Source organism: Lagopus leucura, unplaced genomic scaffold (genome assembly GCF_019238085.1).
Source record: "Lagopus leucura isolate 7727_CA_CO unplaced genomic scaffold, USGS_WTPT01 Super-Scaffold_100009, whole genome shotgun sequence".
In the NCBI taxonomy this organism is placed as follows: domain Eukaryota; kingdom Metazoa; phylum Chordata; class Aves; order Galliformes; family Phasianidae; genus Lagopus; species Lagopus leucura.
Genome location: NW_024962266.1, coordinates 18,003,478 through 18,567,223, shown reverse-complemented (window position 1 = coordinate 18,567,223; position 563,746 = coordinate 18,003,478). Strand labels below are relative to the sequence as shown.

Sequence of the window (563,746 nt, the reverse complement as noted above, 5' to 3'; positions counted from 1 at the left end):
TTTTTTTTTTTTTTTTTTTTTTTTTTTTTTTTTTTTTTTGTAGTCACACATTCTAGAACTTCAGAAGAAAGGGCTTTCTATGTGAAAGAGACAGCACAGGGGCACACAATGAGAATGTACAGCTTGTAAAGAAAAAGCACAAACTCCTCTCAGCAATTTCTGAAGAGCAAGGAAGTTAACAAGAAAGAGAAATTTGATAGAAACAGACTTACTCATACAAATGCTGAATACCAGCAATTAAAACGTTTACAAGATGGCATTCCTTGTTAATGCTTATTCACAGACAGACTATTCTTCCCTGTTCCCAATATTGTGCTTATTGCTGGTGATCTGGGAAGTTTGTTTCTCCTGCAAAGGATCACTTCTTTGAGTGATAGGTAACAAATACTGTCTAGTTGCCATAACCCAACTGATAGCCTAAATTTGACTATAGAAGCAATGTGCTTTTCTCTAATCATAGAATCTTAGAATGGCTTGGGTTGAAAAGGACCACAATGCTCATTTAGTTTCAACCCCCTGTTATGTGCAGGGTCACCAACCACCAGACCAGGATGCCCAGAGCCATGTCCAGCCTGGCCTTGAATGCTTCCAAGGATGGGGGATCCACAACCTCCTTGGGCAACCTGTTCCAGCGCTTCACCACCCTCTGTGTGAAATATCCTAATATCCTTTTAATGCTGAGAATCTGGGGATACGTTCATTTACTACATGGTGAACATGAGCAGATGATGATTGAGGAATACATACTGCATTAATGAGTATTTTCTATAGCGTAGTTTTTTCCTCTTTCCTTTATATTCACCTTCTTTGATTTTTTGTTTGGGACTACTTTCTGATGTGTGCATCCATGCCAACCAAGGAAGTTATGTTTTTAAAGCTCCATTCTCAGCCATGCTTGATTTGAGTGTGTGAGAATGCAGCCTTCCCAGCCAGAGATGCTGGTGAATCACTGCAGTCTAAAGAAAAGTCTAATGGTTTAGACACTGGTAAAACAGCCCTTTGTACACTGAAAGATGTAAGAGAAATTTGCATGCTGATGTGATACACTGCTAATGTATGTAATGGTCTAAAACTGCTACAGCAGCGTTTTGGGCAAAGATAAGGGAAACTAGGAAGAAGTGCACATGGGAAAAGAGACATCATTTATAGAATCGTGACATTTTGTCTGGCAGGCATGTTCAAGGAGTGATGGCAGAAGTGTCACTAACTTCAGGGTATGCTTTTAAAGTAAAAAGAATGTCTTTTTCAGGAGAATTATTATACCGTATTTCCACACTGTAGCACCCACAAGTCATCTGTAAAATACATGTATATTTATATATTTTAAGGATAAATAAACAACCTGCGTTTCAGCAGTAGTGGAGTTATGACTGTGGGCGGATAATACAAGGTTAGGTTTGCCTCAGAATTCCTTAGTGATCTTTTCTCCTTCTGCCTCTGTAACGTGATTGTCTGTAGCCTAGACAATTCCCACTCCTAAGCTTCAAGCGTCTGTTTCTTCTAGACCGATAGCCTTCCTGCCCTCACAGTGGGCTGGGAACTGATTTCATGAGCGGATGCTTGGAGAGGATACAGAGAATGTGCATATTAATGAGTTAGCTTGATAGACTAAACAAAACGTGTAACGAAAAAGTACCATGGTGCAAAGTGCGCGTGATGAAGAGTTGGATTTTCAGTTAATGTTGCTCTTAATAAGAAACCTTTTAAAGTCAGTAAGTCAAATTTCAGTATTGTCCTTTTTATTCTCAGAATGAATTCCCATCCCAGGAAGTAGAGAATAGCTGAGAGGCAGAGCTCAAAGCCGCTTTTCCACGTTCATGTAACAGCCCTGGGACTAAATGACCTATTGAATAATTTAGAGCAAACTGGAGCATTTTAATGGCCCTTTATAGCAGTTTTCCAGCTGTTTTGAGTAGCTACAGCTGCCCAAAGGTAGGCCCAGAACCTGCACCAAATCCACACAGCTCACCAGTCGTGCTGTTTAAACCAAGAGTAAGCCTGGTTTTGGACAAACTTATTTCTGTGATGAAAGCAAGCTTAGGATAAAGCCCATGATGAGAGTTTTGCTAATGCTTAACTCCTTGATTACTTCAGTTCCTGGCTTTATGAAGCCATTCATCAGGCACTGTGCTTTGTGTCTTCTTTGTGTCATTGGTGCTATTTTCATTGCTCTTTAAATACAAGTCCTAATTTCTTTTTAACGTTGTGCACCAAATGATAATGTATGGGCCCCAAGGGCCTTTCTCAGTTGTGCTCACTGCCACCCAAATTCAGAGCCATACTTAAGTTTTAAATTCAGTTGCAATAATTTTAATAAATCTCTTATGAAATGCTGAGGGAAGTGGAAAGCTGATGAGTATAGATCAATTAATATCCAGGCCTGAGACAAACATGTTTTAGGAACGCTGTTGTGACTTGGTGTAGAACATTTAACTTCCCACAGTGTTTAACTTAGTCACCAGTTAGATCATTGAACTTGGAGAGCTGACATGGCTGTCCTCTGAACTTCTGTCATATTGTTAATAATGTGGACAAAAAAACACATCCTGTGCCATTTACTAAAGCTTTCATTTCATTTATATACTCTGGCTACCAAAAGGAAAGTAAAATTTTCAAAATTACATACTATTTTAACAAATTTTCATCCTTTCCCATGAAGTTACTGAGGCTTCCTTCTGCAGTCTTCCCTGTTGCATCTGTATCATGTTTTATATCTTTTCATTCATCTCCATCTTCACTGGGATGTGTATGGTTGAAAATTAAGTGAACCAAATAAATTATATTTGAATCCCAGCATGGGAATCTTGCCTAATGAGTCTGGCACCTTATCTGTGTTGATAGGAGACAACTAATATTTAATATTACCAGTCATAAAAAATAGCTACTTAGACTGCTTATAGGGTATCTTAAATTTTTGCATTCTATTTATTTTTCATTTTTGTCTGTTCTTAAACATCTTCCTCTGCCTGTTTGTTAGCTGATAAATCTAACTGTTATAGGCTTAGTGTAGACATCATTTATACCTAGAAAAGCATATCTGAAAATACATTACCTTTAAATAGCGGGATCCATCACATCTGAGCTCCCATGTCTGATAGTGGAAAAAGCTCCATTTCATTTCAGAAGAAAAATTGCTTCTGTCAAGGTAAACAGAATGCATTATCCCCCTTTAATAACCATTTTTAAGCATGCTTCTGTATAACTTTTTTCACAGCTGTATTGCAATAAGCCTTAGAGTAATTGCCAGTTCTTCTGCCTAATAGGTTCATTATTCTTTTGCCATAATTGCAGCCATTAAACGTCCAATTGTTAAATTTCCACTCCTACATTTACTTAGTGTTACATTTTATAATGGGGTATGTCATTACAGCACCCCAGTGGCTACAGCTGTTGTTCAAAGTGTTTCTAAAAGTCAATGAGATCTAGTTGAGATAAGTCCGTTTTCTTGATTTTTCACTGATTCTCTCCACTGCACTATGTATGTCATCTTTTTTCCCCCCCCCAGCTATTTCAAAGATAGCTGCATTTAGGTACCCTTTACTGAAAGTTTAAGAACCTGACCTATTCAGGAAGACATAAAACTATGACTTTAATATTTCTGAAGCACCATTTTTTCACTTTTATGAAATGATTCATATATAACAAAGTGATGGAGCAAAGATTTAACTAAGGGAAATTAACACTTACAGCTTAATAGCTTTTTGAGAGCAATGATTTATCTTTATCTTTTGTCATGTTAAATTTGTTGGGCTTTTTCTTTGTTGTAAAAGAAGTCTAGCTCCTAGTGCTAACTACGGTTGTGATAATAAAATGATCTACCTATTTCCCCTTGCCTCATTACTTGACATTTGCAGATAAGTTACTAAGTATGCCAGAATTTACTTATTCTTGTGTTAGGGGGGCTTGTTGATTTAATGTTACATTTGGACCTGATATGTAAGATTTATTAATATTGACTAAAAGCCCTTTCGATTATCACTCTGCCCATAACCATTATTAATCCTCTTTCTTTCATAAGACACTCAAGATGTATATAGCTTGTGTTGTACTATCTGGTCTCAATTAGTCTTCTTATAACGACAATGAAAAATAGTTTTGAGACATCTGTACTAACACTCCTGATAACCCGTGCTCTGTTTGGAAGGTTATCCAGCCATTGATCTTTTTTGAGCGCTATGTCGTGTCATTTTAGAACTCTCATAGTCAGTATGTCATTTTTATTACTTAGATTTCACACTGCTCCATAAGGGGTTGATTAAAATTGCATTTGAAATGCGTATCTCATAACGTTTTCTATACACCACTTCTTCATTCTTAACCTCATTATCAAGCTATAACTTTTTTCTATGATTAACCTAAAATTGCAATAATTCATACTTGTATATGCAGTATTTCATATCTTCCACCTCTTACACTATAATAAAAAAATAATATGGTATAGTGGTGAAGATATTTGCTTTATATAAAATGAAATTCCTTATTTAAACAATTTTAAAGAGAATTTTTTTTTTTAAATCCAAATTCCTTCCCGTATCATAGAACATACTAAAGATGGAAGCAAAACAGATCATGATTTTGTTTTTCCTGCTTAGAGGTAGATGTTGCACAGAAGAATGCAAAGAAAAACACTCACAATCTCTACTTTTAGACTGCAGTTCAAATCTACATCATTATCAAAGTAGAAAGTTGTTAGCGCATCGTATCACTGCACATGACATTTATCTGCTTTTCATAATCATGTTTTCAGTTCTAAGGTATTGGGTAATTAGTCCCCTTCCATGTATGCCATGTGGTTATAGTTACACTCGATGTGACAGGGGGTTGAAAATGCCATTCAAATCCTCTGTTCTTTTATGAGGAATTCTTTTTGAACAAAAGAGATGTAATTTTCTAATGTGTCTCCTTTACAGCTGCAGAGCTTTCCAGGATCCCTGGATTGTGAAACTCAGGGAAATACATAAGAAAAAAATATGCACCAGCTAGTAAAATGGCGGATGGAGGGGACACACGCATTTTACAATGTGATTAGTATCAGCATAAGCAAACAGCTAGCAGAAATTACTTATTTAATGAATTTTGTCCTGCGTTCAGCAAACAAGACAGTTTGGGGCGTAGGATGGAAGAAAAGTGCGAAATGTTCTTTATTCACAATCAGAGCCAAAACAGAGAGCATCTCACGCTCAGCAGATCATCAGAATGTGGATGTCAGATATTTCAACTAGAGGTATAACGGACATACAAATCATAAGTCATTCTGAAAGCCACGTAACTTCATTAATACAGTTTGAATTTCAGACTCACTGGAAATATTTTGTACTTATGTTTTTCTTTACAGTCATTACAAGTATCATCTACTTCTCTTTTACACCCACAAACAATTATGACTGCAACAGCACTATAATGCAGAAATCATCTGTTCAGTGGTGTGATTGATTCCTTCAGTGATTTTTCAGTGTTTCAGCCATTGCTTCCCAACATTAACTGAGAAACTGATTGAAGAACTGTGTAGTTTCAAACATACTGTATTTTAAGAGATAAATTTGTTACATGTTATTGCTGGTAGGAATGAGCATCCCAACTTTCTGCCCAAAGCATTGACAGTGGATGTTACTTAACTCTTGAAAAGAAGACTACTGAAATAGAAAGATGTTGGAAGTGAGGTAGGTGACAAATTTGTTTGAAAGGAGTGAATTGCAAGAAAGTATTTTAGTATGGAGTAATGTAAATTTGCCAGAAATTTGGATTAAAATACTAATTTGGAGACTTCCGTGACCACAGGAAGACCATATGTTTCTTCATTGTCCTTTATCTTAGTCAGTGGTGAGAAAACAAAAATGGTGCAGTGCACACAACATTACTTTGGAGCACATCCTTCTGAACATTTCTCATGCTATTAAAGAGGCAGCAATTTCAGAAGTGTTTTATGGAATTGTTGTTTGTTACACTCACCATGTAAATTCCCTGTGAATTAGGTATCTTCCAGTGGAGATCTCTAGAAAAGTTTGAGAAAATTACAAATGTTCTTGAAGTCCAAGTTCTCCAAGTCAATTTGGCTGTGTACTCTGGTTGTCTGGAGAGGTTTCAAGCAGCTGTAGCTACATTACCAGAGTATCTCTGGGAGCTCAGAGAGAAGTACTTTCAGCTTCGACTTCAGAGCAGCGCGTATGTAAGTAGTCATTACATTTGTTGAGTGCTAAGGTTGCATGACAACTGTGGACTCTATCTGTGAACTTGATAGAATCTTTCTGGTTTCTGTTTGGTATGAACACCACCCATTAGATTCCAGCCATAAAATCGTTAGTAATGGAGACAGAAAAGACAGAAGAAAAGTAGAGTGATTTTCAATTCTCAAATTGCAGCTCTCGTTCACTTTGCATCGATTGCAAATGAGGCCAACCCTTGTGTCTTCTAGACTTCATTTGACAACAATCTCCTGGAACTTGGAGGTTGACTTTGTTATGGTAGCACTGGTGTAGGCTCTGTAACACACTGGATTTGCTTGTATGTGTTCAAGTCATCCCAAAGTCATCACGGTGGCTTTTTTGGCTGTGACTGTTCTTCCACTCCTGCTGCAGTGTCCTTTTTTCCTCCTCCCTGCAGTGCACCAACAGATCAGTTTGTGCTTGAAATAACAATAACATTTTAGATGGTTTATGACACAGCCTTAACCTTCTTTAATAGCAATTTTATGTATTCAATATTCTGCTGCTCCCGTTGGCTTGCACTGGTCACCAAATAAAATAAAGTTCATATTTATTGCATCGTGTCATTTAAAAGCAATCACTCAAAACAAGAATTGTAAGATCTTCCAGAGATGAAAGTGTTTTTGTGATGGAAGCTGGCAAGGCCAATCTGTTACCATGATGCATGGAGAGGAAAGGCCAGTGTTCTTGACTATTTGGTGAATGCATTTATTTCCTTTTTGCAATTTTCATTATGGCAAATTGTTTGACCTAGCAGAGAAACATCTTCTCGAGGCTGAGATCATATTGTTTTTCTAGAATAATTCCATCACAGTCAACAGTGGCTATAAACTGAAAGGTGGCAAAATGAGGGAGAAAGGTTCAGCAGTATAGGATGGTTTGTTTTCAGATCAGTAATCAGTGTCTATTTAAAATAAAACAGAAATATATGAAATAAGATTATTTGACTCCATTTTATTAAGGTGAAATGAAGTTTTATTACTAGTGTTATGATCAAATGAAGGAAAATAGGGGTAGCGAAAGCTATACACAGGAGAATAAGAGCAAGCAGCTAAATTTTTTATGTTAACTATTCTTGACATTCTGTAAAGTCATTGAGATATAATTCTTTATTCGAAGCTAAAACGTTTCTGTGATAGTCAAATAGAAAAGCTAAATGGAAGTCCTGTATATTGTATGCATCTCCATTGCAGGAGACACATATATCTGATATTCTTTGAGATGATGTAAAAAAAAACAAAACATGCAAATTTTCAAATCAAAGTTCAGGAGAATAAATAGAAAAAATTACCTTGAAGAATAGTAACATCTATAAAGAGAAGTACTGCTTTTTCCGCTACCTCACCAAGTCAGTGCAGTGACATTCAACCTTTGTGTACTGATCCTTCTTTCTAAAATGGATTTCTTTTTTGTTAGATTTTTACTGTAATGAAAACATCATGTCTAGCAATGTTACTTTTAAAGTTTTTATGAGATAGGAAAGATTGTTTTACAGTGTAGACCATTATGGAAAGGAGAATCAGCCCTGCATTTGTACTTAAGCAGGCCACTACTCACATGTAGTTACACTGGGCCAAATTTAACTCTATCAAATGAGGAAAACAGATGTGGGTTAATCATATGAACTTTATCTGTCTCTTGTTCATATCTGTAGTTCCATAGAAGTTAAATTGAATTATTATGCAAATAAAACTACATGTGAACATGCAGCCAGGTACCTGCTAATAAGTGGCCTTATTTCTCTATTATTTTCATGAACTATACAGACTAGATGCTTATGTAGACACTTCTTCAAAAATATAAATAAGATTTTCTGAAGACGAGAAAAATAACACTATTCTGGCTCTCTGTGAATCAACTGTGTTTAATTTTCTGATTTTCTGAGCTGTTTTAATTACACTGTAGATTTATCTCCGCATGGATGTTGACATGCATTGAAATCATGGTAATTAGACATCAGAATAATTATTGTCCTGGCTTTTGATGGGTTCTGACCCTTCTTTACATGAAATCTGTCAAGTAATGAAAAAGAGTCTTTAGAAAGAGAGAGATTTACCCAATTACAGCCATATAACTTGGTAAAATCTGTTTAGCAAAATACAGAATGAGACCCAGAACATTCATTTACCTTAATTTTAGATCATGACATTGCAGGTGGAAAAACAAATGTGTATTGTAAGAGAGTGGACAGTTATTATAAATTTGTGTTCTCTATTCCAGCATTCTCTGTAGTTATTTCCTACATATGTACATACATACATACATACATACATACGTGCAGGACTTTTGCCATGATAATCGCCCTTCAAGCTGCACAAAGGTTATGTTAATCTTGGGCAGCTTTGCCAGTTCAGTTTTGCAATGCTCGTCAAGCAGGTGACTCAAAGACTCTTGCAAACTGCCTTGATGCAGTGCTTTGCCCCATGTAGCCTTTTTACCACCAGTGTTTGTTGGCTTCTGGAGAGCTGGTGATGGAAGTTGGACTACTTGGAAGCAAATAAAGTTGTTAGTCTTAGCTTCATCTCACTGCAAGGACTGTAAGGAAATGCAAAGATCTCACTGGTGCAAGCCATCTCAGAAAAACTGGAGGATATAGTGCCATACCCTTTTTGTAAAATCTCTAGCTTGATTTGTTTGTTATTTGTTTGTTAAATTATTGTGGTTTTTTTTTTGTGGGTTTTTTTTTTTTTTGAGACTGTGGCAAATTCAAATGTTCTATTGTCTGTTTTTTTAAACAAGTTATTTCTAACTGACATGTATTGCAAACCAACTTTTTATTCTGTTTCATTTTTGAGAAGTATTGAAAAAGATGAGTCGTATGAAAAAGAACTTGCCTATGTAAGCAGTTACTGGAGCTGTTAATGCATTCTGCAGTGATTTGCCATAGCACTGGATGATGCTTATGAAAAAGATTCGAAAGGTTTGAGTGGGAGCTCCGTTTGAATAGACAGTAGAGTCCCTTGCCATGTTTATCCCAGCTCTTCTTTCCAAAACTTTGAAAGTCTTCTGTAACTCGTTTACAGAACCCCTAAAATGGTCTTAAAAATTAGATAAAATCTTGTGGAGTGTTTTTGTTTGTTTGTTTGCTTTTCTTTTCCAGTTTATTGCCCTAGCGTCTTAGCTTTGCTAAATTATCCCACTTAGGCTATGAGAAGAAACCACCAGTTGCTTTAACTCTATTGACTTCAGTGGAGTTAATCAATGAAAAGATACTTACCCTGACATACATACCCATGGTCTTGTATTATTAGTTCATTACTGATCAGACTATTTAAGGTCCAAATGTTGTGTGATTCCTACATCTGGTTCCCACATCTTCTCTTAAGTGTGGGTAAGCAAACAACAAACTGCAGACATTGAAACGGAGCCCTTAATTCAAAGACATTGCTTACATACAAATTTCAACCACCTAAATACACTGAATAATTAAAATAGTAGTGAGAACAGAATTCAGATTACTGTTCTTACTGTTTTTTTCAGTGTTTATTGGGCTGTAAAAACTGGGAATATGCCTTTTCCAAATGTTAATAAGGATTCCTTGTCATGTGCAACCAGCATAAACCAGTGCTGCCTGCTAATTTGCACTTTAAACATTCCCATCTGAAAGCAGACGGGGAAGTGAACGTTTTGCCTAGACTAAAATCAATGTAAACAATCAGATATTGACAGCTTTTAGCACATATTTTAGAAGAAAACATACCATTAAATGGAGCAATTAAGTGTGGGTCCTCCGTATCTTACAATTTGTATTATGTTTTATTTGAGTCCAAGATAAATCCAAATGATTGATGATCCCAAATCCTAAACATTTTAAAATTAGATTTAATTTTATCTTCTTTTCAAGCTTTGAGAACTATACCATAGAATCTCCATTAGAATACTATTTGATCTTCATGTTTCAGAGGCTCTTATGAATCGGTTTAAATTGTTCAAGAGTGCATTAGGACTATTTTCACAATAATTCTGTTTTGAATACTTTGATAATTGTGACAGTGAGCACTTGTGAATATATAGCAATGGATGACAAACCACAGTCTCTGCTTTCTATTTAAGTCACCATTAGCAGCAGATGAACTGTCATAGCTTTAAGTGACCGAAGTCATGCCCACAGTTCCAGGATTCCAATTAGTCAACTTTGAACACAGTCCATTTGTCAGATTTTAGGTAGCTAGTATTTCTGTTAGCTGGAAGCAAGAGACATTTGTGCACAGGGAAAGCCATTACTGGCATAATGCATGGAAATATTCAATTGTTCTCTACAAGCTGCAGCTTTTTTTTTTTCTTCAGCAAGCATGGCAGAAAACCTGGCCAAGCTTCCTGCTGAACAACTGTAGCACAGCTTTCTTTCATCTGATTTGGATAACTTTATTAGATAGAGGTAGTGATCTCCAAATTTTCACGTTGACAATTTAGCATAATTCAATGAAATCTCTTAAAAAGATTAAAAGACACTGATAAGTTGTGCCTTAATTTTTTGATGCATTGTGTATCAAAGGGCACTATATGAATAATAAAAATGATGTATAAAGTAATGCATCTCTGTATACCAGAACACCCAATTTTCATTCTTTATTTTGTTTTCTGTATCAGCTGTGGCTGCTGAAGTCCAGAAATGGAAGTGCACTTAATCTTTCTATATGCATAGATTATAAAGAAAGCATCCTCCAATAGGTTGGGTGAGTTTCCAGTGAGCTGAGACTGGAGCTGGTTATTAAAAAAATTCTCAGAATTTTTTTTTTTTTTTTTTTTTTTTTTTTTTTTGTAAATTTCGCATTGGTGGCTGGGCACGATGATCATAGGGGCTTTTCTCCACTTAATGATTCTAGGATTCTATATATACATGGAATGCAGTTCATCCAAGTGCAAAAACATACAGATTTTGATATTCTGATTTAGATTTTGACAGTGGACTCAGGCAGTACTTTTGAAATAAGTTGTGGTACAAACAATGAAAATATTGGGAACTGATTTCTTTCATTGGAAAAAGGATTCAAGTGCTTTTAATTAAAGAATGTATACATACATTCTGTGTGCCTCATTACTTAGGCCATCACTTATTTTACAAAAGGCCTACATCCGAAGGCAAAGAATACATGCAAATCTTGTAATCCTGGTGAGCATTACCCAGACTAAAATGACAGGAATACCAAATATTTGCATGGTCATGGAGAATTTGTTATTCATCATCTTAAAATTGCTATGGCAGAAGCTGGTCTCTGTTGTGTTATATCAGCTGTGGCCTAACTCTCAACTTAGCTCCTCCAACTGCTCCACCAGGGATCATGTTAGCACCTGGAATCCATTTAGCTTGTCATTTCTCAGGGCTTGTCCCCTTATTTGTTTGCAAGGCACCTGATGCACTCGGGGTGCAATAATCACATAGTGATTATCAAAATATACAGCATGTGCATGGCAGTATATATAAGGCAAGATTGCTTGTGGAGGAAGGGGAATAATGTGGAGCTACAAATATAATTCAGAGAACTTTTTAGTGAAATGTAAAAAACGGAGTCCTGAATGGAGCTGTGCAAGTCATGTAGAAAGGCTCTGATCTGTCAGTCATTCCCAGCAGTCTATCTGCGTCTGATCTCATCTTGTCATCCCTGTGACCAGGACACTCTTTTCTTTACTTTTAGTAACTTCCTCCAGTAGTCAGCTGCTCAGACAAAAGTAGAACTAAATATGTCATTTTCCCTTGAGAGAAGAAAGAAATTACTATTCATTAAGTCTGAGAGACATCTTTAATAGCAGTTTTGCCTGACTTGTTCATCTTTCACTGCCTTCTGGAAAGGTTTGCTAAGAGATCCTATTTTTCAAAATCCATACTCCAAATTTAATCTAGACTACAGTTTCCTATATGGTTAAGTAAGATAGAAAGTTAGACAAAAGCTAGATAACACTGTGCCATGTGCTCAGAAAGTTCATTAAGATTGCATCCATTTCCTGGTTTTCATGGAGCTTCTCAGGCAATTTTCATTTCACTCCCAGAAGGAACGTACCTTGGCCACGGAATGTGGAAGCTTCTCCCAATATTCTGGTTATATCTGCTTTTTTTACCTTCATTTTGCAACTCATTATTAAGATCCATTGTATAACTCTGAAATATTCTACTTCTTCCTTGTCAAATGCTTGTAGGTGTTACAGTATTCCCTGTAGTCATTTCTTAGTAAATCTTAATTTAGTTATTTTAATCCTTCTTCAAAAGCATTTTCTCTAATCTACACATCATCCCGCAGGATTTTTTTTCTGATTTATGTTTTGTTCACTGTCATCCTTCCAGTATTAGAGTTCTAAAAGCTATGTACAGAATTGTCTGTGTAGTCTCACCAGCGCCGCAAGGAGGACAATGATCACCTCCTTGGGCTGTGATACAGCACTTCTGCGTCCCCGAGCTGGCTGCTGTTTTGGCTGCCTCAGCCTTTCACTATAAGCTACAATTTGCTATGCTTGGCTGTTTCTTTGCACTTTTCAGTATGTCCTCTCTATAGAATAGCAGTGCTTTGAAACATAACATAGCATGACTTCAATTTTTGGGGAAGAATGTCATATTATTTTTACTCTTATGTCTAATGTTTAAGATCTCTTTGTATGATTTCTCTATCTTGTAAAAGGGCCAAATTTATTATGATATGCTGGCATATGAAATAGGTAAAATATGTTTTTTCTACTTTCTTTAAATTGTCACTGGTTTAGATCAAGCACACTGCTCTCCTGTTCACAGCATTTTTTATTGCGTCTTTTTGCTAAGACAGAGTTCATATCCAAGGTAACCTAAATACATTTTTAATATGAATTTGTGAGGGGTGTTTTGCAAAGTCTTTGCAAGTCATAGTACATATGTTGGTACATAGAACACTGAAGATGTAACATGTGGAGTCCCACAGGTATATTTTCTATGTCTGGTAGGATGAGCATTTCACTGTTGACTGTGAAAGTGAAACAGGGTTTAAAAAAATGGCAGGTGAGATAAGTGTGGGGATGGCAACTGGCTGCCTCTGGAAACTGTGCAAGCTTTTCCCACAAGGTTTTAAGAAAAGGAAAATAGGCTTCCCCAATTCTGTCTCATATCATGAACTCTGCCTAAGGCCTTGCCTGGCTCTATCTTCATGTGTCTCAGTGCATTTCTAACTTCCAGAATTAAATCAATACAAACTGTCAGAGAGGTCTGATTTGATACAAACTCCTCATTTTGTGCCCCAGTCAGGCTCAGGAACTCTCTTGCAAATCCTGGTGGAGTTTGTTGTAAAAATGCAATGAGGGCAGATCTCATTGATAACATCAGTTCATCAAAACTTTCTGGGTTCTGCAAACTTTCCCTGAAGCAAAGGCAGAGGTCTGGGGAAAACATGCCTGCCTCCAGGTGAGTCTGCCATAGGGGAGTGCAGCTGAAAGCTTTGGGTTCCTGAGCTGTCAGCTTTCTTTTCTACTAGTTGATTAATGTATCTTCTCAAAGAATTTGTAAATATTATTTTGTTCACTGCTTCTTCTTTGCTTAAAGTTACCTCAGTGCACATTTTGTTGCTCTTATCCAAGCTTGTGCAGCAAAGAAAGCAAATGGTATTCTGGGCTCCATCAGAAGAGCAGAGGCCAGCAGGGTCAGGGAGGTGATTGTCCCCCTCTGCTCTTGTGAGGCCCCATCTGGAGTACTGTGTCCAGGTCTGCAGCCCCCAGTACAAGAAAGATAGAGCTGTTGGAGATGGTCCAGAGGAGAGCCATGAAGGTCATAAGGGGACTGGAGCACCTCCCCTGCAAAGACAGGCTGAGGGAGCTGGGCTTGTTCAGCCTGGAGAAAAGAAGGCTGCAGGGTGACCTCGTTGCAGCCTTTCAGTACCTAAAGGGAACCTACAAACAGGAGTAGAGTCAACTCTTTGAAAGGGTAGATAATGGCAGGACAAGGGGAAATGGTTTTAAATTGAAGTAAGGAAGATACTGGTTGGGTACTGGGAGAAGTTCTTTACAGAGAGAGTGGTGAGGTGCTGGAACAGCTGCCCAGAGAGGCTGTGGATGCCCCATCCATCCCTGGAGGTGTTCAAGGCCAGGTTGGATGGGGCCCTGCGCAGCCTGGTCTAGTATTAAACATGGAGGTTGGTGGCCCTGCATGTGGCAGGGGGGTTGGAGATTCGTGATCCTTGAAGTCCCTTCCAACCCTGGCTTTCTGTGATTCTGTGATTCTATCTTTGTGCAGCTGTTCTCCTATGTATGCAATTCTCTCCATTTCCACTGTCCTCTGGTCTTTGAGTGGACATCTGGGAAGCTGCACAGGCTGCTTGGCATTCCCGTCCTTTACCAGCAGGATTATCTTGTGTTCTGAGGCCTTCAGGAGTCTGCGGGCTTCTTGTATTTTTGTGTAAGAAAGCATCCTTGAACTTTAAAATCTACCTCTCCGTGAATCCATTCCCTAGCAAACACCAAGGGACTAAACCAGCACTGCTAGGCAGCACCCTTATTATTTGAAATGAGTTTGTAAGATGAAAAATCATAGTAATGAAAGTTAAAACCATGATGAACGCTCTTGGTCTAGAATCTTTGCTTTTGTGACTCATGAAGTTGTCTTTTCAGTAATTTAATTTTCAGATTGAGTTAAAGTCCACGAGGCCAGTTCCTAAATTATTTTTGCCACCTTGCAAATAGAAAGGCCCAACATAGCCGCCTGTGTATATGCAGGAATATGCATTTATATATTCAGCCAACCCTTAGGAATATTATCTCTGTAAAAACATGGTTTTGAGGGAGCTTGGAACATCTGTGTGGTTTCTGTTACCCTCGCTGGATAACTAACTCTATTACAGATCTAACCTGATTTCTTCTGTGGCCACTTCTCAACAGTAATCAAGCATCTCACAGCCATTAAACGTCTGCCTACGCACCGTTCCCATGAAGCCACTGTTATTTCTTTCTAAATAGGAAAATTGAGTGTCAGGTAAATGTCATGCTTAAAGTCATAAAGGCTTGTGGCAAATCCCAGGTTTATGGGAACCCTAATTGACAGTCACAAAGTGGTGATACATCAATATGCCTTATGCTGTTTCCAATTATCGAGACTTAAAATACCTGAAGATGGAATTAAATTAAATACAACAAAAGTTTTTAATTGAATGTGGCCACTGCATATCTTCTGTTGTCCCCACAACAAGCAGCAGGTGCTTTTACAGTAATGAAACTGAAAAATGAAGACTGGCAAAGCCAACAGATTCTGAATGTCATCCCTAACTTTGTTTTGAAATACCACCTTTGTAGCACCTGCAGTCCCTTTAATAAAACAATGTCAGTCAGCTCTGCAAAAAAACAGGACACAGCAATACCAGCTAATAAAATCTGGAATTTGTTTGGACTGTATAAATACAGAAGTTCATGACTGAGCAGTTTAGAGAGTAAAGTTTTTAGTTGCCCTAGGGATCCATGAGAATACAGGCAGCTAGAAAGGCAAAAAAAGGAAGATACAGAAGTATATGTTGTTAAGAAGTGATGCAGTCATAAATAGATGCAGGTAAATAAAGCTTCTCTACTTATTTATAGAAATTCAATAACAGAGCTACTTATGCACTTCTCACCATGTTTCCATTCAGCATTATGCCATTGTCTGCAATTGTAATACAAATAGTACTTCTGGAAATTGTGATTTTATGGCCATCATAACTTTCACTTGTAGGGCAGTAGTCATACTTTGAATTTGTCAGCCTTGAAAATGCCCCTTAAACCTTTCGTCTTAAAGAAGTTACTAAGCAGTAGAAATGTAAATATGCATAAAAAGGGAAAACTACAAACTTTACTACAGTCATCATTTACAAAAGTGTAGAAAGGCTGGTAAACAGGAAAGATCCTGCCATATCCATGTGCGTTGGGTGAGGGAAACAAAGACTTTATATCCCACTATCTATCTTTAAAGTAACTCTTGAGAAATATGTTAGAGATAATGCAACCAGAGAGCTGTGTGCAACAAAAGAGGGGATAGTGGGCGAAAGCTGACAAAGTCAGCTCTAAGAGCTGAAAATGGAAAATATAATATAGCAAAAAAATAAGCTAAAGACTACATTAAATAGTTGTATGGAGTGAGGTAGACTCACAATAACAAAAATTACTCTGTGTTTATGACCTCTATAACACCACATTTTTCATATTATCACTTTTCTATATTGATAATTTCATGCATAAAAATAAAAAGAGACTACTATCTGCATTATATACTCTTGGTGTAACAGGAAATAAATGAGCTATTGTGTTGTTCTGGGGTTGTTTTTTTTTTTGTTCTTTTTTGTTTTGTTTTGTTTTTTGCATTGCTATGACAATTACACTAGCTAATTGAGCTACTTACTTTAAGATGACAATAATTTCATGTACAGTGACCTGGGGATATATTTTGCACTGGAAAGGTAAAGTGATTTTCCAGAGCCATTTTCCATGGAGTCTTTCAGATGCTTAGATGAGAATGCATGAGAATGATGGGGCGTGGAAGTAGCATCAGCTTGTTACTGTGGATCTAGATCTGCTGAAGACTTACACCAGGCTCGACTCTGAGCACAACAGCCATCCTTTAGATGAAAACATATCTGTTAAATTACTGAAAGTCAATTGTGTGTATTTGTCCTTGCAGGGTGAGGGCTTTGAACCACGGGTAACAGTTTGCAAGTTGTTTTGTCACTGCATTGTTTTACAAGACTTTATGAAATACCTTCAAGTATAAAAATGAATTAATTTGCAGCATATGTTAATTGCAGGAAAATTTGTTCTTTACTCAGGGCTATTAGACCTGAAAAGCATCTTAAAACGACTGAGTAAATGCCATAAAAAGAATCAAAAAATATTGTGTCTGCATGTCGTTCTGTCATTTTTAAGTATCTGATAACTGCTTATACATAAATCCCTAGAAATAGGTGTTTCTAATAGATCTGCAGAGAGGTCCCGAACCAGAATGGCACAAATGGCATACAGTAATTAGGTGGGGGAGGGGAAATGAATCTGATGTTCTGCCAAAGCTCATTAAAACAGGTCATGCACTCCAGTGCACAGAATATCACTGATGACTGGTTGCAGAGGAGCATACTTCCAGCTTGATAGGGAGGAGAACATAAAATTATTTTTCTAAAAACCAAGGAAATATCACAGAAGAAGAGGGAAGTGGAAAGGAAAATGAATCCTCTTTTCAAGAGCTGAGATATTGCTGCTCCTGACCATGTGTTGGTAAAGCACGATGCCACTGTGCTTTACTACTTATTAGAGAGGCAAATGTTTACTGCTCAGAGATGCCAAGGCCAGAGTCAGTGTCTGTGCTGTCTAACCTGACTGGCATTTATTTGGCAAGGTGCACAAATTTCTTGGCAGATCTGGTGGCTCCACTTGCTAATCATGCACTATACCTTCCCATGCATTTATGTTTGACAGTATAAGAAGATGCGTGCAGTGCCTGAAGCTGCTGTTTCTTATTAAAGCTGCTGCAGTTTCAGAAGCATTTGACTTTGGGATAACTTTCATGCATTCTTACTCATCCTTGATTTTTAATGGTCAGGTTTTGACCCTAGAGGATACTCTAAATATGTAGGTAACACACACTGCCTGCCACATCACAACTTATTCCAGCAATGCCAAACAAAGCACAGATTGCTAGCTGGCAGCCTTGGTTTTGCTGCATTTACTTTGGCCAGACAGAATGGCCATCCTGTTTGTGATAGCTGAGGAGAGAGGAAAATATTGTTGAATGCATCAGCTTGCCTGTGAAACTCATTTTGCAAACATTGTGTGGTTCATAGAAAGGTAAAAAACAGTGAAGCAGAGGTGTGTACAACAAAATAGCCTCAGGTGGGTTGGACATCTGCTAAAGGAAAAAACAGAAAGTAAGTCTGTGTAAAATACTACGTGATGGTGTTGAGAGCAGATGTAGAATTTGAAGGAAGGATTAGAGTAAACAATTCAGTAACCATTCAACAAAATGAGCTTAACAAGGCATTCTGCTAAAAAGGTAAGAATATTTCCCTTCGATTGAGTCCCACATAAGATAGAACTTGAAGATTCCTTCAGCTATGGCATGCCTGGGCAGGTTGCCAAATTTCAGCACCTCTACTGCACATTTCTTTGGGGAGAATATAGATCTTTAAAGGTCTAACATTATCTGTTAGACACCTCTTGGGCTTATCAAATTTGCCTTGGCCTTTATGAGGTTATTATCCTGAAGATCCCGTACCAAGTAAAATGTAATTCCTGTTTATATAAGGCAGGTGAGATGATTTGTCTCCACTCGCATAGTAAGTGTTTGGTTGAGCTGGAAGGAAATCTCTTGAGTCCTTGTTCAGTTGTTCCCACAGTAAATGATATTCCCCAGTAAAAGAGCTTTGGGACTCTCTGTTTGAACACTGTTCGCAGGTCTGATTTCAGCTGTAATCCTACAAATCTAGTGCAACAATGAGACTGATACCTTTTCTCAATGGGAATGAGAGAATCTCAACTGAACACCTGCCAGCCACTCCTAATCCAAACTGTGAACAAATAACCACAGACTGACATAGCATAAGACTATGGGCTGTGAGACAAGGTGTTGACAGAAATGCTAATGATATACAAGCCTCCTCTATTCTGAGGACAGCAAAGAGCATAATCCTCTTGCAGTTAGCTTGGGTAGCAGCTCTGGGGCTGATGGCCTTAAGTTGATTGACAGTTGTTGATTCTCTGCAATAGAGATCTTCCTGTACTCAGTAATTTTAAACTGTAGATTGGACACCAAGAAGACCATGGTTATCATGGCTGCTTGGAAATGAGTGTTTTCCATGGCTATTCTTCTACTACTACTTTGTCTGCTTTCCATTCATTCCAGAACTTGGACAGACCTTGCAAATGAATAGACAAATTTTCACAATGAAAGCCAGGGACTGGCAGAGGAAGGTCCTGAGAAAGGTGAATTTTCAAGCTGTGTGGCATGTGTACCTGGTCAAACAGAGCAGCTAGCTGTGTTATTGGCAGCTCTAGACTAAAAGATAATATTTTTATGATACGCAGCATCAGGGAGAACTAGTTGTACCATGTAAGATATGACATTAATTTGCACCTAGAATGTCTGAAACCTTCAAATTTTTTTTTTTTATTTTTTTATTTTTTTAATGCCAAACACACAAATATTAGTAAAGCCTGGGAATATGTACAAGCCTCTACAATGTTTCCTCTAATTCCATTCTTCCTCCTTCACAGAGAGTTTCTCTTTGTAAATGGATGAACAGGTGTTAAGATGGATCAATAAAAGGGTTACAGAACATTAGTTGCTGGTTTGAAGTGTTATCTTCAGGGAAAGTAAATTAAAATATAAAGAAAGCAAGTAGTAAGCTTGCTCCTAAGGCATCAACTAAGATTCACTCAGGGAAGTTTTGTCATTGAGTGACCCAGAATTTTATTGATGCTGGGGGAGGCAGAAAGAAAGGAACACAGTCAAAAGCTGGCCTATAATCACAAGTGAACATTCTTAAAGCCAGAGAGATATTCAGAGTGGATCCTATTTTCTTAACAGGTTCTTCTGAAGGAATTAGTTCAGAAACGTTATACCACACCATCACCAGAGAATTAGCAGAACCTACAGGTAACCAACTGAACAAGTGCTACAGCTGCCTTCTGCTGAAGGAGCTATTGAGAAAGCCTTAGAAATATTAAGTGCCTCTCTGAAAGTATGCCCTAACGTTTCTGGAGGCCTGAGGCACTTTTTTTTTTTTTTTTCTTGATAAAGTTTTGCCCACCTGTAGGTTTGAGAGTTGCTTACCTGAGTAACCTACTAGGATGCCAGGCTGCACGTTTGTCCCACCTGGGACTGCAGCCTTGAAATCTACATGACAGTGTGAATCAAGTCTGCATAGAGGCAAGGAAATAAATCTTTTTGTCTGCTGAAGTCAGGTGTAATTTTACCATCAAATTCAGTGGGATTGGAAAAAAGATTTGAGCCAGAGTATATAATGCTGACTGCTTTTTATCACAGGGCCATCTTCAGCTTTGCTGTGTGACCCATTCAGCATTGAGGTGCCAATGTTAAAGGCACCAGTTACTGTGGAGACTTTGGTGGTTGTATTCTAAGCTCTGCATTCCCTTCGCTTTTGGTACTAGGCAATGATTTCGGTTCCAGTTGAGGAATTTGACATTTCATTTTAATAAATGGTGTTTGTGAGACAGAGGGCATTAGTATGAGAGCAGATGGGGGCTTCAGCAATCCCCACATTTGATGAAGACCTTATCTAGCTACAGAAGTCAGCTTGGTTACAGGAAGGCTTTGTGACATGTTTATTTCTGAACAATAACACGAGCCAAACGGATACATCAGTAAAAACCAAAAGAAAGAAAATGTATCAACAGGAGTCTGAATGGAAACCAAATACTGATGAGAATGAAACCTTATCTCAGGATGCAGGAGTTGGCATTATCTGTTGCCAACAGCTTTCACAAACCAAAGAAGAAAGGGAAATGTTTTATAAAAGTTGCAAAAAATTTGAGAGTCCCACTTACATAACTATTCACCTACATGTATCTGTCATTGAAAAACCAAACAGCAGGAATAAAAACCAATAAATGCTTATCATTCAGGCATGGCCAAGTGTCAGGCATAGGGTGAAATAACGTGCTCTGTCTTGTGTAAATATATATTAATCACCTGGAGCTTCACTACCAAAGCAAACCAACTGAACAACAAAACAAAGAAGCTCTAAGGCCTTCCAGTGCCTGCAGCAATATGCAGTTGACAGACAAATACTCATTTCCATTCTGAATTAAAGCCCATCTTCAATGCCATCAACATCATCAGTGTCATTACTGCAACTGCTGCATGAGTTTGATGCAATAACTATTAATTAGACAGTTTTCAGCAACAGCCTGATTTTTTTTTTAAACTCCTAATGGAGTTTATCTTCTTGTATTTTGATTTTGTTCAGAGTGGCCTTTCTGAATTCTAAGTTCCTGTGAGGTAATTGAAAGTACAGCCCAGGTTATAGAATACCCTTCATACTTTATCAGCACATCTGCTTCACATTATGCAACAGCAGCATAAACAGCCATCTCAGTAATGAAGAACACTGACACAAAAAAGTAGCACCCTACAATCACACACACTAAGTGTTTTTCGCTCCCCCCTCTCAGTGGTCACCAAGGTGAGCAAAATTGGGAATCACAGCAAGAGAGAGCAAACCAGTTACAACATGTCACTTTCAGAGCCAAGAACTATTCATCCTTAGAACATATTAGCTATCTGTCTTACACCAACATGGTTGGTTGTCTTGTGTGACTCTGAGGAGTTAAAACGAATCTTTTATTTCTCAACCTATATCTATATTCAGTATGCTAGCTAACTTTTTGGCTTAAGTCTTTCTAGTGGTATGTGAAAAAGCAGGAAGTTAATTTGCATTGTTGAAATGCAGGTTGCTGCATCATCCCTGTGTGCAGGGAAAATGTATATCTGCCAGTACAGACATTGCTTTGGCTCCTGCTTCCTCTACTTATCAAGTAGAGATAGGACAAGGAATACACTTCTGTCTTTTCTTATCTAGCTCTGTCTCATCTTCTCCTTTGTGGTTTCACAGTGCCCATCACAAACAGTGCTGAGCTGCTTTACTTCAGCAAAATGAAAAGGAAAAACTCCAGATATCCTCTTAAAACCCAGCTCCTACAGTTTGTTGGGAAGTAGTCACAAAAAGGTTACAGAGATTTCTTGATATCACCACCAAGGTTCAGCTCCCTCTCCTAATGTGCAGTTGATGCTGGTTGTCCACTAATTCATGAAAATATAAACTGATATTTGCCTATAATTTTGGAAGGGTATAATAATTTTTAATGACCATAGCTGTTGTAGTCCTTGCTGCTAGTGTGGGTGAAAAAAATTACCCAAAATTGTAGATCTAACCTATCAACCAAGAACATTTTAATTTGTATGTGCTCTCTTTATCTTGCACACACACAAATTCATATATAAATATACATATATGTATATCTCTATCAGCATGTTTTCTTTACTGTGCATGTGACTGAGGACAGGAACAGGTTGCCTAGAAAGATTATGGGGTCTTCCTCCTTGGAGATCTTCAGATCTGAGCCTGGTTCTGGGCAATCTGCTCTAGGTGGCCCTGCCTGAGGAGGGGTTGGACCAGACAGATTCAGAGATCTTCTCCGACTTCAACCATTTTGTGAATCGTGAATGTGATAGAATACTCCATAAAACTGCTCTGCTTCCTGCTTCTGGATTGGATTATATTATGACAGAAAAGATGTTGTGGTCAAATTCTTGTTCAGAAGGTAGCGAATTCTGTAAATTTTGGTTTTATCTTGTTATTACAGAGAAGAAAGTTAAATAGAATCTAACTTTTTTGAAACTGCAAAATGCTTTGCTTCATATTTGGCTCTAGTTTCTGCTTTTCACATTTATCGTAATCAGTAAACCAAAGCATGACGAGATCACATGCATCTGATCCAGCAGATTCTGTACAAGCAAAACCCCCATTGATGGATGCTGACTTAAGGGAAGCTCCTTGCTACTGAAGATGAGTTAGGGTTCCTACAAGTGTGAAATCTTGATGTTCAAATGTGCTGAGAGGCTTAAGAATATCCATGAAGAGACTACTGATAATCAGTGCTGCTGAATTGTTAGAGAAGTAACTCAAAAGTGTGTTGGTGCAGTCTCCTTATTGCTGAAGTTATCCCTCAAATGGAAGAGAACTACAGGGCTTTCATAATCTTTTTATAACATCATTATGGCCTCATCCCTTTAGAACCGTTGATACTCTTTCCTCCTTGGAGTGAAACAAAAATGAACTGAGTACATAGGATACTTGTATCACACACTTGCAGTCCTGAAATCTTTGATTTTGAGGTTCAATTCAAGTTTTGCTTGAGTGATTTGTAAGGAAGACTGTGGGAAGAGGACTTGAGGATTTAGTCCCATCCTTCTCTTTGGTTTGCAGTCCCAGGTATTTAAAAGTCCATTATCGTTTAAGCAAAGCTGTGCAAGAATTTTCTGAAAAGTCTGTCTCCCTTGATTCTTAATGTCTACAGGTTATTCCTTATGATAAATATTAATAATTTGCAAGGCCATGGATGAATGCATTTTTATAATTATCAAGAAACCGACATACTGGTTTAGTGTTTAAAATTAATTATTGTAGGGAAACTAGCATTACATAAGGGAATTACATTAACTCATCAGAGTGAGTTCATTTTGCCTTTCAATTTACCTTTGTTAAACTTTATTTACTAATTTCGTATTGAACTTCTAAGCGCTCAGTGAAATCTCCATTTCTGTAACTATTGGACGTTGTTCCTGAACGTTTGAAATGTGTATTACTTTGCATCACCATATATTGAAAACTGCTATAATTCCATAAAAACAAATAACAAGAGATTAAAAGTCATGAATTTGGAAGAATTTCCTTCAGCAACATCTTTTGTGATGCGAGAATGGAAAATCAGTTTGTAGCTATTTTAGATTTCTTTTCCCTCTGTCTACCATGTTACTGAAAGACAGGCCTTGCTAAAAAATAGTGGCTGATGTTAGGAGCAATTAAATGTCCCATCACCTTTTTGACTCCCCTGTGCTACAGTGCTCTACCTAAGGAATGTATTTCCTTGGCCATGCAGTCTTATCTCCAGTCTTCTTCATAGTGGAAATGATGGTCTGATTACAGTTGATCACAGAAGCCTGTGATAAATTGGAGCCAACTATTTACTTAGTTTCATCAGGTACCTCACAACATTTCACCTGTACTTTGCTGATTTCTCTGTTGCCATAGGGACTAATTCCAGTTTCCCAAATCTGTAGCAGTGAGGCTGGTATAGAGGTTGCAGGTTTCAGCTGTATGTAAGCTGACAGTGGCAGGAACTTTGCCAGCACCTGTCTGCAAGAAGATCTAAGCTTGTCTGGTGCTGGAGAGAACAGCAACAAAAACCAGGGTTGGGAAAGACTTAAAGGGTTGGTGCACACTGGGGAGCAGCGATATTGGAGGATATTCGCTCCATGTTATTGATGTGAACATAATGTACCAGAAATCTCTAAAACATTACAGAAGAATGTTCTGATGCTTACTGTGTTTCAGGTAGGGAAAGATGAAAGCCAAGTAATGGCGGAAGAGCTTTTGGCTCAGATGCTTGTGTGATGTTTGGTTTGCCTGAATGTATGTTCATTCATATCTAATTTGCCCTCTGGAGACAATCATTATAATACTGCTGATGTATTTCTGTTTAACTTTGTCAAGATACCAAGGAAAAGTAACTTTGAAATTGTACATCTCTTGAGATTTCATAAGGATCTTCTTTTTTTTCCTTCATGGTGATGTGCTTGATCACAAAGGGAAGAGATGATTCTTCCTCATATCACTCCAGTGACCATAGGGAGATCAGTCAGTAATACTTCTCAAGAATTCTTTCATCAGAAATCTGCTTTAGAGTCTCCAAAGGATTGCTACTGTATAACAAAATGAGGCAACGTTTTAAAGGCAGTTCTACAAATACAACCTCTCAGCTCTAATGCATTCTGTTTTAGAGCATCCACCCAGTCTCCCTGGTCTTTTGAAGACCTGTTTCCTTCTACTAGCAAAAATAGCCCTGAAAGTGGGCACCCTTGACTAGTCCCCCTCAAAAGTCAAAATTGTATTGTGACATTAGCATGTATCCTTGCTCAGAACAGTATAGCTGATGCAATACATTTAGAGCAAATTTTAAAATTTCCATCATAGTAAAGAGAAACTGCCATTCAATCCAGTGGAAATGCTTTCTCAGCGTCAAAAGATGCTATTACCATAGGACTGGCATCATTTTTCATCTTAAAGAGGATATTAAATAAGCATAGCAAATTCATGCAGGTAAGCCTACTGTACTAAACATAAAATAAAACCACACATTGTTCAGGATGAATTATTTTAATGCTTATACTTTGAGTCAATTGGCCAATGACTTTGCCAATTTGTTAATATCTACATTTAGGAATAAAATGGATCTACATAACCTATATTGCTATATGTTTTTGACTGGTTCAGTGCTGCCAAAATCAGTGCACTGCCATCTACAACGTATCTGCTGGTCAGTACCTGGTTCACATAATCTAGTACTACAAAGACATCCTAACAGCCAACATCAGCTTGCAAAAAGGATGTTCCCTTTTTGAAATGTGAAGGCTTACCTAATGATCATAAGATTTATGAACAATTCAATAGCAACAGACCAGAAAAGGGAAAGGTTAGCCCACACGTGCACAAAGGCTAAGCAGCTTTGGGTGAGATGAAAGGTAAGACAAAGATCCAGCATGGATCTAGAGCTGTTTTTTTCAGGACCGTACAGCATGCTGAAAAGTAACACACTTGTATGCATTTGGTTTCAGGAATACACTTTAATCACCAAAGTCTGAATACACCGTCTCTGCCTTCATGGATCTTGAGCTTCATGCAAGGTGAAGCAGAGCTGTTATTTTAAATCACCTCTCTGTGAAGATTTGGAAATGATACTTCCATTTGGTATGGCCAGAGAGCTGACACTGCATACCCTGTGTGCCATCTTCCACTTGCTTTGCTAAATCCTAATTGCCTGGCTTGAAATTTCAGCAGTGCATGGCAGCCTTCAGGTCCCACAGATTTCTGTTTGTGTGAGTGAAGCAGCAGCTCAGACTTAGCACTTCTATTAATATCTCTTTTGACTCCTTGACCCTCTGTAATGACACATAGTGTCTTGTTTATTCCCAGTATGCCCCTTAAGAACCCCTTATATGGTTTTTCATCCTGCACTGTAACTACCTTTATTGCTTATACTCCTTCCATCCTACTCTAATCCTTTCTGTCTCACTTCAGATACAGAAAACTGCCAACAGTGCACTCTTTCTTTTGCTTGTTAATAATACCCTGACTGTGAAACTCATAGTATAGTACTGTTTCTAATTAATCAAAAAGACATGCTGTAATAATACAGCTACAGATAAGTAGCTGTGCTACCAATCACTCACTGCTCTCCTGAAAAGCAACTTGCAGAGCAGAACCATGCTTAGCCAGTTACATCATGGAGCTCTGCATGGATTAAAGATACAGCAAGAAAGATTGTGAGCAAGGGAGGAGCCAGTCCAGCTGCTGCATGAGTGAGCAAGGGTCAGTTGTAGGTGGGGGGGAAGGGGAGGAAGCACAGGTGATTCTAGTTGAGGGTGGAGAACGTGAGAAAGGTTTGTGTGTCATGTGCTGGTTGCAGGTGTAATGAGTTGGGACAATCAGTGCTGGTGAAACAGGGTAATAACTATAAGATGGCAGCTGGAGTTAGTCAGCAGCATGTTTTACTTTCACTATGCAAGTATCTTCTGTAAATAGTGATGGCTGCACAGAGTTTCTGGGAGGGTAGTTTAGGTATAGATAGTGCTTGAAGATGAATAGTGCTTAGGATAAAATTTTTGAGGATCCTAAAGAAATTGGCAAAGTTGTAGTTTCTTTGATCAAAATGATTGAGTCAGCTATGCGAATAAGACTTGCAGATAACTCTTCCTATCCTTGCTCAGAAAGTCTAACACCATCCACACTTGTTCATTAGTAGCATATTAAATTATGAACAAAAAAAATCTACAAATTAGTGACTGGACAAGCACTGAACAACTAGTATGTTTCATTAATATATCATGCCTATTGTTTTCACTTCTCTGGTAAGATTTTGTTCCTTTACAGCAGGTTTTTGAACCACAACCCCTAGTGGTTCAGCCTAGCAGGCAGCTAGTCAGTTAGAGCTGATGCACAGATGGACCCAAGCTCCTCTGCACCAGCTCCAAGCCAGGCAGATGCAAGCCAGATTATCCCAGAAGGCTTTAGTCACAGTAATGCAGTGCTGTGCCTGAGTTACTGTGCCAATATAGAGCTGCTCTCGGATTCCAAGCTCCACGCTTTTCCAGACTGATATTACTTAGAAGCAGAGCAGCTCTCATTTATCAATGGACAGAAGCAGAACCTGCCAAAATGGAGTAGCCATGTTGGAGAGTGATTCGGGACTTTGACAGAGATGAAGCTGTAGGAGACTGAGCAGAGGAAACTCAGACAACGAGCAAGAACAGCTTGTGTCACGTTACCACCTGTTCCTTTGACATCTGAATTTATGGGCTAAACCATAAATGGCCTAAGGCCTCATTTATTTGAACTCAGGACAGAAACAACACCTGCCCTGCAGAGCTTAGCTTCACACTTCAAGTACTGATTACAGGGAAAATTGAACAAGCCTTAGAGAATTTGGGGGCTTTTGGTAAAGACTAAAATTAGATACTTACCATAAAAACAAAAGCTGTTCTAGAGAAATAAAAAGAAGGCATCATAATAATCACTTCTAAACTGAAATAAATCCTAAACTAAAAGGAAAAACAAAGCAATTAGATAAATGGGATGTTAATTAGAATGCTTTTGTCTCTGAAGAAATTTGGAAAAACAAAAGGCCAGACGCAATTCCCACCAAGGAATTAATCAGAAGGCAGCAAAAGTACTGTGGCAAAACTCAAGCCAGTATGTTCCTGGCACTGTAGTTTATTGGAGAGACTACGTATGTGACTGTCGTGTTGCATAAAATATTTACTATGATTAGGAAAAGTACACGAATTTGTAAAGTTCTGTTACTTGAATGAAAAGCACGAGGCAGGTGGTGATGATAAAGGCTAGGGAACGAGGTAACAAATATTAATAGCCATTCAAAGAAAGAAAGGTACAGCTGCTGTGGGAAGTGTTGGATCCAGCTCTACAGCTGAGCTGGACTTGGTCCTCTGCCCTGAAGCATAAGAGAGAAAAATGAACGTATGCAGCCATGGATTGCTCTAAGCCACAATTTGAGCATGCCAGTGGACACCCAAGATATCTATCCTCTATGAAATAGAGAGAAGCCTTGTTGTCTGTATTTGTGACGAATATCAATAATGTGACAGAAATGTTTAAACAAGGACACAGCCCGTCATAAAGGAAAACAATCATTTGTTTTGGCTGCTGGTTTGAAACGTTCAGTTAGATACCTATGGCAGTGAATAAATTCTCCCACTGTTTCAGACTACTTCCTGCAATGCTTATTCATCTTGGCTGGAAAAGTTACCTAGGATGGTTTGGCCTTGACATAGGAGATAATTTCATAGCCATTATGTACTCTCTTGTAGGTCCACATTCTGTGTTCAATTGCAATTAATTATGAAAGTTATATAAACGAGGACACTATGTCCATTCCTTCAAATGACTGCACCTTGCACTCATGCTCTCTACTATCTCCTGATAGAAATATCACCACTGGAATCTGCAGGCAGCTAGAACCAACACTATCTTGAACAGGCATCTCATTTGAATGCAGAGAACCTCTTTCAGTTCTTTTCAGTCTTGTCATCTTCCCTGGGAAACAGGAGTGTTCAGGATCCCTCAGCACTAAGTTTAGCTTTCCAAGACTTTAAACAAAAGAAATTCTTACATAACACAGAAAGTCACTACATAATTTCAGCCTAACCACTCTGAATTAAATGTCTTGTCTATTTTGTCTAGCAAAGCTGAGTAAGGAAACAAAACTATTACAGAGCACAGGTACATAGGAAATACTGTTTTTTAAATAGAAGCACATGGGACCCAAGCATGAAATTGCAGAGCTATGACAGGAGTCAGGGGAAGCTATTCTCACACTGTTATGTTCACTGATTTATTAATCTGAATTTGTATGTGTGCTTATAGTGTTACATACTATGTGAAGCAGTGAGGAAGGTTTCTGTAAATCTGTAGATGAAAACAAAAGCTATTACCAAACTTGGGTATTTATATCTTGACTACTGAAGGGCTTTACTTGACACTGTGACTGTGCCTTTTCACTTTGATGGTAATGGATCCCCTTGTTGCCATAGTTGTTCAGCCTGTCATTATAAGTGATGTTTGTGTTTGTGGTAGTAATAGCAGGAGAGTTTTATATCGACTCTCTAATAATACATAAAGAACTGCAAAGCAATCCATAATGAGCTCTTATCCTTCTTTGCTTCCCTTTTTTGCTGTAATGTTTCATGCCTGGTATTTGCTTGGTAATTTTTTTTCAAAGTTTAGAAATTCTGCTTCTTTTAACGCTTTGACTTCCTATCTGCATACACACACACACAGAGAAAGCTCAGTCATTCAGGATCCTGTTGAGATGACCTATATTACAGCAAAGGTACACCAGAATCTATCCAGTGTACCCAGTTTCTCACTCGGTTGTGGTAATGATGTCCTCAGTTGCTTAAGTCCATATGTTAAAGCTGTTCTGTATTCACAGAGGTTATCTATGTTTTCCTTCTTTTGTCACTAGTCGGGCCTTTTGGCTTCTACATTACATATTGGGTAGCCTCTATCTGTGAACTCTGGTGCTAATTTCTTAGTTCCAAGGTTTTTCTACTTGAAATTTTGAACTATTATAAACACATGTAAGCAACTGGTGTGTAGTATATTCTAGGATGTGCCTTGTTTAACTTTCCCCCTAAAAATGTGATTAGATCAATGCAGCATTTTATGTGTTCTTAAAGTAGATGGGTCATCTTGGTTGAGCTAGACAGATTGTTTCTGAAGTATTCAATATCTTTATTTATGTTTCCAAGATGGAGGATAAGACTAAGAAATAGGAAAGAAAAAAACAGCAGATTCAGCAGATCTTATCTTGCTATTTTCCCCTTTCTGTTTTCATTTGCACTTCTATTTCTATGCAATATTTCATTTTTTTTTATCCATCTATCACAGTTTGCTTCTGTCAGAACTTCAAAGGCAGCTTGCTTTCATAAAGGAGGGACAGTATTGACTGAGCTGTATTATTGTTTCTACCTTTTTTTTGACCAATCCTCAATGCATATTTCTAGTTTTGGAAAGCATTTCATGAATCACTGGGCAGTTTGAAAAATCTATACTGTAAGCTCATTACTTTGCTGGCTGCTGAATATTTTCCATTGGTTGTGTTTGCGATGCAAAAATGCAGCCCTTCCTCTCAGGAAAAAGAAGTTAAAATTTCATATATACATAAATAATAAAACAACATCTGGAGGTGATATCCATGTGATTTATTTCATTTCCTATGTACTTTTGACTGCCCCTTTGTCCATTAATCCACACAAACTTTCAGCATCTTGCAACCTCCTTAGCACCTTCAGGCTCATTTTTCTAGCTAGTCAGTCAAACAGGGCTCACTTCTCCCCCCTTGAAATGTGGCACTCAAAGCCATTTTCCCAAATGTCACTGGCTTGAGGCCCAGGAGAAGCAATATTCTGTTCTACACTAGTGATCAGGGTTTAAGCTCATATCTCATGAGCCTGCAGAGCTGGAAGTGGGAGCTTTGTACTTGCTAGTGAGCTCCTTGCCCCAGCAAGCAGAGGGATAAAAGATGTATAGGAGTTAATTTCAGTGGGGCCAGGATTTTCCTCTCGAAGAGGCAGATCCAAGGCTTCACAGACAACAGAATACAGTGGAAATGACAAAGTGGTACAACTTTTAATAGAGTCGCTTTTAGATTAATTTTATATTTTTAACAAATATTTTCTCACGCGTAGCCATGTATAGCATCTTAGTAACTCAGATTCTTAATTTCAGAGGCACAAAGTGGTTCTGATCCAATCAACCTCCCCCCTCCGATCTATTTTAAGCACTTCCAGCACCAATATCTTTCTGAAAAACATCTTCATACACGTTGCATGATGGGAATGTATTAAAGTGCTTTCAGCACTCCTGCCAAGTAATATGCTGAACTCACCTAGAGTTTAACTACTTATATCACACCAGATCCTTCTTTTTCTCAGTCTTTTCTGAAGGATGGGAGATAAACAAAAACACCATTTTCTTTCTCCCTTTAAAGCTGGGCATAGAGCCAAATTATTTTGTCATTTTTTTCTTTGCAGGAAAGCAGACACTGCCATTAACGAGTCACAAAACAATCAAACATTAAGACTGTCTGGGCTTTCATTCCGAGAAGGGCTGAAAAGTAGCTGCAGTTTGGAGGCACCTACAACCTTCAAGTAGGTGGAAAGGAGAGAGGGACAGCAGAGTCCAGAGCTGGAGACTGCTGGAGTCACATAGATGGCAGCCAGGGCGCTCAGGAGAAACATCCTGGCACACAACATCAGGGTCATCAGCAGAAATTCCAGTCTTTGCTCTTGTCCTAACTTGTACTCAGTATTTTGGCAGCCAGTTGATGAGAAGCTATGGAAGGCATGGATGATGAGTTTCAAGTATTCATTCCAGGCCACCCATAATGTGGAAAACACACTTAGAATTCTGCATGATATTAAGGTGAAGTTTATGCTTTGTTGTATTTTTAATGAGAAATCAGTCATTGTTTCTTTAAAAGGATGTTTTATGTCTCTACAAGGAAATCTACACAGGGAAATACATACACTCTATCTATACAGATGTTGTCCAATATCTAGATATATATTATATCTGCACAGGGAAATCTCAGGAGTACTAAGCTTAACAACATGTGATACAGGGATAGATATTTCATTCATCCCAGCAGCTCAGGGAAAGTTACTGTTTGAGCAGTATTATTGAGCAATTGGTGAAAGAGCTCTCTTGCTCCAAGTAAGCTGTCAATTTTGAGAAGTTTGTCTCTATCTGCATCACTACTTCTTACAAGGATTTCTCACGCTGCATGGATTTTTATTTGTCATTAGTATCTTAGTTTCTCCTGAAGCTGCCACAAGCAGATTTTCATTTCATGTGACTCTTCTGTCAGCATGCAGCTACCAGAAAGGTGGCAATGACCAAGGTCAATTGGGGAGGGGACAGCCCAGTCCCTTCCATGCAGATGGGAAGTTCTCTTCAGTCAGGCTTTATTGAAAAATCTACAAAGTGACCTTGCCACTTCTTTTTCCTCCTGGGTTAGGAAAAGCAGCTGTTGTTTTATTCTGTCCTTACCCCTAGCTCTTAGGTAGGAAGAGAATTACACGGATGGTGACATAACCAGCGCTGTGAAGAGTGGTATCTTTGTGTAAAGAACACAGTCTTTGCCTGTGCTTTGTATCCCACTGAGTGTCAAACCATGGAGAAACATGACAGCCAAAAGTGACAAACAAAACTGTTGATGGATGAGAAAAAGCACCTGCAGTGCCTTGGGTATACAGGACTACAGCAAAGTGTTGACCAGCCAGAAATCCAGCTCAGTATTGGCTGCACATTGAAAATAAATTGCTTTAAGTGGGAAGTCAGATGCACTTACATACCTTTTTCATTGACTTGTTTCCAAGTTGATTAAATGCTTGTGCGTTCAGCCTGTGCTCTTCTACTCCTCTCAAGTCTAACTGTTGGCTGTTCAGATGCTTACCTGCACATGTATGTGCATTCAAATACTACTAAAATGCAAGCCTCCCAATAGCTAAAACTATTAATTCATGGGAATTTAAAATTAAATGGCTGGGCTGTTTTCCAGATGATTTCTAAAGTTCCCATGCTTACCCATAAATGCCTCCGTAGGATTTACATTACGCTACTGTATTTGTTTCAGTGTGCATTTGACTGCCAAGAATGCTGCTTGTGACCATCACAGCAATCTAATTAAATATCTGAGCAGCAGAAAGCTGGACATTATTCAAGTCCAGCTCAGCATTACATCAGAAAACTTAGTTTGTCTCCTTTATCAGAAGCTTTTTGAATCAGTCTCTTCTACCCAAACCCACAAGTTTAATGACTTTGGTTGGACATGTAGTGGGTAACAGATGTCTAACATGACATGTTAGCCATCGGAGCCATGAACCAAAATCATAAAAATGATGCTTCAGTTTGGCACGGCAAAATATATTAGAAGGGTCAGTCACTACCAACCTGCTTGCTGATAGTTGAGAAACAGCACTGCAAAATGCATGAGCTGCTTCTTGCAGTCTATAGCAGGAAGCCTTGGAGAGCCACAGATAATTTGCTTTCAATGATTCATCAGCTTGGCCCTTTGTTTCACTAATTTGAGTGTCAAGTGCAACCACATAATAACGAATTGCCAAGACCTGATAAGATTCTTCTTATATTGCTTCGTTTGTCTTAACAACTGGTGCATTGAAACCAAACCCACCAACTGAATAAATAGCAAGGGTGCGTGCGATGAGGACATTCTTCCTTGAAATGATAAAGCATGTTTACCACCTTATCCACTGATGTACCCATACGTTCTTCTTCCTTTTCATTTTCTTAAAGGGCGGTAAATGCTGCGCTCTGTGCCAGTGCTCGAGATGGCATTTGTTTCACTGTTAGTCCCCCAATGAATTAGTGAAGATAAAAAATGGATTTCAATGACAATTTCAGCCTTGAGAAAGCTGCTATTGTGCCCATGGTTGAGTTAGCCTGCTGATCGTTTTCTCCTTAATGTAATCTTTAATGTTATATAGCTATAGGTTAGATGTGAAGGCATATATTAGAACTATTATTTCCATGAGTAATTTCAAGAGAAATATCGTCGTGATTAGGGGATAGATTATTTTTTTAAATGCTACGCTGTCATTTTAATAACTTCATAAGAAATCAACCTTAAAATGGCTTGTTTTGAAGGAGCACGTCCTAATACGCAGAACTGTCAGACATCTGTGTAATTTGAGGTCCCTTCATAAAGTTTTTATGTCTGAACCATCAGCACGGAGAAGGAAACATAAAAAAAAAAAAAAAAAAAAAACAAAAAACCAAAAAAAACAACTTTGGAAGGCCGCTTGTAAAAGAAGGGGGAGAAATGCCCACCTTCGGCCACTGCAAAGATGGCACGGGGAGCAAAACAAAAAAATAGAGTGGAGCTTCTATCAAAAGCCTTCGATATCGCTTTGGAGAAGGGTTGCACGAAGGAGGGCGGCGTTAGCGCCGCACAAGGAGTTGAGGGCGTCGATTTTTTTTACGAACGCGAATTTCAAGCGCTGCTTGAACGCCGCCGGCTTCAGCCAGCGGGGAAGAGCCACGGATTTTCCGCCGGGGAAAACCCGGAGCGGCTCCACGTGAGGGTCGCGCCGCGGGTCTCCCCGCTGGCCGGCAGCCGGGGCTGCGTGCCCGCCGTGCGCCCTCCGCGTGCCCGCCGGCGGCGGAGCAGCGCGCCCGAGGGGCGGCAGAAGTTAACTTCACCTGCCCTAAAGCCGCCGCCGCGCCGCCGGGAGGAGGCGGAGGAGGAGGCGGAGGCGGAGGCAGGCGGGGCGGCCGAGGACCCGGCTCTGGCAGAGCTCCGAGGGTCCGGCCGGCTGTAATTCCCCCCTAATCCCCTGCACGGCGGCGCTTCCCCAGCCAAGCCATGGCCGCGGCTCCCCCGCCATGCCGAGCCTAGCGGGGAGCGGGCGGAGCGGCGCCCGGGAGGCGCACAAAATGAAGACCCTGATGGTGAGTGCGGCGCTGGCACGGCACGGCTCGGCCCGGAGGCGGGAGAAGAGCGGCGCGGGGCTGCCCCGGGTTGGGCGCACGCGCTCCCGCCTGCCCCGGCCGCGTCCTCGCGGCTCTCCGGGGTGCGGAAAGGCGAGCGCGAGCCGGGCGGCGGCAGCGAACTTTCCGCATGCTTTCTTTTATTCGTGTTGCTCGGGGTTTGGGGATTTTGTGTGCGCGTCGTGAGAAACGGATGGGAAACCGAGCTGTGTAAAGGACGAGGCTGGAGATGGGGGGAAACAGGGAGGAGGGAGGACAGCGTGCCCATGCCCGTGCCCGGCACTCGTTGAAATGCATGGGTGAGGTGTCCGGAGGGAGACGGGGCGGGAAGGAGAGGTGTGGGGGAGCAGGAGGAGCTGGGCTGGGGGTGGGCGGGGGGTAGCAGTGCGTGGACGAGGGGGGTCCCGAACCTCCGGCGCACTTTTGCCGGGGCTCCTGCGGCGTGAAACTTGGGGAGCGGTGCCGGCCGCTGTCCCCGAGGCTCTCAGCCGCCTCTCTCTGCCCCCCGCAGCGCCACGGGCTGGCCGTCTGCTTGGCGCTTACCACCATGTGCACCAGCTTGTTGCTCATGTACGGCGGCATCGGAGGCGGCGGCGGGGGCCACCCGGAGCCTCGGCGGCGGCAGCAGCAGGTGGCGGCGGTGCCCAGCCGCCCGCCGGCACGCGGCCAGCACCGGCCGGTGCTCCCCGTCGGGGCCGGACTCCTGGAGGGCTACATCAGCGTCCTGGAGCACAAGGTGAGCCGCCGCCGCGGGGCCCGTGCTTTCCTTGTGGGGTCCGGCGCTGCCTCGGCCTCCCACGGGGAACCCCGACCCCTTACCGCGGAGCTCACCTTCCTCCCGGCTGTGCTGTGCTCGGGGTGCTCTGCAGCCTGGCTGCTGGGCTGCCTTCTGCAGCCTTCTGTTGCCGACCCCTGGCCCTGTGTCTGGCCCAATGGTTGGGCATCTGTGGGGTGTTGGTTTTCTCCTCCCTTGCCCAGCAAGAGATACCGTTTTGCTTCTGGTGCTGAATGCTGGGGTTCTGCTTTCTCTAGCATCAAGGAAGGGTTAAAGTAAGTTTAGCTACTCAAAGGAAAGTCGATGGGTAGGTGTTTATTCTTAGCTCATTCAGTCTTGGGAAACCGAAGAGAACTGTATTTCCTGTACAAATGACCTTTTCATCCTTCTGAGAAGCAGAAGTTGTCAGCCATGGTTTCTGTTCCAGAAATTGGGGCACTCTAATGGTGAACAAAATGATGTCCCTCCCCTTGATGCAGAAATTACAAGGCTGGGTTGTCAGACTGTGATATCCATTCACTGGAGGTAGGCATAAGGAGCTTTGATATCTCAGAGGACAGACCTAGTGACAGTGAGGAGGGTGGCACATCCAGTGAAGAGGTACTTGATATTCGATAATTTTCTCAGAAGGCAGATTTCTCTGCCACTTACTCAGTGTTCAGTTTCTTGCTTTTCGAGCTCCGAGGATCCTTCCCTACTGAACTCCCAGGTAATGTTTAGTATGCAAGGTTTCAAGTAGTGAGGATGAGAAAAACGAGCAAAGATTCCCAACTTTCTCATGTTGTGACATTGAGACTAATATCTTAAGGATGTGTTGTCAAACAGGTTACTGGCCTCAGTTTAGAGGTACTGTGTGAGGATTAGTGACCTTGATATACATGGATTTTTATCGTTCCTTCTGGCTTCACTTTCTATGCAGGAGTTACCTGTAGTGCACTTAACACAGGAAAAATAGCTCCTGATGGTCCCTTCAAGGTGTTTTTTGCTTTCTTACATGGTTCTTTGAAAGTTCTCAGAGGTGATGTCTGCTGGCTGTAGAAGAAGTTTGGCCGTGGGGCTTCCTAATGTGTGTATGCCAACAGTGTGTTTTTCTGCAACTCTTTTGTCCTTCCTGAACATGAGCATTGTGATGTGGTGTGGGTGTGTATGCACGTGATGTTTGTAAGCAGTGATCATTGTAAAGGCATCTGTGGGGCTTTTTAAGCCGTCCATATGCTTAGCCAATGGTTCTCCTGTCTCTGAAACATTCCTCGTTAAAATATATTTAAAATTAGTCTTCTATGTATATTACCTTTCAAGGTAGTTTTAATGTTTTTCTTTGTCTTGGGACAAGCTGCTCCTCTGACTTTTCAATACATTGTAGTGTGTCTAAACCTATAGATACTCCATTTCTAAATTTTGTTTCATGCCGCTCATATCTCACAGTCATAATCTGCTGAAGTTTTAATAACTTTCCCACATAAGTTCTCCGGTTCAAAAAAAAAAAAAAAAAAAAAAAAAAGAAAAAAAATTACGTAGTCCCTGATGTGTTCCTGGCATGCTTTGTCTTATTTTAATGCGTAAGATTGTGCAGGGAGCTGTGCCACTGTGGTACACAAAGCAGTGAGGACTCTGTATTACCATGGGGAGATGATAGACAAGAGCAGAGCTCAGATTTGACTCTTAACAAGTGTAGCTATTTTGGTAATTTAAAAGACCCAGATATTTAACGTGGATTTAGAATTCCAGAATACCTCAATTCTGGCAGAATGAAAAATGGAGAAATCAAAAATCACGGGCATTAATAGCTTGGAAAAAGAAGGGAGCAGGATTACTGATGATGAGAGAAGGGGGAAGAGAGAGTTTGCAAAAAATGAAAAAGGGTGAACAGTTTTCAGAGAAGGTGTTCTTGGGGTGGGAGAGCTGAGACTGCAGAGCAGACAGCTTGGATAACAATCATTGGACTTCATGTTAGACTTTCATGTCCAACACAAAGTGAGAGCAAATGAAGGGACTGGAGAGATTTAAGGAACGTTAGGAGAGCTGCAAGAAGAGCGTATGATAAACCTCAGTGTCTGTGGGGAGGATGTGATACTTTAGATAGCAGGTCTGGAAGGAGATAAAAAGCACTTGATGTATGGCAATATACAGGCTTGGCAAGGTAAGGAGAGGAGAATGACTTCAGCAATGGTATGTGTTATTTTGATGGCAAAGAGATAACAGTGTAAAATCACAATGGATGGTAGATTTTTCATAAAACAGCTGCATTAGTCTCCCGTATAAATCTTTGTACTGTCTGTCAAGGAGCTGAATGACCATTGTACAAAGTTCATCTTCTGTGTGTGTCCATGTACTCTTGACTGTTGGCAGTAGTAGAGTAAATGTTGAACTCAGATCTAGGAGCTAAAACATGTCCACAACGTTAGAATGAATTTTTCTGGTTCCCATAGTGTGCTTTAATAGGACAACCTAGTTCAGTGTTTGTAGTGTTACACCTCTTTGGTTGTGTTTAATGAGAGTTAAGAATGCACACTGAAGCTATATGCTAAGTGGTAGTTATTAATCGAGAATTGCAGCATGAATGTTGTCACATACAGAGGCCATGTTATACAGTCATATAGACATTTCTCTTCAGGGAGAATAATTAACTATTGTTCATCTCATTGTACATCACAAATTACTTATGTCTGTCACTACTGGCAGTACAGCTCATTTAGTAGTGATCACATACAGAGACCATTTCCCAGAAAATCAAAGTACTTAGTGAAGTACCAATGACTTTAAAATATAGCTTCCAATACTGGAATTAGCAGTTATTTGCCTCCTCTTATTGCACTTTCAGTGAGAACTGGAGTTTCTCATCTGTCCTGCCAAGATAAGCAGGCAGTCTGAGAATATGACTAAAATACAGAAAATTCTTTCTATGGGCTTGAAGAGCCTTTCTGCAGGAGTCTCTTGTCACTTGGTCAGATTTGTAATGGCTTGTTCTGTAGTGTTTTGTCTTTATGATTTTTGCAAGCCTGGTTCCCTGAATGGAAGAGCAGAGATCAGAATCCATTTTGCAGCCTCTTGTTGCTTAGGACTGCAAACTTTGTTTTTGTTAAATTGAACTCTTAAGAACGTTTAAAACAGCACCAGGTTCAGAGATGGGTTCTTGGCATCTCACCACAGCATGTCGCAGTCCAAGAGCAGCTCACGATCACTACTGATGGATGACTGAAATGGATCAATGATACTTTTTCTTAGTAATATCCTAATGCTTATATCCTAAAAACTCTCTTATTTGGAGAAGAAAGCATGGTTTGCTGATGGCTGCTGTTGAGGGGTCAAGGACTGCAGCAGATGAAGCAGCTTGCCCTTGTAGTTGGAATAGCTGTCACTGCCTGCAGAGGTGCTTTGGCAAAGTAGGATCGTTAAGCTTTTACATCTGCTGATGAAAGGACAAGTGTCCCAGACTGTCCAGTGAGCATCTTTCATTAATTCTTTGAGTATGGTCCTAAAATTAAAGGTGTTTTGTCATCAGTGTCAAGGGAAGCAGAATTATGCTCTTCTGTGGGGGAATGGGGGTAACACTTTCTGCTGATTTACCACAGTGATGGCAAGAAATTACAGATCTTATATTTTTAAAGCAATTACTGCATACAAATAAGAGACTGTTAATGAAGGTAGGAAACATAGCATAATTCCAAAACTTGCAGGAAATAAATATTTAACCATTCTATTACTGTTCTGAAATGAATATGAGAACAATTTCTGAGTAGTTAAAAAGCTTTTTAGTCAGTATCGACTCAACAGTTGGTACTAGGAATAAAATATGAGTTTGTCACATACATAATTAAATAATATTTCAAGCCATTTCACTTCTTAGAAAATAAAAAAAATCAAAATCAATCTCATGGACAAAATGTACGAGTTCCTAGAGCTGTGCTTAAATGCCATAGCAGAGCATGAGAACCAACGTGATAATGAAAGAGATCACAATGTTTTCTTAATTTATGATAATGTGAATTATCATATGCAAAGAAATCTTTGTGATCCCTTCAAATTAATGCAGATCAGAGAATGGCATAGTTAATGTAGTCTTTGAGGAAGTCATTCTGCAAAGAGTTCTGTAGCTCCATAATTTCTGAGACACAAGAATGTGTTCTCAGATGAAAGTGGGAACTTTTTCCACTTAGAGTTGGGGGAAAATCTTGATGTGTTTTATGTTCATTTAGAAGCAGTTTGGAATTTGAATTTTACCTAAATAGTTAAACTACTGACGTTTTGGGGTTGAAGTTTGAGGGGGTTCATTAAACCAATTTTCACAATTACCCTATGTGGAGATGGTAGGAAAAGAGATTTTTAGTTTCTTTGAAATGAATTTTGCACAAAATTGTGAGGTGTCTTAGGACAAAACAGCTCCTCATTCCTGAGGTGAGACCAAACCCCCAGAGTTAAGTCAAAGAATGCTTTTCATAATTTGATTACATGCTCTTATTTGCCTGATAGTCTTACCTGTAAAGGAAGGAGCTCAGGCTTTACAATTAATTATTTGATGGAGCTTTTATTTTTGAGAGAGATCCACAAGGGGGAGACTTCATTCTGAAATAACCTTCTTGAGGGACACATCTGTCATAAACGTGAGCAAGGAGTGAGGCCATAGAGCCCCTTGGGCAGTGTCCTCTTGGTTTCTTGGACTATTTGTTTTGAGGTAGGATACTTACCTTTCCTTCTCTGAAGCTGTAAGTTCATTAAAGCCTTCATAATGGAATAGACAAAGGATTACAATAGGAGAATGAACTGAATATACGAACACGCAGGGCAGAGACAATTACAATTTACTAGATGTACCCAGCATTTGAATAACTGCTATTTTTTGCTTTAAGTTTTCTGCTTTTGAGCTGCTGTGTTAGCCTACTTTTCCAGCCTAACAAATCAAAATACTGGATTCATTCATTCTGACAATCCTTGTCTGAAATCTTTAGCAGTGTGTATGTGCACTTAGTGTGCAGTACGGTGTACACAACAGTGATGGGAAATGATGGCACATTTTTCTGTTCTCCAAGTTGCTTGGCACTGCTGCAAAGAGCCAGTAGTCCTAGCTTGGCACTGTTCCTACTTGCAGTATTTTGAAATATTATTTATGTAGAGGCATCAGTTTCTTGAGCAGTTTATGCATCTTTTTAATTGAGTTTTTTGGAAGGGGGCATACTCTGTAGTTGTAGCAATTTTTCTGCAGAATTCTGACTTTGGTGCTTGCTTGAGAGAGATGAAGAATGTTTGCTATCAGAGCAATAAAACAGAGCAATATTTTACAGTTCTGACTACTGCCTAATTCTTTCTAAAGTAATACCACTGAAGATGGAATCTAGTAGAGGGGATGACTTCAGGTTGAGGTCTGTTGCTGGACAGAGATATCTGAAAGGAGTCATTCGGGTGCCTCTGATGTTTGATATCTAATACTGCTAGTTTTACATGAATTAATGTAATGCTGTGCATAACCTACCAGCCACAACTAGCTGTGTTCAGGAAATAAAGCAGGGTAAATCACTGCCATTATACCAGGGACACAGAAAGTATTGGAGTTTGTACCAGGTACTCATGTACCTCATGAGTACACAGGGTGTACTCATCCTGTGTAATTTGCAACATTATCCCAGATTGTGATGTAGCTTTATTCTTTCATACTCACTGAAACAAAAAGATTATTTCAGAGACTGTATCACAAAATCTTGATGACTGATTTCAGTACAAGCGTAGATAGTCAGTAGATGGTCAGATGAAGACAGTTAATGCAAAAATGTGTTTTAATTTTCTCACATTTTGAAAAAGTCAGTTCTCAGCAATTTCCAATGCCGTGACATTGGCCATACTAGTTAGCTTCTTTTTACAACTGATTAAGGCCAAGTTCTTACTTCTTCACATAAGAAAAAATGCAGAATCATGGAGATGTTTTTATTTATTTTGTATGTCTTGTTTTTACTTGGTTCTGAATTACAGCTTTTAATCTGAATCATGAAAAGTGAAGGCTGAGTAAATACACTATTCCCTGCTGTATCCTGTATCCTATATATATTATATATATATATATATATAATATATCATATTATCATTATATATTATCATATATCATATATATATATATATATATATTATGCATCATGCTGTAATAAGTGCAAAGGGCCTGTTTCCTGTCTCCTTCCCTATCACCTTTTGTGGACACGAAAAAATTTCCTTGTTTCATGTATATGCAAAATACTTCTGGACAGGGAATTGGTGACAGTCTGCTAGGGAGATTTGTGCATCTCTCATGAGAAAAACAGTAATTTTTTTTCTTTTCATTTTCATCATTAATTTCAATGACCACATTTATATTTCCAGTACGTGCTGAAGTATATTATATTTGATAACCATTTGATTTTACCATATTATCCACTTCTTGCACGCCAACTTTCACTGTGAGCGTTTTAGGCTATTTTCATCTTCCTAGAAAGACAAAGTGTTCTTTTGAAGGGTTTTAATCCTTAGTGGAAGCAAGTCTGAACTAAATGAGATTTCCAATGACAGGAAATGTAATTTTTGTTCAGAACTGATGGATATCTCTCAATAGAGTTCCTTAAGTTTCCCCTTTCTGCTTGCCCTGGGGCGTATGTGGATATTGAGTGTCGTCCTAACTATGTGATATCTTCAGAACAATAGGCTTCAAGTAGTTTCCTTTTCTCTGTGACCTTCTTTATTCATTTAACCTGTATTGCTCAGCAATGCTCTGTATGCACATCCTTGATGCTGAGGTGGCATTGATATTGAAGAACTCTGTGTATTAATTTAACTTCTAATTAGGGCAATTATGATCAAATCAGCAGTCGTTCCGTGCTGATATAAGCAGATGTGACAGCACAAAAGCCACTTTGAAGGTGAGATGAAGCATCATGATGCCTCACCTCATCCTGTTTTGCCTCACCCCTAAGAAACCTCATCACTCTTTCGCTCCAGCAATCACAGCTAGAAGTGTTCAGACCAGGTTAATTACTGAAATCTGCTCTCAGCTGGAAAAGCAAATATTTTTGATTTAGACACTGATATTAATTATTCTTTGTTGTCATTCTAAAAATATCCAAATAAAGTTAAAAATAAGAGCCTTAAAGCATGGAAGGGGACAGATCAAAGCTGTAACATCTACCTTCAGAGAGTCTCTTTGCAATGGAAGAGTGTAAAATGCAGATGTGAAGCTCTGAGGTGCCCCCAGTGGTGTTCTATAAAAGACAGAGTTGGGCTCAAAACTGTATTACATTCCTGCAGGAAATGCACATCAGAACTGAGGTTTGGCAAATCTGGCCGTGCTGTTAGTGCCTGGGCTGTACTCATGGGGGTACCAGTGTACATTAAGTACAGTAATAAACAGTGGATTGTTACTGCAGTGCTGTAAGAAAACTTCGGAAGAAGAACAGATTATCTTACAACATTGAGGGGGCAAATTAATAGATTAGTAGAGTGTGGGGTTTTTTCCCCCAAAAATGCAAAATGTTTGTTGTTCAAAACAAGGGATCAGTAATGAGTGTATGTGGCATACAGGCAGTGTAGATCAGCTTTTCTTAATTTGGATTTAATAATCTGGACTGTTGTAATGCAGAACAAGAATATATAAATATGTGCTTCATCCTCTAATAGAACACATTAAGACTTAATTGCAGCTGTGGAAAAAGTTCCATTACAGAATGGATGACTTGGTAAGACATAACCTGGAAAAGAGGAGGAAGATATTTCTCACTAAACAGTTTGTGCAATTGTAATATACATTTTTATTTAGCAAGTATTATATATTTGTTTTGGTATGTTATTAGCCTCCTTAGACACTGCCTTGGCATTAATATTGCAGAAACAAAATATTCTGTAAAGTTTATTCTGTCAGACAGTATTAAATTAGAGTATATCTTGCCCTCAGCTACAGCAGGTCATAAGAGTAGACGTAATGACACTCAGCAGAGCACCAGTCTAAGGCTTATCTCTAAGGAAAAGAAAAAATCCAACAGTGAAAGTTGGTACAAATGTACATCTGTATCAAGCTTTGTGCACAGGAAAGTTAAAGGAACGGTGTTTATGCTTATGAAATGGCTCATTGAGAAACAGACTTCAGGAGACTGCATTTATCACCAAGCACATGCTGTTGGCCAGTTCACCTGCATGGAATTTAATACCTTTTGTTCCATTTTGAGATGGCAGGACAAGTCTAGCAGATAGTGACATGATAGTAAATTCAAGCTTGTTATGGTCTAAACTTCATTGCCTGCATTGCATTCTCTGTGGACAGACATCTTTATTCTGTATCAGTGAAATTCACCCGTGTGACTTGCACAAAATGTAAGCATCTGAGGAAGTACATAACTGAGGCAACTGATAGGAAGGTGGCACATCATTATGGGGTAATAAAGTGAGATGTAGAGATTCCCAAAGCTAGAGCAGGCTGGGTCAGTAAGTCTGCATAGTGTAGTTGGAGACAGGCTTGTTAGCTCGAGTTTGAAATCAAATTTGTCTGCACCTGAGCAAATAAGTGCTGACCTTTGGCAGCTGTGTCTCCTCTGGAGCTGGGCTGTGCTGCTCTGTGCAGTCAGGGTCAGGACGGGCTGAGGCTGTGTGGGGTGTCCTGGGAACAGGTTTACAGACATGTCCAAAACATTTCTGAACAATTCTCGGGTGCGGTGCCTGAGACTGTAACTGCATTTGCTATATTAGCTGTTCCTTAACTTTAGCTGTGCAAACAAGAACCATTTTGTATTTTGCAGGGATTGAATATTTGATCAGAAATATGTTTAAAAAACATGATGTTCAAAACCTGTAAATAGTCCTTATGAGAAATCCTCTGGTTGTCTATGTGGAGGCACTGCTCTCCCAACCTTTGTGCAGAACATGGAAGCTTTCAGGCAGTATGTGCTGTTGTACAACTCGTGCTGTCCCTTCCCTGCACCAGTGTAGCTTACGGTATGCCTTTCTTGGGTCAGTCCTTGAGATACTTGGCTAAATTTCATCCCTGGAGATTAGAATAATGACAAATGTGCTCCTAAATTTTGTTGCTCTCCACTTTATTCCTAATGCTACTATAAAAGGGTTAGTTCTACATATCTCAGCATATTGGTTGACTCTGAAATAGGGACATAAAATCGAAAAATACAGCCAGTGGTCTGGCTGCAGCTGTCAGAGTGATGAGGAATTAATACTGCCTGTCCTTCCTCAGTCCTGTGCCTGGATATTTGTAGGTGGACTCCTTTTCTAAAAAATCAAAGCAAACCAAAGCTCTTTATATTTTATTGAGATAGTTTCTTTCTTAACGTTTATATTCTTTAAAATAATCATTATTACTGATGACTCTCCGAAATACATTTTACTGATTAAAAACCTACAGCAAAATCACTGCTACTTCCATTCATTCATCTACTTGTGTATGCTCTTTGTAATGCTGCTCTGGATTTCTGTCTGTTTTCAGTGCTGATTCCTGAGTCTGTAGTCTGAGTCAGTTGGTTACAATGTTGTTCATGTTATCCATGAGAACCACCTCCAACGTGAATGGGACTGTGAAATAACCGGTCCTTCAGTAAGGGCTTCCCCATTTTGCTGAGTGCCAGCTGACATGATGTCTAAGCATATGTCTGTATGGGATTTTGCCAGCAGACGAGAGCGTGCTTTGCCCTCCCTTTGAGCCGCTTGAAGATGCATCGGCTCTGCTCTGGCAGCTGAATGGCTGCAGTGAGCACGTTGCTAAGCCAGAACTAATAAGCTTGACTGGAAGGGAGGGTCTGCTGGACTCAGCACATATTAAAGTGTGGCTGTGTGGCTTGCACGTAGAGCTTCTGTGCGTCCTACAGCCTTGACCTACAGGCAGAGCATGGTCTGTTGTACAACAGCCTAATAGGATAGATGGCATTGTGAGTCAGGTTTTCAAACTGATGTGAGACCCTGAGTTAGGTTCACAGAGCACTGCTTACTCATCTGAGTCTCCACTGAGGAAAATTTTGCTATTTTCACTGGATGTGTACTTGTCAAAGGAACGACTTTAACTGTGTAACTATAGGAAATGGTGTTTGAAAATCAGGTAAAGATTTTTCTGTTTGTCTGTGTGTAGTCGTTTCTCTACACACAGACAGGGCATCTCATTTGCAACGTGTTTTCTGGTGTTCCTACTATACATATTTGGAAATGCTGACAACTGCACCTTAATTTCAATTGGTGAAGAATTTTTGAGTACGATAGGATATTTAATCATCTCTTCACTGTCTAACATAAGACTGCTGAGCCTTAATGTTACTCTTCCTGTTGCTAATTTTCATATTCATAGATTTAATTTTGACTTCGCTTTTAATTTTTATGAGTAGCCAAAAGCTATGTTTTTTGAAAAGTAGAATTGAAAACTAGAGCTAAATTCTTCCTCTTCCCTGAATCTGCTTTATGTCTCAGTAGCAGCACAGAAAAAGCACCGGAGCTAGTTACAGATATGCTGAATATTCGTTCTCAGTGGCAGTGTTGGTGTGTCCCTGATGGTTTGAGGGCATAAATGAGGTACTTTGTGCAGCTGGTAGATGTGAAGGAGGGATATCAGGGCCAGGAGGGTATCTCCAGTATTAATGTGTCTGATTTCTGCCAGCACAGTGATCCCTTTTGATCTGCAGCAATTTGTGCAATACAGAGCAGCTTTCAGGGTATCTTTAATTATGCCTGTCGACATTTTGGCCTGGAAAGTGAAATGAGGCTTTAGAATCACCTCTCACTCCCAGCTGTGTTGATTTGAAACTTTGCACAGCTTGTTACCCAGCTGCAAGCGCAAGGCTCCTAATTCTGCTCCTGTGAAAGACAATGAATGCATCACACCTTGGGCTTCAGCAGAAGGTGCAGCCGGCTCTGAGTCTTTGTGTCAGAGCTCACCAGGTGGGATATATATGTATCTGCATATAACCTGTACTAACACATATCTTTAGATCAAGTCTAGATTTGAGGCAATTCACAGGACCCAAAAGCTTTTCAGGTTTTGTGTTGATATGGCGTACAGCAGTTCTGCTGTGTTAGGAGAGCTATAAAAACAGGGCTTACACTAAAAACACTGGCAGAGATATAATGCTCATATTGGTGCTCTCAGGTGTATCTAGGTGGTAACATGCACCAGCTTCACTAAAGCTTCTCAGAAATGACTTTTTATAACTATACCTCTTCCTAGGGATATTTTTCAGCGTGTTGTGAATATGACACCTCTTTTTTTTTTTTCACATTACAAATATGTTTAAAAATGATTATTAGTGTCTTCACATTTGAACTATGATAGTTATGATGGTTATTTGTCACTCAGCAGCTAATTACAAAAGAAGATTTATTCCACTTGAAGGTGCAGGAGGTGATTTCATCTGTGTCATGAAAAGTCCAGGGACTTTGTTATTTAAATCCTCCAAAGTTTAAAGTTGGGTACATTGCTCACAGGAGGTGCATGAAAACCTTGTGGCTGAGATCAGAGGTGAAAACTAAGGACAGCTGTGACAGTCAGTGTGTAAGCCAGTTTAGCAACAATTGCTGTCCCATTGCCTCTTGACTGTGGATGATTAGCTGCATCTGCTTGTCTTCTTTACAGGAATTGCTTTTTGTGTACCAGTCTGTGCAGAGCACTGAGACTTTGAAATTCAAAACAAGTAATCTTAAAAAAAATTAAAAAAAAAAAAAATCCCTTTTTGTTTCCCTTGGAAAACAAATATATGTGTCTTTTTTTCTTGTTGTTTTGTTTCATATTTTACATCAGTAAAAGTACTGACAATTACATTACACTGTGTTTATTAAAGCTGTGCTCCTACCCAGTAATACACGTAAGACATCTTATACTGCCTTAAGGATTAAGTTAAGCTCCTTTGTCAAGCCTGCTGGTATGGCACGACTGTTAATCTGTAACTGTCAGGCTCTGGTTAGATCCTTCTTTAGACTGAGGCCATGTCTAAGTGCAAAAAAAATTAAGACGAATCAACTCTCCTAATATTTACGCCTCCGTATTTTTGCACAGAGCGATCAATCAGTAGAAAGAGAAGCTGTGTTAGGCATACGTGTTTCTATAAGAAGCTTGCATTTCAAGCCCTTATTTAGCAGCATCGTAATTTGCTTTGTGTTTATGCTTGTGAAATATGAAGACAAAGTTGACAGTGTTCAAAATACTGAATTCATGAAAATAAGATGTGCTATGGGTGAAAGCTCACTGAAAGGAGGACAAGGGAAACCGTGCAAACCTGCATTCCTAATTAAAATTCTATTGAGTTGTCTACAGTGTGTTCATGTTTTATTACATCAGTAATTACTCCTACATTTTCTTTTCAAATTACAACATTAAGTCACCAAAAAAATTAGAAATGTGCTGTAGTTGCAGCATATCTAGACTTAAATGAGAGAGTATGAAAAGAGTAGTGAAGCTGGAAGTTAAGCAAGGTATAAAACTGGTTCTAAGTAGTCACGCTGCTGTGTTGTAGGGATTGAATGTTTAGATTTCGCTGTGGATTTATGTACTGTAGTGTTGTGTTAGCCAAAACTTACAAGAGGAATTTTTAAAGTAATTATCTCAAAATAGCCTAATAGTGCAATTTGTACACATGATCCTTAAAAGATGTACTGCAGTCATCCAATGGTGTGATACAGGTTGAATGTTGAAGCATTTGCTAAAATTACTACAGATAGGCTTTTAAGCTTGGTAGCTGCCTGAATAGGATTTTGCTAATCAGGCTACGTTTTTAGAAATAATAGTAAAAGAAACCTCAACAAGTGAGAATTTTTTGTGTCATTCTCCTTCAAATATAGTTTCCAGTGGCTATTTTTGTATTTTACACACATGCAGCCTTCCCATTTTCCGAAACAAGAGGTTCTGTCCCTGAACTCATTAAATAATAATACTTTGTACTTGTATCGCCTTCCTTCTGAGGATCTCCAAGTGCCATAGAAACGTTAAATGGAAACTTCTGCTTTAAAGTATGGGAGTATTAATTCCTTATTACATAGGGGGATAGTGAAACATAAAAAAGTTCAAACCATAGTTTTGACCTTTGAGTGTCCAGATAGGAATTTCAGAGAGGAGTTTGAAAAGTGCTCAAGTGTTGAAAACTGAGGGGACTCAACCTCAGAATAGGTCCACCGTAATCATGTGAGACAACTGACTGTCATGCTTGACTTGGAACTGAAATTTCAGATGTTGTTCTATATAGAGAGAATGAGAATATATACAGCGGATTGGAGGAGTTATGCACCTGAAAATGGATTCAAGGTACCTGTTCTACCTGAGAACAGCCCAACTGAAAAGTACTGAAGTGAAATTCCAGTGCAGGTCAGGATCATGGTGGAGGATGGCTTAGTCTCGGTAACCAATAACAGAAGAGAAAGCAATTGTAGTCTTGAGCTGGGGATGACTGCAATGGGTTATGAGTTCCAGTTTCAGAAACTGTTGAAGTATGTGTTTTAAAAAGTTTTGCTGCATGAATTGAAGATAACGGTGTTACTTTGTAATTTTCCAAAGAGGTCTCCCCATGTGTTTAATCAAATTAACTCCCTCAGCCCCCTGCAGCTCCTTCATTGTCTGTGGCTATGTCAGCTGTTCCAGGAAGCAGCACGACCTGCTCACTGCTGGGTTGTGGTCACTTGCAGGAAGTGTGGACTTGAGCGCAGGTTTAGATAATAGCTGAACAAGGCTGTTGAAGACCCTGATTTTTGGTTTAGGCTTTCATATTTTGCCAAGGTGTCTGTGTGATGCTGAGCCCTCACTCCACATTACTATATGAGCATGTAAATGAATGATTTTCAGAGCATATTGAGCCACATGTGTTTGGCAACAACTGTAGTGACTTTGGGCAGGTTAACTCTGAGCGTGGTGTTTGATGTGTGAAGCACGGCTGCATGGTGTTTTGGGCTGTAATAAACTTCAATGGGACATGCAAATATAGGCACTCTTGGTTCTTTGACTGAAGTCCTTTGGGAAGCAGCGTATTCATCAGGTCAATACCAGCTGTTTCTACAAAGTTTGTTAATGTCATACACCTTCAAAATATTTGGTATATATTTTATATTGTGGATTTGGGAACAATTATAGGACGTTATATCAAGATACATTATGTTTAATGATCAAATAAGTAAGTTTCGGTGTTGGGGAGAAGGGTTATGACAGCACATATCTCAGATTGTTAAACATTTACTCTTTGCATGTTCAAGTAATCCTGTCATCTTTTGAAAGAAAAGCAAAATCTTGCACAACTGCAGAAGACCTACAAAGAAGGTGATTTGAAACATAGCTGAATATAAATACTATGATTGCATAAAGTACCTGACTGACAGTATTAGAGTGTGGAGTCTATCACAATCCTATGAAACAGGAACAAGTTGGGAAGAACAGGAAAATTCTTGCAATATGCCTGTATAGATCTTCTTTAAGATCAAAATTAGAAGCAATCTTTACATTGCCAGCTCAGTCCTTGACCTCTGTATGAATGCTAATCCTGAGTTTCCCAAGATGGAAGTCTGGAGTTGCAGACAAATTGCTTTTGGAGTGCTTGATGTTGTAAGTGAAAGTGGTAAAGGAGGCCATCCACCAAAGGCTCAGTGTTTAGATAGCCCTCAGTTTCCTGTGCCTAACGTTTGCAGGGTGTAAAGAGCAAGTACAATGGGTTACAAGTACAAGAATACAGATATGAAAAGTATAAGTATTCTCTGCAGAGCAGGGGTGAGATACTTGGTACAGAAATGTGGGATTTAGAGAGTATCATCTTAGGGGAAAAAAATTCAAATCTTTTCTCAGGCGTAACATTAAACAGCTGAAGTCAAAGTGACCTCAGTTTTCTTTGCCTTGTGTGGATTAGGTGTAAATATTTTTCTCTTCCCTTTCTTGGGTGAAAATGAAGATAAGACAATTCTGATCTTCTAATTCAAAATAGGAATGTTGGAGGAGAGAATTTCAAGTAGTGAATTCTGTTATCATGGATAATAAAACTGCAATAAAAGCTACTTTTACCGTGCTGCTTTCAGAGCAAAGGTGTATGAAGCAGACCATTCTGATTAGATGCTGAAATACACATATTCCTGCCACAGCGTTGTAGCTTAGACTAGCTACACGACTCACAAATGTTGAACTCTGACAAATAATCCATCAAGTGATGTTGAGACTCTATCAGGAAAGGCAGCCTCAAACAACTTTTTTTTTCTTTGTTGTAATCCATCACTTCTTGTGCACCTCTTAATGGTCACATATATACAGATACTCTTGTTACTTTCAATCCCTTTGTATTTCTTAGGAGAGCAGAAGCGTAGCATTGAATGGTTCCCATGTGCTGCTTTGCAGAGTGGGGAAGAGGCACACAAGGCCAGAAAACGCTGTGAATGAAATGTCGTTATTCAAAGAGCCCAGTCGTGTTTCTGCTAAGACTTCGTGGAATTCTCCCCTGGAAATCAGCAGAAGCAGGGTCAGCACCCAAGTTTGCTGCCCAATCAAAAGCTGCCGGTGCTGTGGACTCTGACCTGACAGCCCAGCATCAGCTGCTGGTCACCGGAGTGCCTCTCTAACAGTGGTGCATAGGCTATCTCCTAAGTCTGCTCTGAAGTGCAGAAATCTGCAGATTGATAAAATTTGAAGACAGAAGGGTAAATATTCGTGCAAAGTCCACTCCTCTGTCAGATTCATGCTGCTTAAGGAAAAGAGTGGAAGGCTGAAGAGTTGGGCTAATAAGTTTTAAGTCCCCAGTACTTCCTGAATCTTTCTAAACATGTTTGCTTGTAGATCTCATTATTAAAGGAGCTCAAGCACTCAGAATGCTAGCAGCAGAAACTGCAGTGTTGGCCCTAATACTGGACAGGGATGGGGAATATAACTGCTATTTTGAAACATTGCTTTAGAATTTCGTATGATACAGTGTGGCAGCAGTAGAAAGTGGCATTTGTTTTTCTATTAACAGTTCTAGGTTTTATTAAAGTACAGATGTTGGCAGTGATGATTGCAGTATGTTATTCTGATGCTAGCTGGATATCTGCACAATGATCGTTTATATGGAGTTCCCCCCTGTAGAGCTGATGTTTCACAGGGTATCCTCAGATGTGATGAAATCTGTATGGTTTTATGAGTGGTGCTAGGGTTATATTAATGAGGAGCACTCTGCCTTTTCTTGAAGCTCAAATCCCAGCAGTGCCCCAAAAAGCCAGAATTACCTTTCATAGACCACTGACCTTTTGTCTTGATTATCTTTGTGAACTGGTGCTGACTTTCAGTTAATAGAACTTCGTAATTGGGGAGCTAAGAGGGCTAAAATAGGAGTGACAGGTTTTGCTGCTGGTTAGATGTTAATGTGAGTCCTGAATGCCTTTTAAATATGTTATTCCAAATCTCAGGAAATGGAGAAGAGCACTTGTATGAAATAAAAAGGCTGGGAAAGCAAATAAAAGTACTATTTGTCTGATGAGTTTGAAGGTATGTCACTCAACTTGAAACCAGAGATGTCATTGGAGAAACCTTTTATGAATGCAGTGCCTTGCTATATTTCCGTATGCTTTTAGTATTTCAAGTATTCTATTTGTAAGTAGTACAACACTGAAGATGAGTTTAGGTTTAGTTGAGACAGATTGAAATAGCCAAATGCTTCTGGAATGGGACTGTCACTCTTAGATGCTGGGGAGCAGCTCCATGCTGTCCCCAGCTTTATTCTCTCCTATGTATCTCCTATGTATATTATCTCCTATGTATTAAAAACAGCATTTAAAGAAGGCAAGTTATAATTTGGCTTTAGTGAGTGATGTTTTGCTTTCTCAATAAAATATGACTCCATGTAAGAGCTTGTTTATTCAAGGCCATGCAAGAAATAGACTGCTACAAACAGCCCTTGCTGTTGTTCCTGGCGGTGAACTGATTGGCTCTGAGGGCAGTGCACACAGGACACAGTTATGCAATTTGGTGTTCATTTATGTCAACGTTATTCCTTTAAGCATTCTTGCAGAGCAGGCTCTGGGGTGCCGGGTACTTTCAGACATAGGACAAGGAGACAGAGACAGTCCCATGCTATTGATTATTCCTTTAATGTGATATACTTGAGCACTTGCTAACTCTTCCTAAAGTGCTTTGAGCTCTTCAGGAGAAAAATGAATCAATGTGATGACTCTCATTTTAAAGCTGAAAAATGAAATTCCAAGTGATAATTTCATTTTAAGCTAGGCAGCCTGTGTGTCCATAATGATCCACAGGGCTACTTAGGCTGAAAGACAACCCATGCTGTTTGCTTGGGAGTTCTCTGTTTCTTGGCCGGCGGCTGACCAGGAGGATCGTGAGCAGATGTGAATTCTTTTCATGTCTGTACCCACAGTTGCTGGATCTGCTGCCTGTTTTGGTTGTTCAGTGAAAGGCAGCGAATTCCTGCTTGTTTAAGGAGACTGACTTACAGCCATGAAATAGGGTAGTGAAATAAATGAGATGTTTTCATTTTTTCTGTCAAGGATGTTATACAAAGTTGCCTAACTGAATGTAGGCACTAAACCCAGGCAAAACATTCTTATCTCTAGGAAACTGAAGAACATCACAACCAAGTGTCTGAGTTTTGCATGTGATTGCCTTATTTCTTTTTGTAGTTTTTATTTTACTCCATGTAACAGATCTAGCAGCAAAAGTAGCAGACATCCTTAACCTCCACTGACATTTAATCCAATGATGAATTCACCAGTTCTGAAGATCTCAGAGAAAGGGACACTAGGTTCAGTATTTTCTCCACGATGAAGTTTTTGGAATGGCTCAGATGTGCCTGTTCTGGTTTGGTCTTCAGGATAGTTCATCTTGTTACTTGCTGTAAAAGTGAGAATGCATGAATAGATGGTGACGGGATGTGGGGTGGGATACAGATGAGATATGTAATTTATGTGCAGTTTGTGATACATGGTAAATCTGGTGTGCAGAAAGAAAAAGGTTGTGATTTGAAGTCCAGTGCTGAAAATATAAATCATCTTAGTCATATTGCAGCTGTGTTTACCTCAAATTATTTGGTGATGCCAGTGCTGAAGTGGAACACAGTGCAACGTTTGTTTTGAAGACACAGATGTGAGATGCTCTTTTTTTTTTTTTTTTTTTTTTTTTCTGCTCAGTAAAGATTAAATCCTGTACTGGGGGGACAATAGGTTCAAAAGTGCCAATTGGATATTCTATATCATCTCAGTGTGACTTTTTAGAAAAAAAAATCTTTTCTGTGTCATTTTCTCATCTCATTACATCTCAGTGCAGTCTGTTGCTGTGCACTCGATTGGAATATACCATCAAGATACATAATGCTGAAAATCTCAGCTCTGAAGTCTGGTGAGACACATTTTCCCTTTTTACTTGTAGACAGCAATAATGAATATCTCTAATCTCATTAGTTTGAAAGAACCACCCCACAGCACTAAGGTGCTTTAAAAAAGCAAGAAGCAGAGGAGACATGATTAAGTTTGTAGAAATAGGAAGGAAAATATTTCTTTGGAGGTAGCAGAACAGTTGCACTTGTTCAGTTTTTGCCTTTTGGAAGACTCTGCTTTTGAAAATTAATTTCCCCGTGTCCTGCATGAGGGAGCTTAGTAGTTTGCATTACTGTATTCAGGATATAACTACTAAACAACATGTTGATGATTTTTACTGTTTGTAATTTGCCTTTCTGTCAATATTCTTTATGCTGTTTGTCTTCCCGCTCTCTGAGTGAAGTTTATGACTCCTGTTTTGTTTTTAGCTGAGCTGTTTGCGATTATTCTCAGGTGTGTGTTGCTACTCACTATGGAGTCTGTCAGCTCTTCCTGGTCGTGTTTAGCAAGTAGCATTATCATTTTACTCAAGCAGTTAAATTTGACTGATGAGTTCATCTATATAGTTTTTGCAAGAGTCTGTAAAATCCATTTATGTGATATTCTGATATAATTGCCTTTGCTTCTGTTAATGCTGTTTTCCAGAAGATTAAGCAAATGCTATAGAATCTAAGTTCCAGTTTTTGGGAGAAAAGTGATGATGATTTCAGTGTTTAGTTTAGATAGAAAACTAAGCTTGATGGGAGACAGACAAGAAACAAGTAGTGAGAAATACATGTCAGATCAACTCTTCATGTATTTGTTATTTACCTTAGTAGTTTCGCTCTCTGGTTTGTAGGTCCATGCCTTGTTTGTGGATGTCACAAGTCTTCTTACCTCTTTGTACTACACTTAAATGTCATCTTAAATTTGTTTCTCAGCCTGTTTTGTGGAAAACTTGGAAAAAGGCTAAAAGGTCAATCATATTTGTCTTAATCAAAATTATTTTCAGTAATTGTATTCTCACTCCTCATTGATTCTAATGGGACAGAACGTATTATGTGCACCCTAAAGTCAATATGAAACTCAAAGTACTTACTATAGAATTGAAGGTGGTTTTTTTTTTTTTTTTATAAAAAAAAGAAATATCCATTATTATTCATGTAGTGCCATGTGTGTTGTGTTAGCTGGGCAGTACATTTTATCAGATACAGTACACTGAGTCCCATTGAAATCAGTGAGAAATGGATATTTGACTCTTCACCATGCTCATTCATTGTAATGCTTTGGTTATTTACAGCTGCTAAGCATTTATTACCAGAAATATATTTTTGTGTGTACTGCAGTTACCCTTAAAACTGCAGATAAATTAGTACTTAGAATGAAATTACTTGCTGTAGGAGCATTTCAGATAGGTACATCATGTGTCGTGTCATGTCTTCCCTTCCTGTCCCTCATTGTATATGTCCTCTCATTATATGTCCTGACCACATATATAAAGCATCCATGTGTTTACAGAGGGTTGTGATGATGGGGTGGCCTGTGTGTACTGCCATAAGTTCATTCTACTGACTTTGAGTCTTACTGTAGGAAATAACTCAGTACTGCTGTAGGTAGTGAAGCAGCATTCCATAGGATTTAACAAGTGTCATCTAAGTGATTTATGGTAGAAGGTACAGCAGAGCAACAAACAGTTGGAAGGACAATCAGTATTGCTAGGGTTATATAGCATTAATGGTTTTTAATACTTTCTTGAATTTAGCATGTCTGTGAGGTTATAGAAAACTAAAAAATCACTTGAGGAATTAGTCTTAAGCCTGCTTTTTCTCCTTGCCCATTTGCAAAGCCTTATCTTGACTCCTTGAAAAACTGTTGGCCTGTAGGGAGTTTAGTTGTTCACCTCCAGGTAGGCATGCATATGGATCCATATTCCTTGCTGTATCTCTTGTAAGATGATTCTCTAAAATTCAGTACTTTTCCAAGCTACCCACTCTTTCAGTAGCAGTGATATGTTCTGGAATGTTAATGACTGCTTCTTCCTCTGGGTTATCTTGGTTTTCAGCCTCAATGTCAGGTGGTCTGATGTGGTGAACATAACATTAGGCATTCCAGAAATGCAGACAGCACTTTCATCTTGTACTTTGTTAGAATTTATTAAATGAACATGGTTTGAATTGGATTCTGACATCCTGGAGTCAATACCAAATCCATCAGTGACTTCTGAGGGCTATCTTAAGGGGTAGTAATACTGAAATATATTCTGTGGTAGTTCTCCATTCTCTCTCTCTCTCTCTCTTTTTTTTTTTTTTTAATAGTTCTTTCAGTCTCTTGCTTTACTGAGATGTTTCCTTTAGTTTCATTTGCCAAGAACTTCTAGTTATTGAGAACTGAAAGCTCCACTGTTCTCCCAACATATATGTGTAAGTTCAGATGTTACGCTGTGCAAACAGTTGTATTGGTACTTTATTTAGTTATGTATGTGATAGACATCATAGGCTTGTACTGGAGAAGGACAGATTCAGAACTAAAGGATGCTGCAGTTGGAATGAAAGGACTGAGTTGCAGTAGTTTGAGCTATAACAGAACTGGTATCTGTGGTAGAATGTGTTCCCACCAGACATCTATATGGGGGTATGCATATTATGTGCAGTCGTATAATACATTATTGCAGTTTGCACATGGAAACTGTTTTGGTTCTTGTAAGATGAGAAAACCTGAAATACAGAGGAACTTGTGCTGTGAATCTTAATGCTTTAGTACAGAGGTTCTTGAATTAAAAACTTAGCTTATTCATACAGCATGTACTCGCAGCTTCTAAGTGAATTGATTAAACACACGGTGCACTGCCTGTTTCCCACTGTACAACCTGGCTGGCTGATGGGGGAGAGTGCTTGTCATCACAGGAGTTGTGTTCCCTTTCACTGAAGGCTGCTTCTTTCAAAAGAATCCCATGTTGTTATCCGTTATGCTTTCCAGTACTCTCCTTGAGACTTTATACGTAAAGATTCACTTACTCTGTAAGTGTAGTGTTCTACTTTCTTAATAACAGTGTAACACTCTACAAAATTTCACACTTTTTTGCTTTTAGCCTTCTTTACTTTCTACCTTTCTAATTCATTTTTGCATAATTGGTCGTATTTTATGTTTTGTTTTACTTCTGCCTTTTAATTTTCTTAAATTTCACATATATATTTGCACTATGTGTTTGTTGGACATTTATAATGTTACTCAGGGCTCATGATGCGTGTTCTGCCTACTTCATGTGATAAGGATCAATACCTCAGCTTGGTTCCACTTCAGACTTCCTTGTCCTTACAGAGCAATTAAGCTTGAGCTCCATAGCTTTAGCTAATGCGCATAATGCCGTAGTCAAACTAACACAGCTTACCTGTTCAGAAACAGCTGGGGATTTGGGTAACAACGCTGCCAAATACTTTACAGATTTCCTTAGAATTCAAAAAAGTCGTGCCACTTTGGAGTAATTCCAGTCAGGAATCCTGCCTGGAGCGGAGCGAAATTTCCCAGTAGTGTTTAATTAAGCAGCTTCATCTTTAAGTTGTGCTCCTGCAGATGCATTTTATTTTGTCATAGAAAGCGTTAGTCCTAAAAAAATAAGATGCGTGAATTTAAGCATTGAACAAATCTGTGGTTAATTACCTCCCCAAACTACGCTGCAGTAAAAGTGAAGTTAAATTTGACATGAGGCACCCAAATCCTTATATTGGTTGCTAAATCAAAGCCATCCTATACGGTCGTTTATTTGGAAGTATAAATATTCTTTATTATTGTGCATCGGGGGTACATAATGTTCTGATGATTGTGAACATTCTTGTTTCTTATGTAAGAGAATAAAACTTGCCTTCTAAAAACCTAACAGTGCTCAGCATTGCAGGATATACCAGCCATTACTTCAGCTTTTTACTGGAGAAATTAATAGCTTGCATCTTTGTACTTTTTAATGGGAATTCATAAATAACCTATGGGAGAGAGGTAAATCTTCCTTCTGAGCATTGCCATGTGCTGTTCCAGAATAAGGCTGTGGTTTAGAGACTTTGTTAGTAGGAATTAATGATACCGAACATACAAAATTATTTTAAAAAACGGTGTATTTCCCTGATTTTGAAGATCAAAGAAGGCACAAACATGAAAACAAATAGGATCTATTTACTTATTTTGCTCTAAGATAAAAAGGAAACCCGAGGGAAATTAAACTTATTTTAATTACTGATTTAATATCAAATAATTTGCATAGCAAGAATATTTCTTTAGTTGTTTTTAAGTGAATGGAGTGGTTCTGAAAATGTTGCATGCAGTTTGTGTACTGGTATGTGTTTACCAGTGAGCTGTATATAACAGCAATGAGAGAATATACTTCTTTCATCATTCTTTGTGCTGTATATAAAGGGACCAACTTCTATGAAAAGATATATTGATATCAGCATCTGTGTCTTTTTTCTTTTTTCTGGGAGAACTTACCAGAAAGATAAAAAAAAAAAATATATATACATATTTTTGTTTTTCATTTTAAATGTTTTGAAAACAAATTTACATATTTTATGTTAATATAATTTGATATATGGAAAAATTATATATTTTGAAAAATGTGTTGCATTTGATAAAGACATTGTGTTTCAGTAAAACTGAGTAAACCTGAAACTAAAGGGGAGAAAGACAACTTTTCAGGAAACTTAGTTTTCTAGTGTTTACAGCCTTTAAAGTAAGGGTTTAGAGAGGCAGAGAGATTCTGTGGTCAAATTATGACTGTGATCAGTACTTTGCTTTACTAACTGATTGCTTTGGAAGAAACGATTATGATGGGATGATAGTTTGGGAGGTAAAGGTGTGCCATTAAGATCTTTTATTTATCCTGCCAGATCACTCTGCCTTTCACAGCGCTCCCATGTCTTTGTAAGCTTGATCATTAAAAACGTAACTGAACTAAATACCTAATCCATAATTTCAGGCCAGAACTCATCTGACTCCTGCCCTTCAGTTCTCCTCCCCTAATACCTTCACTGTACAACTTCTGCTTCTTCAAAGAAAGCAAAATCTGGAAACAAACAGACAAACAATTTCCTCTATAGTCTGTGAAGATCTATAATGAGCAAACATTGAATGCAATGATTCGAGTGCCAAGTTCTAGGAGTAGTGCTGTGTGTTACTGCGTGTCAGGGATTCAGTGAATAATCAGGGCAAGTCATATTTCTCTGTAACTAATGTGCCTGGTATTTTCAACTGTCCCATACTTGTCAAACTTTATAAATGTTTAATGATTGCAGCATTTAATTATGTGTTCAGATTCCCAGGACTATGTTTATCATGAATTATTTAAGAGGATGAAGATTTATTTTTTTTATTCAGTATAGAAGATTATCAGAAAGGGGGCTTCAGAATCAGTGTTAATGCTATTTAATGCCTAACCCACTTTCTATTGCTTCACAAGTCCTTGGGGAGGAGCAGAGTTTTGTCAGATAATGCATTGTACTGTGTTTTAGAAGCGTCACTGTGTTGACTCTCTTAAACTTACAGATATCTAATATTTGAGATAGACCAGATGTGAGTGCTCACTGAGATTGTGCTGAGAAATTACTGAATGGCTTTGCTGCTAAGGTCCTACTCCTCTAAACAGCTGATCTCATTCTAGAAATGTCCACATACTTTGAAGAATCCATCTTCAGTGATGTTTAAAGATACTGGCAGGAAGAATAGTCTGTAATTACAGCTATAATTCAGCAAATTACTTAGGCATGTGATTTCTTCTGTTACTTCAGCGAGAATAATTTAATGTTTAAGCACATGCTTAACTATCTTGCTGAGTTGAGGCTGTAGCAATTAGTGCTGGACTCCAGATAATCCTAGGCTGATTCCAAACCAGCATTGACTTCCCCTGGTGCTTGTGAACATCATCACGAAGGGATGCAATCTCCTTTGAGAATAAGTGGCTACTTAAATCTGCTCATGGGTGGCTTGTCATTAGTTACTGTTGGCATGATGTAATCCATTAAAGTATTAGTGCTTTTAGATCCAGAACTGAAGCCTGTGGCATAGAAAGGGCTCCTGTTCTCTTGTAATGTTGTACCTTAGCAATGTGAAAATATATGGATTGATAGTCAGGTATCAATCAGCATGGATAGCCAGATTATGTTTGAAAAAAGATCAGAATAAAGGAGGACAGTATTGGTTCTATATCTATTAAGCTAATAGGATAGTTCAGTTGTAGTGTATACTAACTTGCACAGAATTACAAGTCCTACTAAGTGTAGATTAGAGAGGTGGCTTTTTTTTTTTTTTTTTTTTTTTTGCTTTGTTTTGTTTTTGAAAAGAATCAAGTCCTGCTTGCTGCATTTGGTCAGCCCTTTCTTAGATGCAGTACTTTCCTGTGAGTGGAATATGCGAGTCTGCATTACTTTGGTCTGGGAATCAAAAAGAAATGAGCACTGAGGTGCTAGGAGTGAGTACTGTCTTTAGGGAATTGCAGCAGAGAATCTTTTGCGTTACTACGAGTTTGTTTTAAGAAACAAGTAGGGGACTAAGCCTAAACATGCCTGGAATCATAGAAACATATAATAAATAGATCATCCCAGACTCTAATTGCTGAAGACCAAGATGGAAGGCAATAGTTAAAGCAAGAAGATGCAAGGTAATGCAACTATCAGTCAAGTTACTGCTGTGGTACACTTGTTTCTGAACTATGAGAAGTTTTGTTGGTGCTCAGTGAAAATCTTTTAGGTACTGTTTATTTCACATTCCTGTAATTACAGGTTAATGTAAATAAGTATATTAAACAACAGAAAAACAAGAAGAATGCTGAGATACCACTGGATGAAGTTAGTAACTAAACTACCTACAGATGCTTATTGTAGATGCTGCTGCAGTGAAAGGTTCCCGCGGTACTGCAAAATATTTCAGAGGCTCTAAACTCCTATGATCCAAAATGATCTATCTGATAGTAAAAGTGTATGTCCCAGTACCAGACTGAGGATATATGCTTTTCAGTGTCGCTCCTGGTTCTGCTGAATATGTGTGGTAGATACAACAGAACAAAATGTTTTACACTGCTTAAAGATATACTAGACAAGATTAAGATTATTAACTACTTACTAGACTGCAGAGGAAGGCTGAAATATTTCTTCACAGCTTTAATACCAAAGCAGCATATCTGATGCATGTGAAACATCCACTATGGGGATTACCTCATATATCAGGTACATTGTTGAATTAATGTCTGTCTGCCTGTTGCTTTCTCAGATCAACCAACTCGTGTCCTTGTATTGGTTCTGATCCATTAAGAATACAAAAGGCCACATTTGTCGTATTACTCCAATGTGTACAGAAGTGTCACTGCAGACACACAGTAAGGTAGGGTGTTTTGGAGTGTACAGCTAAGTAGTGACATACCAATATGAAAGCTTTTTGGCGTGACACAGTTAATTCTTTTCAAAGCGTACTTTGAAGGAAGAAGCTTAATATTTAGTAGAATGTGTTTTGAAAGAAAAATTCTTCCTCTTTTCAGTTTAATCTCGTGACACTGTGCTCATCAGCTGTGTAATGCTGTATGGTACTTCAGTGTCTGTCCGGCTGCTGTAATTTGATGAGCTGTCCTTGGAATAAACCTGAGTTGATGAAACAATCAGTGAGCCTTTGACCCTGAGAACTGATTAGTGGAAACCTAGCCAGTCTTTGCACATGTGATGCAGAATGCAGTGCTGTACAGACTAAGCCTGAATCCAGGAGATTTTCCACCGTTAGTGACCGCTACTTAATGCTAACAAGCTGCTAAGGACATGATTACCTCATTTAGAGAAACTGTATCTCCTTTCCAAAGTAGTTGTAATTGTCACTATATAGGTACTTCAGGGCTTGTTGACAGTAGCTACCTAGAGGGTTTCTTATTGATATTCCAGACAGCTTTGGTCATTTTTCCATAGATATCAGTAGTGCAGAGCGTGCTAAATGCATAGGAATGATTGATTCAAATTTATGCCTATTAATTTTCAGACTTTCTGTCTAGACTCCATAAAATTAGCCAGTCATCCAGTGAGATTTAACTGAATTTCAAAGTACTGCTTGACAAACTCTATTGACAGCTTGTGTAACACACCCCCACAAAAAAACAGCGACTACTTGCTACATAGCTGATGTATGACACGTATGATGCCTTATTCGGAATGTAAATTCCACATCTTCCATCTGTAATAAATACACATAAAATGGTTCAGCAAAACAAGTATTGCATTTTTCTATTTGAGAAGGATTTGTGCAAACCAACTGATGCAATTGCTTGTTTGTATCAGATTTTGGAATTGGTCCTGAAGTCTGTGGATTTACTTGAAAGTGTAGTCAAGGTTTGCAAACCTTTGTCTGCAAGCAGGAAACTACAAAGTAAACTGACATTTATAGCTGTACTGAGTGATGTGAATCAAAATCTGTTTAATAATAATTCACTGAAATTCTGGAATGTCTTTAGCACTCAATGTTAGTAACAAGTGATTATCTCTAGTTAAGATAAAATGAGGATCAAGCCTGATTCTGGCTGTTAGAGCTGGAGTGTTTCCTGCTTTATTGAACACATTAATTTAAAGTTGCATTGGGAAAAAATGAAGAGATTGTTCAAAACAAGTTTCACAGTGACAGTCTTCTATGAAAGACTGGCTACAAGTTGTTATTTGAAGGTAAAGAAAGGTTGTTTGCAATAAACTGTTGGTTGGATGGACATGAGCTGCCCTAAATTGATAGCAGTTGACTGCTTTGGGGATCGAGCTTGGTGTCTCACGTTTAGGACTCTTAAATGAAAGATTTGAACTCTTCGTTATGGAATAATGACATCAGGTTTATAATTTGGTATTCTGTAAATGTTATCAGAATAATGCGTATGGGAGAAAGGTCAAGTGCTGATGCCTTACCCTGATATGCCTTAGAGTGGTAAAACTGTAAATGATCACACTTAGTTTGACTTGATCTAGCCATGCTGTGTAATCACTGTAACTGGGAGTGATGGGCAATGCCATGTCTCGTATGACTTCTACCCCTATTATAAACTATGTTAACCATGAATCCTACCACTGACTGTTACAGCTGTAATTACTTGTTGACCTCTTCTCTAATGCCTGACTTTGTTAGATCTCCTTTATGGACCAGCAAATATTTGTGACTGACGTTTCTGTGGACTTGGTACTCCAGCATAAGTAGGTGCTGGGACCTTCCTCCCTAACTTGACGGGACTTTCCCAGTAGAGTGGTCGTCTTCACCTGCGTTCCCCTCAGAACCTACAGGTACTGTTTGCTCAACTTGTATAAAAACTCTGCTTTTGCTTTGGGGAGGGATGTGAAGAGCTTCCCCATCCGCTCCATTTTCTGTGGGCACCATTTCAGTCCTGCCTGAGGCTGTCAGGCCCTGTCCGTTGACGTTGAAACCAGTGCCACAGAAGTGCTGGTCTCCAGCTTTGCCTTGGCACCAGTCCAGGCCTGCTGTGCTGAGCCAGGCCCAGGCTTTGTCAGGAGCCCTTGGGGAGCCGCCAGCCTGCTACAGTAGGCGCTGAGTAATTCCAGTACAGTTCACTACTTTGTTGATTTAGAATCTTGATCTTGTGGTGATGTTCACGTGTTAGCATCAACAGTAGGAGGGGATCAGGCTGTGCGAAACAGTGTTGCCACTTGAGGCAGCATGAAAACATTCGAAAGTTTGATAGGGAATTACTTTCTTCAGTGAGGAGGGTGCTGCAAACCTCGCCTGATGGATTGTGTGACTAAGCCAATTTCACTTCTGTGTGAATGCATTAACTGATGATAATGCCCTGAGAAATCCAGAGGCTCAGTTCTTCAAAAGTGGTTAGATGAAAATTCTCATTCATTTCAGAAAGATGTGTCTGTATGTTTTAAAGATCTAGGCCAAAATGTTTTAGAATCTGCAACGTTAAATAAGAAAAAAGAAAAACGAAAATTAGCATCTTTTGACTATGAGTCTGTCTTGGGTGTATAAATTGGTTAGCTGGTCATCACTGCTGTAATTTTGACCTAACATTTAAATTTGTTTGGAAGTTTGTTAAAGTTGATTTTTTTCGTAACGATAAATTCACATATATAAAAATATATTCTCAGTCATTTGCATTCTTTTCTCCTAGCACGCACAGAAGTGTTTTAGAGTACAAATTTGCATCAGAATAATTCATAGACTTGTTTGTTTCAGGGCTGCTCATTTCCTCCCTATCCCTCTCACAATGTAGCCAAGTAGAATTATGGATGCTGTGGTCTTTTGGCAGATTCCTTGGGCTAGAGAAACTTGGTACTAGACAGTGGGATAGTGGGTTGTGACTGCAGGCTGTGATTGCAGGAAGCATTGCCAAAGAGTGCAGCTGAAGATAACAGTACTCAGTGCTAGGGACAGCACAAAGGTTGCAAGTTTTCATTTTCTATGAATATGTTTGTCCTAGCACATCACAGACTATTCAGTAGCATCTTGTTTGAACTAGGCAGAAAAAATCTATGTTTGCTGGTGTACAGCAAAATGTTCCAAATATGTTCACGTCCAGTGTATATCTGGTCATGGTAGAGGGAGATGTAGTATTTTTACATTCAGAATTGTCTTGATTGTACTCATTTTGGCATTTCAGAGGAGCATTTCTTTCTGGGTAGCAGGGAAGAAGGATGGCTCTGTCAGTGTGCCATGTTTCAGATTTACCACTAGATACTCTTGTCTGAGCGCTTGTCCTGCAGAGGTCTCTTGCTTTCCTTCTCAGAATTTTACATTGTAAACATTGGGGCTTTTATCAGCACTGTCAGGAAGCGGTCTGCTGCTGTGTCTATACATTAAATTGTATTCTGAAAATGGAAATACTTGGAATACAAATGCTCTGAATAAATATTCCAAACAGCACAGGGATACAAAGCAGCAAAAATAATAAAAATGCTAAGCTCAGACTTGCAAAGTGATAATTCCATTGAAAGTACCTCGTAACAGTTGGTCTGTTTCTATCTTCTGTAATTACATGATGCTGTGAACTATTAGTAGAAAGTCTGTATGTGAAATTCTTGTTGGGGACATCAGTGAGGAAAAAATTCCTTTTTGATGATAATGTGATTCCTTTGATAAAGAAACAAAAGTTTTTATGTATACAGACACACACACACACACACATTTTAAATATAAAGAACCGTGTTGTCTACCTTTCTTGTAGTCATCTTCTTCCATGAGCATAGATACAGTGTTAAGATGTTTTATCCCAGACATGATTTTATTCTCTAAGACTAGCTTATCATGGAACACACACCTTCATACCTCTGTCTGCATTCATGCTAAGACATTTTATTACTTTAATTTGCTTTTATAATTAAAGTGTTGTGATTTTTGCATCACTGTATTTCAGTGAACACATTGCCTATGAAATATTTCTGAAGATATCCATCTTATTCCTAACATGTTTGTGTATAATCCTACCTCTCACTAACTGTAGTCTATTACATGGATCTAAGTCCCTGATGGTGCACAGTATTCTCTAGTCATTTAGCCTTTTCTGTGTTCATAATGTGTTCCCTGACCCCTCCGAGGCAGTTCCTTGAAAGAAGATAACATTTTTCCCATGTCCTTGACTGGATGGCTGTGTTTCACTCTTCTGAGGACGCTGCTCAGTTTCCCTCAGGAATGTGAAAAAGTAATTTCCCCAGATAACAGCCAAAAACCCAATTAAGCTTAGATTAAAGAAAAGGAGGATTTATTGGCGTTTTATGGAATATAGAAAGAAGAAAAATAAAAGATAAGAGATATTAAATTGCCTGCAGTGGAGACACAAAATAACCAGTTGCTAGCATTGCTCTTCAGTTTACAAAACAGTTGGAGAATTTTTAGTTGGTTTACCCATGTAGCATCATCTCTCTCACAGCCCAAAGCCATGTCTGTCTCTTTCCATCAGAGCTGGAAAAACTGTGACGTGTTGTCTTTGAAACATCATGTGTATGGCCGGGGGTTGGACTCGATGATCTCTGGAGGTCCCTTCCAACCCCTACAATTCTGTGATTCAATTCTGTGAAAACCCAACCCCCTCAGAGAGTAGGTCTCTGAATTTCATCTGAAGGTGTCAGTAGTTATAAAGCATGTTTATTTCCTCAGTGGGATACTGAAATACATGGAAATTGGACCAAAAATGCAATATTTTGTTTTTCATTTTCCTAGTTGTATTTTCACACAGTTGATTCTTTCTAACACCTTCCCTAAAATGGCATTGAGGCCCTGGAGTGTCCAGAGAAAGGCACTGAAGCTGGTGAGAGGTCTGGAGCACGAGTCTTATGGGGAACAGCTGAAGGAACTGAGATTGTTTGATCTGGAGAAGGGAGAGGCTCAGGGAAGAGCTTATTGCTCTCTACAGCTCCCTGAAAGAAGGCTGTGGTGACGTGGAGGTTGGCCTCTTTTCTCATGTAACTAGCAATAGGACTAGGCATAATGACCTCAAGTTGCAATGAGGGAGAGAGGTTCAGGCTGGATGTTAGGAAAAAATGATAGGAGTGGTCAGTCTCTGGAATGAGCTGCCCAGGAAGGTGGCTGAGTCACCATCTCTGGAGGCATTCAAGAAACGTTTAGGTGTTGTACTAAGTGGTGTCATTTCATGGGGAAATATTAGTGGCAGGTGGACAGTTGGACTGGGTGGTCCTGGGGGTCTCTTTCAACTTTGGTGGTTCTATGATTCTGTGTGTTTCACATCTCACTGCGGTCTTCAAAGGATCCTTTGTCTTCCAATCATCTATTTGAATGGAACACTAGGAATTTCCTAGTTTGAAATACAAGACAACAAATTATTTGCATATCTCTAATTAACCCTCTCTTTGTTTGAATTGAGATTGCCTTCACTAACTGTCAAGTTTCTTGGCCAGTTGAACAAACAGCTGCAGGTATGCATTTCAATTACTGCACTTTTGTACTGCTAATGAGAGAAAGCAATGATTTCATGAAGGCAATCTTAATTTAGTGATTTCATTCACATTTTTATAAAGAATTTCAGCTATGTAATTAATAGTGCCATCTCAGCTTAAGAGGTGGATGGAGAATTAAAAATCAGTGGGATAAATACATCAGATAGAATTCAGATTGTGAAGCTGTATTAATTATTGTTGTGCAGAGTCCCTATGCAGAATGTGCAATGCACAGACCACCCTGGACTGGGAAAGCAGCAGCCAAGTGGACAGCATCTGACTCATGAACAGAAGATGAATCTTGTGAAAAAGGCATATCTGTGGGAATGTAGGACATTTATGGCTCTTTAGAAGGGCTTCTTCACAGACTGAGAAGCCTCACAAGGTGGTGGATGGGTTGAGTGTACACCAGAACTATAAATATCTCTGAATTCCTACCAAACACAATGTTTACATGGCTGATTGTGTGTTTTGAAGTTTCAGAAGGCAGAATGCTCTAAAGGCAAAACTGTGCTCTGACAGCTGCAAAAGCAGTTGGATGATCTGTAGTAAGATGGTTTGTAAATGAGCCTTAGGTCTTTTATTGTTAGACACAGGAATCTTGATCATAAATAATGCTCACTAGATTTTTAAAAGTAGTGTTCAGCTTCTTTTCCGGATTACTTCAAAGAGGACTTCAGAGCTATTGCATGTGGAAAGCAATCAGATATTTCAGGGTCAAATGGTAAAACAGAACTGGGGAAGGTTGGAGGGTTGCATTTGCAAGTCGAGAAGACATTGAAGGGGATCTAATTATAGGCTTAATAGCTGTAGGTAATGATAATTCAAGCAACTATATTTAACACAGCCTGGATAGCATAACTGAGGTTATCCAGCAAACAGATTAACAAATCTAAAGCAGATATTCAAAAAACGATGAGAAAAGAATGGAAATTGTTAGATCTTCTGAAGCCAGAAGGAGTCAGGTTTTTCAGCAGAGCCAGGATTTCATTGTTTGAGTAGGAGAACTGTAGCTTTGTTTCAAAAAACATCTTCAGCTTGATTATTCATACATTTCTAGTATTAAATATACTTAGCATTTTGCTGGATCACTGCCCATGAGATGCTGTCATCTTTAGAGCTGGAATGGGTGAGCCAGGGCTCTGTGGTCCTATTACCAAATCTTCATCACTGGCTTGCTCAGTAACTTTGGCTAAGTCACATGTGAATGTTTGTGATTATTTGCTCCGGAGTCTCTCCACATCCAAACTGCCAATCTGTCTTCATAAAAAGCTTAAATATCTGTGATGGATAGTGCTGTATAAGTGCAGTCTCTTTATGTTTTTAAGGAGGAGACAAATAAGGGCCAGTAAAAGAGCTGACTAGGTCAGCAAATGTAGCTGTATTCTCTTCATTCCTAGTTATCCATATTTGTAGCTCAGAAAGGCAGAAACAATGCAGTATTAATTCATGGTCTATAAAACAAAATCACATTTTTTAGTCTTGCATTTCCATCGGTCTCATTTTTATGAACTTTGCAGTTGTGTTTCACTTGGGATGTATTTGGCTGCTTGACAAAGTGACTGGAGATTTATAATTCCATATTAGTAACTCAGGGCTCTAAAGGGAATAACAGAGTACTTATTTACTTTTCTAGGTCAGACTCATGATGTAGGAGTTTAATGAACTTCTGCTAAACAGGAGTGAAGCAGAATTAAAATCTCAAGAGTTCATCTCTCCAGGAAGGTTATTCACCTTGTTTTCTATAGGTGTTATTTTACCCTTCTACAGGGCCGTTGAAGCTGCACTTTCTAAGTAATCAGCAAAGAATTAGACTCATCTAGAACCTGGTACTAAGCCACTGATGTGATTTTGCTCTAAAATTGCATAGTGTCAGATAACTGTATAGAGAAATCAGTGTTCACAGCAGTAAGGTTCCAGTTCAAATGTCCTGAAAAGGAGTTTGTGATTCGTGGTAGCTGCTGAAGTATTGGCACAGCTTTCATGCCTTTCAGATATTGTTTGAATTAATAAGGTGGACGCTTCTCTGTCAAGAAGGCACTTAAATGTTGAGGAAGAACAGTGCAGTATCTGTGCTTCCCTGTAAGTGTGAAGGGAAGAAGGTGTTTTGTATTCTCACAGGAGATATACCTAGGGATTTACATGGAATTACAAAACTAGTGATGGAGGTAAAGATGTAAGAAGGGAGTACAAAAACATGTTATGTAACCTCAGAAATGTTTTTTACTTGGCTTATATTTCAGGAAATAACATCTGTTCTTTATTGAAAATACAAATTCGTCTTAATTCAGGAATGCCATAGAATCAAATGTGTGAAATACAGTGATGCATTTGAAGATCCTAAATATTTCAGTAGATACTGTTTAGGCCTTGGAGGTATATCTGTATATGCACATAAAATGCAAAATCTGCATACTTTATGCACTATTTAGTGAATATCTACTCACTGACAGATGTTTTGGGTGATATACAATTACCTGGACAAAAAAAAAAACCGGGAGATGATAAGAAACAATGAAGGATGCAGTATGTCTCATATCTTCAAATGTATTCATGCCTCTGAAGGAACACCTTCCTTCATGCTGATCTAAGTCCTGATCCTGGAATAACCTCCTGAGCCCTTTCCTTAAAACAGAGATCAAGGTCACTTTTGCAAAAAGCACATGTAATCCTCTGCCAAACAGGAGGGTCCTGTGCTTTGCCCTGAAGCGTAGCCTGGTGGTTAGAATGCTTACCGAGAATGCAGAAGGCAAAACCCTAATTTTGTCTTGGTCTGAGGTGATCTACAGTTCTTTCTCTGAGGTTATACGGCCCTAATCTCCAAACAACAAACTAACTTAAGGGTCAGAGCACGTTTTGTTGTAACTTCCTGTTACAACTGGGCCTCTAGGGACAAAGAACTGAGCAAGCAGTGCTGAGAGCTGAATGTTGGGGGAGCAGAGCTTCAACCCCTGCTCGTCTTTCTGTATGTTATCCAATGACCATTTCATGTACAATTCATGAAATTCCTTGTAGCACCTGATAACTTCTTTAGCCTTTGGGCAAGCGTGCTCTACAGTCTCTGCTTACCATTTCTTCTCGTTGTTCATATTAGATATTCCTTGGCTTTGATTTCTGCAGTAAGTGATGGAAAGGAGTCTTAAACTTCAAATTTTTCTGCCTTATTCCTCCTCAGCCACGTTGCGAACCAGCAAAAAATACTGAGTTATTCTTCATGGGATAAGAAAAAACTATGCTTGGTATTTGGTGCTGGGAGTTAGGTGGAAGAAAGCCAAAACTGCCTTTTTAAAGTAAGTTTTACATGGAAGAGATGCAGGAAGGTTTTGACCACTGAGTACTTGAGAAGAACAAAGTAGCATTATTCTTGCCTGTGAAAGCACTTAATAGCACATAAGGCTGTAGTGAATGTGATCTTAAACAGAGAAGTGAGAAGAAGAGAAGCGGTCTGGTAGAAAACTTTTGGTCAGTTTGATTTTGTAGTTGGTAGTGGGAGGACTGGGGTAGTTTTCTGTTTGTCAAAAAAAAAGCTCATGAAAAAGGGAATTTCTAGAGCTTGTGAAGGGAATGCCTTGTCAAAATGGCAGTGGGGGCTGTTGGCATCTTAACAGGAATAACTTTATCAGTGCTACTTCTGGTATTGAAGGGAGGAAATGAGAAAGCGGATTTATGCTTAGGAGACCTGTACGTAGTGAGAGAGGAGAGTAGGTGTGATCATAGAGTGGCACAGTTGTTCTTGAAGAGACTGGAACATAGAAGTGTTTGTTCCCACGTATCTGGTAGAATTTGCCTTGACTGTGAGGGTGTGATGCAACTAGTCTTGTACAGTGCACTTCTTTATCCTACAGCTTCATCCCTTCTATGACCACATTTTTTTTTTCTACAAAGTCTACTTGTTTGCTCTGACAGTGGTGTCCCTCTTAAAGAAAAGTAACCTAAGAATGAAAAAGGCTTGAGAGGGAGAGTGTCTCTTTTTCTCTTTGGGAGGGGTCTGTATAGACAATAATTTTATAATAGCATTCTTATCCCATTCATTGATACAGATTTTTTTTTCTTCTTCTCACTGAGCTATATGAACTACCTTGAAAACTAGGTCAACTTAAATGTTGTTGGAATTGCTTATCGCCAAGTGTGTGTTGCTGCATACCTGTCACACTCAGCAGTTGGAATGGATTTTGAGAACAGACTGGGGTAAAAGGTGACGCTCAGCAGGATTACTGGCTGTGAAAGAATCACACTCTTCCAGTCTGTCTTCTGTGAAACAACTGAGATGTGTCAAGACTGTTCAATGCAGATAAATACAAGTAGGTTTGGGTGTTGCTTTTAAACTGGTACTTTGTTAGTCTAATTTATTTACATACATTTGGTAAATGCAGTTATTATGCTCATGGTGGATTATTTCTGCTGCTGAAGAAGCTGACTTGATTGACGTATGTAGGCATGGAAATTCATCAGGAATTACCTGAAACCATTATCATGGGCATACCATGGGCATCCTTTAAATGTAGTTAGTTTCAGTGTAATAGTTGAATTGTTAGTGATAAATTACTGTATTGAATATTTACCGCTAACCAAAAAAGAGTTTTTTAAAAGCTTATTTTCTGCCAAAATAAGAGTACATGAAAAAAAGCCATGGTATCTTCTCATGGTGTATCTTTTTCTCCAAAAATCATTGATGATCACAGTTTTCTGTAGCAAATTTGGGATTTGTGCCAGAGAACAGCAGCCTCACATCCTAACTGCACAGTCTGTAAGGCTCAGGAACCAGCAGCACGTGGATTGCTGGGTCCATGTGTTGTCTGAAAGCAGCTGGAGCAGGGGCCAAGCATACTTTCCTCAGTGTTGAAAGTGTCCTCTGAGACATCATAAATGTTCCTCTGTGGGCAGGAGAGTGTTTTAGGGGGTAATAGTTACAGTTCTGCAACTCGGCAGTTAAAGCATGCCCTAGGAGTAATTCTAATCTGGTTCTGTACCCACTCTGTCTTTGACTTTGTCACTGACAGTGCCATCAGGATGCTGGAAGGCAGCGGTGGCTTTGTGATGGAAATCAGTCCTGCCAAGTCTTAGTTAGTAAGAAGGTGACTCATTCATTTGGGATCAATTTTTAAGGCAGCTTGTAACATCTCCCTCACTTTGCATGAAGGATTTTGCTGAGTGTTTGAATGAGCTGGTTACAGTCTTGCTCAAATTTAAAAAAAAAAAAAAAAAAAAAAATTTTTTCCATTCACATTATTGCTCTGAGAGCTGCATATGAGTACCAAGAACCGGACAGAGATTGAAACTCAATAAATTTACTTTCCCAAGGTGAGCAAAAATTTCACCTTTAAAATGGTGTTGAAGAGTTGCTGACTTTCTCAGGGTGAAGGCAAAAGCTTAGAGGAAAAGAGCGGTCCACATAACCTTACTTTTTTACCAGGACATATGGCAGGACATATGGCAGGTGACTCCTGGGTGGCCTGTTCTTCAGAAGGAGGAGTGGAGGAGTAGCAGCACAATGGAGTCTTTTACTGAAGTGTGAAGAGTAAGGCAAATGTAGGCACTTGTGCTTCTGTTAGGGAGGGAGTAGGAGTAGATGTGCTGGAAAGTATGTGGCTTGTCTGGGAGTACAGGAAGGGAGCCAGTAATGGGGTAGCCAAGCAGAGGGGATTTGCTGTGATGCTGAAGGCCTGTTACCCTTAAGAGACTGTTTGTATACAGGTGCAGAACTGATATTAAAGTGGAGAACATATTAAATTAAAACAGAGGAATACATTAGACAACACCTGGAGCACTGTTTTCCAGGCCCCTGATAAGAATGCTAACGCTAACAAGGTTAAAAATTAGAGTATTATGCAGCACTTCCCACTTAGAGCCTTCAAGATGATCTGCTCCGTAATCTTCCCTGGTTCCTCCTTCCTACCCTTCTGTATGACTGCTGTGGTCAATCCAAGTCAGACAACCGGAAACCATGTCCAACAAATATATTAGTTTAAATATAACAAATATATTAGTTTAAATATCGTGAGCTTTAAACATTGGTATTGCGTTTGGAGTTCTTCATTTGCTTTTGAAGTTTGTGTGCATACGGATTCTCGGCTACTCTGAGGAATGTATTCTCTTGTAATCTCACCAGTCTTGGAGCTGGAGATTTAATAAAACATGCAATATTATGAAATATACAATAAGATTTGAACAGTGGGCAGTATGGTAATGAGAGGAATCAGATCCTCAGTCTAAAACTGCTATATACAGTAATTCATCCTTTTTCTCTTGGTGATGCCCCTGATTCTAGGAAAGCCCTATGTGGTTGCCAGGAAAAAAAAGTTGTTTACTAAGATCCAGAAAAGCTGTTAATTTGCACATTCTAGATGTAAGCCACCTCCGCTTTATTCCTGAGGGGAAAAAAAACTAGAATGTAAACCCCGAACTTGTAAATAAATACCAAAATGTGTTTTATTAAAGTGACAACTACATAAGTCTGTAATAAATGAGGAATACATACAGAAATGCATTTTATAAGCAATCTGTAGGTTCCATGTTATCCATACAGAGTCTTTGATAACTCTATGAGGGCAGCAAATACAATAGAAACAGAAAATAAAGTCTGAAATCTGTATGCCCAGCTGATTTCTGACACATTCCAAAATTCACATTCTGTAGCATCCTAAATTTTTGATGCTCTCCCTTCATCCTTCAGAATGCATTTCAGGGATGTTTCAAATGAGTTCTTAATTTACCAGATGTGCATCATTTATGTTGCATGATTGAAGTGACTCGTATGTGGCACAGAGATTTTATCCTAGACAGTAACGAACTGCTGGGGACTTTGAAACCAGGAATGAGAGGGAAGAGAACTGAAAAAGCAGTGGGAGGAGGAGCTTGGTGCAAGGGAAGCAGCCTGGATCTGAGAAAGAATTGGCTGATGTCAGCCTGCCTTTGAGAGCTTGCTGAAGTGTGTTAAGACAGTTGGCAACTGAGTTGTAAAGGGGAAATATAATCTCCTTCTTAGAGACAGTGAAATTGAACTGATGCTGGGTAAAGGGGAACCTCCTGTGATGCTGTATGGCTAATTTTCACAGAGAACAGTTAATTCTTTTAGATACTGCAAGGCTGATTTTACTGCTTTAGTAAATAGAGATTGCTGCTTGTGAAAATCTATTTAGTGAGTTATTTTGGAGGATGTTGGCATCTTATGTGGTACTGAGGCTTTGATAGCCACTTTTAACCTGACCTGCTGAACAATTGCAAGACTTTCTTCATTCAGTAAGCTTTAGCTGAATAAAAAAAACTACCAAATGTTAATAACATAAGCAGATATGAAAGGATATGGTATTAAGATAAATAGCTAATATGTAGAAAATTATTTAAGATATAAATATTCTGCCTTCGGTTCTCTTCACTTTATCAGTGTGTGTATAGTGCCCCGGTTGTTGTAAGTAAGAACTGCCCACACCCAGTAGTGCCCTGTACATACAGTCTCTACCCAGTCTTTGTGCTGTAAATAATTTACATTTATTGTCAAACAGAATCAGAATTTTCCAATCTCAGAAGGAAATGAAATCTTGTCAGCCCATCGTGTTGCCGTTATTACCGCGTGTCTAGTAACCATTTCCACAAGTGTACACGTCTAGACATCCCAGCTCCTTGGCTGGGGTGCATTGATTGATTCCTGGAGCCAATTTGCTCAAGATGCAACTGTCTTACTCAAACCTGATACACCATTCGCTCTGAGTAAGAAGAACAAAGAGAATGCTAGCACTTGTTTGTGCTTTGGGCTAATCTGGAAAGGGCGGAATATTTTATTTCATATTTTATATACCCCCTGCTAACTACTCTTGCCAGCAGGCAGAAAGGAGGCAATTTTCTGCAATGATTCAGTGCTTAATTAATGCTCACCAGAGCTAAGCCCTGTAGAAAACCACAGATGAAGTTTTTGCTCTTGAAAAGAAGAGTGGCTGAGGAACCACTGCGACCCAGATGGCTGTGGATAAATAACCACAGGAGGTGAGCTGTTATTTCTAGGGAGGATGGAATGCCAGCATTTTGTCTTTCTGTGAGCTTATGTTACTCATCCCATTCTTTTATCAGCCTGCATGCAGTAAATATGTAGTTCTCATTTCCCTAATATGTGTCTGCTTGACGCACAAAGTGTGGTGTGGACGTCACAGGCAAATACAGTGTGGCAGTCAGTCCGACCCACGTCACTTCCATAATCTGCAAATCCCATTGATACAGGAAAGCTGGTTTGACATAAAAAGACAAGGGTTGAATTTGAATATATATAGTTTGTGTGCAATACATGTGCTGCCTCGGTAATGCAGATTTCCTCTCTTAAGAAGTGCTCACTTCAAAGTGTTATGCAAACTGCTGCACTACAGAAGCAGCCATAGAAGTACACTGCGGTGTGTCCCAGCTATTCACACACCTGCTGGGCTGGGGAATCGGAAAAACAATCTGCCAGCAAGTGTTGGGATTACACTGGTATGGTATTTTCTGTCAGTTTAAAATGATCAGGGATAGGGTCGGGTAAAGTCCAAAGGAAGCCTTTTGTGGACGCAAAGCTGTAGCATTATGTTTTCGGTGTGCTGTCAGCCCGGAAGGAAAGCTGAACCTATTTTCCTTGGATTATCTGAGGTGCTGCTGCCAGGCAAACCAGAAACGCCTTCCATTGGAGCACACTGAGCAAGCACTAATCAGGGCATGTCTTTATTAGCTCCGGGAAAGAGCTTTCCTAGCAAAGACTGCGATGTATTACAGCGTAGGGTGGGAAAAAAATCAGTCACCTGTAATGTGGAGTAGGATATTTTCTCTTTCTCGTGGTTTCTCCAATTCTGCTTCCTATGCCACTGACACATTTCTGTATTGTAGGTGATGCTTTTGTGTTTCCAGTTCATACATTTCTCATTTTGGTTCTGCTATTGGCAGGTGAGAAGGGAATAGGCAGGAGAGATAAAGAAAGAACTGCTGAGTGCAGAGAAGGGTACAGCGGAATGGTTTGAGGAAGCTGTTGTCTTCTGACGCCTCTGTGGTGCTATGGCACTGCATCCACCTATGAGCCAAGTGTAAAAATGCCAAGGTGCACATAAAGGGCCCAATTGGCAAGTCAGGCTATGTTTTGCACTAATAACTGCTTTGTCTTCACAGTTAGCACCATCAGTGTATGAGATAAAACAGTACACACAGTGTCTTTGGTCACTGTGATCAGTGAAGAAGCCCCCACTTCTTTACAAACCCTACAAGCTGGTTGTCTGCTCTAGAGAGCTTTGCTGTATCAAAGCTTGATTAAATCTTTTCAAGGAATCTCAGGGTGGTGATAGCGCTCTTAAACAGTAGCTGCTATTAAAATGTCAGCCTTGATGTCAGCGCTGGGGATGGAGCTGCTTCCCCTGGTATTGAGATGGGCAAACGGACAGGTGCTGCTAGAAGTGAGCTATTGTAAATGAGGAACATGGATTTAATCCCCTCTGATATGGCTTATTATCCATATGTAGGATTAAAAACCTGTGTAGTATTACTGGAGGAGTTACACTGACCTCCAAGATTTCATGCTTTTGGATTTTACCATTTCTTATGTACTGTTATGTTTTTATTCCAGATTTTTGCAATATTGAGGCTCAGGTGAAAGATGTAAAGTGAAAGATAATATGGTAATTTTCCATTGTATGATAGTAGGGCTTTGACTTGTGAACTCTGTGCAAAATGTGTGATATTCACATCTTAACTAATTGTTCAATCAAAGCCTTGGCAGGTCAGTCAGGGGGAACAACGTACGATCGGCTAGAATTGATCACACTTCATTTCCCATCAATTGTCAGAGCAAATGGTGGCTCAGATGATAAGTTAGGATCATTGCCAGTCATTTCTGGGCTTGTGCCTTCAGCTCGTTTGTTCTTTCTTTCTTTTATTCCAAATGAGAACCCCCAGATTGTTTGGGTGCCCTCTGATGTTGCTGAACAAAGCATTGCAAAGCCTTTCTAGCTTCTGAGGGCCGTGACGCTATTTCTGATTCCATAATTGATGCTGCTGCATAGTCCTGTAATCACCTAACCTTACTGAATTGTCCCCACGTGAAGATTTGATTTCTAAGTTAGTAATTGTTATCCATCATTTATTTTCACATAGATTATGAGTTCAAGACAGGATTTCACCCCAGAGCTCTATGAATGCTGTGCTCCTCACTTTCACTCTTTTTGCATGTGCTTATGACACTTCCAGCTTTGGTGATTTACTAGCAATTAGTAGGCTTCCATGACAGATTTATTGTAGGCTTTCAAAGTGTGATGAATCAGGTATGTGACTGTGAAGAAGTGGTTCCCTAGGACTTTTATTTAATACAAAGGCAGAGAGTTAGATCCTGTGAAGAGCTTTGATGTCTAAAGCAGGACTTAGCCCAACTAAAGCTCCTAAACCCGAATGTAAAATTGCAGTTTAGAAGAATCTTAGTTTAGCTGCTGCCTAGCCCTGGAAACACGTAAACCAGAGGGCTGTTTCCTCATCTGAATTTCATGTGCCCGCCGTTCTTTTCCTGCACTTGCCAGCAGCTTTGCCTGCCTTCTGCATGAAGCTGCTCAGGATACGGAAAGGAGAACCTTTCTGCCGGCTCTGTGCCTGGGCCACAGTCCTACTGCACTCATCCCACAGCCTCACCCACCAAACGTATGGATATCATTCACAGAATCATTAAGGTTGGAAAAGACCACTAAGATCACCTCGTCCAACCGCCAGCACATCCCCACCATGCCTGCTGAACCGTGTTTCTCAGTGCCTTTCCTTGAGCCCGTCCAGGGATGGTGATTCCATTCCTTCCCATTGCCCTTGACCAGAGGGCAGTTCCTACTTGAGCACCAGGTTTCTGCATGTGTTCTGCTTTCTAGCGTGCTGTCTTGTTCCTGCTAAAAATGTTCAACTTTCAGGATATGGATTGATTCCTTTGGAAACTATGAATATTCAAAGATAATCTAGTTGTGACAAGACCAAATGCTTTTGTATTAACAAGCGTTCCTTTCAAAATACATCGATCTGTTCTTTTTTATTTGCTTTCCCCGATGTCTGTTGCTCAATACTAACTGGGGAAAAAAAAAATCTGATTTCTGATGTGAAATCGTCCCAGGCTGAACAAATACACATTGAACCAAAATAAACTAGTTTAATAACTTATTTTTTTTTAATTAAATGCAAGCGTGGCATCCATTGCAGTCTTTTAAAGCAAACAAAACCCTCCACTGTGTTTAGAATGTTAAAAAGAAGATTTGTGCTGTGTTCACAAAGTTATACAATAATTAAATGGAAACCAGTTAAGCCTTCAGAACCTGTCCTGTTGTAGAGGATGTAATTAATTTCTGTTTAATTAGAGTAGAGCTGTGTTGTGATTATTATTTTTTTGAGGGTAGAAATTCTGCACGGTTGCAGTTTTTGGTGTTTTGAGAAGCAGAACGCGTGGCAGAAAGGCATTGCCCACACTGCAGCTATGCCTGAATGGGGACGTGTCTGAGTTCGGCTGCTCTTTGCCTTCAGGATGCATTCCCAGGACAGAGGCTCTCCTGGCCATGTGTGCTGCAGAGGCAGCACTTCTGGCAGGATGGGGTGGTTTTCCCTTGGATGCACAAACAGGCACATCTGTGACGTACAGGCAGTGCCATCCTGAAGGTGAAATTCAGTGTCTTGTAGGGTGTTGGGGTGCTGGACGTCCTCAGGAGACATCCGTCATGAGTGTGTGGGCACCCAACGAGGGGTGCCTTCAGCTGGGCTCACCAGTCAGGGACAGCAGCGTGCAGCTGAGGGCTGGGCTGTACAGACAGGAGGAAGTACCTGCATGCATCTCTGCTCAGTGCAGTGCCTACACCCCTCAGGGGAGGCTTTTTCTCTTTTTGAATTGTTGCTGAAAGATTTCCATACTGAAAGCTGTTGGTACATCAGTGTGTCTGCCCCAGAAGAAGAAAAGGCCCTCTGTCTCTCCTGAGACTTGAAGTAGTGGCTCTGGAGAGGTCTGGATTTCTCAGAAGTGCTGGTTAGTTGCTAGGCACTGTTTGGGGCTGTAAAGAAGGAACGATGACCTGTATGTCCAATGCTGGAAAACTCGGAATGCAAATATTGCTCTGTTTAGCAGAGATTCATTGCCATGAGCCAGGAGTTTCAGATGCAGCCAGGCATGGCACAGCGACCTGCAAAGCGAGTGCCATCACATAGCTTCACATTTCCTGCTGACACATATCATATCTTAAAGCATTTGATAATGGGGATTTGAAGCAATGAAAGATTGAGAGATTTTGATAGTCCTCTGCAGTCTGGCAGTAGTTGGTCGTGCTATTGTTATTCCTTTCCATTCTTTCCCCACCACCATTATCCTTCTTGTGGCCTTTTGGGCTGAATTTTATGTACAGTCAGCATCACTATAGAAAGATATTCCATCTACCTCTCTTCTTTTTCTTTGTTGTTGTTTATTTCTGACTTGTTTTTACTTCTCTTGGCCTGCTGTTCCCATGGTGAAGTGGATCTGACGACCAATTCAGGAGGTATATTCCCCACAAAAAATACAGGAGGAAGTGAGCAGGAACAGCTTAATGTCACTACCAGGTAAAAAGCATTTCAAATGACACACGCATCATGGTAAAGGAGTGCAATTTAGGTCTATGAAGGTGAAATAAGAAGCAAAGAAGTCTAAAGCACTCCGAAATCCCTTGGGGCTTGTACTCTGCACCTCATCTCTTTCTGGGGAGGCTCCCGTCTGCTGCTGCACACTGAGAGATGGTTCTTTTTTCCCTGATTTTTGTGGCATCTGTTGGTACAGCTGCCTCCCTCCTCCTCTCGCTGGCACGGCCTTCTGTGCTTCAAACACCTCGGCCTGACGTGCTGGGTCAGTGGATGTAAGTAGTACCATTCCCCAGCATGTAGATAAGCTACATCTTGAAGCAAGGAATATTACTGAAGAGTGTTAGCCAAGTGCCTGGGAATCATTCTTCACTCACATCAGCTGACAGTAAAACATAAATAAAAGCACTTAAGTGCCACGGCCCCAAGAGATGCACAGTTATAAATGTCTGTGAAATACACAGATATGGAAATATACTTAACTCTACTTCTAGCAAGGTCAGACACCCTCTCTCCCAATAATTAGCTGACTTGCTATCAGCTTTTTCCTGGCGCATTTTCTCAAGGGTTCTCTTCTCATTTGCCCTGCAGATCAGGATGCCTTTGTTGGGGAGAGCCCTTCCTTTCTTTCCAGTCAGGCTTTTTCTCTGCTTCCTCCAGAGATACCCAGCTAACCTCAAACTTTTCCGTTGAGCTGACTTACCCCTGACTTAGTCAGAAGATAGCTTTGGTGTGCCTGCTATAAATTAAGAGCATCTTATCTCCTTGGGAAATCCATGTTGTCAGACAGTGCCATCTCTTTTGCTTGATTGTATAATTAACCCTCAGTGATAGGAGCATTTCAGTGCAAAACGTTTCCATCCTATGAGTGTTTAATTTCATATTAACATACATTCTGGCAGATAGGCTCAGTGCAGATATCCCAGTGGGATAAATATGTTTATGTTTGTCTCTGGATCGGGACTTGATAATGGGAACCAATTAGTTGGAGAGATGTGTAAGGAATACTTGAGACCCTTCTGAAAGCACTCAAAGCCAACCCCTAAATTCAAATTTGGCTGTAGCTTCCCAAAAAGTTAAAAACCCAAGAGTTTCAACTGCAGATTTTTAAATAGCTGTCTTTGGGATGTTTTCTTGCCGTCTGCTCTTAGTCCAAAAGTAAATATGCAAATACTTTAGCCCCAAACTCACCCTTCTTCCTCTCCACATACATGCATGGGAGAAAGTCCCAGTGACAATCTGCAGCCAGTAGCTGTTGAATGCAGTGGATGTAATGAGCAGCATCATCAGTTTCAGCACCAGTACCAGTTTCTGTCCTCAGTGACCTTACTGCAGAAGCTGCTATGGGATCCTGCTCTGCAGGTGGTACAGTGTTGTGTGTCACTGAACCTGGAACATCCTCAAAAAAACATGTAAAACCCAGAAGTAGTGTCTTCTGACAGAGGAAAAAAAAGAACTCTCTGATTTCTTAGGTACTCTTAGCGTAGAGGAACAGAAGTAGGGACATACAGAGCAGTTGGGGTTAATACAAAACGAACTGGTGAGGATTACGTGAAGCTAGCCCATAAAAATCAAAAGGTCTTGGTCATGGTGAGGTTAGACATTTCTGACAGTTACTGAAACAAAGACCTTTGAAAGCAATAAGGAGCTGTGCTTTTTTGTTACAGTCAGCTTCAATAAGGTAGAGAAATACAAGACGAGATACGTGTTAGTGAGAATTCTCTGTGGGGTGGGTAACTCTAATCAGACATTTGATCTTAAGTTTCTTCTGGACTAAATATGTGATGTTGAAGCTGTGTGAAAGCTGGCTGCATGGAGCGGCTTAAACCCTTGTTCCTTTCCAGTGCTATCCCATAATTGCCTTTTGGAGATATGGCTCTAGTTTAGACGTATTTGGAAAAGGCAGAGAGTGTCACAGAAAGACCCAAGTGCTTTCGGTTGAAAACAGTCTTTAAGGATCAATGGTATTCACCTTTAACGCTAGATAAAAAACCTTGCACGGCAACGGCAGGTGCAGAGGGAGCAGCTCAGGGTGTATTTCCCTGAAGGATTTAAACAAGGAAGAATTGCCAAAGCGTGCCAGAGTGGATTGGAGGAGTTGATGTGAATGCTTTCCAAAGCAAAAATCCAAGCTGTCCAACTGTTGAAATAGTTCCCATTTTTCTAAAATGCCATTGATGACTGTTTGCATAGTTAGTAAGACACCACGTTTGTTGCTTTATTGCATTTCAGTGCAAGTACTTCAACGGCAGCACAAAAGTGAAACGGTTTGATGTAATATGGATGTCTATTTGCACTGCTTTTAAGATAAACATTAGGCAATAACCGTTTCTTTTGAGCCTGCATATTGTTCATATGATTCTCTCTCTTGTATAACAGCTCATGTTCATCAACATGATGCATTCCTGCCTGATTTTCCAGTGCTGTCTTTCATTGAAGATACTCTTTTCTTTCTCTGATTGCTTTTTCTTCTTAGACCATTACTCTAGTGGATAGCTCCAGGTTATCATTGTATCCTATCTCCCCCTCCAATAAGCCTATGATTGATACTAATCTGCCCCATGGGACACATTTATAGGATGCGGGTTGGAAACTACTCTCTAAATCTTAGCTTTATACGCACTGACAATTTGCAAGGTTGCACCTTATATTCACTTCAGTTGGCTTTGGGGAAAACATCAGCACCATGTAATCATGCTTCCAAATAAGAAAAGAAATGTGCTCTGTACACCAGAACTTCTCTCGTTGTTCCGTCTCCTGCGCAGCTTCTTTTCATCCTTCGTGTGACGGGGAAGGGTTTGCTTTCTGGATGTGGTCAATGTCCTGTAACCAAACTCATGCCTTTTCTTTCCAGTGAGAGGAGCCATATTTTAATTAATCTAATGGAAGCTTTGACTAGCAGGCAGGTCTCTGAAAAAGAGTTAATGTGCCGGAAAGCACTTCACACGAGCACAAAACTCTTCAGTGACTAATGTGCTGAACGGTACTTTTTCTAAGAAAATTATCCCAGTGAAAGCTTTATGGAGTGCATTTGTTTTGTTTTTTTTTTTATTTTGCCTTTCGTAATCCAGCCTCATGTTTAGAAATTGAAGTAGATTCGCCTAAGGACCGTTTGAAAATAGAATTTTATTGTATTTTTACTACAAGTTTTGCAGGTGCCCATCAGCATAATATGGCAGACAAAAATATGCTGCTCCTCTGAGAAATAAAACCCAGGGTGCTGTGATCACCGGCGTGATGAAGGCAGGTGCTGAAGTTCGGCTCTTGCACTGTTGCTGTTCAACAAAGATCTGAAGGCAGAGTCCAGTTATACAATTAACTCTTGAAGAATCAATAGGAAATGAGGATGCTAATGTTTCCACGAAGCCTGCATATTCAAGCTCTACAGCCCGAAAAACAAAGAGAAGTAATAAGAAATTCATTTGTTTTATCTTTTATCTTTTTAAGCAGACACGCATTTATCTTCCTAAACAGATTTGCCAAACCTTTTTTGAATTGCAAAGTTTTGCTTCGGATGCTTGTTATGTGGATTTGCATAAGGATTAGCAGTGTTGGGGAAGTGGTATCTCCTAACCCTTTCTATTTACTTGTGTGCTATCGGTCACTGGGGTAACAGTTCTTGAAGCAATCGGTGCTTTTATTTCAGTAGATAATGCAGTTTGTTTTCATAGCAGAGCATCTAATGCTCCAAAAGTCTAGTTCAACAAAAATTACAAATGCGTTTGCTCAGGGGATTTTTCTCCCTCGTTAAGACCTCTCTGTACTTGCTGACGTCTGGGTTAAAGAATGAAAAGTTACGAAACTTCAGTGGAAAATCAGAGCTGGCATGCAGAATGTAGAAAGCAAGCTACGTTCCCCAGCCAAATGTGAGTGTGGTCAAACCAAGGCCGTGTCTTAGATCAGAACTCGGCACCATGAAACCAGAGTTCACAGAGACCTGAACACCTCAGAAAGGTTAAGTTGGTTGAGGTAAAAAAGAAGTCTCTACGTGCTTTTTTTCACTCTACTTTTCCTTCCAGCTTTTTGTATACCAGAGTATTGCTCAAAATATGCACCGGGCTCATTTTCACTGTTCGGAGAAGACTGATTTGAGGGCATCATTGCAAGTGTGTCATGTGCATGGGACTAAGGCAAACTCATTGTGCTTGTACATTTATTTCACCTTTAGCTCTTTTCATGTGCCCTGTTCCAACACTGATATATTACAAAGCAAAAAATATCGGGGAGCAGGCATTATTTTCATAGAATCGTTGGCATTTTGCACTTGTGGTCTCAAACGTTTGGTTAAAGATCACATATCCAAAAGGAGTTTGGATATTCTGTAGCATTTTTTTCGTCTGCTTTGCTTCTTGCCTTCTCTGTGCATTAGGGATTCATCTGCACTATGTCCAGCATTATCTATTAGGAATGTTGGTGTTAACGAACTAACAGGTGCTCGTTTTCTGCTGAGCTCAGTAGTGAGGTGTTCTTCATTGTTTGGGGTTTTTTTCATTTTTTTCATCGTTGTTCAGGTAAAATATGCTTTTTTAAAAATATATTTATAGAAAGAAACCATTTATATTACTGATAGTGGAATGATCCAAACCCAGGGGTCTTGAAAGTAAGTCATTAAATGCTCAGGAGGAGGAAGCATCATGCTTCCCAGTGCTGCTGGTTTTACTGGGAGGAACTGTCTTCTTTTCTAAAATCTTACCTTTAAAATCAAAGGACTGTGATAAGCAGAAATAAAAAAAACAATAAGAAGGCATTTTATTTCATCACAAAGAAAATAATTTTATCTAAGAGTAACATAGTTTGAATCAGTAATAACATTCTATTGATTTCTTTTGAGCAATAAAGTGTCTGAAAATAACATCTTTCTGTCATTGGACGGCATAGATTTTGAAGTCAATAACAGAGCAGGGATTGCTTAAATTGGAAAGTACAGGAACAACTGTGGCAATGCTTTTTCATTGCCATTTGCTTGTTGGTCTGTTATTAACAAACCAGAAGACGTTGATACAGCAGCAGTATTACTGGGCTGTAACACGTGGCAGTGACAGCTGCCGGCAGCATTTCAGCACGTGGTACTTCTGCTGTGCCAGGTTGTGCACATTTGCTATAACCCCCAGTGCGCTGCTGTGGGCTGTCCCAGAACCGGGCAAGTTTTCCTGCTCCCTTCCCTTCCCTGGGACAGCCCTTCTAACAGGGAATGGCTTTGTTCTGCCAGCTTCACTGGGTGAACACAGTGGGTATCAATGGCCGTTGTCAAATGTCAGCAGGTTTATGTACTCTGTGGGTTATGTTTCAAGGTAGCTAGCACAGGCACCATAAAAGTCCTCTCACCCTGTGCCTTTTTTGGGCATTTTGAAGCAAGACGAATGGAGTGTGGGTTGCATTGCCTACCTAAAATATAACTCGCATGTCACGGGTTTGCTTTTTTTAGTTTGCTTTTTTCCCCACATATCCCTGTAATAATTACATTAGCAGAGAGCTTTCTGTGAACTTAATGTTCTTCTGGCTTAATGGCCCCTGGTTATTCTCAGGCCATCAACTTTTCCTAGCTGGTCATCAATCCCAAAGAAATGCTTTGTGACTCCATTATTATTGCTTAAGTAGATGACATTTCTGGTGCAACCACTGCCTCCTGGCCAGCTAATATTACAGCAGTAGGTTTTTTTTCCCCTTGCTTTCAATATTGTCAAGGCATTAGAAACAGCTGGTGTGAGAATGTTGTGGCTGTTGGCTGTGAATTCCTCTGACGGTTTTAGGTGTGAGATTTGTAGATCTGTGCAGAAAGACTCTGAGGTGAGCATCAATGATTGGCCTGGAGCAGGTACAGCTGCTCGGCCCCCACGCATCACTGAAGAATTAGTTGGGTAATACCTGCATGTTTCAGTCAGAAGACTTTTTTTCCAAAGGGAACCATTTCCTAGCAAGCTACAGGACAGATGTTGTGGGAGTATTAATGTGTATCACCTAGCAGATGATGACATTTCCCTCCCTGCCCCACTGATGGTTGCGCTTGTTTCCTCACAGGTGATGGATCCTCTGGCAGACATTTAAAATAAGTACTTGTAGCTCAGTAGGCCAGAAACCAGCAGAGATTGGTGTAGGTGAAAAAGTCTTGCAGTGTGGGTATTCGAACCCATGTGAGTTAACATTGGTGCTGACTACATTTCCTTTAACCTCATTAGCACTTCATCTTGCTTTCCCAAGCAGGATGGTGGAGAAGCTAGTTCACCTTAAAGCCTTTTGCTGGGTAATTCATCAAAGTGCCAGGAAAAAGCTGAAAGGAAAATACATGTAAATACTGCATTAGGAAGCCTTGAGTACAAAAGCACAAACGTTGATACTCATATCATTAGCTCTGGAGTGCAGTCCAAATACATGTGAGAGAAAGGACTTTTCTTTCTGGGGGAAGATTGAGACACAAAGCTTGCTGCTTCTGTCATTACACAAATCATACAGTTATTTTTTTGCTTTAATTTAACAAGCAGTTAGCCATTCTTGCAGAAAACAAATTCAGACAGCAACCACTTCTTGCTACCTTCAGAATGTCAAACTGAGGGCCAACCACAGTTCAGTTTGTTGTGTTTTATTTTGGGAGTGGTTTTTTTGGCCAGCATGCCATGTCAGGACAGCAGCTCTGACCACCTCCTCTTTCCCATGCTGGATACACCAGATACAGATCTATGGTCTGTAATGTAGTGTTGCTGATCTTAGATGCTGCAGTATACAGAGGTACACCCTCAAACAGGCTGTGCCTCCCGCTTTGCTGTATTGTTGGAAATCAGCACTTTGGGGATGGTCTTTGGCCCTTTGCCCCTTTCCAGCTCTCACACTGAGCAGCAGATGAACACACATACGTCTCTTGTTTATATATGTGTTGGTGACAAACTTCAGTAGAATGATTTGCAAAGCATTTTCATTTTCCTGAAAGCTTGTTTTATTCTCCCAGCTCTATTAGGTCAGGCACTGACTGAACAGGCACTGCCTATTTCATTTTATTGTGTAACTTTTAAGCATGACCTGACAAGCTAGAAAAAGTTCAGTGCTCTAACTTGCTGTCATGTAAGAGATATGCAGACGTTAATGAGCAGCTCTGACTGTTGAATCACAGTGGAGGCATGAGAGCACTGCTGTGGTCATGGCACTGACTTGGAAATGGTGTGGAAGGGTTAGACCAGGATATAATTCTGTTCCCTGTGCAAAATGTCCTGACCCCAAGGTTGAAAAGCTATTCACGCCTGTGCTTACGGAGATTTAAAAAAAATGATCAGTTCCTGCAGAAATTGGAAGGAGAATCAGCAATACTCCAATTAGAACTCTTTTATAACAAGTGGAAGAAGAACAACGCTGTGCAGCTGTGAACGGTATAGAAGCTGTTGTGATTACTAAATATGAAGGTTATTAAACCGCGGTGGGAAGGAGGACTTAAACAGTGGATTCAATTCTATGGAGGATTTTTAAGGGCTACATACGATTTTCCCCATCTATAAAAGATATAGGTAATATATCCCCAGTTATTTGGGAAGAATGCTGAGAGATCTGTGCAAAACCCTCCGAGGTCTTTTTGCTCTAAAATATGCAATGTATATGTAAAATATGAATTATACCTAGTGCATGGGGAGGTGTTCACAGCTGATCCTGAAATATGTATGTCTTTTGCAGCCTTTAAAAATGCACTGCAAGAGCTGTGCATTGGTAACCAGTTCTGGACACCTTCTGGGAAGTAAGCAAGGTGACAGAATCGACGAGACGGAGTGCGTAATACGAATGAATGATGCACCTACTCGAGGTTACGGACAGGATGTTGGGAACAAAACAAGCCTGCGAGTCATTGCACACTCCAGTATTCAGAGGATTTTGCGCAATCGCAACGAACTCTTAAACATGAGCCACGGTGCTGTGTTCATCTTCTGGGGTCCCAGCAGCTACATGAGGAGAGATGGTAAAGGCTTGGTGTACAACAACCTGCAGCTGATGAATCAGATACTGCCTCAATTAAAAGCATACATGATTTCTCGCCACAAGATGCTTCAATTTGATGACCTTTTTAAACGGGAAACTGGGAAAGACAGGTGAGAAAATTTATGGGGATACATTTGGGGGAAGACATACAGTAGTAAAATAATGTAGTTTATATGTACCAATTTGAGGTCTGCTCAGAGGGAGCATCACACCCATTAAATCCTCTGCTGCATGAGTTGTGGTACGGTATAATACGCCAAATAACATCACTTGCAACGTAAGTAAAAAAGTATGCCTCTAAATAATTTGTATGGAGGATTGCCTCATCAATTTAGAATGCCAGCATCTGGCTGTACTGTTTATACAGCCAACGAGGTAGGAGCTGGAGCTGTTTAAATCTCACTTCTGAGGTTATATACCTGGAAGTTTTTTACTGATTCTGAAAAATCAGGATGGATAGGTTATGTTTGCTTACAGAGGAAATGCTACCATTCTGTGAATTATAATAGCTGTTTATTGAATTTAAGCATTCTTGGAACACTGCAGCTGTAAAGCTTCTTGTAAAACAAACAAACATTAGTCATACATTAGGTGCTTCAGAAGCGTTCACCTTACAGTTCCAACTGGGAAAAGGCAAGTTACGATAGTTACATCTTTATGAGGCTGTTTGTGACTTGTAGGCTGATCTTCAAATCAAAATTTTAATTGGTGACCCACTGCAGGACTCGAGCATTTTCATATATAATGTTAGAAAAATGGGCATTTAAGCCAGAGACTTCCTAGAGAGAAATACATTTATTTTTAATGAACTCGTATTTTCTATATATTAAATATGTAGCTGTAAAAAATTGAAGGGGTCTCTACTAAGGTTCAAATGAAGAGGTGGCTTTGTGGTGGCACGGTAACTCATGGTGAAATTCTCTAATTTTGCAAATACTGTACATATGCTGGGCTTGGTCCTATGTGGACAGAGAATACTTGAGCAGGAGATTTGTCTTTTGGGCAGAGCCAGCGGCATGGACACTCCTGTATCCTGTAGCTTGTGGTGACTGCATCTTAGCTTGGTGTCTGTGGTACTCCATCTGCTTTTCTGTCAGAGTTCAGTTACCGTGGATCAAACTCAGCATCACGCTACTTGACTGACTCACATAAACACCGGGCCCAGTCTTGACTCCCAAAATATTCTCAAGGAGTCTGAGATGATAACAGGTTTGTAGTGTCTATGACTGAGTACACCCTGAACTCCCAGCGTGAATCAGTGGCACATGGGTCCCAGCAGAATGCAGCCTCATTCTTGTCCAGGTCCTATTGCATTGAAGCAGCTGCAGGCTTTGCAGGAGCCACTGGTTAGTAAGGCACATGCAGCACACATGAAGGGCTACAGGATTAAAACAGGAGGTGAAATAAATGAATAAGCAGCATGGAAAAAAGAGAAGAAAGATGAAAAGAAACACAGCTAGGCACTGTAAGGGAAGAACAGCTATGTAGCTGTGGGAGCAGAAGCAGTGCATTGTACAGCCCGGAATGATGCCATTCCCTGGGAGGTTTCTGCTGAGCTCTCGACATCAGTCCCTGCAAAAAGAAACAAAGGAGAAAGAAGTGTGACTGCAAGGTTGCAGTAATCAAACCATTCCTTTCTGTCTTGGAAATGATGAGGAAAAAGGTAATTGGACGCATTGTGATTTTAAAAAAAAAAAAAAAAAAAAAAGCTGATTCTGAAATGAAGGGGAACCTTCAGAAAACGCTGTCGGTTAAATAGTATGGTGAATGACAAAGGCTACAGAGCAGTATCCTTGGTATTATAAAGTAACTGTACTTGAAAATAACTTTATAATTGAATAAGGGTACATTAAGAAAATATGATTCAGAACCAATATTATAGTAATTAGATAAAGGAAGCATAAATGAAATAACTGCAGGAAGAGTATTTCCATAGAGATTATAAATGAGATTTTGGTGGAGCAGAAAGGCCTTTAATTGTAATTTAGTGTGCACTACAGAATTATCAGCACAGTGTGTTAGTTCATAGTATAAAAGAATATCTGATAATTTTCCCTAATAAGCACATGACAGTTCTTCATATTCTTTCATTACAGCTGATTAGGTATAAAAACAGGATTCTTTTGTTAGAATTTTGTTCAGATCTTTTATGAAAAGGCAAAACGTTGTAACCCTGTTTCTACAGAGCTGTCCTACAGACATGGTATTTAAAGAGGCCAAAGCAGTACTTGAATAAGTTTTTAAATCTTTGTTCCATTGTTTGGCATTCAAGCTTGTTTATTCAAAATCAGTTCTTCTCTGATTTACTGGAAACACTGAATTGTGAACTAAGTGTGCGTGAGCAAAAAGGAAAGTAACCCAGCAGACAGCCCTGCTAGGTTTCCTGACACGTGCAGAACCCAGGTCATGGCCTAAGTGCAATTGCTCTCTTGGTTTTGAATGCAAGGTCTTAAGGCATGGACCGCTCTAAGCCTAAATTACCTCGTGAGTCAGCAGGAAAGCAACTGCTTGGGACTTTTTCCTACCTTTCTTTTCCCTAATAATTTCAAGCCAGAAATTATTTGCTGTTTTCTTGCTATGCCTGAAGGCCTCTGCTGAGCTTATGACCCAGCTACGCTGTGATAAACTGTCACTTCCCACCCCCACTCCCAAAGTCCAAGTGCAAATTTAGATAAGAAATAAGGCCCCTAACTGGAATCGATGAGATGCTTAGATCAGTTTATCTCCAACTGCTAGTTTAGCCCTGAATTTATGTCAGAAGTAGTAAATACATACATTTTGGGATCTTTTACATTACCATGTAACTGATAGGGCAAAACGCGGAGGCTCCCCAGCATCCTCTGTACCACTTTGTTGTGCTTAACTTGCAATAGTTTCACTGTTCATTGAGGAAATAGGAGACCTCAGTACCAGGCATTCCTCAGTCTGACAGCATTCAGGACATCTGTCTTACTGTCCTGCAGATAACCTACTTGGAGCCAACACAGCACTCATTTGGGAAGCTGTATAGTGTGCTTCTGTCTGCTGAATTTCTGTATTAGTGATGACAGCACTTGCCTGTAATGGCTGTTGTAGTTTTGAGTCCGTCCTTCCAGGATTGATGCCTGACTTGGTCTTGCACGGCTGTCCTAAATACACAGTTACACCTTTAAGACTTGCTTCTCACCAGCATCTCTTGGTCCTCTTGTTCCAAGACAGCCAGCTCTTCCCAGGCACAGGCACAGTGCGTGAGCTCGACGCAGAACTGGGACTTCCAGCCCCATGTGCCAGGCAATCAGTAACCACTACAGTTAGTTGCCAGCTCTTAACCACAAAACAGCAGTGACAAACAAGTGCTAGAATGAAAAAACAGTACTGTAGCCATTTTGTAGGCAAAGAGTCTGTGACAGAGCACACTTTAAGCACAGGTATTAAATCTCCTTAAATCTGTGAGGTCACAGGATGATATCTACTAATTCTGCATAAATAATGCTGGGATCAGCTGTGCTTCTTTGAGAACTACTGCCATCCTGTAGAAAAGGCCAGGAAAGGAGCAGCCACGCAGGGTGCCCTTGCAGCACTCATAGGTCAACACTCAAAGCACTCATAGGTCATACTCAAAGGTGCCACCAGGCAGGGAAGGGACTCAGAGCAAGCAGAGGGTTGGGGTCTATGGGAAAGCTTCCCAGGTGGCTGCACCTAACCAAGCTTTCCCACCAGTAGTCACAGGGCATAGCTGAGAGCTTCTAGATTGTGGACCAAGGTGTGAAGGCAGATGATGAGACGAGTACTTGGTCTCATCTCCTCTACCAGACAGGCTCCTCTGTATGCTATGGGAGGTTGCATTTTAAGCACTCCTCTTCCCTGTGATGTGTCTTCTTGTTTAGTATATAAGTTCCTCCATTAATTGATTACAGATGGGTGGTGTTTATCCAGCACATTACTAGCAGGAGTACGTATATACAGGACATGAAGTTTCACTCACTTAAGGTAAACTTTACAAAAGGTCAGCTAAATGTGAACGCTGCTGTGCCCAAAATTAATTACGGACAGAGTATTTCTGCACAGGTTAGTTGACTGACAGAAGACATTGGTAAAAACTGTTAAAAGATGAATGAGCAAAGTCATCCTGGTTGCTCAATTTTCATAACCTCTCATAAAAATGAAAAAAAAAAATTGTAACCTTTCTTAGAAATAAAAAAAAATGCCCAGAAATTATTTCAGATATTTTAAAGAATTATTTGTCAGACTAGAAACTTAATGATGTTTTTGCTTTCAGGAAGATATCCAACACTTGGCTTAGCACGGGCTGGTTCACAATGACTATCGCATTAGAGCTGTGTGACAGGATAAATGTTTATGGCATGGTGCCACCGGATTTCTGCAGGTAGGATTTATTTTGGAACCATTATTAGCCAACGAGGTTGAACATTACAAATATCTGAATCTTGAATTTTCTCTCTGAAACATCTTCCATCCTCTTAAAGCAATTAATTAACATGTCCCAAGATCAGATTCTGAAAGCAACAAACAGCATTTAATTATGTCATATAAAATATTAAAAATTTTTGTTTGTAGTGCGGGAGAATTAATCTATGTTGTTGGTTTCTTTTAGTCCCTGAATATTTATCAGCTAAAAGTAAAGCAGTAATTGGCATGAAATTAATCTGAAAAAGAGCACTAGAAAATATTACTTTGAATTTGTTTTTAAAGGTTGCCCCCACAATTAAGAGAGAAAAGCAGTTCTTACAGTGACCAGCTTCTAAATTAACCTCCTATGCAACTAAAGTTAAGACTGTAGTATTGCTGTCACAAAAATACCAATCTTCCAGTAAACTGGTTTCCTAAATAACCTAAATAAGCCCCAACAACAACCCCACAGCATTTGCATCTGCAGAGTAGATACATTCGGTCCTCTCTTCACCCACTTTGGTCGTGCAGAGTGTGGGGAACGCGTGGTAGGAGCACACACGTTCTCTCAGTGGAAGCCGTGGGGCATGTTGATGTTGGTTTATAAAGTAGCAGCTTGTGTCCATTTCACAACTCCGCGATGCCCCAGCACTGTACAGGCCTCAGACCTGAGGTGTTGGTTAGGGTTTCCTGTGGTGGGCCCAAGGTGCTGGGAAGCTGACTTCAAGATTTGGTAGTTGTGGTATAAACTCCTTGCAAATGTGGTTTACATCAATGGTCTTTTTATGCTGTTCAGTATCATCTGTCTGCCCATAACCAGACCTAGCACTCAGGCCTTTTGAAATGTGTGCTTAACATCTGCACCCCTAGTCCTGATCCATTTGCACTGTCAGGTGATGCACAGAGCTGGTTTGCACAGTATGAAATGTTTCATCCCCTGCTCCTTAACTCCTCTCACTAAGAGCAACTGAAGTGATCTGACTGAAGTCTGTTTCCTTGGCTAATACAAGATACATTTCAGGGGCACGGGGAGCAACGCTGCAGTGACAGGTTAGCTCATCTGTCATAGAGAATAGGACTGCTTTGACTTTCTTGTGAGCACTAAAAAGGATCATTCAAAAATCTGCATTTATCCTGGGCACAAAACAGTAGTAATCCCTGAAGAAATTATAGTATAAAATGTCAACATTAAATCCCACTTTGTGAGAATTTTTACAAATTATAACAAAACCCCAATGATAAATGCTGTGATGTACTGCCAGATCTCATCATGAATTCTCCAAGGAAAACAACAAACTAGATCAGATATTTCAGGCAAGATAAATACCTTCGCTAGCACAGTATTTGGTTCCCTTGTCATTTCAGTTGGCAAAGACACATTCCTTCAGTTCCTGTTCTGAAGTGGTTATGGCCCTGTCATCACTGTAAGTGGCTGGTCTGTCTTTCTTGTCTAAAAATCCAGTGGACAGGGATAGGCTTTGGGGTCCTGACGGGCAGGAAGCTGGCCATGAGCCAGCAGTGTGCTCCTGCAGCCCGGAAGGCCAGCTGCATCCTGGACTGCATCAACAGGGGTGGCAACAGGGAGAGAGAAGGGACCGTCCCCCTCTGCTCGGCCCTTGTGAGGCCCCATCTGGAGCACTGTGTCCAGGCCTGGGGCTCCCAGCACAGGAGGGAAGCAAACTGTTGCAGCGGGTCCACGGGAGGACACAAAGATACTCAGAGGCCTGGAGCATCTCTCTTGTGAAGAAAGGTTGAGGGAGATGGGCTTTTTCAGCCTGGAGAAGAAGAGGCTACAGGGAGACCTCATGGCCTTCCAGTGTTCGAAGGCAGCTTACAGGCAGGTGGGGGATGGGCTTTCTACACAGTCTGATAGTGACAGAACAAGAGTGGCATTAAAGAGGGAGGATTTAGGTCAGATGATAGAAAGAGAATCCACCCAGAGAGCTGCAGGTGTCCCATCCCTAGAGGCTGGGTGAGCCAGAGGTTGGAACTGGATCATCTTTAATATCTCTTCCAACCTAAGTCATTCTGTGTTTATGTGAAATGCAGAAGATAACAGTGCTCAATCCGAATTTTTCAGGCCAGGTTCCTTGTTGAAGTCAGATGAGCTTAGGTACATATATTTAAAAAAAAAAAAATAAAAGCAAAAAAGCCCCCACAAAAACAGCAAAACACATACAAAAATATTGAGAGGGTAAAATGGTAACTAAGACCACATGAAAGGCTTTCATAGAAACGACACACTGGAATCAAATGGATGTAATATTAAATTATAACAAAAAATGCTGTAATAAATCCTACTGTCAGTAAATGTAATAATGCTTACAGCTCGGATAACAAAGATGCACTTAACTGGCCATAGAAGAAGGTCATTTCTTAACCAAAACAATATAAAATGTCTTAAGGTTTATTTAACTAACTATAAAGGGGAGAACTACAGTTCCAAATGCACCAGCTGCTATAAATGAAGTTAAACTTACTTTCTCATCAGCCACTCATTAATTTAAACAGTGCATCTTTTCAGAGAAATAAGAGAACAAAATAGGAAATCATAAAGAAAGAAACATTCTGTAAACAAATGTAAGTTAGGGCAGATTTCTCTGGCTTCCAGACAAAAAAAAACAAAACTACCATTTCACAAAACTAAGAGAAACCAACCCAACCCACCCTACCTCTCATGTATGCATGAGATGGTATAGGTACAAGAGTATTTTACTTGCTGTGCAACTAAGCAATCGTTAAGATTTAAAAAATATACATTAATGTTCTTAATATTATTCAAATTGAATATCAGCAAGTACAACTCCAGCGAATATTCATTATTTGTTAAGTATTAATCTGTGGAGTAAGTAGTGAGTGTGGGTGATCAGTGTCATGGAACTGAATTAGCATCACATCCGTAACATGAAGGACACCTCAAAGGTATCATGAACATTATACAGTTGATTCTGCTACAAATTATTAGCTTAAGATCATTAACCAAATTGCTTGCAACCCATGCGGGAAAAATAGTCCAGTGAAGCAGTCTGTACTACTGACTAAAAAGATCTGCCTCTATTAATTGCAACAACATGTTTTAGATTCATTTCTATTTACTTTCACTGGACATTGAACTGATAGTTTAACTGGAATTGACGATGTGATTATTATAAATTTCTGGTAGCACAAAGCAAAGCTGTACGTAATACCAACTGCCTTTTGCTTGGCTTCAGATTTCTGCTGTGCTAAGGGTTAATGGCTTTGATATTGCTTTCACGCTGCTAGATATGTCTGTCTTGCACATTCTGGAATGAGATGAAAGCCTGTGCTCGCATGCACGTTACAAAGCTTTTTGGAGAGAGTGTGCATCTCTCCCTTTTCTGTCACAAAACAAGTCATCTTGCTGTACTTGTTCGTGTCCAGGGATCCAGTCTGAGCCTAGCCGGGCAGGAAGGAAGCACTGCCCTCTCTGAGCAGCCTTAAGCAGTCTGCCACGTGCACATGCAAGGACTCACTTCTGCCTATGATGGATATCAAGCATTTTCCTCTTGTTTCCCTACACCAGCAGCCAGATTGCAGTGCACAGATAGCACCACGACTCCTGCAGAAGCTGCAGTGCTGCTGCTTTTCTTTGTGTCTGCTCAGCAGCATCTGCAAAGGATAGAGACAAAGCTTAATGCAGTTTATAGTAACACCAGTTCCTGTCTGTTGGATTCTTTGCAGCGCTGAAAGGTTGGTTTCTTACAGGGATCTCTGTGTTCTTACATATGCAAGGAAAATTCAAGGTGTTGAAGAGATCCCTTTAACGTCCTCCTCCTTCTTTCCCTCCCAGCCCCCCTTCATGGGCCTTCTGGAACTCAAAGAAACTTAGAGCTTAATTCTGAGCCTTATTTTAACTGATATGAATAATTTTTGCTCCAATTATGGAGTCAGATCATTTTCCTATGAAGAATCCTCATTTGACTGCCAGGCCATTTCCCATCTGTGATAATTTGCCTGAAAATTGGCATTTGAAATCCTTTAATTTATTCCTTTGGGCACCGCTTTTAAATCTAGTGTGGTTTTTTTTTTAACCTCCTCTCTCCACTTTCAATTGCTTTAATTCAACTGCAAAGAAGCAGTTGTTGCTACTTACATTTGCTGGGGCGTACGGAGGACTTGATGCACGTAGATGATAATATAAACTGCATGGGAGATAGCGATGCCCTTTAGTTCCTTGTACCCAAATCTCACTTCATCACCTTACTAACTTAGTAACAAAATGCTTAGATGGTTTGGAAAACCGGGCTGGAATGCATGCCAAGGAAATGAGCTCCTGGGAATAGAAGACAAAAAAATTATCCAAAAAACTTAAGGACTGCTGGTGCAGCATGTTGCCCATCACTCAACATGTTAATTGCATTTTGTTCACCCTTCAAAGAACGAATTGTTTGACAAAGCAAGTCAAGCACCTGTGGTTTCAGCGGGTTGCTTTATAACAGCCCTGTTTGTAAAGGGAGAGGTTGACCAGAACACAGGATGGGATGGCCATGTTTTTCTGTCTCGTTTCTTTTGAGACAAACACTGCTTGCTGTATTTTCAGCTTTTGCTGTGGGTGGATACCATCTGTGGGAAAATGTGCACTGAAGTGGCAAACAGTGGATGACTGACATTGGGTACAAGCACTTATGCTGCTGCTGCGCTGGCAGGCGATTAGGCAGGAAGTAGAGTATATTTTACAAAGGATCTTCTCTCGATTCCTCCCAGCTGTGATATTAATATGCATGCGAAGCCTGACAAAATACTGATTAATGTCCAGTATCAGTCAGTGATAAAACAGCATCTGTTTTAATGTTAATAAATGAGGTGGCAAGCAATTTCCGCATAGAAATTACTCATGCATTTCATTTGCTGGTGACACAAGCTAATTGCAGAGTTAGAAGATAACACAGTACAGTTAATTTCAGTTACGCTGTAGTTGCTCAGGCCAGAATTCCAATCCAAGCCTTAATAGCATGATATCTGGGGGAATCCAGAACTGCCTCAAAAGGAAAAAGACTTCAGACAAAAAGTGGTAGGTATTGAACAGCCTTTCGGTGTTCCTAAACCTAAAATGCATTTGGACCTTTAAGCCTCAGAATGTCAGAAGAAAACAAGGCAGGAGGATGCTAGCCAATTGTGCTATCAGCACAGCAGCCTGACTGGCTCATGGTGCAGTACTGGGCCTGAGCAGTTAATTTAGTTCCTCTGTGACTGCATTTATTCAAAGACTGCTGGAGATAAGATTTCAACTTCACTAATTATAATTTTAAAGCAGTAAATTTCCATCACGCAATATAGGTTTACCCTGGAGAACACAAGTAAAACCCATCTAGAGTGAAGAAAAGAAGCCTAAATGAAAGGCAGGTGTCTGTGTGTTTAGTAGTTGTAAGAAAACATAAGCGTTTCCTATTACTTTTACAGTAATCATACAAATGATTCATTTTAGAGATTGTAACAAGAAGTCCAATGTCTTAAGAGAAACTTATATGAAAACGAAATTGAAGATTGAGATCTAATAGTTGTACCTAGAAAGAATGTACAGAAAAGGGTATTTTTTTACATTAAAAACACACCGTCTGTAGGTGGGAAATTAAAAGATTTCTTTTTGCTCTCTTATGTATTCCAGTGAGAATACGTACAGTACAGTTAGAATCCATCTTGTTCTGGAAACACAATATTATTGTTATTCTAGTGTGGTAAGATTGATCGCCCTGTTGTGTTACTGGGAAGCTAGACTGATTGAATTAAAATGTTAATTTACAGTACAAATGGAAAGCAGCAGCAATATCATACGTTACCTCTGCGCATACAATATGGATAATGGTAAAATAAGAAAAATTAGAGAATTGCATAGGTGACAGAATTACACAGTAAAAATAATGACCAAGACAGAATAGTGACAGATTGTGGATGCGTTCAATTGAATTTGAGCTTAAATATTAGCTCTTCAAAATGAAAATAATCAACTCAATATTAGAGCTGACAGCCCTGACTCTGTGTGAGATTTCTTGCTCTGTCGTGCAATCCTTACTCGACTCAGGTTTTCATATAGAGCACTAAGGCTTTACTAAATGGCAGTATTTCAATCAATCAACTTTCTGCTACTTTTTCTGCCACTACAAAATACTTTGTTGGTATTAACTGTTGAGCACTGTACAGTTGGGTTATTCTGTCTAGGACAGTTATCTCTCCTTGAATTCAGGACAGAGACAGCTGTATGAGCTCCTGTCAGTCTGTGCTCAAAGCAAAAGAACATAATGGGTATAGTATAATGTAGAGAATAAAAGGAGAGTGAACCACTGTGGCTTATTACATTATAAACACAATACACGTGTCTCTTACAGAATGCAACATCAAAGCACTGATGTTAAAACTGTTAAAATGATCTTTATCCTAAATATTACATGAGTCTTTGGCGCATCCTATGTGACACCGTAACTGCTGGTTAATGCTGATGGGCTCACGAGGTCAGTGTGAATGGCCTGAATTTTCAGCTCACATACACACGTGCAAGTTGCCATTTTACAGTGGCAAACAACTCGCTCAGGCATTAGATCTTTGATATAAAGCCAGGACCAGCGGGCTGTATCGCTCACCTGGCACGCAGATGTGCTCACTGAAGTAGTGCACTCACACCCGTGTGCACCAAGCTGTGAGTGTTCAGCTGAGCTGCTGTGACACAGATAACCACTGCCCCTCCATCTTTCTTTTCCCTTTCTTTCCCTATTCCAGTAAATACCTCTGCAAAGCTTTGTATAAATCACTATCTAGATATAAATCTCTTAAGCAGTTTGCTTCAAATTTCAGAGTAGTAGCACAGCCCTGCAGCGCTCTCCCTTATTTCTGAGCTACTGCTGTCCTTTATTTAACCGAGAGGAGGAGATTAAAGGAAGGAGCAAAGAAAAAACCTTTGCCACATTCTGATGTGTTAAATATTCAGGAAAAATGCAGATACCTGAAAATGCAGTTTAACTGGGAGTAAAAGTAGATTTGAGCCCATCAGCTTATTAAAGATAGCATCTTTTCAATCAGTAAAATAGAACATCTGGGGCTTCCATCTATTTTTTTTTTCTCCCGCAGGGATCCTAATCATCTTTCAGTACCTTATCATTATTATGAACCTTTGGGACCCGATGAATGCACAATGTACATTTCTCACGAGCGGGGACGAAAGGGCAGCCATCATCGTTTCATCACAGAGAAACGAGTGTTTGAGAACTGGGCGAGGACATTCAATATTCACTTCTTCCAGCCAGACTGGAAACCAGAACCACTTACTGTAAATCACCCCGAGATTAAAGCAGCAGTCTGAGGGATGAATGCATAAGACTGCAACCACAATCACCGACTGTATCAGCCATCAGGGTGTTGGACCTTCTGGGACAGCAAGGCAACTGACAGCAAAAGGGTAACAGGATTTGCAGCTGATAACTGCAGCAAGTCAGGAAGTTCCAATGAAGGAGTGCATCCAGGGTACTTTCTTTTGAACTGTGTGTTAATCCAGTACGTCTCCTTTTGGGCCATTATCTGACTTCCTGTACGTGTGTGTGATTTGTGAAAAGCAACTCGGTATCATTAACGGGATGGGTAATTCATTATGGTTTTTTAAAGTACAACACCACTGAATTTTCATAGTGAAAACTGACAGTATTTATTTAATGGAGGTTTTTATGCAACCTAGGCCAGTATTTTTCTAGTTCACAGTTCTGTGGGTGTTGATCTTTCATAATCTTTCAAATCCAAAATTAATACTGCTGATGGTTTGAAAGGCCTAGCTTTTTATTTATAAAATTTGTTTGAAAAATATGATTCTATATAGCATGTAATTAATATTTGATCTGGAAATGTTTCATTTCTTTTAAAAATTTTGGGCTCCATTCCAGCCTAAAGCCTTTAACAGCAAGAATGGTCCCATGTGCAGATCTAGCTAACTTTACATTCTGGCATCTCACGTTAATATGAAAACGGTAGTGGAAATTCTGTTTGATATTAATGTGAATTTGCTGCTGTGCTATCAAACTGCTCTATTTTAATCTAGAGGTGGGGGGAAGGAAGGCAGAGTTCATCCCAAAGAAATCAGTTTACAGCACCATGTTCTCAGTGCAGAAGAGTCCAACTACAGCTGAGGGGTTGTGTTTGGTTTTGCTTGTTGTGGTCCTGCAGAGGCTGAAGGAGCAGCCTTCCTGAGGCAACAATCTGCAGAACAAGCAACGACAATTTGTAACAATGGCTTTCAACAACACAACCAAGTTTCTAAAACCAGGAAGCTGTGCTACAGTGTACTGCAGGACCAGCCAAAAAGATGGTAGTGCCACACCTGCGTAATCCATGCCTTCCACTGTTCCAAGACCACCACTGACCTCAGGGATCCTGGACTGCACCGAAGCTGGGATGCAGAAAGATTTCCATGAAATTGTCTCCCTGAGAGCAGCGAAGTTACACCTGCAGTATCTGTGTGACGTACGCAAGCCTGGCAAACACAAGGAGTGGACAATGCTAGTTCTGCATGTGGAAGCTCACACTGTGTCTTACTGGGTTACACTTGGCTTGTGAATAAAGAAAATTTCATTTATGCCATTATTTCTCCTTTTGCCTCACAAATACAAAATCTGTAACTGCTCCTGTTGATTATTTTGAAGAAATTATTGCATGAAACACACTGACAAAGGTGTCTCTCATTGGCCAAATAGTAAAGCCAGAACAAAGGTACTGAAGCCTCTAAAGCCAATGAGCTCAACCTCAGAGACAGTACATGGAATTGGAACCAAACTCAGTATCATTTAAACTCAGTTATGACATGTTATGACTTCGTCTTCACAAAATGTCACAGCAGCAGCTGCAGCTGCCCAGCAGATGCCCTAGTTCTCTAGGGACAAATTGCAGTAAAGCACCTTGTCAGAGGTAGAACAGTGTTACTCCTGTAATGCTGTGTAAGAGAACCACTCTCCTTCATAGAAAGGCTTCAGTTGGAAGGGACCTCAAGGATCATGAATCTCCAACCCCCTGCCACATGCAGGGCCACCAACCTCCCTATTTAACATTAGACCAGGCTGCGCAGGGCCCCATCCAAACTGGCCTTGAACACCTGCAGGGATGGACGGGGCATCCACAGCCTCTCTGGGCAGCTGTTCCAGCACCTCACCACTCTCTCTGTTGAAGAACTTCCTCCAATATCCAACCTAAATCTTCCCTCCCTCAACTTAAAACCGTTTCCCCTTGTCCTGCCATTATCTACCCTTTCAAAGAGTTGACTCCACTCCTGTTTGTAGGTTCCCTTTAGGTAGTGAAAGGCTGCAACGAGGTCACCCTGTAGCCTTCTCCAGGCTGAACAAGCCCAGCTCCCTCAGTCTGTCTTCGTAGGGGAGGTGCTCCAGACCTTTGACCATCTCTGTGGCTCTTCTATGGACCCTCTCCAACAGCTCCCTTCCTTGCTGCAGCACTCCCCACTATCACAAGGTAAGAAATAAAGTACAACCTATTTTGCCTTGGAACTTTTCTTTTAGTGCTTTTCCTGGTATACCTCGTTCACCACACAAAATTAATACAAATCTCTGCTTCTGCCAATTACTTGTGACCCATCTCTTGCCAGCTGATCTCTAACTGTCCCTCATTCAGTGATTATATTTCATCCCTTCCACTTCGTTTCACAGAATTCTACAAAGAACAGAATGGGTTTTGAACTGATAGTAATTTGCACATCCCTTTCAGCATGTGTACTGGGGCATGTATCCAACATGTATTACTTGAATTGATGAACTCTGTCAAATTGATTTACAGATCATTTCTAATGTGACTGCAAGAGATGGTGCAGATCACAGTAGGTACTGTGATGCCACCACCCTTCTGTTATTTTATTAGTGATACAATAAAAAGATCTTTTCATATAGTAAGCTTTTAGTTTTCCCATTAACTGAGAGCTGCAGGACCTACATTCTGAATGTTCAGATTGTGATGTTTCTGGTAAAAATAGATTGTTTTAAAATAGATTACAGTGATCTACTTACAGTGTTCAGCAGGACTTGCAAGATTGTGCTGTGCTCCATGTGCATGCCTCCTGCCTGAAAGACTGGTCAGCGCAGAACAGATCAGGTGAACTATTAAGGATCTGAAGAAAAGTAGGATAAACCAATATTAGATCGTCTGACTTTCAACAGAGTAAAACTAATAGTTGTAAATATTCCTTCTTCAGTTTCTGTAAATAGTTATTATCAGTACATTTCCAGTCTTTTTAAAGAACAAAAAACCCCAAACTCAGTCTCATCAGCTTCCTGTGACGGTTCAGCATTCACCAGATTATGGAAAGTATGGAGGTGTATTTTCTAAGTCACACCCACATGTATAAAGCTTAACTTCTGTAAAAGGAATTTGATGAAGTCAAGAAGGCAGCAATTTAAAAAAAAAACGATCACAAAGACTTACAGGGAACATAAATCCAGTCCGAAATATGTAAGATGTTATAGGATGGCAAACAAATTGGTAAACTTTTTAAAATGCTGTGATTTCAATTGTATAAAAATACATGAGTAATTTATAAAAAGCAATACATTGAACTATAGCATATCCTGCTACTTTTCAGCTTTAAGCAAGGTTTTATGGCCTAGTGATAAACAGATTTATGATTAAAAAAATACTGCCAGGCCAAGGATAAGTAGTGCAACCAGAAGCTGTTGCCGTTCTCTAGTTTATGCTGTCATCTTACACTCATCACTATAATTTGACTGATTCATGATCTTCATTATGCATAATTTTACATATTAAAAACTACTGTAAAACAGTGTTTACACACTAGAGCAGTTTTAAGAGGTGTGTTACTTTGTCTCTGAACTTTCAGCGTACCATAGCTTTTTATGCTGGGTTTAATCTGAGCAGCTGTTTTTTGCCCTGGAGAACCATAGCTGTTATGCCATACCATGGACAGCTGGAATTGAGATCAACTGCTGAAGAAACTAAGAATGGGGAAAAAATTACCATTGGTTTCTGTTATTTTGGCACAAGAGTTGCCAGATGCCCAGCTAACAGGATCATGCTACAAAATCAAAAGACAACCTTCCATTCTGAGCCTTAATGCGTATCAGTGTCAAGTTTTCTGAAGCAAGACAAGAACCAGGTGATGAGTCCACCTGGAGCTCCACAACTGGTTTTGCAAGGCTGCACTTCAAAGGCTTGCAAAGAAACTGTGGTACTACAGCACAACAGAGATCTTCACTTCAAGGAGCCCATCTGAACACAGGAAACAAAAGTTAAGAGAAACATCCTCAGATTTCCTGTCAGGACAAGGTTACAAGCAGAATTCCACGGGAAAATGTCACAATATATTTGTGCTGCTTTTCTGAACTGCTCCCTTGACATCTATCGTAGGTCACACCTAGACACAGTATGTAGGGGCTAGACTCTAAATTAAAAAACAACAGACATTTCTGTGCAGGACAAACATTAACTCGTGCTGAAGCCCAGTCACAGTCTTGCCACGCTCACACTGTGCCGACGCAGAGCAGTGGCACATGCCAGGCAGCCATAACATCCAACAGTAACTGCATTTTCATTTTACTGAAAGCAATGTCAAAGCATCTAACTCAGATGGAGAGCAAGACTGGACCCTACTCAACAGTCAAGGAGAGCTATCTTAATCATTTTTCATTTCTCAGAGCAGATTTATCTCCTTGAGGAGATGCACAGTGATATTTAAGTCTGTCAGCTTCTTTAAGCAACCAAGACAGACAACCATTAAGATAACATCAGTTGCTTTTAGGACACAAAGTACTTCCTAAAGCATAGAGAAGATAAAAGGAGTAATGCATATTTAGCAGGATATAAGGTGTTAGTAATTCGTTGACTTCGCTTTGGCCATCAGATCAAGCTAGAGCCTTTTAGTTATAATCCAAACACACAACATGATCCAAATCACCACGTGAGTCTAAGGGAAGAGCTTTGGTTAGGATGGTTAGCTTTTGGTGAGGATGTGTTCCCCTCATTCCATCTCTGCCCTAATCAAGCTGCACACAATGCCAAAACCAGAAGATGTTACCAGTATTCAGTGTGTTGTTCATCTGTGTAGGACAAAACTGGAACATTTCCCACTGCTTTTTTTTCCCCTTTAAATACAGCTATACACTTCTAGACAAGGAGTATACCATACACTAAAAGGCTTCCCCTGGTCACTTAGTTGCAAATCCTGTTGCACACAAGCAGCAGCTACACAGAAATAAGCGATAAAAGCAAGTGCAGAAGATGGGGACAAGTGTGAAGGAGGCTATGCAGAAGAGCTGTACAAAATACTGCTGTGCACTGTCACAATACACTGACGGTTCTGCTCATTGCTCCTCTTGCATTATAAAGACCACAGGAACCTAAAATCATCACAACTTGAGCCACTGTATTTTGAGCTACACACCTAACCTGGACACACAAACCAGCACAAAAACAGTAAGCAACTAACAAAAAGCAAACAGCAATAGCTAATACTTAGTGGTGTTCTTCATTGATAAATATCAAAGCATTTGACAAAGGAAGTAACTATTGTTATATTAGAACCAAAGGTGAAGAAAGCACAGGGTCAAAAGTTTAAATGCCCACCAGTAGAACAAATAAATGTGTAATGTATGACAACGTTATTCCAGCATGTCATTTTGCAGGCAAGGAAAGAAATACATTTCCTAGTTCAAATTAGTTGACTTTGACACAGGAACAAGCATGACATGCCACAAACCTCCCCAACAAAAGACATCCCAGCAGCTGTGTCACCAAAGAAATGAATCAGTGAGCAGTGTGAAAAAAATCTTACTGAAAGAAAGAGCATCTATGCTAGAGCTTTGCCAGCATTGCTCTTCCTCTGCAGAAACAGCCTGTTTCTGGTAGTGCTTATTTTGTTGAAGGGACTCCTGCAAACAATGCTACCAAAATAACTTGTGTTGATACAATCCACGCCTCTAGTAAGCCTGTTGGCCAGAGCAGCAAAAATGACATGCCTGTACTGACAAGGCTTCAGTGAGCTGTCTGTATATACAAAATAAGCAACACAAACAAAAATCTAAAATTTGCACGGATAGGGAAACACAGCAGAACTAAACATTAAGAGCTGTATGTGTTTATAAACTTTGAACTGAAACCTTAAACGCTATCAATTTAATCATCAAACAAGGCAGAAATCCTCATTAAGGAGAAAAAAGTGACTTATTTAAAATAACTTGCAAGTGAAATCAGTGCTATGAAATGCTGATTTCAGAGCACATTACACAGCATATTCAAGTTTTCATCATAAAACCTCAATACTTTCAAGACATGTTTCCCTACAGCATGTTATTTTTGGAAGTTAATGGAAAGAGATAAAGCAGAGAGAACAGTGGAGCACACAGAGCAGAAGATATCTTCCAAAAGAAACATTTCTCCTTTTTATTTTTTTAAATAACAAATTGCTTTTCAACACCCCAAAAATACAAAAACTCCATTATGCTCATTACTGTAAAGAAGTGCTGAAGTTACGGTTGATGAGACACTTTCATTATGCACACTATTTTCTGTAGTTCATAACTTTATGGTTCTGTTAGCCTCTTGGGTGAGATATTTTATGCTTGTCTTCAGTCCAGAGGTGAACTCATCCAGAAAGCATAATTCTCCCAGGTCACAAAGAGCTCTCTGACAGAGTTGGAAGACCTATACACAGGTAGACTGAGTTTTCTGATGCTCCCAAGCTTTGTCCCCAAATTGTCCTATACACAACACCTTCCTGCCCCATCACCATGCAGATCCTCTCCACTCATGATAAATTCATAGTTGAGTCTGGTCCCTGCTTTTTCACCCACCACTGGGTTAGTGCTACGTACAACTCAGCTCTGCTTTAGCACATACCAGTGCCCATCTGCAGGGTATTAGGCCATGAGATTCGTGTTCATGTTTCCAGGATGTGGTACCAGAGAATGGAAATCCCTGACTGCTGAACAGAGAGAAATGGATTCAATTTGCACTCATTTGCTTTGCTATAATCAATAACGGAGACCATTTTTTAGTGAAGGTGGAGGAACAGGTCACTATCTAGAACAGTTATACTCTATATACTCTATGCTATACTATTGTAAAAATACTTCTGATGACTCTGTTACCTTTGCTTATGCTAGGATGACAGCATTTCTTGGTGATATTCAGACAAAAAATAAAAAATTTTTGGCTGGTTGAGACAATTTAAATGCTGTGTCGTCACTTCTCAGACTTCCTTCACTGATTTGTGAGGAATCTCACTTCTCAGTCTATTACAGAAGCATGGTTTAAATTCTGCATTTATGTAAATGTTTGGACATGGTCATACGAAACTGCTCTAAATGCATGCAATACTTTAAAGACAATTTAAAAATGAAAGGAAGTGCAGAGGCATAGGAGAACGCATATAGGAGTACAAGAGCAGTTAACTTACCATTCTTCAGTTGAATACTGTTTCAATACATGATTCTGAGAGAGCTGAAATACTGAAATGAAACAATTATTTTTATCAGCCACCGGTGTTGTAAACAACATCTACAAAACCCATTGCAGACAGATCAGTCCAGTTACACAGCAAAAGGTGCAGGCATACACATACCAAATATTGCAAGCATGAGTGTGTTTGGTTCACAGACCTACCTATACAGACTCTCAAAATATCAAAATTAATTCTGCTCTGTAAGTTTCTATGCAAGGAAACATAAAGGAGCTGTCAACTTGCCTATTTTCTCAATTCCATTACAGAGATCATCTGTGCACAACGCAGAAAGCATCTGCACTGCACAAGCATATTTTCTGGCCTGTAAAACACGAATGGTGTATAAGAATGTCCTCATTTGCTCCTGGAGTCCAGATCCCAAGTGAGTTTGAAGGGCTGTCAGCGGAAAAGATACCAACTTAAAAGAAATAAATATGTAATTGCACAAACACATTTACAGACAGCAAGAAGATATTTCTAGAGTTGTTTTCAGGCTAAACAAAGAATAAAACATATTGTATAAAAAATAATGTGTAGAATAATGTAGTACAGGCAACTTTATGGTGACTCTGAGAAACATGTATTCCAACCCCTTACTTTGTGCTTATAAAAACATTAGAAAAGCCCACAGTGTAGTTTGTCACATTTTAGTATAATTGTTGTTCTCACTTCAGTTTAATCACCTTCACGGGCACATTTACCAAGTGCTTCTATTTCTAAATTGCATTTTAATAACCTACCTAATTGCCTCCTTTTCCCTAAGCAGATAAGTTTTAAAAAGACAGAAACTTTGGTATCTTCTGTTTCTTGCTGACATTTCTACCCAACATTTCCTGCAAAAGATGGTAGAAAAAAAATTCAGTAAGTGCTGAGGGCTCCCAGTAACTCTAATTCAAACTGAAGCAAGGCAGAAAGCTCTATCAATTTCACTTCAGCCATTTTTAATATGTGACAAAGCCAGCCCAGAAAATAAATATTTGATTAAAAATATTCATTACAATAGAAAAAGAGGATCAAAGGCTGGATTAAAAAATGGAATGCAAGCAAATCCTCTAAGAACAAATTCTGCAGGATTCATTTTTCCACAGTATCTACACATTTCTATGTCTCTGTATTTCTGCAGCAGCCTACAACAGATCTCAGTAGGTTGTTGTATGAGAACGCATAGCTTCTTGCATTTTAAGAGAAATAACCCTGGCATCATGTTTTGCATATGAACCTACTGATTGTGAAAGATCCTACCCCCAAAAAACAAATAAACCACCAAACCAGAACATCACAAAGACATCCATTCCTCATGCTTCACACAGCTTCTCACCTCCACCTTCTCTGAAGAAGCGAACAAAGCTTTCACCTTTCTGATTAAGCTGCTTCAGTGATATAAAAACTTCTCAGCGGCAAACTGGGAAGAAATCACCAATATTTTCCACAGAAGAACAGTTTATAAAATTAGAGGACATTGGTGTTTTCAATACAGCTTACTTGCTGTTCTTGGAGCTCAGCAAGTGCTGAAAGCAATTCCTGCAAAAAATACCACAAGGTTCTAGATACAACAACTTTATTGTGAGGTCAAGGTGCAGCAAGCAAGTATTGACCTCCTGAAAATGGCTCATTTGGTACTATTATCCTCTCCAAGCCTAGAAGATACAGGGAGAAAAAGGATTTTTACATTCACGAGATGAGCTACACTTCTGTTGCTTATTGTTGTCTAGCATCCAACCCAAGAAACAGCTGAGAGTCTCAGTGGCTGCCCTCCCTGTATCCTCTCCAGTCACTGCATACACAGAGGTCTCTGACAAGTCTGCTACCTCTTACATGAGATTATGATGCCACAGCCAGACTGAAAGAGAAGGAAAGCGAAAAAACAATAAAAATGTGTAAGCACTCAGATTTGTTCTGTGCAATAGGAAAATGCTCAACACCTGATTCTAAGATAACACTATTGGCCTCAACATAAAGTGTTTACAGATAACACCTAGCAACTTTAAACCACGTATGTATCAGCTTTATTATGATTAGGGGAGAGAAGAGATCCCAAAAGCATTCTGCAAGAGTATCACCTAGTTGGCACTTACTGTTTTTATACATGCAGACATTTGCTCTTCTCTTTATTAGTATCTGTGTATTACCCAGCCAAAACACAGTTAGCATGCATTCATCATTACATGTCCAAGAAGAACAAATCAATATGCCTGAACAGAATTTACAAAACCTAAATTATAAATCTCATCTTCCAAGTGCTCAGAAATTACTGAATACAATAATACCACTTATAACATTTTCCATCCTGATCCTAGAGTCAGTTTTGCTTTATGCAAAAATCCAGTGCAGTGAAAACCCCAAAATGTCCAAATCCAGATCACGTGGAGTAAAAAGATGACATCTACAACATGCTCTTGGTGGACATGGTGTTCTCATAGTTTCACTCTTTTTGGCATATCTTTTAAGTAGATTCTGTGAGGTAATCATATTTTTGTTTCACTTGTACCAACTCAGAATTCTAAATCCAAACTTGTCTAGGGTGTAAGGATTGACCTAAGGGTTGTATTTAACAGAACAGGAAAGAACACTCAGAAGTGAGATGCCAACTCTGTTTTTCACTATAACCATAATATACATAAAGAGAACTCAGATGACACCAGTGAATCCGAAGTAGCGATCAACGCAATTGTCTTGCTTGCTCAAATTCAGAAGATGTGCTTCATGTGTTTGATTCCGTATGTCTTGAAGAAAACCATGATAATCAGTGCCCACAGTCCTAGAATAAATCCTCCAGGAGGATGCCAGTCCTTTGGTTTTGGTTTCTGAAAAAAAAAAAAAGAAAAAAAAAGAGAGAAACACAATTAGTAGTTACGTCTTCATATGAAACAGGCACTGTGCTTCATCAACTGAAAAAAAGTAACATCCTGGCTGCAGAGAAAAACACAAGCTGTATTTCTTCATGAAGAAGCATCTTCTTGTAGATGTTGATGGGAAGAGACTGATGCTCAGGCAAGGAGACAAAGCACCACAGAAAGCCACCAGAACTGTGCCTGAGACACCACTCTGATGGTGATACTGATGGTATCAGTCTGGGGGACACGTCCAAACTCATTTGTTCAGACAGAACTTCTATCTGGTCTCACGCTAATATAAGAGAATAATGTTTCAAGCATGAAAAACAATTTCAGGAATTGAAAATATGAGAGGTGTTGTTTTTCCATTACCTTGAATGTTTTCTACAGCTCCTTCTGTACGCAGTTATTTAAATAAACATACCTAAACACATAAAAAGCTCAGATTCATTATTAAAGGAGTATCATAACACAAAATAGGATTGTTTTTAATGTCAGTCACATTTCCCAGAGGCCTCATCGAGTCTAACCGCTTTTCCCTAATGGAGAAATATATTCTGCCATTCGAATACCTGTCCCTTCAACAATTTTTTCATCTTTGGTAAAAAGAAATACACTGCAGTCTGTTTTTTTCTTTTTTTCTAACACACACTTAACAGTAAGGCAAGATAAAACTCGTCTGTCTCCTTCCTCCTCTTCTCATATTTACAAAAGTTTCAGATATTCCACATACTATGAGAAATGGATTGGGGAAGATAAGAGCTGCTGCATGCCCCAAGATCTGTCTCTGTAAGGCTACGGTGAATCCATATGAATGCAAAATTTTAGTCAAGAATATCGTGACAAAAGTATCAGAATTATGGCATTTAAAGGTATAATTCAGCCTGTCATGCCTATGTCAACTCTTGCCCTCAGCAGCTGTGCTTCACACATCTTCTATGCAGACAGAGATGATTTACAATAATAAATACTGAAGTGAGTGCTGAGTTATTTTACTCTGCCTTGCTGAAAGATTTGCACTATTCTGTCCTTAAACAGAACGAGGCACAAGGGGCACAAAGCGTATTTTGGTTCCAACACCTTTAAGTCAAATTTAAAATCCTCTGCCAGCAACATGAATAACTTACAAGAGATGGTACTGCTTCAATTTCTGCACAAATTTGCTTACAGAAGCTTGCCTTGTTGTTCTCCAGTAAACATACCAGGTGGCTGGTGAACTTGAAGGCAATAAGGAGCATTTTGCAGCATCTGTTCTTTCAAAACATCTCTTCTACCAAGAAGAAAACAACGTTTGTGGATTGCTCAGCTTCCATCTGCTAAGCTCCATAGAAATAACGTTAAGATTTTTGCTTAAGTACCGTGCTTGCACTTAGCAAGTGGCACAAGTGGCCTTGTCTCCTCAGGCACCTGAAGGAGCTGATACCCAGAAATATTCGACATTTCATTTCCTCTGAAACTGGAATCACAACAGGCATTGTAATTTACATTTGTAACAACAAACCTACAGTTATAAGCAAAAACAACATATACTGCTTCCTAAGAAGCACTCACCACCTGCAGCAGATGCGTTACTGCTACTCTGCCACCTCACTGCTATTCACAGCCACGCATCTCCACACAGAGATCTCAGGAAATCAACTCTGAATGTTCAAACAGGCTGCCAGCACACCTCACTGCTGCAGGTAACAGCACACGACACTTCTCCACACAGAGGAACTTTCTTGTTCAAATCCTCCTAATTAACCCATAACTCCATATGCATATTGCAGTGCCCGTTTCATCAATCTCTTTGTACTATCAATCTTCCCTCTCTTGGATCTCAGACAAATTCCTTACCACAAAGTGGCACCTGACCCTTCTAGACAAATGACTTCAATTTGCAGTCAGTGACACTAAAAGCCTCTCTCTCCTATTTTGTATAGATCACGTAATTTAATTTCTTTAAAGAATTTATATGAATAAATATTTATAAGGTGATCTATGGGTATGGTTTTACATTCTGTCACACCATGTGCTGAAGGCTGCTCCAGGAAATTCCACAAGGAAACAAAGGCTACTGCAGTCATGTCTCTACACGGGGACATCAAGGGCATAGAAATAATCAGCTTAAAGCCATGTGATGCAGTGCTAAATCATGAAGGATATGTTACTGTTTAAAACATGAAAGTACCCCAAGAAGCATCTGAAGCTATACAAGAGCTTGGTCATCTTAAAAATAAATTACCTGAACAAAAAAAGTTTTTACAGACATGAAGACTGGTAACTGCATGTAAATACTTAACCACAATAAAAGGGCAAAGAAATGCAACTCTGTTGTACATCTGTAAGTCAATAGCGAGGCTAATTGAGCACAAAATTATATCGAAATATGCCAGTACTTTCCATTAGCAACATGCAGACATCAAAACCTTATGAACACCTGAAAAGGGGTTACACAGATTCATGTCTAAACCATTAAAGCATACCTGCAAGAGCTGGAGGAATACCAGTACTGCAGCCATAAGCAATCCCTAGATAAACTGTCGCTATGCATGAATTAGAAACCATAAGTGAATACAGAGTTTCTTCTAGATTCTTAAATTACAATAATAAATCAATATTTAACATATGAACATGGCCTAATTCAGCACCTTATTCTAGCAAATTTCTCTGTAAGGCAAATTTTTGAAAGTCAGGCATTTTCTCACACAATAAAATGCTAAATGGACAAAAAATATTAAGTGCTGCAGTATTTTGATTTGCAACTAATTACATACCTTTACTATGCCTGAATTGATGTGAAAATGTGTATTACTAGAAGACTGCAAGTTTTACTACTTCAAATTTCTGCATAATTTTCTCTTATTTGGGACTTCTCTCGAGCAGCAGTGACTCAGGTTATTCTGAATTTCAGTGTAACAGTACCCCCATAAGAACTTTACTAAGGACTGCTTATATTTATTAGGTTTTGTGATTTCTGCTACAATACAACCCCATTATAAACGCCCCCTTCCTCCCCACAATAACAGCTGTAACACACAGGTGCAATGCACACAGAAATGGCACAATGCCTCATGAACAAATACGGTCACCAGCTTAAGGGCCAGTCGTTACTGAATTGCTGGAGATTCCAAATTAAGAAGGCAGGTAGCTAAGCAACAGCAAGCTTCCTCCTGTGAACAGTTTTCTGCTGCACTCTCTTTAGTTCTGCTAGATTCATTATTCTGAGAACTTTGTAAGAAACAGTTAACAGGAAGTTGCTCCAAGTACTGTAATTGAGGAGAGGATAAAACAGTGCATTTTCAAACTGGATGGGTCTGCAGGGACCATAATGGAAAGTATCCAAGATTTTCATTGAAAGTGTTTTGTAAAACATACAGTACTTACTATTGCAATTAAAATTAGTTTTATTTAAGAAATAAAAAGTGTTATATCTGAAGTAGTAATTAAACTAAGAATGGTTTAGATTTATAATGTTAGATCAGAACAGAAGTAAGATTTAAAACACCGCATGGAAAACACTTTGATAAATACCATTATGATCTAACCCTATGGTCCACTTCCAGGAGAACTCAACTTTATATCAGTGTTCCAAGTTAAATACTGTATAGAAAAGTTAAACTCAGAACTCCTATTTGGATGGCAGCAGTAGATAAAGCAATGCACACGGTATAAACACAGCAGTATTACAGCCAGGAATGAAGCCATTCCCAGACAAGAAAAGGACAGGCCAACGCTTCTGTCTATGTCAACAGCTTGTTCTGTATGTTAGAGAGAAACTGGAGTTTCAAAGTGTCCTAAGCCCAGTTTTGGTGATACAAAACACCACCTTGGATCCCGGGGCTTTCTGGCAGGAGCAGCAGCTACTAGGGGAAGCTCTGTGCGTATCTCTCTGTAGATTTCTCCACCTCTGCCAGTCTTGGAGGTCAGCAGGCAGCAGCAGGAAGTGAATCACGTGTGCTGCTTGCCAGTGCAGTGTCCTGCATCATTATCAGGTCATTGAGGGAAATGCTATATATTTTAGGATGCAGATTTAAAAGTCATTCTCATTTGAATGTGTATTTCTATTTCTTTCACATTACAATACTACAATGAAGATACCTAATTTTATGTTATGGTCTGATTTACAGACCATTACTGAAATCTGGAAAAAAAGGTCTTTGAAATCCAAGGCTGACCTCAGACCTAGGGCTGAAACAGTTCACCTGCTTCTCGACTCAGGAAAAAAACTGATCTCAGGCCAAAGGATATGGAGGGGCCAAATTCTACCACACAGCACACCATGCCAAGAGCCCTTCACGTATTTCTCAGAGACGCTCCATACAAATTCAGGTTTGCTTCCAATTTAAAATTTCAGACCACACAATCATTGTATAATTCTTGTACACACGACAAAGCTTAATTTCAGAACAAATTTACATGCATCACAATTAAATCACAGCACAAAACATATCCTCAGAGCTTTTTGTGTAAGTATGCACTTCTAATTTAATGGTTACCATTTTGATTTGTGATCCCCACGGTGGGGTGGGGGAAATCAAATAATTCCAGCCATCTAGAAATAGTTTAATCCTCTTCTGTGCCCATAGCAAGATGACAGTCATAACAGAACTCCAACACAAGCAGTTCCTGTTAATCTGCAAAATATTTTAAAGCCTTTTGTCTAATCTCCTGGTTTGTATTTATTAACCACAGTGCCACGATTACTGATATCTCTAGTGTTAATAAAATGGTGAAGAAAGTTCATTCATCGACAAAAACTCGTGGACAACATGAGTTTTACCAACATCTGCATTTTAAATATGTACTTCGAAAATTTTACAGTCACCATAAAACAAATACTGTAGTTTTCATTTCCTTCTAAAATATGTAATCTGTAGGGCTTATTAGAAATGATCCGCTACTTCAAAAAGGGCTGCTCATTTGCTATTTTCTACTTTCAGTGTTATCTCTCAGCATTATATAGCACTTTAAAGTGTTTTTGGTGGTTTAACAGTTATTCATTAATCTTCCAACCTCTGACACAACACATAATATACTTCTTATAATCAAAGGGAGCCTTCCCAGCACCTGAGACCCAGTGCAGCTCAATTCCAGACAAGCCAGTGCTCATACGAACAATGCCTGGCAAACAGGGATTGTGCTAAAGGGCCCTCCAAACCAAGATGTGTGATTTGATACAACCAAAGCCAACAAACACAGCTCTGCACTGACAGCTGTAATGATTCACATCTATCTTTGGCAGACTAGCACTGCAGAACTCTGCTGAGGTAAGAGGGCTGAGCTCTACCTGCTCAGTTACAAGTGCCATTATGACACTTACAAGCATACATACACCGAAGGATGGAGATGAAGAAAAACTATATATATATAAAATCACATCTATTTAAGACCTACTAAGCAAATTATATTTAAATTCACATTCATTCATATACTTCTAGGAAGCCACGATCATAATTTTCATAAAAGAGCACTTACATCCACATCAGATATATGAAATAGATTCGCAAACACTGAGCTTCATGCCAACTGAAACATGCAAAAATAGAAGATAAGCAGAGTAATTAGACAGACTTGATATTAAAAGTTGGCCACCATTACTTCAAGAAGCATCCTTCTCAAAAATGTTTGTAATTAATTTAAACAAGAAGAAGATTATTAGCAAAAACAAGACTAAAGACATTCAGCACATGGTGATAAACTTTCTTGACTGGAGGTGAGAAACTAGGGATTGTGCACTAGTGGCTGCACCTCCATGGCCAGGACCTCCAAAAACGATCAGATGTAAAAGTGACTCACCTGCTGCAACCCAAATGTTGGGTTAAGCAGACAGAAAAGGCTGTTGCAAAAGAACAAAAGTTGTGAAAAGGGTCTGCAGAGGCTGCTCTTGGGGCAAAGTTATCTTGTATTTATATTTGCTAGAAAGGTGTAAAGTGTGCCAACCCACTCTCACAACTCCATTTTTGGAGCAGCATACATTGCCCACTTTCCCCTAGGGAAGCTTTACCTTAAAGTCTTTTACAGGGCAGATGTTGTTGCTACAGCAACTCAAAGCCAGTGGGAGCAGAACCAGAACCAATAACCCAGCTCAACAGAGAAGAGGCCTCATCCTGTCCCCATCTGGGAGATGCACACCGGGCAGCCCTGCCTCCTGCTGGGGAGCTCCACCTGGATTTCCCATGGTGTCACTGCCTCAAGGTGAACCCTTCTAAGTACCTGTAAATCAATGGATTCTGAAGCAGTTTCTTTCTTTTCTTTTCTTTCATCTCATAAAATTAATTGCATGCCTCAAAACTTCCATTATGAAGCAGAATTTTGATCACTCACATTCAAATGAAGTTTTATCTGTTTATATGGAGAAACCATGATGTTCATCAATTGCTGTCAAAGTAGCAGTGACAGTTCTAACCACGCTTTTTTTTTCCTGGATATCCCACGAGTAACTCCTCATTCATTTCCAGGTGGCAGGCAATATTAACAACAGATGTTAGACAACATTAGATCTTATACTCAATATGTCATACTGAGTCCAAAATCTAATCAAATATCTTAACAGCTACATTTAAAGAAACTGAAATCCAAATCAATATTCTCTATTAGCGTACTTTTCACTGCTCATTTTTTAAATGTCTCTGGGATCTCTACAACTATAATTTTGAAAGTTCTCCTTTGCCATGAGCTCTGTGTGACATTTTACCTGTGCAGGTTTTTCTAGCTGTGGCTTGTACAACTCAAAACTGCATTATAGTTAAGAGGTAGGCATGAGAAAAAAATGGATAGGGGAAGAAGGACTGAGGCAAACACTGCCCACACATTTATATCAGCAAGATCGAACATAGATGTGTTTCTACTGCCACACGTTTTCATTTTCAGTGAGAAATCAGGCTACCACAGCTGCTGATAGATCTGTTTCCCATCACAACCCTGCTTTTAAAAGCAATTGTTGTCTGCAGTGCTTTTGCACTCATGTGCCAGACAAGTATTCTCACCCAAGTTTATGTTGCATATACTCTCCCTGTGAGCAGAAGAAAAAAAAAAATAGCTAAAGGAGTAAGAACTCTTCTGAAATATCAACTCAAAACTTTTGGCAGTTCTAGCTGCTATACAGCCTTGAAAACAAATCATAAAACATGGAAGCAATACAGGAACTTACCTTGTGGTTGCACATAATTAGACTACAACAGAAAGCCATTTATGTTACACCTCATGTGTCAAATAACAAAGAGACCCTGAGAGCAGATTCATTCCTGTAAAGAGTTTTTGTTGGCAGCTGCCATTGAGAAAGAATGGCAGATTTATGGTGTCATAAATATTCAGCGTTCCTGTTCCCCCATATCATTTGCATGACACCAGTTCATCAGTCAGATGCTACCTGGGGCTCAACAGTCCATCTTTCTGGAAGAATGAATGAGTGAGTATAGCTGAGCACGTACCCCCACAGATAAACACATCAGTACGTGCAATACCAGCACTGATCTGAAAGGTAAGTCCTTTAAAAAGATGAAACCACAGATCTTCATATCTAACAGCAAACCAGTTCCTCTTTAGCTTCCTCCCACCTAAATTAACCACTGGTTATTGCCCTACTGGTGCCACGCTGTCACTCAGTCCCACGTAAGTACTAATGGTCTGACAGCTCTTTGTAGATGGACCTTCAGAACTCTTTGCACGCAATCCTTCTAAAAACATGAGATCCCTCTCTATCTCAAAGCGTCCCTCCGCTGGAGCTGGGTTTCTCCAGGAACTCTGAGTCACAAGAGACAACATGCAGGGAAAGGGTGCTGGGAGCAGAGCGGCTGAGGGCAGGTAAAGCACGACAGAAGTGTCTGCCTGCACGAAGCTGAACCGCGCACACACACACACACAGGATTTCCAGGAGAACAATGAGACAGGATGCTGTCCTATCTGCTGTCCTGTCTGCTCAACAATATAATCAGAGCTCTCCCATTCCTGGAGTCTTCATTCATTTACCCCTTCCACCCATTCTTAAAATGGAAATGATTTCATCAAATTTCAACTCTCTGAATTATTTAGGAAAACAATTCCAGACAGAGCACCAGAGAGCAGCCTGCCAATATCTCTATCTCCAGCCATTCATCAGTCCTGTCAAGAGCTTGTGAGCTACACTGCCATGCTCCTCGCAGCACGCTACTGAGGGGTAAACAAACTATAATTAACTTAACACAAAGTATCACCAACAACACCTCACTGAGTTACATGGTTAAGTGGGATAAATGTGTGAATATATTTGTAGCTAACAGTGCCATCACCTGAGGAAAAATGTTCAGCAAAGTATCTACCATCACAGGCAGCTCCACAAAATATGTCAAGCTAAAATTGATAACATTCTATTCTGTCCTTACCAGTGTAAGTTTATTCTAACAGCTACTTCTTATCCTGCATACACTCAGAAGAAATATAGCCGATAGAATGAAAAAAATGGAAAACTATTACTGTTAATTTTACTATTCACTGAAATAAACACTGTCTAACAGAGAAATTTCCATGTGTAAACAGTAAAAAACTAATGATTAAAAAAAAACAAACAAAGTTATGTGAGAAACTGAAGCATTACAGAGCACTGAACTGACACCAGAACACTGAAATTAAACTTTGCATCTTGGACAACCCACTGTAACTTCAGTAATCCGTTTCCCATAGAAATGTTCTGATCCTGCACCTTTTTAGTGACAGGTAAAACAAAGCACAGAATGTAGTCTTAGGCTCAAATTGCACACGACTCCACCAAAAGCACACTAACAGTATTTTTATACCCTGCGCCACCAAGAGTAAGCAATTGTTTTAACAAATACTTTGCCCTTTGCCTGTGGATCTAACAAGGTCCCCTCCTCCACCTTCTGGCTTGCCTGGGCTGCAGAGTGAAGAGGAATTGTGCAGGGCTTCATCTACAGAGGCTGCTCTGGAAATACTGCCTCCTATTTATTTCCATGGAAACTACAACTGATGCAAAGAGTGCAATAACACAATTCAATAGAGCACATTCTCAGCTACAAAACACTCTTTTCAACATAGTCAATACCATTAGCTGTACCATTACGTGTTATGATACAGACAAGATTGATAATTAAATTCCATAATAATTAAAAAAATAAGTGCAATAGCTCTGCATTCTTTGATATTTTCAGCATCTTTAATAGAATCAATGCTTATATTAAAAGGCAATGAATCAAGTTATTAAAGTAACATTTTTTCATACAAATCTTTATTGCTGCTGCTGACCATGATGCTAATGAGCATGACAGTTTCTACAACCCCAAAATTCCAGTGCTAGGAATTATATGTTCACACTTAATTTTTGTGGCTTAGCTGTCTTCATCTAATATCAATATTTTGTACTTGGACATAATTTAGAATAGGGGAACCACTCTTATAAAACTATTTCAATCCATTAGGCAAATTTTCTCACTACGATATGAAAACTGTCAACTACTTAATTAGCACACCTACTTCTCCCAAGCCTCTAAGTGCACCTCAGCTATGTTTTATGATGGCCCAAGGACAAGAAATAAAAAAGAAACCACAACACATCAATTATGTCTCTACTCAATTGTACAGCTATTTTAAAATGTGTGAACAGTTAAGACAAAATTGAAAAATTACCATAATAGGCTTTTGACACTTCCCTGCTTAAGCAAAAATTAATTCTATCTCCCTGTTCTTAATGCAAAGCCTTTATAATTTTACTAATCTCAAGTTCCCACAAGCGGGAACACAATACTTTCAAGTACAAGAGTATGAGGCTTGGCATCTCCTCTTTTTAGTTATGCAGTTTATTTGATGGAAGTCTAAACCGCTAAGCCTCCCTTTGTGCTTAATATAAGCCATCCTCAGTGGAAATACAAGTTAATTTAAGTGAAATGAAGTTTTAGGAAGAATGAATTCTCTTGCACAGAAAGCTTCACTAAAAGAAAGCTTTCTTAAAGCAGCATCTGTTTCCTGAGTTGCTCTAGAACCAGGAATAAAAAATAAACTAAAACGAAGAAAGATTTATAAAAGTTATTTTTCCTTGTGAACATCATAAATGTAAAAAACCACCTAATGGAATACCTTACTTATCATTTTCCTGCATGTTTTCAGTTTCATCTTATCACGCATGAAGAAGCTTTATCAGCGTAACGAATTAGTGTGTTCTAAGCATAAGAACTTTCTGTTTTATTACCAGTGATTATTATTATGCTCACTGCTTATGTTACAAAGTAAATCTAATATATTGCTGTCATGCATTTCCAGATACAATAAGGTGTGTGGATCACACACTAAATTTACAGAGTTATGTCATAATTTTCTTTATCCTCCACCACAGTTCACATATTTGTACATCAGATGCTATACTGCAGCAGCACATGGTGTGTTATGATGCCTACAAATCTATTAAGGTCACAGAAAGCCTGTGCATATATTTAGTCTATTCCCATGTGAGTCAGAAGTATATTATTTGCATACCATTATGCACTGAAAACCTATTCAGTTATCCCCACTGGAGACAACACTCCACAGTGACCTAAATAGTATTCACTTTCCCAATATTTGCAGGAATACCAAATAAATGGAACCTAGTGCAGATAGACCCAAAAAGAGACAAACATCTAAGAATCTGGGCTTATGAATGACCAATGATCCAATAATAATGAATGGAGATCAGTGCATAACCAAAAAGAAAAAAATACATATATCACATGGATGCAATGAATGGTGAAAAATGTAAATTTTTCTTAACAGAGGACTGTAACACTGTGACTGAAAGCAATTTTCAGAGAGAATTTTTCTAAGAAAGCTCTGATGTCGCCCAAGCTTATTACAAGCACAAAGGTGGGTAAAGAGACTCAAATCACAGAATTCACTTAAAAAAAAATAACTTCCCTACACTGTCAGCAACAGCAGCAGTTCTAATATCAGCTGCCCAAAACAGAGCAAGATAGGTATTCATATTTATCTGTTAACAACTGAGACTCCTGGACACACACACACACACTGCTCCTTCCTAACAGCTGCAATATCATGCACACCTCACAATAATCCCAAACACGTACTAAGGTGTAGTTACTGTCCTCCTAATTTATATTCCCCCTATAATTAAGGTATTTTGATTAAACATCTAACAACTCGCTCGCTCTCTTTGTCATTTTTCCTGACCTTAATATAGGTCAGCAAGGGGAGCATACAAACAAAGCATTGATGCACTTTGTGCAGAAAGTCAGGACTGATTAACATAACAGTCCTTCATGGCTCTATACAAATAAAATCTCTCACTGTTAACTTTATTTTGCTTGTTGCCAACATGCTATATGAAGTTTACTTTAAGCTGTAAGCAATTTTGAACCTGTCTCTTTCTGTAAAGCTCTAAGCATATTTACAGCACAGTATAAACAATAACCACTGTCTTAAAATCATGACTGTGGGCAGGCTGTAAAGTGCAATAAAAGGTGATCATGGCATGATCAAGACAAAAGCCAAGATAAAATGTATAAAGATTGATATATTAAAAGGTTTGTGCATATAGGATCATGAAACACATACAGAAAAATAGCTTACATATTTTCTGTCTGAATCAGGCACGTAAGGAAATATAACAGTTCTTAGAGCTTATGGTCATACATCTATTAATGACCCTCCAGATGCAGTCACCTGTAGTTCAGATGAATAAGCCACGAAGATACATAGCACTCTCTGAAGCCTGACATGTTACAGTCACTTCTTGAACCTCTCCCTTCATTTCAAATCTTAGGTAATGCTTTAGAAGTAAATTATTTCAGAAATTATGTCTTAAAGAAGCTGCAGCTCCAACATGGCACCTCTAACAATTACAGCTACTTGAGTGCCTGGGTATCTTCTCATATATTTTTAACAGTACATCTGACAGTTCTGCATGCTGGTCATATGAAAATGATATTTCATAAGCCCAATACATTAAATGACTGACACCACATTCACACATAATGCCTCATATTATCACTACTCTCAAGCACAAGCTGAGCACTCCCATAATATGCACAAAGGTCTCTAATTTATTCCCATACCTGCTTTCCAGAGTAACAATTAGTTTCTCTCTCACCTACTCATGAGAAATATAGACAAACATTTTCAAGCAATATATGTATACTTTACCAGTTTTGGCTTATACCATCTATTTTAGATGGCCTCAGAAACTCTGTAGTCAAGCCAGGCTGAAACATGTCTTGCAATACTTATGGCAAGAAAAAAAAACAACCACCCTCAATCTCCAGTGCCTCTGAGCGGCTGGGACAGGTCATGCATGGCAAAGCCACCCTTCCCTGGCATACAGAAAATGTTCAATGCTGTATTTCTACCAGGAAACAGTTAAAAGCAAGAACCCCACAACTGACTGCTAGGTGCCTCACGCAAGCTACCTTTCAGCACATTTGCTCATTCAATCCATTGTATTCAGCCATAATTGGAAGAATTTAATACTACATTCAGTTCCCCTGTAATGCTCGGTCAGCAACAAAAAAACTAACGCTTTTTCTCTGGCTCTAACAAGCAGTGTTGTGTGCAGACAAAAGAAGAATTCCCCATGCATGAATATTTTGGTAGTCAATCCTTATGGAAATGAATTTCCTTGTAATTACTGCTAAATTTTTAAGATTTAGAAAGCAGCATCTGAAGGAAAAATAATTCCAAAATAGTTATCTTTATTGTGTCACAAAGACTGAGAGATTCCACCTAATACTTCAATTTAATTAAGAGATAAAGAAGCAAAACTTCAAGACTGTGGTTGAGAAACAGAAAAATAATGATTCTGAATAGGCAGAGAGTGATCACCTGCAGCAGTCCTTTAATGGGAAGAGGGAAGAAAAGAGACAGCTTTATACTGTGTCTCAGTTTCCAGAATGTTTCCCATCACGTTCAGGTGAAAAGCATAACAAAACAGAGGTAGCTGAGCCTTGCCTGTAAAAGCAGACCATCACTGATTTATGCTAACTCCTTATCATTGTATCCTGTGATCATGAAGAACAGATGAGAAAAACAGCAGCACATAAAAAAAAATAAATAAATAAATTTATTTTTTTTACAAAAATACTTTATGCTACACTTAGAAATATGCTCTGTTTCAAGAGTACTAGGACATCACTTATGAGACTTCTGACTGAGGGTAAAAAGAATATCGACCTTGCTTGTGTGTATTAATGGCTTACACAGAGGATACTGAGCATCATCACTCCTGCTGCAGTAATTCTAGATGAAGAACTGCCTGAAAATGTTGCAGGTTTAATGCTTGCCACTGAAGATCTGTAGCAGTTATAACCAAGTCAAGAATGTGTTTGGTGATTTCTTGGGATGAGCCAGAGAAAATAGGGGACTATTACATTACATTACATACATACATACTAATACATACATTATTACATTATTTTATTTTTGTAAATTATTAATAGAAAATAGTACTATTAAAATAATTACACACTCTAGATTTAATAGTACACATTACATACATTGCATGGCTCACATATGGCACAAACCAGCCTTAACATCAGAAGCAGCACTGGGGAGTAAATATCCATGCACCTACTTGTATCACACTGCTGACAGGAAGGCCTTTGTGCCCTGCTTTGGTGGCAGTAACATGTGCAGTAACAGCTTCTGACAGGTTTGTTTTGCTCCTTCTGAACAGAAAGTTTTATCCAAAGTAGCATTAAATGAAGCCAAAACAAATTTAAACAATTGCAACACTGAGAGAAATTTAATCCATATTATGTATCTCACCTGGAGGAAAAAAGCAAGTTCTTATTTACTAGATAACATCCAGTTATGATTCCACTTCACACCACATCCATGAGAGCTGTAAAATGCAGGTAAACTACCACTAGGTTACAGAATTCACAAACTTATTTAACATAGATGAGAAAGAAAACTACTGCAAAAAAAAACGTATTAAAACACTCTATTTCCTAACTTCAACACACTCCAAGAGCCAGAGATGAAGGGCTGGTTCAACAAAAGATGTGCAACACAGCTGGGTTTTGTTCTGTGCATGAATGGAGTCAGAACAGCTGAGCCCTGAAGGGAGCTCAGGTCAGCTGGTGAGGAAGAAGACATCCACAGACTTTCCTGACATGAATCAGAAACATCTTTTTTCACCTCTAGTCCACTACAGAGAGACATGAACATCAGAACACGTTGCTGCTCTTGGCGTATATTCCAAAAAGGCCATAGGAAGCAGCACAGCATTAAGAGCACAGCACCATTCTAAGCATGCTGCTGGTGCTGCTCCAAACTACAAAAGTAAAACCTAAGCCAGACAGGTGTCCCAGAGTAAGGCAACACGATGCAAGGCTTTTGCCTACCTAATGAAATGGACTCCAGGTCTCCCTGTGTTGGCTAACATCATATTTCATTACAATGAAATTGGATTTTGAATCTATAACATGAAAAATTTGATTTTTTAATCATCACCTTCCCCAAAAATCAGTTCTCGGAATGAAAAGCTTTCCTGAGAAGTCCTGTGACTGTCCTAAGAGTTGAAAAAAGAAAAAAATAAAAACCCAAAACAACAACAAAAAAAAGGATCTTCTGATGAAACGTCACATTTCACCTCTGACAGCATCCCGCTGGATACAGTGACCAGGCTTTTATAAAAGCAAGCTATGCTTTGAAGTCATTTTTAAACATATGTGCAGGGATGGATTTTCAGAGAACACATAAGCAGTAGAGTCTAAAACTTTACACATCCAGACTGACATATCTTAGTATCACAAGGTGCTTTTGAACCCTCTAGCATGTAAAGACACCAGAAAAAGCAAGTATCAATTATCAAAGTACTTAGAAATTTTTTAAATAAATTATTATCCATAAAACAAAATTACTGTCCACATCAAAAACAAATAAATACTTGTGCTACCATTGTTCTAATCAGCACTTTGCATGCTTGACTACAGTTTTGAACATCCCTCACAGTCTCCACAAAGTGCAAATAGGAATCAAGAGTCCACCAACAGGACAGAACCAGGCCAAACGCAAGGCCTCTCCTTGAACATAACTGCCAAAGGGCAGCAATGGGGTAGGGGAAGGCACCAGTGTGACCCCAGAACATTAAAGTTATGCTTTACTGACAATGTATCAACATGTAATTTCTCAAATCAGGGTTAATTTCTCAAAGACACAACTTAAATTCATGTTTGTGAATATATTTGATACAGAGCTAAAATTGTTGTGTTATAGGCAAATCAAAAATACTTCAAAAACTTATACATGTTGCTTTCTATTCTCCTAATATTGTTTCAACAATTTCTGCCAAATGTTGCTATAGAAAATCTCTCCCAATTAAACTAGCATGACACAGTAGTAACACTGATGAATGCAATAAATTTACATTGCTCTACTATAAGAGAACAAAGTTCCAAGAATGAATAAACACTAAATTCCAAGCCAAAAGGATTTTTTTAGCCAATATTTACAGAACCCCAGAAACTACGGAAACTTAAACCTTCTTGGAAGACTCAGTACAGAAGTGCATTCATCTCTGATGGCCATCAGCCTGTCTGTCTGTAACTCTGAATATTCCTTTCCCATCTTTTCTCTTGAATTTCTTATCTCATTTCCCTCATTGTGGACCTCAGTCAATATCCCCAAGCTGGACTTGACGGGGCAAGTTCTTAATGCCCACTGAGTCTAAACTGAGCGAAGCTAATGGTACAGTTCCAAAGGGTGCTCACATGTTTTGCTCAACTGGGATGTGTAATAAAAAAGCACAGAGTTTGTGGAGTCTCCTTTTCTGGAGATATTCAAGATCCACCTGGACACCCACCTGTGCAACCTACTTCAGCAGGGGCACTGGACTCAACGATCTCTAGAGGTCCCTTCCAATCCCTACAATTCCGATTCTACAATCAACACACCAGAGTTAGCAGGCTCTTATGGTTATCTCCTGAGATACAAAAGGCATTTTCCATTGAAGCTTCTACAGAGAGAGGCTACAGTAATGCATTGGTTAAAAACGTCACAAAACAAACATGTACCACCTAAAAGAAATTTCATCCAATTTCATTGGGAAATCTTCACAACATTTTCTCATGCATTTCCCCACATGAGAAAGCATCCAGAAACCCTTTATTTTACATAAATCTGAAACTGTAAGCCAGGTCAATTTTTAATCCCTGCCAAGAGTAAGAAGTTGGTTTCCTGAAATGCCATCCTGTTTTAACAGCGTATTAATTTATCTGCTTAATATTTTACCATGGACTAAAATAAATATGTATGCAAGCTGATTCTATTCTGAATTTGCTGTTTCATTTTGTTTTCAATTATAACATCAGAAAAATCTGGCATTTATCCATTGAAATATGCCTTTCATCAATAAAACATTCTTCCATCAGTAAGACACCTGTAACAATTTAAATCTCTTCAATATCCTAAATCTCAGTTAGGCAAAATATATTACTGCACAGTGACATTCATAGCATGAGCACTGTCACTGAAGTTAAGTACTTTTATTAAAATACCATGCTGAATTGGAGGCTCAGCAATGAATATCCTTAATGATATATAAAAAAAATCTTGTCAAATGCAGTTTTGCTTATTCTTTCAATAGACCTATTTTCACTAAAGTCAAACACAGAATGAATAGCTCTCTTTTTTCTCCAGCTTTTGGCCTTACTTTTCATAAACTCATCCTATGCAGCTGCATTGCACACATTACGGTACACAAAGAATCTCATTTTAGAAGGCCACCCAAGGTAGGCACTCCTCTGAAAGCTTAACTTTTCCCATTTTTGAAGTATATATTGACTATATTCCTCAACTGGTATATATATATCTTTTTAAGTTCAGTTAAATACGCATGTTCTTCCTTTTTTTTATTTTCCTTCCAAAATAGAGAAAACTATTTACTTTGTTTACAAATGTTTAATTCTGGTACACGTCTAAAAATGGCTTAAATGTTACTATTTGTTTTCATTCTACTGCTTAATTTCTTTTTTTCACATCTGTCTTTTTAATTGACTGTGGTCTAACTACACTGGACATTAACATTTGTCTGAGAACAGGAACCGGGAATTTTATGGGGTTTTCATTCTTTTGTTTTTATGCTGCCTACAGTAATAATTAGTAGTACCATAAAGTTCAAGATCAAACTCCAAATCAGATTATTGTTGTCCTTTCGTTACATATTTTAGGATTTAATCCATCTAATTTTTCCTTATGGAATTGACAGATCAGAAATCACAAAAGTAGTTTCTCTTGGCTAATATAGTATTTTTTAAAATACCAGACATTAAGTACTGAAGGGTATGCTAGAAATCATGTGTAAATTCCCAAGGAAACTGTGTAGGGTCTTACTAATGTTCAAGAGCATAAATTAACAGTGGAATTTGGATAAAATTAGTGGCCATGTTGGCTGCTACATAAATAAAACACACCTTGGCATTACGTGGATTTAGGATAACTGTCTCTCTTTGGGAAGTTTTAACATGTACTTAATACAAATACAAATCCTGACTTATGCAACAGAATCATTTGCAATCTTCGCTGCTATTCCTAGCTAGTGGTAAGATACAGACAGGTTAACAAGAAAAAAAGGCCCAGAATTAACAGTGATTAACTTCAGATAAAGATTAACACCACAAACAGCATTCACTGTTTTTATTCATGCTATCTCTTTTACTTTCAAAGTAAAACAGAAATATTTGTTCTTATAAACTGAACATGGTCCTTGCCTTATGTTCCAATTATCAAAGGTCCCTCCGAAGCAATTCATTACAAACTTAGAAATGCTAATTCACTTGCACACTGGTGAAGAGTATCCTTAGCTGACTACAGCTAAGAGCCTCAAAAAAGGCAGCAACAACATGAAATCAGGACACGATGTCTGATTCCTGACATGATAACAATGGTCATTTTATTATGTTTCTTTACATCAAAAACATTTCTAGTTATGTTAGGGCTGACTTGCTGCTTTGTGTAGACTGGACCTACATTACTGGTAAATTCGTTACAGCAAACAAGAATATATAAAAGCATACTTTTGCCTTTCCACAGTGTAATATTCTATTACTGCAGTATAATACACAGTAGCTAAATGAACCCTTCCTTGGTTATTGCCCACCCAAGGTTGTAAAAATATTACTATGACATTTCATCTGGTCAACCATCTTAAAAGGTTAATTCTGTTTCCTATTTGAGATTTTTCTCTAGGTGAGATATTCTGTGCAGTTTCTATTTACTGATTCCAAACAACCCCCAAACTGTTTCATTGCTCACTCTCACTGTTAAGAACATATTGACTGGCTGCTTGCTCTGCTGTTTAATTCATTTATGCTGAGAGTCAGGCATGAAGGCAGAATTTTAAATGTGACATTTGCGGGCTGTTGGGTCATTTGAAGCCCTGACAACACCAGGGAGTTCCTGACATACAAACTGGTCCTGATTTCCAATCTTCCATGTTCTGAACACATCAGATATTCCTCCCAGAGGTGCAGATTTCAGCCAAAAGTTTTTAAATCCCTTGTGCTTACATCTTGCAGAAAAGACCTGTACATTTTAAAGTTTTAAAATAGAGCTTGTGTTTCTTTCCAGGTAAAACCAGCATTGCCTGCAGCATGCAACACAACTGCTCATAAACACCAACTGACAAAGGTATTTCAAAAGATCTACAATAATAATTATATTTGGACATTTCTTCCTGATTATTCTCATGTGTTCAAGCCAGCTCAGGATGACATCACAGCTTTATTTAACATTGCTGATTTGGCTTATTACTATCCTGATCCATATCATCTCCCAGTTTCCGGAATGGAAGTTTTTGTTGTCTCAAAAGACTTGGTGGACTGTACCATTTTTTTTCTCCTATGGGGAACTATCATAATGCTCCCCAGCTTTCAGGTCTATCTTTCATTGGGTACCTGATTACTTGAAGGATTCCACACTGTTGAGATACTACTAAGAAAGCAGTAATCTGACCTATTAATTCCTAAATTAGGGAAATCACAATTGCCTGTCCCTGAAGCAGGCTTAGCATCTACAAAGTTCAAAAACAAAATTCTGAGACAAAATTCCAAATGACTGCAACTGAATAGGTCTTCTTGCTTTCTTTCAAACATCACCAAGAACAGAGATGCGAAGTCTCAATATTCAGGTTTTACAGTATGTCTCAAGTTTTATGGATGTTACTTAGTCATCAGTCTTTCCACACAGTACGCAGAGTCCACTGTGGCTAACAGCCAGCCATCAGGCTTCAGAAGACATATGAATAAAGGCTGGGCATCTCATCTATCAGCAGGATGGACTGTGTGTCAGACCTTGAACTTTGAGAAAAGAGCAAGAAGGGATTATAGAATCTTCTGCAGAAGAAACATCTCTTCCTCCTTCTTGCCATAAGTTAACTAAAATTAGATATGCTATAATTAAAAACGTAGCCTGCCTTTCAATTCCAGCCCCAACTCCCTCATTAGAGTATCTGAATCAATGGAAAAGCATTGATTTGAAGTAAGGACACAGTAGGCAAAATCTAGGCAAAATCTCAATCTCTGTTTTCTGTTGTGAAAAACAAAAAGCAAACAAAGGCCTGTGCAAAGCAGGATGTATGATGACACTGCTGCAGTTGGAAGCAGAAATACTGCCAGCACCTCATTCCGAAGGGGACATTATTTTCCCCTCTCAACGCTTCACAGTTCCACAACAGCGATTCTATAGTTTGTCTGCTTTTTTGGGGAGCAGGAATATGATTTGGGAAAATACTCAAATTAGACAAAATTCATGGATTTTTTTCTTTAGCATCAGTACATACAACAATTTTAACAGTAACCTCTGAAGTGACAACTGTGTCATACAGCAAGTTATCATTTCATTGCCATGTTCTGAATAAGCCTTTTATAATTTAATGGTTGTCATCTGAACAAGAGTGTGTTGTTTTTACATACTTCTAGCACGAGCTCATTGATTTTGCATGACCTAGAAAAGCAGTTAGAATATTACAGATGTCGTTTATTCTCAAAGAAATTCCTCAAAATAGAAAGACTTACCTGGTGTATTATCTGAGCCACAGGAAGCTGATCAGCATATTTAAGTGGTTCTGTTGCCAACACATCCTTTGGCAGCCTGGGAAGAAATGAAGTTAACATTTATCAAAGTCAAAAAAATGTTTGTTAAATGAAATTACTGAAATTTAAGAATTTCTGGTATATCCCAGATACCAAAATTCTAGAAGTGATATTGTTTTGATTACAATGAAACAAAAGGATCTTCTTACATAGCTGAGTAAAATAATAAGTTCACTATAAACGAATGTTAATATTATTGTAGAGTTTTTTCACAACAAAAGCAGATAAATTGTCAATTTAGTGGCAGAAATCCATGAAAATCTCTCAGTTTAGTATCAAATGAACAAAGCATTGGTGAAAACTGGATCGAAAATCCCACAGGCAAGAAGCCTTATGAGTTCACAAAGCAGATCAGGATTGTTAATAACACAAGATTCTTCACTCTATCCTGCCAACATAACTCAAATATGACCACCCCAAAAGGCAAGAGGGTTTGTTTACTCTTTCTTCTTTTCCTGCCAGTGCATATCAGGATCCAGCTGATGACTTAAGCAACACAATGTTTCTGCATTAGAGAGCAGAGTAACATATATTATCTATTTCAAACAACAAGATGTTCCAAAAAAAAAATTGATGTTTCAAAGAACATCAACTTCGGGAGCAGAATACTTCACCAGCAAAATGCATCATACATCTCTAAGTTTCAAACAAACCACAGCTACAAATGAAAATGCAGGATCCATATGCATGTTCTCAAAAGAATATTTAAATGATAGTAAATGAGTACAAAAGTATGTTTTAAACCCTTTAATCATAATGCTTTCTTTAACTGAAACTCACAGCATTTGCTAAATTTTTAAAATATCATTCAAGGTTTTATCAGTTCCTTTAAAGAGCTCTAAGCATAGGAATTTCAGCAATATGAGAAGAAATAAAGGAAAAATGATCTCTACAAAACAAAACCCTTTCTACAATATTAATTGGAATTAGTTTCAGTCAAAAACATTGGCCAAAATGCTATTTTGCAAGTTCAGGTTACTAACTTATACTCATTTAATTCAAAACTGATACGAGGGCTTGCAGGGTTATGCCAGCTGCAGACTGGCTGCCAAGCATGAGACAGAAACTACAGACTGCCTCTGCAATGATAAAAGAGACAACCATAAATGCACATCTCTTTTCAACTTCTGAATTTTTGTTGTGGTTTGGAGCGCTTTTAAGTTTCACATAAGAGGCTGAATGAAAGAAAATTAAATAAGCAAGCTGTTAACTACTGAATTTGGTCCACTGAAACAGCTGATTTACTTACAAGGTTTTTACAAGGGACTGCTAATGGCAATGATGAATTTGTACTCACAAACTGCCACTTTCCAAACTTCAGTAGTAATGATTGGTGCTCCAAGGAGGTCAACGCTGAACAAGCTAATTATTTGTTTCACTGTTTTCTGTTGAAATACCAGTAAAAACTATCATCAATTCTGAAACAATATTCCAATTCTTTCTGCAGGAGAACTTGCATCCAGCTGTTTTCCTCACAAAGTAGCCACATCTTTTTTCAGTTGTTCTAAAACAGTTTCAAGTTCTCTGCTGGTTCAGCTGACTGGTGGTGGCATTGATTCTTTCTAAAAAGCATGAACTTTTTTCTTTTTTCTTTCCTCCCAATTAAAAAATATACGTAGGAAATGCATATGTAATCCAGAAGATACATGCTAATAAATGAATTCCTTTTTTAGTCCAACATGAGACATATCACTGTCTATTTACTTATCCACATCTGATGTGAATTTGAGCCCGTCAATTGATAAATTACCCTGATTTATGGATACCAGTCACATCAATGCACTTCTTAGCCACAGTTGTGCATATTAAAACACTGCACACAGAATACTCATTTGTATCTTGAATGCTTATTCCTGCAGTCTTTAAAAGGACAACGCAAAAGTCGGGGAAAAAAACTGCATCTCAAATCCCAAAACTGAAGATCTGAAGCTGCAAGTAACAGCTGAAACTACTCCAAACTGAATGTTAGCAGGAAATAAAAAAACCTTGTCTGTTCTATGAAGGACTTTGAACGTTTGGCAATGTTTTCTGTCTAGACAGAGTCAGCACCCTTTGCATAGTCAAACAACCTCCTCATCAACTGCAGAAAAAGACCTTTCTTTAAATGTCAATGGATTAAAAAGAGAAAAATTATCAATTTTGAGCCTTAGGAATCTTTACTGAAAAAACAGGGAGAGAAGAAAGAATAGTATAAACATATATGTTTATATGCATATTTTAAAGTAAAGTTAGATTTACATTGAAATTAGGCTGACAGGAGAATTTCAAGTTCAAGAAAGATTTTTTTAGTTTTTTCTAATCTATTTTCAGGAAAAAAAAAAAATCAAGCCAATTGAACTACACTACACTGTATATTTTATACTGATTACAAGATTTAGATAGACAAATTATTATATATGCACACATGTATACATATGTACATTAAGCACACACATACAGAGATAATTCAGAAGAATTCAGAACTGTTCTCTCCAAAGTTCTTCTGTACTCAGTGATTTACTAGCTGTCAAGACAACAGAAGAGCTTTGATTCTTCTCTCCTGCCTCCTCAACTGGATGAGCATGTATCTCAATCTTTAATATTAAACTGCATACATTAAATGCATGGGAGCTCAAAAAAGTGACAAAAAAGCTGTATGAAATATTGCCAAAGAATGTCCTTTACTTGGAGCAAGTCATTAACTTGAGCTAGCAGGTATGATAAAGCACTGTATCAATAAACTTTGGGCATTTGAGGTTACGGGCTAAGGTGCAAGAATAACTCACAGTAAGTGGCATTTGTAAATTTGACAACAGTAGCATGGTATTCATTATTATGATGTTGCAGTGCTATCATCTGAAGTTACAGCAGGGCATTTTGTCAAGAGAATGAACAGACCACCACCTCCTACCACCAAATGCTCAGCTCACTCTAAGAAAAATCAGCTGTGAAGAGGATATGCAGATAATTGAGCCAAACAAAAACATCAAGCTCTCACTGAACATAAATTTTTTTTTTGCCTATATTTATAAGCACGTATAAGACAAATACAGCTATCTGAGCCTAAGACAAATACAGCTATCAGAGCCTAAAACCCCCTGGAAGTAGACACATTTACTATATTTTAAATAGTCTTTTTAATATAGAACAGACACAACTGGTTGCCAATAAGATCCAGCAACACCATGTACCTCCCTTCCCCAAAGCAGCAGCATCCTAAACTGGTTACTTTTGGCAACCAGTACAGCCTGAGCCATGTGCAAACATTGGGACAGCACTACTTCTAGTGAGAAAAACTATGCTGACAGATAAACACCACAGAACTGCAATACAGTACATACATCTGTCTAATTCGTGAGCACAGAACACTGTCATACTCCATCAAGAGAATTAGTCAGCGTGGTCAGCTTTGCAATCAAATTTTAAAAAGCAACAATCAGGACAGTCAGTATAAAGAATGATGGGAAAACCTACTGCAAAACTGCAACAGAATCCTACACGAGCCCCACTGTAGCTGAGCCTCATTGGCTGGATGAATTACCTGTAAAAGACTCTTCTAAAAGGACAGAAAGGCCGTAACTAGAAAGGAGAAAAAAGTTGACACAGAGGACATTCTATTTCCTCCTGTGTTTTTAGGGTGGCTGAAGAAGAACAGGTCAGGAAAAAGATCATATTCATTGCCATGTTTCTGACCTTGCTTTTCTCTTTCAGACAGACACAAGGAAGTTGCTTATTTTGCTCACAGAATTTCCAGATGCCTGGAATTGCATTCATTTTTGTTAAAAAGCAGTTATGTCAGGAAAAAAAAATACAGAAAGTCACCTCAGTGGATTGAATTTGTGCTCAAATCACGAGGTAATTTGAGGCTGTAAATTCACAAAATCATTTGGCCTCACTTTTTACTTCACTGATATTTGACACTTAAACCTCTATAACATTATGAGCTAATTTGTTGTAATACATATTTCTTTGTATGCTTGATGTCTTTCAAAACAATTCTACTACAAAAAACAAAAGTCATCTTTCATGAATTAATTTTCCAGTGAGAAATGCTCCTTTCTGTCTCAATTGAGCATGACAGCAGAGTGCTGCCAACAGTGGCAAAGCAAGCTAACACAGCAGCACATCAGCACATACTGCATCACGCCTGACAGCTGGTAAGCAAAGCATAAGGAGATCTCGATTTTTATAGAGAAGACTAGGAAGAAACAGAAAATCAGAAGAGATGCGGGAAGCAGTAAGAGAGCAAAAGAGGAGGATCCCGAAAAATTCAATTTGGAAGTTATTTTTATACTGCTGCTGTGAGCGTTCTCAGATGGAGGAAAGTAAGCATAAAACAGACACTATGGAAAGTGAGTCTAAATCCAGTAAAATGTGTCAAGATAGTGAAAAATCTTATTTGTTATTTACATTTACATGTTCTTTCTTATGGGAAAATTCCTGAGAGACCCAATGAGTGCTGAAATACAAATCCTTACAATCAAGAAGTGGCATATTTTGCCACAAGTGCTATGGTCTGCTACACAGAATAGCTGCAATGGCTTTAGGGCATAGACATATTTCATCTCATGCAAGCATTGTAAAAAAATACAAGAAAAAAGAGCAGCATGTGATCACTACCTGGTTTGCTCATGGCAGAAATGTGCAGTTAGGACACTTCAGGAAAGAGAAAAGACTTGATAATCAGGACAACCTGCACAATACAGCCATAAAGGCTGGCTCAGTAGTCAACGTAAACATTCATTAATTACATGAGGTAGTAGGGCTAAGGCCTATACAGTTTCTAGATATGCTGGTTTGAAAAGAGCACATATGAGACCCATGCACAAGTAATACTGCACCTCTTTGAAGCCACTGATTCTGAAAGGTAAGTCCTAACATATAACCACTCCTCTCAGAAACCACACAAGATCAAAGTCAGAGTGTTAAGTCAGGGTAAGGAGAACAGGCAATCAGAGACAAAAATACAGTAAGGAAGAAGAGCCTTGCACAGCTCACAAACCGCAGCCTCGTTTGTTTAAAAGATAACTTCTGAAAATTGTGAATGAAGGCACTGCAACAGGTTGTCCCATTTCTAAAAGCAGCTTGAAAGCAGAAATGCTGCAACTGATCAGACAGTCAACATGCTGCCAAAGGATGCAAACAACACAGCAGCAGCCTAAATTAGATATCCCAAGCTAAAAGGCTGAAATTCTTAATCTAAGTCCATGTATAGCACTGATAGCTTTATTGACTGTAAATACATAGACGTGCTTGCATCTGGCAGTAAAAAGAAAACAGAACACCAAAGCTTTATGCGCCACATCAGAAAAAGTTATTAGGTTTCCCATTAAAGAGAGACTGAAATGGTCTATGTCAGGTTTGAGTGAATAGTTTTTAAAATTGGCCATTAAGAAATTCATCTACCATAGCCATACTACAGAAGATTAAGAATTAGACCTTGGATCAATGCCAGGAACTTGATCTACCTGCTAAGCCCTAACATCATGTGTATTTAAGAATAAGGTACATTTAACCAACAGAAGCACTAAAATACATGGAAAATGCCAGAAGAGAACACTGTTAATTTTGATTTTCCTCAAAAAATGTGCAAATACATTCTTTTCTTCTCTTTTCAAGGGCATGCAAGATTTACCTATAGGCACGTCCACCATGCTGATAGTCACATCTATGAAAAACAAACACTCAAAAGTAATCATCATCCCAAGGAATTTCTTCATGATGTCTCCTTTATGGTATCAATTTCTCCTATTAAATAATCAAAATAAGCCTTTCGACTATTTAGCAGAATGTTCAACACACATTGGCTGCCACCACCTTTGCTCAGAAATATATGGATGTCCCCCTGAAAGAATCTGATATGCATAATGATGCAAACAACTTCACTCACTTCCACTGTACTGAACTCTGGTGAGCCAGAGAGCTGGCAGCTTACCTAGTGTGACTTTACGTGACTGTCCAGAAGAATGCTAATGTGCACCTTCTGCAGTTCACTATTGTGAAGTCTGAAAGTCAACAGATGAGTTATTGTATATTCAGAGATGAAGAGGAGATATGTCTGTAGTGGAGATATGCAAGTATTTCACAATTACAGCCAAGCACACCAAGTTCCTTGGGTAGATGAATGCAGTAACCTGCACTTCACGATGTCTGCTGAAGCTGTAATCCAGCAGGTAGCCTACTCAAGCTTAAAAAGAAAAATGAACAATGTAACATGAAAAAAAAAAAAAAAAAAAAAAAAAGGATCTCTGATACAATGAAAAATTAAATCAATGTTAGACGCAATTGGATTTATCATCTGGAGAAGGAAGCAGTATTGCTGACTTGTATTGAAAAGAAAAAATTTCTTGCTGCAGTAAACTTACTTAACTTGACCTCTACTTGGCCTCATTTACGTAGAACAAAGAAGCAAAGCATCTTATTGTTTGGAAATGCAAATACTTTGTGCAATCTGTTCATTTCTTTCAAATAAGCGTCAATAATTTTGACCCAAACTAGTTGCACAGCTTTAATCCTGGAGTCTCTGAGCACTCGGTGATTTCTGTTGGATGCTATCATAAAAGGTCTGTTAGCATTTCCAGAGTCTGCCAGACACATTTCAGCTTTAATCTGTTGCTTCATAAACTGTATAAAACTAGACTGTAACAAATGGTTCCTCTGCCTTTCTGTGATCCAGATATAATTTCTCATCTGAAGAATCTCAAGTGATTAACTTCTGCCAAGCTACATATACTTAACCATCCCAAGATCCTAAAAAGAGGTGATGGAAATCTGCATTGCGTTTCAGCCAAATACACAGGTTGACCAATACTTCCTCTTCTCTTTTCTGGCCAATGACTTTTGTTAAAACATGTTTAGACACTGAAGGGACTCTCTGTTCTTCCTGCTCCTATTTTTATACTTAGGCAAGACACAGGAAAGAAATTTGAAACAATATTAGCTTAACTAAGCAGAACTGTCTTTGCTGCTACTGGAAAACACATGACCTGGAGGGCTTATTCTGTTATCTCAAATATTCCACATTTTAGGTAAATTAGAAAATCTGTCTTGAATTAATTTAAACTTCAACATGATGATGCTGCTGAAGCACAAAATGCTAATAAAAAAAAATGGAGATAAAAGACCTGCTAAGTCTCTCCTTTATCATTGAAAATCACCATCTGAGTCCACAGCAAAAAGTAGCTTGCCCTTGCTTTACTTTTCATCTCCTCAGCATGCAGAGTTTGTGGGGAAGAAAAGAGAATAAGAGATTATTAGAATAATTCCCCCAGACTCGGGACACGTCATACAGACAAGTCTAGCAATATCAGAGGAGCTTTAACTGATGATCCAAACCAGCCAGAAAAGACTATCTCCCACCTAGCTGAGCAAAAGTTCAATTTTGTTTGAAGTGTGTTTTTGCTATGCATAGTAACTGAGGCTCTAACAACACCTGCCAGCACATGAAACATCAGAAAAATCAGTGGGAAGATATTTTTAAAACAAACAATTAACATGGTAGCATGCCAGCACAGCAGTTCCATTTTTTAGCGGCCACTACAGTTAAATTCATATTTTGTTTCATTTCACTGTTCCTTTCTGCATGTTTAAATTAAAGAGAATGTATCTGCTCTTGTCTAAATTGTTATGCTTTTCAACAAGCACTTTCTAAAATGTGCAGGGTTTTTAAGTCCCAATATTTCTACACCTACAGAAAGTATTTTTGTTTTTTCAGTTCATGAGTCATGTAATGTACCATTCAGCTATAATTTCTAATGAGAATATTTAGTTCACTACAGGAATCTGTCAAAGTAACAGTGGCAATGTCTGTTCCCTGTCTGACATTGCCATCAGAACTCCTTCTACCATACTCCCTGCAGTTGAAGCTTCCTACTTCACTTTCTTTTCTTTTCACTCAAATTCAATGTAGATAGTCACCTGGAATTAAATAAATATTGTTTCTAAGAGGCTTTTGCAGATCATTTAGTTAGACCTCCCAGTACCACATTAGGTCAGTCACAGCTTCACCAGTTGCCTTCACAAACCTCATCAACCTCTCCACATAACATTTTTTTCAAAGAGGAGAACTTTTCTCCTAATGATAAACCTGAATCGTCCAAGCTGCAACCTACAGCCAATATCCCTTGGTTAGAAGAGAGTTTACCATCTCTAACTGCATTTCAAACTGCTGTACTTTGCCACTACAATTCCTGTCTTTACAAGCCTAAGCAAGCCCAGTTTCCTCTACCACCTTTCAAGGCTGGGTGCTCAACGTCCTCAGCATCTTGGCCCAACCTCTACTGACCCTCTCCTAGATCTCAGCACCTTTCTTGAAGGGGAAGGCCAAAAGTCAGGCAGAGTATTTCAGGTGACACTCCACTAGCACTGATCAAGGAGAAATAGTAGTAACATCGCTCAATCTGCTAACAATCTCATGTACCTCAGCAGGCAGTTTGCCTTACTGATGATGACAGTCTCTTGTTGGTTTCTACGCAACTTCGTGTCCACCACAGCTCCTCAGATTCTTTAAAGAAGGGCTGCTAATCAGCCTGCCAGCTTCCAGCCTCTGCTGGTACAAAATAACAAGAAAACAAACAACAAAAAAGGAACTTAAGCATTTCTACACAGAAAAAGGCATATACCAATAATAGGCTATGTTTAAACATGCTATATCCTGAGCACTCAGAATATTCATCTTAAAAACTACAGTTATGGGTTTTCAAGAAGTGATTTGCTGTGCAAATCAGCTCCCCCCTAGATACTAAATGTTGCATTTTTTCTTTGGATACAGCATCAGTAACACATTTGTACAAAGCAGAAAACAGATATACACAATGGACAGCAAAACAATACACTACATAACTTAACCATTTTCTCTTCTTTCACCAGTTGGGTATCCTCCTTTGTTTCTCTCTCTGCAGCTGGCTCTGAGCAGCCATGGCCGAACTGAGCAGCGTTCCAAATCGGCCGACTGCCAACAATAAATACTTTAGGAGATCCAATGGCTCTCCTGTCAGCACATGTGTCTAGGTAACAGCATACTATTAAGCACATTAGAGAGCTTTTCTTCACATTAGCTGCACGGAACACAGACAGCTCTTAAGGTTTTTCTGTTTAATCTTCTACAGCATTATTTCCTTTTTGTTTTGTTTTTACAGGCAGCTTGTATCATTTCTGTCGTGATTTTGGTTCTGTTTGTTTTTGTTAATGGCAGATGAAACCTCATGTTCAAATCCTAACACTTAGCTACATTACATTCTTTGAGGTCAAGGTACTGCAGGCTATAGAGTCTGCTGATGTTGAACAAGGAATCGATGACTGTGTGACCTGAAAGCAGACAAAAAAAACATTGGTATTTCATGATTTGTATTTCCATTCTCCCTTACATCCTGGTTCTAGTATTAGGGCCAGAAAGGACTCAGCTCCTGCCCACTGTAGACCACTGCATATTAAGCAGAGCACCCTATATTAAGTTCTTTGATTGTACAGATTTTGCAGCTAGAATTATTTTGGCGTTCTATTCCTAGGAACACAAACAGCAGCAGCAAGGCAAGCCACTTGTCAAGGTAAGCCACTAAGTCCAAAGTACATGGGACAGACACAGGGACACTATCGCCTTCCAATCAATTCAGTGCTGTAGTAGTACCATTATCTGCCAGATATACTCACACAAGGGACATTCCTGGATTTGTAAGTTATCCCTGGCTGCAAAGCTGAACAGCAGGCTGGACAACCCAGGCTTCTAATGTTCCAAGGTGGTTTCTAATCCAAATACCTGACACAAAATCCAGTATCTCAGACACGTGCCAAATCCAGTTTTCTGATTACCTCACTCTCCTCTTGCTGGAAAAAGACAGATGCAGTAGCTCTGAGCATGCCACAAGCTATAAGCTCCCTTTCTCTTTGCAGTCTTCAAGGGACAAGGCTAAAGCAGGAACAGAATCAGCTCTGAGTGAGGTACAACCATACCCCTCCTCATCTTTCCTTCTCAGTTACCTTAGATTTTCTGTAGTGTTTTTACTCGGTTTACTAAAACAGCTAAGAACTAAAAACATTTAATACAAAAAGGTTTTTTAAAAGAAATCTCAGTTTTTTTCCATACCCATGTTTATATGAATTTTATTTTATAAAAATCTTGGAATGGTCTTAATCATCAACGTTGTATATACCAAACAATGTTACACAATCACCCAAGATTTTCTTTACAAAATAATTCAGCAAAAACTAGGTGCATGAAATATTTTTATTTCCTAAAAAATTAAGCAGCACATTTTTCAAGAACATCTGCATGGGTTGTCCTTGTATGGGGTAAAATAAGTAAATAAATAACTTGTCAGCAGAATTATTATGCTAAAAAAAGTGTCTTCTGAAGACTGATAGTAAATAGTTATTTGTGAAAATTGGACTTTAACTGTTAAAATCCAACCTTCAGTATTTAGATAGAACACGCTTTCCAGCCACACATTTCACTGGCTGTGCCTGTGTCCAGCAAGGTTTATTAACCTAATCTCAGTAACTGTGTTCTCCATTATCTGAAAGTTATTTCCTGCTAATATTTACAATCTACAGAGTAGATACTACCAGGAAAAGACTACATACAGCAGAAAACATCACAATGCCAACCTGTCACAACTTAGAATTTTCAACCTCTCAAGATGCCTTATGTAGAAGAACAAAGCCCTCAGTGCTGCTCAGGACCTTTGCAATACATGTATCTGTACACAGGCACGTATAAAGGACAAATATGAAACTGAGGTATGAATTATGTTTCTTGGTCCATTTATTACAGATAATGAGGCCAGATTTCTCCTTCACCATCTGCATATGGAATAACTAATGGTTACAGAAACAATAGAACCTCACCAACTGCACAGTAATATGCTCATGAAAAAAATCTACAGTGAGGAAGGCACAAACACAAGTGAGAGTCAAAAGAAATCTTGCGCTCTATATATCATCAAATATATGGAGAAAGCGAAGAGTTCAGATTGCCATGCAACTTTCAACTTGTTATCGCAAGCACCACTTCTTTCAGTACGAATATTAAAGTGCTTTAATATATGAAACCTTTCTACCTCACTCATAGTACAAATTCTACTCTAATTCTGGAGTTAATAAGAGCCAAAACTATATGATGATAATTGAGCATATTTGTCGCCTACCACAACAAAACTAAGGAAAAAAACCTTCTTTCTGCATTTTAAATACATCTCTGCTGCAATTTTTCTGTCTATCCTAAAGAGACCATACATTCTAATAAAATCTTATTGTAGAACTTTCAGTACATGTTTATTATTTGCAACTGGCGCATGTACTGGCTGTTGGTCAACTGAGATTTCATGGAGTGCAGGCTATATGTGCAGTGTTTTATGTCAAATATTGCTGGGTTTACTTTTTATACTTTAATGTCTCCCTGCCTTATTTATTAAGAAAACAAGCCCACAACAACAGCAGCAACACAAACATACCCTGCTTTATAAGGGCTAGGACAAACGTGGCAAACACACCCATCTGAAATGACGAATATTTAAGTCACTTTGAAATGAAAAATTTCCATTTCAGTAAACATACAGCACTGAAAAGTACTCAACTTTCACTACAGAGCTGCAGTCGTTGTCTTATTACAGAACCCTAGTCTGAAACATGATAATAAAGCATTTATGAACACACTGCACTCCTTGTGAAATAAAGGCCTGAAAGACAGATATAAGCGGGGAAAACAGCACCACAGAAGAACACTTGCTGTCTCACACTGACTGCTAAGCAGCTGACAACACATTCACTGCAGCACTCACCCAGCAGCGCAGGCAGGGGCTGCTTCAGCACCACGGCAGTGCCACGATGCCACCACCTTCTCGGAGAGCTGGCAGCCTGGGTTCCACTGGGAAGCCATATGAACTCTGAATAAATTAAGACTTATGACAAAAAAGTCAACAGTGCTGATGGCTCTCCATAAATGGAAGGCCCCAGGAATTTCTACTTATCTCAAGAATGTGCTTTGTTAGAATTTAAATACTTTTGCTAATGGCTTGCGGCTATGACAAGCTGTTGATCAACCACTGTCCAGCTTATCTTCAGCAAAGCTGCCATTCAACACGAGGACTTTTCAAGGGAAGGAGAAGGAAGAGAAAATCTACTAAAAGATTGAACTACTGAGAAATTATGGTCTAAATTCAACACAATGGTATACCTAGTACAGCATAATACCATGTTACAATGATGTCCAGGAGCACAACACAAGTGTGTTTCCAGGTTTGAGTGGTTTTCTTTCTGTTTTTCATTGTTGTTTGTGTAACACATAATAGAGCCAATGATCTAACACAGCACAGTGACCATTACAGGCCAGCTGTATACACTACATTGCAAAGGTGAATTTCTACTGGAATTTTATACACTTAACTGTTCAGGACAATAACTTGATGGTGTGGTATTTTAACTTACCATCAGAAACCTGCTTTTCCTGTAAATATATTATTTAACTGCATGCATATGATATTGCTGCAGAGGTAAGCAAATCCCAAGTGCAATTGGTGAAGGATAAATCTTAATGGGAGAGATTCCCAGGGCCAGGCAAGGTACGTTTGACTCTCTGGAAAGGCCCTCAAAGGATATCAGCAGGCCCTTCTGCCAGCACACAGACACTACAAGCTCGCTTTTCCACTTCCTCTGCAGGTCACAGTCTCAGCTGTGAGCACAGAACCCTGCTGCCAGCCTATGCTACCTGAAAGGCAGATACACGTCTCAGCAAAGAACAGAATGCACCTTTTCTTGCATGTGGAAAGAGAAGTCTACGACACTCCTAATAACTAATACACACACATACACACACGTATATATATAAAAAAATAATTACAGAGGCAAAAATAAATAATGTGTTCTAGTTTAGTAAAAGACACATTTTCCCCAAGCTCACTAATCTGGCAAAAAGTATTTTGCAAGATGATTTATTTGCTTGCACCACCTAGTGGGGTTGAATTTCATGTGACAAAAATGCAGGGTTTAGCCGTGCTCCTGCCTCATGACACCACTGACAGACCATGTTTCTCACAATATGCTCAGTATCTCAAGCCTGCATGACCTACTACAGCACCACATTTCTGGGTTTCCACACATCTACAAAAGCATATTAAAAAAAAGTGCTAGAAAACCATTCCTGTTTTAGTTGTGCTAAACATGTTCAGCAGGAACTTAACTGAGTCGTCATAGAAAACTACTTCACAATGTAATGTTTATGAGTTTTCTTATCTCAAGTGTACACCAATACAACAAAAAACCTCAACAGCCCTAACAGACTGCATTGTGAGATAATAAGGCTTCATGCTGTGATTTGATTCTGCAGGGCTTTTGGATCAGATCTCTGGCAGAGGCGGGCACACTGAGCAAAGTGCTCTGGCTGCAGGAAGGATCTGGGAGCAGCAACCACCTGCAATGGCTCTGAGCACAGAGCAACCAAACCCCCACACTTCCCCAGTGCTAAGTTGGCACCATCATTACCCACTGCTCTGACACAGAACTTTTATCACTTGAAGCCCAGCCATGCTGGACTTTACCAGTTTAAGTTCCTACTTTAATGTACACATATATTTGTAATCACTGGCTCTTCAGAAACAATACTTCAGAATCAGAAGAACAGAAGACACAGACACCAGTTAAGAACTGCACTGACACAGGCAAAGCCCCAGGGCAGAGCACAGATAGCTGGTACCAGCCACCTGCACCATGCCAGCATATTGTAACGTAAGTGACAACCAAGCAGGTGCTAACACAGTCCTGAAAACAAGAAGTCAGACAGTATTTTAAAGAAAGGACAAAGTATTCTTTGTTTCTTTTGTCGAACTTAAACATTCAGAATGCTTCAATGTTCACTCTTTCAAGATGGAACATTAAAGTGTATGTCCCATTTTCAAAGGTTTCTTATTTACTTAAGGTTAGATGTGGACCACTCTATGACCACTAAAACCAAATTTCAGATTAAATAGCGGCACGGAAAGTAAGAAAGAAATGATGCTTGCAATCTTGATATTAACCCACATAACAACTAATTCTGCCCACTGTGAAGCAGTATATAGGCAAAATACCAGGCTTAACACACAGAATGAAGAACTGCATTTAAAGACAAAAAGCAAAGCATGGCATGTAAATTAAAGGACAGGCTCAGACACAAAGGCATGGGAAAGTGACTGTGCAGACTGCATAAACCTGTTTTATACAGGGCATTCTGCCCTCCTCAGCTTACCAACATTGTCCATTCATGGAATTCTGCCCAAGAACTTAAAAGATGCCTATGCCAATCCTATGCAGTCAGCTGACTTAACACAATCCCACAGAGAACTCATGGTATTTCTACTGTGGGACCACTTTCATCAGGCAAACTTTCAGTCTAACCGTTGTTTATGTCAGGAGAGGCATTCTTAAAGTTTCATCAGCTATAGGTGAACATTGTAGCCTTAAACTCTGTTGTGAAGAAAATAAGCAGAAGTATCTCATACAACTGTCACCCGTTCTTCATGAAATGCACAAAAAATCTCTTTAATAGAGTCTAATGGATTCCAACACTAAAACTTTATCGATAACAGTCCTCTTTATTTTAAGGGCAATCAGCTGATGATTAGGGATTTTGAAGGGATAAAAGCTCCGTATTAATCATGTTTGCCTTAAAATTTCATTTTCATTTTTTAATGCTTTATCAAATGGCCCTCACATTTTCTGTTACATTTCTCCACTATTTACTTAGCTTCTGTCTAAAGCCCTGGTGGTTGCTATGGTAACTTCAGCTTTTTTTTCCCCCACTGTTCATGCAGGTTTTCATCAAACCCAATGATTTTTTTTTTAAATCTTATCTGCTCAATAACAATAGTTCCTTGACTAAAGTGCTGTATAGTGTACTGATGAGAATCTGGCTATTTCACACTCGTAACTGGAAAAAAAGGCGCTCTACTACTTTTTGAAAGCTAGCAATTGAAGCTTTTCTTTTTTTTTAATGTCTGAGCACAATTACTTATTTCAATCTGAAATCTATTCATACAAAATACGTTGAGAGTATACGTAGGACAAAGCAATTTTTAAAAATTGTAATGTTTAAGAAACTTCTGTGGCAACGTACTAAAACCAGTTGGATTTGGCACCTTTTTTTTTTTTTTTTTTTTAAAGAAAACTGGCCACCGTTGTTTTAAGCAGATTAGGCAGGACACAAATAAACAAATAGGCATTGAGCGATTTTTTTTCCTGAAACTGCTAAATGTGCTCAAGTGCTGTGCTACCACTGCAGATCAGCATCAGTTCAAATCGCTCTTTCATACAGGAAATGTTTCCTGTCACTTTCAGAAACTCTCTCTTCACATTAGAACGCAGTCTGTTCTCAAGTTGGTCTAGAACATATAAGAAGCAAACTGCATATGCCAGCAAACAGATGAAGCACACGGTAATGCTTGAGCCATCTCCAAATGCTTTTCACTCAGATTCTTACACTTATTTTTCCATGATTATATAAGTACAGGACTAAATTCTTTTTTTTGTTTGTTTGTTGTTTTTCTTGAATGCATAGTAAATGCTCTCTTGATATTTCCTATAGGACAATGTCATATTTTTTCTACTTCACATGGGAAGCACCTCTCATGAATGTTTGCCCCTCTACTCATGAAAAGTAACTCAAATACAAGCATTCAGACAAACCCTGGGCTGATTAAACTACAAAAGATTTATTCAATCCACATGACTGAACACTAAAAATATAAATCCACACCAAGCTATTAACAATAAACAGATTAACTACCTCATTCATTAATTAAGATCCAAAAGTAGCATTCATCTCTGAAGTCTTAGTCCAATGTGGACATCTGGCCCCTAATTTTGTTCCTGAATATATACACTGGCAATGCTGTGCTGGAGACAGCTAGGTCCAGTTGACAAGAGTAGGCTATGGAAATGACCTCTTGTAAGCAATGACTCTTAACCCTGCTTCCCTCTCTCTATTGAGCTGAGCTTGGTTTGACCAAAACTGCTTCTTCAGCCCATTCCATCATCCTTGGGGCAGACTCTCACAACCCAGCCATTTCATAACCTCAGGCAGTGTCACCCTTTGCTGCCTTGCTCTCTTGGCCATCTTTTCAAACCAAGTGATAACTTCCTGTGAAACGCACCCAGTTGCACAGCTAAAGCATCAAACTGATTCTGCGTTCGACATCTGGAGAAGCAGAGGACTGCAGACCTGCTCAATATGTAATGCAGGTCTCAAATTAGCCTCCTCAGTTACCACACTTCTGCAACTGCCATAACTCTGGGCCATGCACTTCGGCATAATGTAAAAAATAAATGATAAGAACCAAGTTAGCAAGGAAGTTTTTATCCTCTTTGGAACACTGACATTTGAAAACAGTTTGAAAACTGCAACAGAGCCGAAAACCAGAATAATTTGCATTTAATACTGTTGTCCTCTTAAGCACTATCAAAAATACTAGCAAAATATATGAAGGATTTACAAGCTAAGAAAGTTACTACATCAAAGAATTTGGCACTCAGAGCAATTCTCCATTAGTTTGTTCAGGGGTGAGTTGCATTCAATATTCATTTGCCCAAACAGTTTGTCTTTTTATCAAAGATTATGGATAGGAAGATGATCCTTCATTTCAGCTCTTAAAATCAAAAACAATTTATGGTATTTTTGACTTAGCAACATGTAAATTGTTGCTATTTCTAATTACAGACTTCATGACTTGCTCCTCTCTTTCTATTTTTTTTCCAATTCAGTTTGAAGAGAATCATACCGAGAAATTATATTTATACTTCACAAAGACAGCTATTGATGACAACATTCTACAATTTCCTTCACTCCCATAATTTTTTTCACCTTAAATTTCTAGTTAATTAAGTTTTATTATATAAATATTCTTTTGTACAATTCTGATTGCATTTAGCAAAATAATCTGATCACCAGATGAGCACAGTAGGCACAAAATGCATTAATACATTAATTAATTCCTGTTTCAATTTATATTACACCATCTTTATCGAGACTTCAGTTTGCTACAGTGTGCAGGTTGCATATTCAATTGGCACATTAAAAGAATATGGGATTTCCTCTGCAGGTGGGATTTCCTTTATAACAATATCTTTGTTAGCCATAGTTTCTGTAGCTTTTTCTCTTACACTCACCTAAATAGAGGCAACAGTCACATTGAGATTATGTCTGCTCCATACCTGCATTTTTTAATATAATCATTTACACGTAAAATGAGCCTCCCCCTACCATCTCCTTTTTTTCACCTAGTCTCAGTATATCTTGTAAAGGACAGCAATTTTAGTCTTCATTTCACATCTAGGGAAAGAGGGAAGAAACAGCTGGAAACCAGTAAGAGACAATTATCTAGAATATCTACAGACTGAACCAAGTATGCTTTGGGTGCCATACTATCACAAATAAATTCCATGTCAGACTACTAATCACTATTATTCTAATACATCTTTTGCATCTATTACCTGCCATAAAACTCATGTATGTGTACACAAATCCAACACAGCAATAATGATAATCTTTTAAGATCTGCACTGTAATTTAAAATGCTTTATATTTAGAATTAGATGATTTAACAACAGTCATAATTTGGCACATAATTACCAAATGACTCGTATACTCACTCCCTCTTGGTGTTAAAGAAATAATTATGTTTGCATAAAACCCTGATAGTCCAATGCAGTATGGATTTTGTGACTAATGTTAGTCTCTGTTAGCAGAACATGTACCCCACTACCACAATTTATCCCCACTCCACCACCAGACTGGAAGCACATCCCTCTCCATGGCCTTTCAGCAGTCACCAGTGTTACTGGAAACAGCGACGGGAGAAGCTGCTTTCAAGGTGCTTCCTAGATGTTTGCTCAATAGAAACTGAACAATTATACATCATTTAAAATACAGCAACTATACATACAATACATCAGAGTGCCCACTGACCTAAGCCACCTTGAACCATGGCATGGAAATTCTACCTGCCACAGCAAGAGCACCTCTTTCTTCTGTCCTTCCTAAATTACTTCGTACATTGCAGATTCCTACAGAAGCTAATATTTTTCAGCAGTACCATTAGATTCACAAACCACGTAGAAATACACTGTTTTAAGGATTTTTTTTCTATCTAATCACATTTTTTGTGCCTATACAAAGCTTTTACTTTTAAAAAGTTACAGTACGGTGTGGATTTATCTGTTTTACAGATACACTATATATTTTTTATGAAGACATTTATAAAAGCTTCTAATCATCTAATAAGATAGAAGTCAGCTTAGAATATTTTGTAATAAATTATCCATTAGTAAAACTGTATCAGAGGGAAACCACACACAAAAGGAAAACGAAGTAGGGCACTATCTGACAGCTAAGGAAGCAAGAGAGGTTATGTCCTCTATAGCTGAGATGCAGAGCAGTTTCACTTAGTGGCTGTTCTGCTCCAATTCCCCAGATAAAATTTAGACCTACAGCAAGCAGTCTTCATTCCTATTTTATTCTAGCGGGGAGCCATGGTTCAGACTCTTAAGTAACCAACAAGAAAAAAAAAAAGCTACTCAGTGGGGAACTATGAAGTTTAAATATTATGCTGTACTTAAATTGAGATAAACCTTTTAACAGCTACTAGGTTCATTATTCTCTTTTCACAAACTGAGTCATAAACTGCTAAACATGTAGAGATGTAGCTTTTGTCCTACTATTTCAAACAGAAAAATAATATTAAAATTTCAGAGCAGCTAAAACGTGCCTATGGCAACATGTCTCATTTGCAGGTAACACAGAACCAGAAATCATGCAGGAATACAAGTAACTCTGATTTTTATCTCATCTGAATTATTTAACATAATTATAATACAATATACAGTATCCCACCTGTAAAATGTAAACAGCTACAGTGGATGTACGGGAAAAAACATCCCTTATGTGCTTCTTTCACACAGTTTGCACTTAAATAATCTTTCCTATTGCATTGAAAATCTGTCCACTCCTATCCTTCAGAGCACTGTGCTGTGCAAAAGGAAATTTAGATGTATAATCTGCAAGGCAGATTTGTCCCTAGTTTTGGAAAGCTTTTGCCAGCAGAACCATAGCCCTGGACTGTAGTTCCAGGAAGTCAGCCATGGGGAAAAGATCAGCATTTCACAACCCTCGCCCTCCTGTCCTCTTAAGAGCCCATATGGGCTCTGCACAAACTGCAAAGCAAGGAGCAGCAGCAAGCAGGATGCCTTTGGCTGCTCTGAGTAGCCAAGCTACTAACTCCTAGCCACAGACTGGCTCTGCCCTCTCCATGATACAATGCCCTCAGCAGGGAGCACAAAGACCATCTGCTCACTCCTTGCAGATAATCTCCTTCCCCGCAAGAGCAGCAGCTCTGCTGTGTCAGTGGAATATAAATTATACAGACTAACTACCTGGGACCAGCTGGATTACAGAAAACATGCATTTTAGTTGTTTATTCTGATAGCCAATTTGGCTATTCCAAGCAGAATAAACAAGCCCAGAATTGGCTTAAGAGCATGTGATGCACCACACCAATAAATACACTTTCAGTAGTGGTTAACTGGATGGAGCTATTCAGATTCCTAATAAAAGAATCTTAGGAGTTGGAAGGGACCTCTGGAGCAATCCATTGCTAAAGCAACTCCCATCGAGAAGGTTGCACAGGAAAGCGTTCAGGCAGGTTCTGAATATCTTCAGAGAAGGAGACTCCACAGCCTCTCCGGGTAGCCTATTCTAGTGCTCTGGTACCCTCAAAATAAAGTTTTTCTTCATTTTCATGGAACTTCTTGTGTTCCAGCTTGTGCCTGTTGCTCCTTCTCCTGTTGCTGTGAGCCACTAAAATGAGCCTGCCCCATCCACTTGACCCTTTAGATATTATTTAGATATATAGATATTATTAGCATTGATAAGATCCCCTCTTAGTCTTTTCCAGACCAAACAGTCCCAAGTCTCCCAGCCCTTCCTCATAAGAGGTCCCTCATCATCTTTGTGGCCCTGTTAAATGTAATGCTAAATATGTACTTAAACTTTTTGCAGAATAAGAGGTAGCCCACTTTCACAAAGTACCCCTCCACACACCTTTTGAAACTGCACGAGTCCAAACATTTGTCATCCACCATCTGTCACTGGAAAATCAATAATCTAATTCATCAACATTTACAAAAGTATATTAAAGTGATGAGCATCAGAGTAAAAACATACACTTAGTCAAGATAAAGACTATAATCTGTTGAAGATTATTCTTAGAGATTAACAAAAAAAATTTAGTTATCCTTCAGAGTGCCTAAAAATGTATCAACAGATAGTCTACGTTATTCAATCTTTTCTTCCATATCTGGTCCCTGCAGGATTGATTTTGTATCTTTCACATAGCAATATATGAGAAATTACATGGAAAATATAACTATAAAATTGAAAATGTGCCAACGGGTGTCAGGAGGATGATGCAACACTGTTAAGTGTTTTGATTTCTAATCAAGCATTCACTCAATATTGGAACAAATTTGTATGTCACCTAGACTTCAGCACCATTTTTTTTTTTTAACCAGGAGGAATAGAAACTTCAAATGGCTATCATGTAATTCAAAGAGCTTATGCTAAAGTGCCTGTGAATATAAATGCTCCGCATTTATTCCTTCCTTCCCCACAGTGAAGGAAAATCCAGTCTCCACTGTATTCTTGTCCTCTCTTGGAAACTACTGGAATGAAGTGCAGTTTGAATACTCAGGGTTCAAGAAGGGGACATCCTACCCCTCCATTTGCTCCCAAATCCTAATTCCTGCTAGCTACCAAAATACTATTTAGGTGACACTGCATTCTCACTAATTCCCTATCATACATGTGGAATGAAAGTGGGATTCCCCCAAATAATGGAGGTCAGTTCAATTTATATTTTTAGAAGTCCAGTGATACCAACTCCTACATCCACAAGAAACACAAACACAGTCTGATTTTGCAGAAGTCTAGTAATGTCAGTTTGCAATCAAAACATGTTAGTTCTGTTGGTGACAAAGGAACAAACTGCCTTCAATTGTACTAATTCTGACACTGTATTCCAAAATAGGAACATGAGTGTAAATAAACATACATAGGATCTTCCAGCTCACTCTATGAAAGAGAAATCCTGCCTGTCTTTATGTTCCAAACTGGATCTCACCTCCAGACAGATGAGTAAAGGATTTTCATGCCTTTCAGTTCTTTTTCAATATTACGTGAAGTTGTGTCCAATTTAGTCTTGCCCTTTTAAAAGTACCTGGCACAACAAAGATGGGCATCACCATCCTACAAAAGCTGAACATCCACAATTACTACTGAATAGTAACTGGAGCCCACTGAAGTGACTTAGCTAGGATCCAAAAAAATTCTACATCTCATACAATGTCTGAATAGCAATTGCTCCAACTATCTTTGTTTTCCTCCGGCTGTACAATTTTGTTTCAGGACATTCAAAACACTTTGTTATGTTTCATTACTTTTCGTTCATTTCTCCTACTGTTTACCAATATCTATCCTTCATGCAACTACAGTCTACTGCCTTTGAAAAAAGCTGAATAAATTCTATTTTGCAGAAAGTTCTTTAGTTACAGCATTTTTTTTTTCCTGTAAGATCAATCTTGACACACAGTTAATATTCTGCTGTCCAACAGATTTCATACAATAATCTTAACAGTAGCTTGAACACTTTGGTAGACATATTCAGCATCTGTTGTTCCTCCCACACTTTGTATAGATTTCTGATACCTCTGACCAAGCATATAAACAAGATCACTTTGTAAAGCAGTATTATATGGTGCTCAGCAAGCCATCTGTAAACCGACTTCTTATATGATCAGATCTGCTTTTGTAATCACCTCCAGTTCTCTTTCCATCCTTGGATGCAATTGTGGCTTCCCTTCTCTCTCCTTGCCTGAAATTTCCAGTTGTCTATTCAAGCAGCTAACTGGACTGAAAAGAGATGCCTAGTAATAATGTGATGCTTTTTTTGGATTTCTCATAGAATCATAGAATCATAGAATCACTAAGGTTGGAAAAGACCTAAAAGATCACCCAGTCCAACCGTTCACCTATTCCCAATAGCTCCTACTAAACCATGTCCCTCAACGCAACATCCAGCCTTTAATTTCTGCTCTTCTTCTCCTCCCACAACATACATTTATACTTTTCCTTTCTTTCTTGGCTTTTTTTTTTTTTCTTTTTTTTTTTTTTTTTTCTCCCACTGAGGAACTAAAGCCCCTAGAAAGCTTACTGTGAAGTGTAACTTCTTTGAGTCTAATAGTCTTCAGAAATAAGCAGTGCAGAGAAACTTCTCCCTATCAAAGAGATCATCTTGCAGCTTACTGAAATCAATAATAAGACTTCAAGGACTTAAGTAAGAAATTTAACAGCTCTATGGCAAAAACTTCAGTCAACCAAACACCTGATTTGAGAAATGTATCTCCTATTGGAAGGGCTGGGAATTGCAGACAGAGATCATTTTACGGTCTTTCAGCCATCAGTTATATAAATGTGTTGTGAAGTCAAAATGCCCCTTCCTCCCCCCCACAGCTTTGGACGAGATGTAAATTTTCAGTGGCATAAATCTCTGGCCATCTGGAAGGTAATCCCTCAGGCACTCAAAAAACAAGTGTAAGCTTTTTCACAATATCAAAACAGAAAGACTAAGGGCTTGTGCATATGCTTTAATACCACATAGAAAAAAAATAGCAGTGTTATTTGAGCCTGGAGACTTAATTGCTATGTGCCCAGATTCATTTCTGGGGCATAAAGAATGCTAACATATGCTTGGTCACTAAATTCCAAAGACATAACAGTCCCATAACAATTGTTTCAAGACGCCTCCTTGCTTTTTCCCCTATTTTTTTTCTATTCCCTTGAAATTTTCTTCTGAAATCACAAAAAAGTACGCAACAAAGGTTACACTTAAGAAAGATCAACAGTTGCTCTGGTATTTTTGATATGAAGATGATGATAATAATAACAATAATAACTAATGTAATTTTACTGAAATTATAAAGCTGTCTAAAAGCCCTGAAGAAATACATACATGGCAATACTTTCTGGTCAGATACAGGACAAACATTACAGCTGACTGCATGGTATTCCTGAGTGGCAAAATATAGAACATAACTATAGAAGTACTCATTGAATAGACAGTAATTTGAATTTTGTGAGTGGACAGCAAAGCAAGAAAATCAAATCACGATTTCCACGTGAAGAGCAGTAGAAAGTCTAAAGAGCGCTTTAGGGGACCAGAATTAGAAAGCAGCCCACTCAACTGTAAAAATAATAGCAGGTAAAGATCACACAAGGGAGAAAAGGTGAAGAAATATGAAGAAAGAAAAAAAAAAGCAAGAACACTACATATAAAGATGTAAAAAGGAATAGATAAACACTGAAAAATAATCTAGACTGAAGATCCTGAGATTCCTAGATATTCTCAGCTATTTAAAATGTTAAAATCTGCTAAATTTACTGAAGGACTCCTTTGAAATCTGACATCCAACTAATTTAGTCATTACCTGTCTAGTACCTGAAACTATTATAATACATAAGTCAATTTGCAGATCAAAGTCACTTACAAAGAACAAGTTTGAAGTTAATAGAAAGATTGCCATTAACTGTTATGTACTTTAGTCCTTATCTAAAGTGACCTTTGTGGGGCATTCACAGTACACAGCAACTCTGCAGATCAACAGTTTTCTTTTTTTGTATGTCAATGCCTATTTAAACTCTATGCACATAGGTTCAGCAGAGTAGCATTCAACTGGAAATGCACAAAATGATCACAGCACAGCCTAGTAGTAATAATTAAAGCTTTGTCACAGAACAAATGCAGGATGCCCTATAAACTCCACTAAAGGTAGAAGAAGGGGAAATACATCCAAGATTAAAGAAAACCTGAGTCAAACTACAGTTGTGCAAGAAAACACATTTTCTTATGAACAGCAAAAATCTCTGGTAAAAATTATCATCAAAAATATTTTAAATTAGTAAAAAAATTTAAAAAAATCTATTACTCAACTTCAACTCTGCTTTTTACTGCTAAACAGGGAGCACAATAACCAAGCATAATATTTTTGTGTTTTTAAGGTTTTCCCAAGACAATTTATAGCTAGCAGTTCCTTTTGATATTGGCAGTCATCCTTTTCTATTTTATAGTCATGTTACACTAGTGAAAATGTATCCTACCATATAATACACAGTGCAGGTCACCATTCTGTCAGACTTCCCCTCTGCTGCCATCTGTTGCACAGCAATAAAATGTAATGGGATAGTGGTGGGAAGGTTCAACCTCTACTTCCGTGCCATCAACACTCACCCCTGATGTTACAGGCCAAAATAATAAAATAGGAAGCGTTATTTTTGGAGCAACCTTTCCATAGAACTTCTTCTACTATTGCCATTGCAATCGTCTTACCTTGAATTTATCTTTTACATTTGCAAACACAGTAGTGTGTGTACATGCACATATATACACACATATTTATCCTCTCCCAGGCAAGCAGAGAAAAATAAATGTATTTACAAAATACTTTAAGAAATACAGCAGTAATATTTAACTGCCTATTACTTCTTCAAACTCTCTAAATTAGTTGTAGGCTATTAAGCCACTTACGGATTAAGAACATCCACAATTATGAATTCATTTTGTTGTAATGCTAAGGCATTAAGGGAAAGTATACTACATGCATAACTGATGAGCATGCTTCATGTGTGCTGATGTCCAGCAAGTGTAAAATAAAAACAGAGCCTCTCCAGAATTTACACTGAATAAATAATAATAATAATAATAATTCAACTCCTTCTTCCTCTCCTCATTTAATTTCACTCTAAAGCTGATCAAATAAAGGGGAAAAGGAACCCAACCCAAAGCCACTGCCATCCCGGCACGGCCCAGCTGCCTTCGCGCTGCTGCCACCTCCCGGCGCCCGCCTGCCTCTGCGAGCGCCTAATCAGAAATTAATGGTGATCTCCAAACAGAGGCACCTGGTCAAAAATTAACAGCAACCTCTGAACAAACACAGCCTCTGCTATTTTAGGAGAAGTTCACTGCGCTGAGCAGCATCTACCAGCCAAAACAAATTACATATTTGTTCACAAACTGGATCCCTTTGTATTCAGGAATACACAACAGCAGCTGCACCCATCAAGCGCATAAAACTGAAAATAGCCAGTAGAAAAGAAGAACAGGAAACAGAAATAAAGAGTTACTATCAAAAAATGGATGGGAGACAGCTTTGGTAGTAGTGTATTGCAAATAAACCAATCACTCACAATTATTCTCTATCACACAAGCACCCTTCCTACGCCAAGTGGTTTAGTTAGAACTCTTCAGTTTTAGGACAACAGCCCCTGGGAGTAATGCACAATTCAGCCCAGCACAATTAATAAATCTGAAGCCCAAACCTCAAAAGCAATGAAACTAGGATGGTTTTATATGATGCTCTCTTTAATTCATCTTCTTCTACCTTTAGGGAAACATTAACCCCTCATTTTTCCCAATGCTTTCTCTGTTACACAACTTTTCCTCATGACAGGAGCAGCAAGAGGTGATCTAACATGCTGTACAGCCACAATCCGAGGCTGAGACACCCCACACTGATCAGCAGTGCTCAGCTCCACACAGACCTGTCTCCAAGACTCACCATCTTGTTCTTCATGTTCACGTTATGCTCTTACAGTGATTTAGACACACACATAACAGCCAGTGCCCCAGGGTCCATGAATGTCATCCAGGTTTTGAAGGTTGCAGCTACAGGCCCAGTCAGGAAGAAACCCTCTGAAGTGAACATAGCTTAGATGAAACTACTATGAAGTAGTATTTAGCATCAATATAAAATATAAAGGGCAGGGGATTCCTTTTTTCCACCTCAATTTTAAAGCTTTTAGTCTGAAATAGTCACCAACTACTAAACAGATAGAAAGAAAGCTTCGCCTTTTGGTTATCTAGTTGTTGTTTCTTTATATGAGCTCAGCTCAAGCAAAGGAAACTCCTAAGGCTGCACTGGGACTACCAGAGCTGGTATCACCATCAGACACTGACCTCGCAGTGCAGGAACTGCTTGTGCTGAGCTTGCACTGAGCCACACTGCAAAGTAATTGCTAAAGAACCATGCAACAGAAGAAATGAGATCTATGGAAAGATTTGGCAAAGTCACAGCACAGTGAGTTAGCTGAAACCTCGCCCTGCCTGAAAACAGCACAATTCCAAGGCACGGTCATATCACACAGCAGCATCTTCTCTGCCCATTATCTGTGCAGTCCGTGGTTTTGTTTGGTTGCTGTGTTTCAAGCAACATGCTTAGCTGCACACGTTGACCCTTGCAACTTCATAACAAAAACAATTCCAATCTAACACTCGCTAATGACCAGATCAAAGCTGGGGTCCCTACTTTGTTTCCGTTTTTCTCCCTAACACAAATATTTTGTAGCACTCTACTGCCACCAATATGTAAGAGCAGAAGGAAAAAGCTTGAAAATGATTCAAAAAAGAAGGAACAAAAGAGAACACATCAAATGTTAAAAATAAAATAACACTGCAAAATATCTTTTAAACAAAAATGACACAAATACAATTCAGAACAAGGAAAAGATTCAAAATTCTGCACAGATTTTCTCAGAAAAAGAGCAGCGAGCACAGATTCACAGTGACCTGAGTAACACATCAACATTTGTATTAGGGGGAACAGATTTCTGATTCCTGTATCAGACACCTCCTGGCAAATGCGTGTTTATTTTAAGGCAAATTCCAAAGGAGTGCAAGTTCCATTTCTGCTTTCACAAAGGCTTTTAGAAACACTATTAAGCACAAACAAGATTATTTATGACTGGTTTGGAAAGATCATTAAATTCTGTTTTTTGTGGATTAAGGTGAAAATTCATTAAAAAATTATTTTAACATTTGGCATCAATATAAAATAAAATGAAAATAGTATCTTCACTATACATTGAAGGAAAAAAAAAACCAAAAAGCAAAAAACAATGATCTTTCATCCTAACAGCAAAACATCCTAGCTCATTCTGAAAGCTGCATAGGAAAAAACAGCAAATGAGGTATTGAGGTGGTCCAAGAAAGCATCCTGTACAATTCATAATCCAGCATTCTCGTAGGTAACAAAGTAACCTTACAAAAAGTTCACTTACTGTTAGTATTCTAAAAGCAAAATAACATTTAATTAGAAGATTTCATAACAAGAATATCTCACTATTACATTTAATTGAAAAGGAGGGTATATAATTTGCAGCTCTGAAATTAAGAAGTCTAAAACCTGATCTCCTTTAAATTTTCCACAAACTAGAATCCCACATGGTGTCCTAGCAAAAACTGTTTTTTATTTCAGAGGCAAAAGAAAATCTAGCTTCATTAAATTGTTCTGAATTAAGCAAAGAATTATTTAATTTGTGTATGGTTAGTACTACCATGCACAATATAGTTAAAAGCACAGCATGAAACTAAAGTATAAAATAGTACACTGGACTTAGTGTAGGATAGTGTTAATTACAAGGGCCAGAGCTAGCATTATCTTTAAAATTAATAAACTTGATATCCACTAACAACTTAATTTATCTGAGTGATAGTTAATATTAATTCACATGAATTTATGAGTTTGAAAAAAATCTTACAATCTTGGTTAGAGTTGACAATTTTTTCTTTCTTCTCTCCTAGAGGAAAGTATTGTGAAAGCTAAAATATGCATCAGAAATGGCAGTACAATGCCAAATAAACTGCTGTACAAGCACATCTTCCTTTACATGTTTCCAATAGGTGGCAACAGAATACCAAAAATATAAAGGAGTTTATAATTCCTTCTTCATCCACAAAGAATTAGAATCCCTATTAACTCTACCAGCAAATTTGCACCAGCAGTGTTATTCAGGTAAATCATTACATCTCTGCAACTGAAATTCTCTGGACAGTTAAAGCCAAAAGGCAGAGAATTTGCAGAATAGAAACAGAGCATTTATTAAGAAAACATTAATGAAACAACCCATGCTTTGAACTCAGAGCTTACCAGAAGGAGTAAACTACTATAAAAATAAAAATTAAAATGTCTCTGCACATTAAACTATTAAAGAAGAAAGAAAATTTTAGACTACTTTCTTTGCTGTTGATGGTGATAGCCACACCTTGGTCTTTAGAAGTATTTACTTGGAAGATGGAATGAAGGAGTGGGAATTTTTCTTAAACAGAATGCTCTCTGCTGACAAATCTCCATTTTATCAGTAGTAACAGTCCATACTGACTCCTTGGTCCTTTCACAGAAAACAAAGTTTTTCTTCCCGTGACAGTTATAAGGCAGTTTTGTTTCTGCTGAACAAAGCTAAATAATATACGAAATATAATAGATAATGACTACTCACTCGCTTTCAAAGCCAGCTAAATTACGGTCCAAAGCAATTGTCTCTGTAGTAATTTCCACTTTTCTTACGCTGCCAAAGAAGTCTGTTATCAGAACATTTTGAGGGTCTCGCTGGAAGAGATCAGTTCGATGCCCAGGAGTTGAAACACACAAACTTTTTGGACAGACCTGAAACTGGAAACAAATATGGAAAGTCATATCATGTCCCACATTGATCAACAATTTCTACGAGTACTTTTCAAAGTGAAATGATCATAAAATTAAGACAAATACCATATATAAATTTTTGTAGTACCCTTAATTTTCATACGAGCTTCACAGCAAAAGAAAAGGGACTGAAATAAAAAGCATTATTAAAAATTACAAATAAAAATAATAAAAATTATTAAAAAGCATAAACAGAAAACCTTAACCCTCAGCTATCAATATGAGCAAAGAAATGCTTTTGTGAAAGCCGACTGCAACTGACCGATTAAATGTGAAAATGCATTTCTGAATACAAAAGCACCAACACTGCTGTATCTTCCAAAAAGCAAAAGGTGGTATAAATTCTTCATGCTTACCAAAGGGAGGCAGGCAAGTTTCACAAGCCATGACAAGTAGCTAGCTGTGAAGGTTTTAAAATTGAATCAAGAATTTAAATTTTAATCAGAAAAAAAAATCCTTATCCTTATTTCTGGTTTACAGCCTATGAATTAATACTCAATGAGGACCTTAAAATATCAAAGGTGTACTATGCACATTAAATTCACACAGACGTGCCTGTAACACCTACAAATTACCTATCTACTTTTCTATTAATTTTATGTACCTATCTGTTCCACTACCTCCAGCACAAATTCCAACAGTGGGAAAGCAAAACCAACACTAACAAATTAAACTAGTTTAGATGGACTCATTTTCTGCAAATGTATCTTTATACTGAATAAAGTAGATACAACGATGACACATTAGTTGTAATACTTAAAATATCTGACTAAGTAGCATGCTTATTAAGCAGTAGAACTGTTACAAATCCAGAAGTTACTCAAGGCAAAACCAGTGGATTTTGGATGGAAAATTTTGGATCGGGGGTTTTTGCACAGGTCCTACTACACTGCCCACACAAGTCTTCAGCATTTTCCATCCAGACAGATTCCTTATTCCAAGGTACCTCCTAGATTACATAGCTTGTAGTTTAATTAGTAACATTACACGACTTCAAATTGCATAGCTGTGAAAGTCAATCAGGGCCCCACTTCCTGGCCTCTGAGCTGGGAAAGCTGAGTGTGTGTCTCAGTCCACAGAAGGCATTTCATAACTAAACACACAACCCCGCCAAACACAGGCAGAGACAAGCAACCCTCTAAGACACAGGTGAAAGGTCGACAGCACCTTGAGCAGCTTCTTGACCAAATGTTGCTGCCCACTCAACTGCCTCTCCAACAGCCTGCAGGCTGTGTGGTAACAATGCAACCTTGTGTGTTCTAGCAACAAAGAATACTTAACACAGCACATTCATGCACGGGACTACCAAGTACGCTTACCTTCCTAAAATGACATCTTCCAAGTGATTTTCACAAACAGGTCCACTGGTTACATGATATAAATCTTATACACCTGATTCTGTCATGAGTCAGCTGGTTGCATTCTCAGGGCAGAATCACAGGTCCTAGTTAGCTCAGTGCAGATGTAGCCTCAATTATCACAGATGCTGACAGATAAAACCTGTAAGTTTCAGTTCCATACCTCCTAGCAGAAATTCTTTGCACAGCCCAGCACAAAATAGACAAGTTTGTATGGTAGTTTTTTTTTTTTTTTTTTAGGACAGCAGAACCCTTTTCTTAAAAAGTTTCTCAGAGAGAAAGCAATGTACTTGGTCCCACTACAGATTCTGTCTCACTGTTCCTCCCTTCTGCACCTACTACAACTTCTCTTTTATACCTGGTCTTACAGTCTAAGCTTGTAAATCCAGGGAGGCTTCAGCTCACATTAACCTTTACCCTAAATGATGGATACATGCACACAGATCCGCTGAGCTGCTTTTCAGTAATTCCCACTTATCTCGTTTGCAGAGTATCACATCTCCTGAACAAGATCTTTGCTATCCTCCATGTGAAGTGGAAATGAACCGGACTGACCAGCATCATGCTTCCTGCACACACAGAAGACACTTGCCAGTTTACATAAAGATTCATTTCTTGGTTTCATCAAAAGACAATACATTTTCTCCAACTTGAAGTAAGGGCACAAACATAAAACCTGTCTCCAAAGTAAGCTACATAAGTTAAATATTTATTTTGATCCCTCTATTTGATACATTAATCTTTGCTGCAGCTATATTTTTATGTCGGGGTAATGGCTAGAAAGGCTACAAAACACTTTAAGAACTACAATACTTTTATATTCTTGTACTGTTAACAGTATAAGAATAGTATAAGAATATACGATGAGAACGAATGACTCAACAAATTATGAACGACCTTTCAATGCAGCTGCCTTCCATCAGCCCCAAACAGACTCCCAGCAGCAAGTCAAAAGTTTATTGATCATAGGCAACCACTGCAAATAGCTTCAAAGACATCAAAGAAAGAGCTGCTTCGCAATTCTGCTTTATGTTAGCTACTAAAGGAACATGAGCCCCGTGCTCTTTTTATCTGAGGGCCCACTGAACTTTTGCCTTGCTGGTCACAGCAAATACTTCCATTTCCTTCCTAAAACGCAGACTTCAAAAACATCTTTCTTGCTCTCAACAAATGCAGTTTAAGAGTGAGATCTGCAAAATCATTGCAGTAAACATGTACAGAGAAGGGATCTAATCAGTGTTCTTCAGAGCCTTCAGTTACTGGACTCAGCTGGGAAAATATCACGCGTACAGACTGCATGGCACTGCATAACAGCCCCGTCCTCATGGGCAAAGTGAACCTCATCACATGCCCATCTCTGCAAAAAAATTACAAGCACAGGTTTACCTGTAAAGCTGTCTGACCATTAAAATAAACTTTCAGTGGATTAATTCTACGCTTTCACAGACAAACTGAATGCTTTTCTGGGCCAAAAAAAAAAAAAAAAAAAAAGAACAAAACACCACATTTCTAAGTAGAATTACAATAGCCTGTTAACAAGAGCATGCAGGATATTATATCAGATGATTTGATCATTTATTTAAGTTTAACTCAATGGACACACTAAATAGCTTGTTGGAAGCTTAGTGCTTTTCAGCCACTTATTTCTCACACACAGTTTCCATCCCTTAACTCTTGAAGGAGGGCAGCACCAGTCTCACCAATTGCTCCTGCACCTGGAACTGCTTGCATTTCTTCCACCTGCCTTTTACAACTCTCAAGAAAGCACTACAGGATGATAAAAAGCTCATGGCATTTTAAAACAAACAAAAAACCGAAGGAAAAAAAAATATTATTAAAGGTATAAATCAATGCAGTAAAACAGTGATCTGTAAGTTTGTAATTTGAAAGTAAAGTATTCAACCTACTTGAAAAGCAAGCACATTTCAGATTAAAGCTAGTGTATTTATCATTGCGTCTCATAATCTACCTTGATGTATTTCAAATGTAAACTTCTTTTGGACAGTAAGAAACAGACACAGATGGCAGTTCTCTCACCTAAACTACAACAATTTTGTTAAAAAAAAGTCACTCAAATAAATCAGAGCTGTCATTTTGATGCAGAAAAGCTGTTACCTTCCATGCTATTTTCCAGAATGGAAAAAAGCTTAAAATATCATTACATAAAACATATGGCGTCCCTCATAGATTTTCTATACATAATTGACTACTCCTTAAAAACCTATTAGAAAGCATGAATTCCGAAGCACACCAGCACCCTGCAATGTGCTTCTGTTCTCTGTGGCAGTCAAAACCCAAATACAACTAGACACCAAATTTGTCTTCCTGGGTGGTAGAGTTCCAGATCACATATGAACATTCAGAAGATAACCAACACTCCTTGTTGAAATACAGTATTTGTTAATAGAGAAAGAACTGAAAGCAGATATCCTGGGGTTCTGATTTATTCAACTTATATACATTTTCTTTTTAAACTCTCGCTAAGTGAAATTAATTATAATGCATATTAAATATATTAACATTAACACAGAGGACAGAACTAATGGCTCCAGCATTATTTAATACCGAGCATCCCTGAAAAAAGGGAAAAATACCTGTCTACAATTAAAAAAAATGTATTTAGATACAGTTTTTGATAGGAAAAGAAAAATAACATTTTATAATACAAGATGGAAAAAAATAGATCACACACCATTGCAAAAATATCACTCAGTAAGCAGAAGAAAAGCTGTACAGATTAATTAGCACAGCACAGTCAGCAGAGCTTAGCGGCTCTGACTCAATAACTCTGCCATAACTGTCCTTATTTTGGGTTCATTTTCTACTCAAAGCTGCTTTGTGCTGAGATGATATAATTGGTCGCACCAAGTGTAATATGAAGGTCTCTCTTCTAAGCTCTTAGAATACACGTACATATTGCAAAACAACTGCGATGAGGGAATTGAGTGCACCCTCAGCAAGTTTGCTGATGACACCAAGCTGAGTATGCGGTTGATACGGTGGAAGGAAGGGATGCCATTCAGAGGGACCTCGACAGGCTGGAAAGCTGGGCTAGGGTGAACCTAATGAGGTTCAACACGGCAAAGTGCAAGGTTTTGCATTTGGGCCGGAAGAACCCCAGGCACCTGTACAGGCTGGGAGAAGTGGTCCTTGAGAGCAGCTCGGCAGAGAAGGACCTGGGGGTCCTGATGGATGAGAGACTGAATATGAGCCAGCAGTGCGCTCTGGCAGCTCGAAAGGCAAATGGGATCCTGGGCTCCATCAGGAGAGGGGTGGCCAGCAGGGACAGGGAGGTGATTGTCCCTCTCTACTCGGCTCTTGTGAGGCCCCACCTGGAGTACTGTGTCCAGGTGTGGAGCCCTCAGTACAAGAAAGACATAGAGATTTTGGAAAGGGTCCAGAGGAGGGCGACTAAGATGAACAGGGGGCTGGAGCACCTCCCCTATGAGGACAGGCTGAGGGAGTTGGGCTTGTTCAGCCTGGAGAAGAGAAGGCTGCGGGGTGACCTCATTGCAGCCTATCAATACCTGAAGGGAACCTACACCCAAGAGGGGAGTAAACTCTTCAAAAGGGCTAACAATAGCAGGATTAGGGGAAATGGATCCAAGTTGAAGGAGGGAAGATTTAGGTTGGATGTTAGGGGGAAGTTCTTTACAAGGAGAGAGGTTAGGCCCTGGAATGGGCTGCCCAGGGAGGTTGTGGATGCCCCATCCTTGGACGTGTTCAAGGCCAGGTTGGACGGGGTCCTGGGCAACCTGATCTAAATGTGTATGTTTGGTGGCCCTGCTAGGCAGGGGGGTTGGAACTACATGATCCTTGAGGTCCCTTCCAACCCAGGTGATTCTGTGATTCTGTAATTCAAGTGTTTGCAACCTGTCCCACAACAGTTTACTACCATAGGACAATTTTGGAACAAAAATGCATAATGGCACTGAGAAAAAGAGAATTCCAGTATTAACAATCCAACTACCCAGTACCTGTGTGAAAAAAGGACTGCAAAGCAATTACAGACTAGCACTTTGATAACTAAGGTCTTTAAAGGAGAAAAAAAAAGAACAAAAAACAAGAAACTGGCTAAATGAAACACATTTCTTGATGCGCTGCTGTTTCCAAACTTTTTAATTAAGATACTAATTAAATAAAACCGTCTGATTTCCACAAATGGAAACTCTGTTATCTTGAAATTTTCTAGAACATATATGAATCTGATTTTGAAAGTTTGAACGTGTGGCACATTACTTTTTACTTTTTTGGAATTGCAATCAAACTGAAATTCAGTCATTTGCACAGCTTTTTGCTATCCCCTTAGCAACACAGATGGAGCAGGTGGGAAGTAGGTGGAGGAAAGATGCCTCATTCTTCACAGGAACGTGATATCCAAACCTTAGGCGGATGTGAAGTGAAGCTTTTTAAAGAGTGGCTGGAGAAAATTACATAGGTGATATGATGGACACCATGTAACAAATACTTTCTTCTGAAAGAGTAGACATCAGACACAGAAGGCTGGTCAACAACTACACTTCAGCTGTGAGTGAACTCGTTAGTGAGCCACTTAACATATTGCCCAGACTTCCCAAGTGTCAGTTTTAAAAATCAGGCTTGCATAAGCATTAGCTCTTTTTTTCTTAACCCAGAACAATACTAACATTGTATTCCAGTGCCAAATATACCTATATGAATCCTGTAACACAACTGCTGAAATATATGTATATCTTGATTCAGTACTTTTTCAAGCTGTCTCACATAATTGGTTCTATTCCCTCCCCTTCCCAGAGCAGCAATAAAGAGATTCATGCTGTGATGTCTTACATGATGTAAGTAATTTATCTGTGTAAGTTTCCATGGGTCTTCCTACTTACTCGGCATACAACATAAAACAAAAATGCAAAGCAGAGTGTTTAGGTATCTTCTCAAAAGAGCCCAAAACGTAAGCTAGATGACCACCTACTACATTTTCTGTACTGTTGACAATACCTGAACTAATATCTAATATCTTTTTTTATTTAATGTCAATTCATTTTCTAGTTTACAAAACAGAATTCTAGAATGCTGTTTGAATGAACAAGGTAGAAGCAGAAGTGCTGTCAATAAAAAACTTGCATATTCTTCTTTAACAAGATTGATTTTAAGGTTTTTTGTATTTCGTGATCAGACAGGTACTAAATTACAAGCCAGTTTCATTCTCATTCCAGTAAAGGAATTATGAATCTTAGTCACTGAATCAATTCTATATCAACATAAAATCTGTTAAGTGGGAGCTGTTTAGACTGAATTCTACTACAGATTTGACAACCAGCCTAGGACAAGCCTCTGTAGACAAAGGAGTAGATGCTCCATTTACACAAATGAATCAAACACAGTGTGCACAGTCAATGGTGCGCCTAGATCATTGATACAGTCATGGCATCAGCTACAAGGCAACACAGCAGAACATACAACTATAGTAAAATTAGCCTTGGAACAGGCATGAAGGGTTAATAAAATAATAAAAGATGGCCACCTTTTACGCAACTTTATCAGTGCATATATCTAACTGTTACAAGGGCGTTTGCAGACATTTTACCTTAGATTATCTTGGTTGTTTTTTTTTTACTGCTTCTTAACTGAAAGCTTCATTCAGTACTCACCTAAGATATAATATACTCCAGACACAGACAGATTTAGACATCTCTTGGTCTGGAAGCTAAGTGGAGAAATCAGCCTCTATAGGCATTTGTGAGTGCACAAATAGAATTTTAACTGTTTAATCAACTTTGCAAAATTCTTCCAATGGTTGCCTTTCCATATCCACAAAGTGCCTGTTATCCATTAAGTTGATTTTACATATTTCAGAAGTTTCCAACTATTGTTTTTTATGCACAATCATTTTATTTAAATATTTAATGAATTTTATTTATTTTTCAATGATTTTTTTTTTAACGGCTAGTTTTGGTTAACTTTTTTCTGTAGCCAATAAGCCACTTTCACACAAAGGACAATCCTCTAAATGTTACACTACTGTTTTGCTTAATAATGGCAGAAAGGCCCTCCCCACAAAGCTACTTCTAAGACAAACAGTAGTTGTACAGAAAGCATTTGGAGAACACCATGAAAAAATAAATTACTGAGCGTTGAGATTCTACTTACAAGGTCATTCATATTTGTCTGACTGGCTGGATGAACTTCTTCCAAGAATTCCAGCATGTAAAAAGTGTATCTGTCCATAAGATGAACACCAATCCCAAGATCAGGTTGATGCTACAAAATAATATGAAACAGTTACAGGGCATTTGCAGAACAGAACTCAGTATTTAGAGAAGGGAACAGCATATAATAGCATGTTACAAAAGTTAAGCATAATGTGTTATTTGTTCCTAGGAAAATTACACAAAGCAAATTACTACTCATGAAGAAATATTCTGGTGGTGAACTATGTAACATATAGATCATTTTCATTTTTCTAGACTACATCTAGACAATAAGCTGGGAATTCCCTTCTTAGAAGTCCAGTGAATTTATGTACCATCCCCAGCTTCCTAGGGCTTGGAAAACAGAGCTGAGAAAGAGAGCTTATTTTCAGTTTGGCCTGGATCTCTTTCCTATCATTCTTTCTGTAATGTCAATGGGGTATAAGTATACCCCATTTTTCATATACCAAGTATAAGAAACACAAGACTGAATATTCCCCTCTCAGATCTCTCATAGGTCTTTCCATAACATTTTTGCCCAATCTAGGTAACGTATAAATTGACCAGGAAGCACAGAATTCTATCACCACTTTTAACTATCAGCAATTAGCTGAAGATGATTTGCCTCTTCCTTTTCACCGGACGTGTGGGTCCTCAGAATTTCTGTAAACCTTTCCAAGTCCTTGAAAACTTTTTAGAACTGAACTGGAACTGAGCAAGATAGTGTCAGTTGAAGATACACAAATAAAAGCTAGTGTTGATAGGCAGAGCTAAAAATCAACATGTAGACAAAGGAAGAGGAGAGTCATCATCTTCCTTACATGTACAATACCTTTTGCATTGTCAATTATAATTTTCTGTTATTTTACATGTATAAAATATACTATGAAATGATTTTTGCTATTATTTCTGTGATAGAAAACATCAAAAAGTAAAACATATTAGCCTGTTTCTTTGTGACAGCCCACAAAAGCAGGAAGATACACCTTACAGTTTTGTCAAAGCTGCACTTTATAACAAAACACATTATACAGTACACAATTAGAAAGAAAATTTTAGTTATTAAAAAAAAAAAAAGCAGCAATGGCTGTACTGTTAACTCACTCAGATATTCTGAAAATCATCTTCAGGACCACAAAAATGTACTTACTGATAACGAATCTTCTCCTACTTGGCTGCTAGCCAAGGCAATTATATTAGGTGAATAAAATCGTTCATACATGGATGCTCCTTGACAAGTATCAATGATAAACAACAGTTCATTGTACCTAAAAGAAACAAAACAGCCCTCTTACTCAATTTTCTTCAGATTGAAATATAGGAACTTTGCTTTCTAGTCACCAGGATAGCTACTACCAACCTAAGGAACAGAAGACTTTGCACTGATTGATTTTAAAATGGCAAGTTCAGCCAAATCAATTCTAGGGGAAGTTCTCACAGTAGGAAGCTGACAGTGAAATTTAAAACTCTTCTTTCTGAATGTAAATTTTCACCTAATTTTATGGACGGCAAACAGCATCACTGTTGAAAGTTCAGTAAGGCCTACCAGTAAGATTTCAGGCATGTTAATGAAATACAGTATTTAACCTCTAAATAATACATTCTTATTACCTTCTTTTCTGCCACATTTGTTCAAAGGCATCAGCAAGTTCTACATTTGTGATTTCTTCAGAATCTTGAAATTTTAGGAAACCATTCCCACCATGGCCTAATAGAAAATATACAATTAGGCAAGTATGTAGGTTAAGGAAAGATATTTAGTCTGGGTGATCACCTTTCTTAAAAAATAAACAAACAATTGTTTTGCTCCAATAAAACTTCAGCACAAGGACAGTAAAAATATAATTTAGACTGGAAACTACATTTAATAAGTACAGTCTTACAGGTTTTCTTTGTTAGTATGACATGTTAAGGAAAAAAATCATTTGTCAATCCTTTTTTTTTTTTTTTGTTTGGGCTCCTCATGAGAATTCATGCTTTCATACAGATCCATCCAACTGAACAATAAATGTCAGTAGAAGTGTATACACAAAACTCCAATTACCTGTCATATATATTAGAATATTGCTTCTGTCATCAGAAAGAAGACGTTTAGATCGGGGAGTGCTTGGTGGGATTCTTCCTGTTAACACACGCAAGAAATTTTCCACAGTAACCTAAGAATAGAAGCATAAAGTAATTTTTTAGAGATAAAAATATGGGTCAACAATTCTAGGTTGGATTACATAAAAAAAAAATATAATGGAACAATACAACATGCAGAGTACCCAGTAAGATGCAATACTGTATGGTATAAACTGCATCAACAGACATCTTCTTGTTCAAGACTTTTACTGCAGTAAGGCTCACAATTACACAGCATCTCTTATTATATCTCACTAATATCAGCTTGGTGTTCTACTATACCCAATAAGACTACTATCATTTTAATTTCTAAATACGTTTTCCATTGATTTGAAAGCCTGTCAGTGTATACCTTTGTTCTGTCAAAGCTGCTCACGTGCTCACAAAATGCTCCAACATTTCTGTGTGTTGCCATGGAAAAATAAAAGTTTAAATTACTTCTGCAACTCAGGAAAGGAAAAACAAGATCAATTTCAGTTACATAAGTCTTTGTGTGATCAGATATCATCAAGATGGTGATCGTAAAACCTCCTATAAAACTCCATTTGCTGTCCATGCAGACACACGCAGCAAACGCTAGCAAAAATCCATACTCAGGAAAGAACATAAGAAAAAACCAGCACATTTCCATTTTGGTTCAGTATCTTCATCTCTTTATACAAAGCTTCACATCTTATGTATGCCTTTAGATGCTCCTATAAACTTTCATCAACTATTATTCAGCACTATTAAATCATTTATTTGTTGTCTGCTTTAAGATCTCCTGGTAAACTATTTGAAAGAATATGACACAAAAATAAAAAGACAATAGAACATAGATTTCTACATAGTAACTATTTTACAAAAAAAAGTAGGTTATGGCATTTAGTGTTTTTTTTAATAAAAGCATAAGCTTAAGATTAGAAATACAAATAGCTACAGCACATTTCATTTGCACACTGAAAGTTTCACATAGGTGTTGAGCATTTGCAAGATATAAAAATATAGATCCAATAATTTAAAGCATGGCTACCTCATAGCTTCTGTAATCCACTTCTACATCATCTCCATAGACATTTAGCTCCATGTTTTTATGGCTAAACACAGTAGCTGGTTTAGGATTCCTGGGATTACATGCCATATCATCTGCCAGCATCAGGACAATGTGACTGTGAAATACAAGGAAGACATAAATCTGAAGGAAATTACAAGAAAATTATCCCATGATTAAAAGAGTAGCTTATGACTCAAGAAGATGCCTGTCATTGTAAGTGAAGATTTGCTTAGTTACATGGTATTTCCTTATGAACACACTCACTGATAGAGTTATCACAGAGGGAAATGCAGCTAGCTGCTATCTAGCAACAGGTTTCACTCAGGCCAAAGCTGAATATGCAGTTAACACTAGCAACTCTATGGTACAGACTCGCATAGAGCTAGGTGACAGAACAGGGCTAAATCACTTCATACAGTTCCACAGAAGAAATCCCAGCCTGTCTGTGCCCTTTCAAGTAGATCAATTAAAAACATAATGAGAATCATTTTGTTCATTAAATCTGAGGAGCTCACAAACATTCTTCAAACTATTAGACTACATCTGATACAGTGCCGCATGGTTAGTAGCACTAACCGGAAATTCTTCTATGGAACACAAATGAGTTGACAGCTGATAGGTTTTGTCTTTTTCACAGTAACATTAAAAACAAAAAAAATTATCACCTGAAGGACTATTAGAACACTGTACCAACCTGCATGTAGCCAGACATCTACATGTGGCAGGGCCAGGATTTGGTCAATACACGAAACACCAAGAGGTCACTGTTTGTTTACCTATGTCACCGCCTGTTTGCCTACATGAGTATTTTAAGAGTAATTCTGTTGCTCATTAAGTGCTGATACACTCCACACGCTAGAAAGATAAATGCTACCCAAAATAACTGAAGCACAGATCCTCAAAAATAATCAAAGTAAATTACTTCACTTGGAATAAAATGCAGACAGTTGAGCACAAACATGCACCATATGCACTCTTAAAAAACACACTGTCCATACATCCAGCAAAACAATTTTGGTGTTAATTTGCTGCTTAACTGTTAAACTAAAGTAATCCAATCATGTATGTTACTGCTATTCCCATACTGTAAAACTTAAACCACATAATGATTCCAGCAATCAAAAACTATTCCTTAACTCATTTAGGTTTAGTTTTATCCTAGCAGAACTTTCCTCTTACAAACTGAATCATTGTGCCCATGCATCAGCAAATCAGAGCAACCTATATTCATAGACGCACAAACCATTTTCCCAATGAATTCTTCTGTTAGATGACAAGCAATTTAAACCACCAGACAGTTCCATTTAAAACAAGGAAAAAATCCTTTCAAAACAAACAAGCAAACCCCAACACAAAAGAGCACACCTAAGAATCGTGATAAATGTTTATTTCTAAGTTAACTTAGGGAAGAAAAATGTATTTTCATACTGCTTCAGACAGCAGAAAGACTTTAATAGCACATGTGAAAGGAACTGCATTCACCAAGATCCCCTCACCTGTCAGGAATGCCCAATCTCTTGACACTTCTGTATACTGAAAGAGTGTTTGCCACGTGACGGTAATTAAACCAGAATCGAGACGTACATACCTTGAATTTTCAAGGAAAGAGAAAAAACAGCACCACATTAAGTAGTGTAAAATATACAAAGAGGCCTGGCTTATGCATCAGAAGACACTGATAACAGGTATTGAACAAAGTAACAAATCAGAAAGAAAACAGCAACATCAAGAAAGTCATGATGTAAGCTATATACATGTAAACCTTTGCTGTACCAAAGAAATAAATGTGGAAAATAAATGTTAAAAAAAAAAATGCGTTTTATGTGTTTGCTCATGACAAAATTGACATAAAACCCAACTAAGCATAGAAAAAGCCATTTTAGGGAATAAACCAGCAAGAACAGTGAGCAGATAAGCTATTCTATTTCCTCTTACTGTCTCCATAGCCAATAAAAGAAAAATCTAAGGAAGAGTTTTCATCTCTATAGCAAACCCCTTCTGGGAGCACGACTGCATAAATGCATAAGTGAATTCATGCAGAAACCACACTGGGGAAAATACAATGAGAGTACTTTGCATTTAAGGAGTCAAACATAATAAAGAGCTACATAAACTCTAACCAAAATCTGAACACAAAGTCTCAAAAAATTTCAAAGGAGTTCAGTTAGATTAACAAGGTGAAGGGTTGGGGATGAGTCATCCACAGCATCATTAAGGCTGGAAGAGATCAATTCCCTAGGTGAGACATTATTTGATCTGTCCTCAAAAACTCCAAACCAATGAGATTCCAAAATTTTCAGAGGTAATCTGCAGCAGTTCCTTGCCGGCCTTATCGCTGTCCTTGTGTTTACATCAACTTCACTACTTTTCATTTGTTCTACATCAACAGCAACTTTCTTTTGCAGAAAAATTCCTTTTGCTTTACCAATCTTTCAGACAGATGAAGAAAAAAGCTTTATAAAAGACCTGATTTTAAAAGCAGAAAAATAGAAAAGAAGGAATGACCATAGCATTTCAGACAGTTTAAATTCCTCAATTCCAAATTAAATAGAAATATCTTTAAGCAAATTTGTGCCATCTAACATCTTTTTTTCTATACTTAAAGAAACTTAAAATCCAAATTCAGTCTGGAAGGATTTTCAAGTCCATTCAGTTACAAATTTCAAAAACTCCCACGTGTACATTTGCCTTGCAGCAAGACTCACAGCTCTAAAAACTGACCCCAGCAAATACAGCTGTGACTTTTATCATCCCCTCCATTACCTCTTACAACACAGTAGAAAACATGCCCAGGCTCGAAGCCATTGATGGCAGCCAAATCCTCCCTATTTTATCACTTAAAAAATCTGTAATAATTGTTAAAAAGACAAATCATGAACTGTTTAAAAATATATAATTTGCAGAGAATCTGTTGAGGATAGAAAGTATAGTTATTCAGACAGAACATTCCACTTCATCTTTTTTTTTAAGCACTCAAACAAAAATGTTTATTTGTTAATAGCATTAAAAAAAAAAACTTGATGTTTTAATAGTTTCTAGTTTGTACTTTACAGAAATTATTCCTTCTAATTCAATTCATTACTATTTACTTTCATTTTATGTTGCTAAATTTTAGTATCTGTAAAACAAACATCTGCTACCAAGTAATCATGATAGTGTTCTGAAACAAATTAGTCATTAAGACCTGAGCTGTGATTAAGAACCAATTCTGCAGTATGATTCAAAGTTAATAAAAGATTCATGGCAAAGAAAAAAAATTAACAACTATTGATTTAAACATTATGTCTCCTCAATTTATTTTATTCTAAGCCTGTTATCACAAGTTAACAGATTGACTAAGGATACACAAATCAGAAACAAATTATACCTTCCTCATCAAAGAGACATACCTCTCTGATATCATAACTACATGCTAATTCAATATGCATTGTGATAATTTAACTGTTTTAATGCTGTTGAACTTTACTTTAATGAAATCTGCCATGTAACTCTATGTTCTGAGTGCTTGATGTGTAATTACATGGAACAGATAATTTTATTACAGTTAATAGATTTGCAGGGATCACTTCAAATTTATTTATTTCCAAGTCTTTATCCTTCCATTCCATTTCTTTCAAACAAACAGAATTACTGCACAACTGTTGCAAATACAGTACATTATGAAAAACTGAAAACCTTTTTTTGTAGAATTTGCCAGAACTACACTTACCAGAACTGCCCAGTTATTTGTATGCCCGCTTTTGAAGAACTGTTCTGCTCGATCCTGAGAGATGGAGACAATATTAGATGTTTTTCAGTAGAAAGAAAGAAACGATCATTTCTATTTTTGTTTCCACAAAACAAAGCATATTTGATTTCTTGGACTTAGCATACCTAAAATAAAATTTACCAAAGCTTCAAAGCCAGAGATTTTTCTTATCCCACGTCACACATTCTACCCAAGATAACTGTAACTAAAGTTTCCTGAAACTTGCTAAACAACAAGAAGATCCATTAGTCACTTTCAGCTTAGTTAACAAGGAAAGCCTACGTGTGTCTATACCACAGTATGCTCCAAGAACAAAATACACTGATTTACTGACTTACAATTTCTTTCCTAGTGAGGTAAAGAGCTTGGGTGAAGTTCTATTTTATTGTTCCTTTTGTTTCTTCAGAAAAAGTCCTTAGTCTTGTTTCTAGCAGAGAAGTCAACCTATACTTTATGCCCCATGTTTAGAAACAAGGAGCCAGGACAATAGCAGTCCACTACCTCAATCGGTCACGGCTCCCCACAGGCTTTGCAGACTGCAAGCATCAGGACACGGAGCGGGACCGGAGCTCCAGGAGCAATGCGTGCACTGTGCAAAAAGCACATTACTGATATAAGAAATCAACGCAGCAGGCGATGCGGCCCGCAGACTCGCTCACAGCAGGCAGAACTGCAGCATGAAGGCCAGGGGAACTCTTTATTCACACACGGCTTTGCAAATGTCCAGAAAGGCAAAGAGAGCCTGCGCAACTGAAAGTTATACTGCATGACCACAGCAAAACTGCATTTCAGGAGGCAGCGAACGTATTAAAAGAAAGGAGGGTTTTTCAACAACTCTTCTCGCTCTCTAAGCAAGCCGCACGTGCTCGCGCTCCTGCACCACACCCCACCCCCGAGGCAGCGGCACCGCAGCCGCGCTGGGGCGGAGCGAGGCGGGGCTCCACCCCACCAGGGGCAGTTCGGGCTCGCGCGCTCCGACGAGCGCCGGCAAGATGAAGGAAGCAGCGCCCAGGTAGCAGAACGGAGTCTGCGGCACCACTTGCCCTCTGTCCCCACCACCGCTCTCCTTCCAGCCCTCGTACCTGGATGCCGCTGGCGAGCACCGCGCCGCAGCACTCCAGGAGCAACGCCGCTACGACGGCGGCTCTGGCCCAGCGGGCGGCGGGCACGGCGGCGGCCATGTTGCCCCGCTCCGCTGCGCTGCCGGAAGGGGCGAAGCGGCCTCTGCGCATGCTCCGCGGTGCCGCCCCGGCGAGAGAGGCGCAGCTGCTGCTCCGCGGGGAGACCGGGAGCGACCCCCGGCTCCGAGCTGTGCCGAGCGATTACATACTCAAAGTGCGGGCTTACGTGCGCTTTTTACGTACCAGAAATGAGCTCGAGTCGCTGGGTGTTGTGGAGGTACGGTGAGGGCAGGATGCAGAGCGGAGCAGCTTCAGGGGGGCTGGAGGAAAGGAGCAGAGGAATGAGAGCAGATCTTATGTCAAGATGTCTTGCTATAGCCTTGCCTTTAGCACACATGGCTCATCCGCCAGAGCCAGTGAATCATCAGGCTTGTAACACAATCTACCAAACCGTTTGGTATGATCTTTTGATTTCCACTAACTCACCTTTTCAGTGTCTTTGCTCAGTTACCCGATGCCTTCTATTACAAGATACAGAATCTGCCCTGGACCGTGGAAGCTATTTCCTGCTCCATGTATTTGTCGTCAGTAATGACTTTTCAGACAGCAGCATATTTTAATATATTGGTGTTGGAATTTCAGTAATGTTACATTTGCTGTTTGAAATCATGACTGGTTTCCTCGTGATAAACATAATCACCTGTGATTAGATTAAATTTTGTGCCTACAGCCAATGAGCTTTTTGCCTTTCAAAGACAACAGTCACCAGCTCCTGTTATGCTTGAGCACATCTCTTTTGTGAGCTTATTATGAACGCACTGAGAACTGCTGTGGCTATCTGTGTCTGTTTGTCCCTACTTGTAAGCCACGTTATGAAGCCTCTCGCTCCAGAATGCTACATGAATTTAAAATGGGTCCAAGTGTAAGATTTCTGCTTGCCCTTTCAATTGTTTCTGCTTTTATCGTTCTCAGATGAGTTCAGGATGCGTCACTGATCCCAAAGGACAGGCAGCTATCTTTCAGAGCATATCCTCATCCAGTTTTATAAGCTGGTGAGCTAATTTTGTGTTCTTTGACTTGGGTGGTCCTTCACTACTTTTTAGCTCCTGTGTGGGCAACCTTGTCTAGTGGGTGGCACCCTGCCCACAGCAGAGAGTTGGAAGTGGTCTTTAAGGTCCCTTCCAACTCAAGCCATTCTCTGAATCTGTTGTTCATACTGAATGAAAAGTTAAGTCAAATTTTACCACTAGAAAGAACAATTCCTTACAAGGAATCTTTCCTGGCACAAGAAGTAATTAACATTTTTTTGTTTTCTTAATAAAACTTAAACAACAACAACAACAAAAAACCCACATCAAATTCACTTGAAAACTTCTGAACCTTCTAAAATGTGCATCACAAGCAACCTTAATCATGGCATTCTTTGAAATATTTTACTATAGTTTTATTAATATTCTTTTCATTGTATATGATTTGCTATGTAACAAAAAAGGAAAGAACATTCCTGTCATGAATCTGACAGCATTGGAATGATGTAAACATAGTTTTTCACTTTTGGACTCTGCAGACATCTACTGAGCAATTGAGAAGTGAAATATCACTTGCAGGGAATGAGACATTTCAGATACTGGGTTTCACAGACGGAATAGTTTAAGCGCACTTGTCATTATTGCAGTTATTTGTCATGACAGTATGTGGCAACATACAGTAAGGTTCAATTGGCTCTTGATGTAAAAGCATAGCTGCAAATTCATCACTTGTGTCACGTGCTGTCTGCTGCAGCATCTGAGCAATGTTCAGATAGTCTGCAGCAACACTGCAAGTGTCACTCTTTTATTCTAAGCATTCAGGTTGTATTGATGCCTTCCCAGAGTGGAAACAGTGCTGTGATACAGCAAGTTCAGTTTAACAAGCACTTTGGAGACCAAAGGAATGGTCTCCAAATTTATATGCTCTGTTATACAGTGCGCAGTTCAGCTTTTTAGGTCTCTCTAGCATTTTTTGCCTTCTAGATTCCCATAGCCAATTCGAGTGTATTTTGTAGTGGATCTCTTCCTTCTACTTATGATACTTATGAATTTTATTTCTGTACAGTCTGTGTTTTATAGGCTTTAGTATTCATCAGTCACACAGGAACACCCCTTCAGTGCTTCAGGCATTATTCCTGGAGGTGGCATCACTTGTTATTTTTTTCCCAGTAACATAGTAAAAAAAAAAAAAAAAACTTTGCCTTTATTTTTTTTCATCTCTATGTCCTATAGGCAGCTCTCAGTACAAATGTGGTGTTTGCTTCCATGCCTGTAGGGGAGTTTTTGTCTAGAATAAAGCTCTGTGCTGTCTGCTTCTCATTTTCATTCTGGTTTGTTTTCATGCTAACCACAGTATTTTTCATGCTCAGAGTCTTTTTAGATTGACCTTTGCCACCATGTTTCTTGTACCTCATACTGAGTAATTAGAAAGGACACCAAATTTGTATTCCAAAATGATTTGTAATTAAAGCAACTATTTAAAAAGCTGCTGTAGCTGCAGCTGGTATTCACATTAGTGCACTTCTTGGTGCCCTTCCAAATTCTTCCCTCCTCCAGCAGGTTGCTCCAGCCTTAATCCTCTAATCTAAACCGTCTTGAAACTGCCCTCTTAGAGCCATCTGTCAGTTCCTCCTGCCCAGCATGGTGCCTGGCCTTCCTCTGAGGAGGGGCAGCAATTGCAAATGTAACCTGTAAGCTACTAAAACAAGAATTTGTGCCTACTAGAGTTTATCTAAACATTTTTGGCCACAAAGTGTTGTACTTATTATATATATATATAAATACCAATTAAATATCTTGATTTTTGCTAGTATTAACCTCGATTATATTACCTATATATATCTTCGCATCTCTTCTTTCTTGTGTACTCTTCATCCTGGTCCTGTGTTTCTTCTGCTACTCTTATCAGACATGCACATATTGGCCAATAATTTTCTACAGTAGAAATAAGATAAAGAAAAAAAAATTAATTCATTTATTGTTCTTCCAAAAGAAAAATGAAAAGGAACTCTTGCAATGAAATGTGTCAACAAGACAGATTCTTAAGTAATCAGCAGTAATAGGTCAACTGTATTATCACTAAAAAAAATGCAGATTTATTACTTTCTTCATTTTGACTGTCAGAACAGTGCATTTGAAAATTCAGAAAAGTCCCTGAATATCTCCCATTTTTATATTGCTTCTGGGTTTTGTAACCAAGAAGTGAGTCTGTTAAAGTTTGGTGCCTGAGCTGATAAAATCGCTGCCTCCAATTATGGAACCTGGATGAAAAAAAAGTAATCAATTTAATGACAGATTTTATTAATTTGTTTGTTGTTTGTGTGGGATTATTTTGTTGGTTTTAAGTGTTCTTTTTGTTGTTGTTGTTTGTTTTTTACAATTTCTGTTTGTGGGAGAATGGCTTTTCTACAGAATGTTATAATTTAGAAGATATACAATAGCGAGGTAATTCTGATCAAAAATATGCAACAGTGTTTTGGTAGTAATCAATACAGAACTTCCAAAGGAAAATAACTACACAGACATCTTTCTTCTACAATTATAAAGTTGAAACAATTTTACTGGCCTGTATGTTTTAATATATTCTTTTTGTACACTGGTTAAATGCATTAGAAACTACATTTTTGTTCATAGAATCCAGCTGCTTATGTCTAGCTCACAATCAAACTGAACAATGTTTTTCACTCTTATTTACAAAGTGAAATTATGGGAATAATTTTTCACCATGCTTTTTGAGGTCAAATTAGAGCTCAGACAAAAACCTTGGACACTAGAATGAAATTCAGTTGATGTTTGTTCTTAATGAAGTAACCATCTACTATGTCATTAGTGCTGCTTTGTAATTAATGACTCAAATCTCATCAAGTGTGTAGTTTCCATTATGTTGCGTTGTGCGATAATCCAGTATTTCATGTTCAGAAGATGCCAGGTTACAAAGAGTCCCAATGGCTTATCCTGTAAGTAACATAAGTAAAATATGAGAAAACAAAATATAAAAAGAAGTGGTACCTTGTTTACATTGTTTGTTAGGTATAATAGCAGTCATCAAATATTACATTTGGTCTAGTGGAACAATACCTTTTCTCATTAGAAATCAATGCTGAAAACTTTTATCATTCTCTTTTATTAAGGTAACAAAATATGTGAAAAATGCAGCAATAAAAGAATGCCTTCATCATTTTTAAATCATCCCCTTCTTTGCATTTTTTCCATTGATATTTCTAAGGGGTTCATTCTCAAATGAAAAGCTTACAGGCTTTTTATTTAGGAACAAGATATGAATCCTATTTAAATTGCTCTGAGTAAAGCTAAATTTAAGATCACTCTTAACTTCAAGCAGTGGATATAACACATCATGTTTGAGAATCCTTAAGAAGCCATAATTTTTATTCCGCTCCAGTTCTGACACCTCTGTGCTAAGTCTGTCACATGTCTGAAACGTGCCAAGTATTGCAGTGTCTCAGGTGTCATGGATTCATGATTTTTCATTGCTGTTCCACACCATGAGGTGGAAAAACCTCCTAGTCAATGAGCTGAAGTTTTCTCTGCTTTGCTGGTTAAATTAACTCAAGTAAAGGGCTATATTGCTGATGAACTGATTTTAGCTCCCTTATCATTACTTAAAACTGTCTTGTGTATTCTTAAATTACTCTATAGCCTGCAATCGAAATACATCCTTTTGTATTACAAATAACCTTCATTTGAAAGCAAGGTTTTATTTTACTCTGTTGAGAACTACCCATTAGCTAAATGAGAAAACAAGCACAAAGTTTTGAGAATTACAGGCTGAATGCACAAAAGCAGTACCTGAAAAAACAACAACAACAACAACAAAACAAACAAAAAACAGACTTAATATTATGAAAAATGTAATAGAAATAGACAGTGAATAGAGTCAACTTTGAAAAAGGTTACTCAGACACCAAGTACAATAATGTTGATGAATGTTAAATATTTGAACAGTGAGCATACTGACTCTAGTCAATTATCAGCAGAGGTTATGTAGATCACAGTGTGATGAGTTACTAGAACGGACTGGTGGAAGACTGCGCTGAAAAACTGAAAGGCAAAATTTAAGGCAAATTCAAAAACAGGCCTATGAAATATTCACAGAAATATTCTTAACAGATGGAACGATTTAATATATTAAAAAAAAAAAGCCACTGTAAATATGAACAATTATTTTTGTTTTCCCAAGTGTTATGTGATCAAGAGTAAAAACATTTTTTAGACAAAGGATTGCTCGAACATTTTGGAGTAGCTGGTAAGCTGGAAACAAAAGTAGCAATGGATCAACAAACCTTAATAATTCCCCAGACTGTTCAAACAATGTAAAACACAGAGTCTGGCTCCCTCCTCAGCTACTTTTAGCAGGATACTCTGAAAGTTGCTGTAGGTCAGATGGAAAGAATTTGTGCTGAACTAAGCGTGGAATATCCTTGAACATATTACAATTTCTAACGCCATTATATTTAATGCTATTTGGAATTAAAAGTACTCATTTCTTTGAGCATATTTACTGGAAACTGTTTCCAAGTAAAAATGCCAGAATGAGTTCATCAATTGAAATGATAATACTTGGGAGCCAGATTTTGCTGTGAGTTATAAAAATGCAGCATTGTTGGAATTTCCTTCTGTGCAGTAGGTCAGTTAAATGCCTTTTCACCACTGAAGCACTGGCACTCAGCGCCAAGTGGAATTTTACTTAAAAAATGAAATGGGATCTTAAGCAAGAGTGTAGATGAAACCAAATAACAAATTCAGCAAGAAAGTGAACTGGTGGCTAGGCAATCCCCCAGATACTTCATTTCTTAAAAGCCAAATTCTGTGGCATAAATTGATCAGGGTATTGGGCAAACTGAGGAGAACTGCTGAGATGAGAATGCAGTTGGTTATGAATTCTATGAAAGTTTTTTCCATATTGTTCTGCACTCTTCTCATGAATAAAAAAACTAAAGGCTTTCTTTTCACCTCTAATAATAATTGTGAGGAGGAGTGTATCCTAATGAAATTTTTTTCTCTAGAAACTGAAAGATACTGTCAAGAAGAAGTCATAGTAATAACAGTAATTAGCAACACATTAATACTTATCTGTTGATTCTATGTATTTGTCCTGTTTTATGACCTGAATACATTATTTCAGCTATTAAATATATATTACATGAAAAATTAAAACCTATGTTTACTGTGGTAAATGATCTTTTACATTTTTAAGATAAGCATTTGAAATTGCACATTAATTCAAGGTGAATTATTTTTATATGTAGAAAAGACAGCAATCGATCAGTTTCAACTAGTCAGTATCTTAATGGGTACATCTGCAAAAATATTTTCCCAGTGACAGTCATCTTCCTGAGCTTTAACTCTCTGAGAGCTAGCAAAGATTTCCTTAAACAAAAATTCTCTCATTATAAAGTGCTGAAAAATTTATATTTTGTCTTGCACTTGGAAAAAAATAAAGAATAATTATTGTGTGTGTGTATATGAAAGATTTAAAGTACAGAGCCTGATACATATTTCATGAAACATTCGGTGTGATAATTTTAGCAGGCTTTTGCCTCACCATTATGACACGTTCACATTAGTGAAATGGCCATACTCCACAAAGTTCAGAGACCCAAAAACCCAAACAGCACAATCCAAGTCAACAGAGTCATGTATTAATTGAATATATGCCTGGCTTCAATTGTAGAGACTACAAAGGTGATTCAAAGCTGTTTTCTGTGACACCCTCTCTTCATTTTCTAACAAATTGTTAGCTGAGTGCTCTGGAAGATATGACATTCTGACAGCCCATTAATAGTATTGGGGGAAATAAGAACAAAGAAAAACCTTTTTGGAGCTTGAAAATCATTCAAGACAAGCTTTCAATAAAAGTGTTCAATTCAGTGTTTAAGCACTTCAAATACATATTATTTATAAGGTCTATTAGCTAAATGATCATACTTCTGAAGAAATAACATTTGCTTACCAGGTACAGAAATGTATGGTCTCTGGTTTAGAATAGATACAATAATCAGATAATAATTTGACTTTATAGTTATAAAAATAATAGACATTTTCCATCTGTCCACCAGTACCTACCCAAGGATATCAAAGCATTGGTGTTAATTTCATGATATCTTGAAACCAGAGACTGCCAAACTTACTCAATATTTTTGGGTGTTGTTACTACGTATTCATTTTCACTGTTTCATTTGATTAGGTTTACCTGCATATTTCCAGAATATGAGGAAAATGATTTCATTTCTAGGAGGTTGTTACATATCATGATGTTATGGGAAGCATTTTTAATACAAATCCTCTTCCATGGATGAATTTTTATCACAAGAATATTTAAAGTTAAGGGGGCTTGACATATTTTGTCTTCCTTAGATCCTCATTGAGCAACCGGAAAAGCATAAACTATCTTTTCCATTTCCTTCAGTAATTCTGTATCTAGTTATGATAATCTAACATTGACAGATTGGTTTTCAAATCCTTTTCTGAAATAAGCTTATCCATTAGGCTATTTATCTGCTTAGAATTCTAGAAAGAAAATGTACTCTTTCAGAGGAGATCTTTTTACGGTCACAAATGAAAAATGTATTTTGGAAGAGAAATATCCCTGTGTTTGCATTAGTAATATTGAGTGGTAAATTCAGCTCTTTTCCAGAAATTGCTCATAACATTTTTTTTCCATAATAAAAGTCAGATAGGAAAGCTAGCTCTACAAGTCATAATTCTTCTAACCTAGAGACTAAATGAATGAAACATGAGAGGAGAGGAGAGGGGAGGGGAGGGGACGGAAGGGGAGGGGACGGAAGGGGGGAATTGGAAATCCATGGTAAAGTTAATAATTTAGTTTCTTACTGGCCCACTGTAGTCAGGGGGCTGTAGAAGACATTCTTAAAACTGCAGACTCCCAGGCTGTCATGCTTTCTAATTTTTGAATACATGGAGATATGGAACATGCTAGTGATTGAAGTTTTATAAGATAACTTGAATAATGAAATGGAAGATATTAACATCATGAGCTCAGTAAGATCCAGAATATACAAGGAAAAACATGTGAAGCAAGTGATCACTTTTTCAAATGCATATCAAAATACTGTTTAAAGCAACGTGTTTTTGGGTTTTTTTTCCTGAACATTTATGAATAAATATGAAAGCTGCAGGGAGCCTGTGGCTTGTACAGCTGTGCAGATCTGTAGCAACCTGCCTCTTGAAACATGTTCAGGGAGGAGCAGAACTCTGTAAGAAGTTCTCCAGAAAACAGCTAACAGTCTTCTCTTGATTGCTGCCTTGTGTCATGACTCTAACACCCAGTCAGGGCATGTTTGCTATCCAGAACAGTTTGATTTCTTTAGGAGTATAAGGGCCCTGTTAGGAATTGAGGCTGAACAACTACTTAATTTTATTGGATAGGAGGAGAGGACTTGGTGATTCAAGAAGTGCTGAGTATTTTTAGTAATTTCAAATGTTAAAAATGTTATTCAGTATCTCGTTCTATCGCGTATCAAGCCATACACTTCTTCCATTTAGCCAATAGTTTTCAACCCATGCTTTGTTGTTCTGAGTTCAGGTTCAACCAGCATATTACAGTTTCATCAACTGTTCTGTTACCTCTGCTAATAAGCCATCTGGCAGGGTGTCATCTTCTACTGAAAACAGGCATTTGATCCAATTCTCATTTGTTATAATGTCAAGAAAGCATTCATTGAAGTCAGTGACTAAATTCAATGTTCTTGTACGTCAGCCGAAAGTCAGAATGAATTTTGAATTAACATTAAAACATTTACATGGTTAAAACTTCTGCCAATTCCTCTCATGTTATCTCTCAACACAGCTCATTGCATGTTAAGATATTGTTTTTTATCTTTTCCTTGTTTTGTGTTCTGATTTTCATCTAACTATTATGCACCGTGTACATTTAAGGTTCTATAAATTAGTTTATGTTCATTTGCAAGAGCAAAAAGTTAAATAGATGAATTCAAGAACCTTAGCTCATTCAGAAGGGGCTTAGCTCAATCAAAACTAAAATTCAGTCCACAAAATATTTGCTCCTAAAATAAAATTGAGAGTTGTGAGCCAACACCTTCCTAAGTTACAACCTTCCTAGGTCTATAAAGGGGGTTTGGATAGTCATCCTCCACTTTATAATGAAATATGAAAAGCAAAGCTTTAACTCTAAATAAATTAAGTTCTTTAATGATGAAACAACAGATACCAGTGGCTAACCTGAATCTTGACAGCTACTGCTTTGTGATGAATACTGAGTATGGCAATAGGTGGCTCTTCAGGTTTTCCAGGACACGAGTTATTGCAGTGATCAGTCTCAACAAGAACACATGCCAATGTTATTCCATTGTGAACCCTAAGTATATTAAGTCATACTGTCACAAAATAAAGTTTCTGTTTACATCTACAGCTTGTCCAAAATTAATAGTACTTTGAGTTTTCTGTATTGAAATAAAAACCTATAAATGTAAATGTCCTGTGGGCTCTATCTTACTGGAAAAAGTTCAGTCTAGAATCCTCCTTGACTCTAGGTAAAAAAATCATATCAACCTAACTTGCACCTTTTTCCCCATTACTTGACATCACAGTATGATGAGCCACTGTAAAGACATCAGTGTGAAGAATTGCTGAAAGTTTCTTAATAAGAGCAATCATATCATCATATCATACGACTCTTCGAAGCCCTTCAAATTGGAAGTTGACACTACTTTCCATTCATTTAGCTTTCTATTAAAACAAACAAACAAACAAAAAAGAACAACAGGCTTCTCTTTTCAAAAGTTGTACTTTCTATGTTGATTTTCAAGTAGAGAAGATTTTCACCATATGGTTGAATAACTGGTTATACAAATAAGGCACTGGTGCATTATATCACTCAAATAAAACCCAAATGATAAGTAGCAGGAAATCATACTTTCTAACAATCTTATACTCTTTTGAGTATCAGAATGAAGTGTAATAGCTGTGGGTGAATTCTTTTCTTTCCATCTCCCCAGGTTATTCACTTCATGCCTATTATTCAGTATACTGAAGAACGGTAACTGAGGAACATAAATAATCTTCCAGAGTGATTTCTGTATATTGGTCGGGAAGTTCCAGTTTAAGTACCATAAAATAAAAGCAAAAAGCATCATGAAGCCATATTGAATAAGGCTGAAGGTCTGTTTAAGTTCACTGTGATCTCAACAATAGAGTCCAGCAATCATAGGAATCAAGTTAAAAACAGGGAAAACTTCTACAGGATCTCTTGCTTTCCATCTTGCTAAAGACTTAAGGACTTCCTCAGGTGGCAACCTTGAATTTATTAAGCTACATAATGTCTCTAAAATATCCTCAGAGTATCTAATTATTATGAGTCAGATCAGTTTTTAGTACTTAAATTGAAAAATATGCAATTTAGCATTAAAATTAAGATACTTAAGAATAAGAAAAGCATCCATAACAAATACTGGAAACTTCAAGAAATATGACAGAGATTTAAAAACTGTAAAAATCAAGAATGGAAACAAGATGACATAAAGACCAATGGTCAGAGAGGTGAAACAAGATTAAAAGAGCTGTTTTTCCTTATAGAAGAATGAAAAGGATCTTAGCGAGATTGAATTTGATTGCACAGATATAACAAAAGCAACTGGAAGCTTTCACTACCTATTTCTGTACAGTATATGGAGAAATAATCAGATGATGTAATTATATCATAGGGCTACGATGAAACATTCTCCATTACAAATGTAGAGCCAGATAAGTATCATAAATTGTAGCCACTAAAAACAACTGAGTAAATCTGCATATCTGGATAACTTGTATTGCAGTATTAAAACAGCTGGAAAAGTCATTTTGAGGACTGTATGAACCCTTGAAATCTTTGCATTCATTACCAGAACTGAAAAATAAAACCAACTGAAATTTAAATGGGAAATGTTAAGTGAATTTTATCCCACGGCACTGGGTTTTGGCCATGTGCTGTATAACTGTTTTACTGATTACCAGCAAACAAACAAAACAAAAACAAAGACAAAGTCACTGGTAAAAACACCGAAACACTGGAAGACAGCAAAGACAAGGGAAGTAGTAACTCACAAAGAGGGTGTTGGTACTGGGTAATCTGGTAAATGGTCTGCAAGCAAATGCATGATGTTATACATCTAAGAATAAAGAACAGGTGTTTATCCTAGAAATGAGGAATCTATGTGGGAATGCAGCAGAGTAGAAAGCAGAGCTGATAGGAGCCTGCTAGATAACCAGCCAAGGATGAACTACATTGCAGCACACAGAGGCCAGTGCACCATTTCAATCCATCAGTGTGGAAAGAGAAGTGTTATGATGTTAGAGGCAGGTTGAATCACATCAGCACCTGGTGCTGACGTGACTGGTTCTGGAACAGCGTGTTCTGGTTGATGCTTGTAGGAGAAGCCTATTGCTAAACTGGAAAGAGTTCAGAAAAGGGTCAGAATAATGATTACGCTCTAATAGGAAAGTCAAAGCCACACGTATTTAGCTTATCAAAAAGAAGCCTAAGGAGTGATGTGATCATAGCCCATAATTTTTTTTTTTCTCATCATATTGAAGTCTTCATTTTCAAGTTTTAAAGCAGCACAACTTTCTTTGTTCCCTCCCAGGTTTTATTCATTTTTGTGTCCACTAACGTTACAAAAAATGGCAGTTCTGGGACTTGGTGAAAACTACATCCAGACACTAGATTTTGTCAGGTAGAATTCTCCCTATCTTTCACTTAGTGATGGAGCTCACTTAAGTAGTCTGTTTAGATATTCATAGGAAAAAAAGAAAAAAAAAAAAGAAGGAAAAAAAAAAAAGAAGAAAGATTTAGCAAAGTAAAAAATAAATGTGAGGAATAACAGGAAGTTTAAAAAAAGGTCATGTTAACAGCACTGTAGGGAAACAGCACAGTGCAGAAACAAGTTTGTCATGAAAATGAAAAGATGAGTTTAGTAATACTGGATTAATTTACACCACCCTAATAGTCTACATGTGGCACAGGGCTGTAAGAAAGTTCTGTATTTACTTTAAAATGCATACTATTTCTGGATCAGAAGCATATAATTCAGCATATTGGATTTTAAATGTTGCACGTAATTGTTTTACTTGCAGAATCTACAAATTCTAACTGTCCACACGTATTGCATCAGCCTGTATAAAGTACGTCAATCCAAGGACATCGGTTATGATCTAATAAAGACATCTAGAAGAGCTGCGGGTCATTTGAAAAAATGACAGCCACTAAGGCTTGAATGGGCACCAGGTGAGAAAATGAGACTCAGAAAACACTGGGAGATTCTGAAGTGATTTTTGAAAACAGCACTTACTATGTTATCACTGAAGGCTCTGGGTGTTACATAATTGTTTTAACCAGGAAGGAGAAGAGATGGCCCAGAACAGCATATCCCAGCTGATCCCATGCTAATTTCATATTAGTTCAGCTTCATTTATTTACTGGAGAAACCAACAAGGATGGAAATGGAATCAGCCCAGTGATGTAGGATCCATTAGAGGTTTCAAGGTGAATTTTCAGAACTTTTGAATTACCATTTTGACAATAAAATGTTGTTCTTCTGCGGCTTATTGGCCTGCAGAAGTAGGAAGTGGTAGAAGTATTACCAGTAGTTCTGTCTCACCGCAGTACTGTGAAAGGCTGCCTGTACCTTCAGAAGTGGACACTGCTCTGGAGTTTTAATTCATGTTCCCATTTCTTTCTACTTCTTTTGCATCCTGTGTTATTTTTGAAACAGTAAAATCACTTCAATTCCATCCACAGTCTTGATCAGATGCTGTTAAAAGACAAACAGCTAACTTTCAAGCAGATACCCCTAAGCTACACATACGTACCTGAAATGATAAATAACCCAGCTTTGTGTGTTACATTTAATTAATGTATTCTTAATTCTTTGCTGCTGGTGTTCTTCAGAGCCTTTGAGAAGCACTGATCTGTGACCCTGCTTCAATATGGGGATTTTGCCACAGGCAAATGCATAACAAATTACTTCTAGGAGGAGGTGCCATATTGTTAGATCAAAAAGTATACTTTCCAGATATATCTGACATATTCAGTCAGACAGATTTCCTAAACGGCCACACTTTTTCTGAGTTGGGAATTCCTGTAACATAGATTTTGATTTTGTGTAACAAAAAGCAGATAAGCTAAAAATCCCTCTTTTTTTTTTTTTTTTTTTTTTTTTTTTTTTTTTTTAATAGTAACTTAGGTGTGCACAATGGTAATAATTTAATGGCAGAAAGTCAGATTTTTTTTTCCTGGTAGTATGATCTAATTGAGCAAAATGCAGGGTAACTTACTAAAGAAAACGAACATGTCAGACAAGAATTTACACACACACAAAAACCCCATTCCTGAGAAAGATGTCATGGTACGTGCAACAATACGGAAAGCACGTGAAAGGAAAAGTGATTCCAGGACATCGGATGGGATAGCTATATACCCATAAAAGCTGAACATATAAATACAGTCATGCTAAAATCCTATAAATGGAATTTGTCTGGGACAAATAGCTAGACTTTTTGGCATAAACTAAAAATAAATTTTAAAACCACAAATTGCCAAAACTACATCTCTGTTTTCCTAAATAGGATGGCATCTTCAATTAGCCCACTCTTAGATCAGAATTTATTTTAAGAAAATATCTATTCAGTTTAATTCACTCTTCTTCTTGTCAAGCTACATTTAAGGTCTTCTAAACATAATCTTATATCTTTTAACTAGGACGTTGGAGGCTACCTTTTACTCACTAAACAAAAAATAAGATACTTCACTTTTCAACGAATTTACATTTGGATGTATTCAAATCTTACCTGTAGAAGGAAGGGTTAAAGCCACATACTTAATGTATGAGATGTTCCAATTCCATGACATCACTGCAAATTTCTCAAGAGGGTGCCATTGGGTTCATAGAAAATGGAGTTGGATTTGACATTGTCTTATCCAAGCTTATTTCCAGAGATACTTCAGCTGATGGGAAGCACAGGCCATCATTGATGGAGTAATGCAAAGGGATACTGGTGGATCCCCTTAAGGTGGAAGCCACTTGGAGAACTGCGTGGTTGAACACTTCGAAAACCTACCAGTCTTGTTTGAAGAAGATAATGGATCTGCCACTGGCAGACTGGAAGCCTCTACAGGAGAAAGGAAAGTGTCTATAGAAAAGGATGGAGGTAGGGCAAAGGAAGAAGGGTGCAATTTAACTACAGAGCCGGCAAGACAAGGAATATGGCTGCTATGAGAGGGAGCAACATGTCAAATTGATATTAATACATAGATAAATCCAAGTACAAGAGGAAAAGCTTCTTGCAAGACTCCTGGGAAGACCTATCCACTGTAGGAACAGTACAGAGCTACAGAAGGAAAATGCTTTGCTTGAAGTTAGCTATCTAGTCCTGTTAGGGTGCATACATCAGCGAAACCACATGGATGTTGTTTGCATTAGAAAAAATCAACATCGTCAAAAAGAGAGACCCAATTAGAACATCAAACTTGCTATTAGCAATTAAGCAATTGAAATAACCTACTGTAACTTCCAGTGTGCCACAGAAGATATGCTCTCAACAGCATTAATCAGAGCACATCCAGAATCTGCCACCATGGAGATTCAGGTTGGATATTAGGAAAATTTCCTTCTCAGAACAGGCTGCCCAGGGAGAAAGTGGAGTCACCACCCCTGGAGGTGTTCAAGATCCATGGAAATGTGACACTGAGGGATGTGGTTAGTGGGCATGGTAGAGTTGGGTTAATAGTTGGATTAGATGATTTTAGGGGTCTTTTCTAACCTTAAAGATTCTACGATAGCACCTGCTCTTATAAAATCTAAGGGAATTAAGCTGGATTAGCCTGGGGACAGCTTACAGGGCGTGTAGCAGCTCTCCACTGCTTTTGAGGAGGCTGCCATGCAGATGGGGCCAAGCACTTCACAATGGTGTGTGCAATGGTGGTAGACATGAGACAAGCTGAGGCAAGGCAGGCTGTAACGGAATGGAAGGAAACCACAACAGCAGCTGAGCACAGGCTGCCCAGAGAGGCTGTGCAGCCCCTAGAGGTTTGGTGAGACCACCACTTCAACCCCTAACCGACCTGCTGGGAGCTCAGAGCTAACCCTGCTCCGAGCTGAAGGTTGCACCAGAGACCTTGTCAGGACCGTCCCTGTGATCTAATGCTCACAATGCTTATGAATGATCACAGCCCACGGGCTTTTAGCAGTCCGAGCGCCAGCGGTGCTCAGCCCCTTCCCACCTCCGCCTCTCAGCAGGCGTCCCCTGAAACTTTCCCCGGCAGCCTGCGCCCGCCTTCCTCCCGCCTTTGGGGGGAAAGGGAGGGGGGACAGAACCACTCTCCCGCTCCCTCCGTGCAGCGGGGACGGAGAGGCGGGCAGCCTGCCTTCCCTCCTCCCCCCGCCCCGGCTCGCCCGCCCGCCCGCCGAAGCCTCACCGAGAGGTTCCCGCATTGCACCGCCGTGCCCCCGCTCCCCTGCCGCCGGTATGAGCGCCGGTGAGGCGAAGGAGTATCTTGCCCGCAGGGAGATCCCACAGCTTTTCGAGGTAGGAATAGCGGGGCTTGGTGTTTATTGGGGGCGGGGGGCTGAAGGTGGCTGGAAGGACGGAGCCGCACCGCTGCGGGCTGGACCCCCACCCCGGGGCGCGAGTGCTGCCGGGCGGTAGGTATAAAGGCGGCAGCCCCGCAGCGCCCCCGGCCCGGGGTGGGGGGCAGCGGCTGCCCTCGTTCAGCCCCTCGGGAGGGAGCAAACTCTGGCTTCTTGCAAGTTACCTGCTGCTAATGATCGGTGATTACTTCTTCCCAATGCAGTATGGATTTATATATGTATATATCTGTATTTTTTTCAGGAGCAGGCATCCCGCCTTCTATATAAAACGCACACATATGCCTTTTCCATAGTCTGTTCCGAAGCAAGACATTGTTCTCTGTGTGTTTGGAAATGACAGGGTGTAGAGCATGGTTACATTTTGCGGACACACTGAAAATGTGAATGCTTTAGCAAGAGATGCAGATCAAACTGTTTTTCCTATACAGGCATAAGGCTGGTGCTAGCAATTTACAGTAATGGTGCACATCTGCAAAAATACATGGCTAGTTGCTGTGGTCAGGTAAGTCAAATAATGCTTAGATGCATATACATTGTACCCTATTTTATAACCACAAACCTATATAAGTAGACTCACTCATTGTATGAACTGTAGATAATAACTGAACAGATCCTGAATCAGAGCTCTTTATGACTAACATCAACTATGACCCTCAGAGCATGTGCACACAGATTGGGAAAAACACAAAGGAAGAGAAACCACCCTGTCACATTTATTGTTTGGAGCAGGTTGGATGCAGTTGTCTTGTGGGGAGGTGAGATGGTGACCTATGTATCACTTTGTCAAGGAAAATCAATTCCCGTGCGTCAGAGGAGGGCCTAGCATTCCTTCTTCCACACACTCCACAATGCTTGTTGGTACAATGAGTGTGGAATGAATGGCACAGACAGGGATTTTCTAATGGTGGGGAATTTCCACTCTGTGTGAACTTTGGGTTTGGGTTTTTTTCTCCAATACTTACCAAGATGAGAAGTGGGCAATTCTCATGATTTTAAAAAATCTTTTTTAATTATTTGCTAAACTGTTGACTCAGGAATATTATTTTATATATTAAAATACAAAATACATGTTATACCAGTGACTGAACTCACTTTCATCAAAAATATACATTTTAGTGATTTAACAGAATACACAGTGTACATAAATGGTTTTTTTTGGCTCATGCATTGCTATACATATATTTGCCAGTGGCAGGTCTAAGAAAATTTAAGGACATTATTTTAAAAACTGTTTTCCATTTCCATTTTGATGCAAACAGACAAGTATAAAGACATAGCCGTAAGGGCCTGTTCTGAATCATTTTTTGTGAGACCAACATGCTCAAATCATGTAATCTATGCAGGCCTCAGTCTCATGTATTGGATTGAACGGGAAGTCTATAAGAAATACAGGATTTCTCTGTGCAAGGTCAAATTCAAAGTATAAGTGGTTCTTTCTTCTTATCATCTATCATTATTGTATGTATTTCTGATCTGACATTGCAGAGTCTGTTGAATGGATTAATGTGTTACAAACCTGATGACCCTATTGAATATTTGGAAGGCTGCTTGCAGAAGGTGAAAGAGCTTGGAGGCTCAGAAAAAGTGAAATGGGACACTTTTGTCAGCCCAGAAAAGAAGACTCTGCCTCCACTCAATGGAGGACAATCGAGGAGATCTTTTTTCAGAAATGGTAATGTATTAAGTATGAAAATATTTATGTTTTCTGTATTATGAATGGTTTTACATCCACTATTGAATTATTTTATACTCACATCTGTAGCAGACCAAGCCTCATTCTGATCTTCCTTAGGCAAAGGATTAAGTTTTCTGTTCACTTGGGTTTTCACATTTGGGTTTCTCCTCCTGTAACAAATGTTATGTGAGAGAGGAAGTTGTAATCCTTTTGCAGCCCGGTAATGCATGTTTGCTGTGTAAATGCTTAACACATTAGTGGAGAGGTTTCTCATACCCTCCTTAAAATACTTGCAAAGACAAGATCAAAGCTCTCTTAATGCATTTGGCTTATGTTTTTGGTTGGTCCTTATGGGTAACATATGTACCAACTTCACTGCATTTACACTTTTTTTTGGCCTAATTTATATTGAAGCTATATGCAGAATGTACTAAATATGATGCAAACTACAAATTCTTAGAAAAAGATGCTTCTCATAAAGTCAAGCAAATGTCATTATCAATACCTTTAATTATTTTATTTGTAATGTTAACAAGGAGTAGTTAGCTTGTCTTTCAGTTGCCATAGTTATTCTTCCTTGCCATCCAGCAGTTCATTAAACTAATTAGCAAGAATACTATTTTATCTCTGTGTACAACATGTATCACCAGAGGAGTTCTGCTTAGCAGTACAGGCTGTCTGCACAACACAAGCTTCCTCTTCTCAGAGGCCACTGCCAAACTCTGGGTGCTATGAACAGATTTTCACAGAAAAGCTGAAATGTTTGTAAATTTAAGGAAACACCAAGGAGAATGGACTCTTAGTGGTTCCAATGTAATAAATCAGATAACCAGAGGCAAGGAATACAGTAACAGCAAGCACATTGTAAAATGAGAAAATGCTGTATTTTTTATTACAGTAAAGCTAGTCTTTATGCCTTATGTTTATTTATTATCTTTAAATCTGTGTACAGAATAGGCTTTCAATTTTCTGTATATTTGCACGATTCCCAGTTTATCTTACTATTTTACAGTGATGCCTGATAATTCTAACTTCCCTTACCGACGGTATGACCGACTCCCTCCAATCCAACAGTTCTCTATAGAAAGTGACACCGACCTTTCTGAAACCGCTGAGCTAATTGAGGAATATGATGTGTTTGATCCTGCAAGACCTCGACCAAAAATTATCCTTGTCATAGGTATGAACACAGACTCATTTTGACAACATTTTGTCTTCCCTGTGTTGACTTTTTACTTGTTCTGCAAACACAGCAGGTGCCTGCGTGTATTTAAATGCAGGTATTCTGTCTGCTCTGCAAGTGGTGCAGCCCAATTAGAGTGAATCAGAAGGAGAAATTGTTAGTGCTGAGGCCATAACATGTAACATCCAACTGCTAGCATTATAATGGAGTTACCAAGAGCATTTCTGGTCCTATTCTGTAGCTTCACTGTTCATTAGTGGCTGGAGTGCCTATGGTTTACTTTTGGAGCATATCTGCTGGTACCTAAAATGATTCCCCAGGTCCCCATGTGAATCAAAGTGCTCTTCCTTTGGATCTGAACTGAGACACCTGATGCAGATGTACCCAAAGCTGCTCACAAAGAAAGAGGGACTATTTAAAATAATGGATGAGCCAGTTCAAATAGGGGATAGGAAATGCTGTCCTCTATATTTAGAACCTTAAAAACTGATCATCAGGCCAATCTGGGCTGAGTGTATACTATCTGCATTGCATAGCATTCATAAAGTTATCTCTAGATCTATTAGCAAGTGAATCTTGTGCCAACTTCAGAGAGAGAGAGAGCCCTGAAAGAGTTAATTGTGCTGTCTCTCCAGGTTCTCTCTTGTGTGCTGTTTAGTGCCCTTTCTAAGCGACTCCTGTTTTCCAGCCTCAAACAATCATGCTGTTTATTAAGAGAGAACTGTAGTTTAAGGCTAAATCAACATTTTCTTCTTTGGCTGAATTTTAGTTGTTTGAATTAGTTTCTTTGTCATCTGAGGTGGTTGCCTTTCTGCACTGTTTAAATAGGTACAAGCACAGATATCAGGAGATAGAGGATAACATTTTTGTCTATAAATCCTTATTTATACTAAAAAGAGAGATTTTCTATGTAACAGAGAACAGCAAAAAACAAAAGAGAAGTGTCTTCCCTGCATTATAAAGTGGGATCTCTAGGAGCAGAATGTGCTTCAGGGTCTGCATCCTCAGACATGTGACAGTTGAATATACCGCAAACAGAAAAACGGGCATTTTTCTGAATATTTGTGGTATGCCAAAAGAATGGCTTAGACATTTACACTGCCTTCATATTTTGTTTCTGAGTGACAAATCACAACAGGCAAATCTCTCCACGCACCACTGAACTATCAAGTTTACGTTAGATGGAGAAAGACCACATGCCCTTCATTCATCTTAATTGATTAGCTAGCCTTCCTTTTAATAGGGAGAAAAGCTGTCTCTTTTTCAATGACCACAAAAGTCTCTCATGCACTGAAATTTGCATCGCTCTATTACAGTAGAGCAATGAATGAAGACTGGATCTAGACAAAAGAAAGAGGTTGGCTTTCACCTCTGGAACTGAGTGCAGCAGTATTTAAAGTGAGATCCTTGAACACCCGCATATAGTAAGCAGAGCATGGATTTTGCAGAAGTTTTCCCCCTTTTATATAGAGAACATTGAAAACATCCCACAAAGGCTATTTCAGGTTTATTTTTCAATTGAGTTTCTCTGAATCTGTCTATTATAGTGTGATCTGACAGCAGCACAACAATATACGAAGCGTAACAGCTACTGTCCAATTTTATACAATATCAAGAAAATGTCTCCCAAATTCAACTTTCTATTGAGAAAGCACATAAAAACATAAATGGAAAGTATAAAAGAAAGAAAATGGAAAAAAAAAGGCCACTATGTATTTCAAGAGACAAAAGTTGTACACAAGAAAATGTTTTGCATACTTCTCAGTTTGCATAAAATGCCCACTAAAGTTCCAGTTATTTATGACTGACTAGACTTCATTTACCTTACTGCCTAGCTGCTATGACACTTGTTCCATTCATTGTTGGAGATTGAAACAAACAACACTTAAGGAACTGTCTTCTGCTTCACATATTAGTGAACTTTAATAATGCATTAACTTAATATCTTCTTAATGCTTCCATTGAGGTTTTTACAGCTTCTTCACTTTATGAAATTTATCATGTATGCAATGCATCAAGTAGCCCATATGAGTGGGGTTTTGGTTCTTTTTTTACATTTGCAGAAAAGTCTGCTGATGAAATGTAAAGCTGCAAATTGAGTATGTGAAAAATCAGGTGGAATCAGCCAGGATGGTATGCATCTAAATTAATGGAAAATTAAGTTTCTAGAACATTACAGCACTAGGAAACAAGATTGTGTTTTAAAAATGTGCTTCCTAATGTATTTTGAGGAACAAGATTTTACTGTTGATACAATCTGGATACCTTAAAAATTTCTCTGATGTTACTAGCTACCTTGTGCACTACCTCTTAAACCGCTGGTTTTAAAATGCACTTAGTGAAAAACATTAGTTAATATTAAATGAAGTTTTCATTTAATAAGAAAAGAGTCAATCAAAGTTAGAGTTGTCGATAGTTGGTGACCCTTTCACTTGTTAAATTCAGTCCACAGCTCGATTTTAAAATCACAGCATTGTGATTTTCCTGACAAAATTGTCAGGAATCTTAAGTACATGAGTTTAATTTGAATTTGCAACATTGTAAGCAAGGTCAAAAGTTTGAACTTCTATCGCATTAAAACAACTGCCTTAGTAAAACTTTTTGGGCATAACAGGCATCACTTAAAACCAGTTAGCAAACATAATCTTAGATGCAACAAATGTTCTCTGGTCTGGACATCTAAGAAGTAGTCATGCTTTTCCTTAATAATGTATAATCTCAGAATTACTGGAAATAATGAAAAAGAAAAGTGATTTGATTTTCTTTTCTAGTGTACAGTTTGCCAGTATGATTTATTTGAGTGAAAAACAGAAATTATAATGATTTGCTGTGAGAATTAATTTTGTCTGATCACTTTTCTTTCATAACCTGTTTCCCATTGGGTTGTAAATGGATAACCCCAGTTTGCTCTGAAGGAATATTCTTTTGGATTGTAAAAAATGTGATTTGTGAGAGGTTTATGAACATTAAAGCAAATCTTTTCTCTTTTTTTTTTTTTTATGCTTGCAAATTTGAATTGAAAGAAGTGTCAGTCTACACCTTTTTTTCTGCTTCTCTTTCATGACAAAGGAAATCTCTCCCTTACAGAAACGCGAGATCTGCTTGGTTTCAAAAAGTTCTACTCTTTTTTTTTCCAGCTCTTTTAGGCTTTTACAGAGACTGATGTTTTCCAAGAAACAGTTTCTCTTTTTCTGGAATACAACTCCACTGTCATTATTTTCCTTGTTCTCAAATTTTCTACTGTTTCTAATTTTCTACATATAAGCTATTTATGTTTTGAATCTTTCTGAAGTGCAAGACAGTTTGTTTCAAACTGGTCTAACATCCTCAGGGAAATAAACTGAATTTTCATCTTTGAAAGAATGTTTTATATCTGCAAGGATTATGCACAGCATTGGATCCAATATGTTTTACAAACCCTTTGTTTCAAGGCAGTCACAGCCTACTGCTGCTTATATTTGGTAGCTAGTATTATTGGGGGAAAAAAAAAGCCACATAAATTAATACAAGTAAGTGGTACACTTGAACAAACACACAATAGAATATACAGAAAATATTGTAGACATTACTTACGTTATGCACATTAGATTGAAGTATGTGACTTTATATATATAGATTACAGAAATCTTTACACAGAGTGAGTAGACATTCTTGTACATACTTATTCGCCTGGCAGTATCTACTCCATGCAAACCAGCAGCAATCAGCTGGCAATTAGCAGTACTTCTCTGTGCTGTGCTTTTCATCTACCTAAGGAAAAGCTGGGAATCCACTACTGCAAACCCACTATTGTTCCAGATTACCAAGAGCCTGTAATAAATAGCAAACAGCATAGTATTATCTTGTTAGAACATCTGTATCAGGTATGGTTTTGATACAGGAGCAAAACAGAGCATAAGGTTTGGTGAAATGTAGCTGTGATGGAGAAGGCTGAGCATGCCATCAGAAGGAACTGATGAGAGCCAAAGCAGAGATGCTTTGTAGCCACTTGGGTGGATTGTTATACATGATTCCTGGTTAACAAATGCTTGTATGTCACAAAAAGGAAACATTCTTTATTCCAACAAAGAGGATAGCTGAAAAAAAATAGATCACCTAGAACACTTGACATTCAAGAATAGCTGTAAAGCCTAATTTAATCTACAAAAAGAAGAGAGAAAGCTTGTGCCTTGTTAGGCAAGAGAAGTACCTGATTTGAGTTTCAACAGCACAGCAGAGTTACCAGCACAGTCAGGGTGCAGAAACATTGCTCATTGCACTGAAAGCCCTCTGCCATGGAATGCTACAATACGGGTTTGAGCCTGGGTATACAGAGTGTCATAAATGTGTAGGAAGAAATCCTGGAAATCTTGTTCTACAGCCAGATCTGTATTAATTATATAAATGTCTAAAACCTATTTATGGGAATTATGCAGACAATGATAAGAAAGAGTTCTATTATTACTAGAAGGCAGCTCGTTGTATCCATATTTACTTTTATCACATTGCTGCACTTTTTTAATGTTCAGGGAAAATGTGTAGTGTATTTTTAATAAGACTAATTCCTTGTTTGTTGAACTAAAACTCAATGCTCTCATGCAAAAAATGCTCCCAAAATAGCTAGTTAGTGTTGGGAGTTAGTATCAAAACACTTGTTTTGGTTTTAATTTTGTATGCTATTTAGTAATATGCATCTTTCTGTAAGTAAGTATTTATTTCTATCTATCAAAACCATTCCCTATTCTTACACACCGGGTTCCAGTTTCAATGTTCCTCACATCTTATCACATTCTATTAATTCAGATCTGTTCCGTCTTTTTTAAACATGCATTCTTGCTTCTCTGTCCAAGTGACCCTCACCTCAGCATTCCCTATTGTTTAACATGGTTGTGTTTTTGATATCTATTCTGCCTGTGTTCCACTGAAGGGTCTCTTTATTCTTCAAGTTGTCCAGCAAACTGAACCCGACAAATTGCTTCTCTACCAGATGCTTCAAGCATCAATACCAGAAGTACGCATAGTTCAATAAGAAGCCATCTACCAAATTACTGTGGAAACATCTCAGCTGATAATTTAATATTTTTCTGTATTTTAAAATTATGAAACCTCAGAAACTCATATTTAGGAGCAGATTTTATTAGTTCAATTTCTTGAGTAGTCCATTGATTTCACTGCTTTATTTAAACAGGTATGATTCTGCCATAAGTAAACAAGGCTATCTGAATCTACCTTTGGTTTCAAAGAGTTCGGAGGAGACTGATTCATTTATCTCTCCTTACCACAAATCAGAAAAAAATTCCTTTGCAGGAACAGCTTTAGAATGAGGTCAAGCCCAGAAGAGGATATTTATTTTTTCTTCATAAGTAATTTGTACTCCTTTGTAGTTTTAAAAACTGTTACCTTTATAACGGGGTGGATGAGACCCCTTTCTAATGACTGGTAACAAATCATGCAACTGCAAGGTGTGTTCTGGTACTGGAGGATTGGTGCTTACAGCAGAGATTTCTCATATGACTGAGTACTTCGGATGACAGTTTAATTTAATGCTTTGCTTATTCTTAACAACAGGTGGCCCAGGAAGTGGTAAAGGAACACAGAGTTTGAAAATAGCAGAACGCTATGGATTTAACTACATATCAGTTGGTGAATTGTTAAGGAAGAAGATCCACAGCACAAGCAGCAATAGAAAATGGAGTCTAATTGCTAAAATAATTACTACTGGAGAACTAGCCCCCCAGGTACAGCAGAGTTAAGCCTATCCTTTGTTAATGTCTACTTTTTAAGGATTTGTATGTGCTGTCTTAATGTGCACCATCAAGGAAACCTACTTCACAATACTGAATAAACTTCTTTTCTCTGTGAAAGGAAACAACCATAACTGAGATCAAACAGAGATTAATGCAGATCCCTGATGAAGAGGGTATAGTGATCGATGGATTTCCCAGAGATGTTGCCCAGGCAATCTCCTTTGAGGACCAAGTAAGAGATTGTTTCTGTTTATTTTACTGGTATTTCTTTAACAGGCTCCTCGAAATTCCAGGAAAGACTACACACTATTTCTAATTGAGCATTGCTCTTTAAATCTTTGCAAGTATGTAATTACAGACTAAAAGAAGGTCATTCTTTTGGTTTATGCTATGGAGCGTGAAGACAAAGTATTTGTAAAAAGAAAGTTTAATAACATAACCAATAATCCAAGCCTCCTGCTTCAGTAATTAAAATCCTCTCATGATGTATGAAAGTAACATAAAATCTAACAATTATTTTTTATACATATTAGTGATTTAGAAAGCGTGTATTTCCATATCTAAATGTTCAGTTTAATCTACATTAAGAGAAACATACTTAAATCAATGCATATATTCACTATGCATTTAGTCTCGTATTACTGCTGTGCATTGAAAAGACTGGAATAACATTGCCTGTTTCGCAGGTTTTCTGAACCAGAAATGATGTGGGGTTTTTTTAAGTCACTTTGGTTATTATAAATTACACTCCTAGGATTTAGTCAGCTGAAAGCGTATTTGTGAATTCTATTCAGATGTTATTTTTATATGTATATTTTAAACTCATCTAAAAATACTTAAATTCAGTGGAGAAAAAACAGGCTATGTCATTTTCTTACTAAGTGCTGTTAACGTAACGGTTATGGTCACAAGTAATGGTTGCAGTTTCAGTGCTGCATTTTCAGAGCGCCTCTCAAGCAGAGCGTTTCAAAGTACTTCACAATTGCTAGCATACGACCAGTTCTGTACTTTGAATTCTAAGTGGCATTGCCAAGACAGAAGTAACAAAAGGAAGCAGTTAATGAGGCATTTCATTAATGTGCTTTTATAAAGTAGTATTCTGGGTGAAATTTAGAAGACTGGCTTGAGGAAATTAAAGGAAATACATAAAATAGTTATTATAGAAAAGAGCCAATGACTGCCAGCTGTATCTCCTTATAATTAATGAAAGAGGTGATTGATTATTTTATAAATGAAACACAGAGCATAAATTTAGACATTTCCTTGTCTCATTTTTATCTCCAGTATATTTTGTGATAGCACGACTTAAGTGTATTTCTTGGTACTCTAATTTTGTGCTGATGTTATGGTTGATGAAAGAACAAGGGGGAGGAATGAAAGCGGAAGAACTGACAGGATCTGAATTATTGAGTGCTTCAGGTTATTAAATTCTCCCTTTACAAAGGAAAAACAGTTAAACATCACTTGAGCACCCATCATAGGATCCATTAGAAAACCAACTAACAAGTGGAATCCAGGATGTATTAGAAAAAGCTCTGGCAAACCACACCATGGAAGGGGAGAAAGATTAAAACTATTTAATGTATGCTTGGGCTCTCTCACTGAATCATTCAAATACGCTTTTCCAGTATTTCCTAATTTAATTTATCAGATTCCCCTCTACAGATTTGGTTAGCCCTTATTGATTATATAAGACAACTTGATAAAATACTGATAGGAAGATAAAAAGCCTGACTTCTGCTCCTTTTTAGTATCTTCCATTTCTTCAAGGATGCTGTAGATTGGTCATATTTTTCTGGAGACAAGAGAGAATGTATGTAGTCATTTTAGACTTGATTATATTCTCAGATAGTTCGTTCATTTTTAGTCTAATGTGATTTGCTAAATCATCCTCCCCAAGGCCTGATTCTGCCTGAAAGACAGATGACAGAGGCGCACTAAAGAAAATCCCATGGCACTTCATAAAGGGTCACCTTTCAATCTTACCTGCTCCGAAATCAATATGGTGGAAAGAAAGAAAAATTGTTCTACTTAGACTATCTTCCGATTTAATCTATCCTTGCAGCTGACCTTGTATATGAATATATCTAAGGCCATAGAAGTAAATATAGAAAAAGGAGGTACATATTTCAACATACACTTTTTTAATCCAGTGGAGTATGTTCAGTGTTTCATATCGACTTCATATTTTACAAAAATAAAATGTTTGCTGTTTTTTAAAATCCTCTGTTTAGTAAGCCATAACCTTGCTCACATATGGATGGTCTTGTGATAAAGGAAGAGAACTACCAGCAGACATGGTACTCGTCTTTCCTCACACAATGGGGCTGGCAGTAACCCATGGCGTGTCAAATTATTTACGTTAAACATGTTAACATTTTTAAGCAACTCAGAAATCCCTCAATGAGAAGTGTAATTGAGTTGTGGAAGATTCAGTGATTAACTGTTGTGATGATATGTGTATGTCTGCAATTAAAAATGCAGCAGGTGTTTTCCACAGCTTAGAAATGTTATCCCTTTCGTCCTCGCAGTGTGTTTTTATAATTTATAATGAGCAAGAAGCAGAATTTTTCTCATTATGCAAAACTGACAATATGAGAAATAATTAATGGAAATTTCAGGAAAGAAAGATTTGATTAAATAGTAAGACTCTTTCTAATTAGAAGACCTATTAAGCAGGGAAGAAAATAGAGAAATACTACAAAATGCAAATAGACAAACCACATTATTCAGTAATTCATATACCCTATTCTTACAAAGACTTCACCTGTAGAATATTGAAATGTATTGATAAAAAGTTCTGAATAAAAATCAATTCTTATTCTCATTACCATCAGCTTACACAGGGACTAACACTTATTTTATGGATGGTCACTTTAAGACCATCCAATACACTCCAGTAAGTAGCCACTTTAGGACCATTGCATATTTATATGCCTGACAAAAGAACATTTTATAAGACACAAGCCATAATAAAGGTTACTTTTAGCAAACTGTCAAGAGATACTTGAAGTATCTGTATAATGTTTTCCCTTATTACGTGATCTCTTCACTGTAGCTAATTGTTTTCATTACAATGTTCTAAAATGAAATCATATCCTTTAGAACAGTGATTTAACAGTTTTATTTGTTCTATGAAGCAGACAAGGGTGACTATTAGTTCACCTTCATCCTTTGAGTGTACTGGGATGTATATTTATCTGTAATTCCATAAAAGCTTTAAATAAGCAAACAAACATTCATTTTACCAGGAGTATTTTCCACTGTAGAGCCTTTCTCCTTTGCCCTTATTTACATAGACAGAAAAAAACACTCCAAGCATATAATTAATAATACCAAAAATAAATTGCGGGGGGAGAATGTGAAGGACAAATTATTAAACCATATGGAAGTAGAGGTGAGTAAGACAGGATACTGAGAGAATAGCTTAAGTTCAAACACAGACTGAACAAATGTAGGGAGAATCAGAGGTCTGCAAACAAAGCAGACTGCAAAAACTAAGAGTAATTACAGACCAAGCAAGCATATCTGGTCTTTATTAATCACAAGAAGTCTATATTGTTTTGTCCATATGCTTTATATAATTTTAATCTAAGCTACACAATCTCCCCTTTCTCTGCCTCTGCATATTATGGATGATGAACTGGAAAGTATAAGATCTGAACTGCTCCCAGAAACACTGTAATTCCTTGAACTCTACTTACCAAACATTTTTATATATGTTATTACATTGCTCTCACTATTAAGAAGTGTGCTGAGTTACTGCAAAGATAAACAAATTTATATTGGAAGTGGTTCAACATATTAATAGCCAGCAGAAAAGGATAAAGTCAGCTAAGGTACCTGGTTTCTTTTGCAAGCACACATAGAATCTAACTGTGCTACATCTGCAGATAGCTTTAAAATAAATTATCTATGCTATAATAACTCTGTTGGTTTTATGGCTGACATAGCTGTTACTGAGACCTGACATCATTTTAGTTTTTCTTATCTCTTTATTTTGTGAAAAAGTTAAATGAATACACATATGTCTGAACTCTGGTTAATATACCCGTCCTATATAACATATGATACAGAAATACACAATATTAGAAAACTCTTGCATGTTTTTATCCCATTATCTAATCCAGAAGCTAAACCCTTCTGTAGTAAAAATGTTAGTAAACAAGCCAAAGCATACCAGCTATGCTAACATTCCCAGAGATAAGCATCGTTAACAAAAAATTACGACTTCTTTCTTATTATGTTGCTAGGCTCTGATGTGGACAGTAAGTACTCAAAGTGTTGCTAGGCAGAACTGTATTAAAACGCATCAGATATCAGTGAATAAAGTGCCTAAGATAAGTCAGTGTATCATTCGCAGCACTCACAGAATCACAGTATTTCTCTTCCTGCTCAGATCTCAAAGCCAGAAGGAACTCACTCTGTTTCCAAGCAGTGTTGTCAATATGGAGCAAGTGGATGAAAAGCACTTTACAGATATGAGGAATTGTAAATTAGAATTCAAACTTTTTTTGTTACTATTTTGAACATTGTAATATCAGTGTTCCTGTCATCCATATGTTTTGAGCAGGAAAGAAGTCTTAAGATGTCATCAGTGATATTTGCAGATTTTCATCAGTGCTTCCAGGCCAGCACAACTCTGCCATTCTGGTCAGTTAGTTACACCACCTTAATTTCTTAATGTTCAGTTATTCATTTCAACTTGTCAGACCTCATAGCCATGAGAATTGGAGAAGTTGGTCAGTTTTCTGGGAACTTCTTACTGGAATTGAAGTAAAGCCTATATTTTTTTTTTTATTCTGCCTTTGAAGACTGCAGGAGTTGGACTCAATGATGCTTATGGGTCCCTTCCTACTCAGAATATTCTATGACTTTCCCTCAGTCCCATGATTATGAGAATTTCAGCTCTCACTATAAAGCAAACTAAGTTTCAAGTACTCGTGGTTATAGAGAAAAAAATGAAGAGATGAATTTTAATAGATTAAAAGCAAACAGAACTTCCAGTTTATATACTTATTTTAAATATCTGATTATTTCTGGATCTTGGTCATTTTAAAATTCCTTCTGATTGGCAGTATACTGCTTCAATACTAGTTTATTTAGCTTTTCAGTCACAGACATATAGTAACCCTAAAGCAGAAATTCCTAAGGTATCCTTTATCTCTGCTGAGTGCCAACACAAGAAAGGTGCTTAGATTCAAAGCATGCTTTCAAAAATGCCAAGGAGCAAATGGTTTACTTACCATTAACCTGTCAGTTTGAAATTCAGCAAGTCACCTAGAGTACCAGCATGCTCAAGCATTCTAAATACCTTCATCTCCACTAACACTGCAATGAAATGCTCTGACTGCTGTACTGAACTCAAATGGCTTGTGAAGAAGAAACTGCAGTTTGACTTTGCATGCAGTCTCTCACTCACCTGGCAATACGTTCCTACCCTTCCCAGGAGAAACAATTTACCATGTTATTATTTACCAGTTAATTTCACTTACTGCTTTGGGATTTTTTTTTCCCTCCTCCCTTTTTCAGTTATTTATGCGTAACTTTCCTTCTGATTTCAGCAACTGCCTTACCAATATTAACATTTTCAATTTCATTAAGTACTGATGAAGTTTGTTTAAAATACTTTGTTTCATTAATTGTGAAATGAAATGGGGAACAATTATTAGAATTAATGGATAGTCATTAATGAGTACCATTTAACTCCTTAATAAAGAGATTAATTTCTGTAGGAATGTACTCTTAGAAATATTTTTGTTTCATATGGCTTGGGTGACAAGGATATATTTGAAGATGTAAAATGTTAAAATTTACTACTTCTGTTACTTAAATTATCTGATTATTAGTTCAAAATGTCCTCAAGTATATTGTTCATAAATGTACTATGTCTACAAAGAATAACTAGTTCATCTCAGCTGCAATTCAAGTTTACTTTTTATCTCCCAGATACATTCCTTATGGATATTATTATGGATATTAATACTGTGTAAATTAACTGTGCTAAAGTAAAACAGGCCATGCAGAAGGGACAGTATTGGCTGTTGAGGAAGAGCTGACCTCCTCTCATAGTGCCAAGAAAACAGTCTGATGCTTAAACCTCCAAGCAGAAGTGATGCCTGCAGTCCCTTCATAAGCTTGACAGAGGTGTTAATGGCCAACTCTCCTATGGCAATCTGACTGCTAAGATCATAGTTCACAAAGAGCTCCCCATGGAAAACCTGCTCCATCAATAATATGAGCTCCAGAACAACTAATAAAATGAATGCAATCCTTCTGATAATCCACTAAAGGGGAAAGAATCTGTTCTTTGCAATAGTAAAGAACACAGTTACAGTATTCTTGTTACAGTAAAACTATTTCTCTGTTCCACTGTCTTTATATACCCTTCATTTCATTCCTTCCTCAGTGTCTATCTCCCTTCCCCCACGTTTCCACTCCACTGTCCTAGTCTGAGAAGCTTCACAGATACAGTCTGTGATGATGGATATATATAACCAGTCATTTGTATGAGTAGCAGCAATATACTACAACATAAGGTCGCATTATTATGTTTCTCTCATTAATTCTCATTGGCCCTGTGAGTTATAAATTGCTTTTTTAAAGTCAAGCAAGAGCAGGAAGCCTGTAGAATGGTCTTATCATTGTCTGTCTTCTCCCCGGGTAGATAAAGCACTCTCTTGAGAAAGACAAGCAGTGATTCAAGTTTCTGCTGGGTAAGACCTCATGTTTTCTCTTTTTCTGTGCAAAGACTTTTCCCTGCCTTCCAAAGGAAAGCTCATCCATTGCTGATCCTTACCTCTCAGGAAATAACCTTTCTGTGAAAGTCTGTGTTCAGAAAGGCTTAAGATGCCTGCTGAGAATTCTGAACTTGAGGTCTGCGTATGCTTCTTTGTAGAAGTACTGTATTTACAACTAGGGATTTCAACTGGTTAGCTCTTCAACACAGGGAAATATCTGTATTAGTCCTCTCAAAAGGCACCTGGCTCTCTTAATCAATTACCAATTAGCCTTATCACCTAGTCTGGGAAATTTGCTGGAAGCTTATTGTCAGGCAACGTGACTATGGTTCAGAAGCATTTGCCAGAAAGAATCCTATCTCTAGAATTCATTCTTTGACAAGAAGATTCATGATTTTACTTTTCTAAAACATGAAGAAACTATGTAGACTGGTAACCCAGCAGAGATGGAACTGTAAAATCAAATCAGTAATTAGAAGTGAGAGCATCCTTAAAATTGGCATAAATGTACTTGCTAGGAACTTTCACCAATTGAAATGAAATGCACGGCTGAATTAATGATGATTTTTCATGAGCTGTACGTTAAGTTTCTCATGAGTGTCTAATGGAACATACCAGGAATTAACAAGCAAAGTATTTTTATCTCTTGCCTAATGAGAAACAACAACAGAGTGTAATCATCTAATTTCTAGCAAACAACCACTTTACTTTCACTAACAAGAGGAGAAGTAGAAAATATCCCAAGAGAAACAACCTCTTTCTATTCATACTGCTTTACATCAATTACTGACTTGAATGGAATACTCTCAACTCACTCTTTGTACCACTTTAAAGAAGGAGATTTAGAACCAAAAACAGTATGATTTACTTACTAGTAAATACTACTCTAAAAGAATGAGAGGACTGAACATTTCCTACCAGTGGTATTTTAAGTTATTGCCATATGTTCTTTGTATCAGTTAAAATTCAGAAAGTTGTGAATAACCAGAAACTTATCCGTTCTCATAAACCAAGATTTTGCCTTCTGCCAAATCCTGATTTGTAAGTAGTTAAATTTGGTTCCCCTGGATGTGAGTAACACTATCTACCTTCAACATAAGATGAATGTGTTAGGGGAAATCAGCATGAAGGAAAGCAGTTCTCCTACCTCTGCTGGATCTATACACAGAAGACCATTTCTGTAAGCTCAGTCTAAGAATAAACCAAAATACTCAACAGTGATTAATTCTGAATTAGGTTTGTTTTCACATGAGTCATAAAAAGTACTTTGTTAGGAAAAAAAAGGAAAAAAAAAGTAGTTTTATCCTCTTATTTATAGAGAGCTAGCTGTACTACCAGAGAAGTAAGTTCAGATGTTCATATATTCACACTACTCTGTTACACTCCACCTTATTTATAAGCACGTTTTGCAAATGGGTGCAGTTGAGGTAAATGAAAGCAGAGCATTTTATGAAAACAAAAATGAAATATCAATAGACTTTCAAGGGTTTATCCTGAAGGTTATAAATGCATGCAGGAGAAATATAGTAAATGCTGTTAAGTCTGTTTCCATACAGATATAGAAATTACTATTTCATGCATCAAAAACCAAGCAGAGATGTGTTTTTTAAACGATTTCCAGCTATTTTCTGATGAGGAAGATGAGTATTCTACAAGTCAGAGGAATTCATGAAGGCATCGCATAATCAGACTCTATTTTGTATTTCTATCTCAAATGGGCTTGAATTACCTTTTTTTTTCCACTTCCAAAAAAGTTTTGGACAATACTTCATTTAAACTAGGCTTTATGAACTAAGCCATTGCTCTTGGTGACATTTTATTTCAGTGAATGAAATGTATTTCAAACTACAAAAGCCAGACTGTCAGAATAAATAGTTTTAGTTCTTGGGATTCTGGTACTGCCTTTTCTATTGTTACTGTTACTAACCAGAAAATTAAGAACAATGCTTAGTTCCTGTAGAGAACTTTCCATTTTAAAAAGCGATACAGAATAATTAAAGCCTAATTAATTAATTTTCCACAGCAATTACTATGTTGCACCTCATTATTATCTTCATTTTACAATTAGAAACTTTGAAAAATAGGCCCAGCGTATGCTTTCCCATTTTCTTAGAAAAGAACTGTCTGCTGCCTTCTGTCTTCTTTGCTGGATTTAAGCAAATGAGAACTGACACAGCTGATGGGTCACGATGACTTTCAGATCCTTCCCTTACTGTGAGGTTGCAATTACTCAGCCACGGTTTCTTTAAAGAACTGAGGCTGCCTGTGGAAAGCTGCAGTCTCAGGTTTGTGTCAAAGAAGAGGCCTTTTTTTCTTTGTCTCTTTTTCTTTTAGGGGTAGTTATTTAACAGGAGATCTATTTATTCTAAGTCCTGTGTGTAAGGTTTGGTGCTGTATGAGAAGTTATGTGATAAGCAAGACCTTAGGTTGTACACCAGAGGAGGTCTAATAGACTTCATAGAGCTGAGTGTGTGGTAGGTGGTAGTCCTGAAGGTGCTTGGGAGTAAGTGTTGAAAGTGGGAAGAAGGCCAGCTACAGCTTGAAGCTACAAGCTTCAACTGAAGATTTCTTACCATCTTTCCTCATGGCTGTTGGAATCTGCCAAAATGGAAATACTAAATAAAGCTCTTCACTTTAATAAGTCCATGTTGCATGAAAGTCTAACACGAAAGCTTACTTTTGTAGTCTTCCACATGAATAATTATATACCCCTAAAGCTACTGCGTGGTAATAAGATTAACTGTCATTAATTAAGTCATCCCATAAAAGGATGAAATAACCTGTCAATTAAAACAGGCTAAAAAGACAGGGAAATCATTTATTTATTTTTAAAAGTTGAAGTACCTGTTTTGGAAGTAGGATACAGCTTCTCTCTCAGTCACAATGATTTAAAAAAGAAAAATCAAAGTTCAAGGTTGATTGTTCCAAAATCTGATGTAAACTCAGAAAAAAATATGAGATTTCTATTTTGGGGTTTAGGTTTTAGTTTCTGTCCCCTTGTCTCCAATCATCCACAATGTGAATAAAATATAAATTGATTTTCTTTGAGATATCATTTAGTTTTCAATAATGGTAAAGAGGCCACCATTCTACCTGCTACTGCTGCTTATCAGACTGTCCTTTGTGGTTGTAAAATGGCTCTGCTTTCTACCTCCTCCATATCCTGCTCTTTTAGTGAACTGCTTTGCAAGCAAGAGCTAATGACCATCACTCCAATTTTGAACAGTTGTATTTGTATTTTTTTTTACTCCAGGGAAGCCTTTCTATGCCTACACTGCCAATAGAAAAGGCCATGTACTTCGTGTTGTATTCAAATGACAGAAATCCTGCTAGTCTTGACTATTCAGTCTAGTGTATGGCTATTCTTAGGCAACTGGAGATCTCTGGATAAAGGGATCTAGATAGAAAGCATATTCAGAAACACATTTTTGTTCTGGCCATCAACAGTAATATATTGGTAACAACTTGTATGAAGAACATAAAGAGATGAATTCCTTCTTTATTCCTTTAGAACACATGTAGATGTTTTGGTGATATACTTGTATACCTCAAATCAACAAAAGAACAAAGAAATTTATTCTATACATTGGAAACACCATGTGATGCATGTCTGTTTGGTGTTCTTGATCATCTACCATAATTTTTAATGTAATTAGATTATGTCATTTCAAGAATAGTAAGCTAATTTGTTTTACTAATATAAAAAAGACTTTTTTTTAGATAAGTATGGACTGCAGGAATAACTTCATGCTTGTGTGTGAGAACCAATAAACCCTTTCTAATCTGTAATGAGATTAAAATATGCACAGTACAATAGGGTTTATTTTTATCATACAGAGAATCATCATACATTTTAAAAGGCAATCTCAACAAGAAGATTTTTAAGTGAGTCTTTCAAGGGATGGATATTTATTTGTAAAAACAATAAATTAGATAGAAGAACAAAATCATATCTCATAAATGTGATCAATAAACACTTGTAAATTGTAAAATTCTTTGAATTCACATTTCTGACTGACTTCTGTTTCTACTATGTGTACTAAGTTGCAGTGACCTCTGAAGACTGCCTGTGAACATTAAGCAGAATTACTAAGTGGGGCTGAAACAGAACTTGCCACACTGACCAAAAAGGAAAGGAGAAATTAAAATCCTCTTAACTGCCACCCAACCTCTTGAGAAGTGCACTGACTTCAGCAAACTTTACAGGAATGGAGAACGTCTTACAGGAAAATAATATGCTATAATACTGACAGGTCCAGGCAACATTTATGTAATACTTGAACTGAATCACAGAATTGTAGGGGCTGGAAGGGACCTCTAGAGATTATCTAATCCAACCCTCCTGCCAAAGCCAGCTCTCAGGACCAGGTTGCACAGATAGGCATCCAGGTGTGTCTTGTGTATCTCCAGAGAAGGGGACTCCACAACCCTCCTAGGGCAGCCAAACTGAAAATATGTTCTAACAAGGGAATGGTAGAATTATAAAACATTCATTAAAAAGGAAAAAGTGAGCCATACCAGAGTGCATGGAAAAGCTCACAGCAGATCTTGGAACAGGTCCGTTTTCCCCTAGTCCTAGGCATCTGTCAGCTCCATCATAGCTGCTGGGTTTTAAATGCTACCTTACTGAAAAGAAAACCTTCCACAAACAGAAACCATACAGTTCCCTGCAGAATACAGGGCATTTGTATTTTGCTCTTTATAAAGATCTGAATTTTAGCTAAGGGAACCTTCTGGTAATGAAAACAGCAAGTAAGGCTAAACAAGTTTTCTGGAGCATAGTAAAAAATTTCCTTCAAAATTTTCCTTATAATTTCACATGAGACAAATAGGCAGGCCTTCAAATAAGAAAAAGTAACTCTTCCTCAAGGCTATGAATTCTTATTCTCCCCCAAAATGAAAGTACTTAATTAAGATCCACTTTATGCAAATGTTGCATAGCTGAGTCTTATCTAGTAATGGATTTGCTGAGTCCTGTTTTTTAGAGCAATCAACTTATTCACAGGCTTCTTGAATTGCTTTTTTCTCGCAGATTTGTACCCCAGATTTGGTGGTGTTCTTGGCATGTTCCAATCAGAGGCTCAAAGAACGGTTACTGAAACGTGCTGAACAGCAAGGGAGACCTGATGATAACCTGAAAGCTACTCAAAGAAGACTAATGAATTTCAAGCAAAATGCTGTTCCACTGGTTAAATATTTCCAGGAGAAAGGGCTAATTGTCACAGTAAGTCTTCTAATATATACCTCTGAAAACTGTTGTGGTTACATTTGATTTCTTTGGTTTTCTTTTTGTTTTAAGATAGGCTAAATGACTCAAATTATGCTTTTGGTATTCATAACCGTGTTGACTGAAAGCAAACCTTTATCTTCTGACTGTAGCTATGAGGTGAAGGTCTACTTTAATATAATATGGTTTTCTTTACATTGTTGTTCTGTAGAAATCCATAACATTTTCCAACTGCTATTCTAAGAATAGTACATGAGAATCAAAGGTGTGTGCTTGTAGGTATATAAGTATGTATGAGAGATAATATTGGCAAGGACTTGTGCTGTCTTCCTAACTGTGTATTTCCAAGATGGTGATACCAGATTTAGCCATTCATTTTACACTTTCTGAAAGCGGGGAGATAAACAGCTGTGAAACCTTCAGACTGTCTTAGGCCACTATGAATTCTATACTCTTTTATTTCACTGCAGCAGTCTCATTGTCTTTCAAATAGTTACGTAATTTCTGGATGCTTGTCTTGGGAAGTGAGGAAAGCAGAAAAAATAAATTCTAAAGGAAAGCAGATCTCAGTCTAGAGTAAGTTAGTACAGGTTGTCAAAGAAGTTAATTTATATTTGTTGCATGGAGTTGTAAGGTCTATATAATATTTACACCTAACCTTATACACAGATATATATACACACACCATATATATAGTAACAAAATATAAATACACCAGTAACTAAAAGGTCCATAGATTATCTAATCATGATTTAAATGTGCCTTATTATGTGGTGTTCTAGAAGCTTTAGCGTTTTAAGTTAAGATTTTGGTGATGAGAATATTGGGATGTAAACAGACCACTTGGAAATTAGTAAGAATGCAGACTTCTGCAGTACTCAGTGCAAGAAAGACTACCTCTAACCACAGAACAAACCAGAAGCTGCATGCATAAATAAAGCTAGACAAGGCTAATAGAAATAGGGCTACTAAGTGCTTCTGAAGTACATAAGTGCTTAATTGTGGCAAATTCAATGAGCAGTTGACAATAGTTGAATTAATGACAAGTTCTAAATTAGAAGCTGAGTGTTTTTGTAACAGTGTGTGGAACTTGGTAGTATATATGGTACTATGAGAGCACAGTTGGCCTCTGTTTCTTATAATAGCCTAAATAATTAAGGTATGTTCTCCTCATGGAAAATATCACAAATTCCATACGCTGGTCAGAGTGTCTAAAATGCGAAGTCATCTAATGGTGCTGGTAGTCCTAATAATGTAATTCCTTTTGGAATTTTGGAATGAAAATCCCAAGAAATACTTCAGTTGTTTTCTCCGGAGAATATTTGTTCTATTTGAGGATTGTCATTAACAGTGGAGAGGAGGACTCCAGAAGACTGGAGGCCTTGGGAGTTGCTTTAAATTATTAGGGAAGTTTGTGTTCTGTAATATTTCTATAGCTTTTTCAAGTGCTTTTCCTACAGAAAGTCTGTGTAGTTCTTAAGGGAAGATGAGTCTTTTGTTGAGAAAGCATGTGGGGCATTTGGCTAGAATTGGAATTGAAACTGTAGTTCACATGTCTTATTAGAGCTGCTCCAGGGCAGCTGTTTTTCCCTTGTTGCAAAACAGGATGCAGTGGTGAAGCTAAGCCTTGGGAATTAGATGCAATACTAGTTTTACGGTCAAAAGATGAGGATATATTTTCCTGTAGATGATAAAGAATACATAAGGCATATCTTGTCATTACACATGGAAAACAGACTTTGCAGATGCTTAGGGCAGAACAAGTTGATAGGAAATAAATGAGAAAAAGGAGTACCTGGGAAAGAAGTAAAAATAGAAAATAGATTAAGAAATAGATTAAGCATGCATACTCCAGAACAAGTAAGCAAGTAAAAATTCCTACAAAAATGCATTTCTAAAACCATGTGACTTTGAAACAGAGGAGATATTCTAAGTCCACAGAAAAAAACTACACACCTCTACAGAAAGTTTGAAACTTTAACATTAAAAAATGGTTATTTTGTTCAATTTTATTCAATTGACAGACCAGAATTATCTACTGAGTTTTGACAACAGTTACTTCTAATGTGTTTGTTTCGTTGGAAATTATTTTGCCCAATGGGAAATCTATTTGTGTTTCTGCCAACTTCCTGTCCTATTCCTTTAATCAAACATCAATGGACACAACAGATGTTTTCTTACTCTGCCTCATGTTTGCTCTCACTCAAAAATCCCACTTCCTTCTTTGCTGATAAACTTGATCTTTGTTTTCGTTTTGAAAAAAAAAAAGAAAAAAATCTATAAATTTTTTCATAGCCCTTCATCAGTGGAAAAGATAGTTCTCTCAAAGCTCTAGGATCCAACCAATACCAGTAAAGGACTCATCACCTTCTCCTGGTGGAAGTCTTATATCTTCAGCTTGCCTTTACTAGTATGCATCTGTATACTAAACATGTAATGCTAGCATTTCTACCTACATTTGAGACACCTGCGCAGTCTATTTCCTTACAGGAAAAGGAAGCAAGATGGATTATCACATTCACCCTTCTGATTATGATGTTGAACCTGCAAGGCATTGAAATATTTTGAGGATGAGTGCAGTGTAAGAACTTGAAAAGCATAAAGTAGAATTACACTAGCCTAATTTCTGGAGGAATGAATTCTTGAGGCAAGGTCAACCAGAAAAAAAGGAAGATTGCTCCATCAGATATTTCACACTATATTTTGGTCAAGTTAATAGAAAACCACATTCTTGTAGTTTCAGATCTTATTGGTTATGTTACTCAGGTGTAATTCTTTCCCCATATCTCCCCACCCTGCCCTTGGCCTTTGATAATATTATATAATATGTATCTTATACTTCTTTGCTGCTCTGTATGCTTTATCTTTTCAGATAAGGCATGCTATCCCTACTTTCAGAGGCTGATCCTGTTTTCTGTTTCCAAGGAAGGAAATGAGGGCCTAGAGTACTTCTAAGGAATGGGAAGGTATACCTGTTCCTTCTTAAAAAGTCCTTCTTTGGAACAATAACGTTGGAATATCCAACATTTTGGATTTTAGCTCAGGTTTAACAGATCTGTAAATAGCATTATAATTAAGTAGAAAATATCTGATATTTTCACAACCACATATAACCTGTGTTTAAAATTCTGTTTAGCAGTGTGTCAGCAGATCTACCATCAAAACCTGACTTTACTAATTGCTTCTGAAGAATAACAAGAAAATGGTAATAAATATCACAATATTGGAGATGGAAGTTGTAAATAAAATAAATTGAGGGAAAAAAATACAATCCTAAACACTATGGGACTAATATGTTCTAATGCTTTTAATGTGGTTGCTGTCCTTACAACTACCATGTTCTGAAAAAATACTTTTCTTGTTACAAATAATAAAAGGTTAATCCTTCTTCCTTCCACTTCTGGCACCCCAGGAAAAAGCTGATACGGGTTAGCTGAAGGTCTAGACCAGCACATTAGTGATCTCTGCTTAGATCTTGCTGTTAGATATCTATTAAAAGAGTTCCTTAAAAATCCTTTGAAAAATAAAGCTGAACATGGTTTCTTAGTGTTAAGATGTATTTCTTTTCTGGACATTATATTGATATTTCATCATCGTTAGACTTTTGCAGTGAACTACTTAGATCTTAAGAACACAAGCATCAGGATCAAATAACCTCATTATTTGACCTTTGAATAAATTACTATGATTTAAAATTATCCTAACTAGAAAACTTTTTTTCACATACACCCCATAGGACATAATTCATCCTGCTGCAGGGAAGTTGAAAGAAACTGTATTTTAGGAACTAGTGATTTGTACCACACCAAAGCTAATTGTGGGAAGATGGTAGGATAGAGGAGAAGCAGGATCTTTATTTTGCCTTATTCAGACATGCATGTTAAATCTCTGCTATTCCTACTCCAGTGATAGCTATCACCCAACTACTAGTTACTTTCTGAAGGATGATTAAGTCATCACATCGCTTTAACTGGAATTTTATCTGGCATGGATATAATAGCATTATTTGTAAAAAATCTATGTAAGTCTAGAGGTTCAGTGTCAACCTTGTTATGTTAGTAAGACTGTGTGTGTTCTTCAAAAAAAAAAAGGAAGACTGTCTTTAATGAGAGAGAAACATTATGCATTAAAAGAAGGCTGAGGACCTTGTTTAAACAGTCAAGACAGGACAGCATCCTATCTTGGAAAATGTTTTTACCAATGTCTTTTTAGGGAATCTATTATGGCAAAACATTAAAATGACTTTCAGACTAGGCAGAGAAATGAAGAAAAATGAAAAAAAAGTAGCTGAAGCTGGAAACAAGCTTTTGAGCACAAATTTAGAAGTGAAATAGTTGCGGGTGAGGGAAATAGCTTATAGAGCTGACTGCCCTCATTAGCATCAAACAAGCCTAATGGCTGTCAACTGTCATAGAAAAATTCCCCATGGAACAGCATTATATAAATTTTTCTCTTGACTTGGTTATAAAAAGTGTTTTTCAATAGCATTGTGCACTGACATGAACTTCAGCTCCAGGCTGTGATTTACCAATACACTAGTGAAAGTAAAAGTTATAATCCATTTCTAAAGTTTCTGTGCTATCATATAACTTCCAACTTCAAATTTTGGTTTAGGCCTTTTGTTTCCCTTCTTTCATTAGCTCTGAATTTTGAGTTCAAAGGACTTTCAGTTGCTCATTCCCTTTAAATTGCCCTGCTTTCCTCTGAGAAGTGGGTCCTGTGGTTCTGCCAGTAGCTCTCAGGGTCAATGCAGATCTTACTGATAGCAAGCGGTAAGCAAATGCCTGACCTGAACCTCCACCCTGCTTGCCTGATGGGAGCCATCGCTGGGCACCTCTCCCAAATGACAGTCCAGCTCTGAGGATCTTCTCCTCACTGAAGGCATTTGCATCTTTTTTGGCAGAAAGCAGACTGATTTGTTGCACTTGGTTTTGTGGTAGTTGTACTTCTCCATGCAGTTTCACATTAAATAATTTTTAAAAGTCCCATGCTCCCTTCCTTGAAATAATTCCAGAAATAGGGACTGCTAGCCACCACCTCCCCTGCATGATCTGTTCTCCACCAGAGGCTCAGGAACTCATTTATATGCCATCTGATGCCTTACATCTTGCATTTTTTTGCAGGAAAGTAATACAAAATCTAGTATTACAGATAGTTTCACTGAAACCTAGACCTGTCTATACCTCAACATAGCCCTTCTCCACACAAGTCACCTTTGCAGAGGACATTGAGCTGAGGTTTTCCACTGACTGTCCCAGTGAACCAGTATGTTCTCAATTATCTCTCAACTGTTTTAAAAATACAGTAGTCACAAGTGCAGTCCTGCAGAAGCATGTTAGGTGTGCTCTCACTGTGATTACCATACTGGCTTTTCAGGATACTTCTTGTTTCTTGGTGGTGAGAAGAGAGTCAACCAATTTCTAATATTTTTGGAACTTCTCAGTTCAAACAAAGAATGTAGGCACCTGTCTGCAGGAACCTTAAGACCATGGTTTTGTGTGCAGTTCTGGAGTCGTCTTGTGGTTTACTGCATAGTTCCTAAATCTTTTTGTAAATTCCTGAATGTGTATGCTTATATAATTATGAAAAAAATTCCTACGGAGGGGGAAGGAGATGCTGGATAGGAAATAATTACAATCACTTTCATTCTTTTTGGTGATTCAAAGCAATGAAAGAGAAGCTGAATCTTAGAACAGGTAATCAGACCTCAGCAGACACAGATAGTCACCAAGCTGCCAGTGCTAATTAAGGGTCAGTGCATCTCTGATATGTTTGATAGCTCTCCTGCAGAAAAACTGGGACAAAAGAGCAAGCCTGTCTCCATAACTGCTGTTTCCTGTAAAACTGCAGAACTAGAGCATGCATATACATGCTATCATCACTGCTAGGTCTTACATGGTGTCTCAATGCTATTCATGTATTACTACTTAGCAGGATATTTTGAAAAACGTACCCAAGTATGTATATGAATGAAATATATGTAGGAATATTCCTAAGAAAACTGTTTATAAACTGTATATGGGGGAGATGATTAATTTGTGTATATGCAGAGCCATGTGCACTGTATTCACTTCCAAAGCTTCAGAATAATCTGATTATATGATTTATGTTAGCAAATTCAGCATATCGAAATACTGATGTCTGCCTGAGAGTGGCCAAGCATAGAAAGTTGCCATTTGTGCATGTGCATGTGTGCAGAAAAACCTTCAAGTTGGTATTTCTTTGCTGCGGGGAACAGAATTCCTACAGCACTGCGTTATTTTCTAACTTTGAAAGTGTGATGATTTAAGTAAATACAAGCTTTCTGAAATCTTGCCCTATAACCCCTGATAAGCAGAAAAAAAAAAGATGTTAAAAAAAAAAAAGAAGAAGAAATAAACAGAAATAAAAATTCTGTCTATATAGTTGGTTATAGATGAGTACATGGTCAAAAACTGATTTAGGAATACAAGAGAGAGGGAATGCTGTTTCTGACAGGCACACTGTCCCAGATTTTATCCATTTCTGGCACTGTGAATACCAATACATGTTTAAAATTAACAGGGCTGGTTTTTACAGATCTGGAGCTAAAGCTAAGTGATGAAGGCAGGTTTTCATGCAGAGAAATGAACTGCTAGAGATGTTTAAAATATCATGCTCTATATATTCTTCAAGTCATTTTAAACTGTTCATCTTAAGGTAATTAATTTGGGTCCTTTGGGTGAATATTAACTACAAGTAGGAAATTAGAAGCTAAAGTGAGATTTACAGAATATTCATTTTTTTTATTTAGAGGAGCCTCATGCTAAGAAATCAGCTTAGAAAAAGTACTTAATCTCTGGAAAGACTTTTTGCATTGGATCAAGAGTATCTGGCATCCATGAGGAAATTTTCCTGTATTAAATTGCACCTGATCTTGTGAGGACCTAGCAGAAGAACCAGAACCCCATTTCAGTCACGTTTTTATGTTAAAATCCCCAAATAGACAAAAAAATTATAAGTGATTTTTAATTCTGATTACTGCTGGTGGATCTTCTCTGTGCAAACTTTATATTCAATGATTTCCTGATTTTATGCCAAATGCTTTTTCTGACATTTGATTGATGAAAGAATTTCAGATACCAGCTTATGTAAGTTACTACACTAACAGAAACAGGTCTTTCTTCTCTCCAGCAAGCTCTCAGTCTCACAGCTCTGATAAAACGTAACTACATCAGGTATTAGATATTCTGGTATTTAGCTTCCTTATTTCCTGAATCTTAAACTAGTAACTTTAGCTGCTGCTTAATATTTCTATTTCTTTATGCACTAGGCAACTGAATGTTTGATCTGATACCAATCACAGTCTGGATTCAAATGGGTAAAGTGAAACTGAGTGGACTGGCCTCTCATCATGCCATCTAATATTATCCTGATTGTTGGAGCATTTTTTTGGTCCTCCTTTATTTTTTCTGTGGATTCACTACATCAAAAACAGACAAAAGATTTCCCCTTCTCATTTTTTAATGCATTGTAAAGGTAAATTTATTAACATTTGTGAATGCTCAGGAAAGTGTCAAAATGAAGGAGATGCTCAGATTGTCAGCAAAAAGTGATGCAGCTAATGCTCTGAAACACTGTTGCTTTTTTCTCTAGCATTCTCACGTCTTATTTCAGCATTTAGGTTCAACAGTGGTTAGATACAGCTACAGTGTTGGTGAAGAACTAAGGAAGCTGAACAGCTGCTCTCATATTGTCTGACTCGGGGAACATGATGCACAAGACAGTGCTAGCGTGAGGACAGTAGTCTCGCTCTCATCTGTTGGTTATATATCAAGGATTTTTTTTTAAATAAATCACCCTTTAATCTGTTCTGCTAAAAATATTTTTACGCTGATCTTAAAACAGTTTCTTTACATTTTCCACTGGATTTTCCCTCCCGCTTTTGACCACAAAGTCAAATTAAAATTTTACAACCACATTTTCAAGACTAGCACTTCAGAATTCTGTCTTGTTAGGTCATTTCCTGCTTTTTACCATTCACTGTGTTTCATTAATAATATACTTTCTATAGTGCCTGTGTCATCTCTATCTCCTACCACTGCAAGAAGCCAATTAGGCAATGTTAAAATAGTCTTTTCACTAGTTTCCTATTGCATTCCATCTTCTGTGCTCTTTTGGTCTTCTCTACTAAAATGAACAAAATTCTGTGTAAGCGCAGAGCCCTTACAGAGAGGGAACTTAGAATGTGGGCAATGCAGTTTACATTCAAGTTGCTTATTAAATTTCTCACTCCGTGAGAACATTGAAAATAGTTTCAATAACCCTCTTTGTATCCCAAAGTCTTATCCCACAAATTTTGCTAGAAATATTCTACCTATTTCACTTATATTCAGTACTGCTTATTTCTGTTTTTGTTTTCTTTTTACAAGAACATTATCACAATTTTCTTCTCTTCTTCAACTATGTGCATTGCCTCAGCCTGCTGTAACTGCTGTAAGGGTCATCAAAGGTTTTGTGGGTACATCAGCTTTCAACTTTGATTCCCCTCATGGATGCAAGACACTAATGAGATCAAGACCTGTAGTGTGAACAGAAGCTTTTCTTTATCTATTACAATTCTTATTCTCTCATATCTCCTGAATTTAGAAAGAGGGTCAGGAGCCACGTGAATTCTGAAGTCAGTTTGGTTTTGGTTCTGAGAACCATTTGTTATATCTTTAACTACATGGAGGAAGGTATCTCTTAGAAAAGCACTAAATTTTAAAGAATGAGAGTTATAACAGAAGAAGTTATACAGAACAATTTGTACAGATGTAGATATTCTCTCATAGTTTAGGTTAGGACTTGGTAACAGAAACAATGCCAGTATTTTTTTGACAGATGTTCAGATGATCTTTGACCCTCAGTTCAACAGGCAGCTGTGCTAGAAATAACTTTCAGTGGAATTTATTTGATAGCCTATTATTAAGGGTGCAAAACAATTTGTTGTAACCCCACTCTGATAACATATTTATAATTTATGTATTTATAAAAATGGTACAGCTCTGAGACAAGAGTATGTAGGAAACCTGCAAAATAAATCATAGGCAAGTGTCCAGGCTCCTCACTATTTAAGGTAAAAGAGTGCTTGAGTTCACATCAGGGAAACTGTTAAAAATCAGCAGGTGTGTGAAATCAATTGCTTGCACAGGGAACATAGATAAAGGGGCTCTCTGCAGGTTCTTGCTTTCTGTACTGGAAGAAGACAGAAGTCAACATGCCAAATGGAGGGCTATTAATGGAAGTTGGAAATTGGTTAGCGTGAATAGGACCATGCAGAATTTCCTTTGTCAAGGGATATATATTCAGTTAGCTCTCCTATTCCCCAGGTGTAATTTTAATACAGAGTAAGCTTTACAAATAATGAGGATCTTCTTGTTCTACAGTACAGACCAGCCTCAGAACTGCTAGAAGTAAGAGATTACAGCTCTGGAAGTTGGGACAGTGAGCTTCAAAAGTTACTGGGAGCTAAATCACTGGAGTCCAAGCTAATAAAAATTGTATGCCTTCTTTGTTGACAATAATGACAGTATGGAATGCAGTCACCAGTTCCAGTCACTGCAACAATTCCTTCAAAAAAACACTTGGAAACAAAAATATCTGACACCTCCCACATCATACCCCTCAACCCACGAAAAGACAGTGAACTTCTGTTAGAAATATTGCTGCTACATGAGGTTAACTGCACAAAGATAGCCTTCTAGTTGATTTTTTTTTCCATTTGGAAAAATAAGTTGTTTACTCTTTATACTGAATGCAGTGCTATGTTTTACAATGAGAATTTGTATTTAACTGAGCAAGCTTATGAAGCGATGACAATTAGACAAGTCACAAACAGAAAGAATAAGAAGAAAGGACCTTATCCATCATCTCTGGTGGTGTTTCAGTCAGGAACAAACATTATGAACATCATGTTCAGGTATGTACAGTTGTCAGAACCTGTTTTTCATAACTTATTTACTGAATTACAATTTCATAGCAGAAAAAAGCATGAAATTAACTAACGGCCTGATTTTAGAGCTTCCATGTTGATCTTATGAAAAACAGGTGATAAAAACTCAGAGGACTGAGAGTCACATCATCTCCTACTGAAATCCACTGACTCAACGTGCTGCAGCACACTCCAGAGTTACTAACTGAAAGGCTTTTAATGCATAGCTACATACATTAAAAAAATCACAATGAAAACAAAGAATTCTGACTAAACAACTGCCCATTATTGTAGCAGCTGGAACGTTGAGTAGTTGCCAATGCTCTGTTTTAAGAGAGGGTGGCCAGATTGCCATTTGCAATGTCATTGCTGCTGGCTTGTGCATGCACCACTTTTCACAGTACACAAGTGAGACCAGTTAATTGTTTAAAAATCTGCTATGGAGAGCTGGGAGCTTCAATCCCATTTACTGAAAATTGAGGTAAAATAAACGTGGACTAAACATTAGAGAGCCAAGATTTCGTATGCACATCTACTGTTATTCCCAGTCATTTACCTCAGCAGAGGGTATTATTCTAGAAATCAAGCTTACAGCTCAGAACAGCAGTTGTGAGCTTTATGCATACACTATTGGCAAATTATTTTATCTACGTTATCCAAAAAGGACAGGCTAAATGATTGTAGTCCTCTCTTCCAACCTTAACATTGATTAATCTAAGTTTTTATTCTGAAAGCTTGCTTCTGCATCATTGAGGTGGTTCATTTTATACAGTTGTCAGTGATTTTTTTGAAGGCAACATAATAATCCTAAAGCTTGTTTGCCTCCTTTTACTTGCGGATTTGTTATGACAACTATTGGCTTTCTCAGTCAAATGAATTTAAAATACACAGAATCGTATCAAGTTATAAGGGCAGGAATCATTACTGTTATCTCGCTCATGAATTTATGGCTGGATTTTGAAGCTCTCTATCTGATGTTTTGATTTAGCTTTTTTTAGAGTTTCTAAATTGTTATTGCTTGCTCAGGCAGCGGGGAATCATTGAAACAATTAGTTAAATGTCTCTCTTATTTTAGTTAAAAACTCAATCATAGAGAAAAGTGCCCTTCTACATTAAATGCTCAGATCATAATCTGGTGTAAATTGGCACTGTTCACTGATTCTAACAGGATTTTCAAAGTTGATACTTACTAGATTTATTCATTTGCAGCAACACACTTCTATGAAGGGTGTATGAGAAAAGTTTGTCACTCACATTATTTATGAGTCAAATGTCTTGCGCCAAAGTAAACCAAGAAGGGTTGAGGCAAAGCGATGAGAAAAAGCATGCTTTGCAAAGACAATATTTCTTCTTTCATTCTTTACATTAGTGCTTCCCTTCTGTTGAAGCTTCTGTTGTTTGCAGGAATGTAAATTAAAACAGCATCTTGCAAAATTTCAATAAGTTTATTTGAGGCAGACTTTGTACTCAGGACAAAAACAGTAATAACAAAATGTGAAGCATTCAGATCCTAACCTATGTTTGGCATAGAAAAAGGAATACATTATAATTTGTTCACATCAGGGCAATTCCACAAAGAGAAAAATGAGATGTGTATATCCTCAGAAAGGTGTAAAATTGATTTTTGCTTTCTCACCAGTGTCAGTAGGAGTTCTGTCACTAATATTGCTCTGAGCAAACATATGCACCAGGTGTCCAAAAACAATGTCTACTGATTGGCATTGAAACATGTCATTTAGGCTTCACAATGCTTATGCAATAACATAGAGGTAAAGACAAGGAAGAAATAGTTGATTCATGTTACCTAAATGTTAGTAGTAGTTAGTAGTAATTGGAAACATCTTTTGAATGAAGATGCCACTCTTGCTCAGATCCAAAGGGCTCAGGGAGGCCAGAAACCTCCCGTGGAGCAGAAGGGCAAAAGCTCGCTTGATCTTGATTTTCAGTACGAATACAGACCGTGAAAGCAGGGCCTCACGATCCTTCTGACTTTTTGGGTTTTAAGCAGGAGGTGTCAGAAAAGTTATATATATATATATATAGTCATCCTACAGTAAGTTTTCATTTTTTTCCCCCATCTGAATTTTCTGAAGGCAAAGAAATTGTGTGGAAGCACATACTAAAGCCAGACATTCAGAAAGACAACTTCAGAACAGCCTGGAGATGTTTCATCTCCAAGCATATCTTCCCCTTTATGGGGCTACAGTCAGATATTGTTAGACATACAGAGATCTATTGTTTCAACTTAAGACTTTGACACCTACTTTTAACAACTAGAATCTAAACTTTCTGGAAAACTTCACAAATCTTGTCTTTGATCTACAAATTATCACAAGTTTACTTTTAGAGTGAGTCAGAGTTGACATTGCTTAACATACATCATGTATAGCATAACATGGCCATTAGAATGAACTTTTTTTTACAGTGTTTGATATAATACTCCATAAAAGCTGTGAGATTTGGTAATATTTATCACATGCAAAAGGGTGGAATTTGAACTGTAATAATGATTATTTGTTAATTATTGTGATTTTTTAAAAATTTTTTCTACATTCCAAGTAATTTCACTGCAAAGATAAAGAAATCTTCATTTCCTTGAATGTCTTCTGTTTCATTGGATTTTTTTCTTAAACAGAAAAAAAAAAAAGGAAAGAAAAATATCTTTGAGCCTAGTATCGAATGAATTGGTACTAACCATCACACAACTTAATAGTAAGCTTGTTCTTCTCATATGATTTGCATCTTCTTTTCACTACTGGATGTATTCAAAATAAAGACTACACTGTTTCTACCCATTCACGCTGCCACTTTTCAAAAAATCTTGGCAATATAAGAAACAGATAATTTAGAATTCATCTTATACATCTCATTTCCTGTATGTCCTTTATCTAAGAATCACGCAGAAGTACCCATTTTCACTTTGAGTTGCTCTCACTTAGCTTCCATAAGCTTGTACTGAAGTTTTTTCAGTTGTTCTTCAATTGTTATTGCTTTCAGTTGCTAACATAAACGTGCATTAATTCATAGTTATAATTGTGTGGCTGTTTGTCAAGTATTTAGAAACACAAAATACAATCAAATTAAGGATTTCTCCCAAAGCCTAAACTGCATCCAAGCCTATCCTGTTTTTCAGTATCCATAAGCATGCCAGAGCTTATGCCATTTCTGAATAACGTGAACCATTTTAATAATAATTTTATTAATAATAATTTTAATAATAAAAGAAAAGAAATCAAAAGCAAAGGATAATTTAAAAATGTTCTAAATAGCCATTATTTCCTGTCAGAATTTGAATTGAAGTCAGTACTATAACAGTAGTGAAGGCTGAAGGGAAGAGATGCCTTTCATGAACTCTGAGCTGACACACGACAGAAGCAGACTCTTTGATAACACTTCTGATTCTGCGGTTTGCTGCCCACGTTTTTTCTGCGTCCCAGTAGAAATGAATATCACTGCACAGCTGAGTGACTGAAATTATTCTACTTAAGCAGTTTTAAAGAAACAGACAGGGGAAAAAAAAAAAAAAAAAAGCCCTTAGAAAAAGAAAAGTTAGAGGCTTCACAGATAGTCCTTCACCTGCCATTTCACCAGATGACAGTGACATCAACTACTGTGTAAGAAACTCCACGATGTAGTATCATCCAACAGAAAAATACAGCAATGGTAAAGTAGCTGTACTGACAGTGAATACTATCCAGAAGCCATTGTAATACAGAGAAGACCCAAAGCTTAGAAGATAATTAATGTTTACAAAGAGTAAGGCAGTGGATTCTCCCTTAGTATATCAAAAGTTACAATTTTCTGTCTAAACCAGAGAAAAAGAGAGTTGTGATGTATAAATGATGTATAAATACACAGTATAGGTTACTTGGCTTGTTTTTTCTGCAACAAGCTATATCTCAATCTATTAACGTTTGGTATTATATCTCAAGTGCTAGAGTTTTATGTTATATATTTCTGTATGCTATAATTCACTTAGCTCAAATGAAATGCCCAAAAAAAGACAAGAAATTTCATTAGAAAGATTCAAATGAAGCAACATAATTTTTCCATTTTTCTCTGTAGGCTTACCCTATAGCCACAATACATGCTTTTCTTGCCAGTATCTCTTCACAGACTTCATTTTCCTACCTGAAGTAAGTGAGCTGCTCTAGTTTTCTAATTTGTGTTTTCTGTTTCCTTGATCAAAGGAGTGGCCATTCTGCCTGCTACCTTGTTGGCAAGGCATCCCTCACACATTTGTCACGTTGTCTTTCTCACTTTTAAATTCATGATATTACTTAGTGTTTCCCTACAATTGCTTCATTTCGTAACCTCTGAGTCATAAGCTTTTGAAAAGTTAAATTATGTCATTCAGGTCCACTTCATCCACTTTTCTATTTATGGTATTTAAAAAAAAAAATGCTTTCAACCTACATAATCATGTGGGATTTTGTTCTGCATTCATTTTCAAAAAATGCATACAACATGGAGGAATGTCACATTCCATGATGACTAAAGCAGTAGCTCGTCTTTATCTCCTTAGCTTGCCAGCTTTCATTTATAAATCAAATAGTCTCCTTAGTGCTCGGAAACAACATGCTCCAATAATTTAGACAACTAAACAGAACTTTCTGGTACAGAAATTAAAATAGCAGTAGGTTCGCTTCTTGCTGCAGGAAACAAATTCATGTCCTTCCTGAGGCAGCACAACTGGAAGCTGGTTTTACAAGCCAATCCTAAGCTCAAACTGACATTTGCTCAACATTATCCCAAATTTGGTACAAGTCATGCTCCTAGAGACAAACAGTAACAGTTGATCAAAATGTAATGCTCTTCAACTCAAGAAGAATAGGGAAAAGGTTATTGTCAATAATTCCAGTGTTTTTATGAAGTTGATTGGTATAGAGATCACCACTGGAAATACTGTTTACCCTAGATCAGAATTTATGTACGCACACAGGAAACATTTGGCTGAGAAGTAGCTTTTTCTTTTTTCTTCCAAGGAGAAGTTAGTAATGTTCAAATGTTCTACAGTTCTTACAATCTGAAATTCCACTTGGAACATTAGAATCACAGAATGTCTTGGATTGGAAGGGGCCTCAAAGTTCCAACCCCACTGCCCCAGACAGCATTGCCAACCACTAAATCAAATACTAACTAGATCGGGTTGCCCCATCCAGCAAGGCCTTGAACAACTCCGGATCAAACCACCTATACTTCCCAAGTGACATCTACAAACATCAAGATATTTCACCAATTGAACACAGATTTAACATATTAAAAAACTTTATCAGCTAATCTTTAGGTTTATGGTAGATCCCATACTTGTCCTTGGATCCAAGTCTATTTCTCATACTTCAATATGCAGCTGAGATTAAGGAGGACTTCTCATGTTAGCTTTCATTTGGTAGCATCCCTTCTTAGAAAGATCAGACAACGTGCAGGCAAAAATCATATTTTGATAGTAGCAGTTTTGAGGTTATTTAATGCAAAAATACCAGTCTGCAGCATTTTAGTAGTTTTGTTCAGAATCTCTGCTACAAAAGCCAACAGAAGAAATGTTGTTGATCTTGAAAGGGAAATATTTGAGGCATTTAGCAGCAATACCAATGCTTTTCACTGAAGCAAAGTATCACTGGAAGAAGATACATTTCTGGGAAGGAATGTATTTTATTTCTCTGATTTTTTTTTTTTAAATTTGTTTTAATTGCCTTATGTGATTTACAGTTGTTGAGTGTATGACCTTTTCTAGGAAATCAGATATTTGTAATAAGAGCTATTACTCTGCTGGGGTCTGTGGGAATGGGAGCACTGAAGTATTTGTCTAATGCAGCACAGGAGATATTTGGAGATGAGTCAAGTGATTCTAGATCTGTAATGTCACTGAGATGTATATAGCAAACTGCCAACAACAGCTGCTGTTGACTGGGCTTCACACAACATATTTGTACAGTTCTGGCCTTTTTCTAGGTTTCAAAATACTGCAATTTACATAAATGCTGCAGAATTTGCAGTATCACTATGAAATCCTGTACTGTAAGAGGTAAAAAAAAGAATACTGAATATTAAGAAATAACAAGTTATTAATGCTGTGGGAATTTGGACAGCATCTGACCACATTTGACTGAAATCCAGTTTGTGCCTTCCTTTAGGGTTAGGTGCAGTACAGTAAAAATACAATTTCTTCTAGACCCAGTGGAGGAAAAATTAAGGTGATCTCTCACCCTCAGGCTGAATGTTTTCCTGAGTTCTATAGAGACACAGTAAGACATAAAAATGAATACAAGTCACAATGGTGCATAATCACAGCAGAAAGGTAGGATTTCTCCCTTTTTTTCTGTCTATCAAATACTATTACTCTGAATAAACCTGTAAAGACAGCATATTACTACTGCTGTTAATTGTGTCTTCAAATAAGACATACCATTTACTTGGCATCCTGCTGTTCCACATTATACACGTGGATCCTGGCTTCACATAATTTTACTGTGAAAGCAATTAAACTGCCAGAACATCCCACACTTTTTGTGTGCCATGGCACTAGACTCTCAAGTTTAGCTTGGAATATTGGAAATTCACTTTAAGAACAATAAAACTAAAGCCTGCCTTTTGTAGTAATTGCAGTGTTTATGCACAGCCAAATCATACAACAGTCAAGTCATCATTCTTATTGCCCATCTGGAAGGCCCTCCAGTTCAGCAGCTGGGGATACCAGCCCAGCACACAGCATCCAATAGCACCCATTTCTAAACCAAACACCAAGACGTGATGTCATCTCTGAACTTATATGCCTGTGCATACGCTTATGTAATTATACTCTATGACTAATTAGCACAACTTGAGACCTGTTTTCTTAACTGTTCACTAAAAATCTCCCTTCAGAGTTTGGTTTAACCAAGAAAAAAATCCACTTTTTAACTAACATTATGTCTGTACATGAGGATATGTCTTAAAAGAACAAATCAAAGTACCTGGTTATTTGTTTTTGTGGTTTTTTTTTTCCCCCTCTCCTGACCAACACTGACCACATTGATCAGAGGCTTGTCACTCTGTACTCACTTCTGCTCTTGAAGACATGTGATGAATAGCTCCCTACTGAGGCAAGATCAAGAGGTAAAGAGAGTACATGTGAATACTATCTTACTTGCAGCAGCTAGGTTTAATAATCAGATCACTAGTACCTTGAAATGTTTAATATTTTCAAGTATTTCTTCAAGTAACATAATACATCTTTCAAGGACTGAGAAAAAACTCAGGCATGTATGAATTGCATTTTTGTTGGAGTGGTTGCCTGCCTGTGAGACAATCACATAAAGCATTCATCATCCAACTCCTGAAATTCTTTTTGAGGTGGATGGGAATATTGCCACAGAGCAATTAGCCTGATGTTATTATTTTAATTGGAACATGGCTTATTTTCTTCTCACCGACATCTGTCATGTTCTAAAATAGAACAGATTTTCATCTACTGTCACAAATGTTATTTAACTACCTTGATTTATGTTTTCCCAATTTCTAACATTATTTGAAAGTGCACAAACCAGAATTGCCTGCAAGTAGTTTTCCTCTACTGCAATATGATAGGCTGTTATGATCTTCCTCTTTTTTGGGGGGCTGTTATTTTCAATAAATTACCTGTGAAGACCAGTAGTGTCACTTATGGCAAACCAGTCCACAGGGGCCAGTGACATATTGAATGGAATGGCTTCACCTTCACATACCAGTACTACCAAGGCTTAACCCCTGGTAACCCTTGAAGAAATGGTTGTGAACTTTTTTCTTTAGCTCAACTATTTATCCTTGACTAGTGCAACTCACAATGTTCAACAGCTCAGTTTTCCTGGGAGGCTCCTTCTGATGACCTGGATTTAGAAACACTAATCATTTAGGCTCTGAGAGCAGCATATACAAACTTCTCTCCCTAGACCAGTTATTTAAAATGTAGGTGAAATGTAAACTCACATCCTACCAAATAATGGTATTTGTGTGTTAGGATTGCTAGCTTCGTTTTGAAAGGAACAGGAAGAAGAGGTGCAACAATACTGAGATGATGGAGACAGGTAGAGAAAGCCTCTCATACTGTCCTTAATGACAAGGAGATAGATCTTGGAAGCAAGACTAGCAAGTGATGTGGAGATTGCTGCCCTGCAGCTCCTACTTGTGTGTGTTAGTATGGAGAAAACACTTCTCTAAGTTCTTATCAAGTGCAGACACCGAACATGCTTTGGATATTTTTCAGAACAATCCTGTTGGCTCAGAGTTTTGGCCAGGTCTCTACAACAGGTGCAATTCTCCTGTCCTCTCAGCTCCTCCCTCTTTGCCTGCCCCAGCAAAACAGATAGGTACAGAAACCTCATTAGTGCCTTATCAAGGGGAAAACTGTAGGGTGAGACTTCAAACTCCACTGACTTCACAGAGAAGAAAGAGGAGCCATCCATAAAGATCCCAGTAGATAATTTATTTTTTTTTTCTTCTGCAAAGAGCTGTGTTTTGAAGCAGGTAGGGTTTTGTTTTCAGTAAGGAAATCAACCTATTGATTTAGACATGTTCCAGTAAAAATCAAGAGTTTTGCTGCTGTTTGTTCTTTGTGAATAGTGTTGTTTGAGTACCTTTTATGTTTTATTCAGGGCTCCAATAATTACCAAAGGATTTCATTTTAAAATGTTTAGCAATTCAATGAAGTACAGAACTCACACGGATACTTATTTTCTTTCAAAAACATTTTTTCTGTGAAAGCCACCTTGCCTTCCTGTGGCTCAGGGTATTACAATTCTTATTTTGCAAGCAGAAAAATGAGCCTATGTGCAAGCTTCAAATAATTGGTTTTCTTTAGGTCACAATATAGGATTTCATTACAAAGCTCAGATTTTAAAAAGTGCTGGAGCACAGCTGGTGTTCTTTGAATGGGGAAGTTGACGTTTCAAGTTCTAGGAACCTTCAGAACATACTGAGATTGATTGTACTTTTTTCATGGTAAACTGAATTACTCAAAGGAATGCTACTGATGAGAAAGTAAGCCAGTCATCTCTCCAAGTGTGATGTGACCTACACAGTAAGGATCAAACAACCTGATTACAACGTACTGGGTTTTGTGCCTATAGAAACCAACAGATGTTAGATGACTTATCTTCCTTAGCATATTTAATGAAATGCATGGTGTTTTGCTTTTTTTTTTTAACCGAGAAGAGACAGAAATGCCCACCCCCATGCTTCCTAAGAAAAAGCCAATACAAAAGAATTCACAGAGATAATACCTTCCTTATGAAGGAGGAAATTCCTAAGATGCTTTTTCTGTATTGACAATAAATTGCCCAACAACAGCTTAACATTTCACTTAAGACCTCTTCTTCCACAAGCCTCAGTTTTGGCACAAATGAAGATGAAATCCAATAGGAAAATGCAAGCAAGCTTAAATAAGCAATAACACTTTGTGCTTCAATCAACACTCAACAGGATGGCAAAACTCCTCCACAAAATTAGATGTATGTCTGTCCAGACAGGCAGACAACCATGCTTCATCACAGGAGGAACTTTCTGACTGCTCCTCAGAGTCAGAGCCACAAAATCAATTTTAAAAAGCAATCTGAAAATTCCATGCATTGACAATAAAAACAGGTTCATCCATGATAGAAACAACTTGTTGGGCTGAGCTAAGCACAAATCTATTAAGATGTTACAGGTTCAAAACAGAGCTTGTACCCGTTTAAGTACTCAGGTTTTGAGAGCTTAACCTGTTGGCAGCAGGTGTTTTATAACAGTTGCTTCTCTCTGATATACTCTGGCTTCCCACAAGTTTCTATTTTCTTTCATTCACATAGCTCTAAGTCTGTAGAATCAGTATTTTCTCTTTAATGTTCTTTCCATATTTTTTGGACTATTTCTGACACCTAGCACTGTAAATAATAACTCCAATAATAATAATAATCTGAATTTTGGGCTGATCTGTTTCTAGATTTACCCTGAGATGCTGGTAGAAAACTCTGTAAGAAAGCAAATTTCACTAGCCAGTCGTCATAAAATATAATGAAAAGACTGATGCTGGTTTGACAATGCTGGGTGTTAGATACACAATTCAGTATCTCTATAATCTACTTATTAACTATTGTGCCATACTTTGTAATAGATATTGGGAAAAATACTTAGTTTCTATGAATGTCAGCAGCCAAGATTCTGATGGGGTTTGAATTTCTCTCTCCAGAGCTTTTCCTTGTCTGTGATTTTTTTTTTTTTTTTTAACCGTGTTTTTTTAAATCAGGTACTGGTGAGATATCTGAAAAGGTGCTCAACCGTTTCAGACTTGGAAGAATGAATGCACCAAAGGTCACCAATCTGCAACCAGTAACATGATGCTTTTTGCCCAGTGGTTGGTTTCTTCATCTTAAGATATATTACACTACAGATACAAAGTGACTGAAAATAGCAATTTTTACTCAGTGGGCATGCACTGATCGAGAGGCATCTCATGTGGCATTATTTGGTTGCTCCAGTAACAGGAGGTTCCTGTTTTTTCATAGTCATGTAGCTGGCCTCCATTTCAAGAAATAAGAAAAATTTAAAAGCAAGAGTGATAAGAAGTACTCAGTTTTTCTTCCAATAAAGCTCAGCAAACAATGATCTAAACGAACGAATTTTGTTAAATATTTTAAGGAAAAGAAAACTAACGAACCAGAAAAAAGCCCAAACTGATGAACAGTGTCACCTGGCCATGAGAACACCAGCTGGAGAGAGCTGAAAGAATACTTGGGAGATGCAGTGTCAGACTACCAAGAGACAGGATAAATGAAAAGAATTCAACGTTTAAATAAATTATTTGTCATTTTCTCCCTAATTTATAACTAAGCCAGTACACTCTGTGCTAGTGCTAAAGCGAGGAAAGCTTTCTTTTCTACATCACAGATGTGCTTTCAAAAACACTTCACCTTTGCATGAGAATTTTGCATAACTACTTGAAAACGCACAGATTACACAAATTGCTGTCTGATAAGTCAGAGGTTCCTGAAAATATTTTTCTTATAAATCATACATAGTTAATTGCACTGCCTCTGAAAAGAGATGAAAATAAATGGTCACTACACTGTCATTTTTTTTTTTCAATTACCTAAAACATGTAATAGATATTATAAGTATTGCTTTTTTGCTTTGAAATTTCATTTTCTGAGACCTAGTTAATTTTACTATAGTTTGTTCCTGACAAGGAACTGGAAATTGACAGAATGGTTTAGTCAAAACTAAGATGAATCGTACTTTAAATTTGCAATGGACAGAACCGAGAAAAATAGATTCCTAATGAATTAAGAAGGCTTGAGATTACACACTGATGATCAGCCAAATAGTGAGTAGTGTCTGATTGCCACCTTCTCTTTTTCTTAATAGTTTGATGCAGACAGAGATGAAGAAGAAGTGTTCTCTGATATAAGTTCAGCAGTTGACAATAAGCTATTTGCTAACAAAGAGGCTGCAGCAGGTGAGTTAATGCAAGATTAAAGAACCACATTTTTTCTATTGCATCTGACAGTGGTGGGACACTTTTCGTATTCCTCAAGTACGACTGTATGTACTGTAGCAAAATCTTTGCTCAATTCAAATATCTCCACAACCAAGGGCAAATCTCTTTAGACTTGGTAACTTCATGGAACCCAGCTATCACCCTGCTTTTCTACAAGCTCACTTCAGTGGATTATCTATAGTATCTTATACAACTATATCACTAATAAAAAAATTGTATATGTTGATTGATTCTAATTGCCAGATACATCTGTTTGAATTACAGATGATATCTCAGTGTCACCTGAAAGCCTTACAGATTAACGATTGTACACCCTCCCTAAAAATTGTTACTAATTTGGAAACTGTGTGCAAGCACAAGACAGCAGAGTTTTTTCTTTTTTCTTTTTTTTTTTTTTTTTTTAAAAAAAAAAGGTTTATTGCTACTATTACTTTTATTGTTTGTGCTTACTGAGGCTTGAACATCTTCAGAGAAAAAGCCTGTGGGGTACAAAGAACTGGAAAAAAAAAGACAAGAAGAAACAGCAGCTGAAAATCAAAGTATTAAAAATCTGTGACATCTGTCAGAAATATTTTGTTTGAGGCTTACAGGAAAGTGTTCCTTGGTAACTTCACAACTTTTTTCTACAGACAGAATGTCTGGTCTCCTTCCAAGTAGATTTTGAGGGTTATACAGGTAGAAGTTCAAAACGTTGTCTTGCAAAAGAGCACACGCAAAAAAGAAATTCTAGGCAAAATGCTTTTCTGTAAAATATATTTGCTTTATTACTAAAATAAATATTATATGATTTTCTCTACTACATCCATCTGTCTGATCTCTCCTCTGTTTAAGGGAAAACTCATCTACCCTAAATTGACAGACGAGATGGCTTCAGTCATTTGTATTCATGAACAATCATCGGAAATCTACCAAAGTTCTCTTTTTGACAAAGGGGAGATTACTTCTTATCTACTAACAGGACATGTGTGAAGAGTAGTTGCTTCAGACAGAAAGATTAGCTCATATTTTGATGATGTGAAAATGGGTTCCAAGCTAGTCAACCTATGAAGCCCACCCAGAAGGGTGGTTTTCATAACGTTCAAAAAGAGATAAAGAGTAATCATCAGTGAAGGGTGAAAAAGATTGAGAAAAGCACATTACCTAACCTACAAGTTTGTAGTGGTAATCTGCAAGGTAAGATGTACAGGAAACTAAAGGCCACTAGTTCTCTCTATTAAGCAGCACACATACCTCTTTTGTACAAGCCTTTTTCCTAGCAAGAAAAGGTTGACTGCAAAGCGAAAATGACATTCCCACTGTGTAGAATTGTTAATTAACTGGGGATTTCCTAATAAAATATGCTAAACATTCAACAACAGTAAGAGGAAAGACATGACATAAGGGTGTTATCACTGACAGAATGGCAAAAGCTAAACTATTTCAACCAAACTGTGATGTCAGTTCCTTGAAAGTCTGATCTGCTTAAGTCCTCACCAAGCAGGAGACAGAAACCATGCCACAATCATTTAATTGGTTCTCAAGCTAAGCACCAATAATGGTTAAAAGATTCAAAGCAGGATTTCTAGTATGAGACCAGGTATTTAATTTCTAAAGGACAATTTCAGAATTCTCTTAATTACTTTTTGTGTTTTAATCCTTTTGATTCCCTATAGCTAATAGAGACATAATATTTTAATATATCTGCATCAATGTAATTCATATTCTGGTAAGAACTAGTTGTAATCATGTAAGAATATACACTGAAAGAAAACAACTGTTTTTATGGATTAGAATACATTTTTTCTCATTGTTGCCTCCTATGACATATTAAGACTGTTGCTAATAGCAACAACCTGACATGAAATTCAACACTGTAAGGTTGCATTAAAATTGGTATTAGAAGCATCTTACTGAGCCAAATTACATTGTAATCATTCTAATGCTAATCAGTCCTTCAGTATAATCGTTCGTATTCTATCACACCAAGAATGTATCTTCCAATCATGTCTTTGATCAAGTGCTTACATATCACATATATTAACTAAGTTATTAGTGCTTCAGAGCATGTTCCATAACATAAGACACTTCACAGGATAATCTTAACTTATGACAGCATTAGACAGTGCAAATACTGTAGTTATTAGTACACGAGTATGGGAATATTAGAGCCAGTGAACCATACTGAATACTATTGCTACTAGCACCTCACATAAGTAACAGAATCAAGCAAGGATTGGAAATACACTAACTGATTTGCCAAAACACAAACGGTCCAAGGGGCATAATTACTTCACATGATGGCACATAGCTAGCTTGTAATGAGAAGTTAAACCAACTGCTGTTAAATATAGACTGTTCAGTACAATTGAGCTTTGTAAAAATTAATTTAGTGAACTGTGAAAAAACAATGCCTGATGTTTGCATTTGTGAAAACTTAAGGGTGAATATGCTTTCAGAGAAAGTGACACACTTAGCTTCAGAGCTACTTATGACCACTACAGCTCTGGATTCTGGGGTACATTTTCTTTTGGTAGGAGCTGCACAGCAGCCCATAACAACCATATCCTCTTAGCTTAACATTATCAATCCTGTACAATTCGATTTGGGTATAATAAGCAATAGGGAAGCACAGCAACAAATTCAGAAGTACAATCTTACGGTGAATGAAGCAACTGAGCAGCATCCTGCACCCCTCCTGGGGGCAGGGGATGTATCCTCCCTGCCTTTCAGACCTGGCTGGGCTGTGCCTGTCAGCACACCCTTGTACAACTGCAGACACTCACTAATTCAACTGTTCTTCCACTGCTGTGTTTCTATATCATCTCGGGTCTCTAGCAAGAGAAATCTTTATGAATGATACCTTCAGTGTCAAATGCAAAACCTAGCAAAAAAGGGAGCGCATTTTAGCTAACATGTTGTTTCTTTTTCAGTGGCCCCCTTCTCCCTGGAGAGTTGATTATTCAGTTAACAGGGATTTAATAAAAACTTCCAACTGATTTATTTTTTAATTGTGCTGTACTGTACATAATAAAATCCTCTGTTTTTTCCCCTAAGGAAAACACAGAGCACATAATTACCAGGTTGGCCTTACATGCACTTTATTCATGCACTGAAATTGAGGAAGCATATTTCAAGTCACAAACCTGTCTTTCCAGATCAGATGCTTGCAAGTTATTGCTCTCTGGCAGTGGAGCTTTCATGCATTTTATTCATTTTTAACTGTTGAGTTTCCTCTTTCAAAAAACCGATAGTTGCTCATCATTTGTGATCAGCTCATACAAGCACACAAAAGCTCTAAATTAATCAAGTCTTGCACAAGCCTTATGAGGAGCGGTTGAGGGAGCTGGGATCATTCAGTCTGGAGAAGAGGAGGCTCAGGGGAGACCTCATTGCACTGTACAACCTCCTGAAGGGAGGTAGTGGTGAAGAGGGATTTGGCCTCTTCTCTCAGGCAACGAGGAGGACAAGGGGTAATGGCCGCAAGTTGTATCAGAGGAGGTTTAGGTTGGACGTAAGGAAGAACTATTTCTCTCAGAGAGTGGTCAGGCACTGGAATGGCTGCCCAGGGAGGTGGTGGAGTCGCCGTCCCTGGCAGTGCTCAAGAGGCGTCTGGACGACGTGCTGCGTGATATGGTTTAGCGCTTGTGGTGGCAATGGTGATGAGGAGACGGTTGGACTGGATGATCTTATAGGTCGTTTCCAACCTTGTGATTTTATTATTCTAATCGCAGCTGAAGTAATTATATGCAATGCAACATCCATCCAAAAGGAATTAGGACACCTTGGACTACAATAATTTCCTCTTAGTGCTAAACAAGTGTTGAGTTGTTTTTTTTTTTTCATAGCCTAGTTTTCAGTCTATGAAACTATCAAAGGAAAAACAACTTACACAGAAAGCACAATGAAACTTACTTCTGATCATCTGCTTTGTTGCAGGACTGCAAGATCTGCAGCACGCAGACTCATTTAAAACAACAGGGTGTGTTCACTAACACAGGCTTTAACAAAACTTTCTCCTTTTCTTAGCCAGCATTTTCTATTTCTCCTTTGTTAACCACTACATAAGATTTTGCTGAGCTGAGTTTTGAGTTATCTACTTTTCCTAACATCCTCCTCTCAGCCTTAGTCTTGATAGTAGCTTTGTCTTTAGATTGGAGTCTTCCAATTTGTTGCTAAGAGGCTATCTGGTACATTTATGCTGCCACTTGTAGCACTGGTTGGTTAGCGAGCCTGCTTTCCTCCCATAGAAGCCTTGTTCTAAAATAAAGCTTGTTATCAAAATATAGTCCATCCAATAAAAAACTGAGCTGGAAGGCAGCAAGTAATTCATGCTTACACATCCGGGAGTATCACAGGCACGTCCCCCCTCTGCTTTATCTTGCCCTGGGAATAGCCATTTGCTTCAATGCATTTCTGCTAGGTTTGCATTTTGGCAGGTTGAGTAGAATGGGACATCTATAATCTGGTCAGTGACAAATGGTTATGGTTTTCATTAGACTTCATTAAACCAGGAAAGAAGAGACATATTTTCAAGTTTCCTGACCTTCCTTGAATATTCTCTGGAAGAGTTATGCTTCCCCAAGGAAATTGGTGTCCTAGTTCAAGAAAAAGCCCCTTAAGATGCTTGACAACATTAAAATTGTATAACCATTATGGCTTTTGTCACTTAAGATACATTATGTATGAGTACTCATTTTCAGCCTGATCATTTAAGTCTCCAGCATCATATTTCATATTAACTTTCCTAGCTGGGGACACATACTGCTTGTGGTAGCTACATGACAGTTAATCAAATACTTGCACATAAGTGCTTTTAAGAGTGATTGATGAGTCCAGGTAAGCCAGTACTAGCACCAGTTCTGTCTTACTTAAATCATATTATCAACAATGACAATATTAAGAGCAAGGTGCCAGCTGTGTAAAATAAATAAAAAAATTAAGCTTCTCTTGGTAGCTGTAATTCTATTTGCTTGCATATATCTTCAACAGACAAGTATTTTCAAAAAACCATAAAAGTTTATATGCCAGAGAACACGCTGCCTACATACACCCAGCAATCAATGATTAAATATTACCCCTTTCTATTTTGTTTTGGGTTTTCTGTAACAATTTGTTGAAGTATATATGAACATTGGGGGGGGGAAAAAAATAACAAAGCACCAGCAGATGGTAGGTCCAAGACTTTCCTTTGTGTCTCGTACTTAGTCTGAATAGTTGCATCAAAGATGAATTTGGCAGCAGTTCTAATATGGAATGCAAATCAGGACACTCTGGAATCATCATCTCTGTCAAGGAGTTATAGCTTTAGTCAGAATGACATCCAGTTTTTCTTTGCTGTTTTCTGTCCTAGGGATGTTCAGCTCACCATCTAATCATAGAATTATTTGTGTTGGAAGGGACCTTTAAAGGCCATCTAGTCCAACTCCCCAGCAATGAGCAGACACAGCCATGGCTTAATCAGGTGCTCAGACCTTGGGAGTCTCCAGGGACAGGACATCCACTGCATTTCTGGGCAACCTGTTCCAGTGCATCAGTACCCTTATCGTAAAAAAAGCCATTATCGTACCCAATCTAAATCTTCTCTGTTTTAAAGAAGTCTTTTCCCCTTACCCTATCACAATAAGGCCTTCTTTCTTACAGACCTCTTTTAGATACTGAAAGGCTGCTATCAGGTCTCCACGGACCCTTCTTCAGGCAATCTACATACACAGCACTAAGCACATCTTGTGCACTCCTTGGTGTTCCCTGTTTCTTCCTTTAGGAAGACAAGTGACTGGGCTCATTTGTGGCTGCAATGTTTTGAACCATGTATGCCCTTACAGTATTTTCTTCCATAGTTTCAATAATGCTGTGAAATATTCTCCTGCAGTCACATGCCTATTTTTTAGTGTGACTACTTGTAGGACTTGGTTGAAGGCTGCACATCTAGAAAGCACAGGAGACTGTTTTCTTTTTCACTGCCCAAGAGTGAGATAACCTAAATGAGGTGGTGTTGCCATAAAATGATAGTGATATCCATGCTATATCTTTGCTATACTTAGACAGAAGAATGATGGTTAATCCTCCCATCCTTGCTAAGCAGTCACCACCCACCCACATGACTCCTCAAAATCCCTAGCCTGATTTTCTGTTATCCTGCACCTTCAGCTTAAACTCATTTTATAAAGCTCAGTCAGCCCAAGACTTCTCAGCAACTGAACTTTGTCATCCCCAGCAGAAGAGGCTCACAACTTGCTAAACCTGACACAGGAATAAGGGACAGAGTCACACTGTCATCTAGGAAAGGGATGGGAGAAGAACAAGGACTGTTGCTACTGGAAGGATGCTGCTTTGGCTCCCATCAGCATCTCTCCATGATCCACATCTGCTAACCACTAATTAGTATTTCCATTCTCTTTCCAAACTATGACTCATGCACTCCTGTAAGCTAAGATTCTTGTGGATTTACAATTGCAAGTCACAGCACACAAAGCACCTTGTCCAAAAAATTTACGATTTTCACTATTTAGTGTAACCATTACTGAAGATTTGTGGAAGCTTTTTTGTAGGCTTGTTAATGGAATGCATTTCATTCAGGTATTTTAGCACATTTGAATGACTCTTTGGATCAAAGTTCTTGCATACATAGAGACAATTGGAAATACTGCAGAGTCCTATCACAGGAATTGAAGATTTTCAACATTTCTGAAGTCTAATTTTCTTTCCTATTTTAGGGACGAATGAACTTGATTGCAGTCTGATTATGGATTCTGGAGATACTGCTTATACAGAATTTGACTTTGAAGACCAGGTAATTTTATATATAAATGATCTCTTTCTAGACAATTTTCTAGATTATGTATATTGTGTGCTATACAATTTGTCTGAGCAGAGTGGCTGACGTCTGAACTTTAAGCATAGCTTAGCATAAGTGCTTTTAAGGGCAATAAGTGAATTTGTGATCCACAAAGGTTGCTTTCTGATTATGAGAAAAGAATGAATATTTATTAAGATCCTATACCTCCCATTACTATACACTGCTGACATTCCTTCATGAATTTTGAAGTGTTGCCAAATGATTTTTGGAATGCACTGCAAGTCTATTCTATATTTAAGAACAGGGGATAAAACAATTTGCAAAAAAAGAGGCATGAAATTACAAAATACAGAACAACTGAAACCAAGCACTCTTCCCTTGAAAAAGTCTACATAAAATTGGAAAAAAAAAAAAAAAAACTACCCAAAGCTTACAGTGTGTTGAAACCAGCTTTTCTACCAATTCCATGCCTTCCACAGCCAAAAACTAAGTTTTCTTTTTAATATGCATGTATGTAGATATATATATATGTATATATGTGTGTGTATAAGTTTCTCATATATAGCAAGAAAGAAGGCAGATAAGGGTATCATATCCCAAGGTATATGTAAAAAAATAGAGGGCTTGCATGTTTTGCAGAAGTTTTGTGGAGAGTCCAGCAAAGGGCCACTAAGATGGTTAATGGACTGGAGCATCTCTCCTAGGAGGAAAGGTTGAGAGAGCTGGCAATGCTCATCCTGTAGAAGGCTCAGAGGCAATTTCATCAGTGTGCACAAAAGTCTGAAAGAGGGGATACAAATACAACAGAGTCAGGCTCTCATCAGGGGTGTCCAGTGCCAGGACAATAGGTGAGGTGCACAAACTGGAACACAGAAGGTTCAGTCTGAACATCAGGAAACAGTTTTTTCACAGTGAGGGTGGCTGAGCACTGGAGCCTTCCAACCCTTGCAATCTCAACCATTTGGTGATTCTGCAGCCAATCAAAAATACAGATCCGTACTAGAATTAAAATAAAACTGCATGAGAGTTAAGTATGGCTTGGGTACTATGTTAAGCATAAGTGTTGCTTTAACAGCACAGAAACAATATTATAGACTGACTATAATATAAAGACTGGCTTAATTAAGAAGAATTTCTTTTTAAAGCCATCTGCCTATCACACTGCTAAGGAGGGTGGTTTTGTAGGTTTTGGGTTCTGGCTTTCAATTTTTCTTGACTACTTTTGCAGTTTCTTAACAAATGCCACCAAGATTTGTGAACAACTTGACAAGGAATTTTATTTTGTGTTTCTGTTACCATTTGTCAAAGTGTTCTCCTACACTTCCCCCATTATTTGCAAAAGGTAACTTTTCTTGTGAAATTTTAAAGTAAGTGACAAAATTAGGACCAAGAAAACTGATTTTTCATCCACTATCATCCACCCGTTCATCAGTTTTCTTTCACTGTATTCAATGCAGTCCTTTATCCTCATCTGCAACATATTGCATATTCTAACCCTATTGATTCTTATTAATTTATGATCCTTCTACTGCATGTTTTGGCTCAGTTATTTCAGTTTGGCTTTTTGTCAATTAGGTAGCATGCCTCTGTCTCCTAATTCCCATTTAAATCTTATTCTTTCATAAATCCTTCATAAAACATTCTCTATCCCAGGAAGGTTTGGATTGTACTGACCTTAAATCTGGCATTTTCAATGGCAAAGGCTATTATATAGATTATGAATTCATAATGTTTGAAATGTGTTACAACAACATGAACAAGGAATTTTATAGTTACAAGATAACATTAATGGATACAGATATGAAAACTGTGCTAATTTATAATTTCCAGCTGTTTCCCTGATGATACATTGCACAGTCCTTAAAAGCATTGAAAAACCTGTATGTTGTTCTTACATGAGACCAAAGAGGATGACAATGATGGGACCTTGTTATCTTCATCAATAGCAATTATTCTTTCTGCCAGACATGGCTGTTAGATTTTTTTGTTATTTTATCAGACCTGCACATCACCATTCTGAAAATAGTGTAATACCATTATTAAGCAGAGAAGGAGAAATTAAGTAAACACAGTGCTAAAAACCTTTCAGTCATAAAGAGATGTACAAATATGAAGTGGCTGATAATGGTTGCCTTCAGCTGAAAGTAGAAATAATTGATACTTACTAATGACATAAAATATGTAAATATTTGTATTGTTAATATTTTAATATCCAATTGATATGAGCTGTTTTATACAAATATGAAGAAAATATAAAGAAGAAAGCAATTACAACCATGCCATTAGGAGCTAAATTTTGATATGATACAAAGAAATATTCTATATAGGAGCAGAGAAGGGAGAAATTACCATGGAGTCATCCCAGTTACCCAGTGTAAGAAACAAAATTAGAAATTATTCTTAGGAAGAAAAGATCAATAACTCGATTCAGGAGTGAAGAACTGCTTACACTCAAAACTTAAGCTCGTTTTGATTGTGGCAGTGATTTAATACTCCAGCTATTTACCACATGCTGTTTACGAATTGCGTGAAGCATCAACAACCTTTACAATGAGAATTTCAAGTGGAAAAGGAATGCTTGTCTGGATACAAATGTGTCATGCAGTGATGTTATTGAATAGGAAATCTGTCATGAGAATGTGGGGGAGAAGAAGGCTTGTTTCTAAGCAACCTTACACAGCTGAGCTGCTAAAAATGGTTTTTTTTTAGCAGAACATCTTGGTAGTCACTGAACAAGAGGAGCTGGAGGTTACAGCAGTACACAGCATGTACCGAAGGCAAAGACATTGCTGGGGATGAGTAGCGTTCAATGTAACTGAAGCAGGTGTACACAGATACCTTTGCATTTATTTGTTCTTGGAAGGAGGCAGGAAAATCTGCAGCATAAACTAAGCCAATGAAGAATCACCTGAATTCTTCAGACATACACAACTTCCAAAGTAACTTTTCTTGCTAGCAGGCAGGAACAAGGCCAGCAAGCAGTGTGCTTCCACCCTCCTACACACTCATCACCTCAATGAGGAGTGCTCCAAAACACAGGGAAGTGCTTTGAGAAACGCTCTGTACCTATCACTGAAACAGTGCAAAGCAGTACTACTGCAAGCTAAGCTCTGGCTTTTCTTGAAGAGACCGCAGAGGACATTGAACATTCACCTATAAAATATACAATACAAAGCTCAAGCTTTTTCTGAGTTGTTTTTCAATTGAATTCATGTAACAATTGAAAACAACGTGATTATTTCCTGCTGACTATTCATGAATGCTTCAGGAATCAGAACACTTGTAGTCACTAAGTCCCTTCAGCCCCATAAGGTAAGAAGGAAATACCAATGTTTGGTTTTGTTTTTAATAAAAAACAATCATTTCAAATCACTAGTAACTATTTTTCCTTTTCTTCTCAGATCAATAGCTGAGAAATACTCTATTAAAGGGAATAAGCTAGCTACTTAGAATGACTGACCAAAAATATTTTTTTTTTTAAAAAAAAAAGGCCATCTACTTCTTGGAGAGAATGCCTTGTAGAAGAACCAAAGTTTCACATGGTCGTGCTCTCTTTAACCTTTCTTGGAACAGCAATTATACCACTCACGACTCAATTGAAAAACAAAGTGCAGTAAGCTGATAAGTCTCAGATATTTTCGTGTGTATTAAGACACAGGAAATATCTTTTTGGCCACTCATTTTTGGGTGCAACATCATAGCTTCTAAAGGGCTAGGCTTTACAGAATATTCTCAGTTTACAGCACTTGCTGTTGTGACAATTGAGTATTTGGTCTAATAACAATTGCCTTTTGTTGCTGGAATGCTCTCAAGTGTGATGCAGGTTCTCACTGCACACCATGGCATTCTTTTGTATTTGTCATTCAATTTCTCAGCTTTGCCAGAGAGGCTGTTAATATAACACCACTTGTTTCCAGCCATCAGACAAGTCTTACCTTGAAGAATTGGGTTTTTAATTAGAAACCCATCATTTGGCATATTTTGAGTGCATTCAGGCTAAGAGGGAATATTGAAAAATTGGCTTCAGTGAATCCTATCAAAGACTTACAGAACAAAAGAGCATCCAATTATTTTCTTGCGAAAAACAAGGCTTTTGAGACAGCCTTAGCTAGTCTGAGGAAAACTTAAACTAATTAATGAAGAGGTTATATGACTGTGAAGCAAATACATCCCTGAACAAGTCATTATTAAACTGATACCTATAAAATGTAATAACAGTAGGTAAGCTTCAAGTAAATTCTTTTAAAATATAGTTAGCTTCTTCTAAGGTTTTCCTTGAATCATACAATGGTTTGGTTTGGAAGAGAAGTATATCTCAGATCTACAAAACATGAACACAATTTTGTGCCTCAAGGGAAACTACAAGTTCATAACCAAAGTATTTCTTCCATACCCTTCCAGTGTTAGACCACACTTCGGTAAATGCAGCAGCATATGCAAAGAAGAGATTGCTTACCCCCGCCCCACTCTGGTATGTCAAAAATCTAGGAAACGTAGATGTAAAAAAGCCTGAAAGATAATAAAAACTTTCTGATCAGCAGTGACAAGCAATCTATTGAATTAAGTAAATTGCATAGCCCAATCTTAGCTGCAAATGCAGAATGTTTTATAATTAGAAAATGTGACAGCTCACTTGAAAAGCAACAAGCAAAACCAAAGTTTAATGGAGGGAAAAAAGGCCCTCAAAGAGATTTACTCTCATTATGATGAGAGGAAACAAGCTCTCGATTAAAAGTTGTTGCCATGCAGTGACAATTCTGCTTGCAGCTTGCTGTCAGTTCCCAGAGCACATATACAAATCTGGGCTGCTGGGAACAGGAAGCTTCAAGCGCACTTAAAAAAAGCAGACTCTGTTGCTACCAGGACTATAACAACATTTCCAGCCTGACTGCCTATCAGAGCACAAAACCTAAATTCAAGGGTGATGAAAGTGCCCTAAAAGCTTACGCAGAAGCAAAAATGAAATATTCGTAAAATGGATGAGCAACAGCACATTTGAAGCTCATTTTAATTAAAACATTCTGGATTAAACCAGAAGGTCATCATGCAGCATTTACTATGTTTTGTACCAGCATTTTGACTCCATTTTCTCTACATCTTGAAGACCCAACCCAAGATATAGATACAGTTCTCCAAGCAGTTCCATTAAAATATGACAAAGAGCAAACGGCACATCCACATTAGCAGGGGTAGATTTTGATTGGAACTACTGCATTTCAAAATTTGGCAAACATCAATGAAATTATTTATAACAGCCAGACCTACAGTATACTATATTAATCATCTGCTTTATCTGTGAGAATATAGGGAGCATCTGGTATAACAGCAGCTTTATTTATATGTACAATACAGCAGTAATCATTGCACATCTGAGTAAAATGACCATAAGTATCCAGAAACCCTCTGGGTTTCTAATGTTGAATATCAGCTGCGTGCATTTCTCTTTTACCAGTAGAGGAATCAAGTTGAATTACATCTTGTTTTACAGAGAAACTCTTTAAGAACTGAAGCGTGGCGCAGAAAAGAAAATGGACTCTGGAAAACTTAGAGGACAGTTGAGAAACTCAGTCCTTCAATATTTTTGATAAAGAGCAGAGAAAGCCAGAGTCTAATCTTTAGGGATAACTACAAAACAATGATAATGCAAAAGCATACCAGATAGATGAAAGAGCTGGACAGGCAGGCATACCTACAGAGAAAAGATACTTAATAGAAATGTACTGAAGTCAATGAACAATCTGTTCAGTTCAAGTTGTCATGGAAACTACCCTATTAAATGTTAAAAAAAAGTCAGCTCTAGAAACAAAATACTACTGTTTGTCTGTTACAAAGTGCTCCCTTAATAAGCTCAAACTAAGTGTATGTGGTGCTTCTGTATCATTTGGTTAGCTTGAAGGTTTCTGTCTTTCAAAATCACCATGGTGCACTGTACTAAAGGCACAAGAATAAAAGCCAAGTGCTCGCTTTTTCCCCATGCAAACCATAGCAAAATTGGCAAGAAAAATTGCCATGAACTCAATTTGCATTTAATTTGGAAATAGTTGTTCTTCCTTTTGCAGAAATTATTTAGCTTTACTTTCTGATGCTGCACGTGTTAGGGGAATTAACTGCTCAGGATAGATGAAATCTTCATGTCTCCATTTCTTTTCTGCATTTGAACCCAGAGCAGTCCCCTGCCACTGTGGTCAGACAGGGCATGGCTACCCCTCAGCGAGGACAGGGTTACAAGGAGGGTGAGCTCACCTGAGTTACTGGAGATTTAAACACATTGACAGCATTGTTCTTCAAGATGTGCCACATTTATGCTCTACTGAATAATTCTGCAGCAACTCAGGCAGCTCTGTGACTTGCACAAGATGCCTGTAGAACAAGACATTACAATTTACCATATTTCACCTGCATTTTCCTGGAAATAGCATCAGGATAACATACCTTTTTTCCTCATACTAGCTTGCTTCTCTGCTGGCAAATCTAGAGGCCTTCTCCTTCCACGCACAAACAACTTCGCAGCTGAATTTATGAGTACTACCCATTACATGCCTACCTTTATATTTCACATTGCTCCTAAAGCTGATAAAGAAACACACAGATGTTTCTAAATTCTCCTATATTTAGGCACATCAGTCAGGGCTGCGGGTAGGTTCTGTTCACATCCAGCGCCCCAGGAGACCTCTACCAAAGCCCTTCCTTCAAAGTATTTCAGCAGCAATTCCTTACTTTAAAGCATTGAAGAAACAGAACATTTTTTTGTAGAAAGTATTTACTAATCTCATTTCTACTTTTGTGTTTCAAATTGCAGTGATTACAAGGATACTATTTTGCTTTAATGGATACAGAATTGCTCTTTAAATAACTTATTTGCATTATTTTGAAGCAGCAGAATGGCTTCCCTGGGTACAGTAGCAGTACTTAAAAAAAAAAAAAATCCTCAGTGTATCCTCTTGAAACCATATATTTCCTATTTAGTTTATTGTTTCTCCTCATGTACCCAGTGATTATGCAATCATCTTTAGTAACTTGGGCTTACATACTGGTTGTAAAGAGGAAGAACTGACGTATTTTTACAGTCCCTTCATAATAGAGCATCTTGGATCTGTGGATTTCTTAAAGTTAAAATCCTTCTCAACAGATTACTTCTTTATAAATTCTGTAGAAAATTCCTTTTGAAAGCTATAAAGTACCTAATAAAACATAAATGGGCATTCCAGTAAACCTACAACAGGCCTGGTCAAAAGTTAAGCTGGTCTCAAAGGTCTTGGACAGAGAAAAAATTGAGCACAGCTGTCAACTTATATTTCAGTAGCAGCAATCATAGATCCGAGGCCACAGGCTGCTCTCATTTTACAACACCCTGTCCATGTCTTTCTCCATGCCAAGTTCTTCCAGGCAACGCTCTACTTCCATATTTTAAAAGGCCTGCTCTCATTAGTTACATTTCCTGGGTCTACATTTCTTCCCTCTTTCTCCCTGCTGTAATTCTGCATGCTGTCTGTGCATGCATCTGCTTTTCTGTAAATGGCAGATGTAACTGAGGCATAGCAACACTTGCTGCCTCCAGACCTGATCACCTGCCACACCAGGGAGAGACGCCTGCTAACTTTTGCTGTGCTATCCTGAAATAAAACTGCCTCTCCCCCACTATGCAGTACTGAATTATGACTGGCAGTTTAAAGAACAGAGCTTTATAGCAAAATGTGTTACTGTGCATCTTGGACAAGTGCTGCAGCAGGTGACACTGTGTGTGGGTTAGAAAAAGCTTAGCAGGGAGCAAGAGAAAAGACATTTCTGAGCATACTGCCTGTTGTAGACATTGCTAGCAGAGGACAAATACTTTCATCTTAAAGAATAATACAAAGGGAGTGAAAATGAAATGTCCTCAGAAAACTCAGGAGATTACAAGTGAAAGGCACGTTCTGCCCTCTGCTCTTTGCTGTCTTTGTTCTTAAAGACAGTTTGAATTGCTGCAACATCTTTAAGACTAAAAGAAAAGTTACTTTTTACAGCTTACCTCACCTGTCTTGGAGTTGCATTTTCATGAAGTAATAGAGCTGATGCTAGCAAAATAAATGACTGGTGAAGATAATGCATGCAATCAGAAGTATAACATCTTGTAGGTTATCTGTGGAAATTAACTCATGACGTTTTAGTTCTTCCAAAAGAAGCAATTACTGAATTCCACCTCATATGTTTCTTGACAAAGCATTTATATATTTGTGCCACAATCTTACTGGAAATTTAATTGAGATTTCATCTGTTCTCTAAACTAAAAAGCAAATAAAACTTCCTTCCAGCTCCGCAGATAGTGCCAATGGCATGCAATGTGAGAGACCCTTTTGTTAGCAGTGTCATTAGCAGCCTGAGAGCAGGAGCTGAGCACCACTGAGGATGCACTTTCCCCTGCTGCAGTGGCCTGATGTAAATTTAAGCTCCCCCATGGGAGCTTAAATGCCCCAAGGAGCATAAATACTCCACACACAGAAGAATCATTTTAGGAGTGGTGGCAAGTTACAGAAAAAAAACATGCTGAAAGAAAAAGTAATAATTTCTGGAAATAACTTTGTAGGTACAGGGAACTTTCGTAACAATAGACCTACTGAAGAGTAACAAACCTGTATGCAATACTGTATTTTAAAATGTGCCGTAGATAATAACTGTGCACAGAAAACGTGGGCACCAAGTGTTGCCACTGCATTCAAGTCACAAAGATACATTGAAAAAGCCTCAGTTCTTCTTCAAGTCAGATTTTCAACCCAAATTCAGAGTCCAGTTTACCAGAACACTCTCACACTGCTCTGATCACGCCAAGTGCTGCTACCCTGCTGGAAAATGTGTTCTCACCCCAAATCCTAGGTTTGTCCTTTTAAAGTTCATTACTGTGATTCTTTTTTCTACCATGATTGTGTCCAGAAATCAATATCAAGCTAATACATTTTTTCTTGCTTAATAATCACACACATTTTATGTCTTGCATGTTCTTTAAATCAAGATATATATGATCTCGGTTTGCAAGTGGAAATCAATTTGTTTTAACATTACTGTATAGGTATTATAAGGTTTATTTTATGAGGAAGGTAGCATAGAAATGCTTGTCTTTGCTAAAATCCCAGAAGCAAGAGGGAAAAGCATTCTGTAGATGTTATTACAAAAAACCCTTTGGTCTGCACTTCCTGGTTGCATGCACAACAAACAAACAAAAATCACCTCAAATAACATTAGCGCTGTTGTCTCGTCTTAATTACTATTCATCTCTTTTACCACAAGTAACTCCAACGAGCAGTATGAACTGTGTAAGAAAATACACCTTTGGGGGAAGAAAAACCTCCAAGTCGGGGTGTATTCACACTGTATCTCATTTACACACATTCATTAGCTCCGGACCAGGGGAGGTCAGAGTACAGCAGCCCTTTCTTTCCAGAGCCATATTTCAAAACAAAGTGTGCAGAAAGCAGCTCAGCTTCGAAAAGCTATTCAAGTCTTAAACCTAATTTAAAGGCAAGGAACAATACGGCTCATAAAAAAATCAGCTCCCAGGGACCACTGCCCATACATAAAACTTGCAACTAACCCAGTGTATCTCCTCAAAACCAAACGTTTGCTCTTACAGGAAAACAGGATTTTAGAAGACAAATTCCACAGCTCAGAGCTGACTGCACCCAATTTCTTCTGATGTTCAGCTTCACCCAGCTAAGGCTTGCCCAGAGTCTTCACATTTTGTGATCTGAATGCAGATGAACTGCACCTATAAGGGCCCATTCCAATTTTGATAAGCAGAGACTGCATACATCTAATCTGAAAGACCTTCCCTTAGGATTAGGCACATGCCTATTAAGCTTGGTTACAAACACATAGCAAACTAAAACCACACAGGTGGTGACAGACTGGACTGGGCTCAAGCAGAAAAGTTTTATATCCAGATGATGCTTGACAGACATCTTACACTGCTTTCTGATTCCCTTGACCAACCTTAATCAGTGAGTTTACTTAATTGACAGCTGAATTTGATTATAAGGTACTAGATGTTTGCAAATGATGCTTCTACATCTGAAACTGAATTTCATATTGTGTTATTAAGGACTAAGAATTCAAAGCAAATATACTCCAATCTAAACAGGTGAAAGTGAAAATCTAAGTCCTAGATCTGCCTTTTCTTTCATACATAATTGTGTCCTTATTGATAAGTCACTTAATATCTCTTTTGAAGTGCAGATAATGCCCTTAACTAATGGAAGCACAGGGAAGAGTTATGTAAAAAAGGAAAAAAAAAAAAGAAAAAAAGTAAAACACTACAGATGCAGAACATTTTAACATAGCAAAAGTAGATCTACAGCACTACAGCATGCTGAAAAATTGATGGTTGTGTACACCTACATCCCCATTGAAAGAGTGCTGATGAGATCACTTAAATAAAGCCACATACTCAGTTCTTACTTGGACTGCACACATGATGTTATTTGTATTAATTATACTTGTATTATTCCTTTTTCTTTACTCACATGTTAAGTCTTGCTCTCAACAAATATTTCCTACGCAGAGAAACACGCCATTTTCATTTGTTTAAAGGATTTGTGCCTGATACGTTCCATTGAATTTTTACATTCTTAAAGTTAATCCTTAAAATTGTGTGTAATTTTAGGCACAAGTCAGTGCAATTTCAGTTCAGTCTCATTCTATTGCCAAATTGAGTTTGTAGATAAAAAGAGAATATCAGGTGTTCAAAACTGAGGAAAATAAGCAGTAGGATACAGAAGCAGCATGCATTTACTGCTATTCTCTTTGTAACATATTTTGAGTTAGTTATGCTTGAATTTGATTGAAATGTATCAGTGTGTTATAGAAACACCAAATGTTCATTCTCTTCTCTAAGGACTTCAAAGACAATTGAAAAATATGTTTTAATTCCAAACTTACAAAGTCAAAGGTGTAGAACAGTTTACTTGAAAAGGTCTATGTAGATATACATACACACACACATATATACATCCATATACACAAACACACATATATAGATAGGTCTTCCCCCACATCACTCCCCCCTTTTTTTTTTTTTTGCCAGTATTGCACAAGTATGACAGACACACATGTGGAAAATATTCAGCTGATAACATACAGATTGCTGTCAGACTCAGATCAGCCTTATTTAGGGTTCTGCTGCTATTTATTTTTTAAAATCTTATGCCAAATAACTCAGAAGGAGGGGTGGAAAAACTCACTGAAGAAAAACATGGAGTTACTTCCAATTTCAATATTATCCAGATCTGTAATACAGATTGGTTTTTCTTGCTGAAGCATCCATCAGATAGAGTATTCCTTCCAGGATTTCCTATCAGCAATGACTGGAACTGAATGATCTTTCCATACACAGCTTAGCCTCCTTTTTAATTTTAGTTTATTTTTGCCCTTGGTAACTTTGGCTGCCAGTTGTCAGTTGAATTTTTCTTGGTATGTACAGATACATTCCTGTTTGCAATTTCAGTGTGCACAGCGTCTTTATTTCACTGAACTGCTTCATTAGCTGACTCTGTGGAGCTCATCCCCCTGTAGCTACGTGTCACTTGATTCATACAACCGTAACGCTTTATACCATGGGAAAGATAGTATAAATGCCCACCTTCTGCACATTTCTAAAGTTGTTCACACAAGCTTCTTCTTTTCCCTAAGTAATCAGACTCATCACTTCAAAATATCATTATATCCAGAGTGACTTCTAAAAATGACTGACCAAACTCTACCTGATAGCATACACCCAGTTCTTCAAAATAAAATCGGCCATGGAATTTCTTACAAGCTTTCTCTGTTTGGTCACATTCCTCCTGAACTGGTTCGCTTAAAGATAAATTCTTTTCTGAGAACTGATGCAGTGCTGTAAAGGAGCTACATGAAGTGCTTTTCCCTGCAAATGTCATTTTATTGATATAGAGCTTTCTATACTATTGTGTTGTTAAGATAGCATCTGAATAATCCTGTTTAGCACTGACTAATGAAAGCAACTTCTCTCCCTTTCTCTGTTGTACTACTCATAGCATTTTCTTTTCTGAAGGTTTTCCCTGATGCAAATTGAATATTTAATCATAATTGTTTTGTTTCTTTGCCTCTGTTCTCCTTAACCCATGGTTATTTGTGCACTTTTTAAAGTTTCTAAAAGGAACTCTGCTATATCTATTGAAAATTGAATAAAACGTATCAGGCACTTTACACCATTTTCACAAAGCATGCAGCAACAATAGGGCAATAAGAACTTATTAATGTGGGTGGGGAAAAAAAGACTGGAACAGAGACTGAAACACAAAACCTCTCGCCTCAGGCAACAAACATTCACAGCGATTATATTTTAATCCTAACTAAAAAAGTCCCATTGGGAAAAAAAATGTTTTACTGCTTTCTCTGAAGTGATATTTTGTAAGTGCCCAAGTTCAGTAATAGCAAAACTCAAAGATTTGGAGAATTCTGTATCATCTCCTTGCTGCAAACTGTGACTTGCTGTCAGCTTGTTTTATTATGGAAATAACCTCACATCCAGCAATGATAGGCACAACTTACACTCATTAACCTGTACATACCCACTGCCATTCAGTTATTTACTGATAGCAACTTACATGACAAGCCAGAAACCTGCATTTTCCAACTCTGAAGGCAAATATCAGCTAGAGACAGATGGAGAAGTCTGCTGGCTGTATAGAATCCAATATATTGTTTACACTGACAGAGCAGTTATGCGACCAGCTGTGCCCCACTGACTGTTTCCAGATAATATGTGTAGGTGTTACCTGGCTTTAAAGGCAGCTGAAGTCACACTTTTCTCCAGAGTTCATTAGCAAAAGTTCTGTTCCTCACCTGGCTTTTAATTAAACGCAAACAGCTACGCTGAGAATATTGAAACTGTTCTGCTACTCTGTCATTATATTCCTGATAGAAACAGCCAGTTTATATTTTTAGGATCTGGTGACATTAACTAAATCCAACAGCTCTTTTCCATACTACTTTGGCAACTAGGCAGAACAGTGCTTTCAAGCCAACAGAGATGAATCTGTTCACAAGTTAAAGGCCTACTGCTGGAAACACACAATTAGATCTTGTCAAATGCCACAAGCAGACTGGGATTAACCAGTGTCTGCCACTGTCTAAAAAGGACTACAGGCCATGAAGGCAGTGTGCTCTCTTCACACAGATCAGGGCAGAGTGGCTGTCCTTCTGGGGAGTCTGGGAGGAAAGGGGCGAGATGGTTCTCAGCTGTGGTGGAATACTTTATAATCAGAGCCAGATTAACTGTGGCCTTACTCTTCTTCCTCCTGACTTTTCTCACAACTCCCCCAGAGACAAGCTGTCAGGACCTCTTCTCACTCTGAGCTGGATGCCACTGAAATCTCTGCGAAAACAAAGTTTTGACAGCGATGTATTCTCTGAATGTGGGGAGCTTGTTCTGCCCCAGGCCAGTGGCTCCACTCACACCAGGCTGCATGCTCAGTTGACTCCCAGAGTCCAGACCTTTATTATCACCTGCTGCTCTGAGCAGCCCAGTGGGGTTACTGAGACAGTTCCATGCTGCTATTACAGGGTAGAACAAAATACATGATTTGAAACTGCATTACTTGCAAGGAATACTTCCTCATTCATTTGATTGTAGGGTAAACTTGTGACTGCAGTCTTGATTTTTAAAGAAACTTTAAACTTTGCGCCTAAAACTATTTGCATTCATAAACTTCAAAGGCATGATAAAAGGCTGAATCTCAAACCAGGCTTTCTGTATGTAATATGCCCTCTGCAAGGTCTAAGGTATTATTGTATTATTACTTCAAAGAAAAGGCATGCATTGTTAATACTGTCACTTGAATTGCAGGGAAGAAATTAATGTTTTATTTTTACTTCATTTTCCCAAAATACTCCCCTAAAACTTTCATTTATTAGTAGTATATTTTAAAAAGGCAAAGTTAAAGCAGTTCCGCTGCAGTGTAATAGGCTGAGAATCACAGAATGAAAGCCTTCAATGTGGTCGATGTGATGGCTCTTCAGCCTAATGAAGAGTGCTTGTGTTTCAGTGATAATGGGAAGACAGGGAGAAATCCACAAGTGCAGTGCAGGAGCCCCATGAATTAGAGCAGCCAGCAGTTTCTCTCTTCTGGTCACCACATTTCTCATTCCACTTCATCTGTTCATGCAGAAATACATGTTTCTGACGGTGGCTGTTTCTGACACTATACTGAAGCAGAACTCGAAACAACTATAGCCTGTTAACTCTATACTAGTGTTGGACATAACCTAAACCTCCACTCTAAATATGTTTATTTTCAGAGAACCAGCATAATGTGTACTGTGCTGATATTAGACATCAGTCTTGTAAGATATGCATGTTATTGTCAAGGTTATGATTATTTTATGGACTATATTATGGCAGTGATTATATGAATGTATTGACACTACACAGCCCAGCCTATGTCCTGCATATATGTATATAATTCCTATAAATAAGAACAGCAAACAATTCTTGCTCTGACTCTCGCTGGTCAGAATCCATAATTCTTCAGCGGTTATATATACAGTATATGGCAAAATAATTCCAAATGATCAAACATCAGGAAATGAAAACAACCATACCAAGTTCTCCATTTCCCCTGCCTCATCCCTCTTTGTAGTTTAGCAGCCCCTGTAACAACTTGTGTCTTGCAGTGTATTCTGAAGGTCAACAAATTCAAACTGTTTCAGACCAGAGACTAATTTTGTCTTTTCATTGTAGTTCACTTCTTCCACTGCTCCAGTGTTGCCTTTCCATCACTTATAGCTTATCATGCCACCACACTTCAAACTCAATCCACCATGCACCTGGGCTGCTTACACCATAGACTGGAACTGCACAGCTGGAAACTGGAACATGCAAAGGTGTTCTTCACATAAATAAAAAAAAATAAATAGATAGGAGCCACTGAATTCTCCATTTACCTTGGGTTCTCCAGGTTGACATTCTACAGACTCAAACAGTGACACTGTAAACCATCTCTCAATATAGATTAAGGCTCAGAGGTTAGAAAATGGAGAAGACAGACATAGAGACAAGTAAATAGAAGAAGAAATGCAAACTACTCTGCAAGAAAAATCCATTTCAATTTGTCAATTGCTTAATTAACAGGAGGAGGATCAGTCAAGTTTTTCTGGTTATGAAAGCACGGGAGGTGAGTTTATTTACCTTTTAAACCTTTTAAAGTTAACAACAAGAGATGTAGATGCTTCTATGCAGCATAAGAAACAACATTAAATGAGGTAAATGAGCGTGTTGCAAGTAGTTAACTCAGAGGCAAACTTCCAGCAGACATGGTGCAGGACCACCCTCTACCTTGGTATAAACAGAGCAGTGAATGGGAGCTGGCCAGAAACAAACAAAAAAGACACCCAACAATTTAAGCAAAAGGTAGTGCAGTAGCACCAGAATTCTGGTAGGAATAAAAATAGCAGATGCCTGGATTTGAATTGAGGTTATTATTATTAGGCAGAATTTAAGATTCAGAGGAATTTAAGGTTATCTCTCTGATGTAGTACACCAAATAACATCTGAATGGGCTGTGAACCAATTTCTGTACCAGCCATGATCTAATTATATATTCAGAGAAAGATAAAATGGAAGGCAAATTATTGCATTATGGTGCATGTGCTCTTTTTTTTTTTTAAATTTTTTTTTTAAAAAAAGATGATTTATATATGCAAGGTCTAGCTTTCAGGTTGTTTTTTTCTTGAAATCGTATCTTCAGTAACAACTACAAGGGTGGGAGATAAATGAACAGGGTGATTGTTTCTTCTGCAATGCAGGCAGAAAGCAAATCCAGTTAAAAAAAAAAAAAATAGATCACTGCGTGGAAAGTCAGCAAGACTAAATATGAGCAGGTGTCGCCAATGGAATGACTTATTTTTTTTATCTTAGATTTTTCAGAAGACCTGAAGAAATCAAACATCTTCTTTATAGTCGGTAAGTAGATTTTTTTGTCTAACTGAATTTAAAAATCCATGGTTTTTCTTAAGCTCTGATCATAAGTATGTGATGTCTTCTGAAGACTAGCATAATTATTTAGCTGAGTATCTACAGTGCAATTATAGAACCAGTAAGACTGGAAAAGGCCTGAATTAGATGACCTTACAACAGCCAACTCACCACCACCATGCCCACTAACCTCACCCACAAGCTTCCAGTTCCCTCAGCCACTCCTCAAGACTTTTCACAGCCCTATTGCCCCTCTCTGGACACACTCCAGGGCCTCTATGCCTTTTCTTGCTGTGAGGAACCCAGAACACAGCACTCCAGGCGCAGCCCCACCAGCACCAAGCACAGAGGGACAGTCACCTCCCTGCTCCTGCTGGCTGCATCCAAGCCAGGATACCATTGGCCTTCTTGACCGCCTGGGCACATCACTTGCTCGTATTCAGCCATACTTATTCAGTCTTTAGAAAAGGAATTAGGATGCAATATCACATTCTTAACCTGTGCGTGACCATGCTAACAGTCACCCTGTAAAGTTCTGAGCAGGAGATACATCGAAGTGCAAACTAATGCAAAACAATCATAGTTCTTGTGCAGTCACAGCACTGCTGGGTGACCTCATGACAAAGCTGACTCACCAGCTTTAGTTGTTATTGATAGCTTCAGGTGAAAAATCAGGTCTTTTTGAAACATCTTTTGTAAACACGGATTTCACTCATGCATTTCCTTAGCGTGCCATTAACATGCCATTACCTTGCACAATGCTTAGTGTGCAGTGAGGCTTTGCAGACTCAAGGTCTACAGTATGCTTGTTTTCTGGAAGTTCACTGAAGAGAAACACCATATTAATGTTCAGTATTATACAAACGGGACTAAAATAAGCCACAGACACATGGAAGAACCTTTAAAAAAAGCACATTAATACTAGAAGATTAACAAGTTCCAACTGAAAGCTTAGTACTAGTTACTCGGAAAGAAATATTGCTTCGTTTAAAATCAAGCAGAGCTCTCCTAAGAAGAACAGAACTCCACTCTTTCATCAGAGCAGCATGAAAAGTAGACTTAACCACAATGATCAGTTCATGACTTTATCATACTTAGGTAACGCAATACACAATAGCACATCCAGAAAATTGTCTTTCCTAACAGCATTAGTGGGTACATTATCCCTCCCCATCCTCTCACAGGAGTTTTGTAAAACCAAGCCACATTTGACTTTGGCTGAAACTGAAACCTAAGCAGAACATTTCCAGGAATTCTACTGCACCAGAGGCAAACTCCCCACTTACTCTTAAATTTAGTGTTTTAAGGTAAGGATAAATAGGACCAACTTCCCAGCTGGCACTCTGAAGACATGATCTCCACCTACATTTGCAGATAAAATATTATCAGCTGCAAACACTAGCTTCTGCATATGGGGAGGGGAGGGGGAGAACAACAACAAAACACTATTTGTCCAAGATATATCACTGTCCAAAGACCTTGAACAACCTTATCTAACTTACCAGGTGACGCTCCATCCAATCTAAATTATTCTATGGTACTTGTATTAAATGTCCTTCTACAATCAGACAGGCAGAGCATGAGCAGTGCTGACAATTTAAACCCAAATCAGTCAAAGCGCCAGCTATGGAAAAGGATGAAAGCTGCTTTCTCTGACTTTCCATGTAAGGAGAACCTGTATGTTCTCTCTAAGAGAAAAACCTCAGTGATGCCATGGGTCATGTCCCCAGGACATCACATCACTGCCAGCGTGCACTCCAGGACGTCTTCTGGTTAAAATCATTTTTCAGAAAAAAAAAAAGGATTCTATTTGTTTTTTAACGCAGTATCATTCCTATATGGTTTCACTCAGACTAAAATCATACCTGAGCAACAGATGAGGTGGTATTTAGGAGCTTCCAAACACCATGTTCTGTAGCTTTTTGTGTTTATAAATAAATAATATAATAACTAAATAAAACAAATTACTCAGATAGCATTGCCAAATTGATCAAGGCCCCCCAAAATCATAGCCTGAACATAAGAATAGTTTGACAGATTCTTTTACTTTCAGTTCTGACTTCTAAGCTCCACTGTACAGCTAAGTTTCACCTGCAAGCACTTTCTCATCTTACAAAGTTTGTACTCATTACAAAAAACAAGGCCTAGAAATTAAAACATTTTAAAATAAATTTTGATATTCTTGTAAATCCTGCTGTTGGCATGTTATGTAAATGCTCATATGTAAATGCCCATACTATTTGGTATACAATAAACTCATAAGACCTAGCAAGCTTAAAACAGAGACATCACAGGCTGTCTGTACAACAGTTACACTTTGCTAATGCTTCTGACAGCAAAGCCAGCTCACAAATGGCTCGTGTTGCTTATTCCTGACCCTGCTTGCTCCCTGCAGCAGTCTCAGCTCCATGTACCATCAATTCATGTTTGTGATCTTGTGCTCCAGACCAGACCACTTGAATTGCAAGCCTGGAATTGCAGTCTTTCATAGTTTGGGGGTGATGAGGGCCTGAAGTGTAAGGCTTGACTTCTTAAACTGAGATCTTTCACAGATCTAGTGCAGGCTGCAGTTAAAAATTCAGAAGTGCTGCTCAGGTAGCAGTCATCTCTCCCTACCCACTGAGACCTCTTTTTCTGCCTTTGAACCACCCTCCACAAAGCACTTCTGCATCCCATAATTAAATTGGGAAAGGTGACCACCTAAGCCAGCAGAGCTGCCAGAAAGTTCTTTGTCTTAAGATCTTCTTATACAATTTCACAGGCTCAATTGCACAGAATCAATATAACATGGAACAGAAACCTGTGCTAAGATGGTGTGCAGACCTTAAAATCATAACCTTGTCTGTAGGAAGAACAATATGCAGAATGGCATGTAATTTTATGCTCAGCATAGCACCCAAGTTCTGAGTATTTGCTCACTTTTGTATCAGCGTGCAGAGAGAGATACAGAGGATTCCAAGGTTAATCTCACTGAGTGATGCCACCATCATTTTCCCATTGCCTTGTTTTTGAGGAGGAAGCTGTGTAGTCAGCTCCAGCAGGAGCTTACAGAGCTCCTGGCTGCCATACAGCCAAAAGAGCTCCCCTTCTGCACTAACACAGCTGTGACCCTGACCAGGAAAATTAAGAGCTAGTGGAAGCCATCCATAACCTCATCAAGGTCTATCCAGGTCATCCCAGCCCTGGCAACCTCAGGTCTTCACAAGGAGGATTTGGGTCATTGTTGGTCATTAGTTCCCCATTGTCAGTTGCTTATAGGAACCGTGCTGAAGCCCACCACAACTCAAGTTAAAACTCACACACTAATTCCACATTTTCCTACAGGTCACAGCACATTCAGTTTCTCCAGGTATTTTCTACACTTTTCCTCTTCTAACTTCATGTCATATTTGAAAATCAGAAAAGAACATGACTAACTCTGAATAGCATGCTACTGTGAATCAGTCTGTCACAGGTTAACACCAGCTTAGTCCAAAATAGATGCGAGCAGAATAAAAGATGACAACATACCAGAATATTGATAGTGTTCACAAAGAGTCATACGCCTCCGTAACAAAAACGTGGGCCTATTTTCCTCTTTTGGACAGCTGAGCTATTGTGGAAATTTTGCCACCTCAAGTTTTTTTTATGTTTGAAAAACAGTGTAACAAGTTCTGGTGAAGGCTTCTCATCTTTGTAATAGCTTTTGTTACACATGCTATGCAACTGCTGTTCATTATAGATTTTCATAAATTAGACTGTTTTTCTCAAATTTCTTAGAAAGATGCATAGGTTCAATAAAAAGACCTTCTGAAAGAATGAAGTGCAATACTACAGGTTGGTAAGCCTCATAATTGTAGAGTTTGTGTTGTGGAAGCTACATATATAGCACTCTGTTAAGCACATACCCTGACCAGGAGGAAAGTACTGTAGTAAGGAAATGCTCTTTACCATCCTTTCCCACCTTGATAGCTCTTTCACAGTCACGTTACATTCCAGCCTTCCGAGGGAGTTAAGATGTGAACCAATACTTGAATTTCAGCTAGATAAATTAATGCTGGCATAAGCACTGAATACGTGTTCAGACCTCAGGAATGAGGAAATGCCTGGAGGCATTCAATCTCTTTTCAAATTAGAGAAAACAAGAGTTGCAAGCTCATTTGTCACTATGAAAAGCACAAGAATATGTGAAGTGGGTCACATACATTTGTCAAGCAATAGGATGCTTTGCTGCTCATCAAATGAGGCAAAATTAAGAGTAGTGGCCATAAACATTATCACTTTCACCACATAGCTGTTATTTAATTTAACTACATCTTTTGCTCTTTAAAGGGCTCAGCATTTTAATGTCAGCTTTGCTGGAATTTTTCTATGAAAATAAACATGGGCAACTTGAATGTTTTGGCAGAATAGTAATACATACTTTGGCATATGTCCTGCATGTTTGATAACATTCTATTTTAAAATACTAAAAAGACAGAGGTATTACAGAAACGTACTAGCTTTCATAAGTATTTATCTTCAAGCTAAACAACCTAAAATTGCTCTCGTATTGTCATTTCTGCAAGAGATCTAGTTCTATTTAGTATGTGAAGAGACACTGAAGAAGTTACATAAGAAGCAGAATAAAGTAACTTTTATAGCTTTTTTTTTTTTTTTTTTTTTTTTTAAACTTAGCAGTGGGTGTACACCAAATAGGTAGCATGAAATGACTGCTGTTAGTGAATTAAAGCATGCAGAAACTTACTAATCTTAAAATAATAAAAAAAAAAAGACCAGAACTAACTTATCATTACAGACACTTAGAGGTGATTTGCCCATTATGGCTCCATATCTATTTCTCTATAGCTAATTTTACACAGACTTTCTTTTCTTCCAATGACTGCTTTTACAAAAGAAAACTTTTCTTCATCTTAAAGCAACAGAAAAACAACATGTAACCTACACTGGAAGGAAAATAACTGTGACAAAGACACTTCTAGATAAAATCAAAGTGCAAGCGGGAATCTCACACCACAAGTTGATAATTATGTTTGTGAATCTGAAGTAGCAGACTGCAGCTTACTCTAGACAAAACTGTTCCTTCCTACCTATTGCCTTATGACCCAAATTTTATTCTCAGCTACAGTAGTGTAACATCTCTGAAGATTATATTCTCAGTGCAGTTATTTCTGAAATTGAATGCCAATGGAATTCTGGTCAGGAAGACATCATGCCAAATTCACTGTATGGTGGGAAGCATTAATCCTATGTTCATTCACAGAAAGATAAAGAAGGAAAATCATGTTGCTTAGCATCACATTTTTTCTAGTATCTTAAGTCCACACAACGGATCTGAACAGCCATAGTTCTGAGTCTTGAAATGCACACAAGTCATATGCTTAAAAAACCCGCAACTACATAGTAAAGCACAATTTTATCTTTAGTTTTGTTCTTCAATCTTAACTCTACCTCTTAATTTTGAGCCCTGTCTACCTGCCAGGGTATAATTACCTCTTACTGCAGCAGTTCTTCTGAATAAATCCATCAAAGATCATAAAAGCACTTCCAACTGCCACACACCCAGATCATTTCTCCCCACAATCTCCATTTCCTGATGTGAATTTACTCTCCATGCTTCTCCCCACCCTGGGCGCCCACATGGCCCCTCTGCTCCCCCCACAGCTGCTCACCTCAGCTCCTCCGGTCACCACCACAGGAGCAGGATCCCTGGGAAATAACTCTCCTCCATCGTGTTGATCTCTCTAGCAGGAGTGGGACAGCTATGGCTGTTCAGCAGGCAGCTAAGAGGGTGCTGAGCCTTTCAGGAGTGGGCTTCATAGCAATGTGGGAAAAGCAGCCACCTCCTGTGAGGAGATGGGACGGGGCAGAGCCAGTACATAAAGCATGAGGCGCCCGCCATCTGTGAGCAGACCCCAGAATGGATTCTTGCCAAAGAGGTGGAGTTTGTGCTTGAGGACTCTTGGTGCAATGGCAGCTGTCCTGCTGGAGGACACAGGTGCATCTCCTGAGATATTTCTTTCAGCAGCAGCACCTACACAGCTCACATTTGCTGTCACCTGTGGGCCTCTGGAGGGGGGAGGAGTGCCCAGCCCACAGCTGCGGTGAGCAGCAGGCGCCTTCCCTGCAGCCAGGGGAAGAATCACCTCAGCAGCTTCACCAGAGTAATGGAGTCTGCTCTGACTCAAGGTGGTTTTCCAGTTCTCAGCTAAATACGAGCAGATGAGTGGTGACAAGGTGCCATGCAGAGCACCGAGCCCTCATACCACCCTGCAGCGTGCACAAAGAGCAAGACAAATCTGCAACTGCAGGGGCAGGAGGCCTGGGCCTCCACCCACATTCAGCTGCTTCGGCAGGTGTACCAGCACCTGTGGGAGCCATCTAGCTAGAGGGAAAGGCAGCGAGCACAGCGAAGCTTTGCTCTTGCATTTGCAATAGTGCAAATGGGTTTGGTTGCTCCACTTCCATATGTGTGCCCTGTAACGCAGACAGGTGTCAATGACTCTGTTTATATGTTTCCGTTCCACAAGTGGGGGCAAAATATTTCCCTTGCAGGGATTTTACTATATTTTGCCACATTAGCAAGATCAGCTTGCTAATGTTTGCTGTAACTTGCAAGCCTGAATGCGTACCGAATCCAACACGCTACCCTGCTCCCTGTCTGCTCAGTGGTTTCCATTGACATGGTAGTTGTGCTTTAGGAACAAGTTCTCTTCTGTAAAACATTTCATTGTTTTGACTCCTTAATTTCAGTACACGCTTTTTGAGTCAGCGTTGAAGGGAGATATATGACTTGTTCCAGTGTAGAGTCTCTGTGCTTAAAAAAACAAAAACAAAACATTAACAGGCAGTCATCAGTTTCTTTCCATTTTCTTAGCTGCTATAAATTGAGAAAAGGAAGATAGTTATTCCTTTGTAATTCTTGATATTCTTCCTCACAAAGGTGGCCCTGGATCTGGCAAAAGCAGCCAATGTGAACTGTTAGCCAAGAAATACGGATTTACTCATCTGTCCACTGTTGAACTCCTCCAAAATGAGTTATCATCACTATCAGAGAGAAGTAAATTTATCAAAGACATCATGGAATGTGGTGAACCTATGCCTGGAGTAAGATACAATTTTATTTGGGGTCCTAACAGTTTACAAAGGCAGTAGTACGTAGATGGTTTTAAAGGGTGGAAATAAGAGAATAAGAGATGATTCCTATTAAAGGAAAAGGAATCTGCAACTTGAGAGAGAATCTTCTTCATTGGCAGATATGTGACACTTGTTTCCTTCTTCTATGCCTGGAGTAATTTACATTTGAGCTCCATACACCATATAAACGAATCATGAAATACAGTGAGACAGATGCTGCGCTATGCATTGCAATATGTAAGAATAAGTACAGGAAACAGAAACTTTATGTACATTTTATAGCTTCGCATTTCAGATTCAGAGCTGTACTTCTAGCAGCTATTCTAATTTACAGTACCTGCAGTGGTTTCCTGCAGAGCTGGCTGAGATCCCAGAGCAGCTGTACTGCAGTTTAATGGAGACCATGAGACAATGCTGTTCTCAGCTGGACTTGACTTTTACATAGCAGGTCTTCAGCCTGAACTCTTGATGGGTCTTCAGCAAGTGCAGTTAGATTGTAGAGTGTGTTTACTAATGAAAGAAATTGGGAAGTGCTGCTCAGGGGAAACTAAAAGCTATGCCGAGGCTTGATTTTGATTGCTTTGCTCCTCAGTGAGATTGATCAGATGGGGTCTCTTAACACTTTCCATATAATATAATTATAACAATGACATAGAAAATGCAATTAGATTAGAAAATGCAGCAGTGGCTGCAGTTTTACAGATATTAAAATTAATTTTGAAACTACAAAATATCCTCAACTACTTAGAGGATGGTTTGGAAGCTCAAGGACAGGTTGCAATGCTAGGGTTGCAAAACGTCCAGGTATCAAAGAAAAATCACAGGATGTGGTTTTAGCAAACCAGATCAGAGTGATTCTTAAGGGCATAAGTCAGTGTAGCAAATAAAGATACCAACTATTCTTATTAATCAATTAATCAAGTAACTCCCTTTCTTTCCAATGCAGAGTATTGTCCTAGAGCTACTGAAAGAAGCCATGATCACCAGTTTAGGAGACACAAAAGGATTTCTGATTGATGGTTATCCCCGTGAGCTGAAAGAAGCAGAAGAGTTTGAGAACAAGGTGAATGTGTAGTCATAGTTCTGTTACTACTCTTCGTAAGATACAACTGTACTTCTGGTTCTGCTTGGGAAACCACCTTCAACTGATTGCAATGGGGACTTATAAAGAGCCAATCCAACAGCCCAAAGAATAGTTTTGATGCTGATCATATCACCAATACAGTGACTACGGCTTTTGCACTTGCCTACAGTAGAAGGCTAGTTTTAACTAGATGTAAAAAATACAAAGAGCAATTCTCATGTAGTTGAAATTATGACTTTTAGCATCTATTTTCTACTTCTAGTGGATGGGGGCTTCTCTTCTCGTGAAAGGCACATGAAGGTCTATGTCACCACAGTTAATTTCTTGCCATTGAGCGACCTCTGCTAAAGCTTGCTGCCACTTTGAATCAGCAAATGCTGATAAAGTTTTTGTGATGAGTAACAGGTAGCAGCCATAGAATGAGTGTTTTGCAAGTGGCTATCTGGCAGTTCAGAGAGTTATTGATTTCCTCAGAATGTGCAAAGACTAACTTAGAAATCTCAGCTATCCATTTCTAAATCTGCAGAAAATACTCTATACAAGCCTGCTGAATGAATCATCATCTATTTTCTTGTAAAAAAAAAAAAAAAAAATCTGCTTTATTTAGCTGATTACCAGTTCCAATAGACACTGGGACATAGCAAAAGATCCCATAGTCCTAAGCCTTCTTTGATATTTTCAGTAAAATACAAAGACCCCAAAGTTTATCGTTGAATATGCCGTCATACCTGTTGTGAATCAGTGCATTCACTTCAGTCTTCACAGGGTAAATTTGCCTGCTCAGAAATTCTATAGTGTTTTTTTTTTAATGAGTCATTATTGAGATAATGCTCTGCAGCTCTTTCTGAAGGTGGTCAGAAACTCTTCCTATGCTATAATTGAATGAAATTAGATGGAGCATAGGCTTTATATATTAATGGTGTCAAAGTGCTTATGAATAATGCTACATATCTACATGATGTGCAAAAAGCACTTTAATTGTTAACAAAGAGATATTCTATTTAGAAGACTTTGGAAATAGTGCTTCTACTTAAAAGCCTGACAGCTCTAATTAGAATTAGCTGTAGAAACAGCTTATTCTCTCATAAGTTCTGCCCAGTGCCTTTCTAGGAAAGAAATATATATATTTTTTACTAGCTGTAATTCTAGAGAAGCAAAAGTTTGCAATCCTTTGTTCCCTCCTCAATCTATTATACGTGAGAAGTAGAAAACACTATTAAATACAAGTTCCTCATTACCAGGTTCAGTAGTTTCTTTAAAAAAATAAATAAATAAAAATTGCTATAAATTCGATAGGGACATTACTTCTACTTTTTGCAATTTTTAACACTTAAGAATGATGTTTTTGTAATGTGTTGAAATCAAGAGAATACGAGTATTGAAACCTTTACGAGAACCACAAAGGTTTTTCAATAGCAAATCAGTCAGTCAAACAAGATACTATTATTACTCATTTATACCATTATAAATTAGACAAGATCATGAAATTCCTTATGAGGAGCTGGGGGGAAATAAATTCCCACCAATTAGACAGAAGGGCATTTGTTGAAATCACTGATTAAGCCCACATATCTTTTTAACTTCTCAGTTCAAATCTCTGCACTGCTAAAACTGCCTTGCTTGCTTTTTAAATCCCCAAACCCAATACTGCTGCTGCTAATGCTAATGGAATTAATGTTTTCTGAGCTGTGTGGAAAAAAATGCTTGGAAAAAAGCCTGTCATTGAACCGTCCAAAATAATCCCTTCAATTCAGCTGTCTCTTAGAAAGACATTAAGGTAGTAGAAAGGTCAATGCAATCCAGCCATCCCCAGTCAAATCCTAACATGAAATATTTACCTATAGAATATTTCTTCTTTTATGAAATGCAAACTGGGGCAATGATAATAATTTCCATGCATCAGTAATTGAGATTTACTTTGCTGTAACCATGGAAAAAACATGAATTTCTAATGGTCATTAGTGGGAAAAACAGTCATTTTTTCTAAAGACTTCTTTCTCAGTTTTTCCTAATACGATGTTCTCCAATCCCTGCTGGAAGAAGTGAGAAAAAGCCTGAAAGCATAATTGAAATCTACAATATATACCTGCACAGAAAAATTATTACGTGATTTATCTCCAATCCTATAGCACCTTTGTTTTACTTGCTAGAGTGGAGTTTATCGCTGCACACTCAGGTCAACAGTTGTTGCCCAGATAAAACCTTGTGTCAGACAGAACTGTGCCTGAGCAGGGCATGTCAGAATGTACTGCAAGATTTATTCTGAATGATATCCATATTTTTTATCTGCTTAGAGAAAGAATGATGGAGATTTGTGGTTAGAGCTTTTGGCTGCCTCCTGTTATCAGGAATGTATTGTTCTTTCCTGCAAGTTATTTTTCATCCATAAAGTACTAAGCATATACTATCAAATGTAGATAGAGACAGTTCTAGTTTTGCCAAGGCTGGAGAATAAAAATAAATAAATCTTTACTTACATTGTTTATATAGAAAAGGGCAGACTTTCTTTCAGGATGAGGCTGACACTAGCCATAAAAATCTAAGTGGTTGGCTTCTCATTGAATTTGGAAATGATTAACCTATTTGAAAATGCAAAGTAGTATATCAAATCCCAATACAATTATACAAATCAAATACAATCAGAATATCCTGAGTTGGAAGTGACTCTTAAAGATCACAGAGTCCAGCTCCTGACTGTGAGTCCAGCTTTTATCAAACAACTGCAAATAATGAACATATTGATGAGCTTCAAGACAAGCAGCTAGAATTTTCAGATCCTATCTCTTTTTCTCTGCATGCATACAGCCCAATCAAGTCCTGATCCTGACAACTAGGATCTCTAAATGCTGCTACAATAAGAGGTGTTAATAAGCATTATTTCTGCCTACAGTAATAAATAATTTGCTAATAATTTTCTTGAAGTCTCCTTTGGTAGAATTTCCAAATAAAACTGTTTGAGTACTGGTTTGAGTACTTATTTTTTTTCTTTGTTTCCAGATTGGGGAACCAAAACTCGTGATCTGTCTGGACTGCTCTGCAGAAAGCATGAATAGTCGCTCTTTGATGAGAAATCAGGCCAGTCAGCACTTCGATAGTGCTGAGACCATCAAGGAAAGAATTGAAGGCCATTACCAAGCAGCAAAACCTCTGACTGCATACTATGAGAGAAAAACACAGTTATGCAAGGTAAATTGATTGAAATTTTGAATTAAATTATTGCTTCTTTCTTCCATTATATAAGCAGCATTCAGGAAACAACTGGCACACCATTTATGAACTGTATTAGTTTTTGCACTTTCCACTTTGATCTCACCTTCCACCTCCATGGTTTGTTTGCAACTTCTGCTGACTTCTGATTTTCGTGGTACAATTTGAAAGAATAAAAAGACAGCTTTATCCCGAACCTGACAATGCATCCTGAATCACTGCCTCATCTGTATAGAATCTTACTTAACATCAACGCTGAAAGCATTTAGGTATTAGGCTTTGTTTCTCTAAGGCTTTCATGATTAGGTTTAAAGATTATGTTAACCTAAAGTCCCTTAGTTACATTTACACAACTGACACCGTATATCCTGAAATAAAACAGACCTGCACATAATACCTTTTAGCTGGAATAAATGACACACTTATATTAATTTCAGTTAATTACTTCAGTTTACGCTGCTGACAATGTGATATTTAAAGCATTTTTATATTCTCTAATCAATACTTTGCAGAGAAGCAAGTAAGCTTACATCAGTGCAATTAACTGATGGATATGTTGGCACATCTGTAATCTCATTTGTATGGGAAGTCTACATCTGTTTTTATGTATTTCCCTGCTCCATCACAGCAAATGTCAATTATGGTCAACTGGAAAAAACTAGTCCTGCTGATTCTTCTTGTCCTGAAATGTACAGAAGCCAAAAATACTTCTTGAAATATTATGGAAGCTTTCTTCTAGAGGATGTAGCAAATATGCAAATCACCAATCCCAAACCATTCTCTGCAAAGTATCCAAACAATAAACATGCAGTTAATTCATGCACACACATCTTGACCTGAGGAGAGAGTAAATGATATGGTCCTGAGAAAAACAACTGATTACTAAAGGGAAAGTCCTGTTTGGTGTCCTTTGCTAACCCCATAAGAACTGCCCAGAAGGCAGAGGGGAAGAAAAAAATCCACATAATTTTTAAAACTCAAGAACCTAATTATCTGGTTTTATTTCTGTTCTCTTTCCTTATGAACTACCTTGCCAACATTGCAAGGCTGCTTTTAATTAAGAATTCGGTATAATACACAATATACTAACACAGTGCAATTTAAAAGGAAATTGGAGCTCTCTTTACCTCCAAAATCTTACAGCAGCGAGCTGTAGCTACCATGTTTCTCTTTCTTGAAGCCTTAAGCAATTGAAAGCCCCCAAAAGAATGAATCTACATTAAACACGTAACACATAGATTTTTGCATTCACGTTCTACCGAATTTCACTTGATACGAATTCTTGTTGGAATTCCTTAATACTTCTACTGTATGTTCCTTCTTTATATCTTATGCAGTCTATGCAGTGACAAAACACGCAGTCTTTTCCTACAAGTTTGTAGGTCATTAGTTCCTCAAGGGACTTATCTACTCTATGGGTCAGAACCGGATGTATTCTTTGCACTCTTTTACCATTACTTTTGTGGGAAGTGACATCATGTGTTTGCATGTCAAAAAATAATCATGCTTTGCCTGAACAGTGCATGCACTGTTTTTTCTGACAGTGTCTGCACAGTACCTGTACTTCCTTCTGATGAATGTAGGTGTTTAGCAAACTTCCATCCTCTGAGTGTGGAACTATTGGGTATGAAAGCTCAGTAAAATCAGCTTTAATCACCATTGTAAAATGTCCTTTTAAGGTTGAAAAATGGTTCTATTTTCTTGAACGCAGGTACTCCATATAGATATGTCTACCTCATCCCCTTTTTACTAAACTGAAAAATACGTATCTGCTATCAAAGATGTGCATCCATTTTAAATGTAAGTAGGGAGACCTCCCTCATACTCCAAACCCTTATGATGGGAACAAGTACATGTTCAGCTATTTATCAGCATTTGGAGAACACTGCAGAAAATATTCAGCAAAAGTCAGCTTCTAAAACCAGGCCTCCCAGATTATTCTTCAATTTTGGAAATGTACCAAATATTTTGAAACAAAGCCATTTTCTTCTTGAAGGAATGCCTGTATAAGAAATCCTGCTTGATAATTTTCGTGGATAAGAGATCCCAGATAATTTACTCATACAGTCTGACTTGGTCAGTCACACGACTCAAACACTGTGTCTGGTGTAGTGGCATCCTTCCACTGCCCTGCCTTTGTGGAGGGCCTGTGTGAGCTGTGTGTCCCTGGAGAATCCAGTCAGGTCTTCCTTAGGAATCCATTGGGTGTTGAGATTTTTTGAGGAATCTTAAGAGCCTAAATCCCACCTAGCTGACATTGAAATTCAGCATCAGCCTTTTGTAGCCACCGTACTGCAATGTGTGACTAAGCACAGTAATAATTCTAAATGCAGTGGTGTTTTTTGTCTTGTAGGGCTTAATTATAGCAGTCAGTCCCTGCTTTGTCACAGAGGAGAAAGTCACAATTGTTAAATAGATTTAATTAACAAGAAAATTGTTCTGGCATATTGGTATGATTTGATTGCTCCATTTTAAGTGTACTTAGAGTTGGGCAGTTTTCCATGGATTGGTGGTATGTGGCACATGGCAATGGTGGTATGTGTTTGACTTGTCCAATCCAGCCTAGAAGTTTTCAGTCCTGAAACAGGCAGGAAATCAAATATGCAAATGTAAAATTCAGACCTGGGCATAAGGCCAGAAAAGGGTTTGATGTGGAAATTGAAGGCTTGATATGCACTCAGTGGAGGAACTGGTTTGTTGAGCCGCATCAAGGTGTGCTTGAGACCACGCTGTCAATTCAGCTTGCTCATTCCTTGTGTGTGAAATGGCCTTACGCGTGAGTGGCAGGAGCCTCCTCAACCCACTGCAGACAAAAAAATTCAGGTCTGACTGAGCTTTGTCTGCAGTCTGCTGTCTCTTTGCTTTATTTACATGGAAAAGACAAAGGTACGTGGTTGCAACAGCATTCTCATTTTAAGCAATGAGAATTTTATGACATCCTCTAAACCCAGAGTTATTGTGCATTGATGCACAATAAATAACTAATCTGATACATGGAAATGAAGCATTTTTCCGTTCTGCTGATCTCTGAACAAGAATGGTGACCTGACAAAGCTACCAGAAGATCAGAACTGTTTCAAATTTCCCTTTGTCCAAAATTACCTGTCAGTGTTTCGACACAGCAGTGCAAGAACAAGATATGCACAAAAGGTGGAACCTTTGTATGCAGATGAAATATCTGTGAACATGACAGGAATAAACACTGGTGGATCTTCCAGCCGCTCATCGTAGGAAGACCTCTGATCTGTTTACAAGGAAAGGGGGAAACTGACAAAACTGGCAAAGACAGCGTGCTCTGCTCCCTTTTCTGCTGAAGCAGAAGATTGTAAACTATGTTTTGGAAGGCAAAGTAGTTGTAACTATGAGTTAGGATATTTCCAATTACTTTAAAAACTAATCATGTTGAGGAGATATAGTTTCGTTTTTCATAATTGCTTTTATGGTCAGTTACAGAACATCCACCTGTTGCTAATGACAGGTAGATGCTTTTTAACAAGGAGCTTGCTGGGAATCTGAGTGCTCACAGAAACAACAGTTGCAAGTTACCTAATTGTGTGGGAAGCAGATGTTTCAGATGGATGAACTGTATTATGACAGCTGTAGGAAGCAGGTAGATATTGTTTTAAAATTTATTTCTCAGTAACTTCAAAGGCAGCTGGACAGAAAAGTGTGTTTGAAAATTTAGTAAGCATGTACTTGTGTTTTAACATGCCTAGATTTAAATATCTTTGAATGTCAATTGAGAAGAAAGGAAAGAAAAAGATTGCTTTTAATGTTTGACTCATACTTCAAAGCTTTTCTCAAGTGACAGTAGGTAGGAGGTAATAAGTAATACAGGAGAGCAATGCTTTGCTAGTCAAGCAAGACAAGACCGATCCTTAAGTACCTAACATCAAAATAGAAGGTGTCTTAAATACAACTTTCCAATTCAAACAGTCATCTAAGGAAAAGGAATATTACTGTAAGAAACAAGCAAATCCCAGAGCAGGTTTTCAAGGATGTCCAAAAACCTTAATTATTTCAGGTTGCACAACACTGTAGTAGATTCAAGTCAAAATGCATTCCCTTTTCTCCTCCTCTTTGCCTTCTTCTTTATTTTTCTTCTTTTCTTTTTTCTTTTTCTTCATTTTTTTCCCTTTCTCTTTCTTTTTTTCTTCTTTTTCTCCTTCTTCCTCATAGTGTTGTTACAATGTTGGGTTTTTGTTTTTTCTAAAATCAGGTGAAGTTACATACTGGCTAAGTAGAAACTATTCAATTCTAATCACAAACGTTTCCTGTAACCATTATGAAACAAACACAACTGTAAGCAGATGGCCACACTGAATCAGCAAACACCCACCACCTCATGGCCTTTCATTTCTGAACCTTCTCATGCTAATATCCCCTATTAGAAGTTCCTCTAGGGAGAGGCAAATGTGAAATTTTCCCTTTAGAGAAGGGATGGTCAATGGTTATAGTGACAATAGATGTGTAATTTAGTTCCATCTTTTGAAAGGTTCTCAAAGTCATCAACCCCAGCAGATAAGGACTTGAGGAACAAAAAACCCATGCATTTCTTCGTCACTCCCCTTGGTGGTTTGGCCTATTAGATGATAAACCAGTGTGGAAAAGTACATCAGAAACATCAGTTGTAGGGTTACAGATAATACATAGAGGTAAGTTCACCCCAAACATGAATAGGGGCAGCAGCATGTCTCCCTGGATTTCTTACTTAATGACAGAGATAAAAATGTTAGCAACAACACAGCTGACCTTGACTAACTGCAACAAGAAGCTTCTAACCACTGAGTTTATTCCAGTCTTGGTCTGACTTTGTGACAGTCCTCAGCCATCCTCTCCTCAGTTTCTTTTCAGTGGCAGTATATATGTAGGGTTCTAGACTCCCAAACATACAAGTGGAGATTTGATGACAGTAAATGTAATTAGCTGATTTTAATCCTAGAATGAGCAACATTGTATTATGAAGAGGATTATTTTAATCATTTCAGATAAGCTCATTGCACTGTTCCATACTAGAAGTTATCTAGAGCTACACTGACATTCCAGAACAAGAAGCACTACATAAAACTGAATCTAGATCTTGCTTTTGACATAAGAACATAGCCTTGAATAACTTTGAAAATAGTCATGGTTCATGAGTTGTTTTGTAATCTGAAGAATACAGTTTTCTCTCCTGGAATTGCAGAGCGCCACTGATGCTGTACGGGCTGTGAAGTAGTGCCACATTAAGTTAGTTTTGTACTACAATGTTATGTTAGCTTTATGAACTGGACTTTTGTTATTTGGGAGGCCATCACAGGAAGCACCGGGCTGCCATCAAACTTGCCCATATTCTTTCTACTGTGACTGTTAGGAAGGCAGCATTCCAGGCATAAAAGGGCAGCAATTTCCAAGCTCATTAATCTGATTTTTCCCCACAGCTGCTTAGACCTAGACCTGAGTATCAATCCCAGTTCTAGAAAAGGGCACTGAGACACCTGTGCACTGATGAGGCTAAGTTGGTTATCCAACTGCATTTATGGAATTCAGCTGCATTTATGGAATAGAGATTAAAAAAGAAACCAACATATTAAGAGAGGAAAGGATGCATATATTCATCAAATACGCATGTTTATATACATAAACGTAAGTGTATGCAGAAATTGTATGTATGTATGTGAGTTATTTGATAATCTATGTAAGCTCAGACATAATATAAGTGAAGTATCACATTTAGTACTAAACACTTTTCTGCACTTTTCTTCACTATCGGAGCTGTTTAGGAGGAGCCACCAAATGCTCACAACAGGCTGGCATGCACCCTGCAGCTGCAGCACAGATAACCATTACTTGCAGGAGCTATAGAGAATACGTTCGCATTTTTTACTGCCTCAGGCTCAGAGCTGTCTGTTCAAGGCAGCATTCACACAGTGCTGTTTAATTCCCTGCAAGCCACAGCCCCATTATGTCAGCTTTCCAAGAAGAATCAGAGGAAGAGGAGGGCAGCCATTTCCACAGACATGGAGATAACATCTTGAAGAATGCCTGCCTAATGTACCAGTTATCAAGCCATAATCCCACACGCTTCATCCAACTGTATGGCAGAATCATTCTGCTGTGCTACGCAGGTGTGACTGAGCTGAACAGGAACAAAGTATCTGCCCAGGCTGACCTGGTTAGCCTGGCAGGGAACAGGCTGTCTGCCATCAGGTTCACACTGCTCTCGAAGGATTAGTCTCACCTGGTTGTCATCAGACCAGAAGCATGTGGGTTGAGTGCAAATGGCTATACAGGAGCTGGCTGCAAGACAATGCTGGGTCTGAGGGGAATTTCACTGCCTATTTCAAAAATACTCTCCTTGAGTTTGAAGTTCCTTTTCCCCTGCAGAACAAAGAGGTGGCAGAAAGCACGATGGGCCGGAATGTTCTCTTCAAACACGACAGTTGTCTGGCATCCTAGCTGGCACCTTGGAGATCAAAATGCAGCACATAGCTCAGAAAAACGGGCTTCAGGCAACTTGTCATGGATCTAATTAGAATACGTGCAAATTACGGCATGCATGCGTGGAACACCACGCGCAGCAAAGCAGAGAGGAAACAAAATTTTGGGTACAGAATTGCCAGACCACCAAGGAGGAACTGTTCCATGTGGGAGGAACTGAATACCAACTGGGTGCAATGAGTACGGTGTGCACAGGCAGCAGGAAAGCTGCTTTTGCCACTACGGTGAAGACAAAAGTTCACCTTCCCTAAGCACTAACTAGTGGCATAGGATGGGCATGAAACTCATCGCCCAAAAATCCTGATGCAACGTTATGTTTTGTAGGTAGCACACAGAAGCATCAATGGCTGCAAGTGATCCCTGTCACTACAGTGCAGTACACTGTTCCTCAAACAGAATAACAGTTTGGCCTTGTTTTTGTTTTTGGACTCAGTTCACAAAAAAAATAACGTCAACGTCCTAGAGAACTTCAAGTAAAAACAAAATCTTTGCATTATAAAAAAATCCAAACAATTTCAACAAAAGGTCATACAACAAAATGAATGCTGCCTAAGGCCTAAGGGAACCAGAGCCAATTCAGCAAACTTGAAAACACAAAGACCCAGAAACAGACCCATGGCAGCTCACTGTCCTTGGGTCAGACACAGCATCTCACACTCTGATGCTTTAGACGACAAAGAATAAATTAACAAGTCAATACTATTCATTTAATAGCATAGCTTCAAAGTTATTCTATTAAGGTTCTTTTGGAGGGTAGCACACGTTAAAATAGTTTCTGATGATCTTTGAAAGTTTTCTGTATATCAAAGGTGTCATTTTACTTCAAAATGAGTACTCTGGATAGAGAGCTTAAGCTCCCTCATTTGATCAATGCTCTTTGCTCCAGACAAGAGAACTTTCAGATTCTTCTCATGTCAATCTGCGCTGGTTGCTGATATGCATGGAAGTTGTTCCTCTACACTGTTCATAACATGAAACAGAACTTCTCTTTTATACTAGACCTGTGGTTTTTGGTTTTTTGTTTTTTTTTCTTTGTGCTATTTTAAGATAATCCTTTATAACGTAATCAAAAGTATTGCTTTTCGTCTCCTTGACAGGTTGATGCAGAAGGAACAGCAGAGGATGTTTTTCTGGAAGTCTGCAAGTCAATTGACTCTTTTCTGAACAAGGAAGAAGCAGCATTTTCAACAGAAACACAGTAGTGGTGTGTACACTGCGTGTGCACGTGGCAGCCATGAATAAAATGCTCCTCAAAGCAATACTGCTTTTTTGGGAGATATCTGGAATTTGTGCATGTGGTATGTTATTTTGGATGAAATCTTCTCCTCCGTTCAGACAACACACTTAATAGGAAGCAGCCTGTATGCTAACTTGCACTAAGAACCGTACATTTCATTGGTTGTTTGCTCTTCATGGGCTAAAAGCAGCATGGTGAACAGAGCTCTGGTTTGTATTTCATCATCTTGTATATTTGATGGGAAGTCAGACACGTCGCCTGATCAGCAGTGAGCTCTTCAACCACTTACTCACTGTATTGTAGAGCAAGAATGCTGCATACAATTTTCTCATTGGTTATTACTTTGATTAACACTATTAAATTTTTGTGGTATCACTTAGCTTGTTCTTGGTTTCTAGTGACTGAATCTGTTCTCTGTTCCATCCCGCTGTAAGACAGCTGGAATTAGTCAAGCTAGATGTTTAAACACAGTTTCCAGCCATCCCCAGAATGTTGTTATAACAGGAGTAAGGAAAAAAAATAATGAAGATATGACTGAATATGGTGTCAGTCTGCTGACCCACTGCCACAGAGCAGACACCACGTTTGAGACAGCCCCATCTTCTGTGAGAAACTGTGGGGTGCTAAGAATCATGGCTTCCTAATTTGGTAGACTGAGTTGAAAACTGGTTGCATAGCATCATTAAATGTGCAATTTGGTAAATATTCACAATAACAGAGTTTTAATATATTGAAGTCTACACAGAAAGTTGACCACGAACCAGTGTATGAAGACGCTCTTAATCTACGAAAAGATGACAAATGCAAAATTCAGATCATCATCTGTTGTCCTGTATTGACATTGCCAAAACTTTGAAAATGACAGAGGAAAAAAAAAAAAAAAAAAAGGATCAGGGATTATTTGATTCATCTTGCTTGCTTTTTTAGTAGGCTACATCCATAATATGTGCAAAAAAAAAAATCTGTAAATATTCTATTGTATTTCCATTAAGTTGACTGAAATACTGTAGCATTTCTTTGGTTTACTGATAACTAAATAAAAGCTTGTTTGACATTCCTGTCAAGTTGCACCCTTTACTGGAACCGCTGGACACGTTCAGTTGAAGCGGGTTGCATGACTGCTCTCTGTCAAAGTTGTACTTGATGCGGCAGATTTGTATTTTTAAAGTTACTTTTCTTGTAATGAGGACATAATACAAATAAAACATACAAAAATGAGAAGTGATCATTTGTTATAATTTATGTGGGTTTAATCCTTTTTAAAGCACAGTACATAACTTGAAAATATAGCTCAAATTAGCATGCTTACAAAGTAGGTCCTTTTTTCACTCAGGGCAGGTTCTTCTGTTTTCTTTCTCTTCCTTGCATTTGCCCTGTAAATGCTAATTCAGTTATTTTTCAAAGGAGTGTACTAGGTATGTTCTTATCCTTCACATCCAGGATGTTCCTCCATCCCTGGGTCCTTTTATAGACTACATTTTACCTCTGATGCTCTAGGAAATGCTTTTCCAGCTCCAGAACAGTGGCATTACGTGACCAGTAACATCTGCAGTACAACAGCTTTAAGCAAGTGACTTTCATAATTTACCAGTTGGAAAAAGGCAGGTTTTTCTACAACGAGCCTCAAAGCACCAGCAGCTGTATTGTGCAGTACTTAAGAAAAATAAGATTAAAAAAAATCTGCAGCCACCCTGAAGCTGCCAATTCATCAGGGTAGCTTTTTAGAGTAATTTTTTTGTTACTTGTAACGACAACACAGCTTGAAACGTGTGGAGTATCATTATTGCCAGGATAAGAATAAAAGCAAGAATCAGCTGCTAATTAAAAACGAATTAAAAAGGAACATTATTTAACATACAGTTCCAGTTTACTTCTTTCTGCTTTTTCTGGTCTTTTTTTCAAAAAAAAACCAACCAAAGAATCCCATGCTCAATCGGGCACATGTGCATTAGAAATCTACTTGCATTTGTCCATAATGTATGCAAGAGAAATAGCTGTATATGCATGCATATGGAAATATCAATATTTATACACATTCAATTAGAAAAGGACTTATCCAAGATGCTTCTTTGCTAAGCGATTCAGATTTCAAATTCTCCTTCTGCTTCCAATCTCATTCAAAACACAATACGGATTTTCTTCTTCCAAAGCTATCTCAATCAATGCCTGGATATTTGCATTTAATCACATGCTCGCTAATTTCTGCTACTTCCTTCCAATTATTTTTTCAGGATATCAACAGAAAAACAGATTGCTGCAGATTCTCTCCCTCATAATACATCTCCACCTTACGAACAGCATAAATGGTCTCTCACATCCCCTCATTGCACGAGAGATTTTCAGGGCTTCTTTTGAATTAGAGAGGAAACTGAAATACATCTCGTGAATGTTTCTGTTGTATTTCTAAGGTTTATTAAATTTATCTAAGTATACAAGATATGTGAGATGTTTACACAGGATGCTTGCTCAGTGTTTTAGTAACCGTACTCTATTACCTTCTAAATGGATTAGATGCTTAAACTTACTTTTCTCTGAGGCAGAAAATGACTACACCCACATGTCACTGCGAAAGCTAACACTGATCAGGCTATAATTAAAGTTCTTAGGTGCAGCCAGCCAATTACCCTTCTTATTGCCATTTTAAAGTCAAATTACTTGGAATATTCAAGTTTTAAAGCAACTGGAAGTCTACTACAGTTATAAAATAATCAAGTATTTCTGAATCACCAGCTATACATTTCAATAAAAAATATATTAACTAAAGATATGTCACAGTAATTACAAAGCTTCTCAGATGATGGCATACAGTGTACCAAAGCTACGTAAGTCTGATCTGCTGAAATCTGAAAGAACCAAGTACGAATAAGACAGGAGAAAACTAAAATGCTAATCCTGCAAAAGGCAAAGCACAGTTCAGTGGGTGCAGAACACCACCGGTTCCCACTGAACTCACAGCAGAGGAAGGTGCTGTCATCTTGCAGGTCTGCATAGTGAGTATTTGTCCTTTTCATGTTCTCGATTCTGATTAAAAAGTCAAAACTACACAGAAAGGAAGTCACAGCAAGCATTCTATATATAAACAGACTGTATCCACATAGTTTATTTCTCACAGTTCTCCTGACAATTGAACATTATTTAAGAACATACTGTATACACAGATAAGAAGAAACATACAAAATGTTTTAAATGATGCACAACAAAATCCAGCAGTATAAAAGAATGCATGTGAACCCTTGCTCACTGCTCAGGCTAAATTTAATCACTGTTTAAATAGTAATAAAAATACAATCTTTCATGGATCTTGTGCAGACTACAAAAGAGGAAAAATTATTACCATATATATGATTTATATTAGGCAGTTTTCTTTGATGAGTTGCACTAACAACTCCAAATACAGAGGCAGAAGGCTGTGTATTTTATTTTAAAGGAGTTAATGTTGAGTATTAGAGACTTTACACAGTTACTACCACTGGCACTTTTCACCATATTTTGTACACATCACATGATCATCTTATATAACATTACATTTAAAAAATATATCTGAGTGATAATTTTATAACATTCACACACCATGAGCTGGTTAAGGAAGCATTGCCACAGTTGCCTCCCCTAGTGCTTCACTGTTGGTAAATAGAGTTCATCGTGGTTTAAAAATAAAAATAAAAAAAAATTGAAAGTCAATGTGATTAAGCAGCTCCCATTTAATAAAGGCCTGTAACCAACCATCGCTGAGACAGTGAGCATTTTTTAGAGTACATCCTAGAAGCAAACACTGTCATTGGTTAAAACCTTGCCTAAAGAAGTCAGTTACTGTGCTGAAAACTATTTCACAACAAAACTGCAAGCTACTAAACTGTTTTTTATATAAATACTTCATCTCCTCTGGATCTCATTATAACCGAGTTCTTCAATGCCTTTGGAATTTACTCTATCTTCAATGTGTGCTCTCATTTCTGGCTCACCCTTTTGTATGTTTTTCTTTTGTGTTTAGATTCACCACCTAAAAATGACTAATGTGGTGAAAGAAAAGTCTCCCAGTGAAACCTTCTGCACACTAGGAATGTTCAGCTGCTGTTCAGTCATCTAGGACCATGACAGCTCAAAGCTGTAGTTTGACAAGTACACCCAGGAAGCTGTCATGCCGTGAGCGACATTTCAGGGAAAGCAGACAGTCTTTCCAAAATGTGCACAGTATTAACAATGGTGCCATTGTTATTTTTCAAATAGTATAGTAAGCCCAAGATCGTAGATCTGCTTCCCTTCCCATGTCATCTATTTGCTGGAAAGTAGTTTGGGTCAAGATAATTGTAACTGGTGCCCTGGGACATGCAGTAGTCTCTGTCTAAAAACGTCTCTGCTCTGTAAATAGGTTCTAACTGATGATCCTCCTTATGAATCTCTGTTTCATGCAGACTGCAAGGGAAAGAAAAAGATAACAGTTTAAAAGTTAAATACTTCCTTATTTTTAAGTTTCAGAAATACTGATCACATTTACAGGGTCATACCAAATTTGACACTGAAAAATTATTTCACAAATTACAATTTCCCCCACTACTTAACAGTACTAAACTGAATCTGTCCACTGCATTGTTATTTAAATATTTCTTAAGCACGTCCTAGATGCATACCTCCCACAAATATATGCTAAAGAATCTTTCACTTCACTCAACTATGCTTGAGTAGATACCCAACAGGCACTGCAATTAAGCCACACATATACTCATGTTAATTAGAAAAAACAAGTAGAGAAGAACCCTACTCACCAGTCGGAACAAGAGTCACAGAAATCCAAGGACATTTCTTGAGGACAGTCTTGGCAGTGCCACCGAACACCCTGAATAGGTTCAATTCCGCAGTTATCACACTGTGAAGCAGATTGAAGAGTACTGAAGAAAACCAACTGCATTCACTTCAGCCAGTAACAGTATATATCAATATGCCACATATAAAGGCACAGATGTAGGTCGATTACTGCTTGCATGCACAGCTGAATTCTTCTCCTCGCAGACCATGTGTTCATGGATAAAGAAGTCCTCATACTCAGAGACACGTCCTTCTCCCTGAGGACTGATCAACCTTTCTCTTTGCTTTGCTTCCCACTACCTGAATGCCCCACACATCGACACTGTTCTCCTGCTCAACAAAAGCACACCCAGTCCTGCCTGTAGTCACTGCTTATCCTCACATGGCTTAATGATGTTTCTGTAGCTTAAGTCCAACCATGTGAAATATCTTAACACAGATCCACTTTCCCTTCAGAGCAGGGAATATTAAGTGCAGCTAAATGGAAGAAGAAAAGAAAAACTACAAACGGAACAAGAAGAGGGAATGAAAAGTTCATGACTTTGGATAGGAGGTGCAGAAATGCAAAGAGATTCGATTTTTAAAAAGATAAAACTTAGAAAATAGGACTTTGAGGCAAGAACTTCTCAAAATCTAATCCAGGAAGAGTGCTGCAGGGACAGAACAGAAAAGGAATGAAAAATGTGGAAGCAATCTTGTGCTCACTTAGCTTATTCTCCTTCATTTAGGACATGAAGTGCTCTGAGAGAGCTTTGGGTACCATCTGCGAAACTCACTTGCAGAGCAATTTGCTCCTGAGCCCAATCAACTCAGGGTTACAAGCACCTTACTAAGCAACTGTCACAACTGTATTCCCTGCTTTCACAATGACAGCTTTCAGAGTGTGAGGGCTGGTAAGAAGGAAGTTGTAAGCATACTTAGGACTTTTCTCTGAAAACAGAGAATTCAATATAATGCTATATTATAATAAAAAATGAAAAATCCAGCTTCAGTTATCCCAAGTTCAGAGTCAAAAATAATGGAAACCCATAACCCTTCTGTGCTCCAGCTTCCTGCTCCTCTGTGAATCAGACATAATACCGTACCTTTCGTTTTATTAAAAAAAAATAGTATTTGCAAAGTATTTTGATACTAAAGCGATGAAAGCTGTAAAAAGCCCACATGTGATTCAATAATTCAATATTCAAAGAAAAGAAATTGAATAATGTGTTCTAATTGAGGCTGAAGGCCATGCAGAACTAAGTGTTCTGAAGAGATGCTTATTAGGTGACTATTGTCCAGACCATGTACTAAGCAAGGCAGCACTCCTGAGGGAAAACTGTATATAATCATGTAATTTCATAGATTATAATGCATATTAAAAGCAAATTGGAGTTGCAAAGAAACTTTCAAACTTTTAATGCTTGATAGTATATAATGCCAATTTACTTTTCAGTATTATTTCATATAAAACATTATGCAGAACAAAGTACTTATTTTGTTTTCTAGAAGGCTGCTCTACCTGATCAAAATCGTGATTTTTTTCTTTTTTTTTGAACAAAACCACTAACTTGAAGGAGAGAGGAAACAGGATGAAGCCTCGGCAACCTAAGACGATTAAGTCTATCGGTGTCAACTAATAACTAATTTCAATCTTTCAGTTATTTTGAACTGAACTTTAAACTGTATGTTTTTGCATTCTTATATGGATGGTTACCAGAAAATAAATGTAGCTGCCTAATACTTTTAACATGGCAAAGAAGCTGTTCCAACATAGCAAACCGTCGCAACAAAAACATCTTGCAAACCAGAAAACCTAATTTAGAGAATCTTATAGTTTCATATAGTTTATGACATGGCTGACACTGGGACAACACACCATTTCAACTCTGAGTTTATTTTCTCAATTTCATATAAACATTGTTTTACAGAACTGTTTCAACTTCCGCAAACATTATTTGAAAGGAATAAGAAGCTGCTACCTTCTCTCTCTGCAGTGAAAAACAAACAAAACAGTCACTCTCATACTGTCCTTTCATTGGTCTAAGGTGCAGGAAAAAGAACTCCAAAAAGCAGAGTTATTATCAGGGAATCACTGGAAAGACAGAGTGTAATGCCAACATAGAATTCTGTGGTGTTAGCTGTGGACTTTTATTTTCATACTACAAATGAAGAGAAGTTTGCATGCTTATTAATTTTCATACAGCATTCCACATACTCTGTGAAACCTGAGGTACTGGAAAGAGTGAATTACCTGGGTTGTTCTGAGTGAAGATGAGGAAAAGCAGACACTGAACAAGAATTACGAAACCACAGTTGGCATCCTAAACAAAGCCTTTTTAGGAAATTCCAACCGTGTTATCTTTGAAGATTTCTCCTGTTACTCAGCAGAGTGCAGAGCATCGGCTTACCTTGAATCCCACATGCTGCACAAATCCACTCTCTGCATGCATCTGCTGTAGTTTTTGTCTCTTCAATTTTTTAAACTCTAACAGTTCTTTGTATTCAGGTAACTCACGATAAGTTATTGGAATACTCTCTTCATCCTGTTCATGGTTAAAAAAAGAGAACTACTACTTACATTAGGAATATAACTAGTAATATATATTATTTCACAAATCACTAAGTGTAACTATCTTCTGAGAAAAAGTTGGCAAGATATTCTGAGACAAATTGGAAATTATGATTAAAAACACAACAAAAAAAATACAAACAACTAACTTAAATTTTATTCCGAGCTACTTATTATTTGCATTATACCAAAACTTTACCACGCTAACAAGTTTCTTTTGGTGAATAGCTTTGCTGTCAGGTGAAGACGACAGCAGTGCCTAACTTTAAGTTCTATATTTATATTGGTACGTCCTATATTTTTATTTTTGAAAGACCCATAACTCAAGACAGAATCAAGCTTTAGCTATATGTACTTCTCAATCAATAAAGCCAATTTTAACAGTATTAGATTCTCACCTTTAACTGTAAGAATAAAAAGTGGTGAGAAATATCATTCCATGATTTTAAGAGCAGAAGTTTCAAACTTATTTCATCTTGTGACCACTCCTAACTCCCTTAACTTCACGCTGCCTTTTAATAGCTTGAGAAAATGGATTTCTACTTTCCCTAAATTAGAAAAAAAGTTTGTATCCCTATAGACAGGTGCGTACAATGTTGAAAAAGACTTATAACACATTCTTTTTTTAAATAAAAAACACGATTTCTGATTTTTCTCCTTCAATTTTCTTCAGCAAAGATTGAAGACCTGTATGTTATGAGAAGACAACTTCTCACTCTAATTCACAGGACTACTTCAAGATAGCTATTTAATTGCAGCAGCTGTACTTGGTATATGTTAGATGTCTTCAAAGATGCAAAGTCTGTATGGACTATAATGGTAGGCATGTTCAGTTATGAAAAAGAATTACAAGTAATCATTCTCTGAATGTAGCCTTATCTCAATTCCCTTTTAAAAATCTGTGAAGCTTGAAATGTCTGCATTATTTAGTAAGTTTACTGAAGGAAAAGAGGGAAAATGGCATGCTGTTTAGTGTCAACTATTTTTCTAAGGGCCATATAAAATATTTAATTGTAATTCTGAAAATACTTAGAGGACCAGACTGCAAGTACCCTGAAAAAAAAAATAAATGAGGTTAAATGACACAATTTTATTGTGATAAGTTTCACCTTCTTCCTATTAAAAAAAAAACCACCATTTACACAAATAAGTTTTACTAAAAAAAAAGCCTGGAATGATATAATCATATATTGAATAAAATATGCTACAACAGCTCCTCATGTGGACACTTGATTCTGGATTAGTGCATTGTATTCTAGAATAATTAGACCATTCACACCATGAACTGATCATCACTGAAAGTTAAATTCTCTCTTTTGAGAACAGTGTCTTCACTTGAGAATAATTAATTCATACTACAGTGATATTTGAGGAATGGTTATGCCAATCAACTGGTAACGCTCAGACAAAATCTTCTGTTTTTACAAGGAAACATTACCTGGTACTTTTATTGTGAAGAACTCAGAAAAAAAATTTCCTATAATTTTCCAGCTACACCAAATATCTTCTTGACCACGTCAGTGCGCAGTGTAGTATTTCTCCCTGAGATACCAGCTGTCACTAAGAGACCTGATTTGTTGGACTTGATGATCCCTGAGGGCCCCCTCCAACTTGGATTAAAGCAGACTCCAGTATATTCACTTTGATTATAATTCACGATCTCTTTTTCCTTCTATGTTGCTTTTATTTTGCATTGATAATGGGGATCTTTCTGATAACTGAGCTCACCTGTGTCTTTCTACATTACTGCAAGCCAGAAATATATCCATCTGGAAATGCTGCACTAGTGAAGAAAGAAAAGATTAAGCCAAATTTGGGGGAAAATAAAAAGAAAATGGAAAAAAAAGAAACCAGGGGGAGGGGGCACACATCCACCATTATCACTGCAAGAAAGTAAAACAGCCATTTCTATCAAAACAATGCAAAAAAATCTTAGTTGCCCCCTATTTACTAGAGGTAGGACACCACAGGAAAAAAACAAAATGCTTTAGGAAAATATTAGGAACAGAGAGAATAACTACTTCAAAAAAAAAATACAGGACAAAGGACTGTTTGATCAAAAACTGTTCAATTGAGATTAATAATGGTAATAAAAATTAATAGTGATCTGCAGCTCTTCTAATCTGCATTTTTCTTCCCATGCCTTTTAAGATACATATTGGAATAAAAAAATTACTGGAAATGCCTACACACAAACAAAAAGACCATCACAGAGAGAAGACAGAATATGAGCGAAGATGCAATTTAAGACTGAGCAATAGATAAGGAAATTTAAGAGTTTAAGGAAGACTCTGCAGTGCACATAAGAAAAAAAGTCAGCAAAGTAAAAGAATGGACTTATCCTGGGTGGCCTTAATGCTGTTATTATGCAACAGGTTTTTCACACACAAGATGGCTCTAGGCTCACCAAAAAAACACTACAAGTCTTGTTCTTTGGTCTAAGTGCAGTAAACCTGCAGTGATTCACATCAGCTGTGAACCTCATCAACCATCTTAGTAGTGGATACACTACCCCGTATGCATGCATGTAAAACTACAAGAATGTAGACGTGCATTACTGCATATGATAAATTAGGAAACTGGAACACTGCATGATGCAATGACGCGCTGGGATAGGATATCTACCGGAGCTTGCCGCTTGAGACTCAAGTCTGTTAGTTCATGCCTTGAAGCAGATGGAAAAAAATCCATAATTCTGCCAGTGAAAGAAGGCAAAAAGCAACCACCAACAGAAATTTTACCAGGACTGTATGCAACGCAGCACAGCATTAACTGGAATCGCATCTATACACTTTGTGTGATTTTAAGACTGATCTTCTGTCAGATGACTTTTTGAAACTATATAACTAAAATAATTTAGAAGCTGTTTCACCACAGAACTCCTTATTACTTCCTTTTCTTCCTTTCTGATTTGGTCTAAATTTCCTGCAATTGTGGACCTTTATTGTAATGTGCTTGCAATTCAAAATAGCTCATGAATCTGACTATAATACTTCTGTGATATTCATTTTATGACAGATGCTTAATCCTCACATTATTCATTTGAAAAGTTTAGATGACAGTAAAGAATATATTCTCTGACTGATTTAAATGACATACCGATACTTCCTCTTCTGCTGCAATATCCATATGGCTGTGAAAACTGGATCTGTCATCATCCTCATCCATATAAACTGGAGGCTCGTGCGATGTCATAAAAGTTGAAGGTTTGAAAAGATGTTTATTTAAAGGGTGCTGCCGTCTACTCGATGACTACAGTGGAAAAATGGTACATTTTAAGACATCACCTGGTTACCATTTAAACAATCCTTATACAATACAACCTTGTCAAGAAGTCCTTCCTGCACTGAACAACACTGCATCATCTTTCCCATTGTGATTACTTATATCTCTGTATCACAGCTTTGTATAGTCTCATATTATGGAGTTTTTTTCCCCAATAGGAAGTGAAACACTGCTCTAGTAAAAACCTATCAAGAAATTGCTCGCATCATAAAAACCCAACCATCTAAACAAATGAGATAACAGAAAAACAGAAAATAAAACTGCCACGATTTTAAAGACTGAGAACTGAAGTGCCAAGATAATAATGACTTCCAAATCTCAATGGACACTGCTAGTGTGGGACTAAACAATTAAATGCTTTGCACACAACCCCATGCTTGACACATCATCAAATTCTTAGATATTCCAAGAACCCAGTTAACACAAGTCTAGACTAATTTTGTTCAGATTTCTTTTTTGAGAGAAAAAGCTAAAAGCAGTTCGTTCCACCACAAAAGACACTTCTACAAGTTAGGAATAAATGCTCTCCAAAGGTTCTTTTTCATTGCCACTGTCTGGAAAAGGAACCCAAGAAATGTCAGAAGAGATAAATTACTCCATTAGCGTGCATCTGAAACCTTTCAACTGTAATGCTGTCTGAAGGTGTAGAATGCACAGCAATTTGAAAGTAGATTACTTAAAGGCACTTAGCCTTTATTACATATTCCCCATGGAGGAATATTTAATACCAAACAGAAGAATATTTAATGAATGAAACTGACTCAACTTTTTACTTAGCTCCTTTCCAGACTACCTTTTAAGCATCTTGATATATTCCATAGCTTAAAAAAAAAAAAGCGTGAATCAAAAACTCTAAGCATGAAAAGCATTTCTTTGTGTGTTTTGTAATTACAGGAGAGAGGACCGTCTTGCTCTTTGTCTAGGTTCTGTCATATAGATAAAGCATAATAAATATTTAACATAGTTATTACTTCATCTTTTATCAAGAACTTGTATCCCAGAGGTTCCTAAAACCAGTTACAAAGCCATTTATTTGAAGAAGGTTTCAACATGTAACATTATTTTAAAATTGTGTATAGTTTAAAAAGGCAAAGCAATTATATTGGATGAAATGTAGCTATGCAGACAAAAATACCAAAGGAACTGAGTCTAGCCCAATTAACTTGTAAGGAAAGATACGAAGCAATAATGGTTGGAAACTGGTACCTCATTTATGCAGGAGAATTACAGTGCACAGAATAAAAGTGAACACTTTGTTTTAAGACTGATGTTGAACCACTTGTGCTGATTTTTTCCACCTGCCTTAAGATCACTGGCTTCCTATGCTTTGCTTCCTTTCTACTTTCCTTTAAGATACGTGCTAGAACAATTCCACCTGTAAAGTTAGGCTGTATCTCAGTCTGAGCTGACACAGTGATTTAAATATTCTGTTAATATAAGGAAAACAGATCTGTATACATAGAATCACAGAATCATTAAGGATGGAAAAGACCTCTAAAATAATCATGTCAAACCATCATCTACCACCAATACTGTCCATTAAACTGTGTCCCTCAGGGCCACATTCCCACGGATCTGGAACACCTCCAGGTTTGGTGACCCCACCACTTCCCTGGGCAGCTGTGCCAGTGCATCTCTGCTTTTACAGGGAAAATATTTTTTGTAATGCACAACCAATATTAGATCTGAAATGTAAGAAAGAAAAATGTATGTCCACACTTACACACTTGCATTATCTCACACATGGTTACGGCCTGCAATTTAACCAAGGATTTGAATTCTTTTTTTTTTTTTTTTTAACATCATTCTGCTTTTTAACACGATTCTACAATACTACCTACAAGCAGACAGTTAGAAAGAAGTCATTTTTCCTTTGGGAAGTGTATCTTCAGGATTAAGCTTAAAAGAAGGTGAAATAATGACGGAGTATTACAAGCATTACATTAAAAAAATAAGTCGTAACTGAATAAAGGAGTGCTAAATCACTGGTTATGCATTATTTTCACTAGTGGCTGGCAACAGTTAAACAGAAAACTGGAGTATCCTGCATAACTTCATGTACCATGTATGTGAAGAGACATTACGTCATGAGTTCAACAAGATGTTCAAGAATGAAATAGGACTCTCACCTCCCCAGTAACCATTTCAAAAAAGCAGACTAGGTGATCCCTATGGAGAAACCTCCTCGCGTGAAGAGCCTCTTCCGACACCAGTATTTACATTAAACATAACAAAGCCTTTTAGTCCCTCAGAAATGCGTACTTTAAGAATCAGCATCCAATACTTACACATCTATTACAGGCAGTAAAGCAGATACTGCCATTTATGGCATATGTATATACTCAGAATCAAAATAAACATGAGCACAGCACAAGCACAGTCCAGGCTTTCAATACCCCCTTGCACTTCCTTTCTGCCATGATATCTTATTCTCTACTGGGAATAACTACAGTCTGATACAATCTGTATTGTAAGTAGACAGCTTATGTTAGTAGACTGAGAAATCAAATCCCCCACATACATTGTTTGTTACATTTTTTCATCTGTTGTGTAATTATATTTTCTTTTTAACATGAGTTTCAAATAGAAAATGGAGAAGCTACCTTGCTACAAATCAAGGCACAGTGACCTCATTCTTACAATTCAGTCATAAGAATAAAGGTATTACTCACATTGCAAAAAAGGACATAAGTGCTAGAGTTGTTCTACATATAAGCTTAAGAAAAAAATCTAAGTTGGCAGCATTGCTACTGTAGTTTGCAAATGTTAAGAATTTTATAAAATATGGTTTCTGTATTTACTGTGCTGTGTATGTAAGCAGAACAGCATAAAGAACTTCACGGATTGCTGTTCAAATTAGTGAAAAATACAGTTAAGAGTCACATGTGTACTGATTAAGTGCTCCTATTATTCAGCAAACACAGTGATCTGCTGCCCTGCAGCATTTCTCATGTTCAGTAATAAGTCTTCCCAAAAAAAATTAAGAGGAAAGAAAACAAGGGGTGGGACTAAGGTTATTTAAAATAGCAAGGTGATAAATAGAAAATAAAAGACTGTTTTCAGAAGGAAATTTTCACCCTCTTGAAATCAGCCCCCAGTACAGTAAACCGTACAAGCAATGCACAAGTAATACATGAATCTCACTACAGTATTTAAGGTATCAGCGTTTGCAGCTGGATTTCCTTTTTTTTTTTTTTGTTCCCCTATCAGAATGCAATTTTCCAAGAGATGAAGCAGCAGAATCATGCCTCTGTTTATAGAGTAGAATGGTAGGTTAAAATCCTGGTGAAAGTAAAATGGCATTACATTGTTAGATGGCGCACTGGAAAATTTCTGATAAAAGCACTCCTTCTTTGCAACAACTTCAGAGAAAACTAGGAGATAAATGTTGCACACACCCATTTTAAAGCACTATAGATACACAGTGGCAGTTCTTTCTATCAGGCTTGTCTGACAGCAACATCAGGTCCCAAACTTTCAAGGAATTAAGTCTGTAAATGTTTGCTTTTCAGAAGCAATGTGGAGCTTACTCTATTCATTATCAGGAAACATCAATGCAAAAAAAAAAAAAAAAAAAGTAATGTTACTCCACAAACTGCCATTGTGACAGGTTTTAAACAACCTCTTTAAATATAATGGTAACAGCGACAAAAACAAGTATATACACTGAGACCGCTCTCTTCAAACATCTAGAGTTCTCTTTAGTACCCAAGAGAAGAACTACAAGACTTACATCAAAAGATATAACTGGTCAGCACAAAAAATCTAGGGTCTTTTCTTTTGCAAATTAAGAAGATTTCTCAGGATTGTATTTTCTCACCCTTTCCAAAACCAGGAAAAACACTACATTTTCATGATAATTTCTATTAACTTCCTATTTTAATGGACACACACCACAAATCACAATAAAACACAGCAATTCAGAATTAAGTCTATGCCTGTGTTAGTTTAGTATGGTGTTATATTTAATTTTCTATGGTTTTGTTAATTAAAAGATGACTATAGAATATGATGTATTTGGCTCCTCATCTTCTGCCAGTATAGTTCTCATTGTCCCTTTCTAGATTAATTTCAGTAAACTTACAAATGAGGAAAAAATACACCCAAGATCAATCCTTCGGCCCCGTTAGCTCTGTCTGCAATCTAAATGCAGTGTTTCTCTTTTCTGATACTTCATCTCCCCAAGGTAATTCAATTAACAGGGGTTGATGTGAAATTAGAATAACACCCAATTCACTCTATATTTGCTAATGTTAAAATAACAGATCAAGAAGTACATTGGTGGAGCTTGCGAGTAAGAAAGTTGTAATCAAGACTAATCAAATCCATTGAAATAATTAAGTTTCAGTTTGCACGCAAATGTAACAATAAAAATGGAATTTCTGCTGTCTCACCTTTTTTGAGTATAAATATAAATTTGGAGTTCTTCCTGGAACTGGAATACCAGCTTTAGTCAGTTTAATAAAATATTTTTGCACTCTACTGGCGACCTAAAAAAATACCAACATGCAACAATTGAATGTCAAATGAAATATGACAGGCTTTCACATCAAATTTTTGCCAGTATCCATTACACTGGCTCACAATATAAAGACTCCAAACTATCATTTCCAACACTGCAACAACTACTCTGTTATATATCCTGTAATGCTACATTTGTCATATTTCCAGATGCTTTGAAGCTTTCATAGCAAAAAAATCATCTTGTTCAAAAATACACATGGAAACCAAACAAAAGCAGTGATAAAGAATTTAAGCAACTTCTTACCTGCTGAAATTAAACTTTTTCTGTGTTAACAGTAAACAGTAACACATAAATTATATACTGGTACCATATAGAAAGTTCTTCCACGTTTTATTTATGAAATGAGCTTCATACATTTTAATTTGCCACTATGGAAAAACATTTGCATAAATACAGATATCACTAGAAACTATGGAAAAACATTTGCATAAATACAGATATCACTAGAAATGAAGTAATGTTTTATACTGAAATACTTAATATTCCTTAATGTGAAAGCACACTAGCTAAACAGAAGAAATTAAAATACTACAAAAACAAGACATCAGCATTTTTTCTCGTGGCCAAACTGGAGAAATTATGCTGTTTTACTGAAAAAGCTCCTAAAAGTCAGTCACAGAAACACTCAGTGTCTCTACTTTTGGCTTCCTTTGTGGATGTGGACACCAATATAGAACCAAATCTGTGATATACAAGTATTAAAATGTGTGCCAATTATCAAGATGAGAAATAAATTATTCAAGAGATGAGAATAAATCCAGATACAAATTTTTATCACGCTTTCTAAAAAGCAATTAAAAATATTATCAATGAGAGGGACTCCTCCGCAAAGCGTTCTACTTGTTACCTGCTTAGCTGTTCTATTTCCCAGTTCATCAGCTATCTTCTGCCACCTTCGGGACTCTACTTCCTCTGGTGGATACTTCAGAAGCAACTGCTCGAGTTTTTTCTAAATCAAACAAAAATCAAGAGTTAAAAAAAAACACAACCTATTTTAATATAGGCATGAGTTGTCAAAGTACAAGTATCTATATATATGCGACTTTAGCTTCTAATTACTAATTAAATATTATTACATAATTTGTTTTTATTATTATCATGTATGTTATCACTGCTACAAAATAAATAGAAAGGTTTCCTGTTACCTGTTCCTCTACAGTCCACAGTTGGTTAAAAGTTTCAGGTTTGGTCTCATCGCAGAGTCGCCCTCTTATCATCTGTTCAAACAGAGGACATAAAATGGAAATGGAGTTTAGAAAACATACGGCTAGGATACTCTGATCCTCTTCCTACCAAAGTAAAACGAAATACAGACCAATTAAATGCAGGGAAATTTGAAGTAAGTTTTGCCTAAATAATTAAAAAAAAAGTAAACAGATTTCAATACATGCATGAACTTCATGACCAACTTTAGCATTTGATGTGGAAGTTTAAAATATTCACACAGTAGTTTAAAAAGTTACTATTTTATAAAAATTTCCTTTTGTGAGAACTACCTGTGGACGACTGCTTGTAGAACCTTCTGGACCATCACTTAAAGGCAAGACAGAATATGAAATTGACTCTCCATCTTTCTTGGGATCCAAAGGACTTTTTGGTCTTGCAGGTATACCTACTGGAGGGAACAAAGGAAAGGGTTAATTAAATCTCCATACTCATCTCTTGCTTTTTGTAACATACATTTTTTCTCCTTTTACCTTTGTCAAAAATCAACTTTGCTCTTCTACTGTTACGTTTTCGGTTTTTGAATTCTCTCTCAAAGTTTCCAAGGCTAGTGGTGTATTGGTCCCAGGCAATCTCAGGGAGTTGAACAACTCTCTGAGGATATGGAAGACCCATATCAACCTGAAAAAAGAAAGTAAACATTGAAAAGCAATATTTAAATTAGTTGAATATCCAAACAAATAGCTACAAATCCTAAAAAGTCACGAAAACCTGATGCTGCCTTTTAGCTAACAGCAAAATTGAAAATCAATATTTTTGAAGTGCCATGCAGCACATAGTTTGTTTGTTTTTAAGGAGAAGGTATCTTTCAAGAGTAATACACAACAGTGCATATAAAATATGCAGCGGCACGGACAATGATGGCTTATTAAGGTAAGACTTGAAAATGTGTGTTTCACAGTTGAAATAAGGAGTTCCTGACTTCAATTTCTCATTGCTGTCTGACTTTTGTTCAGACATACTTTTTGCCTAGGATCTGTACCTTTCTCAAGATTAAGAAAACACAGGAAACCACAGGACTTCAAGTTTTATCGTCTGATAAACCTAAACACATCCCATCAAGGAATTCAATGTATGTTTTACACTGATTTTGCTGTCTTCTACATAGAACACAACCGTTGCAAGGGTCACCAATTTGACGGCCAAGCTTAAGAGTATCTATTTCCTTGGGTTCAGGCACTCATATGCACCAGATGCTTTCAGCTAGCATTACTACTTCCTACATGATACAACCATTATCATATGTAACCTATTAAGTCTTGCATGCTATAAGTTCATCTCAAAATGTAATGGATAATAACCACTGAAACCAATGGGCTTAGAGAAGACCTCTCTAAATCTACGTCTCTACAAGCATAGGGTAAGGGCATCATAAGATACCTATTTCATTTTCCTCTGAAATACAGAATATTGCTGCCAGACAAGAAGGGGAGGCATTTGTCACTGGCAGATGTAGGAGTGAAAAAAATACTCAACCTTTAAACCTTTTAACATCTGTTTGTTCTTTTTTTCTTTTCACTTGAAAAAAAGATCCTTACTTATCAAAATTCATTCTCCTCTCTCAGACAATGTTTCAGTTATGTTATCCAGCACTCTTCTAGACATACTTTCCAGAGTTCATTTGTGTTTTATGAACTGTATTTCCCTCTCTTTAAAAACTACCCTACCAAATTCACTCATAGTACAAGACTTAATTCCTCTAATAAGAAAAGTCCCAAATTCTTCATCTGAAGTTTATGACTTGTAGATTTCAGGTAGTCCTAAAATATTCCTCTTACAATTAGAAATTTTAAAATTACATTTCTACATAAGAAAAAAAGGAAATATATCTAATTAAATATTTGAGCGCTTTCTCTTACAGATTTGATAAGCAAACAACGGGCCATTTTTTGCTCAGCAGACAAAAGGCTTTAGAGTCCTAATGCAAGTTTATAAAGAATTCCAATTTCTACAGATGATGAATCACTAGTTATTAAAAAAAAAAAAAAAATCTGAGTAAGACTTAAGAAATGCCCATTGAAATACCTTCTTCTGGAGTCTTTCCACAAATCCAATAGGATCTTTCAGTGCTTCTCTCTGGTGTCTGCCTAAACTTTCAAGGTCTTGAACTGCTTGAGTACGTTGAGCCTCGAGTACAGCAATCGTCTGTAACAGTCTCTGATAACTACAGAGACAAAGGAAAACATCTCACTAAATTTGTCTTTAAGAGTGAACCTCCAAATCTAAATACTAGCCATGATTATCTCCTAGTATCTAACAGAATTCATAGCTTATCCGAAACAGGTGATAGGCATTTTTACTGAATTATATAAATAACTGTCTCAAAATTATTTTAAGTAGATGAATTTATATAAACCAGTAAAAAAACAGTGTTACTATTACTACTAATACATTGAGTTTTTTTTAAACCTAAATTCTGTACTAGCTAAAACAATGCTACCAAGGACACGCTTCTCATATTCTCAACAGTTATGCTCTATATTCTTCACTTAGAAGAAAAAAAAACCAACAGAATGATACAATTTCACTCACTCCAAAATAAACCACAAATGATTCTACTGCAAAAATTCAACATTGCACTCAACCACCTACAGAACGTATAAGAATGACTCTTAAAAACTCCGCAGCTAAACATTTCAGAGAAGCTTCACTTCAGAGAACAGAATAACCATTTGCAAACGTGACAATAAACCACTGAAAGAAATTTACAAAATAAATACATACAGGAGAGATTTCTCTAATAATACAGAGGTTAATTGAAACGTCAGTGTTCCCTCAAATACACCATGCTTGATCCCCATGCAAATCTGATTTTCTATTTAACAAGTATGCTAAAGATCACTTTAAGACTCACATCTGCACTCAGTAATGGAGGCTGCCCAGACTGTCTTCTGTAAAGCTAACTCAGGGCAGGAAATCACACAGTCTTACAATAAATGAGTAATTCCTTTTATTAGCTTTATAGGTATGGTTGTCCACTTCAGATCACAAACCTGTGACACCTGTGGCCCCTGTTGTTATAAAACACTACATATCAATGCTTTCAGGAAAATGCTTTCTGACATTTAGTATTACAACTACGTTTTAGTTTAATGCAAAATGCAACCTAGTGCGTATTAAAATCAAGTAAGATCTATTTACTACTTAACTATTTCAGTAATATCTTCTTTCTGTTCCCTTATTGCTAAAGTAAAAAGAATCTTAACGCAATCATTTCCACACATACTATAAAGAGGATCCAGAGGTTTCAGAGTAATGCAAGATTTTCAATCCACTACATTGGTAGTTGGGTAAGCGTGGGGAAGTAAACAGCTTCGAGGCAAAATACAGGCTTCATATCATCAAGTGTATGTGTTTCTGCCCAGACACTGCATCACCTCAGAGAAGGTAATTTTCTTTCCACTTCTGTGTAATAGCTGAAAACACAAACTATAGCCACGAGTTTTTCAGCTTGAAACTAAAGTGCTGAGTTCATTTAAAAACAGCGTGATACAAATCTCTTATGTATTTCTTATTTAAACTAGTCCTCACATATTCAGGTTACATTTAATTGACACCTGAAATGCTCATTAAATAAGTAGTGAGGTTATTCTTGAACATACAAAATGATTTCAGAAATAAGTTTTGTGATGGTATACATCAAGATCGGCCTGAGACAACACTGCAGCTCAAGTTGTTATGGGGGCACACAAGTAATCACAAAACCTTCTCTTAAGTTTTTACCAGTAACTTCTGATTACTGCTTATCTTTGTGCTGGGCAACCTCCGCCCATCTCAGGTGCCCTGACAGTACTTGTCTGCCCTGTACACTCTAGAGAAGTGAAAGAAAAGCAGGCTAATAAAAATATTCAGGGAGATGAAGGACAACAAAAAGCCTTTTCTCCATCTTCAAGTAATGCAACTGCTGCTCAACCTTTGGAGTTAACTCCAGTCGTAGCAATGGAGTCTCAAACATTTGCAGTTGATGTAACTTCAGTTACAACTTGTTACAGTGGCTCAAGAAAGGCAGATATTTAATTTCCTTATTTATTCAAATTGTATTTGATTGCTTTCAAAATTGAATGGAAAAAAATAATCATTATATTCAACACAGTTGCATACAAAGAAGGCAAAAGGCAATCAAATACATTTTACAAATGCTGGTTTCAATGAGGATTCACATGGCACGGAAATTATCTTAACGAGGTGGCCTTCATTAATTAAGTCTGAATGGAAGAAGAAATTGCACTTAGGAGAAGTAACAAACAAAACAAGAATACTGAAAACTAACTACTTCTTAAAGCATTCAGGTGACTTCAGTTATCACTGATGAGAAGTTCAGTGGCTCACAAATGATCCCACTGGTCTTCAAGGAAATACATAAAATGCTACAGCAATGTCAGAATCAATCACAAGCATTTCACATGATGCTGATCTGCCATAACATAGCACTTTTTCATAAAGTACTTCAGGAGAGAGGGGGTTTTGAGCAAACATAGTTCACAGTACTTTTTAATACTTCTGCTAAAGAAATGTGTTTACTTCAAGCTACTCCAACTTCTGTATTTGGTTTTTAATGAGTGGTTATTTTCTGAAGCATTGGAATAGGAGTGCAGGTTTATTATGTGAGTATCAGACTTGTTTAAGTGAGGGAAAACGTGCATCTTGGGGTCTTATTTTCCAAAGAAAACACTGAAAATAATTAACATTTTCCACACTGAGGTATGTCATATTTGCTAAGTACTGAAACATTCTTTTAAATTCTAACACAAGTTTTTAACCAACTGTATAACAGCTCACGAGTCCTTTACATTTCAAATCACTACTGTTTTCATATGTTTGTACAGGCTTTTAGTTCTGTGATCCCACACAACTGCAAAAGAGCCAAGCATTTCTCTGCAAAAATACTAAGTGAAATAACACACAGTCAGCATTTTCTTGAAGTCTGTCTGTTCTGGCATAATACTTCTACCAGGTTACCAAAAAAAGTGCATGCATGCACATAATTTCCATGACAGTTCCAAACAACAAGAAAGTAGCAAACAATTTTACCATACAGCCTGCAGGGTTTTCTTTTTTGTAAACAAACACAACAACTCAAACTAATTCCTGAAGTTGTGAGCCACCATCCTCCAAAATCTAAAAAGCCCAGAGAATGTAAAGGTATGGGGCACAGAATGGAGAAAGTTACTGCAACCTGTCTCCCCACTGCTGCAGAACATTGGCACACACCAGAGAGGTAAACCACACAGCCACCATCTCAGCACTGCCCAGCTGCAACCACGTAATTTTGTGGTCCATGTAATCATGGAAAATGATCCCACATTCTCTGCTAAAACAAAACAAAGTCATATGATTACACATCCGTTACCTAAGGAAAAGTGCAGCCAGTCTAACACCTACCCTGACGGAAGTTACACTTTTCTCAGTTGAAATTACTACATTTTTAGGACGTAAGCCTGAAGCACAGTTTACTTTGCAGGAAAATTTTCATCCTACACAATGTATTTCCACAACTCACACATGAAATGGCTTAGCAGCAGCCTATACCAGAGGCCATGTCATTCTGCATATTTAAATAAACTCATGTCAGAGTTGCACTAACAGTCAGATGCTAGTTTCTGGCCTTTGAACATTTCTTGAGAGGAAAATATACTCTAAGTCTTAAGTGAATGAGTTCCCTGAGAAACAGACAGCATGAAATGAAGATTTTAACTAATCTGATTCACATCTGCAAACTGGATGAAATTAACGAGTGAAGCTTTTCAGTTAAATCATATTAAAGTAACGTGAAGCATCAGTTTTGTCCTGTTAGACAACGTAAGGGGCAGATGTAAAAGAGTGGCAAAGCTTTCTCTGCAAACAAACTCCCTACAAAGTCTGAATCCACAAACACTTAGGAACACTTGAGAAAACTGTGAGCCACGTATGGATATTGTCTCATCCATAAAAAGGAAGTTCTATTTCAAGTATCTTTATCCAAAGTAAATGTACACATTAACTCAGTATGCTACAGTGCACTATCGGCTGATTTGTCATCATGAAATACTGAAACATAATTTTAAGGCATTTTCTCATCTTTAAGGTGGAGACAGATATATTACATCCATTCTCCCCTAATGAAAATAAATGGAACTTATAGAATGAAATCCCCAATTCCAAGTTCTAGTCTCTATTTCCTAACATGAACTTCTTCATCTTTTTCAACATTTGATGACTATATAACACTCTCAGTGATACAATAAATACTCTCACATTTGCTTATCTTTATAAGCAGATGTAACTTTGATCACTCCAGTTTCACAGCATTCAGACAGACTATCTTACAGACATAGAGGTGAGCACTCATCGCTTACCACTTGTTTTCAGTACAATCAGTTGTGGATTTCAGACACTTCAGATGCTATCTCAAAGTTACCTCCTTACTGTTTAAATATATTTATCACTATTATCACTATTATCACTGTTAGACTATTACTGAAAACATATGCAGTATTTGAAACTTGTATTTTCAAGAACAGTTACCTATCATTCATTGGGAGGCTCTGAGTAAGTCTTTGTTTTAGTGCCATCTACTGGCACTGTAGCAAAATGGATATTAAAATGTTCTACTCAGTCAATTCAGATTTTGGAAAAGTATCAGCAGCTCAGAAAAAAATCCTTATCAGGCGCTAAACTAAGAAAGGATTGGCATATTAATCTGGTTGCACTGGAGGACTGAAAACTAATGCAGAAAAAGTGTACTCCAGTATTAGTCTAAAGTTCTTGAAAATATATTTAGAATTTCCATTTTAACTCAAGGCAGCTTCCTGGAGAAATTTTCTAGTCAAATAGAATCTTCTCTTTAAAAAATAAAAAAATGGTGGGTTTTTGTTGCTGTTTAAAGTTTAGATCAGAATCATCAGACAACTCAGCCAGCTTTTAAGCTTCATCTAAAATCTTTGCCAGTATCACAATATAGAAATTTAAACAATGTACCTTTTCCTCACAAATTACTCTAATGTCCAGCAGAGATTTTTGAAAATCCATTACTACAGTGGGGAAGAGTGCTGAGATTCCCAAGTGAGTGCAAGACTTGTAGAACACACCTGACAGCAACATGGAAGCAAAAGAGACCGATGAAAAGTGGCCCTTTTCTGACAGCCCTTCAGAAACAGAAAAGCACATAATCAATATGGGCATACATCAACTCCTGTCAGGACAAAAGCACCTTTACCTAAAGAAAGCAGCACGTGGTAGGTTTTTCCTTACTAATACTATGATACTATGACTAAGATAATTGACTTGGCCAAACTTTGCAATCCATAATTAATTTTTTCTTCTTCTACAACTTGATTTCTTTATATGTACAATAATTCATTGTACTTTCTATATCCATAGATTATGTTTCTATTTCAAGGCATTTAAAAGACTTCTGAGATAAATAATAATCAACCCATACCTCCATTTTATGTAAAAAACAACAACAAAGCCTACACACACAAGGCCAGTTCTCCATGTTCACCCTGCTGATAACAATAAAAATTGCAATTTCTGAACACCAGAATGAAGTTGTAATAAGCACTCAATTAAAACAATACACAGTCAAGAAGTACAACAAAATAATTCTTCTCAAAGGAAGAACTTAAAACAAAAACAAATACACAACAAAACAACAACCATCACTAAACCAAAAAACTCTTCTGCAGCCTTTTACCTGGATGCTAAAGGAACACCATTCCACCCTTATTTCAAAGGCAGCCCAAGGAAACAGTTACATGCTCCTTCTAACTTCCTGGCTTTCTATTTTTAAGCATTTGATCAATATTTTGTTGGTTCTGAACCTCTGATGTCCCTTTCTTTCTGAAGTTTTCATCTTTGGCTCAGAAACAGAACATCCACACCCATGCATTTCTGTAGGCCTTGCTCTTGTCAAGAGCTGTCCACCACACTCAATAGTGCTTACTATTAGCCACACCAAACCATCCTTAGCAAATAACTGCATTTCCAGCTAGTTTTCAAACTTTCTAGTAGCACTTATATCTCTGTGCCTCTGAATGAATGTGTAACTTATTGCAATTTTGTCAACACGAAAAGGTTAAAACATCAACCATTAGCCCTCCCCAAATTAACACATTAATATAGCCTGCTGCTGATGTTCCTTTCATATAAAAGTATTTGTGAGACAGTCATGAGTGGGGAAGATGCTGTAGGTCTGTCATTCCTCTATTTTTGATGCTTGAAGTGGCATGCAGAAACTGCAGAAGAACTCTTTTTCTCACAAGAGGCATGAAAGGGAATACCAACAGCACACTTTCAACTATTACTTCTTCCTTCTCATCTGTAATGAAAACAGTTCTAATTCCTTCACTGAAAGAAAATGCCACTTTGATTTCTTCATTATCTCCCCTTGGATATTCTTCTCTTAAAAGATAATGGGAAAGCAGCCAAGGGGCTTTCTTAGAGAGACAGAATATGAGTACCCCATCTTGTTACCACAAGACTCAACCAGCTGAACAGAAACCCCATCTCATAAAAAAAGAAAATCAAATCTGAGAAAGCTGGCAGTACTGATTACTGAACTCATTCAACTCATTCTGTGTTACCCTATGTAGGTTTTCACTGAAAAGAAAATGACAAAGAAAACCCCCATTTAGATGCATGTTCTTGCTGTAGGAACAGAATGTACATTTTTGGGTAAAAGAGAAAAGAGAAGAATGGAATAAAACATACTTTTTATTAACATCCACTATGAAAATAAAACCACGGACAAACACAGCTTGCGCTTGTCTTAAAACTTTTAAATGTCATCACTTATACTTTTGCTTTTGTGACAAGTGTCGCTCATGTATAACCAAAAACACAACCAGAACAGCAGTTGTGTTGAATTTATAAATTAATATCTCATTTTTTTTTAACTTTTTTTTTTTAAATCAGGACCTGATTGCTATGAAGATCCTTCAGGAATTTTAAGTGCTTTTTATGACCAGGTGGAAAAAAATTTCTACCATTGTTCTGTATTAAGACAGGAAGTTGGTGGGAGTTTTGTTTGTAATTTGTACATTTTTTTCCTCCGTGATTTCTGAACCATGGTGATCAAAGAAGCTTGAAAGATAAATGAGCTCCTGAATGTTCTCTATCTGCAGTTTGGAAGTGGGAGAGATCACAATTACTATCTCCACTAAGGGAAAGGCAAGCAAAGCAGACATACTACTCTGCACCACAGAGCTTGTGCTCTCTTCCAGGTCAGGAAGTGACAACTTGGAAGAGTGTAGAAAGAAAAAAGGAGAAAAACTAGGCAAATCAGAATGGAAGAGAATTCAAGGAGCAAAGGACACAGTATTCCACAGGATACATTACTGAAATGTGGGCTGCTCTGTGGTTGATATTGCTGTTCACTAGGACAGTACTGTGGCGGACAGCAAGATAAATATATTCAGAGACAGAAAAATGAATTTGACAAATGAATTTGACATTTCATAGTTCCCAGAATAAACCTATTACTAGTGAGAAAAAAAGCAGATACAGCACAGCCCAAGGCATTCCCTCTTGCAAACTAAGAGCTCTATTATTTAGTGTTTATTGGATAGTTTATGTAATTATAAAACATGTTCTATGATTATGAAAATACTCTTACTAAAGCTTGCTTTGATCCTGCAGTAGTTTATATCATTTACCCTTTTTTTTTTTATAAGTATACAGTAAGCACATTATAAAAAAAAAAAATTATGCCAGCAGTAAAAATTACAAAAAAATATATCAAAATCCTAACTATCTTACACTGGTGTAAAACATAATCAGGACTTAATTAATAGATCTGGTGGTATGCCCATTACAGTAGCACAACATGATTTAGTAACGCAATTATCCACACTACCACTCTGCAATTGATCAGAAACTCCTATTACGAGTTTCTAATTGATTTCTCTTATTTTTCTGCTTTGCAGATAAACTAGCTGCAGCACTCAAGAGATACATTCAATGAGATTTTTACTTAAAGCCAATATTTTGGTACTTACTGAGAATATGGATCTATATCAAAGAACAGAACCTGCTCCGTGAAAAAAATCTATGCTTAAATTTTGCATTAGTATGTGATGTAAGAAAAATGTATCACTTTATGCCATGTTACTACTCCACGGCGCAGACTAAGCAAGAATCAAAACACATTCTGATCCAATGCATATGGCACATATGCCTTTAAAATAAAAAATAAAGCTGCTAACTTCTATTATTCTCCAATGCTAAAATTTATACTTCACCAGTGCTGAAAAATACCTTCCTATTAAGAAATCAGCAGAGGTTACATATTTACAAAATAACTGCTTTCTTCTAATATTCTCCACCTCAGTAAGTAAAAAATCAGCCACTGAAAAGTAACTTGATTTTCTATTTGCACCAATTTGTTGTATTCCTGAAGATGTTGAAAATCTACCAACCAGTCTCCTCACAATAAAACTGCATGCATGCTGCAGAGAAAAATGAGATAAAGGTGTCCTGAAAAATAATAGAGAAGGATAATTCAGTCTGCAGTACTGGCTACTCATAGCTACAAACCTCACTACAAAGGAATGTTACACAATCTTATCCGCACATTGAGATTAATCCGTACTATGTGATAAATTTGATCTATTCTCTGACATACCTGAACATATCTGAAAATACAGAGATAAATACTGTTGTAATATACTTATTCTTGAATAATATGTAAACATAAAGATAGATATGGTGCTTTTATCATAAAACATAATCAATGAAAAGTAGTCTGATTTTTAATACTCATCCAGTCAAAGAAAAAAAAAAAGTGGTACATAGATATTAGTGAAAAATGCTGCTGAAGAATTACATTAGAGTTGCACTTCAAGAAGAAACTGATAATAACAAATGAACAACTACCATATCAAGATGCACCAGACTGCATTCTAGCAAGTGCAATGAGATGAAATTCTACAGAGAACTTCTAGAATCTGATTTATTAGGTTGAAACATTTGTGACCAACTGAATAAAATACAGAATTTGTAACATAGGAAAAGATGCCAGAGATGCTTTTTTTGTTTGTCACACGCATGTAATATTGGAAGTTAAACACATTCAAATAAATCAACGTTTCTACGAGTGATCAATTAAATATCAGATCTTACTGGAATATCCAACATATTCCTCTCTGTCTTTCCAGGTTTCTGCAACAATAAAATCCACAGTAAGAATTGACAAAATGGGGTTTTAAGAGATGTATTAAACTAATTCATTCTGATCCATCTGACTTCAGATTAAATGCTGGTACAACTATTGCAATTTTAAATATTACAAAGTAATAAAAACAAAGATATGAAAATATTTATTTACCAAACAAGCACAACACACTGGCTCTTGCATCTTAATGCTTGCAGGCAAGCATTCATGCACAATTCATGAATTGTGCCTGTATCTACCGGCCTAATCCCCTCCCTGTAAAGCTAACCACCAAATTACATGATCTTAGAAATAAATACACTGCATAATGCCTTATATGTACACGGAAACTCAATTCCTCAATCATATTTTCACCAAAAGTCTTCAGTAGATCCAGAGAAAAGTGTTGAGCAGAATTTTTTCCCCTCATACAACCCTAATGCTTGCCAATCAATACAAACCTCCAAAAACAGTAAGTAGAGAGGAAAAAGAAAAAAAAAAAGAACATTAAATGAAACACAAATACAGGACAAAGGGGAAAACAGACTGAGAAGTTAATGCAAAGACAGAAAATTAAAGTAAGCTTTTGCACTGTAAGGGAGAATTAAAATGTAAAAAAAAAAGAAAAGATATTATATGCTATCGATAAAAGACACGTGCAAAACACTAAGCACAACATATAAAATTCAGCAATGCAAAATTAAACAAAAATCTCTGGTTCTATGGAAATATCTCCAGAGAAAACACAAACCCTTCTGAGCTAGGAAATACAAGCACAGTTCTCAAATATTCACCAAACCATGCTTTTTTCCTGAAACAACAATTTTTCTGATTACAACAATACACAACAATTCAAACTGGGCATGTAAGAACAGGAAAATTAACATTAACAGTACTTTACAATTACACAAGCCTTTAGATCAGCCTGTCAGTGTTGATGCGAACATCCAACATTGCAATAAATGTTTTGTTTAGAGATCCTGAATCCTTCTTTGTAGGATGGATACATCCTGTGAGAGGGTTGTGGAGCACCCACCACTCTGACCTCTCAGAATAATATTCCACACTTTGCTTTCTGTGGTTATTTTTCCTAATGCACCATCAGTTGTCTAAAAATATTCATGCATGCATGTTGCTTAAAGATGAGAACACTGAAAGAACAATAGATACAAGAGTATCACAATATACTTGTTTTCCACACAACAAGCCATATCACTGGCTGTTGGAGGTTTTGCTATATTGATGTTTTATCAATGTTGCAACAGCTCCTTGGAGAGTGAAAAATCAGCTGAATGAAGATGTATGTAATCAAGCTATGTAATAAAATTAGAAATAATTTAAATCTACAGACATAAATTGATTCTTCAGTATGGAGGAACAGAGCCTTTTTTTACCCTGTATGGAGGATGTGAAGAATAATATTACTGTCTTGCAAAATCTACCTCCTGATCCTAGTCAAAATGTTAATCTCTCTCCAAATTTGCTTTCGAAAGTGAACAGAAACATAAGCCAGAGGAAATATCATCCATAAAGACAAGTTTAATCAGAAACTAACAAGACAGAAAAACAAAACGGTATGCCATTTGTTTATCTAATAAGCCTAAGACCAGCACACACTTTGCTAAGCTAAAAATATTGAAGTCAAAATGAATATAGCCTTTACCTGATAGCACAGGAACACTGGAATTTCTCTTGCACCTCACTAATCTAGGAAAACACTTCTGCTATCACTTTTTAATTTAACGTTTTCAAAAATAAGCATCAAGTGAGACTGAACAGGAATAATCCAACACATTACTGAACAGCCACAATACATAAATTAAGAGTAGCCTGCAGTGAACACTTATTTCTAGATCTGGAAATGAATGCATTGCACTGTATTTTATTAATTCTTGAACTATGAAGTTCCAGATAAAAGATAATTTATTTTCATAATGCATTCAAAAATGCCAAGTATAGACCTCAGATCTTTCATATGATCATATTATCAAGAGAAACCATTAGAATACTAGACTTATTTTCTTACAAATATAACCTCTACCCTACATTAAAAAAAGAACGTAACAACATGTTTCCATCCAAAATCTTCTAGCATTAGTAACATTTTTTAAAGGAAAAAAAAATATCCAGTTAAGTAACACTATCTTCAAAAGCACGCTTCCCTTGTCAAAAGTAAAAACTACAGATTTTTGATCTAGAAGAGATTTCTATGTTTCACTTTTTTCACCAAAAATCGATTAAATATAAGATAAAAACCACAGCACTTTCTTTAGAAAATAGGCATTTGGACAGCAAGTTAGGAGCAGGGCCAAGTTGCAGGCAATCCATATAAACTTCCAACTTCAAAAGGCCCCGACCAGCTCTCACAAACTATTTGCCTGTCTGAACAACAAGTAGCAGAACTTTCAGAGCAACCTTAAATATTCAAGAGTTGATAAAAGAGCACGTTCCTGCACACTCCTGAATTTTTTCAAGAACTCCTTAATACCTGTTTTATTTAATAAGAACAACCTTTCCCTTCTTTTTTTTTTTTTCTTTTTCTCTTTACAGCATTTACATTTAGTTACAGGTTTTCGTTTAAGGAACTCCTGAGTCTTGGATGTGGTTATTTTGGAAGAAGTTAAAATTGAGGCTACATGTAAAAATCTGACCTACTCTTCATCATTCTTTTCCTACTATACACCAAAGAGGTGGATAGTATATGACTATAACTCTATCACTTTTACTATCATACCTAGCAAAGTCATTCTATACACAGATACAAAAATTTCAAAGACAACAGTCCATCTTTCTCATTTGCAATTTAGACAAAGCTGACATTTTCTATATCTAACAGGAAAAGTATCCATATACTTCGGACTGATACTTGAAGCTGTACATCTTTCACAGTTATTTTAACATCTCAGTGTGACTCAATCATGCTCTGATTATGCTCTAATCCCCAGTTTTCTCTGATTAAAATAATGTATTTGTATCCAACACTGAGCAAAATTTCACCATGAAAACAATGCAACTACTATCCTCCCCAAACAGACAAATTTCTGCTGGACTGAACTATCATCTTTGCTTAGCATTTCTTATTCATTACAATTGTGCTATTTACATAAATTAAAGCAGTGTCTTTAGCTCTTAATATGGAGTGAACTGAAGTTCACCTGCATTTGGCCTTTCAGTACTCACAACAGAAAGAGAAGCAAACATTGCAACTACAAAAGACGCAGAACTCAGTAGAGCAGTACAAAGACTGCTCAATAAAATCTGGACCAATTTACTTTTTGAAGACAATTTTTTTCTATGTAGACTTTCTTCACTGAGAGAAGTATACTTCTGTTTTAAGAATCACTGTCACAGATATCATATATTTACAATTACCACAATTCTACTTACAGATACCTAAGTAAATTTAAAAACAAGTCAGCGCTGTTTTCCAAAAATCAGAATGTACATATTTGCATTTAAATGCAAAACAATGCAGGTGTAACTTACTCCAGAGGAAGTTCTCAAACTGCTACAGTTAGTAAATTCATCTTTCTTAATATGATAATGGTCTTTCCCATGAGCAAGAAAACAAGGTATCTAACCTTAAATTCTACGTACAATAGAATGACACATCTTCAAACTGTCTGTGCTCTGTCACAGGCATTGATACGTAACTGAGCTCTTTAATTAGAGAGTTATTAATCCTTTGGTTTTGCTTCCAGCTAGTTTTCTAGAGAAAAAACAAATGTGTTTCCAAAAACAATTTCTGTCCAAAGAACTCACATCATGAGAGATGTATAAACCACATTGCTGTACCATACTGCATATTAAATAGTTTAATTTTGTTTGAAGTAGAAGCAAGAAAGAAAAATGAGTACTGAAGAACACAAAAATTATAAAGCAGTTAAGTTTTTCTGAAAGTACTTTAAATACTTATTATGTATTTTTATAAGACAAAAGCAGAATTCATGGTTACCATAGTTACACATACTCTTTGTTGTGTTTCAATGCCACATGATCTGACTCAAAGTAATACACATCAGGCTCTTCCTCCTCATCCTCTGCAGTGTGGTTGTTGGCACTCTCTTTGGCAGATGGTACATATCCAGCAACAAGCCTAGCCTCTGAAAATGGCTTTCTTAGTCCGTCACTCCCATTATCTGTATTACAATTTCTCTCTTTTTCATTCTGTTTAATCTCTTCAGAATTTTTGGGAGATCCATTGATATTATTAATACCTACAGGTACATTCTTTTCAGTGGGACTAAGATTATTTTCCTCAACTTGTCCATTTTCTCTACAAGGAGAGTTATTTTTAGTAGGGCTACTTCTGGCAGGAGCAGCCCTTCGTGGTGAAGTTCTCAATGTGTATCTGTGTTCTTGAAGTTCTGAAATAGATGTCATCTGAGCTGAAACACAGTCCAGCAATGAAGAATGTGGTTCAGGTTCACCTGAGATTGATGTACTGTCATGATGAGTATTCGGGTTGTTGGTGGTGTTTTCAGCACACTGTTCCTTAGAGGCACTGCTATCTCCTACTACGTCTACTTCCTCCTCAGAATCCCTCAACAAAGTTGACTGGATTTCAGAAAAGGACCCAGTAGCTGGCTCATCTGCCTGATTAGCATGCTCCTCAGGCAAACAGTCACTTATTATTTTGTGGTCCTCTAACTTTACCTGTTCTTGAGAGTTTGTGCAAGGCACATAATGGTCTACAACACCGTCCTCCTTGCTGCTATTAAGCAACAATGAAGAATGGGCAAATGAGTTTCCATTTTCTGCTACTGTTTTGTCCTTGGTTATACAGGAGCCAGCATTGTTTTGCTTAGAGTTCCCATCAAACTGACAGTCATCACAGTTTAGAGAATTTGAGTCTCTTTCACCAACTCCATTGACAGTCTGATAGCCTGTGATTTCTTCAACTATTGCAGAATTATTAAATCCCTCTGCACAGATATTCACCTTTTTAACTTCCCTTTTGTCACAGTCATCCAATATAAGACATCGACAAGCTCTCTTAGTCCCAGGAGAGACTGCATCATTGTCCGACACTAAGCTTTTACGCTCCAAAGATTCCTTTTCTGTTTTAGTAGGCAAGTCTTCTTCTGAACTGTTGGGTACCTCTGAACGTAGACAGCGTTTAATTCTTTTCAAAACTGGTGATACAGGTTCTCCTTGTCTTTTCTCACAATTTTCCACAGTTTGTTTATCAACATTGTCTTTTTCTGAAGTAGAGAGTCCTCTCTTTCTAGGGCTCACCCATGATTCCCGAGCACTCTGTTGTTTCAAATCAGTAGTTCTTCCACCATTACTTCCCTTCTGAGTTTGCACAGAATCTGGCCTCTTCTTTGGTGACCTTGACCGTACTTGGGGATGGGGTGAAACCTCCTCCGGATGAGCAATACTACGATTTCTTAATGTTCGACCACAAAAGTTTTCATCCAAGCCATTTAAACCCACTGTTGATCTTGTAACACGAGTAGATCGAGAAGCAGCCATACTATGGCAAGTCCCTAAAGTATGTTCATCCTGATCCACTCATTGGGAAACCTTAAAAAAAAAAATCCACAATGAAAAAAATTGTAACATCCATAGAACATCCAAGAACATCCATAGAAAAAGCAATTCTGAAGAACATATTATCACATCTATCTAGTGTCAAAATAAACATGTCTGTGCTATGTATTAATACCTCTTCTGTGCCAAGAAATTAAACCTGTAAAAAAAATAGTTATTTTTAATGTCGGAATCAGAATCATAAAATCATTCACTGGTTGGCAGGGACTTTGAGAAGCAACCTGCTGCTCAAATAACATTCAAATGAGGTTACATAAGACTACATCCAGTTGAGCCTTGAAAACCGTTACGTACAGATATTCCACAGCTTTTCTTGGTAACCTGTTCCAGTGTTTGACCTCACAAAGAAAATATTTTTTCTCACATACAGGTCAGGCCTCCTCTGTTTCAATTCATGATCACTGTCTCCAGTTTTTGCACATTTACATCAATGAAAAGCCTGGCTATACTGTATTTTCCTCCTCTGAGGTACTAGAATGCTATCTACCAAGTTCTCTCCATTTTTAAACTTTCCATGCAATTGGTTGGATGAATCATTACCAACACTGAAGTAAATTCAGACTCAATGCTAAATTAAAAACAACCAGTTTGAGAGTGGATGTATTTGAGCCTTCAGGGTGAAAAGCAGGAGTACTCAATTTGCCCAAACTCAAAATAACATTTTTCATAAGCATCAGTTTAGTCTTGTACCTCTTCTGTTCATTTCATCTTTAAAAAGTCAACATATCAAACAGCACTTTACCACAAATGTCATAATATACATGATCATCAGTAGATTCACATTTGTGCATAATTGTATTGCTTCCCTCCTCCATATAGCCAAATTCCTGATTTCAGAGACCCGCTCAGTTGTCACATGATGCGAAAACTTAAAATTTGAAGTACAGAACCAAACCTTTTATATGTTTATTTTAGGAAGGCTTAACTGACAAATGGAAGAAAACTGTTTCATGAAGTTATTTTCACTTCAGAAATGACTTATGTCTCATGAAGAGACATAAGTGAGAGTATAAATTCTCAAAATTCTACTACTTGGTGTCATGTAGTCTTAGAGCAGAAAAGAGAGAATAGGACAAGAAGGCTACACCTCTTAAGCAATTAAGTTTGACACTTTAATTAACAACGTTGTCTGCTTGGTGTTCCTACTGTGTCTACAGTGGTTTTCGTACTTATACTTCATATGCATGAACTGGTGCTTGTATACTCCCTTTTAACATACAAGCTCATTGCTTTCCAGAGTGCATTCTCATTTGTGGACAAACACAAATGTGAAAGACAAGGTCATTTAGATACTCCACCTACACTGCTCTACCAATATACTCGAGGATTAGTAACTGATGTTCAAAATGGATACCATTATAGTATAATAAATAAAAAAGCCAATGTACATTTTGGCAAGTACTTATTGTCAAACTTGTATATTATTTCTTATTTCTGACAAGACAAAAATATTGTTTTGCTGTTACTTTCTAAAAATCTATTACTTACAAGAAAATAAAAATCTTACCATTGCAAAATTAGAAGAAATATAAACTTCTGATGTTTCACAGTAGACTCTCACTGTACCACCTCAGTAATATCACACACCATTGCTGACATCCATGATGTTATGCAAATGCCTTTTTACTAGTTTACGCCATCACATTAGCAAGATTTTGAGAACTGTTGAGAAAAGGACAAAGGACATCAATAAAACATGTAAATTACTTCATTAAAATTAAGAAAAAAGACGCCACAGTATTTAATAGGAGCTCTTTTTTAAGAAGCAATTACCAGCTTTAAGAGTGCCCCACATACAGAACAGTATGTTATAAAGTAATTAAGAATGCTAACATGAAATGCTAATTGAAATTTCAAATGTAAAATATCTTTCTTGGATTAAGTGATTCAGTATAGCTCACCGAAGATGTGCAACAAAATGAATTCACAACAGAGCCCCACACGAATGCGTTCAAGCCTCAAAACATACTTCAAGAGACACAAGAAAGCAAGTAGTAAAAAATATAGTTTACTGTAATGAATTCTGAAATACATAGTCAAATATAACTAGACACAGAGTGAAAAATAATTATTTCTGCTGTTTAACTTTTATCTGCTGAGCAGAAAATCAAAATCTACAATGACTTCAAATCCCAGAATTACCCTTAATAGGCACGCTACAAGTGAACAATTTCCCAGAGTTCAGACTGAATTTATTTTTCTCACAAGGAAAATACCACCATTTACTACCTTCTTAATAGCAGAAGTGAACCAATTCTGATAGTGAAAGACAGAAATAAACCTAACGATCCAAAAAATTCTTGGCACTTCGGGTTTTCTCAGATTTGGGCACCAGTGCCAATGCCCAACAACTACAATGAGTAAAAAAACTTGGAATCACATCTAAGAGAATCCAGTACTATGGAGATGCTATAGCTCACTGTAGAACAGAGGTTACTGAATTTTTCTTCATATTCTATTGACTTCATAAAAGTAAACTTCTTTTCATACAAAGCAGAAACTTCATGGTGCAAACCACAAGCTGACAAGCTGCTCCACGTTTTTCTTTCTATACCATTATTACATTTGGATTACAGATGTACAAAGCCTTGTGAAACGGACTTTTTATTTTGAGCCTAATTATGATTTCTATTGGTCAGAGTATAAAATGAATTCCCTATGAAGTTGGCAATTCAAAACATAAATTCAAAGGAAGTGCAGAAGAGTATCTGTTTGTATATACAAATAAAAATGAGTATCTATTTGTATTTACAGAATTGTTTCTAGTTACAGCAAAATTAAATAATGAAAGATACTTCATTAAAGATACAGTGATGTTACGTAAGTATCACCAATTCTTCTATCTAGATAATGAAATCAAATGAGATTTCAAATATGCAGCTGAACTTCTGAATTTAACGAACAGTACGGAACTGTCAAAACAAAAGACAAATACAGAATGGAGAAGCAAGAAGGCGAAGAAAAATATTTAAAAACACAATAGGCAAATTACTGAAAGGAATGAACAAAAAGGAACAGTTGCCATCTAACCATAGCAGAAACACATCCAGAACAGTCACAGATGAACCCCATCAGGAGCTCCACTACACACAACTGCAGACTATTTTTTTTTGCCTCCTTCATCAAGTTTCTTCTATTTTTTGTATTGTTTGATATTCTCAGTTACTTAAGCCAATATACAAGTTCTTTATAGATCCCTTTAAGTGACTGGAAAGACACCCAACTCCAAAAACACAGACAGGTTTTGGCAGCCTTACAGAAAACAAACATCATATCCCAACAAAAATCCCATAGCTCACTAAGTTTGGTAAAATACAAAATACAGGAAAAGCATGAGACAACATACAACTGTTGAGTCAAACAGAAGAAGGCCTAATCTCAAAAAACGTAATTGCCAGTCCATAGATTTGTGTAATTTGTTTCAGGAATGGCTGAACAAGCAACACCAGGCTTTCCACAGATTTGCATATTTCATATCCCTTCCAATTTACTTTCCTCTAAAACAACCCTGTTTTACTCACTGCAGGAAGGAAAGCATCCCTGCTGTGCCTTGTTGCCTTGGGGAGGAAAAGAGGACTTTTCAAACAGCAAAAAGAATACAAATATCACATGAGGAGAAACCATGGGGAACAAAAAAGTTTTTACTCAGTTGGGATTTTTTATTTCTTTCTGAATCTGCTGGGGGGGGCAGGAAGTAAAATTTTAAACAGGCAAGGCACACTGAAATGGCTGCACCTCAATTGCTGCTTAAAAACCAGAAAACAAAAAAATGACTTGAAGATAAATTATTTATATTTCACAAACACAGTAACTTCTTTTTCACCTTGAACAGCTATCTTTTCCATGACTAAAAATCCGATGCAATCATAATTTAATGTTTTGGACACCACTCTTGGAAAAATGTGCGGAAAGGGAAACTTAATATGATTTTAGGTTCAAGCTTTTCTTCAGAGAGTGAAATCAATTTTTAATGAAGGGAATATCACAATGAAGACTCAAACTCTAAAGACAGAATCAGCTAAGAAACAGCACAGTCTGGTATGTGCAGTCTACTAGAATGAAGGAGTGAGAAGTCACAGATGAATGCAGAATATCATGAAGATGGAGACGAGGCTTTAAAGTAAGAAAAAGTCTGAATTTGTCCTTACTGGGAAGGATGGGTAAGAAGTCAGACAGCAAGTGCTGCTACTGAAACCTCACAAGGAGTGGGCATACATTAATCAGCGTGGCACTTGGACACAGCAAGATTCTAATCTGCTTACAGAAATTAATACACTTTATGTACAACTAACGATTTGATAAGAACACAGAATGGCATTTCAGGATATGTGTTTTAATATTTGAAAACCTTTGAAGTGTTACACAGATTTATGTGGACTCCACTGATACAAATTCTAGTTAGATCCTTATTATTTTAATTAACCAGAATCCTATTTAGTAAAGGTGCAAGCTGTGTGTATGAAAACCTCCAGCAAGAGAAGACACAAATTTACACATACATGGATGACAGCTGAGGAAAGCAGAATGAAGAAACTTCTTCCTACATACACAGAATAAACCATTTCCTAACTGGGTTACACCAGTACTTGGAATGTGGGATCCTAGTACAAGCCAATAGTTTAAAGGAAACCCAAGAACCAAGAAACACATGCACAGTTAGAGAAAGTATGTTCAACACAGACCTAAGCAAGAAAAGCAATATCAGTGAGAAGAGGTCAATATGAAAACATGTGGGCTACATCAGCAAACAGGCCCAAAAAGGAGCAAAGCAACATAAGCTTCTACTATTATTGTGTGGTGGTGCTTTATATATTTGGATACATCAACATTATATACAATATCTTAAAAAGCAAAGAACTAGACAACTCATGCCTGGGTGGCAGAGCATAACAAAAAGCTGCAACAGTTGCACAACCATAATACTGCATGCATGGTGATAAAGATCAAAACTTTTTCAACAGCTTGGATATTACAACTGTAGATTCCTACTAGCAGCAGGGCTCTCATGTCCCACGCCGCAGTAAATTCCAAAATGACTTCAGAAACAAAATCTATTATTTGTTTAGTTACCATTTACATGAACAAATGTGACATATACATAACCATCCTCTCCTGTTTCAGTTTCCTTCTGCTCCAGATGTGTGGGATCTTGCCTGCCACTGCCTCAAAGGAAGATTGCAGAATTTTCGATTTCAGTTCTAAGACCCTTTGATCACATTTCTTTCTGTCATCAGAACCTGAGAGTCCTTAATGTACATCCTTTTTCAAAGCATTGTATTTTAATATTAAAAAAAAAAAAAACAAAAAACAAACAAACACCTTGCCAGATTTCACATTATCTTTTCCAGTTTCTAACACTTCAGAAGAAGCATCCCCCTGGCACATATCTCTTTAATACCAAAATACAGAATGTTTTCTGGGGAGGAAAAGAAAATGAGAAAATCCACACCAATGAAAGTAATACGGTGTGACTTCAGAGTTTAAGACCGTGTATAACTTAGTGAGTTTGACACAATGTCCACCTGATAATTCTGTATCTCATCCCAATCTACTTCCCTAATTTTGAAATGCTACTTCCACTGACCTAATTTTTTTTTTAGCCTGCTGTGTATGGAGCTATTAAAATAAGAGACTTTTACACCAGAGTAAAGAAAAGCCTGCCATATTTCTGAGCCTATAAGTGTTGTCGCTTTTCTTTAGAATCTCTCAGAAATCACTCTGGATCACTGGCCGCTATTCACACTTTAGGACAGAGCAATACACCAAGAGCTTCCCACTGGTGTATCACTGTGATGATATGAAACTGGTTGCCAGAAGTGGCCTTTTGCAAATCTCATTCCTGAATCTTCCGCCAAGATACAAAACAGAATTGACAAAAGCTAAGTTTAATCAGAGCAAGCGCGTGTAACTCAGTCTTCTACAGTACAGTGGTTTAAAAAAGCGTAACATTTACCATGAATTTCTGTGACTACTGTCAATTACATTGTACAATCAATGAATGTACAGATGTTATAGTTACGGGGTATACTAGAGAGCTTGGCTACGTATTTTTTATTTTTTGGTGTAGTTATTACACCAAAGCAGAAAAGATAGGATGCTTACCCGCATCCTGGGTTTACTTATGAAATTCCAGCGGAGTAGATCTCCAGAAGAGATCCTTCCCCACTGGTGGTCAGCTCTTAAATAGGTCTAGGAGAGGTGCAGCCAGGCTCCCCTCCTTCCGGCAGCACAGCTGAATTGCCTTCACCTGTGCTCCTGTGGCTGACTCATGGCTCGCCTCAGGGGATCAATCAGAGGTTCAGGCCGTGATTCAGCAGTTCCCATACATACATGCACGTTAGAAATTGTTAACCAACTGCTGTATGCATGCATTACAGATGCACACAATCTTTAGTAGATTTAGTAGCAGCAGGACTCATATTTGTTTGTGGGAGGAGTGCTATTACATCTTATGATTTTGCATTTTCCACAGAATATTACATGAAAGGAACCATGAATAGGCTTTTGTGTTCTCACTGGCTGCATGTTTCCCATGATTACACCATTTGCCTTCTCTTCATCATCTATACATTCCAAAACACATATTCATAAACAGAAAAAGCAATCAGCCTACAAATTTTAAGCTTGCATAGCACAGCTGAGATACAGTGCGTCCCAGAAGAATACTAAAGGATCACCTAAACTAATAAATACAACTGCAGCACCTCTGTGCTATAAAACAGCAACTCTTAAATTCCCTGTAAAGCAGCAGCGTGCTGTTTAGAACATTTTCAAACATGACGTTTATTGTACCTATTGTATCTGTAGCTATTCAAGTAAACAGAATCTAATCACTTACAGAAGTATTTGCCCAAGACGAAAACTATCTCGAACAGAAGAGAACCTTCACTGACCTCAGATTATCAGGACTTCAGTTTCTCCTCAAAATAAAGCCTTTTGCCTCCTAGCAAAGCGGTATTATTAAATTAGGGATCAATTCCATTTAACAAATTATATTCACCAGTCTCTCAAAACTAAGTATGCCAGCATCTCTTCCTACAAATAACTACATTCACAAGAAATTAGCTTTCAGAAGAACTCATAATATTTTTCTGATTTACACTGTATCAAACACAAGCAAACAACCTACACCCACAGACAATACAGAACAATAAGATGCATAAAGCTATAACGTAAGTCTAGAAGAAGCAAGAGTAAAAATAAATACATGTCATGAGCATATAAACAAGAGCTTAACCTCCTCTTCTCTACCATAAGCAGCTTTTTTTTTTGCACTGTTTTACATTGAACTTTGATTTTTAAACCACAAATGAAAGGGAAAGGTCAAAACAGCAAGTTACGTGTGAATGACTAGCAATGCCCATCTGTCCCTTTGTAATTCTTCCAGTCTGCAGTAGTTTATCTAAAGGCTGCTACCGGCATTAGGGAGGACAGATATGACAAAGGCATAATCCCTTTCCTAGGCAAATTCTAAGATAAGGTTGCCAATTTATATAAAAGCAAGTATAAATTATGCAGGTGTAACTACACAGCAGAGCTCAAGAAAGCACTCTATCAGATTTCTTCTCCTTATAGACAAGCCCTAAACCGCTTTCAGTTTCTTGTATCTTGGCCAAATTAGATTTCGAGCTGAAATCGTACACTGAGGCATCTGCCTTGGATTGCTATTCCCACCCTGCTGCCTTTCACCTCAATTTTCAGTCAAAATAATTAGTCATTTCTGTGCACAAATACAGAAGAAAAAAACAAACACAAACCAACCCTCCTACTGGTGAAGAGACTGCTGACCTTTTGTTCAAGGAATTTGTCTACCTCCATTCTTGGTGAAAGTGGGAAGAAAGCTAAGGGGAATGTTAAACACACAGGGAAGGAGAGCAGTTAGATCAACAGAGCAAGTGGACATTGACAACTGGGTGAGGGAGAGACTGAAATCACTGATAACTTGTAGAAGACAGAAAGCTTGCAACAGAACGGGAGAGAAACCAGAACTGGGACCAACTGGGAGCAGACAAGGAGGGCTCCCAGAACCTGGGAGCTCATCCACTCACAGCTGCACACACAGCACCTCAGCACGTCACCCCGTGGATTTGCCACATGTATTTGTGACAACTCCGTAAACACAAATAGTTGTACAACTGTATTATGAAATGAATCTAACAATAGCTCAAAGATGAAAGCATCAGCTTCCCTTTTATCTTTTCAGATGTGTCTAAATGGATAAAATGAAAAGATGCGAGCTCTGTGAGGTGCTACCAAAGCCACAGGAACAATAAACTAGATTTCACGCTTTAATATACCTACTGCTGCTTCATTTTAATTCACAGGAAAAATGCACAAAATTTCAACTACTGTAACATCATTTAATACAAATTTGCAAATTAATAAATAATTGCATTCAGCATGATTAAGGACAGTAGCCTTAACTAAACATTCTTACTTTAATGATGGTAAGTTTAGTAATTGTTGTCTAATACCATTAACTTCTCAAGAAAATTAAAAACAGACTACACCATTAACTTCAATGTACCCCTTAAAAAAATCATATACTTAACCATGTTTCTTGGTTATCACTGAATATCCTTCCTACCTCATTTATCTATTCCACAATACCATCCCAGTGAAACTCACTGCTTTTCTTGTGAAACCTTTCAGCTGCTGAATAAACTTGCTGTTACGCAAACAAAACCACCTATGCGATTAATATCTCAGATACAACAGATTAAACAGGCTTTTGGAAAGCAGCTCATTAAAAAAAATCAGTAGCAGTGATTTGGTTATAATAACCTTTTATTGAAATATTATTCCAGTAAAATAGACTCCAATAGCACTGAATTTCTTAACCACATATTTACATATCAATAAAGCAAATAAGAAAAATGTGGTTTATTTTCTGTTATTTCTCTAACACAAAAAAAATACTAAGCATATAACAAGATACCATTTCCCAATTTTCCCTGCTATTGACAGAAGTCATCAAGACGTTAATAACAGTGTTAATAGTTTATTTTTGAAAAGAAGTTGAAGGAAAACAGTGCTGTCTGACTTCCTTAAAAGCCCCAAGGCAAGCTGTAGCACCACTGCTCATATGTATAGAGTACAACATTAGAAATGCCACTCTGATTCACTTTCCAAATAACTGCAAGCATGCTACTTTATGAAGTACACTGTAATGCTTGTACTGCACAAAACCGTGTATTTTTATCCCAAACGATTGTCAGTCAAAGGCATGTATTTGACACACATCAGTAAATACACATATTTTTTAATACAGACTACTACAGCATCAGCTACATAAGCCTCTGAAAACTACCATAATGACAAAGACAGAAGTACAAGACAGAGCAGTAACACATACTCACAATCAGGTATTCTCCATGTGTTGTGATTGAAAGCGCCACTGCAACAAATGTTAAGGCAAATACCAAAGCAGAATATTTGGGAAATGGGAGCATGAGGCACGCAACCTAAAGGCCCTTCAAGAAAGTTGGAGAGTGGCTTTTTACTGGACCGTGTAGTAAAAGGACTGAAGATAATGGCTTTAAACTAAAAGAAGGAAGATTTAGACCAGATATAAGAACAAATTCTTCACTATGAGGGCAGTGAGGCACTGGCGCAAACTGCCTACAGATGCTGTGGGTGCCACAACCTTGGAGGTGCTCAAAGCTAGGTTTGATGAGGCCCTGGCAGCCTGAGCTGGCAGAGTGTCCCTGACACGGCAGGGGGTTGGAACTCGATGGTCTTTGAGGTCTCTTCCAACACAAAACATTCAGCGGTTCCATGATTCTACTCTATGATTAAGCAAATTGTAGAGTGCAATCAAATACACAAAGTCAAGTCCATGGCCCACAGCAAGCACAGAAAAGTCTGTTTTCTGCAGAAACAGTCAGAGACAACGCATCTGCTCAAACACTTCTCTGATACGTCTCTGTGCTAGAACCTTACCACTGCTGCAGTTCTCAAAATAGTGATTTGTGGCAAAAAATCTTTTTACTCTAGCCTTGCAGATAGAATAGAATTTACTTTCATTGCCTCATGTTGTTTGGTCTAATACAAATCACAACTGCTGGTTACACTTAACTAAATATGACAGCTTTGCCTTTGCAAATAGTCTTTCAAAGTAATGTTCTTCATGAGCTGAATGTATCAGTTACCCTGAGAACAAGCCTGGCTCACTTCAGTAGCCCCAAGAGTGCCCAAAGCAAAGACATCTTCTCTCATGCCCAACCATCCTGACAGAACAACAGATACCAGCACTTACAAACAGCATCTTACTTTTAAATTCTGATGAAATCCTGTTTTGCAACTGACAATTAATTTATTAAGCAGACAGATTTCATAGCCATCTACAGTTCGATCCTCATCCTTGCTCAGGTCTCAACATAAGTCTCTTGAATAAGACCACTACACGGATTCCTGAAATTTCCACTTAAAAGAATTTGAAGTTATTGTAAGTGCATTAGTAACTGCATTTTTAAAGCTCTTACAGTGACCAATCACTTCTTGTTTCATTGTTGCTCCACATCTGGTCATAGAGAAACCTTTCAGAATGAACACTATTACATATCCTTTCTTCTCAATTCTGAATTGGTCTTGATCTTACACACACATAACACAGAAGTGCTTCCAGTTCAGCTAGTAGATTACTTTGTGTAGCTGCTTGTCTACATCCAACTGCTTCCAGATAGCACAGCTAGCCAGAATTTCCTTGATTTAACTGTACAACAGAAGTCCATTTTCCTTTTTTATTTTAACATACATAACTTCAATAGACTGTGAGAAGTGTAATTTTGTTTAGCTTGACTGCAATTTCGCTTTCTCTTGCTCTGCTCAAAGTCTTGGTAGATCAGTATATTCAACTGATGAATAACATACTGTTTAATTTCCTGAATTTTCTGTGTTCTGCCTTGCCTCTGCTCATAGTATTAATTGGAAACACATAAAAAGTTTGTCTGTAATGCACTCACATTTAACATCTCAGTCTTTTTGTTCTGCTTCAATCTCAGTATGAAATCAGCTACCATGAAAGCTCAGCCAAAAGAGTAAAGTTTTTGCACAATACGATCATTTATCAGCTGTTTTTTTTCCCCTGGTAGCTTATTAACTTGCAAAATAGATACATTTTATAGATTAAAAAATGCATTTCTAAGCCTTTCTAAGATTTTATACTGTTTTTCTAAACCTACCATTAAAATGCCAACACATTTCTGAAATACAGTTTATTCCCTCAATGTTCTTCCTGTTTGCTTTTCTCAACTTTGTGATACAAGGAATACCCAGGTATTCTGCTTTAATTATTATCGTTCTCCAGAGTTATTTTGCTTTGCAATAGCCAGTTTATGAATTCCTGCACTTGCAAAGAGGAATTCACTTTCAAAATTCTGCTCATTGCTCAAGCATAAAATGAAAGACTGCCTACAAAGAGCCAAACTCCTCCCAACTGTATTATTCCTTCCCACTTTATAAACACTCTCAATACTTTATCATGCACTTTCTAAATACACACCACGTTTCACATACTGAGAAGCTGTACTACATTTACAGTAGAGCAAAAAAGACTTGCCTGTTACTGTCTAAGCACATGATCGTATCTCTTATCTGTGCACACAGGTACCCAGATCCCTTTTATGTTAATTGAGTACCCACTTTGAAAACTTCACTTCTTTAGAAGCAAGTCTATTCTTCTAAACTTTTTTATTTTCAAACATCTTTCCTCACACTGAGGCAGATCAGAGGCCTGTGCAGTCAGTACCTTGTCTCCAGCAACAGGTGTAAGCAGAGGCCTAGGGAAGAACCGAAAACACAACGCCTTTCCCACTTCCAACTACTGTCAGTTCAGAGTCCTCCCAAGCCACGTGTCATTTCTGCCCGTGTGATAAATTTCAGTGCATTTCTCTTCCACAAGAGAAGAGATTCCCTGTTGTTCCCTGAGCTCCCATAATTTGTTAGCACTCAAGCTAACGCACTGGCTGTGTTTGTAAAGGAGAGATCTGATATTTCTTTTTTTTCTTTTCTTTTTTTTTTTAATGGATATCAAGATCCATAATCTGGCAAAAGGAAAGAAGTAATGATGAAGGATTAGATACCCAATACAGTCACTCTCATGACAATTTCCATTTTAACATACAGGGATGACACTTTTCTGTTTTACTCAGTTTTACCATCAGTTTCACTTTTTGACTTCATCTGTACACATTTTTTCAGGAATAAAGAAGAAAAGATCCATAGTATTATCAAGGATGGAAAGCTGCTGCATAAACAAAGTATACCCGTGCTACAATGGCACAAATGTTTCAAACGAAAGCAGTGAGTACCAGTAATTTTATGTTACGCTTTCGGTTATACCTCCTCTAATAGAAAGTAAGACCTCAAGGTTTTAAATGACACCTTGGCTTTTGTCACTGTATTTTCCTGAAGCTCATTTCTGACACGTTTGACTTTCCGTCTTTGTCTCAAGGTGACAAAACTCATGACTAGAGTAGTATTTTACTGTTTTCCTATTTCATGAATTTTTAATTCAATTGTGCAAATTATGATTGCACTCAGTAAGATAACAATTTGAGAATTTAACCCTATATAGAAGTATGTCTGAATATGCTGGCTACAGTTCTTAATAATACGAGTTTCCAAGAAAGAAAGATGGATTCAAGTTTCAGATTCAGCCACTAGAGAGTTTCTCAAAGCACAACAAAAAACGGTAAGAGCTACAGTCAACCTTCAGCATATTCTACCAGACTCAGGCAACAGGAAGGAGCTGTCAGCAGCCAGGTCAAAGAGTGAATTGTATAGTTTCCGTATCTATCCTAAGCAAAGGCAAATGGATTGTCAGAGTTCAGATACCTTCCCTAAATGGCTGATCCATCACACCAACGCAAATGTGTGCTTGCAGTTCCTGCTCTCATGTACGGCCTTTGCCCCTGCCCTACACACACCTGTCTCACACACTGCGCGCTGAAAACCCCAACTTAAGAAACTGCAGAAATCTTAGACTAAACGGGGAAATTATTTATGTTGAACTTAGATTAGCTTGTACAAATACGTTGTAAAGAGGAAATTTTCTTATTGTTCCCCCAGTGAATCATTCAGTTACACACATTCAATTAAAATGCTTATTTCTTACAAGACTGAAAACAATGTGATCAGCAGCTCTCTGAATCTGCCACAGACAGCTTGGAATCTTGGCAGTATGAATTTAAAAACACTCAATAACAAAGCCAGAAGTCACTTTCATTCAATTTGACAAACATATTCACATTTGCATTTACACAGAAAAAATATCAAGCACAAGACTATGTTGCTCTCTTTTAATAATAAACTGCTTACAGTTTATTATTTGCCAGTGATGTCGCAGAAAAGCCCTTCTGATCCTTTCTAAAGCATAGTGCTTTTCAAACTACTGTAAGAAATTTAAGAGAGCTATGTCAAACCAAGTGCTCTGCTTATTCCTTTCTTAGTGCCTCTGAAGAGCTGACATCAAGTATTAAGCAAGGATTAACCTGACAAATTTAATTTACATGCCATCCATAAAACTGCTTAGCTTTATGATTTAAAATATTACCAAAACCCTGACTGCCAGTTCTTACAGAACATCTGCAATTATTGTCTAATACTAAAGCACTTCTCTATGAATAACTGTATTACCTACAGCATAACGCTGCAAACATAAAAGAGGAAAAATAAACACAGGAAGAATACAGCTCCTAAGAGCAGCTCTTGCTATACCTTGAATACACAAAGTGCTCATAACTCAGTGACGAATTCTCTCCTATGGCAATAAGCAATTAATTACATTCCTTTCTTGATAACACAAGAAGAAAAAACGTGAAAATCCCAGACGTTTAATAACTAGTTTTACTGTATCTAGAAACGCAAGAGGTACTGAAATACAATGATCATACAGGGCATAGCAAACCTGAGGATTTACCTGCTGTTTGTTTGCAGAACTAATGGATATTTTATTTGGCTTACTGCCCTGCTGTTCTGCACAGAGGAACTGTCCCAAACCTCTGATCATTCTTGCTGCACTTTTCCATGCTAAGCCTGGCAGATGGATCAGTGCTGAATAAAACATTCAAAGAATGGGCTACATTATATGCCATGGATTTTTTATTTTTATTTTTTTTTTTTACCACAGAACAGTCATGTTTTATGTTATGAACTCTCCCCAGTAACGGTCAACACTACTTATTTTTTTTTGACAGCTTGTGAAAACTATTATGTTTTATATTATGAAAGATGTTTTTACAGAAGCATCTATCAGAACACTTTTCGGAGCAGTAATAGCTGTCTTAAAGCCAGGGAGGTCTTTTTTTACTCTTATGCATTACCTCACATTTCTGAAAATGAGATTCTGCTTCTATTTTATCCCCCATTCAGTTCTGTGAGATCCTTCTATAACTCTGCCTGTAGACAGTGATGAAATCAAGTCATCAGACTTCTATCAGCTCTAGATTATTATCAAGGCTTTTTCTGTCATCACTGAAATGTTATCAACATATCACTGCTCTAGAAGTATTTGAACAATTCTAACTGTATGCTAACATTTCAAACACCTGCAGAATTTGCACTGCACAGAAAAGAAAAAAAAACAAACCCTTAATGCCATCATGAAAACATTTAATGCAATGTCCAAAGGAATACATGCATTGTCTCAGCACAGGTTAAATTCTCAAAGCACAGGTTAAAGCCTTCTTTTTACAATTATGTCTACGGGATCTATAGGAAGAGCACATATAGTCAGTTCAACGAGTCACAGAATTTTTAATGTCACCCTGACATTAAAATTTCAAATCACTATTTACAATGAAATTAATGCTCTATTAACACAAACACTACCCAACTTTGCCCAGCGGGTTTGTAAAATGTTTGGACTGTTGATAAATGTCAAATCCCATGACTGACAAATCCGCCTGGATTTGCCAGGTGAGATGGGTGCTGCTTCCTCCTAGGAATGCTACATGCAGACTGTTTAGATTGCCTTTGTTTAATTGAGGAAACACTAGAAACATTTTTATTCACTCTCAGTCGAGAGGAAGAGCAACCCTATGGTATTTGTGATTTAAACTGAACAAGTAAAATTGTAAGCATACGTGCAAGTTAGCAGAATAATTAAAAATACATGTGGCCATTCCAGGAGACTACTCTGAAGACAGCATTTTCATCAATAGTGGATGCTATGATTCAATGCAAACACACTTTTTTTTTTTTTTTTTTTTTTTTTTTTTTTTTTTTGCAGCTGAGCTCCTATCAGAATATGTCTTAATTTAAACAGGTTTCCATTGCTGTGCCTAGCAGGTAACTTCCATGAGGATCATTCTGTATCTGAATTAATGCAACTCTCTTTTTTCTACCCTTGCTCCACCTGTATCTACTTAGATGCTATTCCAAAGAGCTTTTTCCTAGTTTATTGCTGTATCCTAGTCTCCACTTCCCCACTATCTTCCTAATACAGCACACAATGCTGCATCCACCTATCATCTCCTTCCTTACCAAAGGAGCTGACACACTCTGGTAAGCCTTCAGTCATTCTCTATTTAATTTTTCAACAAGACTTCCCAGGTGAGGTTTCATTTTACAGTTAAGTGATTTAATCTACAAACAGAGGCAATCCCACTCCCCATGACCCTGATGCACCATTCTGATTTTTCCTATGCATTTGCCTTAGTATTCAATTTGATCTCGCAATGAGCTGATTTCAAAAATACAAACCCTACAAAAGAGCCATTATTTTTCTGCTGGTTTAGCTCCATGGACAGGCTTACAGTAATGGTCAGACAAGCACAGGTGCTACCAGAAAGCAAGGGCCAGACCTACGTATGCTGGTGACAGCCACTGGATCAGGTTAGCTGTAACGTGAAGCCCTACTCACAGGCTGCCCCTTACCCTTAGCTCTCTACAAGCATAAGGAGCACAGTTACTTCGTTCAACTCAGAACTCCAAGTTTCCATAACGAGAATACAAAGCAACTCAACAACCTTATGGTTTCTATCTGTATTGACCAGCTATAACCTACTTTCCACTGGAGTTGAGAACTCCCTGGGGGGAAGCATTCTCCACATCTGCTTCTGCCAAGCAGGGGTCACAGAATCTGCTGTACTTCACTCCATTCTCATTCTGCTTTACAGTTGGTTTGAATACAAAACTGTTAAAATTCTTTTGAAAACTTAACTAAAATTCAGTTGATGCATGTCTTCACTGACAGAACCTGAGGTACACAAAGAAGGCAACAGAGAAAAAGAAATAAGTCTTTCTGCATTCTTATTTGTAACTGATTCAAACCCTTGGGCTCTTTTCAACATCTTTTCATTATGGAAAATAGTGAGTGAGAGTCGAAATGAAACAGTCATCAGACTTCACACAGAAAGAATACAACAGTAGAAGTGTAAGAAAAACAAATGTTGTTTCAAAGCAGTAGCTCTAGCTAATCCGCTAAGGAAGCTGCAGGGATTGCTTGTATGCAGTAAAGGAGCCATTTGAGGGAGGATATGTACAAACATTATATATCAGCTTATATTACTTCTGCAAATCAGGCCTGCTGAGAGAACAGACAGGACAAGAAGAAACGTCCACATGATCACCTGGTACACATCATACAAGAAAGCCATAGTGACACATGAAGCAAGCCTGAAAAGGGTACCGAGAATATTACAGACTGAGCCCTCCCAGAGCTCTGCTGATTCTCACAGAAAATCCCCTGACTCTTTATGAGAACTCCTCAGGTCAAACATTCCCTCTCTGCATTCAGAATTCTGACAGCAGAAAAAAAAAACAACAACCTTCACATAATGAAGGAAGCTTCAATAAAATCACTTCTGGGTTGTGTTTAGCCAGGGATATTGTCAGCTTATAACTGAAAATCACAAATATTAACAAGAAATAAATAACATAGAATGCTGGTGGGTTGGGTGGTTTCTGGTGGAGGGAGCAGGTGAATAAAAAGGGAAAGAAAAAAGTCTAGATCTTAAAAGCAGGAAACCAATTCCTTTACATATCTGGAGAATTTGGAAGGTCCCAACAGCAAAATGGGCTTCTTTACATACAGCCTTCTTTTATGAGTAAATACCAAGGATTCTTGAGGATTTGCAAGATTCTCTTTGTTTCAACTCGAAGGCAAATCACACTATGGGTCAATAACCTCACCATTATAAGAAACAGCAACAAAAATGTCTTGAAACAAAACATGAAGTAGGAAAAAAAAAACTCTGAAAAGGCTTCCCTTTGGGGTGGAGGAAAGCTTATATGAATTCAGACATGATACAAAAAGTCAGTGTTTCTCACTGTCCTTTCCAGCACAAGCTGTGAGATGGCAGCAACTATGAGAGGAACCTTTTCTATCTAAAGTATCTTAGGAATCCTCTTAACAAAGGATCAGCAGATTCCCAATTACATGATCCAGAGAAATCTACAGCTGATCTCAGCAAAGAGAAATGAGATAACTACACTCTGTTCTGTTAGAAACCCATTTTCTCCCAGATGGACTTAAAACTATGCAAGCACATAGGAAATGTAATCACACTGCTGCAGATTCTACACTGATACTTCGAATAATAATTTTTCAGCCTTTTGGCATTTTTTGCAACACATGAGACATAGCAGAATTTCCAGAAAACTGATACAATGGAGATCATGAATTTGCTAAAATCAGAAAATTAATTTAAAAAACACATATGAGCTGCAGCAGCTTTCTACTTTGCCTACTTTTCTCTAAAGGACAAAACAACTGCAGACAAGATGCAGACTGGAAAGAATTGAGAAGTTCTGATGAGCTTCCTTTTTCCCAGAACTTTGCTTTTGAGGAAACACCCAGAGAGCAGCGCTGGCAGCTGAGCAAAACACAGACACCTTGTCAGATCTCTTCAAGGGGCAATTTAGATAGAGCAGTTACTATCAGAAGCAATCTAATAATGTATAAATAACAAGTAAAACTTGCTGCTCATTACACTCTGACTTTCAGAGACAGATACACAGAGAAAGTGCAAGTAAATAAAAAGAAGGCAGTAGGCGGAAAACATGCACCAATACATTCTAACTTTAGAATGATTTGCAAAATACAATTTCAAAAGTTGCCAAAGACATTCTATACACTTGGAAATGGGAAAAAAAAAAACAAAAAACACCACCAAGCAGAAATAAAACAGCAACAATCTGTCATAATGTTAATGGTTTCCCACTACAAATCCTTTAGTCAGTCACAGCCTACATGGTCCCTCACACCTCTCTACAAGAAATCCACACCCCCAGTAAGAACAGCTTTCTCCCCCCAGCCGTCCAGCTGTCTGGCAGTCCTGACAACTCCTTCTCAGTAACAGCTCGCTCATCAGGTGGAGCTTAAGGAATAGGTGCATTTGTCTCTGCCCAAGACTTAAGCCTCTGTGCCCTTACGCTGAGACACCGTGACCCCTTTACAATACTCTACAAGACAGCCTCTGTTCTGTAGTGATACATATACCAAAAAATCTGTGGAAGACTTAAAATACTTGAGGGAAGTAATAAATTCCTGCTTTAATCATTCTAATATAGCAGACAGTGCTTGCTTTCTTCCTTTACCCATTTTTAGAAAACCAGTAACAGCTTTGAGGATATATTTATTTAACTAAGTTATAAGAAACCCTCAGAATTAACTTTCACCTTGTCCAAATACTGCATCAGCACCTAAAACCAGTGCCACATCCATGACCAACACCTTGTTCCTCAGTGATCAAATGAGCAACTTCCCATCAACCAGAACAAGCAGAATGATGATATCCTGTAGAGCTGAAGTATATATAAAGTTTAATTCCTACCCCTGATCAGATGGAAAAATGCAACAGAAGCCAAATTACAATGAGGAAGAACTGGACCAAAAATATTATTTCATCTCAATCCTCAACTCTCTTTAAATGCCAAGAATGTCAAAGAATTCACTGAACCCTTTTTCTAATTGCAGAGCATAGACCTATGCAACACAGAGATTGGCCTTCGTTATTCATTAAGCCCAAGACAGCTTTGTCAAATTTTAAGAATTAGAAGAGCTTGAACAAGGTCACAGGAAAAGTACTCAGGTGAAAATTTTCAGAATAAATTATTAAAATGGATTTGGTTCAAAACACAGTCGGTCAAACTGTCTGGTACCTCTAATCCTAAAAGCACTAATAACACTTCTGTTACAAAGGTAGTTCCTTCATTTAATCAAAGGTTTTCAAATTACCTAAAAAATCCTCAAAGGAGAGATTTTGTTTAGAAACAGCCTACGTAATAGAAAGCATGCATTTCTATTCAGCCTCTTCAATGTTACTACTGCTACACAGCAATGTGGATGAAAGACTAAAATCTAGTCCAAATTCAAGGAACACAAACCAATTTTGAAGAACACTACTTACATAATAAACTCTTCAAGAACTTGAAGATCTTTGTGCTGATTATCACTCAATATACATCTCTCGGATAACAGCTGTTATCTCTGTTTCACAGTGAGAAGTAGAAGCTGCATGATCTGCTCTGTTTTAAAGCCTACAATACATCCAATTCCCTCGCTCCCTAGGATTAATCTTTTTAATTTTGCTTTCTGTCACTGATGTTTTCTGAAAGACTTTGACTCCAGTCCAGTTTGTTTCCGATGGTTCATAAATAAAAAGCAAACACAAACAATAAGCCACCACACAGAAGGAAGTCAGAAGATAAAAAAGCATGTCTATTCAAGCGATTTTCAATATTACATTACACAGGTCTTAAATAAATACTTTATAAAGCAACACTTTGATGAACATATTTGAGACATCTTTTCAAACTACATTTTACAAACTGTCACATCAGAATTTTCTCCACCACACGGTCCACGTTTTTTGTTTGGTTTGGTTTTGGTTTTTCATTTGTTTGGTTTACTCATGGCCAGCAACATTATAAAAATCATAAAAATGTGGAGATCTTATGCTGACAAATCACCCCACTCCCTCTGCCAAGGACAGGCCAACTACACCCAAATCACCTCTAAAAGAAGGCTATTTAATCTTTTCTAGAGCATTTTCAGCAACAGATATCCCATTACCTCCCTCAGACGTTCAACCCTGTTTTTATCTATCCACAGAGCTGGAAACCTTCTTTTGTGCTATTTAGGACCATTATTTCTTGTCCTACCTGGAGAGAACAGTTCATTACATTCCTCTCTGCAGCGATCCTTACCATACTTAAAGCCCTGTTATTATGCCTCCCCATCTCTGCTACAGTCTAAACAATTTTAGTCCTTCTGGTCCTTCCTCAGAAGCCATTACTGCAACCTTCCTAAAATACTCTTCGATTGGTCCAAATCTGTTTGAAGCACAGAACAAAAAGCAGAGACAGTGCATCATCTGAGGCCTAACACTGAGTGCTGCAGAAGAAATTCGCATCTTACACACAACAACAGCCCAGCTCCTACATCCCAGAGTGACTCCCAGTGTCCGTTTTTAAAGCTGACGTGACTCATTTGTGTTCATTTTGTGATACAGCCACTTATTTGCAGATCTGTTGCCCTACCAGTTGTCTCTCATTTTAAGTTTATTGTTGCTACCCAAACATATTATTTTACATTTCCCCTTGCTGAAATGTAACCCATGTATTTCCTTCAGATCATCTGTCCAATTTGTTGCAATCATTTCACACTGCAGTGCCTGTATTCCCCCCACCCTGAGCTCTACTGCAGCAATTAGTAAATCTCTGTTCTATCATCCAAGTCACAAACTGAAAGACTAAACGAGATTAAACTCACAAAATACACCTGCTGAATCCCACATGCTGCACTCCTTCAATTTGAAACATCCTTAGAGCATTTAATTAACAAGTACAAACCAGCATGGCAAATCTTCTCTGACAGTTTCTATTTTTGGTGTTTCTGAATTCTTTATCTGTGGAGATAAAACTTCCAACTTCAGCACTACTGTGCTTTGTCACTCTGCTGGAAAACCTTCATACACAAACACACAGGGGAGGCCTCCAGCACTCTCTTCCCTCTTTAAAGCTTTAGTGGCAAAGTAACCTAGTTGCACAGCTCTAACAGTTCCGAATTTGGGCCACTTTCCTGTTTTTCTTGCCTGTAACAGAGATACCACAATGACACATTCACTCCAAGAAATCTCTAGCTCTGAAAAATTCAGATCAGATATATAAGTACATACATGAACCAATAATAAAAAAAAGGCAAAACCAAAAAGCAGGATGTTGTCATTTATGCATCAACATGAAAACTGCCAAGAACACACAGTTGCTTTTGGACGTTTATATTTTCTTATTAAGTATTAAACTCAAATCACTGCACTTTAAGGACAGAATCAGACATGTCTCAGGACAGAGCTGGAAAGGACAAAATCCCTCTGCTCTGCTACCAGCCAGGATTCTCCGAAGGGGAAGCTGTTGCTCTGATCCTTCTTCCAGCAGTTTGTCTGGCACATATGCACCCAATTAATCAAAGCAAATATTTGTGTTTAAATACTGTTAACTGAACTACTAAAAACACCTTTAAAATCTTGGACAATTAAATTTTCTATCTTGCCAACAATCATATTCTATGTCTTGTGACAAAGTTTGATACACAGAAACAGAAAGGGAGAGCAGCTAATGGAACAGAGAAAACATTGTTACAAGGGGAGTCAGCTGTTTTCAGAAGTAACAAGATAGAAAGCTTTCAGCTTAATGCAAAGCAAAAATATTTAAATAGAGTATCAAGTAAAACTTTAACCAAGGGCCCACGAGCTCTGAAACAAGCAACCAAAAAGGAACTTGGTCATCACAGAGAATGGTCCTGCTGCATTTCCAAAGGGCCAAGGATTGGAACAGCTGATCTTCTGGCACATCCACATTTAGCTGAATTCGTTCTAAGCATTAAAAGCTTAAAGTAACTTTCAAGAACAGTTGCTGTAATTTAAGCTTTTGGTCTGAAGATATAAAAACCTCCTCTATGACAACCATCTGTATAAGCAGAAGTGATTAAATACAAGCCTGTAACTAATACACAGGACTGAGACACAAACTGTAGAAGTTATCAGCCTATTATGCTACAAAACCAAAACTGAGCATTTTGCTTTGACTATGAAAATGCACATAACCTTTTGAAAACCCTTTTGTTTAAAGAACAACGTCCAAGAAGAGAGTGCTACTAAATGCTTACCTCTGCATTTCCTAATAGTATTTCAACAGGTTTTCACAAAACTAAAATAAATGCTTAGAAAAGTTTTGCTACAGCAAAGGCAGTTTTCGAAGCACAAGCCACGTTTATGGTATTGTCATAGCTAGAACAATATTAGACTGAAGTGTAATGTTTATCAGAAGCAAGTTTTTATAAAAAGCAGCCTGATTTCCAGCACAGTACACTTAATTTGGAAACTAAGAACTTTCTCACTCTAGAAGTGCGAAAGTTTCCCCTTTCTGTACCTTCTCTCCCACCTACAGAGGTGGAAGATTTTTTTCTCGTTCCAAGATTTTAAGGACAACTTCTACAAATATCTGCCTGGAATCATCCAAGTATATTGAAACCAACCCCAAAGAAAGGGAACAATAGCTCTCCCAGTACTGCAGTTCTAGAATTTATGTCAGTACAACGTAAAGGTATGGATACAGGCAAATGCTAAATACCTGCAAAGCAAGCTGCCTCATGCAAATCTGGTTCTTTATGACTGAAGAAACCTGTAGCAACAGTTCCTGCAAAATGCAAAGACTTCCATTTTGGGGAAAGCCCTAAGAAAGCAACCACTGACAGAGAAGCTGCAAAGACGTGAAAGAGAGCTTTTCAAATGTGAAAGACTTATTTTTAAAAAATGGTAATAAACATCTGGAAATGGGACAGACTGCCAAGACTTCTATTCCAACTCACTGAGTTCATTTTGAAACATGAGGAAACTGTTCCCTATTTCACTTACCCAACACAGTGGCAGAAGAGCAAAGTGGAAGCCTTATCACCTTGCAGGCACCAGGCAACTATCAGTGACAAGATGCCAATCTACTCCCAGTACCCAGAACAGTCTGTAAGAACCAGAACCCAACATTTCCTCCAGTCTCTTGGAAATACTGGGAGAGGGAAGTCTCCATTCTGTATGTGGCAGACAGCAAAGGGGATCCGACATCACACTACATTGGAAATGCCAACAAATATCAAGGCAGCCAGGCATTGTTTAGCAATAGAACAGAAGGCCATAGGATATCCTCCTAAACTGTGTGAAACAGATCTAATCATTTTTGCATACTAAATGTGTAATACTGAGTTCAAAAATCCCATTTACTAGTTCTCATTTTCCAGACATAAAACACAATTAAACTTCATCACTAAATTGCTCAGTAAATAAGCTACTTAATACTGCCTCTCTCTTATTAATTAGATATTTGTAGTATACAATGCAAAGAAAAATCATTTTAGTTTACAGTGGTACAACTGAGAACTGCAGGAAGTTCTATTACTGGACAACAAAACAAATAGACACATCAGAATGTCAGTTTCAGGTCGTAACTGCTGCTCCTTATTGACACACACAGCCACACTGCGAAACAATCCTTCACAAAAAGTCTTTACTGTAATTCCAGGACATACCACATTTCTATGAAATAAGCATAAAACTTGCACCCAAAGTTGCTCACATTCTGAATGACTCCTCAGAAGCCACATGCTGAAGGAAATTGCTAACTAAACCTTTCTACAGCAAGGGAGTTTCATGAATGGCTTCAACTCAGTGAAAATTTCACCCAACTAACACTAATATTTTACTGCATACACTTTTCCTTAAAAGAACTGAGTTTGTCTCCTGCAGACCACTTTTTCTTCAACCAATGTTTTTCCAGTCCTTGCATCAGCAAGGGGGAAAGTGTTGTAATTAAATGTCAGCGGAAATACATGGAAAAGACACATCTTTAGGGGTTGTAAAAGTCAGTATTTAATACAAAACATGGAGTATGCTTAAAGTTTTGATCTCTATATGTTATTAGTTTAGTAGTAATGGCAATATCAATGGAAAACACACAAATACACCTAGAACCACCAAGTAGCTATTATAGTTCATCTAATAACAACTGCTTACTTACTGCTGAGTAACAGTTGGAAATCTGAATGCCCAGAACACCTGGGTATTCAGATTTCTTTTATGAAAGTTTTGTTATCATTATGCATCAGCCTCAGTCTAAATTAGTAACAGGAAGAGTTTAACCCCAAGACCACAGCCCCTGTCAGCACTCTGGGATAATCAGGGAGAGAACACAGGATACCATAAAGATGACACAGAACCTTAAGTTCTCCCATTGCTATCAAGGCTGGGTGACAAAGGGGAGCTGGGACAGCTGGGACACACGGGCACTATGGGAATCATTGCTCTAAGTGGAACAGGAGACTGAGAAGTATTCCACAAGCTTGGGACATACAGAGATCAGATCTGCGATGTCTTTTGTGCTCTGCGACAGGAGCTGCGGGCATCCAACAGCCAGGGCTGAGCACAGCAGCAGCACAACCTGCCGGCACCGAGCGCGCGTCCGAGCCACGAGAGGCCGGGGGACCCACGGCCGCAAACAGCCTCGGTCAGGAAGGACCGAGGGGCGAAGCAGAGCCGGAGGTTCCTCGGCCCGTCTTGGCCAGCCGGTAGCCCGGGCCCCGATCCCAGGTGCTGCCGCACGTTCGGCCCAGAGGCGGCCGGAGGGCTCCACCGGCGGGGTGGGGCGGGCGCCGCTCTGAGGAGCGAAGTGCGGCCCGGGCAGCGCGAGGTGAGCTGAGGTGAGGCGGGGCCGGGCCGGGGCGGGGGAAGGGAGGGAGGGCCGGGAGCGGAGCCAGTAGCGCTTCCCCGGGGCGCCCGACCCCGCCCCGCTTCCCGCGCGGTCCGGGGCACGCCGGCGGGGAGGAGGCTGATCGCAGGGTCCCCGCCCCCCGGGCCCCCGTTACCATTACCCAGCACGCCCAGCGCCGCGCCGCCATCCCGCAGCCGGCCCGCTCCCGCAGGAACCGCGCGACCTCGCGAGATTTCCCCTCCCCACTCCCCCACTTTCCCTCCTCCTCTCCCATCCCCGCCCCGCGACCCGGCCCGGCCCCGCGCGCACACGCACGCTCGCTCAGACCCAACATGGCGGCCGCGGCGCCGCGCACGTGTCCCCAGCCGCGCGGTGTCAGACCGGGCGCGCGCACGGACACCCGTGCACGCACGTAACGCCTGGGAAGGGGGGTCACGGGGAGGGACAGAGGGGATGAGGGAGGGGGGAGGCGGAGCCGCCGCGCACGCGCAGGAAGCGCCGCTGCCGGCCAGCTGATTCGAACGGGGCGCGCGAGCCGCCACCTCCTCCCGCACGCGGTGGTCACGTGGGGGCTTCCCCCCGCTCCTTCCCTCCTCCTCCTCCTTCGCCTTCCCCCTCCCCTCGCGGGTTCCGAACTCGGCACCATCCGGGTCCCCCATTCCCCGGGGCTGGGCCCGGGCCCGGGCCCTCACCTGGCGCCCGCTCCTCGGCGCGGCCGGCCCCGCGCAGCCCGGCGCGCGGCTCGCTCCCTCCGTGCTGCCCGCACCAGGCGGCGGCGGCGGCGGCGGCGGCTCCGCACAGCGCCTGCTCCCCTCAGCTCGGCGGCGGCGGCTCCTTCCGCTTCCTTCCCCTCCCCCTCCAGCCACTGCGGCGGGGACCCACTCCCTGCAGCTCCGCCTGCTGGCAGAGGGCGGGGGCGGCGGCACGGCCTGCCCGCTGCCCCCGGGCGGGGGGCTGCGCTGCCGGGTGAGGCCGCGCGCTGGGCGGCCCCGAGAGGTGGCCCGTGCGGGGGGCGGGTGCCCGGCGGGCCGTCCTGAGGGGACGGGGGGGGGGAGGCGCGGCGCCGCTCGCGCGTGCGGCTGAGACAGCAGCGGCCGGGGCGCGGCGGGATCGCTGCGGGCGGCGGGCTGCCGGCTGCGGGCGGGCACCGCTTCCCGGAGCGCGCGGCGGGGGCCGTGCTGCCGGGAGAGCCCTTCCCCTTCTCAGCCCAGAAAGCGCTGCTCCGCGGATCCGCGTCCTGCGCTCTCTGGACCGGTGGCTGAAAATCAACCGTTCACGTCTTTTTTTTTTTGGCATCCTCCTCGTTCCCTGCAAGTCAGCCTGTTTACGTGGTGGGACTTTATTTACTGATGCCTTTTCCCAAAGGGAGAGGATCTATCGTGTAACTCTCGTTCTCCTCTAAACCCACTGTTATGGGGGGGCTTTTTTTTTTCTTTCTTATGGATTTGGTGAGCTTCAGGTAATGAGGATCAAAATATTCCAGTTTTCTATGTAAACGCTTATGAAAGGCAATAAAAACATTATAATAAGAACCTCTAGCAACTCTGCAAATTACTGGAAAATCCTAGACTAAATCAGCTTTCTGTAATAGAAGATTACCTAGAAAAAAATATTTTCAATTTCTTTTAAGGAAAGGCACTGTGGCGGTCAGACTGATTGTGCTTCTGTGCGGAAAGGATCTTTTCCCATTTAACAACACCATAATTGCCCCAATTACTAGTCTGGCCATGCAGTCCTGCAGTCTGCATAAAAACCTCAGTCGCTTTTCCACTTTCCCGAGCGGTTTCCACTTTTCCCTTCTTCTTGTTGACTTGGAAATCCTGCAAAGGGATTCAAAACAACAGAAATCCCACAAGAGGGAGAAGGAAATTTTTGTTGTTGACTCTGCTGCTGTTTTCATGTAGCCTTCTGTCTGTGTGCCCAAATCTTAAAGAGCAGTGGAGCCTTTTGTGTTGTTATTGCAGAAGCACCTGTAAGCATCGACTGCGATCAGTGCAGAAATATGTTTGCTCAGCTCAACAGCTGCAGCAGTTGAAGACATTATTGCATTGCAGCCAAGTGCTAGCGCTTTCACAGTAGAACTGAGTGTTCTCACAGCAAAATCTATTGTATTTTGTTCAAGTTCCCATGGCTGCCGAAAGGGCGCAGTTGAGCAATACAGCAGAGCTGATCTGACAGCCTGCTGACACAAAGCAGCACCCTTTCCCCACACCCTCACCCCCAACTGCACTGGTGCCCATCTGAACACCCAGTAAATCAGACCTTTAAGACACCAAGGAGCTGTTCCCATTTCTGGGGTTTTAATTACCTAAGAAATAAACTGCTTTGGATGATGGACAACAGAGGCAGCGTGTGAGAAGTTGGGGCAAAGGTGTTGCCAGCGGTGGGGAGGAGCGGGACTACTCTCTCTTGGCAGAAGATACTTTTTGGCAACAAGTTTGAACCAGTCCAACCATACTGCCTAACCACACCCGAGACCAGGATTCGCTTTGAATTCACTGAGGAGTGTCTAAATGCTAAGCTCTGCTATCTTCCTTAAGAAGCAATAACATCTAGTGATGAGATGATAACAGAGCAACCGTTGTTAATGGCACAGTGCTTTTGGTAATGGCTCCTGTTAATGAAGGGGATGCTCCTGGGCTGTGCTCCATCTCTATATGCCCCTGCTTTCACTGGAATGAATCCAGCAATTGCGTACCCACGGGGCAGTTTGGCTCAGCAAGCCTCCTAGAGGAAAATAACTATATGTAAAGAGGAAAAAAAAACAAGCCATGCAGAGTAAGGAGATCAAGCATACTTACTATGCTTATTCTTATTGTACTTATTGTCTCCACCCAAGAAAATTTACATTTAAACCCTGAGAAACCTGCTTTGTTTGAAGCTGGTTGGATGGAGCTCTACTTTGACTCTGTTGTCCCCACAATTCGAACTTTTTCTATTTGTTCATGCTATCTGGCAGCTCCTTTCCTGCAGGAGGCTGTAGTAGCTTCTAAATAATTCCTAAGCCTATAGGAATATGGTCCTGCCCAGCACCATCACATTTCTGTAACACATTTCCCCTTCCCCAGCTACTTATATAACCTATCCAATCCATAAGCTTTGGTACAACCATTTTATCCATCAGCAAGTTATGCCATACATCAATAACTGGTAACTATATTTTGCTGTGGGCAGCCTCAAGTAATTCATAATGCAGTAGCAACCCTTCCGGCCTTGCTACCGGTGGTAGTAAAAAACAAAACAAAACCATTCTGACCAAGGGAAAACTGTATTAATGGCAGCTTTTCCTCATGTTACAATGGGACAAGCTAAAAAAGAGCCAGCCCCACCTGTAAAGTCACTATTAGCTACAAAATGAGATCCCCACCATTTCACTGGAGCCCCTGCTCACATTTGTGCATAGTCATATTTGCTCATGTTTGTGCATAGAGCACAAGACCATAAGGTCCAGCACTGACAGAGCTGTTACGGGACTCATGCTTTCAGTGGTAGCATCACTGTTTCCACCTATTTAACATCAACAAACAGCATAACTGCTTTTCCATTATTAAAGGAAATGTGGTTTTTTTTCCTCTTTATTTTGTTTTTTTTTTTTTCCTAACATTTGTCAAAACAAAGCTCACTCTGCACAGTTCAGCACAATTGAGAAACTGATCTGAAGGACAGCTAGGTTAGTTATGGTATTTTTCCAGTATGCTCCAAGAAGGGCATTTGCCTACCTGATGCTGCTATTAAACACAGGGTTTATGGTCTCAGCCACTGCTCCAAGATCTATGCTGGCTCTACAGCATCATGCAGAAGGGAGATTACAGTTGAATTCTTCTCTGTAGTTCAGCTCAGGCTTATTTGCTGTTATTCAAGAGAGCTGTATTGGACTGAGTAGTTTGTGGGGAATTGCTTTGGTGGCTGCACAGTAAGTCCTGGTCAAGAGCAGAGACTTCCTGAAGCCAGTTGAGCCCAAACCTAATAAACCATCCTGAAATGGATGAGGGCTAGCTCAGCACAACTCACTGTTACTCTCAGCTAATCAACTCAGTCTTAAACCAATCAGAAAACTTACTTATTCATTCAGCTTATGAGTTTCCTATTGCAGTATCAAGATCCCGTTGCTTAAATCTACCCATAAACAACCTCTACAAGGAAACCTCTCATAAGAATCCATACAATCAACGAGTGATCTGTTGTTCCATCAAATGGAATTTTTTTTTAATCTGCATATCTCAGCTGACACACTGTTAGGAGAGAAAAATTTTGTGATAATACCAGCTTTTTAATGAAAAGTATGACTCAGCTATTGTAAGCAAACACCTGTAATTTTAGATGCAGTATAAACAGGGCGATTTTTACCTTATGATGTGGCAGTGCTCACACGTTTACAGAGGATAAAAGCTTTATCGCCTTGCTGAATCACTGAAAGCTAGGCTGAAGCTATTAACTGAAGACCAGCCAAGTGTTTTAAATAGCAATATCTATTACAGAATGTATGCAAGAAAATAAGTCATGTTTTTTCTCTTTTCAACCCCAACTCCAAAAGGATCCAATAAGATAAACTGAGTTTGTAAATAGATAATTTTGGTGAAATAATGTTGAAAGCAATTTGTCCCTCTTTGTGACACTTCAGAAGTCTAGAATTCTTACTTTGCTTCCTGCTACTAATTGTCAGCTCTGGATGGCTTAAGTATAGAGGGAAGCCAGAAAAGCCATCTGTTTGGAAGAATGAAAAAGCCTAGTTGTTTTACTCATTTCCTGGGCAAAATGAAGAGCTGAAAGGTTTTCAGTGAGAAAACTGCTTAGACTGCACTAAGCCAGATGTACACAGGGAATTCAAAAGGAATAAATGGAACAGGATTTTCTTAGTTTGGTGTAAAATGGTTGTATGGCAAGTAAGAAGCATCTGCTTGTTTCTTCAATCAGATAATCTGAACAATTTTTGTACATTTTCCAAATCTCAGGTTTGCTTTTCAAAATTAGCTTATGTGTGAATATTGATTAGAAACAATTGTCTGTAATGCGAAATGGAAAGAAGCTCCTTGCATTTAGTCCTTCTGAGAAATCACAGGATAGCTTATGTTACTAAAAGCCAGTTGCTTTATGAGCTTTGAATCTGAAAAGCAGGATTCTTACATAACGCATTAGCACTGTACATTAAATTACACCAGATTTCATAAGAAAACGTCAGCCATATTTAACTTCTGCTCCACAAATCAAAATTGTTACATCCACTTAATGTATTCTCTAGCCAAGCATATTCCTTACTCTTTTTGCTGATACCCCACTGCCGGTAGGACAAGCTGCTAACTGAACAGCTAGTCATACGAAACTAGCCTGCAGTAGGGTTGAAAAAATACAGGATCATACACTCTCGCAGAAGGCTCGAAATATAAGTTCTTTCAGATATCACTGAATGTTGTGCTATGCTGAAAGGACAGACTTCTTTGAGTATTCTGTGCCTCCAAATTAGGGACTAACACTACTACTTGTTGGCTCCAATCTTCAGACATCTCCACTTCGATAGCCTGGTCAGAAGGTAAGTCCAATCAGCACAGCTCTATTGGCAGAGCAGTCAGAATTCCCATGTGACTATTCCCAAGCAACTCCCAGGCAAAGCAAAAAAGACTAGAACTTCCACATGAAATACAGGAAAAGTGGGGGAAAAGAGATTAAATTGAAATAAATAAATAAACAAACAAATAAATAAATAAAAATAAAAACGAAGCTTCCATGCAACCACATATAGTAGGTTGCAAGTCACAGTACAGCATCTAGAAGATAGAGCAGTAAAGTTCTAAACCAAGATCTCCTTATCACAGCCAGGAACATGTGGCAACAAAGGGTGTATCTGTTCTCTCCTGAATTCAGATCTGGCAGATTTCATACCAGAGAGATGTTACCCTACAGCAATTTTTGTTAGATGCTTACAAACATGTTTTTGCTGCATTCATGCATTTCAATAGTTGACAACGACAACACTACTCAAAGTATGCAGTTACCAAAATTGACTGTGATCTTGTCTGATACGCATTAGTAAAAACGCTTTTTTGCTCCATTTAATCTTCCCTTGATAGAGTTACTGAACAGTGTATTGAATCTCTAAGTTTCCTAGCAAGCTTTCAGGCTGACAGAAAGACTGACACCCATTATAGAATTCCAGAGTCATTTATCTGTTTAAAAACATAAACCTTTATCTGATGCATCTACTCAAGATCACTATTCCAGAGCAGAAGCAAAAATAGTTACTGTAGTGCCTCCAGCCAATTAAGGAACAGGAGAAATAGACTGTGCATTTCAAACACAAATTGATACAAACACATCACCATCATCAGACATAGGACTAATATAGATTCAGCCTACAGAAACAGTTTTCTGAATAAAAAAGATGAATTTTTATCATAATCATCTCTAGAACTTCCTCCGTCACCTAATATTCCAGAAACAAGAAGACAGGCTTATAAGTCAGTAAAAGATCCCAGTAACAAGGAATAATTTTACAACTAACTTGCTTCATTAAGCACACTACTTAGCTCTGAGTTCTCAAGTATACTGTAGAAGTGCCTTGTTTTGCTACTAATTCAACAGCTCTTTGGTTCATCTTTTTGCCTCCAGTTATACATTCACTTACTTTACACAATATCTGAAGCATCCTTCTGGATGCTGGAGGTTCCAATAAACACTTAACTAAACTACTTGTAATAAATAAATAGACAACAACAAACCCTGAAAAACACAGAGAGAGCAAACTTTCAGCTATTCAACTCCTCAGGCAGTTTTCTCCAGAAGACAGAGTTAAAGTGACCAGACTGAACAGCAGTCTGTTGAGTTAATAGCTCAAATCTAGACTCCCAAGCCTCAAATAAGGGCTCCACTGAATTTTCCCTTCGCGAAATGACAGCTTCCCTGGCATCCAAATACACTGCTGTCTTTCCTCAACTGGAAACAAATGGACAAACAATCTAAGAAGACTAGTTAAAGGCTTATGGAGAAAAATCATTTCTATGCTCCCTTTCTGAGATATATTCTTCCTCTGCTATTAATCAGATCTCTCTTCACAGTGCAGGTTTTTCTCCTGTAAGCACTGCAGTGCTGCCTGCCTTCCACTACACACAAGTAATCCATCTGGAGTTCTCCCACACTGTCTTATTTTAAAAGGCTATTTCCATTTCTGTGGCATAAAATCCTTCACAAAGTTCTCAAAGTGCTAAAAACAAGGCAGTCATCTTTTTGGAACCATCTTAAACACAAACACATTTAATCCCTGCAAACTTGGGAATTTCCTTTTTTGTTAGCATGACAAATAGTTGTAGTGTGAGGATGCCTGTCACTGAGGTGACAGAGGAACTTCACAACTCAGCTAATTTGAAGCATCTCAGTGGTTTATGCACACCACAGTTCAGGACTGCAGTGGAAAAAAATTCTGCAGAACTGCTAGACTATTAGAAATCTAGAAATATTTCTATCTAAACCTGAGTCACCATTACTGAGGCAGATATTCCTACTCATTTAAGGAAACTGGGAGCAGTACATATGAAATCTCACAATCAAGCACAGCACCAAGTAGGGCAGAATAATTACCTCCTGTGCCTTGCATCGGATGTTTTTTTTTTGTTTGTTTGTTTTGTTTTTTTTTCCTCTACAATTGGATTTTGACTCTTTGTCTGATCTTCTGTAATGCCCAGAATATCTGACACAGAACTGCTTCATGCCTTGGACAAGCTAATACCCCCAGCATCAAGCCTTTCTTCCTTTGCAATTTTTACTGGGGCAGTCTGTTCTAATCAACCTCCTATCCAACACATCAGTAGTTTAGGTTATAGGATACTGGGACTCTTACAGGTGGCTTTTTAACCACTATGGCTTTAAGTACTTTATAAAGTACAACACAAGTTTCTTTTTATACTAGATATAAAACTAGCCAGAAGAATGTTACATCAGTACTTTTCAAACAAGCTATACAACTGTCTACATCATTGCCTCAATATAAAGTAGCCAGGAAATATATGGGTGTGGGAACAATATCACAGTATTACTCCAAGGTTTTCATACTGATGTAATAAATGAAAAACATTTGAGAAGGCTTCCAACCCCTCCCCACGTTAAGGTTGTTTTTCCCCCTCCACCCCCTTTCTTCCCCCCAGAAAAACCAAACAAGTAGCCTCGAATAACACTGCTTATTTGTTAACTATCAGGCCAAGAAAAGACTAAGTGCCATTCTGCATTCCAATCTGACTCATTTAGTAAAGTTTTGCAATATATACATTTTATCCAGCTTTTCACATTATAGGTCATCATGCCAATGAACAATACAATAAAATTCTTCAAAAGCAACTATCTGTGAATATAATTCAAGAGACCAGACAATTTAACTTCTGAAATTTATATCACTCATGTCCATAATCATTTTACATTTCACATTTCATGCTCTCAAACGTTACCCTAGAGAAGACTACATCTTTTTTCTCACAAATATTATTAATGCTAGCAAGTTTGTAGACTTATAGAAGCCTAAAGATGCAAAACTGAGCAGGTAATAACTTATGACATTCGCGGACTAAAACAATATTCAATCTACATTAATGTTTGATCCATTCAAATATGTTAAGTATTTGGATGTTACTCATTTTATATACTTACAGTGCAAAATAAGTGAGAATTTTTTTCCTGAGCATTTAAGAAATTAAAATCCTTTTTCTTTATCATTGATTACAATCCATTTAGAATATACTCTCCTTATACCTAGAATTGCCAAGACTTTACAGTTAAGAAGGCAGAAGTTCGTAGGCATCAGAAGCCCAATCAGGAGGGTTATATAACATCTCTAGAACTTTGCTCCCATTTTTCAAGTCTAAGGATATAACAGGTTTTTGACTTACACTGAAAACTCCAGAAATGACAATGTTTTCCACTGATCAAACACTTCAAGAACAAACTACACGCTTTCCAAAACAGAAACAGTCTTCATTTAAACAAATGGCAATGTATATTTCAACTTACACTTCGGTAGTTAATGAATGCCCAGTGAGATGTGCCTCCAATACACAAAAGAATAAAACTTTTAGGAATGTATTTTGGGCATTTTGTAAGGAAACTGGATTCCTTACAAATTCGTCTTTTCCTCAGTAGCTACAGACAGTGAGTTTCTAATTCAATCTTCTCTTCTGTTTGCAAGATATCAGGTTCTACTGTAGCAGCAGGTGGTTTGTGTATAATCTCTGGGCCTCCACCATAGATTGACTGAAGAAAATTCCATGTTTCTTCAGATATCTGTCCAGAATCTGCACCTGAAAACATTTTAAAAGTTTTAATTACTATTTAAAACAGTTCTATCGTGACTCTTCGTAGCTTTTAACAGATGCAAGAAGAAAAACATATTTCAAATTTAACAATAATCTAATTTGCACTTTTTCCTTTGCCAGCAACCAAACCCAAGGACTTTTTTGTATTAACATTGTATTTCTTCATTCTTACAACTTATCTGCTCTCAAAACTATCCAGTACTTAACACACCCCAAATACAAAACACATGAAGCATTTTATCTGAAATGTATCCACCAAGCTAACTGATAGGTCTTAGAATCGGGGGGCTGCTTCCTGGTATGGAAGGATTCACATTAACAAAAATTCCCATCCTTTACTGTGTAAACTGCAAGGATTCAAGCTTTGTGTGTCAAATAAATAATAGTGATCACAAAGAATAAAAGTGTGTGGCAGTGTAATGAGTCAGGCTGACTTATTTTTGTTCACTTAAGTCTCTGTTTGTCATCTCTTTCTTCCGGCTAGAGGTTTCTCTGCCTTCCCAGGTCAGCATCCAACAGTCTTTTCTGATTCTCAAAAAGTTTCAGAAGAGCAAGGGCACATCAGCATATTACCCCTCTATGTTTTACCAGAGTAATCCCGTCTGATAAAATTGTAGTGTATTCTTCACATTAACCCAGATAACAAGAGAACAAACTTCTACCTGAATAAACATCTTTTCTTTAAGCAACTCATTAAAAACTTGCACTACGGCAAGTTTCTCGCAATATCCTTTTGTTACTACTATTAAAAAGTTTCAATGAGCCTAATTCTACTTTAAAAAAGAAAAACCAAAAAAATAATAGCAAGGCTTCTCTCCCTGTCTCCTATGTTTTCACTCCTTGCCACCTGCTCTAGCAGGCCTCCTCCTAAATTTCCAAAAATAAAAGGTGCAAAGAGCTTAGGTTTGTTTATCCACACCGACTTAGCCATGCAAAGCTTCATATGGAACTCACGATGCAGATCCTATGCCAGTATTAATGAAGTTATGTTTGAATTTTACATTTTTCAGGTACTCAGAAAACAAGCCTGCCTCTGCAGGCACAGGAGTAGTTCATTTCCTTATAAAGCTTCCAGCAGTCAAGTGTAATTGAACAGGCACAGCAAACATCAACTCATTAGAACTGGGGTCAGGAGCACAGGATCACAGAATACTGTTTAGTAGCGCTCGTCTCTTTTTCTTCACAACTTAGAATTTTTCCACAGCCTACTCCTCATAATCTCTACCCTAGTTCTACCTAATCTGAACCAAAATAGCTGAAGTTCAGAGTTAATAACTGCCTATTTTAATATGAATTCTAATCTGATTTTATGTTGCTACTAAACATCAGTCTGATGTTTGAAGACTTACATTTAATTTCTGTGTCGAGAGCTTAAACCATTAAGATGAACTACTAAAACTCATGGGTGCAATAATTCACTCTGTTTTCAGTATGCTCTTCACATTTCACAAGTGGCAAGATTCATGTTGAACCTACTGACCTCCAGTGACTGCCACCTGTATGTCCCTTCAGTATGCTGAAGCATTAAATTAAACTGACTTTCACTTGGTAGCTGGCTTTTTTCCTCAACTTCAACACTGCAATAAATTGAGCATTTTAAATATTATATATAATATATTGATACTGATGTTATGCTTCCGGAGGAAGTCTGAAATCTTCATAAAGATGACCACATTGTTTTTTTCTTCTGTACCCACAATTATTCAAATAGATGGCTGGTTTTGACCATTTCACTGGAGAATAATTAAGAAAACAAATCTTTGCATGTCAGAGAACATTTGTAATATACAGCAGTAACTTGCAAAAAAAATGAGCAACAATATTTAAGTATGATTGCCTTCTATCAGAAGTAGCCCCCACTTCAAATTAATTTCAAGATTCAAATAAAAACACACAGATAAGTGACAATCTAAAAGCCAAGCAACTCTAACTTTGAGAAGAGAAACCCAACAAAAACAAAGCAATACAAAGCCAAAACCACAATTTGCCCATTTTAAAGGTACTGTGCATCTCCTTTTAAACTCTCATCCACACTTGGATTAGCCTATTAGAGATATTAAGTCTTTGAGAACGTATTTCTCCCTCAAAAAATGAGCCTTTGAATAACTGCCAGTTTCTCAACTGCAGTCCTAATGTAGTTTTTAGTTCTGAAAACAGAGTACAGATTCATTAGGTATCATCATTTCACCATAACAGTTTGAGGTAAGAATTCATAATAAGTTTACTGAACTTGATATATCACAATACATCATCACAAGGAACCCAACATTGCAGTAGTATCAGACACCTACCTTGTTTTAGCACAGCATTTCCACATTTTGTTATTGCAATTTTAGCATTATCAATAGGACCGGGGGGATCTATTGTGACAGAAAGGATGGTTAGGAACAGCGCAAAAAACAAAAGGCAGATTGGAGTTTTCATTTTCAAATGAAAGGAGAAATAGCTAGTTTGTTTACTGCTTGCTTTTTGTACTGCCTCACAGTACGTTTTGTTAACAGATAACCAGAATTTTAATTAAGCGGAAGTTTTCCAAAACATTCATGAGTACAGTAAGTCTTCAAGCAAAATCAAATCAATCCTCATTTTTACCCCTACCAAAATTGTTCTACATCTCATCTGAGTCTGTTTTATCATTTTATCAATATTTCCATTTCAAATCTTTAGAGGCACCTGAAGAACACTCAAGCTGTATTGTTATGGTTGTTACTCAGTTATCTTTAGGTTTTTGCTGTGAGATCACCCTTCCTGCAGAAGCTGCAGCATTATTTATCAGTTTGTACTGCATATACATCCTCCCTCATACATCTGTATCCCTGCTGCTACAACCTACAACCACCACCCTCCACATCAGCACAGATGTACAATGTTCCTTCCTCAGCTATCCCATTATCCACTACTGTGAATAACCAACATTTGACTGTACTTTGCAATTTGATTCCTGGGCATATTTACAACCCATGAAACCAACGTCTTCGATGCTTGCTCTAAGAACTTTTGTTGCCTTCTCTTGCTGTCAATTCCTCCATCTCTCTACCAAAGTAGAAACATCCTGCAAAAATATTGCTACTGTGCAGAAAGAAATAAGAAAAGAACTGGTATTTTGAAATAAAGCATAGCTTACCACTGTCTTTGCCTTTTACAAATCCTTCCCATTCTCTGAACCACTGCATACTGATGCAGTAAAAAGTTGATGAAGATTCTTCTTCTTGGAATGCCCTATAAAGCTGTAAGGAAAAAGGAGCTTTGTTTTCTAGCTTCTTTTTCTTTAAACTCTTTCAACCACTCTAATTATAACAACATAGTACTATACTGCTACAGAACATTTTGAAGAATGACAGGCCATCAGGACAGTAAGCCTTTGGTGAATTCCTGAGATGAGATTGACGCAGTGGTAGTAGCCTTCATCTGAAAAAAAATGTTCTCTACTTTTCTTTGTTCTCTACTCAAGAACTTTCTTTCTCCCAAGAAACAAGAGCAGGCTGGTTCTTAAGCACAAGCACTTACCAGTTAAATGCTACTGGATAATTACTGTATTACTGTAAAGGTCAAACTTTCACATGGCAGAAGAAAGCTGAAGAACTAATTTTGTAAAATTGAAGTGTTTTTGAAGATTTGCTATCTGTTTTATGTAAGGTTTTTTATGTGATAAACAATATTTCCATGTTGTTTTTTTTTTTTTCTCCCAATACTCTGAACCGGCCCAATGAGCTCATGCACTAGGACTTTTCACAACATTTTACTTGCTTTAGATTAAAACATGTTAAGACCTTTGTTCCAATTAAAACAAATAAATTAAAAAAATTATCAATTTGAGCTGTTTAAGTTCCTCTTGCAAGGCAACATCACAAAAGACAGCTACAGACAAAGTCGCAGACTTAATTGCATCAGTGGAAAAAAAAAAATGTTTCTTAACAAAAAATTATTTCTTGGAGCCTCAAATTTCTTACAATCTTTTTTTTTTTCTTTAAGAAACTATAGATCATTTTCTTGCACAGGACAGATCACCGGCAGCATATGAAGGAAAGTAGCTTTTGTGGCTGCCCTCAGTATACATGCTATTGAGAAAATGTTTTGTGCTTCTTAAATTGCCTTTTTTTTATTGAAGTGTATTTCTGCATAAACAATTGTGTGGGGTAGCATAAGAACACTGTTATTAAGAAAGGAAAGGATTCTGCACACACATTTAGTAAAGTCCATTTGTTACAGAAACTGCCTATGAAATTTTGATAAGTGCTTGTGTCTAGTGATGAATATCAGGTGACGCTGAAAAGTGGAAAGAATAAGAATTGTTTTGTTTTGTTTTCTTTTTTTACCCGAATAAACATCTCCAACTCATTTTTCCTTCTTTTTTCAAGTCTTTCAGACTCTATTTGGCAGGTATGACAAACATACAGATGGTTAACAGCTGGTCCTCCTCCATACCTGCAACAGTAAGTAGTGACAGTAAAAATAAATTAATTACAGAAAACCACCAAACAAGAAAACAACATTAACATTGGGGAAACCATTATATAAAAAGGATCATGTGGACATCACAAACATCAGCTTCTTACAACATGTGTATCAGACTTCAAATACTCCAGTGATGCTATAGTTGTCATGATTTATCTTCCTAGTACTATTGTGTACTTAATCCTAAGACATAATCGTATTCCAATTTTTTACTACCTAAGGCCAGTTAAATCATCTCAAGATCTTGGCATATCATATATTTCAAAAGGCATTACTTGGAAAAAACATGTTGGTGAGCAGGTATTCTGTTTTATACATATACACAAACTATGCGTGATTTTATTAAAAACCTCTAGGACTGCTTATGGACATAGTCCTTTTTTCCAAGACAAACTCTTCATCAGTTCACTACTATTCCAACATTGGTCTCTAACATATTTTTAGTGTTGTTCTTAAGAAGTTATGCTCCATGCATCTCTCCTCCTTTTATTTTTTTGTGCGCATCCGCATACATGAAAGTTTTTAGGGCCGCTGCTACACAGAAGCACAGAATATATAAATGTATGTATATATGCACCATGCAGCTTTAGGAACACGGGCAGCATTGGCTGGTCTGGAAACTACAAGTCTGATGAAGAAAATACCCATGAATGTCTAGCAGCATTAAGAGATGCATTTCTTCAGTGCAAAGGTTACGTTGAAAAACTTGTCGAGATAAGAATATTCCATGTTAGCCATCTTACTTGACTTCTTTTTTTGTCAGTCATACTCTCTTCTCACTGTGCTTCTCTTAAAAACTTTATATTCTATTTCAAAAAAACCCTTACATTACATAAAATAGCACTCTGCGTGAAGTATTTCACGAAATAGGAGTATTTTTTGAGTTTAAACATAACTTAATTTAGAAGTTCTAAACATGCCTTTCCTCCAACCTCCACACACCTTTTGATCTACAGTTCAACAATCAATAAAAATAATCTGGAATGCTATTTTTCTTACATACAAGAACCTTGTATCTTAACACTAAAGCATTAATTGAGTCCAACAGCACTCGTATATAAAATTGTGTATGAATTGTTTTCTTAAGCCCACTAAATAATCTTAACTTAATAAAGATATATATTTTTAGTAAGTCATTCAATAAAACTCTCACCTACCGCTTAGATTGCATCTCTGGAGACAATGCTGAGTTTGGATTGAAGTCTTAAGTCTTGTGGGTAAGTCCACAAATCTTAACTGAAATATGTCCAGTATAGATCATACTATTTCATGTTGAAACAATTCTGTTTCCAAAGATTTTGTAACCGAACAAAAGTATTGCCAGATGAGTAGCAAAATAAATGTGCCTGGGCTTGTACTGATTGGCATCTTGTATGAAAGCCTCAGTAAAAGTCAGCTTTCATCATGTTCATTTTCTTCACACTGAATTCTTCTTACCCACTGTGGCCATGGCACACACTCTTCTATAATTTCCATATAACAATATGACAAAAAGCAAAATATAGTTTCTTCAGAGCTATTCTGTATTGAAGAGTACATGTGCTAGTCAGGAGACCAGACAAAAAGGATGAATTATTTTTGCTAAATATTTATGTCTTTTCTCTACCTACTAGGTTACTCACAAAATCTTGGGTACCCTGCTGTCTTTGAGACCTTTCTATCAAATAGTTTAAGTTCAACATCAGAGTTTACCAAGAAAACTCTGAAACTGTCAGTTAGTTGGAAGAAAAAATTTAGTACTCTAGAAAAGTGGAAGCAAGCTGAAGAAAATACTGTTTCTGTTTTTCCACTTGCGGTTACCAAAACACAAACAAACAGAACTTCACCTAGAGTGCTTACACAGTCAGAAATTAACAACCAAGTTTACTTAGTGCAGGTGCAATACAGAGGCCTGTACTGCAGGCTATTAGCAAAACTCTTCTACAGTTTTCTATTACATTAAAAGGATATGTATGTTAAGAACCCCTCATTTATAAGCAAGCACTTACACCTGACTTAGATGAAAAAGCATGGAGATTAATATGGAATGTTTATATCCAAGTTGTTTTGAAACAGTGCTGGCAGCTGAAGCTATACATTCAAAGCCAGCATAAAATAAAAGTTGTTTCCAGCCAATAAGAGAACAGGAAGCTGATACAGAGAGTTCTTTCAGAATACCTCTTGAAAGCATACTTCTTCTGACCTACTTTGAATCATTTTGCACATACCATACATGTTTATTAGTTTAATGCTCAAGCATTATCCCAGTACCACTCCACTCTATGCTGGCTTCTAGAATTACCTTGCACAAGCAAATTATATAAACTGGCAGTCTGCCATCCCTTCACTTAGCTTTGTGCTTAGAGTACGTGTATTTTTCTGAGTCACTAACTCTAGAAGTCTCTTTGTACTACGTGGAACATATTCGCTCTTAAACTAAGACTGCATCTCTGAAGAATACATTTTGACTAAAACGACACTGATGAGCCCACAAGTTTCTCAGAGATACTAATTGCACTAAATGTAGAACTTTCACCTTGCTGTTGGGCATGTATTTTCTCTCAAGCTGTATCACTGATCTTTTCAGTTGTACTGCAAAACATACCTGCTATACAGATTGTCCCATATATTTTGAGGAAGCATTACAACCAGGTCTTCTATGAAGCTAGCTTTGTGGGGAGGAACGCCTGCAGAAGCAGAAAAGAAAGACAATTTTTACAAATTCCATATTAAGACATTTTGGGAGAGAGTTTACAGTACAGCCTACTTAATACCTGTTTTCAATAAATTCAAAGAAATCAAAGAAATGGTGTGAAAAAAGTTTCATCGTACTGAAACACATGACTGTATTCAGTAAGACCACTCTAACTGCAGGTTTTTATGAGGTTAAAAAGTTTATAAAAGCAGAAGCAAACGACAGGAGAAATTAAAGGGCTAGAATCCTTCTTAAAACACTGATTGCAAAATGCTTCTTAAGGTACACAGTTAAATGGTATGAGTGCTGAATTACTGTCTACGCAAGTAAACAAGTTACATAAGTGTCTTCTCAAAATTTACTTGCTATAGGCATTTTTTTAATTACTTCAAACAACACGAATTCTTGAAAGCATTGAAATGCTGAGGGAGGAAAAAATAGAGGGGCTTGCAGAATCAGAAACGTTGAGCTGAAGTCTATGGTTAGCAGCAACAGGATTCTTTGATTAGGGGAAAATCTAGTAGCTGTAGCACTAGTACAAGTCATCTGCTGTAACCACGCAGAAGGAAAAGCACAGCCACAATGGCTCCCATATATACACACTATGAATGGCTAGAGGGGCACAATATCCCTACGTTAAAAGTTTGGTTCAGCAGCAGGTGAAGCATCTCTGAATGCTATTCTAATATAGGTGCATTTTATGTTAGAGAATAGCTATAACAATGATATAGGTTTTGTCATAATATTTAATTTTTATTAGCATTTAGCACAAAGTAAGGTTTTTATGCTCCCATAGAGAATATAACATCTACTACTTTACTTACAACACTTCTATCTACTGGACACTCTCCAACAGATCAATTTAAAACCTTCCCGTTCTTTCTAGCACGTAGCTAAGGAAAATATTGGCAGACCTAAGCACTGTGGATGATGTGGATGATGACAAAATGACAAGATTTTTAAAGTGGGAATATAACTGTTTATTAAAAAAAAAAAACAGATAAGGTACTTTGTTCCTCTCTAAGAGGAACAAGAAAGCTTACCTACAAAATGCTTAAATAAAAATAAAGCGTATAGAGAAAAAAAAATAGGAGGACTTCATACAAGATGAAGCTTGATGATTCTTGAGGTCCCTCCCAACCCAAGCCATTCTATGATAATTTACTTAATTAAAACAAGCCTATATCCCTATATGGCTACAAGTCGATGTCTCACCTCCATGCATACAAAGGAAGTCATTATTTGAAATTGGTCCTGGCTCTGCAAAAGTCTTGAATTTATTTAACCACTGTCTTGAAATATAGAACTGCAGAAGACTTGGTTCCATCATATTCAGTAGACTTGATATTCTCCGTCTCTCTCGCTGAGCTTCTTCATTACTCTTCCTATTGCGGAAATAATAATCATTACATAAAGATACATTCTTGTGTGAAGTGCAGACAGTTTACTTCGTGGATAAAGAAAACAGACTTTCAAGTAAATTACCAGGGCTACAGACGTACATCAAGCTTTCACTGGTGTGATGTAGTTTACTTAACTTGAAAAATCTCTCATACTTCTCCTGTGTAGCTAAAGCCACCACCAAAATGCATTGCAAAGAACTCAGAGGGTCACATTACAGAATTACATGCCACAAGTACTTTCCAGATGTAATTTAAAAACATATACATACTGCCAACAAGCTTTTTAGATATTCTTTCAGCACTTTTCTATTTTGAATGCGTGGCAGCATTTTGTGGCTTCATTCTTTTTTAAAACCAAACTTTAAGAACAGTGTTCTTTCATTCTTTTATTTTAATGCATTTGCCCACAGTTGAGCTCAGTGTTCTCGCTTGGCAATGCAACACGACTTCTACACTCCTTTTAGAAAACCTTTGAGTCAGACTCAAAGACATAGCTCAGATGGTGGCAGGCCTGCATGACCCCAGTAGAAACATTATCAGAACACATCTTATTTCTTCTGCAACTCTGACACAAGCTTTTTTGCAGTCAACTTTCCAGGGAAATTTGATGCTAATAACTCAATTTTCAAATTCTAAATTTCTGGTAAGTTGCTTTTATTAGCTTAAGTACAAGAATTCTCTAGAATGAAGATGATAATAACATGACTTCTTGCCTTTCACTTTGACTTTCAGGAAAATACTAGTCTGTAAAATTCCCCGAAATTAAATTACAACACAGTAAAATCCCTGTTGTTCCATATCCCATCTGCTGAAGTTTCCACGATCCCCTTTAGAGCTCTAACATCGGAGTCAGTGTGCTAAATTTGTAACGCAGAACTCTTTTCTGCTAATTGAGAACTACGCAGTTCTTAGAACTAGTAATGAATTACTCAGAGCTCTTTCTAGTCATCTTAATATATATGTTTTTTTAATTTGTACAGATTTAGATTTTATTTTGACTGTGTACATGTTTTAGCAGTCATAGAGCAAGTGTTAAGGTCATAACTGAACAATTACGTTTCTCGCCAATACAGGCTTTTCTGATAGGTTTAATTCTTCTCTAGTAATTCTTGGAGAGCAGCTAATTTCTGAAAGCTGAATGAGAAGACTTGATTGCTTAAAAAATTCTTTACACGCCTGACTAATACTTATATCATCATACTTTTAATTTCTTACCTGTAGAAGAGCACATAGGCTTCTGCATTTTGCACTGTGGATTCTGAAACCTCTGTGACACTTTGGTCATCAAATTCATACCACAAATTATTTAAATTGTTTCGACAATAAGCTATATAATGTCCACCTAGAGCATCAGAACCAAGAGTTACTAGTTAGTGTGCAAAGCTGCCATTTTTCTTCATTTTCATGCAAAGCAGATTAAGTACAAAAAAGACCAGTCTTTTGAATCAGAGAAATACCAACTTGCTGGCAAGTCAGGACCTGAATATTACATTTTCTCAAGTTTAGGATCAGTCCTCCTTTCTTCCTGCTGCATTTCTATCAGCCAGAACAAAGTCAGACAATGTTTTCAGCATACTGAAGCAACAGAGACTCTTGCTTGAACTCTTCAAGCAACGTCATCTAGCATATTCCTAAGTCACAACATTCAAATCAGAATGGGGCTGTCAAACAATTCCACAATGAACTCTTTATATCTCATATTTTTTAACAGAAATTAGCACAGATGTGTAACTGCTATCTGATACCAAGGCAATGCATTGTTTTGAATACTATTCGTAATACATTTTAAATTATAGTATAATTTTAAAATACATATCCCAATAATTAAGTATCAACTGAACTGATTAACAGAAGTATCCTTCAGCAAGCTGCAAATAGTATCCCAGAAAGAATAGTGGCAAAGCAACATCATTAGAAAATGAATACCTCAAGTCTGGGGAACAGAAGGGATTAGGTAACTTTTATAAAAACCTATGAAGTTTAAGGCTTCCAGCTTTAAACCTTCCTTTCTCCGATTTTCTGTATCTTAAAAACGCTGAAAGTGCTAAGGCAGAAATGAACCCAACAGAAAGCATTAAGAAGTTAATGCTACTCTCATCACAGTCCACTCCTTATTGTGGGGTGAGCTGACAGAAATCATCCAAAAGAATGGTTATCTTAGTTCTGCTTTGGAAATTTCATTTCAAATAAAGTAAGGTATACAAAGCATCAAAATCTCTAGACAAACAACAGTTATGTAGAACAGCTAGCCAACTGAATGCTGGGATTCATCGTTATTTGTACTGTTCACTTACAATAGTATATATAGTTTTATATGTAGTATTTCAAAAACTTGTTCTTTTTTCTTTTTCTTTTTACTACAGAATTTAACTCCAACGTTAAAATTAACCATTCTCAACTATTCAACTCTTCAGTACATAAACATTATTTTTAAACAAAAGTGCTGATGTAAATAATAAATGCAAAACATTTAACCTTATACTTACTGCTGGCAGTTCCATGATGGCAGATGACAGATAGGAGATCATAAGTCACTATCTGAGCTGGACTGTCCTTCGCAAGGAAAGGCTGAAGATCAAGGCCTTCCAATGGAAAGGATACATGGGTTCCAATTTTTGTGGAAAACATAAGTTCATGCCTAAATCTTTTGAGATGAATGCACAGTATCTGTAAGAAGGATCAACAGAATCGCTCACTCACTGCTGTTTGATTTTTAACAACAATAATTTAACGTGCCATCTTTGGTTTATCGTCCCAAAAGGATCCCTTTTCTCTGTGGTCTAAGAAAATTATCTCAAGATCCGCATTCCACAAATACGTTATTTTAATCAACTGAAGCTCAAGAAATTTCAAAGGAATTTGTAATTTTATTAAAGACTTATTTTACTATCAGTATAATGAGACAGTCCTGAACTGATACTTACACTGATGCAGCAGTAAAGACATACCTTTTCCTTAATGGACATATTTTCAATTTCACCATGAGAGACGTTAATTGTTGATTATTGCAGACATTGACTCATGTTTTTAGGTATAAGATTGGATTACTTTTAGTACAAAAAAATTACAAGTATGACTTATTGAAGAAGACTTCTACAGCATAAGTTAAATAGCACAGCCAGAACAGATCAGAGTATTAAGTTCTGCAGGCTGACAACAACAGAGGAAAAAAAAACCAACATATCCTGCGAATTTATTTGTTTTATGCACCAGGTTCACATTCTTTCACTTCTTAAAAAAAAAAAAAAAGCCAACACGAAGATACGCTTTTATCATGTCACATTATAAACACAATTTTCCATATGCAACTCAGTCTTACCACATTATTAATCAAGCAGAAAAAGTGTTTTAAAGTCTAAGTAGTAACAGTACCTCAGGAAATTTTTGCACTTTGCAGAATTTCACTCCATTTCTTAACCTAGGGAAAGAAAAGATTAATCCACACTTAGTTCTGAGTTTTTTTTGTGCGTGTGTATTAGATCAGCAAAAGACACAATGAAAATTAAGCTGAACATTAGTAAGACAAAATATTTCTAGAGTGTAGGCTAGAAATGAAATAGCCAAAACGATATAAACAACAATGCTTCAGAAGAAAAGGACAATCTATACTGATGAAAAATTCAAAGCAGTAACTACAGATAGCCAAATTCCATCTAAGAGTTTGTCTTAGCATGAGGAAAAGAACTTCAAGCTTCAGCAAAAGGAAAAAAAAAAAAGAAATATACTAAGTTTATTTTTAACAGGTTATCTACAGCAGACCACCAGTTACATAGCAAGGAACAGTGCTCCTTTTCCATACAGGGCTCGAAGCATCCTTCAGACCACTTAAAGTTCATGTATATATTTCCATCAATATAGGTATTCATTTATTATCACACACACACTAAAGAGACCTACTGCATCTCAATGCAAGCTTGGTAGTAATACAGAGCTAAAAGCTTTTTATTTTATCAAGCAAAAAAAAAAAAAAAAAAAAAAAAAAAAAAAAATCAGACTGGTCATTAGATTGGTCTAGAATCATAAGAAAAATGAATTTACCACACTGGTTTGCAACATAGTACAGTTGTTGCTTCCCAGCTACAGCACCCCTTGTAGTACTAAACTTCTGGCAGAACAAAATAATATAAAAAGATAAGAAGTGCTATAACATAACCAAAGGAAATAAATTTATTTTGATTAACAAAAGCAATAAAGCACTCAAATTAAAACAAGTTAAACAGAGATAAAAGCTAGCTTACTTTTTACACCTTCCACAGCTGTACATGTTATCACCTGCAAACATCAGATAGTAGAAAAACAGCCATTACTCTCTAGATCCAAATGTCTATCCCTCAAGTGCAAACATCAGACATATAAAAGCTTCAAGAGAATTTGTCTTTACTGCTGTAAGAGTGTTGACACATCAATTAAATAGAAAGGTTCTACATTTTATGCTTTTAACTATAAAGCAACACAGCATACACTGTCTGAAGAGATGATGCTATATTATTTAAAAGGAAAAGAATTTACCCAGACCAAACTAAGGTTATAAGAATGACAACATAGTGTTTTTTGAAATACTGACAAACTTTCAGTTGCTATCACTTAATCATAGCAAATTGAGATTCACTTGACATTTCTAAAGCAGCCTTTAAGCTCCTGCCTAAATATTCCAATGACTGAGAAGCTTACCTTGACCGCATCAGAGAAAGGGATGACTTCATTAGAGTTTAATAGGTAGCCTTTGCTTAATTTGATAAAGCAAAGAACATACGAGTCTTTTTTATTTTAAATCATGACTGGAGAAAAAAGCAGCATGATCATGTAATTAACCTCTTACCCTTCAGCTCATCTCTGGCGAAAAAGGCAGCAAGACAATCTTGTAAGGTTACAACTGGACCCCAAAACCAGCTAGGAACACATGAGACAACAAACCTGAAACATCATTGACAGAAAAGAAAGAAAACCAACAAATGTTCTGCTGGAAGAGCAGAAACAGGGATTTCAAAATAAATAAATAAGTAAAACAAGGTAAAAATCATTTACCTTTTGAAATATTCCATAAAAAAAGCTATCCAGCCCTGGGGGGCATACGCTTCTCCACACGACCCTGTTTTGACTAGAGATGTCTGATGACTTGCAGAATGGAGTTTAGCAAGGTCTTCCTTACCTGGAATTGGCAAGGACAGATCCTGAAAAGTCTCCAAGGTTACAGACAACTAAGGGAAAAAACAAATGGAATGAAACAGAGTTAAGATTTAAGAGAAACAGCAATTACATTCCATAAAGATTATCAGTAACTAAATCATTGTATAGACGCAGATTACTCTTGGTGGCAAGTTAACCACTTAAAGGAGGAGTTCATTAAAAAAAAAAAAAAAAAGTAGAAAAATAGCATTCTGGATTTAACAAGTATATGGTCACAGAGTAAAAGCATCAGCTACACACAAACAATACTTTGTTGTCAAATTTGCTCAACCCAAAGTCTCGGTATTATTAGTTCAAAAACAAGAGGAGTCTTAAGGACATGAAGCTGCATTAGTGAGGTTTAAACAAAACATTCATAGAATATCCTGAGCTGGAATGGAAACACAAGGATCAGAATCCAACTTGTAGCTACATACAGGACCACCAAAAATTTAAAAAATCATATTTCTAAGAGTATTGCCCAAATGATTCTTGACCACTAGCAGCTGCTTGGTGCTGCCATCATGGCCCTGGGGATCCTGTACCAGTGTTTGAGAAACTTGTCCTCAGTGCAAAGATTTGGAAATCCACTACTACTTTGCTACTACTTTGAAACTAAATGAGCCCGCTATACTTAAGGTAATGATTTTTTTTTAATAATTATTTTTAAGTGATCATCTGTGGTGTTCCAAATAATTTTATAAGCAAATAATGCAAGAAAATCAGCTGTTCTAATACACATCTGCAGTAGAAGACAACTGCAGAAAGCAGTTAGTGACCCATATTACATGTAAATGTCTTTACTTAGATTTCACCACAGACAAATTTTTTCAGCCTCAATCTGTCAGTAAGACTTAAAGCAACATGACTGAATTACTGCCTTCTACTTTTATTTTTATCATGATGTGCTTGTGAAGTTACCACAACAGCAAGTATGACTATTAGCATATTCAGAACTTAACTGGGAACAAATCATATCTAAACAAAGTCGTTGAAGTTTTTCTTTCATCTTTGCTGTAAACCAATTCTCAGAATGTTATTATTTCGCTCTAAGTTTCCAGTTCAATGCAAGAGAGTTTAACAAAAGGTCCTCATGGTAGCAGCTATTGGTATTCGAGTAAACAAGCATGAACAGCTTTATCCTCTGAGGAATGTCTGCCACAAGAGAACAGTTACCAGAAAACAACTGCATCTGTAAAGTTGTAGCTGTGTGTATTGAAAACAAAAAACATTAAAGAGATTCCCCCTGCCCTTCTTACTCACCCGATCACAAGTCAAGCACTGTACCGAACTTATTATAGTCCCATCAAATATATCAGAGATAACACTCCTGTACTTCTTGCACTTCTTCCTCTTTGGTGATGATACAGTTGAGACTGTAGAAGAACAGAAATAAAATAAGGAAATTAATGCAAGACCACTGGTTCTACTTTCCTCCAACTTTGAACAATTATTTAGGATTAGATTATGGGCAAAGGCCCCATTTCTATTGACTAAATGCTAAATACTAAATAAATAAGTACTAAATACTAGTACTACTTTTGTGTACTAAAATACACAACCAGATTACTGTTACTATCTGACAATCCACATAGGTTCTTCAAGCAGTTAGAATCATTGAATGGTTTGTGTTGGAAAGCAAGTCAAAGATCACAAGCTTCAATGCCTCTGCCAGAGGCAGGAACACCTCTCACTGGACCAGTTTGCCCAAAGCCCCACCCAACCTTACCTTGAACACATCCAGGGATGTGGCAGCAACAGCTTCTCTGGGTAGCCTGTGATAGTGCCTCACCATAAAGAGTTTCCACCAATATCTAAACCTCCGTATCTCCACACAACTAATACAGTTTAAAGCTTTTCATCCTCACCATACCACTACAATCCCCAAGAAAGATCCATCTCTAGCTTTCTCATAGCCCTCCTTTAGGTACTTGAATGCCACTATAAGATTTCAACAGGGCCCAACAACCCCAACTCTCTCAGCCTCTTTGCACACACCTCCAGACCTCTGATCAAACTGCAACCATTATGAGCAATACTGCATTGCTACACAGTAATGTGAAATCAGAGTAAAGTCTTCCAAGTCTGGAAGTCTGCTGAAAACATATAAAAAAACAAAACAAAAACTGCAAAATACAGCAATTCATTGACACAAGGAAAGAAGGGGAAAAAAAAAAAGGGCTTTTACCTTTTTTGTGGATTGGTGTCGATGAAGAACATGATGTGCATGATTTTGGAGGACTGCTTGAGAGGCGTGTGTTCATCCCTTCATTTGATGACAGGGTTTGGGCTCCAGATACATCATTCATATGGACATCATTGATGTACTCTGCAATTCAGATTTGCACTATTTCATAAATTCTAGCAAAATAAGTCACTGCAGAATGAACTCACACAATAGATACGTAATTTATTTAACCACACTGTCAGGTCATAGGACATTTAGGAATGAAACACTTTCAATTCATACATCTTGAAGTCAAAACAAAACAAAAAAACCCTCCAATCTGAGTTATCTGAGATCTTATCCAGTACAAATCTTTAGCTTTCCAGGGTAATTCAAATTGAATTCAGGATATGTATACTGAAAAAAATAAATTAAGAAAGTGCACTGCTTACAAACAAATCCAGCCAGCTTACTTGACCTATGTTTCTCTACCATACTCTCCAACTCTCTTCCACTTGTGCAGGTATTCCAGCTAAGAATTTGACTATTACACATTAGTAGTGCATTACCTGATAATCTGCTGTGTATCTGCACTTTGACAGTTCCTTGATTATTTAAAAATTCATTTGCTTCTGAAGTACTGTTCGTATCTTTTTCCAAATCTTCCATAGAATTTTCTCTGTTAAGTTTGTTGCTTGATATTTTTTCTTTCTGCCAGTCTTTGGATGTGATCGAGTTGTTCTCATCATCCTGAATTAACATGGTTGTCTCTGCGGGATCCTCCAAGACAGGTTTGAAAACAGCATCATTTTCTATTTTATCACAGGTACCACAGGATTCACATGGCTGAAAGCCTACATCTGACTGGCTCTTGTCTACTTCCATACTCTCTTCAACACTCGTAGTCTGTACATCTTCCACTTCCACAATGGGTTCTTTAAGTTCTTCATGAAGCAAATCCATTAGGCAACGCAAAAATTCTTGTGCATCCTAGGATTTTAAGCAAGTTTTACAATATTATTCCATTATACTTGAAAAATATTTATGTTGAATCATAAAAGGATACTGATTAACAAGAACAAAACTGACTGTTGGCCTAAAAAAAATTAAAAGAATAAGGTAAACTCCTTTGGAGTTCTAGCGTTCAAAATAAATTTCATTTCCATACCACATATTTGCTTCCTATATTCATTTCTTGCACATCATAAGGACTCTCATCATACAAATTGCCTCCAAAACACTCCAATTGAACGGAAAACTTATTTCAACAACTTTTAACAAAAGTACTTTCATAGTTTTTATGTACAATTAATATAATTCAAGTAAATACCAACAGTATGGTCAGGTTCCAGTTGTACTGGTAATGGAATGTTTTAGGATAGATTTTTTATGCTGTGCCTTCAGCAAAGTAATTAGTGCCTTGCTTTCACTGGGCAAGGAAGCGTTTTATTGAAAGTTTTACAATCTGCTTAGCACATCTTTCCAATTTCATCAAACTGTCAGTAAGAGCTTAATTTTTCTTCTCAAGCCTAGGCAGGATTCCTCAAGAACCATCACTGTTTCCACAAAGAGTTGGCAAGTATTACCACAAGCCTAATTCATGTTTGGAAATGCTACTTTAAAAACCACTAAATCTCAAAAACCTGTGCAATAGCTTGGTTCCTGACAGTAAAGAATATCTAATAAAAGTAACCACAGGAGAAAACTTCTTTTTCCTGGAACTACAGCTGCCTGTGTTTTCCCTGTTGTATTTCATAATAATCATTTTCATAACAATCATCATTGCCACCAGAGCAATTAGTTATTAAGCTCACAGCTGCTGACCAGAAAACATTCCTTCACTGATTTCTGGTATAAAACACATTTTATTACTTTCTTAAAAATTACAGCATTAGTTATTTTTTTTCCACTACCAAAAAAAAAATAAAAATAAAAATAAAAAAAAAAATCAATGCTTACTTGCTGGAAATCCTTTTCCAAGAAAACAAGAATCAAAACATTAAATGCAGATTAACTGATGACCATTCTCCCTTTAGCAAAAAAATCACTGTTTATTGAACTTGTGAGGATGAACAGCAGAAGAGTGCTGGTCAGTTAAGACTGATCTAGCTTTAATTGTTGCCATGAAACCTACTAAAGTAAAGTTGTAATGCGATCCAGGCAGAACCTAAAAATCTCTCTTTAAGTGCTGCTACCCACATGAAAAGATTCTCCTCAGCATTCAAAGCTGCAAGAATTAAGTTTCCCTGTAGATTCCTTTATGCCAGTTACCAAGACTGATTTTCTACTTTTCCAGGAACTCTTAAAAAATAAAGTATATAAATTAAAAAACACTGATATTACTCTTTAAACATTGACTTCAAAACTCCACACAGCATTTGGACATCAAAATACGTTCCAATCCTCTCACCAATACAATACATGATAATTGAAATAGCAAATCTCCTTTGAGTAATAATGTTTTTAATGAAGTACTACAGACAGTATCAATGAAGCAAGATACTATCTGAAGGATCAACTGAAGAATGCCTTTTATTATAAAACAATCCATGCCTGTTAAATAGGTTACCAACTTGCAGTTCCCACAAGGCTACTCGTAAAATACACTATTTTTTTTAATTATTAAATGAAAATTCAAATTAAGAAAATATAACTTGTAGGTGAGTTAATATATAATTTGAATTTGCGTTAAAAAGATATGTATATAAAAAGCATGGTATTTCAAGCTTTAAATTAAAATATAAAAGACAATTTTACAGCTTCGGTGACATAAAACACATAAGAAAGTTTTACCTGTTGAGAGTAGCCTCGAAAAGTTGGATTAACACTTTTAATTCCTTGAAATAAACCAGTTGGAACAACAGATCCAGGCCTAAAAAGAAAGTTTAAATTCCATAAATACCCATTTTTTAAAGCCTGCATTCAGGTAGAATTTTCCAAATTTACTGGGATAATAACTTAATCTGCAACTGAACTATGATATGTACAACATCAATAATGCTAATATTAATATTAACTACACACAAATTTCGTTCAAAATTAACTATACAAAAAGAAAACTGACAAAAACCATAGCAGGCCTTTTATACTACATTTCTTATAAGAGAATCAGACAATGAATCACACGTAGTCTTGACAGTATGGACAATTATTTCTTTAACATTCTATGCATAAAATTCTATGTATTTTCTTAGATGAAGATAACAGAAATTACCACATAAGGAGTTCAAAGCAACTGACATTTGATACAGATTTAAGAACAGAGAAATGGTAAATTTCTTAGATTCATTTCAGACAGATGTAAACTATTATTAAAAGTTCAATGCCACTTTTTCATAGAACTTATTGCTGATTTCTTGTCATGTCTTCCTCACTGCAAATTACATCAATTTTTATCCTGTCATTGGTAGATATTGATAACTGCCTGTAAGAATGGTAGAAATCATGCAAGATAAAGTTCTTTACTTTAGGAGAGTAATTCTGTGATATCTACAAAATAAAAGTTAGACGCGTAGGACAGATTAATCTGTCCTTTATGACTCCAGAATTTATTTATTATCATTTTATCAAAGTGTTGCAATACCTGTTTTTGTGCCAGAGTTCTGTCATCAGCTTGAGGTAACTTTTACAAATTGCTGGTTTTTTATCTGTTCGTGCTAAGCCTCCACAGTCAAGAAAGAAATGTGTCAAAGGTGGACTGATTTAAAAAGGTAAGAAAAAGATTTTTTTAGCATTACATTAAAATAGAAGAGTAAATCCACATTTTATAAAAGACTATTAAAAGAAGAGCAATATTACTATGTAATAGAACAATTCAATACCCTACATTCTTAAATGCTTCAGCAAAACATTTCCTAATAGCACAACTTCAGAAATACAGCAACACTGCCCTCCCAGCGCATTCTGACATTTATTGAAGCACCAGAATTTACCATCAAGATTCAAATACAAGGCAACATTTGCTAGCAATGACAAATACATATGTACCACTACAACAATAGTTAAAGAATAGCTTGGGCTGGAAAGGATTTTAGTGATCATCTAGATCAAACATCCTCCTTATCTGGGCAACCTCTTCCAGTGCCTCACCATCCTCCGAGTAAAGAATTTCCTTCTAAAATCTGACTTAAGGCTCCCCTCTTCTAGTTTAAAACCATTCCCTTATCCCCTTATCCTATCATTATTATCCCCTCATAAAGAGTCTCCTTCAATCTTTCCTGTAGGAATCCCTGAAGTAATGCAAAAGCTGCTATAACATCTCCTCAGAGCCTCCTCTTTAGGCTGAACAATCAACTACCCCAGCCTGTCTCCATAGGATAAGAGCTCCAGCTCTCTATCATCCCTGGACCCACTGAAAAAGTTTCACATCCTTCTCAAGCTGGGGGCCCCAGAGCTGAATGCAATACTCCAGGTGGAGTCTCAGGAGAGAAGCACACAGGGTGACAATAATCTCCCTTGACCTGCTGGCTGCAGTTCTGGGCTGCAAGTACACATCACCAGCTTACATTCAGTTTTTTTGTCCACCAATTCCCCATACTGCATTCATGTTTGGGATTAACTCAATCCAGGTGCACAACCTTGCACTTGGCCTTAATATCTATAGAAAGAACAATTTACCTGTTTAATTCATGCTATGTCACTGTCTCACATATTCTAACCTCTTTCCCTCCATCCCTTTTGGATGTCTCTCACACAGATTGGACCTATTTTTAGCCAACTAAGCAGACACTGCTGTGTACATGTTAACTTTGCTATTTTTCAAAAGAATAATTTCCTCATGATTAGATGCCTTGCCTGCTCTTTACCTCCTAGAGAGATTTCCCTTTGTTCTCCTCTCCCTGACAGAGCTTCTCACTAAGGTCCAGTTAACTCTGTGACCTACCTTGGCAGCCAACAGCAAATGCACACAGAAAGAATGATACAAGCTTAAGTACTGAGCTAGCTTAACCATTCCTAGTGCAAGAAACTTCAAAGTTAAAGTTTCTTTTCAGTTTTCGTAGATTTCTGTTGTCAACTGGTACCCCTTTGGAATGAGAAGATATTGTATTCCAGACATTTCTAAAATGATTTAGAATAGAATGTTACATATATTCTTTGTAAGGACAAAATTTGGACCAATTGATCTTAACATTTCTTTTTTCAATTCGGGCTCACTCATGTGTTTCATATGATTTCTTCCATAGGAAAAAAAAAAAAAAAAGAATAGGTTCCATCACATTTTTCTTCTGATTTCTAGAACCACATATTTTTATTTAAGATACTTACAAATTAGAATCAAACAAGTAAAAAACAGACTAGTTCATATTTCACAATATATTTTTCTACCAATGACACAACTGCTTGTAGCATGCAAGAGTGAGAATTAACAAATACACGTTTTCTTCTACAATAGTCTAACTCGTCAAAATACTTCAACTTGAGAAAATGTGTGCACAAGCAAACAGAAAATCTCATTTACAACCATTCTGCTTACCAGTTGGAAAGAGCCTGTAAAGCTGCATTCATGTAACAAGTGTTACCAATATTTTTTAATCCTGTTAGACCTGAAAAAAAATAAAATATTCAGCAAGTCTGCTAATCTAAGGCATGCTAAGAAAAACATCTCATAGTAAATACGTGATAATTAAAATGCTTGTGTCACAGTTAAAAAGCCCATCATAATGCAGAGTTTTAACTAAAAGAAACACAGTGTCTAGATTACTATATAGAAAAAGTAATTAGCATTTTGGTATTGGGTAAAACACTTCAGAAAAGCAGATTATGTTTATCTTAATTATTCCTGTTTCATGACAGTTGCAGAGTGTCATTTTAAAATGCAGTTGTCAAACATTTATACTTGGTAGAACTTAAATGATTTACACATTGAGTTAAATTGTTTCTATGTTGCGTTCAAAATAGTTAATCATACTACCAATATAACCAAAATGAAGATTTAACTCTTTTGTCAAGTTTATGTTAGCATTTAAATATGATAGTATACACTCAAAACATACTTGCCATGTGACTACTCATTACCAGAGCCATAATTAAATTAGAACCAGTCTTTTTCTCTGCCAGTTACATACCTTTATTGTTATACACAGACTGCTGAATTTAGATTACCACAAAGAATTTATTTCCAAGCCCAGTTTGTTTACTTTCTTGACCGATATCCACATATAGTTTTCCCACACACATAAAAGCTACAACTAACATATTCTTTCAGTGATTGAGGAGGAAAGCAAAAATGGTCTCTAATTTGAGGAGAGGCTATTCAAAGAAGTCATAATGATCATACAATCTCAATTCAGGGAAAAATTCATCTGAACCACTTGCTATTCAGAGCTACTGAAGCGTTAAATTAATAAACTAATTCACCTCAAAATAAATTTGCTGTTGTGTGGGAAAATAACAACACCAGCACAGAATCAGTAAGACATACAAACTTACATTTAGCAAACACCATCACTGATTCTAACAGAATCCTTTAAATATAAGGCTAACCCTCATCTGGTACGTATCAGAAAAGTGAAACTTAAGATGGATTTATGTATATTAGAAAATTTAACTGAAAAGTAAACTTTTTTTTTTTCATTAAAGGGATTTCCTCACTAAGCTGTAAAAGCTTTCTGTCTGCGTGAGTAGAAATACAGTCCTGTGTCCCACATCTGAGCCTGCACACTCTTAGTCCCTTCCAAGTCTCACTACAGAAAGGACAGTCATTCTTACTTAAACGTGAAAGTAATAATAATCCTCAACTATGGCTGTTGAAATATCTGCAGCTATTTCAAAGAAATAAGACAACAGTCTAAAAAAGTTTTCCAGCCTGCAATGTTAAAAGTGAAGTTTTTGAAGAGATTTCTTTCCTCATGATGAAATATTTCAATGCTTATTTCATCAAAAACATACAGAATGACTTTTTAGTTTTTTTCTTCAAATTTGAGGTGTATGGATGTAATCACATCAATGTTACTGGGATGCATAGCACAATTCTATTTGTACATTACTTCCATACAATTTACGTTCCCAGAAATACTCATAGGATAATAATAAACTCATATATACACATTGGCAGGAAAAAAAATAACTAGGAATAAAACACATGGTTTAATGAGTTTAGGGCAGATGGCAAATTAGTGGGGTGGTGCCATATCCATAAAGACCATGCCAGACAACAGAAGGGGCAAAGTAGGCTTTTCGGTCAATGCCAGCACACTTGTTGGAGAGAACATCAATAGCAGATGAGTAAAAGAGAAATAAGATCCATATACCAGAATAGCTCTTACTGTCACTGAAGGAAAACAAACTACCTTAACACAGGCATTAGATTCTCAAAAGGGACACCTTAGAAGTCTACTGGTCAGGTATTACTAAGAAAATGACAGTTAAAATACTTTCTAACAAATACACATATCCTTTGTGATACCAGTTCAGTGTAATGAAACAATTCCAGTTAGAACAGAACTAACATATAACTGGAGAACAGACTTGGAAATGGACACATGCAATAAAGATCAATAAAGTGTTGGATTTTACTTTCATTACCTCTAGTCTTTAACTCATCCTCTTCCACTTCTATATCAAGGTCATCAAATACTGCTGATAATGGAATCTTCAGTGTGGGAATACTGGGTATCTTAAAATCCTTATAAGGAGAAAAAGAAAAAAGTGTATGTATTTGTATTTATCCTTCCCTGTTAACTTTGCCAATTAGTAACTAAAATGACTTGAATGAATTTCAAAATCTTACTGTCCATGAAGTGAGCATACCAGGATTTCACAATTAATAGATTTTACCATGAAATAATTCATCTTTGTTTTCATATTAGTAGCTATAGTATTGCATGATTTTGCGACAATAGCTGAAGGATTGAAACAAAGCTAGTCGTAGTGTTTTCTTTCCTTGACAGAAGTTATCACATCAAGGCCACAGTTTGTGGTTTTGATATACCACCAGATTGCTCACTACATTTAAGAAAGACAAACTGCTAGAAACAAAAATATACAAATGCAGAAAGAGATTATTAGGCAAGCAATTACTGCCTGACAGGCTCTTTTTGTGAGCACATAAAAATTCTGCACAGTGTGAGATAGACAAAGTCCTGCTGATTTCACTGTACACCACACCTATTTCTTTGGCAGACTAAACCAGGTTAAGTGTCACAGTGCAGAAGTTCAGATGTCTAGACTTTGCTTTATAGCAAGCCACTATTCTAGAAATTCTATTAGCAGATGTTACAAAAAAATCCAATGGTACGACTCCTATTCAGACGCTGGCATGCACATGAAAAAACTACTCATCTTTTGTCCCACTTCTATCTTCAATAGTAAAATACTCCACACAACTTACATATCATTCTTCCCAATACTCTATTCCCCAAACAAGATATTTTTAGAAATACAGCACTTTTATCAGTATTAACCAAGCTACTCATCAGTTTTATGTAAGCACATTAAACACAATAAAGAAATAACGTCCATTTTCCAGATATATGCTGAACAACTATACGTTTAAAAGAGATGAAAGAATTGTACCCTTAAATTTAACCCCTTACTTTTTCTGTACCTTAAGAGTTTTTTTACTGATTATTAATCAATTAGGCTATAAGATGAAAACAGCATTCTTAGGAAGCACAGATTACAGAGTCTGAACATATAAGGTTGGCATTGTCTCTTCAGAAAAATTTTATAAGAACAGAGAGAAATGAGCAGCAAGTACTGTCACAAGAATTAAGTCAGTTTCACAAGAGAAGTCACAAAGTTTATCACAAAGCTACAGCTGTCCATTTCACTGGGTTAAAAAAAAATATATACCTGCACACTATTTTCTTGCGTTTGAGTCAATCTTGCATTCGGCAATGGAGAATGAGATCCTAATTTTCTATCCAGGAACACTTCCTTACTACAGGCATAACACCAAACACGGAGCGTAGTAAGGTTGACAGTAAGACAGTGTTTTGTCTCCTAAAACACACACACAAAAAAGAACAAGATTCACAGATTTAGCGTAATTAAATAAAAGAAATATTAAAATACTGGATCTTTCAATAATGAAGTAAATGTGCATGTTAAGATACTTAATATTTATAGCAACTCAGTTAGTACAATTTTAGAACACGCTGCAACACATTATTAGCATAAGCCACTCAAAGTAGAAACAACATACAATCAGTCTCCAAGCCACTATCATATGTGTGTGATATGCTTCTGTGTAATTATAAAAGAAAACTGACTGTAGTCAGAAGAATCACGTTTTGCAATAAACTCATTTTTCAAGTACGTCTGCTATTGATCATAACAGCGGTCTCCTTCTCCCACACAGTAAGGATGGTGTTCTATTCTACTGATTTGCTGTATAAAGTTCAGGCCACTGGTCAAGAACAAGCAATTAGAAGAATAATACAAGATTTTTAGACCACTTACAGTAAGAGCTGCTCTTATCAAAACAAACACTAATTCTAGACTCAATTACTTCTTCATATGACAGCTTCACATTATGGACACACAAAATTTTGATGGAGAATATTTTCACTGTTGTAACTTCCACCTTTCTTTCGTGAACTTCTTTTCTTACTGTAAGATCACACACAACTGCTATTAAACTCCAAAGATTTTCACCACCCTTCAGTGTGTATGGCAACACTGACCACCTTTATAGATGAGAGTTTTTCTACAAATTAGGAAAATTTGTAGCTGCACACAGCTGCAAGGATGCCTGACTTCCAAGTTCCCTTTCTTAATACGGTCTTGCAAAGTAATGACGTTTCTTAATATTAAATGTGGACTGTAGTTTCATTAAGCAGCCCTCCAATTGCAATAAGTGACTTCTTTATAAGACTTTATATAACAGCTTTAGAATTATGATTCAGCTTAAAAAGCTTGTTAAAGAGGTATGTCTATAAAGAGGTATACCTACATACACTTGTATGTAGATAATATAAATCCAATACTGATGTCTACAGACATGCAGTAGACTCTGCATCAGAAAAAAAAAAAAAAAAAAAAAAAAGAGTCTGAAGTGGGAGTAAAATGCAATCAAAACATACTTTTAGAAGCAAGCATGCCATTTGTTCACTAATATTCATCAGTTGTAGAGTTCGGGAATGTTTTTGTTTGCTTGTTTTCTTCCTCAGTATTACTAAAAACCAAAAATTTTACAGTGTGCAGCCCTCAATTTATTTTCTGCAACAGATGAGTTGTAAATTGGTGGCAAGAATTTCATTTAATCAGAAAGCCAGTGAGGAGGATATGTTAATAAACAACATATTCATAGAATGGCTTAGGTTGGAGGGGACCTTAAAGGTCATCTAGTTCCAGCCTCCCTACCATGGCAAGGTTGGCAACCACTAGATCAGGCTGCCCAGGATCCCATCCAACCTGGCCTTGAATGCCTCCAGAGATGGGCACCCACAACCTTTATAGGCAAACTGTTTCACTGCCTTATCACCCTCTGAGTAAAAAATTTCTAACATCTAACCTAAATCTCCCCTCTTTTAGTTTAAAGCTATTCCCCCTTATCCTATCAGTCTAATCATGTAACAAGCTCCCTTCAAGTACTGGAAGGCTGCAACGAGGTTTCCATGGAACCTTCTCCAAGCTAAACAAGTCAAACTCCTTCAATCTTCCTTCACAAGAGAGCTGCTCCATGGCTCTCCTGTGGATCCGCTCCAACAGTTCCATATTTCTCCTGTGCTGTGGGCCCCAGGCCAAGACACAGTACTCCAGATAGGGCTCACAAGGGCAGAACACAGGGGGACAAACACCTCTCACCCTGCTGGCCGCCCCTCTGTTGATGCAGCCGAGGGTACAGCTGGCCTTCCGGACTGCAGGAGCACACTGCTGACTCACATCCAGCTTTTCATCTATCAGGATCCCCAAATCCTTCTCCTCTTTGTTAAGAAAAAGTGATGTAGCTTATTTGCTTCATTTTGGCAAAGGCTCCAGTCACACATTACGTGCAGTGAAGAAACCACAATTTTAAGATCCAAACAGATGCACTCAAGCTGGTCAGCCCAGCCAGAACTCAGCATGCTGGCAAACACACAGCACACACACCACTGCTCCTACCAACCTGGATCTAAAATCAAAATCTAGCAGGAGAGGACGTGTTCAGCTTGATTTACAGAGTTTTTATCTGAAGCCACTATAACAGGGATCATAACACACAAACAAAGCACCAGTTTCATGAATTAAGAATCACTGTTTTTAACATCTGTTTTATTCTATCTTTGTTAATACAACTTCCCTCCTCTCATTCATCAAGCAACCATAATCCCATGATGGCAGATGAAAGCACAGCATAAAACTTGAAGTACTCAAGAAGATTTTTTTCTACAGATCTTGAAAATTGTCACTGTTTATGTGCGTGGGGTTCTTTTTTGTGTTTCTTTTACTATTCCCTTCAATATTCACCAAAGTCTTTATGGGAGTTCTAGGTTCAGAATTACATAAATGATTATGCAGCTGCACAAAGATCTTATTCACACATCCTCAAGCTCGTAAAACATGATCCAATAAGTGAAAAAAAAAACAAACAAAAAATAAAGTGTTATGCCAACATATATTATTAATTTCATTAAACAGGGTAAGAAAGTTCTGTGATTCTTCATTGCTCCAAGCTACTGCATTACTAGCAAAAACACTTACCTGAGAATGGGTGGTACTGTGATCAACGTGGGATTCACCACAGCCAACATATGTACATCTGTTCTGTTGAATAAGATATGAAGTATACAGAATTAAAAAGTGGCATCAAACAGGTGCACAGAACAGGAGCACACTGCCAGTCCATTTTAAATGCACTAATATTTCAAACTTGCAGGTTCCTACAGAAACCAAGAGACATGCACAGTAAGTGTTAAAATAAATATTACCTGAAGATAAATAAGAATGCTGCAGGATCTAACTCAACTCCTTACACTGATGGAGAGCATTAGACAGTTAGTATTTCTGGAATTTTTATTTTTCTTTGCCATTTTGATATTTTAGTTCAAATTAAAGTCAAAATATTTTTTTTACAATTCATTATTTGATAGAGACCGTAACAGAAAATATGGTTAGCTCAGTGTCAAAAACACTGATGGACTACGAACTAGAAGCATGACATATTTATATAAGAATGCCTTTATACCCTTATATATAAGGCCTATTTGTCACAGAACTTTCTCACTGCTCACTGATTCTTTACCTTTATTTAAAGGTTTCTGGCACTGTATGGCTAGGTGCTCACTACATTTTAATTAAAAGATCCAAAGCAGTTGTTAACTTCAATTGTTGAGTTTAATTTTGTTAATTGCAAAACATTTGGCTGAGTTGAATACGAAATCTCACGGTTGTCAATCTTCAAGCAGTTTCCATTAATTCCTTGTTTGCATGAGTTAAGACAATTCTCTAAGAGGGTACAGCATGCTATCTGTATAGTGCTCTAAGCATGTTAATTTATGCAATCAAATTGCAGCTGGGCAGTCAAATTTTTACATTAAATAATCACAGGTGTTGGTTAGGTTACAGATAGTTAACATGCTGGGATCTCACCATGTGCTCGCTGTTTTTCTATGCACAAAAGGTGAAGACAAGATGTTAATTCATCCAAGAGGAGATGTATCACAGCATGAAACTTTAAATGTACTACTGTAATCAGAAAACTCAACTGGAACTGTTGGTATGAAATTAAGTTTTTCAATAAGAGTCCAAGAGTTCTAAGTGAGAAATAAAAAACAAGCTTTAAGCTTCACAGCATTTCCCCACCTGCCACATTCATGCATCCCTCAACACCTCTTCCTACTTGTCTTGCTACCACCAAGAGGATTTTTATATGTAATTAAACTTCAGATCAAATAAAGAGACATTAAACGTGGCTGTTTTTCCTTCCTTTCTATCTTTTTTATTTAAATACTTTTTTTTTTTTTTGTAGACAGAAAGAATAAGGTAACAATGTATTTCAGATAGAACTACATATAGCGTAAATACAGTACAAAATGCAGGTAAGTCTGAAGGATGTTTCTACATGTTTAAAAAAGGGGGAAAGTATTACTTATCTTCAAGAATCAAAATTCAGAGTATCTGTTTTGATAGTCTTACAAAGCCACCATTTACTACTAGATGCTGTTATTAAAAATTGTACGACAAGGTTAGAAAAAGTAGCTTAATTTATTCAGGAACAATATATTATCTACAGACATGTTGGAAAGATTTACTTTTTTTTTTTTTTAAGCTATAAAACAGGAAGAAATCTTAATATGCTGGCTTCTTATAAAAAAATCTCATTTCAAACACAGTAAGTTGCAAGAAAAAGAACTTCAGTGTAGTTCCTTCCATCAACAAAAAACACTACCAACTTCTATCTGTAGCCTTCCAGAAGATTACAATTGAGCCACTTACCTCCAAGCATGCCCAGAGGTTGGGTCCTCTAACTTTACAGTCCTGACAAGTGCCCTGTTCAGTTAAACACACAAGCAAAGATTGATTATTTACTGTCATCAGTAAACCACAACCTCAAGACAAACTGAGAGAAAATACTGTAAGACCAACTATCAACTGAATTTCAACCATCAACTAATCCTTAATATAGAAAAAAAAAATGTGTTGATACCAGCTCAATTTTTGTTTCTCTTAAACCAATTTTAAGCTTCATGTATCTCTAGTGAAATCTTATAGCTCTGAGATTTCATCTGAAGAAATGTTCCTCTAAATAAAGCATAAATGTATTTCATGCCACGTTATCACCAAAGTTAGTCTTGCTTATCAATTTAACATCAAGAGAAATGAAAATGGAACTTGTAACACTTGCACATTCCTATTTCCATACATTCAACACTCCTTGTAAAGGTTTACAGAGAAGACAATACTGGAAAAAAGCTATTCCTCTCAGCAGCAAACAACTGCTCCTCTTCTACAAAGAAATACCGTGGATGGAAAAGGGTTGATTTTTCATCATTTCCCAGTTATTAAAACGAGTTACAAAATCTTTTGTTCTCTTTATTAATACTAGCAAGAAACCAAGAGTTCAGACAGCTTTTCAACCTGTGGCTCCTCTATCAGGAAATAAACCGTGATCCAACAAAAATCATTTCTCCATTACAGTTTCCACTCGAAACATCAGTTATGCTACCTATTCTATAGTTACACTTCTACATTCTATGCAACTAGTTGCCACAACAGCAGCATCTGAAGAAGTTCTGCTTATCTCTTTTAAGTGATATTTCCATTAAAACATCACTTGCTTTCAAAAACACTGATGGGAAATACACTCTTAAACATTAGGTATGGAAAAAAAGACTTTCACCTTTAAAGTCCATTATTTGTCCCATATTTAGTTTAAACTTTATTACAGCAGCACAAAAAAGATTTTACTCCATATTTAGCACTTTTTTTTTTTTTTTTTGCACTTTATGCCCAGCAATACATGCTGAGCTGTACAACTAAATTCATGAGGACATTTAACTGAGAGAGAAAGGAAGGAATGTGCTACAACTCACATGAGACTTCTGTATCAGTTCCTCTTTTGTTATCTCGCCAACTGATTCCAGGTGTGGGCAATTGCTGCTGAGTGATGCCATCTTCAGACGCTTTATTTTCCTAGATCCAGAAGCTGGGATTCCCAAGACCAAGAAAACACATTTCAACAGGAGTGAGGATGAGTAAAACCCAATTCCTTACAGTATACAGCAATAGCAGAAATCTAATTTACAATCTTGACAAGAATGTGCCTTTTTAAAATGTTAAAATAAATAACTTACTAAAAGTAAGGGAACCAACAGTCCAAATTAAATACAGCTGAGTTCTAAAAAAAATTGCAATCCTCTATTTTTCTGAGTTTTAGGGCATAAACCTAAATGAGTGGAGCAAAGCCATCTGACTGAACTACTCATCTTCCTGGCTTCTACCATGGCACTCAAAAGGCAAAAAAAAAAAAAAAAGTGACAGCTTTCAAGCCTACTCAGGACTGCATGTTCTGCAAAGTGTTATTAAACAATACTGCTGAAGTGCGCTAAAGCCACATGATCTGCTTTTCAAGGCAGAACGAAACTTTATCTTGCTTTTATTTATTTACAAAGAAACATACTAGATAGCAGGCACATGATATATCAAAAGCAAGCTGAAACTCGTAACTCATGTGCAGTACTGAATGCCCAGCAAACCTCTCTTGCTTGAGTTCTTCCAACAACCCTGATGCAGACACAGAAACATCAGAAATAAGAAATGCTAAATACATTCACTTTTGCATCATTATTTCAATTTTAAAAACCTGAACTTGGCTACATTATGTTCACATAAGTACTCACCTGACTTTCGCTCCAGTTTTGCCTCTTAAACAATTGCTATTGATACCCTGATCTCTGAAGCCCAAGAAGCCTTAAATGTTCATTGCCCTATTATCCATCCAGTCTCACTTTCCTTTACCAAGGCAGGCAAGCAAACTTCCAACCTAATTCAGCAGTGCACTTTCTTCTAACTGTCTGCAACCTTTGGCAGTGTCTTTCCACTTCTCCTGTTCGCTTTGGCAGCTCTAGACCTGTTTCTTCACCTGCATGACTGCTTTCAGTACTGAGTAATCCAAAGCTCTGGCAGTGGAGATTGGGAACAAAACTTTGGTAAGCATCTCAGACACACTTTCTAGTAAGCTTCCAGCTTTTTAATCTTTGATTTGGTCTTCACTTCTACTGTCCTGTAATAAGACATTTGTCATTTCAGTTTTCTCCGATTACTGAACACATTTTTTTAATGTGTTCTTACCATACTATATAAATGCTTTATATATTGCAATTATATTATACCTATAAAAATAACGTAAGGCATATGAAGATTTGTTTCATCCATATATATATATATATATATATATATATATATATACACACATCTACATATGAATGTATAAAATATTTTAATAGAAATATTTATATATATATGACATGTTTATTATATTAATTACATATATAATTACATATATGACATGTACACACATATTGAAGCGTGCACGTGTATCTTTCAATCTTTGTGCATGTCAACAGCTTTACGATAAAAGACCTAAGACCACAAGGCTAGAAACACAACAGTAAATAATATGGGATTTTTGACTAAGTTATGTCTAAATTCTCTTCCCTGATCAATGAAAGAACCTTTACAGAGCATTATTCTTGAATATAAGTTTCAGAGGGAAAAAACATTTTCTCAGCTTGTGTCTATTTGCAGTATTGCTGGAAGACTTCAAATACAAAAACAATAGTTTTTCAGGCAAAAACTCATCAACTTTGTCATACTGGAAATTCTGGTTTGAATATATTAAACTTCCTTTCCAGAAAGGAAACAGAAGGATTTATGCACGTTATGTCTTGTACAGTTTGCAATGTCTACACAAATGTTAAAAATGGATGAGTGAGTTTCAAATAAAACCTTATCTTAAAAGTTGTCACGGTGAATTAAAGCCGATTTAAGGCTTGGTATAATGGCTTACTAAAACCTTAGGCTTAATTACTTTACAAAAGTGCATTTCTGAATGAAATATTCCAAGCAATAAAAAGCAATGAATGAAGGATGAACTTCAACTCATTCTGCCAGATATCTATTTAATAGCTATTGCTCACCATTGGAACTGCAAAACCAAACCAACACAAAGAAACAAACAAACAAAACAACTAACTCATGTAAGCCATCACAAAAGCATAAACAATATTTTAAAGCATGATTACCAACAAGCCATTAATTATTCAGCAGAATTCCATGGCATTATAAGACTTTTGTGGTGCCTACCAGAGAAGGCCTGTATATACACATAGAAAAAACAATAAACACTAAGGGTTCAAGTAACCGTGAAAATTTACCAAAGCCTTTCTTAAAAAACATAGTAGATTTTAAATAGTTGTTTCTGTTTGTTTTTAATTTTTTAATTAAAGCTAAAAATCCATGTTTCCATTCATCCAATCGTGGTAGTTAACATTTCAACAGATGTTGAAATACACAAATATTTTCATTCAGCTGATGTCCCCAGAGCCCTTTAATCAGATCGTTTTACAGGACTGCTCCCACACACCTGAATACTTGCCCTATGAACACGTCTAAATGAAGTAATTTGAGAAATTGAAAGAGAATTATAAAAAGCTAATCTTACATAAATCCCAGTCAAATAAATTTTAAGTTTAGTACGCAAAACAAAAACAGAACTCAATTGTGGAATGCTGGCGGAAGACTAACAACAAAAGGATTATTCTGAAGACAACAGCTGCTTCTAGCAGTAACTGTATCTTCATTATAGGCTTTAATTACTTTGACCATACAGCTCTGAATAACAGTGTATTTAGCCAGTTAGCACTAAGCTCAGGGTTCTCCATTTACACTTGAGGTTTTTTCACTACTGACACACTGGAACAGTTGTGTTTATTTTCTCTTTCAAATATCAATAACCAAGACAGAGTGGCACAGGGATGTGATTCTGTACCTGGGTGTTTAAGTACTTAAATAGTAAAGAGCTCTGTAGCTTTCAGTAATTAATTACTGCATAAATATTCTTCACGCTCAGAAAAAAAAACACAACACCAGCATTCACTGCAAACTGCACATGCCCTATGCCTCAGATGTACATATTCAGCTGTTTAAGACATACATTTTTTAATCAACACTCTAAAGAACTCTGTGACAGCCTACGACTCCACAACAACGTATGCAAAACAACAAAAAAAATCTTATTTTTTATTAAACCTGAAAAAGTTTGGTAATAAAACAAATGTAATCAAAAGGACCAAAGGAAGACCACTCCTTAGTTTCACATCCTATTCCTTTCTACTCTGTTATCCAGTCCATATTTTTGATACCTGGTGCCGGGATCTAAGCAACAAGAACTACTCACCAAGCAAGACACAACGTTACTGAGTCACTTTCATTAGATGTTTCCCCTTGTATTGTTTCATAAAATTATTAAGGTTAGAAAAGACCTCTAAGATCGTTACGTTAGACTGTAATCTACCACCAATACTGTCCAAACTGTGGCCCTCAGGGCCACATCCCCACCGATCTGGAACACCTCCAGGTTTGGTGACTCCACCACCTCCCTGGGCAGCTGTGCCAGTGCATCTCTGCTTTTACAGAGAAGAAATTTCTTGTAATGCACAACCAGTACTACATCTGAAATGTAAGAAAGAAAAATGTGTGCCCACACTCACACACCTGCACTATCTCACACATGGTTACGGCCTACAATTTAACCAAGGACCTGAATATATAGATAGATAAACATCATTCTCCTTTTTAACATGGTTCTTAGAACTCTGATTAACATGGTTCTACAATTCCACCTACGACAGTTAAAAAAGTCAGTTTTTCTTCGGCAAGCGTATTTTAGATTTAAGCTTGAAAGCAGGCGGACAAATGACAGAGTGCAAGGGTTACACTGAAAATGATAAGTCATAACCGATGAACTGAATACTGAGTGCTAAATCGCCGAAAGGACGTTAAAAAAAAGCTCGAACCGAGAGCTGACCCGCTTGTGAGGTTACACAATACTTACGTTACGCCGCCTTCTAAAGCCCTCAGCCTGCCCATTCCCTTCTATCCCACACCAGCCGGCATTCAGAGCACCGAGCCCGCCAGGAAGGCCCGGCCCGGCCTGCCGGGCGCAGCGATGGCTGAAGCCGGGCCGCCTCGCACTCCGAGTCCGGACGTAGCCACCGCCCGCCCGCCCGCCCGCCTCCCATCCCTTCAGGGCGCCGAAACCATCCCTTTCCTTCTCTTACCGTAAGAACGCACCGAGCCTACGGCCGAGAGGGACCGCGGCCACCCCGCCCCTGCTGAGGATGTGCCTCGGGCCCCAGGGACGCGGCGCTCCGCCACCCCGCGGGCCGCGGCGAAGAGGTGACCGCAACGGCAGCCGGGCCGCGGGCACAGCGCCCCCTCCCGCAAGCGGACGGGCACACACCGGATGCGGCCGCTCCGGGCGCGCCCCGCATAAAGATGGCGGCCGCAGGCTCTCGCCCCGCCCTGCCCGGCCGCTTGCAGGCGAAGGCTGCCCTGCGGAAAGATGGCCGCCACGGGTTGTCCTCACGCGGTAGGAGCCACCTCCCTAACGACCTCGGCCGCTTCCGCGCCGGCCCGGAAGCGGATCCGCTCCGTCTCCTAGCAGCGGCGGGAGCCGGGAGGGAGCCGCCCGGGGCGGCTTGTGGCTGTGCTACAGGTAACCGAGAGCGGCATCCGCAGCGCCGCCGCACAGCGGGACTCTGCTGGTACCCGGGATTTGGGGTGGGTGCCGAGGAGCGCGGGAGCCGGGTGCCACCCGCCACCCGCTCGGGCCGGCGGAGCGCCGCGAGGCTCGGCGTTCCCGCCCGGAGCTCCCGGGGTGCCTGTCCGGGCATAGAGCTGCTCTGTGGGGATGTCACCCTGCACCGAGGTGCGGTTGTAGGTTTGCGCTGTGTTCAGCGTCGGGAGAGGGTGGTGTTCATCTCAGAGTGAGGTTACGTCAGGCTGTGGTATTTATTCCTTATCGCGTGTCTGTAGATACGCTGAATCTCTCAGTGAGAATCTTCCTGTCTGCCCCTGAACTCTTTGAGCTGGTGCGTATGTTCTGCTGACAGTAGCCATCGTAGAGCTGTCTTGTGTACATTTTGGAGTATATAGGCAGTGAGCTTTCGGGTAATAAAGCAGACGGCTTTCTGTAGGTCCTTCCTTAGACACACAGCCCTTTGCAGAGTACAGTTACAATGGGCTGGAGCCAGGCCAGCAATGCACTGCTTTGTCATTAAGCACAAATCCCTCTGCACGAGCATCGCTCAGATTAGTCGGGTACCTGTTATCTGAGGGCAGCGGGCCTGTAGAAGAAAGTTGTCCTAGGCTTACGTTGCATAATTCTTCATCCTTTGTTTGACAGTATTCAGAGGACATCTGTGACTGATGTTTTCGACGTAATTCCACTTAATGAGGTTATGGGAGAGAAGGAGCCATGTCAGAGGAGGCTGTTACCGAGGCACGCTTTTCTCTGAAGACAGTGGCTCTACGGGCATTTCACCTTCCTGTGTCTTGGTATCACTCTCTCACACAGGTAATGCACACGTTATCTGAGTATTATAATTTGTGATACATTTTTAAAGTTTAATTGTAATATTATACTCTTTCTTCTGATCTTAATATGAGCTAAATTTGTGAGGAGTGTCTTGGCCTTAGTATCTATAATAAGTTTCTTTTATCTTTTCCTGCTGATTGTGTATCATCATATATCAGACTAAGCAGACAGCTTTTTCTGCAATGTTTGTGTGTCTTCATTTTGTATAATCAAAATACCTGAACTGTCCTTTCTGTAGAATTTCCAGGTGGTTAAAAACTAAATGTAGCAGTTGGTAAAATTTTGGGAAACAGTATGGAGTGCAGTCTCAAAGGCTGGCAGTACCACTCTCCAAGTTAATCTAAATGATTACTCTTAATCAGAAATCAAAAAGTGTACTTCTCGCTACTGAGTCACTTCTGCTTGATTAAATAAGTGACAAATTACTAAAATGAGGCGGTGAATCTTATAAAGAATAGAACCAGATTATTTTTTTGTTATTTTTTTGCTTGTTTGTGTTTGTTTTATGCATGGAAAGATTGTCCAATATAACATTTAAGGCTCTATTAATTGCAGAATTTTCTTTCATAAATGGACCTTGTGTGATTTCTTTCATTGACGTAGTGCTGTAAAAATAGCAACATGGTTAACAGTCCCTCACATTTGGGTAAAGAGTATGTTCATTCTGACCTTTATTTTCAAGTTGGTAGGCTGAGAGCGTTGTGAAGCTGATACTGCTTGTATGCAGGGAATATAAGATGTGTCCCTAGAGCTACCTCAGGACAAATGCAGGGGGGAGTTGCTGTCATTACATTGTAGAGATCCAGAGAAAAGAGATGCTAGTTGCCTGTAACCATGTTTGATAAGTGATAGAGTGAAAAACATCAGAATTACTTGAAAACACTGCAGTTATGTCCCTCGGAGAATAGGTACGTTGAAGAGTGAGCCACGTTCTCTTGCTGTAATACACAGAAAGGGAGTAAAGAAGGCTTCTATTTGGCTTTGCAAAATATGGCTCAGAAATGATTTTTTTCTATTATTCATGTGACAAATCACCGAAAAGAATTTGTAATATACCTTGCAGTGTGGCTCTCAGTGCAGCTGTAGATGTCCCACCAATCCCTTTGGCTCTCACCAGGCCATCACAAAATTTAAGAAGTAATTTGTCAATAATAAGAATTGTTTCTCAGGGTGAGAACAGAATCTCTTAGTTCCTTAGATGCCCAGGTTGAACACGCCAAAAGGAGTCCAGAGTAAAGAAGCATGGATTTCCAATGAAGTCACATTCTTTAATTTTCAGATAAATCTTTCACCTGGTTTAAAGAAGCTGTTCACAGTCACAGCAGTGAGTGCAATATCTGTCATTTTTCTGGCCCATCATTTCAAAAGAAAACGTGGAAGGAAAAACAAGCAAGTGTCCCAATGGGAGCCAGGTCATCTACTATTAGAATGTACCAAAGCAGCTGCGTCAGAAAAAGGTACACGAAGGAACCCCAAAGTCTTTGTCTCGGGGGGAGGAAAGGGATGTGGAGGGGTCAGTGTATGTAACAGTATACGAAGCCATTTTCCTTTAATGTTGAGGAGATTTGAACTGTTGAAGTAGAAATTGTTAAAGACAGAGTTATGTTTTATAAGTTAACTAGTCATCTTCTTGATGTTAATGTTTTAACTTTAAATTTGAAACAAAGTATATTTCATCAGTAATATACTAACAGTTGGATTTGCAGTTCTTGGGGGTACATCAAACTTAAAAGAAGCAAATCTAAACTTTATGGAATGGGAAAAGCTATGCTTAAAATGCATGTTTATTGTCAGGGACATGACTATTCTAATTTGTAACTTCTAACATAGAAATGTAAGTGAAGGTATAACTGTTTGGTTCTGAACTGGATTTTATTGAAATTTCTGGAAACAGTTCTTGCTGGTTCTTGCTAACATAAGATCTGCTAGTTTTAAAGCTTCTTCAAACTGAAAATGTTGTATCTAATAGGTTCAAGTTGTTCCAGTAGCCGACAAAACTTGACTCTTTCTCTGAGCTCTGCCAAGGAAAAAGGATCACAGTCATGTATCTATGCAAATGGAGGGCTTTTCAGTAAATACTCTGGTTCAGTTCAGAGTCTGGTCTCAGTAAGTAGAAGTGTTTTACGGCATTTCAGTGTCACTGTGTATTGGGGTCACACCTAGTGGTTTCCCTGAGCTGAAACAACTTTTCTGAGTAAGCTGTATACGCTGCCTCTGAAGGATAGAGGGGCTGACTGAGCAGATGACCTCTTTGTGGAAGAAGCTACTGTACTTTCTACATTGTGAAAATAGTTTTTGTCAGAGATTTTATGCAACTGTAAAGTAAATGGGACAGCCCATTCATTCTGTCCCTCTGACCTTCCTGTCTTGTGTCTAACAACTTCATAAGAATCCAGTTCATGAGATGGAATGAGCCAAAACTATGCTATTCAGTGCAGCTGAAAGCAGGATTCCCCTTGTATCTTGCACTCAGTTATACATCCCTGGGTATATGTATGTATATGTAATGTAAATATACGCACACAGCTTTGATGCATTTTAGACCTTTTAGTGAGTGAAGTGAGTTTACTGACTTGGCAGTAAAATCACTTGTAATAAATCAAGATTGAATGCTTTCTTGTTAGGTTAGTGAGTTGGACTGAATCTCCAAACATTAGAATTGACACAAGAGTACCAGAAAAGCCTGAATGTAGAGAGATAGAGAGACCTTCTCAGCCACATCAGCTCCTCCTAAACTTGCAGTCTGGAACAACAGGTCCTGAAAATGCTCAAAAACTTCTAGAGTTATATAACTCACTAGCACAAATGCCATAGGAAGGAGAGCTTAGTGCAGTTCAAAGGTGATAGAAAGAAGAACAGAGGTGAGAACCACTGAACCCCTAGTCAGAATACTGAAATAAATGAATGTTCCTTGTGTGCCTCTGCTGCATTGTAGATGCTATGGTGTGTGTTCTTCATGGTGCAGATAATCTTTGTTTCAATGATCAGCATCTCTAATTAGAAACTTTTTACAGAGCAAGAAGCTTAATACAGCGTAGTTTCTTTAATGTTGCACTGGGAAGTGGGTTTACAACACTCTAGACAGTTATTTTTGAGACATTTTCTGATTTTTTAATAATCTACAGTCAGATTTACTTGAATGATATTGTAAATCAATGATTACTTTCATATTTTAGAAAAAGAGCAGTGCAGACTTCCAGAACATTGCTGTTAATTCTAGGGTGTGTTTTTCCAAAGAAACAGTTACACGTGGCCTGATAATAACTGTGCTTTCCTAAAATCTTTTTAAAAGTAATCTGTAGATAAGACTTGGACTATAATGTACTCTAGTAGGAACGTAATCTTAAGGATACTCTGTATAACAACAGAGTTGTTATAAATGCTTCTAAATCTTGGTGTTTTTAAAATGTATTTATTTTTAGGTTCAGAGTGCCACCTCTTGTCACAGCTGTGCTTGTGCCAATTCTAATTCCTGGGATAAAGCAGATGAAGAGGATATTAAGCTTGTTAATATTCCAGTGACTACACCTGAAAACTTATATTTGATGGGTAGGTTATCATCAGAATATTCGGCATCTAGCAGTAATGAAAGTAAATAATTGTTTTTATGACAAAATGGCACCTGCATAATATTACTGTATTTTTTTTTTTCAGTGTCCTGTGGGCACCTAAGAGCATTTCCATAAATTAATGAAAACCTACTTAATCTAGTGTTGGGAAAATCAAAACTCTGTATTTTCAAAACGTATATTTGCAGTAGTAAGCTATAGGTTTGTTCTTAAATGTAAATAGGAAAAAATACTACAGCCCTCATTGATTTAACCATATTGTGAGTTTCTTCATCTTAAAAAATCAGATGGCTGTTTTAAAAGCTTGCATTTCTGCTGTAATCATGCATGTTATCTATATAGTTTCCTATGACTCTAAAGTATGAATACATACCAAAGCTGTGTGCCTGATGGAATGGAGGCATTCCTGATGTTCCTATAGGTATGGAGCTCTTTGAAGAAGCACTGCGTCGATGGGAGCAGGCATTAACTTTCCGTAACAGGCAAGTGGAAGATGAAGCAAGCTGTAGTTCCATCAAGCTGGGAGCAGGAGATGCAATTGCAGAAGAAAGTGTAGAAGTGAGTATATTTAATCTACTTTTGCTGTCCAAACAATTCATTGCCTTTTGCTACCTGGATCTTATAAACTTCTAATGCATTTGCCAAAATTAAGAGCAATTTCAAAGAACGTTCATTTGAAGGATATCCAACTTTTTTCCCCCCTTTCTTTTATTAGTATTGGGGGAAAAAAAAAGTAGCTTTATGTATTTCTTGTCATTTGCTGCTGCATCAATGTTTACTTCTGGACAGTAATACTGTTATCAAGTTACCAAGCATTTCTTTAACTAGTTCTCTCTCTTGGATCATCTTTCTTGTACAGCTGTGAGAGAAAATCTGCTTAGCAAAAATACTAGTCTTGGAAAAGATGGTTTGTGAATGTTAACAAATAATATGTTTGAACTTTATCTGTATCTCTTTGTTCTCGTGGACTAAATGATTAAATATTTTAAATAAACATACACCCATACAGCTTTCACTCTGCTGCAGTAAGCATAAAAATATTTAAAGATTTAGATTTTATTTTTATTATACTGAATCAAGTATGTGTATCTTTAGAAATGCGTGTGTATTCTGGATATTGAAGTGTTCATCTGACAGAGTCCTTGTGCTGCTCATAGGAAGCTAGTGTGGCACAGTGAGCTCTTTAAAGACTGAGAAAGATTTCTTTGTTAAATCCAAGAATATAGACTGTAAATAAATGGAAAATCTAATGTCTTCTTGCAGGATATTATTAGTGCTGAATTCATCCATAAGCTTGAATCCCTGCTTCAAAGAGCTTATCGTCTCCAGGAGGAGTTTGAGGCCACCCTTGGGACCTCTGATCCTGCTTCTCTGGCTAATGATATTGGTGAGTACTACTATTTTGTTTTTATTGCTTGTATTAATGCCTCTTGTGAAGGGAACTCATGGAAATATCCACTGAGTAGAGCTAATAAACAGAATAAATTCCAGATCTTTCACATCATTATTTAAAGCTTAAAGCAGTATTTGTATTTTCATAGAATCATAGAATCACCAAGGTTGGAAAAGACCTAAAAGATCACCCAGTCCAACTGTTCACCTATTCCCAATAGCTCCTACTAAACCATGTCCCTCAACACAACATCCAGTCTTTCCTTGAACACCCCCAGGGTCGGTGATTCCACCACCCCCCTGGGCAGTCCATTCCAGTGCCTGACCACCCTTTCTGAAAAGTAATACTTCCTCATGTCCAGCCTGAATCTCCCCTGGCGTAGCTTGAAACCATTCCCCCTGGTCCTATGACTAATGACACGAGAGAAGAGGCTGACCCCCAGCTCACTACAACCTCCCTTCAGGAAGTTATAGAGAGCAATAAGGTCTCCCCTGAGCCTCCTCTTCTCCAGGCTGAAATTTTAAATTTTAAATAAGAATGAACTGCTGAGAGGATTTTTCCCGCTCATAGATTGTAAGTATATGCAAGTATTCTCAGAATTCTTCTCAACTCTCTAAAGTTTATCTCGACTCAGGTATTTAAAAACTTATGTAGTAATAATATACATCCCTCTTCTCACAGCATAATTGTATGAGAGCATTTCAAACAAAAGATTTATATGTTGTAATGCTATAATAGAATGAGAAGTACAGTGATAATAGCAGCGATCTACAAGAGAGCCCTCACCTCCACTGCCAGCCCTTAAATGAGGTCTGGGAAGGAGCTGATCCTGGCTTCACCCCTTCTGGTTACTTAGGAGCATTGCTTAGACCTGAGCTCCCCTGAGTTGGACCTGTCTTCCCACCAGGTACTCAATCACCATTTCAGGCCGTGGCTTAGCATTTCTGCTACATATGTCTTCTGAATATTTTAGTTGTGTAGCCTGGTGTAACTTTAAAAGAAAGAAAAAAACAACAACAGCAACAAAAAAAATGACCTGGCCCATAACAAAATGAAACCAGAAGGTCAGAAGAAGATATCTATTTTCAAAGCTTTCATCCTTAAAGATTGAAATTTGAGGTATGAGTTACTAAACTTGGGGTGTTGTAACGGCAAGTCTAATAAGAGTAATTGCTGCCAGACATGCTGATTTTATTTAAAGAATTGGTTTAAGGTGTTCCTAAAGCTTGATATCACTGCACCCATTCATAATTCAGTATCAAGTATCTGATTTCAAATAACTGTCAGACTTCAAAGGCAGAACATGTTCTGGGATTAGTTTTAGTTTGTAGTCTTGTTTGTTAGGCTTGAGCTTTGGTTTGGCTGGCACAAGGTGGCAGTCCTCTCATCTCTTTGCCTTCACATCATTCTGCACTTCTAAATACAGATCTGAGTAAGGTGAGAATTAGATCAAAGCTGGCTTTCTGCTCTGACTGCGTACACTTGTAAACATACATAAGCAGAAAAGTGTTTGGATGTTTTATTTTGATGTCTGAAGCCATAAGCCATAAATAAAGTTGCAGCATGTGTACTTTTTAAAATAGAAACTTTTTTGTAGCTTTTGTCCTCAGGCAAGATTAATAAAATAGAATTCAAGGGGCTCAGTATATTTAGTTGTTGATTTGTTGTGTTTCCCTGGAAGTATTTTAAATTGTGTTGTGATTTTTTTAAGATATGATAATTTTATTCTTACCATGAATACTCTGACCATTCAGTTATTTTCAAATGTTCGTAGTAGAAATCATTTGTGATCTCCTGAGTAGATGTCATCAGTTTTTTCATTGTGAAGAAATGAAGAATTGTGCTGGGCTGGATGTGTAAGGGCAAAAAAGTAAAGAATTCATTTAGTGAGCAGTGCTTCAGTGTTCTGGATTTGGGTTTTTCATCATTACTGTATATTCATGACTTGAACAGCAAGTATAGTAGCAGAAAACGGATCACTTTTGCAGAAAGTTATTTTAGGATGTAAACAGAAAAACATCATCTCATCAAACTTTGTGGCACTTAAAAGGTTTAATACAGAGTATGGTTTTGTTCCTTATTTGTTAGATATAGAAACATTTATTCACTCACAATTTGACAGATAATTTACTTTCCTGTAAAATATGATTACTAGATGTGATGTGTGAATGTTTGAAGAAGGGTATTTGAAGAAGGGTATTTCTAAGATGAGTGTTTTTTGGTAACTTTTCTGGGAAAAGTTAGAAAACTGTGTTTGGGAGAATTGACAAAGCTTTCTTATATTTTTATTTTTCCTTTAATTTTTACTTGGTAACCGCGTGAAAGGAAACGAGCTCTCAACAGATCTGCCCTTACACCCTCTAAAATGCGTATGTTAACATATAATACTCATTTTATTTCACTTCTCTTCAAAGCTTTGTATAACTCTCTTATGAAATGGTAGTCCTGGATAATTCACATCTAAAACTTATGAAAGAAGCTGGATGAAGAAAGCACCCTAATCCATCACTTACTGATCATCTGTCTTGGAAAGAGGAAGATGTTGCAAATGATGGGGAAATTGCATAGGGTTACGAATGAGGAAGAAAAAAAGGGGAAGGGGGCCGGTGAAAGAAAAGGCACAACCCAAAATGTCATGCCAATGAAAGAATGGAGTTAATAATTCACTGTTCTGTTACCTCAGATGATAAAAGCTGTAATTAGTGCCAGTCGATATGATTTCTTGGGAATTAGCTTTTCTCAAACTGTGTGGGTTGTTGTTTTTTTTTTTTTGAGACGTGCAATTTTGAGAAGCAATACCACATGCAGTAGATGATAAGAATTAGCTTGTTGACTTGAATGTTCGTTGATGATCTGCCCTACTATGAAGGGGAAGGTTTGTAGAAAACTATTTTAGGACAATTTATGGTCAAACACTGTAATTTTATCAACTATGTAGTTGATGATAAAATTGTTCACGTGACTTGGAGCTAATGAAAAGTAATCATTTAGGGCATTAAAAGCATTGAGCAATGAAAAGGAAGGGTTAGTAATACTGATGTGAATTATCCTTTTGTGTTTGAATACGGGCAAGTATGGATTGCACACAGACATGGGAGATATTAAAAAATAAATAGGAAAATTATGCTTCGCAATCCATGTAAGCTACCAGCACAGTGCTATAGGGGGCAAAAAACCCAACAAACACTACTAATTTTTAACTATGTGACAAGGACAGTATCAGCGAATTTGCAGAGATACAGTCTTGTTTCTATGTGGCTTTAGGGTACTGTGTACCAGTTCTGTTCTTCATACTTCAGAAGATAAGGAAATACTAGACAGCTCCAAACAAGCCATATAAATGATGCGTGTTTTGAAGAGACAAGCTCATAACAGGTTTAAGTCGTGTGTGTTTAGCTGTTCACTGAAGAATATACTGAGAGGAGACTTGCTTCTTCTGAATAGCTACTTACACATGGAAAAGTTATGTGATAGTGGGCAATATTTAGGCCTGGTTGTCAACGCCGTAACTATATCCAGTTTCTGCTTGTTCAAGTGAAACAAATTAAATTCTGAATTAAGCTTGCCTTAAAATGTGTTGAGGATATTCCAGAGTTTTAGATAAAGATGTTTTGCTCTTTTTTTATTGTTATTATTTAATGGTGTTTTGAGGGAAGATTTGTGTCCTTTTGAGAGAAAGGGATGGGTGTGGGGCTTAGATGGTCATTGTAGTCTTTCTGGCATTTGACTGTCCAGCATTACGACTGCTACTTTTTTTTTCTTTCATCAACCTCTGAGAAAAAAACTTTGTTCTCTTTAAAAGGTAACCAGAAAATGCTTTGCTGTATTGGTTTGCTTGGTTGTATTTTTCTCCCCTCTGGTTAGATATATGTCATGATTTTTTTTTTTTTCAGTTTTCTCCATTTTTAGCACTTGTGATTAACCACAGCTGGAGACAGGGCTCTGGCAATGGGGCAGATGCTATCAAGTGTTATCAAAAGACTTGCTACGAAACATCTGACTTTCCTTATTACAAAAGCTTCAGTTACAGTGAGCTCCAAATCCGGCCAGGAGGGAAATTTTTGAAGTTAAAATCACCCATTGTTTTTTAATTTTTCAGTTTTCTCTGTACAATATTTGGCCAAACCTCTGGGGCTACTGAAACCACTCTCCCCCCCTACTTGTTTACTCATGAGAGATGTTGCTCCTTTCAACATCCTTAAATGTTGTTCTTCCCAGGGTCTAATTTTCTCTAAGTAAGAAGTTAGTGCTGTTGTTGACTGATGTTCTTCTAAATTCTGGGCTCCTTACTTTCCAAGCCTAATAGTTTGACAGTTGTGTGAGCTGTACCAGTCCCCAAGGTCCCCATTGCTGTGTAGCTCCGTGTACCATCAGCACATTCCACTGTGGAAGACTGAGGAACGAGCGCTGCAAGCAGGGACACACTGCTGACCTCTCTCTCAGACCACAAGCTTGCTTTTCTTTTTGTGATCCCATTTACTAGTTGAAGTTGTCTGATGTAATAAACAATTTGCCAGCATGCTTTGAGGGATAGACTTCTGGAGGAAGCTAGTGTTAATGTGCTACGTGGGAGAGTCAGGAGCAAGTTACCTGGGATACTGTTAGAATACAATCACTTGTCACTGCAGCTAGTCTCTTTCATGATGTGGCTGAAGTGCTTCTCTGCTGCTTGCTGTGACAGGTGAAAGATGGCTTGTCAGGGCAAGCAATCATCACTTGAAGTGGTTGCGTGCTCTAGTCGAATATTCAACTTTACACCTGCTAAATAAATGCCTCTTGTGGGTAGAATTCTGCCAGGTTGTTATTGCTGTTATTAATTGCAAGTCATCTCTTTCAACTCAGTAACCTATTGTTGAGTTAGAAATGAATACAGCCCTGGAAAAGATTTACATTTTAAAAAGATAAAATAATGGAATGTAATTGTGTTCACTGTGATCACACTCCCTACTGGACTTTTAGAATTATCATAGAAACCAGCAAGCTAAAAATGATTTCTAAAGCACAGGAATTTCTGGATGTGAAATTAAAAGAAGTACGTAGCGTGAAGCTGCTGTTGGTTTTGTGCTGATTGATTCTCTTAGGAATGAAGCCTAGGACTAAGAAGCCCAGAAGCTGGCTTTCCTGGGGGAGGCATAAGCTACTCTGAATCAGAAAGAAGGCAATTCACAGAAAACTCGCATCACCATAGTGCTCCTTGTCAGTACTTAATTCCTAATTCTTAAAACTGTTATTTTGATTTTAACAGCAAAAAGAAATGCTAACACTCAAGCTAATGGTGACTTGTATGTATTCTGTCCCCTAAACTTTTTGGTAATATATATATTTTTATTAATTACATTTTAACTTAATATTTGCTCATTTAATTTTTTGTTCATCCCTTTTACAACTAATAAAAGATCTGTCGTGAAGGTCTGTGTTGTTGGATGATAGGTATGTCTGTTTCTTTTTTTAATTTTCTCCTCACGCTCCAAGATATGCCTGGCATTTGGGAGAGAATGAGCACAGCCTTTAACCTAGTGACAAAATGCTTGGGAGAACCTGCGTGTTAGAACCCTTTTCTCTAGCTGCTCTTAAGCAGGAAAGCCTTTGCATAATCAGCAAAGCTATTGAACGATCATTTTTATATATTTAATCAGCACAGACTTCTGTAATGTTTTGCTGTTAGTGAATGCGTGAGGCCTGTTTTTTTCTTTCCTGCTTATAAAACATAAATGGAAAATATTTAGCTTGAGAGTACCACACTTTATTTGGTTGCACACAAGAAATATTTCTGTTTCTAATTCTCAAATAGGCACCAATTAGAAGGTCAGCAGTTTTTATCAGTTCACTTAGTTGTGCTGCCTAGTAGCACATACCATAAAATAATTTCCAAGGTTTCACTTTTTATCACCAGTTGAACATTTTGTTTGCTTCATGTTCCCTGAAGATAAATTTACATTACGTGATTTCTTCATTTCTTGAAGAAATACAAATATTTTTTTCTAGTGTATGGAGAAACATTCTTCCCAAGAAATCTTTTCTAAATGAAAGTAATATCACTAAGTTTGAGCAAGCCCAGAAAAGCTACTTCAATCCTATTTCTTAAAAAATGCACATTTTGAATTTAACTTAGCACTCACAGTTTGTGGAAGTTCAATAACTGCTGAAGCTTGCTGCATTTTGCTGTGACCTCTCCTGTATTACAATTCAGTGCTGCAACCAAATTGTCATTTTGGATGCATGATATCACAGATATCTGAATTGTAGAGGATGTTCTTCAACTGTCAGTAATATCTTAGACTTTGCTCTAAAGGCATCGTTGGCCAGTACTAGTAACACTTCCTCTCCAAATTGCATTTGGCAAAATTCTTCACCCAAAAGTCCCTAAAGGCTGAGATCGTGAAACTGGTAGTTAAAGGTTCAATTTAGAACTGTAAACAAAAGTATTTCGGCAAGCTTGAAATGTATCAAAGGATCATAATGCTTGCATTTCTCAGCAATATTCTGTCAGTTTTAGCAGTGTCATGTTTGAAAGTCAGAACAGTTTCGAATGGACCTGCACAGAAGTTATCAGTACTGAAAAGGTTAGTGTTTGATAATCTGTATTTCTGTGTTGATATTTGATAACCTGGAGTGTATGCTTGTGCTTCTGCTAAAAGCGGAAGCTCAGATGCTTTTTCACAGCACAGTAAATATATTAGTTGCAATCTTCTCAGCGGTGGCTCAGAATAATCTTTCTTACTGTACCAGAGCCAACATTGGAGATCCCTTATTGTATGTTAGCTTGGGGTGATGTGGCTAGAAACTTCTGAAAATACTTCAAGATCAGAAAGTATCTAAATACAAAGTCTGTCTACAATTTCTCCGTTATTTCTCCTTCTTCCTGACAACGTGAGAGCAGCTGCAATCATTTCTTCCCCAATGTCTCCCCTTAACACAAGCTTTCTGCCTCCTTCTGGTTATCCAGGCAGTGCTTCATCATTCATAACTTTTCATCTTCATTCAGAATGTATTAATGAAATTACGAATCAGCTTGTAATTAATGAAGAGCATAACGTAATTAAAGTAAACCTCAAAACAAAGATTAGATTGGCTTTTTACAAATATTGGAATAAAATATTTTTAATATTTAGTTAGGTATTATTTGGTGTTTCATTTTGCAAGAGGAGCAAACCATGAAAGTCAGTGATGACTGTCTGACCACAGTTCATGTTGTCAAGGATTAGACTATATATTGCTCCATAGACAGAAATGAGATGATTATATAAACAGAAGGGTATTGGAAATTAAAAGCTGGTTTGTGGCGGGGCAAAGTTCTTCATCCACCCAGCACTGAAGTTTGAATTAAAACCCACAACCTGCTGAAATGGTTAAATAAACGTATAAATATTCCTTGATTGAAACACGTAGTGTGGAACATTGTGGCATTGCTTTTAAGGTAAGTACTTACTGCTGAACAGTAAGGAGAGCATTACAATTCAAAGCAGAACATCAAAACAGCTGAACAGGTCAGATGATAGGTACGTGTAGTCCAATACTTTTCAATAGTGGTTGGCAGTAGATTTGAAAGGCATTTAAGAATAGACTGCGTATAAAAGAGCCTTCCTTTAGCAGAACTCTTGGCTTCCAGACTATGGGTAAAGGCTGCCATAGCCAAGTTTACCTCTGACCATCTGTTTTCAGATTGGACCTCTGAACATCCCTTTGAATCATTTTATGCTTTCAGCTTTCACAATGTCTTATAGCTATGACTTACCACACCTCTATCATTTTAAAATAAAGAGATGAAAAAAAATCCACCTGGTAAGAAGGGAGCAGTTGCTATGAAATATAATAAATCTTTCTCCCTGCTATTTATAATTAAATCTCTTGATATGTTCCTTTCTCTCTTCTCTTTTCAACCTTCTTGTGCATACACAAAATCTTTGTGACTGTTATTTATTGCTCCACATTTCAGTTGAACTCTAGACCCTCGCATCTCCTTGTGTGAAAGCCGTTGCATACTTGTGTTTATACTGGATAGCTTTCTGCATAGCTTTCTGCAAGCTTCAGTGTATACTCTTTCTGAATATTTTGGTCAAAATTTAGTGTATAAAGTTCATATGATGCAGACAAAGTAAGGGCTTATAGTGACATAATTTCTGTCTCCTGATAACTTCTGTCATTCTGGTTGTGTTTTCTACAATATGACCAAAGAACAATCACTTCACTACACATCTATTTTTTGAGCTGTTCCTATTGTTGGGTTCTTGTAGCTCAGGTTGTTCCTGTGCGTTCATTTGCTGTTACTAAATAGCTAATCAAGTGGTGAAACAAATTAGGCACTTAATAAGCTTCTTCCATGACTCATTTTGTTCAAACTTAAAATCAGCTGGCTTAAGTGTCTTGCTTCTGTAGTGAACTTTGTTCCCTCGTTATCCCTTTGCTTTTTCCATTTTTTTTTTTAGATCTGTGAATTTATTTTAATGAAAATGTGGCCCTGTGTTTCAGCCCACATTTTTATGGGAATCTTTCCATAAATTCTTACTTTTCTTTTTTTATTATTATTATTAAATAATAATTAAATTAATTAAATTGTTATATTAATTAAATCACTTTTCCACAAGCTGATTGATTATTTCAGGAAAACTGCACTTTGTTTTTAAAGGTGGAGTGGGGTTCTCGTGTTCTCTGGACTTACTGGCAATCCCCAGTAGATCACAATTCTTTATTATACTCTTCATCAGTTGTTTGTTGTAGGATTCATTCCTGCTGCCTGTAGTTAGATAGCAATGGAGCCCTTACTAATAGTTTACATTAAGCTGCCTTTAATTTGTGCCACCAGCTGTTGTGAAAAGCTGTGAACAACACTCAGTATTTTATTACTTTCATACTTCACCTTTTTTGAAAAATCATTGTCTGCAATGCCTTTGTGTGTTGTCTGTTCCTCTCACATTTTATCTGTTGCCCATTCTCCTGCTTAATTCACATCTGTATCTTCTCTGTGTAACTTCTCTGGTTATTTTTTGTGTTTGTATTTGTTTTTTGCCTTTTCACACATATCTACCTATTCTTTGCTTAAGGGAAGGTGATCATTTCCACCCCACATCAGGACTGGATTTCTTAAATCTTGCCTTCACTTTGAATACTTCTGAAGAGTGGTAAATATGAAATAAGTGGAAACAGCCTTCCAAAGGCAGGAAGTCACACTGTTGGTTGTTCTTATTATTATTTTTATTCCTTTTTTTTTTATACCACTTTTCTTCTGTGATATTCTTAACAAGTTAAGAATTTACAAATTCTTTTTCTTACTAAAGAGGATGTATATACACTTGAAGTCTCTGTGTTTATATACATTCTGAATACAAATGTTCCAGAGGCAGGAAAAATTATACCAGACAAATGGCAAGCTGTGGGGGAGGGAGAAGTGTTTATTTTTCTGGCTGGAGTATTGCAGTGTGAGGTTATATAAACTGATGATCAAGAACACGTTTTGGCCCATAGGCCTAATTCCTGCTTCAGAACTTCAACTAGAAGTAATTTATCGTTGCATTAAATTCTATTTTAAGGGAGGTTTGTCTGAAACATTCTTGGGGAAAATGAAAGGAGGGATGGGGCAAGAGAGATACAGACAGAATGATAGTTCAGTTTAAGAAGACTTCAGATCTGTTAGTTTGGTCGCTTAATCTTAAAAACGTGTAATATCAAGATCAGATATTGACAGAATCATACAAAATCAGCAAATTTAGTTCTCAGTACTATAGCTCCTCTATCAATTCAGCAGGTAGTTGATGCTAAAATAAATCAAATTTTACCTTCAGTTTATGTTCAAGGGGTTGCAATGAAAACACTGCATGCACACATGCAAGAGCGAACTATTTTTCTTACCCACGTGCCTGCTGTGTTTGAGTCTCGCTACCCATTAAGTCAGAGACCATTTCTTTTCCTAAAGGCATTTTTAGAATTTTCTTTCAACTTTTGTCTTAACTTTCCTTCTTTTCAAACTTGAACCCATATGTGTGGGTATACCTACTTTTGTGGAACGTTGTAACAAAAGGTGCTGTGAACAACAAGGAGAGTAAAATTTGTGTTTTGTATCAGTTTTCAGTCACGCATCTGCTCATCACAGAAACTTACAGAACTGTGGTTTTGAGATTGAACTATGAAAAGCCTGTCTTACTTGATGGTATGTCTGCTCTGTACACAATGTCCCATCTTACCTAATAATCCTGTTCGTAGCAAAGTGCTGTGGAGTATCTGATTCAGGAGTATCTGATTCAAGAGCACATGCTGATCACACGAGGCTTTGTTCTCTCTACTGCTATTTAAAGCTGTCCTTGTTCTACATGCTGAAATGCCTGCAAATGTTTAAAGGCAAACATGTAAGTATTTCCAGATCGCAAAGAACAGATGCAATTCAGACTTTATTTTTAATTAATGATGAATAAATAATATACTGACTAGTTTGCAACTTGAACTACATATGCTGGAGTAGCTGATAAGCAGTGTTGAGTGTCGCAGGTTGGGTGCACCGATTGTTAAATATAATTCAGGTGTTAATTCAGGTGTCGTTACTAATGCATTTAACAATCTCAGTAATTCAGAGGAAGAACTTTTTATTCAATTCAGTATTAATTTTTAAGGATACTTGTCTAATTCTTTCTTATTGTCCAGAGCAAGAGGAATATAAACGGGCCTTAGTCTGTGGGGTACTTCAGATATTATTTAAATCTTAGTGTTTAAAGTTACATGTGTACCTTGCTAATTTAGGTTCCTGAAGAGAATGCTGTGTGAAACTGGGTTGGCAGAAGTCAGTTGTGTTCCAGAACAGATTCACTGCAGTCTGCACAATACTGTAACATTTTCCTGCCCTGAGGCAGTCTGCTTTTTAATACAGAATCCGTTAGTCCCAATAAAAAAATACGTATTTGTAGATTTTTATTGCCACTTACTTGACTGAGTGCCAGCAGTAGTTGGTTCTGTCTTCCTAACTTAATGCCTATTACTGGGATAAAAACGTACCCACCTATCTTTCTTATCACTGCCTTCAGTCCTGCAAGCTGATCACGTGCATCTTAACGTGATCACATTTCAGGAGCAAAGTGTTCTGTACTTTTAAAATACATTTTTATTACCAACTGCTAGACAGTACACTTTTCTTTCAATGTAAGAACAAATGAATATGTGGGCTCCTTTTGTCAGTCTCTCTCTCTTACTTTGAAATGCAAATATCCCTTAAGCATAATACTATGGCTAAAGAAAAACCTTTCCAACAATCGTGTGTTTAAAACGTCACTTCAAAGAGAACATGGTGGATGATCCCACACCCTTAGACTGTCCAGCAGAATAGTCTATATTCTAGTATACAAAATTTATATAAAGCTATTTAAAGAATGTCATGAGGCAGACCGTTTCAAAGTTTCAGCCAGGAAAAGGAGTGAGAGGTACCACTAGAAATGAACTTGTGCAGATATCTTGTTGTGGTTTTTCTCTTTTAGAATTTTGTTAGATTTACCCAGGTATGCTAAGACAGAGGCCAAAGGGACAAGTTCATTTACATTTGAGACTGCTTTCAAGTCCGGTGAGAAGGCTTTTCTACCTAAACTGCTTATGGATGCCTCTGATGTAGGAAACATATTAAATGAACTGATTCTATATGTATAAACCTCAAAGTTAACATTGTATTTCCTTCTCCTTTAAACATGGTGCTACGTTTTGAATCTGCTCTGCATCACAGTGAGTTAATGTGGTATCGCACTGTATGTGACTGAACAGACCATTCTATTGTCAGCAGAAAGTGCATGTGCAAAAATAGTGGCAGGTTGTGCTTGTTTTTAAGATGTGGAGAACTAAGAAAAGGCAGTGACGTTCAAATCTGATGACTAAGGCATCTGGCAATCTTCACAGTGCTGTGCTATAAATCTTCAGTGGACAGCCCACGTTTTAAAATAAGCATCATGTGAATTCAGACTAGACTTTGCTATGGCCAGAATAGATGGTATGCCTTCTGAACTACAGGAGAGCAGAGTGCTCCTATGAGGGGATGTGGTGACAACTTTGTTTTGTGTTTTCAAAGTCTACGTTTTCAAAGAAATGAAAAATAAGTTTTATGGACAGAGACTTAACAGTGAGACGTAGTTTATACAGAATATAAATCTCAAATTTTTTTCAGACACTTAGATTCACATTCGGCAGAGAATTAGAATTAGGCATAGAAAGCATTTGTTTTATATTTACTAAACTGATTTCTGAGCTGTCTGCATGTACGATGCATTAGTTCAGGTTATCAAGTACATATTAGGTGCTTCTGTATTTTCTTAAAGTTCAAATTTGAACAATAAGCACCATGTGTGTTTATCTTGCCTCTTCTTTGAGACATGGAGAGTTTGTAACGCTGTGAAGTCTTTCAAGTTTGAGATTTTGGTTTTAAAATAAAGCATGCCACAATTATTCAGAAAGTTTTCTCAGTTCACATTCTTTACAACAAGAAATTTGATTATCAATTTCTGACCTTTCAAAAAATACTATCAGAAAATATTCAGTTACGAAATTTGTGGAAGGCTTGTTTAGCAAATCTAAGTTTTGAAAGAATAATTCCATTTACCAGCAATTCAGAACATCAGACCCATGTTAATGTAGCTGTGTCTGATAGACAGGAAATAAACCATACTAACATTCTTGTCTTAGGTACACTTGATGTTTACTTAGACTGCAATGATTACTTTTGGACAGGCATTTTGTGCTGTGTTTTCCTTTGCTAGATGAGAACGTTCAAGGCACTTGATTTTACTGTTTTAGAATGTACAAGCGGCAGCCAACTTGCTCTGTTTTATACATCAGTAAGCATGTGATGGTCAGCAGATAACAGAACTTCATGGACAAAGTCAATATCACAAAGATCTGAAAATAACCAAATTATTTCAAACATTCTGGAAATTGCTTTAATTTCTTTCTGAAGTATGTGGAAAATCTCTTAAAGATTACAAGGTTGTTTTAGGCAAGTTTCATCTTTTTCCAGACAGTTGTCTGCTTGAAAACTACTGAGGCATTTGTTAAGAAGGCTATGATCAGACGACTAGTTAGCTTGACCAAAGATTGCCTTTAAGGTCTGTGTAGATCTATGAGTATGAGGAGAAAAGTGAAATTGTGAATGCCCAGTAGTCAATGCTGTCCCATGTCCAAGCTGTTCCCTTCCATTGAACCACTGCTCTGGTGGCTGAGCTCCTTGTCAAGCACTGGCAGGCAGAAGTTGTATGCTCACCACAGAGCCTGCTGGAGGTGGAGACACAAATCAGCAGTCAAAGTGGGCGGCCATCAGCACTGGAGTGTGATATTTTTTACTTTTTTCTTTTAAATGCATCTCTGATTAGCTCTTGCTTAGCGTGCTTGGGTCTGCATCAAAGCAATCCTGACAAAAAATGGCAAGAAATGTTTTGCTGATGCATGCTGACATACTGGTAGGGTACAGGAGTTGGTTTGATATTTTCAGAAAACCTTGATCTAACATATAGAGTTATAGAACCATTAAGTTTGGAAAAGACCACTGCGAACATCCAGTCCAACCATCAACCCTGCCTCACCATGCCCACTCGCTATGTCTCTCACTGCCATATCTCCAAATCTCTTGAACACCTCCAGGGGTGGTGACTGCACCTGGGCAGGTGTTTTAGGCAATAGCAGCTTTGTTTATATCCAGTAAAGTGAAATGCCCCCAGCTATAAGCACCATCTCATGCAGATATCTGTGTTACTGGTGAACGTAAATGAGGAACCTAATGATACCTGTTCAGTCAAGAGTGGTCTGTGGTCACCCTACTCTGTCCGTGGCCAAACTTTAACAACTGCTGTATGACAGTCATCAGAAAGTTCCATCGGAAGGTAAAGATTACTTCTTGCCATGTTTTTAAAATGAGTAGAAAAATCCACTGCCTTCTAGGTGCTGCATCCTGGAAGACTTCATGTAATACATTAGTAACTATTTGGTAGGACTGATGACTTTTTAAAGAATATTCAGTCAACACTGTCAGCGTTATGACTATTTATAAATGTAAATAAAGCTGCCTCTGATGCTTCAGCAACAGTGCTGACAAAACACTGCTGCATGTGATCCAGCTAAGACAGCAACACATTCTTTTGAAATTGAATTGTGTGTAATTCATGTTGCTGTGCTTTCTCAGCTTGATTATTGTAACTATTGTAATTTCTTTGCTTAGGCGTGAAGCCACGCACCCAAGGGATCTGACTTTTGCAAAACACAGTGGCTGTCTGGGGTAGCCTGGCAGAGCAGAGGGAATGTGTTACTTTTGGTGTACCCTGACTTTTCATAGGTGAATTTCTCTGCAGAGTTTTCTCCTTTCCAGCGTCTATCCCGGGAGCTGGCTGTAATTATTTCACAGAAGGGGTTTTTCTTCCCCATCCTGCTTTCCCACCCATCGTGTTCTGCTGAAGCGAGTGGCTGAGGGACAATAGGAAGCCATGGCTTTACTGGTAGCATTCAGAACTAGGTTCCTTAACTCTCGGTGAATTCTTTGTCAGCAGATAAGTGCTTTCCTTTTTTAGCTGCTGCATGCAAACTCACACCACTTTTCACTTGGGGTAATAGAGAAGATAACATGTATACACTTTTCAGAATTGAAAATGTTATCTGTAGGTGAATTCTTCTCAAATGAATGCTAAATAGCTGATTTCTGTGCAATTCCATCTCTAAGGTCAAATGCTATTTTGAGAGTTGAGGAATTTAATTTTTTGGTCTGTCGTGGCTTGGGAACCTACCAGAGACCAAACAAAGAAGAATCCCAGAGTAGTATGTTATAGGTATGAGGTGGTTGGATTTTTTGTGTGTTTTTTATTCTTGTTTGTTTGTTTTGTGATGGTGGCTTTTTGGTTTGAGTTTTTTTGTTTTTTTTTTTTTAAATAATTAATTTTTTAAACACTATTATTTATTGTTATCATTACCTTTGTCTGCATAATCTTATAAAGCTGGGGTTAATTTCATAAGTTTTTGCCATACTCTGTGTTCTTAGAGTTTTGGAATCCCCTTAATCTAACTTTAGAGGCAGTTAGGTATTTTAAAGCACTACAGCTTAGAGTCTTTATGGCAATTACTGTCGTCAGTAACACATCTGAAATTCCATTTCATCCTCTTTACAAATATAAATGAACCCTAAATAACTCCCTAGCTTCTCAAATAAGTGAAGCATATTTGAAGCTCACAGAGTTGCTGGTATTCCTTTCTTTCAGCTACTAGTCTACGTAAGAACTTGGGATGACTGTACCAGCAGATGCAGCCACGTGTGGGTGGGTTCCTCTTGCAGCTGTTCATTCCAGGATTCTCATTGTGCTGCTGTCTCTTTTTTCATGTTCTTGTGTCTAAGAGTGTTCTCCTGGTGCTTGTTTGGTATGTACTCCAGCTGCAATTGAATTTTCACACCACTGTTTTCACAATGGTGTGTTTTCTGTGCAGTGTGGGTTTCACTGAGCACCTGCAAGGCTAAGGTATCTTACAGTATTGGAGCTATGGTAGCCATCAGTAGCTGACCAGGACTGTTTGTTTTGGTTAAACGTGTATTTATATGGGCATATCACTTGTCCAAGTATCAGAATTATTTGCAAACTTTTAGGAATAAATATTTTGTCAGAGCCTGCAAATTTTGTGCCTTTTTGTTACAAAGATTTTTTGTATGTGTGTGGGATGGAAAATTATCCATATTCAGCAAACATTTAAAAAGATTTTGGCTAGGTAAAAGTTTTAAACCCATATCAGGAAAATTGGAATTATGACTCCTTCAGCAAACGTAAATTATTTACATTCTGATTTTAAATAAAAAAGCCAAACAGCCTAATGTTACCACAGTGAGTTATACAGCCTTAGTTAAAAAAGTTAATTAGAAATGTTCACTAGAGTAAAAATTTTAGAGTAATTCTTATTTTTTTTCTTTCCCTCATCCTGTTTCCCCACTACTGCATCCTTCTGGTTAGGGTAACGAATCAGCTTGGAGTTAGATATGTTTTTGGTCATCTTCTTAGACTGACCCAAAACATATTTGATCAGGAATCAAATCCCTCACTGACATAGGCTATTTTCTTCCATTCTTCTAACCTGATGTGCATTACATTTCTGGCCACTGTACCATATAAAGTTGGTATGAAACTTAACTGTAGCTGGGACTTGGATCTTGGATCTTCCCTATGCGGGTGGCAGAGACTTCATGGGATTGAGACTGGATTGACACACGAGACTGCCTGACAACTGCTCTTTGTGTACATAACAGCCTGGGTCCTTATCTTAACATCTTGATTAAAGCCATCAGTAACATCATTAACAGTATCACACGTGCATTACTCTCATAAGAGTTTGTAATTTATGTTGCTACTTATGAATAGAGCTGTTTACTTCTCATGAAGTAAGTGTTGCATGTTGCTTATAGACTGGAAATGTCAGGAGAACAGTATTTCTTTGGATTGCACTTGAACCAGGTGTTAGAGAGCTTTTCTAGTTCTGAGATGTATAAACTCTTGTTTTAATTGCAAATTTATTATGGAGAACATCTTAGCCAAAATGAGAGGCTCAGTGGAAAAATCCATGGCCAGGCTGTACAGCCCTGTGTTTAAAAGTATTGTTGCAATTTCAGTAACTGCTAATGTGAAAGAGAAGTATTAGAAAAGCATTTAATATTATCAGAGGGATATTAATGCAAGTTATGGGTAGAAATGAGGAGGAAACATCATTTTACCCATCTGCTCTCACCAGACAGCAGGCAAATGCTTTACAGACCACAGTTTGGTTTTCTGTTCCAGCTTTTCAGATTCCAGCATACAACTGACTCTCAATCAACTCAGATGCTGCTGTACTTTTCCTCTTTGTTTTGAGAGATTGGAAGAGGGACTAAACTGTTAAGAAGGATTTGAGAATCAAAGATATTCAAATGAAAGTTAGTGAAGTTGTGATTACAAGTCGGAGTCTGCCTAACTCAGTGTAGTGCAGCAGCATCTAGTGAAGTCTTTGCCCAGACTTTTACCAATTTTTTGCCTTGGTGAATAGTCTCAAAGATAGATATTTACTGTTATGTACACTTTTTGACCTGTCATTCCAAGTCCATAGCAAATGAAACCATAACAACCACTGAAATAATAGTTAAGATACGTGAATTGTAGCACTTCAATTGATGAGTAAACCATTGCAGTAAGTTGGCATGAGGCCACTTGTGATGTAATAGCATTTTTTATAAAGTATTGCCATAGCAACAGATCTGGATGACATTGGGTAGCTGGTTGCTGTTGACTGCTGGAAATAAAACAGACTTTTAGCAGCACATGTGTAATGTCTGAAGGTAAAGTAACCCAAAATAAATGCCTGTGCTCTACTGAGAATGCAGCACGGGGCACATCAAGCCAAAGTCTGACTTACTGGCTCATGAATTTAATCCTTCAGTGAAAGTGTTTCTATATAGAAAACAAAGCCATGTATGCTAGCAAGATGTGCTGCAGTTGACATCTGGGAATAAAATAAAGGAAAACTGAGAGAAACTGTATTGCAGGTCATTTTAAGCATAAAACATCAGTTATTTTCAAGGCAAGAGTTCTAATGCTGTAGGAAGTGCAGCTGAATATGATGTTGCAGTGGAAAAGAGGAAAAAGGGGATACAGTGAAGATTGAAAACTTCTGTGGCTCTGCTGGAAGGCCATCAAGTAGAAAATGGCATGAGAACTGGACAGTGAAACAAAATTTAAGTGAGGCTGAAGCCTGTTTTTTTATTAATAGCTTTTTTGTTTTAAATAGTACTTCCTGATACTAAAACACTGAGCCTTTGTTACACGATGCAGCCAAGTGAAGGATCCAGATCAATATAGCAAAGTAGAATACTTAGGTAGAAAGATCTTTGGAGGTTTATCAAAGAAAAAAACGAAACCCTCTGGAAAATTTTTTATCTCTTCCTTTTTGTGCAGATGATGTTTCTAAGTCCCCTTTAAAGACAGAAAAAAGCGCACTCATACATGTATATTAGCAGGTCAAAGAAGTGTGTATTCTCATAGTTATACGATGTTGTGCTTTCCAAAAGAAGTACTACATGAAAACATATATAAAATATACTTAAAAGGCTTGAAGCTATTAAGCTATCAGAGAACTCTATTTATCTTTTCTTCTTTTTGAATTTCTTTTAAAGATAAAAATACAGACATTACTGTAAAGGATAACACGGATGATTTTTGCCTTCGAGATACATTAAGCATTGCATCGACGGACTCTTTTGTTTCCACAGCTGAGGTAAGACTCTTGAAGATAGATTCTTGAAAGATTAATGGATTTATTTGAATAGTGAAAAGAGTTTTGTTTTTTCTTTTTTTTTTTTTTTTCCAAATTACTGCAAGAAAAGGATTTTTCTCTTATGGAGAAAGAAAAAACAAGCAAACAATCCTTATCTTGCTTACTTGTAACCAGATTCCTATTAGCTGGACTAATGAAATTGGAATCAGTCTGCTTATTATCTGTTTTTTGGTGGCTTTTTTTTGAGGGGGGGGGGGAAGAGGAGGGGAGGAGGAAGAAAGAAGATGGTTATCTGGCAGTATGTTTTATAAGTCCTTCTAAAAAGTAGTTGCTATTAAAAGTATCTCAGATTTTTGTGATTAGATAGGCATAACCAATTGGAGGCTATCCTCTTTCCATGAATTGTGTTTTTCTATTTTCTTCTACTTTCTTAGATAATATGATTAGGTATGAAGCTGTCTTTGCCTTCTTTGGAGTCTTTTTTTTTTTTTTTCTTCTTATAAGAAATTATTGGTGATTGGTAGGTATTGTTTCAGTATGCTGTATTCTTCATCTGATTTCCCCTCGTCTTCTCAGATAAGTCTGCAAAGGATGCATAAAGAAATAATCTTTGGATAAGATGATATTGCCTGTTAGCTCCAATATGCTACAGCTCCCTTGAAATATTTGGAAGAATTTAATGTATGGTGTTGAATGAGGAACATCTCACTTTATAGTCTCTCATGAGCTGAAGTGATTTTGAATAGCACTCTTCTCCAAATTACAGAGAAAGCAATTGGTCTCTGGGTATATTTGCACTAAACATTACTATCATATATGCACTATAAATAAGCTACTGAACTCAGTTGGAAAAAGACAGAAAATTGCATACACATGCTTTGCCATTATTTTTGCAGGTATGCAAAGATCAGAACAATCCACTGTACTCATTTATGTTGCTTTACTTAACAGTAAAAAAAATAGGATGCATCACTTTCAGGGAATGATCATCCAGAAGCTGAATTGTGTCAATATTTGCTAAAGAAACAATTGAGTTAAAATTTGCAACAGCCTTACACCTTTCTCTTGTCTTCACTTATCCTGAAAATAGTCTCCACAATTTGATACCTCAAAGCCTCTTCCATCAACTCTTTGTTATCAGAAGAAAGTTATGACCAGGTTCCTTCCTTTTCAGCTGTTCTAGCCTTTACAAATAGAACATGCTCTTTGATGTCCTTTGTCAGATTTTACTGAAGGATTTTAAAAGATTTTCAGCTGCTAGGAGGAATTCTGAAGATTAGCAAAACCATGAATGATACTGTTCAAATTGGAACACCACCAAACTCCTGGATTAAATATGGGTTTCTGAGCTTGAGCTATAGAGCTGGTTGGCTCTGTAGTAGTAGCATACTGGGGCATTGTTGCATAGTAAAACAAAGTTGTAAATCAGCGCCAGCTATCTTCTCTCAGGAATATTTACCTCAATGTAAAATTTTGCTCATCCTGTGCAAGAAAATGTTTAAAATTAGCACTGAAAATAACTGCTGCAATCACAAGGGATAACTACTGCTTCTCAGAGTATTTCAGCTAGTGATAGAGAACAGTGATCACTTAGAAGTAACTGGATTAGAACTGATACACCAGATTTTTTATTCTAGAGATGATGGTGTCACACAGATTCATCTTGCTTATCAACTTCCCGCATATTGTTCTTGCAGATGCAAAGAAGCGGAATGTTTCAGGTTAAGGGGCTGAGTTTCTTTCAGCTTTCAGTGTTTCTTTGGCAAATGGACATTTGTTCTTTCATCCTATGCTCCATGATTGCAGTTCCAATTTTAGCAACCATCCCAAACTGCTTTTGCCAATAGAAATGTTTATCTGAAGTTCATAGACAGTAATAAGTGCATGTATATTTTTGCCCTACTGGAATCATTAGTAATTTCACCTTCTGGAAAATTAAACAGTAGTAGATTTTGTTCTGGTCACATCATGCCACAGGCTGTATTGACAGTTACTCATTTTCTTTCTGCATTGCATCCTGTCCAAAGTAGCAGTACTAAGTATTTTCTGTTTCTCTAATTTTAAAGACTGGAAGCTGTTTCCATGTTTTTGTGCTGGCACAAGTCAAATGTAGTTCACTGCCCTCAGTAGGAATACAAGCAAAGACATGGGGAATCCTAAACCAAGCCACAGGTAGATATGATGCAAATTGGTATGTATACTGCTTAGGAGGTTACAGGTATTGTGCTGCATCGTATTAGGACAAAACACAGGAGGATAGTTTTCAGTAAAAGAAATGTACAAAACTGGAACAGTTGGCAAGGATTAAATCACAACCCCTTTTGATGAGCACTTTAGGAGCAGTAGGGTATGCTAGAATTTCATCTTGGCTATGACCGATACTCAAGAGGATCCTGAGGATCATGGCCTTGATGATTGCAGGTGTCCAGATTGGCATAATATATAGGTGCAAAAATCCTCATAAAGGTGCCATTCCCAATCCCAGCCAGACTTCTGTTCCAAAACACAGATAGGCCTCTCAGAAGCACTGCAGAAGGAACAGTAGGCATAACTATTTGCCTTAAGTTATTGGTACTGTTTACTTACTGTGATAAATAATGGTGTTTTCATCCTTATTTGAGACTGCTCTCAGCTTGCATTTATGAGAGTTAGGATGCTTTTCATATTCTTGTGTTCTCACCTACTGTGTGATCAAAATAGCTGCCTCTTTTGGCAAGTATACAACAGTGTGTGTGCCAGAAAAAGGTCTCCACCTTTTCTGGCTTCTTTTCCATTTTTCTTCTTTTCCTGTCTCCCTGACAGTGAATTTCATTGCTGCCTCTGTGTTGTTGGTACACTTGTGTTTATGATGTCTTACTTCCTTATGTTGATTGCAACTGAATTTGTAGTTCTGTTAGAAAATAAACTTTGCTTTGTGGAAATGTTATCTCAGCCCAGAGCTTAGGAAATTTTTAAGACTTGTGAGAAAATCCTTAGCTGTCCTTTCCTGTCTGCTCCCCACATAATTATTTTACGAAGATTGTCTTCTTTGCTTCAAATCTGTTAAAAACAAAGTAGTGCAGGAAGCAACAGGCTTTGATAACAGGGAAAGAATACCAGTTTCTATAGGTCTGAACCTATTTATAAATGGCACAGCAGCCTTCAGAATGTCTAAGACAGAATTTTAGATCCAGAACATGCTCCAGAAGTGCTCTGACACTGAAAAGTAGTGTTGCCTTTTTCCTGCTTTCCCAACAGAAGTTTTATTTCTTTCCCAAAATAGAGAATTCCGGAGGGAATGGTGTTAGCAAATAATAACAATGTATATTCTATAGCATTTATTAATGAGTTTTCTTTTCCTTTTCCATTACAAAGATTCAAGATGTGCCTTCCTGTTTTCTGACTGACTTTCAGAGTTGTGCCTATTCTTGCTAATCTGATCTTCTCAGGATTCATCATTCTCATCCTGGTCACTCCTCATATGTTCATTTAGTCCACCCGATGTCATATGGATTACTGCTTTATCTCAGAACATGTCTTGCAGTCTAGCACGCTCTCCATGAAAAACCATGAGGAGCTGTTTAACAACTTCATAAAACACGTGGAGAAAGGGAGGGAAGAATTAATATATAAAAGAAAAATCTTTTTAAAGATGCAGATAGCCAGAGAAATAATTCATTCATCTTTTTAATACAGGATAAGCATCATTTCTCAGAATGCAAGGAAAGCTGACTGCACCAGTAAAGTGACCTCTTTATTACAGGAAGCAAGCAAGAATTCCTAAAAGGGCCAGCACTGCGTATTTTTGGTACTTTCACGTAGGTGGTCATTTTGGTAGTCAAAAAGATTTTTCTGCACAGCTGAGAATTTTTTCTATTTGTTAAGAAACAACTTGTGGTTGGCAAACAAAAGCACTGAGTCTGTTTGTATTTCTTAACTGCTCTGGTCCGAGTTTAAAAGCTATTGCAGGTTCCGGGGTTTGATATTTTACATTTGTTTCATCAACTCATCACTAATACGTACAGCCTTAAAGCCAAACTGTCTGTAGAAAACAGGTTTGTGTCTGAGCACCATACAACATACATTGAGCAACGTACATTGTGAACTCCAGAAGCTGTTGTGCAGCACAGAGCATCGAGACACAAGCTATCGTTGTGGGCTTTAGAGTTTTGAAGACATATTGACGAGGGAAACAAGAACAGCTGTGGGAGAAAGTTATCACTTCCACTTTCCTGAAGATATTCATAATGTAATTATTCTGTATTTTCAGTGTCTTTACAACTTTCTTAGTTTGCTTTCTTTGAACCGCATGGAGACTCATCAGATCTAACTAGTGAAAATCAGAGCAGGTGCAAGTTTATGAATTAAACTTTTACAAATCAAAACCTGAAGCTGTAGATTTCAGATTTTAAAAGGCACGAAATTACAGCCCTATTAATAGCACGGTGCCCCACTTTGGTTTACTAGCTCAGTGTTGCCCCCTCTTTTCTTATGTTATTTTTTTTTTTAAAGCAGCTACAGAAAAGGATACAACTTTATTAGAAGATCAGGAAAACTTTGGCAAGTCCTTTAATGAATGTTACTTTTTTTTTCCCCCCAGCTTACGGAGCATAGAGAAGTTCGTAATACCTATGGGCTAGATTCCCTTTGCCATTGCCCACTGTATGAAGAAGCAATGCACTTAGCAGAAGAAGGCAAAGTTTATTCACGAGTATTAAGGTATTAATGTATTGATTTGTCTACTTAACAATCTGCAAGAAAAGAAAACAATAAAATTAAATATTCTGTGCAGAATACAGGATTCTCATACAGGGCATTTTTGTAGTTGAATTTTCTTGTGCTTCTTTATTTGATGTTTTTGATTATTATTATTATTTTATTTTTTTTAATTTTTCTTAGGACTGAAATGTTTGAATGTCTTGGGGACAGCGACTTCCTTGCTAAGCTTCATTGTATTCGACAAGCTTTCCAGGTAAGCAGAAAGCAAAGTCATCTGCCTTCTTAAACCTAAGACACATGACATTGAAGTGCCACTATCTGTGCAGTACTCATGCAAATGTTTTAATAACATATCCCATAATTAAGCATATTCTTAATTATTGCTATAATTTCTACATTTCTGTAATTCTAAAATGGGGCATCCCAATCTTATGTTGAACAAAATTTGGAATATTTGCACCAAAGACTTCTTGGGAACTTGCCTACTATACCAGTGGTTGTAATGAAGAAAACTTTATTAAATTTGATCGAAATAATTAAAGATCACTTGCTATAATCTGTGAATGAATATGTCCATGTTTTCTAAAACCTTTTCTAGATAATTCTTTCAGAAACAGCAAACAGAATTTTTCTTGCTGAAAGTGGAAGAAAAATTTTATCTGCCCTAATTGTGAGAGCACGAAAGGTAAAAGCCTTTTTTTTGACTGATGTTTCACTGCTAAAGTAACTTCTACCATAATTCATTTTATAATGTAAATAAACCATCTCTTGTGTTAGGTTTGCTTGACATTCTTTGCTTTTACTTTGCAGAATCCAAAGAAATTTGAAGATGTCTTTGATGAAATGATATATTTCTTGGAACAAACGGATCACTGGGATAATACTGAAATGGAACTTGCTGCTAGAGGAGTGAGTGTGACTTTCTCAAGTGTTTTTACCCTCAATTATGCCAACTGTAGCAGCCAAAAATAATTCTTTTCAGTTCAGAATTGTGGGAAAGTCAACTCTGTCATGCCTAACAATCCTGACTTAGAGAAATGGCATCCACCAGTGTACTTTAGTACCAGAAAGCATTTACATTTTGTTCTGCTTCTCTTTACATCTGTGTGTTAAAACAGTTAGAATATGATGCATGTTGAATTCCACTGCTGAAAGTGAAACTAAGTTACTTAGACCATGTTCTGGTTTAATATAGGTAAAAAACTTGAATTTTTATGATGTTGTTCTGGACTTCATATTGATGGATTCATTTGAAGATTTAGAAAATCCACCAATATCTATACAGAATGTAGTAAACAACCGCTGGCTGAATTCCTCTTTTAAAGAAACAGTAAGTATTTGTTATTTTCATAATCCTGGTATTGTTGTGGTGTATCAGTATAAGTAGATGCTATGATGAATATAACATCGGTGTGAGCATTCTGATATAAAATTCTGTATATCCTGAAATTATTCTTCTGGTGATCTGTGCTTTATGTTATTAGAGTGGATTCTCAAGAATGAGAATAAATCCATCAGCTCCATAATAAAGACTATGTATATCATCTTGATAAAAGCATTTAATTTTGAAATAAAGAATCTATGTGCTCCTTCAGTGTAAAGACTAATTCAGCTTCCACTACAATTATATGTACTGAATATATACCTGAAGTATCTTCAGCAGAAAAAAAAAATTGTTTTATCACTCTTTTTTTTTTTGTAATCACAGTTTAAGAGCTACCACTCTGCCAAAAATATATAAGATGGTTGAGTATATTGGGGAAAATACTTTAGCCTGACCTGCAAAAATATGTTTGCTCTAAGTAAAATTTTACAAGGGAATTTTCTGTTAGCCCCATCTTAGATATTAGATCCAGATTTTGGTACATAAACCAGAGTGCTAGCAGTAAGGCATGAACTGCTCCAGGTACAAGTAAATGAACACAATGCCATCCCACACACACACATATTGTAAGTATGCAATAACAGCATTTTGAGAATAGTGAATTATCTTCAAGTACGCATGGAGAATCAGATGGGGATAGAATTCTGTTAGAAGCTATGAGGGGGGAAAAAGAGGAGTTCTGATATGGGTATATTGTATTATACACAGCCATATTTGGACAAAACTACTTCGCTGAATCCAAAGCTATTGCAGGAATGTTTTTGCTAAAAGTAAAAAGGACATTACGATGTGTTCACATGCTATTTAGTATCTAAAATAACTACTGATGTCTGAGCACACTTTCTGGTATATAATGGACTGACCCTCAGTTAAACTGAGTAGATGTTGCTAACTGTTTGACTGTAAAAAAAAACAAACCAAAAAACAGTCAGGGGTGCCAAATCACATTTTAATTAATCTAAGGAAAGTGTAACAAAGAAAGATTTCAAAATATGAACAAATATGAACACTTTGTAAAATCAGTTGTTGGCATCAGCTGATATTTTATACTTGAAAATTTTGTGTTATCACAAGATTGAAACTAGAAGGACATTTAGAAATATAACATCTGCACATCAGTGCTTTTTAGATGAAAATTTTTATAATTGTTGTTTTATAATGTTTTATAATGGTAATGGACACTTTAAATTTTTTTAATTTTTTTTTATTATTATTATATTTTTTTTTTTTTACATCTAGGCTGTGGCTTCGAGCTGTTGGTCAGTACTGAAGCAGAAAAGACAGCAAATGAAGGTAAGTTGCTTTGCAAATTATATGTACCAAAGCTACTCCAAAGAACACGAAGTTCTGCCTTGTTTTGGAAAAAATAATTACAGATCAACCCTTACTCCTGTAGACATATTAGTTTCAACAAGTCTGTCGTTTGAAGAAGTTTAGCTTGTGGGGTTTTGATACGAGTTTTTTTAGCAAAAAGTCTGACCTGAAAAATTCTCAAACCAGTTTAGGCCAAAAAATAGTTGAGAGTAGAATCTGTGATTTCTGGGTCCACACGTGTGTTTCAGATTTTTGCAGACCAAGGTCACTGATTAGGGACATTCTCAACCCTGTGTCCCTGCACCGTCTCCAAAGCTAACTGTAAGTCAGTCCCATTTCTTTACTTACCTGAAGTTGCCCTCAAGGACTGCCGGATCTGTGCTGCAGCCTCCCTCAGTGCCCTTTGGCATTCTGGCTTTCATGGAAGAAACTGCAGATTGTGAAGCAGTACTCCTCTGTGACAGCAGCTCCACTTTTTGTTTGCTTTTAGGGGTTTTTATGAGACCTGAAGGCAAATGCCTCCATCTCTAATATTCTGTTCATAAGCGAAGTTGAGCTTTTCTGCTGGACAGCCATAGCCATTGGAAGTGATTTTGCATACTGCAGCTGAGGAAGCCCAACTTTAGTGATTCCAAACTGCGTGCCTGAACAAAAAGGATGGAAAAGAAAATCAGGAAACAATTAAACTGTTGTATTTGAGCGTCTGTAGAGGAAGAGCCTAATATTAGCAAAGCTTTTAACATTGTGGAGAAGGGGATAACTGGGTATTTAGATCTGTACTTGATTCCTACTTTCCAATAGCAGAAGTTAACTTTTAGAATGGAATTGTAAGGAGGCGTTTTAATTTCTAGACGGCTTCAAATGCAATTTCTTACTTTTTACAAGATTCAGCCAGGATCTCAAACAGGAGTAACTGAATAAAGTTATCTGATCTGTCAGGTGGGAGAATCGGAGTAGGTTGGTCGTGAACTTATTTACCTTATTCCTAATAATGCAAAGTACCAGAGGAGTTTAAAACAAACAAGCTTACAAAGAAAACCAGCACCACTTTTCTAAAACAAGAGTTGCTTGGTAGAGTTACCAGGTTGCCACAACTCTGCAGTGGTGGGATTTTTAGGCTTTTTTAAACACAGTTTTATGTAATAAGGCTTTATTTTAAATGTACTGTGTAACTCTCCAATTTTTACATCCCCAGGTACCTGATGGATTTTTTGCTCATTTCTATGCTATATGTGAACATATCAGCCCTGTTTTGGCATGGGGTTTTTTGGGTCCTAGAAATTCCCTTTATGACTTATGCTGCTTCTTCAAGGTTTGTCCCTTCTTCTTCATTACCACTTATCTTAATTAAAAAAAAAAAAAATCCTGTGGAAGAAAAGAAATGAGGATCTTGCTTACAGGCACACATTTGTATTTTCCTAAAATTAAAGCAAACAGTAAAAATGATGGAAATATTTACTATCATATTGACTAAGCTTTTTAGGCTTAGAACTGTTCTATGAAGTATATTTTAGTGCACTTATATCTCTGCACTGGAAGAATACATAAATGGATGGTTTTGTGAAATGTGAGCAAGAAATAGGTAACATTGCATGCTTTTTCCTTTTTCTTCTTGTAAATAAACACACATTTTTCCTTCTCCCCCCTCCCCCCCCCACTAGGATCAAGTGCTTTTCTTCCTCAAAGACATCTTTGACTTTGAGAAGGTACGATACTCAACTATGGAGAGTTTGGCTGAAGACCTCATGCAATTATTAATCCGACGCACTGAACTTTTGATGGCCTATCTTGGAGCAGATTCATTGAAACATGCCAGTGCTTGTGTAAGTGGTCATGGGCATGTGATGACCAGTGGGCTCTTAGAAGCAAAGGCTCAGTAAGCTTAAAACCCATGAGATATGAGATGGAGTGCACTTTGACATGCTCCTTCCCACCTTTCTTTCCCACCCCAAAGCTTTCACTGCTGTTAATGAGCAAACATCTGACAATGTACCATGTTGTTAAGTAAGGAAAAGGACTCAGGGAGGATACACATCTACAAAAAGAACTGGTGAGCATACTGTTGTATATATCTAAATTAAATGTGCAGCTCAGCTGACATCATGTTTATATTTAATGTATCCCAAAGCTTTTTTTCTGTAATATTTTGGTAAAGTTTATTTATGAAATACTGTACTTTTGCCACAGATAATTTGTAAGTGGAGCTGATGGATGTGTCTCATGTAAAGGCTTACAGTACAAAATGTTCACTACAGAGTCTCAAAGTCATGATGTGTCTAGGCCAAGGAGGTGTTTCAGTGGGGGTATATACAGTTATACAGTCTCTGGTTCATGTGACACATGCAATAAAGGAATCACAGTCACAAAACTGAACATGTTGCCACTGCCCTGAAGTTACATTTGTGTGGATGTAAGCAGTCGTTTTGTACTACAGTATAAGAGTGATGCAGGCACTATTTGGGCAGTAATGACTTCCAGTATGCATTTTTTTGCTTTATTTTTTGCACAAAATCTAATAATCATGAAGGTGTTTGAATGAGACCACTTTTTATATCCAAACAGCTGTGCTAGTTTCACCAATATTTTTTTTTCTTTTTTAAAACTGCAAAGACTTTAAATGGTGGTGATGGATACAATTCTTAGTTCTTATGTAGCATTTCAAAATACGTTTTTAAATCATGATAATTTTTTAATCGTGAAACAGAATCGAGGGCAGTGTTTTGTAATTAAAAGCATTTACGTCTTCCTGCCTTCCTTGTAAGGAGGTCAATTATCTATTTGGGAGGAAATGTGGTGATTTTTGGCCATAAAGGTTAACATGCAAAAGTGTGGTGGCTCAGGATATGGAAACCTTAACATTGGTTAGGAGGCAATACAGTAATGAGGCATGAGAAAACTTGCAGCAACATTTTGACTGTGTTAAAGCTAATAATGATCTATAGTCTTGAATTCCTTTGAACTGAAACAGTGTTTTCTAGTTAGCTTTTAAACTACGTTGATGTATTCTTGGCCACACAAAGCCAGCCTACAAGAATTCAGCCTGTGTTAAGTAAGTAATGAGACTAATTATAGACTAATTCTAAACATTCAGATATTCAGGAGCATGTTGTTGTGATGTAACATATTGAAGCAAACTTTGATTAGAAACATTTCAACTGCTGTTGCACAAATAACCCAAACTGATGGTACTTGAAGATGAGGGCCAGTGTCTTTCCATAGGTTTTACTGAAGCCAACTTTTTGTCGTGTTCATTTGATAAAGATGATGAAAAAGTATCATATGACTTGTGTGAAATGCCAACTGATTATATTAAAAAAACAAAAAACAAAAAATACAAAAAAAAACCCAAAACTATAATTCTATGTGTAATAAAATAAAAGTTCCAAATGCTGCTGTTGCACTGTTTCCACCATTCAGGTTGCTGAACTTGGCACTCTGCTGTACTTCTCTTTCTCAGTTGATAATATCTGCAATACCAGAACGTGAAGTTTGTGTCACCCTTCTCATTTATCTTAAGCATACTTATCTCCTCTCATTGTAGTGCTCAAAAATTCCTGTCTGATGACAGCTTTCTGCAGTCTGTCAGTGGGATTATATTGAACTATAAGGTGTCAAACTGGATTCAGAATCAGTAAGAGAGTAAATGGCATATTTCACACCAAATATACCACTTGGGCACTTGGTGTGTCACAGGAAGCTTAGTTTGTCTGGTCCAATAAAATGTTGAGAAAATGATACCTTAGCATTCATCACAGAAAAGCAGAAATACACATTTTTACAAAAGTAAATTCCTGAGTGAGCAATTCTTGTATTTATAAAATACTCCAGAAGAGAGTACGACCCAAATGTTATTCAACAGCGCTGATATGAGGCTGTTTCCAAAGGATTTAATTCTGTGGTCTTCTGTCAGAAATGAAAGAATTTAAAACAAAAACCAATATGCTATGCCAAAATATTTAGAAAGTGGTTAAGTACCTGATATTTTTGGTTCAACAAATGTATCCCTTTAGGTCAGGAATGCTTCCATGACATCACAGAGCTCTCAGAAGTCTGTAGAATCAGGTCAGAAATGAGGCTGATGCTTCCCATCCGGAATAGGAGTTACAGCATCTGGTTGCAGAGAGGTATCAACAATAGATGTTTCTTTTAGACTTTGGCTTCTATTTATGTGAACTTTCTGGAAAAAAAAAAGAAGAGAGAAAAGAAAAGAAAATGAAATTAAGGAAGAAAGAAATAGGTAAGGAGAGAGAGAAGAAGGGAGGAAGGGGGAAAAAAGGGGAGCAGAGAAATGTGCATATGCAGATACCTTCAGGACCTTTTGGACCTCAAAAGCATTTGCATATTCTGCCCTTCCTAGCTCCAAAAGCAGAGCTGTGAATTGAAGTGGGAGGGAGCTGCCTTCTTGCCGAGGTTTATACAACTGAGCTCGAGGGGACATAAGGAGTATCTGTTGATAACTGCCACACAACTGAAGAATTCCAAGTCTGCCACCTTTGAAAACTCAAATGCCAGAGCTGCACCAAAGCAGTGATGGTATGATGTGGCTTTACTGAATTCATAACTAAGAAGTAAGAATTTAGTTCATAACCTCTTTTCAAATAGTTCTGAATGCTACTTTCTGTGCTAATAAGAGCAAGCTAAATTTAAAAGCTGTCCTGTTCTGTCGTAACTGAAGCTAAGATCAGAAATGTTGAATGTGTAAGGACCATAGAAGAATCGAGTATTTACATCATTTGCAATTTTGTTGTTATAATCATCTCACTTCACATGCATTCTTAATGGTTATTATACTTGTCTTTTGTAGTCTTTAGTTTCTGTCAAGCTAAATGTGTCAAATCAAGTGCTGGAGTGAGCATATCCGTGAGCTTCCCATTGCCAAAATGAACTGCGGTTGTGTTACTAAATAAAATAATGCTGTGACATTACTTGTTTGGATAACTGTCCAAAACTTGAGTTTGCACAATCCTTGACATCTAATGTAAAAATATTTAATATGAAGCAGTTTTAATACCAGTTAGCCATCTGAATTGAAATTTAAATTTGCTTCTTAGAATCCAACAAAAATATGACAATATTGAACATATGAGAAAAAGGAATGGAATGGGATCAGCTGTCCAGTTTAAATTGATTTTGTAGACCTGTTTCATTCTGCTTCTATGGTGCAAAGGAGTGATCAATTTTCAACACATTGGCCAGCAATCCACCCGAAGCTGAAGAGTGGAATTTTTAGCCCTTGAAGTCAAACAGGTGACTCAGGCGGACGTCTTAACAAAGGAAGAGAACCCTGCCCCAAGGATGGTTGCCGTGCTGCCTACACAGCAGGTATCAGAGGTGTGACAAAGGCAGTGGCTGGTCTGCTGCTGAGATCTCTGCCCTAATCAGTGTCGTTTAATCGCATTCTTCTATTTCTGTCAGGTTGTTATCTCTTTTCGTGGTTTTAGGAGCTGTTTTTTGTTTTGTTCTCAGGTTTATTTCCAAATAGTCCCACTACATGAGCTAAGGCTTCCCTGGAGGGCAGGTAATGAAACATAGAACTTAAGGAAGGCGTCCAATCCTTGCTGATGCACAACAGCAGTGCAGATATGTTTTGATACGAGCAAATTTGGGTGTATGTCTGCTGAAGGCTGCTAACTGAATGCCTGCCTATTAGCATGTGTGCCCTGACTTTGGCAGTACAACTTTTCTGACCATGGCACGGGGGGAAAGTTCTGTGCTGTCCTTTGAAATACATACTGTGTTTTAGCATTGGTATCTGTTGTTCAGATTGGCAAAGGCTGAGGGTGTGTGGTTATCAGCCCCGTGCCTGTGATTCCGGCTGCCCCTTGGCTCCAGTCTGGCAGACAAAATACAAGGGAGATAGAAAGGAGGACGTTCTCCTGCGCTGGGGACCGTGCAACTGGAAAGGTAGGAAACAAGGGGGAAAAGGAATGCATTCAGATGTAATAAAACCACGCTTCTGCCTGTGCTTAGTGAAGTTTCCAGAGCAAGGCGCTGCTTTAGGCTGAACGCGCTCTGGGTTCTGGCACGGGCCGGATTCCTGTCCGCTCCATCAGCTAACTGTCACAGCACTATTATTAGGCGATTGCTTCGCGTGTGCCATAAAGCGACCGAGGAGCTGACGGCGGCAGGTTATAAAGCCGCCCCGCTGAGGGGCATGAGGCAGCAGCGCTCCGCAGCCGGGGGTGAGTGCGCTGTGCGGGACTCGGGGCTCCCTACGGCGGGGATCCGGGACGGGGACACAACCGCTGCCGTCCCCGGGGCTCCGCCGCCGCCCCGCGACCAGGAATGCGCAGCCCCCCTCCCCGGTTATTTATAGCCCCGTGGTGCTTCCAGCCCAAAATAAGCCCGTTGGCCGGGGACGGCTGTGCGGGGTGGGGGCGGAGGGGGGGGTGTGAGCTGACGGGGCGGCCGGGCTGAGCCCCCCGCCGCGCCGAGGGGCCGGGCACGCCGAGCCGCCACGGGCCGGGGCTGAGGCTGAGGCGGGACAGCTGCCGCGCCGCGGGGCTCGCCTGGAATGCGGGCGCCGGCCGCGCGCCGCGACTTTTATGGAAAGTTGCAGCGGCGGAGCGGCGGCCGCAGCCAAGGGGCGCTCCGCAGCCGCCACCGCTCCCGCCCGCTCCGCCGGGATTACGCCGAGACGCAGCGGCGGGGCAGCGCTTCCAGGTAAGGAGCGGAGGGGCTCGTCGGACCGGACACCTCGCCGCATCCCCTCTGAGAAGGGCGACGGAGGGTCGGTGGGTTCCGCAGCGCGGGCAGAGCGGCAGCGGGCAGCGCGGGGCCCCGGGACGCCTCTGGAAGGAGGGGTTGAGGCGGAGGGCTGTGGAAGGGTCGGAGAGCCCGGCGGAAGGAGCTCCGCAGCGGCACGGGGTCGCGCTTTCCGCGGAGCTGTGCGGTCAGAAATCCGCGCGGCCGTGAGACGCGTGGCTCCGCGCGAGCGCACCGGGAGCTGCCGGCGCCGTGCTGAGCGGTTGTGAGCGCCGTGCCGATCGTTTGCTTTGGAGCGCAGTGCTGTTTGTTAGCGGCTTCTGCCGCTGTAAGGCAGCGCGGCTCGGGGGAAATAGTGCGCTCCTCTGACAGCTTACCAACGATTTGTCACCGGTTTTGGCCTGGGTGTAGAAGAGCTTCTGTCGATACAATGAACGTTCGCGAAGAAAACGCTGAGGGGAACGCAGCACCGTTCTGGAGCCAGCCGGTGTGCGGCTGTGTGTTACAGAGTGGTGCTGTTTTGCCCTCAGGTCTCTTAGAAAAATGTCTTGCAAAACGAAATTATGAAATGATAATTAGTCCTATAGGGAGGCCAGTTGCACTAAAGAATACACACCAACATGGGAACACATCTGGTATGTGCAGAAAACCCTCAGCGCAATACAAAACTGGGCAGCCAGCAACAGTTCAGGACACATCCCCAAGAAATGCTTTCTCTGGCCGTGTCTGGAATGCCATACATGGGTGTTTTCCTCTGTCAGATAATCCATAACTTACAACATGTGGACATTCTGCCTTGTAGCTCTCTTAGCAAGGAATGGTGCTGGAAACGAGGTGGGGAAATCTGAGGTGAGCTCAGGGAGCGCTCGGGGTGAGCCCTGCTGTGCTGTGCGCTGGCTGTGTCCTTGGTGAAGGCACTGCCCTCAGACATTGGCCCAGCGCTCAGTAGAGTGGAGATGGTCAATGGAGCTCACTCCATGTGGGAAGGATCCATGTGTCAGAGAAGCAGCATGTAGGGCTGTGTGCTGGCATCTGAGATAGGAAGAGGCAAACTGCAGCCGTACCTCACGTGCAGCGTGAAACAGCACAATATCTGCAAAGGCCATTCTGCTGCAACAGAAGACTCAAAATGCAACAATTTGAAAGAGGGAGGAAAAGATTGTAGATGAAGTTGAGCTAACTGAGTCAGTTTTTGGTAGGTCCTTATTAATAAGTCTTTAATCGTAAAGACTTCATGAATTAAATACAACTGAGTGGAAGTAGTTTTGTATTCTACAAAAAAGCAATGACTGGGCAGCTGGTGTTAACGGTCATTGCTCATTGGCTGCAGTTTATACCAGCTCAGGACCTTCCCCCGTGCCTGATAATTTTAGAATCTACTTTAGTATCTGTAATTTAGTACAACAACTGGTAGTGTCATACCAGAGAAGTTGCAGTAAGGACAGAAATGGTGAGCCTTGCTCACCTTCCCCTCCTCTCCCTAGTTCTATTTAATCCTTCTTTAAATACTTTAGCATTACGGACTGTGTTTTCCTCTCTTAAGTGCTTTGGCTGCAAGTGCTAAGTTTCCAAGTCTCACAATATGGTTTTCTTATATAATGGAATCTTCCCTGCAAGTGGATCACAAAGAGAGACAGATGGTAACCGTAACTTAGACCGTGCTGCAGAGGGCTTATTTATAACTCACAGTAGCCAGGAAGACGGCAGGGGGGCCTCCTGAAAGGAGAAATCACAGAGCAGCTCGACGGTTATTTTAAGTCCTGGCTTTGTACTCCCATTTGTAAAGAGAAGGAAAACATTTGTATTTCTCCACATCTCTCACGTGAGGATGTTAATTACTCCACTGAAATAAAAATAAGTTACTTTTAAGTAGGTAGGTTTCAAGACTTAGGAGCTATCAAACCTCTTGTGTCCCCCTAATGGTTTTAATTTGTTCAGTTTTAGGATGTTTTGCCTAGAGTGAGGTTTTAGGAGGTCTGTGTGAAAAAGCTGAAGTGCAACAATCGTAACAAATTGAGACGTATCACCAGAGCCGATGGCATAACCATTAAGAGCATGCAAATAACATGCTTGAAAACAGACACAGTTGTTTTCTCTGTGAATTACCCAGAGTATTTCTGATCTGTTGCCTAGTTCTCTGCACGTTAGTGGTTTTGTACTACATTTTGACTCAAAACTTTTGAGAGATGGCTTTGCATTACAGCCAGTCAAGCCATGCTCATAATGGTGCTTTCTCTTCCACGCAGTTCCAAATGTAAAACCATTGGTCTAATGTTGGAGGTTAAATTTTCCTTCTAGAAAAATCCTGCTGTATTCTTCTTCTAAAGATGGAACCGCAATCCAGCAATTTCAGTACAAACATGAAAATGCCAGGCTTAACATTTCCTGAGATGTATCTCAAGCTTAGGAAGGTAAAATGTGAGAAAAAAACGATGTGAACAGTGTGATGTGAGTGCCAAGGTGATGAGATTGGATGGGAAAAGAAAAGCCTTCACTTCTTGGTCAGTTATGTTCAATATTGTAATCCTGGGATTTTCGGAGTGCAAATCTTTGTTGAGGAGCTCCTATGACTTTTCCTCTGATATGATGATCTCAGGAAACAAAAGATAGAGTGAATCTTAAGTTCTTGACAACTTCATAGTAGAAGGACAAATGTTTTCTGAAGTAAGTACATGTACATGTAGACCCTTGCTGCCCTAAAGAATAAGCATTGCTTGTATTAAATAGTATCTTACTTAAAAGTTGCTATTATTAGAAAATAGCAAAATGTCAAAGTTTCTTGGATTGGAAAATTAGCACATGCTTTCTGCAAAGCTGTCAGTAGATGATGAAGGAATTATTCTTTCACAATTTGTAGGCTTTAGGGCTTCCTGACCTTGAAGGAAGCCACTCGAGGGGTCCCTGAAGCAAGGTCCTGCTGCTGTTCATGTTTGAGGGGTGAGGAGGCAAACATGGGCTGTATCATGTGTAGTGAGGACCTACTGCTTTACATCCATATCTATTAGCATCAAAGGTGGAGGCAGGATGACTTACAGCTGCAAAATGTGTTGAAGCCAGCTGGCTAACCTTCAAGCACATTAACAGGTAGGTGATGCCAAAGGATTGGAAAGTGACCTAAAGTAAGAGGAGATGTGGCAGTATTCCAAATGGCAGAGATGTATCTACCATCTTGAAGGCCCACAACAAGTTAGACTAGCACATTTTTGAAAGTTCAAAGAGCAGGGATTTACAAGGATGTGGTGCACCAGGCCCAGCACTGACAGCGGGTGAAGGAAGGGATTGTCCCACTCTTCTCCTCACCTCAAGCACCACACGCTTGTTTGGTCATCACAACATAAGGATGTAAAACAACCAGAGAGCATCCAAGGTTTGTGAAGACAGTGAAGGGTCTGCAGGGTGAGATATATGGGGAGCAACTGAGGTCCTGTGGTTTGTTCAGTGCAGAGCTGAGAGGCCTCATGGCATGCAGCTCCCCCCAGGGAGCAGAGGGCAGTTCTGAGCTCTGCTCTCTGTGACAGCAATAGGGCCCGAGGGAATGGCATGGAGCTGTGTCAGGGGAGGAGCAGGTGGGGGTTAGGGAAAAGGTCTGCACCAGGGGGGCATGGCCCCAAGCCTGATGGAGTTCAGTGAGCATTTGGACATCGCTTGGAGTACTTTAAGTGAAATGGAGTCATTCCTCACGAGAGATTAACGTTAGGACTAACTTCTCTGCTCCAGCCTTGCATTAAGGGTTCTCTCAGACCTGCATGAAAGAATGAGGAAGTCAAAGGGTCTTCATTAGTTTTAAGTCATATTGATTATTATGGGATATCACTTACCTACGCAAAAGAAGATAAACTCTTAAAACACCCAAACTCGAAAGCACAATACATGAACGTACTTTAAAACATGTAGCAGGCACATCCAACCTGCTGTCCTGGGCTGAAATCAGGGCACGAGGTGCAGTGTGGTGCCTGCTAAAGTTATGGCAAATATGCTTGTGGATTTTGATACACTGGCTGAACACAGCCCTGTGAGCCTCAAAAAATATGCAGCCATGCTTTCCATTTTGATACAGGAATTTGAGAAGAGGTTTCAAGATTGCAAATATATATATATATTTTTGTTTATGTGTGAGTCCATTTTCAGTCAAATATATTCCATTAGAAAATTCAGAAGTAATGTATAGAGTTGCAATAAAAAATTTGATCATGTCTCTTTACCAGACTTTTATAAGCCCTCTCTTACCAGAGGGAGATCCTTTCACTTCACAGTCATACCTTCCTCATGCCATTGCTTTTAGGCTGTACGTACATTTGTGAGCAACTGAAGGATGAAACACAGCAAGAGTAAGATTTCATCCATCATCTCTGATGGACACCTTGAGAGCTCACTAAGAATTGCACCCACTGCCATCAAACCAGACTGACGCGTTAGTTTCACAAAAACAAGGTCACATATCTCACGAGTTCTTTGGTTTTGTAGCTCTCTTTTTAATGTTTTGATAAAAAGCATTAAACAATTTAGTGTTGTTACTTTATATATATTAAATATGTATTCTGAGGGCTGCTTGGAAAGTAATGCCTCCTATTTTATTATATTGTCCCATGACATCAGAGGCAGACATTGGAGGGACGGCAGTAGAGGCTGAAGCTTCCCCCCAGTATTCTGTAACATGTTGCTGCGTGGCAAATGGCAGCAGAGGGGCTGTCTGACCAAATGGCCTCTGGCTTCATGCACACTTCTAGGTCAATGTGTGTAACTGTATTCCTCCATGTGGAAAAAATGGCGCTCACTGACACTAGCTGAATGGTGATGGAGACCAAACAGTGGATGCTGGCACAATGAAGTGGTGGATGCTGTGTTTCAGCAGTGGTTGTAATGGATCAACTCCAGTGGTGCAGATTTTTATGACCGCAGCATGCAGGGTAAAACTGCACAGCTAATGGTGGTGATGGTGGTGACTGTATTGAAAAATAGCATTCTGTAGCTGAGAATTTGTTCTCTCAAACTGATACAGTGCTCTTTGTATTGGTTGTCGTTTTCATGGAGATAAATAGGAGGCATTACTTTTGGATCAACCAACACATATCCGGCCCATGACAATTCCCTCTTCACTCAGTGCAGCCCAGGCAAGCCAAAAGGTTGGACATCCATGGCATACAGGGACCTTTAGACCAAGAATGCTTTTAACGTTATCTGTCTTTCCAGACACAACAGAATTGTAATCTGCTTATCTGAAAGTAAGTAGGAGCTTACATTTAGTACTTCTGCGTCCACAAGTGACAAACAGAAATGCATCCTATACATATCGCTCTACAAAGAAGATCTTTACAAAAAGATGCTTGTCAGTCTGATTTGGGCAATGACTTTACATACTCGTTTGAAAATGAGAAGCCAGATGTTGAAGCTGAATTCCCAGAATTCAGGATTTGTCAGTCGGGGCAGGCTGTGGTAGCCAAACACTCCTGATTCCTATATTGTGACTGCTCTGGCTTAGATATCTTGGGATATCTAAGAATCTCGTTCAGCAGCTAAAGCAGCACCAGCCACAGTGGACACCTTTTGCGTATTTCTGAAGAGCCAACATAAAGACAATTCCTAACGCTCATTATTTTTAATGCCACATAAAAATTCCCACATTTGTAGTCTATTCATAATTAAGAATGAGAGAATTTAAAGCCTGTTTAATTAAACATAAGGTACCCTGCCATTCCCATCTTATTTTAAGGGGAAAAATGTAACAAAAAAAGAATCAGAGTGCCTTCATTCCTTACATCCCTAGGATTGCAGTGTATTTTTTGTTTTGCATATTTCTCCATCTTTTGGAAAAATGAAAAACTTGCCTGGCTCATTTTATTTTTTCCTTTTTATTTTTTCCCTCCCCCAAAAGATACTACAGACAAAGATTATAAAAAGATCATAAAATGCACTCTTTTTTAACTTTTCAAGGAAGTGTCATTTCTACATCAATATATCTAAATTCAGATCATATTCATGTGACAAAGTCCTTTTGTAATTATTTCACAGAATCATAGTATTTTTAAGTCTTGTATGTGCCTAACACTGGCTGGTGGGGGATGTCAGTTCCTCAGTGCACTGTGCATAGGAAGAGTTTGGAACTCAGACTGACCGCATTGCAAAGTTGGGGCTTTCCTTGATTTAGCAGGAGAAAGGGAGTCAGGAATAAGCTGTCGTACATTAAAGCAAAGCAGATTCTGTTCCACGCTGCCAAAAAAAATACTGAAGGTGTAACTGAGCCATTAGCATGTTTCTTGTGGTAATAATCATTATGGTTCTATTCAAGTAAATTTGATTTTCACAGACATCAGCCATGATGATCATCTTGACTCAGGAAACCGAGTGCCTTCTAGGAATTGCTTGCGTATGCTTTTGCCAGCAAACTTTAAGTCTTAACTACAAAGCTTCAATGCCAGTTTAGTGCCCACTGAAAGACTTCTGTTTTATAACTTTTGCTGTAAGAATGCTAAGCGAAAAATGTTTACATCAGCTCAGATGGAACACGTTTGTTTGTTCGTTTTTTCCAAGGAGTAATTATGGAGTCTGAGAACTGACAGAATCAAAGCACAGTTTTGTGAAGATTCACTTCCTAGAATCAGGGCTATAAATAGGATTACTAAATGACTACCATCCATGGACTAAGACTCTTCTTTTAGGTTTGAATAAAACCACAATATAACTTGTCTGCTCTCGTTACACCCCAGTCACATTCAGTTCATTCATAAAGTGATGGTTTGGCCTCTAGAACAGGGAATGCTGCCATTTTTGGTCACATCCTTGTGTGACATGGCACTTCCGCTATCTATAGTACCAGATAGTTTTTAGTTGCTCCTGAAATGTTTCTCTCTACTTAATAGTTTTCATCCCCTCAGAACTGCATACATGCAGCATGGGGCAAACAAAAAAAAAGGTTTTGGCTGTGATTTTTCTCCTCTTTCAGATTTGTACAAGTAACCTCACAAGGTAAGTCAAGATGCAAAACCTAGCTGAAGCCTACCTCCATTCTCTCGCGCACTCCATGGCAGTAGGAATAAAGCACTGCTTCTCCACCAAAGCCATACAAAGGCAAGGCAGCATCTCCAGCAGGCTGTGTTTGGCCCGGGCGTTCTGCAGACTTCTTGCAACCTGAGCTCGCTGGCTCAGACCTCAGCCTGAAGCGGAGCAGCAGAGGTGCAGAGCACATTCCTTTCTGCTAGCACAGTATTGAGAAAAACAGTTTCGTAACAGGCAGCCAGGGCAGCCAGAGCTTGGCTGAGAGCTCGGACTTTCTTTTTAAAATGGAAATTAAAAACCAATATCTGGGACTGTGTGGAGGGGTATGAGCATGAATAGTGAAACTCAAGCTTGTTCTTTTAATTACTGTTGCATACTTAGAACCTATTCATTTCTTCATGAACCTCAAAGGACCAAATGAAATTGTGATACATCAGTTTCGGCCCATGCAAACTTATTTACAGGAAGATGGTCAAAGCATCATTTAAAAGGAAAAGAAAGGAATATAACTAGAACTGTTTCTTTCAGGTAGAAACTGAAAGCAATCTTAAACATACCAGGTGCAGAGCGGAATACTGTAACCATGAATGACATTGCACAGAAAACTGAGGTATGTACTAATTTTAAAGTAATCGAAGTAATATAGGAATTTACAACTGATGCTTGTAAATAGGGCAGTTAAAAACAATTGTAAAATACAATTATCCTGCAAGTCTGGCTGTTATTGATTTTACCGTAAGACAATCGAAGGATGCTTGAGAGCAGCTTAAGGAAGATCACCTGATTTGATGAAATGTGGGAAATGTTCTTATTGGTATTAAAAATGAATGAAGAATGCAAAACTAAGCTAACAAAATATGAAGAAACTTCATGTTGGGGAAAATTCAGGCTAAAATATTATTAAAATTATTAAAATATTTCTTCTTGTGCCATGATACCATGAGTGGCAGGAACAAAAGCAAAACATCATTACAGTATCTGCTGTTGGTTTAGGTGGAAAATATGAAACAGACTTTCTTTCAGCCAGTTTTCTCAGCATAACTGTATTGACAACATTTCAGCAGTCACTGCAGTAAAAAGATGGAAAATGTAATACTGCAAAGTAGGTACTTCTCTTACTTAAGTATTGGCAAAGATGTGTTCATTACCTTTATCAGGATCAGATTCCTGCAAGCCGGGATCTTGACCCTTAACACCATAAAATCTCTGGATGAATTTCTCTGAATATTAAGAAAAGAAATAAGTATATAATATATTGGAGGTTTTAAATGAACTAATAGTACCATGTATTTAAAACCATTTACAGATGTGGAAGAGTTGCAGAGCACAGGCGTGTTCTATTACACGTCTGCCTATTTATTTTAAATGCAGTCTTAGGGGTGTAGGACCTCTTTGAGTGCTTACGATTTCAATGCAACAATGCAAATCTATATATAATGTTTAAGCCCATAGAAATAAAAAAAAAAAGTGTGCATTTATATTTCTCGTATACTTACTTATGCGTCACAGTTTTTAAGTTTAATACAATGCCAAAACTTGTTTAGGATATTTCTGTATTTATTACTGTTTAGTTTTGAGCAAATACTTAATAGATGATGGCTGGTGGCACAGAGTTCATAATCCCAAATGTACATTTATGTTCTTACATTCTTTCTAATCCAGTCTGCTTCTGTTCATCTGTTTCAACTTTCTTTTTCTTATCTTCATTTCTTCTATATCTTCATCAAGATTCTGCTTTCTTCATCTAAACCCGTCCAAAAGTCCTATGTGCCCAAGCTTCACAAGGGTGATGTAAAGGATAAATTTGAAGCTATGCAGAAAGCAAGGGAAGAAAGAAATCAAAGGAGATCTAGAGATGAAAAGCAAAGAAGAAAAGAACAATATGTTAGAGAGAGAGAATGGAACAGGAGAAAGCAGGAGGTTACTTTTCTTTGCAAATATTTTATGTTATTTTAATATTCAGTATTGCACGTGGAAGTATTTTCACATTATTTAAAGACAGTATCATTGGAATTTCATTTAAGGTGTAAAAACTGTTTACTTTTTCTGTATTTCGTCAACCAGATGAAAGAACTGCTTGCATCTGATGAAGATGACGATACAAAGTCATCTAAGACAGACAAAGGTTATGTTCCAAAGCTAATAGGTAAGAGAGGCCAAAGTTTAAAGGCCACATAACCCACTGGGCAGGTATTAGATCTCGTTACTGAATTGTGTGTTTCATACCACAGGAACTGTTAAAGGCAAGTTTGCAGAAATGGAAAAGCAAAGACAAGAAGAAGAAAGAAAAAGAACGGAAGAAGAAAGAAAGCGCAGAATTGAGCAGGATATGATTGAGAAAAGGAAAATTCAAAGAGAATTAGCCAAAAAAGCACAGGAGGTATGGTGATCTGATCAAAATAAGGTATAACTGTAAATAAATCAGAAAAAGTTTTGTATTCAGCAAAAGTATGCTTTAAGATTTCTGATAGTAGTGGTTTACATAGGAGATACTGAATGGGATGGAACTGGGGAAGAAAGTGAAGACAAATATTCTCTAAATAATCTTTAGGGTAATAATTTTTTAAGCTTGAGTTACAGGCAGAAGCAAGCAGACATAAAATGTGGTAGGAGTAGAAACCAGGCACAAGCTGGGGTTTTTAAGTGTTTATAGTATTTACTAAATTAATCTGAAAATATTGCTTTTATTTATGAACGCTTACTTTAGGCAATTTTTGCTTATAAATAAGTGAGTACAGTTCAGTGATAGATAAACTGAGGCAAGGAAGAAGTAGGAAAATGACCTCATCAGGCAAGTATATGAAGGTACAAATAAACTAAAAATCATGATAATTCAAGTCATGTTTTATTCCTTCGTCACTTTGTGAGCTGTTTCTGCATCTACATGTAAATAGACTCTAACTGTGCCAGTAGAGGAAATCTTGTCATTTGTAACATTTTGCACTGGGGCATCATATTAAATTCCATTTGTAAGTTTTCTTCAGTGCTGCAAATACTGCAGTGCAAGTAAACATTGAGATGATAACCAGGACCATAAGATTTATTTATTTTACAAAAAGTTAGGAATATTTAATTTAGGTTGGGTTTTTTTTTCATATGAAAAGAGGTTTGGCTTTTTGTAAGAAAAGAGAAACAGTACTGCAGGAGAACTCAGTTTTCAACAAGAACTTACATAGTCTTTTCTACTTTCAACATTGTTACATTGCCTGCTAAAAGTAGTTTTATCCAGCAAATACTTAATTTACTTTGAAGGACAGAATTATATATCATGGAGAATTTTAGAAAGAATGTTACTGTATAAAACTACCACTATTAAGACTCCAAATACAAGAGACTTTTTGTTGGCAGCTGAGGGGAAGACAGTGTCACTAAAATCAGAAATACTTTTGCTTTCCTGTTTTTTGGTTTGTTTGTTTTGAAATACAATTATGGAATGCTCACATGAAGAATGAACACCTAAAGCACTTTCCTCGGTTCATCACTGAAGTGTTAAGAATGCTGAAGCATGCTTTGTGTACGATGTCACGTTACCTGTTCCTCAACTTGCTAACCTACCCGAAATATTCCACCAAAGGCTCAGCCGTTACCATCTCTGTGAATTTAAGTGCTACATACATATCACTGACACACACACACACACACACAAAAAAAAAATAAGAAATCCAGTTCTATGTTTGAAAATCTAAGGCAAAGAGCCAAATTAATGTAATCCTATGAAATTCTTATTTAATAGATTGATGACTTTAACAATACGGGAACTGAATCAGCAGCAGAGGTAATCAGCTTTTTTTTTTTTAAAGAAATGTTCACCTGCATTTTTAGTCACTTTGCTTTATTATTGTAATATGGGCTGGGAGGAGTTCCAAAAGGGCACAAGTATTTCACTGCAGATCAACCAAGGACCTAAGAACTTTTTAAAGCATGCAGAAGTGTTTATCTGCACTTAAAACTCAATTTATTTAAGTTTTAGAGCCTGAAGCGTGAATAATATGTTGAAGGGTTCAGAACACCTCAGATACAAATATTCAAAGCCACCACAATGATTTGAGGCATACTGACAATGATACTCTAAATCCTCTGGCTTTGGAAAGTATCATCATAAAGCTCTTTGCCTTAAGCTTGTCACTAAAAGGGGGTTCTGTCAATATACTGATGTTTGAACAGTGGTCTCAACTTGCTGGTAACTCTTTTTCCCCTCAAATGAACTCATTTAACACATGGGTTTCTATTTTAAATCTTGCAAACAAATATATGATTTCAAAAATCTAGGCTTGAAGGTCCAATCACCTGTCACCAACACAAAATCACATTCCTGTTACAGTTAAAAAAGAAAACAACGCACCACCAAAACCTATTACTTCTAAGTTATTTGACAGTGTCCTTGTTATTATGGTATCTGACTTTAAAAAAAAAAAATAAATTGGGTGAAGCATATTTTGGTATTTAATCATTAATCATTATCATTATCATTAATTTATGAAAATAATTTTGAAGCAGAGACATCCTTCGAATGCAAATTAATCTGCTTGACAAAGAACAAACTTCTAGTAGTACCTTATCCCAACCACTGTATCTCTCTTATATAGTAAGAAGTAGACTGCCACTACAACTCCTACACATTCAAAATTCAACTTGTTCTTATCCCAATAATGAATACTTATAAGAAATAGTTAATGAAAATATATAAATGACACCTTGCCAGCAGTTGTGTTTTAGGTATAATTCAGTCTTGATGCTTTCAGATATTACAAGAAAATTACTAACTGTCAGAGGCAGATAGTTTTATTCTTGTTAATGCTCAGTACAGGTAATTATTTTGGAACTTTTGGTGCACACAGGTAAAAAAAAAACCCAACAGTTTAAGAATTAAGTTACCTAGAAGTCAAGCTTTATGAAAATATAATAAATATCTTTTTGGACAGGAAGGGGATGATTCGCTACTGGTTACAATAGTGCCTGTAAAACCCAACAAAACACCTGGGAAGATGAAAATAAACTTTGATAACACAGGAAAAGAAAGAGCAGAACAAAAAGGAAGACCAGATGAAGAAATGAAGCTTAAACATGAGGAACAAAACCAATTCCTTAAGGAAACCAAGTGCCTTTCATTTCTCACGGTAAAACGCTCATCTGAAAACATCTAAGCAATAAACATGTATTATCTAGAAGGCAACTACTTCATTTTCCTTATACAGGGTGAAAATCAGGACAATGAAACACAAGCATCTCTGTCACCTGGTAAGCTGAAAGTAACTTTTGAAGAACTTGAAAGACAAAGACAGGAAAACCAAAGGCGGCAAGCAGAGGTAGAAGCAAAACAGCGTTTAGAAGAGGAAAAACGTGCCTTTGAAGAAGCGAGGCAGCAAATGGTAAGTACACGTTTTGTGCATGTTGCAATAGAATTCTGATAGAGGATATGCCTTTACATCCACTCCTAAACCTGATTCTTATTGCTTAGCTCCATTTCAAGCTGAAAATTCTGTCACCACTAAGTTTTGAAATAGACGCTCTCATCTTGGTTCTAACTCACTAACCATACAGGCATAACTCTCTTATTTTAATAAAACAAGGAAGTTTTGTGTTATAAATGTGTTGTCAATATTATCACTTGTCATATCTGCACTTTGTAGTACCTTAAGCTGTATATCCTCAAGAAGAAAATCACTTTTCTGATTTGATCATGAAATTCATTTGTTTCAGTAAGCAATTTTTATGAAAACATTCTGTAATTGGAAAATGCTACTTCTGACTCCCACATTTATTTATAAATACAATATATTATGTTTTTTTTTAAATTTGTTTTTATGAAGAAAAGGAAAGACAGGTTGGCTGTCTTGTAGGTAGTGGTGTGAATAACAGCGTACTACAAATTACAAGATTCAACACCAAAACGTCACTCAACTCCTGTTTTATATAATTTGCAAAACTACTGCGAGTATCATAAGCCAGACTTATTTTAGTTCAACTATAAACAGACCTCACCATAGTTCGCTCTTCAGTCACACTAAAGGAATCACTTAGCACTAGCTACGATAAGATACACCAGATGCTTCAGTGCTGTATTTGCTATTTTGCTACACTCTATTTGCAAAAGCTTTATTTTGAAGTTCTCTGTTTAAGTATTCTTCCTCTATACAATCTCAGACATTGTGACTTTGTTCATTCACATACAAAGAAGTTTAATGAGTCTCGTTTTTTCATATTTCATGAGACCTCTAAACATATTATTTCAAGGAACTTGCTAATTTTAACTTTAAAAGAACAGCGTAAACATAAATTACCATTCTTAAACAAACAAGATCATTATATTGACTATATTTCAAAAACAAATTGCTGCTCGAGGGAAAAACAAAACAAATGAAAAACCAGCACAACACAGAACCTCCAGAAAGCTGAACTTCTGAAATTCCCAATTGGTCCAAACTGGGAGGGTTCTAAGCTCAGGCAGATGCCAAACCTGAAGTTAATACCCGCCTCACCCCTGCCTCTTGTCTTCCCTCTACCCTTGAAAAAAATTACCTAATCATTCCATAACAGTAACCTTGGCATTATGTCAATAATACTCATTTTTGTTTTCTTTCTGGAGTAGAGATATGAGTGAAAGAGAAAAGAAAATGAAGGAGAGGGAAAGTTACTGTAGCCATTCTAATTGAAGTTTTCTTCACATCTCCCACCCTCATATATCTACATTTATTAACCATGTCATATAAAAGTCTGACAATTGAATTTACAAATTCAAAAGTAAAACAAGTCTCCCCTGTGGCCATTTTCTACTATGCAGTTATATCTGGTATCAGTGGTTGTCAAAATGTCAAGTAAAAATTTTCCTTAAAGGAAGAGTTCAGCACTTCAATTCCTTAGATTCTTTTTTTTTTTTTTTTTCTTTTCCCTTATGAGTTCTAAATAAAAGACCTCTGTAATTCCCTCAGCTGTCTACCCAACATACCAGGCTTGCTTGCAGTACGCAGATAGTTGGAGTATTAGTACTCTTGACCGTTCCCAGTCAATTTCCACCATTAATAAATGAGGCACCTCATGATATGGCTCTGAAGATGGTTCATTCTTTTGTTCTTCGCTGCAGTTTGCAAACAATGGGTTTCTCTTGGCAGATAATGTTTACTGAAGATAAGAAATAATGAAATATCTCACTTCCCTTTCTTCAGTGATGATTAAATGTCTAAAAAAAAGAGAAACAAAAACGTCAGTCTGGATTCAAGATGTTACTTTAGTTTTGCTATAAAACTACAGCCTTCTTTCAAACTGCTAAGTGCATTGGTGAAAACTCAGTGGTATAAAAGTCAATGAAAATGATGTGAAGAAAGTGAATAGGGAGTGCTTGTTTACAGGAAATAATCCAACCCTGAAACTATGAAACAGCTACTTAATTGTTTGTCCTTTTCCTGGTAAGACATCCTGCTTTGAAGTACACCTTGAAGTGATTTAAATAAATATAGAAGGGATATGGGATTCTGAAATATATTTCCTCTCTCTCTTTGCTGGTTAAAATGAAGTTTAAAAAGTTTCTTCTAGGAACCAAACCATCATATAGAATCATAGAATCCTTGGAGTTGGAAGGGGCCTCTGAAGGCCATCTAGTCCAACTCCCCTGCAATGAACAGGGACACCACAGCTACATCACTCTGCCCAGGGCCTGATCCAGCCTCACCTTGAAACTCTATTTTTTCTCCAGGAGAAAAAAACAATTATAAAGAATCAGAAAGGAATTAGTGGAGTATTTATTATTCAGAATGGATACATAAACAAACAAACCAACCTTATCTCAGTATTACATATATATATATATTGTATATATATAAATTTATATATTGTATATATATATATATATATATATATATATATATATATATATTTTTCCCCCTCTCTGTTTTCTCTATAGATAAATGAAGGTGGCCATGAAGAATCTGAAAATTCTGGTAGAGAATTCCGTCCTGGTAAACTTAGGCTCAGTTTTGAGGAGATGGAAAGACTGAGGAGAGAAGAGGAAAAGAGGAGAGCAGAACAAGATGCAAGAAGACGTATAGAAGAAGAGAAAAGAGCATTTGCTGAAGCACGGAAGAACATGGTATGATACTTTGTTTAGTATTTAGTTTATCATTTTCCATCAGTCTCCACAATGAAAGGGAAAAGTTTTAAATACAATCAGGTATATGCTCTAACTTTATTTATTAGTTTACCCTATGACTTAATAGAAGCTAAACTAATCAAGGTTCTCCATAAAAAATTATCAAGAAATTATCCTTCCTCAAAGCAAGCCTAGAAAAGATCTCAAATGAAAACCAGATGCTGTTTCCAACTGCTAGTACTATGCTAGGTGCAACAAACACGGAAAGCAGAGTATCTTCAGAAGGAAGTTTTTGTTTTTGGCTGGGTGCAAGGAAGAAATTCCAGTCTCCTTAGCTGCAGTTTTCCAAGTTAATCTCCCTACACTTTTTACTCACTTAAGTGTAATTAATGCCACACTAGAAGAATGCTCACTGCAAGTGCATATTCTGAGGTCATCTGTGGCCCTTGAGGAAGGAAAAAACGAAGAAGCTGAAGTCAGCTAATTGATGTTTTTATTGTATTTCATTACTTGTTCAGAGAAACAGAAAAGGCAACTTGTGGAATTTACTGTTGCAACTTTTTATACAGAACATCAATCTAGAACTGATTCCTGTGATATATGATGATAGAATTTGAATTAAGATTATATCAAAGATAAATTTTCAGGGAGCAAAGACTGACACAGTGACATTATTTGGAAGGAGAGACGGATGCCTAACATCAGAGAGTGGGAGCAGTAGTTCATACACAAAATTGCATAGAGTCTTTCACTGCTTATTCCAAGAAGTTCAAGTTTCAGCAGGCTTTTGGATATAAGCCAACTACTTTCTGGTGGATGCTAGGAAATACAGTGTTAAATTAGTCTAATACCAACTAAAATGCAAGCATTATATTCTTCAAAACAAAGGGCAAGACGTACCACAAAAAGCTGTGGAGTAACACACATATCTGGCAATCTCTTCCTTCATCCCCCGGTGTGGCTCTACTGAAAGACCATCTGCATGCCTAATTCATTTTTTTTTCTCCATAATTCAAGGTGATGCTTGTGAAGCAAATTAACACTTTGTATGGCTTTTAGTACTGTTAGCAGTGCTCCCTCTGACTGAAAATTGGGCTGAAGACAAGACCTCTGCTTTGAAAGACTACCCACAAAATTACAATGTAAATTTATACCTGATTTTGTAGTGGAAAGCAAATATTGAAAATAATGTCTATGGTCTGTGCACACCTCTGAAGTGGGAGCACAGAACCTCAAGCCCCTGGAAAAGGAGCGGTACTGGATTTCTGCTATTATAATCTTTATGAAAAGCAAGCAGATAATTGAAAGAAAGTAAAGCAAAGGCACAAACAGCAGAATGCCTTCTGTTTTTTACTGCTTTCTTCAGAATATTTTTTCTGCCTGTGTAAAAGCTTAAGCATTCCGGCAAGAAGAATCTCATTGATTAATCAAGGCTTAATCCATTTGATGCAGCACAGCCTGCAACTGTAACAGCAGACTTAAAGATGTTCACTAGTCTAAAAAATTAACTGAAGATGTTTTTAACATACACATGCTTGAAAATTTTTCTTTTAATTAGCATCCTGAAAGAATACAGAGTTTCCTTTACTTGGAACAGAAAATACAAGCATTATCCACACCTACGCAATATAGCAGCAACGTGCTGATGTGCTTTTTAGCATTTTAAGAACACATTAGTCATCTCACTCAGAATTACTAAAACCTCGCGTTCATTTTTAAGTGTTTAAATTGTTGTTTTAGAACCTCTTCAGACTTTTAGTTCTTTTTGAAAAAATACACACAAACAGAAGTAGTAACACTGCTGCTGAAAACCACAAATGCTACCTCTACCTCCTTTTGCAAGGACCTCCCAATTTTACATTTTCTTCTGCTACTTCCATGCCTCCCTCTATCAACTTGATCCTTTTCAGACTCAAGCATTCATTTCTCTCCACTGTCAGTCGCTTTCCATTAGTAACTACGTGAAGAACCTGTCTTCGTATGAACACAAAGCTGTTCTATTTTGTATCAATCACTGGTTGCCCACTGAAAATTGGCTGGCAGAGCTGCACACCACTGCTGTTGCAGGACTCTTTCCCACAGCTGTTCTCATTTGTAGAAATCAAACCAGACCAAGCCACAGTCTCACATATAATATTTACCAAGCTAACCACAAGGGTTTTGTGTATCACACAATTCAGCTGATATTATCCTTTCTCTTTTTTTCTCTTAAATCAGGAATAAGTTGGCTTACTATCCTTTCATTACTGGCTCAAAAATCCAAACAGATGCAGTTGTTTGGTCATATGCACTTTTTAAGTTCATACACAAATATGTTAATACATTTTGAATTAATGCTTCTTGCTTCATAAGCATACAAATTCATACACCATCAGAAAGAGACTTGCACAGCTCTTTATCAACTTAGCTGTAGTTATCTCCTAAAAAATATGCAGCTCTGCATTGTTTTCACTGAAGGAAATAGTTTACAGCTTCATTTTTTTGACTCCACTTCTCCATGACACAATTTCTACAACTATGCTTGTATTATGCAAAACGAATGAAGAATGGAAGGAATGGTGGGGCTGAAGTCCAACTGAAAGCTTACTCACAGGGAAAATTTGAAGGAAATCTATAGTGACTAAGAGTATTTGGTTGAGCCAAAAAGAACAACAACAAAAACCACAGAACAATTACTGAAGGATCAAATAAAAACAGAAACAGGCAAAATAGGTCAGAACAGCACTATGAACAAAGATGGCACAAGCAGCAATAAAAAGTGCAAATTATGACAGCAGTAAGCAGCAATAAAGGAGAAAGGGAAGTACTAAAGCATTTTAATGTGCATATATATATATATTTAATAAAGTTAAAACACTTTCTCAATTGAAAGCTTTGATCCATTAATCCCTTCTAGAATTTGGATGATGGCTCCTGTTAGGAATGTCCAGAATTTCAGGCAGACTGGGCTCCATAATGTTTGCCACAAGACTTTTCAAACATGCACTGACTCAATCATGCCAAAAGCTGTTACTTTTGTGCAGTTCTGGATCAGCATTTGACCTCATCTCACACCTTACAGACTGCTCTTGTTGAGAAAGTCTCTATCAGTGTGACAGGTTTACATAGTTACACACGCAAGTAGACTCACATAGGTTTTTACCTAGAATTTGTTTTCCTATGCAACTCAGATGGCCATGCTATCACCCCTGCTTTAACAAGTACAGTGGAATCAAGTATTTGTTTCTAGATTTCCTGCTTTTGGAAGTAATGAAGTGCTTTTCTGGGGCCATACTATCCTTTTATAAATTGGACAGAAAAAGAAGCCATCTTCTCATGCAGAATGATCATTAATGCCCAGCCAGGCTGTGCAGCCTGAGAAAAGGACAGGGAAACAAGGAAATCCTCACTACAATGAACTGGCAACATGATTTTGTATTTTCCATTTGCACATAAATTTCTCACAGAAAATTCTTCTCAATTATACATATTAGCAATAGTGGTATCAAAGAAATATAACACAGTTTGCTAGAAGAAAGACTACAGATACTTCAGTGTTAAGGGCAATGCCATTTAGACAAATATTTCATTTAAGGACAGCCTGTGGAATGAACAGGAATTTACAGCTTTGAGTCCCAAAGCTGCTTTTAGAGGACATACTCTCCATTCATCTCCATTATAAAAAGTTTAGTGCTGTAGTAAGAAAGAACAAAACCCCCGAACACTTTCCTTCTCAAAACATGAGACCTGTGCTCCATTCCTGCATTTCTGCTCTGTGGCAGAACACTTGGATGTTTCCTCCCAAGTCCCTCCGCCATTAACAATCTGAATTTCCAGCAGGTGCTGGATGATGATGAATCACCAGAAATGTTTAAAACATTTTCTCAAGAATCTCTCATCCCTGGTAAACTGGAAATCAACTTTGAGGAGATGCTGAGACAAAAGATGGAAGAAGAAAAGAGACGCACGGAAGAGGAGCGTAGGCAAAAGTTGGAAATGGAAAAGCAAGAATTCCAGCAGTTAAGACAAGAAATGGGAGAGGTTTGTACATCAAAAGATGTGTTAAGCATGCTCTGAAGAAAAATACAATGTTCAGAGTTCAGAGTTCAAGATTTTAACTGGGAGTTCCTTTTTAAGGGATTTTAAAACCAATGCTTCTGTATTATGCGAAAAGAATGAACATCAAAAACATCTTTTTATAATGTTGCAGTCATTTAATTAGTGATCTACCTACTAAAAAACCTGTATCCCCTTGCTACTCTTAAAGTAAAAACAATTTCAAATTTGTCCTTTCAGCATTTGCAGTTGCAGTTACCTGCAAATTCTTCTGTGTTAATAAAATGAATACACTGTCTTTCCAACCCAGGGAAAATAGAAACACCTAGATTCAAAGTTAAAAAATGAAAATGAAAAAAAAAAAAACAACCCAAAACCAAAAACAAAAGAACAAAATTCCTGCCCTGTTCAGGGAAATGCGGTGTTAAATAATTTGGAGAGGATTACAGTGACCTCAAGTTGTTTCTAGTGAGTGTATCAAGGATTTGTAGGCTGTCACAGCTGATTTTAAGAATCACACACAGAATTCGCCTTGCATACCAGATGACTGGAACATCACATTCATGAAGCATACACCAATTTGATTTGGCTGTGGGTGGTAATTTTCAGAATATGATTCCCTTTTGAATATTAGGGAATGACTTTTTTTTTTTTTTTTGTAAGCAAAGCTAAAGCAAGAAATAAAAGCCTGTGGGTTTTGCAAGTACATTTTGCATGCTGGGGAAGAAGACAGACAACTGAAATATATTCTCTTACTGCCTTCAGAGGTCATGAAGTGATAGAGCACAATATAAACAGTTACAGCTGCAGACATAGTTTGACAACAGTGTCCAGAAAGGTCACTTCTTTTACAGCTGTGACATCCTGAAATCTCATTTGTTTTTTGTTTTTTTTTTCCTGTAAAACCAGTGAAGACATTTTAAAATTAAAGTTTAAAGATGCCATAAACTCAGTATAGTTCAGACCACACTGAGAGAAAAGTTATTGGGGGGGAAAAGATCTTCAACTTGAAATAAATCCAAGCTAAAAGAATTGTTCAAGTACTTAAAGTTACACCAATCTGCGGGGAGAACAGGTAGTGAAAATAGCCAGGATATATTTTCTATCTGATATGTTCTGTTATTTCTAAACAGCTGGAAGAGGAGTCTGAAACTTTTGAGCTAAGCAAAGAATATGAAGAATTAATAAAGCTAAAAAGAAGTGGTTCTATTCAAGCGAAGAATCTGAAAAGCAAGTTTGAGAAAATAGGACAATTATCTCAAGAAGAAATACAGAAAAAGATTGAAGAAGAACGAGCCAAAAGAAGAGCAATGGATGAAGAAATAAGAGAAAGGGAAGCTGAGAAGTTTCAAGAGGTAATTTGTGTTCTGTATGGTAGTGATTTACTTAACTAGCACAACTGATAGTACTGGGCAATACTATTGCTTTCACCAAAATTTGCTGTATTTCCAACACGATTCTGTCCTTACTTCTCTGTTCCCTTCTTTGGATGTATGATGGTGGCATCTCTAAGAGAAACTGCACCAGTTTATCATCCATCATTTGCACTCAAGCAGAGATGTGTTTTTCTGCTCACACTTCAATTCAGCACTTTAACAAACTGCTGGCCTGAGGTGCTGAAACATGCTGACTTTTGAGTCTGTTCTATTAATGGTCATGCAAGTTGCTGCTCCTTCTGAACTCTAATTTGTCTCCACCAGATAAATCAAAGCCCCACACTGAGGCTTTAATATCTGCAATCATTCACTTCAGTATCAGTTCAGAACTTCTTAAACTTTTCATTTAACGAGTGACGCTAACATTTCTATAAGGTCAACAACCTGCTTAAGTGTTGAAGCCAGAACAGCATGACATAAAAGTGACTGAGCACTTAGCATTGCCCCAAGAGGGTACGCTACTTACACAGGAAAGTAAAATCTCTAGAAAGTATTTTTCTAGTACATTTGAAATTACTTTTGCAAATATTTTGTATTTCTATCTTCTCCCCTCCCTCATCTACTCTACAGTAATTTTCTGTGATCATTAAGCTGCTTATTTTCCAAAAAATGGAGCAAATGCCCAGCTAAAAAAACCCACAGAGTAGATAATTTAATTGGGAAGGCCTGCTTTTCATGGCCACAAATAGAAAGGCCGATAGCACAAATAAGAACTTGTACAAGCAAATCAGCAGTGACTTAGACACCAGCTAACTGCACAATGCGAAGAAAGGTTCCATATCTCTAGTATGTGACAGTAAGAGAAAGCAAGTATTCCAATTACCATTTCTGTACTTCACAAAAACCCTGCATTTTTCTTTTCCTTACCTTAGTTTAACAGTTTATCGTCTCTAATCCAGAGCTACAGCTGTAGCCAAAGTTATTTCTATTGCGTTACTACAACATACTGCTATTAAAGTGCCATCGAGAGTGGGACATCATAAGAAACATCTGAATTCATAGTACAGATTTCTATCTGTACAATACTTTGTTTCTTGAATCCATACCTTGCAGACTCGAGCAAATTTTTTTTAGAAAAACTTGTAATTGAAATATTAGACTAAGGTTCATCAAATGAATCAAAGGAAAAAAACCCACCCATCTCAGAACCTGAGAAATTATTAAGAGACTTCATTTTAAATCCAACATTAACAAATCTGAGTGGAGAAAAATAACCAAGAGGACTCAGGGAGGCTTTGCACAGTTAAATTTACTGATGTGTTAAACTAATACTATCGCTGTGAACATTTAAAAAGTAAAACATGAGTATCTCCTATTTTTTTTTTTTCCCCCCAAGGATGACAAGGTAGATGTGAGACCAGCCAAGAAATCTGAGGCTCCATTTACTCATAAAGTAAATATGAAGGCACGTTTTGAGCAAATGGCAAGGGCTAGGGAAGAAGAAGAACAGAGGAGAATTGAAGAACAAAAATTACTCCGCATGCAGTTCGAACAAAAAGAAATTGATGCTGCATTACAGAAGGTAGAGATTACAAAGTACCTTTTCTTCAGTCCTCAATGTCATTTAACTTGGCTTCTGATTACCACTTCTGGCATTGTAGCCATCAGTATAAAATGAGCATTATACTTACATGAATTACTGTATTTGTGTAATTGCTTTTGAGTTAATATTTTGAAAAGCATGAGAAATATGTTGGAAGGAACCTGCAGTTTCCTTTGAATATTCTGAAAATGCAATCACTATTCATGCCTATACTTTCCCCTAAGACACCAACCATACCAGCTACATTAAAACAAAGTTTAGACAGCACTTGCTGCTTGTTCCACATTCAGAACGTTGTTTTCTAGCATGGATAGGCATCTCCCCTTCTTAAAAACAACAGCTTTTCTGTAATCAACTACATGTTACTAGCAGTCGTGCTGCTATTGCTACTCTGAAAATTCTAAACTGGATTATTTTAAAACAGAAAAGGGAAGAAGAAGATGATGATGAGGGAAGCGTTATTAATGGTTCTACTTGTGAAGATGAGGAAGATCAAGCTCGATCTGGAGCTCCCTGGTTCAAGAAATCACTGAAAAACACATCAGTTGTTGATGGTGAGCCAGTGAGATTTACAGTTAAAATTACTGGAGAACCAAAACCTCAAGTCACATGGTGGTTTGAGGGGGAAATGTTGCAGGACTCTGAGGACTATCAATATATTGAAAGAGGAGAAACCTATTGCCTTTATTTGCCCGAAACCTTCCCAGAAGATGAAGGTGAATATATGTGTAAAGCAGTCAACAACAGAGGCACATCTGCTAGCACCTGTATTCTCACCATTGAAAGTAAGAGTTAGTATTTTAATTTGCTTCAATCTCAAATGCTCTTCTTGTATCTTTCCTATTATGAAAAATCTATTAATCTCTCTCTTAACCTTTTTATTTTCTAGCTGATGACTACTAATGCTCTACTTTAGCTGGAATCTTTCTTCCCCTCAAAACTTTCTTACTGCATCATCTCTTTTTCTGATGGGGCCAACTAAAGAAAGCAAGGATATGCATTGTCATTCCTGCATCAGATATGAATAACCTTCAAGTTGTGCATCCAGGTTCCTTGCTCAGTACAAGAATTTAGTATGGCAGGCTAAAAAGAAGGAATCAATGTGTGAAAGATCAACTAAAAGGAAAAACTGAATGATAGTAGCGCTCCCATATTTGAAGACCAACTGTTGTGTAATAGTATAAAGCTAAATACACAATCTGGAAACTTTTGTAGTAGTGTAAATCTACTGGTATAGTTTTGCATGAGCACTAAATATTTAAGCTGTCTTACTTTATCCCAGAGGCATAGAACTGGCAAAAGGAAATACTTATCCATGATTTTTCAAGAACTCAGTGTATTATTTTTAAACAATAAAAGATTACATAACTGCTGACTTTCATTGTTCTGTGGTCTAAGAGCATTAGTTTGGTGGCCGTGTTTTTTTTTTTTAATAGACTTGCATTTGAACTCTTAAGCTCTCATCAACCCATGCAGTTGGTAATCCAAACAGTGAATAATCAGTAATAATTACTGAATAATTCAGTAAGGCCTACAGTTATCATTACAGCATCAACATTCGCTTGTAAAAAAAAAAATCTTTTTCATTTCTTAAAAGACAGAGAAACAGCTGGCAACGAGCCAACAGTTAGTTGATAGGAAGGAAACATTTTCAGGAAGCACTTTGTTTTTCAACTTTCTTTTGATGCAGTGAATTTACTGCTGCATCTCTAAACTACACCTCCTTGAGGCGTAGTTTATTTTTCAGTAAGATCTCTTAGGTATCAGTGCTCAAGTCATTGTGCTAAACCCATCTGAATTTTTTAGCACAAGCTTCTTTAAGAGTTATTTTACAAATAAGCCACATTTTCAACTGAAGAGCACATGCAGAGCCTTAGCACAAAACATGATAAGCTAGAGTAGTTTAAGTTTATGGAATCATGTAAAAATTATTAAGAAATTTTACTATGGTAAACATGCTGACTGCCATTAGTATAGTTACCTATGGAAGTCACTCTTTTGCCTCAAAATAGTTGTAAAATTCAGAGAAATCTTGAAAAAAGTTATAAGTTGCATGATGTTTTCAGTGAGCATTTTAATAGCCATATAAATAGACTTTCATGTGGGTGATGTTCATTCACATGAGTCTTTGTTGCGATATCTTTCCTCTAGAGCTGTAACTTCTAATGGAGGCAGGGTAGGAGCATAAGAAAGACAAAAACATTGCTATTATTATCCATCAGTTTACATTTATTGAGAAAAACCATACAAAAAACATCATACAGTTAACGTGTACCCATATTACATACAATGTCAATGCAAGCTCAAAACCACAGTTTTGTAAAGCATTCAATTTACCTCAAGTCCAAGCTGCATCTCCCTAAGACACTGTTCCCATCACAGTTGCCTTTTAAAGCCAATCTTCTTTTTACACACGGGTAGTTTCTGCAGAGAACACTTTTCTCAGGACGAAAATGCATTTCACATGCACGCAAGAGAAATATTTGTGCATACATACGAGTTTTACAAGCCATTACTAGGGAGGAAGGAATCCTATCAACTGCAGGCTTTCTGAAAGGCCCAGTCCTCCCTTCCTCCCCCCACTTCCAAATAAAAGCAAAATAGGAGCCCTTAGCATGCAATGGAAAACTTAAAATTACTTTGGAAGAGAACAGGGGAGAAACATTTTCTGTCATCTGATACAGTAAAATACTACTGGTAAAAGATGAAACATGTTAAGAGAGGCTGTGTAAGTGAAGAACGATCCTGTCTGCCTGCTCACCTTGAACAAAACATGACCTGTGATCATGCTAGACTGAAGATTATCCACCTGACATTTTACTTCATGTCCTACTACAGTCTAGGCTACAGAAAGGTATATGAAAAATCTTTTCCCTACTTCAAACATGCTTCCCTTACAGAACTTTTCATATTCGTTAAATTTTACCTAATTTGTTAAGACTCCAAGGGAAGAGAAAAAAAAAAAAAAAAAAAAAAAAAAAAAAGCAAGAACCACATAAACGCAGCTTATGGACAAGTTCATTACATTTCTAAGAAAGTCTACTTAACTTCTGCCATCAAAGTAACTCCAACAATGTTGGTGTTTTTTGGGTTTGGCTTTTTTTTTTCCTTTTTTTTTTTTTTAAATTCTCCTAAGAACTACGAATTTGGAGAGTTGAAAAATAACCACCTCATGTAGTACAAAACAGCACGCCTGTAAGCTCTGCAGTGACAGGCAATACACCTCAAGTGCTATATGCTGAGGTAAGAAACTCGTCTTCCACACCCTAGCAACATTCCAATAAACTGGCTTTCTTCCTCATTTCCTCCCACTGGCTAAACTTACCAATTGAAATATTGTTAGTAGTATTTCAGGAATGACAGTTATAAGCAAAAAAGTACCATGTAAAATGAAGAAATGACTCACCCCAACACTAAATTCACAGTATCAAAATCCAAACGGTACACACCTAACTTTTTTTTGTGTCAAAAATGAAGTCAAATCACATATCACACTACAGATAATCAAATATTAAGTAGCTTGAGAAACTAAACGACAACTATTGATTCAGTTCAAAAAGTCAAGATATCTAAGCTTGACCATATAGAAGAATACAAATTAAAACTGCTTGTTTAATATTATTAATTCACAATTAAAAAAAAATAACAGATCATGGAACATTTATGGTCAAACAAATAATACTTTAAAGAATGAAAAGTGATCAAAACAAAAATTATACCCTATACCATGGGATACATTTCAAATCTGTTATGCTTTTGCCAATTTTACCTTCTACATGGAGCCCTTCTATGGTCCATGCTCATCGGCTCACCAATGGCATACACTCAAAGGATTCCTCTTTACTGGTAGTAACTATCTCAGGACCTGATTCTATGAGCTATGATTTGGTGCTTGCAGCATCTTCAGCACTGTGTGTGAAAATGAAGGCAGTATTTTTGAATATTTTTCTTGAATGTACAGATAAGCAGGACTTTTGAAAGAGGAGCAGCACATTTCAGAAACAGAATAATCAACAACAAAAAACCAAACAGATGCTGCTTTACTTTAAGCTAAAAAAAAAAAAAAAGAGGAAAAACCTGTACCAGACCATCTGTAAGACATACAAACATTTTAACTATCAAAATATACAGCAATTCAGTTAAAGTATCAAGAAACAAGATACACTGACTGATATATGGATAAAATATTATTTGCTGTATTGTTAACATTTAATTGGTGCACATGCTTTTCCAATAAAACATACTAATCTGTGAAACTCCAGATTCTATTTTCCTACTATGTCAAGTATGAATTAACAAACTAAGTTATCTAAAAATGCCACTAAAACACTGCAACTGTAAGACAAGTCATCAAGTTCAACGGCAACAAGAAGTCATATTCTTTGTATTTACGTCTTATGGGCTGAGTCAGAACAGTGCCCTACTATAAAAAACATTTGTGAAGGCTGTTGACATTTCTATGACAAGTAATTCCTGCATATTGTAAAAGTTTTGATTCTTTAATTGCAACAAGTAGCTATTTGAGGAAAAAGAACAAAAAACAACTACTTATTCTGCTTGACTTCAGTTACTGCAGTCTACTCATCTTTTCTTTAAAAAACAAAAAACAAAAAAACATATTTACCCAGAAATATAAACAGTTGTTTAAAAACTTAAAGAGACTTTCCACTGAAATGGAACCGTGAGTAACAATGCATTTGGGTAAGCAGAAGATTGCTTTTCAATACACAACCACAAAGATCTCACAGGGACAACATTAATGTACTGAAATATTTAAATTTATATACTTCCTTAGGTTGTGCTTACCTGTTGCTTTTTTGCAGCAGAACCTAAGGTGGAAGGTCTGGGAAGGCACTGTGAAGTATAAATAATTGCACTGTTTGCAATTAATAAAGATTTTATACCTTAAATGAATCAAAATCAACAGCCTCCATTTTGTGAATGATAAAGAATCCAGTGAATTCAATTTTGCTCAGTTCAGTACATAACAAATGCACCACTCTTTAAGATTATCTACAAAATACCATGCAAAATATCTGAACTATTATACTTCATACCCTACACTAAAGATAGAAAATACCCTCCTATTCTTTATAAGGTACCAGAATAATTCCTAATTGTTAAAGGGATAAAAATAATTCCTTCCATTTCTACAGCACAGTACATATATTGCTAATTACCTGAATCAACTACTTCAAATTTCAAGCCTTAACTTTTACTTCTCTGTGCAGCCACCCTAAAAAAATTCATTCTCAAAGCAACAATACGTTGTTCCAAGAAGGTAAAGTAAGTTATAGAATTAAAACATACCTACATCACTACATATCTGCAAACTATCTGATGACAAAAACAACTTCTGTCTATCAAGTGGTTCCAAAAACTTCAATGTTACGATATGCATACTTTAATACACTGAATGATACAGCTGTCTCAAGAGTACTAAAGAAAATACTATTACTCAGATAAACAGCAACATAATTCTTTTTCTTTTTTTTTTTTTTTCTATTGCTATAACATTCAGGAATACTTACCCACAAAGCTCACATTATGTGTATATAATATGTATATACGCAAACCTATGTTTCTGAATTAAGAAGCAATTACGATTTCCTAAGATATCAGCACTGTATTCCAACATAATATTCACACAAGTATGGCATTTTCATTATGTGGAACATTGACAAAAAGATACTGTTGCAGTTCATCAATTTGTCATTCTGATGTACTTACAGTGCAATGCTCCTTGAAGGAACAATCAAGGATGATACACAGCACAGTCCTCCTCACCCCTACAGAGCTAGTTCTATACTGGCTGGATCAAACCTGCACTTCAACAGACAATGGCAAGACAGACTGTATTGCATGTTCTCTAATATATGCAAAGAGCCAATAAATATGCAAAGAGCAAACAGGATTTCAAGAGAATCAGATTTTTAGTATGAGCATTAGAGCAAGAAGAAATTTCAAGTATATTAAAAAAAATAAAAATCAATCGATTCAAGTACTGGAGTATTTACGAAAATAGAAGTTATCTGCTCTGCAGGAAGTTCTCAACCACTCCCCATCACTCAAACAAAACAGCGTTTCAAGGACAGATGCAATTCCTGTAACTACTATGCAGACCACATTGACTTTTCTACACTGAATTTTGAGTGAACTACTTTTAACTGAAGGCTTAAGCACATTAGACTTAAAATAACTTTTATAACTAGCCTGAAAAAATCCTTAAAATAGTTATGCAGGAACAGGTTTGAAGTATTCAATTAAAAACAAAAGTCATCTGTTGTAACAGCTGCACAGGTCTGAAACAGTGGTCACATGTAAAAGGAAATTTCACTGTTAATGCAATGTATGCCAAAAGATCACCTTAAACACATGCAGTTTTAACCAAATGGAAAGAAAATTAAGATATCAAGATTACTGTTGCTAGGCAGCAAAATACAATGAATGAAAGAGATCCTCCATCTACAACTATTCTGCAAGAGGGGAAAAACATGCTAATGACAACTGTTTAAACTCAACAAAGTTCCAAGGGGAAAAAAAAAATAATCTCATTTGTCTACAGGTACCTTGATTCAGCGTTGTAAATCAATCCTATAATTCTTTAAATACCCACATATCCAACTTACCGACACAGGAGGTTTCATATTATTTATTGTAAAGCACAAAACAGGCATTTTAAAAGTGATAAAGAATACATTGAAAAAGTACATTTATATCACAAAGCATTGACCACATAATTGCAAATACATTTGCTGGAATGTGTACATCTACACTAATACTAAAAACAAACCATTTTTCATTTCTACACAGAAATATTACCTCCTATCAGTAGTGATAGATATTTTGTACATTTTCAAAAACACTATTTTTTTTTTTTAAACCAAACAAAATTAAGATCTTCATCAAGGCGTCTGCATCCATACATTTAACAAAGGTATTTTCCCCCACACAATGAAGCAAATACTGTATTGTCCACTTCTTATTATTGGCCCTGTGCAGAAGAGATACATAAGAGATACACAACAAGTTAAAGAAAATCCTTTAAATCGAGCTAACTCAGGAGTGAAGCCTTTAAGAAAGAAAAATTGGTTAATGTAAATGGTGGTGGCTTCTTGCATGGTTTTCAAAACCCTGGGAGGAGAAAGTTTTTTTTCTTTTTTTTTTTTTTGTTTTGTTTTGAATTAAAATCACCAAACACACAGATATATACAGAAATCAAGTTATCACATAAACATCATCATCTATTACTTATTCTGATAATAGTTACTGTGCTAGGGAGAAAAAAAAAAATAAGATGCATACTCCAAAGGTAACAAAGCAGGAGACATGCAAATAAACATCTATAACCACTGAAACAGAAGCCAGCCAGAAAAAACACACTGAAGCAAGTTTATACCTGTGGTGCTGGAGGATGTTGTGGCATTCCCTGGGGACTTGTCTGGGCATAATATGCTGCCTGCTGCCTGTAGTACTCAGCCCATGCTGCACTGTAATCCGGCTGACCACCTGGCGGAGCTCCAGCAGGCGCAGGAACTGCTTGACCTACAAGTGATTCAAGTTATATAGCTTTGCTGCTACAACACAAGTGAAACAATTTCAAAATCTCACTGCCTAACAAACTTCACTTTGCTCACGCTTCTGAAAAACATTGTGGTTGCTCCTTCTTACCTTACCACTCATTCTATTATTTTAATGCAGTGATTTCCACTGAGGAACCATTAAGACAGGTTTTTCCAACTTTTAAACCACAGTCCAAAGTCCTTATAAATGTAAGGACATAAGTCCTTATAACATCCAGTCCAAACTGATCTGACCAACCAGTTTAAACCAAATACAAGTTAGCAGGGAAGATCACTTTCTGTCACCTACCTAGACTGACTTTATCTTATACTGTATGGGCTGTAGTACTTAATTTGGCAGAATCTCATTTGTTCATTCTCCCAATTTTGATTTTCTCAGTGTGATTTCTGCAAGTTATCTTTTTCCAAAAGAGCATTAATTTTTGTAAACCCTTATTCCACAAGAGTATGGCCCTGAAATTTCTCAACCACTGCTCAAGGCACAAGTGTAAGCATACACAGACATGCAGCTAAGAACAATCAATCTTTCCAACAAAATCAAACAGCACTTTAAAACATTTTTATAAAGGTGATAAGACGAATACATTGACTCTTTCAAAAACGTTACAGCCAAACTCAAGTCCTAAGCCATACTACTATTTCAAGGAAGGTTCGTAGCAAGTGTATTTGCTTCCTTTCCCCTTATTTCAGAAAGACCAAAACCACTCCAGTTATTACCACTATGTTCTTCACAGATTTTTATCTCAAAGGTTCCTTGCTAGTTACCAGTGAAGAAGATACCTGACTATGAACACAACCTTCTCTATTCAGCCACTGCTCGCACACAGCCAGACAGAAGGGGTCCATATATATTTTCTTAAACTTCTGAAACAGAGCAATTCTTCCTACTGTAATACATATTCTTAAGAGATCAAAATATTTCCATTTGGAAAAAAAAAAAGTCAGGACTGGATTACTACCACTGGAACACTACTGTTGGAATATGACCCACATCCACTCCCCCAACCACACTGCTACACCTTTTCTAGCGTTCAAGGAAACCAAACCAAACCCTATCCTACCACACTACATCAAGCAAATCTAAGTAAAATGCAAGCTTCCATTCTTTACAATTTTAAGACAGTGCCCTTAGTCTGATCTTCTGCTAACAAGGGGGAACTTCCAAAGGATGAAGGCTGGAAGTTTTCAACACCGCCCACATCAACTCACTTTTTATTCAACTACAAGACCACAGAGCAGCCTTCTGGGCAATACAAGTATCAAGGGTTCTAATAAACTGCCTTCTACAGCATCAGACAGAAAGTTGCCTTGTTTGTTTTTTTTACTTGTGTTTTTAATCCCAAACTCCTCAAGAATAAGAAGCGTGAGCAGAAAATATGAATATCTGACACTGTGCTATCCCAAACATCTACAAATTAGTCTTCCATTCTCTAACCATATAGAATATAGGCAGTTTTCCCACTTATGCTGTTGATATCAATAAAAAAACCTTCTCTCCATCATTTTTTAATTATACAGTAACACAAGTTTTACTAGAAAAACCTGTATTTACTGAAAACTTTGAGCTGGAACCACAAGTTGCTGTTTACATTTATACCCTAACATAAATTACAATTTACGCTTCTCATCAGCAAGTTTAACCAAAGCTATCTTGAAAACGTGGCTACAAACCATCCCAGGATCCACTTTTTCCAAGTTTCCAAAGCAATATATGCATTAACTCCTACAATGACACACAGATCATTTAGTGAAATGTGACTTTGTGTTTCTTGGGAACCATTATCCTTGGAAGATTTTTACTTATGTAGTTAAATGTTTACTTGAACTCTAGCAGACAGGAAGAAAAATAGTATGTCTTCAGTTCAAGACAACAGCACCACTATGTCTTCAAGCATTAAACTGCTGTCCTGTTAACCTGAAGTTGTTTTAAAACAAGTTTTTAAATGTATGACTAAGGGTCCTAGGAGACAGAAGGCTTGAGCCACCTACAAGACACACATACAGTAACTTACCCGTGTGCATAAGCAATTTCATTAGCTCTTCAGTCTTACTTTTAATTGTATTTGCTACTCAAAGCAATAGTTCCTGTGCAAAACAAGGGTCTGAAAAACAGGACGGACCTTGCCACTATGTTTGTGAGTTTGGTAACAGGTAAATTTCAAGCCACTGTTATTACATGCTTAAAAATCATAGGCAAAACACATGTTCTCTGTGATTAGCTGTGTTCTATTAAACAAGTAGAAAGTCACTTAGGAAAACAGCATTCCAGTTTTCACTGTGATATTCAGAGCACTTTAGTTTTCAGGTCACCATATGAGAAAAATCCATAGCATTAGTTGCAATATCACATGAAACTTGTTCAGCTTAGCACCACCATGAGCTTATCACTGGCTTATCAATGTAGCCTTTTCCAGTCGCAGAACTAAAACTATTTGGGCTCTGCACCCACATTTCAGTTCTATTACCTGAAACAGCATATGTACAATTTTTTAGTAACAACTGTGTAATAATCTGTGCAGTGAGAAATCTGAAATGGAATCCAAGAATGACCCACTATTCTGAAAAGCAGAAGGCTTTTATGATTTACAAACTCAGGCAAAGACTCAAAAAAAAAAAAAAATGAAGATCAGAACTGTGTGTTTTACCTCTTACTTGATTTGTGTTAAAATTTATCCATTTTGAATTTTAAGAACAATTCTTTACATTTGCTAACGTCATCTTCTCAGAGTCAAGACTCCTTTTTGGACTTCCTCCCCACAGCTACCCACCACCTTTCAAGCCAGCATTTAGTTAGAGCAAGTGCGAGACTACTGCAATCCCCACTTTGCATTTCAGAGATAACAAATCAAAAAGATGGCAGAGCTCCTGCCAACAAATTAAATTACTCTTAATTTAAAGGGCAATAAAAAAGCTCTGGTACCTTGCACTGACCATGTGAGCTGTAGTAATTGAGACAGCAAATTCAGAAAACAATTAACCGCCACCGAAACCAAACAATAACAAAACTAGTTAAATGAAACTGGAAGAATGTTCATTACCTCTTAAAAACCAAGTGCTTCAAAGTTCAATTTTTACAGTTTGATACACAGTTCTTGAAATCAATGTTTTGTTTCATTTAAACATGCCACCAAAATAAGAATAAAAATAATTATATCTTGGTGAGTTGAGATCAAGTTGGTTGCATGTTGGTAGGAGGAACTAAGCGTGCTATTACTCCTAACTCCAAAGCTTTTGAAACATTTTACTGAAGAAAACGGGGGGCCATACAAGGAGGGGGGGGAATTAAAAAAAGAAAATAAAATCAATATGTCCCAATAAAATTAAACAGAAGAACCCCCAATAAATGAAAAACCAACAAATAAATCAGATATCCTCTTATACAGATCTACATCATGTATAATAAACATGAGGGATCAGTATAGTCTGAACATTTACAGACAAGACTTTACCGTGATTTAAAAGTTAGAGCTTTCTGCCAATGCACAAGATCACATATTCTCTCTTTAGTTAGTCAGTGATGGAACCTTAAACTGTAAATGTAAATACACTTTGCTTCTTACAAGTCAGGTTGATCAAATTATTTTAAGAAGCTTGCAACATTATATAAACTTCAGTTGAAAGCACAACACTTTAATGCTGCAAAGCAAATACGATTCAAAAAGCACATCACATAAATGAAAGCTAGTTATGACTTTAATACCTTGATCACAGAAAGCAGAACAAGCAGATGGAAATTAACTGAAAGCACATACAGCAAATCTCCTGAACACCAAAACCAACATTTTCATTTAAAAAACAAAACAAAACAACAAACCAGACCTCCAAAACATACTTGAAAATATTCTAAAATACTCAAAATTTTAAGCACTTAAAAATCATTGTTTCCCAGTGATCAAATGCAGGTATCTTTAAGCAGAAAGCTTTTTTCCAAAGCTCATTACCGGAATCAATACAACTGAATGTCTTCACTGTTATTTTCTACTTTTCTTCCAAAGTTCCGGGTTTCAGTGCTATAATTTAGGGGACAAGTCCATAATACATTTTTCTTTAACTAAGAAAAATAAATCTCATCAAATGAGATGTGCAGATCTCCTACAACATCCTACCACAAAACAAGAAAAATATGCACACATACCCATTTTTTTGTAGTATTCCTCCCATGCCTTTGTATAGTCAACCTGTCCTGCTGGTGCTGGGTTTGGCTGATCTCCTGAATTGAGCAACAAGAAATAAAGGTTTAAATAAAATGACTAATTTTAGTTTTATACAACAATTTACAATCAGATGAATTTTTTAAGCAATAATCTCAATATTACTCAAATCCTTCACTAAAAACTTACGTGAAATAAGCTGCTATAAATGCAAACAGTAACTAAAAGAAACCAAGAATTATGTAAAGTATTCAGCATGCAATCAAAATTCAGAAAAGTGTACATCACTCTCAGGATAAAATGCTAATTAAAATGCATTAAGCCTCTAACTATTGCAATACACAATACAACTGTAATTTTCTTAAAACCACAGGAAGTGAGGCAACTGTTCAAGCAAATGGCAATTAACTGGCTCATTCCATTTTGAATTCAGACTGACCACACTATAAAGATGCAAATTAAACTAGCCTAAGCAGCAGCAAAATTATGTGTTTGGAGTTACATTACAAGACAGAAAAGACTACCTTCATTAACGCTGACATAAGGAACAGCAACACTGAAAGCTGTAAACAATATTCTTCTAAGAAAACAACTTACCTTACAGTAAGGTTACCCAACATACAAAGACAACAGAAAATTATGGCACATCTACACCCACAGCAATGAGAAACTTATCCACTTTACTGAGCAGCTACCTTGTCCATTGGTTTGGGTTGTCGCTGGTCCACCAGGAGGGGCTGCAGGTGGTGGCTGTGCTTGCTGCTGATAATAGTGAGCATAATAAGCTGCCCATGCTGCTGAATTAGGATCTGTTCCTGGCTTACCTATGAAATGAAATATAAGCACTTATGAAAACAGTGCTCTCAATTAACTCTGTCCTAGGCATCTTTATTTTCCTCCAAAGAAAAATCCATCCATCACGTCAGCCTTCTATTTTTCCTTTCTAGACAAGCTTTCTATCAGGTTTTGTATAAGTGCACTGTATAAAGCATACTTTCACAAGACTGCTACAGCACCATGTATTAATTTTTTTAAGCAGAAACATATTAAATATTATTTAAAGCAGTCATGTTACTAAACAGCTGCAACAATGAATCATTCTGTTACCAAACTTCAATGGTTTCACTCTCATTATAGCCTTGCACCCACAATACTGGCAAAAATAAGGCAACTAATGTTTGTTTTTCTTTTTAACAGTAATATACAGAAACACAGTATAAGAACCTGGATTCCCACACGTGGCTATAAAGCATCACTGTTTACTTACAGCTTTTTAGTAAAACAAATGATTGCAACATTCGCATCTTCTGTGGCTATTTCCATGCTTCCCTTATTTTTAACTACATCTAGGTAGGCCAATGATGTTGCTTCCTAGAGTCTTATTTCTCTAACGTTTCTCACATATAGCCTGTAGGAACGGTTATTCTTCTTGCTGAATCACACAGAGATTGATTACATTAACACACTGGCAATCCACAAAAATCTCATATCTGCTATTAGAAAACATGATGTTCTATAACACGACCAGCTCCCTTTAGTACGATTTGCATCCTTGAACAACATAAATATCTGCAAATAATTGGGGCCAGATGATGAAAAATTTCACATAAGAACACATATATAAACGACATTTTAGGAGAACTACTATGGGAATGAAAATATGTTTTCCCCAAACCAGAAATAGGTAAGCAAGACTGACTGAAGAGAAAGAAGAAATTCCCTAAGAAAAAACATCAGAGATGTGAAAACCAGAACACAACACATTTCATACAGTATTGCATTAAGCAGTCAGATGTAACCAGTCAATATACATACAGTAGTATCAGTGCATAGAAAGCAAAGATAACAGTTGGCTTTTCCCCTTTTAAACTACACTGCTAGCATTGACAGCTATGGATTTAAGCAATATTATTATACTCTGAGGCTGTGCTTAACTTTTCTCACACTGTCAAAGGAAAACCTACCATGCGTTCGCTGCAGAAGTGCTTCACACAAGAGAAGAGTTGCATACTCAGCTTAACATGTTACTAAACGTAAAAGCAGAAGGAACCACATCTCTCAAACAGCTTGCACGGATAAACACAGAACAGGATACTCATGACAGATGCAGCCAATAATACACAGCCTCATTTAACACAGAGCTAACGTGTAGGATTCTAAGGTTACCTGGAAATAGCAAATAAGCAATTGCTCGGTTCCACCCCCACCCCCTGCCTTTTATAGCTATTGCTCCAGAACGGAAGAACACAATATGCTGTTCACTGAATTTCCAATGATTCTGACCGTAGTAACTAGCTCCACTACCATGCAACAACACAAGCATGGCATGGAGAAAGAATCTGGGGGGAAAAAAAAGACAACACCAAAAAAATGACCCACTTGTTGTGTTGAAATGAGTGACCGTGGACACCTGTATAGAAATTGTTCAAGTAAAGGCTAGTCAAAAGAAACACCAACAGAAACTGCACCAATGAAAACCTCATCAGATTTATAAGCCAAGTATATACCTGAAAAACAGCAATAAAGTTATCCAGACAAGTATTTGCCATTTCTCTTAATAAAGCCATGAAAACGTGGTAATGAAAAAGACCAATTTTTTGGCAGTGGTTTTGGATTAAATGACAACTGATAGGCTGAGATTTCAAGTCAAGTCACCCTGAATCATTCTACTTTCAAGTACTGGCAACAGGTATTTTTAAATACAAAACAGAACACATGCAAAATGACCATATAAGTATAGGAACTGAAACTACAGATGGTTCTTTGCCAAGAGCAGCTATATAAAAGACTTCAATACAAACAAAACTCTAGCTTGTAACATCCTAAGTCCTATCTGTTTCCACTCGTTCCAGGATCGGTGGCTATCAGAAAATGATGTATTCCATTTCAACAAAAAAGGAAACTGAAATCTTTCAGTTGAAGTTCTGAAGAATGCCTGCCTCAAACAAATGAGATACAAGTGGCTCAAGCATCTAGCCTTACCATGCCTTCTGTGACTGCAGTTGAGATTCCCCACTTGCTTTAGTCCAACCAAAGGATGTAACTTAAAAGCAGGAGACTAAAACTTCAGGAAGTTGTAATTAAGAAAAAACTCCTGATTTTGACAAAGATAAACAGAAATAGAAAAAACAGATCCTACAAAGATGCATTTCAAAGAAAATACAAAACTGTTATAGCAAAGCCTCAAAATACACAGTCCTATGTACTTTTACTGTATTAAAAACAGTGCAACAGAAGTTTTATTCCTCAAAAACAACTGAACAAAATATATCTGTACCAGACTCTGAAGAGCAATCTCATATAGGTCAACAAAAGCTAGAAATACACAATACAGCATACTGTTCAAAGTCAGGATCGGGGAAGCTGTTTAAAATAAGATAAGAACTCATTGAGTACTCAAAAAGAAAACATTCTCAAAGAACTTTATGTAACAACATAAAAGCTAATATTCCATTACAAGAAAAAATGGATGGATTTGCACAGATTCAGATAACCAAGCACCTCACAAGAAGCATCATAAACTGGGATGCAAGATCAATAACACTTAATGAAGAAGCAGCTCTAACAACCACATTTCAACATCTCAAGAAACTGGGAAAGTATAAACCATACATAAACTGACCATCTGTAAAGAAAACCCTTCAGATTTACCAGTGAAACACGCGTATTAAGAATGCATATACTTGTAAGGACAAAAACACACTCAAAGTTTACCACGCTCCAGTGAACTGTGCTCCATTCCCTACCTGGATCTGGTGGGTTTGGTGGCTGCCAGTGCGGATAAGCATTTCCCCATCCTTGTGGAGCATACGGAGCTGGAGGACCACTAGAAAAGATCAAGTAATACAACAAATTGAGAACCAGACTCAGGGTCACACTACAAAGAAGAAAGCTCACTGAAGCAATACTCACTGAGGTGCTGGGCCAGGAGGCCCTGGATTATAAGGAGCTGGGTTATATGGTCCCATGGGAGCACCAGGGCCTGGTGGCCCAGGAGGTCCATGAGGGCCAGGAACAACACCATGGGGTCCATGGGGAACAGGTGGACCCAATGGATTTACAGGACCCTGCAAGAGGAATAGCACACTGATGAAAATAAACCCAGAATAAGGGCTTTTCTGCAGTTCAGATGTATTACTACAAACAATTTAAGAATGGCATCTAAAAGGTCTGATGGCCTTTAAATTTCCTTGAAGAACGTGGTCTTTTTGGTAATGTTTAATTAGGTTAACAAATAGAGTTAAATTACTTCTTCCACAGCTGCTTTAAGTTGCATTTATTTCAGTTTTCCTGATGAAGAAAAATTTTAGAAAAACACCTGATTTTTCCACAAGTTGAATTAAAACAAAAACCAAAAAACAAAGACAAAGCAAGACCATCGGTGCTTTAAAATACTGACATATCTCAACCTGGCTATCACAACCATTATATACATTTGTAAGGTCAGGTACAAACACCAGACAGCAAACTTTTCTACATGCACATACAAAAATACAGTGTTATTTAAGAATTAGAACTGTAACTGAACATACCAAGACTGTATATCAAGAATGGAATATTAAACAAGGAGTTTACTAGTTTTAAAAAAAAAATGAAGGATATCCTTGAAGTTGTCAAGGACGCACAAAGCAGGCATATTCAACAACCTACCACTACAAAAATAAACTTTACTTAACTATCAACACAGACACAATTCATTATCAACCAACTAAATATCTGATAAAGTAATTTGGAAGTGAAATAAAAGGAAAAAAATCTCTCACAAGAGACCAGTTATAAAACAGAATATACTTGAACACTCACTCCAATCTTTTCTTCTATAAGTTGCCGTGCATAATCTATTTGCTGGGGTGTTCCACGGATAGTAAACATCTTCATGTTTGGATCTGCATTAGGAGGAGGATTTCTTTGAAGTTCTATTCTAGCACCAGACTGCTGGCTTATGCTTTTAATAGTTTCACCACCTATAATGAAACAGACAACTTCTATAACATTAATGCAGTAAGTGAAAATATTAAGATTCAATCAAAACAGAGAAAAATTATCTGTAAGGAAGTTTAAAATAAAGAACTGAGAAGTCACTTATGCATGAGTCAACTAAGAGCACTTTAAGAGCGCATTAAAAAGTCTCTTTACTGTACCTATTGATTGCAATAAATCAGTAAATATGATTTAAGACAATATTGTTACTTAAAAACAAACAACATGAAACAGCAAAGAACTCCTTCTACGTTGTCCACTTCTTTTTCCACTCATGAAAAGACATAACGTTAGTCACAAATAGCAAACAGTACCTGCAGTTATCACTGTGTACAACCGTAAAGCCTAACCCTGCTATAAAGCAGTAGTTACATTACAAAGCTCCCTAGAAAATGAACATATGGCAATGTTTGTGTTTTCTGCAGTGCACTACCAACATAAATACAAATACCCCTAAAGCAGCTCTTCTGGCTAGAGAATCCTGAGAAGATACTTGTATCATTAGTAAAAACAGAAGTTTCATAACAAGTCTTTTGGCATTAAAAATAAATAAAATAAATAAATCAACCTGTTAGGTCAAGAGCTGAACTACAAAAGATGATCACCATTTACAAGCACACACTAACTTAAAAAATGAAACTTTATGAGAAGTGATAGTTTTAATAAACACCAAAGAAACTGTCACAGGATTCCACTGCAAAAGATCTTCATAATGTCTGAAAGTCAGTTTCAGAGTGGTTTACAGATGCAGTAACACTAGGCTGATGAAACAAATTCAAATGCAAGTTAAGTAGAATACGTTTAAAAGTCTAGCAAACACTACAAATGCAGCTTAGCATTTATCACTGTTAAATACGTGAGTTAGAGAAATTGATTGCTTGATTTTTAGCTACTGAGGTGTGTTTTGCTGAAGAGAATCTTTTTTACCCAAAGTCTGATAGCGCTAGGACAAGAGGTAATGGTTTTAAACTAAAAGGGGAGATTTAGATTAGATGTTAGAAGAATATTTTTTAAATAATTATTATTATTTTTTTAAACTCAAGATGGTGAGGCACTGGCACAGGCTGCCCAGTGAAGTTCTGGGCAAGAAGTTCTGGATGCCTCATCCTAAACGCGTGGAGGCATTCATGGCCAGGGTGGATGTGGCACTGGCAGCCTGATCTACTGGCTGGCAACCATGCCCATGTCAGGGAGTTGAAGTGGATGATCTTTAAAGTTTCTTCCAAATCAAGCCATCCCATGAAAAGAATATTACCAGTGCTGCAATTCAGCAGGACTGTGTTGCTATGCTGTACACAGAACCATATGCAATGGCTTTTCTTGAAGCACCTCTTTAGTATGGCTATTTATAGAAACAGAAAAAAAAAAGATTTTAACATGCAGATGCACACATATGTAAAGATACATTGCCTTTGCCAATGATTAATCCAGTTTTGCCAGTGGGAACAATAAAATTGAATTCCTGTAATCCACCAGGGGGCCCCATGTTCCAGTTGCCTTGACCTCTACCCCTTCCTCTACCACCAGGTCCTCCTGGGCCACCAGGGTTACCAGCCTAAAAACAAAAAGCAACAAATTAGTATATTTATGACAATTACTGCAAAACAAATCATTAATGCCAGCTGGTTACTTGCTTGGAATAATCACATCATTTGTTCAGAAACGACCCGATGTTTTACCAAGTTCTGATAAAGTAGAAACTTACAGACACCTGAATTATGTTCTACATGCTTTACACAACCCTGTATATCAAAGATCCCTCATCTTCGAAATGGAAAGGATAAACTAAAAAAGCAAAAAGCTTCAAATGTACAAAGATACAATTTCTGAAAATGTAGTGGTGAGGCCTATCTCATGAAAAACGGTTTTTAAGCACTAATTTCAATCAAAGGTAACAGCATACTGGCTACTAAGACAACACAACAAACAAAACAACTCTAAAACAGAGATCGACTGCTATTCTGTCTTTGAATCAGTATTATCAGCACCAACTTGATTACCAAAACTGCAGCTGTAAAAGCAAACATTCATATCCCAGACTTAACTTTGAAGGAAATTCAGATGATGCCATTACAATTTTTCCTGTTACACATTATTTTTAACAGAGGGTTTCTAAAAGCCAAATAGCAGATTTGAAAAAACATTAAGTATTACCCAACCTGAACACTTCGAAGGAGATCTGTAATAATTTCTGCAGCATGCTGACATCTGTCAGGAGGCCCTGTGATTTGGGCTATTCTATCAGGAGTTGTTCCATCATCTAGAATAAAAATGAACAATTCCGGTATGTGTAATCCATATAACTTATTCACAAAAGCATACAGATTTATTACCAACCTGGCTTAAATTGGATCCTAACACCAGCATCATTCTGTATCTTTTTTATCATCTCTCCATTTCTTCCAATTACAATACCTACAGCAAACCGTGGTATTGGAACCTTAAACAAAATTAAAGGTTAACATATTAGAATGGTAAACTAAGGCAGGACCTATGCCACTTCAGGCTTTTTGAAAAGTGATGTTTTCTTTTATTTTTTATTATCAACTATCAGGCCACAAGCTCAATAAATAATGGAAGAAAACAAAAGAGAAGGAAATCCTCTGAACTGCACATTCTTATAATGGCAGAAATTGCAGTGGACAATACACTTTCCATAAGCAAAGAACATAGAGTTCTAATAGGCCTAAATAGAGGATTTCAGTAGGTGTAAATTTCAACTTCACCTCTGATGACGTTATGAGTTCAAAACTTGCATAACAGGTGGAATTCAACATTCTAATGCCTAAACTCCAATTTCTGTAATGACATCCATCATTATATACCATTATATACTTAGCCATAAAACTTACTTGCTTTCATTTACAAGACTTAAATTCGTCAGCTAAGTGAGGCTCTTCAGAACTGTTGGTAATAAAATGAATACTGCACACCATTTAAAGGCAAAACTTAAGCAATTAGCAAACACTTACAATCTACAATTACTTTCAGCATCTAGTCCAAAACTTTCAACAATATTAATCACTTCAACATTTTAACATTAACATCTCAAAATACAGTGAACAAGTTTTTCAACCATGCTTACGTCTATCCCTTCATTTCCTCCTATTCGTGACCCGTATTCGTTGCGCACCTCTCTAAAGCCACCTTGATCACGAATTAACTCCAGCACCATTTCCTTGGCTTGCTAGAAACACAAAGAAAGTTCATTTAGGTACTGCAACATCAGCACAGATTTTAAAATCCTCTGAATTCCGAAGGGCTCCTTACTTGAACTTTATAAGGGTCTCCAGTTATTCTAAGGGGCTTGTCAGCACCAGTGTTCTGTGGGCCATCTTGAATCATGACCATTTTGACACCTGCTCGCTCCTATTCAACAAAAGGGAGGTTAATACTCAGTCAAATCCAGATCTAATACTACCACATACTTAAAAAAACAGATACATATATACCTGCAATTGCTTAATTGTCTCTCCACCTTTACCAATAACTAGTCCTGCTTTACTTGCTGGAATCATAATTTCTTGGACTGCGTTTCCAGGTCCATCACCATGATGAAAGCCAGGTGCAGGTCTTCCCTTTTCAACTATTTGATCAAGTAATCTTTTTGCTGATCTGTGAAGGAACGTACATGCTTATAAACACACTTAGTCCTCCAACTATCACTTGCCCTTATCTGTTTTCATTAGAAGAAATCAAATTAAAAGATCTTAGATCCCTTTATGCACTTAAGTTTCAGAAATGCATCAATGACACCTGCTGCTTCATAAATATGTACTTCACAAGACACTGAGTGCACCCCATGTAACTTCCTTTAAGAACTTGGAAGAAAAAAAAAAGAAGTAATCTGGTATCAACCACGGTGCAGCTCTCTTAAGGGAAGTGTTTTTAATCCTCTTCCCAGGTCTCTTTCCACTGTGTATTCTAGCATCAAAATGCAGAACACACCTAACAGCTTCTTTAACAGTTAAAAGTATTGTACCTCTGCTAGATGAAGATTTTTGCCAAGTTTGTGGAAGTTAACCATCATTAAGATCACTATCTCCTAACAAGCTGGGTTAGGGCAATGCCAACCACAAACACAGGCAAGGTGGAGAATGGACTGGAAGAAGTTCTGAAGAGTATAGGTTGATGTTAAAACTCAATGAGTCAGCTACACAATGTGGCTTTTTAGGCTGCAAGCACATCCTGGGCTGCATCAAAAGAACCATGACTAGCAGCATGAGGGACATGATTCTCGCCCTCTGTTCTGCTCACAAGACCCCACACAAAGTATTGCATTCAGTGCTGGGGACATGGATCTGTTAGAACAGGTCCAGAGGATGATCAGAGAGAGGGCAGTTTCTTAGGAAAACATTCCAATGTACCAAACAACAGCTAGGCTGAAAGGCTGTCTTTTAGTTACAGTTATGTATCTGCAGTAATTGCACACACACAGATTTATCCTGAACTGCTCACAAGCTGAAACTTCAACTCATCCACATTATCAAACTAATTCTTTCTTTCTGCTTGGTCAGGACAAACACAGAAGGGTCTGTAAATTAGAAGGATCCAAGTCATCAAATCCACGGGGTTTTGTTTGTTTGTTTTACTGAACAACATACATGGCTGTGCAAAAAAAAAAATCTAGACTGCACAATGTGCAGCTCAACTGAGAAACACCAGGAATGTCAAAAGGCTCTCCGCAAGATTATCATCAGCCAAAAAAATTCTGCAGAGGAAGCATAATCCCTTTCACCCTAAGAAATAAGGAAAAACTTAGTAAACTTATTACCAGAACCTTAAGAAACTAATGACAAAGTAATGTGGTAGACCTAAAAGCACCCCAACATCCCAAGATAGTTCCTTTACCAAATACAGAAGTAAATGTTGCCCCCTCAAACATGACTGTTTTGCCTGAATCTTAGAGAAAACTTAATTCAGGAAAAAAAGATGGGAACCTCATCCTTAAAAATATTATTAAAACTTTCATTGTTAACTTGAGGAATTGACAAAGCCACAGTTTACTCTTGCCCAGTGCATTAAAATCACAAAAAAAACAGAAGTTTATTCTAACTTTACTCTTAACTAAGCAAGTAATTTAATTTGGGCAACCTAGTGTGACAGAATTTTTTCTTTCACCTACAAGCAGCTAGTTTTAGAGCATTTTATGCTAACACTTACAAACAAGGTAAAAGAAATAAAAAAGACTATAATAAACCTAGCATTAATATCCAGTAAAATCATAGTTGCTTTTCAATTCTGCATGAAATGTAAGGATTTTGGCACTTCTAACCATTACAAGAAAAGCAGACATCTCACATACAGTCAGGTGCCAGAGTAAAATTGTTATTACAGCACTAACCCCAGCTACAAACTCTTCCTTGTAACACGTGAGCCAAATAGACTATAATTAGAAAGGAAACTCCCATGAAGGAATGACATTACAAACAGCAGCATACTTAGCTGCAAGGTACGAGGTGAATGCCATCTGCTTTAACAATGGAACAACACGTAGCTGTAGGCCTTACCTGAAACTATAAAGTGGGAGCAGCTAACGAGGCACTACCAAGTGCACTGACACAGCTCAGATCATTCCTAGCCAAGCCAAGATAAGCAAATCTTCCAGTAAGCATAAAACTTCTGTCCCAGTAAAAAATGACTTTGCTATCACCTTCTCCTCTCAACACAGGAAGGCTGAAGTGTATTTTGCTGACTGGCATTACTTTTGTACCTCTGGTTACACAGTTTACACCAAATACATACTTCAGAACTGTCAAATTGCACTTGCAGTAACCCCTTCTCTTAAACATTACTCTTCTCCTTATCTTCTGAATTGCAATTGAGCTTCATTTTTCGCATACTATACTTGTATTTTTTATCATCCAGTTTTGCATTTCATCCTCATGAAGCATACAATTAGATAAACACTACCAAAAACATGTTTTGGATTTAGAAATTTAAGTTTAGTAATTATATACATTGCGTTAAAGCCACAAATGTGCTGAGGGATCTGACCACAGTATCAGGGATTTTGTACATAGTTAGCATTAGATGGCCTCTTGAATGGAAACAAACATTACCTAAACATTACATTTAGATGTAAAAAATGAAATGTACTGCATATTTAAGTATGAATACCAGGAATTTATTTTACTTACTGAACAGATTCTGGGGTTCCAGTTAGCATGCATGATCTTTCAGGCAGGCCCCCACTGTCTAGAGTTACAAAAGAAAATCAATTTTGCAGACAGCAAGAGCTGATGAAACTAGACATAATACATCAACAGGAAGGTCACTGAAGTAAAGAGTTTTTTCTAATACATTACTTTGTGCTTCTTTAATCTGTGATAACTGTGATTAGCCTTGAAAACCGTGATTAAAATGTACCTTAAATGAAGGTATGGATGAAGGCAACCAGACAAAAAAAAAAAAGCAAATAGTTACCAGGTGCAATCTGTATTTTACATCCTGACTCTTGCTGTATGCGTGAGATCTGCTCTCCACCTCTGCCAATGACTTGGAGAAAGAAAATAGAGAAAAATATTTGTATTAACAGCATCTACTAAAATCCCTCACTATAATGCAATAATATAGTCAGACTACTTACTGAATCCAACCATTCCATCTGGAACTTTGTACTCCTCCGTCATCACAGACCTGTAGAGAAGGTTAAATCAAACACAGACGGTGAGGATACAGAGATCAAAGAAGCACTAAATTTAGTGATAAGATCCCATTAAACTAGAGGAAGTCAGTGCCCCAACCACTGACTTGGCATTCATGCCCCTCACTAACTTTAAAAGTCACACACAAGCATAGTGGCAAGCAAACTAAGAATATTCAAATGTGACCAGAACAAATTTAACACGAGTCAATTTCCTTTATTCTCTTTGTTGACTAGCATGGAGCACAGAAAATGTCAGTGTATTATTAAAATAGTTTCATCTGTATGAATGATGACATGATGACATCTGTATGAATGAGGACAAGGACAGAATACTTTGGATGCATTTGTTTAGGGACAAGTAACAAAAACTTAAGTTGTACCAAAAGTAGCTGATTGAATGATAAGCTGTGTTATCTCTACCCCCATTTATTTTTTAAATCTATTACTAAGACAGCACCAAGCTCCTTTCCCTTTAGATCTATTTCCAACTTCTGGTAACATTACTAAGGAAAAGCAATTCATTTTCCTCCTACTATTTTTGATGCACAGCATTGGCTGCCAAGAAAAGATATTACCAGATGTATTTTAAAGGTTTGGAGTGGGATTGCTGCAGCTAAATTTCAATGTATGACACAAACACGGAGTAACTGTTTATGCATCGAAATCACTTTTCCAAAGGAATTTCTTGAAACTGCTTTCTTTCAGTACAGTGGAAAACTTCACATAAGATGTAGCATTAACTCTTACCTTTGTTGTTGGTGCATTGGTGGTAACTGATTTCCAAAAGCTATAAAGCAAGTTTTGAAAATTAAATTCAAGAAAATGCTATATTTTACAGCTTTCTGTTCGATAAAATCCATCTGCACAGGCGTCTGTCCAAACTGACTTTTTAAGAAGTCTTATCAAGAAGCTTAAAAATGTAACAAAAACATTCTCAATTGTTGCTAACATATCCATTTCAGTTTTACCAAGCAGATTTGCACAGCTTCAAAGAAGGAAGACATAACCCCCCAGCCATTCTTTTGATCTCACTGACTAAAGTAGCACCTACCAGAACACAGTTTGAAACTGTCATTCTGGAAATACTACACTTGTTTAGGATTTTTTTTTTTCTAACAAAATAAAAGTTACTTACAGTCATTCTGAGGAGCAACTTTCTTAGCATCTGGTTGATCTGCAAAATTAAGATTTTTTAAATATTTTGCCAAGAAATTCAAGAACTGTTAACACCTTTTAGTGTGAAGTGCAACTTTCCAGTGTATTTTAGTCCCCCTTTTATTTTTCCTTTTTTATTTTTCTCCAATTTCAGGGAGTTGATCATCTGAATAGAAGAAAGAATCTCACGAGCACTCAGCACTTGGTTAGTACAGCTGAAAAGATGTTAGGTTTTTCTGTGTATCTATTCAGTAGTTAAACAAAAGGTGGAGTTTTTAGAACACACAGTAGATCACTCAGATACCCAGTCACTGAAACTTAACTAAGACAAGGAACAAAGTTTAGGTCCATCGGTTGCTCAAGCTAATGATGCTTCTATAGTTTAAAAAAAAATCCATACAAAAACTAACAACAATTTCAAAGAAAAAAAATTCTGACAATGACTACAAGCCTAGATCAAACATTTGAAAACATAACAGTATCACATAGCAATGCAATCTCAACCTGGATGTTGGAACAAAACTCCTATCCAAATATCAAGCATTTCATAGCATAAAACTTCAAAAATAATAAAAAAAGCAGATTCAAAGCAACTACATCACTACCATCCAAATCCTTGCTGTACAGTAAAGGAATAAAAGGCATAATTAACCTTTATCTGAAAGGATAGACTTCAGATGCTTCCTTCCCACCCCAAAATATAGGTTATATGAACCACCATAATTTATGTGCAGCAAAAATTCAAGACACATATTCCAAGAAATATTTGTGTCTATCCAGAAAGATCCACTAGTTTATGTCATGTTTACATACTAAACACAGGTAATAAATAAAAATTCCTGCCTTTAAAAGGAGAGGGCATTCCCTCCCAGTGTGTTGTACTGCTCGGACTTGTCCAAGAGCCATCTACACATAAAATAAAAAGAATACATTACATATATCATCTGAAGCATCATTAGCTCATTTTTGTATATTAAAAACCTCACCATCAATAGAAAAAAAACTTTATTACAGGACACAAGAACTCCTGATATAAAGCCTTAGTTACATTCTGTAGACTGAGCTTCAATCCTCTCAAAGGAAAAAAAAAAAAAAAAAAGCATTGCCCTTTTGTAAGACCTATGAGAACATTTCAACAAGTTCAGAGATTTCTTCCCATATTTTAGCCAGGATTTTGTGAGTATACTAAACATATCAAACCCTGTTCAGTTAAAACTGGCTGCTTAGTAAGAGACAGAAGAGGACACACACACACACTTCAGGAGAAATCTTTATTACAGTATAAAGGAAATCAAAAATCTGCAACAAACTAGGAGACTTAACTATGATCTTGTATATATCATATACCTTAATATTAGACTAAGTGAAAATGTCAACAAAGTAGAAAATTTACCTTCCTGTCTTTTTTTAAAGTCCTATGCTTTTACAATAAAATTCATTAATATTATTAATTGAACCTATGTGATAATAAAGTATATGAAACAAGCCAAAGAATGGCCACTTCTCATTCTAATTATCATTCGGAAACTGTAATCTGTCAGATGTAAGAAACAGAAGACTTCAATGACATACCTGTAACAAGTGTTTCTCAGCCACAAAATTGTCTGCCCCCCCCCCCCAGCACGCATTTTTTTCGATAGTTTTTATGCCACACTTTACAGTATTTTAAAGCAGGCTTATGTGGTTTAAAATAAGTTTCCCCATTGAACTGAAAATGAAAAAGTATGTCATGATCTATAAAGGGAACAAAATGCTTTTCTACTGTGCTACGGAAACCAAAACAAAAAACAGCACCTGAAATCTTTTTGGCACCCTGGCCACACTGAGCAAAAATAAATGCAGCACTAAGGAGCGCATACCTCCATCCTCAAGAGGTCTTTTTTGTCCTCCATAACCGTAGTCATTGGAATTCATGGATGTACCAGCATCTCCTCCAATTTTTGCTGCAATCTAAACAAAAGGCAGACGTGAAGGAAAAAGTAACAATTAACAACAAGCAGGTCTTCCGAACAACGTTAAGCTCTTTAAATGATACAAACTACAACGACCCAAAACAAGTAAATGGAAAGCTGCTGCTAAAAAGAGAGGTTAATTTTTTTGTGTATTCCAGGAGACCGCGGTCATCCTTTAACGCCAAAGCACTTAATCGGTTAAACAACCCCTACTCTTCAAATAATAAAAACTTTTTCTCTCTTTGTTCTCCTAAATGGGGCTTTTCCTTTCCTGCCCGTTCTTCAAGAAACACTGCGGCACGTCGGAGAGCTCGACTGCCGGAGCCAGTCCCGACTACGCCAGCTCTTCAAACGTCGCCCAAACCGCGATCAGTTATTACCGGACGAGGCGAAAATTTTGCCCGACAAATCATGAAAGCATCGCCCGTAGCGCAACAACTACAAAGGGAACTTCGGGCTGAACAATTTCCGAATCGCAGCCCTCAGTCCGCGCTTTCCCAACCGGTCCGAGCAGGTCGGCGGGCAGCGCGGGCGCCTCGGGGGACACAATACGGGGCCGAGCGCGGAGCCGCCCTCCCGCGCCGAGCCCGGGCCGCGATAAGGCGCCGCGCCCGCCGAGATTTCGCCTCCCCTCAGGCCCTGCGGCGGCGCGGAGCCCCGTGAGCAATGGCGGAGCGGAGGCAGCTGGAGACTGACCGGGAAACCTTTCGCCGCCCCGAGTAAGGCGGACCGGCAGCGCGGAGGGAGGTGTGGACACGGGACGACGCCGCTCCCCCAACCCCCCACCGCGCCGAGGAGCTGGCGGAGGGCCTCTCCTCACCGCCTCCCCCCCCCGAACTCAGGCGCCGAGGCCCGGCCGGGAGCTGCCCTGGGCGCCCATTGATTTGCAGAGCCGCATTCCTCACGCACCTGCCTAGCTCTCTGCAGCGCGTCTTTAAAGGCATCGTTCACTCCTCCACCTCCACCGCCGCCTCCCCCGGGTGCGCCTGAAGCAGGAGGAGGCACCGTGGAATAGTCCGCCATACTCGCTCCACCACCGCTTCCTGCCCCGCTCGCTGCCTGCCAAGAAAGAAAGAAAATGGCGGCGGGCGGGAGCCTTTCACATTCCTGCGCTGCATCGTGCTTGGGGAGGGGGGAGGAAGAGCGGGAGAACCTCGCGAGACCTGGGGCGGGGAAGGGCGAGATTTCATCGGAGGTGTGCGGCCTTACTCTTCGGAACCGCCAGCGGGGCCTCCAGGGGGTGCCCTTCAGCAGCGGCGGGCCAGGCGAAAAGCCCGTGGTGTTTCCAGAGTGATGCGAGGTTTAGCAGACGTACGGGGATAGGGCTAGAAGCGTCACGTGATAACAGCTGCGCCGTGGGTGACTCTCGCGTGATTTTGTCGCGAGCTCGCCAGTAAGAGCGGCGCGCAGAGGTTGCTGGGAGCAGGGCAGGGCTGGGGAGCGGTTGAGGCGGTGTCAGTGGTGAGTGCGTGAGGGAGGTGGCGGGCGGGGGTTGGAGGCCGACGGGCAGCTCTGCGGCTTGGCAGTCCGCCAGCGTTAGGCAGCGCCTGGGGAGACTTTCAGCGCCCTGGCGCCTCCGTTTCTTCCCGACGGGTTTCCTAGCTGTCGGAGGGGCGGGCGGTGCGGGTGGCAGCGGCACTTTCCTCAACCCCGAGCTGCTCGCTGGATCGGTGTGCAGTCGTTCGGCGTGCTCGCGGCGGGACGGCTGCGTAGAATAATAAAAGCTTATTTTGGGGGAGGGGCCTCGGGGCCCGGTGGCGGCAAGAAGGGTACCGGCTGGGCTGCGGTATGGGGCTGTGAGCCGTTCAGCGCGGTGCGTCACTCGGCGGAACGGCTGCAGGGCTCCGCCAAGTAACGGCACCGCGGGGCGGGCTCTTCCTGCGGCACCGCAGTTGTTTCTGAGCGGTTCTTGCACGACTCGCTGTTGCTGACTGAGGGCGCGGGGACTTGTTTTTCGTGGCTGAGCAAGCGTAAGCTTTAATGAGGGAAAATGGGAGTTAGCGGGGCTTTGTCTGGGCCCTGTTTGGGTCTTGTGACTGAGTTGGGAATGAACTGATACGCTGAGTATGGATGACGGTGCTGGAAAGGCTTCGACTCTAGATAAGGTCATAGAATGTCTGTTTACCTATTGTAGCTTAGGAGCTAAAGGGAAGCTAAGCAGTAGGACAGCTTCTAAGGGGTTGCTTTGCTCTACTCTATATCAATCAAGCTACCTTCTTCACAGACTGTTAACTCAGTGCTTAAAAAAATAAACTGTACTTTTAAAGTTGAAGGATGGTTGGATTCTTTCAGCCTTCAGTGCTTGTATTTATGTGGATACGCTCTTTATTTGAGGAATGATTGATTTGGGCTTGGCCTGGCTTTGGGCTGTGGGGGGAGCAGGGTGGGGGGGAATACACTGAGCTCGGCAACTCTGCACGAGTTGCATCAGAAACTATGCCCTGCTGTCGTTTCTTGTTCCTTGCCTTCTAGTTCCATGCTGCCTTAAGAAGTTCTAAGTTTCTCATTGGTCCCTTCAGTTGTGGATGTTTATAATTAGGATCCTTGCAGTATGATGAGAATAGGCAATAGGAAAGTCTGCAGAAACACCTTGAGGTGTGGTGCTGCTGCTGAGGGCAGATTATCCTGTGTCTCCTATCCAAATAACTCCACCAAAGGAAACTGAAAACACATTCTAGTTTTTTTTCCTCTATATAGCTCTTTGGAATTTAAAAGAGTTTTAAGACTAATACATTTAATTTCCACGAAGTTGAAATTTCTGTATGCTTCTAGGTAAATGGCACTATATAGAGTGAGGTGAAACTTTCTACTGGAAGAGATCTGTTTGCGAGATTTAGCACATGCTTTCTGTTAATTTAATTTTGTTACCTGGGGGAGGAGGAGAAGTAAAATAGCTTGGAAAAAACATAAGCTTTGTTTTCGTACTTTTAACTCTTTGTTCTTTTGAAACAGGAGTTGGATCTTGAACTATTTGTTTTTTTAATTTCTTTTGTTATTGTAAAGTTGGCTAGGTGTACCAGTCAGCTGTACAAATAAATAAGTTGATTAATACTTGTTGACTGTGTTGTGTTGAAGTTACTACAGGCTATGTCTTTCATGTCTTTGTCACTTTTTTGAAGATGTGAAATGTCTGTGTCCTTAATGTCTTTTTATTATAAAATGGGATAATGACTCTTTGTTAAGCTGTGGGACAAGCCAGTAGCATGTAAGACTAATGACTACAAAGTGCATATAATGCCTTGGGCTAATGGAAATGCTTGTGTAGTACTGTGCTCTTCTAGTTCTGTTTGTGATCAGATAAAGATAAGTGAGTGCTAATTTCAGAATTTTTTACCTTTTTTTTTTTTTGGTAATGTTTGAGGTGGTGCGTGTGAAAATGAAGAGAGACACTTAACGTATACGTGAGTCTTCAATCTTTCACATTCTTGAAGGCAGTATATTTCTTAGTCTTGGCCTTCCAGCCAGCCAGAAGATTAAATGTAGCCAATTAGAGAGGAATTGCATCTTAAGTGTTATTCTGCACAAGTGTTAGACTCTTATTTTCATTATTCTTAAGCTGATCTGATGACCTTCATCGATAGCTAAAGTTGCTTCTGTTTCCCCTGATGACACTTAGTTCTGATCTCCTTGAAATCCATACATCTGAAGCACGCTTTCCTCTGTTTTCCCTTGTTAAATATCACTTATGTTGAAATAATTATCACTCTGGGATTAATTTTTTGTCCTTATTTGGGGGTGGGGAGGCTAATCCTGAACAGTGCCAACTGCAACATTCTTTCAGTTCCATCCTGACTTGATATTGTAATGTACAATATTGTAATGTACAGCTCTGATGGTTTTCTCACTTGCAGAATTACTGTGCTTTCTCAAAATGTGCCTTTGTATGGGAACTGCTGTATCATGGCCTGAACCTCTGATTGATGAGCAATGAGTCAGCCATGGAGCACAGGTGAAGGCAGTTCACCTGTGCTGCCGGACGGGGTGGAGCCTGGCTGCACCTCTCCTCATTTAAGAGCTGACTAGCGGTGGGGGAGGATCTCTTCTGGAGATCCACTCTGCTGGAGTTGCATATGCGAGCCCAGGATGTGGGTAAGCTTTCTATCTATTCTCTTTTTGTTATCATAACCTACTTTGCCTAACTCTGTTTATTTATTAATTATAACATCTTAATATTCATTGATTATACGGTCTTCTATGAAATGAATTAGATGGGTAAACAAATATTTGCATGGTGCTTCTAGAGCAAGAGAACTTCTGTTTTGCCATGTAAAATAAGCTTTTATTCTACAGTAACTTGTTCTGCTGCTAAGAAAGGTTGTGGGGTAGAGAAATCTACCACTTTTGAAATGTTACCTGTTATGTTATCTACTAACAGGTAATGTGGAGCTTTAAAAATGCCCATCGATATTTCTTCTGGAGATTGGAAGAAGGTGTGTTCCCTAAGCTTCTTAATGACATCTCATGCTATTCAGACCAAAGGTGTCTCTTTTTCTTAACATAGTTATCAGACTAGAATATAATGAATAATTAATAATAGTCTGACAAGTCAGAAAACTTAACAGTACTATAGATAGTCAAACTTGAGTACTGGAGAGTTCTGAAACTCAAATCAGATATTCTCTGTGTGAAAGAGTCCTTATTTCTACAAAAATCTACTTGAGGAAGTTCTAAATCACATAGCTCAGATTTTGTAGAATTATAGTATGAAATCCTTTGCATATGGTAGGGTGCTTGAGTGCATGCTTCCATCAATTTCTGTTCTAAGTTTTTTCTTTTTAAACAACGTGCTTCAACTTCGTTGGTCCATGGTGACCAGATCTAAGGATATGGTAGTCCCGAAAGAAGCAGTGCACATAGGACTCCTCTCAGTGAGTCATAAGCTAAATAATTAAATTTCTTATACGTTTGTTCCTGTAGCTCCTCTGGAACAAATTTGTATAACTTTGCCTAAATATGCAAAAATTATGATAGTCTCTAAATCATTGCGCTAGTTTTACTCACTTTGCTTTTTTTCAAATCATTGGTCATCTGGTGAAGTTTGTGTTTGGTTTCTACTGATTTCAGTTCTTTAGGAGATTCAATTGAACTGACTCAAGTCCTAACTGTCATCTGATGTTCCTGCTCTGGGAAAAGATGTCCAGGATCTGCAATGCTAACAGTAAAGAGCTTCCTATGTGGCTTCTGAGAGGAGTTGCAGCACGTGCTCTGCATCCAAACAACAGTTCGTGTTGTCATGAGCTTTCATACTTACCACGTGTGCAGTGAAGTAGCAATTATGAATTTCAGAGTCACAAGTTGCACCTAAAAAAGAATGTGGTGGTGGATAAAATTAAAGCATTAACTACAAAATCTTTTCAGTACTCATGATTAGGTTCTCTTTTAAGAGAGATGAAGAGGAATGGTTTTTAGGATGGAAATAAAAAGATTGCTGTGCAAATTTCGCTTACCCAGGATGATCTAACAGATGATCAGCATGTCTTCCTATTCAGCAAATATTCCTATAATGCTTCATTCCTGACAAGTGCAGAGGCATGGGTTGTTTCTGAGGAATTTGATGGGATGGGAAAAAAAAACAAAACAGATGGGAAATATGGAAGGGGAAGGGCAACCTGCTCTGCTGCAGCTTGGTGAAAGCAGAACCCATTTGTCTTGGTGATAACAGCTTTCTTCTTGGCTACTGGATGGAAGAGTGAACTTGCTTCCCAAGTCCACATCTGGTGTCTGTGTATCTACCTAAAGTAGTGTAGGCTTCAGAAAAGCTTTAATGTCTTCAATTTTTTTTGTCTTATATTTGGTTGTGCTGCTTTTCAGCACAAATTTAGCAAAAAATGTTTTATTACATGAAGCATTTGAATAAAAGCTGTGTAGATATTGTAGATGCTGTAGAGCATATCTTACTTTGAATCTTACTTCGTGTGTCTTTGATTAAAGTTATAAGTGGGATGAGGCAGATGAAAGGAATTTTAATTAAAAAAAAAAAAAAAAAATCTTAAAAGGGAGAAAAGGTTCTTTGCTTCAAGATACGGGATTGAGGGCCACCAGCCAATTCCAGTTCTGGGGTTGAAGACAGTTTAGCAAGGCCATTAATTTTCTGCTGCTACTGAAACCAAGCAGGAGGCAGCCAAATGGCATTTGGCCACCAGTGTGTTTGATGTGTCATGAATATGGAAGGATAAATGAGAGAACGTGCAGTTCTTCCTTAAATACAGCTGAAGCATGCAACGAGACAGTGATCACCCTATAGTGATTTCTGCACTATGCAGTGCAGAGAGGCTGCTGGATAATGTTAGTCAGCTTAGTAGCGTGGTCATCAGTGTCCTACTCGTCTGCAGGCCTGCATGTTTTTTCTGTGGATGTCATGGGAAGAAAAGTTTTGAGAGCCCAGAGCATTTACTTGTTAACATCTGCAAAACTCCTTCCAGAAGGGGTGAAGTGAGAAAGGCCTTGCCTTTAAATCAATCCTTTAAATGGATTGATTGGTAAAGCTAGGTATGGAAATTGCATATGAGTAGGGGGATTAGGAAAGGCAGAGATAGAGACTGGGGATGGACTTCTAAAGGGAAGATAAAATCAATGCAGTAGTAGCTGTAGGGGACAGAAGTGTTGTATGTTTTCCTCTATCAACAGAGCTCTTAAAGTGCATTCAGGCACCTACAAAGATAGTAAAATATATGAAAGATTCAGGTGCACTATATATTCAGGAAATATGCTACTTTCTAGAGTATCATGTCCTAGAAAGTTCAATCTTCCATTGTTGGTTTAGTTCGATAACTTTTGTTAATTTCTATAGTCTGTTAGTAGACCAGATGTTGGGATTTGCATCTCTCTAGAACCCACTCCATCCAGACCTTTTTTTTTTTACTTTATTGTTCACCTATCTATGTTGTATCGTTTCTTCTTGGGCCAGCATGCATTTGTTCATCTGAAGAAGTAAAGCCATATAAGAGAGAACTGAAAGTAGGACTATCAAACTTGTCCCTTCCACCTTTTCCCAGAACTTCTAGGTTCAGTTTGGGAGGTGGGTGGAGAACAACTAAGAAACCTGATTTGAGCTATAGGATGTGTTAGAAATGTTTAAAAGACAGTGAACAGCTATTTTGACTTCTCTTACGGTGAATTATGATAAATATAACTCAGGCTGTCTGTATTTGTCTTCTGTAGGTGAACAGGATATTCTTAGTGTTTTGATTTAAATCAAGTCACTTTAAATATGCTGACATACATTCTCCTTTCAGGTGGAACATTCTTCTTGATGTTCTTCATATTCTTCTTGATGTCTCCTTATCAAATTCTTGCCTTTATAGAACTATGTGAGCCTTGTATGTGGAACTAACTGCATGAATCAGAGCAGCTGGGTGGGATCATGACAAACACACTCTGGAAAAAGTATTTAGTGTGACCATCTCTTTATGTAAGAATAGCAGGATCTCATGTCTACAGCAAAAAAGAAAAAATGCCAAGATGCTTGTAGTTCCTTATTTGGTGAAGCGTTGCAGCCAAACATGATGAAGGTTGTTTACAGCAATCAAAAACAATACAATGTAGTAGAGACTCTTGTTTTCAAGTGGATTTATTTGTCCTGCAGTTCCCCTCTTCACTGAGACTGAAATATTACCACCCCTCCACCCTCCTAAAGAAAAGGGAAAAAAACCAAAACGATATCTGTTTTTTTTAACATGTAATGTTTTTTTCCCTCTGACATTAAGTGTTACGACTGTGTTAAACACAAGGGCCAAGGATGTAAAATGAAAGCTAAGTTGAATTGTGATTCAAATGTAACACAGGAAACTTAGTCACATTTGTACTGAGGTCTGGAAAAATTAATAAATAGCACTATTTCAGGGGGGACAAAAAACTCTAAGTCACCTCCCTTGTGAGGACAGACTGGGAGAGTTGAGGCTGTTCAGCCCAAAGCAGAGAAGGCTCTGGGGAGACCGGATAGCAACCTTTCAGTGCCTAAAGGGTGGATATAAGAAAGAAGGGGACAGGCTCTTCAGGAGCTGTTGTGATAAGGCAAGGGGAAATTGTTTCGAACTAGAAGAGTGGAGATTTGAGTTGATTATAAGGAAAAAGGTTTTTTTTATGATAAGGGTAGTGAGGCAGTGGCATAGGTTGCCCAGAGAGGTGGTAGATGCTTTGAGGGCCCTGGAGGCATTCAAGATGAGGCTGGATGGAGCTCTGAGCAGAGTGATTGTGCTGTGGGTGTCCCGATTCATTGCAGGGAGTTGGACTAGATGATCTTTAAAGGCCCTTCCAACTCTAACAATTCTATTCTGTGATTTTTATTTTTTTTATCGTTACTGCAGGAAGAAGTTCCCAAATAGAGCGTGGTTCGAGATCATGCAGGCACAACTTCTACTTACCTTCCCCTTCTCAGATGTGACTCATAACTATGACTTGTGTTGTTTGTTCAGTGTTTTTCTTCCAGCTGTTCTGTTTACTGATAACTCTTTAGATATGCCGGAAAACAACTATCTGATGCTTTTGTAAGAGGAAAAAATGACTTGCAGACTTAGCTTCTCTCTGTTCCTTAGTTGTGAACGTTACTGAACTAGTAGTAGACTACTCCAGATGTGCCTGACAGTCTTCAGTTTAAAGCTATAGAGCATTTTCACTTAAGGAAATATTTCTGTAATGTATAAGCTATTAGTTCCACTAATCAGTATTCCAAATTGACCATGGTTATTTTTTGTTGTTGTTGTCTCTGATGGAACAAATCAAAGATAGCCTGATAACCATTCAAAAGCAAAACTCAGATCCTAGTTGTGTGCCAGTACCACCTTCCCGAAGACTTTTAGTGAAAGCAAACATGTAAGGACTGTATATTCTCTAGGTGTCCTGAATTCTCTGCTACTTGCTGCCTTGTTGAGACAACAGTTTGTTAATAGTTATTGTTTGATGGAAGAGACCCCTTAGGACTGTTGTTCTTGACAGATAGAACTGTTGCCGTAGTTAATATGAACACGAGGACATTGTTACAGCTTGTGTATGTACTGTAGATAAAGACTAAAATACCAGCTGTTGTCTACTCCTGCCATTGGAATGGAGAGTCTCTAATTGAGACAGCCTACTCATCCTAATGTTTCCTGGGTGATAAGGTAGTTGTGATAACTGTATGTAGGTTATTGAAATCTATTTTAAATGCCTTTTTCTCAGATCTTTTTGTCCATTCTAATTTCTTGAAGGAAAGTCGGCTAGGGGTACTGTGGAAGTTACCACTGTTTTTCCATTGTTCTTTTCCTGTTGATCAGTACATACCACTGTGATTAGGTCAGTTCTCCTGCTCCAGGACTCATTTGGTGAAAGAACTAGCAGAGAGCCAGTCACGGTTCCCAGGGTCTCTGAGCTGGCTGGCCTCTTGTCCAGACTCAGCTTGTCCCAAGGCAAGCGTTACTTTGGCTTGTGCCAGCTGGCTCTAATCCCTGGGGTGAATGCTGGACTACAGAAGGAGTTGTGTATGAGTTGACTGATCTGTCTCTATGGTTTTAGGGCAATTTCTGTATCTTCTGTGCTGCAAGAATAGGACTTAATCCAACGACCACATTGCTACCTTAAGCCTTACTTTTCTTGAAAATGTTAATAGTGAGACATTTTTACTTAGTCTAACTGAATGCCTCGTTGTTGTTTTTTCCTCCCAAATGCTATAGCAAACAATGCCCCTCAACATTTCACTTAGGTGGAAAACAATATAAATTAATTATTTTCCAACATTTGCATAATAAATATATTCAGATAGAGAAATGAAAGTACAAATCTACTTGCATACCTTTTAAAGGTTTTGCGTGTGTTGTTGTGAGTTGACTGAAAGCCTGTAGGCAATTGATGTGTTGGTTTTTTAGGAACTGATAGAAAGGTGGTGGGAGAGAAAGTAGAAGCAGTGTGGTAGCTGGTCATACTCAGGTTTATTAATTTCCAGTGGGTTTTTAGCAATGTGCTGCTAGTATATGTACTTTTGAAGAAATATAAATAAGTGTACATAGATATGAGGTTACTGCTCGTACAGAACTATGCTATAGTTATTCTAGCATGCTTTCTTATAGTATAGAATACCCAAACACATTTCTTTTACTAATACATTAGTTGGAGCAGAATTTTAGTGCCTGGCTGAACTCGTAGGTTTTGACAGCAATTGTGTGACGCTGAGATTGATTGCAAAGTGCCAATGCTTGCAACTCAAGCTTTTGATCTGGAAAGTCTTTATTATTTCTTCATGGAAGTCGCTGAATTACGTTGCACTGAGATTTTCATGAATCTAATGAGTTTCTTGGTACTGAGAAAGCTGAACTGCTTGTCCATTAAATGGTCTATTTATTCCGGTGATTTGCATTCAGAAGTGGTCTCAAGCAGTTGCTTTAGGCTAAGTGAGAATAAAGCAAGCACCTGATTGTTTTTTCTTTTCTACTTTCCTGTTGCAGAGAATTCCTGCATGGCTTCTTTGTTGATGAACTTTGGCTGGATCTCTTCTGTGGTTGTGGTGGTTTTTGTTTTTCTCTCTGGTATCCCCCTGAATTTATTTATTTTTTTTTATTTTATTTTGCACTGTCCTTTGGCAGAGAATTCTACCACTTACAGGACTTCTTAATTTTGTTTTTGAAACTGTCTTCTACTGGCTTCACTTAGTGCCTCTGGCTTAGGCTGGAGTAGGTCAAGAACGGCTCAGTTCATTCACCCTCCTGCTCTCTCCATCATTCTGTAGACCTCTGATTTCTTTACATCTTTTTTTTTTTTTTTAAAGACCAAAGACCTCAAGCCTTCTCAGTTGTTTCTCATGTGGAAGCATTTTCACATCTTGACTACTGAATTTTTCTGCTTTCTGTTAATTGATAAGCTCTGTAGTAGATTGTGTGGAACTTGTCAAAATGTAACATTTTTCTTGAGTGAAGTGTATCTTAAGCTTCCTCCTTTTTATCTCCTTAACAACAGTAAGGAGACTAAAAATATTTTTCCTTACCAACACAGAGCATTTTTCTGTGTAGATATTTATAAGAGCATGACAATGACATCATAACACACTGAAGCCTGCAACTGTGTGCGATAAATGTGTTGTTAGTAATGTGAAGGAATCTGTCAAGTGTTTTTTGTCACTGGCTATTTTAGTTCTTGATTTATCAATTTGTTTGGAGAAGAAGCCTTGTTCACAAACTTCTGTGAGTGGAAGCTGAAATGATTATTGTCTCTAAGGATCTGAAAAGAATTTAGGGAATCCTTAATTTGTAGATGAAAATACTTCTTGTCTTCTGCAACCATACTTGAGATTCTCCTGTTTTTTTCCAAGTGCATTTGCCTGAAGTGGTTAATCATGCCATTGTGAAGTAAGCCTAGCTGGTTGAGTTCCAGCCAAAACAATGCATCATAACTGAGTTCTAAGAACTTAGCCTGCTTTAAGATCTTGGCTGTTCCTTCACAGCAGTGGGAGGTGAAACTTGGAAAATTCTTCCAAGTGTATTTTTGGTCTTCAACTGTAGTAGAGATTGTGACTTAGGCAAGTATCAGGCATGAGAAGGCAATTCTTTGTTAATGACCTGTAAGTTGGCCATGTTGTGAAGAATCAGTATGTGTATGACTAGCGGCCTGCTCGTGCTTTTGGTGATCATTGCAACCATGTTTGGTGTAAAACCTACTTGAGACTTAGGTCAGCTCCCCTCCTGCTTTCCCATTAAACTATGGTTAATGCTGCTTGGTGCATTTCGCTTTGAATTCTTTCTGAACAGAGTATTTTGAAGGCACCATCTATGCCACAAAAATGTAAGTGTGCCGTTACTGAGGTATGCTGTCGCTATCTATGGCAACTTTGTAATTCTGTGAATAGTTTACATTCTCTGTGCTGTGTTTTGCTTTCTCTTATATAATTACTTAAATGTAAAATCAAACCCTGGTATCCTTATCTACAGTGAGTTTTCTACTTAAATCACAGCGGCAATGTATTTCTGCAGTGAAAAGAAGTAAAATCATTAAATTTGGCCAGGTTGCTCAGAGAGCTGTGGGTGCTCCATCCCTGGAGGCATTCAAGGCCACTTTCGATGAGGTCTGAGCAGCCTGATCCAATGGGTGACAGCCGAGCGTTGGAACTAGATGATCTTTGAGGTCCCAAGACGTTCTGTGATTCATTCCGAGAAATTTCCGGGCAGTTATTAGATGTGATGTGAATAACTAAATGAAGCTGCGGCCTTTGACTAGTTAGAAAGAACTGTTTACACTGTCACGTTTCTCTACACGGATCTACTGTTTCTTCTCTAAGACACTGAAGTTTATTTCCGTAGATGAGACCAACTACTGAATGCTTCTGTGGTGAAACACTATTCAATGCCTTTGTGAATGTGGCTGTATGTCTTTCATTCTTGTCTAAAGTTTTACGCATAGTCCCAAAGCATAAACGTAGCTCAGGGAATGGCAATGTGCTTTTAGAGGTGGTGAGGAGAAAAGTCATTGTCAGAATGCTTTTTATCTTGGAAGATAATGCATGGTCTTACAAAAAACTTACTATTATATATAGATTTGCTTTCTTCAAAGCCTTTTAAACAGTTATTAATTTATTGCATTCATTCTTGTGAGTTTTCAAATACGATACTACTTAATTGTGAAAGTTTTTCCTGGGTAGAGATTTGGCTCCTCTGCTTTGACATTTATGTGTACATGTATATTTATAGTTGTGATCTGTCTGGAATTTGCCTTTGTGGTTTTATTTGCTCTTTAACTTGTTCTGTGATCTAGTCCTGTCTTGCAGTTTTGTCTGAGCTTTTAACATGTGAGGAATTTAGTTTTTAATTTATTTTTAAAAGTGTTAATTGAAAGGAGATATGAGCATATTTGTTCAACTTCAGCTATTTCAAAGAATGACACAGTTCTGCTTTTCCTTAAGCAAAACTTGTACTGGTACTAATTTATGACTGATCTGGAATTTGAGTTCCCTAATGTGACTTGTAAGAATTGGAGATGTTTTCTGGGAACTGCTATTTCTAAATAATTGGTTATCAGCTAATAAGCCTTGAGAACTGCTATGCTTTTAGCAATCAGACCTTTTAGATCTAGTAGAATTTAGGAAAACTGGAAAAAAATCTACAGACTTTATTTGAAAATTAAACCTAACAATTGTGGCAATATACTGTAAAGAAGAGATCTGATCTTTATTGTGTATATCTTGTAGATAAAGTGGATAAAATTCTTGATCTGCTTGAGATTTTAATACTTCAGTGAGATATATGCAGCATCAGAAGCTGACTTCATTCAGTGTTAATGGAATCATGTGGTCAAGCATTACTAATACCTGTATGTCTGTATCTGTATGTCTGTGTACGTTATGCTTTTGAGTAAAAGCGAATAGGACTATTTGTGTAGAGGATGTTTGAAGAACCTATGTATATATGAATGCTTAGAAAACTTCTGCTACAAAAGAATGCCTTTTCATGCTGAGCATTGTTTCAGAACTTACTTTCATTTTTGTCTGACAAATGATGTGCTGCCTGAAAGTATATGCATGTAAAGTAGACACAGACTACAACTTTCTAATGATTGGGATTCATCACATAAGCTGTGTTTCAGGTGCTCCTCTAGTATTTGAATTTTCACATGCTGCACAGGCAATTGAAATATTTCTTTATTTTTGCTCCTCTCCCCACCATGGAATGAAGCATTTGGAAGAAAGAGGAGATTCTACCAGAATCTAAACTTGGTAATTAAAATTGATATTTCCTGTAGTAGTGTAATCATTGAGCATAGCTTGGCAGAAAATGGTTTTCCAGAATTGACTAAGCACTATTTTCACAAATGCCATTTGATATGACAGCGATTGAATACGGCTATTGTTTCTGGCTGTGTAAAGAATCAGCCGTCAGCTTTTTGTTGGTATAGCATTCAGAAGTGTTGATACAGTAGAATGAGGAAGAATGCTAAATGACAGATTGTGTGTATGAGGTGGTGTCATAGACAAGTGTGTTACTGGAGATGTGTGTTTCAGAATTTGCTTGTTGCTTGTTCATGAGCATTCTGAATCAAAGCATTAGGTAATAGTTTTTCTGATTTTATAGCTACCTAGCTTAGTGGCTTGGTTATGGGGGGCATCATAGAGTTGCAGAATGCAGTACTGCTAGCTTGTCACATACAAGGAACTATATAAGTTCTACCAGATTGCATGCTGGTAGTGCTCCTTAGGCAAAATTCAGTTAAAAGTCCAAATAGATGGTGAGCTGGCATTCCAGTGTGGTGCACATGGAATTGTGGGCACGAGCAGGTATGCAAGCAGGGTACGTACCTCCTACCCTATTCCAACCCAAACACCAACCTCAATAAAGGTGTTACTCTAATGCGAGGACTCTGGGGAGCTGGGAACTTGCTGACAGAATGCCTGGTGATGGTCAAAAATACTACTGCAAAAGAGAGTTTTTGAAGTAGAAAGGCAGAAACTTGTAAAGAACTAAATGATCCCATAAATGAATTCATCTGTCCCACCCTAGGTGATCACAGGATTTTCCTTCAGGCATTAAAGAAACTCAGATTATAGCATGAAAAACAAGTACATAGGAGGTTTTTCAATAGCTGTTTTCTGTTCACCTGCATTTATTTGAAGGAGCTGCAGTGCCAGAAGTTCGTGTTATGGACAGTGCCCAAAGGATTTTATTGTTAACAACACTGAAGGGGGAACACAGGCAAAAAAACAAAAGGTCTCTAATTATATGATAAAAAGATGGGGAGTGCCGAGAGAAAGAAGGAGCATACTTTGTGAAATCTTGTTTCAGTTGTCCCATCAAGTAGGCGGGAAGTAGAAGTAGCAATAGTCATTGCTGTGTTCACTCAGTCTTCATTGTTTCATTGTTGTTATTTTTAGAGAATAACTTACCTAATTAGGGTATAACTTGGCACCGGTGCTGGAAGAGCGTGTTTCTCTCTGTAGGCCCCCTACAGAAAGGATGCCTGAACAGTTACTCACTGTAATTGTTAGCAAAGTTTCTCATTGTGACTTCTTCAGTTCCGACGCCTAGGTAGAAGAAGCTTTTGATTTAAAGAGAAATCCTGACTACTGACTATTTTTTAATGAAACCTGGGAAATTAATTACTATGTCTTACAAAATGGTGGAGGGTCAGCTGTACTTATGGAGACTCCTTAGGTATTCTTGTGATAATTAAAATATATAATCAATATAATGTTCTCAACGGGGAAAAAAGGTTTTATACTTTGCTTTTAAATCTAGTGTATACACATTCTACCGCTTCCATTGACCAGAGGTTTTGAAAAACTTAATGAAAGATAAACCTGCAGCTAGTCTGAGGTACTGCTGCTCTGTACATTCTAAGATGTATCACCGTGGTCACACAAATAGCGTGTGGTCCTGTTCAGTGCACTGCAAGTGATGTAAGGTGTGACCCTGCTGTGCTGGCTCAAACACTGCAGTGGCCGCACAGCTGAGCATTGTGACTCCTTGTACTGTTAGTTCTGCTAGAGGACTTTGGGCTGTGCTGAATTCTGTTTTTGTCAATAGTGATGAAGTTTGTTTGCTGTTGTTATTCAGAGTGACTGTGACTGCTGAGTTTGGATGATGATTTGTCATATTCACAGCTATTTCCTGAGCATAATAAAGTTAAAGCTGCCGCCTAAAACATACATAGGTAAAGCTGCTTCTTAGGGAGTAGTAGTATGTTTCAAATGAAATCTGTTTCAGTGTTTTAATTCAACCTCTTATCCCCTCTTGCCTTAGGGATTTGATAGCAGAAAAAATCCTCAACTTAGGACATGGATCTACAAGATGTTATCTGGGAGAGTAGATTAACAAAGGGAATGTTTCTTAAAGAAAGATAAGGAGAAAAGTGTAAAGGACTAGCTTTATTTTGTGTAGAGCTCAATAACAACTTATTCCTTAAGCTGTGAAGAGAATTGATTCTGGAACCTTGTGGCTCCCAGTGTTCCAGAAACTTAAATCAGTCCTGAGAGATTTGGTGATAAATCAGATTCTTCTTCTCAATGCCCTTTCACCTCTGTTGGTTTTGAAATATTAATTACAGGTATGCAAAATCCATGGCTGTGGTGAAATGTCATCTTTCATCCCTATTGCTATTCCAGGGAGATTAGAAAAAAATCTAAGCAAATCCCAGATACATTGAGGGAATCTGGTCAAATCTAGCGCAGTGAGAAAGAACAGGTAAGATGTGGGGAATAGGGTGATGACATAAGGGGGTGAGATATCTCTTTTTATAATACCCTGTTTTAGAAGAAATCTTCTCTATTTGTCTCCTTTGAAGTTAGACCAGAATCTGGAGAACAACTTCAGAAACTGTTTTCTTTAAAGGATCAAAACCAGTTAATCTAAGGATTAACATTCTCTTTTGAGGGTCCTTTATCTGATTTATACGCTCTTAAAGTTTGCAACACTATAAGGAAGATAGTTTGAGTCTAAGAGATGCTTTCTTATGAATAAGTTCCAGATATGACTAAAATTAGCATATTTTAATCCTTTTTTTTTTCCAGGAAGGAGCATTTTTTTCAAGCTGCGCTAATCAGTCTTCAAGTTTATTATGATCCTGATAAACAAGGATAGTTTCATAACTGAAAGAAATCAAACAGTCTGAAACTTCATACCATTCCCTCTCCAGAGTATTAGAAAACCTTAAATATTACAATTTGAACTACAATTTGAACTACATGTTGTAAAAGAAATGTGCAGGAATCGGGTACTTTTCTGTTAGCTTTCATATGACAGCACTAATACTGGCTGTTACTGATATGTTGCGATACTTGCATTGGCTTGATATTGCCACGATAGAATGAGAGGTAAAGGGGGGGGGAAGAAAAAAAATAACCCACGCATTTGATCTGGTTCTAGTGTTTGTTGTTTTTTTTTTTAAGGTTTCTTTCATGTTTGATTCTTTGCTTAATGGTACAGCTGCAGTCAACTGCAGCTGAGAGTTAATTAATTTTATTTTTAAAGAAATGCAGTTAGTCTTTCTGAAGCTTTGTCGTTAGCTTTGGTGTCAAAAACTTTGCAGTCTTTGCTGGAAAGTGTACAAACCCATGTTGATTATATGTTCAGAAAGCAGTTTTATGTACAGTTGTCACTACAGAAACCGAAGTAAAATGCTGTAATTATTTCATATGAGCTACTGGATTGCTGTTGGAGTGATTATGTCTTTTAGACATGGTTGGGTTCATCCCTGCTGGTGAAAGGCACTGCATTGCACTGTTAAATGCTTAAACTTTCTAGTTGCTGGAGGAGGGAGGAAATAGTTCAACAGTTTGTGTGTGTGCATGCTTGAGAGCAAATGGACTGTACAGACTGTTCAGCAGGGGAAGTGACGCCCTGTAGTATTTGTCGTTCTAGAAAGAGTCGGAGACACGTAGTTTAGATGGGAGGACTCTGAAGAGGGCTGTGTCCTGTCCTGTGTGTGTAATTATTTATAAATGAGCAACAGCGGAAGGAATGAAATACGGATAAGCTATCTAACGTTTCTCTAGCGTATCAGAGTTTGTTGATTTTTTTTTTTTGTTGTTGTTGTTCTGTTTACTTAATTTCCAAATTTGATCTTTATTTTTCCTTCTCTAGCTTCTCTGCATTGCTGAGATACTGGATACTGGTTTCTTTATAACAAGGAAAGTCTAAATTCCTGTAACACTGAGGATGGGGAAGGATTATTATTCTATTCTGGGAATTGAAAAAGGGGCTTCTGAAGAGGATATCAAAAAGGCTTACAGAAAACAAGCACTTAAATGGCATCCGGATAAGAACAAGTCTGCTCATGCAGAGGAAAAATTCAAGGAGATTGCAGAAGCTTATGAAGTGCTGAGTGATCCCAAAAAGAGAGACATTTATGATCAGTTTGGGGAAGAAGGTATGTATATCTTTGTTATAATTTTTGAGGGGCCACTTATGTTGGAAGAAACAAAATAAGCACAGATGATGCATAGAAGCATGTGTTGGTTTTAGGCAATATGTCTGTACCACTTGGATTTTTGTCTCATTTTTATAATGTAATTTTATAATGTAAAATGTATTGCACAGGTTTTATGATAGTCTAGTTTTAATTTCTTCTGTTAATGTTTCTATGTTTTAGAAGTCCCAAATACTTACTTCACAGGCAGAAAGTCATTGGACTGCAAAAGTCTGTAGGACCCATAAATAGCTTTCTGGGATCTCGTCTTACTGCTGCCTTCCCTTACTCTAGCACTTTCTGAGATGCAGTCAGAGAGATGAATTCTGTTTTAAGATTTTGTTAAAGGACACTCTGCTTGATCTCAGCATGGCAGTCCTGAGCAGAAGCCCAGGTGTCCAGTCTGTAGTTGTCCTTGGCTTCTTGCCTAGGGGGGAAAGAATTTGGCTGATGTCATGAAATACCAGCACATTTTTTTAGCTTTAATTGTAAACAGTGATAACATGCCAAGAGAATGAGGCCTCAGAAATGTCATACTTATCCTAAAATGGTTATCTGGAGAGGATTTTTTTTTATTTTTGACCAACATGACTTGCCTCAGTCTTATGATTGAACAACAGAGGAGGACATTAACAACCCTCCTCTTAAAGTTATACTGTCAGAAATTCCAGATGAAATCATTATTTCTGTTTTTAATATGTATGTCTGCTCATTCATTGCCATTCATGCCCCCCTCGAGAGAGCAAGAAAGGACACCTAGCATTATTTTGTGCAGGAAGTTGCGAGTTCTTATATGAAATTTGACCCTCTCTCACCTGTGGGGCTTAATGAATTTGTTAAAAAATTGTTATAAATTCATGTAGAAGGCCTTTAGCTTCTGCACGTGGTGCAGTGTTTTTTGTTTTGTTCTACTGCAGGTGTCCAGAATGTTTAGGGCTGTTTTTAAAGCATTCTTGGAAAAAGCTTTAGATACCAGAGGCCTTCGTTCCCTCTTGGTCTTCTGCCTCCTTGCATTTCTTCCTATTTTCCACACCTCTTTTCTGTATCTGACTATAGTCAGATTTAGTCTTGATTTTTTTTTTAATTATTTTTTATTTTTTATTCCTGTGCAGCATTCTTCTCAAATGGCTCTCCCAAAGATGCGTTTTTTTTATGTTCTTTTTCTCAGAAGTAAGGCATGTGGCCTTTTGTGTCCTAGCACATATACTTGAGTCTAGAGATTCAAAATGTACGTTTGTTTATTTTGAGCAAAACGTTAAAGGTAGCAGTGGTGACTCTGGAAAATACCTTGTGATGACTCAGTTGTTCTCTCAGCTTTTCCATTGCTTCAGAGAGTGTAATTAGCAGTTCTGAGGAAGAGGTGAGGAGGTGGGATATAGGAAGCAGGAAACATCATTATTTCTTACAATGAAGAACCTTGGTGTGCCTTTCAATAAAAACTTCTGACCAGCTATTCCAGGAAGTGTCATTTTGTTACCACAGATTCATAGATCCACTGATCAGATTGTTTACCATTAACAGTTCTGTGCTATGTGGATAGCACTACACATTGTTAAGTACTTTTTAATGGCATGGTGTGGAGATGAGGGAAGTTGTCCTTATTCTGATGTCTTTCTTAGTTACTGCTGGTAACTGGTATTAGGCTTATGCATAGAAATTCCAAGCAAAACAGTGGGGGGAAAAAAAAAACCTAACAAAAACAAAATGTTTTTTCAAACAGAAAAAAAAAGAATTGAACATTATGAGTTTTGAACTATGTGTCCTACAAAAACTTTCAATTTTTTTCTTAGATGTTTGAGATGGTATTCTGAAACTGTCAGTGCATCAAAGCAAAAATCTAATAGGAGTTGAGAAAGGCATTTAGGACTTATTGCAAACCCAGTCAAGAAGTGCAAAGGACCAGGCAGTGAGAATCATAAGGGAAGTCTTACCAGAAAAGCATTAAATGTAGATATCTTCCTAGGGAAGATAGAGGTAGAGAAGAGTTATTTGAGAACAATGTGGGCTGTTGTGTGGTTTTTTGTTTTTTTTTTTTTTTTTGTACGGAGCTGGTGACAGTTTATAGAAGATTTTTGTACACAAATAGGTCTTAAGAACTTCTGAGGGATGTTTTTTTTTGTGGCTGGATAGAATTATATTCCCAAGTTTCTTCTCTTTTCTATCATAAATTTGAGATTTTGCTCTGAATGTTAAGGAAGCAGTATGGCTGCTTGAGTGTTGTCCTGTTCCTTTATTCTCAAAATTCATTGCAGGAGTACAGAAGTAAAGCTTATCAATAGATTGGAGTTGAATAATGGAGACTGAGAGAAATATTATTTGAATTAATAGTTGATACTGAGTAGTCTGATATTTCCTCATTGAGGAGGAGTCCTTCCACTCTATCCCAAAGACCTTTTCGGCTTGTCAATTCTGATATCTATTCTCCCACTCTTTGATAAATGGAATATTAATATAGGCTTTCTTGCATAAAATTTTGCATATTTGTCTTTTTTAGGTCTGAAAGGAGGAGCTGGAGGACCCGATGGACAGGGTGGTACCTTCCGGTATTCCTTCCATGGTGACCCACATGCTACGTTTGCAGCTTTCTTTGGTGGCACAAATCCTTTTGAGATCTTCTTTGGAAGGAGAATGCCTGGTGGTAGAGACACTGAAGACATGGAGGTGGATGGTGATCCATTTGGATCATTCACTAGTTTCAGTATGAATGGTTTTCCAAGAGAAAGGAATACAGTAGGTAGCCAGTTACGTCGTAAACAAGATCCCCCTGTAATTCATGAGCTTAAGGTGTCATTGGAAGAGATATATCATGGCTGCACAAAAAGGATGAGGATTTCACGTAAAAGGCTGAACCCAGATGGTAGAAGTGTCCGAACAGAAGACAAAATTCTCACTATTGAAATAAAAAGAGGATGGAAAGAAGGCACCAAAATCACTTTTCCAAAAGAAGGTGATGAAACACCCAACACAATTCCAGCTGACATTGTTTTTATCATAAAAGATAAACCTCACTCTCATTTCAAGAGAGATGGATCAAATATTGTCTATCCTGTTAAGATCAGCTTAAGGGAGGTAAGTCTTCTTTTAGTGGAACTCATTGTTCAACCCTATTATAATGTGGTACCACAGCTGTACAGCACAAACTAAATGACAGTGATAAAGTGTTTTCTTCTGTTCTAAAGAAAGCATTTCTCATAAAAATGTGACTACAGAATGTAGTTATTTATAGTGGAAGCACTAGCTGTTTTGATATAAATGGAGTACTATTTCAAGCTGTTTACCATGGAGGAGGTGGAAGAGAATGAAGATGGAAGAGTAAAAGTTGATATGACTTAAACCTTTGTACTTTACCTTTCTAGATAAATACATATTAGGCTAAATCAACAGATACATTCAATATAGCATGCTTATTTATTGTGTGATGTAATTGCTGCTTCCACGGAACAAAGTAGAAATTTCTTAACTATTTTCAGTGCCAGCAAATTCTAAGCCTGCCTTTTTTATGTCATACGTTATTTCAGTGTGATTTCAAAGTAGGTAGAGATTGATTTCATGAGGATAAATTATTGAGAACAGGTGTTATAGGAGCTATATATAACAACAAAAATGCTATAGCTTTTTTTATTCTGTTCCAAGAACAAAACACGCTGGCTTTCAAAAGGAAAGAATTGGGCAACCAAGGAGAGTTCTTCAGAATCTGAAGCTGTGCTGCAGTCATAATTTAAAAATTAACATAGCTGAGTGTTTTGTGTTTGCTTTCAATCAGTATTAGGTGAAGGAGCGAGTTTTTACTTGTTTTGAGCTCTTTGTGCATATTATGAGCTCCCTTCTGAGAGGATTCCTATCTAAAAATACATTTAAAGTAAAATGAAACAGAACAGGGTGAAGGAGGGAGAGAACTATTTAATGATATGTGTAATGCAGTTCTTCATGGATGAAAGACCATGTAGATTTATTGCACTGTTATGTAATAGTGAACATCTATCAGTATAGACCAAGTATACAGGACCAGGTGAAGTGGAAGAATCTTTATCAGAAATCTTAGTAATGAAAACAAACAGGAGAAAACCTGATCTTCCTGATGTTTTAATTTTGATATTCTAAAATAGTCTTTGTTTTTCTTTGACCATCACAAATGCTCTCCTAAGACAAGACAACTATTAGATTTGATTGTCTCTACTAAAAGGCATTTAAATGTTGTATTATTTGATGTAACATAAGTTGATAAAAGTGTTAGAGTAAATCCCTGTGCAGTGTGAACAAAAAATTGAACAGTAGAATTCTAAATTATTAACTATTCTAAAGTATTAACAGTAGATTCTAAATTACCAGTATAAATTGTAAAGTATCTAGAGATTTGCTATTGGAGAGTTTTGAATGGTGTGTTTGCCCTGGGCTCAATTACCATTCTACTTGATAAAGTTATGGAAAAATATATAAACTCACTCTTCAGTGGGTATTACATAAGATTAGTGTATCTTGTCAAAATTCAAATAGACTTACTAATACTAGATCTCTGCACTTCACAGTGGAGGTATTCTGTTTACAATGCTAGTCTTTTCTAAATAAAATTCATGTGTAGCTACAATGTTCTGACCAATCCATTTTTCTCATGATACAATCTTTTCTCTAGGCATTGTGTGGCAGCTCTATCAATGTGCCAACAATAGAAGGAAGAACCATACCCATGACAGTAAATGAAGTTGTAAAGCCTGGGATGAGAAGAAGAATTATAGGATATGGTTTGCCATTTCCCAAAAATCCTGACCAACGTGGAGACTTAATTATAGAGTTTGAAGTAATTTTCCCAGATAACATTTCTCCAGCATCAAAAGAAGTACTTAGGCGAAATCTTCCAGTTTCGTAAAATGAGGACTATGTCAACTGTTTAAGCAGGACACTGGAAATGCAGAAGACTGGCAAGTCTGTGCTTTAAAAGTGCAATGTGTAACAACTAGTGGAATATCTGTTTGTTTTCTTTTTTGTTTGTTTGTGGGTTGGGTGGGGGGAAATATCGTAATGCTGCATGAGAAGAAAAGAGTTAAGTACAAGTCATACGGATGACTTCTGCAGTATAATTTACAGGGAAAACCACTCATATTTTATATTAGATCTTCCTAATCAGAAAAGCTTATTCAGTATTTTGCTTAATATAAAGCGTAGTCAGTTTTAACAAAGCCAATGCATATTTCTGATAAAGTACTCAAGCCACCAAGTACTTTTATTCCTTATATCCCTACTCTATCTAACATAAACAGTTTATACAGAAATTGGATGTGGTAGAAGTATACACATGCGAACACTTTAAATTACAAAACAGTAAGGATGCTACTTGGTATGTTGCTTTCCACTGCACAAAGCATAGTCTGGGAAAATCAGCTTGAACTCCTAAATTGCCCCCCATTGAAATCAAAGTATTTTCTTTATTTCATCAGAATGTGAGGGGTCTGCATTAGAAGTCTAGGAAAGAGCATGTATCTTGAGGAGAAAGTAGCTGTTTGTTGAGTGGTTCCTCATGCTTCAGGCAGAACAGCAAGAAAGGATTGTACAAGTACATATACAGCAAGTGTGGGCCTGCTGTCAAATGAGACAGGGAAATTGGGTGACAAATAACGTAGAGAAGTCTGAGATACTCAGTGCCTTCTTTGCCTCAATCTTTACCGATAACACAGTCATGACCAGGAGTCAGCCCGCTGAAACCAGAAGGGAGTCCTGAAACAAGGAAGAGGTAACCTCAGTGGTGGTGAACCAACATAGAGATGCATTAAACTAAATATACAGAAATCCATGACACCTGACAGGTTGCATGCAGAAGTGCTGAAGAATCTAGCTAATGCCTTTACAGGCCTCTCAATTATCTTTTAATTTGAGAAAGGTTTCTGTAGACTGGTAAGAAGCAAATATCGCTCCTATCTTCAAGAAAAGCTAGAGAGAAGAAATGAGGAATTACCAGCAAGTCACCCTTAATGCAGTCCCTGGGAAGGTGAGAAGGAATATCCTCCCAGAAAGCATTTTCAAACATGTGGAAGACAGTAATGCAATTTAAGGTCAGCATAGATTTACAGAGGGGGAATCATAGTTGACCAACTTGATTTCATTCTACAGTGTGGCGATTAGCTTGGTGGATAATGGAAAAATAGTCTGAGTTCTTTACCTTGACTTTAGTAGGCAAATTGACAAAGTACAGATAGATAAGTGGACAATGAGATGAATTAAAAATGACTGAATGAGTGGCCACAGGGGTTTTGTTATCAGTGTCACAAAGTTCACTTGGAGGTAAGTCACTAGTGGTGTATGCAAATGCTCGATACCGTGGCCAGTAATATTCAACATCTTTGTTAAAGACCTGTATGATGGAATGGAATGCACACTCAGCAAGTTTGCATGTCACACAGAACTGTGAGGAGTGGCTGATAACACCATGTTGATTGTGCTGGCCTTAAGAGGGGCTTTGGTGGTCCAAAAAAACCATACAGAGGAAAAAACATACAGTTCAGTGAGTAAAAATTTTGCTCCCTGAAGTATTACTGAGGTATCAGTACAGTCTTGGGGCTTGCTGTCTGGAAAGCAATTTTGCTGAGAAAGGGCTTTGAGTTTCTGGCAGACAACAAACTGACCATGAACTAGCAATGTCCTTGCAGCAAAACAGGCTAATGGTATCCTGGGTTGCACTGGGAAGCCTTGTGAGTAGATTGAGGGAGGTAATCCTTCTCTACTCCTCACTAGTGAGGCTGCATCTGTCATACTGTGTCCTGTTGTATGCTCCCCAGTAGAAGGAAGACAGTGGCTTGATGGAACAAGTCTATGAGAGATTGAGAGAACTAGAACTCTTCAGTCTGGAACACAGAAAGCTCAGAGGGTTCTTATAAATGTGTACAAGCATTTGGAAGGAGGGATCTTCTCAGTATCACCCAGTGTTGGGACAAAAAGCATGGGGACAACTTAATACACCTTTTTTTTTTTTTAATACTGCAAGGGTGGTCACAGACTGTTGAGTATCTATCTGTGGAGATGCTCAGAACCAAACTGGACAAAGTCCTGGGCAGCCTGGTCTAGCTGGCCATGATTGAGGAGATTTGGGTGATCACCAGAGGTTCCTTCCAACCTAGAAGATTCTGTGTACACTGACTTAGGAACCTTTTTCAATAGACAGTATTAAGGACCATGCTCTGTAATTGAGGCTTAGTCCAAAGATGGGTGATGCTGATGTGACAGCTTGAATCCATAGGGAGTAGGTTTTTGGGTGGAAAGATGTATAAAGAACACTGTAGAAGTGTACCATAGAGCAGATATAGTTGACATCAAGTTCAGACCTTGAAAATAATGCAGATTTTAACTTAAAGAAAGAAAATCCCAGGTCCTATCTAAGGAGAAGTCTGCTGAAGACATGAAGTAGGATAGGGGTTACCCACAAACTTCTACGTGCTTGCATTGAGTCTTTTCTGAATACAAATATGACTTATCTTTGGAGTTAAAAGGTGCATAGGGAAAAGGAAAGCCCTCTGTAATAGTCTAGTTTTGTAATATTGTAATAGGGCTGGTTCCCTGCATTTTGGTGGAAGAAATGCCTTGCAGATTTGTTCTTGTTACTTGAGTTTAAAATATAATAGAGTGCTTTAGCAACAGTTTCAGAGAATGCTTTTCTTCATAAGAAGAAAATATATAGAATTTGCTGTTAGCCTTTTGACTGTGGAAACTCAGTAGTTACCTGCTTTGTTAGGTAGCTTAAGAAATAGCAGTATTAACTTCATATAAACGCTTTTCTGTGGGAAAGTAAATAATATGGAAGTTGGGATTCAATTTACAATAGCTTTTTAATGAGCACAAAAAATTCCATTTTTGTTACTCAAAGAAATAGAACTTCTGGAAGATACTGTTCAAATAATTTTTCAACTGCGGATCTCTTTGTATGTTGTCAGTTGTAGTCCTACAACTGCAGTAGATGTACAAGGAATGAAACAATTGCTGGAGCAGTATCACAAAGGGCAAACTTAGCTGCTTAATGTTTCTGTGTATTGTTGACACTATATCTTGTTTGTTGAAAAAGTTCCCAATATGTACTGTATTGCATTTCTTATGTGGTTTTTAAGTAAAAAGTGTAAAGTTGTTTTTTCATTTTCTCTCATCTTTTGTTATTTTGGCAGATGCTGAAATCTATTTGACTTAAGAAGTGTATCATCCTAAAATATGTGTATGTTACTTTAAAAGTTAATGGAATTGAAATTTTGTAATCCAGGATCTTGTAACATTAGTCTAACTTGTATAAAAAAAAAACAACAACAACAACAAAAAAAGCCCCTCAATTACAGCACGTTATCTCTTGTAACTATTTTCAGGTAGGAAAAGTAGTGTTCAATTTAGGATTTGCAGTATCCTGTGCACTTAAAGGCATATGTACAGCAAACTTCTTTTTTTTTTTTCCCTAATTGTTTTCATGCTCAAAATTCAGAAGAACTGTAGAATTGGTATGAATTTTTTATTTTTTTTAATGGAGAGATAACAAAGCATACATTTCAAAAAATAGCACATGAGATTACTTCAAAGTATGAGAGAGGGCATTAATCCAGGATTTGCAAGAAAGAAGCACACTTTTAATAGTGAAATGTTAAAAGCTATGTTTTAAAAACCGCTTGATTATTGTAAGTAAAGGCTGTGTGGGAGACAGAGGCAAATAACTCAGTCACCTGCTATATCTTTAACTACTAAAATATAAATGCAAATAAATTCATTAACCTGGGAGGACAGTGATATTTTTAATCTCCTGAAGGTTGTTTAAGTGTCATACACAGCAAAACCTATTTGGTTAGTTCAGAGAAGTTCATTCTTAGACTTTCTGATGTCATAAGACTATTAGCATTCCATTGTTTTATTCCAGTATTCCTTGTATAATTGAAGACTATGTAAAGCCTGTTTGTGGTGTGTTGAGGAAGTGCTGTGGTTTGGGGATGGTTTTGAATAATGACCCATTTTCTTGTTTAGGGAAGTAAGATGCTTTGTAGCTGGGATTGGGTCTCTGCTATTATTTTTTTCCACCTTCATCTTTTAACTTTGTGGATGCTTACTCCCATTTATTTCTTGTGAAGTGTAAGTAGACTTCATTTGCGTGTCCTCTTTTATTATTCACCACCTACTTTACATATGACCATCAGTCCAAACGTTACAAACAATGCTGAAAATGGGCAACATGTATTGTGATAATTGGTGAAATGGGGTTAACAGTGTTTTGAGTCTCAGGTGCAATAGTTCTAATATTTTTAGTGGGTGCTCGAAAACTCAGGCATAAGGAGACATCTCTAAGATTGATTGTACAGTGAATAAATAAAGATCTGTAAATGGTTATGTCTTCAGTGCCAATGAACCAAAGCACATAGGAAATGCTCTATGGCTGGCTTGGTTGCAAAGACACTGTCTGAGCTGTGCACCTAAAACTCTCAACCTTGCATAGTTTTGCTTAGGTACTGGAGGAGAGAATGTCACCAGTTGTCTTTTGGATAATCTATCATTAGTTGTGGATTAGCTTTTTTTTTTGTTTTGTTTTTTTTTGTTTTTTTTTGTAGGATCCATACAAAAATAAAATCAGTGCCCTAGATGGTGGTGATGTACTTCGCCAAGAGTGAGTTCTGCTTCTTGCTAAGTGCCATTAGCATCGTGCTTGTGTAAAACAAATTTACCTTATTAATTACTCATGCTTTGTGTTAACAATATCTTGAGACAAACTAGCTGACGTACATTTTGAGGTAAGAGAAAAACAATAGTAGTGTCCAAAGGTTGTTTTCCTTGGCCTTTGCTGAGATTGTGTGACCTTATACTTATCTGCATCCTCTTTTCTTCTTTGAAGCACTCGGTAGGTATAGGCAAAATGTTTTAATTCCAAAAACCTTTAAGTCTTAAGATGTTTTTGCTACTTTGTAGTGTCTTGGTGTTTGTGAAGTTTCTTTTATTGCGTTAATACTAAAAGTAGAGGAGGACTACTGTTACTCCCTTTGTGTCTAGCAACTCTGTGTGCTTGTTTTGTTCCACTGTAAGTCCTAGCCTACCCAAGCAACAATCTTGTTAGTCATGCCTGATTGCTTTATCAAGGACAAGCTATTCTTTACACTTACTGCCCCACATGATTAAAAAAACCCAATATGCACTGAGCCAGTTCTTGAAATACCTTGCAGGATTTCCATGTACGTTCCAAATGGAACGTTCCAAAAGCATCTGAATTGTGCATATTCTTCTTTAAAGAAGAGTTGAGAGAATGAGTTAAATGAGAAGTAGTCCATGAAAGAGGACTTAGGTGTAAGTCTAGTATGGACCAAGAAAAACAGTGCTAAACAATTACATATATTTTTATTTTGCTCATGCACCACCCAATTGATCTTATGTGATAGGTAGTGGAGATCAAATTCCGGGGATCTGCTCTTTTCCCCTGTTAAGTCACAGTTTGAAACTTGAAGTCAGCACACAAAATGAGTTTGTTGCTGTGATGTGGACTTTCACAAATGCTCTCATCTAGTTGCAGTTTTTCACAAGCCAAAGCTAAAATACAAATATTTGATGCAGTATGGCTGTACTCTTAGAAGGTCGGTAAAATCTGGTAAAGGATTTCATTCCCTTTCTGTCACAGAAGAAATTCTGTTCAAGCTCCTGACTTAAAAATTTTATTTCATCCTCCGTTTTCTTAAAAGGCCTTGTTTTGTAGCATGACTAGGAAACTTCAGTTTCATTTATATGATAACTTTTTTAAATTTAAAAAACAGCAGATCTCAAGGTACTAGCACTAAACTCTATTTTCTTTCAACTTAATTTTCGTTAAACTAAGCAAGATAAGGTCCTGTAATGTCTTATAAAACAGGTTCTTTGTTCTGTAGTCAAAATCCTTTTAAGCTCTTACTTCCTTTTGGAATATAAATGACCAGAAAAAAACAAGATTTTTTGCAGGTAAGAGCTCCTCAAGTCACGGATTCATGTATCATGTGGAGTGAAACAGTTTTGTATACACTGATGCGTTAGAACACTGTTGCATTTCATCCTTAGTAGTATGATTCAACTCTGTTCCCAGCACATTCTTAATAGACATGGCTTTTGCATGCCATAGTTCTTGCATCCAAAATACTTCTGCTGAGGAATTGATGCATTGTGCAAAATATTAGTAGGATGAAAGGTAAATAACCAATTCTCTTTTTAATGTGAGATTTTACTTTCTATAAAACTATTGCAAGTAATGAGTAACATTTTAATTTCAGTGATTAACTTTCTGCAGTGTCACTAAAAATGCAATTTAAGTTCTTTTTGGATCTCAACTTTCCTGAACTGCTGAAAGCTTAATTGAATTCATGACCTAGTTATGATGTGTTACTTACTGTGGGCAGATATTTTCCTGATGGGTACAGATTTGAGAAAAGAACTGCTTGTAGTTGGAGAAAAAGTCTTGTGCCCATTATAGGCTTTCTTTTTCTTTGAGGTGCTCAGCAGTCTGACTCATTTCTAGGTCCATAGATCACTCAGTCCACACTACTATACTGGTTAAATCTGAGTGATTGAAGCTCCTAACTCATGATCAGAATATCGATAAGTAGCATTTGTAGCTCATCAAGAAACAAGTACAAGTAGCGCATGTGAAACTGAAGCTTCAGTTTCCTAATCAACGTTTCTTAATGATTTCTTGTCAAAGCTGGAAACCGCTAATGGTAACGATGTAGATACTGTCCTAGATTTGGCTTTAAAGAAAAACATAGCATATGTGTACTTTTTTTCTTCTGGTTTAAGGGGGGAAAAAAAAAAAAAAGAACCAAAAAGCACTCATCACTTTAATTTTACCTCCTATGTAAATAATGATAGTATATATATGTTTCATATTTGTATTAACAGTGTAATATGATCTTCAGTTTACTTGGTCAGCTGTGCTGGTTTCTCACTGCTTTTTCTTTCTGTGGTTAAAAGCTGTTCTTCCAAGTGGGATCAACTTAATTCTGTTACAAGTTTAGCTGCCTATTTCTGTCTGTCCTTTATAGATAGATCAATGCATGGAAGCATAACACTTCAGTAAGAGGAGGTTTTGAACATTCCTAAATTAGGGCTACGTCAGTGTCCATGGGACTGAAATAAATCTGCTCATCTTCTGCTGTATATCTGCTGTATAATCTGTGTATTGAAATTTTTTGTTTCCATTTAACTCAATTGCTAACATCAATAATGAACAGCAATTGATTTTTAACTTTGATTCAGTTATGATTTCAGAAGATAAGGAATGAGTTACAAGAGATCAAGATTGGTGGGGACAATAACTGTATTACTGAAGAATTAGTGACATTGACATTTTAGTAAGTGGGCAAAGGCATGTTTTATAAGAAATACCTTATTGAAAAATAGCGTAACAGTGAAAAACCAAAATATCAGGATGTTTGGACATGAGCCATTTGGTACTGTCTTTTAATTTTATCTCACTACAATCTCAGTTTATGCTAATGTTCTCTCAGTTCTATTCCAATATTGGAAAGGGAAGGTTCATACAGTTTTCCAAGTTCAGAGAAATCTTGAATTTTCAGTTTTCTGGTTTCAAACTGGTCTTGGAAGGTCAATTAAAGTCTGATGGTAAGTTTATTCTCTGGTGTATTTTACTGGTGGAAATTGCTGGAAAATTAATACCTTTGATTTACTGGATAAAAGTTACACAGATTATTCTATTAAACATATCACATGCTGTCTGGAAAGACCCAAATCCAGCTGACTTCAAAACCTTTATCTTCCCCCAGTAACAGAATTGTAACCATTTTATGTATTTTCTGGTAAGTGCTAGATACTCTCCAAACAACTATACTAGAATTTCACTACAGATTACTTCTTCATCATCCTCTTCAGCCTGCCTTTCTGCTCTGATTCTGTACACCAGAATCCTTTTTTTGTTTCTTCTGGGTGTTTTGTGTTTCCTAAGATGTGGAAGATAAAGCAAAGCAGTGCTGCTTCTCTCTGCGACTCTACAGCAGATTCCTGTGGAAGTGCTGGATGCTATTTCAGGAATCTTCCTCTCTTCACATCTTGACCATTCAAGATGTGGAGTAAATGCACCACTGAAAATGAAGTTATTCCACTGAGGTGAGTTTAGCTATGCTGGAGCACAGCAGAGGTCTTCTGGGAATATATTTCTCTGTTTTGGGTGATGGAAACACTTGAAATCCACTAAATGTTAGAAAAATAGTTTTCTAACATGTTAAATCTCAATACTGCAAAGCTGTTGTCCATTACAGCAATGTCTTTAAACCTTGCTTATATGGCTGTAGCTGTGTTAATTCTTGGGAGGTTTACAGTATGCCAAGTCGTGGTAAAAAGGCAAGAGCTGGCAGAAGCCCTTACCTACTTTGTGTTTTCTTCTATAACCTGAATGTAAACCTCTGTGATCAGTATTTAGAACAACTTTATTCCTAGTTGAAATTCATGAGCCTATTCATTGGAAAGATGGTAGTCTTCCTACAAAATGGCTTTGTGTATAAATTAGAGACTTTAAAGGTATATATAAATAGATTTCATAGCATATGCTTTGTAATATCCAAACAGAGGAAATGAAATGAAAAGATGTCTGTGCTGGCCAGTTTAGGGAACATGAACCGTCTTGGGCTGAGTAGGTGTTATTGGTGTGATCTTACTGAAAGTGCCCTTCTAATAAACCCTTCCTAATCAATCCTGTGGGCAGGAAACGTTTATGTACAGGAATAGCTCTTGTCCCGGGTCCGTGTTACTTTGCTTTCTCGTGGGGGGTGGCCCGGGGGCTCCCGGTGTCGCTGCCCTCCCTGACGGTGCTTCTCCCCCTGCGTGCGCCCCAGAAGCGGGGCGGGGCGGGAGGGCTCGGGCCTCACCTGGAGGCGGCATGGCCGCACCGGGCCGGGGCGGCGCCGGGGGCAGAGTCCAGCGCGAGGACCCGGCGGCCGGAGCCCGCTGCAGGCGCAGAAGATGCCCCTGGGTCTGGGGACCAGGAAGAAGGGCAAGTCCAAGGAGACCTCCAAGCTGGTGGACAGCGAGGCTGCGGCCCCACCGCCCGCGGCGGAGGCTCCGGCCCCGGCGGCGAGCGCCTCGCGACTGCAGTTCCACACGCAGCTGGCGCACGGCAGCCCCACGGGCCGCGTGGAGGGCTTCAGCAGCGCCCGCGAGCTGTACGCTAAGATCGCTGAGGTGTTCGGCATCGCCCCTACTGAGGTAGGGCCCCGGCGGGAGGGCGGCTTTGCGTTCCGTTACGAGCGAAACTGCTGCTTCCGAGCGAGCGTTTACATGTGCGAAAGGGCGTAAGTGTAACCGCGTTTAACTTCTACGCGAAGAAAAACCCGGTCCGTCTGCCGTCATGATGAACTTCCCGTCGGCCCGCTGTTAGCGGGGCTCCGCAGCGCTGGGTCACGCCGGGGTGCGGTGGATTAATTATTTCCAGTGAGGGGTTTTTGCCTGCGGCCGTTCTTGCCGCAATCGAGGACAAACCAGCGGGCTGCTGGGGGTCCGTGCCTGCGGCGAAGGCAGCGGGGTGACGCGGAGTGCTGGGCTGGGAACCCACAGCCTCTAAGAGCAACTGCAGCGAAGGCTGGGAAGTTTTTGCCGGATCGTTAAACAGCGTCCTTTTAATTGAGATTATTTAAACTCGTAATAAGAATTTATTTGATTTATTACTCTGAAGCCTTTTTAATTCTTATTTTATTTTTTTAAGTTTTATTTTTCATCCGAGCTAAGCTTTAAACATTTGTTTAGATTGCGAATCACTTGTTTGCGGCCGCATTGTTTTCCCGTAGCTGGAAGGCAGGGGCCGTATCAGGTTCTGCCGTGCCTACGTGGTTCTGTGAACCTTAACTTCTGAGTGGAAATCGAAAGAGAATGCTTAAGCGTCCAGAGGTCCCCATGTGTCAGTGCCGCTTCTCTTATGTGTGGTAGCCTCTTCTGAAGTGCCATGGACTCTGCTGCAGATTTTATTCTGGGGCCGGCTGCCCTGACCCAGCAGCATTTCACACAGTAAATTACAGAAGTGTCAGTAGTGGTGAATACAGTTTAACCAGTCGCTGTTGCATTAAGTAATTAAGCAGTACCTTCCCAGCTGCTCTGACCTTCTGCTTCTCTATTTTCTTTCCATACTGAGCTTCTGTTCCCTTTTGTTCTCTGTTCAATCTCCAGTTGTATCTTTAACTCTCAAGTTCTCTAATTGTCAGATTGGCTTCTGTGTTAATTTTGTTCTTACTGAACTTTTGTTACCAATCTCATGGCTCTGCTGACTCAATAGCATTCACCAGGAAATTCAGTTCTGGAGGAACAGCGCTTTTCCCATTTCTCCTTCTAGGTGGATAATCTGGCACTTCTACAGGTTTTATTAAACTAAGTAGAGTCTTAAACTGGAATTTTCTTTTTTTTTTCCTTTGTTTTCACTGTCCTACTCCTATGTTTTTTTGTTTGTTTTTTGTGTGTGTGGTTTTTCTTGTGTGTGTTTTTTTTTTAATGTGGTTTATTGGTAAAAACAGATGGGGAAATAGTGCTAAAAGCACTGAACTTACAATCACAGAATCATTTGAATTGGAAGAGACCTCCAAAGGCCATCTAGTCCAACTCCCCTGCAGTGAACAGGGACACCTACAGCTTCATCAAGTGCTCAGGCACTGTCCGTCCTGACCTTGAGTGTCTCCAGGGATGGGGCACCTACTGCCTCTGGCAATCTGTTCCAATGCTTACTTTTTTTTTTTTTAACTCAAGAAATTCAGCTGGCTTGAAGAAACAACGTTGAATGAAACAAAAATAGTAATAAAAATGACTTCCTGAGCTGAGTGAAGAATCTGAACCTGATTAATGTGACAAAATTCTGATAGAAAGAAGTAGGATAAATCTGTGGCAAGTATTGCCGTAAAACATAAGAGTTTGCTGATGGCTGCTAAACTTGCTGGAAGTAAGGGGGTACCAGACATTTTAAATAGTATTATCTACTGATTAATGCTGCTTTTGTATAGTCTCATGTAAAGCATAATGCCTGAAGCAATACTTCCTTAAGCTGAAAGACTGAGGTACTCAAATGCCACATACAGGTGTTATCTGTCTAGGAAAGTTTCTGTGACCCGAGTGCCCTGAAGCCTGGCAGTGTGATACCTGAATGCCTTTGGAAACAGGCATATCACAGAGATCTCTGCCCTGCAGTCACCAAGGTGGAAAATAGACAGAGAAGGAGTGAGGGGAGGAGCTCAGTATAGAGAGCAGTTGGCGAACCACCGCTGCAATGTAGGTAGGGGAATGGATTCTTGGATAAGTTCCTACTTAAGCATTTCGGCACAGTGCAAGATGAGCTACACTTGTAAGCTGTCTCTTCTTTTGACTCAGCATGGCTGCAGCACCTCGTTTCCTCTTTGTATCATGTCGTTCAGTACAAGCTGCATTTAGTTCTGCTGGACAATCCTTTCCAGGCTCGGTGAGTGAAACCGATGTAAAATGCAGTTTTTGTTTGAAAGACTCTGAAGAATCAGTGCAGAGTGACAGAAACTTCTGTGCAGACCTTGATTGAAAGTAGGGTAGGATGAGTGTTGGACAACACCAGCCTAGATTTGAAGGAGCTGCTCGATCCTTCACAGCCCCAACGGTGCCTTCCTGAGGCTTTCCCAATACTCACCTCTTCTTGTCCAGTTATTTTATTTTTCATCCATCACCTGAAGATAACATCCCTATTGTCCCTTTTGAACCTGGCTTTTGGCCTGTATTCCTGCCCACCTTGCTCAGTTTTGCCATGCTTTTTTTTTTTTTTTTTTTTTTTTTTTTTTTTTTTTTGGTCCAAACCAGCTGGTTCTTTGCACAAGGGAGGAGAAGTGCAGCCTGTATGACAAAGAAATGAGCACTGACTAAAGGACAACATGGATCTGTTAAAGCATTTGCTGGTGTGCTCCTGTGACAGTACATTGTAGGGCTTTGAATTATCCAAAATGGCTAACCAGGCACTTGAAAGTGAATATTAAAATCTAACTGTAGCAAGACTACTACTTCTTCAGATGGGAGGGAATGGTAAGTGATAGCTATACAAGCTTTCGGTTTGCATACTCATAGCTCACACTTCTGATTATGTTGTTTGCTTTGTAAGGTGAGGTGAACTGAATGCTTAGTGGGTGCGTCTAATAAATGCCTGTGAAGGCTGAGATATCTAATGTGATGAAAGGACTTCTACATTATAAGGGGAAGAGAGGAACAGGGAAGCCTTTCCAGTAGCACCTAGAGTAGAAAAGCAGCTGCCTCTCTCTTCCAGCAATAGGAGCTCAGCTGCTGAGCTTGTGCCCAGGCTGCTGTTCTGTAGCATTGCCTCCTGATGCTAGACAGTTAAGTATACAGTAAGGCTCAGCCACATTAAACTTTCACAGATGTATTTGATTTAAACCTGTTCAATTTAAACTTTTATGAAATCGCTGAAAAATAGCCAAAACTGAACAATAGTGTTGAAGCAACTTCAGTAAGTTTCTTTTTTTTTTTTTCCACAAGAGGAAAAAAATGCCAAAACATAGTTTAGAAGGCTGGACAATCGGTTTGTGAAATTTACTAAAATATCTGGAGTTTGAGTACTCACCTGTCTATTGAAATGAATTCTCTCAATCTCATCTGAAGATTGAAGCAAAGCAAATTCAAATGATCAAAGATGACACTGCCTCCAAACCACCTCCTTTCAACACATTGGCAACAAGTGTTTATTGCTGTTCCCTGAGGTGCTTGTATTTGATACTGTGGTGCATGCAATGCTTGCTGTGTTGATGATCTGCTTCTCAGATGCTTTTTAGCTGTATTTTTGTAGCTGAAGGGAGAGACTTGCTCTATTTCTTGTACATTCTGGAGTTTCTTTCTTTTATTTTTTTTTAAACAACAAAACACTGAAGGCTTACTTTATAGTACTATGAATATATCTGGGGAGACAAAGTTGCCTGCCTGATAAAGTACCAAAACCACACTGAAACCAAGAGGATGTGGTTACTCTCCTTGTTGCTGCAACAAGTTGAGGCTCCTGCATTTTCCTCAGGGAGAATGAAGTGAGTAAGGTAGGTAGAAAACATGATGGTGGCTTCTTGATATAGATGACGCCTACATATAGAGGGAAATATGTCAGTGGGTGTTATATTCTGCTCAAAAGTAGAAGTCCTCAGCTTCTTAAGTAACATAATTATGATGTCCTTTGTAAAGGTATATGAGCTCTACTGAGTCAAAAAGTGCTTTTAATAGCTTCTCATGTTACCACTCAACTTATTTTTGAAATCTTTTAAGGTTTAGGCTTAATGTGGAAGTAAAGAAGGTGATTAATAAAGCATATGCAATAAGGTACTGCGTAGGTACTTCATATAACACATAGCGTAACCCTCTTCCTTATCTAATGCAGTTTCTTGCTTTGTATAAGACTATAACCTCATTTTTGTTGACTGGTGTCTCTTACTATTGAAAATATGGATGCAGGAAATAATTTGTTAGTAATCTTATCTGATGAATCTATTTTACAAGGTCTCTGCCAGCCAAATGGAATTTCCTTCTTCTTTCTGCTGTGTGAGATAACTCAGTGAAGGAGGTATCCTAGATATTTCAGGACTGGTGCAGCAGCTACGATTTATAATACCTTGCCACAGTTGGCATGAAATGTCACAGCACAGTTATGCTGAGCTGAAGATCAAATGCACATGAAGGTTAAGGGTGAGAAGGGAAAGAAAGGGCTTTGCGATGGAAATTACTCATTGATTTTTCTCTTGTTTCTTTTCTGGGTAAGAAAATTACTATTTAAAATTATACAGAGTTTTGAGTGGGTGACAAAGTGCACTACAGTAGCTGTTGTTTTAATTAGATACACAAACTGTTATTAGATACCTATATTAACATAAAACTTAAGAAAAAAATATAAATTTTCCATTGGCAGTCCTCAGTCATGTACAAATAAAGCTATGCTATAACTGATGGTGTAACTGTATATTATCCTGGGTGGATGCATCTTTAGTGCATTACTCTTTGAAGATATCTGTTCTGAGAAAAAGCAGTTGTTCACTAAAGAGGATAAAGGATGATTTAAGTGTTATTTTTGACTGGTTGATGTTCTCTCAGCCTTGTGGTTAGTATGGAACTGACTCACTGAGAATTCTGGAGATTTATAGGCTATAGTGGGGAATACCATCCAGATGAAGGTCTAAAAAGAGAAACTCTGGATCAAGTTTCTAAATATCACATTTCTGCTCTGTTGCCAGTTTTATCTATTCAAAGGTGTGACAGTGATTACTACATGATTGTCTATTTGACAAGGTCAGGTGAAGGATATTAATGTCTAAAGTGTAAAGCCATAGGGCTTGTTGTTCACTGTAAGAAATAGAACTGAGTTGCAGTTGTACACTTGGCTGAGTTATGTAGCTTGCAAGAAAGCTGAGTATATATGTGGATTTTATATAATCTGTTCAGATTGAAACTTTTTCGTTTTGAAAAAAAAGTCAACGATTAGCTGTGATTAGTACTAATAAAATAAAATATTCTGATTATAGCCATATGAATTTCTCTAGGTTATATTATTTTGTAAGTGCTTATTAACTTGAAAAAGTTTTGCATTACTTGAGAGAATAAAATTGATGTCTGTTAAGTGCTGTTGTGACTGTTGTTACTAAGGCATTGGGTTGGAGTGTTTGTTTGATGGATTATCAGATAAGTAATTAGTCTGTTTTAGTTGTTTTGTTTTTTCGAAAGAAATAACTAAAGACTCCACCAATCTGTAATCTCCATCTCACTACTAAGCTTTCGTTTTTCAAAAGTGGAAGGACAGAAGACATAGACCCCGCATTCTATATGAATGAGGAAAACAAAATGCTCTCTCTGAAATACACTAGGAAAAGCATTTGTTCTAGGAAAGAACTGAATAGTGTGATTGCTTTCATTTCATTTTTCTTTTTCTGCCATCATCCAGTGACACTAGAGTGAAGAAAAGGGCATTTGAAGCGTTCTGGGGCTGAAATCCACATTTTGTAGGTGTGATGGGGAAAGAAAGGAAGCCGACATTTCCATTAGAGCACCAGGGGTTCTGCAGGTGCTGATCTATACCTGTGACTAGGAGCAGTTAGACTCCACACATGGCTGCCACTAGAGCAGCAGTAGAGCTGTAGGACACTGTGACATCCCACTGCTGTTTTTGTCAGATGCATCCCGCTGGCAGCAATGCAGGCGTAACATGATGATGTCTCTTGCCAGTGGCTTGCACCTGTGGCAGAGGCCAAATGCAGTATAAAGCTGCCTCCTCCTCCTCCTCTCCTGCTTTCAGTTCTACTTGAAATACGGTCTTGAGGGAATCATTTACCTCAGATGTAGATCTTAGGGATGGAGTTTCTCTGGCCTGTGCCCTGTACTCTCTGGCACTGCCTAGGAGAAAGCTGTGTGGGCCGCCCTCAGGCCTTTTTCTTGTCTGACTTCAACTTGGCAAGCAGCTGGCAGATGAAATTGCCTTAGCTGTGAGGTGGAACAGTGGATTTGTTTCTTATTTTCTTGGCTAGACTATTTTCCCTTTGAACATGTGCTACATCAGAATGCCTAACACCTGCCTGGGCTGGCCTGATTCCTCCATACAGCGCTGTGGTGGGCAGACCCCTTGACTGTCCACGAGCAATGCTGCAAGTTGGAGGTTGGTACATGACAAAGAACAAAATCGTGGCTGCTCTTGAGGTGGTATACTCAAGCCCCCCTTAAGCTGTTCAGCTGAAGCTTAAGCTGCTGGTGTCTGGGTTGGTGCCCTGTGGCAGACTGTGAGAGGCTGATTGCACAGATGTGTCCCTTTCCTTTGTTCCCTGCAATCTCATATCTGCTGTCTGAGCTATTGATGCTTCTTGTCATTTTTGTGGATGGCGAGTGTCGCTTTTCCTGTGGCAGCTGGAGAGAGTGAGTTTTTATCATGTCAGTTATGGATCTATCATCAGGGGCTGATAGTGTGCTCTCCTTAAAAGAGCCCATCAGCCTGTCAAATTCACCAAACCTAATAAACTGTTAAACTTCAAGGTAATGTGTTTCTTTCCTTCCTGCACAGATCATGTTTTGCACTTTGAACACTCATAAAGTTGATATGGACAAGCTATTAGGTGCACAGATTGGCCTTGAAGATTTTATATTTGCCCATGTAAAAGGACAACGAAAAGAAGTGGAAGTTCTTAAATCTGATGATTTGCTTGGACTTACTGTTACAGACAATGGAGCTGGCTGTCCCTTTATAAAGGTAAATTTATTTTCCAGTTAAATGCTTTTTTTTTGTAGAAGTTTGTTACCATGGTAGGTTAATTATTACTTTAATGATCCTCTGGAACTATCAAGCCATTTAGCATATGGCAAGTACCAGAAAAAGTTGCTTTTCCTTAGATTTATCATTTGAAATTAGTTCAGCTATTTCTGTACTGCATGTCATTTTTAAATTAGATCATTTGTTTGTTGCTTCTGTGACGTGTATGGGCTTTATGATATGATCGTTGTGTAACCAATCCCAAGATGGAAAGTTTTGCATACTGCTTACGTCTGCTTCCTCTTTTATTTATTTATTTTTTTTTAGTGAGTTTTCTGACATCATTCTTTAGATCCTTACAGCATATCTGTCACTCATTGTCACAAGACTGTATTCTTTCAGTCTTAAAGTGTTTGTGGGGTGAAATCCTGCATGCTCTGTAAGAACAGCTGCAAGTACAGAGCACTTTCAGCTTTCCAATGCTGGCATTGCCTTAGGTAGGATGGATTAAAAGGTGGCGAGGACATGGATTCACAGAGTTCACCCCAATTAGCTTGCATAGAAAATATAGGTAGCAGCGCGTGCAAAGTGTTAATTAATCATAATTACTCTCCTCCTCACCAGCTATAGGCCATTTGTTTTGAGACAAGTAAAGATGGAGGAAATTACAGCACCTTTCCTTCTAAACTAGGTATTAGGAAGTTGCCCCATTTTTTCCAGCCTTTCTAGGTGCGCTGCTTTAATCTACTCCAGTTAACTGTTACTAGTGAGACACCGGAAATTATGTTTGATTATTGGTGTCTCAAATGCTGATCTTATTGCTAACAGAGCTTCTTGTATGTAGAGATTGTATTCTCTATTCGTTTCTTAGCTACCAAGGATATAAAAAGTAGGCTTGCTTGTTGTTTAAAAAAAAAAAAAAGAAAAGTGATAGAGATTGCTCTTGACAAAATTGAGATGCAGTGGAGGCTTCAGCAAGCAAGTCTGGCAAAATTGCATCCTCATTTTTATGTTTAGAGATAGGGAACTCTGAATTTTCAGTGGTAGTATCAATGCAACCCATAACACTGTCACACTGCCACTCATGTCGCATTTTAAAAGAATACATTGGAAGCACTGCTTCAAGTTCGCTTGTGCAGCACTGTATAGAGCATGACTTTCTCTGTCCATGGTTGGTAATAGGGGAAGAGGAAAACAGCAATCGCATTGACTGCTGTATAATTTGAGTGGACTGGAAAACCCTCACTACATCAGTAAGCTGCAGTTTCCAGGAAATTGTATAGGAATTGTCTGACTGCATATAATGTTGTTACTGTATTGTTGCAGTAATAAGTGTAACTGATGTGGTGATGTCTTCATGGGAAGGCAATTCCACATCATTTTAAAAGACTTTCTGCAAGATTGCTTTGTTACTGTTGCATATTTAGCTAATGGCTAACTTAAACAGCAGAATATGTACATGTATGCAAAAGTAAAAGCTGTATGTATTATATATTTAGTTGACTAGCTACATCACTAAGCAGAAACTGACTTTACTTAAAAAATATTTTGGAATTATTCCCTTATATTTTCATGGGAAATAAGGATTCTAGCTTCTACACATTCTCTAGAGCTTGAAATACAAGCATATCAATTGCATCTTAATTACTATGACATTATAGTTTGACTGTCTTGAGTCAGTTAACTTGGAGTGCTGTGTCTCATAAAAAAAAAAAATTGTTTGAATGCTGCATGAATGGTATTATCAAGTAATACTACTTAAACAGTATTGGTATTAGGATCCAAGTGAAGAAGAAAAGATAGAAAGAATTCAACAGTTAAACTGAACATGAAGTGTGGCAGATACAATTTTGAACCCTGGCAATAGAAATGCATTTGGAGCCTAGTTTCTTGTTTGTATACAGTACTGCTCTCTTCTTTTACCAGAAGTCTTTGTTTTCAATCTAGGTTAAACAGCAATAACAAAAAGTGCTAGAATGAGTTAAGCTCTGCGTGGAGCTAAAAATTGTTGCAGTGTCTTATAGGACAGTGAGCACTATCACACTTCCTACTTACTCTCTCAGATGGAGGCACATATGTGGGCTTAGACATGTGCACATGAACTAGAAACAGGTTTTTAAGACAGTTAGCAGCTAGGGAAAGTGCTACAGTATTAGGTGGAAATATGTTTATCTCCCTTGTCTCGCTGTAAACTTAAAGCCAGCCTGAAACCAGCCTTAGTCTTTATTGAAATGTACATTATTTAGGAAGATTTTCAAATGATATCTGTATCTGTGCAAAATAGAAGACATTTTAGAACGTCATAGCTTTTGTATTAAATAGGATAATGGCTTTCATGACTGGAGCGTGATAAATATGACAGCATTTAACAACAATAAACTGAATCACTGAAATCTTAATTGTCCTTTAATTGACTTGATAAATCATAGAGATCTTTTAATGATTGTTTTTTCCTCACTTTAAATTGAACTTTGGAAAAACTATGAATATTAAATTCGGTTTCATTTTATGACCTCTGCTTCTATGCCACTTGTATTCCCTGAAATAACATTTGTAAGCATTTATTGTCCTTCATTGTTATTTCACAGGAAATAACTTACCATATGCAGTTATATAGTTAAGTGAGGAAAATTGTAGAAATTCACTCATAGATAAGCCTTATTAAGATTAGACTTACATAGTACCTCATTTTTTAGTATATCACATATATTTTTTTGTATGTCACAGGACTACACGAGAGAAGTTTTGTACCTATGCTTGTCAGAGTATTAAAGTCAAAAGATGACATTCACATTACTGGCACATTGGGTACAGTTTTAAAGCAAAAAACAAACAAACAAAAAAACCCAAAAAACAAAAGCCCAAAACATTAGCTTACTCAGAAGCCTTAACTTCTGAAGTATGATTGCATTTTTTTTTCTATTGTTGATTTTATATGCAATGTATATTAAAGTACTTTGTTTAAAAATAATTTTCTAAAATGTCTTTTATGGCATAAATCTTAAAGTCAAAATGTCCTGCTGGCAAAACAAACTCAGTGCTGTTGATATTTTTACCTGACATTCTTGAATCTGTCACCTCTTTACCATTTCAAAAAATGTTTCTAATTATTTTCTGTTTTTTTAAACAATAGCGAATCAGAGAAGGGAGCCTTATGGACCAAACCAAAATGATCTGCGTTGGCGATCACATAGAGTCTATAAATGGAAAAGATGTGTCAGATCTTCGGCATTATGAAGTTGCCAAAATGCTAAAAGATCTGGAGAAAGGTCGGGTGTTTAAGCTGAAGCTGATAGAGCCTATGAAGTCATTTGGTGAGTGTTGCTTGGCTGTTTGCCTTGTTCCCTGGATACTGAACTCCCGACATTGTACTCCACTATAAATCTGTTTTCAGGCAAGGTAATGTAACTGCTGCAAAAAGAGAGGAACATTCTATGTATAGAACAGATATATACATATATGTGTTATGTGTGTGTATGTAAATATAATATATATTTTTCTTGGAGAGGGAATTTTAGGAAGGAATCTTCTTCCATCTGCTTTCTCCAGCAGTTATCCTAGTTTGGGCTGACTCAGCACTGAGTCTCAGTTGCTTGATTTCTTTGCTACCACATGGCAGTGCAGAATAAGTACAAGTTTGATAGGCACAGTTTTAAAGCATGGATCATTTCACTGATTCTCAAACTTCCCTTTCTGTTTTCCTCTACATCTCTTACATATGAACCCTGTTTATCTGTGTATCAGATTTTTATATTTGTGAGCTTTAGGCAGGACTGAGCTATCTAACGCAGAAGAATGAAGCAGAGAAGAGTCTGGGATTCCCCAGAGCACCTCCTTGGCTGCTATCCCCAACATTTTGTTCACTCTTTTATTATACAGCAGGTATAGTTGCAACTGAAGGAAATGAGTTACACAAAGCTCTGCCTCTACCTGATGCCTGACTGCTGTGTGAAAGTGATACAAGTGATAGGACAAACGTATACCTCCTGCTAATCCATATGCACATTAATTTTATCAAGGTAGTAAAAATAAAAATATGTTGTGTTAGCTTAAGGAGATAAAAGAGATTGGTTTTTTGATTTTTATTCTCTCAGGTTTTGGTTTGTTTCTCCCTCTGATCCATGCATTATTTTTCTTTAAAAAGAAAGAAAGTACAAAATACTTCTGCATCTTAAGTATGTATGACTTCATGTGCACTCACAATCTCTTCACCACAGTGGAAAATGTTTGATTTTTTTTTTCTTTTTTTAAAATCTGTTAACAGTTTACAACTGCTGTCATACACCAATCTTGACACTTGGTGTCAGAATAACAGCAGAAATTGAAACAAATTTGAAGATAGCTTTTGGTCCTTCTGCACAGAATGTGATATATCTCTAATATCCCTGGATATAAGCTAATACTCCTGTTGTAATGTACTTCAGTGTAATGTACATACATAAAGTGTTGCAATTAGTAGTATAATAATATCTTTTTAATATGGGCATTCAGGGCTAAGCCTATTACATAGTCTGTTTGTAAAGACTGGGGTAAATCAGCATTTGATGACTTGAACTATTATTTAATAGCAATTATTTTCCAAAGATGATTAAGGTACCTCTTCATCTGCTGATGATGGAGAGAAGGGAACTTGCTAATTCCATGGCAATACCTTTTATCTGACATTAAATTGACATTGAAGTAGAGCTTATTGGACAGATTTTTGAAAGCTGTATGTATTTTTTATTCTACAGAAATGGGCTTAAAACTCCCGGTGCCCAATATGAGACAGGTTAAGAATACCCTGCCTGTTGCCTAGGCAGGATGCATACAGCATAAGTTCTTCTAAAAGTAAGAATAGTGTGGAAAATAAAATAGTACAGTGAAAACAATTCTACAAAATTCTTTCTAGTACTTTCTAAATTTACTACTTAACTCCTGAATTAGTAAATAAATTAAATCCTCGTCAATCCTGTATGTGAAACTATGGCTCATTTCAGCCTTTATGATCTAGGACATATCTTACATGATTTCATATTCAATTTACTAATTTAATAAACAGGGAAAACTGAATTCAGGTAAAGAAAACTTAAGATAAAACCAGATGTTCTCTTCAGGGATTTATCAGGTGTGAAATCCTGACCTTCCTGAAACCTGTGGAGAAAACTCCCACAGGACTACTTATGGACAGTTTCATCTGAGTGACCGATAGTAATCAAATGGTTTAACGTGTAACAGTTGGACCTATTCACCACTGTGTGGCTCAGTATCATGCATTTTGAAATGTTGTGTTCATCATAGGCTCGGTGAAAGATGAAAATGTTGCAAAGCTACAGCTGCCGTACAGTCTGCCTATGGAGGGCAGGGTGAAGTCAGCATTTGGTTGATGACTTCAGACATCATCTGATAAATACTTGTGGTTTTTGTAGAATATGAAAGTAAAATTATATGAGACACGCATGTAATAATGAACGCAATAGGCTTCAACAGATATATTTGTCAGTAGATATCCCAGCTTCAGTGTAGTCAAAGTGGTTATCAAAGTTCGAAGACAAATTGACAGCAAAGCTATGTAGCTTATGTAGTTAATTTATGGTTGAAGTTTTAGATGCCTACTGGTTTTTTATTAGAATTAAAACTGAAGGTAATGTAACGGCAAAGCAGATGCATTGTGTACATACCATATACTTCGGTTTTTCGTTTGTTTGTTTTCTTTTTTACTTTAGAAAAGGTGGCAGCAAGGTCCAAAGGTGGGACTCTGACAGAGGCTAAAATCTCCAGAGGGAGAGAAACACTTCGACTGAGAAATAAAGGCCCTGCCACTGTGGAGGAAATGGTAAGGTTATTTTGTGGCTTTTCAATAGTTCAACCTTCTAGCACCCAATTTAATCTTCCCACGGTTTTGAAGGTAAAGCAGGGAGGGAAAATTCACGTTACAAAGCTTGTGGGGCATACAATGAAGACTGTTTTCTGTAAGGAGAAATGTTTACACAAAATTGAAGGCTAGGAAAGATAGGATGGGGCTCAAGAATTTGGAACTTTTTCCTAGATGTCTAGATGGATGATGTTAAAGTGCATTAGACCAAGGAGCGTTGAAAAGAAGAAAAGAGAAAATAAAAGGAATGGATGAAGATGTGGTTTTGTATCTGACACCACAAAGTGTACTGGGCTAGTTTAAGCATGGTTGCTAGGAGAGGCTAATAACTTATGCTGACATGAATGTGTGTAAAACCAGGAGTAGTGTTTGAAAGAAGAAATTTTTCTTATTTCAGGATCTTCTAAAGCTGATGAGACTTTGATACAGGTCTGTATTGTCAAGAGTTGAAAGGCCTGTGTTTTGTTTGGTCAGTGTAAAAGTTCTGTGGTTTTAAGTTTGTAGTTAGTTGTGAAAAGAAGGGAATAGGGAGGGATAACATGATTTACTTTTAGGTTTTGTAAGTCTAAGCAGCTACAGTGAGAGTGAAGATAAGCAGTAGGCAATATCTTGTTTTAAAGTCTGCATAGGATATAGTAATACTTTTGCACTTTCTCTCCCTTTATTTCAATAAAGCTGTCTGAAGTTGAAGAAAAAGCAGTAAAAAAAGTGGATGAACTTCTTGAAACATATATGGGGATAAGAGATATTGAATTAGGTGAGTTTTAACGAATGCTTTACTACATGATTCAGTAATTTCTCATTCTATCTAATTTATAGTTGTTTCAGTCTGTCTGTGTAAGCAAAACAAAACCTGTCTAGAATGTAAACCAGAAACCTTGCCTATGTTTTTCTGAATATGTCTTTGATAAAAGGGAGAATTTCTCACTACAAGCGTTATGATGTAATTAATCTTTCTACCTGCTATCTATACACTACTGAATAATTTATTTAGTTATTTGCCATTAACTTTCATTGCCATTCTTTATGGCATATATTTTCTACCAGAGCTTGTATGTGAGGCTGGGGGATTGTTAAGGTCAAGCATGTCTATTTGCTGTTTTTCCTCTCCCTCTCTCTTTCATCCCTTGGCTTAAACACTTTAAAGGAGATCATTAAAGTTAGTCTGAGATCTTTTTCAGTGAAGGAGTAACTGTTTAGCAACCGGACTGATAGAGTAATTGCAGATTGATCAAATTCTTTAAAGCCTGTTTACTGAAGAAACATGGGAAATTTTCCATTATATTTGCTAGCTTTAAAATAATCAATTTATAGTGCAAGAAACTTTTGAAGATCAGTATTATTAGCTCCTTAAAACTACACTAAACTTGCCCCTGCAGCTGTTGTTTCTCTGTTTATCTCACACCACCTAAATATGAACTTCCATTTGTAAGGGAAGAAGCTGTTCATGTTTTGTGGTCTAGCTGATTAAGAATTGCCAGTGCGGGAGCAGCGGCTAGGTGCAGTCCTCATACGATATCATTAATGCTGAAACAAAGGCAGAAGTTATTTGTTATTGCAATATCAGAAATCAGACAAGAGTTAGGAAAGGACAAACTAAATGGAAAGCAATATTGAAAGAAAGCCTTTACGTGAGAGAAATGATAGAGGCAAAGCAAAAGAGGTGATAGGTCTGGCATGTAGCTAAAGGCAAAGCAGTATTGGTTGGACAGGCAGCAGTTAGCAGACAGGAATAAGAACAATATAAAATAATCTGAATAACCAAATGACTTTTGCCAGCTGCTCCTCCTGGCAAGCATCTTATTGGCAGCTCTACACGTTGCTTCACAGGAAAAATTGTAGGCGAATTACTATTTGTCTCTCAGCCTAAGGTCAAGGGGGCTTCCTAGCATGGAAGCGAGAGTGAAGCTGCGTAAAACTGGATAGCGCTGTTTTGCAGATATTATCCTCCCAGTTCTAAAGAAACTAACAGTTCTCAAAAATTCTATTCCCAGCACCTCTAGTACATGATGCCTCTGGCATGCAATATGTTCTCAGGAGCCCTGGGTGGTGCAGTCTGACCCTCTGTTTAGGTTTACTGTGAACAGTCTCTGGCTCAGGCTTCAAAGCTTCCAAGACTCGTGCCAGTCACCCCTCTGGAGCTGTTTTTGTCCTGCAGCTGTTGCAAGCCCCAGCTTGATCCAATCTTCTGAAGGCTCCTGTCCTTGTTAGTTACATCCAAGGTCTCCAGGCCTCCTGCCCAATAAAAACAGGTAGCTCTTGTTTTTGTATCTGTAGTCCAGGTTCCTGAGACTGTAGGCTAGAGCTTGTTTTTTGGATCTTCAGCATATGCTGTGCTCTCCTGTGTAACAAGATCGTGAGTTACTGTGGGAACTACTGTTACCTTTCTTTGACTCTCACTATTATAACTGGGTGGTTCTTGTACAGTTGACTGAAGAGTTCAGTTTGTAGTAAAAGCTTGGCTCTGCTGATTGTCAAGCACTTGATGGAGTTCTATGAATTCCCTGATATTTTTGTATATGTATTTTAACAGATCTGATGTCCTTGCATCTTTCAGTGTGTACCTTGGATAGTCCTAAAGAATGCCTTTAAAAAATGCTCAAAGAATGGACAGGTCTTTGTCCTCAAAGCTACTCTGTGCTTCTCAACTGGGTTGCTGGTTTGCCTTTTGCGCTTACTTCTCTTCCTCTCATGAAGTCTGTTAAACAAAGAAATTGTCATGAAGCAAAGATAAGAGGTTTACCTAGCTCTAGTTTGCATCCTTGAAGCTGTTTCTTGGAGTTTGAATCTTAGTCAAGGGCCAATGACGATGGAAAAAAAGAAAAAAAAAAGTTTTTATCACTTTTAAATAATTAAACAACTCTAGATCTCTTTAGGAAAGGAGAGCTAATCACTTGTCACAAATCTGTTCAATTAACATATGTCAGGTTTTTTTATATACTAGATGTGATCAGTCACCCATGAAGATGAAATATGAGGAAAGGATTCATTCAGAGAATGCCAATCACTGCTCAGCTAGAAATTTCGCTCATTACTCAAGCCAGATTAGTTGAAAATGCAAGTCATCACAATGCGACAGCCGACAAGTGATTAAGATCTCAATCATTGCTCACTCCCATGCAGTTCTGTTTGTCAGAAGCTCTGGTTGTCAGTTAATATTGCTTTTTCATCTCCATTAAAATGACACTTTCATAGTGAGATTGAATTCTGAAACAGTGCCCTAATTTTGAGCCAGAAGTTAGAAAGAAGAGAGAGAAAAATAATGTAAAATTATAGACAGAATTAAAGATGAGATAAAGCCCTTAATTTTTGCATTGCTAAGTATCTTGGGAGTTTCAAGAATGGCTGACTAAATATATACATGAGCCCCTGAGTAGGAGGAAAAGCTTTTAAACTGTTTAATTGAACACCGTGTGTGTGTGTGTATATATATATATATATATATATATATATATATATATATATATATGTGTGTGTGTGTGTGTAAGTGTGTATGTATGGGGGGGGAGGGGAGTGGTGGTGACAGATGATTATTTTCAGGTATCTAAACACTGTTGAGATTTACATACCTGCACTTCTACCTCTCTATTTTACTGGGGAAAAAATGGCTTAATTCACAGAAGATACATTTGGCTCTGTAAATGTACTCCTCAGCTTCATGCACATGTTAGAAATTGGACAAAGATTTCAGCTTTCTTTAAAATACAAATGCATTAGTGAGGGCTGCTGAAGATTATTTTAAGTCTTGTGAGTGTTTTCTGATACAGGAACATGAACAGCTGATTAATTGGAATGGTTCAGAAAGCACTGTTAGTGAAGAATTCTTATGGCATTTATTTTTAAATCAGTGAATTGAGATAAGCTGTATTTGACATCAAAGGTTGTGGGTGGGAGAAAGCCTGTATCTACAGCACTCAACCCCAGAATGCTATCAATGGCAAACTTTTGCAAAAGGGTTTCCTGTCCAAGTTGAGATGTTCCAGCATCTTCTGGCTACTCTTCACTCATAAATATTTTGTTCTATTTTCATGCTTTTGGATGATTGTTTCCTCGCAGATGTTCCTCTAATGTTGTCAGAGATTACATACCTTAGCATATTCTCCAATTCTGTTTAGAAGAATTCAGATCTACTTTTCAATTTATGGTTTTATTTTTCCAGCTTTCCAGATACTCAAAATACGGCTATATTCCATATAGTTTGTTTTTCCTCACCTCAGCTTTTATTCTCTGTACATCCTAGCAATGCTGGATGGATATTTGTATTTTGAAATGCTTTGAATGAAGTGGTATTTTCCTCAAATCTGTTGCTTTTTTCTATTGTCTACAAACTTAATTCTTCAAAGGATTATATTTCTCCAGTTTTTGTACTATGCCATTCAAATTGATTAATTTGTGACAGTGTTCAACATGAAGCTAACACCAAGGTATATTAATCACTGAAAACTCTAGTGGCATGCTTTGTTTTCTGTCGTATTGATAAGAATTGTGGGTGATTATTTTAGCTCTTTTAAAATGTTAGGCTGGACTAATATTTGTTACCTTTTGATGAAAGCAAAACTTCTGATATCATTACAGCTAAATAAATACTGAAATGTCTGTTAAGGCTTCTGAAAGGTTATTTTTTTTTTCTTCTGAAAATGACAGAAGAGGATATAGGTGGCAAAAACTGCTATGTAAGGTGATTGTGTTCTGGGAAGCCTGATAGCGAGCTTCCTTGGTCAAAGCTGAGAAGAAAATTTCTTCTGTCACTTTTGAGTTCCCTGAACTTCTCACATTTTTTTTTTTTATGAAATTTTCTCAAGTATGAGCATCGCTAGCAGTGGGATTTTAAAACAAATTTCTGAAGACAATGGGACTATCTGGACTGTCAAGAAAACTATTCTCTGTATTAGAATAAAATTTATGCAATCACTTATTGTGTCACATGAGAAGCAGTGGGAGAAAGAGGGTAGTGGAGCTAATTTGGCAAGGAGATGTTGTCCTCTGAGAGCCAGTAAAGTTCTTTTCCAATTGCCACGTATCTACCAAATACCCTTGAACTAAGTACTTTTTGATTTGTCTTGGGAATTATGCATTGCAATTGTCACCATGTAAGCATGCATATTCTGCACAGAATTTTCCAGCTGTGCTTCTGAGGTCATGGATGCCACCCCATGCATGTGGTAACTGCCCAGGGGGGTAAGAACATGTACACTGCGTGATAGAGAAACTAGTCTCTCTTAGTGCTTCTCTGCGTTTGAAACTAGCGAAATACAGGGTTCGTCTTTGCCTGTTCGTATGCGTCGGTGGTAAGAACTAGTGTGCCAACACCAGTAGGGATTGCTTTCATCTCACATTGCCGTTTGCTGAACGGTAATACAATGCTGCTGGCACTAGAGGTCAGCACCATGCTACTGAAAAGGCATGCAGGAGACAGGAAGATCTTGCACTTTCTGCCTAAGTGTATTCTATTGTACCGGGTGAATTAGAGAAGAGCAGTGTGCATTAACAATATAGCTCATTAAGTGTAGTGGTAGTGCTGATTGCAATTGTTCAATATAGTTGTAAAGGTTTTTATTTGAGGCTGCTGCTCTCAAATGGTTGTGACATTTTGACTTACTGTCACTTTGTAATTTGGGAAGCTCAATATTTAAAAAGCCTTGTTTGAAGTAGCGTTTTGGTTGATGACTGTGTAATTCTGAAGTTTTAACTAGGATGGTTGAACTTCAATATAAGAATGTGTTGTTATTGCTCTTAAACTGTCATATGTCTCTTTCATGTCTCAGTTTATCTCCGAAATTCCTTGCTCTACCACTTTTTCCACTGGAATACTTGTCTAGATTCTCACTCTTTTGATGACTACCTTCTTTTCAATATCTTAAGGAAATGTATCCAGGCATACTTTTTATGTCTAAATTGTCTTTCACCTTGCACATCTTCTCTCCCTCCAACCTTGTTTCACTGCCTATATGGAGCGGCTTCATATCCTCATTTGTTTCAGAACTGCAAAGGTTAAATTAAGCCCTTCACCTCATTTCCCTTTTAGACTGCTCTGAGTCAGTATCCCAAGGACTCCATGGGGGAGGCAGAAAGAATCCACACCAACAAGAATAGGTTACTTCTGGCAGGGAAAGACATCTTGAGTCCTTGAGATCCTGTAGTGTTGCCAGGAGTCTGGGTAAAGCTTAAGCTTCCTTGAGCACAGCAGTTTGTTTGTCAGACTTTGGGCTTCTTTGTGGTGTTTGGCATGGAGATCCTGTTTGCAGTCTCACGTCTGAATGTAGTTAAAACTGAAACATCGAATTTCTTCAGAGTTGCTGTTGCTGATGTCTACAGTGTGGCATGTGGCTCCAGTTTGCTCTCAGCTTGTTAAAAGTTTGCATAATAACCAGCTCTATTTTCCAGACGGTTCCAACTGTCAATAAACAATTTCAGGTTAACAAAATAATATTAAATACACATTTGAACAAGGAAAGCTTATTTTACATTTATCATTGAGATTTTGCCATTTCAATACCGTGTACTGCATGCATTACATAGCAAGTATGCAGTAGACTCTTACTGAAAATGGTTATCTGTGATTTCAGGATTTCCTTCCCTTTGTCAGGCACTGTAATACATGTTTTCAACTCAGTTATCCCTCTTAAAAAATAGCCTAGAAGTTATTAAATCCTTGAAGTGTGACATTAGCATTTGTTTGTAAAGAAGGTGGAAGTTACTTGTTCTTCATCTTCTGTTATACATCATCTCGCAGTACCAGGCAGGTGTAAAAGATGACAATGAAATAAATCAGAGTTTGATTCATCTATTGCACAATATAATCTTTTTTTTGTTGTTAATATGAACAGAGGCTGTGGAGCAGAGATACAGCTCAGAAAGTAAATCACTCAGCAGTCCTTTTGTGCTGAGTCTGTTTTACAGTCTTCTGCATCCCTCAAACGAAGATAGCCTACTGGCTTAGCTTAGTTTTGCTGATCTCTCCTGAGCTGACATCTTTCATCTTTTTGGGAGGTGCAGGTGCTGTGAAAGAGGGAGCTTTGAGCCCTCACAGCTTTCCTTTCTGCTAATGCCCCTACAGCCACTGTTGAGTGCTGTTTGTGATAGACTTGTAATTTCTCTTGGAATCTGAGGAGTTGTCCAGTGACTAAAGCAGCTTCCAAACTGAAGTCTGAAACTTCATAAAGATTGATTCTCATGTGTTTAACAGGAGAAATTGCTGGACGAACAAGATATTGGTCTATCTCTGTTTGCTAACAAATGACATTCTGCTCTTTTTTTGTGGCTTTTTTGACACTGTGCATATGTTGAACTGTGCATAGTATTTGAATCCTTTTTTCCTGAAGTGTTCAAGTGTTTTCTCTATACTTTTTTTTTTTTATCATTGCCCTTTTCCAAATACAGGTTATAACACTTAAATTTAGAAGCTGTTTCTGGCAAACCCGTATTAATTTGGTTGCATGTATCTACTGCATAGGTTGTATATAATTTTCCCATGTTCAAATATTTTGTTAAAAAAAAAAATTTTTAAATACAAAAAACTTGGCTATTTTAAACTCTGACTTGCTGGGATCTTTTATTTGTTGTTTAGAGGGGAAAAAAGCATTTGAGTATGCCTTTTAGATAAGTGAGGCTACATCAAACTCACTGAAATTGGTTGTGCATTAGCATGGGGCTTGTTATCACAGGAGTTTCCTGTACCTTGCCTTTAGACCTATGCTTTATGTGTAGTAATGAATGGTGAACATAATTTAGCTAGAGAGAAATGAAGTCTGGTTGAATTAACATCTCCCAAACAATTAAAAGAATATATAATGAACACTCCAAGGAAGCTCTCCCATTTACCAAAACATACTGTGGGGGATGGCACGCAGATATTAATGAATTTAAGATTCAGTAGCTAAGCTTTAGATCCCCTTAACACTACTGGACTCTGAAAACTTTCAAAAAAATATCTTGGGCAAATGTTAATTGTCACTTCCATGAGAATAATTTTTTTATTTTCTGTTTGTTTTTTTCAGCTGCAACAATGGTGGAAGCAGGAAAAGACAAGAAAAACCCAGATGAATTTGCAGTGGCATTGGATGAAACTCTTGGAGACTTTGCATTTCCAGATGAGTTTGTCTTTGATGTGTGGGGAGCAATAGGGGATGCTAAGCAAGGACGACTGGAATGAGAATTATGAAGTTTAACATTCTCAATTCAAAAGTATAAAGTGACTTTGAAATACGTATGTCAGAAGACTGATATTTTTATTGATATAAATCTTGGATGCTCTATACAAGTATTCTTATCAGAAACTTTGTTTTACAATGAAAGTTTCTAACAGAAATAAAGATATACTCAAAGGTCTAACAACTGCACATTTAGAATGAACATTTAATTTAAATGTAGAAATCACTGAGAGGAGAAGGGCCAAGTAGATGTATTTATACATGCATTTTATGTACTTTGGTGTCTATTTTGAGAAATGATAGATAGATGCAAAATTTTTTGGATTATTATTTTTTTTTTTTTAAGAAAGATTTATAAACTTGATTTAAAAAAAAAATAAAACCAACACACTGCAGTTCTCTGATCTGCTGGTTCTTAAGTATTCAAGTAGGCCAAGAGCTGCATTGTTTGGCCTGAATGTAGGCTTTTCAGTAGAAAAGATGAGAAGAAGCCACCCTGCCTCTGGAAAGGCATGTTTCATGTTCAGGAAAAAGTAAATTCCTCTGGGGGGGGGGGGGGGAAACAAAACAACAAACAACTATGACTTTAAAATAAACTTGCTCTTATTTTTGGTCATTAACACACACTGCCTACGTATTTCTGAAATGATTTAGTAGAAATGCCTAGAGCAGGAATCCGTTGCTTTATTCAGATGCCATATTATCACAATAGCTACTGCATAACAAGAAACAAATGTTAATTTTGATTAATATTCACATATTTGGATAATATCTGTGATCTGGCACTGGAGACTGTAATACTTGACTAAATGCTTCACTTATCTTTGCATGTAGTAAACACCTTGCTGAAATCCTATGACGTTCCCGCTTCATCTTGTCTGTTGTTTTTTTCAGAATGGCAATGTAGAGATATTTAAGAAGGTGCTCAGAATCAGTAGATGTAGTTCTATGATCACAACTGTAGTTGGGATGAAAATGAATGTCTAAAACTTCAATTAATATCATTTTATACTTCAGGATTTCAAATTATACTGTACATAGATGTTTATTCTTAACTGATAATGTTTTACGAATAAATCTCGGATTGTTAAAAAATTAGCTGTCTCTTAACACATCTGCTATGTCTGCATTTATCCTCTTGTTCACTCTATATTTAATGAAGAGCGGTGTTTTGTTTTTATTTATAACTGTATTCTTTTTCAGTTATTACTGTTAGGTTTTAATCAAGACGTTCTTGCTAACTTTTATAGAAAATGTAACTTTCAAGAGATAATTGTAGTGATTCTGATTTTTTGAAAAAATATATGCAATTTACATTTTAGCCAAATAAGACAATGAGTCTCACAATAAGACAGTGAAAATGAAATTAAACAAAAATATGGGGCCTGACTTTAAGTCTTGTTAATGCTCTTCAAGGGGATTGTCATCAATTTCATAAATGCCACTGTGAGTGTTTTGTTCCTCTAACTTAAGGATAAGCTTTTGTTTAATATACATGTTCATTTTTATGAAATGAGTGGTACAAAGACATATGGAGATCAGACATTTTATTGTATTTAAGAAAGTTAATAGGTGTCAAAATTGCACTGTACATGTGCCTTGTATAATCAGTGTTACCAGGGATGTAATATGCGTGTATCTTTAAATAGGTGTGATAATTATGGATTTCTGTAGTAACGCGTACACTATTGCTGGAAAAAATTCAGGCAATTCTCAAGTTATGAGAAGTATAAGTAGTTTTACTAGAAAATTAGTTATTAAAAGGAAAATAAAGAAACTTGGTCAACAGGTGATTTTTCCTTACATCCCATTGCTGAAAGGGAATGTAAGGAATGCAAGGGAATATTATTTTGAGAAGTGCAGTTTTAGGGAAAAGTGTACAGGTTGAATAGCTTTTGTCTGTATTTAATAACAGTGAATCTGATCTCACAATCTTCTGTTGTAGTTGAGCACTCTCTGTCTCGCACAGGACTCCTCTAACTTAGGAACTTTTGGTAATGAAGAATTTAAGTATTGTGGACCACATCATTCTCTAACCTTCTTTTAGGTGAATAACAAAATTGAATCATCAAGAGTTGAGCGCTAAAAGCTTGTGTTGCTTCTGTACACCATATAAATATGGTATTGATGATAAAAACTAAAGAATTCCTTCTTAAAGAGCAATGAACTACATAGAATTGTATTACAAAATAATACATAAAATATCTGTAGCAGACAACTCATGTGTTTTGGCTATGCATTTTATTTTGAAAAATTAATGCTCAAGAAGTATATCCTTAAACCATAATTTGTCCTACTATATTGACTGAAATAGCAAGATAATTTCTGAAACACTCATGTACTGATCTCTCATATCATTCATGGAGTTTATTGCAGAACTGAGATTTAAATAGTGATTGTAATTTTACTAACACTTACTGTACTAAAGTATGTTGACCTTAATTTTTTCTGAGTTCACATTTGTGCATGCACTATTTCCAGCACATATGACATAATGACACCAGTACCAAATTTAATAATTTGCTTGTGTTTTCCAGCTATGGATGAGTAAGATGTCATATGAAAATCACATTATGTTCTAGAGTATGGCAAATAACTTGCTCTTTGTAATTATTTCTGTAGGAATTTGACATTGTTTTACTGATTATATACAGCCTGCAGATCCATCCAAAACTCAGTCTAATAACAACTATAAATTATTTGTATGCTTTGTAGGGTGAAAATATCATTGTGTAGCTACCAAAATCTCTCAAATTCTTTTGAAGTTCTAGTCAACATAAGTAGTAATCAGAGTAGCACTGTAAGCATCTGGTTATTAGTATACAGAATCATCAAATTGTCTAGGGTAGAGAAAACCTTCAGGATCATCAAATCCAACCATAATGCTGTAGGTGGAGTTGGATAGATGCTAAATAGTCTTTTCTGCCTTCATCTTTTTCTCCCAGAATCTGAAGTGGACCGAGAGAAGACAGTAACTCAGCCTTGAATGCTATTTGAAAAGTAACTAATTCTCATAACATGGTGCACAGTCTGCTGGCAGCTGGCAGATAGGTGCAATTGTTTGTGGTTTTACTTTCAGCATGATGCTGTATTCAAGATGATGGAAAGTACACCCCTACTTTTCTCCATAAGCAATAGATTTTAGATGCAGAAATGGGATTTCATAAAATCATAAAGTTCTGAGCTCATTAGTGTAAGAACATGGTCAGCAATGAATATTTCAGGATTTTAAATGAGCTAATTTTGAAAATTACCCACACATCTTTTGAGACACCTTTAGTGTATGCCAGCTGTTGCCTTGGCTATAGAATTGATTTTATACAACCCTATTCATAGTGCCGTGGGTATTCAAATAGTTATTACTATAATTGCACATTTGTGAAAATCTTGTCTGGAATTCAAACTTGTAACTCTACACAATTTTCTATTTCCTTTTTTGCTTTTGTGATACCATAAAACTTTGAAAATTTTGACCTTTGTATTTGAAAATCATTGATCAAATAATGAGTCAAGAATTAATAAGTCAAAATAACATATATTATTATGTAATACCTTATTAAGAAAAAACTATCACGCAATATGCAATACAGAATGAAAAGCTTTTCAAGCAATATATGCAAAGGACAAAAAAGCAAATTACAGGGTTGTTTTTTTTTTTAATGTGAACTTGTGATTTTTGTTTTGTATATTGTTTTTCACGAGGACATCTTGTGAGAAATGTTGTTTGGTGTCAGGGACTTAACTGCCCCTTTGAAACCTACTGCATGTTTGCTGTGAACTTCAAAACATCTTAAATTGGATTAAATCAATTATTTATATTCAGTTTTCTTTTTGTTTGACTCTATGGTTTCTAAGACGTCTGCTTTAAATGTCACAAATTTCTGAAAGATCTGTGATTTAGTTTACAAGAATATAAGCAAATTTACAGACATTAAAGGCTAAGATATTCTTCAGCTATTAGTTTCTGTAAGGAGCTTGTAAATAATAACAGTCTGTCATTAAAAATCATGCAGTCTGAAGTACAGGCTTCTTCCTCAGGAAATATGTATTCAGATGTGAGTTTCAGGGGGTGAAAATTAAAAAGAAGATTGAGACAGGCGGTGTCTTTCATTTTCCTTTTCTTTTTTTTTTTTCCACTGAAACACAAAATGGCTTTAATCTGAATGGGACAAGGTCTGTACAGTGACAAGAAGCAATCTCCTGAGGCATTTAGGCTGATCTCCAATTGCTTGTAACTAGCTTGTAGAAAGCAATCATAGGCTGTGAGCAGCTTTTCCAGTTTTCTTTAAATAGTGGCAGTTTGAATCTCTGTTGCTGCTTAGGCTCTTTCAGAAGAATGTGCATGTTGTTTCTGTAGCAATTGGCTTTGTAGCAGAATCTCAAGTAAAAATTTCCTAATTGTCATAAACTTAATTTTACTAAATAGTATTTGAGAGAGGAAAAATTGGTGAGAAATAAATGTTTATTCTTTGAAATAGGGGGATATCTACCAGTTCCGCTTCTTAGTCATTTGTGTTGTGGTGTGTAGGAAGAATGCTCTGGAAAGTGTTCAAAACTCAGCAGCGTGAAAAAAGAGTAATGAATATTCAAAGTTCACCTGGTGGCCCCAGCTCGTGGCCCCATTCGGTGTTTCCTGAGAGTTCAGATGAAGAACATAAGTGACCACAGGCACAAATCCCAATCTTTCTTTCTAAATCTTTATTTTAATCTTGATGTCCCAGACTTGTGTCTCAAGCATGGTTTCTGGAAATTGATACATGAACTATATGGGTCTTACAGCACTGTAGGCAGGGTGTTAGATCAAGAGAGAAATGAACTTTACCACACAGAGCAGTCCCTAAAAGGGTTGAGCATACAGATTAGACCAGCTCTAAATCAAGGAGTTTGTTTAATGTGAATGCTGGGTTCTCAGCTGCAATGATTCTGCACTGCAGACGTATTTCTATGATTCCTTGACCAATTGCTGAGATGTACCCAGTATCCTGCCCTGTTAATGTTTGCCAGCTGTGTGGGCTCATGAATCTAATGTAAATTAATGAGTTAATGCCTGATGGGTTGTAAGCTTTTTTTTTAATCTTGGAAGTGTAATTTATTTTCTTGTTGTACAGACAAAAATTTGACTGAACCTGAGGGTTGTAAACAATGGTCCCTGTAGGTTTTCTGTTTTGTTTCTGAAGGCACTGCACGTCTGAGTGAACTTTTCATGGAGGCAGAGAGAATGACAATGAGAATCATTATGAAGTTTTAAATTTTGATTCCTGAATGTTCTTCATATTTACTTTTTTTTCCAATCTTCTTTTGGGAATGAACAGCTAAATACTTACTAATAATGTTTCTTCTTGGAGCGTGAACCACATTAATTAATGTCTTAAATGAAAGATGGTATTTGAATTTAAGATGAACTATAATTGGAGAAACATGTTGCACCATAATACTTCAGTAATATCTCAGACAAGTCTCTTTTTACTAAAAACATTGTTTTAACTAAGTATTCCTGAATTTTTTCTGTTTGTTACTTTTTTTTTTTTTAATAAGGAAGTAGGCTTGCAGAATGGTGAATGGCGAAGCATAGGATGAAATTTTTAGTTTAGTGGAAAAAGCTTTTAATGACAAATTTATGATTACAAGTTGTGCTTGTAACCTAGATGATCTACAAGGGATTTGTTTACTCCTTTTACCTGGCAACTTTTTTTTCGTTCATACATAGAACAGTCTCAGTCTTGAAACAGAAAAGAGAGCATGGTAAAATCCATTGCAACTCGTTCTCTAGGCAATCATGGTATTGGAATCTATCAAAATCATTCACACATCCTTGTTTTCAAAATGACAATCCAGTGGCTATTTTTACATGTATTTTCAATTGATGAGCTTAAGTTTTGAGACCAGTGCATCTGTTTTGAAGTATCTTTAGGCAAGTTAAACTTCTGGTTAACAGATACAGAAACAGATCAACAGAATAGTACAGTTCAGCTGTATTGCTAAGGATATCTGAAATGCCCAATGACTACTTGCCATTAGCTTGACCAAATTCGATAGTGATCAAATTCTATATGGAAGACTGAAAAAGCAGAAATGGACCTTGTTCTTTCTATGTTACCAAAATCAAAGCTGCTTGTTTTAATGTAGATATGTTTTCAAGGTGAATGGGGAAATAAAGGGTCTAACTATTATAAAAACAAATTTTAAAATGTAGAAGTATGACCTCTTTCCAGAAGTAGAAGCAGATGAAGCTTCATGTCATCTCCAACAGCTTTAGTTTTGATCTTCAGCCGTCCGGGGTAGACTCTGAATTGCTCAGGCTGTATGAGATGAAGATCCAAGATCTGCTTAGCTTCTAGCTGTGATTGAATGAAGAAAGAGAACAGACCATGTAGTGTCCATTGCTTGTGCTGCAGCCTGTTGCTTGGGTGACCAAATTCTGTGTTCTCTTGATTGCTAGTCTCTAGTAGCATCTAAAAAATGACTTAGGCTTGTACCTGCTAAACTCACTGTAATGTTTTTTCCCTTTGTGTTTTTGGCCTTTCAAATCTGTGGTTAGTTCTCAGCCATCAGGGAAAAAGGAATTAGTAAATAGCTTTGGCTGCAATCTGTATTCAGCTCTGTGTTGAGCATCCATTATTTTTATGACCATAATGAAATGAATCTCAGTGTAACAGCTGCCTTGGGTTTTCAATTAAATGCATTAATACATAAGCAAGAAAATGGCCTGTCTCAATAGTATTTATAGGGAAGGGAATATTTTTCAAAATGTCTCCTTTATATGACTTTGGGATATGTGAGACTGCATTTGCAGACGTGCTGCTTTATTACTTAAAGGTGGAATGTGTGATAATCAGCTATCCACTGTGTGATAATCAGCTATCCATATTTCTAGATGACAACAGTCTTCACTGCATAACAATACAGCTTTATAAGCTTGATGGAAACACTTACAAATTGTGCTGGTTTCAGTAAGAAGATGGTTAACATTCACAGAGGGGCCTGAATACATGTTCACAGCCTTGCTGTGTTAGTATAAACTTCTGATTTATTTTGATGACTGTGGTTAGTTTTCTTTTTTTTGCTTATTGTTTCCAAACTGTTGTTTTTTTTTTTCCAACATGCTTAATATTTTGCATCTTTGCTCCATATCACAACCATGTCTTACTTTCTTTTGCTTACAGCATTCATTCCATTTGTTTGTGCTCATAGGCTTGCCAAAAAATACTGAACAATAAAGGAGTTTCTGTCCACAAGCTTATGTTTTTTTTCAGGCTTTGCACTGCAGCCCATTTTTCTATTCCTTCTAACTTTCTTTTAATCAGAGCTTCTCTGTTCCTGCCAGTGAGTCTGATAGAATGGTCCTATGCTGCTTTTTCAAGTCTGGAATTCCTTGTAGGTGGTAATATCAGAGCATAGAAGTTGGCTGATTTAAAAAATAAAATACATACCATTGTTTCAGCTCCAAGGCAAATAGTACTTCGGGAAGTGCTTTATTAAATCTTCATTCCCACACTCAGAGTAAATATTAAAGCCTAAAAGCATGCACACAAAAAGACTGCTAGGATTAGTATGAGACAGACATTGCCACACGTATCATTCAACCATTTTACTCTTGGAGCTAAACTTCTTTTGGTGAGTTGTTTTACTGCAGAGAGAGTTGAATCTTCTGAGAACACTTAAATGAATGAACCATTTACACTATAAACTTGATAATCTCGTTGTAATCTTGTCCTTTTTTTTTTTTTTTTTGCTAGTGATAATTCATCTCATGATCTCACTTCCAGGATCCCCTAATATAAGATTTCATATTGTTTCTTTATGAACATTCTGAGATTATCTTCTTAAATCTTATTGTGTGAAAAAATAGCTAAAAAGCTAAGCTTGTCTGGAGTGGGGAATGGATATGGGAGACCATTAACTGTTGTAAATAGTTCTTTAAAACATTAACCTCAAAAGCAACCACAGAACATCCTTTAAGGTCCATGGCAACTGCCTTGAAAGCAATGAAAAACCCAAATTTATATGTGTAACTACTATGGACAATGTGCAGATTGAAAACAAGTCCTGTGGTACATTTAAGTATACAGTGAATGCAGATTTTATGAATTTCAGAAGTGTTTTTCTATAGCCCATCATACTGAATTACTTGTAAAGTGGCACTGATTACTGATAGGATTAAGTAAGCAGAAAATATATATATATACTTCTATTTAAGCAGTTTATAGAATGGGAATTTATTTACCTTATCTGCCAAAATACTCTTCTTTCTTGTTTGTAATGTCGGAAACCTGGGATTTCTTACTAGGATTCTGCTGTCAGAGTGACTGCATAAATCTATACTCAAGGATCTGTCCTGAGAATGGCGTGAACTAAGCCAAGGCTAGGTTAGTCTTGGCTTAGTTACATTTAGACAAAAGCATCATGCAAATTAACTAGGGAACTGAAAACTACATGTTAATGGTAAATGTTATCCAAGTTCTGCAGGGAATGATGATTTCCACCATTTTGCCTCCCTCACAGCACATGTTGGACAGTCATCAGTGCTGCTCTCATCTCCACTCACTTCTGGTGGTTTTCTCCCTAGAATCCATTTTCCCTCTGCAATGTATGATCAACTCTCATTACTCACTGTGCTTTATGAAGAAAAAATGCTATTTGTTCACAAACATGGGAACAAAGAAGTGAACTGCTTTGTCAGAGTTCATGGAGATGCAAGTAAGGTAATTTCTCCTTGAAAATCACGCCTGGTCAAGGCTAAAATAACCTTTTCAGCAGTTCCTGCTTCGTGCTTCTTCCCTCAGATGACTTCCAGCCAACTTCATGTAATTACCTTCTTGTTATGTTTGTTTGAGATGAGAATTTGAGAGATGACATCACTCAGCCACATATTGTGATATTTATGACTAATCAGCAGTTAAGAATGCAACAATTAATTCCTGTGCAGCATTTAATTTGTCACTTAAAAATATCCTTTTGACTCATGGAGTAACTTGCATCCCACAAGAAAAAAAAATCTAATTACAGTCAGTCTGCAGTTATCTCTTGGCCAGTATCTCTATTGACATCTCCTGGCCCTGTTTGTTTCAACCTCAACCTCAATCCCATATCTTACTTTTTTTTTAAATGTCTTTTTTACCACAGCGGACTGGTCTTACTTCCAGGCAGAGCAAAGGAGGCTAGCTGCATTATTAAATGCAGAAAGAAAGAAAAAAGTAATAGACCATTCTTTTTCTGACAAGTGTGTATGGCAAAGTACCAAAAGGGCTCAAATACTGAATAGTACTGTTTCCTCTGAGCTTCAGTCTCAGGGCAAGAGGCATTAGTGCTTCACACTGCCCTGTTTGCAATTTGATTGCCCTTCATGGGCATTAGTCTCTCTTGAAGTTTATGGATTGATTTTTATCTATTAATTTTTTTGGTAAGAGTTCATGCTCTCATGGGTACATTTTCTTTCACCTCTTTACCTTAACCTATTTAAAATACAGATGGATGAAACTGAAAAGCCAGTAATGCTTGTTTTTCTGCATGAGGAAAAACCCACAATCAAACTTGGGTCTTATGACAGGTTATATCTGCTTGACAAAGATCTTTCAGAACTCCTTTTTTTTCTTGTGCATGGAAACTCTGGAACCGCATGCTTGCAGCTCTCAGGTAGCCTGAGGAGCACAAGGTAACATCGAACATCCTGTCTGGAGCATTTGGGGAAGGGAACATCTGCACAAAGGGCAGCGCGGCCAAGTTCCTGCAGTGAGTCCATCATGTCTGCAGACCAAAGCCAGCTGGACAGGAAGCTGGGACTGGAAGGTCAGTGCTGGGGGTCTGGTTGGGCTGTGATTCAGCAGCACCCGAGAGCTGGGCACGGTCCATGCAAGCCAGGACTCAGAAGCCAAAGCAGCAGGTGATTGGAAGAGGCCCAATATCCATGGTGTATTTCACAAGCCATACACAAGAAAATTAATTAACACTGGATTATGTAAATTCACATTCTGTACAATTTGCCCTCTAAAATGTTTTTCTCTGTTAAATCTCAAAGTGCTTTGTAGTAGTCAATGTTATCACCACTCTCCACGTTGTGCAGCTGAGAGGGTGATGGAGTAAATATCTGCTAACAGTCTCACCAGAGCAATTGGTGACTCAGAGCAAAGTTACTTCTGTTCTGTGCAGGTAGAACATTCTTACTGACAAATAAAGGATATATTGCCATGAAGAAGAAAATGCAATGAGCTGTGAATAGTTGCAAGTGCTCATGTGAATGCAACAGGATATTTAAAATGCACGTGAATACCTAGTGTATAGAATCATAGAATCATTAATGTTGGAAAAAACCTCTAAGATCACCCAGTCCAACTCCAACCCACCCCACCACATTCACTGACCATGTCCTCAGTGCCACATCTCCATGGTTCTTGGGCACCTCCAGGGATGGTGACCCTACCACATCCATGGGCAGCCTGTTCACCTTTTCAGAGAAGAAATTGTTCCTAATATCCAACCTGAACCTCTGTTGGTGCAACTTAAAGCCATTACCTCTTGTCCTATTGCTGTTATCTGGGAGAAGAGGCTGACAGCCATCTCATCACAGTCTCCTTCCAGGGTATCATAGTACTAAGGAGACCTCTGGTCCTCCTCTTCTCCTACTTCTCCAGTGTAGTGTGTGTGAAATTCCCCACATTTATATGTGGCAGTGTTTATTTCAAAAGGTGTGTAATAAGTGCTTTCCTGTCTGAAATGATAATGACTGAGGTGGCAATAGATAAACCAGATGAATTCTTTTTGATCTGCTGGTCCTTTTTCTTCAAGCAGAATAATCTGATTGTCAAAATCAAAACTTTTCCTAGAACCTTTTTGTTTGAATGGCTGGCTAGAGACTCTGGTTGTAAAGGGAGTCAGCACTCCTTCATCCAAGGGACAGCCAGTCACTGCATAGTGAGAGGTATAGTCGGATGAGTTAAATAAATATTGTACTGCTTGTAAAAAGCAGAATAGCTCAATTACCTGGAAGGCCGAGTGACCTCAGATTTACACTTAATGAGCTTCATTTTTTTAATCGTAATAGTCACAAAAAAGAGACCCTTGCAGCAAGTTGATCATGCCCCTCAACAGGTGGACTACAGCGATTTTATTTACCCTGCTCACAGCAGGAGGTTAGAATTAGGTAATCTTTAAGGCCTCCAACTGAAGCCTTTCTGTGAGTTTATTTTATCTTGGTGGAGAATGTGTGAATGTTTCCCTTACCAGATATTGGGCTTGTTTTGATTTGAAGTAGAACTGCTATTAAAATTTTGATTTTCTTTCCTTTTTTTTGGACACATTTTCACACCCAGATCTTGTTACAGAGCCATTTGGGCAGTTTATGTGGGCAGATGCCCAGAAGTATATCAGGATGCCTTCCGAGAAACAGTATTGGGAACGTACTGCAGCCAGAGGCTGGGATAATAGCCACTGACAGTGGGAAAGAAAAATAAGAGAAAGATTAGAAAGATATGAAGCATCAAAAACACAAAGCATGGTCAGAAAAATGTGCTCTGGAAAAAGGGCAAGCTGTCAAATGTGTGAAAGTGTACCACGTACAAATTCAATAACAGGGCTGGATAAGCTGAACAACTGTCTTGCAGAATGATCTGTATTGGCCTATGAGACAGCGAGATTGTTTTTTAAAAAAAAAAGAAGAAAAAATGAAGTATGGTTCTTGTTAGAGCAGAGACAGCCAAAATTTAAAGAAAAGAGAAATAGAAAGAAGGTCCATTTTTCTGAGTTGTTTCACTGAATGTGCTAACTTCAGAGTAACGCTATCAACAGGTCCAGTCAGCAATAATATTACTTTAAATCATTTTTGAAAGTTGGTTAATTCTGGCCTCTTCCATACTTTAGTGCTGATCTGGCACTTCCTGCAGAAATCCCATAATTTCTGTCTGAGCTCTTAGCATCTCTCTGAAATATATGGGTAGGATTTAAAGGGCTTCAGGAGATGAAGAAACTACTTCATTGCCAAGTAAGTCACTTCAAGTACTTAATTCTCTTCATAATTTAAAAAGGAAAAATAAAGTTCAATTTCTTGACTGCTTAAATACAACTTCTAAACATAATCCTCCTTGAGCATTTTTCTGTTACAGGAATTTTCTTCCTGTTTTATCTTCCTACATATGCTAATGTCCCATTATTTAAAATTAATAGTGATACTATGTTAGTGTCTTACATTTATGTATATCAGTATCTGTATCCCAGAAGTGTAACTATATAACTACAGCTGCTTTCACTAGAGCGTGTGATTTGAATATTTCTCTTTACATCTAATTACATCTACATTACTACATAGATTGTGCCTTTATTCTTGATCTTGCTTAAATGAAGCAAGATCAGATGTACTACTCAAAAAAATCCAAATCTAACTTAAAGAAGATCAGAAAGAAACTTGCCAAGTGGTCCTTAAAGTAAGCTTTTCATTCAGTGGTGGCTGCTCAGCAGCGGCTGATCTTGAGTAAATCGTTCTCCTTGCTTACAGTAACATCTCAATGTATTCCTCTGGAGAACAGTTCTTATGTCTTGGAAGCGTTCAAGTGAAGGCTGAAGCTGTTCTGCCCGTTGTTGACGTGAGTGTCCATGACCCTCTGTCCTTTTTTTTTCAAAAGAAAAATTCAAAGATGTGCATAGTCATGTTATTATTTCCAAGGCTATGTTTGTGAATTAATGGAAAGACAATAAGTTTTCTCCATTATTATTTTTTTCTCAGAATTGGCACTTAAAAGATGTTACTACAGTTGCATTTTTATCCCGCTGAAAAATTTCCATTACTTATGAAGAACTTTAGGTCTCACTATCTGTCAAGCATTAATTACGTTGTAGATACCTACCAGATAATGAATACTTGTTAAACTTAGTTTAAATTATAGGGGAAAGAGATAAAGAGAGATTTTTCATGTTCTTGGCATTTTAATCAACAGAAATCTCTGCTTCAGAAGACCATCTTATATATTCCTTTTTTACGTTAAGGAAAATAAATCTTCTATTTCCTATTTTCAAACTACTTATCCTTTAAAAAACGTATGCGAATAGGCAAAACTGTATGTAAATGCATTAATGTTTCAGTATAGTTTTATACTTAGTACTAAGTATATTGCTGATTAATTAGACCAGAAGAATAAATATGGAGTATTATTGAGTATGTAAGTATTTCATGAATACAATAATTTTGGTCTTTGTGCTAATTTATTAATCAGAATAAATTTCAAACTCTGAAATAAGTAACTTAAGAATTTGTAAATATTTTCTAAACAGACAGCAGATGCTTCAATTTTATAGAATCTCAGAATCATTATGCTTGGAAAAGACTGCTAAAATCATCTAGTCCAACCACGAAGCTATCACCATCCTACCACTAAACCATGTCACTCAGTGTGATATCTACTCTTTTTCTGAACACCTCCAGGGATGGTGACCCCACCACCACTCTGGGCAGCCTGTTCCAATGCCTGGTCACTCTTTCTGAGAAGAAAATTTTTCTAATATCCAACATGAAAATTCTTTCCTTCCAAATTCTTTTCTTTCAACCTTCCATGAATATTTTCCAATTTGCAGAATTGTATTTCATTTGACTACAACATTTTAAGGACTGTAGTTCTGAGAACAAATCTTCATGAGCTCATGCTTTAGTTAATTATTTGTTTTGGCTTTATATGTAATAACCACTTGGAGCTTTTTCTAAATCATTTGTATAACATTGACAGGGACAACAACTTCTGCTTAGGAAGCATTGTATAAGATACAAGAAAGCGCTTCTCTTTTTTCCAAAAATGAATCACATTCATCTTGGTTATTATAGTCATAAGAGAGATTTACAAACCTCTGAACTTTCCCTTCTGCCAGGTGTCTGGGAAAGGACCAGGACAAGTGTTTTCCATGGCAAATGACTGCCTGCTGCTTTCCTACTACCTCTGCACTCCTGATGCTGATGTGTTCCTGGATGCAGAGTTAGGAAGTTGTGGACCTGAAATGGCACTGACAAATTGTCAGAAGATGCTTTTCAACTCATTTTTGGTGTATTCCTTGCTTTACTTGTTTAGTAGATTTACATCTACCAATTTAACATAGCCAGGCTTCTGCAGGAGCTAAAAGAGAAAATCAGCATAGCACGAATGAGGAGATAGAAAGCTGGTTGCTCCCATATATATGCTGTTGGTGGGTTGCTCTCATGGAACAGCCATGTGATTCCTTAAAAGTTTCTTCTTAGTCCTTTGTTCTCAACTTCCATTAGTGACTGGGAAGAAAAAATTACAAATAATGAACAGAGGTAACACAAAGACTGAAGGTAAGGTGTGAACTAAGGACCATGGATGTTTGGTTGGTGGGGACTCTTTGGCGACATGGATGTCTGATTGTGTGGCTTTGCTGAGAAGCTTCCAATTCATGCTGTGTGCACACAGTTACAGGGGGATGTCTGCCTGACTACACAGCCAGGACTATTTTTACGCATCATAAACGTGTCTTGCCCTGGGTATAACTAAACAACGTGCTTTTTAATATGGTTAAGCTAAGATTATGCTTCTGGAACCAAACCAAATAAGTGTTCTTCTATGAAGGAAGGCTGTCTTTGGAAGCAGTGACTCAGAAAAGGACTCTGGGAGGGAGGAAGCTCCCAACACAATGCTATAAAGGTGGGTGGGTTTTTTTGTTTGTTTGTTTGTTTTCTCTCTGTAATTCAACTCAGAATTACCACAGTACAGCAGTTACTGGAATATCACATGCAGGTTTGGGAGTTTATGATTCAGGCAGGTCTAAGAGAGGAACTCTGAGATTTGGAACCTTTGCCGCGACAGGAGATCCAGTGAAGTCTATTAAGGAGAAGATTAAAGATCATCTTGACCATATATGAAGCAGTGATTTGATAATAGCATCTCTCCTATCTGGCTGGCAGAGGTATAATGAGACCCACGCAATGCAATTCAAGTTAGGCAATTTAGATTCTAAGCAGACACAAATAGTGTGGGTAATTTGCCAGTGGAATGATTTAATGAAGATTATAATAAATTACCCCTTACTGGACATCTTAAAATCTGAACTGCACACTTTTCTGAAGGAAATGCTGCAATTCTAACAAGATGAATCCAGAAAAAATCTTATGGCACTTTTTATTCAGGAGGTCAGATGGGAAGATTGTTACAATCCATTCCCTCCTTCTGTTGTGCAAAATTTCTCAGTGGTTGGTCTGTGGACTTTTTCTATGTAGAACGATTATTTTTTTCACAAACTCTAAATATATCAATTATACAGAGAGCTCTCATTTTTTCTTCTGTGATTCTAATCTTTCTATCTGTACTAAACAATGATAGTGGCTCCAACTCTTGTTTTTACATCATTGAATCAGTTCATAATTCTAAGAGCTAATAACACATTTAATGCTGTTCATAGATCTTGAGGCATTATGAAGCAGGAATGAAAAAGGCAATTACTAGATTCATTTTACAATTTTAAAAATCCACATCTGCAGAATTTTTGTGCTTTTGACTGAAGACAATACTAATGTGGCTTTTCATACAGCTGATTTGTGAGTAATATTCATTGTGTTCCTACGTGTTCTTCCAGCAGCTAGCATCTTCCAGACACTGCTAAGCAAAGGGAAAGGTAGAGGTTGTTGTGCTGGGTTATCTAACAGAATGCAAATGCGTGCAGGAGCTTGCCCTTCATTAATGCATCGCTGCTTCTCTCTGCTCTGTTTCTTTGCTCTGTTGAAATACAGAAACAAGGTCTCTGCTAGAAAAAAAGGCGTGCTATTGGAGTTCAAATGAAGATGATGACAATTGTATTAAAAGAAACTTGCTCAGAACTGTGAAAACTATGACAGTTTTTGCAAGATAGTTAAGATGAGATGAGCAGAGATGAGGCTTGGTAGTTTTAATATGTTAGAATCATAGCTTCATTTAGAAACCTTTAAGATCATCAAGTGCAACCAACCTAGTTGGTTTCTACATTTCAGTACTTCCAAGGGCGAGGACCAACTCCCTGAGCAGTCTGTTCCAATGCCTCACCATTCTCCCTGAAGGGATTATTCTTGATACCCCATCTATGGCACAAGTGTAGGTATTTTGATCCTTCTTCAATCTGTGACTCCAGTTTTCATACTGAAAAGCAACAGGGATCTCAACTTTAAATTTCTAAAAACATACGCAATTTATTTTTATTGTGGTTCATGTGAATTAGTTAATAAATCCAGTAGATAATAATGTTCTTTAATGTTGCACATGCATCTGAAGGCAATTATGTGGTTATAAGAAGGGAAAAGTAATTCCTGACCTCTTTTAGAAGGTTCTCAATAAAAATGATTGTGTGCCTCTTTAGTGAGATGAGGTAATCTGAAATGTGGATTGAACATCACTAATTTTAGGAAGCAGTATGTTCTGAAAATAGACTGGGTAGGTACTGAGTGTTTAATGCTAACAGTGTACAACCTTCCGTTTGGTCCTTTGCTTAGAGAGAGTGATTGTCATATACATGCTTAAACTTAATATTTGCTGGTTTTATTTAAGATAGCTCTGAGTGAAAATAAGTGCTGTCATGGAGAGCCCAGCAGCTGAAGAGGTGCATTAAATTAAGAGCTGTTAAGCATTAAAAACAAACAAAAGAAAACATGAGGGTGAAAGAGCTCAGTAATATTGTTTGCAATGATTTGTTCACACATTGAAGGGAATGCTGGATTTCATGTATATCTTGCAGATTATAATGCTTAAGAAAAAAAATCAGAGTGAAGGTTCAATTTGAGCAATGTGAAACCTTGCTTGTTTTTTTTGTGGTGGGGAAGGTTAAGAAAATAGCAATAATGTGCTGTTCATTGATCTTTTTCAGACTTCTTACCTCTGACAAAACACATTTGAAGAAAATTGTACAGTATTCAGTGTTGATTTATAGACAATTGAAAAATTATTTTGATCAGAAAGCAGATAATATCCAGAAATGAAAAGGTGAGTTTGAAGCCTTTTGCGTTACCATTTGTGCTGGAACTGATATCTTTGTTTTGTTTTGTTTATTTGGTTTGTTTGTCTTCTTCTTGCTGAAGGAGATGGTATGCCTACCTCTGCGCTGATTTTCTTAGAGAATTTTCTGACTTGACCAAATTGGCAGAGGCATTGTTATGTGGATGTGTTCTTGATGTGTGCTTGGTTTTGGGGGAATGGAGCAGGAGCTTGAAATCCTTTAAAGACTATTCCCTCAAGCTTTCTTTCCTTCTACATTGCATTTTCCAACAGCAATCTATGGGACTAAACTTTATGTCAGTATTTCTGTAGATTATCTCTGGTTAGATGCAGGAAATAAAGACACACTGATCAGAAACAAAATCTCAGATAAAAGTTCTAGTTTTGAATATGGGTTAAAAATGTAATTTATGAGTAGAATGGACTCATGTGAAACAAAATGTCAATGTATTGGGTCAGACAAACGCTATTCCTTGCTCTGTGCTAGTTTCTGAGAAGTTATGTGCAACTTTTGTGTAAGGAATCAATAAAGAACAAGAGGGGAATTATAGGAATCAACAGATGTTCCCCCCATCCTCTATCAATTAATTATCACTCCTCCATCTCTTTGTCTTGGTCCCAGTGTCACTGAAATAAAAAACTTTTGTTTATTAATTTCTCTTGATTTTTCTGACCTTTTTGAAACTTAGCTTGATCTTCTAATCTGAGCAATCCAACTCAGCTGCTAAATGGCAAGACCATTTAGTATTTCAAATGTTATCTATATAACCAATAGAAAGGATTTAAAGAACAGCATTATAATATTTAAAAAAGTATTTGTTATCTCACTTTGTATGGACTCTATTTTTTTTTTTTTCCTTTTTTACCTGGTAAAGATACTTTAAACTATGTACAGTTTTGTCATGATATTCTGCCTATGCACTAGTGACCAGTATAGAACTTAAGAATGTGTCAAAGTAATTGAGAGAAATTCTCCTCACCTACAGCTCTTTGTATTTATCATTACAGGGTTTTGTTTGTCTTTGTGTTACCCTTGTATTCAGCTGTGCTTAGGTTTTACCATAAATCATTTTAGTCAGTGTTTTTAATTTGATGTGGTAAACATTTGGGTAGATTTCCTTTCTGGCAGCTGGCATTTCTTATTATTCTCAGTTAGAAAAATAAAGTAAAAAAAAAAAATCAATTACCTTCAAGAACTGAAAATGAATTTTCAAGTGGATGTAAGGATAATTCATCCATGCCTTTGTATGTGTAATATGAAAACAGAGTTGAGCCATATTTTATTCTCTGAAAAAAAAAAGGAAAAAAAATGAAACACCCATCCTGTCTCAAGGAGACGGAGAGATTGGTCTCTATAGAAATGGAATCTTTCAAAGCCACTTACAGTGTATCTTAGAATGGATTTTCATTTCTGATTTATTTTTTTTTTTTTCTGTTAGAAGGTGAATGTGGTCTTATTAAGAAGAAAGAGTTACTTTAATTGTTGTCTCAGCTTTTAAGAATGCATGTGGGGAGTCTAACTCAGTAGAGACAGGGATGTTAGATATGAATCCTGGATTACCTTCTTGACCATTAAAAAAAAAAAATAAAATTAGACATGTAATAGATAAAATAATAATTAATAAAATACCAATGAGAGTTAAAAGAAAGGCATTATGAACCAACTACTACTCTGCAGATTTTTTTTTACATCAAGTTAAGCACCATTTTATGCAAGGAGTGCTAGATAAAGGAAAATAAAATCTCAGGGTAAATTCCACATTTCTTACAACATCTACTGCTTTGTTGTCTTGAAAAAAAAAGAAAAAGTCCTCTACTGGGTGTTAGTCCATCTCTCCTAAGTAGTCCAATGAGCAGCCTTCATCTCTGTGGACTGAAGTCCATTCTCTTTTCTTACAGTTTGTTATTGTTCCACAGTACTGAGGCCTCTCATGTGTTGTGCTGAGGTTGTATATTCCACTACGAGGCTGTAACCAACTGGCTTTTCACCCTCTGCGTTTGAAATTTAGTTCCCCTACAGGGTGTTCAGTTCTGTGCTTTGCCATTACTGTGGCAATGCATTGCATATAAAAATAAATAAATAAATAAATAAATAAAAGAACTGGAAACCACGTCCTTATATTTTTAGATTTCTATTCTTCCTTCCATTTCAAGGTAAGTAGGAATTGTTTTGCAGTGGGTGATTCACACATTATTTCAATTTGGCAATGATATTGAATCATAATTTTACATCCTTGAAGTACAGCACAAAATTTGCTGCTGCAAAGAAAATGACCTTGCACATATCTCTGAAACTTCCTTGGTCTAATCACAGCTCTTATTTTCTTGTTCTTAACTTTCTTAGTTCTCTCTTGCAATGGTACTACGTGTTTATGTAGGAACACAGTCAATAAATCAGATTTTCTTATTTAGTCAGGTCTTCAAATACTGAGGAATATTTGAAGGGAAAATAAAAAAAATTATTTATAGTTTAAGGAATTGAAGTTATACAGAGTGGCACATTTCAGATCCTGGAAAAAAATGACCAGCAGAAATCTCTCTGATTTCTTAGCCGGAAAGTACGTTGTTTTCTTGCCATCACAGTGCAGCATCATCCTTCTAGTCTTCTTTGGCTCTCACTCAGTCAACTGATCAAACAGTAAATAATTGAACCGTTGAATGTTTTGATGAGGAGAACTCCCTCTTTCCCATGTCTGCAGTACTTCAGTGGCAGAGCACAGCGTACCTACAAATTATAGTCTGATATGGCTCCAAGTTATATTTTTCCCTATTACATTTTCTTATTTTCTTCCATTCACTTGATATATTAATATGATATAAAGTTTTTAGAATGGAAAAAAATAAATAAATATGAATACGTGAGAGCATCTACTGAAAAGGGTAAATGAGCCTTTATCTTTCCAAGAACACCAGCTTCTTTCATAACTTCACCTTGCATGACCAGTGAAAAGATCAGAAATTTGAGAAAGTTCTTCCATCTGCAATGTTGTTTTTTTCCCCCTGCTTCAAATGCTTAACATCGCAGTGTTTAATTGCTTCTGCTAAGCTTTAAAAATTGAAAAGCAAAAGAGATCTCAAAGTGATAGATGGGGACAGGCTATAAAGTGCTTTTTCAAGAGGCAGATGCTGCTCCATCCTCGTTTGCTCTTGCTCTGCTTTCTGCAGCTGTCTTTGGTCAGCTGGGCTCTGTGCTCACCTAGAAGCACTATATCAACAATTGACTGATTCCGTTTGCTCCTCCTTCCTTCATCTTTTAAAGACAGAGGCGTTGAAGTGTTGAAGGTACAAAACAGTGTTCAAGATATGTTTGACCACTAGGAAAAGAAAGGGAGGAAATTCATAATCTCAACAACAGAATGTCTTCTGTTTGATCACAGGGCCATTTGGCCTGCCAAAAAGCATGCGTTGATCTTGCCTGCTACTTCAGATGTGTCACACTTCCAACAAAACAGAAGGGAAGCAGTCCTCAGAAACAGCTCACAGATTGATGTAATTATGATGAACTAAATCCTGCTGGGAAGGCAGCTCTTGCATGAAAGAAAGAAAGAAAGAAAGAAAATGAAAGAACATGGCATCTCCTCCAGAATCATGCTAGAATAAATCACCTTTAGCAAAAGTGGAGTCAAGCATACTTCAGCTTTCATGTTTCAAGTTTTCAGGTTTTGATTCATTAATGAATTCAGCAAGCACAATCATTTTCATTCTTAGTTTATGATCAGTAGACAATGGGGGAAGAAGGAAATATGGTCTCTAGTTAAATGAAGGTCTGTGTTATGTCTCTAATATACATGCAGGCCAGGCTTGTATTTTTTTTAATTGCCTAATTTAATTTTGGATTGACTATTCACCTAAATTCCTTCTTATTTTAATCACTGAAATTACTTCTGTGGGTCTGACCCTTACTGTTTAATCTTTCTGCTTTCCTTTACTAATGTGCCTGTTGCTGTAAAATAATATATCTCCTTTTTGAATGTGATAAAAATTATTTCATGAAATGTTCAAAGGCCTTATAATAAAGTCATGACTTAATATCTTGGAAAAAAAAATTCTACAAAACACAGTACTGAGGAGCTTCTGACAGAAGAATTATCCATCCTATGTGTGCTTGAGGTTTAGGGAAAAAATGTCATTACATGTTTAAAACTCTATTAGGCAACATTAAATCTGGCATTTCTTAACTTTTGAGAGTTTGGTTTTGTAACCTCAATAATGCTTTTCCTTCTTCATATAGCTCATCTTTAGTCACTGAACCTGGAATATAACTGTTGTCCAACAGGGACTTATCCCAAGTCAAGTTTAGAGTCCTTTTCAGTAAATCTAACTGAATTAATGAAGTAATAAGTTACAGTAACATCTAGCATAAAATTCTTATGTCTATATTGTCCACTTTCACGTCTATCAATTTTGTATTTCCTGTCTTCCTTCCATTCCTCTTGGCTGCCTTCTGTCTTGATGTTTCTGTTAACCAACTTGTTCTGGAACTTAAATGTAAGTTAAAGTAAGTCTGAATTTTCATTTGTATAGATTGCAATAGTGATATTTGAAACTCTCTGACTCCACTCTTGCCTAATTTCAAACAAAATACTAAGCCTCTGCCTTGTCTGAAGCTAACTAGCTGTTAGTAGTAATGTTTTATGTGGAAATGAAAGCTAGAGAAGGGCTAGGACAAGGAATGGATTTAGCCTGTGTCATGCAGGATTCTTTCTGGAGACAATATCTATTCAACACACTACTTTGGTTGAGTTGCTTCTCAAAGAAGGTGGCCTCACTAAGAATACACCCCTTAATTTCTTCACAACTATATTACCCAACATGTTTTTAAGGTGAATTAAGTTCTCTCACTGTATGTATGTATGAAATTACTCACTTCTTGCTGAATTTCTATGCAGCGATGCATTAGTAAGAATTGTTCAATCTTTGTTCAGTAAAATACTGTGAGAGAAATTTTAAAGTGCCTGCAGTAAACAAGCAACAACAACAATGAAACACAACCAAAATCAAACCAAAATTCCTAGTGTGCACTAGTAGTCCTATGTGAAAATGGCATTGGAAGATTTATAAACTCTCTGGCATTCTTGGTCTAAAAATACCAGATTTCCTGAGTCTGCTTAGGCTGTTCTTTGTCTAATGCCCCAGATACTTTTCCCACTGTTTTGGAACCACCACTTTCCAAAAAAATATTCTGTTTCTTTTCCTTAATCACAGATAGTTTTTTATTTTTAATTGGAAGTCTACTTGGTATCACCATATGATTTGTATCCAAAACTTGTATTCCAATCCCTTCCAAACTTCAGAATTTCAGGGACAAGCTTAATTGACTGAAATGAATAGGAGCTTTTCCTTTGGCTTTAAGGGGTTTGGATTGTATCACTGTAGTACATAATGCTGAAGCTAATTTTGTGCATATGCACTTAAATTTGGATACATCATTTTGAGGAAGAACAATGACTCATTTTAACCATGTATTTAATTATGTGTCTACCAATGTAACTAAACACTTCTAGTAGCACGCTAAATGAAATTTCTAAACTGTTGTGTAGTTTTCTTCTTTCTCTTCAGCCACCCTCTTGGGGATATTTAATCTAACATTTGCTGAGTGTTTTTAGAGACCATGAACTGGAGATTTCACTTTGCATTGAAGTGAAGGATGGTGAGTTTTGTGAGAGATTTCAGTTCCAGCTTCCAGGCTTCCTTAGGAAGGCATCATTTCTCCCTAAGGATTATCTTAAAATGAGGAGCCAGAGTTTTCAAACATGTTTCCAAAGATGTTTAGTAGTTTCACACTTGAGCTGTCTTGAGAGACTGAGTACATGCAGTAGAAGAGCTGAGATTTACAATTTATTTGTATTTTCTATGACAGCAAAGTGCAGAGTATGAAGACTGGGTTGCTATTACTTGAGTTTTTGAAATTAGCTGCAGTGTCCTGTTCTAGAGTTTGCTATTAGTGATAGCTTTATATAAGTTGCTTTGTTTTATTTCACTTTGGTTGTGACTAAAGTAGTTAATAGTCAGTTATAATTCACAAAGATGGCATATTAACGTTAGTCCTACCAAAATGGTGAATTCAGTTGATAAAAACATAAATAGAGCACAGATAATACAGCACCTTTAAGTAAGGTGTCAATTTATATACAGAGCTAGATTTTATTTTCATGGTATAAAAGAAAACATGTTAGTTCTGATACATTTCAGTGGGGTGTGATATGAACGTGAAATTATTGAATTGAAGAAAGACGGTGTAGTGATTGTTTACAAGGATCTGAAACCGACTAAAGGGCAGCTAGTTTTACACGGTGTTTTTGTTAACAACTTTAAAAAGAAGAAATAAGTAAATAAGTCAGTGAATTTTATTGGTGATGCAAATTTGTGAGGTATTAGTTGTATAATAGAATACTACAATACTATCTAAAAGAACTGGGTGACCTTTAGTGTGGAGGTAATAAAGACAGAAAGAAATCCAACAGAACAAAGCCAAAGTTTGTGTGCTTAATTTTCCTTTATAAAGTGGGAATAGCTGGACACACTCATGCTGGAGGAAAAGGAAAACTTGACTATCTATTCCTCACTCACAAAGTGACTCACCTAAGAATGGAGAACAGCCATGAAGTGCAGAAGTCTTTCTTGGAAATACTAAGGGTGGTTACTGGTGAAGGCAAGGAAATATCGAAGTTGTTGTACTTGTCAGTTAAGACATCATCCATCACAGTATCTGCTGCTTTTAGAATTATTGCTTAAGCAAGATTAATTTAAACTGGGACTGGATAACAGGAAAAGAGAGAATCTTTGGTGAGCTATACAAAAGGCATCAAGTTGTTTAAATTATAAATGAGGCTGAAGTGGGGATATGTGTTTTGGATTATAGAAAGCAGCGTTTATAAAAATTATTTCTTAAGACCTTGTGTTTTAGGCGCACAACGATGCTTCTAGCTATGTCAATTACGTCCTTAGGTATATATAATTAGTTTGATAATCTACATTATGCCTATTTCTCTGTCACTTAAGAACAAAAGTATAAATAGTCAGTAAATTAATTCTCATTTTAAGATACTTTGACATCTCAAGGAAATTTGTATGAAAAACTAGGTATTACAATTATTAGTAATACTGCTTTGGGGGAATGTGTTTGTGGTGTCTTTGCAGTTTGACTAATCTGTATTTTTAATGTTACTGTACACTATCTATTTTAACATCTTATTGCAAACATGTTTCTATCTCACATGCACGCTCTCTAAGACCAATGAACATTTTAATGAGGTCGGTAGGATGTATTTCTGCTCTATCACACATAAGATTGATAGACAATATTGTCCAGATCAAAACTTTGGAAACTTAAGGAAGAAAAACACTCCTCTGAGCTCCATTCTTTCTCTACCTGCTCTCCTGACTCTGAGTGACATCTTTACTTTGAAAGAAGAATGTCCATGCAAACAACAAAGTCAAATTCTTTCATTCTGCCCTTGAGAAGTCTTCATTTCTGTGCTTTCTCCAACTGTTTTGTGCCTGAGACTGGAGAAAAACAAAATGTGGCCACTAAACACGTAGTCAAAGAATTATTTCACACGACTTATGTGTCAGAAGGCTGATCAGTAACTACTTTGTCAATGCAAATATAGGCCAGGTTTACAGTAAATTCTCATAAATTTCAGCTTAGTTAAAATTGTTGTAATGCTTTAAGCTGTGCATTACAACCAGGCACCTTTATAATCAGAAAGTCATTTAGAGAGAAGGGATATAGCAGTATATTCCACTCTAAAAAAAAAAAAAAAAAAAAAAAAAAGGAAAATACAAGAAAAAGAAAAAAGTTTCTTCTTTCAGGCTGAGCAACTTTGATCTGGGAGCTTATCCAAAAGGAATCATGAAACATCTGAACATTCGTCTTGAGTACCCATAGTTCTGAAATCTGAAACATTCATCTGAACCTCAGCTGTCATAACCGTGGAAGAGTATTGGCACTAATTGTGGCTGCCTTGCCATGATCTCATGGTGAGAGAATTCTCTCTTTTTCATACTGGGAAGAGTGCCGTTGCAATGACTGAGAGCAGACTACTGTGAGCAAATGTGGAAACAATCTAGGGAGATCCTTGTGTGGGGTCGGTAGAACTCTACCATGACGATAATGTCAGGACTGCATGGGTCATGTAATTAAACACTAATGGAACCAACTGGAAATGGGGTAGGGAAGACCAAATCTACCCAGTGCACAGTTTCCTGCCTGTGTTATATTGGAAAGATGAAAATTAACAGCACTAATGACTTTTTTATTATATCACCTGGAGGATCCTGGATGAGTCACGCTTGTCCAGCAGCATAACTTTAATATGTAAAGCTTCTCTACTGCTCACAGCTATTCTACCAGCCACTTTTTTTTTTTTTTCTTAATTCAAGAGTAATGTGAAAGAATTCTTACATTTTTTTCTACATTCTACATTTTTTTTCCCTAATCCCCCCACACAACTTGAGGTAGAGATTAAATGAATATGGTATATCCCTGCTTCTCTAGAAAGACCACTTTTTAGATCTGGAAACTGTTTTCTTTCATGCTATATATTCTGTTAGGTACCATTCTCTTCCTTTTCTTCCTCCTTACGTAGCCTTCAGAGTTTAATCTGGAATGTCTGTTCTGTCTCACAGGATGTTTAGTATTTATATGGCTCTTAAGTCTGTAACTAGCCTATGGTAGTATCCAAGGAAGCAGTATTTCCAAGGTAGCGGTGATGATGGTGTTAAGAATCCTACTTTATTTTTCCCTTTTGTAGCATTTGATGCAGTATATGTCCATTGAGATAGTACAGTAATGATAGATAAGCTTGAAAATATTTTTATGAACAATACTTTCCCAGACAGATTCAGTGGCAACAGAATAACTAACTGATCATACCATGTTTGGCTGTTGATCATTTTTTTCAAAAAACAAATACAAATTGTTACTAAAAAAAGCCTTCTGAATAGGTGTGGATCTTAACTAATGACATTAAGTCATTAGTTGATTGGATTTAGGGCTTTGCAGAAGCAAGATGCTTCTTAAGATTGTTACATTTTAGACTTTGAAATTATGCTTTGCTAAAAATAATTTATGCTTATGCGCATTTTTATTTTAAAGGAAGATCTTGCATGCGATTACATTTTCTATTCATAGTGTTAGCACTATAGTGGACGCTGGAAAATATCAACGAGAAAAGCTGATGAAAACTTGGATGTGAGGTTGAATTATGTTTCTTTGTAGTGTGTAAAATTGTAAGAGAATATTCCTGAACAGGAAAATTTGGCTGCATCTAGACAGGCTGGACAATGGTCTTTTCCAGATTTATAATACTAAGTTGTTAAAATGAAACAGTGTTTGGCATAGAAAAATATATTTTGGTAATTTTCCTTCTTCTTTTCTTCTTTCTTCTTAATTAAGCATGTACAGGATAAGAGACATAGTGAATCATTTAATTGTACAAAACGAAACTGTTCACCATGTAGACTACAAAGCAACTGAATCATCTATATCTTTCAGTCAAAGTAAGCAGCATAGTGAAAATGTTATCACATAACTTCAAGTGTGCAGCACTATTTTAGTGCACAGAGGAAAATGATGGTCATCACAGTGGAGTGCAGTAACATCAGAATGTATTGCACTCAAGGCTTGAGGGAGTCAAAACTGTAACTAGAGACAGTTTTGTCTTCTATTTCATTTTAGAGAATATAATTTGTAAGACCTGTGTGCAACTTGTTATTTGAGTGCTTCCCATGTTATTGAGAGATGTCATTATTAACAGGTATAACAGACCAAATTTTTAGCGGCTGTTTGTTATCACGTGGTACTTAAATTCTATTACTTTAGAATGAGTCCATGTAGGTTTTCTTAACTTTGAAACATACTTCATAACTTCATACAACTTAACTTCATACAAAATATCTGCATTAATATGTTGAATTAAATGCATCTGTTTCCTGTTTAGGAGAATTGGACACCAAACACTTACACTGTTTCTTCCTTTCAAGTTTGTTTTTTTTTTTTTTTTACTTAACAAGAAAGGGTAATTCCATTTATGTAAAGAATGACTCTGCAAATGATTCTGTATTTGTAGTTCTTATATGTTTAAGAGCATGAACAGTGCCATTAACTTCAAAAGAACAGTCATGTCAAATTAATTATGGCTTTTTTAGAATAAGACCTAGTTATGAGTTTTTATCATGGTTCGGAACTGCACAGAATCTGTGCTTAAGGATGAACATAAATTATAAGTTACAGGATAGTTCTAGAATGGTTTCAGGAATAAACTCTTACTCTCTTCTATTTAAATCAGCAGGGTGATGGTATGCATCCACACATGTATTTGATTTGGGTAAATTTTCCATTCTGGACCACCTCATATTTTATCACAAAAGCCAAGAGTGAGTGATCTCATGTTATGACTTTCCAAGTGGTGCTAATTAAGGACTTTTTCTGCCAGGTGCTCTGCATCTCTGCTCCTATTGCTTTCAGTTGTGGTTGAGGGCACACTGGGATACAACCCTATTGTTGAAGTTAACATTGCCAAAAAGAATACAACATTAGAGAATAAACTGCACTGAGGTTTACTTTGAGGATCCCTCAAATTAACTGGCTTTTGTTTTTTTTAGGGGGTGAGGTGAGGGGGGGAGGGGAGTATTTATTTTTTCATTTTTAACTTGGAAATATAAACGTTTACATCTGGAAAATATCAATGTTACATATACATACTGTCTGGCCACTGATTTCACATTAACAGTCTTTATATAAAACTTGTGGGAAGTCAGTTTTATGTTAAAGGAAGAAGGATCTGAAGTCTCCTACTGACTGAAGCGGTCTCTGGAGTAAGTTCTTTCTCTGTTTTTCTTCTTGTAACATGACCTGAACCCTGTCTAAAAACTCAGTACTATGGCCAATTAATTGTTGTGTAGTTTCCTGATAAAGCCTGAAATGGGCTAATTCTTGGATATAATACTGTGCATGGTTGATTACTGACAGCTTTCTTTGTTCCTGAAAGCCACAGTGTGTGCCTTTTACTTTCTTTTAAGAAAAAACAAACCAGAAATGTGAAATACATTAGGATGTTGATATATTCATTGAGCTGGGAAGAATGAAAGGGGCATGTTTTCTACTTCACGTTATTCAGCTAGAGAACAATTTGCAGAAAGTGTAACCATAAGGGTAAGCCTTTCCTCTTATACCCCGAGGACCAGCTCTGTCTTCAGCATTTCTGTCTTTGCACACGTCTGTGCCAGAATCCTGTTCTCAGGAAATTTTCCCCCTGCTCCTGAGGACTGTGTCCAGCCAGCAGGCTCTGAGGAAGTGCTCAGCAGAGCTGAAGGAGATGGTGAAGTCAGTGCGGCGGCTTCATGAGTGGGGGGATTCCTCTCGATCTTCAGTATCTCTGTAGGACAGAGATTTTCTATCTGTTTAGTGAACACTGGAATATAGAGCTCTTCTGTTTCCATAGTCATGGAAAAGTAACATTATTCTTGAGAGGAAAATATTCTGCTACTTCTTGTTTCTTTTATATTCATGCTGGGTGTTATATTTAAGTTCTCTTTTGGCACTTCCAGTTCATCATCAGAGGGGATAAATATTTTGAAGACTGTCTATCAGCTGCCAAGAAACAACCAGTGCAAATACAGATGGACATACAGAGCAAATAAGAAAAGGGAGCTATTTTTCTTTTAATGGAATTCTTCTTCCTCCTTTCCTTTTATTTATTTATTTATTTTCAAAACCTAAAAGGAACTCACATAACTTTTAGGTGTTGGTGCTGCAAAGTTGCTGTGCATAACAGGTATTTGGCTTTTCATCTCATTTTGTGAGAGCTGCCCTCTGTGTTTCAGCAGCTTGAATTTCACTGGGGTGATGCTAAGCTTGCCAGAATGCTTTTTTCCTTAAATGGAACAGAAGACAGTACATCGCTTAAAGACTTCTCACTTTCATGTAAAACTCCCTATAATTAATTAGTTAACTATAAACAACTAATTCTTCAGAATCATGGCTTTTATTTTTTATCCTTTCTTGCTATGTAAACATTTATCCTTTTTTGCTATGAACTGTCAATATGTCAAAAATCACGAATTATGTGGTCTTGAGATGAAATGAATTCCTTTGAGGAATCACACAGAATCACAGAATGGTCTTTCAAGAACTGATGTTTCCTCTGCTTTATTTTGTAGCGTTTAGTTGTTGTGGCAGGCAGACATCCAGAGGTGTAAGACTATAGAGGTCCTGTTAGTTTGATTCTGGTGTATAATGGAAATCCTTGGATGATAGAATTAACTACAGATCTAGCCTGCACATATCTGTAATTGCCCTTACCTGAGTGCAAAACCTCGCGCTTGGTCTTGTTGAACCTCATTAAGTTCTTGTGTGCCCACTTTTTCAACTTGCCCAGGTCCCTCTGGATGATGTTCCTCCCTTCTATCGTGTCAACTGCACTACTCAGCTTGATGTCATCAGCAGTCTGCTGAGGGTGCACTTGATCACATCATTGATAAAGATGTTGAAATAGACTAGTTCCAAGGCAGAAGCCCTGGGGGATACCACTCATAACCAGCCTCCATCTGAATATAGAGCTATTATGACAGCCAATTCTTTATCCACTGAATAATATAGCCTTCAAATCCATATTTTTCCAGTTTAGAGGTAAGGATGTGGGGTGGGACCATGTCAAAGGCCTTGTATACGTCCAGGTAGATGACATCAGTTTCCCTTCTTTTGTCCACTGTTGCCATCATTCCAATGTAGAAGGCCACCACATTGGTCATGATTTGGCCTTGGTGATGTCATGCTGGCTCTTTCGGATCACCTCCTCATCTTGCATGTGTCTCAACATATGTTTCAGGGTAATGTGTTTCATGCACTTCCCAGGAACAGACATGAGGCTCACTGGCCTATAATTCCTTAGTTCTTCTTTTCTTCCTTTCTTAAATATAGGAGTGATATTTCCCTTTTTCCAGTCACCAGGGACTTCACTTGACACCCATGACTTTTCAAAAACAATGAAGAGTGGCTTGACAAAAGTCACAGTGTCTTGTCCACAGCTGTCCCTGATAATAAGACTTGTTACATCATCCAAAAGGGAAATAGGGTAGCAATCTTTTTATGTCTTAACACAATATGCACAAAGAACTTAAATAAGCAAATGAATTCCTATCATTTTTCACCTCTGCAATATCACAGAGTGTCTACGGTAACATCTCCCCTTCCCCAATATTGTCTTAGGTTATATAGTTCATCTGAGAGAGAGGGAAAAATTAATGTAATGTGGGGAAGAGCAGCTTAGCCAAAACATTGAGTAACTAAATAGGACAATCCCTGGCTTCCTGGAACAATGTGAAATGATGCATTATTTTAGCCACCACACTGTAATCAGAGAAGCTCAGTGTTGCTGGAATTTGATTTAGTACGTGAGTTACTGTGAGAGTGCACAGAGCTGCTGTGGTCTGGCGTTTGAGTGAGCCTGGGGTAACCTAAGAAGCTATAATGTTGGTCCCTATTACAAGTACTGTGTATGTTTGCACATGAAAACTTTGATGCTCCGTTAAAGGATTTCTGGAAAGTTTTCCCTTAGAGCCTTTTAGTTTAAAATAGTGTTTAAAGATCATGATTCTATTTTCTTTGAGAAGTATGATCGTGTTTCTGGTATTTTCATTGAGAACCAGAGCATAGTCTCCTGGAATCCATTCCCAAGTTGGAATGTATGTTGTCCTGGTGCAGTGCAGCTTATATCTCATCTCTTCTGAAAGAAAATGTTTTTATAAAGTGTGGTTGAGGAAGCAGAAGTTATGACGTAGTGTCAAACAGCTAATACTTTCACACTTGTGGACAAGGCTCATATGCCACCTGGCTCTTCAGAGTACTGATTTGGAGGGAAGACTACGCAAACATCTGCATAATTTTCATGCTGCCAAAAGGGGATGGCTGGTCTTTGTCTGGAAGAAGTTTGACTGAACTCTCCTACTGAGTCAGCTGGTGCTGGGGAATATTGTACAAGTTTAATGACTAGTTTTTACTCAATAGGAGTGAGTCCTGAGAGAAATTTGTCATCCTAAAACAGGACTGAGATGAAATCTAGGTTCCTATTTCAGAACTCTGCAAATGTCTACAGCTGCATCTTTTAATTCTCTCCTCTCACAGGTTTATTGATCAGGCAGGAGGCAACAGTCATTTTGTGCTAAATCCATTTCTGAATCAAATTTGTTTGATTAGGCACAGATAAAGCAGCACTGTTTCTTATCCAGGATAAGCAAGTCGATAGATAACACGTGGAGTAACTTCAGGGCATGTTTCCAAAGGATCTTGGCTGCATCAAGTGTAGGACATTACTGCTGTGTCCAGGAATTTGATTTAGGGTAGCTTCTGAGAGAATTTACCAAAGCTGATGTCTGACAGAAAACTGTGTTAGTGTAGAAGGAACATACACATCTTGCATGCTCTTCTCATTGGATCAGAAGTGTTGTCTGCCTTTGCCTGCTGAACCTCCTGTTCTTGTACTCAGCTGTGGCAGTCTCTGCTCCCTTAAGAAAATTATTCCTTCCTGGCCCCTGGTATCATCAATTCCTAGGAATTCCTCTCTTTTGAATGGATTTTATTACACAGTCCATGTGTAAGGAGGATTTCTGGAGGCACTCTCCTTTGAGTTTGCTATTCCTGGAACTCCTCCTGGCTACACAAGAAGCTCCTTTCTCCATTTGGTTGTTTTGGATCCACTCTGATGGGCCTCATTCTTTCCATGATTGTGTAAGGCACTTTGACACCTAACTTGGGGTCAGTGTTCCAGACTTGTTTTATGCGCAAAGCATTGAAGCACATTATTAATTCTGACTGTCTCTTAAAGTGAATACACATTTGATGCTTTGATGGGTAGAGGCCCATGAAAGCATGTATTATCTTGGTTAGATCAGATTTGATCCCTTGCCTGCTGTGTTTATTTATTTCCCGGGGTTGTCTGGGCATCTTTTATTGCCTCTGATCCTATGCTGAAGGATGTTCTGTGTGTAAATTGAGCTTTCTCTGATTTCCTGCACTTGTTCAGCCACAGCAAGGCAGCTCAGGTATTAGGTGGAATGAGTGAGAAAAGAGGAGAGAACAACAACACTGGGACAAGCACTGAGGCTTTGGAGTAGGTACAACTAGCATTAGAGAGTATTACTTTTTGTTTGTAGAATAATTGAAAGACTGGGAAACTTGAGCCTTGCCTCTGTGGCTGAGAAAAGAAAAAAACATCAACTTTCAGTTTATACAAGAGAATAAGAAGCATTATTACTAGCATTATCTATAATATTATCAGACGCCAGTTCCAGTTGGAACTTAATAAATTCTCTAAAGGCAATTTGGCATTTGTAAAGGACAACATTCTTATTAGTTATAAAAATTGCATGGAGAAAAGAAATTGAATGATACAGTTATTACTGGGACTATTAATTATATACTTCTGGCTGGATCAGGCCTGCAATTGTGGTCTGTGTATTCTGGAACTCAGACTGCTTCACTGAAGGGAAGCATCTTTCTGAAACACTTAGACCTTCTTTCCAAAGATCTTCCTCTGTTTTGCAGAGAAATGTGTATTGCTTGTTTTTCTTCTGTATGCAATTTTTACTGCTATACCACTACTTACTATAAGATGTTGAGCCTGCAGCTATTATCAGTATTGAAAAATGTTTTGAATTTTATCTGCTTTCTCCTTAGCTAATTCCTCTTTTCCTATCTCTTCATCTATGACAAATATCCATATGGGATTGCAAACAAATGTGACATGAATATTTTAGAGATCTGGACTAAATTTCAGGCTTCCTCCTGAGCTGGGTCTACTTCCCAGCTCCTTCACCCTCAGCCTGAGGGTTCAGCTGAGATTTAGATTTTTTTGGCATGACTCAGCTGTGAGACCTTGGTCAGCTACAATTGAATAAATGTTGCTGAGAAGTGAGAAAGCATCCAAGTAAAAGCCATACAAATTCATACAAACTAAGAATAGTAATAACTTGTAAGTATAATTTTATAGATATCACAGAGGGCATTTCAAGGATTCAGGAAGAAAAAGTCTAAAAGGACAGAACAACACTGAGGACCACATTGTCCTGAGGAAAGACAATGTTTGTGTATATTATCTAATCCAGTGTCAGTTTTGTTTTTGAATATACTAGACTAGACTGGAAAAAGGCTGGAAAACATTAAACTGAACTAAATGCTTATCCACAGATTTTCAATGGAAAAATAGAACTGTTATATTATAGCTGCTGCAGTTACTAGGACATCTTGGTGTAAATTTGCAAAGGGGAACTACAAAAAGCAATTGCTTAGAGGCATTTGCTGTGGTATGAAACACCCAGATGGTGATCACCACACTTATTAACTGGACCGTGGCAAGGGGATCATGTGAAATCTTCTCATTTTGGCTTTGCCAAAATCTGCTTTTGTCGGTATGTAAAGCTCAGTGTGTTTAAGCTGTGGTTTCTTCATAGGGGAGCAACCTGCTATTGCAGGAGATTCTCAGTGAGAGACTAGCTCAGTGTAGTATTCTCAGTTGTTTTATCTAGTTCCATTAACAGACGCACTTTTAGTACTGGCTACAAAAGTATGTTTTAATTGTAGATATATGTGCATAATTAATGCATCTGGATAAAGCTATCAGAATTTTTTAAATTGGTAGAAGCATTTTTAATTCATTCCTGTACTTAATTACTGCGTATATAGTTTTACAACCAATGCTAGACTGAGAAGATGCCATTTGTCTCAGTTGGAGCAGATGGTCTGGGCAAGTCAGCACTAGAAAAAGAACAACAACAGAGCATTTAATAAATCCTTAAATAATTCAGGAATTCTATCCACTGATAGTTCTGAAAAGTGTCAGGAGAAAAAAATCTGTTCCTATCAAATTGTAGCTTCACAGAAAATGTAAAAGATAAGAAAGTCCCGTGCTTAACATGATCTAAAATAGTTTTAAAATAATAGACATCTTGATGTAATAAGAATCTTCTCTTTAAAAAAGATACTATGGAAATAGAAATGAAGTCAAAGCAAATTCTCAGCTATAGTGCTGAGGTTTTATGATGTAGATTTAGAATGTGAGGCTTATACTCTCAAAAATCAGATCTTTTCCTTGTTAAATGACAATGGGAATTATCGCCTTTTTTTTTTTTTTTTTCAATATAGCAAGCCATTATCTAGACTGCTCCTTTTCACTCTGCTGCTAAAGCGCATTTTTACTATGTGCTAACACTATTTTTACAGTTATCCGACCGTTCTCTAAATCCCTAATGTTTCAAATATTTTATACGCATTTAACATCAGGCACATGGGAACAGATTTTACTAGCTTGAAGATGAATGAGTTTGTAAATGTACTTACAGTTTTTTTCCATGGGGTTCTGAATGTAAAAACAGTAAAGATTTCAATACAAATCCTGATTTATTAAAGCAGATGAAAAGTCATGGTTTCTTCACACTGAGCTGCTGTAAGAAAGTCATGTGCATGTAAGTAACAGCAAAACAGACTGAATGCTATTGGAGTCTTTGTTGGCCACTTCCAGTTCAGGTTTAAATTAATAATCTTGCTTTATCAGAAGGATGCACATTTATAGATTGCAATGTCTTTACTCACCTCTGTATCATTTGACTTCATCTTAGTGTCTTTGGTGGATAAGATATATAAATCAGCTTGAGATTGTAGAAGATGTGAAACAAAGCTAGAGCAACTTCTACCATATCCAGCTAGATTAATAATCTGCCTGCCTGATTGTTACAGAGGTCAGTAAAGTGCCGCATACTGGAGATTTCATTTGAGGTATGCCTTGATGACTTAGCAATGACTTTGAAATTGTTTTATTCTCTTAGACTGTGGCTATTCTCAAAACTTTCTCATGATGTACTTTACTAGTATTGGTATGCCTTACTTATCTCTTTATGATTTATGAGGTTAGTTACACACCACACAATTATTTTGTATAAAATAGAAGTTGGAGCTCATTTCTCACTAGGCTACGAGTAGCAGCAACTCAGAGACAGATTCTCTGCATTACATATCCTGTAACAGCCTATTTTACTCTTGCAAGATATCTCTTTTGCTTTTCCTTCAACATTATTTCATTGACTGAACTTATTGTTGTTTGCAGTCATTTAGGTTTGGATTTATTCTGATTTATGGCAATGTTTACTTGGAGAAGACAGAAAGTTTTGAGCAAGATATTAATATGTAACATTTTTCTTTGTTAGATTTCCTGAGCATTCAAAAATAGATTAGTGTGAGACATCTAGTGTTCATTTTGTTGCTTTTCCTCAAGAATAGGAATCTGGGACCTGATGCCACAGCAAAAAATGATTGTGCTGTTCAATTCTTTTGAAGTATTAAGGCCTTAGTGATTTTTCTTAGAGATCAAACCATAAAAGAAAAGGAGACAAAACTGTTTTTTTGTAATAAATTGGGAACTCTACCTTGAGCATTGTTATTGTGAGTGGATAAAAGGCAATGTAAGTAACGGGACTCTTTTGGACAGAATATAACTAACAGATTTAGTCATCACTGGAGTTATATGTAGGTCAAAAAAATAAGGCTTAAAGAAGCGAGAAAGCTCCTCCTTTCTGCAGTTTCCTGTAGCCATGTATGGCAAATATTTGTTTCTCATTCTGTGCATCTTAAGAAATGGAAATTTCCAGCATGGAAGCTGAAAGAAGCACAGCTGGTCATCAGAGGACGTGATGGCCTAGTGGGAGGAAAGGGTAGAAGTAGAGATGAATGTGTAACTGCTTATAGTTAATTCTTTTCTGACATAGATAGATAACAGCCACTTTCCTCAGAGTATGAATGGATCTCAAATTCACAGAAATACTAAATTTACTTTGGCGACTATTTCAGGGACAAATTTATTTTAAGCTTTTGCTTCAAGGGAGCGACTCTCACTTTGCCTTAACAACACTTGTATTCAGATGTTAGTCCTTATTTTGAAACTCTATCTAGCATGGGGGATAAGTGCTTTTGAGGCCTGTTTTTTCTCTGTTCAGAGTTTGCATGCGGATTTAGCAAAATCAAGGCCATAATGACTAATTAAGTGAAGGTGGAGGGATAAAAATAGTAATTTGGAAACAATTTCAAAACAATTTCAAAACAGCTCTGTTTAAGGATTTTGTTGGTACTTTGATATAAAAAATAATTTCTTCTTGCTTTCATGATGAGCTTTTCAAAAGTATGTTCTCAATTTGTTCCAATACTTCAAGATTTTCCCTAGAGAAAGTTTCTGCTGATTTAAGCTGCAATTTTACTTAAGAGAATATAACTGCAATCTTTATTACATTATGTATAGTAATTGCAGTGGTTCAAAATAGCATTTTTAATGCTTTTACTGTGAAATTCACTAGTATTTTACCTTCTCAGTCTAAGAATCTTGCTCCTCACTTGTCTAAGTTTTATGACCTTGGCTATTTTTTTCTTTAAGAAAGGTACTATTTTAATCTATCTTTACATCTGTCTAGACTTTTCAGGCTGTGATAATAAGTATATTCAGTTAGTTTTCCATGTATGGCATGATATTTCACTTTAACCTGCTTCTGATTTAATTTAAGGATGTTATTATTATATCATAAAGATAAGCTAACCATATAGGTGACATTCTAAAATGAGAAAAGCTAGCAGAATCAAACAGGTTTTCTTTTAAATGTCAATTTTTTTTCAAAATTTGTGCAGAATTACAATTACATACATATGCAAATGCTGCTTGAGTTACTGACTTGCTTCTTCTGGGCCTGCACACTTCATCCTGCTGCTGCTGCTACTGAAAGACTGCTTAAGTAGAGAACTGAAGAAAATTAAGAAGCTTAGATTTTGTTGTTTCATTTGACGTTGATATTTTGCAATGACTGATTTCATAGCAAGTTTTTTTTTTTTTATTTGCACTTGGTAAGATCAAGTACATATAAATTAAATATAAAGGACGTTGTTTGGATCCAACTACATGCATGTGTAGGTATGAATATACATAAAAATGTAAAAGCCTGACTGTGAATTGGAAAGTCTCGTGTGCTGACAGAGTTGCAAGGAATTTAAAGTATTGCTCAGATCAAAGAAAGTAGCAGTGCCTAAAACACTGGACCAGGAATGAGGAGGTTATTAAAATGGAAGGTTAATTTTTTTTCCCCTCCTAATTGATTCTCAAGTGTCTGTATTTAAGCTGTAAACTGTCTTGGCAATCTTGGTCTGTGTATGTTGCCTACCACAACAGGTTGTCTTTCCAGGAAGGAAATTTCAGCCATTCTCATAAACAACCTGAAGCAGCACAGATGGTATTGTGTTCTTGGAAACAGGAAGACAGCATCTAAAATGTGTATTGGGAGTGGCCCTCAGTGTGGGCTATGGCAAGTACTGGGCTCATGTTCTGTCTGGGAACTTGAGTTCTTAATTTTTGAGGGTCCAAACTCTGCCAGGGAGTGTGCCAAGAATTCAACAGTATATGTGTTTGTGGGTTAGGGCTTAATGTCTTTTTTCTGATCCTTATTTTATTTATTGTTATCGAAGTAGCCAGAGAACGCTGCCAAAATGGAAGTTTCAAAGCACTGTCTTAAGACATTAAGTACAAATACAACTAATAAGGCTGAGTCCTTTCATATTAATTAATGTTTTCATTACTGTTGGTCTTCACTTTTTAGTCTGTCAGTTTTCCAGTGTTTCAGAGGAAAAAAATATTTAAACAAATATAGATATCTAAAAATAAAGTGGTATGTTACATTTTTTGTTATACATAATGATCAAACAAATCTTAGTATCTGAGCTTCAACACAGAAGACCTTATTAGGATTTCTTGCGTTACTGGACTACTGCCCTTTTCATGGTATGACAGTTTTTATGAATTAAAAATATGATGTACAAAGTCAAATAGGTAGGTGTATTTAATATCCTTGTGGCTATGATATTCTGTTATGAAAAGCATTTCTCTTTTAAAAGCTAAGCATTTGACTTATAAAATGGCAATATATTATTTTCATAATTAAAGCGTAATGATTTACTGTTTAAAAACTGGGAAGAAAGCCAACTGAAATCTCTTAATGGCTTTTAATCATACACTTAACTCTCACGTGTTACCCAGTTGCTTTGTTCCACTCTTAACGCTGAATCGGAGTGGGAATGAGGCTGGAAGGGGATGGGAGTGTGGAAGAAAAAGATTCCAGCATGTAGTATGCAAGATATGCTAAGATCTCAAGCCAGAAAGGTTGAAACAAGAAAGATATATGAAAAAAAGCATTGGTAGAACAAAAGAAAAAGCAGACACAGAAGAAGACCAGGCTATAAAAATAAGTGATGGTGAACTTTCCATAGTGTATTTTTCCAGAGTCGGCAGCTTCAAAAGTGTTGGGGAGAGAAGAAATGTAGAGTCTCTAAAATTTACCTAGAGTAAGACATTTTGAAGAAGAAAAGAGAGTGGTGTTTCCCAGGGCTTGGTACTGGGGCCATTTCTATTTAACATCTTTATTAATGATCTTGATGAGGGGACTGAGTGCATCCTCAGTGATTGAGAGCACCCTCAGTAAGTTTGCAGAAAACACCAAGTTGGAAGGGAATGCTCATCTGCCAGAGGAGAGAAAGGTATTGCAGAGGGATAGGCTGGATCGATGGACAAGGTAAACTGTATGAGTTTCAATAGGGCGAAGTGTCCGGTCCTGCAGTTTGGTCTCAACAACCCCAGGCAACCCTACAGGCTTGGGGAGGAGTAGCTGGAAAGCTGCCTGATGGAAGGGGAACCTTGATGTACTGATGGACAGGAAGCTGAATGTGAGCCAGCAGTGTGCCCAGGTGGCCAAGAAGGCCAATGGCATCCTGGCTTGTATCAGGAATGGTGTGGTGAGCAGGACTAGGGAAGAAATCCTGCCTCTGTACTCGGCACTGGTGGGGCCTCACCTCGAGTATTGTGTTCAGTTTTGGGCACCTCTGTATAGAAAGGATATTGAGGTGCTGGAGCAGGTCCAAAGAAGGGCAACAAGGCTTGTGAAGGGCTTGGAGAATATGTCCAACGAGAAGCGACTGAAGGAACTGGTGTTGTTTAGTCTGGGGAAAAGGAGGCTGATGGGAGACCTTATTGCTCTCTTCCAATATCTGAAAAGTGCTTACAGCGAGAGTAGGGTTGATCTCACTGGTGACAGGTGACAGGGTGAGGGGAAATTGCTTTAAGTTGCACCATGTTAAGTTTAGGTTGGATATCAAGAAAAAATTCTTTGCAGCAAGGGTTGTTAAGGACTGGAGTAGGCTCCCCAGGGAGGTGGTTGACTCATCATCCCTGTTTGGATGTGGTGCTCAGGGACATGATTTAGCGGAGGGTTATTAAAGTTAAGTAGTTTGGTTAGGTTGTGATTGGTCTTGATGATCTTTAAGGTCTTTTCCAACCTGAACAATTCTATGATTCCATGATTCTATCTCTTAACGTATTGGAAATTGCAGTTTTGAACGCTGAATTTGCCTAATTTACTCTAAACATGTAATATTGCCTTATTTACTCTGAACGTATAATAACTGTATGAACCTCTGAAGAGGAAAACCATCATTTTTGCACACACTCATGTAAGGAAAGAAGTTGAAATGGTAGCAAACAGCCTTTCAGTATCCAAAAGGTGTTGAAGGAAACAAGGGAACATACACTTTAGCAGGGTCTGTTGTGATAGGACAGGGGAAATGATTTCAAACTTAAAGGGGAGAGATTTAGGTTGGGTATAAGGAAGAAGTTTTTTACAGTAAGATGGTGAGGCACTGGGACAGGTTGCCCAGGGAGGTGGTCAATGCTCCATCCTTGGAAATGTTTAAGGTCAGGCTGGACCTTGAGCAACCTGATTGAGCAGTAGGTGTCCTTGTTCATTGCAGGGAACTTCGGAATATCTGGCTTTTAAAGGTCTCTTCCAGCTCAAATGATTCTATGATTCAAATCAACTAGAAGGCAGCATTTCAGTCATTAGTTGTGTTTGGCCATAAAACCTTTTCTCAGAGATTAAAGAAAGAAAATCTGTGAGTCTAGAAAGAGTCACAAGATGTCAGTCACCTCTATTTTCCCAGAAATATGAAAATACTGTAGAGTACAGGTGTGTAAGAATAGAATTAGAGCACGGACTCCACACATTTACATCACTGAAGAGTACTTGGTTGAAATGAATCCCAAATGTTTCAACTTGCTGTGGGTATTCCCCGGTAGAGATGCTTGTTTTAGTGTGTTTAAGCACTATCAGCCTTACAGAACGAATCCCATTCTGGGTTGTGGAATGGCTCCCATAGCACTGTACACTTCTGAGAAGATTTATTCACTGATCTGTGGACCCCAATGTAATTGCACTGGCTTTATATTCTACCATATGTAGCACCGAGTTACTGTATTTGTTTCACAGATTGCACACAAAATCCAGTAAAACCAATGGACACAATCCTGCTAAATTCGGTGGTCTCTTGAAAATGCTTAGTATTTGTTCTATTAACACTTCAATATGGTGACGTATGGTCTAAAGAACACAGCTGTCTTTGAGGGATGTGAGCTGAGTTTCCAGGGCTGATGTTAATTATAAAACGCATTTTCTTATAACGGGCTGGACTTTGACTTGTATGATGCATATACTCAGTGGATATGATAGAGGACATACAACATTGAATGGAGTGGAGGAAATAAACAGGGACTGGTTCTAAACTGCCAAACTCAGTACTGAAGGATTAGAGTAATTAATAGGCTGTATGCCCAAAAGCAGGTGTGAAGATCAGAGGAACAATTTATTCTGTCAGATATTTTGTTAGAAAAAGGAACTTGGGAGCAGTTGTCCAATAGCTGTTTGCATATTTAAGTGCAAGAAGGAACAATAAAATTTTTACTTCTTACATGTCATGCATGCTATACAGTTAAATGTCCAGTCATTTGGCTGATGGCATGGTTAATGAGAGCATTTTTAGTTTTGCCTTCTGTCCTTCAATTTACTTCCCGAAGAGTAGAGAAAAATGCAGGATGATCATGATGGGCTGAAAGTTGCCATATGCCTGTATGAAAGAAATAAAAGGAGATGATACTAATTATGTGTCACAGGTGCACCTCTGAGTCACGCTGCCTTATGGGGAGCTTACTGGTAGCATGCTGAAGTTCATGACCTTATGAGAACATTATATTTTCTACAACTCATTGACCCAATAGCTGTAGAAATAATATTTGGCATTTTCTCAGTGTCAGTTTTGTAAGACTTCAGAACAAAGATTTGTTGGGCAAAGCTGGGCTCTGAATCATATGACATGAATTTTCAGTCTTCAAAAGGAGACGTTTCTCTAAAATGCTGAAATATTTGTCTTTTCAAAGTAGACACTATTGAGAGCATTTTAGAGGAAAATACTCTCCTTCTGACAGGGTACCAGAACCTAATATGGAAGACAGATATAGCCTGATTTGTACCTAGACAGTCAATTTGCCAGAAGATGAAAATAATCAACTGGAAAAGTGAGGAAAGAATGAGAAATGCTAGAAAGACGAAATAGAACATTTCATGTTTCTCTGATGCTGAATTCTCTCTACAGTTTATGTGTAGCTCTATTATTGTTAATAAAGGATGGGATGTGACATCCCATTCCAGAAATCAGTGCAGTGCTCCTACAGATTTCTATACTGCTAATGAACTTCATGGAATATATACTAGCCTAGTGATTGAAATCCCATCATTGCCCTTCTGTTATGGAAGGCAGCATCTGTTCAAATAATCTCTGCTACTGTCCTTCTCCCAAATCCATTATATAGAGATAAAACAACACCTGTTCCATTTTTGAAATACTATTTGCAGGTGGAAGCTGAATTTATTACTTAAAAGTCTTGTTAATGGAATCAAAATGGGATTGGTAAAATCCTTACCCTTTTTTTTTTATCTCTTTTTTTCCAAGTGTGAACTAAGTCGTCCTGAGGGACTAAGCTGCTCTAATCAGGCAGTAGCTCTGATTGTGGTTTGCTAGACTCTTCAGTGTTCTGACATCCACAGCTCGTGGATAAAATAAGTCAGTGGCATCCCATGATTAGATCAGGCAATTATCTTTTTGTACAAGCAAATACAGCCAACAACAGTAAACAGCTTTGTCATTTTGTGCTGGTCTTACTCATCCTGCAAATGCTTTCCTTCTTTCTGCTTGTTAGCACAGGCAATTTAATAACACTAGGGGTGTATCTAGGAGCTGTAACATGCAACAGGGAAAGACTACAAGACTCTGTGACTGCTTCAGACAGTGTGACTGCAGATTTGAGGGAATGTGTACCCAGTAAAACAATGGTGTGAGGTAAAAAGGCATTGTGTACACAAAGTGGCTACATCTAATTAACAGAAATTACAAAATAAGAACAGAGATGTGGTAACCTGTCCTTTGTCACACAGCAGTACCAGGGTCATGTATTCAATACTCTCAAAGAGCTTATATTATCTCAGGGTGGACAGCACATTTTGATGTCTCTTTGTGGATATATCTTCAGAAATGTGGCACTTAGATTAAGCAATTCTAACGAAAATTAAGTTAGATTTGATTTGTTATCTAACGCAACAGGAATATATGCTGAAGGGATCAAAGGCACCTCTAGTACAGAAGACAGTCTTCTTTTTTTGGTCTGACTATTATAGTAAAAGAACTCTCCAGCCCCTAACTCTTCATTCTTGCTTTGAATTCTCTGCCATCGGATCAGGTAATGTGACTGCTGTCTTATCTTACTGAAGCAAACCTGCCCAGGTAACTCTAACAACTGAAAATTTTCCTTGAAACTAAATATGAAGTACCCAGAGTGAAGTTTCTGTCCCTCTTCTGTTGGAGCAGACCTCTTGCTCCAACACTATGCTGCACAGCTGAGGTGGTTTTCTCTTATTATGGGCCAGATGAATTTGAGAGAAAGTAAAAGTCCATCTTGAGCTTCTTCACTGGGCTGTTGCTATGACTTGGTGCGGCACCAATTATGCTGCCTATCTCTCTGCATTTATGCAGCTTTTCCCTTCTGACATGATTAGGAGCAGGTGCTATATAAATTGGTGCCAGTGGAGAAATTTATGTTCAAAGTTGGCTTAGTCTCTCAATGATTCTGTTTTTGATTTTGCATGAAGCTATGCCTTTCTGGAAAAAAAAAATGGAGTGAGCACTCTTGGGATATATTGCAAGTTCCATAAACCAGCTCTGAAAGCTGGGGAGAGATCATATCTCCTCAAGTAAAGAAAGAAAAATTCAAGCCTATAACAGACCACTGACATGCAATCACCAAAACTGTTTGAAAAGATTCTGTAAAAGTTAATATTTTCATTGGAAATATTTACTCCAATTAAAATGAAACTTTATGTACAGAATACAGCACAAAATTACGTTTTGTTAGCAAGCATGTTGGCATTCACTCAGCTCTTTTCAAAGATGTTAGAACAAGCTAAATAAACGTACTCTGCTCAAAACTAATTCAAAGAGGTTGCTTTTTTCTTCCACTTATAGGACAAGATAACTGTTTTCTTTGAAAAATATACTAGAACTTCTGAAAAGAAGCTTTAACCAACCAATTCGAGACAATTTTTAAGCTAGAAAAGGATTTCCCTCTAGTTCATGGGTTAGTTTTTATTTTCTTGTTGTATACAGTCTTATTTATGAAAACACTGTCTGAAACCATCTATTCCTGCAGAGAATTCCTGGATGCAGAATAATATGAATGGCCAAGAAGTCTGTAATTATTCCTTCTCTGTGGTTAGAATACTTTCAAAGGCCTTTCCAAATTGAAATGTTTGGCTGTGGGTTGGTACTTGTGAGGGAAAAGTCCGCACAGAAAGAGAGTAGCCAGTAGAGCTGTGTAATGCTATAGGCATCCTGTCAGATACACCATGCTGGTCCTAATAGCAGTGGGAACTGGGAGTCATTGGGTGCTGTTAAAAGTCCTCCACTGGATTCTCAGCTGTAGGTTCATTCTTCTGTGCATGCAGCTATCTTCACAGGCATCTTGGGCATATTCATCTCAGCTGTGTCTAATTAGCTGGCCATCATAAGAGTCACTGCTGGCTGCTCTGCACACAGCTGCTGTGCCTCCACAGAAAGGCTGGTCTGAAAGACCTTTGCATTTTTCTTATTGCTGCTTACACCAGGTTGGCAGTAACAAAACAGAGACAAATGTTTCACTTTCACTAGCTTGAATTCTTTTACAAAGCCTTGAACCAAAGAAACCATAGAATCATAGAATGGCTTGGGTTGGAAAAGACCTCAGGGGTCGACAGGTTCCAATTCCCCTGCCACAGGCAGGTTTGCCAACTGCTAGAGTAAGTACTAGACCAGGCTGCCCTGGGCCCCATCCAACCTAGTCTTGAACACCTCCAGAGACTGGGCATCTACAGCCTCTCTGGACAACTTGTTCCAGCACCTCACCACCCTCACAGTGGAAAACTTAGATCACAAGTGGATTTGGCTAATCAAGTCCGTCTGGTGTCAAGGTAGTGCCAGAATGTGGGGAACAGGGCCTGAGGAAGGACTTGGTGAACAGATGTTGCAGACTCCAGCAGTATGGGAATGGGTGTATATTGAACTTCAGATAACATGGACACTGTGACATGGCAATGGAAGAATGCTAGCACAAAAATGAGACCTTGTTCCCTTTCTTCCGATGCAAGCATTTTTGGGATGGTGCCTGCTGAGCCATTTTTATCAGCAGCAAATGAGTTAATCAGTAATCACCCAACATAAGTAGGATCAAATTGTGCTGAGTTCCTGGAGAGGTGCTGCAGGACAGCTGGCTGGCAATGCAATTTGCTGGTATTTTCTTTCTTTTAAAGGGGAACTTTAGAGACATCTTTTTATTACTACTGCACACAGTACATAGTAATGACTTGGCTGTTTAAAGTGAGATGCTAATGAAGGATGAAGCAGAGGGCATACAAAAGTATCACAGTGTTATTTAAAACTTTTTGGTGCCAAGAAACAGTAATACAGAAGAGTGTGCTTTGTTACAAATTCATATGGCTGAATTAGGAAACTGAGAGAAGACCCAGAATTTTAATTAACCATTTTAATTTCAGTATACTTTCTAAACTTATTCACTGCCTTTTCCACTGCTTTCTCAAATGCCTTTGTCACCTCAGTTATTGAGGAACCAGCTTCAAGCAAACTTTGTAAATATCCTTGCAGTATCTTCTCATGATTGCTAGTCTTTTATCAGCAGATGTCTAAATAGATGTTGTAGACCAGTCTTACACAGGGATACATTTATTTATTTATCTATCTATCTATCTATTTATTTATTTATTTATTTTGTGATACTGGCTACTCTTCTCTGGTAGCACAGTCCTTGTGTGATTGAGGCTGATGGAGTATTATAGACATTTCTATTGGGTTCTAACAGGCAGGGTTGGCTCTTTTTCTGACCTATGTGGTTTTCTATAATTCTCCTTTAAGAACACATAACAAAGGCTGACAGTATTTTACAACTTCTTTCCAGTGCTAACCTACTTAGTTTCTGTGATATCAAGTGACCATAAGTTACCTTGTTAATTCCAGGTCAAGTGACTCTAAAGAGAGTCTGAATACATCAAGGGGAAATGTGACCTTGTACTACCTTTTTTCTATACCTGTTAGTCTATTTTGTTTTCTGAGTTTTTGCTGAAGGTAATCTGTTGTGCTTTCAGCTCTGTACTGTTAAAGAAGAATTACAAACTCCTAAGCATTCTACCCTTCCCATTATTGAGGTCTCCACCCAACTTTTATTGTGTTGTCAAAATTGTCCTTTTCAAATGAAAGCGAAGCAAAAGAAAATAACTTTGAATTACTCAGTAATCAAAAAATATATATTTTAAACTTCCTAAACAATTTGAAGTAGCAGACATACGTACATAAATTGATAATATTATACATAAAGTAATAAAATTCCTTGTATGATAAACTTCCAGCAACATATGTTTAATTTTTTTTGTTGTGTCCACTAATTGCTAAAATGTAAATAGCCTGTTTATATTCTTCTTCTTTTTTTTTTATTTTAATATTAGACTGTATTTCCACTAAATTCCTTTTTTTTTTTCTTTATTACTTACATGATGTACCATAATGTGCATGTTTGCATTTTATATAGCTGATATCCATTGAGACCCTGAAAGGCATCATAGGTGCTATACCAACAACCTTTTAAACAATCAGTGGTAATTTATTTCTGAGTGAATCTTGTAGATTACGGGGTGAATGCAGAAAGGGCTGAATCTGCTTTTATGGTTTAAATAATGCAAACAATATTCAATGTTGACAGACGGAATAGAGTACTCAGGACTTGGTAATAAGGAACAAGAGATAAGAGAACATTGAGTGTAGAGGGTATAACTCTGTAACGGACACAGTGTTTAGAAGACCAGTAATATAACAAACTAATTATGTTTCAGTACAAACAGTGCCTGAATGGGAGTTGTGGTCTGAGCCAAGCTCTTGCTTGGTACACGTGGCTCATGCAGCCCAATTTATATCACGCTTTCCTGGTGAGTAATTGAGCGCCCTACTGCAGAGCTGTTTAGCTCTCTGATCATTTCCATGCACAGTTGTCATACATGCACCATCTGAGAAACCACGTATTTCGTACAGAGATGTTAATAATGAGGCATTTTTGCACATACTTACGTGCAATTAATAATCCAGTGGCAGCCAATATGAAATAAGGCTGCATACAAATCACTTGCGTTTTCAACATTTTTGAAGTTCTAGATTTTGTTTTTGTCAAAGATCTATATTACAAAATATAGATCAAAATAAAATTAAAATTTTAGATCAACGTAAACCATTAAAACATTGTAGTCTCTCAAGATACTTCAGGTGTTTCACGTGGCTGGAAATTTACCTTTCTTGTCAAACATGGGTATATTATCACAAGTTAACATTAATACCTTGTCTTTCCTTGCCCTGAGAAAATTTTCATGGGTAACCTTCACAATAAATCTTCACTAGAAAATTCACCTCTTATCAGTAAGATGTGCTGACAGTCAATAAAAACTACAGGATTATCTGGATTTTTAACCAATATCTTATTACATTAGTTTTCCCTGTCTCTGCCTTTGGTTGAGTTCATTTATACCTGCAGCAGAATTTTTCCCCTTTTTTATGCATTAATCAGGTAATTTTTAAAATTGTTTTTTCTATTTTTAAATAATTTTAAAATTATTTGTTTGATTATTTATTCATTTATTTTGGATGGATGGAGATTTGCAGAGGATTTGTTGTCTACTAGCGATAGGGAAAGAAGGTAATAACTGATTTAGTTGGAATCATTGGAGAATATGCAGCCTAGTCCTCATTTACACATATTTCCTGTCACCATACTAACTTGTTCCATTTTCCCTAATTCCTGGATACCCTTTGGAATAACATGGAGATGATTGCATCTTAAGTAAAAAGATCTTAAGTAAAGAGATCATATACAATTTTCTACTGTGTTTTGTGATGAAGTTACTATATTCACATTGATCAGTGGATGGAAGAAACTGTGCAATGTAACTGCATTCTTGAGAAATCTCTATTTCTCATGTCCTTGCCTAATAGCTTGTTACAGAAGCATTGTTCATAGCCAGTTATCCCTGCGTTGCCTTTAGGACCAATAGATGGTGTGACAGTAGCTCCAGGTGACAGCACAATTTTTGTGCCAATGTAATTAAATACAGACAGAAGCAGTTGTTAAAAACAAATAAATCCTACAACCAGGGCCCTGTGCTCCTCTCTGTGAGAGAAATTGAACAATGATACATGCATGTGGGAATGGAAATCAGAGATGTGATTGCAACTCTGCCAGTGCAGTGCTGTTACAAATTACTGTCATTGCTCCACAGGCATCAGTGCTCCTCCAGCTGTGAGTTTTCTGGGTGCCCTTTTAAAGCTCTTAATCTCTGAATTTTAGGTATCTGTAATTAAAGCATGTGAGAATGAGAACCATTCTACATGCAAGTAAACTAAGGAAAAACCTCCCAGGATTCCTTCTTTTGTTGTTGAAATTTTGGTTTTACCAAATGGTTCTTTGACTTCAAGGCTTAAAAATCGGAGTGAATACTTACTAATTTATCTTGTGTATTCTGTGTGAGGAATCATTTGCATATAGAGCACTCTATCTATAGAGCAAATATCCAAAGGCCTCATATTTGTGGATTGTCAGTGTCTTTTCTGAGGACTGTATGACTTACGTCCAATTTTTTTGACTGTCTTCCAAACATTTTAATGTTTATGAGGTTTTTTTTTTTGTTGTTTTTTTTTTTAGTGGGTAATCTGTTGACATATAAGAACATAACACCTACTCATAGATTTCCGTTAAACTCAGCAGGACTGAACAGTTCTGGGGAAAAAAACAACAATCAACCATAAATATCCAAGTAGAGCACTCCAAAATTCGTATACCCCCAAGTGAGTGAGCTACTGAAGGCTGGTGAGATTATCGTGTTTTAGACTCCCTAGAAGCAGAAATATTGCCTGTCCTTTTGTTCTTTGGGTCTGTTTTTTTTTTTGCAGATACTTAACACATCTTTTAAAAGCATCTTTGAGGCAAACATCTTAACTGACCTGAAAGCTGAGAAGCTTAAATCCAACAAATACAGATTAATAACAAATTTAGAAAATCTCATGAAATAGGTATTTGTTGATATGCTCTGTTTTTTTTGTTTGTTTGCTTGCTTGTTTTTTAAGCAAATAAAATGCTCTCTACATGGTTTTCATTGTTAATGTAGGAGGAATCATTGCCAAAGGAAATGGGAGGACTTGTTTAGAAAAAAAAAAAAACAGCTCTCCAACTAATTTTATGAATGACTAAGTGTGTAAATGAGGTGAAAGGTAAATGGACTGGGAATCATGACCAAAAACTCAGCTTTATTTAAAATACATGTGAATGATACGTATAAAAGCAATAGACAGTGGCAACTGACTTTGACAGTATGAAAATGCTGATAATATGGCAGCACTTGGAGATACATTAACAGCAAATCCCCCAGCTCTTGCTTTCTGCTTATCTCCTAGGCTCAGCTCTCAGCTCTGCACAGTCACTGCCTTCTTCCAACGTCTCATGCAATGGTAGAAGAAAGGCAATTTTCTCCAAGTGCCAGAGTGACAGCAGCAGAAGAAGACAAAGTAAAGGAAAAAGCTGCTGTTAACAACAATGACATCTAATAACCATATGACATGATCTAGAGCTTGGGCTGTACTGCTCTGCCTGCCAACATAAAGATTTTAAACTCTGCTTGGCACCCAGATGCTAACAGTGACGGGTGATAAATAAATAGCATTGTTTTGTTCACAATGACAATGACTCAGGATGCTCAAGAGACAAGAAATGATTCATATGTGGCCTTCAGACCTCATCAGCTGTAAGCTATTTTGCTTGCCCTCAGGAATTCAGTAACTGGGGCAGGGGAACAGACAGTGATTAGCATTTTAGTGCTGTGCTTGTCTACTCTATGTTAATTTACAATTGTTCTGTGTTCATGTCAGTTGATACTTATTCCCCAGGTGGTTGCAGTGAGGATACTGTGAGAAGCTGTGTGCACTAGGATGTGTGCTGGAGGAATGAATTCTTCTATCACTTCACGAGATAGCAGAAGTAAGCAACACAAGGCGAAGCAAATGAACTGTCATCTGATTTCTTCTTCTCTGCTACAGTTGATTTTCTGAACAAATATAATCGTGGTCTTTCTTAGTTTTGCATCTCACGCTTGAGTTACCTTTAGATAATGTTGCACTACACGTACAATTTCTTTTTTTCCCCCCCCCCCCCCCCCCCCTTCGAAAGGTGGGAGGAGCGTGGGGGGTGCGGGGGGGGACTTTATAAAAATTTAAAATTTTTTTATTTTTTTTGTTT

The 563,746-nt window shown here is 37.8% G+C and overlaps 10 protein-coding genes and 1 long non-coding RNA gene across 53 annotated transcripts in view; 6 read left to right on the top strand and 5 right to left on the bottom strand.

Annotated features, from left to right (window-relative positions):
• ST6GALNAC5 (ST6 N-acetylgalactosaminide alpha-2,6-sialyltransferase 5) overlaps nucleotides 1-99,880 on the top strand; it is a 115,269-nt gene extending 15,389 nt beyond the window's left edge. The window contains exons 1-5 of one of the 2 annotated variants that reach the window (XM_042873082.1): nucleotides 34,272-34,453; nucleotides 35,004-35,228; nucleotides 86,612-87,021; nucleotides 91,170-91,277; nucleotides 98,381-99,880. In XM_042873082.1, coding sequence (XP_042729016.1) covers nucleotides 34,388-34,453; nucleotides 35,004-35,228; nucleotides 86,612-87,021; nucleotides 91,170-91,277; nucleotides 98,381-98,612 — 1,041 coding nt within the window. In that variant the 5' untranslated portion in view covers nucleotides 34,272-34,387 and the 3' untranslated portion in view covers nucleotides 98,613-99,880. Of the gene's footprint in view, nucleotides 1-34,271; nucleotides 34,454-35,003; nucleotides 35,229-86,611; nucleotides 87,022-91,169; nucleotides 91,278-98,380 lie in introns of those variants that run through there. The other variant, XM_042873081.1, reaches the window with a different exon arrangement.
• A 7,852-nt stretch (nucleotides 99,881-107,732) lies between these two features.
• PIGK (phosphatidylinositol glycan anchor biosynthesis class K) lies at nucleotides 107,733-172,772 on the bottom strand. Its single transcript, XM_042873078.1, has 11 exons — nucleotides 172,674-172,772; nucleotides 171,553-171,606; nucleotides 169,340-169,431; nucleotides 167,823-167,958; nucleotides 166,731-166,842; nucleotides 166,298-166,394; nucleotides 165,837-165,954; nucleotides 164,646-164,756; nucleotides 156,956-157,128; nucleotides 128,557-128,632; nucleotides 107,733-108,553 (listed from the first exon to the last, which is right to left on the bottom strand). The coding sequence occupies exons 1-11, from the start codon at nucleotides 172,770-172,772 to the stop codon at nucleotides 108,437-108,439; spliced, it is 1,185 nt and encodes a 394-aa protein (XP_042729012.1). The 3' UTR covers nucleotides 107,733-108,436.
• A 15,392-nt stretch (nucleotides 172,773-188,164) lies between these two features.
• Nucleotides 188,165-273,409, top strand: AK5 (adenylate kinase 5). 2 transcript variants are annotated; one of them, XM_042873117.1, is made up of 15 exons: nucleotides 188,269-188,299; nucleotides 188,790-188,863; nucleotides 189,847-190,033; nucleotides 191,049-191,216; nucleotides 196,767-196,936; nucleotides 197,064-197,177; nucleotides 208,718-208,909; nucleotides 230,199-230,289; nucleotides 237,024-237,100; nucleotides 252,225-252,267; nucleotides 253,011-253,055; nucleotides 259,990-260,153; nucleotides 261,130-261,246; nucleotides 264,265-264,453; nucleotides 272,052-273,409. In XM_042873117.1, the coding sequence occupies exons 2-15, from the start codon at nucleotides 188,843-188,845 to the stop codon at nucleotides 272,154-272,156; spliced, it is 1,683 nt and encodes a 560-aa protein (XP_042729051.1). In that variant the 5' UTR covers nucleotides 188,269-188,299; nucleotides 188,790-188,842; the 3' UTR covers nucleotides 272,157-273,409. The 2 variants fall into 2 exon arrangements, with proteins under 2 accessions (XP_042729049.1, XP_042729051.1); XM_042873115.1 differs by lacking the exon at nucleotides 188,790-188,863 and having other exon boundaries at nucleotides 188,165-188,299.
• A 1,856-nt stretch (nucleotides 273,410-275,265) lies between these two features.
• On the bottom strand, nucleotides 275,266-330,681 carry ZZZ3 (zinc finger ZZ-type containing 3). 5 transcript variants are annotated; one of them, XM_042873111.1, is made up of 13 exons: nucleotides 330,664-330,681; nucleotides 306,774-306,928; nucleotides 303,681-305,239; nucleotides 290,605-290,743; nucleotides 289,053-289,200; nucleotides 288,852-288,970; nucleotides 288,501-288,572; nucleotides 288,203-288,304; nucleotides 287,225-287,320; nucleotides 282,645-282,797; nucleotides 279,385-279,543; nucleotides 276,955-277,055; nucleotides 275,266-276,604 (listed from the first exon to the last, which is right to left on the bottom strand). In XM_042873111.1, exons 3-13 carry the CDS (start codon nucleotides 305,186-305,188, stop codon nucleotides 276,460-276,462), a joined length of 2,742 nt encoding a protein of 913 aa, XP_042729045.1. In that variant the 5' UTR covers nucleotides 305,189-305,239; nucleotides 306,774-306,928; nucleotides 330,664-330,681; the 3' UTR covers nucleotides 275,266-276,459. The 5 variants fall into 5 exon arrangements, with proteins under 5 accessions (XP_042729045.1, XP_042729044.1, XP_042729047.1 ...); XM_042873110.1 differs by lacking the exon at nucleotides 330,664-330,681 and adding an exon at nucleotides 330,132-330,194; XM_042873113.1 differs by lacking the exon at nucleotides 330,664-330,681 and adding an exon at nucleotides 330,132-330,194 and having other exon boundaries at nucleotides 279,385-279,519.
• A 7,645-nt stretch (nucleotides 330,682-338,326) lies between these two features.
• Nucleotides 338,327-373,930, bottom strand: USP33 (ubiquitin specific peptidase 33). Of its 7 annotated transcripts, none has more exons than XM_042873497.1 (26): nucleotides 373,831-373,930; nucleotides 369,583-369,695; nucleotides 368,486-368,539; nucleotides 367,756-367,803; nucleotides 367,640-367,657; nucleotides 366,752-366,814; nucleotides 363,920-364,069; nucleotides 362,651-362,750; nucleotides 360,600-360,669; nucleotides 358,710-358,823; nucleotides 357,920-357,998; nucleotides 355,696-356,116; nucleotides 355,148-355,288; nucleotides 354,223-354,335; nucleotides 352,819-352,991; nucleotides 352,613-352,716; nucleotides 352,032-352,065; nucleotides 351,166-351,211; nucleotides 350,280-350,460; nucleotides 349,009-349,135; nucleotides 347,606-347,775; nucleotides 346,301-346,382; nucleotides 343,578-343,686; nucleotides 342,386-342,488; nucleotides 341,553-341,621; nucleotides 338,327-339,246 (listed from the first exon to the last, which is right to left on the bottom strand). In XM_042873497.1, exons 2-26 carry the CDS (start codon nucleotides 369,661-369,663, stop codon nucleotides 339,089-339,091), a joined length of 2,808 nt encoding a protein of 935 aa, XP_042729431.1. In that variant the 5' UTR covers nucleotides 369,664-369,695; nucleotides 373,831-373,930; the 3' UTR covers nucleotides 338,327-339,088. The 7 variants fall into 7 exon arrangements, with proteins under 7 accessions (XP_042729431.1, XP_042729426.1, XP_042729427.1 ...); XM_042873492.1 differs by having other exon boundaries at nucleotides 352,613-352,707; nucleotides 373,831-373,913; XM_042873493.1 differs by having other exon boundaries at nucleotides 352,613-352,683; nucleotides 373,831-373,913.
• A 241-nt stretch (nucleotides 373,931-374,171) lies between these two features.
• Nucleotides 374,172-410,647, top strand: MIGA1 (mitoguardin 1). Of its 2 annotated transcripts, XM_042873489.1 has the most exons (17): nucleotides 374,172-374,267; nucleotides 374,958-375,128; nucleotides 376,429-376,606; nucleotides 377,119-377,255; nucleotides 378,572-378,698; nucleotides 379,140-379,276; nucleotides 379,982-380,105; nucleotides 398,233-398,333; nucleotides 402,913-403,031; nucleotides 403,212-403,284; nucleotides 403,630-403,716; nucleotides 403,842-403,940; nucleotides 404,227-404,361; nucleotides 405,655-405,708; nucleotides 406,925-407,041; nucleotides 407,391-407,552; nucleotides 407,684-410,647. In XM_042873489.1, the coding sequence occupies exons 2-17, from the start codon at nucleotides 375,030-375,032 to the stop codon at nucleotides 407,735-407,737; spliced, it is 1,803 nt and encodes a 600-aa protein (XP_042729423.1). In that variant the 5' UTR covers nucleotides 374,172-374,267; nucleotides 374,958-375,029; the 3' UTR covers nucleotides 407,738-410,647. The 2 variants fall into 2 exon arrangements, with proteins under 2 accessions (XP_042729423.1, XP_042729422.1); XM_042873488.1 differs by having other exon boundaries at nucleotides 407,391-410,647.
• On the bottom strand, nucleotides 377,003-409,975 carry LOC122181159. 3 transcript variants are annotated; one of them, XR_006179370.1, is made up of 7 exons: nucleotides 409,705-409,975; nucleotides 406,078-406,373; nucleotides 390,290-390,427; nucleotides 381,844-381,959; nucleotides 380,898-381,102; nucleotides 379,092-379,237; nucleotides 377,003-377,166 (listed from the first exon to the last, which is right to left on the bottom strand). It is a non-coding gene; the product is annotated as an uncharacterized LOC122181159 (long non-coding RNA). The 3 variants fall into 3 exon arrangements; XR_006179369.1 differs by lacking the exon at nucleotides 380,898-381,102; XR_006179371.1 differs by lacking the exons at nucleotides 380,898-381,102; nucleotides 406,078-406,373; nucleotides 409,705-409,975 and adding an exon at nucleotides 391,022-391,071.
• An 888-nt stretch (nucleotides 410,648-411,535) lies between the features above and the next one.
• On the top strand, nucleotides 411,536-435,899 carry NEXN (nexilin F-actin binding protein). 13 transcript variants are annotated; one of them, XM_042873466.1, is made up of 14 exons: nucleotides 411,536-411,633; nucleotides 419,956-420,037; nucleotides 421,156-421,347; nucleotides 421,492-421,573; nucleotides 421,659-421,807; nucleotides 423,161-423,202; nucleotides 424,350-424,544; nucleotides 424,623-424,796; nucleotides 427,325-427,510; nucleotides 431,327-431,530; nucleotides 432,679-432,900; nucleotides 434,318-434,503; nucleotides 434,949-435,315; nucleotides 435,414-435,899. In XM_042873466.1, exons 2-14 carry the CDS (start codon nucleotides 420,011-420,013, stop codon nucleotides 435,425-435,427), a joined length of 2,040 nt encoding a protein of 679 aa, XP_042729400.1. In that variant the 5' UTR covers nucleotides 411,536-411,633; nucleotides 419,956-420,010; the 3' UTR covers nucleotides 435,428-435,899. The 13 variants fall into 13 exon arrangements, with proteins under 13 accessions (XP_042729400.1, XP_042729411.1, XP_042729410.1 ...); XM_042873467.1 differs by lacking the exon at nucleotides 411,536-411,633 and adding an exon at nucleotides 411,815-411,911; XM_042873471.1 differs by lacking the exon at nucleotides 411,536-411,633 and adding an exon at nucleotides 412,293-412,392 and having other exon boundaries at nucleotides 431,330-431,530.
• Nucleotides 424,194-462,123, bottom strand: FUBP1 (far upstream element binding protein 1). 11 transcript variants are annotated; one of them, XM_042873487.1, is made up of 22 exons: nucleotides 461,904-462,123; nucleotides 460,902-460,992; nucleotides 459,886-459,948; nucleotides 459,023-459,061; nucleotides 458,635-458,674; nucleotides 457,828-457,877; nucleotides 457,665-457,736; nucleotides 457,379-457,436; nucleotides 454,691-454,853; nucleotides 454,509-454,607; nucleotides 454,324-454,425; nucleotides 453,576-453,678; nucleotides 453,398-453,498; nucleotides 452,649-452,793; nucleotides 451,062-451,222; nucleotides 450,171-450,325; nucleotides 450,005-450,084; nucleotides 446,954-447,082; nucleotides 446,243-446,317; nucleotides 441,924-442,069; nucleotides 439,331-439,378; nucleotides 424,194-426,604 (listed from the first exon to the last, which is right to left on the bottom strand). In XM_042873487.1, the coding sequence occupies exons 1-22, from the start codon at nucleotides 462,015-462,017 to the stop codon at nucleotides 426,587-426,589; spliced, it is 2,052 nt and encodes a 683-aa protein (XP_042729421.1). In that variant the 5' UTR covers nucleotides 462,018-462,123; the 3' UTR covers nucleotides 424,194-426,586. The 11 variants fall into 11 exon arrangements, 8 of the variants coding, with proteins under 8 accessions (XP_042729421.1, XP_042729417.1, XP_042729413.1 ...); XR_006179368.1 differs by lacking the exons at nucleotides 424,194-426,604; nucleotides 459,886-459,948 and adding exons at nucleotides 436,733-438,433; nucleotides 440,255-440,352 and having other exon boundaries at nucleotides 461,904-462,121; XR_006179366.1 differs by lacking the exon at nucleotides 459,886-459,948 and having other exon boundaries at nucleotides 438,294-439,378; nucleotides 461,904-462,121.
• A 267-nt stretch (nucleotides 462,124-462,390) lies between these two features.
• Nucleotides 462,391-485,736, top strand: DNAJB4 (DnaJ heat shock protein family (Hsp40) member B4). 4 transcript variants are annotated; one of them, XM_042873461.1, is made up of 4 exons: nucleotides 462,391-462,455; nucleotides 478,523-478,808; nucleotides 481,342-481,916; nucleotides 483,478-485,736. In XM_042873461.1, exons 2-4 carry the CDS (start codon nucleotides 478,598-478,600, stop codon nucleotides 483,709-483,711), a joined length of 1,020 nt encoding a protein of 339 aa, XP_042729395.1. In that variant the 5' UTR covers nucleotides 462,391-462,455; nucleotides 478,523-478,597; the 3' UTR covers nucleotides 483,712-485,736. The 4 variants fall into 4 exon arrangements, with proteins under 4 accessions (XP_042729395.1, XP_042729398.1, XP_042729397.1 ...); XM_042873464.1 differs by lacking the exon at nucleotides 462,391-462,455 and adding an exon at nucleotides 462,800-462,964; XM_042873463.1 differs by lacking the exon at nucleotides 462,391-462,455 and adding an exon at nucleotides 476,988-477,124.
• A 7,005-nt stretch (nucleotides 485,737-492,741) lies between these two features.
• Nucleotides 492,742-515,127, top strand: GIPC2 (GIPC PDZ domain containing family member 2). 3 transcript variants are annotated; one of them, XM_042873743.1, is made up of 6 exons: nucleotides 492,742-493,019; nucleotides 499,840-500,025; nucleotides 503,159-503,339; nucleotides 505,731-505,840; nucleotides 506,555-506,636; nucleotides 513,877-515,127. In XM_042873743.1, exons 1-6 carry the CDS (start codon nucleotides 492,777-492,779, stop codon nucleotides 514,029-514,031), a joined length of 957 nt encoding a protein of 318 aa, XP_042729677.1. In that variant the 5' UTR covers nucleotides 492,742-492,776; the 3' UTR covers nucleotides 514,032-515,127. The 3 variants fall into 3 exon arrangements, with proteins under 3 accessions (XP_042729677.1, XP_042729679.1, XP_042729678.1); XM_042873745.1 differs by lacking the exon at nucleotides 492,742-493,019 and adding an exon at nucleotides 493,082-493,105; XM_042873744.1 differs by lacking the exon at nucleotides 492,742-493,019 and adding an exon at nucleotides 495,641-495,830.
• Nucleotides 515,128-563,746: the final 48,619 nt, after the last annotated feature.

Excerpts from the sequence above, each read along its gene's own strand:
- AK5 (XM_042873115.1), top strand. The coding sequence starts at position 188,240 with ATGAGCGCCGGTGAGGCGAAGGAGTATCTTGCCCGCAGGGAGATCCCA. Across the intron at positions 197,178-208,717 it reads CAATCTCCTTTGAGGACCAA|ATTTGTACCCCAGATTTGGT; the intron begins GTAAGAGATTGT and ends TTTTTCTCGCAG. Across the intron at positions 252,268-253,010 it reads TGGTTATGAAAGCACGGGAG|ATTTTTCAGAAGACCTGAAG; the intron begins GTGAGTTTATTT and ends TTTTTATCTTAG.
- PIGK (XM_042873078.1), bottom strand. The coding sequence starts at position 172,772 with ATGGCCGCCGCCGTGCCCGCCGCCCGCTGGGCCAGAGCCGCCGTCGTA. Across the intron at positions 171,607-172,673 it reads TGCTCGCCAGCGGCATCCAG|GATCGAGCAGAACAGTTCTT; the intron begins GTACGAGGGCTG and ends TCCATCTCTCAG. Across the intron at positions 165,955-166,297 it reads CAAATGTGGCAGAAAAGAAG|GTACAATGAACTGTTGTTTA; the intron begins GTAATAAGAATG and ends TGTTTCTTTTAG.
- MIGA1 (XM_042873488.1), top strand. The coding sequence starts at position 375,030 with ATGTCAGAGGAGGCTGTTACCGAGGCACGCTTTTCTCTGAAGACAGTG. Across the intron at positions 398,334-402,912 it reads CTTTTGTTTCCACAGCTGAG|CTTACGGAGCATAGAGAAGT; the intron begins GTAAGACTCTTG and ends TTTTCCCCCCAG. Across the intron at positions 403,032-403,211 it reads GTTTATTCACGAGTATTAAG|GACTGAAATGTTTGAATGTC; the intron begins GTATTAATGTAT and ends AATTTTTCTTAG.
- USP33 (XM_042873497.1), bottom strand. The coding sequence starts at position 369,663 with ATGGCATCACTCAGCAGCAATTGCCCACACCTGGAATCAGTTGGCGAG. Across the intron at positions 354,336-355,147 it reads GACACCAATCCACAAAAAAG|TCTCAACTGTATCATCACCA; the intron begins GTAAAAGCCCTT and ends GTTCTTCTACAG. Across the intron at positions 339,247-341,552 it reads AAATGCTGTGCTAAAACAAG|GTGCAGATTCTGGACAGATA; the intron begins GTAGGTGTCTGA and ends AAATGTTTTCAG.
- DNAJB4 (XM_042873461.1), top strand. The coding sequence starts at position 478,598 with ATGGGGAAGGATTATTATTCTATTCTGGGAATTGAAAAAGGGGCTTCT. Across the intron at positions 478,809-481,341 it reads TGATCAGTTTGGGGAAGAAG|GTCTGAAAGGAGGAGCTGGA; the intron begins GTATGTATATCT and ends TGTCTTTTTTAG. Across the intron at positions 481,917-483,477 it reads TTAAGATCAGCTTAAGGGAG|GCATTGTGTGGCAGCTCTAT; the intron begins GTAAGTCTTCTT and ends TCTTTTCTCTAG.
- ZZZ3 (XM_042873111.1), bottom strand. The coding sequence starts at position 305,188 with ATGGCTGCTTCTCGATCTACTCGTGTTACAAGATCAACAGTGGGTTTA. Across the intron at positions 289,201-290,604 it reads TGGAAAGACTCCAGAAGAAG|GTTGATATGGGTCTTCCATA; the intron begins GTATTTCAATGG and ends TTCTTTTTTCAG. Across the intron at positions 277,056-279,384 it reads TGCAGCATGTGGGATTCAAG|TGTGATAACTGCGGAATTGA; the intron begins GTAAGCCGATGC and ends TCTGCTTCACAG.
- FUBP1 (XM_042873487.1), bottom strand. The coding sequence starts at position 462,017 with ATGGCGGACTATTCCACGGTGCCTCCTCCTGCTTCAGGCGCACCCGGG. Across the intron at positions 452,794-453,397 it reads ATCTCCTTCGAAGTGTTCAG|GCTGGTAACCCTGGTGGCCC; the intron begins GTTGGGTAATAC and ends TTTTGTTTTTAG. Across the intron at positions 442,070-446,242 it reads GGAATACTACAAAAAAATGG|GTCAAGCAGTTCCTGCGCCT; the intron begins GTATGTGTGCAT and ends AATCACTTGTAG.
- GIPC2 (XM_042873743.1), top strand. The coding sequence starts at position 492,777 with ATGCCCCTGGGTCTGGGGACCAGGAAGAAGGGCAAGTCCAAGGAGACC. Across the intron at positions 493,020-499,839 it reads TCGGCATCGCCCCTACTGAG|ATCATGTTTTGCACTTTGAA; the intron begins GTAGGGCCCCGG and ends CTTCCTGCACAG. Across the intron at positions 500,026-503,158 it reads CTGGCTGTCCCTTTATAAAG|CGAATCAGAGAAGGGAGCCT; the intron begins GTAAATTTATTT and ends TTTAAACAATAG.
- NEXN (XM_042873466.1), top strand. The coding sequence starts at position 420,011 with ATGAATGACATTGCACAGAAAACTGAG. Across the intron at positions 431,531-432,678 it reads TAAGACAAGAAATGGGAGAG|CTGGAAGAGGAGTCTGAAAC; the intron begins GTTTGTACATCA and ends ATTTCTAAACAG. Across the intron at positions 432,901-434,317 it reads AAGCTGAGAAGTTTCAAGAG|GATGACAAGGTAGATGTGAG; the intron begins GTAATTTGTGTT and ends TTTCCCCCCAAG.